Here is a 536,575-nt window from a genome sequence, read left to right on the forward strand (position 1 = left end):
ATATAAAGTAGAAATACTTCTCTACAACAGTTGCCTGCACAGATCTCCGTAGCGAAAATCTCACACAAGCGCTGTTGGCATAAACGCGCTCTCCAGTAAATTTTAAACTATGAAGCTGCCAAATCTACCAAATAACACATAAAAATACACAGTCTATAGAAAGTAGAAATAATGTATGTACAGTGTAGTATCACTTACCGGAATTGGGACAGCGCCGAGCACATTGATGGCGGTGTGTTAGACTGAGTTGTCGCAGGCTGGGTGGTGCAGTGGCCCCCACCTTCCAGGCCGCTGACCTGATACATTGCCGCGAAGAATGCAGCGGTAGCCGGGAGGCACACAGCACATCATTAAGAAAAAAGCCGAAATAACCATGCTAATTAATTAGGTGCTGCCCGGCACGTAAATGTCGGCGCAGATCAGAGGCGATTGCCAATTGCATCGCCTCTGATCTGGGCTGACAATTACGTGCTAGGCGGCACCTAATTAATTAACATGTTTATTTCGGCTTTTTTCTTAAAGATATGCTGTGTGCCTCCCGGCTACTGCTGCATTCTTCATGAATCGGTACAGTATCTGTCTGGGGCCCGGGGGTTGGGGTGGTGGGACACGGGGGTGTCATCTCATCGTCAACCAGGGCAGGCAGCTCATCTTCTCCTATGACTGCCCGCCTCAATGTCAAAGGTCGAGGTTCGTCGTCTGCTGTGGCTGATGTGGAAGGCTTGCTTGACTGCTGAGCCTCATGCATTTTTCTATCATACAGTTGTTTGTAAGCACTCAAACCATCCTGCAAATATCCCCTAAGCCTACGTACCCTTTCAAAATTAAAGTCACACTTTATCATTGCAGCGAAAATCTCACGCAGTTGCATCACTTTCTGCATTCGGTTGCATTCAGTTTGGATTGTTATCCTTTCCTCTTCCAATTGCATCAGCTCTTCATCTATCAGTTCTTGATCATGGGATGCCAAAACCTCTTCAACATCATCTTCGTCAACTTCCACAAGCCATACTCACTTTGTCCTTGCTTCGTTCACCACGATCGAAATGCTTAATTATGTCTAGTTTTACGCTAAGTGTAACACCCTTACTCTTGCAGGCTTTTCTGACACTTTAGAACTCATCTTGCTAACGGCTGCTCAATGCAACGTGTTAAAGCAATGCCATTCCGAATCCGGAGCAGAGCGGCTGCTCGGGGCGCGCGCTGCCTTTCTTCGTAACAGTGAAAACACCTTCTGAAAGCAAAAACAGGGTACTAATGTAGGTCTTTTGTAACAGTGAGGCTTCGTAAAGCGAACGTTCGAAAAGCGGGGGACACCTGTATCTCCTTATAATTCTTTTCTAATCGTCATGACATGGAGAATCTATGGATTTTTTAAATGTTGAACTTTCAAAAATAAATAATTATCCTCTTATCGCTCATGTTTTTGTTAAATGAAATATCTTTTATCTGTTTGAAACATCCTTTGTAACAGTGACAGTACTTCCCCCTCCACTCCCTCGTATCAGCACAAGATCATCTGTAGGAAGATTAAGTGTTCCATTTTCACTGGTATCGAAAACTCACATCAAATTTTGACAGTTACAGTAATTTCCTAATTTTGATTTAACTTCTTTTTGCCTGGTTGTTGTTACATTCCGAATTTATATTATTGTTCTGGGTTAACATACCATCCTTAGATTAGCCACTTTATTTCCAGACAAATTTCCCAAGGTCGCCATGTGTTGCAATGAAATACTTTGAAGTTCAGTGGCATAGAGTCAGTGAGGTTTAATTGCAAAAAATATCCACTATTCAGTGGGAAGGCTTAAAATCAATAGCCAAAGTAAGTTGCAATCAAGACTGTGTGGTGCACTGTGGTTAATGCCTTTCATATTTATTACCTGTTACTGAAATAAAAATGCTTTCATTGACCGTCATGAATGATTATGAATGTCTGAGTGGAATTCTTGGGGCTTTCTGTGACAATTTGCATTGTTGAAACTAACACCGACCACATTTAGCGCAGGTCCCTAAATGATTATGGACATGATGAATATTAATTTTCCCATAAAATTCAGCACTTTTAAAATTAGAAAATATATATTTTTTTACTGTGGAACAGAACAGAACTGAAATCCCATATTAATTACAAGAAACATGCAAATTCTGGGATTCTTGTAATATTTGACTGGGGTATTTGATCGTTCCTGCAGACTGAACCTGTGTTCTGTAAAGTGGTTTCCACCAGTAAGTACTTGGCTGCTCAGTACAGAAAAGAGCTCATTGTGGAAGGCCCACAGATCAGACTAGTATGGGATGGAGATGTAAAGAGATTGTACATCCATGAGAAAAATAAACCTGTTAGGACCAATGAATAAGAAATATGCAAAGAGAGAGGGAGGGCATCTGAGGTGTCACAGGTATTAGTAGGAAGAAAAAAGTTCAAGTTTAACCTTATTATCATTCAACTGTACACATGTATACTACCAAACGAAACAACGTTCCTCCTGACCAAGGTGCACGACACAATGCATATAACTTTGAAATTTCAAGTTTAAGTTTAAACATTAATTATCATTCAACTATACATGAATATAGCTGAACGACACAGTGTTCCTGCGGGTCCATGGTGCTAAACACACAGCACACTGCACATAGCACAGAGCACAAACGCACATATGGTTATTGTTTCAGAAAACATAGTCACAAAGAAAACAAAAAATACGTTATGTAGTGTACCCTAAGTCCCTGAGTTCTCCCGGTCAGGCTTGTTCTTCCACTGAGCGAACACCAGAGGTCAGCACTGAGAACTCACACACAATGTGGGGACAAACTGTATGAGTAATACAGGTTGAGTACCCCTTATCTGAAAAGCTTGGTGCTAAAAATGATTTGAATTTAATGAGATAGCTTGGGATTACCATAATTTCTGACACGAAATCAGGTTTAATATCACTGGCATATATTGTGAAATTTGTTATTTCGTGACAATAGCACAATGATACAGGGGAATCCAGTGCTTACTGAGTTTACAACTTTCTGCAGCTTATTCAATCCTGTGCAGTGGCCCCACCTCACTGCACAGGATGGTGATGCAGCCAAGTAGAATGACCTCCACCATATATCTGTAGAAAGATGTGAATGACTTTGGTGACATACCAAATCTCATCAAACTCCTAATGAAGTAAAGCCATTGTCATGCCTTCTAGGTAATTGCATCAATATGTCTATATGTTGGGCCTAGGATAGATCCTCAGAGATGTTGACACCCAGGATCTTGAAATTGCTCATCCATTTGACTTCTGATCCCTCGATGAGGACTGGCGTGTGTTCCCTTGTCTTAATTTTCCTGAAGTCTGCAATCAATTCCTTGATCTTATTGACGCTGGGTGCAATGTTGTGCCTGTGACGCCAGTCAACAAACTGATCTATCTCGCTCCTGTACGTCTCCTTATAACCATCTGGAAGTCTGCGAACAATAGCTGTCTCATCAGCATATATATATATATGGCGTTTGAACTGTGCCTAGGCACACAATCGTAGGTGTGGAGACACACATTCTCGAGGTGTTGATTGTCAGCAAGGAGGAGATGTTATTTCTGATCCACACAGACTGTGATCTCCCGGTGATGAAGTCGAGGATCCATCTACAGAAGGAGGTGTGGAGGCCCAGGTTTTGGAGATTTCTGATTAGAACTGAGGGTATGATTGTATTGAATGCTGGCCTGTAGTCAATAAACAGCACTCTGACGTAAGTATTACCATTGTCCAGATGACCAAGGCTGAGTGGAGAGCCACTGAGATTGCATTCGCTGTGGACCTATTGTGGCGATAGGTAAATTGCAGTGGGTTCAGGTCTTTGCTTAGGCAAAAGTTGATTCTAGTCAAGACCGACCTCTCGATGCACTTCATCACAGTAAATGTAAGTGCCACTGGGCAATAGTCATTGAAGCAGCTGACTGTGCTCTTTTTGGGCACTGGTATGATTGTTGTGCTTTTAAAATAGGTGGGAATCTCGAAATGCAGCAGTAAGAGATTGAAGTTGCCCTTTAACGCCCCAACCAGTCGGTTAGAACAGGTTTTCAGAGACCTACCGTGTACACCATCGGGGCCTGATGCTTTGCAGAGTTCAATCTCTTGAAAGGTGTTCTGAAGTCGGTTTCTGAGACTGAGGTCACAGGGTCACCAGTTGCAGCAGGGCTTTGCATAGATGTAGTTTTATTCTCCCTTTCAAAGCGTGCGTAAAAGGCATTGAGCTCATCTGGGGGGTGAAGCATCACAGCCACTCATGATGTTTGGCTTCATTTTGTAGATGCAGAGTAGGCATGCATCAGATTCCATCTCTAACCTCAATCAGAACTGTTTTCTCGCCCTTGATATAGTCTCGCGTAGGTTGTAACTGGACTTCTTGTACAGTTCTGGATCACTGGTCTTGAATGCAACAGATCTAACCTCAGCAGGCTATGAATCTCCTGGGTCATCTACAGCTTTTGACTTGGGTACGTCTGGCATGTTCTCAAAGACATACACTAACATACAGACGTTTTGCCAAAATCAGTGACAATTGTGGCGTATTCATTCCGACTAGAAGATGAATCTGTGAATATTGTCCAGTCCACTGACTCAAAGCAGTGCTCTAAGTGCTCCTCTGCCTCCCTTAACCATACTATCCTGATCCTCACCACTGGTGCTGCAGTCTTTCGTGTTTGCCTATACGTTGAGATCAGACTTTCAAAGTGTGTGCATGGGATGGCATAGTAAGTGGTCAAGTGTGTTGGCTCCTCTGGTTCCACAGGTGGTATGTTGGTGGCAGCTGTTCAGAGACTTCTTCAAGATGGCCTCGTTGAAATATCCTGTAATGATAGCGAAGACATCAGGGTGCACAATTTCTGCCAGATGATTATGTTGTTCATCCTCTCCAGAGCCTGCCTGATGTTAGCCTGAGGTGGAATGCACATCGCTACCAGGATGATGGCAGAAAACACGGATAAAATGGACAATATTTGACTGCTACATGTTCCATACTGGGTGGGCAAGACTGTGAGAGAACTGCCATGCTACTGCACCATGATGAGTTAATCATAAAGCATTCTCTACATTCTCTGCCTTTAAAAGACTTAACTGTCCTGTCTTTGCAGAGAATAGAGCTGCAGTGCTGCATCTGAAATGGCAGGTGTGAGCCATGATTCTGTGAAGCAAAGTATACAGCAGTCCCTGATGTCCCTCTGGTACAGCAATCTTGCTCTTCATGTTTATATTCCAGAGACTATTCACTCACCAGCAGGATAGGCTGGGTTGGAAATCTAAAGCCCCTGCGTTTGAATTGAACTTGTAGAATGGTGCACCATCCCTGCCTCTGCTTTCTAAAAGGTTAACTGCACCTGCGACCCACGTCTGCCAACCAAAGATTTTTGATTTTGGATATCAAAATATTTTTTAAACGCCTTAAATCGATACCACTTACCAAAGTACCCTTGGCTGTAACTGTGGATTTCATCTGTCGTAGTCTCAAACAGGAATATTTGATGATCCCCATGGGATCTGCAAACATACAGTCACCACTTAAATGTGCCATCTTGATGTGATGCAATTTGGAACAGGAAACCAGTGTAGGGCTTATACAGTGAATGGTGGGGCACCAGGGAGCCTCGTGTACAGAGCGACCAAGGAATAGAAACGCATAGTTTGTTGAAAGTAGTGTCACAGGTGCCAGGGCGGTGAAAAAGGCGTTTAGCACGTTGGCCTTCATCAGCCAGGGCATTGTGTATAGTAGTTGGGATATTATGCTGCAGTTGTTTAGGTCGTTGGTGGGGCTGCACTTGGGAACAATGTATATAGATTGACTCATCCTGTTATAGGAAAGATGTTGTTAAACTGGAGAGAGTGCAGAAACGATTTACAAGGCTGTTGCCACAACAAGAGGGCCTGAGTTATAGTGAGACTTCGGCCAGACTTTATTCCTTGAAACGTAGAGGAATGAGGGATGAACTTATAGAAATGGTTAATATAAATAGAGACATAAATAAGGTTGATAATAACTACCTTTTCCTCAGGATAAGGGGAGACCAAAACCGAGGGGCATGGATATAGCGTGAGAAGAGAAAGATTTAAAAGGGATTTGAGAGACAATATGTTCACAGAGGAAGAAGCTAAGGCAGGTGAAACACTGTCATTTAAGAGGCTTTTGGATGGGTACATGGAGGGATGGGGCTTTGAAGGATATGGCTTGAATGCAGGAAATTGGGACTAGGTGGGTGGGCAGGGTGTTAGGTGGAAAGGCCAGTATCTGTACTGTATTGCTCTATGACTGTAAAGACAAATTAAATTTAGATCTATCCACCAAGGTAAACCACTCCCTAACATGGGGTGTATCGATATTGCAATGCGAAGCACTTCCTCTGGACTATTCAATCAGATGGCCAGAAACTTCCTGCAGCCACATCCTGTCAGATTATTGGGCCCAATAAAGGTGAGCGCCCGGCTACAGGCTTCCCGGTTATTGCTGTCGATCACTCTCACAGTGAGTATGCCTGTGGCTCGCCTGAGGCTCAGCTGTTACTTTGTTTGCCTGCTTACTCACGCTAACTACAGGAATGTATTGTGAGTGCAGGGAGTCTGGGGGCTGTGGGGAGCAGAGGATGTGCAGCTATTTGGGTGGCTGTAAAACTAATGGATGCACTTGCATAGTGTGTTATTGCATGTTATTAAATTTAATACAATTAAAGTACTTTATCTGAGAGTTTATTGTTAGCCACTAGATATTGAGTTTCCCTATTTCAAAAAACTTAAAAAAGACCCTGTGTTTTGTTCTCCATCTCATTTTCAATATTACCCCATATATTTTTCTCTAGTATTTTTGGGAGTAAAAGCCTTGACCACTATCTTCTAAATTAAGTTTCTGGAAGAAAATGAATTCCCCCATTCGAAGAGTTCTATCCCTTGAGTGCTGACTGCTTTGATCCTGGAACTGGCTTAAGTGTTTAAAAGAACTGTGTCTTTTTTAAAAGAAGTTTCCTGTGATGTGATCACAGTTTTATTGCATTGATCCCTCCCCTTTACGATAAGTGCATAGTCTGTGAAGGATTCAGTGGTTTCTCATATTGTCCGTAAGTAACCATTAAGTTCATGTACTTGTTTTTGTCATGTCACTATTAGGCTCAGAAACAAAAAACTAATAGACTGGCTAGAAACCCAATGGATACAAAATTTTAAACCTGATTAATTTAGATCCCTATTGAGAAATGCAAGCACAGTGGGAAATGTAGGTGAGTGTTCAGATAAATTGTCGTGGGTGGGGTAGAAATTGTACACACGCTGCAAGAGTTATCTTATTATTTGCTATTTTTACTCAAAGAGGGAACTGGAAAGTTATTTGTCGCATTTTAGCATCAGATGGCATATTCCAACAATGTTGATGTTGGAGATGGAGTTTTGCAATTATGCTGCCACCAGAAAGTGGATTTGACTTTCCCACGGTGAGAATGGTGGCACGTTGGAGCATTCCTTCCTTTAATTGGGCTGTGTTCAATTTTCTGATACTTTAGAAATGTTAATTCTGAATCATAGCCGATGCACCTTTCTGACATGGATTGAGGTTAATTATCGAATCTAAAATATATGTAGGAGGAAGCATTGGAAAGGAAGAAAGTATAGTACTTAGAAAATTTCTAACTTGTAAATATCTAAAAAAATGTATTCTTGATAAATTATATTTATTAGATAATTGTTCAAAAGACATAAGGGAACCATCTAAAAATAAATCCAAAAACCGTAAAATACCCTTAGTCTTCCAGGTTTGAAAAGCGCGATCCGTAAAAGAGGGAGGAAAAAATATGTTACCTAAAATAGGAATCGCTAACCCGAATTGATTAAGATCAAAAAATTTTCTGAATTGAAACCAAATGCGCAAAGCATATTTAACTATCGGGTTAGAGACCTGCTTAAGGCGTTTTGAATCAAAAGGGAGAGAGGAGCCTAAAATAGAGCCAAGTGTATAGCCCTGAACAGATTGTAGTTCCAATGCTACCCATTTAGGAATAGATAGTATATCCTGATCAAGTAACCAAAATTTCATATGTCGAATATTAATAGCCCAATAATAGAATCTAAAGTTAGGTAATGCTAAACCTCCATCTCTCTTAGCTTTCTGTAAATGTATTTTACCCAGTCTCGGATTCTTATTCTGCCAAATAAATGAAGAAATTTTAGAGTCAACTTTATCAAAGAAAGATTTTGGAACAAAAAGTGGTAATGCCTGAAACACATATAAAAATTTTGGCAAAAAAAACATCTTAACTGCATTAATACGACCAATCAAAGTTAAATATAAGGGAAACCATTTAGATGAAAGTTGAGTAATATGGTCTATTAATGGTAAAAAGTTAATCTTAAATAAATCTTTATATTTACAAGTAATTTTAATCCCAAGATAAGAAAAATAATTATCAATCAATTTAAATGGACAGTTATAATATAAGGGAAGATGTTTATTAATCGGAAAGAGTTCACTCTTACTAAGATTTAATTTATAACCTGAAAAAAAACCAAATTGTGCTAATAACTCTAAAACAGCAGGAATGGATTTCTCAGGATTAGAAATATATAACAGTAAATCATCAGCATAGAGTGATAATTTATGGGACTTTAATCCCCGAGTTATCCCAGTAATATTTGAAGATTCTCGAATGGCAATTGCAAGAGGTTCTAATGCAATATCAAATAATAGGGGACTAAGAGGACAGCCTTGTCGAGTACCTCGAAAGAGAGGAAAAAAAGGTGAGTTTAAAGAGTTAGTACGGACCGAGGCTACAGGGGAATGATATAACAGTTTAATCCAGGATATAAATTTCAAGCTAAAATTAAACATTTCAAGCACCTTAAATAAATAGGGCCATTCTCCTCTATCAAAAGCTTTCTCGGCGTCTAAAGAAATAACACACTCAGGAACATTTTGTGAGGGAGTATAAACGATATTTAACAATGTACGAATATTATAAAAAGAGTAACGACCTTTAATAAAACCCGTTTGGTCTTCCGAAATAATAGAAGGAAGTACTTTTTCTAGTCTATTTGCTAATAATTTAGAAAAAACTTTAGAATCAACATTTAATAAAGATATTGGTCTATAAGATGCACATTGAGCAGGGTCTTTATCCTTCTTTAGTATTAAAGAAATTGACGCTCTATTAAAAGATTCAGGAAGTTTACCAAGTTTCAGAGAAGCCTCAAAGACCCTACAGAGCCAAGGGATCAATAAAGAAGCAAAACATTTATAAAATTCAACGGTAAACCCATCCGGGCCAGGAGCTTTCCCCAGATTCATAGAAAAAATAACATTCTTAATCTCATCCATAGTAATGGAAGTATCTAATATAGAAGACATATCCTGTGAAATCTTAGGGAAGTCTAACTTATCTAAAAAATCATTCATATATTTAGAATCTCGAGGAGACTCTGATTGATATAAAGAAGAATAAAAATCACAAAAGGTTTCATTAATCCCCACATGATCCAGTATCAATCGATCATTTTGGTCATAAATCTGATTGATTTGAGATTTAACATAATTAGATTTCAATTGATTAGCCAGCAGCTTGCCAATTTTGTCACTGTGAACATAAAATTCACTTCTTGTTTTCTTTAATTGGTTTACAATCGAGGACGATAGTAATAAACTGTGTTCCATTTGAAGTTCAGTTCTTTGTTTGTATAACTCCTCAGAAGGAGCCATAACATATTTCTTATCAATTTCTTTAATCTTGTCCACAATTGCCATCTCCTCCTGCTTCTGTTTCTTCCTCAAAGCAGCAGAGTACGAAATAATCTGACCACGAATATAGGCTTTAAAAGTGTCCCAAAGAGTGTTAACCGAGATATCCTCTGTATGATTTATAATATTATTATGAAACTTAGGAAAGCTCCATTTGATAAGATTAGGGTAGATTGGGAACAGGAATTGGGGCTTACCATTTCTGTGGATGATTGGGGGCAGATTTTACAATTAGTTAATACTTCCTCTATTTGTGCTAAACATTCCCTAATTCAATTTAAAGTGGTTCATAGAGCACATATGTCCAAAGATAAGTTAGCGCGTTTTTACTCGCATATTAATCCTTTTTGTGATAGATGTTCGGGGCAGATAGCCTCTTTAACTCATATGTTTTGGTCTTGTCCTACTTTGGAAACTTTTTGGAGAGATATTTTTAATATTATTTCTAAATATAGATATCTCTCCTCACCCTATTACTGCTATCTTTGGACTTCCCAAAATTTCTAGTAATCTTTCCCCTTCAGCCCGTAGAATGATCGCATTTCTTACTTTAATGGTGAAAAGATGTATTTTACAACATTGGAAAGAGCTTAATGCTCCAACTACCTTTTTTTGGTTCTCTCAGACGATTTTATGTTTGAATCTGGAGAAAATTAGAAGCAACCTTTATGATTCTTCATTTAAATTTGAACAGATTTGAGGACCTTTTATTTGATACTTTCATTTAATGTAATACATACCCTTCTTGTTTTTTTTCACTGTTTTTAATGGAGGTCGGGATTGAGGACGTGATTTTAAGTTTAACTCTGTTTGGTTTCAAGTTAGCCCATTGCTTTGCTTTGCTTTTAGTTAGTTGCACGGTGGGTTTTTTTTTGGGTTTCTTTTTTTCTTTTTTTTCCATTGATATATATATAAAATTTAGTATACTATTATGTTATCTTGGTTTTTTATGTTTAAATTACATTGTTTGTAGTATTTTTTTTGGTATTGATACCTTCTGGAATTTTATTATATTTTAACATTGTATTAATGTTTATATGGTTTACCTTTTTGTATACTTATTCAATAAAAAGATTAAAAAAAAAAGAAATGTTAATTCTGGTTAATCTGATACTTGATTGTTATATTTTCCTATGAAAGCTAGTTGTTTAAAAAGAGTAGACAAACATATTTTTGGATGAGTGATAATTGTAATTCTGCTGTGGACAAAGATTTTACTGGCAGCAGTGCAGAAGCCTCTGTCAGTTGAGGTTCACTGGTCAAGATCTTAGAGTCTGAAATATAAATACAGATTTGATTTTGAAAACGCAGGCACAAAAGTCTTGGTTGATGCTGTAAGTGGAGTTCTGTGGGACGATTTGGGTGAAGTCCTTAGTAGAGCTGCTGTATATCAGGCTTTAAATGAACAAGACCTACTGATGCAGAATACTCTGTAGTTGGATTTATCCAGGTATTATAACACAACAGAAACAAAAAGTACTGTTAAATACCAGTGTCTGAATGTAAATACTATAGTCAATCCTAGTATTCAAAAAAGGGAAACGATTAGCTGGCAACAAATGGGACTTTGAAACTGTTAAAGACAATAAAAATATTAAGTGTTCAGTTAAACATTTTCCCCACTTTCCTCTTTCAGAGACATTAACAATGGATTATCTGGCTGCCGCAAATGTCAAGTTTCTCGTTGATCTCTTCAAGCATTTGGATAAAAATGACAAAATTGTCAACATCTTTGTATCTCCATTTAGTATATCAAGTGCTCTGGCTATGGTGTATCTTGGTGCCAGTGGAAATACAGCAACACAGATGGCAAAGGTAGATATGGCTTGAAAATTACAACATGAGGTTTCTTTTTATATGTCAAGCAGTTTGGAATTGGTTCAATGTGACACAATGAAAAGCTTGTCTTGCATACTGTTCATTCAGATCAGATTATTACACAGTGTATTGAGGTAGAACAAGTTAAAACAATAATAATGCAAAATAAAGTGTAATAGCAACTGAAGGTGCAGTGCAGGTAAACAATAAGGGCAAGATCAAAATGAAATAGGTTGTGAGATCAGGAGTGAAATTTATTGTACTAGAGAACTATTTGCAGTACAGTAGCAGCAGGCATCCGTTAGTCTTGCGAGACCATGGATCTGCGCCTGGAAAGTCTTCACTCTCCAGGGCACAGTCCTGGGCAAGGTTGTATGGAAGACCAGCAGTTGCCCATGCTGCAAGTCTCCCCTCTCCATGACACCAATGTTGTCCAAGGGATGGGCATTAGGACCCATACAGCTTGGCACCAGTTCTGTCGCAGAGCAAAATGTGATTAAGTGCCTTGCTCAAGGACACAACACGTTGCCTCGGCTGGGGCTTGAACTCAGGACCTTCAGGTCGCTAGTCCAATGCTTTAACCACTTGGCCACGTGCCACTGCAGCACAGTAGAATGTGCCTTAACCTGCACAGCACTCTGAAGTGGGAGGTCGAGCAGTCAGAGATCATGGTCCATATCAATTCCAATGACATGGTTAGAATGGTTGGTGAGGTCCTTCAAAGTGAGTTCAGGGAGTTAGGTGCTAAGTTAAATTATCGGACATTCAGCATTCTGATCTCAGAATTGCTATCCATGCCACGTGCTAGCAAGGCCAGAAAGAGTTTAGCATGTAACTAAGGAGAAAGTGCAGGAGGGAGGGATTCACATTTTTCGATCATTGGGCTCTCTTTCAGGGAAGGTGGGACCTGTAATGTTGGGACAGATTGATATTTTAAGAAATATTGGGCCACACCTGGAGTATTGTTTGCCATTCCAGTCACACAATATTGGAAGTATGCGTAGAAAACTTACCTGGATTGGAACATTTCAGGTATAAGAAGAGAATGAAAAAGTTGAATTTACTTTCCCCAGAACAGAGAAGCTGAGATTCTGGACTGGTCCTGTTTCTGTGGTGTGGTCTATGTGACCTGAGTGATGTAGACATAATTACAAGGAACAGGTAGGATAGATAGTTTAAAGAACAACAATCTCATATTGGGTATGTCTAAGACAAGAGGGCATAGGTTTAAGATGGGAGTTATTTTGGAGGCTGGTTGGTATCTGGAATGTGTTACATGAAGAATGAAGGAGGCAGATACATTCATGACTTTTGAAAAGCGTGTAGATCTGCACCTGAATCAGCAAGGCAGAGAAGGCTACAGACCGAATGTGGGTCAATGGGATTCGTGTGGAGGTAGTAGAACAGCCAGCATCATGTATGAAGAGGTGCCTCTGCTCTTGTTCTGGACATTGCTGTGGATACCAAGCTGAGGATTTAAACATGAGTACACGTACCAACAAGCTTCTATCCTGCTGTTGTAAGACTCTGGAATGGATCCCTAGTGGATAAAAGATGAACTCTCGTTCTCTCAATCCACATTGCTAGGACTTTGCACTTTATTTGTCTTCCTGCACTTCACTTTCTCTGGAACTGTGACACTGTATTCTGCGTTCTCTCCTTTTTCCTTTCGTAGCAGCTCATTGTGCTTGTTTATGGAGTGGTCTGTCTGGATGGTATGCATCCCGGTCACAATCGAAATGCCACATTGTCAGCAGCGTTTGTGGTTTCTGACTCATTGATGTGCCAGTGAGTGATCTGATGTTCACCCACAGAACAACGGACCTCTGACATTCAGGCTGACGGCATTTGGAGAATTTCCACAAACTGCTGTTACTTTGCTGCGACTTAACAAAATGCCCAGGTTCAAATCATTTTGAGAAATGCTGCCCTGAAAAATACAAATAAGTTAAGAATAACCTTGTTCTGAACATGGAATTACACGAGTCAGACCACGTCAAAATGATATATTTCTGTAAGTACTTACGACATCAGAGCAGAATTACACTCATTGAATCTGCATCACCATTCCATCATGGCTGATTTATTATCCTTCTCAACCCTATTTCTCCTGCCTTCTCCATGTAACCTTAGATGGCCTTACTAATTAAGAACCTATCAATCTCTGCTTTAATATACCAATGAGTTGGTCTCCACAGCCATCTGTGGCAATAAATTCCACAGATTCACCACCCTCTGGCTAAAAAAAGTTAATTCTCATTTCTCTTCTGAGGCTGTGCCCTCTGGTTCTAGACTCCTCCACTACGAGAAGCGACCTCTCCACAACCACTCAGTCTAGGCCTTTCAATATTTGATAGGTTTCAATGAGATCCCTTCTCTTTCCTCTAAACTCTAGTGAGTACAAACCTGGAACCATCAAATGCTCCTTGCACGTTAACCCTTACATTCCCAGGATTTCGCTCATGAACCTGCTTTGGACCTTCTCTAATGCCAGCACATTTGTCCTTGGATAAGGGCCAAAAAACTGCTCTCAATAACTCCAAGTGCAGTTTGACCAATGCCTCCTTGCTTTTGTATTCTAATCCTCTCATAATGAATGCTAACATTGCATTTACCAGCCTGCAAATTAACTTTTAGTGAATCCTGCACGAGGACTCCCACGTCTGTTTGCACCTGTGATTTATGAATATTCTCCTCGCTTAGAAAATTGTCTATGCCTTTATCCCTTCTACCAATCTGCATGACCATACACTTGCCTTTGCTGTGTTCCAGCTGCTAATTCTGTGCCCATTCTCCGAATCTTAAGTATTTCTGAAGAGTCCTTGCTTCCTCAACATTACCTGCCCTTCCACCTATCTTTGTATCGTATGGCTTTGTGGCCAAGTTTGCATCAAATCTGCGATCAAAATCATTGATTTATAATGTGAAAAGAAGCTGTCCCAACTCTGACCCCAGTGTAACAGCACTAGTCATCAGCAGTCAACTGGAAACGTCCTATTTTTTTTCCCCATCTGCTCCGGCTGGTCGGCCAACCTTCTATCCATGCTAGTATCTTTCCTTTAATAACATGGTTTCTTACCTTGTTTAGCAGTCTTGTCAAAGGCCTTCTGAAAATCCAAATAAACAATGTCCACTGACTCTCCTTTTTCTATAGTGCCCATTATTTCCTCAATGATTTCCAACAGATTTATCAGGCAAGATTTCCACTTAAGGAAACCATGCTGACTTTGATGAAAAAAAAAACAACAGGAATTCTACAGATGCTGGAAATTCAAGCAACATACATCAAAGTTGCTGGTGAATGCAGCAGGCCAAGCAGCATCTATAGGAAGAGGTGCAGTCGACGTTTCAGGCCGAGATCCTTCGTCAGGACTAACTGAAGGAAGAGTGAGTAAGGGATTTGAAAGTTGGAGGGGGAGGGGGAGATCCAAAATGATAGGAGAAGACAGGAGGGGGAGGGATAGAGCGGAGAGCTGGACAGGTGATAGGCAAAAGGGGATACGAGAGGATCATGGGACAGGAGGTCCAGGAAGAAAGACAGGGGGGGGGGTTGACCCAGAGGATGGGCAAGAGGTATATTCAGAGGGACAGAGGGAGAAAAAGGAGAGTGAGAGAAAGAATGTGTGCATAAAAATGAGTAACAGATGGGGTACGAGCGGGAGGTGGGGCCTTAGCGGAAGTTAGAGAAGTCCCCTCTCTCTGCATTCCACAGGGATCGCTCCCTACACAACTCCCTTGTCCATTCGTCCCCCCCATCCCTCCCCACTGATACCAACCTTATAGTTCCCACACCCCGCACTTCCTGTTTCTACCTCCTACCCAAGATCCACAAACCTGCCTGTCCTGGCCGACCTATTGTCTCAGCTTGCTCCTGCCCCACCGAACTCATTTCTGCATACCTCGACACTGTTTTATCACCCCTTGTTCAATCCCTTCCGACCTATGTTCGTGACACTTCTCACGCTCTTAAACTTTTCGATGATTTTAAGTTCCCTGGCCCCCACCGCTTTATGTTCACCATGGATGTCCAGTCCTTATATACTTCCATCCCCCATCAGGAAGGTCTCAAAGCTCTACGCTTCTTTTTGGATTCCAGACCTAATCAGTTCCCCTCTACCACCACTCTGCTCCGTCTAGCGGAATTAGTCCTTACTCTTAATAATTTCTCCTTTGGCTCCTCCCATTTCCTCCAAACTAAAGGTGTAGCTATGGGCACCCGTATGGGTCCTAGCTATGCCTGCCTTTTTGTTGGGTTTGTGGAACAATCTATGTTCCGTGCCTATTCTGGTATCTGTCCCCCACTTTTCCTTCGCTACATCGACGACTGCATTGGCGCTGCTTCCTGCACGCATACAGAACTCGTTGACTTTATTATCTTTGCCTCCAACTTTCACCCTGCCCTCAAGTTTACCTAGTCCATTTCCGACACCTCCCTCCCCTTTCTAGATCTTTCTGTCTCTGTCTCTGGAGACAGCTTATCCACTGATGTCTACTATAAGCCTACTGACTCTCACAGCTATCTGGACTATTCCTCTTCTCACCCTGTCTCTTGCAAAAACGACATCCCCTTCTCACAATTCCTCCGTCTCCGCCACATCTGCTCTCAGGATGAGGCTTTTCATTCTAGGACAAGGGAGATGTCTTCCTTTTTTAAAGAAAGGGGCTTCCCTTTGTTACGAGAATACACATAAAATTAAGATGTTTGCTGGCCTGGGCTAGCATCAGTGGCATCAGCAGTTGGTCTGCCACCTGCCCTCAGGGGAAGGAGAGATAAGGAACAATGGAGCAGCGTCTGGAGATGTGTAATGAAGGGATGTGGGAGGAAGAGCTGTCTGGAGCGGCTCCCCCCTTTGAAGCCTGAACTGTTTGAAGTGATGGACAGGCGATACCCCAGCAGGGGGATAAAAAGGGACAGGTTCGCTAAGACAGACACACACGCCACCCGAGGTAACGAGACCCTGGAAGCGGTGCGCTTCTCACGAGTGGGTGAGAAGTCCCAGACAACGACAAGGGTGGAAAGGTACGATCAGCGGGAACCCGGTGTGTGTCCGCCCTTGCCTGGGTGCCGGGTTCACTGCAGAGGATCGACCGCATCTGGAGGAGGGGTCACAGTCGGTGACCTCAGGTGACATCACCAAGGACCTGCCCAAAAGCTGGTTGTGAGCCATCCCGCTGGTCTGTGAGTGAAGCTGTGCTGAATGATGAGTTGTTCTCTCTGTCTCTCTTCCCCCACCTTGTCCATCGCCATGGCAACGATTACTGCGAACTGAACTACAAACTGGACTGAACTTTGAGTCATTTTGAAATTGGTCATTTAACCCCTAGACAACGATAGAGCTTGATTGATGCTGTTATCTTAATTCTGTGCACATGTGTTTATCATCACTGAACTGTTGCATTTATTATCCTTTCGATTACTGTGTTGCTTGTTTCTTTAATAAAACTTTCTTAGTTCTAGTACTCCAGACTCCAACTGAGTGATCCATTTCTGCTGGTTTGGCAACCCAGTTACGGGGTACGTAACACCTTGCTCCACTCTCAACTCTGCTCTTAAACGTATCTCCCCCAGTTCACGTACATCTGCTCTCACTCCATCCTCCCACCACCCCACTAGGAATAGGGTTCCCCTGGTCCTCACCTACCACCCCACCAGCCTCCGGGTCCAACATATTATTCTCCGTAACTTCCGCCACCTCCAACGGGATCCCACCACTAAGCACATCTTTCCCTCCTCCCCCCTCTGCATTCCGCAGGGATCGCTCCCTACACAACTCCCTTGTCCATTCGTCCCCCCCGTCCCTCTCCACTGATCTCCCTCCTGGCACTTATCCGTGTAAGCGGAACAAGTGCTACACATGCCCTTACACTTCCTCCCTTACCACCATTCAGGGCCCCAAACAGTCCTTCCAGGTGAGGCATCACTTCACCTGTGAGTCGGCTGGGGTGATATACTGCGTCCGGTGCTCCCGATGTGGCCTTTTATATATTGGTGAGACCCGACGCAGACTGGGAGGCCGCTTTGCTGAACATCTACGCTCTGTCCGCCAGAGAAAGCAGGATCTCCCAGTGGCCACACATTTTAATTCCACATCCCATTCCCATTCTGACATGTCTGTCCACGGCCTCCTCTACTGTGGAGATGAAGCCACACTCAGGTTGGAGGAACAACACCTTATATTCCGTCTGGGTAGCCTCCAACCTGATGGCATGAACATCGACTTCTCTAACTTCCGCTAAGGCCCCACCTCCCCCTCGTACCCCATCTGTTACTCATTTTTATGCACACATTCTTTCTCTCACTCTCCTTTTTCTCCCTCTGTCCCTCTGAATATACCTCTTGCCCATCCTCTGGGTCAACCCTCCCCCCCCTTGTCTTTCTTCCCGGACCTCCTGTCCCATGATCCTCTCGTATCCCCTTTTGCCTATCACCTGTCCAGCTCTTGGCTCCATCCCTCCCCCTCCTGTCTTCTCCTATCATTTTGGATCTCCCCCTCCCCCTCCAACTTTCAAATCCCTTACTCACTCTTCCTTCAGTTAGTCCTGACGAAGGGTCTCGGTCTGAAACGTCGACTGCACCTCTTCCTATAGATGCTGCTTGGCCTGCTGCGTTCACCAGCAACTTTGATGTATGTGACTTTGATGAATTTTATCTTGTGCCTCAAAGTACCCTGAAAGCTCATCCTTAATAATGGACTCCAGCACCTTCCTAACTACTGAAGTCAAGGTACTGGCCTATAGTTTCCTGTCATTCCTTTTTCCCTTCTTAAAGAGTGGAGTGACATTTGCGATTTTCTTTTTCAATATTTTTATTGCTATTATATAAATTGCATGAATACAAATACAAAATTCATAAGGATACAAGTAAATAATACTAATTACATTACATTTAAATCATAGTAATATGATCAGAGTATCCCATATCCCAAATCAATCGTGTAGAAAAAAAGATTGAATTATGAAATGAAATAAAACAATATAATTGTATTTTATTTAAAAAAACCTACCCCGACTACCAAAATTAGCTGGTTGGTAAAAAAAAAGAAGAAAAAAGTAAAATACCTTACCATATGATATTATAATGACAAAGTCTCAGATTCATACTTTATAACAGTTCAAAGATTATGAAAATAATTCAGTAAGGGTCTCCATTACATTAGAAAATCATGTTCAGAATCAGAAATTGAACAACGAATCTTCTCTCGATCAAGGCACAACATAATGTCAGATAGCCATGAGTGGGTGGGGCAGCCTCCTTCCACTTGAGCAAGATCACCCTCCTGGCCATAAGAGTCATAAAGGCCAATACCCACAAATTAGATGACTTCAATTTTGTAGCACTATCCTCAACAATACCAAACATGGCAGTCAAAGGATTGGGCTTAAAGCTGACGTTGAAAAGTGCAGAAAAAGTTTGAAATACATCTTTCCAGAATCTTTCAAGGCTCGGACATGTCCAAAACATATGAATTAGTGTGGCCACTCCATTACTACATCTATCACAGTAAGGGGAAATATCTGCGTAGAAACAGGAGAGCTTGTATTTAGCCATATGAACTCTATGTACCATTTTGAATTGTAATAAAGAATGACGAGCACATAATGATGAAGAATTAATCAATTTTAAAATAATCTTCCAGCTTTCTTCAGATATGAAAATCTGTAAATTCTTTTCCCAATCTCCTTTAATTTTATCTAGAGAGGCCTTTTTCAATCCCAACAGTAGACCATAAATGGGTTTCAAAGGGTTTCAGATTAAAAATTGTATCTACAAACGTTTGTATATATTCTTATGTGGACTTGTAGGAAAAGTATCTGGACTTGTAGGAAAAGTATGTAATTGAGATCTTAAAAAATCTCTAATCTGTAAGTATTGAAAAAAGTGAGTATTGGAAAGGTTAAATTTCGTTGAAAGTTGCACAAAAGAAGAGAGATTCCCTCCATCAAACAAATCCTGAAATCGTTTAATACACAATCTATCCCATTCTTTAAAAGATAAGTCAATTAAAGTTGTTTAAAAAAACAATTAGAAAATATGGGACTTGAGAGGGAGAATCTCAATGAACCAAAATGTTTTCTAAACTGTAACCAAATCCTCAGTGTATGTTTAACCACCAAATTGTCAGTTAGTTTATTTAAAGATAAAGGAAGTGAGGATCCAAGTAAAGAAATAATGGAAAATTTTATAACAGAGTTGACTTCCAAAGAAACCCATCTAGGGCAATATCATGGTTAATTTAATATATCCAGAACGCAACATTTTGTATATTAATTGCCCAATAATATAACCTAAAATTGGGTAAGGCAAATCCTCCGTTCTGTTTGGTTTTCTGAAGGTGGGCTTTATTTATATGAGGTTTTTTATTCTTCCATATATAGGAAGAAAGAAATGAATCCAAAGAGTCAAAAAAAGATTTAGGAATAAAAACAGGCACAGCTTGAAAGAGGCATATAAATTTAGGTAAGATATTCATTTTAATAGAATTAATTTGGCTAATCAGTGTTAAAGAGAGAGGCAACCAATTAGAAAGTGTTTGTTTAACATAATTCAATAAACTTAAAAAATTTTCCTTAAATAAATCTTTATAATTCTTAGTAATTGTTACTCCTAAATACGTGAATTGTTTTCTTAGAAGTTTAAAAGGAAGGTTAATATCAGTTGGTATTAAACTGTTTAAAGGACACAGTTCACTCTTCTGTAAATTTAATTTATATCCTGAGAACTGACTAAAATTAGTCAGTAAACGGAACACAAATGGTAAGGAGGTTGTAACATTAGATATAAAAAGCAATAAGTCATCAGCATAGAGCAACATTTTATGAGTAGTACCTCTCCTTAAAATACCAGTAATCTCTTTAGACTCTCGAAAAGCAATTGCCAAGGGTTCTAATACCAAATCAAAAAGCAGAGGGCTCAAAGGGCAACCTTGTCTACTTCCATGTTGGAGCAGAGGGAGATAGATAAAGTAATTTAATCCAATGAATAAAATTAGGTCGAAAATTACATTTTTCTAAGGATGTAAATAGATAGTCCCATTCAACTCTGTCAAAAACCTTCTCTGCATCCAAAGATATCACACATTCCGATATTTCCATAGATGGAGAGTACATAACATTTAACAAACGCTTATATTAAAATGGGAATATTAATTTTTAACAAATCCTGTCTAATCATCCGAAACTATAGAAGATATAATATTTTCAAGTCTGTGAGCCAACACTTTAGATAAAATTTTAGTATCAAAATTGAGTAAACAGATAGGTCTATACAAAGAACATTCAGTAGGATTCTTATCTGCAGTAATCTTCCTACCTTAAAGGAATCTGTAAGGGTAGAACATATGTATGGTATAAGCAAGGAGGTGAAAGCCTTATAAAACTCTCCAGAGAATCCATCAGGGGATTTCCTAGAATGCAATTCTCAAATGGCCTGAGCAATTTCCTCCTGGGAAATGGGTTGATCCAATTGCCTACGATCATCCAACAAAAGATTAGGAATATGTAATTGATCTAAAAAATTATTCATTGCAATATTATCATTAACAGAGTCAGAACTATACAATTTAGAGTAAAATTCCCTAAAAGTGTCATTAATTTCAAGGTGGTCAGTTATCATGTCCCCATTAGTTTTACACATTTCTTTAATTTGCTGCTTGGCCATAAATGGCTTCAATTGATTAGCCAGTAGCTTACCAGCTTTATCTCTGTGAATGTAAAATTGACTTCAATCTTTTAAAAGTTGGCTTTCAATTGGATACGTTAAAAGAAACTCATATTTAGTTTTAGTTTCAGTACGTCTCTTATATGTTTTAGGATCGGGTACCAAAGCATATTTATGGTCCAGTTGTTTTAACTGATTGGCTAGTTCATTTCTCTCTTTGTTAGCTTTTTTAATGATGTTTGCAGTATAAGAAGTAATTTGACCGCAGATGTACGCTTTAAAAGTATCCCATATAATAAGACTAGATGTCTCTTTCAACATATTTTCTTCAAAAAAAAGAGTTATTTGATTCTCCATAAATTTTAAAAAGTCTTCTTTGGATAACAGAGTTAAATTAAATCGCCAAAATTTACTTATAGGGATAGGACCAGGAAGATTTAAAGATAGAAGTACAGGAGAGTGATCAGAGATAGCAATCTCTTTATATTCCATCGATCGAACTAATGGAATCATTTGACTATCAATAAAAAAAATAATCAATCCTAGTATATGAATGATGAACATGAGAAAAAAAAGAATACTCCCTGTCTGTCAGATAGAGAATACGCCAAGCATCAACTATACCACATTTAGTTAGAAAGGAATGGATAAACAAAGCTGATTTATTAAGTGTGGCTGGTTTGATAGATGAGCGATCTAATACTGGATCTAACCAGCAGTTAAAATCTCCTCCCATCACAAGAGAGTAAGTACACAAATCTGGCAAAAATGAAAATAGACGTTCAAAAAATCCTTGATCGTCTACGTTGGGGACATATACATTAGAAAAAACAATCAATTTACTGTCGAAGTTCCCTGATACAATAACAAATTGACTATTAGCATCCGAAATAACTTTATGCTGAACAAAGGAAACTGAATTATCTACAAAAATGGAAACTTCACGTGATTTAGCATTAAACAAAGAGTGGAATTGCATACCCTTCCACTGACTGAAAAAACATAAGCTATCACAGCTGCATATATGCGTTTCTTGTAAGAAAACAATGGGTCCTTTTAATTTTTTAATATAAGCAAGCACTTTGTTCCTTTTGATGGGGTGATTCAGCCCTTTCACATTCAAAATAAATAATTTAATATTTTGAACCATTTTAAACACCAATCAACACGTAATTAAAAGATTTAACCATAAGTTATTAAAACTAGAAAGCAAACCATAAGGTAAGGTATTCAAACAAGCAATCATGTAATCAACCCAACACAGCTCCCAGAGAAAAATAGGCCCTACCCACTCCCCCACCCAAAGCGAGAAAGCTGACCAACAGGCAGTCAGCGAGCTAAGAACTAAGTTCCCTCCCCAAAAAATCCTGTTGACAAAAACTCCGGTCCTACAAGGTCATTATGTCCCTACCAAGACAAAACATAAAAAGAAAAATAACTCAGTATTTGAAAATATAAAAGGATCAGTTTAAACAAATTCAAAGAAAGCTGTATTAAAATAAAGCCTCAAAACGTGATCTAATAAAAAAGTATCAAAAAAAAACAAAAGACAATATATGAACAGCCAAAATGTAAGTTTAATGAAACCTTATTTCAAATTCAAATTAACAGTAGAAAAAATTGATCATTTAAGAAATCTAACAGTTTTAGACCATCCTTCAGAAACTCTTTTGCTTCTTCAACGGACTTTATTCTTTTTCGCAATCCATTCTTCAAAACAATACTCAAACGGGCGGGAAACCGAAGGGATGGTTTATATCCTTTATTGTAAAATTCTGATATAACTTCTTTATACTTCATGTGATCAGCCATAACTTCAGGCGAACAGTCTTCCACACATCTAACCTTGTAACTTTGGAAATCGATCATTCCTTGTCGACGGGTATGGCGAATTAAAAGGTCCTTAATACGAAACTCATGAAAGCTTAGAATAATCGATCTGGGTCTCGCCGCTGATGACAATGGCTTCAAAGTCAGAGAAAGATGAGCTCGATTGAGCTTCAGCTTGGAAGTGAATCAAGCAGGGAATAGCTGTTTCAGAAAGTTTGCAAAAAACTTTGTAGGGTCAGTGCCTTCAATTGATCCTTCAAGAGCCAAAATTCGCAAGTTATTTCTCCTATTTCTATTTTCGAGACTGATTATCCTTTTCATCATTTTATCATTGGATAAAGATAACTCTTTGCAGAGTTTAATCGTATCGTTAACGTCCTCTTCAAGTGTCACCAGCTTCGCAGTATTTTCCTGAATTCGGTCCTCATGCTCAGATAAAGTTTGTTGAATTGCATCCAATTTGCTGTTAAGTCATTGAAACACCTCAGAAAATTCCGATTTTTGCCATTTAAGGAAGTCATTGATTGAATCCAAAGCGAATGGGGATTCATCTTCTGTTTCTCTTTTTTTTTTGCAAAAGCTTTGGTTCTTTTCCCAGCTATAGTAAAGCAGTATTAAAGTATTATAATAAGATTTCAAAAAAAAAAGACTGGTAAGAGACAATTAAGTAAACAGGGTAGGAGCAATCTGAAACGATGTTACTCCATCAGCTGCCAACAGGGCTCTCTGCAATTTTCCAGTACTCCGGTCCATTCCATAATTTTAGTGGTTCTTGAAAGATCGCTGCATCTCCTGTGCTCCTTGATGTAGGCTTCCATTGTGCGTGCCTTCTGGTTGATGTTTGCTGGGTACTTGCACCAAGGAGTACAGGCTGAGTATCCGTTTGGCTTACCTGGAGAAATTGGTGCATTCGCAATGGCCATAGGATTGTCTTCGATGGCACAAAACTACTGTGCCGTGCCAATAGCTTTTGGGATCATCTTGTGAGTGAAGCCATTCAAATGAAACTAGAGGGAAAAAATTTTAACAAAGATGAAGGTCTTGTTCTCTGTAAGAACTGAAATTTGTTTGTGAACAAGGTGGGACAGTAGAAACCTGATTGTTTCATCCTCATCCAATCAGGAGGGATAGAAAATCAGGGTATACATACCAACAGACTAGATGTGCCAAGCATCATCCCTGATGAAGATGGCAGAGTTTGTCATCGAAACATCGATTAAAAATTGATACTCCTAGTTGGAAGCCTGAGAAGAGTTTATTTGTCATGTATGCTGGGAAAGCACTAAATCCCTTTTTACCCTGTTCTCTTAAATTATTGGCTAGCTTACCTTTTTTTCTTCATTATTGCTTTTTTAAGTTGCCTTCTGTTGGTTTTGAAGAAACTTCTCAATCCTCTAGCTTCCCACTAATTTTTGACATATCTTATGCCCTCTCTTTTGCCTTTTTGCTGTCTTTGACTTCCCTTGTCAGCCACAGTTGCCTCATTCTCCCTTTGGGGTACTACTTCTTCTTTAGGGTTTATCTTTCCTGCGCCGTCTGAATCGCCCCCAGAAACTTCAGCAATTGCTGTTCTGTTGTCATCTCAACTAGTGTTCCCTTCCAATCAACTTTGGCTGGGTCCCCTCTCATGCCTCTGTAGTTCGCTTTACTTCACTATAATACTGATATTTTAGTTTCTCTTGCTCAAGTTGCAAGGTGAGTTCATCATATTATGATTACTCTTCCTCTGAAAGGTTCGTTTACTATTCCTTTATGGTCCCTTAACTCCACCCACAAGGATTCTACATCTTCCGGTCCTATGTCTCCTCTTTCTAAGGATTTTATTTCATTTTTTTTGGCAACAGAGCTACCCCAGCCCTCTGCCTACCTGCCTGTCCTTTCGATACAATGTGTATCCAATGTTAAGCTTCTAACTATGACCTTTCAGTCATGAGTGAATGATGCCAACAACATAACACTTGCCAATCTCTAACTGCGTTACAGATGATTTAGCTTATTCCATATACTGTCTGCATTCAATATGGCATCTTCAGTGCTGTATTCACCCTTTTCGGCATCATAATATCCGGCTGCTTCTTTCATATCCGTAGAGTGTCCTGTCTGCTACTTTCACTATGGAATGCCCTGCCAGTATGGCACAACCCTCTCCTCCCCACCCCCTTCCGTTCTGAGCCACAGAGCCAAATTCACTGCCAATGACCTGTCTGGGCTTTGCTCTGGTAGGTTGCCCCCTCCCCCACCAAAAAAAAACAGTATCCAAAGTGGTATTCTTATTATTGAGGGGAGTAGCCATACAGGGATTCTTAGTACTGTTGGCCTATCCCCTTTCCTTCTCCTGACCGTTATTCAGTTACCTGCCTCCTGCAACTTGGGAGTGACTACCTCCCTGTAGCCACTATCTATCACCTCTTCACTCTCCCATATGAGCCAGAGAATATCCAGCTGCAGCTCCAGTTCCCTAAGATATCTGAAAGGAGCTGCAGCTGGATGCACCCATGCAGATGTAGTTATCAGGGAGACTGGATCTTTCCCAGAGTCCCCGGACCCCACATGAAGAACGTACTACTGACACTAGACCCATTTTTTTTTTAAATTTTATTTTTATTTGGATAAGGAGTTCACAATTATCATGTACTTTTTTCACACATATAACCTTTTCCATTTTTTTATATGTATAAAACTACAATTATTTATACATTCTTAAGTACACATTGAGATGATATAAAAGCAAAATAAACATTTAAATAGATAATTATGTACTGTGGTAAATCTAACCTATTAGGCTAAGTAATGAAATTAGTTGTTAAGAAAAATGGTAATAATAGTTTCCATACAACCCTTCTGGACCATTTCCACTGGTCCAAAATGTTGCATACAAGCCTATATACCAACCATTGTAGGTGTTTATATCCCAATTTGTTCGTGCTTGTTCCTGCCCGCAGACATAATTATCCAATCCCTATGTACTTATTTACTTAATTTTTTCATTTTTTTTATCCCTTTCCCAAATCTTTCCCTTTACTTGTGTTAATTCTCTATTTTCCAAAAAAAAACAACAAACATTTAGACTAGAGGTGCTTACATTAGCAATATTACTGTGTTGATGAGAAGAGCAATATAAATCATTAGGAGAGTCATCTAAAGTCTGCTCGCATTGGGGTTATATATTCAATCCATTTATTCCAGATTTGATAAAATGTTTCTTTTTGAGTTCTCAGGGAGTAGGTCAACTTTTCCATTTTAAATATTTCCAAGATAATTTCGTACCAATCTTCTAATGTAGGTGGTATTGGATTTAGCCATTTTCTAGTGATTGATTTCTTACTTGCCGCTAAGAGGGCCTGCAGCAACTTTATATCTTCCTTCTGTTCAAGGAACAATACATGCCCCAAATAGAGCGTCTCAAAGTTCAGAGGTATCTGGGACCTAAGTACCTTAACTAATGTTCTATGAATACCTTCCCAAAATAGACTTAATTTAGGGCAATCCCAGAAAATATGAAAATGATTTGCCTCCTTAGAGCCGCACCTTCTCCAACACATCACATTTGTATCTTTATATTTTTCCTGATATGGGGTCTTGAAGTATCTTATAATGTTTTTCCAACAATGTTCTCTCCAAGTCAAAGAATTAGTCGAGGACCATTGAAAGCTACAGATTTTCCCCCAAGCCTCCTCTGAAAGTACCAACCCCGCTTCTTTCTCCCACTTCTCTTTTATATACAGTGTATTTACATTTTTAGCATGGGAGAGTGCATTATATAGGCGAGAAACTGATTTACTAGGTATTGAACTGCAAGCCGAATTCAGAATCTTGAAAAATTCTAATTCTACTGTTGATAGGTCTGTATATCTACAACTCTGGTTAACATAGTTTCGTATTTGAAGGTACCTAAAAAAGTCATTATGTTCTAGGCCATGTTTGTCCTGCAGGATTTGGAAACTTTGTAATACTCTTTTATCTATAAATGAGAGGTAGGTTGTAAGACCTTTCTTTATCCATAGCTCAAATCTTTTATCTCCTCTGTTGGGAAGGAATTCGGTATCATATGCACACCATCTAAAGAGTTTTAGCATGTTATTAATTCCACATGAATTAACCACCTTCTGCCATACTTTTAATGTAAGATTTATCCAAGCATTATTAAATTTTTCCAACTGGGCCATCAATCCTTTGTCAGCTATTGAGGCCTGAAGAGGAAAACTGTCAACTAATCCAAATTCTATTTCCTTCCATCTAGCCTTATATTCCCTATTACACCAATATAACAGAGGGGTTATCTGTGAGGCATAAAAATAATTACTCAGGCAAGGAAGAACCATACCTCCTCTTTCCTTCCCTAACTGTAAAGTGTTATATCGAATTCTAGGTTTCCTTCCTTGCCTGGAACCATTCTTAATGTACGAATAGACAGAGAGATGGAAACTGACCAGAATCTTATCTAAAACATTTGCTACTTTCCTTAGCCTCTTGAGCCAAAGGCTATCCACTCTAACATTGGCCCTCTCTCACAATGACTCCACTTCAATTCACGTCTTTTTCCGATATGGAATCTCAATATGCCCAGCAAAGAGTCTGAAAGTGAAGAGTTGTTGCTTCAACAGTAAGTACTGGGTGATAGTCTGATGAAGATTGTCTAAATATTGTGGCAATTCAACTGGAATAAGAAAGCAGATGCTCTGTGGAATTAGTGGCAAAATTCTCTAATTCCTGATTCCATCTTTCAGCCTATTATCTTTAACAGACTTAACTCTTTTATCTTTTGCCCTTGAGCTGAGTTTGACAATATTTTCCTGTAACAAAAATACTGTCATCATCTTTATGCTCCAATCTCCCTTAAGCCATCAGCTGATTAATAACATTCAGGAGTTTCTGGCCTTTTAACACAGCTGCTGATGTTCTGCAGTAGATTAAATAGGAAAGCAACAATGGGAATTTGGTTTATAGTTCCATTAAACACCGATACGGTTTACTTCAGGTTGAACTGGGTTACAAAATGCACTTGGATTCTAATAATGAATGTTAACCTCATCTCTTAGGTGCTTGCTTTTGACGAAGTCAAGGATGTCCACGCTGAGTTTCAGAAACTTCAACTTGAATTGAACAACCCTCAAGCAAAGTACGTGCTGAAAACAGCCAATCGCCTTTTTGGAGAGAAGAGCTACAACTTCCTTGCAGTAAGGTTTTCTCTGTTTTGAGTGTTAGAGACTAAACTGTCAAATTTGTTTGTTGATAAACTGATCAAACACAAATGAGATGAGCGAAAAAGGTATTTTTGTGTTTTGGATGGAAAAGTGGGTTATTTCCCTAACGAGAATGGGCTTGGATTTTAATTTGGACTTCATTTGTGTTCTTTTGAAACCAAATAAGAAATGTATTACAGACAGAAAGGAATCTCAATATCCTTGAAGGAAAAACTATCATCTGTTGAGGTGTAAACTAAGGGATAGTTGTAAGGAAAATCAATGCAGGAATATTTACTGAACTGGGCATAGGAAGTCAAAATTAAGCTTATTGTCAAATGCCCAGGTGTGATTTTTAAAAAAAAAGTTTGCTTCCAGCAGCATCACAGCCAGAGAGCATCATATACAGTAAACAGCAACTGGTGAGATAAAACAAAAATTTAAACAAATTCTACACATTTTACAAGAAAGAACTAAAAACAAAGTTGGTTTTAGTGCAGTTATCAAAGTGGTCTTAGTGTTGCTAAATTATAATGATCAGGGTTCTGTTGGTTGAAAGGAAGTAGCTGTTCTTGAATCTGGTTTTGTCAGACTTCAGACTTCAGCTGCTTATGCATGGCCTGGATGGTGGGAATCTTTAATGGATGGTGCCTCCTTGAGGCAGGGCCTCATGTAGATATTACTGAAGATGCAGAGGGATATGCCTGTGATGTATTTGATGTGTCTGCTGCCTCTTGCATTCCTGTGCATTCCAATTGCTGTACCAGATCATGTAGCAACTACTCACAATTACATCATTTAGCTTTTCGAGGTCAGAATTGTGTGCATTTAGTAATGTGATTTTTTTTTGTTAGTAGACTTGAACATGGACCATGTGTACTATTTGTACTTTGGATGAATATATCAGTTGCAGGCTTGAATCCATTTCAAAAACAAAATTACTATATTGTTTGATTGAATGCATGCCCTTCAGTAGTTTTAAATATTATGTATTTAAATACATATCTTTAAAAGGCTTTTTCGTTTGATAGAATGATTCCAACTATGTACATTCCAACTTATTTCATTAATCCGTTTAAATACCATACTATAATTTTATTCTACTTTACTCATGTGCAGAGCACATACCAATATGGAAAGATCAAAAATGGCGGCAATGAAGAATACAACCACATAGAAAACACGCATTCTCCGGAACCACCCAGTGGGAAAAAGCCCCTAACTCTAACTGATTCCAACCTGATATAATTTTTACCCAAGAGACGCATATCAGGGCGGGAGATCAAAATAGATTTTTTGGATGGTGGAGGGATTTTCAGATTCACTCCACTTCTCAGAGTAAAACTAAGGGCGTGTCCATCTTTATTAAATCCAATATATTTACTCAAGAGGATATTGAGTCAGATTTTAATAGTAGATTTTTAATTGTTAAAGGAGTAATTTGTAACAGAAAAGTTGTTTTGGTCAAATTGTATGGCCCTAACTTAGATGATCCTTTTTTTAAAAAAGATATTTGCTTTACTGCCTGATTTAAATGAATATATGTTGATAATGGGCGGGGATTTTAACTATTGTTTAAATCCTTTGATTGACAAGAGATCAACCAATCAGTGACTTCCAAATTGCTCCGCGTCACTTTTTAACTGATTTTGGATTGATTGGATTATGGAGGTATCTACACCCTGATAACAGAGAATATTCTTTCTTTTCACATGATTATAAAAAATATTCGAGATCAATATTATAATTCGTTATTCTTTTTCAAATGTTCAGAGATTATTTAACATTATTTATTTGTCCTCTCTTAAAACTCCACAATGCGTCGACTCTTTCAATTCTGAAAAAGAGTTCGAGTTGAATGGAAATATTCATTTAATGTTTTAGAGAAATTTGGCTTTGGTGTTAATTTTAATAATTGGATTAGAATGATATACAAAACTCCTATTGCTACTGTTATTACTAATAACTGTAGGTCTCCTTTCTTTCAGCTTTCAAGGGGAAAAAGACAAGGTTGTCCATTAAGTCCTAAGTTATTTAATTTAATATTAGAACCCCTTGCTGTTGCTCTTCGTGAAGCTAAAGATATTTATGGGATTTTCGTAAATGAGACCATGAGATTTCTCTTTACGCTGACTATTTATTGGTTTATATATCCAATCCCGAGGAATCTATTCCTGCCTTGTTAAAATTATTTAATGAATTTGGAGATTTTTCAGGATATAAAATAAATTTTAGTACAAGCGAACTGTTTCCTTTAAATTAATCTGTTTCTGTATATGATAATACTCCTTTCAAAGTCACAGATTCTTTTAGATATTTAGGAGTTATAATCACTAAAAAATATAAGGATCTTTATAAAGTTAATTTTGTTCCCTTGTAGATTCTATGAAGTATTTATTTAGCAGATGGAGTCCACTTACATTTTCACTTGTTGGTCGCATCCATATAGTCAAAATAATGATTTTACCAAAATTTTTATGTTTATTTCAGAACATCCCTTTTTTTGACTAAGAAGTTTTTTGATTGGATTGATTCTATTATTTTATCTTTTATTTGGAATAATAAAAGACCAAGAATTAGTAAATGTCACTTACAAAAGTTAAAAAAAGATGGAGGTCTCGCTTTGCCTAATTTAAGAATGTATTGCTGGGCTGTCAATGTGCGATACATGTCCTTTTGGTTAGTATTGAGTTGGTAAGAATGATTAGCCAATTTGGGTAGACTTGGAATTGAAAGCTGTGAAAGAGTTTTATTAACCTCGTTATTGGGATCTGCTTTAATCAGCTAAAGTAACTAATTTAAATTTATACCCCGTGATTCCTTACAAACTTGGCTCCAGTTCCGCAACTTTTTTGATCTTAAAAAATTTAAACTATGTAGTTTCATTTATCGAAATTACTTTTTTAAGCCTTCTTTGAGTGATCCATTTTTTTTTTACTTTGGAAAAATAAAGGTATTAATTCTTTTTTGCATTTATTTAAAGAAGATAGACTGATGTCTTTTGAACAATTAGTTGATAAATATACTCTTTCATACTCACACTTTTTACAATACCTTCAAGTTAGACATTTCTTCCAAAAATATTTAAGTAATTTTCCTTACATACTGGATGCTGACCTGTTAGATACTATTATGAGTATGAACCCTTCGATGAAGGGTTCCATTGGAAGAATTTATAATTTACTATTACAATGGGATAAGCGTCCTTTATTTAAGATTAAACAAGACTGGGAAAAGGAGCTTAACTTGCCTTTTATGACGCAGGATTGGATGCGGATTCTGAAGCTGGTTAACTCTTCTTCGATCTGTGCTGGTGATTCATTGATTCAATTTAAAATTGTACATCATTACCATTTGATGAAGGAGAGATTGTCTAAAATATTCCCTAACATTGATAGTTATTGTGATAGATGTAAAACTGAGACAGCTACACTGACACACATGTTTTGGTTTTGTTCTATACTGGAACAGGTCTGGATGTCAGTTCTTTCAAAAATTTCTAAAGCACTTAAAAGTAATTTACAATCTAACAAATTAACTGTGCTTTTTGGAATAATTCCTCAAAATATCCATGGTATCTCTTTGTCTGACCAACATGTTATTGCATTTGTTACATTGATAGCTAGGAGGGCCATTTTGTTGAAGTGGAAGGATACATCAGCTCCCACTTTGTCACAATGGTTCTCTCAAGTGATGCTATGTCTTAATTTGGAGAAAATTAGAAGTCGAACCTTTGAACCTATGTTTGATTCTTGAGAAAAGATGGGGTTGATTTGCTCGTTATTATCATTTGAGTTAATTGATAGATTTCCCCCACGATCTAACTGTAAATTTTTGGTACATTTATTTTCTTGCTGGTGGTTTGATGTTTATTTTTAGAAGCTTTTTGTATGATGCATGGCTCCGGGGTTGAACACCGAATGGGTTTTTTTCTCTCTTTTTGAGACATTGTAAGTGTTGCTTACTTCGATGAACTCTTGTAAATCTTGGTTAATAATAAGATTTGAAAAGATAAATAAATATCTTTGTGCTTTATAAGTATTCTGCAAATAGTTCATGAATTGATGTGCTCACTTCCTTTCTGCGGATGTTAATGGGCTGAATTCTGTATTTAAAATCCATCATTTTCTGGCCCATAAAACTTTGGAACCATAAGGTCTCAACGCCTTGGCTTTGGGTGGCATTCAGATATTAGTGTTGTAGACTATAACTGGTCTGTACAAGTATCATAATATCAACATTTGTAATACTTTGGTTTTGTACACCACTCCACTAAGATTTGGGAATCAAATTGTCACAATTTTATTCCTTGACCCTCAAGTTCAATATTGTTGTGCCATTTTGATAAGAAATAAATAATCAATTGGTACAAATCATAAAAGTGAGGTTTATTTTGATCTGTTGTGACCCTCCAGGCGTACCTTGCTGATACACTGAAATACTACCAGGCAGAACTGGCTCCAGTTGATTTTCTTACCGCAGCAGAAGCAGTCAGACAGGAGATCAACACCTGGGCAGAAAAACAAACTGAAGGTAAGTGAGACTGGACAATAGTTGTGGCCAGGCACAGACGTGGTCTTCTGCTGCCTTCGATCTTCATAGTGAGCAATATTTCCCAAGATTGTTCAACAGAACTATTTTCTCCTTCATGTAATACTAGAGCATAAATGGTAAGACCAGGATTTATCATCCCTGTAAAAGTGACGATGAGATGTTTTGAAACCGCTGTAGTTCTTGGTGAAGATACTTTTCCATAGAGCGGTCAGATCAGCTGTCCTGAATTTTGTGGTGCAGAGTCAATGAAACAACACAAATAGAGTTGGTGCCTTATTTGGAATCTGCAAGTGGGCGTGTCTCCATGTGCCATTTTTCTTTGACCTGTCTAGTATTAGAAGTCAGGGGCTTGGGAGAATCAACAATATGTGTAATGTTACGGACCAACATCAGTAGATGTAGAATGGAGTCGGGGAATTAATGCAAAACAACTAGAGTTACTAACGTTTATACACAAATATAGAAAATTAAACAAACGACTAACTTAAACAGAAGTTAACGGCATTATGCGTTTATAGCTCCCAAACAGTCAAACTTAGAAACGGTTCTTAACAAAGTCTTACTCAAGCACAGTCTTAGAGTGGAAGTTTAGGAAGTTCAGGTGATTCATAAAATAAGTGAGAGGAGAGACTTGTTTATTCACGATACAACGAAGAGACGATCTTGGTGATTCACAATACAGTGGAGAGGTGATCTTGAAGAAACAGTTATCAGAATTTGCAGCTGCGGAGTACATTTTTTGAAGAGCCCAAGAAGAGCGAGATTTCACAGAGTAACTGACAGGAATGTCCCTTTCCCTGAAATGGTCACCACACAACACTCGAGACCATGCAGGGGTTAACTAAAAGTGTGTGCCATAATCAACGTATGGATAATACGAAATGTCAGTCACATTCGAATTGCACAGAGTGCTGCCAACTAACTCAATCCTTTGGGTTTGTTCGAAGCCTGCAATCTTCACTCTCATTCTCTTCCCGTCGATTTCTTAACGACTCCTTATCGAGCGACTCACTAATGAGTGAATGCCCACTAAACGACTGTAACTCTTTTTATACTGTCGGGGAAGTGTCATCACGTGACTCTCACAGAAACAAAGTCATGGATTCCCAGTAAACCACGTGGCGCCCCTAGGAATCAAAACTACAAGCTTCCAGCAAAACAAGACTATAGATACATCACACTTAGTAAATGAAACTAATATCACGTGACATCCACAGGAATTGAAACTGTGGACCCATAACACCTACCCCCAAGAAGAGAAAATTTTGATTTATTAAGAGCAAAATCTTAAGTACAATTTACAAAATATACAAATGTCCACAATCTACAAAATGTACAATACATATACAGTTATCATATAGCACACTACAAACTAATATAACACATTACAGGAGTGTATACAAACATCAAATTCAAGTCCATTAATAAAAAAATTACACTGTAAGTTCAACATCTGGACAGACAGTCGGCAATTACATTGTCTTTGCCTTTAACATGAGTTATTAAGAGATCATATTCCTGTAAAATTAAACTCCAGTTCAGCAACCTTCTCTTTTTGTTTTTCAGTTTACTCAAAAATACCAATGGGTTATGATCGGTGTAAACTATGAGTGGTTTCTGAGTTGTGCCAACATACACATCAAAATGCTGTAAAGCCAAAATAAGGGATAATAATTCCTTTTCTATGGTTGAATAATTTCTCTGGTGTCCATTGAATTTCTTGGAAAAGTAAGCCACAGGATGGTCAACATCATCATAATTATCCCTTTCGAGTAACACTGCTCCTTCAGCCTCGTCACTGGCATCCACAGCTAGGGAAAATGGCTTTGCAAAGTCAGGTGACCTGAGCACAGGTTGGTGACATAGGATAGCTTTCAATTTATCAAAAGCCCCCTGATAAGGCTCTTTCCAAACAAATTTTTCACCTTTCCTCAGGAGGTTAGTTAATGGGAGGGCAATTTCAGCAAGGCTCTTACAGAACTTGCGATAGTACCCTATCATTCCCAAGGATCTTCTGAGAGTCTTTTTACCTGTTGGAGTGGGAACCTCTGAAATTGCCTGAACTTTTGCTTGAACAGGAGCCAACCTGCCTTGACCTACAACGTACCCAAGATAGGTCACAGTGGCATGGCCAAATTCACTTTTAGCTAAGTTAACGGTAAGGTTGGTGTCATGGTCCGGCTCGGGGTCTCTTTAAATTTACTTTGTTTATGTTACGATCCGGACTGTTAACTCCCTGTTTCCCTTTGGTTTCCTGTTTTTCCGTGTCCCTCGGCCTTGGTGATTAGAGGCAATTTACTCTCGGCTGAACCGGTAGTTTATAGTCTCCGGCTTTCAGCTGTTCGGCGCGAGAGCGTTTGCAAAGTCACCAAAGGTACGGCGTGCCAATGTCATCTGGCCGGAGCAAACTTAGTCTCCGCTCGAAGCAAGTGCCAGTAATTCGCCTTTCCTCACCGGAGCAACCCTGTCAAGTTACCTCACCAAAGCAAGCCTGCAAAGTTTCCTCACCGAGGTGGGTCCATCAGTTAACCCGCCAGAGGGAATCAAGAACTGCTGTCTACTGTTCCTAGGCCGAGTCGAGAGCTCGCCACTACCCGAAGGCTCCAAGTCAAGTCCTGGCTCTGAGGGCATCCAAGTACTCAGTCAAGTCCTGGCTCTGGTGGCATCCAAGTTCCGAGAAGTCCTGGCCCTGGCAGTCAGTGATTCCTGTCTTGTCTTGTCTTGTCCTCACCTCCATGGGGCAAGTCAGGCTGTCTTGCTGTTGCCCCGCGGGGGGTCATGAGTCCCAGCCCTATGTCCTGTACCCAAGGAGGAGTCCCGGCTCTCTGTTCTGTGTGTGAGTCCCGGCCTTATGTCCTGTACCCAAGGAGGGGTCCCGACTCTGTGTTCTGTGTATGTGTCCATGGTTCCATGTACCTGCTCTCCCGAGACCGAGGTTCTGTTTTCCATGTTCCTCCTCTCCCTAGCCCATGTCATGTCCATGCCTGGTTCTGGGGTCCGAGCCCGAGGCAAGACCCAGGTACTGGATCCTTGCCCAGTCTCTGGCTCAGAGTCCATACCGTAGCCTCTTCATGTCGCCTCTAGTTCTGGGATCCGATTCTAAGTCCAAGGCCAGACCCCTAGTCCCAGCCTAGTCGTAGTCCTGAGTCCTTGTCCAGTTCGCTATTCCTGATCCTGCCTTGCTCTCCTGGTATCAAACAATAAACTCAATTTAATTAACCTCACAAGATGTGTCTTGCATTTGGGTCCACCCTTGCTCCCTATGCCCCCCTCATTGTGTCAGTTGGCTTTTGAGAGCCTTTCAAACAGCTTTTCCACTGCAGAGATATGTGCTTCCCAAGTGTCATTCCCTGTGACTAAATCATCAATATAGGCATCTGTGTGTTTTAACCCTTGAATTACAGAATTAATCATTCTCTGGAAGGTTCCTGGAGCATTTTTTCATTCCAAATGGCAGAACATTATATTCATACAACCCAGATGGGGTTACAGTGGCAGAAATTTCTCTACCTTTATCCGTCAGTGGAACACATCAATACCCTTTTAACAGATCGATCTTTGTAAGAAACTTAGCTTTTCCAACCTTGTCCACACAATCATCCACTCTAGAGATTGGATACGCATCTGTTTTTGTTACAGCATTCACTCTTCTATAATCAGTACAAAACCAAATACTACCATCTGGTTTAGGTACCATGACACAAGATGAACTCCAATCCAAAGTAGAGGGTCTAATAATATCATTTTCTAACATATATTCTATTTCTTGTTCAGCGATTCTACATTTTTCCATTTCCATTCGATATGGATGTTGTTTTATGGATTTGGCGTTTCCAACATCTACATCATGTGAGACTACTGTGGTTCTTTGTGGAATGTTTGGAAATAAATCATTAAATTTCATAATTACTGCTTCATTTACTGCCACTGCTGTGGCTGCAAATGAGCCAATTTCTCATCAATATTTTCTAAATTTGTCAAATTTGTGAGTCTGGCAAAAATAATGTTCGGTTTAAAATAGGTCTCAGCTGGATCAGCTACTGAGTCCCCAGGGAGGTCAGACTCATTGTTACTGACAACAATAGTCACAATGGCGGATTGTTTTTCATAATATGGTTTTAGCATGTTTGTATGACAAAGCTGCATTGGCCTTTGTTGATCTGGTGTTTTTACCACATAGTCTACATTATTAACTTTAGATATAATCTCGTAAGGTCCATGAAATTTGGCTTGCAAAGGGTTCGTTCGCACAAGAAAAAGAACAAACACCTTATCTCCTGGCTTGAATGACCTCATTCTAGCTTCCTGATCATACCAAGTTTTCATTCTTTCCTGGGCAGATTTCATATTTTCCCTTGCTAAGCTACAAACTGTTTGCAATCTTTCCTTAAATTTTAAGACGTAATCCAACAAGTTAATATGTAGTTCTTTGTTAACCCACTGTACTTTTAACAATGCCAAAGGTCCCCGGACCCATTGCCCAAGCACGTTCAAAGGGCCTAAAGCTTAGGGACTCCTGCACTGACTCCCTTACTGCAAACAAAAGCCAATGAACTCCCTATTCCCAATTCTTCTCATTTTCAACACAGAATGTCCTAATTATGGTTTTGAGGGTATAATGGAACCTTTCTAAGGCCCCTTGTGATTCTGGACGGTATGCAGATGATGTAATCTGTTTGGCTCTCAGTCTGTAAACTACCTGCTGGAATAAACCTGACATAAAATTACTCCCTTGATCAGACTGAATTTCTTTAGGCAAACTAGATAAAGTAAAAACACTTTATGAGAGCCTTCAACACAGTTTTAGCTTTTATATTCCTGAGAGGTATTGCTTCTGGAAACCTAGATGCAGTACACATGATGGTCAGCAAATATTGATGGCAAGCTTTAGTCTTTGGCAGTCCACAATAACTTTAGAGAAGGGCTCACCAAATGCAGGAATAGGTTGCAGTGGGGCCCCTGGGGTGACTTGATTAGGTTTACCCACAACTTGACAAGTGTGACAAGTCTGGCAAAATGTCGCCACATCTTTCCTCAACTCAGACCAGAAGAAGTGTTTAGAAATGTTGTTCATAATTTTATTCACACCAAGATGGCCACCCAAGGGCACACTATGAGGCAATGTTAAAATCTCATTCCTATAGACTTTGGAAACTACTACCTGGTGAACAACTGCCCATTTCTCACTTGCCGGGATCTCAGGTGGGCTCCATTTCCTTATTAACATTCCACTCTTGAAATAAAACTCTACTGGTACTTTATCAATCTCCTCACAAGAGAGAGCTTTTTCTCTTAAAGCCTCAATCTCAGGGTCTCTGCTCTATTCTGCTATAAATTCCTTCCTAGATAGAGATAAATCTTTATTGTCGGATTTAATACCTGGATTCTGGTGAAACAACAAAGGCAGAAAGGTCCCTGACAAGTCATCAAAATCTGATTCCCTGTTTGGGCTATCATGTGTAGCCAGATCATGCTGCACTGAACCATCTGCATTGGCAGACTTTTTGGCCATAACGTGAGGGATAAATGTTAGAATCCATCTTTGGATCATCAGTGATTGTCTTACTTGTCAGCTGCACTGCAGGAACAACTTTTCCACCTGCTAGGTCATTCCCTAACAACAAGGAAGCACCATCCACTGGTAAACTGGACCTGAGACTAACCGTGACTTCAAGATTACCTTGTGCAGAGGTACAGAAACAACGTCACTCCCAATACCCTGAACAAGATTTACCTCACTAATGGCAGTCTCATCACTAAGCTTTAGAACACTGTCTAATATAAGTGACTGAGAAGCCCCAATATCCCGAAGAATCGTTACTGGTACCCGGGTAGACCCTTCATTTACTGAAACAACTCTTTCCGACATAAAAGGATTGAAGCCTTTCCTAACACAGTCAGACCTCTCAGACCCTGACAGAGTTTCATCAGACTGTTCAGAACCCTGTGGGTTTATGGGTGTTTCAAAGTGTTGGACACAGGCATCTGGGACTGCCTCCTTTTCCTTCTTCTTCAGACGGAAACAGTTAGCCATAACATGACCAGATTTCCTACAATAGTGACAAATAGGACCAAAATGTTTTTCCTTCACCTGCTTCCCTTCATCCTTATCCTTATCACTAGCTTCCGATTTAATTTCTGGTTTACCCGAACTATCCTTGCTACTCTTTTGAAAAGTTTTACTCAGGGTAAACTTAACTCTGTGGGTAGAGCAAACTCATCTGCTAATTTAGAAGATTCTTGCAACATGGCAGCGTCCTTCTCATCCAAATAAGCCTTTATTTCATTAGGGACACACCTTTTGCATTCCTCAATTAAAACCAACTCTTTCAAGTTGTCATGACCTCCATTCACGCTTTTAGATGTGCACCATCACTCAAAACACACAGATTTGTCACAGGCAAATTCCACATAAGTCTGGTTCAGATCTCTTCAGATTTCTAAATCTTTGTCTATAAGCTTCCAGAACCAACTCATAAACTTTAAGTATAACCTGCTTCACAGTATCATAATCAGCTGCCTGTTCAATGGATAAGGTCGTATAAACTTGTTGTGCTTTAACCTTAATTACACTTTGTAAAAGGATAGGCCAGCCTTTTTTCGGCCACTGTGAACTCTGAACAACTTTCTCAAAATGCTGGAAGTATTTATCAGCTTCAGCCTCATTAAATGGAGGGACCAATTTTACTTCCTGACTGGCAACAAACTTAACACCTCTTTACATACAGGAAACTTCTCTATCACACTCTCATCAAATTCCCCTTTAGTTATATAATACTTAGCTATTTTCCTCAGAATCTCAGGCTTTGTCACAGCCGGCTTTATCTCAGTAAGCTCCTGCTCTTTAATAATTTCCAGCACCTCACCATTTTTTGCTGTTGCTAATGCCTCAGGAGTTGGTGATGTCAGAAATTCTCCAATATCTATTGCTGCTGATTTCCACACACAAATCAATTAAAAAGGAATTGGGTATTTACCTTTTTCTAATTAGATTGATAATTAATCAATAAGCTCTAAGTTGTTCTGATCACGGACATGCCCCCAATTTTTATGTTAGAGACCAACAAAAAAAGATGTAGAATGGAGTCGGGGAATTAATGCAAAACAACTAAAGTTATTAACATTTATGCAGAAATATAGAAAATTAAACAAACGACTGACTTAAACAGAAGTTAACGGCATTATGCATCTATAGCTCCCAAACAGTCAAACTTAGAAACGGTTCTTAACAAAGTCTTACTCAAGCACAGTCTTAGAGTGGAAGTTTAGGAAATCCAGGTGATTCATGAAATAGGTGAGAGGAGAGACTTGTATATTCACGATACAGTGAAGAGACGATCTTGGTGATTCACAATACAGCAGAGAGGCGATCTTGAAGAAACAGTTACCAGAGTTTGCAGCCACAGAGTACCTTTTTCGAAGAGTCCAAGAAGAGGGAGATTTCACAATCCACAAATCGCATCAATTAAATATTGGAATCTGCAAGTGGGCGTGTCTCCTAGTGCCATGTTTCTTTGTCCTGTCTAGTGTTAGAAGTCAGGGGCTTGAGAAAATCAACAATATGTGCAGGCCATGAATCATTACATCCTGCAAACATGTGCTAAGTATTATCTTTCACACTTGCAGTGTACATCATGCTGTTTGTTTTCTTGACCTTAACGATAGAATTGTGTTTCTTCCTCCCTCCCTCTCACTGACCCCGCTCCTCAGGCAAGATCACAAACCTACTGGCTGAAGGATCTGTTGACAGCTTGACAAAGCTTGTTCTTGTAAATGCCATTTATTTTAAGGGAAACTGGCACAGAAAATTTAATACAGAATTGACACATGATGGAGAATTCAGAATAAAGCAGGTAATGTGTGAATGGGAGATATCAAGGTATTAACAAATATTGATCTCTATGTTACAGTTAATCAATAAAGGTGTGGTGTACCCGGCAAACAAAATCCTGTTTGTAATAATAACTCGGGAATCTGTTGTCCCTGGCAGAATATTTCTCTTGAAAGGGTGATGTCAGGGTGGCGTTGGAGGGGAGCTGACAGGTTGGTGGCCCAGTCGATCATGTGGGGTGAACCAGGATGTACAAATTAAGGGGGCGGGGGGACAAATCCAGGATTGTACAACTGTAATTGGACACGGTGTGAAGCAGAGAGAGTGGGGTGAAATGTGGATAGACAGTAGAGGAGCAGAGCCAGCAAGATGAAGCAGAGTGAAGGGAGAGACCAGAACAGCTGAGGAAACCCACGCAGTCACAGGGAGAATGTGCAAGCTCCTTAGGATGAGGGAGGATTTGAATGCTGATCGCTGGCTCCATAAGGCGTTATGCTAACCAGTAAACTAGCATGCTGCCCTAAACCTCACCCCAGGGTTTTCTATCCCTTACCCCACTGGTCTCCCTTTATACCACACCTCTAGATATTTGTTAGGTTAAAGGTGAAATGTCAATGGGGAACTACTTCACACGGGGTAGAGAGAGCGTGGAATGAGTTATTAGTGGAAGTGATGGATGCAGGTTCTATTTGTATATTTTAAGAGACGTTTGGATAAGCACATGGATTGGAAAGGTATGCAGGGGGTATGGTCCAGGGGCAGGTTGATTGGAATAGGCTCAGACTAGATGGACCAGTGGGCCTGTTTCTGTACTGTGGTGCTCTCACTCTCATATATTGGTCACCATATCTACTTATCATGTGCTTGTTTACTCGAATGAGATAGAAGGTTACAGATTTGACCTCTCCATTCCAATAGAATTTACACATGAGAGCATAACTTCAAAGATGACAGCAACAAAGCCATCAATTACCCCAGTCAAGTCATTGACATATAACCTAAAAGGAAATGGTCTCAATACAGACACCACTAGTCACTGGCAGCCAACCAGGAAAAGCTCCCCTTTAACCCAGTAAACAACAGGAATTCTGCAGATGCTGGAAATTCAAGCAACATACATCAAAGTTGCTGGTGAACGCAGCAGGCCAAGCAGCATCTATAGGAAGAGGCGCAGTCGACGTTTCAGGCCGAGACCCTTCGTCAGGACTAACTGAAGGAAGAGTGAGTAAGGGATTTGAAAGCTGGAGGGGGAGGGGGAGATGCAAAATGATAGGAGAAGACAGGAGGGGGAGGGATAGAGCCGAGAGCTGGACAGGTGATAGGCAAAAGGGGATACGAGAGGATCATGGGACAGGAGGTCCGGGAAGAAAGACGGGGGGGGGGGTGACCCAGAGGATGGGCAAGAGGTATATTCAGAGGGACAGAGGGAGAAAAAGGAGAGTGAGAGAAAGAACGCGTGCATAAAAATGAGTAACAGATGGGGTACGAGGGGGAGGTGGGGCCTTAGCGGAAGTTAGAGAAGTCGATGTTCATGCCATCAGGTTGGAGGCTACCCAGACGGAATATAAGGTGTTGTTCCTCCAACCTGAGTGTGGCTTCATCTTTACAGTAGAGGAGGCCGTGGATAGACATGTCAGAATGGGAATGGGATGTGGAATTAAAATGTGTGGCCACTGGGAGATCCTGCTTTCTCTGGCGGACAGAGCGTAGATGTTCAGCAAAGTGGTCTCCCAGTCTGCGTCGGGTCTCACCAATGTATAAAAGGCCACATCGGGAGCACCGGACGCAGTATATCACCCCAGTCGACTCACAGGTGAAGTGATGCCTCACCTGGAAGGACTGTTTGGGGCCCTGAATGGTGGTAAGGGAGGAAGTGTAAGGGCATGTGTAGCACTTGTTCCGCTTACATGGATAAGTGCCAGGAGGGAGATCAGTGGGGAGGGATGGGGGGGACGAATGGACAAGGGAGTTGTGTAGGGAGCGATCCCTGCGGAATGCAGAGAGAGGGGGGGAGGGGAAGATGTGCTTAGTGGTGGGATCCCGTTGGAGGTGGCTCGGCCTGAAACGTCGACTGCGCCTCTTCCTATAGATGCTGCTTGGCCTGCTGCGTTCACCAGCAACTTTGATGTATGTTCCTTTATCCCAGTGTTTACCTCCTGCCTCTCAGCCAATGCTCTAGCCATGCCAGTATCTTTCCTGTAGTAATAGTTAAGCTCACACAAAAAATGTCAGTCATTGTGGGATGAAGAAAACTTCATTTTGTAATTTTCATTAATTTCTGTTTTTTCAGGCTAAATATGTCATCTAATTTTGCTAATTGCCTTTTTCTTTTGCATGCAGCATGAAACAAAACCTGTGCAAATGATGAAGCTAAAAAGCAGGTTTGCCTTCACTTATATTCCAGAAGTTTCAACCAAGATACTTGAGCTGCCCTATGATGATAATGAGCTTAGTATGGTCATCCTATTGCCAGATATAAATGATGACTTCACTGGGATGGAAAAAGTAAGTCTGCAGCTTTAGTATAACCAATTAATTGGAATTGTTTTTCAGGGGGAAAACAGGAAATTGGATTCTACCTTCAGTCCAAGAAAATGATTTTTTCTTAAAAATTCCCTCTTAATTTCCTCATTTGTGACGTAAAATATCTATTGCAGCATATTGACTGCTGCTGAAAATGGAGAAACCAGTCAAGAGGATGGCCTAACAACAGGAATTCTGCAGATGCTGGAAATTCGAACAACACACATCAAAGTTGCTAGTGAACACAGCAGGCCAGGCAGCATCTCTAGGAAGAGGTACAGTCGACGTTTCAGGCCAAGACCCTAGTCCTGACGAAGGGTCTCGTCCTGAAACGTCGACTGTACCTCTTCCTAGAGATGCTGCCTGGCCTGCTGCGTTCACCAGCAACTTTGATGTGTGTTGCTTAAGAGGATGGCCTAATGAGGCAATCTATATGCTTTAGCACTCTATTGAACAGACTAGCTGCCAGATGGTCAAAGAGACCACAACAAATGGAGAAGACACAGACTGAATGATGAGGTGCGCTCTGCTACTCAAACCCAAGGGCGCTGCCTTCAATTCTGGTGACAGAACATCTCTCAGAGCAACCAAGGGAAAACTCATTTTGGGCATCAAGAAGGCTAAGCCCAGATGTACTCAAAAAATTCAGTATCCCCTGTCCGATACTGATCCCTGGGTATCAGGAGCAAACTGTCTACACAAGGAAAAGCAGCGTGGACTGTACCAGAGGCTCATCTCTCCCTGATGTTGTAAACGATTTTAATGCATGTTTTGGGGCATAAAACACAATGCTGGCCATGAAAGCAAATTCCTTCTCCTTAGTCTAAATACATCAACGTGGAGTTGGGTGTTGGACTTCCTCACCAACAGACCTCAGATAGTTCGGATGCACCAACCTCTCCTCCCTCTTCAGCATCCTCAACACAGGTTCTCCCCAGGGCTGTGCTCTCCGCTCACACGTGACTGCATGGTCAAACACCCGATTAATCCCATTGTCAAGTTCACCAGTGACACGACAGTGGTGGGCATCATCACCAACAACGATGAGATGGCCTACAGAGAGGAGGTGGAAGAGCTCAAGGCCAGGTGTTAGGCAAATAACCACTTCATCACTGTCAATAAGACAAAGGACCTGGTTGTCGATTTCCGGAGAATTCGCACCGTTTGTACCCCTCTTTACAGCAGTGGACACTGCGAGCAGCTTCAATCTACTGGAAGTGTACATCTCGCACAAACCCTCACTGTCCCAGAACAGATTCTACACAACCAGGAAAGCTCGTCAACACCTCTGCTTTAGCCATCTCAGAAAGAGAACTGGAGTAAGTACATCTATACTCCTGTCATTCTGCACATGCACAGCAGAGGGCACCCTACTGCTGCATGGAATGGAAACTACACTGCATTGAACAGGAAGGCTCTACAACGGGTAGTCAAAGCTGCCTGTGGCATCACCAGCACCTGCCTAACCACCATGAAGGACATGCATACAGAAAGGTATCAGAAAAGGACTGGTAACATCATGAAGGATACCACACAACCAGCCTAAGGTCTGTTTGTCCCACGCCCGTCAGGGAGGTGGCTACTTAGCATCAACACCAAGACCACCAGACTGAAAACAGTTACTTTACCCAAGTAGTAAGGCTGATCAACACCTTCATGTACTAACCCACCCCTCCACAACTCCAGCCATCTTTATTTTTTCATTTCCTGTCACTCACCTTAAATACAGACAGTCTGGCATGTTCTCTCACCTATAACTACCGATGAGACCTGAAGCCAGAAGATAGAATAAAGTTGGAATCGAAATAAAACTTTGTTCATTAAAACCACGCAATGACAATAATCTCAAAATTCATTGGTACAGTACTTCCCAAAGTCTGACTGTTTAAAGGGTTTGCCCAAGAACATTTGAGACTTTGTTAGGAATAACGCCCGATATACGAAAGTCAGCATTTGTTGTCAGGTGACCAACTTTTGCCCATGGTTCCTTTCTGCTGTGGTCAGTGATCTGGTTGCATGTATAACAGCTTTTTCAGAATCAGCAGAAAAGATTTGGGATATGACAGCTTCCATCCTGTAGTTGGGCATATCTGTTGCACCTTGGGTTGAAATGAGTCAAGAGAAGGTTGGATGACAGCATATTCTTTGCCTGATCGAAAACCTCTCTCTATTGTTTAGACTATTTCCACATGGTACCCTTGTTGAGCCTGGCATTGTGGCTCCTCGTGGTGCATTCCTGGGAGAAATGCTGAATTATGACTGGTTATGCTCCAAAATGACCCTAAATTGATGTTGGGGACATTTTGAAGATAGCAGCAATGTTTTCAGGATCTGAGTGACAGCCATACTCATCTATAATGAATTCCAGATACTTGAATGAAGACATCAGGAGACTGCATTTTTCTCCCTGAAGTCACAATCCAGTGTCTTATAGTTTGTTCAAAACATGGTCCGGGCATTGGTATAGTTCTCAAACAAAACAGCCTGCAGATTTTGGAAGTCCAAAGCAACACACACACACAATGCTGGAGGAACTTAGCAGGTCAGACATCATCCATGGAAAAGAGTAAACATTTGAACTGAGACCCTTCTCTCGGTATCATTCTGTCTGATCTTTGCCTGTCACAGTGATGCTGTCGAGGTGAACAGTAACACTGTCAATGCCACTCAGCATGGTGTCCACAAGCTGCCAGAAAATTGATAAAGCAGCCATTACCCTGAAAGGCAGACAGAGAAAGGAAAACAACTCATGTGTTGTAATAGCATCACTTTTTGGATGTACAATCAATGTATAGGGTATCTTGTGTATTTATATTTATTGTGTTTTATATTAATATTGTGTTTTTTTTTTGTTTTTTTCTGCTGCATCTGATCTGGAATAACAATTATTTTGTTTTCCTTTATTCTGGTGTACTGTAAATAACCAAATATCTTGAATATGAGACCGTCACACTGGATAAACAGAAATGACCTCTGATAAAGTTGAAATGTGTTGTTTTAAATGCTTCTGTTAATTTTTGACATTGTTATAATGTGGTGGGTAGATGTAAATATTAGAAATAGGAGGCGGCCACCAAATGCCTTAATTTAGCCTTGCCATGTAATACTGTTGTGGGTTTAAATGTAAAAACAGCTGTCCTTTCGGTACATTAGTTTTCTGGGAGCTGGTGTGAAGCTGATCTCATGAAACCCTCTATCCCTCTTGTTCCCCTTTATCTCTGCAAATAATTCTCTCTTGTAAGTCTATCAACACTCCTTTGACTTTATTGCAAAATTACCCCTTAGTCTAGTTAATGATCCATGAGTTCATGGGTAACTGGAAAAAAAGGGAAATATGAATAAAACATCTGATTTGGTTTTGGTTGGAAATAACATAGTGGTTTACATTTCTTGTATTCAAGTTCTTATCTGGATGGATTAAGAGTAAATTCTTTTTGTTTGTTTTAAGCTTCAGAATCATCTCACAGTTGGTCATCTGATGACTTGGACCAACCCAGATAAGATGAACGAGATAGAGATTAATGTGGCTCTGCCCAAATTCAAACTGGAAGAAAAATATGATCTTGAGTCTATCCTCATAGAAATGGGGATGGTTGATGCTTTCAGCACCACGCAAGCTAACTACTCTGCAATGACTAGTAGAAATGATCTTCTTTTGACCAAAGTAGTGCATAAATCCTTTGTGGAAGTTAATGAAGAAGGCACAGAAGCGGCTGCTTCAACAGCAGTGGTCATGGTACGATGTGCTCTGATAACAGACAACTTTGTGGCTGACCATCCGTTCCTGTTCTTCATTCGGCACAACAAAACACGCAACATTTTATTCTTTGGAAGATTCTCATCTCCTTAGACCTGGTGCCGTTAGGTTGCAGCAGTTTTCAATCCATCGCTTCCCCCCGCCCTAACATTTCTGTGTTGTGTAGATTTTCATGAAGTTAAGGGGTGGAATAAAGTATAATATTAATTTTCTTTACTCTAACCTATTGAGTTTTGGTATGCTATAAACGAGTAAACATTCCTTAGAAAAGTAACTGCTTATACTTTGCTTCTAATTATCATGAGATGAAGAGCCTGTGATTGGAATGGATAGTTCTAAAATGCTGAACTTTCAAAAATAAACACGTGCTTTCCTCTTGCTCATATTTTTGTTAAACGAGACGCCTTTCATAGAATTGATGAATTATTTGTTACAGTGGCAATACTTCCCACTCCATTCCCGCTTGTCAAAACAGGATTATTTCTAAGATGATTCCATGTTTGCTGTTCACTGGTATCTAAAACTCACACACACGAGGAAATCTGCAGATGCTGGAATTTCAAGCAACACACATAAAAGTTGCTGGTGAACGCAGCAGGCCAGGCAGTCGATGTTTCGGGCTGAGACCCTTCATCAAAACTCACATCAGTTTTTCACAGTTGCAGTAACTTTCTAACTTTTCCTTAAATTAATCAATCAACCTGTTTGCTCCCATCGCTAATTTGGTCTGTTTGCAGTTACATTCTGAATACTAGACCACAAGACATAGGAGCAGAATTAGGCCGTCTGTCCCATCGAGTCTGTGCCGTCATTCGATTATGTCTGATCTTTTTTTAAAATCTCCTACTCATTCCCAGTTCCCTGCCTTCTACCCGTAACCTTTAATGCCATTTCCAATCAAGAATGTATCAATCTCTGCCTTAAATACACCCAACGACCTGGCCTCCATAGATGTGTATGGCAACAAATTCACCACCCTTTGGCTAAAGAAGTTTCTCCGTGTCTGTTTTGAAAAGGTGCCCCTCTATCCTGAGGCTGTGTCCTCTTGTCTTAGACTCTCCCATCATGGGAAACATCCTTTCCACATCTACTCTGACTAGACCTTTCAACATTCGAAAGGTTTCAATGCCAACACATCTTTTCTAAGACGAGGGGCCCAAAACTGTTCACAAAACTCAAGGTGAGGCCTCACCAGTGCCTTATAAAGCCTTAGCATCACATCCTTGCTCTTGTATTCTTGACCTTTTGAAATGAATACTAGCATGACATTTGCCTTCCTCACCACCGACTCAACCTGCAAATTAACCTTCAGGGTGTTCTGCACAAGGAGTCCAAGTCGTTCTGCATCTTAGATTCCTGGATTTTCTCCCCGTTTTAGAAAACAGTCTGCACATTTATTTCTACTATCAAAGTGCATGACCACACATTTTAACATTGTATTTCATTTGCCACTTTCTTGCCCATTCTCCTAATCTGTCTAAGTCCTTCTGCATCCTACCTGTTTCCTCATCACTACCTGCCCCTCCGCCAATCTTCGTATCATCTGCAAACTTGGCAACAAAGGCATCTATTCCATCATCTAAATCATTTATATACAGCCGCAAAAGAACCGGTCCCAACATCGATCCCTGCAGAACACCACTAGTCACTGGCAGCCAACCAGAAAAGGATCCTTGTATTCCCACTCTCGCTGCCTCCTACCAATCAGCTAATGCTCTAACCACGTTAGTAACTTTTCTGTAACACCATGGGCTCTTAACTTGGTAAGCAGCCTCATGTGTGGCACCTTGTAAAAGGCCTTCTGAAAGTCCAAATGTACAAAATCCACTGCGTCCCCTTTATCTATCCTACTTGTAATCTCCTCAGAATTCCAACAGGTTCATCAGGCAGGATTTTCCCTGAAGGTAACTATGCTGACTTAGGCCTGTTTTGTCCCGTGTCACCAAGTACTCTATCACCTCATCCTTAACAATTGACTATTGTTACGAGAATACACATAAAATTAAGATGTTTGCTGGCCTGGGCTAGCATCAGTGGCATCAGCAGTTGGTCTGCCACCTGCCCTCAGGGGAAGGAGAGATAAGGAACAATGGAGCAGCGTCTGGAGATGTGTAATGAAGGGATGTGGGAGGAAGAGCTGTCTGGAGCGGCTCCCCCCTTTGAGCCCTGAACTGTTTGAAGTGATGGACAGGCGATACCCCAGCAGGGGGATAAAAAGGGACAGGTTCGCTAAGACAGACACACACGCCACCCGAGGTAACGAGACCCTGGAAGCGGTGCGCTTCTCACGAGTGGGTGAGAAGTCCCAGACAACGACAAGGGTGGAAAGGTACGATCAGCGGGAACCCGGTGTGTGTCCGCCCTTGCCTGGGTGCCGGGTTCACTGCAGAGGATCGACCGCATCTGGAGGAGGGGTCACAGTCGGTGACCTCAGGTGACATCACCAAGGACCCGCCCAAATGCTGTTTGTGAGCCATCTCGCTGGTCTGTGAGCCATCTTGCTGGTCTGTGAGTGAAGCCGTTCAGAATGATGAGTTGTTCCTATTCTATCTCTCTCTTCCCCCACGTTGTCCACCGCCATGGCAACGATTACTGCGAACTGAACTACTAAACTGGACTGAACTTTGAGTCATTTTGAAATTGGTCATTTACCCCTAGACAACGATAGAGCTTGATTGATGCTGTTATCTTAATTCTGTGCACATGTGTGTTTATCATCACTGAACTGTTGCATTTATTATCCTTTCGATTACTGTGTTGCTTGTTTCTTTAATAAAACTTTCTTAGTTCTAGTACTCCAGACTCCAACTGAGTGATCCATTTCTGCTGGTTTGGCAACCCAGTTACGGGGTACGTAACATAAGTGGGGTTCTCGTCCGCGATTTTGAACGCTAAATTTGGGACGGAGTAAATTGATTGGGTTAAAATTCCCGAAAGAAAGAAAAGACAAACAGCAGAAATGGAGGTTGAGGAATTTATAAAGGCGCCGACCTTGGAGGCATTAGAGGATGCCAGGAAATCGGAATTGATAGCTGTGGCAAAACGGGTGAATCTTGCTAAGGTGAAGTCGACAATGAGGAGAGAGGAGATACACAGAGCTATTGTAGAGCACTATGTATCTAAAGGTGTGTTTCCCCAAGGTGAGCTGGGGGAGGTGTCTATTGAAAAACCTGCTGGAGACGCGGTACAGGTACAGCTTGAAAAACTGAGACTCGAGCACGAGTTCCGGGTACGGCAGTTAGAAAGGCAGGAGAAAGAGAGAGAGTTAGAAAGGCAGGAGAAAGAGAGAGAGTTAGAAAGGCAGGAGAGGGACAGACAGTTGGAGAGAGAAGAGAGAGAGAGGGACAGACAGTTGGAGAGAGAAGAGAGAGAGAGGGACAGACAGTTGGAGAGAGAGGAGAAACAGAGGGAAAGGGAATTTGAGCTGGAGAAGTTAAAGATAAGGGCCGAGCAGGGGCTCGTGCCGAACCAAGGTGGAGGGTTCCGGGCGACCCAGGAGGTTAGGCTGGTTCCCCCATTTGACGATACCGATGTGGATCGGTACTTTCTCCACTTCGAAAAAGTAGCTATAAGTCAGGACTGGCCGAGGGATAAGTGGGTTGTTTTACTTCAGAGTGTACTGAAAGGGAAAGCCCAACAAGCTTACTCCGCCTTATCCGCGGAAGATGCCCAGAAGTATGAGGTGGTGAAGGAGGCCATCCTCAGGATTTATGAGTTGGTCCCGGAGGCATACCGGCAGAGGTTCCGGAATGCGAGGAAGCGGTGGGACCGCACGTATTTGGAGTTTGCTCGTGAGATGCAAACATATTGTGAGCGTTGGTGCGCCTCGAAAGGGGTAGAGGGGGATTATGACAGACTGCTGCAGCTGATTCTGATTGAGCAGTTTAAAGGTTGTGTCCCTGAGGGTATGAGACCCTACCTCGATGAGAAAGAGGCAGCCACGTTAGCCGCAACTGCTAAGTTAGCGGATGAGTATGCGTTGACGCATAAAATGAAGTTTGCCCCGAGTAAAGGCTACCAGAAGGGTAGTCAGGACGGCGGGGAGAGTCCGCCGGAAAAGTCAGAAAGTAAGCCGGGGACTAGTGAAAAGGATAAGGTAGACCGGGAGCAGCCTGGTAGGAAGTCTCCTGGGGTCGTCTGTTATAATTGTGGGAAAGTCGGACACTTTGCGTCCAGGTGCTTTGCCCCAAGGAAGGAGACGGGGAAAGGAAAAGCGGAAATTTTGAATGGCTGTATTGAGCTGTTAAGCGAACCGCTAGGGAAGGACAGGTCTGAAAAAGTCCAGGAAGGGCGCGAGAGGTTTATCTCGGCCGGACTGGTGTCAGTGAAGGAGAGGTTAAAACCAGTTCCAGTGCGGATCTGGAGAGACACGGGAGCGTGTCAGTCACTAATACTGAAGAGTGTATTAGAGTTTAGCTCAGAGACCCAGATTGGGGAGGTAGAGGTCAAAGGTGTTGGGGAAGGGACAGAGTCAGTCCCTTTGCACCAGATACATTTACAGAGCAACCTGGTCTCTGGACTAGTCACGATCGGGGTGAGGTCCGAATTACCGATGAAAGACGTGGAAGTCTTGCTCGGTAATGACATCGCCGGAGGAATCGTGTTCCCAGTCGTGAGATTGACGGGTCAGCCTGCCAGCATGGAGGCCCCGCCCGCGATGGTGAATTTGGCTGAAACATTTCTGCCAACCTTGTATGAGACAGGGTGTAGTGAGATAAGAGGTAGTGAGGGAGCTGGGACGGACGTAGCAGTAGCCAGGAAAGAATTTGTGCAGACGCAGGAGCGAGACGAGGGGCTGATGGTTTTGGCCGAGACAGCTCTCTCTGACACAGCCTTGACAAGGGAACTAGTAGGCTATTGTGCGGATGAGGAAGTGCTAAGGAAGAAAGGGAAATCAAGTACAGCATCCGCAGATGAGGAATGGGGGGTGGTGCAAAAGAGTTATGGGGATGAGGTTTTTAACATGGCCCACGAGGTACCCCCCGGTGGACATTTTGCGGTGCTGGAGGAAACAGTTGGTGGAATCATGAAAGAGAGTTACCGGCTGCCCAGGGGGAAAAATGTTATTGATCATGACCGACGCGAACTGAGACGGTCACCGGCTTTTGATATGCTAACAAACCTAGTCGGTGTTAGCGTGGAAATCAATGAAGCTAGGGGCCCCTTGATAAGAGGAAAAAACCATTTTGAAAAGATTAGGATGGGATCGGTCAGATGGGAGAAGGCTATTGTTTAGGCCAGGTCTACTGATAAGGTCTCTCCCTTAATCCCCGAAGGAGTAATTAAACGACTCGCACCCATGTGTTTGATTGTCCCGAGGAAATGCAAAGAACTGGGACGTTGGGTTATGTCGGTTACAATAGGGCGGCCAAGTAAACAACACCCATATTTTTTGAGTAATTCAGTGACTAAAGGGCTGATGAACACAGAGGTGTGTATTGGCAATTTAACACGGCTGTCTGAAGCCAGCTTGATAGTGAACCTTGGAAAAAATGAATTCGGCCACACGAATGTCACTTACCTGGGAATTGTGGTGACACAGGGGCAGCTGGCAGTGATGCAAGCTACAGTGCAGGCTATCGCTGACCTCCCAACCCCGACAGACAAGAGGGCCCTCAGAAGGCTTTTGGAGATGGTGGGGTACTGCAGGAAGTTTTGCAATAACTCTGCGGTCAATACCCGTCCCCCTCCTACTAAGCCCTTGCGAGGGAAAATTGAGTCGGAATGGGACGACCCTTGTTGTTGTGGTCCGGGACAAAACCAAATGAGAGGTTACATTGGTCGCAATTCATCAGTGTTTTTGGCCACTATGAAGTTTGCTGAGTTGGAGCCTGGTCTAAGGGATTATTAATAACACGTGTAAAAGGAACAGAAAATGTGATGACTGTCTGTCAAGGTGTTGACAATTTCAAATTCTCTGTATTAGCTAAATAACTGTTAAAGATGTATATTGTGTATGTATCAGATAATGTAGTCATGTTTGTAATTTTTACCTCCCGGTAAAAATCCTTAAAGGGGGGGAAGTGTTACGAGAATACACATAAAATTAAGATGTTTGCTGGCCTGGGCTAGCATCAGTGGCATCAGCAGTTGGTCTGCCACCTGCCCTCAGGGGAAGGAGAGATAAGGAACAATGGAGCAGCGTCTGGAGATGTGTAATGAAGGGATGTGGGAGGAAGAGCTGTCTGGAGCGGCTCCCCCCTTTGAGCCCTGAACTGTTTGAAGTGATGGACAGGCGATACCCCAGCAGGGGGATAAAAAGGGACAGGTTCGCTAAGACAGACACACACGCCACCCGAGGTAACGAGACCCTGGAAGCGGTGCGCTTCTCACGAGTGGGTGAGAAGTCCCAGACAACGACAAGGGTGGAAAGGTACGATCAGCGGGAACCCGGTGTGTGTCCGCCCTTGCCTGGGTGCCGGGTTCACTGCAGAGGATCGACCGCATCTGGAGGAGGGGTCACAGTTGGTGACCTCAGGTGACATCACCAAGGACCCGCCCAAATGCTGTTTGTGAGCCATCTCGCTGGTCTGTGAGCCATCTTGCTGGTCTGTGAGTGAAGCCGTTCAGAATGATGAGTTGTTCCTATTCTATCTCTCTCTTCCCCCACGTTGTCCACCGCCATGGCAACGATTACTGCGAACTGAACTACTAAACTGGACTGAACTTTGAGTCATTTTGAAATTGGTCATTTACCCCTAGACAACGATAGAGCTTGATTGATGCTGTTATCTTAATTCTGTGCACATGTGTGTTTATCATCACTGAACTGTTGCATTTATTATCCTTTCGATTACTGTGTTGCTTGTTTCTTTAATAAAACTTTCTTAGTTCTAGTACTCCAGACTCCAACTGAGTGATCCATTTCTGCTGGTTTGGCAACCCAGTTACGGGGTACGTAACACTATCATCTTCTCAACCATTGAGGTCAGGCTAACTAGTCTATAATTTCCTTTCTGCTGCCTTCTTCCTTTCTTAGTGTGGAGTAACATTTCCAATTTTCCAGTTCTCTACACCATTCCAGAGTCCAATGGTTTTTGAAAGATCATTTCTAATGCCACCACAGTCTAACACAAACTCTTTCAGAACCCTAGGATGCAGTTCTTCTGGTCTGGGTGACTTTCGGTCTTTCAGCTTTTTGAGCACCTTCTCTCTTGTAACGGTAACTGCACCCACTTCTCTTCCTTCACACACTACAACATCAGGCACACTGCTAGTGTCTTCCACAGTGAAGAATGATGCAAAATACTCATTTATGTAGCCTGGGGAAAAGTACACACTCAGGACAACAAAGACTTTTTCAGGTTTTAATTCCTTTATCAGTTTCGATGTTTAAGTGCCAGAAGAGGGTCACGAAACAAAACGAACTAATTTACAACCAGTTCTTGCCATTACAATCTTAGTTTAACTTCCGATTCACACACTTGTGTATGGATAGAATTGCGTATGCAGTATAAAAGTAACAGAACTAATACGGTACAAATACGGTAGTGGCAATTCTGAAGGAACACAATACAAACAACATTAGAATCCCACCCACCCTGCATTTTATACATAACAGTGAAAAATGTAAGCGAATACATCTCATCTAAGGCGTACACACGTGCTGAACTTCCGAACAGAAACTAAACATTCACGTTACGTGGTTACAGGCACAATCAGTCCCGATACAATAAAGTTAGACAAAAGGTACACTTTGGCACAAATTTTTCAAGGTATTGCCTGGTAGTTAAATTACAGGAAGCCTGACCTACTTGGATGGTGAGGAACTTTGCATAAGTCGCGCGATCCAGCCTTGAGTCATTCACTCGAGAAAATCTAAAGCATCCACATGTAAAACATGTCAAATTACTGATATTCTCGATCCGCCAACAAGCATAAACAAATTCACATGGATTTTGTCAATTAATGCTCACCTTTCCTCACCATGCCCAGCCTCGGGAGGAGTCCAAATTCCAACACCTTACCACGTCTTCAGCAGAAAGCAAAATGGTCTCCCCACTATCCCGCACGTGCGTAATGACATCACTGACTCCCTTAAAGGCACAAGCAAATATTCTAGCATTACCCGGATGGATGGCTAAGTACACTTTTAACGATACTGAATAAGATCTAATGGTCACCTGGTTCATCAGCCACCTTTGTCCCCTGTTATTATTTCTGCTGCCTCATTTTCTAGCGATCCTATATCCATTCTCATTTCTCTTTTATTTTTACAAACTTGAAAAAACTTTTACTATCCACTTTGATATTATTTGCTAGCTTGCTTTCATATTTCATCTTTTCCCTTCTAATGATTTTTTTAGTTGCTCTCTGTAGGTTTTTTAAAAACTTAACAATCCTATCTTCCCACTATCTTTTGCTTTGTTGTATGCCCTTTTGCTTTTACAATAGCTTTGACTTCCCTTGTCAGCCACAGTTGTACTATTTTACCATTTGAGTATTTCTTCTTTTTGGAATACACATGACCTACATCTTCCTCATTTTTCCCAGAAACGCACACCATTGCTGCTCTGCTGACATCCCTGCCTTCCAATTTACTCTGGCCAACTCCTCTCTCATACCACTGTAATTTCCCTTACTCCACTGAAATACTGCTACTCAGACTTTACTTTCTCCCTATCAAATTTCAAGTTGAACACAAACATATTGAGATCACTGGTTCCTAGGGTTTCTTTTACCTTAAGCTCCCTAATCACATCTGGTTTATTACATAACACCCAATCCAGTACAGTTGATCCCCCAGTAGGCTCAACAACAAACTGCTCTAAAAAGCTATCTCTGGGGCAATCAACAAACTCACTCTCTTGAGATCCATTACAAACCTGATTTTCCCAATCGACCTGCATGTTAAAATATCCGTGACTTCCGTAAAATTCAGGGAGTTGGGTAGGAAGCTGAAAAGCAGGACCTTTAGGGTAGTAATCTCAGAGTTGCTGCCTGTACCACACACTAGCGAGTGCAACAACAGCATAATCAGGTGTATTGATGTGTGGCTGAGAGACTGGTGTAGGGGGCAGGGCTTTGGATTCCTGGATCACTGGGGCCTCTTCTGGGGGAGGTATGACCTGTACAAAAAGGACGGGTTACACCTGAATCTAAAGGGGTCCAATATCCTAGTAGGCACATTTAATAGAGCTGTTGGGGAGGGTTAAACTAATTTGGCAAGGGGATCGGAACCAGAGTGATAGGGTTGAGGAAGGGGAAAACAGAAATAAGTCAAAGATAGCATGCAGCAGAGATTATAGAGAGAACAGTCACGAGATGAGGCTTAATCACAGCCAGTGGCATGAGTTACAGGGCAATAGAGGCGTGGTGCAGTTAAAACGGAAAGCGACAAATACTGGACTGAAAGTGTTACATTTGAATGTCTGCAGCATAAGGAATAAAATGGATGATCTTGAAATTCAGCTACAGATTGGCAAATATGGTGTTGTGGCCATCTCTGAAACTTGGCTAAAGGATGGCTGCCATTGGGAGCTGAACATCCAAGGACGTATGGTGTATTGGAAAGATAGGTTAGTAGGCAGAGAGGGTGGTGTGGCTCTGTGTATAAGATATAAAATTAAATTAGAAAGAGATGACATGGGATTGGAAGGTGTAGAGTCTCTATGGGTTGAGTTAAGAATTGGCAAGGGTAAAAGAAACCTAATGGCAATTTTATACAGGCCTGCAAACAGCAGCTGGCATGTGGATTACAAATTACAGCAGGAGATAGAAAAGGTGTGTCAAAAAGTCAAATTCATGATAATCCCTGGGGATTTTAACATGAAAATGGATTAGGAAAACCAGGCCAGTACCGGACATAAAGAGAGAGAATTTGTAGAATGTCTAAGGGATGGGTTTTTTTGAACAGCTTGTTGTTGAGCCCACTAGGAGATCGACTGTGCTGGATTGGGTGTTGTGCAATGATCCGGAGGTGAGAAGAGAGCTTGGTTAAGGAATCCTCAGGGAACAGTGATCATAATATGATCGAGTTCACATTAAAATTTGAGAGGGAAAAAATAAAATCCAATGTGTCGGTATTTCAGTGGGATAAAAGAAATTACAATGGCATGAGGGGGGAACTGGCCAAAGTTGATTGGAAAGGGACATTTGCAGGAAGGACAGCAGAGCAACAATGGCTGGAGTTTCTGTGAAAAATGATGGAAGTGCAAGACAAATATATTCCAAATAAGAAGAAATTTTCAAAGGGAAGAAGGACACTACCGTGGCTGACAAGTCAGAGCCAAAGTAAATGCAAAAGAGAGGGCATACAAGGAAGCCAGAGCTAGTGGGAAGATAGAGGATTGAGAAGCTTTTAAAAACTTGCAAAAGGAAACTAAGAAGGTCATTAGGAAGGTAAAGATGAATTATGAGAGGAAGCTGGTGACTAATAGCAAAGAAGATACTAAATGTTTTTTAAGTATATAGAAGGTAAAAGAGAGTCAGGGGTAGATATAGGACCAATACAAAATGATGCTGGAGATATTGTAATGAGAGATGCAGAGATGGCAGAGGAACTGAATGTGTATTTTGCATCAGTCTTCACAGTGGAAGACATCTGTAGTATACTGGCCTTTGAAGACCCTCAGGGAAGTGAAGTTTGTGCAGTGAAAATTATGGCTGAGAAGGTGCTCAGGAAGCTTAATGATGTGAGGGTGGATAAACCTCCTGGACCTGATGGAATGCATCCTCGGGTACTGAAGGAATTTGCTGGAGGGATTGTGGAGGCATTAACAATGATCTTTCAAGAATCTATAGACACTGGCATTGTACTGGAAGACTGGAAAATTGCAAATGTCACTCTGCTATTGAAGAAGGGTGGGAGGCAGCAGAAGGGAAACTATAGACCTGTTAGCCTGACATCAGTGGCTGGGAAGTTGTTGAAATTTATTGGTAGGGATGAGATTACGGAGTATCTGGAGGCACATGACAAAATAGGCCAAAGCCAGCATGGTTTCCTGAAAGGAAAATCCCCCCTGACAAACCTCTTGCAATTTCTTTGAGGAAATTACAAACAGGGTTGACAAACGAGATGCAGTAGACATCATATGCTTGGATTTTCAGAAGGCCTTTGACACATGAGGCTGCTTTGCAAGATAAGAGCCCATGGAATTACAGGGGAGTTACTAGCATGGGTGGAGCTTGGCTGATGGGCAGAAAACAGAGAGTGGGAATAAAGGGATCCTATTCTGGCTGGCTTCTGGTTACCAGTGGAGTTCCACAGGGATCGGTGTTGGGACCGTTGTTTTTTACGATGTATACCAATGATTTGGACTACGGTATTAATGGATTTGTGGCTAAATTTGCCAATGATACAAAGATAGGTGGAGGAGCGGGTAGTGTTGAGGAAGCAGAGAGCCTGCAGACAGATTAAATAGTTCAGGAGAATGGGCAAAAAAATGGCAAATGAAACTGTCCAAGACTGGAAAAAGCTGCGGAAGATCGTGAACACGGCGCAGCACATCACACAAACCAATCTTCCGTCCTTGGACTCACTTTACACCGCACGCTGTCGGATAATCAAGGACACAACCCACCCAGCCAACGCACTCCGGGAGAAAGCTCAGGAGCTTGAAGACTTGTATGGCCAGATTTGGGAACAGCTTCTTTCCAACTGTGATAAGACTTCTGAACGGATCTTGACCTGGATCTGGGCCGTACCCTCCAAATATCCGGACCGGCCTCTCGGTTTTTTTTGCACTACCTTACTTCCAATTTTTCTATTTTCTATTTATCATTTATAATTTAAATTTTTAATATTTACTACCAATTTGTAATCCAGGGAGTGGGAAGCACAGAATCAAATATTGCTGTGATGATTTTACGTTCTAGTATCAATTGTTTGGCAACAATAAAGTATAAAGTGTGTATGTTCTTCCTGTGAGCACGTGTTCCTACAGGTGCTCCAATTCCTCCCACTGTCCAAAGACGTAACAGTTCGTAGGTGAATTGGTCATTGTAGATTGTCCTGCAATTAGGCTAGGGTTAAATAGGTGGGCTTCTCGGCTGGAAGGGCCTATTCCACTCTGTATCTCTAAATAAGTGCAATGAAAACAATCACCTCCACAGCAGCAGCTAATTGAACTGATAAGCTAATAAATCTCCATGTCAGCAGATAAATTCCAGGCAGATGCTTTGCCACAGATTTTTGGCATTGTAGGTATTTTAAAGGCACAACTTTCAGCGAGGATTTATTTCGGGAATAGTTGGGCTACTGTAGGCTCTGTTCAAAGTACAGCTGTTATCAAAATATGTATGCAGTATACAACCCTGGGATTTGTCTTGCCCACAGTCGGCCACGAAACAAAATAGAACCATGGAACCCATTCAAAGAGAAAAAAAAACACACAACACCCCCCCACACACAAAAAATAATCACGCAAATGGCAATTAAAAAAAACACAGGGTGAAAAACACAAAATTGAAAGACATATTTCAGTTCAGCTCATATTTATTATCCAGAGGTGGCCCCAATTCGAAATCGCCCAAACTATCAGCAAAAACAAGAGCGACCAGAAAACACATCATAAACATGAATCAGAGTTCACAATCCACAAATCGCATCAATTAAACCTTGGAATCTGGAAGCGTGCGTGTCTCCTAGTGCCATGTTTCTTTGTCCTGTCTAGTGTTAGAAGTCAGGGAGAATCAACAATATGTGCAAGCCATGAATCTTTACATCCTGCAAACATGTGCTAAATATTGTCTTTCACACTTGCAGTGTACATCATGCTGTTTGTTTTCTTGACCTAATTGACAGAATTGTGTCTTTTCCTCCCTCCCTCTCACTGATCTCGCTCCTCAGGCAAGATCACAAACCTACTGGCTGAAGGATCTATTGACAGCTTGACAAAGCTTGTTCTTGTAAATGCCATTTATTTTAAGGGAAACTGGCACAGAAAATTTAATACAGAATTGACACATGATGGAGAATCCAGAATAAAGCAGGTAATATGTGAATGGGAGAAATCAAGGTATTAACAAATATTGATCTCTATGTTACAGTTAATCAATAAAGGTGTGGTGTACCCGGCAAACAAAATCCTGATGTTTGTAATAATATCTTGGGAATCTGTTGTCCTTGGCAGAATATTTCTCTTGAAAGGGTGATGTCAGGGTGGCGTTGGAGGGGAACTGACAGGTTAGTGGCCCAGTTGATCATGTGGGGTGAACCAGGATGTACAGAGTAAGTGTCAAGTCGGATTTCTTTTTCTTCTTTGAACATGTGCAACTTCCCCACTTGAAAGAGATTGAATGCGTCTACCTGAAGGATTTTTAACTGGGTTCCACTCAATGACAAACAACTTTTCCTTTTCCCTCCTTTTATTTTCCGCAAGTGCGGCAGATTGATAGTTCCATTAGTTCCATCAGCCACTAGCCAGTAGGTGAAAAAACTGGCTACCTCTCCGGACTTTGTAGACGGATTCGACCTGCACAATCTCCGCTCCCTAGTAGACCGTTAAGTTTTCAAACCGGGCGACCCTCCCCGAAGGTTCTCGAGCTCTTCTTAAACCTCGCGCCATTTCCGAGAAGCGCCTACGCGCAATGATCCACCCAAAACGCAGTGACAGCAGTGCTCTTTTCCATGAAACAGTCTCTCAAGTTATTTGAAGTTCAGCATCTTACCGCAGATTCCAATGCTGCTCCCAGACTGCCGCTGTGATGCTGTCGGGTCCTCTCGATGTTCCGGCAGAAGCAGCGCTCAGGGAGTGGGTTCCATCCGGTCTATCAGTGATTCTTGCTATTACTTTTAAATTTTATTTTCTTTTGCCTCTAGGTCCCAATACTTTCTAGAAACTCTAGTTTGACTTGACAGTAAGGGGGGATGGGGGGAGTCAAATCCAGGATTGTACAACTGTAGTTGTACACGGTGTGAAGCAGAGCGAGTGGGGTGAAACGTAAATAGACCGTGGAGGAGCCGAGCCAACAAGATGGAGCAGAGCCAACAAGATGAAGCAGAGTGAATCACCTGGGAACTGAAGGGAGCTCTAATACTTGTTAAAGTACTGTATGACTTTTTGACTCTGTGAGTCAAGGATTTCACCAGGACTTGAGGGCCTGAGTTATAGGGAAAGGTTGAATGGGTTTGGACTTTATTCCTTGGAACATAAAAGATTGAGAGGAGATTTGATAAAGGTATATAAAATTATGAGGTGTATAGATAGGGTAAAAGCAAGCAGGCTTTTCCACTGAGGTTGGGTGGGACTAGAACTGGACATCATGGGTTAATTTATTTATTTAGAGATATGGTGCGCAACAGGCCCTTGCGGCCCACCCAGTAGCCTACCTACTTAACCCTAGCCCAATCATAGGACAATTTACAGTGACCAATTAACCTACCGACCGGTACGTCTTTGGGGTGTGGGAAGTAGCTGCAGCACCAGGAGGAAACCCACGTGGTCATGGGAAGATCGTACAAGCTCCTTACATACAGCAGCAGGAATTGAATCCCCGTCGCTGGCCCTGTAAAGCGTTACGCTACTGTACCACCCTGTACCTCATCCCGGTGCTTTCTATCCCTTAACCCACTGTGCCACACCTCTTCATTTTTGATTTAGGGCTAGGTCTGGTGCAATTTGGGATCATCTGAAGTTCAATTACTGCAGTTGGAAATCATCTTTTTTCTCAGTATTTGCAAATGTTCAGCAACCTCTCAAGTTAGATATACATGTAATATCTTTGTCATTCAAAATTAACACTCCTGAGAACATAGCCAAGAGAAGTTTGGTGGGATTTAAGGTGCTCTCTACACTGTAGGCATAAGACTTCATGAAGACCCAGACCTTGGTAGCTCCTATTAAAGAACTGAAGTAAATCAAATCAGATTTGCCAGCCTCAATACCTCATCCCAGTGCTTCCTATCCCTTAAGGAACTGGAGATGCAGCTTGATGCACTTCAGCTGATAGGTAGGAAGGAACTACAGGGAATAAGTCACCCCTATGTTGCAGAAGGCAGGAAATAGCTTATCAGAACTTACCCCACTGAATCACATTAATGTGTGAAAGTCCTGTAGTATTGCTGTGAAACTAGCACAGTACCAGTTAGAAGGGCAGATCATAAATCTTTTGAATGGGATCATTTTAAAAAGGCAAAACAAAAACACAATTTGGTTCAGTGTCGATACCTTACTCAAAATACTCTAACTCAGTCTGGAGTATATGGTAGCTAACTGTATCCCATCCTGGGGCTGTAGAACTCACACTGTTGACAGCGACTTTCAGTTCAGCCCATGTAAAATCACCATCCATGACACTCTCAAACACCTTTTGTTTCTCACCAATGGCCATCAAAATACACTGTATTCTCTTTATACATTCATCCTCTAAATTGTCTAGTCTATGTATCTTTGCAAACACGTTTCCCAGACATTCTGCCTTTTCTTTGTCCATTGCAGCCAAACGTCCATTCTCCACCTACACTGGAATCTGGTTATAACCTCTGACCTCACTCATTTTCTTTAGCATTCTGCACATCACTGTCATGCCAGTTTTCCTTCCAAACAATCAGCAAAATCCCCTCCAAACCACCCTTTTATCACTCTTAACAACTCTCCTTGCTATCCCTCTTTTCTTCTGAAAGTTTAGCAAGGCTTCTTGGTGTTAATCTATGCTTCAAAACACAAAATGCCTATCTCTGGTCTCTGATAGCCTCTGTACATTCCTGTGTCCACCAAGGAACACATTTCTTACCAGCTTTCCAAGACACTAAAGGAATGGCTTGATGGGCTTCCCCACACAAACTAGAAATTATATTCTGATAGTCTTCTGCTATGGTACCACCTAGAGACTATTGATCAAATGATTTCTCACATTCAATGGAAAATTTTCCACAGTTTTCCCTCTTAAAATGCCATTTTGTACCAGAACCCAAATTCTGACAGTGAACTTTGATCCCTGTGATACCCATGACTGGGAAATGATCTCTCCCCATACAATCAGCCATTACATCCCAGCCACTAAGTCCAGCAAATGGAGCAGAAATAAGAGTCAAGTGCAGACAACAGCCCCCTCCTTCAGTAATATCCACCCTTGTCTTTCTTCCATCATTTAAACAAATTCAATTAAATTCTTCCTGAAACTCCTCTACTACTGCCCCCGTTAGCATCTGTAGCCTTACTGCCCCACAATCCATTATGTGCATTAAAGTCACCACAAAAGATAATTTTACCAGAATAATTTCCCACCATTCTTCCCAACCCTCCACAGATAGTTCCCAGCCTGGATTATAAAAGTTCACAATTTTTACCCACCCTGTGGGTATAACAATTCAATAATTATGCATTTGGTATTCTCTGGAAAAGGCAGAATTCTGTGCAATAAACCCTCATTCACAAAAGTGGCACACGCTCCCTTACCTCTGTGCATCTCTAATATCTCAGAAGCTCATAACCCGGAATCTTAAGGGATAAGTGTGATTGCAACCAAGTTTCTTGTACACAATTACCTTCAAAGGAACATCAAATCCTAAAACATACACTTTAATTTCCTGTCCATTGGCTAACAGACTTCTTGCACTCCAATGAAGAATTGTAAGTGGATCAGAGGAGGTCAATACAATCACCTTCCACCACCAGCCCATTCCCTCTATTATCATCCCACAAATCTGCTCTCTGAAGTTTTTCATGTACCTGCCCTACATTAATTCCAACTAGTCCCAAATACCACTATGCTCGGTCTATCAGATTCCTTCCGCACCTGTACTGTTCCATTAACCACAGCACATAGGAATACAAGAAAATCTATTTTTTTGAAAAATCAATACCTCACAGGATATTTCACCTCCCCCCACTCCTCACCTGTACAATCTCGCTCCATGATCTTCCTCTATCTGAATCCCTTTAAGTGTCTGTTTTAACCCGGCACCCAACAATGTAGAAGAACCAAAGCTTCTCACAGCTTCAGCGTAATAAATATTATGCGCTAGCTTCACCTTCTGAATTTTCCCTGAGCCTTTTGTAAAACAGTACAACCTAAATAAACAGCACAATGAGCACCTGTGCAGTTGCAGCATCCTGCCTCAGCACCTACTTCACAGTTCCCATAATCATGTTCACCTCCACATTTTGTACATTGCAAATTCCCCCTGCAAGAAGCAGCAACATGCCCCACTCATTGGCACTTAAGACGTCACATCGGTGGAGGGTCATACATTCTGACTGAATAACTAATACAGGCAAAGTAGACTTTTGATGGGAGCACTTCATCAGAAAAACACAACAGAACAGACAAATTATCACATTTTCCCCTTCTCTCCAGGTCTGTAATCTCTTAGCCAAAACAACTGTGCTCCCTCTCATGTTGTTCCTAATATCCTCCAAAGATACACAGAGAAGTAAACCTGAAACCACACCCTAAACCTTTGTTTCCCTCCCCCATCCCCCAATGGATGGACTAACAATGTTACTCCAGTCCAGAGTTTTCATTTTCAGTATTTTCTCCTGTTGTTTTTAATCACCAACACCCTACCTTTGCTGAGACATAATTGCTGATTTTACTTTACCAAAATCCTTCTGAATAGCCTTTGTCAATCTAACTGGATGTGTGAAGATTTTTGTCACAACCAGATACGTAAGTAATCAATTATCTTAAAATCAACAGCATCTCTACTCTAGTCCTAATGCCCTTCAGCAAGCGACCCTCCTCATCCAAACCTGTCCCCTCCCCACCCCCGACTAATTTTCATTTCATTTCTTGCCAAAATCCATTTCATAGAAACATAGAAAATAGGTGCAGGAGTAGGCCATTCGGCCCTTCGAGCCTGCACCGCCATTTATTATGATCATGGCTGATCATCCAACTCAGAACCCCTCCCCAGCCTTCCCTCCATACCCCCTGATCCCCGTAGCCACAAGGGCCATATCTAACTCCCTCTTAAATATAGCCAATGAACTGGCCTCAACTGTTTCCTGTGGCAGAGAATTCCACAGATTCACCACTCTCTGTGTGAAGAAGTTTTTCCTAATCTCGGTCCTAAAAGGCTTCCCCTCTATCCTCAAACTGTGACCCCTCGTTCTGGACTTCCCCAACATCGGGAACAATCTTTCTGCATCTAGCCTGTCCAATCCCTTATACTTTTCAATCAGATCTCCCCTCAATCTTCTAAATTCCAACGAGTACAAGCCCAGTTCATCCAGTCTTTCTTCATATGAAAGTCCTGCCGTCCCAGGAATCAATCTGGTGAACCTTCTTTGTACTCCCTCTATGGCAAAGATGTCTTTCCTCAGATTAGGGGACCAAAACTGCACACAATACTCCAGGTGTGGTCTCCCCCCAACCCCACCCTCCAACCATTCTAGTTTAAAGTCACCTCAGTAGCCCCCGCTAATCTCCCTGCCAGGATATTGGTCCCCCTAGGATTCAAGTGTAACCTGTCCTTTTTGTACAGGTCACACCTGCGCCAAAAGAGGTCCCAATGATCCAAAAACTTGAATCCCTGCCCCCTGCTCCAATCCCTCAGCCACGCATTTATCCTCCACCTCATCGCATTCCTACTCTCACTGTCGCGTGGCACAGGCAGTAATCCCGAGATTACTACCTTTGCGGTCCTTTTTCTCAACTCCCTTCCCAGCTCCCTATATTCTCCTTTCAGGACCTCATCCCTTTTCCTACCTATGTCATTGGTACCTATATGTACCATGACCTCTGGCTCCTCACCCTCCCACTTCAGGATATCTTGGACACGATCAGAAATATCCCGGACCCTGGCACCAGGGAGGCAAACTACCATCCGGGTCTCTGGACTGCGTCCACAGAATCGCCTATCTGACCCCCTTACTATCAAGTCCCCTATCACAACTGCCCTCCTCTTCCTTGCCCTACCCTTCTGAGCTACAGGACCAGACTCTGTGCCGGAGGCACGGCCACTGTCACTTCCCCCGGGTAAGCTGTCCCCCCCAACAGTACTCAAACAGACTCAAACAGTACTCAAACAGTACTCATACTATCACTTAACTCCCCATCTAAATTTCCTGCCATAGGCTCCCCTCAATCACATCACAGGTGCTTTAAACCCCCGCCCCTGTAATTCGTTAACAACAACTACAATGTCCAGGACTCCCCTCAGCACCCTGACTTGCTCCTTCTTCTTCTGACTTTTAATTGTGGTTGGCAGTACAACTTAAAGGTGCATTACCGCCACCAACTGGACTGGAGTGTGGTGTAGAGAGTTGGGAAATAAAACCCCTACTAGTTCTTTATCAAATGAAAACTAAATTATGCCAAAAGCCTCATAGACTGTGCATAATGAAAGACAATATTGTGAATTAAATTAGTCACTTCCATAACTTAATAAAGCTTTTAAATGAAAACCGCCAACCCCAAAGATAGTACTGAAGCCTGCATTTGCTTTCTTTCAACTTTATGTGCTTCACACTGTAATGGAATTTGTTCAACTGTTTCATAATGATGACAAATCTAACAAGATTTTAGGAATAATTAAGCATTGCATGCCCACTTCTGGGTGGTGTCAATATATGTAATTCCTTCCCTTCTTGTTTTACCCCCTGCTCCTGTCAATCCAACAGGTTATGTATTCTGTAAAGGTGTCTCCCCATATGCTCATTATCCCAAAAGACTTGCTAAAATCCCCTAATTCTTAACCCTACCAACTCCTTAGCTTCTGATTTGCTAAGTGGAAGGTCTTCATCCATAGTTGAACATTTAACAACATTTTTTGGCCAAACAATCCCTGCTCAACACCTCTATGTGCAGGGAGACATGTAAATCAATACCTTGAATGTGAAATAGAGTTTGAAGAGCTTCCAGCAGTAAATCTGACCTACTGATAGAACAACCTGTTTTAAGACTAATCAAAACTGGAAAAGAATCTGAACAAATTGCAACTTTGCAAGGACAAATTTCCTTCACCCACTGTAAGCCCAATTTGATGGCAACCAATTCTGCAGTATATACTGATAAATGGTTAGTAAGATGTTTCTTTATTGTTTCCTGTAATTCAGGCACAAAAGTAGCCACACCAACATTCCCTGTTAAATTATCTTTTGATTCATCAATACAGATGGTTAATGTATCATAATAATTTTCCTTAACATATTGACGGATCATTGACTCTCAGGCATATCAGGATATTTGGACTTCATTAAATCGTGCAACCTAAAATCAGCAAAAACTTTTGGGGTAAAAAAATCAAGGTGAGGCTACCGAGAAAGCTATAGTGGGACATATTGCATAATCCAGCAAACCCATATTCCAAATGTGATAAGAAACCAGCCACCCAAAACTAAAAGCACTCTTCTTGTGATGTTCCCAACAGTCTTCCAACAGTCTTTTAACAGAGTGATCCTTTCTCTGCCCCCTCTACTTAATCCAGTATGTTAACATCAACTTCAACCTCTGCAACTATAAAGGTAATTGTCCCATTTCGACCAGTAAAACCGAAACGGGGACAACCTTCCTGCACCATAGCACAGTCTTAAAGCATGTGCTTGTATCACATCCAAACATTTAAATCTGAAGATGAAGCTGATCCATAAACCACACAGCCATAATCAAATACATATCTAATTAAACATATATAATTCGTCAACCAAGATTTTTGTGTAGCGCCTCAAGAATGCCCACATAGAAACTTAAAGATATTTACGCAAGAACTCGGCTATAACCGGAGCACCAGTCGTGAGTTGGAGAGCAGGGAAGGTTCAGGCATTAAAAGGAGACACAGCCTAGTGGAGCGGTCATCAAAGGTGTGGTCATCAACCGAGTGGTTTGAAGCAGAGTGGTAGGGCTTTGGCTCATTCGGGGATTGGAGAGGTAAGTGGGTAAGTGGACTGTTTTTTTTTACCTTGCATTTTTTTATTGAGGAATAGAGAGCATGTTTTGCTCTGGGTGTCAGATGTGGGAAGCCTGGGAATCTACCAGTCTCCCAGATGGCCACATCTGCACCAGGTGCACCAAGATGCAGCTCCTGAGAGACCGTGTTAGGGATCTGGAGCTGTGGCTTGATGACCTACAGCTTATTAGGGAAAGTGAGCAGGAGATAGATAGGAGCCAGAAGGAGTTAGTCACCCCGAGGCTGCAGGAGTTAGAAAAGTGGGTGACTGTCAGGGAAGAGATGAGAAGAGCTCTGATGGTATAGAGCACCCCTGTGGCCATCACCCTCAGTAATCGTTACCTCGTTTTGGATGCTTTTGTGGGGGGGGGGGGGCTGACCTGACAGAGGATGACCACAGCGATCAGGTCTCTGGAACTGAGCCTGGTTCTGTGGTGCAGAAGACAGAGAAGATGATGAGGAATGTGGTAGTCATAGGGGATTTCATAGTGAGGAGAACAGACAGGAGGTCTGTCAGCCTAATAGAGATACCTGCATGGTGTGTTGCCTCCCAGGTGCCAGGGTACGGGATGTCTCCGATTGGGTGCGAAGTATTCTGAAGGGAGAGGGTGAACAGCCAGAAGTCTTGGTACACATTGATACCAATAACATAGGTAGAAAAAGAGGAGGTCCTGAAGAGAGAATTCAGGGAGTTGGGTAGGAAGCTGAAAAGCAGGACCTCCAGGGTAGTAATCCCAGGATTGCTGCCTGTGCCAGATGCTAACGAGTGCAAGAATAGCATGATCAGGCGTATTGAGGTGTGGCTGAGAAACTGGTGTAGGGGGCAGGGCTTCAGGTTCCTGGATCACTGGGGCCTCTTCTGGGGGAGGCACGACCTGTACAAAAAAAATGGGTTACACCTGAACCCAAAGGGGTCCAATATCCTAGCAGGCACATTTAATAGAGCTGTTAGGGAGGGTTTAAACTAATTTGGCAGGGGGATGGGAACCAGAGTGATAGGGTTGAGGAAGGGGAAAACAGAAATAAGTCAAAGCTAGAGTGCAACAGAGATAATAGAAAGGGCAGGCGGGAGATGAGACATAATCACAGCCAGTGGGATGAGTTACAGGGCAATAGAGGCGTGGTGCAGTTAAAAAAAAAGGAACAAATACTGGACCAAAAGTGTTATATTTGAATTCATGCAGCATAAGAAATAAAACAGACTGTCCTGAAAATCATCTACAGATTGGCAAGTATTGTATGATGTTGTGGCCATCTCTGAAACTTGGCTAAAGGATGGCTGCCATTGGAAGCTGAACGTCCAAGGATATACTGTACCATGTATCAAAAAGATAGGTTAGTAGGCAGAGGGGGTGAGGTGGCCCTGTGTATAAGAAATAATATTAAATCATTGGAAAGAGAGAACATAGGATCGGAAGGTGTAGAGTCTCTATGGGTTGAGTTAGGAAGTGGCAAGGGTAAAAGGACCCTAATGGCAATTGTATACAGGCCTCCAAATAGCAGCCGGCATGTGGATTACAAATTACAGCAGGAGATACGGAAAAGGCCTGTCAGAGGGCAATGTCATGATAATTGTTGGGAATTTTAACATGAAAGTGGATTGAGAAAACCAGGCCAGTACTGGACCTCAAGGGAGAGAATTTGTAGAATGTCTAAGGGATGGATTTTTAGAACAGCTTGTTGTTGAGCCCACTAGGGGATTGGCTGTGCTGGATTGGGTATTGTGTAATAGTCTGGAGGTGAGGAGAGAGAGTTTAAAGTTAAGGAACCCTAAGGGAATAGTGATCACAATATGATCAAGTTCACTTTGAAATTTGAGAAGGAGAAACTAAATTCCAATGTGTCGGTATTTCAGTGGAATAAAGGAAATTACAATTGCATGAGAGAGGAACTGGCCAAGGTTGACAGGAAAGGGTCACTAGCAGGAAGGACAGCAGAGCAGCAATGGCTGGAGTTTCTGCAAAAAATGAGGGAAGTGCAAAATAGTTATATTCTAAATAAGAAGAAAATTTTGAATGGAAGAAGGCTTTCAGCCCACACTACTGTGACTGACAAGTGAAGTCAGAGCCAAAGTAAAAGCAAAAGAAAGGGCATACAAGGAAACCAAAGCTAGTGGGAAGATAGGTGATTGGGGAACTTATAAAAACTTGCAGAAGGAAACTAAAAATGTCTTTAGGAAGGAAAAGATGTATTATGAAAGGAAGCTGGCGACTAATATCAAAGAAGATATTAAAAAATTTTTTAAGTATAAAAAAGGGTAAAAGATAGTTGAGGGTAGATATAGGACCAATAGGAAATGACACAGGAGATATTGTAATGAGAGATGCAGAGATGTCAGAGGAACTGAATGCATATTTTGCATCAGTCTTCACTGTGGAAGACATCTGCAGTATACCAGACATTCAAGAGTGTCAGGGAAGTGAAGTATGTGCAGTGAAAATTACGACTGAGAAGGTGCTCAGGAAGCTTAATGGTCTGAGAGTGGATAAGTCTCCTGGACCTGGTGGAATGCACCCTCGGGTTCTGAAGGAAGTAGCTGGAGAGATTGCAGAGGCATTAACAATGATCTTTCAAGAATCAATAGATTCTGGCATTGTACCGGATGACTGGAAAATTGCAAATGTTACTCCACTATTTGAGAACGGTAGGAGGCAGCAGAAAGGAAACTATAGAACTGTTAGCCTGACATCAATGGTTGGGAAGTTGTTGAAATCGATTACTAATGATGAGATTACGGAGTACCTGGAGGCACATGACAAGATAGGCCAAAACCAGCATGGTTTCCTGAAAGGAAAATCCTGCCTGACTAACCAACTGCAATTTCTTGAGGAAATTACAAGCAGGGTAGACAAAGGAGATGCAGTAGATGTGGTGTACTTGGATTTTCAGAAGGCCTTTGACAAGGTGCTGCACATGAGGCTGCTTAGCAAGATAAGAGCCCATGGAATCACAGGGGAGTTACTAACATGGGTGAAGCATTGGTTGATTGGCAGAAAACAGAGAGTGGGAATAAAGGGATCCTATTCTGGCTGGATGCCAGTTACCAGTGGAGTTCCACAGGGGTTGGTGTTGGGACTGCTGCTTTTTACGATGTACGTCAATGACTTGGACTATGGGATTAATGGATTTGTGGTCAAATTTGCCGATGATACAAAGATAGGTGGAGGAGCAGGTATGTTGAGGAAACAGACAGCCTGCAGAGAGACTTAGATAGTTTAGGGGAATGGGCAAAGCATTGGCAAATGAAAAGCAATGTTGGAAAGTATATGGTCATGCACTTTTGTGGAACAAATAAACGGGCAGACTATTATTTAGATGGGGAGAGAATTCAAAATGCAGAGATGCAAAGGAACTTGGGAGTCCTTGTGCAGGATACCCTAAAGGTTAACCTCCAGGTTGAGTCGGTGGTGAAGAAGGCGAATGCAATGTTGGCATTCCTTCCTAGAGGTAGAGAATATAAGAGCAGGGATGTGATGTTGAGGCTCTGTAAGGCACTCCCGAGACCACACTTGGAGTATTGTGTGCAGTTTTGGGCTCCTTATTTTAGAAAGGATACACTGACATTGGAGAGAGTTCAGAGAAGATTCACGAGAATGATTCCAGGAATGAAAGGGTTACCATATGAGGAACGTCTGGCAGCCCTTGGGCTGTATTCCCTGGAGTTCAGGAGAATGAAGGGGGATATCATAGAAACATTCTGAATGTTAAAAGGCCTGAACAGATTAGATATGGCAAAATTATTTCCCATGATAGGGGAGTCTAGGAAAAGAGGGCACGACTTCAGGATTGAAGGACGTCCATTTAGAACAGAGATGCAGAGAAACTACGAGTCAGAGGGTGTTAAATCTGTGGAATTTGTTGCAACGAGCAGCTGTGGAGGCCAGTCATTGGGTGCATTTAAGGCAGAGATAGATAGGTTCTTGATTAGCCAGGACATCAAAGGGTATGGGGAGAAGAAGGCAGGGGAGTAGGATGACTAGAAGAATTGGATCAGCCATGATTGAATGGCGGAGCAGACTCAATGTGCTGAATGACCTACTTCTGCTCCTATATCTTATGGTCTTATGGTCTTATATTTAATGCTGCTTTACATTTATCAATTACTTTACCAATATGGTGCTTCCATATCAGCTTATTATCCAGCCACGTGCCAAGAAATCTTTCCATTGACACTTCTTCAAGAGCTTAATCATATAATGTCATAAGGAGGTGGCTGGGAACGGACCCAAGTGCTAGACACAGACACTGAAGTACTAGGGACAGGACTAGGATACAGGGTGAGGGCTAGGACATGGACACAAAAACCGGGAACCCAGAACAGGACTGGACAAGAGAGCTAGGAGCCAGGGCTTGGACTCTGAGCCAGAGACTGGACAAGGGCCCAGAACCTGGGTCTTGCCTCTGGCTCGGACCCCAGAACTAGGCAAAGATGTGACTTGGCTGGCAGGCAGGACGAGGCAGGAGACCAGAGATTTGAGGCGAGGCTGGAGTCCAGAGACTAGAGACGAGGCTGGAGACCAGGGACTAGAGGCGATGCTGGAGACCAGGGACTAGAGGTGAGGCTGGAGACCAGAGGCTTGAGGCTCGGGGTCTTGAAGCTTGGCTTGGGGTAAGGCTTGAGGCTCGGGGTCTTGAAGTTCCTCCTGGGCAGGGCGCGGATCTCCACCCAACTGAGGCGAGGGACAGGAAGGGACAGAACCCACAGCAGGGTAACGGCAATCTGACCTGACTTACCCGACAGAGACAAAGGACAGGAAGGGACAGAACCCACCGCAAGGTAATGGCAATCTGGCCTGACTTACCCGATTGGGGCAAGGGACAGGAAGGGAGCTAGGTTCAGGGTGGCTCCAAGACAAGACTTCAGGGGAGATGAGGTGAGAGTTACCAGCAAAACAAGGCAAGGCTTCAGGCAATGAAAGGCAAGAGAAGAACTCCAGGTGAGGCGAGAGTTACCAGCAAGACAAGGCAAGGCTTCAGGCGAGGAAACAGAAGGCAGGGGAAGGGATGCAAGGAGTAAGGGCAAGAACAATCCAGCAGCCACGCCCTGGTTTCTGGAGGTATTTACGCAGCCAGCCCCAATAAGAATCAGCTGCCTCAATTAATGCTCAACAAGAACAGAAACAGGGTAGACAGGAAAACCTGGAGCAAGGGTCGATGGACCAGACCGTGAACTGGAATGCGGAGTTCACGGACCGGACCATGACATATAACATCAAATCAAGTACAGGTCTATTGATTGTCTTTGTAAAGTAGATAACTTGTGTTTTAGATCCTGAAAGCTTAAAACCCCATCTATTTACACACTGTTCAACCTTATTAATTGCATCCTATATACATTAATTGCATCCTATTCCTACCTCTAATCCATAAAGCTCCATCATCTGCAAAAAGTGATTTACCCACCCAGTAGCTATCTCAGAGAAAATATTAATCGTAATATTAACCAATAAAGAGCTACAAATACTGCCTTGTGGGGTCCCATTCTCTATCTCATAGAAGCCCAAATATACCTTACCCGCCCTTACCTGTGTAGACTATCTAAATAAAAAATCACAAAAAATTATATTGCCTTTCTCTCACTCCTAATGTCCATAATTTACTCAAAAGACCTTCCTTCCATAACATATCATGTGCTTTTTCAATATCAAAAAATACTGCCATTATGTCTTTATTTACCTGTGTTTTCCAAATGATCATCCTGCAAATATAAAATTGAATCCTATGTCATTCTACCCTTTCGAAATCCAGTCTGATAAAACACTCTATCACCTCTCTTTTCCAAAACATAATTCAACTGCTCTATTACCATACATTCCATAAGTTTACACAAATGATGTACTGTATAACTTGAAGCATCCAACCTGACTTGCTAAGTAATGCCATTGTTTTTATTGCAATTTCTTTGAGCAATAAACTACTCTACTTGAACATAACTTCTTTTCATTGCCTGCTGTTAAGTAGTTTATTAACAATTTGCAAATACGCCTCTTTTATGGTCCTGTTGAATGTAACTCACCAGCAAGTCCTGAGACCGAGCTCAGAGGCGGAGGGCATGAGTGAAATGTTGATTTAAGTGTACCTTGAACTTATCTAGTAGGAACTGTAAGAAAATACATTCCTTGCACTGTAGATTGGCATCAAAGAACAGTGTAGGGTAGGAGATGATGATGTTAATGAATCTGTAGAATGGCAAAAGGGATTGCAAAGAATTGCAAAGGGATTACAATATTGCCAAAAACAATTACAAAGTCAATGGATTAAAGTTGTTAAGGGGAATGTGGACAACGTTTGTGTGAGACTTCCTAGGCTGGTCCACTATCACTTCTGGGCAATATTATATGTTGCTTTAAAAGTATTGCGAATCTATCCGATACAATTTGAATATTACATTCACTTATAGTCGCATTTTATATTGAAGCAAATTGCCATATCCAAATTTTGGCTAATCATAAACAGAGTAATTTCTGCTTAAAATTTCACCGTAAACTTTGGTTTTAATATGACCTGTTTTATACACATATGACTCATTTGACCCACTTGTGACTGGTCATTTTTGTTTGGAACAGCACAGCTGTTCAGATGATACTATTCTAAATATATGTGTTTTACAGTTCTTTGATCCAACAAATATGGAAATGGGACAGTGGACAGGGTAGGAGTAAACATGGGGATGTCCACGAGGGGTACAAGGCTGCTGGTCTTGTAGAGCTCCTTAGCCAAGGCATTTCTGCTCCATCCCCAAAAAGCAGAACTTCCTGGTGGTCAATCATTTTAATTCCCATTCCCATTCCCGTTCTGATGCATTTGCCCATGGCCTCCTCTTGTGCCCTGATGAGGCCACCCTCGGAGTAAAGGAGCAACACCTGAGATTCTGTCTGGGGAGCCTCCAACCTGATTTAATGAGCATCAATTTCTCCTTCTAGTAAAACAAATTTTCCATCCCCCACTCCTTTCTTCTATTCTCCACTCTGGCCCTCTTACCTCTTCTCACCTGTGTATCATCTCCCACTGGCGCCTCTCCTCCCTCCTTTTCTCTGATGGTCCATTCTCCTCTCCTATCAAATTCCTTCCTCTCCAGCCCTTTCCCTTTCCCAACCACTTGGCTTCCTATCACCTTCTAGCTGTCCTCCTTCCCCTCCCCTCACCTTTTTATGCTGGCATTTTCCCCTTCCTTTCCAGTCCCGAAGAAGGGTCTTAGTCTGAAACAGATGCTGCCTGACCTGCTGAGTTCCTCCAGCATTTTGTGTGTGTTGGTTTGGATTTCCAGCATTTCTTGTGTTTTTGATAGCAATTTCTACCCCCATCACCATCAGCACCATAGACTATGCAGTGTACTTTAAATAGTCTATGCTGCTGATGGTGTACTTTAGAACCTGTCTGATTTTAATTCTGCCCATTGCAAAATACCATCTGATATAAGCCCGCATGTATTTTTTCTCCGATGTCTTTTCCTACAGAACTGACACTGAAAGTTTTAGTGAAACATTTTAGTGGTTATGCAGTGCAGGCACATGAAATAACGGATGAGGCAGTACAGCTACCTTCCCTCCTGTTTTGCCTTAACAAAAATCTGCATCCTTGCAGCTGGTGGACTGAACCCTGTTATTTTGGATCTTGGCACACCCTAGACTCTCTTTCAAAGACTTGCCACCTTGTGCTCTCGGTATTGTTTATTCATTAAAAAAAATTTTTTGTATTTGCACATTTTGTTTTTGCTTCTGCACGTTGGTTGTTTATCAGCGTCTGTAGTTTTTCATAGATTCTGTTGTTTTTTTAGTGCTTCGCTGACTGTCTGCAAGAAAATGAATCCCAGGGTAGTATATGGTAATGCATACATATATGCATTTTGACAAAATGTTTACTTTGAACTTTGGATAGTTGGGCGGAGCAATTCTCAATGTATTCAAGAAATGTTATTACAAGTTCTAGACCAATGTTTAACATCACTGGCCTTTTTACTTTATTTATCTACCTACATTGCACTTCCTTTTTTTTGTAATTTATTTTTTATTGAATTTCATCATCAAACAAACATTTCCATAAGATGTATTTCAGATACTGTACATATATGTCATATAATCATAGTTGTCACAAATCTCCACATAATATTTATCTGAGGTATACACTTATAGAAAGGAGAGGAAAGAAAGAACAATTGAAAGAAGAAAACTATGTACATAGTAGGGAGTGATTTTTTTTTTACAACATATTCATTGACTTGTGAGAATAAAATCAGGCCTATGAGGTGTTATGTAGTTAAACCATTTTTTTCCAGCATAAATTGTTCCAACTCATGATTAACAGATGCTGTTATCTTCTCCGTTTTGTAAATGTCCATTGTAATTTCCATCTATACATTTAGAGTTGGGGTCTCCTGTGATAACCATTTCCTGGTAAGAGTCTTTTTACCAGCCACCTGCAGTACACTCATTAAATATTTATCTCTTTTCAACCATTCTTGAGGTTTATACACAAAGTATATGGTCTTACTCTCTAAGGGTATTTCACATTTAAAGATGCCTTGTAGGGCATTATGTATCCCACTCCAATAGTCTTTGATAATGGGGCATTCCCAGAAAATATGATAATGGTTTGCATTCTGATTTCCACAATTTCTCCAGCAAACAAGGAGGGTTGTTATCATAATGGGATTTCTGAGAGGGTGTAATAAAATATCTTATCAAGTTTTTCCACCTGAACTCCCTCCATTTCCGTGAACTGGTACACTTCCATTGATACCTCCATATTATTGTCCAGTCTTCCTCAAATATTATTATCCCGCCTTCCTTCTCCCATTTTGTTTTAATGTATGAAGTTGAATGTGTTTTAAGATTTGACAAGCCCTTAAACACGCTTGAAATGATCTTACTACCGTTGTCTGAATTATATGCTTTTCTAAACAGCTCTATCGGACATGCACTTGCCTTGGTTACATTTTTAACCGTCTTATTAACATACTGTCGCATCTGTAAATACCGGTAAAAGTCTTGTTTTTCTAACAAGTGTTTCTCTTTGAGCATTTCAAAACTGAACAGTGTTCTTTCTTTCATTATATTGCAAATAGCTGTTATTCCTTTAGCTGTCCAGTCCTTAAATCTAGCATCAAGTTTAGTCAGTGTAAAATCCCAGTCATATGCGCACCATTTAAGAATTGCAATGTCTCTCTCCAGTCTATATTAGTTTTCCATATTTTAAGAGTCCATTTCACCCATGGGTTCTCAATATTATTTATGTAACTTTGTAGGTTGTTATCAGCCAAAATTGCCTGTATGGGGATGGAAAGTATCCTTTCCTCAATGTTTTTTCATTGAGTGTCATATGATGGGTTGCACCAGCATATCACAGCTCTCAACTGTGCTGCAAAATAATCATCTCTAAGAGAAGGTAGGCCCCATCCCCTCTTTTCCTTGGCTAATTGCAAAGTTTTGAGACGAACCCTAGGCCTTTTACCTTGCCATATATATCTTGATAGCATCTTGTTCCATTCATTGAATTAATTTTGGCTAATCTCTATTGGTAGGGTCTGAAAGAGATATAGTAGTCTGGGCAGTATATTCATTTTAATAGACTCAGTCCTTGAACTGAGACCAAGAAAAGGGATTAGGTTCCACCTTGATATATCTTCCATAATTTTTTTATATATTGGCTGATAATTACATTCTGATAATTTTGTCAAATCTTTTGGCATAAGGATGCCCAAATATTTGACGGACTCTGTTTGCCATGCCCAAGTATATCTACTTTCAATTTCTCTTGGTGGGCTATAGTTATATAAAAGTAGTTGGGTTTTATCTATGTTGATCTTGTATCCTGATAATTGGCCATATTGTTCAAAGGATTACATCAATTTAGGTAAAGAGTCTGTTGGTTGCTCTAGATAGATCAAAATGTCATCCGTGTAACAGGCCAATTTATGCTCTGTCCCTTTAATAGTAATTCCCCTGATATCTTCATTTTGTCTGATGTATTGAGCTAATGGTTCCAGATATAATGTGAAGAGTAGCGGTGACCATGCACAACCCTGATTCGCTCCCCTTTCTCAGGTAAAACTATTAGATAAATATCCATTGATTTTAATCCTGGCAGTAGGATTGTCGTATAGTGCCTGTATAGTTTTAATAATTGTGTCATGTAAACCAAATATATGTAAAACCCTATAGAGAAAATTCCAATTATCCGAATCAAATGCCTTTTCAGTGTCCACACATATCACTATTGCTTCAATTTCATTTTTTTAAATATGATCCAGAATGTGAAGTGTCCTTCGTATATTGTCTTGTGTTTGGCATTGTTGTATGAAACCTGTCTGATCATCATGTATCAGTGTGGGTAGAAACTCATCATTTGGCCATGATTGAGGTAAATATCGTATAATCCACATTAAGAACAGATATTGGTCTAAATGACCCACATTCCATTTTATCCTCGCCTTCTTTCGGTATAGCTGAGATTATCACCTCCTTCCAGCTGGGTGGCATTTGTGCCTTTCTCAGGGCCCAGTTCAGTGTGGGGAGTAAAACAGGGATTAACTCACTTCTAAACTCTTTATACCACTCTGCTGTATATCCATCTGATCCCGGTGACTTGCTTAATTTAAGCCTACTAATTGCAGTTTTTAGTTCAGCTTCAGTTATGTCAGCAGTCATCGTTTTATTTTGTTCTTTGCTTAAAGTGGGTAACTCTAAAGAATTCAGTAAGGTGTCAATTTGGGTTAAGTTCCCCCCTGTAACTTTGGAATATAGAGTTTTATAAAGGGCATGACTTAAGGATTGAAGGGTGCCCATTCAGAACAGAAATGCGAAGAAATTTTTTTAGTCAGAGGGTGGTGAATCTATGGAATTTGTTGCCACGGGCAGTAGTGGAGTGCAAGTCATTGGGTGTATTTAAGGCAGAGATTGATAGGTATCTGAGTAGCCAGGGCATCAAAGGTTATGGTGAAAAGACGGGGGAGTGGGACTAAATGGGAGAATGGATCAGCTCATGATAAAATGGCAGAGCAGACTCCATGGGCCGAATGGCCGACTTCTGCTCCTTTGTCTTATGGTCTTGTGGTAAAACATTTCAAAAGCTTCATGAATTTCACTTAGCTTATTTTTTTATCACTTTTGTTCTTGGATCCTGCATTTCTATGTAATTGTATATTGTATTCCATATTCTTTTTTATCACCCTGAAGTATTTACAGTCTGTGTGATATAATCTGTCAAGGTGCCATGCAAAGAAAAGTTTTCATCTGTAATGTGGTACAATAATAAACCCACACCAATATCACTTTTGGAATTTTTAAATATTTAAATTAAATCAAAATATTACTATTTTGGAATGATGATGGCATGACTTACCAACCACCTAACATCTGATCACATCATTTTTGCGAATGTGTGTTATTTTATATTGTTTTATTTCATTTCGAGGTACAATATGGTAACAGGCCCTTTTGGCACAACGAGCCCACACCACCCAATAACACCCATGTGACAAATTAAACTACTAATCCATATGTCTTTGGATTGTGGGAGGAAACCGCAGCACTTAGAGGAAACCCATGTGTTCATATACAAACTCCTTACGTATATAACCATAAAACAATTACAGCATGGAAAATGGCCATCTCGGCCCTTCTAGTCTGTGCTGAACTGTTACTCTCACCTAGTCCCACCAACCTGCACTCAGCCCATAACCCTCCATTCCTTTCCTGTCCATATAGCTATCCAATTTAACTTTAAATGACAACATCGAACCTACCTCAACCACTTCTGCTGGAAGCTCGTTCCACACAGCTACCACTCTCTGAGTAAAGAAGTTCCCCCTCATGTTACCCCTAAACTTTTGCCCTTTAACTCTCAATTCATGTCCTCTTGTTTGAATCTCCCCTACTCTCATTGGAAAAAGCCTATCCACGTCAACTCTATCTATCCCCCTCATAATTTGAAATACCTCTATCAAGTTCCCCCCTCAACCTTCTATGCTCCAAAGAATAAAGACCCAACTTGTTCAACCTTTCTCTGTAACTTAGGAGATGAAACCCAGGTAATATTCTGGTAAATCTTCTCTGTACTCTCCCAATTTTGTTGACATCTTTCCTATAATACGGTGACCAGAACTGTACACAATAACTGTAAACTGTACACAACTCTACAGACAGCTGTAGAATTGAAGCAAGGTCACTGATGCTGTAATAGTGTTACCCTAGCCCCTGTACTACTATACCACCCTAAGATTTCCTCAACAAGAGAAATTCCCTGTCTTGACGACTTCCCATTTCCATGAGCTTCCAGGTGAATTCTCCTGAGGAAAGGCAACTCTTAGAGAGTCAGTACAGCACTGTGAAGCACAGGGTTTTGCTTCTTAAATGGTTGAAGAGCTGGTGAACACCCTCCAGTATTCTTTGGCTTTCAAAGCTCTGGTCACCAGCCAGAAAAATAACATAATGCATCACACCACTCATGCTATCAGATACTATATTGCTTTGGAATGGGATTGGGAAGCATAATAAATCAGCCATGATGGAATGCACAGACTCAATGGGCCAAATGGCCTAATTCTGCTCTTATGCCTTATCAAAAGGAGAAGTTTCACTTTCTGCTTTAATCTATTTTTCAATTCCATGATTATCCCAGAGTTTATCAACAACTAAGAATGCAAAATGAGTAGAAAAGATTGTCCCTTCAGATCATGCTCAGATTTCACAACATCGATTATGTGGCATTTCCTGTCCTCTCATTCGTCCTGCTCCCTCAATTCACCAATGCAGGCTTGTTGGGTGACAGGAAAAAAGACACCAGGAAAGGAAATCAACCATGTCATTGACTTCCATTGACTCAGAGGTGTGCACATACTTGGAGTGCCAAAACTCCAAGACAACATGCTCTAACAGCTTCGGAAGATCTGAATTTACCTTCTAGAAGCCAAGCACACCCCTCACCCATTCCCGGAATTTGATTATTTTGTTCAGCCCAGAAGTTGCATGAGAAGTTACAGGAGGGAACTCATGAGTGGAGGTGGACAGGGGGAATCAAAGGAAAAAGAAGAACAAAATGATGATGATGATGATGATGACGACGTCGACTCAGACCCGAGAGGCCAGCGTCAGGCATTTTCATGCCTTACAAGGTGCAGTTTGAAAGGCTGTGTGGGGCGTCACTCCTCACACAGACATTTCACAGTGTTATTTTACGAGGCCGAGTTGTGAGCTCGACATCAACCTGACGCGAATGGAGAACACGCATGAGGGCAGTCTGTCACCCGATCGAACTCGGGAACTTCCGTTACCGAACCCAACGCTGATCTCACTGCGCCACCAGCCGAAGAACAAAAAGGAACTGGCAACAAATTGCAAATTTGAATCCATAAGTGGAAGAGCATTTTGATTGATCAACTGTGAATGTAATGAAACTGATGAATTGAGCTTGTGTGGTACATGGATGCATGGATTGTATAATACTACCACAGTTCTGAAATTTATTCTGAAGCCACGGATCCAGTTTCCTCCAAGATGTGGTCAAAATCTTCCCTCTTTGAACAACTGCCTGGAAGAAATTCATCATTTCTCAGTGCTAGACATTAGCATGAGCACTTTCTTGTTTACCTCTGAAAGTCATTCTCTTGACATCAAAGGAACTGGATTTTGGAGGCAGGTACTATGTGCCGATATAATGCACATTTAGCATCTCCATCTGTGCTGAATTTCTGTGCACCTAATATTTTGTTTCCTTGGACTCTGGTTTGAGCACCATTTCCATATGAACCTGCTGTGCTCTTAATGCCACTCCCCCTCCCCAGTCTCTTGTTTCTGCTAGAAAGAGGATGTGCTGGAGCTTTTGGAAAGCATCAAATTAGATAAATCACTGGGAGCGTACGGAATGTAGCCCAGGCTACTGTAGGAAGTGAGGGAGGAGATTGCTGAGTCTCTGGCAATGATCTTTGCATCATCAATGGGGACTGGAGAGGTTCTGGAGGACAGGAGGGTTGCAGATGTTGTTCCCTTATTCAAGAAAGGGAGTAGAGATACCCCAGGAAATTATAGACCAGTGAGCCTTACTTCAGTGGTTGTTAAGTTGATGGAAGAAATCCTGAGAGGCAGGATTTACGAACATTTGTAGAGGCATAATATGATTAGGAATAGTCAGCACAGCTTTGTCAAAGGCAGGTCGTGCCTTATGAGCCTGATTGAATTTCTTGAGGATGTAACTAAACACATTGATGAAGGTAAAGCAGTAGATGTAGTGCATATGGATTTCAGCAAGGCATTTGATAAGGTACCCCATGCAAGGCTTATTGAGAAAGTACGGAGGCATGGGATTCAAGGGGACCTTGCTTTGTGGATCCAGAACTGGCTTGCCCACAGAAGGCAAAGAGTGGTTGTAGATGGATCATATTCTAAATGGAGGTTGGTGACCAGTGGTGTGCCTCAGGGATCTGTTCTGGGACCCCTTCTCTTCATGATTTTTATAAATGACCTGGATGAGGAAGTGGAGGGATGGGTTAGTAAATTTGCTGATGACACAAAGGTTGGGAGTGTTGTGGATAGTGTGGAGGGCTGGCAGAATATAGTATTAATGGTAAGACTCTAGGCAGTGTGGAGGATCAGAGAGATCTTGGGGTCCGAGTCCATAGGACACTCAAAGCTGCTGCACAGATTGACTGTGTAGTTAAGAAGGCATATGGTGTATTGGGTTTCATCAACCATGGGATTGAGTTCAAGAGCTGAGAGGTAATTTTGCAGCTATATAGGACCCTGGTCAGGCCCCACTTGGAGTACTGTGCTCAGTTCTGGTCACCTCACTACAGAAAGGTTGTGGAAACTATAGAAAGGGTGCAGAGAGGATTTACAAGGATGTTGTGTGGATTGGGGAGCATGCCTTATAAGAATAGATTGAGTGAACTTGGCCTTTTCTCCTTGGAGCAACGGAAGATGAGCGGTGACCTGACAGAAGTTTATAAGATGATGAGAGGCGTTGATCCTGTGAATAGTCAGAGGCTTTTTCCCAGGGCTGAAATGGCTAACACGAGAGGGCACAGTTTTAAGGTGCTTGGAAGTAGGTACAGAGGAGATGTCAAAGGTACAGAGAGTGGTGAGTGTGTGGAATGGGCTGCTGGTGACGGTGGTGGAGGCGGATACAAAACGGTCTTTTAAGAATCTCCTGGATAGGTACATGGATCTTAGAAAAATAGATGGCTTTGGGTAACCCGAGGTAATTTCTAAAGTAAGTACATGTTCGGCTAGAATTTTGGGCCGAAGAGCCTGTATTGTGCTATATTTATGTGGGAAAGAAAAGTAATGGTGTAATGGAGAACAGTGAAATTGCTGTGTAGCACTGTAGTAGAAGATGGCTCTGTAGGAGAGAGACAAAGTGGGACTCTACACGGTTTGTACCTGACAGGGCTACTGTATCTGGAACTGGGTCAAGCCAACCCAAGCAACAAGTTTCAGTCTAAAGTGAATTATATAAATCCATTCTTCTTTATCAGCCCAGTAACTGTCCCATAAACTCCAGAACAGAAGTTTGCCATTGTATATACAAGATAAATTCGAAACTACACACAATTTATGTAGCACACAATACGTTCAAGCTTGATGACTTACGTAGCACACAGGCACAAAAGCTCGATGCTGCAACATGTTTTACAAGTTTTACTATATTTATACACGGAGCATGGAGGGGTAAATGGGAAAAATGTAGATATGAAATAGCACAAGAATGATGGAATCTTTGGATAGGGGACCCTGTCAAAGTCAACTTCTAATAAACAAGAAGTTGTTCTGAGGGTAAACACCAGACTCCATGTGAATTATTTCTATTTATGCATGAGTGTCCATTTCTACAGTCTTCCCCTTCCTCACTGATATGTATTGGTGTCTATACTCTCCTCTTCCACAATCATAATGCATATCATAAACACAAGAGATACTGCAGATGTTGGAAATCCACAACAACACACAACATACTGGAGGAGATCAGCAGATCAGGCAGCAACTATAGAAAGTAATAAGGAGTCAACACTGGGGGCCAAGATCCTTCATCAGGACTGGAAAGGATGGGGGAAGAAGCCAAAATAAGGTGGGGGAAGAGGAAAGAGTACAAACTGCAAGGTGATAAGTGAAGCCCAGGTAAGGGGAAAGGTAGGTGAGTCGGGTGGGAATGAAGTGGGAAGGTGATAGGTGAAAAAGATAAAGGACCAAAGAAGAAGGAATCTGACAGGAGAGGAGAGTGGATTAATGGAGAAAGGGGAAGGAGGAGGGTCACCAGAAGGAAATGACAGGCAGGTGAGGAAATGAGAAGGAGTAGGAGGGGAACCAGAATGGGGAAATGAAAAAGACAGAAGGAGAGGGGGAAGAAATTACTGGAAGCTAGAGAAATCAAGGTTCATGCCATCAGGCTGGAGGCCACCCAAACATATTGTCAGTCTGTGAGGTAGTTGTAACATAAACAACTTCCTCTTAAAACATTAATTTTCTTATACCTGTGGCATTATCTCCACTTTCTCCAATGAGTGAGGAATGTCTGACTGAAAAACCAACCAACACAGTAACTTGGTTTAGAAGAAGCTTAGAAAACCCAGCAGTGAATTGAGAAATCGCTTGAAACTATTTTTTTGCAGCACAGGGTGCTTAATGGCTTTTATTGACAACGGTTAGAAATTCAAATATAGCTCATGGACAATTATTTCTGTAGCAAACTAAAGTAGACAATTGTGGTTAATAAAAATTCCAGCTTATCCAAAAGCAATGCCCATAGCAGGAAGGTTTTGACATTAAAATCATCACCATAGCTGGATCCTCTACCATCCATCAACCCTCCCACAATGTATTTAGTTATATTAGTATGATTAACATGCACTGGATAATGATATTACTTTGCCTTACCAAATTTTAACCTAGAAACACAGTGTCAAAAAATTTCACCATTTAGATAACAGAATAGAAAATATTAATGTAAATTTTAAGCTTTAAGCAGAAAGGATGAGGGGAATGCATATAAACTGGTAGACAAAGATCAAATTTTAATCTGAAAGTTATTTGCAAACTGTTCAAAGTCTGAGATAAACCTTTGGATGCACAAGTGAAAATTTCAACAAGAAAGCAAAGGGCTTTATTGGACGAGGGGGAAGGTCTGTCTCCAAATGGCCAAATTAAAATTTGTCAAGAGTCCTGATGAACGAGATGCAAAGATCATTAGAAGTTTGAATTCCATTATCCAACATCTTATTACATTTGTCACCTTCTATCATTCTTTAGGAATATCAAAAAATAACTTTTATGGCCTAATGGTGATAAATTTTTTTATATCAGACAAGCTCCTCTCCCTTACATGTGCCTCTTGTTTTACTTAAGGACTTGAAGCACATAATTTCCATTCACTTCACTCAAGTTAAAAAGACAATGCAAAAATATAACGTAAAAATATAATGAATATTTATAATAATCAAGGCATAAATTATACTAAGTTCCACGCCATTTTTCAACTACCAATAAATTTCATTCTAGGAAATCCCCAGGAAATCCCTTAGGTTATTTTGAAAAAAGGTTTCATGATCACACTGTCAAACTTGCTGTTGTAGACATTAGCCAATTGATTTGAAGATATGTAGGTTACAAGGCACTTTATTTAAGGATTACTGAGCCTCCCATAAAACAAGATGGTCTGTGTCTTTTGGTGACGTATGAAGAACAGGAATGGATGATCAGCCTTAAATTCTTCTATGGTTACCATTCCATATCCCAAAAGGCCAATTACTGTGGCAGCAGCTGCTTCTGTGCCTTCCTCATTAACTTCTACAAAGGACTGATGAATGACTTTTGACAAAGAAAGATCATTACTGTTGCTCATTCCAGAGAGATTGGCTTTCCCTATACCAAAAGCATCTTCCATCCCCATTTGGGAGAGGATTGATGTCAGATCATAGTTTTCCTCCAGCTTGAATTTGGGCAGAGTGACATTAACCTTTGTATGGTACATGTTTTTTGGGTTGGTCCAAGTTTTCAGACAATCAAGAGTGAAACTACGTTGAAGCTAAGAATAAACAGAAAATGAAGTTAGCATTAAATTGTCAAAGTTATTAAATTAACTAAATTATCAAAGAATTTTAAATCAATTACAGTAATTCCAAGTGATGCAAAGTCAGCACCACAGTAGCGTAACGTTTAGCACAATGCTATTACAGCTTGGGGTTTCGGAGTTTCGAGTTCAGTCCTGATGTCCTCTATAAGGAGTCTCTGTATGTCAACCCCATGGAGTGCGTGGATTTTCTCCAGGTCCTCTAGATTTATTCCACAGCCCAAAGATGTAACGGGTAAGTTAACAGGTAATTGTAAATTGTCTCGTGATTAGATCAGGGTTAAATCGGTATTGCCGGGGGTTCCTGGGCCAAAAGCGCCTATTCTGTGCTGTACAGTATCTCAAAAATAAACAAATAATGTCAGGATATTATGTCTGTTATTCTGTGACTTTAAAAGATATAGTCAGCCCATGAAGTACATTCATGAAGCAATTAAAGCAGGAAAAATATGAAAATCGATGGACTCAGCAGGTTATATATTGGCAGCAGATTACGTATCCAGTTAGCTTACTGAAACTTTAGAGATAATTTGCTTAAGTTCACACATGACCACCAGAGAGTGTGGCAGTTGAATCAGCATTAGCAACAGCATAGTTAAGACTTTACCTTTCCCCACGGAGCAGATTTCAAACAAGTTTGTAGAAATATGCAAGCAGAAGGAAATTATTAATTAATTATATTATAAATCTCCTGTACCTAATAAAGTGACCATTGAGTTTATCCTCGTGGTTTTCTGCTGATGTAGTCCATCCACATCAAGGGTCGACGTGTTGTGTGTGCAGAGATGCTCTTCTGCAGGCCACTGTTGTAACATGTAGCCATCTGAATTAGTGTTGCCTTCCTGTCAGCTTGAACCAGTCTGGCCATTCTCCTCTGACTCTCTCACAACCAAGGTATTTTGGACCACAGAACGGTTACTTGCTGGATTTTTTGGGTTTTTTTTTTCTCTTTAACCTCTAGAGACTATTGTGCATTAAAATCCCAGGAGATCAGTGGCTTTTGAGATAATCAAACAACATAAACTGGGCGCCAACAATCAGTCTTTGGTCAAGCAACACACATCAAAGTTGCTGGTGAACGCAGCAGGCCAGGCAGCAACTCTAGGAAGAGGTACAGTCGACGTTTCAGGCCAAGACCCTTTGTCAGGACTAACTGAAGGAAGGGTTAGTAAGAGATTTGAAAGTGGGAGGGGGAGGGGGAGATCCAAAATGATAGGAGAAGACAGGAGAGGGAGGGATGGAGCCAAGAGCTGGACAGGTGATTGGCAAAGGGGATACGAGAGGATCATGGGACAGGAGGCCTAGGGAGAAAGACGGGGGGGGGGACCCAGAGGATGGGCAAGGGGTATAGTCAGAGGGACAAAGGGAGAAAAAGGAGAGTGAGAGAAAGAATGTGTGTATAAAAATAAGTAACAGATGGGGTACGAGGGGGAGATGGGGCATTAGCAGAAGTTAGAGAAGTCGATGTTCATGCCATCAGGTTGGAGGCTACCCAGACGGAATATAAGGTGTTGTTCCTCCAACCTGAGTGTGGCTTCATCTTGACAGTAGAGGAGGCTGTGGATAGAAATGTCAGAATGGGAATGGGATGTGGAATTAAAATGTGTGGCCACTGGGAGATCCTGCTTTCTCTGGCGGACAGAGCGTAGGTGTTCAGCAAAGCGGTCTCCCAGTCTGCGTCGGGTCTCGCCAATATATAGAAGGCCACATTGGGAGCACCGGACGCAGTATATCACCCCAGCCAACTCACAGGTGAAGTGTCGCCTCACCTGGAAGGACTGTTTGGGGCCCTGAATGGTGGTAAGGGAGGAAGTGTAAGGGCATGTGTAGCATTTGTTCCGCTTACAAGGATAACGATGTCTACTGATGTCCACTGATATCTACTATAAGCCTACTGACTCTCACAGCTGTCTAGACTATTCCTCTTCTCACCCTGTCTCTTGCAAAAATGCCATCCCCTTCTCACAATTCCTCCGTCTCCGCCGCATCTGCTCTCAGGATGAGGCTTTTCATTCTAGGACGAGGGAGATGTCCTCCTTTTTTAAAGAAAGGGGCTTCCCTTCCTCCACCATCAACTCTGCGCTCAAACGTATCTCCCCCATTTCACGCACATCTGCTCTCACTCCATCCTCCCACCACCCCACTAGGAATAGGGTTCCCCTGGTCCTCACCTACCACCCCACCAGCCTCCGGGTCCAACATATTATTCTCCGTAACTTCCGCCACCTCCAACGGGATCCCACCACTAAGCACATCTTTCCCTCCTCCCTCCTCTCTGCATTCCGCAGGGATCGCTCCCTATGCGATTCCCTTGTCCATTCGTCCCCCCCATCCCTCCCCACTGATCTCCCTCCTGGCACTTATCCTTGTAAGCAGAACAAGTGCTACACATGCCCTTACACTTCCTCCCTTACCACCATTCAGGGCCCCAGACAGTGCTTCCAGGTGAGGCGACACTTCACCTGTGAGTCGGCTGGGGTGATATACTGCGTCCGGTGCTCCCGATGTGGCCTTTTATATATTGGTGAGACCCGACGCAGACTGGGAGACCGCTTTGCTGAACACCTACGCTCTGTCCGCCAGAGAAAGCAGGATCTCCCAGTGGCCACACATTTTAATTCCACATCCCATTCCCATTCTGACATTTCTATTCACGGCCTCCTCTACTGTCAAGATGAAGCCACACTCAGGTTGGAGGAACAACACCTAATATTCCGTCTGGGTAGCCTCCAACCTGATGGCATGAACATTGACTTCTCTAACTTCTGCTAATGCCCCACCTCCCCCTCGTACCCCATCCGTTATTTATTTTTATACACACATTCTTTCTCTCACTCTCCTTTTTCTCCCTCTGTCCCTCTGACTATACCCATTGCCCATCTTCTGGTTCCCCCCCCCCCCGTCTTTCTCCCCAGACCTCCTGTCCCATGATCCTCTCATATCCCCTTTGCCAATCACCTGTCCAGCTTTTGGCTCCATCCCTCCCCCCTCCCCCCTCCTGTCTTCTCCTATCATTTTGGATCTCCCCCTCCCCCTCCCACTTTCAAATCTCTCACTAACTCTTCCTTCAGTTAGTCCTGACAAAGGGTCTCGGCCTGAAACGTCGACTGTACCTTTTCCTAGAGATGCTGCCTGGCCTGCTGCGTTCACCAGCAACTTTGATGTGTGTTGCTTGAATTTCCAGCATCTGCAGAATTCCTGTTGTTTGCAGTCTATGGTCAAAGTCACTTAGATCACATTTCTTTCCCATTCTGATATTTGGTCTAAACAACAACTGACCCTCTTGACCATGTCTGCATTCTTTGATACATTGAGTAGCGGGCAAAAGAACCCCACCTTTTCTCAAAGTCAAATCGAGGATCAAAAGTTTGACTTCTGATTTTCTCCAAACTAAGACATAACATCACCTGAGAGAACCATTGTATCAAAGTGGGAGCAGAGGCATCTTTCTATTTCAACAAAATCGCCCTTCTGGCCAATAATGTAACAAATGCAATTACATGTTGGTCTGATATAGAAATACTATGAATATATTGAGGGATTATACCAAACAAAACTGTCAATTTATTAGGTTGTAAATTAATTTTTAAAGCTTTAGAAATTGTAGAGAAAATAGATTTCCAAAAATGTTTCAATACAGAACACAACCAAAACATATGTGTCAATATACCTGTCTCGGTTTTACATCTATCACGTTGACTATCAACTTTAGGAAATATTTTAGACAGTCTCTCCTTTGTCAAATAGCAACCTATGTACAATTTTAAATTGAATTAAAGAGTGACTGGCACAAATCGAAGAAGAGTTAACCCAGTTCAAAATTCGCAACAAATCCTCTGTTATCAAGGTCATGTTAAGCTCCCTTTCCCAATCTTGCTTAATCTTAAGTGAAGGGTATTTGTACCATTGTAACAGTATAAATTTCCCCAATAAAACCTTTAACTAAAGGGTTCATTTTCAAAATAACGTCTAACAGGTCAGAATCCTGTATATATGGAAAACGGCTTAAATATTCTTGTAAGAAATGTCTGACCTGAAGATATTGCAAGAATTGTGAGTACGAGAGAGAGTATTTAGTTACTAATTTCTCAAAAGACATCAATCGGCCTTCTAGGAACAGATCCATGAAGGAATAGACTCCTTTATTCTTCCAAAGAAAGAAGGTAGGATCACTTAATGAAAGTTTAAATAAATAATTTTGATAAATTAAACTAAGAAGGTTAAATTTTTTGAGATTAAAAAAAATTACGAAACTGGTACCAAATTCGTAATGACTGCTTAATCATAGGATATAAATTTAGATTAGAAATTTTGGCCAGTTGTATAGGTAAAGAAACTCCTAATAACGAGGTTAAGTAAAATTGTTTCACAGCTTTCAATTCCAAATCAGCCCAAGATGGTCATTACATTTTTATCAGCCCAATACAACCAGGAACACATATAATGTATATTAACAGCGCAATAGTACATTCTTAAATCAGGTAGAGCAAGACCTCCATCCTTTTCAAATTTTTGTAAATGATATTTTCCAATTTTTGGTCTTTTATTATTCCAAACAAAAGATGAAATAATAGAATCAACCTAATCAAAAAATTTCTTAGTTTAAAAAAAAGGAATATTTTGAAATACATATAAAAATGTTGGTAAAGTCATCATTTTAACTGCATGAATTCGGCCAGCTAATGAAAGTGTAAGTGGATTCCATCTACAAAACAATTGCTTCATAACATCCACTAAAGGAATCAAATTAACTCTATAAAGGTCTCAGTGATTTTTAGTGATCATAATACATAAATATTCAAAAGAGTCCGTAACTTTAAAAGGAATGTCATCATATATAGAATCAGAATAATTTAGAGGAAATAATTCACTTTTTAGTTTATATCCCAAAAACTTCCCAAATTCATTTAATAATTTCAATAAACTAGGAATGGATTCTTCAGGATTCGAAACAAACTAAGAGATTGTCAGCATAAAGGGAGATCTTATGAATAGTCCCATTTATGGAAATTCCATAGATATCTTTAGCTTAAATATTGTCCATTTGACTTTTGCCAGAATATAACTGATTAAAGCTGCAAAGCAAACTTCTCCAACCCAAGTGCATGTTGTTGGCTAGTGTTGAGTGTACTCATTAAAACAGCTCAAACTAGCAACTTTGCTTCATTTTTCCATGTGGAGAACTTAGCCAAACCCAACTTTAGCTTGATCATAAAATACAAAATAAGAATTCTTATGTTAATTGTGTGAGTCTATTTTTGGAAGACTGCTGAATTCATTTTTGAACTGCTAACTTGAAATAACATTTCACATTATACCGTCCAACTTATATTTTCGAGTCCATTGACATCATCTGGCAATAGAATGACCATGCTGAGCTCATCCTGAAGATAGGGGAGTTCAATTATCTTGACTGCAGATTCATGGATGTGAATGTAACTAAAATACTCGGTTTGACACATCATTTCCACATTTTTCACTTGATTCTACATGTAAAATTAGACATTATTAGCAAAGTCAGGGAGCACACATGATCAGGTAAACAAGAAATACTGTCTGAATTTTCCACACACACATTTCAGGATGTTACCGTCTTTCACACAATTACGTGCACGTGAACAAGTTCCAAAATCTGACAGGTATTGGTACATAATTGTCATTTAAACTGATATATAGTGAAAAGCTTTTCTTGCATGTTTTATATAGATCAGATCATTACACAGTACATTGAGGTAGAATAAGATAAAGCAATGAAAACGTAGAATAAAGTGCAAAAGCTACCAAACAAGTGCAGTACAGATAACCATAGAAACATAGAAAACCTACAGCACAGCACAGGCCCTTTGGCCCCCAACACTGTGATGAACATGTCTTTACCTTAGAAATTACCCAGGGTTACCCATAGCCCTCTAGCTTTCTAAGCTCCATGTACCTATCCAGGAGTCTCCTAAAGGACCCTATCATATCCATCTCCACCACCATCGCCGGCAGCACATTCCATGCATTCACCACTGTCTGTGTAAAAAAACTTGACATCTCCTCTGTACCCACTTCCAAGCACCTTAAAACTGCGCCCTCTCATGCTAGCCATTTCAGCCCTGGGAAAAAGCCTCTAACTATCTACACAATCAATGCCTCTCATTATCTTATACACCTCTATCAGGTCACCTCTCATCCTCCGTCACTCCAAGGAGAAAAGGCTAAGTTCACTCAGCCTATTCTCATAACGCATGGTCCCTAAGCCAGGCAACATCCTTGTAAATCTCTTCTGCACCCTTTCTATGGTTTTCACATCCTTCCTGTAGTGAGGCGACCAGAACTGAGCACAGTACTCCAAGAGGGGTCTGACCAGGGTCCTATAGAGCTGCAACATTACCTCTCAGCTCCTAAACTCAATCCCACGATTGATCAAGGCCAATGCACCATATGCTTTCTTAACCTCAGAGTCAACCTGAGCAGCAGCTTTGAGTGTCCTATGGATTCAGACCCCAAGGTCTCTCTGATCCTCCACATTGCGAAGAGTCTTAACATTAATATGATATTCTGCCATCATATTTGACCTACCAAAATGAACCACTTCACACTTATCCTGGTTGAACGCCATCTGCCACTTCTCAGCCCAGTTTTGCATCCTATCAATTTCCCGCTGTAACCTGACAGCCCTCCACACTATCCACAACACCCCCAACCTTTGTGTCATCAGTAAATTTACTAACCCATCCCTCCACTTCCTCATCCAGGTCATTTATAAAAATCACAAAGAGTAGGTGTCCCAGAACAGACCCCTGAGGCACACCACTGGTCACCGGCCTCCATACAGAATATGACCCATCTACAACCGCTCTTTGCCTTCTGTGGGCAAGCAAGTTCTGGATCCACAAAGCAATTTTCCCTTGGGTCCCATGCCTCCTTAATTTCTCAATATACCTTATCAAATGCCCTGCTGAAATCCATATACACTTCATCTACTGCTCTACCTTCATCAAGGTGTTTAGTCACATCCTCAAAAAATTCAGTCATGCTCGTAAGGCATGACCTGCCTTTGACAAAGCCATGCTGACTATTCCTAATCATATTATGCCTCTCCAAATGTTCATAAATCAATAAAGTGTAAGTCAATAATGAGGTAGAATGTGAGGCCAGGAGTCCATCTTATTAAACAAGAGTCTGATAACAATGGGTTAGAAGGTGTCCTTGAGTCCGGAGATAACATGCTTTCATGCTTTTGTATATTCTGCACAACGGGAGAGGGGCGAAGAGAGAACATCTGGGGTCTTTCATTAAGCTGTCATGAGTGTATAGGGAGTAGAGTAGGAGGCTGAAGGTGTAGCCTTGTTGACCACCAGGGTTTAGAATAATCATGGTGGAGGCATTGCTGAAAAATTAAGAAGTTCAATCAGAAACCTCAATTTAAACAAGGGAAACTGTAATGGTATGAGGAGTGAGTTGCCTATGATAGATCGGGGGCCTCATTAAGAGGCATCTTAGTGGGTAAACAATGGCTAAAACATGAAGAGCACATGCAGGGCTTGAAAAAGATGTACCCATCTTTCTGGAGAAGTAAGCAAATGGAAAAGTAACCCAGTTATGGGTTATTACAGAAGTTAAGTTCAGCATTAGGTACAAAGTGAAGGAATGTAAAATGGTCAATATATGTATCTGGTCTGAGGAATGAGAACAGTTTAGAATGTAGAAATAAAAAAGGACCAAAAATTTGATTAAGGTAAGGAAAATTGAGTACGAGAGTAAACTTGCAAGGAATTTAAAAGTGGACTACAGAGCCTCAACAAGTACGTAAAAAGAAACCAATAGGTAAATGTACAAAAATAGTGATTCCTTACTGTCAGAAACAGGAGTAGCATTTTGTTTATTTTGTCATTTAAGTTATGTATAAGTTATGTTAATCTAAGTTCATGTTAACTTAAGTTTGTCATTCTCGTACTGTGCTGTTGCTGCATGGAGCTAAATTTCATTACATTCACATCCTACGTATGCTTGCCTATGACAATAAAATTGAATTGAACTTGAAATTTGAATTTAAGTAATAGTGGACGAATTAAACAAATATTTTGGTTTGATATTGATGGAGAACCAAGAGCCCAATAACAGAGCAAAACTGAAGTAATATTACTTGAGAAGTCAAAGGGACTGGAATCCAATACATTCCTAGCACAATTTTAATCTGACTCTTAGAATACTAAATGAGGGAACAATAGAAATAGTGGATGTGTTGATTGTCATCTTCCAAAATTCTATAAATTATGCAACTGTTCAAAGTTCTAAGTAAATTTATTATCAAAGTACATATATGTCACCATATGCATCTCTGAGATTCATTTTCTTGCAGGCATTCACAGTTGAACAAAGATTTACGATTGAATCAATGAAAACTACACACGAAGTCTGATAAACCACCGATGTGCAAAAGAAAAAAATAGCAAATATAAAAAAATGCAATAAACATGATATTAATTGTTATTAATAATATTAAACAATACTAAATTCCTACAAAATTGAAGGGTGACTCATGTAACTCCATTGTATTAAAATGGAGGGAGCATGAAAACAGGACTACAGACCTAAATGGCCAGACATCAGTTGCAGAGGAAATACTTGTGTGCATTCTGCAGGATATGATAACAGGGCACTTCAAAATATCATCAGGATTAAACAAAGACAATGTGGTGCTTATGAAAGGGAAATCGTTCTTCATAAGTTTTCCCTAGTTTACTTCAGGGAAATATTAAGAAAGAACCAGTGAATTGGTTACATTTCTATTTTCAGATAGCCTTTTTTGAAGATACGCACAAAGAAGCTAGTGTGTAAAATTAAGTATGTTGGATTGTGTGCAATTTACCAGGAGGGATAGAAAATAGTTAAAAGAGAAGAAACAGTACAGAAAGAAGGGCAGAGAAGTATACAGTAGTAGGCATAGTTGTAACCATTTTTCTTACTAAAGCAAGCAGACACTTTATAGCAGGTAGAGTGACAACTGTTTTTAAACAGAACAATGAGCTCTGTGAAAAATAATGCCCAAATTAATACAATGAAAGGCATGAAATGATTCTGTATATTTAGCTGGAGAGTGACACTCTGCTGAAATTTCAATTCTTTGTTAATGAAATAGTAGATGAAGCAATAGTTATCATTGTTTAACTTTTCCCTCATTACCTCATTTAATTTGAATTTTCCAGTGTATGTGCTTCCCTTATCAAATTGCTCCTTCCAGGTTCCCTTAAAATAAATGGCATTCACAAGGACAAGCTTTGTGGAAGAGTCCAGGCTTTTTGGCGGAAATATATTCTTGATTTTTCCTGAAGAGAAAACAAAATGCCCACTTACATGAATAGATCAAAGGTGAAATTACAAGGAAATAGCTGATGAATAGCAACAGTCACAAAAAGTTATGAATCAGAGGTTTAGCAGATACAAAAGAGATCTTCTAAGTTTCCAAAATATGACTTGACTTTAAAGGAAAAGAAAAACATCTTCCAGATGGTGGAAATCCAAATAGATAAATAGACAATAGCTGTGGAAAGAGAAATGGCTAATGTTTCAGGTCTGGAACCATTCATTAAGAGGGTAGGACTATGTGTCTGGTTGTGAATTTTGTTGGAGCTGATAACAATTGTTTAGCATGATTTGTGAATGTAGAAGCTGAGTGAGATGGAAGGCAAGAACCTGGGGGACTCTGTTCTTCCTCTGCCCATGTGAAAAAGGGGCAAGAGTGGAGGTGTGAGAAATACATGAGATGTGGACACAATTTAAAGGTTCACACTTCCCGACAATATAACCTTTTAAAATGGCGTCCCCACCAATGCATTTCACAATTGGGACAATTGGCTGATTAGTACCATATTTACTCTGATATGTTTGCCTTTTGGCATTGGGAAACATCTCTCAGTCTGAAGGCTGGATGGCTGCAGGAGAATGTTTTCTGTGTGAATTCCTGGAAAGAATTATTCAGCATTACTCACCTGCTGTCTGTTCTTCAATCCAAGAGTTGATCTCTTTTATAACTTCCTCTGCTGCATTGACAAAGTCAACAGCACTCAGTCCTGCCTGATAATATTTTCCAGAAGCCTCAAGAAACACCTTAAGGGTTATAGGGAGCAGATCAAAACAATCAGTGGGTAAGGCTTGAAATAATCTCTTTGAAATCTGGCTATATATTATCAACAATGCTATTCCAAGATGAAATGAGGTTAATTGGATAATTCCACACTCAACTGACTCAATGACCATGAGTGAGTGAAAAAATCAATTAAAGTAAACAATCAGGGTATAAATAATCACCAGTTGCTGAACTGCAGATTGAAATAGTTTGCTTAAATGTATGAATACTGTATGTCTTTAATTAGTCCACTCCTTCTGCCTTTTAAATAGATGTATGAAATCAACAGGTGCATTGCTTTCACCTCATTGACTTTATGAAAAATTTTCATATCTTACATGGTTAACTTCAAAATTCTTAACTGTAAGGTGTGACAAAAAAATCTTTTTTTTGGAGTGGCTAGACGAAAAAAACTAGATGTGAAAACTTTCTAAATAAATGGACCTTATTTAGGTTTGGCATGGTGCTATGCAGGCAGTGTTCTTGTAGTATCTAGCTCCTTGCCATAGAAATCCTAGTTGGAAGAAGAGTAAATATGGTTGCTTCTTAAAGTTTGCTATTCTTCTGCTCCTGCTTTCCCCTAGGCTTCCAAATGGAATCTTACTCTGTAGACCCTGCTCTATCTCTCCCCACCAAGGAAATATGATAAAACATGGAGGATTGGTCTGTTTACCAAATAATCTTAAGCATACAGTGATGTTTACTGTATCTGTGATTTATAAATATTGAATATGGTATAATATTTATATATTATACCATAATATATAAATTATATTTATATATATATAGGTGTGGGCACGTAGCCAAGTGGTTAAGGCATTCCACTAGCGATCTGAAGGTCGTGAGTTTGAGCCCCAGCCGAGGCAGTGTGTTGTGTCTTTGAGCAAGGCACTTAATCACACATTGCTCTGCGACAACACTGGTGCCAAGCTGTATGGGTCCTAATGCCCTTCCCTTGGACAACATCAGTGTCATGGAGAGGGGAGACTTGCAGCATGGGCAACTGCTGGTCTTCCATACAACCTTGCCCAGGCCTGCGCCCTGGAGAGTGAAGACTTTCCAGGCGCAGATGCATGATCTCGCAAGACTAACGGATGCCTCTATTATATGGTATAGAGTAAAAATTCTTGATTATTTGCTAACTTCATTAAAGTTCTAATATTTAGCATCCCATCTAGTTTATTTGCAGAAAATTCAAAAATAGTCCATGATGGGTTTCTCCTAGAAATTCTGGTTTCTTTCAGGATGCCAAAAATGTGCTGGCAAATTAACTGTAAGTTACCCACATGTGTAGGTAAATGGGAGGTTGGGGGGGGGTTTAGAACCAAGGGAAATGATGGGCCTAATGCAAGAGACTAAGCTGAAGTGTACCGGAGATTCGTAGAGTGAAATGGGACTGATCGGATTGCTATGCTGGGAGCTGGAATTAATCTGATGGTCTAAATAAGGTTGAAATAATATCCATTTGGATGTGTAGGTGTCTGTCAATATACTCGTTTATAAATAAGGACCAAACCTACAAAATCTTATTGCAAGGAAGATGTTCGTACATGTGATTGGTGAATCTCAACAATTAGCATATATGCTTCAAATAGTATCAAACACTTTTCTCAACATATAACCATGTAGCAAAATCACTTTCAAAGATTGAAAAGGTTAAGTTCTTTTTAACACCAATGTTTTTGAACATAACTGTAAGGAAGCTGTAGGTCTTCTCCCCATAGAGGCGATTTGCTGTCTTCAAGACATAATTTGCTTTAGGGTTGATGAAATCAACTTGCAGTTTCTGAAATTCAGAGTGGACATCTTTGACTTCATCAAAACCAAGCACCTAAAGGATGAGGTAAACATTCATTAATGGAATCAAAGTGCATTTTGTAATCCAGTTATCAATAAAGGAAACCATGCCAATGATTTTTGAGAACTGTACATATGAACTGATGTGAAAGAGAACATTATCTGCGCAATAATTTGTGTTAATATTATGTAAAAGTTTATTCCTGATTTTCAGTATAGTGTTTGATCAACCCTGGTAATTTAAGCAATGCTTAATGATATTAACCTTCTTGCATTTTTTAAAACTTCATTTACATGTATAATTTTTGGATATTTTACATGTAAGTCTGGCTTCATATATTCTTAATTTCTTATGAATATGTGACTTAATCATCTTAAGTTTGCTGTATTAAATATGTTTGGTAATTTTTGGGTTTTCTGTCATTCAATTGTAAATGTGAGTGCGGCCCAAACAATGCACCTGCAGCTTGGACACTATCTCCAGACCCTCGTTTTCAATGGAGTGGAGTTTGGCTTACTGCTGAATTGTGTACTTCCTACTTCACACACAAGGAGAACAGTACAAATTGATTATTATCAACAAGTGATTTTTCAACCAACCATCAAATTCTCATTATTCCACTTTTCCACTTCTCCTTCTTTTTATGAGAATATGATCAATCAAAACCTGTGTGGATGAGTGTGTGCCTACAAAGACTTATTGCACATTCCCAAACCAAAAGCCACGGATGAACCAGGAGGTACGTCGTCTGCTGAAGGCTAGATCTGTGGCATTCAAGTCTGGCAACCCAAGCCTGTACCAGAAAACCAGGTATGATTTGCGAAGGGATATTTCGAGGGCGAAGAGGACAATTTTGATGAGGTTGGAGGTGACATCGGATGCATGACAACTTTGGCAGGATTTGCAGGGCATTACTTCTTACAAAGTGAAACCCAATAGCATGAATGGCAGTGATGCTTCACTACCAGATGAACTCAATGCCTTCTATGCCCACTTTGAAAGAGAGAATACAACTACAACCGTGAAAATCTCTGCTGCACCTGATGACCCTGTGAACTCTGACTTAGAGGCCAATGTTCGGCCATCTTGAAAGAGAGTGAACCCTCACAAGACGGAGGATCCCAATGGAGTACCTGGTAAGGCTCTGGAAACCTGCGCCAACCAACTGCCGGGAGTATTCAAGGACATTTTCAGCCTCTCACTGCTGCAGGCGTAAGTTCCCACGTACTTCAAAAATACAATAATTATACCGGTGCCTAAGAAAAATAGTGAGCTGCCTTAATGACTATCACTCAGTAGCACTCACATCTGAGTGATGAAATGCTTTGAGAGGTTGGTCATGACTAGACTGAACTCCTGCCTCAGCAAGGACCTGGACCCATTGCAATTTGCTTATCGCCTCAATAGGTCAATGGCAGTTGCAATCTCAATGGCTCTCCACATGGCTTTAGACCACCTGGACAACACAAACACCTATGTCAGGATGCTGTTCAGCAACTATAGCTCAGCATTTAATACCATCATTCCAACATATTGATGCAGTTATCAAGAAGGCAAGACAGCTGCTATACTTCATTAGGAGTTCGAAGAGATTTGGTATGTCAACAAATACACTCAAAAACTTCTATAGATGTACCATGGAGAGCATTTTGACAAGCTGCATCACTGTCTGGTATGGGGGTGGGCTACTGAACAGGTCCGAAAGAAGCTTCAGTAAGTTGTAAATTTAGTCGGCTTCATCTTGAGTACTAGCCTACAAAGTACCCAGGACATCTTAAAGGAGTGGTGTCTCAGAAAGGCAGCGTCCATTATTAAGGACCTCCAGCACCCAGGGCATGCCCTTTTCTCACTGTTACCATCAGGTAGGAGATACAGAAGCCGGAAGGCACACACTCAGCAATTCAGGAACAGCTTCTTCCCCTCTGCCATCCAATTTCTAAATGGATATTGAACGCTTGGACACTACCTCACTTTTTTAATATATAGTATTTTGGTTTTTTGCATGATTTTTAATCTAGTCAATATACATATACAGTAAATTGTTTACTTATTTACTTATTTTGTTTTTTCTTCTATATTATGTATAGCACTGAACTTTATTGTCGCCAAACAATTGATACTAGAGCGTATAATTATCACAGCGATATTTGATTCTGTGCTTCGTGCATCCTGGAGTACAAAACGATAGTAAATATAAAAATTTAAATTATAAATCATAAATAGAAAATAGAAAAGGGAAAGTAAGGTAGTGCAAAAAAACCGAGAGGCAGGTCTGGATATTTGGAGGGTACGGCCCAGATCCAGGTCAGGATACGTTCAGCAGTCTTATCACAGTTGGAAAGAAGCTGTTCCCGAATCTGGCCGTAGGAGTCTTCAAGCTCCTGAGCCTTCTTCTGGAGGGAAGAGGGACGAAAAGTGTGTTGGCTGCGTGGGTCATGTCCTTGATTATCCAGGCAGCACTGCTCCGACAAGCTAACAAATTTCACGTCACATACTGGTGATAATAAACCTGATTCTGATTCTGATACTGATCCAACTTTATACTGATAGGCTTCAGCAGGGCTCCAGGCCATCACCAACGACAAGCAATTTTGAACCCTATGTTGGCTTAACTGTAAGAGACACAGGGCGATAGATTCTTTCCTCTCCAGCCCTTGACTTTTCCCACTAATCTGGCTTCATCTATCACCTTCCAGCTAGCTTCTTTCCCCTCACCCCCCATCTTTTAAATCAGGCATCTCCCCTTTCCCTCTCAGTCCTGAAGAAGGGTCTCAGCCCAAAACATCGTCTGTTTATTCTTTTCCACAGATACTCCCTGACCTCCAGAGTTCCTCCTGCATTTTGTGATGGCATGCCTGCGACTAGTGGTGTTTTATAGGGATCAGTCCAAGGACCATTGCTGTTTTTAATATGCTTAAGTGATTTGGATGTGGGAGTAGGGGGCAGTACCAGCAAGTTCAAAATGACACAAAACTCAAGGAGAGCTGCTGGTAGTGTGGAGATAGAGGATGATATCAATGATGTGGTGAAATTGATGTTGTCTTGAAATGTGCTAAGAAATGGCAGATGGAGATGAATCCAGATAAATGTGAGGTAATACATTTCAGTAGTACTAATGAAGATACTATATATACCATGAATGGTAGAGTCTTGGGAAGCACCAAGGAAACCTTGAAGGTGGGAGCACAGGTAAGTAATATACTGTAGTTAAGAGGCAAATGGGATACCGGCCTTTATTAGTTCAGGCACAGAATACAAGAGAGGTACTCCATCTTGGTAAAATGCTAGTTGAACATCATCTGGAGTATTCCATGTAGCTCTGGTGTCAGCAATGTAAGATCTGATAGCGCTGGAGGAGATTTACCAGGATGTTACTCGTGTTTCCATTATGAGGGGAGACCGGAGAGGATAGATCTGTTTTCCCTAGCGTAGAGGATGTTAATAAGGGACGTGATTGGTGTACAACACTGCACAAAAGTCTGAGGCATCTTAGATTTTTTTCTATGATTTCAGATGGTGTGGTCTCCACAGAGCCCTGATCTCAACATCATTGAGGTTGCCTGGAAATACCTGGAGAGAAAGAAGCAAGCAAGGCAGCCAAAGTCTGCAGAGGAACTGAGAGATTCTCCAAGGTGCTCAGAACAACCTACCAGCTGATTTTTCTGATAAAACTGCGTGACAGAGTACCTAAGAGAATTGATCAGCTTTAAAGGCAAAGGGTGATCACACCAAATATTGATTTGATTTAGTTTTTTTTTACTGTTTACTGATCTTTATAGTAATTTTCTGATATTTACAAACTTCATTTCATTATTTTGAAAGCATCGTCACTTTACAGAATTTTCTTACATGTGCCTAGGACTTTTGCACAGTACTGTATATAAAATTTTGAGGGGTAAAGATAGGAGAGACTGCAGTAAACTATTCCCCATTTCAAAGGCAGGTAAAACTAGAAAACACAGATTTAAGAAAAGAGGTGATAAATTTAGAGGGGATCCGGAGGCATTTTTCTTTTACTGAGAGTGGTGAGTATCTGGACACACTCCCTGATGGAAGGAGAGTTGATGACATTTAAAACTGCCTAGACAAACATTTCAATAGCCTCGGCTTCCAAGGCTATGGCCAAGTGCTGGAAACCAGGACTAACGCAGTGTCAGGTGGGAAGGCTCAAGGTGGATATAATGGACCAAGTGGCCTGATTCCACGCTCTAGGACTCTATGATCAATTAATATATACACTACTGGAATTACAGTGCTCCAGTGAAGAAGAGTTTTCCCAAATTGGAACAAATACCAAAATTAACTGAGGCATCTCTCCATTAGGGTGGTGGGGTGGAGATACATCTCTATCAAAGCAGGTCTAAGGTGCTCTTTTCCTCTGCTAGCCTGTAGGTTACCCTTGGGCAAGGTGTAGCACCTGCTCAGCTACCCCAGTCAGGGTCACACAAATTCATGGGAGCAGCTGGTGCACATCACAAGTCCTGGTTATGCCACCACTAACACTAGGCAGACAACCTCTGAAGAGTACTGATAATGGCTAGGGTCACCCGTCTTATAAGGCACTGCCCAAAAGGCGGCAATGGCAAACCACTTCTGCAGAAAAATTTGCTAAGAACAGTCATGGCCATGGAAAAACCATGATCGTCTATGTCATATGACATGGCACATAATTAATGAATAAACACATGCTGTAATAATTTCTGTAATATTGATTGGTGTGGAGGTATGTTTGAATAAAGGTAGTAAGACAGATCAGTATGATGACTGAAAAAGCAAACTTTATTTTCTAAGGTAGAGACTACAAAGGCAAGACGGTTATGCTAGAAAAGTTAGAACGGATTAGGTGCAGTGTGAATTTCTGTTCCCTATATTAGATTATGAGAACACTCAATCCTCTTTTATTGTCATTTAGAAATGCATACATCCATTAAGAAATGATACAATGTTTCTCCGGAGTGATATCACAGAAAACAGGACAAACCAAAGACTAACACTGACAGAACCACATAATTATAACATATAGTTACAGCAGTGCAAAGCAATACCATAATTTGATGAAGAACAAACCATGGGCACGGTAAATAAAGTCTCAAAGGTCCCCGAGTCGATCGACTCCCGAGTCACTGACAGCAGCAGCAAATGGGAGAAACTCCCTGCCATAAACCTCCAGGCACTGTCAACTTGCCGATGCCTTGGAAGCACTATTGCAATGAAATAGTGATCGCACTGGCAGGCATGTGGAGTAGATCTGTAGAAATGTTACCATGATGGGACACTTGCAGCAGTGAAGAAAGAATGGAAGAGCTGGGCTGTTTACTTCGGAACGGTGGAGGCTGAGGAAGATCAAAGCTAGACACAGTAAAGAGGATCGATTTATTCCTTTTAGCAAGGTGCTCAAAAGAAGGGAAACAAAGAAATTGGTAGAAGGGTTAGAGAGGAGGAATAATATATTTTTCTCAGAGGGTGAGTGGGGTCTGAAACTCTTTGTCTGATGGGGTAGAGACATAGCCATCAATATATTTTAGTGTAATTGAAGAACTGTCAACTACAATGGTGCAGAGCTAGGTGTTGCAAAGTGAGATGAAATTGGGTAGTTTTTTTAAGAGAGCTCTTTTCATTGCAGTGGAAGAGCTGAACAACAGTGTTTGGTTGATGGGTCTACATGTTAGGAAACTGACTCACACCGTGCTCATACAGCTCCACCGCAATAATTGGAGCCATTGATTGTAGCATCTAGTGCACATATTCTGATCCATCTATGAAAAGACAACATTCCAGTATCTAAGCAGGGCAGTGAAATCAAGATTCCAACTGGTATACTTTAATTCAAGCGTAATTTCCAAATCCATACTTCACATACTTCCTGTTCTAAATGTGACTGAATCTTCAGTTTCAGGTTGGTATGTCAGAAACCTGCTCTGGAGGCATTGATAATATCATCGCATGTATGAAATAGAACGGCATCACTCTTTGAGTTAATTACAAACAGGATGTGCCTGCTCTAATTTCAAAGTTCAAAGTAAATTTATTATCAAAGTACATATATTTCACAATATACAACCATGAGATTCATTTTCCTACTTAGTAAATCAAAGAAATATAATAGAATTTAGTCCATCTCTCTTCACAGGTTAACCCCTTCATCCCTGGAATCAACCTGGTGAACCTCCTCTGCACTGCCTCCAAAGCCAGTACATACCCTTCCTCAAGTATGGAGACCAGAACTCCACACAGTACTCCAGGTGCGGCCTCACCAGTACCCTGTATAGTTGCAGCATGACCACCCTACTCTTGAATTCAATTCCTCTAGCAATAAAGGCCAACATTCCATTTGCCTTCTTAATAACCTGTTGTACCTATAAGCCAACTTTTTGCAATTCATGAACAAGCACTCCCAAGTCCCTCTGCACAACAGCATGCTGCAATCTTTCACCATTTGCTCTTCTATTAATAATCTGCTTTTCTATTATTCCTTCCAAAGTGGATGATCTCGCATTTACCAACGTTGTATTCCATCTACCAGACCTTGGCCCACTCACTTAACCTTTCTATATCCCTCTGCAGACTCTCCACATCCTCTGTACAATTTGTTTTTCCACTCAGTTTAGTGTCATCAGCAAATTTGGCTATGCTACACTCAGTTCCCTCTTCCAAATCATCAATGTAAATGGTAAACAGCTGCGGGCACAGCACCGACCCCTGTGGCACTCCACTCACCACCGACTGCCAGCCAGAGAAACACCCATTTATACCAACTCTCTGCCTTCTATTAGTTAACCAATCCACTATCCATGCCAATACACTTCCTCCAACTCCATGCATCCGTATCTTATTTATAAGATTCTTGTGCGGCACCTTATCGAACACCTTCTGGAAATCCAAGTATATGACATCCACCTGTTCCCCTCTATCCACTGCACCCATTATGTCCTCAAAGGCTGAGTTTTATCTCTCTGGCAGTGTTTTTTTTTGCTTTCCAGCTTGCTGAAATGATGTATCACCAAGGCCCTTTCAGGCACTGGTCAGACTGCATTTGGAATATGCTGAGTGATTTTGGGTCATGGATCTAAGACAGGATTTTGCTGGCCCTAGAGAGCGTCCAGAGGAGGTTCACAAGAATGATCCCAGTAATTTAAGGCTTAACAAATGCTTGATGGCTCTGGGCTAAGGATGAAGTGGGATCTCATTGAAACTTACTGGATGAGAGGCTGGGATACAGTCGACATGGAGGGAATACTTCCATTAGTTAGAGAGAGTAGGATCTGATGGCACAATCACTGAATAAAGGGACATCCTTGTAAGTCTGAGATGAAGAGGAATTTCTTCAGCTAGAGGAAATGATTGCACAGAGGGTTTGGAGGCCAAGAGAGTGTGGTTAAGGCAGAGATTGGTGAGTTCTTGATTGGTAAAAGAGTCATATCCTCTAGTCATATGGCAAAGTGTTGAACTTCCAGGACACATCTGTCAATTGATTCCCTGCCAGCTGTTGCTTACGAGGTTCAATGGAAGTAAACTGTTAGCTAATATAATTTACTTTCAGGTATTTAAACACTTTAATGTGTTTCCTTATCTATGTTGATGTTTTAGGAACATTATAGGGAAATTTTATGTTTATTTCAGAGGTATCTTAGGTACAAAGGAGAGGATTTTAATGGTGTCCAACATTTTTGTTTTCTGTAGTAAGACCAACAGAGGGCAGCAAACCTTAGAAATTCTCTATCCCAGAGGGCAGTGGAGGTCAAATTGTCAGAAATAGTTAAGGTGGAAATAGATTAAATATTTTAAAGATGAATTAATTGATGTTGTGAGGAGCTAGCACAGAAAAAGGAGTTGATGTCAGCATAGAATAGTTATGAGCATGGTGAAAGGTAGGGCAGGATTGAGAGGCCTGGTGACCTACTCGTGCTGCTATATCTCATGCTTTTGGTTTGCCTCATAGATAATGAAGAGTTAGTATACCTCTGTTAAGGGATGTCACAATTACCATGGTGATAAGGTGGAGATGAAGTTACATATCTACAAGCTTATCCTATTGATAACCTACCCTGTCAGAGAGGAACGCACAAAATGCTGGAGGAACTCAGCAGGCCAAGAGGCATCTATGGAAAAAAGTACAGCTAGTATTTCGGGCTGAAATAAGAGATTCTCTTTGTGTTGCACCTCTTTCTCCAGAATTGCTGCAACTTAAAACTAACTTGTTTTCTCTGTTTTTAAGTTCTGACACAGGGTTTTTGACCGGAAATTTTAAACTGATTACTCTTTTCAAAGCCTGATGCAGCCTGGCCTACTGAATGTTTCCAGCATTGTCTGTATTTTCTTCTTTCACTGAAATAGTATCCATTTATGGATTTATTATAAATTTACATATCAAGTCCACCACCTACTGAATACACATGGTAAACAGGAATATTATTTGCAGCCATCAAGACAAATGCTGCTTATATTAAATACAAGAAGTTCTGCAGATGCTGGAAAATTTGAGAAACACACAATTGTGGGCAGAATTCAGCAAGTCAGGAATTTATAGAGGGAAATAAAAAGTTTGTTTTGGACTGAGTGCCTTTATCTCTACAACAGTGAATATTTTAGTTGTCCACCAAAATATTTTTTTCGAGATTTAGCCACACTGCTTCTCCCTACCTGAAATAATCCAACATGCTGCAGTTGGTCAAAATCAAGGGATGCTGTATCTTCTGATGCTAACGTCAGGCTATACCTACCTCAGCCATTTGAGTTGCTGTATTTCCTTTTGCACCAAGATGCACCATGGCCAGTGCAGATGATATACTAAATGGAGACATAAAGAGGTTGCCAACTTTGTTAGCTTCATCCAACTGCTTGAACAGATCAAGTGCAAACTGGATATTTGCAGAAACCAGAGGATCCATTTCTATTCGTTCTGGAACTAAAACAGAAGTTTCATTAGGCATGACCTTTGTTTGATGTCTCCTCAACCAAGACTTTTTCAAGAAGCTACTTTCTTTATATTTCATATATAATGGATTAGGAGCTGACTTCTGATGAAGGCAAGGGGAAAAAATGTTACTAACTATTTTTCAGGCAATTTGGCAAAAGACTATATTTCAGGATTGATGGAATTAGAGAGGGTGATCATCTGTCCCTATCCCTATTTATTCAGAGCAACCCACCTTACAAAGATCCAGTACTGGGCCTAAATGGAATAACTGTAGGACAATGTTTGTCCCTGATAGACACTTCTGGGTCGCTGGTGTTGTAACAGCATTACACTAACCTGTAAGCCACCAAGTCACCATTAGCAGCAATTCCTCAGGGATTAGAAATCATTTCTCCCGAATAGCTTACCAGGCAAGTCCATTTAGTGCTCTACTCTGAACACCAACTCCCAATAACCCTTGCATTTCACTGCACTTGATGGCTCCACTACACAGCTAACTTAGATCTGGCCAAAATGAAGCCAATTAGCCACATACGTTGTCCAGGAAGACTAGTTTCTAGGCATGCTCCTGACCACTTTGTCAGTCATAGAAAACAGAGAAAACCTGCAGCACAATACAGGCCCTTCGGCCCACAAAGTTGTGCTGAACATGTCCTTACCTTAGAAATTACTAGACTTCCCCGTAGCCCTCTATTTTACTAAGCTCCATGTACCTATCCAAAAGTCTCTTAAAAGACCCTATCGTATCCACTTCCACCACCGTTGCCGGCAGCCCATTCCATGCACTCACCACTCTCTGAGTAAGTAACTTACCCCTGACATCACCTCTGTACCTACTCCCCAGCACCTTAAACCTATGTCCTCTTGTGGCAACCATTTCAGCCCTGGGAAAAAGCTTCTGACTATCCACACGATCAATGCCTCTCATCATCTTGTACACCTCTATCAGGTCACCTCTCATCCTCTGTTGCTCCAAGGAGAAAAGGCTGAGTCCACTCAACCAGTTTTCATACGGCATGCTCCCCAATCCAGGCAACATCCTTGTAAATCTCCTCTGCACCTTTTCTATGGCTTCCATATCCTTCCTGTAGTGAGGCAACCAGAAATGAGCACAGTACTCCAAGTGGGGTCTGACCAGGGTCCTATATAGCTGCAACATTACCTCTCAGCTCCTAAATTCAATTTCACGATTGATGAAGGCCAATACACCATATGCTTTCTTAACCACAGTGTCAACCTGCACAGCTGCTTTGAGCATCCTATAGAATTGACCCCAAGATCCCTCCGATCCTCCACACTTCCATGAGACTTACCATTAATACTATATTCTGCCATCATATTTGACCTACCAAAATGAACCACTTCACACTTATCCTGGTTGAACGCCATCTGCCACTTCTCAGCCCAGTTTTGCATCCTATCAATATCCCACTGTAACCTTTGACAGCCCTCCACACTATCCACAACACCCCCAACCTTTGTGTCATCAGCAAACTTACTAACCCATCCTTCCACTTCCTCATCCAGGTCATTTATAAAAATCAAAAAGAGTAAGGGTCCCAGAACAGATTCCTGAGGCACACCACTGGTCACCAACCTCCATGCAGAATATGAACCGTCTACAACCACTCTTTGCCTTCTGTGGGCAAGCCAGTTCTGGATCCACAAAGCAATGTCCCCTTGGATCCCATGCCTCTGTACTTTCTCAATAAGCCTTGCAATGGGGTACCTTATCAAATGTCTTGCTGAAATCCATGTACACTACAACTACTGCTCTTCCTTCATCAATGTGTTTAGTCACATTCTCAAAAAATTCAATCAAGCTCGTAAGGCACAACCTGGCCTTGACAAAGCCATGCTGACTATTCCTAATCATATTATGCCTCTCCAAATGTTCATAAATCTTGCCTCTCAGGATCTTCTCCATCAACTTACCAACCACTGAAATAAGACTCACTGGTCTGTAATTTCCTGGGCTATCTTTACTCCCTTTCCTGAATAAAGGAACAACATCCGCAATCCTCCAATCCTCTGGAACCTCTCCCGTCCCCATTGATAATTCAAAGATCATCGCCAGAGGCTCAGCAATCTCCTCCCTCACCTCCCACCGTAGCCTGGGGTAGATCTCATCCGGTCCCAGCGACTTATCCAAGTTGATGCTTTCCAAAAACTCCAGCACATCCTCTTTCTTAATATCTACATGCTCAAGCTTTTCAGTCTGCTGCAAGTCTGCACTACAATCACAAAGATCCTTTTCCATAGTGAATATTGAAGTAAAGTATTCATTAAGTACCCCGGCTATTTCCTTCGGTTCCATACACACTTTCCCACTGTCACACTTGATAGGTCTTATTCTTTCATATCTTATCCTCTTGCTCTTCACATACCTGTAGAATGCCTTGGGGTTTTCCTTAATCCTGCCCACCAAGACCTTCTCATGGCCCGTTCTGGCTCTCCTAATTTCCTTTTTAAGCTCCTTCGTGTTTGCCTTATAATCTTCTAGATCCCTAAAGTTACCTAACTCTCTGAACCTTTTGTAAGCTTTTCTTTTCATCTTGACTAGATTTATTACAGCCTTTGTACACCACAGTTCCTGTACCCTACCGTAACTTCCCTATGCAGAACTTCACACAAATATCCCCTGAACATTTGCCACATTTCTTCCCTACCTTTCCCTGAGAAAATCTGTTCCAAATTTAAGCTTCCAATTTCCTGCCTGATAGCCTCATAATTCCCCTTACTCCAATTAAACGTTTTTCTAACTTGTCTGTTCCTATCTCCCTCCAACACTATTGTAAAGGAGATAGTAATTATGATCACTATCTCCAAAATGCTCTCCCACTGTGAGATCTGACACTTGACCAGGTTCATTTCCCAATACCAAATCAAGTACAGTCTCTCCTCTTGTAGGCTTATTCGCATATTGTGTCAAGAAACCTTCCTGAACACACCTAACAAACTCTACCCCATCTAAACCCTTTGCTCTAGGGAGATGCCAGTCGATATTTGGGAAATTGAAATCTCCCATCATGACAATTCTGTTATTATTACACCTTTCCAGGATCTGTTTCCCTATCTGCTCCTCGATATCCCTGTTACTATTGGGCGGCCTATAAAAACACCCAGTAAAATTATTGACCCCTTCCTGTTCTTAACCTCCACCCACAGAGACTCTGTAGACAATCCCTCCATGACTTCCTCCTTTTCTGCAGCTGTGACATTATCTCTGATCAACAGTGCCGTGCCCCACCTCATTTGCCTCCCTCCCTGTCCTTTCTGAAACATCTAAAACCCAGCACTTGAAGTAACCATTCCTGTCCCTGAGCCATCCAAGTCTCTGTAATGGCCACCACATCATAGCTCCAAGTACTGATCCACGCTCTAAAATCCACTTTGTTCACAATACTCCTTGCGTTAGAATAGACACATCTCAAACCGTCCATCTGAGCACATCCCTTCTCTATCACAAGTCTATCCTCCCTCACACACTGTCTCCAAGCTTTCTCTATTTGTGAGCCAACTGCCCCTACCCCAGTCTCTTCAGTTTAAACTCTCCCCGGTGGCTTTAGCAAACCTCCCCGCCAGAATATTGGTCCCCCTGGGATACAAGTGAAACCTGTCCTTTTTGTACAGGTTACACTTGCCCCAAAAGAGGTCCCAGAGATCCAGAAATATGAATCCCTGCCCCCTGCTCCAATCCCTCAGCCTCGCATTGATCCTCCACCTCATTCTATTCCTATACTCACTGTTGCATGGCACAGGCATTAACCCCGAGATTACTACCTTTGCGGTCCTGCTTCTCAACTTCCTTCCTAACATCCTGTAGTCTTTTTTTAGGACCTCTTCCCTTTTCCTACCTATGTCATTAGTACCAATATGTACCATGACCTCTGGCTGTTCTCCCTCCCACTGTAAGATATCTTGGACGCAATCTGAAACATCCCGGACCCTGGCACCTGGGAGGCAAGCTACCATCTGAGTTTCTATCCTGCATCCACAGAATCGCCTGTCTGACCTCCTAACTATAGAGTCCCTTATCACTACTGCCTTCCTCTTCCTTTCCCTACCCTTCTGAGCCACAGGGCCAGACTCTGTGCCAGAGGTACGACCACTGTTGCTTTCCCCAAGTAGGCTGTCCCCCCCAACAGTACTCAAACACGAGTACTTATTGTCAAGGGGTACAGCCACAGGGGTACCCTCTAGTAGCTGACTCTTCCCCTTCCCTCTCCTGATTGTTACCCACTTGTCTGTCTCCCGTGGCCCTGGTGTGACCACCTGCCTATAACTCCTTTCTATCAGCTCCTCGCTCACCCTGACCAGATGAAGGTCATCGAGCTGCATCTCCAGTTCCCTAACTCAGTCAATTAGGAGTTGCAGTTCAACACACCAGGTGCAGATATGGCTGTCCAGGAGGCTGGGAGACTCCAGGACCTCCCACATCTGACACCGAGCACAGGAAACTGTCCTCACACACATACTTCCTTTCCGCAATTAACACAGGTAAACCTACCTCGCCTCGTTACTGCCTAAGCCCGTTGAGCCAAAGCCCTACCACTCTGCTACCTCTCACTCCACTGCCTGCTGGATGTGGCAGTCTCCTTTCTAAACTTTTCCTGTTCTACTGGCTGATATCACGCGCCTGCGCAGTCTTGCCTCTCTTTTACCCTGAGTAGTAGAAATTAAGAACTTTGAAGGTCCAAGTATTTTAAAATCTGAAGTTCGTAATGCAATAAATAAGATGAAGAAAGAAAAGGCAGCGGGTCCTGATGAATTAGTAATAGAACAAATTATTGCCCTTGAAGATTATGGAATTGAAAAACATACTGATTTAATCAATGACACTCATGAGACTGGAATAATACCAGAAGAGATGAAAAAAATCAGTATTTATCACTCCTTCAAATAAAACTGGTGCAATAGAATGTGATTTACATAGGACCGTAAGTTTAATGAGTCATATCACTAAGATACTTCTAAGAATTTTGAACACAAGAGCTAAAAGTAAGATACAAGCTGAAACAGGTAAAGAACAATGTGGTTTTGTGAAAGACAAAGGTACAAGAAACACGATATTGGTGTTAAATATACTATCAGAACGAGCTATTCAAGTGCAAAAACATTTGTTTGTTTTATCAACCACACAAAAGCATTGTGTTTTATCCACACAAAAGCATTTGATAAAGTGAAGCACAATTACAGGAAACTCTAGATCTAAATTCAAAAGACCTCCGCCTAATTAGAAATCTGTACTGGGAACAAACTACCGCTGTAAGAATAGATGGAGAAGTGAGTCAGTTTACAAAAATCAAGAGAGGCGTTAGACAAGGGTGTGTTTTCTCCCCTGATTTATTTAATGTGTACAGTCAAACAATATTACAAAAAATAAGAGACATCTTGGGAATCAAAGTTGGCGGTGAAAACATAAATAATTTTAGATATGTGGATGACACTGTGTTAATTGCAAGCATGGAGGAAGAACTACAAAACTTAATTGATATAGTTGTTGAAGAAAGTGCAAAAATGGGTCTATCTATCAATTGCAAAAAGACAGAATGTATGGTGATATCCAAAAAGAAGGAGAATCTTATTTGCAGGCTGAGAATAAACAGGGAAAACATAAAACAAGTACAGAACTTTTGCTACTTAGGAAGCTGGGTGTCATCAGATGGTAGGTGCAACATGGACATCAAAAGAAGAATAGGGATGGCAAAAGACACCTTTACGAGAATGAAGAGTACTCTGACCAACACTAAACTAGGCATGGCAACCCGCCTCAGAGCACTGAAATGTTACGTTTATCCAGTTATGTTATATGGCTCACAATGTTGGACAATATCTAGTAACATGAGGAAACAAATTGAAGCAGCAGAGATGTGGTTTTTGAGGAGGATGTAAAGAATGTTGTGGACGAAACGAATATCTAATGAGGATGTCATGAACAGAGCAAGCACAAAAGGAGAAATAACATATGAGATCATGAAAAGGCAACATAACTTCATTGGACATGTGATTAGGAAAGAGTTAGAATGCACGGTAATTATGGGAAAGATTGAAGACACATTCTCCTAATCTGTCCAAGTCCTTCTGCAGACTCCCCGCTTCATTAACACTGCCTGCCCCTCCACCTATGTATGTCCCTCGCAAACCTGGCACAAAGCCATCAATTCCATCATCTAGATCATTATTATATAGCATCAAAGTAGCAGACCCAATACCAAGCCCTGCAGAACACCACAAACGAGAAGAGGCCCCTTTGTTCTCATTCTTTGCCTTCTGCCAATCAGCCACTCTTCTGTGCACACTAGTATTTCCCCTGTAATACCATAGGCTCTTTTCTTGTTTAGCAGCTTCCTGTGCAGCATCTTGTTAAAGGGCTTCTGAATATCTAAGCAAGCAACATCTACTGATTCTCCTTTGTTAATCCTGCCTCATAGAAATCGAACAGATTTTTCAGGCGAGATTTCTCCCTAAGGAAAGAATGCTGACTTCTGCCTACTTTATCGTGTGCCCTGAAACCTTAATAATGGACTCTAACATTTTGCCAACCAGAACCATTCCAGAATCCAGTGATTCTTGAAAGACCACTGGTAATGCCTCCACAATCTCCTCTGCTATCTTCTTCAGAACCCTGGGGTGTAGTCCATCTTGTCCACATATCTTATCTACTGTCAGATCTTTCAACTTCCTAAGCACCTTATCCTTAACAATAATGACTACAGTCTCTTCTGTCCCTGACACACTTGCATTTCTGGCATACTGCTGGTTTCTTCAGAGTGAAAAATGATACAAAGTATTTAATCAGTTCATCCATCATTTTTTTGTTCCATATTAATACCTCACCAGCATAATTTTTCGGGGGTTGAAAATCCACTCACCTCTCTTTTTCTCTTCATATATCTGAAAAAAATCATTATCCTCTTTTACATTATTGGCTAGCCCACCTTCATATTTCATTTTTTAGTTGCTTTTTATTTCTTTTTTAGTTCCTTCTGTTGGTTTTTAAAGGTTCTTGATCCTCTAACTTTTTTTGCTATATAGTATGCCTTCTCTTTGCTTTTATGCTGCCTATGATCTCTTTTGTCATCCTCCCTTTAGAAAGCGGTGTCTTTGGGATGATCTGATCCATATCTTCAAAATTACTCCCAGACACTCCAACTATTGCTGCTTTACCATTATCCCTCCTGAGTCTCTCTTTCTAATTAACTTTGGACAATTCTTCTCTAGTTATCTTTACTTAACTGTAATATTGATACATCCAATTTTAGCTTTTCCCTCTCAAACTGCAGGGTAAATTCTATCTTATTATGATCACAGCCTCCAAAGGGTTCCTTTACCTTAAACTCGCTAATCAAATCTGCTTCATTACGTAACACCCAAACCAGGTATGCCTTTTACCTGGTGGACTTGACCACAAGGTGTCCTAAAAAGCCACTTTGTAGTCATTATACAACTTCCTTCTCTTGAGAACTAGCAACAGCCTGATTTACCCAATCTACTTGCATATTAAAATGTCCCATGACCACTGTAGCACTGCCCTTTTTTACAGGCCTCCCCTGGTTTGTTCAGATGCCTGTATATATCTCCCATCACCATCTTTTTACCCTTGCACTTTCTTTATCTCTATCCACAAGGAGCCTACATCTTCTGATCCTATGTCACTTCCTCCTAAGCATTTGTTTTCATTTTTTTACTAACAGCTACACAATTCCTTCTGCCCACCTGCCCGCACTTTTGGTTTGAAATGTATCCTTACTTATTAAGCTTCCAGTTGTGATTTTCTTTCTTTTTTTTTTGGTGTGCGCGTGCATCTGCATCTGTATCTGTGCGGCTGCGTATGCGGGTGTGTGTATCTGTGCGTGTGCGCGATGATGTCCTTTTCATGCCTTTACAAGACACGGAGCGAGAGAGAGACTGTGAGGCACGCCACTCCTCACACAAACATTTTCGCAGTATTTTCCCCTTTATTTTATGAGGTTGAGTTGCGATCTTGGCACTCAACCCGGTATGGATTGAAAGCGTACTCGGGAGCGGCCCCGGCTGGTTTCGAACCTGGGAACCTCTGATCTGGGGTCCAACGCTGATGTCATTGCGCCACCAGCCAACCCGCAGTTGTGATTTTCTATCAACCATGCCTCAGTGATATCCATCATACCTGCCAATTTCTAACAATGCTACAACTCATCAATGTTATTTTGTACACTGCATGCGCTGAAATATAACACCTCCCGCAGTCCTGTATTTCCCATCCTCCTTTTCAATTTTGTCTCCATGTTGCATGAACTTAAATTCTTATCCCTTTCTGAGCTTCTTGTCTTATTCTACAGTGAGATCCAACAGCCAGAAAGGCAGTACTGCAAAGCTCCGTGGAGAGCGAAGGGCATGACAAGGCAGCGAAGACATCATGGTCATCCACTGTAACCAAAGAAAACCCCAGTTTGTGATGTCTGTTTGTACCACTGGACCTGGACTTTCGAGGTCGAGAGTGTGGAGCTGCCCCAGTGCGATGGCTTCTCCACTTTAAAACCTCTCCCTCACAGGTTTCTTGTCTTCATTGACGTGATGGACAACCACCAACTGTGTTATTCTGGAGACTTCAGTAACCTCTCTGCACTCTCTTTCCCTTTTACTTATATGTATTTCTCATGCTATTGAATCCACCCCCTTCCTATTTAATTTTAAACCATATTCACAACCCTCGTTATATGATTCGCTAGGACCCTGGTCCCGTTATGGTTCAGATGGAGCCTTTTCCATTAGAACAGCTCCATCCTTCCCAAATACTGGTGCCAATGTTCCACAAAGTTAAAGATGGTGCCAGAGGGTGACTTCTCTCAGTCCATCTATGAAACAGTTTAAAATTCTTCTAATGTCTTCTTCTCTTTCCTTTTCAAGGTTGCTGGGGTCCTGTCAGGGTCTGTGATCTACAATTGCACTCAAACTACAGTTCTCCATGGCAGTGGTTCCCGCTCTTGACGCTTGCCGAGCGGCCTAACATCTCAAAATCTCCAGGAGTGAACTGGAAGACAGGTGGCTTTGGGGTGCGGCCCTGCAGGCAAATCGATACCACGCCCACGTTGCCGACTGTAGCATCGCGGGAGATCAAAACATTGAGACAGCAGTGTACACTACTGCCGAAATAAATGATACTACAGACTGTAACATTGAAACAATGAGCTGTTTGTCTCCCTTTCATTGGGGCAGGAGTGATACCACTCTCTCCCTAGTTAGTGAGAGAGAGAGAGTGTGGCATGTCAAACTGTTGGGGTAAAAATGGTTTTTGATGCGCTTTAGATTTTGGTCTCTTTGGGGGCTTTGCTATTGCTTGCATGTTAGGTGCTGAGGATGTTAATGCATTTTGCTGAGGCAGGTGCGGGGGGAGGGAGGAGGTTAATGCTTTTGCTGCTGCTTGTGTGTGGGAGGAAAAGGGGGGGTGCTTAGGGATTGTAATGCTTTCCTGTCATTCATTCTTTGGGGCTTTTCTTCTGCTTTGCAGATGTCTGCGGAAAGTAAGAATTTCAGGTTGTACACTGTATACATTCTCTGATATTAAGGTGGAACGACTGAAGCATTGAATTCATACCCACTTCTTCCACACTAATCTATGAGCTATTTATTTAGCTTCTCTGATCTTATTAATCCTGTGCCAATTTGCATGTGACTCATGTAACAATTATTAGTACCTTTTTGATTCTGTGTTTTAATTGAGTCTCCGGCCACACAAATTCCCTCAGCAAGACAATCTTCCTTGTTTTCCTATGTTATTAGCACCCATATGGATCGTGAATACTAGATCTTTCCCTTCAGGGTTTTTGATCTTTGTGACAGAGAATTATTATAAAAATAAAAGAGAAGAAGTATAACATAGCAAAGACGAGTGGGAAGCTGGAGGATTGGGGAAGAGCAACAGAAGGTAACTAAAAAGGCAATACGTTGGAGAAAAAATGAGGTACGAAGGTAAACTAGCCAAGAATATAAAGGAGGATAGTAAAAGCTTCTTTAGGTATGTGAAAAGGAAAAAAATAGTAAGACCAAAACTGGGCCCTTGAAGACAGAAGTGGGTAAATTTATTATGGGGAACAAGGAAATGGCAGACGAGTTGAACAGGTACTTTGGATCTGTCTTCACTAGGGAAGACACAAAAAATCTCCCAGATGTAATAGTGGCCAAAGGACCTAGGGTAATGGATGAATTGAAGGAAATTTATATTAGGCAGGAAATAGTGTTGGATAGGCTGTTGGGTCTGAAGGCTGATAAGTCCCTGGGACCTGATGGTCTGCATCCCAGGGTACTTAAAGAGGTGGCTTTAGAAATCGTGGATGCATTGGTAATCATTTTCCAATGTTCTATAGATTCAGGATCAGTTCCTGTGGATTGGAGGGTGGCTAATGTTGTCCCTCTCTTCAAGAAGGGAGGAAGAGAGAAAACAGGGAAATATAGACCGGTTAGCCTGACGTCGGTGGTGGGAAAGATGCTGGAGTCAATTATAAAAGATGAAATTACGACACATCTGGATAGCAGTAACAGGATTGGTCCGAGTCAGCATGGATTTACGAAGGGGAAATCGTGCTTGACTAACCTTCTGGAATTTTTTGAGGACGTAACTATGAAAATGGACAAGGGAGAGCCAGTGTATGTAGTGTACCTGGACTTTCAGAAAGCCTTTGATAAAGTCTCACATAGGAGATTAGTGGGCAAAATTAGGGCACATGGAACTGGGGGCAGAGTACTGACATGGATTGAAAATTAGCTGGTTGACAGAAAACAAAGAGTAGCGATTAACGGGTCCCTTTCGGAATGGCAGGCGGTGACCAGTGGGGTACCGCAGGGTTCAGTGCTGGAACCGCAGCTATTTACAATATATAGTAATGATTTAGATGAGGGAATTGAAAGTAACATTAGCAAATTTGCCGATGACACAAAGCTGGGTGGCAGTGCGAAATGTGAGGAGGATGTTATGAGAATGCAGGGTGACTTGGACAAGTTAGGAAAAGGGGAAGCACAACGAGATCTAGGTGTTCTTGTACATCAGTCACTGAAAGCAAGCATGCAAGTACAGCAGGCAGTGAAGAAAGCTAATGGCATGCTGGCCTTCATAACAAAGGGAATTGAGTATAAGAGCAAAGAGGTCCTTCTGCAGCTGTACAGGGCCCTGGTGAGACCACACCTGGAGTACTGTGTGCAGTTTTGGTCTCCAAATTTGAGGAAGGACATTCTTGCTATTGAGGGAGTGCAGTGTAGGTTCACAAGGTTAATTCCCGGGATGGTGGGACTGTCATATGTCGAAAAATTGGAGCGACTGGGCTTGTATACTCTGGAATTCAGAAGGCTGAGAGGGGATCTTATTGAAACATATAAGATTATTAAGGGATTGGACACGCTGGAGGCAGGAAGCATGTTCCCGTTGATGGGTGAGTCCAGAACCAGAGGTCACAGTTTAAGAATAAGGGGTAGGCCATTTAGAACGGAGTTGAGGAAAATCTTTTTCACCCAGAGAGTGGTGGATATATGGAATTCTCTGCCCCAGAAGGCTGTGGAGGCCAAGTCTCTGGATGCTTTCAAGAAAGAGATGGATAGAGCTCTTAAAGATAGCGGAATCAAAGGTTATGGGGATAAGGCAGGAACTGGATACTGATTGTGCATGATCAGCCATGATCACAGTGAATGGCGGTGCTGGCTCAAAGGGTTGAATGGCTTACTCCTGCACCTATTGTCTATTGTCTATTTCTATTCTCCTGACTATACTATCTCCAGTTACAGCTACATTTCTCTTCAGATCACACCCTGAATGGCTGCCTGAACCACAGTGCAACAGTTTGTCTGCTCGTTCTTCTTAAACCCCTACGCCCCCTCCTCAAAAGTTCAGACCTATTAGGTAAGCTTTAAGGGCTGAGGCTCCTCCAGCACTACTTCCCGGAGCTCCCTACATACCTCATGCACAGTCACACCCTCTTGCTCTTAGCCGCAGCCCAAATTCGAAATAGTTAATCTAGTGGGCGTGAATGCCTCCCGAAACACAATGTCAGGAGGCTCCTCCCTGATGCATCATGGTGTTTGAAGCTCAAACTCCAGGCCACCACATTTGAGCCTGACTTCTTTAAGTAAACAACACTTGCTGCAGATGTGGCCACCGGGAACCACAACATGCAACTACAACACGTCACCTGATCCTGCTTCCCTTATTTATTTAATTAGTTTACTTTTGTATCCTTTTACGTAACAATCGTGTAAAAAAAACTTACCTGTTCTTAGCTAGAACTCATCCGTTCCTCCTTGCCAAAACCTCTTCAGACAAAGCCTTAAAACCTAGACACCTACACCAGCCCACTCACATAATAGCGGATCCTAAATGACTTCCAGGACCTTGGCCACCACCTCTTCTCGATGATGCCTCAGTTCCCCACACAAAAGCATCTCCGATAATGGCTGCTTTACTTAACCTCATTTCCTTTTATTGGGACAAGTAAAACTCACACATAAAGGGTATCACTCCCTACACGACTCCCTTGTCCATTCGTCCCCCCGAACCCTTCCCACCGATCTCCCTACTGGCACTTATCCTTGTAAGTGGAACAAGTGCTACACATGCCCTTACACTTCCTCCCTCACCACCATTCAGGGCCCCAGACAGTCCTTCCAGGTGAGGCGACATTTCACCTGTGAGTCGGCTGGGGTGATATACTGTGTCCGGTGCTCTCGATGTGGCCTTCTATATATTGGTGAGACCCGACGCAGGCTGGGAGATTGTTTCGCTGAACATCTACGCTCTGACCGCCAGAGAAAGCAGAATTTCCCAGTGGTCACACATTTTAATTCCACATCCCATTCCCATTCTGATATGTCTATCCACAACTTCCTCTGCTGTAAAGATGAAGCCACACTCAGGTTGGAGGAACAACACCTTATATTCCGTCTGGGTAGACTCCAACCTGATGGCATGAACATTGACTTCTCTAACTTTCGTTAATGCCCCACCTCCCCTTCGTACCCCATCCCTTAATTAATTAATTAATTAATTAATTAATTTTCTCTCTCTCTTTTTTCTCCCTCTGTCCCTCTCACTATAACTCCTTATCCATCCTCTGGCCTCCCCTCCCCCTTTCTTTCTCCCTAGGCCTCCCGTCCCATGATCCTCTCCCTTCTCCAGCCTCGTATCCCTTTTGTCAATCAACTTTCCAGCTCTTAGCGCCATCCCTCCCCCTCCTGCCTTCTCCTATCATTTTGGATCTCCCCCCCCCCTCAAATCTCTTACTATCTCTTCTTTCAGTTAGTCCTGACGAAGGGTCTCGGCCCAAAACATCGACTGTATCTCTTCCTATAGATGCTGCCTGGCCTGCTGCGTTCACCAGCTTTTGTGTGTGTTGCATGCATAAAGGGTCTTGTTTTTTTCATTAGTTCCTGCTCTCGTACAGATCTCGGTCTCGCTACTTCATGAGACATACAGCTGGGACTGCAGAAGCAAAAACAAAATCCTAAAGGTTCGCCCCAATTTGGCTCATGTACCTTGAGCGAGTGTCTTGTCTGCCTTGGTTGGGCGCTGAAGTGGCACTGTATAACCAATGGGAGTAGAAACATTCTCCCTGATTCTTACCAGCATCAGGCCGATGGATATTCTCCAATAAATGTGTCTGCTCTAGCATTCGCAATAGATGGTTTAAGGAAATAAACTTATCAAAATAAGTTTGTAAGGTCACTGCTGAAACTTACCGAGCTCCAAAGGTTCTACTACAAATAATTCTCTCTGAGTTAACATTTGAGCCTCCATTATGGAAAGTTGCTCACCCTAGAGAAAGGACAACAAACTTGTAAGTATAGGATCTGCATCATAAAAGTTTTGCAAGTGTATGCTGCAAAGGAGAAATGCAAAACCTCATGACCAAACATGGTACAGTATTGATTTTTTTCTGAACTGAGCTGTTGTGCTCAAGTTGTCATGCAGGACTCTCTTGCTGCCAAAAAAGAAACCACAGGAAGCGTTGGTGTCAGCAAGCAGCACAAAAGCAAGAATTTGCAGATGCTAGAATTTCAAAGCAAAAACATGAAATTCTGGAAATTATCAGCAGGCGATTTAGCATTTGTGGAGTGGGAAACTTTTAATACTTCAGGTCCGATGACCTTTCATAAGAACAAGTTAGCAAATCAAATCAAGAACGTCACAGTCCCACATTAATGTGGAATATACTCAACAATGACAACACCCTGAATGTTGACTATGGAAGCTCTCACACTGTAAATTTTGCAACAGCAAATCTCTTGGATTTCAGGTACAATTTCTTCTTATCCACAGCAACTGCTGTTGTATAGGAAGTTTAAATCCAGCAATCTTCCAGAAATAACAATGAAATAACGCCCAGTTAATCTAATTTTTATAAAATTGAGCAAATGATAAAGATGATATTGGAAATAATAAATAGCTTTGTTTTAATCTTTCATCCACTGCCATGGGAGAATTGTTTCTTTCAGACACAAGACAGAAGCTCTATGTTCCTTCCAAAAAGAGTGTACATCCACCAAAGTTTCTCACTATTACATCAGTCCTTAAATATTATAATCAAATACAAGCTTATGTGTCTCCACCTGTGGCTCCAAAAAGAGAATCTATAACTCAGTAATCGAGAAAGATACACAGTGAGCTGCACCACAGGGATCTGTCAACCGGAGAGTGCACTTGCCGGATACCTGCAGCAACAAATAATCTGTTGCAGGGACTCCAGGTCAAGATGACATATGAAAACTTTAGACATTAATGAAACCTGACTCAAGCAGACTGGAAACTGAACAGACTTACACAAAGCTGAAATCAAGGACTCAGTGGAAAAAATCCACCCCTCTGCCGAAGTATGAAATGCTGCTGCTAATATGTCATGGCCACATCCAGAAGGTCTGGATTCACTCTGTGCTCAAGATATGATGCTATACTTGTACAAATTAAAGAGGCAAAGATAACCTTGATGTCTTAAGCACTGGAAGGACCTTCGCAGTCAAACGGTTTAGAGCACTACTGACAGCTTGCAGCAATGTACCCTCTTTATGACAGAAAAGTCATCTGACAACTTTTAGTCATGATAATGTCTCATGGGCATGTGCTGTTAATATGAAGAATACTTCCTTTTTCTCAGGGTGTGTTAGATGGAATCAAAATTGTGAAATCTGCACTTCGGTTTAAAATAGATTGTGGGCGTGTAGTTCTGGATAAATCCAAGTAAATAGATAATGGAGTCAAAAGAGACTGCAGATACTGGAATACTGCACAATAAACAACCTGCTGGAAGGACTGAGTGGGTTGAGCAGCATCTGTGGAGATAAATTGCCATTTCAGGTCGAGACCCTTCATCTGAACTATGAGATAAGAAAATAGATTAATTTGCTTTGCCACTTCTTACAATACGTCAGCTGGGCTCCAGAGTCATTCCAAAGCATCCTATCATTTTTTTGATAGTGAACTGTAATTAGTGAAAACTTCATTTGGAAAAAATAATGTTAAATGTTTCTCAACAAGGCACACTCAGTTAAAGCCAGTTTCCCTGGGTCCAAGTAGCCGAGTCACCTCTAGGACCAGAGGGCACAGCTTCAGAATAAAGGGACGTCCATTTAGAATGGAGGTGAGGAGGAATTTCCTTAGCTGGAGCGCAGTGAATCTGTAGAATTCATTGTCACAGGTGGCTTTGGGGGCCAAGTCGTTGGGCATGTTTAAGGCAGAGGATGATAGGTTTTTGATTAGTCAGGGTGAGAAGGGTTACGAGGAGAAGGCAAGAGATTGCTGCTGAGAGGGGAATGGATCAGCCATGATGAAACGGCGGAGCAAATAAGAGAAGGCAAATGGCCTAAATCGGCTCCTGCTCATCTTTTGGTCTAAGTGCTGTTGAAGGAAGAATCACAACTGTATTATAGAATCCTGCTTCACTAATTACCCCATTCTAGACTGAACACTGCAAATCAAGTCAAGTTTATTGTCATATAACTATATACATGTATATAACGTATATATATATATATATATATATATATATATAAATGAGAAGATTCTTTGAACCAGGGTGTAAAGCACAGTTGTACAATGTCCAACAAAATCCTTGTTCAGATAGTTTTGTTCAATTATTTGACGAAGAAGTTCACATTACATATCAGATATTTCACATGGTAAAGAAGTAAACTTTGTGATTTCTTTTTTACTCTAAGAAAATAATACACCAAAATGGGGACCGGACTGTGATTTAAAAAAAAAATTTGTTGATGCACCTAAGCTTGCTGTTGGGGTAGCATTGCCTAGAACTGGGCTCCGTGCTTGGTATATCAGATATGATCTAGAAAAGGCCATAAAAAGATGCTGGGCAGGAAAGAGCAGAATCAAGTGTAGAGCTAATGCAAGCTGACAAAGAGAAGAAAATCAACATAACATAATTAACCTAAGAGACTCGGAAGATGCTGTAAATCCAGAGCATACACACAAAATGCTGGAGGAACAGAGGAGGTCAGGCAGCATTTATGGAGAGGAATAAAGAGCAGACATTTTGGGCCAAGACCCTTCATCAGGACTGGGAAGGAAGGGGAAGAAGCCAGAATAAGAAGGTGGAGAGATGGAATGGAATACAAGCTAGAAAGTGAAGCCTGGTGAGAGGGGAAGGTATCATTAGTTCTCTGTCTGGGTCACTAGATCTTTGGTTTACTTCTACCCCTTACTCCATCTCTGTGACCAGTGAAAGAAAGGAAAGCAAGACCCTACGCTCCTCCCTCAACACCATTCAGGGCCCCAAACAGGCATCACTTCACATGTGTATTCGATACTCCCGGTGTGCAGAAGAGAGATCCTGATGAGGGAGACAATACTTGGGCATCCAGATGCACTGGCCTACCCATTGAAGATTATTGCTCAAGATGAAGGCTTGTATTCTGGAAAGCATTCATATTGTTCTGGCAGTCCTTCCATTTGGCTCACAGCATCTGGCACAAATATCACCAGTGGAACCTCTCAAAGATCGAATGTAGCATTGGTGGACAGTCCTGGTTTTGGAGAGTGAATAGTACAGCAGCCCTTTAATCTAGAACAACAGTCAACTTCAAAAGACTTCTGTTTTAAAAGATCCATTGTCATAATTCAAAGCAAGCAGCAGTGGTACAGCTGAGTGCTGGATTTCCCCATCAATGGTAGGCTCGTTAGACGGGGCACTGTCTAAGTGTTCCTCATACCACAAACCACATGGATAGAACAGAGGAAAGTTGGTTGAGAACCTTTGTGCTGACAATGTTCAGGGACAGGCCAAGGCTCTTATGCGAAATATTAAGGCAAGGGTCCACAACGTTTTTTGCACTGTGGACCGGTTTATTATTGACAATATTCTTATGGACTGGCCGATCCCGGGGGGGTGGGGGGTTGCCAATGGACAAGAGTAGCAGTCAAATACGTTGTGTTTACCTTGAGAAAGACTATCATGACCATGAAGCCTTGCGTGGGCACCTGTGTGGGCATGCGTGTACCTGCCGATTTTTTTCTACAAATCGTCGTTGGCGATTCTGTTGAGGGTGGGGTGTTAATCACCACTGGAATGTAGGTGATAAGTGGCTAATACACTCAATTTCATTTCTAAAAGGGTTTATCTAATGAGTTTAATATTAAACACACTGCGCATATTTTCCTCGCATGAATATAGTGATAAGTCAATTATCAGGGGAGCTTGAAGTAAGTGTTGAATGAACTTCCAGTAGAAGTGGTAGAGGCAGGTTCGATATTATCATTTAAAGAAAAATTGGATAGGTATATGGACAGGAAAGGAATGGAGGGTTATGGGCAGAGTGCAGGTCGGTGGGACTAGGTGAGAGTAGCGTTCAGCACGGCCTAGAAGGGCAGAGATGGCCTGTTTCCGTGCTGTAATTGTTGTATGGTTATATAAGTCAATAGCATCATAACATTTTAAGTAACGTTTGGCTATTAAACACACAGCACATATTTTCCCCGTATGAACATATAAAATCATTGTAACACACCAATATCGCTGAATCAGTGGGAGCCCTGGGCTTGTTTTTTTCTGCAACAAGACGGTCCCATCAAGGGTGATGGGAGACAGCGATACTCGAAGGGGGTTCCTTATGTCCAGTCTATTCAGCAATTGAGTTTTCGTTGCATTCATTGCAGAAAACTCTGCTTTGCAGAAAAATGTTGGAAATAGAAGCAACGTTTTCAGTGCTTTCGTGGCTATCTCAGGATATTTAGCCTTGACTTTGATCTGGAATACTGGCACAGATGTTATGTCAAACATACTTTTCAGCCCGTCGTCACTTGCAAGCTCGAGGAGTTGATCTCCTTCCCGCGCTGACATGGATGACGCGCAGATAATGTCCTCGCCTGTGTTCAAGCTCAACAGTGCGTGACAGGGAATGAGGAAAGGTGCAGCTGACTCATATCGCCAAAGCATATCGTTTCCTCACGGCCTGGTAGCACATGCTTTACAGCCTAGTACCTGTCCGCGGCCCGGTGGTTGCGGATTGCTGTATTAAGGAGATAAGAGACTCAAGTCATCCTGTGCAGAAGGCTGACATCACCAAACTTTCGTCTGCAAATTAAAGATGATGGATGCCTTTGAAGATTGTTTTGTTTTAATCCTAAAGCAGCCAAAATTCAAGATTGTCTCTTAAGTCAGTGGCAGTAAAGTCAAAGGAAACATTGTACTCCAAGAATGATCCAAAATGTTCTTAATGGCAGAGAAAACTATGGAAAACTGAGGGCTGCACACACAGAGTAACTGTAAAGGGGAAATAGACCCACTGATTTTGGCTCCATGCCACTGGAACTCAACCAACAATTACTAAGATCCTGTGCAATGAATATGCACCAGATTTTATCTGTGAGACATGATCTGAGTAGGCTTTTCCAGATTCAAAGCTTAGTGGGAATGACAGAAAAGTAACAGGGACCAGATAAAAATATGCAGATCGGCAGCATATGCTTGATAGCCTTCAGATATACATGCTCAAACAGGATATTCTGAATCAAGTAGCTGGCTCATATCCACTTAATGTAAACCCAGAAGTTGTTTCATTAATAAGATTTTAAGATTTCTAAGCATATTAGAAGTAATCAGTTATCCTAATTCAAATACATTAATTAAGGGTCTTTACAAATTAGTGCAGTAATTGAAGTGTACACTGCTGTATCACATGGTCTTCAGGATTAGCATGTCCCCTGGAATGAGAATACTAATGGAATCAGTGGCGAATTGGATTATTATCAAATTATATGCAGGGAGTTGTGCCATTGATGGACTGTTGTTCTATGATTCTGGCTGCCCCCTTCTGTCATGGTCCGGTCCATTGACTCCTCATTTCAGTTAATTTCCTTTTCCCCGTGTTCCACTGGGCTCCTTGATTAGGGCACCTAATCCTCATTCGAACCGGCAGCATAAAAACTCCGGCTTACAACTCCTCGCTGCTGGTTCATCACCGTAGCCAGTGAGGCTATGCTCGTCCTGAAGCCGCCGAGAATCGTGAACTCTAAGTTGCTTCGGTGCCTGTGGCTGCTTTGGGAATTCTGTCGTTCTCGTGTCCGGCTGAGTATTGCAGGCCATTTGTCACTGCTCCAAGCTGCGATATGAATTGTCTGTCGTTGTTTGGTTTTGTCGCTCTGTGTTCCAGTCAAGTCCAAGTCCAGGCTCTGTGTTTCAGTCATGTCCAAGTCCAGGCTCTGTGTTCCAGTCATGTCCAAGTCCAGGCTCTGTGTTTCAGTCATGTCCAAGTCTGTCTCCGAGTCCAATTTATGTCCAAGTCCATCTCCGTATCAAGTTTCCATGCCTGTGTCCTGCACTTGGGTCTGCTCCAGCCGCTCCCAAATGCCCCACTGCAACACCCTCATCCTGTTGTACTGGGTACTTGGCTCAAACCATTACACTTCCTGTTGTAGTGCTAGGAACTGGCTCAATTTCTTGCCCTTACTGTTGGCAAAGAGTGTTGCACAAAGAAAGTAGGTGCTGGGAACTTGATATGAATCCTTTCCTTCCCACAGCATAGATTAGTCATGGTTCAATGTGCAGAGATTGCCGTGACAGCATGTGTCAAGCTGGGTGCAACACATGGAATCAGAATCAGGTTTATTATTACTAATATATTTTGTGAAGATTGTTGTTTTGAGGAACAGTAAAGTGTGAAATCTAAAAGTTACTTTAAATAGATAAATAGTGCAAAAGATGACTAATGAGGGTGTTTTCATGGATCATTCAGAAATTTTATAGTGGAAGAGAAAAAGATATTCCTAAAACATCAGGTGTGGGCGCTCGGGCACAGTGCCCAACTTAGCTAGTCCCATTTGCCTTTGTTTGGTCTATTTCTCTCTAAACTTTTCCTATCCAAATTCTTACCTAAATGTCTTTTGAATAGTCATCATTACCTGCCTCAACTATAGACCTTATGGAGCTATTTCCAAAAATGTACCACTCTCTCTGTGGTAAGTTCCCTTTCAGGCTGAAGGTTGAGTATTGGACCACTGTTTGCTGTGACCAGACATTCAAGGATATATCCGAGTGAGTGAAGTCCATTGCTCAGAACAGGAAGCACTTGTTCCAAGTGATGACAGACTGACGGGATTCTGCAGTCTCTGTAGCTAGAAAGAACTGTCTGGTGTAGGGAGAGCAGCTTCAAGCGCATCAAGCAGCAGTTGAGGAGAGAAACCATAGAATTCCAGCACAGGAATATTCTCAACGGAGACCAGTGTCAAACATTGCCCAAAGCATTTCTCAATCTTTTTCACCTCATGGAGATCTCATCTTCGATAAGCCTCTCATTGCTCTGAACTTAATCATCAGGACAACTGGGAAGCTGTTCAGCTCATAAAACCCCACCCCAGAAGCAAAATCACCAACTCCCAATAGTTCTGTTGCAGTCTGCAGTCAATATTTTCAATTGCACATGCTTGGAGGTCAAGCACCTAAATAGATTTGACGTATTCTTTAAAAAAAAATTGAGAGGTCCTTACACTCAACATTCACAGGGTGTAAGTTCTCCAGCAACCTACCCTTGCTACACCACACTGCCCTCAGTCATTTTCTGTATGAGCACAGGACAACATGTACCACTTCCCATTTCTCTGGAACCACCTCTCAGTGAAGGTAGATGATGATGATTAAATTAACTATCATCTTCTAAGGGAAAGGGGATTTGAAATTGAGACCCTACAAATTGATGGAAAATACACGGGCAGCCATAGTCCCTATATCCCTGAGAACTGCCCTACTGAAAGCAAGACCTCAAGGAAACTAACATCACAAAATCTTCTCAGTTCATTGGAAGGCAAAGCATCCTCTCACAAACCAAAAACCCTAGCACTGAAGTCTGAGTTACATTCAATTAATCACCAGGTTCCTGAAGCAGAAACTCTATTTTGAGCTCTGTCGTGGAATGAGATTAACAGAAGGCAAAGATTCCTTGAAAAAAGGGAAAATCCCCACTATCCACCCAGCTTGCATTAGTGTGCTACCTCCATGGTGTGTCTACAGTCAAAAGCATTCAACAAATAACAAAATAGATCTCTAAAGATGGCAACAGCAGCATGCAAATCATTCCAACTTGCTTTAACCTCTCCAGTTATCACATTTCTTTAAAGTTCAAATGTCAAAGTTCAAAGCAAATTTATTATCAAAGTGCATATATGTCACCATATACTGTCAAAAGCACAGACTCTGCTGCAGGGTCTATGCATCCCTGCAGGCAGACTGCACAGCAGGTTCGGCAATTGCGCTCGTGAATATGCACATTCTGACGATACCACACTGCAAGTTGAAAAGTGCAGCAAGAAACGGTTGAGTAAAAAAATAGCAGTGCAGCACATGCTTCCTCAGGGCAGTAGAGTTTTAAAAAAAAGCAGAAACTGGACAAATTCACGGGTTCATAGCAGTCAGTACTAGGTGATCATAAAGCTTAAACAGAAATGTCTGGTTATCTTATGTGCGATCTGTGCCTTGTGTTGGGTGTGACTGTTAGTACTGTGTTTTGCCTCTTGGCCCCAGAGTAATGCTGTTTTGTTTGGCTATATTCCTGAATGGTTGAATAACAATTAAATATCTACTTTGAACTTGAACTTGCAATTAGTTTTGCAACAACAGTAATAGTGCCAAGACATAAAATTGCCCAAGATACAAAACAACAAACAATGCAAGAATTGATTAATGTGGTAGCCTTCATGTTTCCATGGATCAATCAGCATTATGATGATGGAAGGAAGTAGTTGTGCCTGAATTGCTAAGTGTGGTTTGACTATAATAATATGCAGAGATGGCTGAGTATTGAAAAGTCGCAAATAATTTTCAAATGTTTTCACTTTTCTTGGAATTGTAACTCACATATGAAATCAAAATAACAACCGCTGTTCAATACTGATTTGTGTAACCTAACCTACACTGTGACAGGTGAGACAGTTTTATGTTGGTATTTAAGTCTAAGCATAAGGTAATTTCAAGAATCTGTATTAAGTTCTCAAGTCTGTATTCTGAATAACATTGAATCCTCCAATTTCAAGTAACCCGTTCTGCTTTGGTCCACTTTTCTTTCTTGCTAGTCCAACAAGTTCCATCTGCACACGTCCAACAACTTCCTGATCACTGTTTTTTCCTCATTTTCCATCCACTCCATCTACCCATCACACACTCTCCCCACACTGGCTTCCCTCCTTTAATTGTTCCTCTCTAACCACCCCCCCCGCCTTATTGGTCCCATGCCCTTCTGCTGACAAATTCCCTCATCTGCAGTCCTTTGCTGTCTCCACCACTCAGTTTCCCTTTCCACTTTCTCCTGTCAATCACCCTTCTCGACCTGGATCCTCCTACAGCTTGCCAGTCCTTGCCCTCTGCCTTCTCACCATCTCCCTTTATTCTTTTACCTCTGATGAAGGGATTTGATTTGAAACAGTGACTATTCATTTCCCTCTACCAATGCTGCCAGACCCACTGAATTCCTCCAGCAGTTTGATTTTGCTCGCGATTTACAGCATTTAGGACAAAATTTCAAGAGAGAAGAAATCTTTGATACTTAAATTCTTGCAAGTGACTGCTGAGTGACCTTAGTCCAATTGTACTACCGTCTTTAAGATTCCCCATCTGGACTTCGGTTCAAATCCAAGAAACCACTATTCAATGGCACACTAGGAATAACTTCACCAAATGGACAGTGGATGGCTCACTGGCATTGCTCAAGGGAATTTAGGGATTGATAATAAACACTGGCATTGCCAGTGACACTCAGCTCCCCCCCAAAAAATCTTAAAGCTGGTGCAAATTCATAGTTGTTACATTAGCACCAGCAACACAGGTTCAATTGGCTGTTCTCTGTAAGGTACATGTTCTCCCCAAAGCTCCGTGGGTTTCCACCGGATGCTCAGGTTTCCTCCCGTCTTCCTGTGCCGCCCTAACTCAGCCTGCCCACACGACTCTAACCCACCTCTAATGTTCAGTTCTTAATTGTTCCACATACTAATCAAAGGATTAATAGGAACAAAAGTGAATTTAACAGCCAGTTTTGTGATGCGTAAGCTGACATAGTCCAGAGTCAGCAGAACTGAGCTGCAAATCAAATCAAACATAAATCCTGTTTCATTAGTACTCAGGGAATCAACAACACGGGGTATGTTCTGTCTGTTGACAAGGTGAGCAGAAGTGCAGTGACACTGTGGGGTGACAGATTTAATGTAAATCCTCAGCATTAACTTCAGATCCCAAGAAGTCTCGTTCATCAGCTGATTACTGCCTATCACTCCTGTCAGCTTCTGCCGTCAACACTGAGAACGGCAAGAACACAGCAGAAACATTAGATGAGTTTTATAGTAAATTAAAACAAATTTACATGCTATATACAGGTCTGAATGTGTTTTTAGTCAATATTTCAAAGTACATGTGAAATACCTTACTATTATGTTTTGTAACTTCAAAACATTAAACTAATTCAAAGGAAGATTAGGAAGTCCGGGAATGTGGGTCTAACTTCAAGTTTACTTCAAGCGAGGCATGCATGCATCAGATGGTAGTGTAACAATATATTTATACATATAAATTTTATGTTCGATATCGAGGGAGAGTGCAGAGCACACAAAGGTGTCAGCAACATGCAGGTACTCAACTGAACCACTCCCATATGGGAGTCGCTAAATTAGTTGCATAGGAACAACCTATAAACTAGCACAACATCTACCCTTCTTGAAGAAGAAAATAGAACTATGTGCTTCCTGTCCATAGAACTGCATTGAAATTATAGTCATTGAATTTGAGCGATTTAGTTCACTTTATCCAAAGCATGTAACTCATGCTCCTTACATAACATAAAAAAGAATTGCCAACATTATAACTGTCTTTCTCTTTTTAATGGTCCCAAACTTTCTTCTTTTTCCTCCGCTTTTTCTACCAATTCCTTTTTTTTAAAAAGAACAGTCTCATTTTGTGAAACATCTTCAACATTAGAGCTTTTTTTCTAAAAAGCTGCTAAATCTAATGTCGTTCTGGGTAGACTACTCTGGCAAAGTGAGAAGGAGATGAGTTATTAACTTCAAGCTTTCTGCATAATCACTCAAAGAGTTGAACTGCATGTGCATGTAACAAGAGCTGTATAACTCATCTCCTTCTACCTTTGGCCACTAACTTATCAATCACCCCTGCTGTGGACCACTTTCTGGAGGTCCAAGACGCCATCCGTATGCTCCACGACTGCTGGACTAAGTGTGTAAATGTAGGAGGGGACTATGTTGAAATATAAATGTGCTAGGTTTTCTAAAATTGACTCCTTCTACCTTAGGCCACAAACTTATCAATCACCCCCTGTACACTCTGTTCCACCTGATTTCGCCTTGTGATGTTCTGATCAGAAATGATCATGGTGCATGCTGCCAGACTATTGTTCCTTTGGTGAATTAGTCTGAAATCTGAATTGGCGACAAACGTTTTCCTCTGTGTCTGAGATCATGCATGCTCTTCATCTTCTTATTGTGTGTTGTCTCAAAATTTCTGACTTTGTTCAGTAAGAGAAGTTGGAGAAGGGAAGGAAAAACAAGGAGGCTTGTTTCTGGTCTCTGGCATATTGACAGCTCTGAGGGGCTGTAGCCATTCGCAAGAGGTGTGGAGCGATAACAGTGCTTTGTAGGGGTCTTTTGCCTTTGGTAGGGGACTCTTAACAGTTTGCACTGCTCTTTCCCCTTTTCCGTTCGCAGGGGGGTACTGCGGACTGCCTGTCTGGTATTTGAACTCATAGTCTCTAGTAAAGGCTTTGAATTGTGGACCACTGTCTGACACAAGAGTCATTGGTATTCCACGGTGAGCGAACACAGCTTTTAGGGTGCTGAGGATGTAGAGGACTGTTTGGACACTTCAACATTCCGTGAATAGTTATCTACAGTGAGAAGGTATTTTTCTCTTTCCAGCTCGAAAATGTCTGTGCCTGCAATTTGACATGGAAAGTCTGTGGGACAGAGAAGTTCAGCATGATTTTTGTGCAGTTTTCTGCATGCTTCACATTGCTTTACCTAATCTCCCAGCTGTGTGCTCAGACCAGGTCACCACATGGATTGCCCTCCTCTTCGGTGACAGTTTTTGATGTTTTGATGTCCTTGGTAGATTTGACTGATGATTTTGGCATGCATAGAAGCAGAAATGGAGTCTGGAGCCCTTTAGCAGCAAGCCATCAAGAATGCTGACTGTGTCTCTTTCAATCCAGTAAGGTCTGAGTTCGTGAGCTCCTTTTGGAACAGCTAGCCATCCATGCTCACAATATTGTAGGAACTTGCTGCAGATTTGGTCCTTTTTCAACTCAGTGCGAATTTCATCCAGTTTACTCAGAGATACAGGAAGGCTTTCACATACCTGAGCTAAGTGGATGTTGCTATTACTGATGACAGTGGAGTCAGCTTCTGTCCATTCACTTTTGCATGGCATCCTTGACAGTGTCTGGTGTTGTGAAAAATTTGTCAGGAGGATTTTCAATGTCATAACAGTATCGAATAAGCCTCACTCTGAATCTTTGCAGATGTGGAGGTAAGTCATCCAAGTGTTTCGAGCTGAGGGAGCTGACAAATGGCTTGTGGTCTGTGTCAAGAAGGAACTTAGTGCCAAACAAGTAGCAGCTGAGGCATTCACAAACCCACACGAGAACCAGCATCTCCTTTTTGATTTGGGGATAATGCTGTTCAGTAGGAGTCAATGCCATATGTCACCACTTTCCAAGCACCACTGCAGTGTTACTACCCCTAGGCCAAAGAAACAGGTGTCTGCTGCAACATTGTTTGCTTTGTTCAGATTTAAGAACGCCAATATTGGCAGAGAGATAAACTGTGTTTCTAAGTGAGGAGAATAACTTCTCCTGTGGTGCATCCCAGGTCAAAGCGTTTCTGAGAGGAGGTCTTGTAGTGGCTTTGTTTACTACACCAAATCTGGAATGGACTTTCCCAGGTGATTTACCATGCCAAGGAAACTGTGGATATCTGATACATTTTGTACATTGTTCCATGTTCCAAACTCCTGCCAGTTTATCTGAATCTGGATGCACTTCCTCTGAGGACAGTTGGTGGCTTCACTTCCAAATTTGCATTTCTTTTTGGTCAGGGTAATCCCAGCCAGTTTCAATTTCTCCAAGGCAACTTCAATATTATCATGATTCTTCACTTGAGCCTCTAAGGATGAGTACATCATCCATGTGGTAGACTACTGTGTCCAGTCCTCCTGGTATGGCCTCCTGTATGTTGGTGAGACTCAACATAGATTGGGAAACTGCTTTGCAGACCTATTCTCTGTCCGCCAGAAAAAGTGGGATCTCCCAGTGGCCACCCATTTTAATTCCTCTTCTCATTCCTATTCCCATATGTCTATCCATGAACCCCTCTACTGTCATGATAAGGACACACTCAGGTTGGAGGAACACCACCTTATATTCTGTCTGGGTAGCTTCCAACCTGATGGCATGAACATCGATTTCTTGAACTTCCAGTAATACCCCCACCCCCCCTTCACCATTCCCCATCCCCTTTTTCCTCTCTCACCTTATTTCCTTGCCTGCCCATCAACTCCCTCTGGTGCTCCTCTACCCTTTTCTTTCTTCCATGGCCTTCTGTACTCTCCTGCTAGATTCCCCCTTCTCCAGCCCTGTATCTCTTTCACCAATCAACTTCCCAGCTTGTTACTTCACCCCTCCCCCTCCCAGTTTCATCTATCACTTTGTGTTTCTCCCTCCCCTCCCCCTACTCCTCACCTTTTTTTCTCCAGTCTTGCTGAAGAGCCTCAGCCTGAAACGTTGACTGTACTCTTTTCCATACACGCTGCCTGGTATTTTGTGCGTGTTGTTTGGATCTTCAACATCTGCAGATTTTCTCTTGTTTGACAGACTACTCCTCCCAGCCACTCCAAAATCAGCTTTATCCTCATCTAAAAGAGTTCTGGGGCTAATGAGACACCAATAGGGAGTTTCTTGAAGGCATAGCATCCATATGGTGCAATAAGAGTTGTGACATTCTGTGACTCAGGAGCTAAACAAATCTACAGAACCCCGAGTTTGCACCTAATTTGGAGAAGAACTTTGCTCCACCCAGCATACCCTATGTGTGCTCAATAGAGAGCAAATAAACTTCTCCTTCCTCACTACGTTATTCAATTTTGTTAGATCATCATAGATCCTGACTGTGCCATCTGGCTTGGGAACAGGAAGAATGCCCGCACACCAGTCAGTGAGTCCATTTGCTCTAGTTATGATGTCAAGTGCCTCCATTCTCTCAAGTTCAGCTTTGACTTTGTTCATCAATGGGACTGGTATATGCTCACTGTGGTCAGAGTAGGATATCACTTCTGGCCTCAGTTGGATAAAGTACTCTTCTTTCAGTACTCCCAGGCCTGTGAACAAGTCCAGGTACTTCTCCTGCCACTGAGCATCGTTTAGTGAATCCAACCTTTGCAGCGAGGTTCAGTTTCTTAATGGCATGTCACCCCAGTAGTGGTGAGAAGAGACTCTGAACAACACAGACATTCTCTTTTATCTGTTTCTCATTTTAAAGGATGAAAATAGTAAACATTCCTTTCAAAGTGAGCTTATGTTTCCCTGGCCCCATGAGCACTCCCTTTGTTAGGTTCAGCATAATGCCTGTTTTCTTCACCAGTTTTGTGAACAGGAATATGGGGACGACTGTGATATCTGCCTAGTGTCCATTTTGAAAGTCACTGCCTCATCTTGCAACTGAGCAGTAAAGCAGCCTTACCTCTTTGAATCTAGAGCACCAAGGAAAGCTCTTTTCATCTGAATCATGGTTTCATTTGACCTCCTGAGGAACTGTTTTAGAGTCACACTGGCTTTTATAATGGTCAGCACCATTGAATTGATGGCACTTCACTTCTTTGGCTGGGCAGAGCTCTTTGACGTGGAATAGAGACCTGCCGCACCTCCTGCAGTTGAGCATTTTACCTGCTCTATGTTTCTCTTGTCTGTTTTGTTCGAGCTGAGCCCTACTGCCACCTCTTTCTGTAGTCTTTCTGACTGCACCTTGTTTGTAACCTTGTTGTACAGATTCTCACTTTACTACTGCATCATTTTCATGCTGAGTTCTGCCTGTGGCTGATGAACATTCTCAGTCAGCCTGACCATAGTAATAGCTTTCTCTAGTGTGAGGTTTGTCTGCAACACAAGTCTCTCTGACAATTTGGCGTCTAGTAGCCTGATAACAATGCTGTCTCTAATGAGCTCATCTCTCAGATTTCCATATGCACAGTTGCCTGACAGGGCATACAATGCTATGATGAAGGAATTTACTTTCATCTGGCTCCTGCTTTCTGGAGTTGAACTTTGCCCTCACATATATTACATTTCACTTTTCTGTGAAATATTCTTTGAATTTGTCCTGCACTGTTTTGTACTCCTTTTTCTGAGCACCTGTCAGTCCTAATCCACCTATGATGTCATCTGCTTTGTCACCCATGCAGTATATCAGTGTGCTTACTTGATGCTCTTCTGAAGCCTGAGTGCAATTGCTTGGAACCCTAAATCTCTCAAAGCCTCTGAGCCCCTGCATTAGAAAAATCAATGTCTCAGGGGGCTTTATTAAGTAAGTATATGGTATTTTCTCCATTTTCCTATTTGTTTAGTTTTTCATTTACTTGGATTACGAAAGTAGTCTTTTCTCTCCTTGACAGTTTGACGAACTTCTCTGCTGTGTCTGCCCACAGATTGGTACAATGTACAGAATCCACTTGAGTGTAGCTTAAAGACTTTGCCTTGCAACTCTGGCCAGTTCTCAGCTCACACAGTGCATGCAATTAGCAAAGAAGCATAGGCATTTTAGGTTGACAAGTCTCTGGATATTTAGCATAGATATATGTGAACAAGAACAAACTTAGTGTAAATTTTTTCTTGATGGGGATCTCTGTAGCACCAATTCATCAATGATCACCACTTATGACACCATGTTGTGTTTGATATTGAGGGATAGTGTGGAGAAAGGCATCCAGACACCAGCCTTGCAGGATATTCAACTGAACTTTATTGATAACACTGCTTGTACAGTATGTGAACCCCTCCCCATAATGTATATATGTGTACATACATACATATACACACACAAAGATTATATATATAGGCATCTGTTAGTCTCATGACACCATGGACTTGCGCCTTGGAAGGTTTCCAGGGCGCAGGCCTGGGCAAGATTCTATGGAAGACCGGCAGTTGCCCATGCTGCAAGTCTCCCCTTTCCATGGCACTGATGTTGTCAAAGGGAAGGGCATTAGGACCCATACAGTTTGGCACCAGTGTCGTTGCAAAGCAATGTGTGGTTAAGTGCCTTACTCAAGGACACAACATGCTGCCTCAGCCAAGGCTCGAACACAATATATACACACAGAATATAGCTCAAATATAACTGAAACATTAAACACAACACTCAATCCCTGCATAGCTATAAACTCCAACTCAATAGAGAATGCATCTCAACTAAATACACAGTGTACTATATACAGATATCCACAGCACAGTAAATTTTAAATTGTCCTATTCAGGCCTTAAAAATTTAATGGTTGTGGATGATTTCTTACTCTTGTATAACTTCCCTGACAAGGGCAGTTAGTCTGCTTGGCAGGTGAGACTTGTGGCTGTGAACAATCTCAGGTTCTCCGGTCTCCTCCGTTGTGCTTGTATGAAATGACTCTGAGACTCTTAGAGACTGCAGAACGCGGTTCTTATAGTGGTAGCCACCTGTCTTCTTCCTTATTCTTCTTCTAGTTTGTGCATCTTGACCTTGATGCATTTAGTTCACCTGATTAATCCTCCTACTGTTCCCATTTACAATCTGATGTATCCTCTTGGTTTCGTTACCCACAACAACTCTTCACTTGGCCTATGGATCCATGGTCAGTGGTATGTTCTTCATGTGAGATGTGGGAACTCTGGGAGACCTCCAGTCACCCTGATTACAAAATAGACACAAGGTGCATCCAGCTGCAGCTCCTTTGGATGCTGTTGGGGAGGGAGCAACCTATCAAAGGTAACCCTCAGTCTCTGGCTCTGAGTCTCTGTCAGTGGCAGGAGGGGTGTGATGGCTTGGGAATGAGAGAAGTGGAATAGTTTCAGTGCATTGCATATTTAGAGGAGCTGACAGGAGATTCTGCGGACACGAAAGAATGAAAGAAGTACTGTACTTGGTTTGTATGCCTCCTCCCAGTTGCCATACATTCACCACTCTCTGACTAAAGGAGCTCCTCATCTCCATTCTAAATGGACATCCTTCTATTCTGAGGCAGTGCCCTCTGGTCCTAGACTCCCCTACTATAGGAAACATCCTCGCCATATCCATTCTATCAAGGCGTTTCAACATCCGATAAGTTTCAATGAGATCCCCCATCATCCTTCAGTATTCCAGGGTGTACAGGCCCAGAGCCATCAAGCAGTTCTAATATGGTAACTCTTCTATTCCTAAAATCATTCTCGTGAACCTCCTCTGAACTCTCTGCATTGTCAGTATATCCTTTCTTAGACAATGGGCCCAAACTGCTCACAATACTCTAAGTGAAGCCTTTATAAAGCCTCAATATTACATCCTTGCTTTTATATTCAAATCCTCTCAAAGTGAATGCTAACATCACATTTGCCTTTCTCACCACCAACTCAACCTGTAATTAGCCTTTAGGAAATCCTGCACAAGGACTCACAGTCCCTTTGTATTTCAGATTTTTGAATTTTCTCTACATTTAGAAAATATTCTACGCTGTTATTTCTTCTACCCAAGTGCATGACTATACACATCCAGGCACTATATCCCATAGGTCACTCCTTTGCTCATTCTCCTAATCTAAGTCCTTCTGTAGTAGCTCTACTTCCTCAAAACTATCTGCCCCTCCACCTGTCTTCAAATCGTCACGCAAACTTGGTCATGAAGCCATCAATTCCTCAATTATTCACATTCACCTCTGGTGAAAGCCATATTGCTTCCCTGTTGTTAGTTTTCAGATTGTAAATCTCAAGGTTACATAGTCTTCTGTCAACTCTCTTAGCAAATTTTTCATCAACAGTGTGCTCTTTTTGAAACAGCAACTTCATATTTTAGCTTTTTCTCTACTTTGTGCTATCCATTTATTTTTGTCTGCCCAACATACTCATATCTGTCCTATGTTGTTGCATTTCCAATAAGTTTCACCTTTACACCTGCATTGGTCTGGTGTAAATGAGTCACTGTCACAATGGCAACACAATTTGTTTGGCCAGGTTGGTTTCTACCTGGACATTGCAATTTTGTTCACACCCACTTTCATTCCTGACTGCAACTCAATTGTCTCTCTGTCTGTGGTTTGTATTGTTACAGCAATTTCAACCGTTCTTTTAAATGTGAGTTGTGCTTCAGTTAGGAGCCATTTTTGAATGCTTTCTTGTAAGGTCCCACAAACTAAATGATCTCTCAGTGTTAAACCAGTTACTGAACTGACCATGTTCAGATAATTTTTTCAATTCAGCCACATATGCTGAAATGGATTCCCCTCTTTTTTTGTTCCACTTATGAAACCTAAAGCGTTCTGCAATCAACAATGGCTTTGGTTCTGAATGTTCCTGTATTACTTTGACAACATCAGCAAAGCTCATTTCTGCTGGTATGGTTGGACCAGTTGAACTACAAAGCAAACTACAAACATTATGCCTTTAAACCCAATGCACTCAGCAAAACTGGTACTTGTTTCTCATTTGCTTCATTTGCTTCAAAGTATTTTTGAACTAGCTCAGCATACATTTTCCAGTTACTTTTTGTGTAATCAAACACATCAATGTTTCCAATGCTGCTGTTCCTTTCTGCTTTTTAAAAAAATGATTATCACCTGATACTCACTGTTTATGAACTCATGAATTCTTCTGTTTTTTAACTTGTCTGAAGAACAAGTGCTGCTCTATTTCACCATTCCTCATGTGACTTAATCTAAGTCACAATAATAGACAAACAAAATCTGCCTAAACTAACAACACACAAATAATTGTGTTTCTCTTGTCAATATTGAGTACGCCATTTAAACAATCACTGTCTAGGTTCAAAACCTCTGGGATAATGCCTTTTGCAAATGCTATATAGAGTCAAATATTCCAATTAACGAAATGAGAGTGAGGTGTGGGTTGCAGAGGTGCCCTGCCCTATAAAAAAACACACTAAGCCAGGTTACTGACAGTGCCTGATCTTCTCAAGAAATATCTGTTTATCATGTGTTCATCAGTCCACTATGTTACGTACCCTGTAACTGGGTTGCCAAACCAGCAGAAATGGACTACTTAGTTGGAGTCTGGATTACTGGAACTAAGAAAGTTTTATTAAAGAAATAAGCAACACAGTACTCTAATAGTAAGGATATAAATGCAACAGGTTGGCAATGAATAAACACACATGTACACAGAACTAGGATAATAGGATCAATCAAGCTCTATCGCAGTCTAGGGGTAAAATGATCAATCACAAGTGACAGAGTTCAGTTCAATTTAGTTCAGTTCGCAGTAATCGCTGTTGTGCCATTGGAGAGAGAGAGAATGAATATGCAAATCGAATTCCAAACAGACCTTCGATATTCCTCGCAGTTAGCTTTTGGGCGAGCCCTTTGTAATGTCTTCTGAGGTCACCGACTGTGACCCCTCCGTTCCAGATACGATCGTTCTTCTGCAGTGAACCCGGCACCCAGGCAAGGGCGGACACACACACCAGGTTCCCGCCCGACCGTATCTTTCTACCCTGTGCGTCTATGGCTGGTCCCGCGACCAGACCTCCACAACTCTCACCAACTTGTGGGGGCACACCGTTTCCAGGGTCTCATTACCTCGTGGTGTCGTGTGTCTGTTGCCTTAGCGAACCTGTCCCTTTTTATCCCCCTGCTGGGGTATCGCCTGTCCATCAAACTTCAAACAGTTCAAAGCAACCGGTCTCTGACAATACTCGGAACTGCGTCTCCTTTCGGTAATCTCTCTCGTGTCTCTCTTAATAGCATTTTGAATGTTCCCCCATTGTCCTCTTATCGGCATCAATCTTCTGATAACTGGTTTTGTCACAATTATAAGAGAAATTGTCTACAAATGGAGGAAACTCAGTACTATTACTACCATCCCTAGAAGTGGGCATCCTGCAAAGATCACACCAAAAGTACAATGTGCAATGCTGAAGGAGGTGAAAAAGAAACCCCCACCCCCCTGGGCAACAGCAAAAGACCTGCAGAAAGCTCTAACACTTGCTAAAGTCTCTGTTCATGTGTCCACTGTAAGAAAAACACTGAACAAGGACGGTGTTCATGAAAGGACACCACAGAGGAAACAACTGCTCTCCAAAAAAAAAAATGCTACACGTCTCAAGTTTTCAAAAGACCACCTGGATGTTGTTCAACATTTCTGGGACAATGATGAGACAAAAGTTGAACTTTTTAGCAGTAACGCACGCCACTATCCTTAGAGGGAAAAGTGCACTGCACACCAACAACAAAATCGCAAAGAAACTGCGAAGTATGCTGGAAGAAGCATCATGGTTTGGGGCTGCTATGCTGCCTCAGGGCCTGGACAGCTTGTAATTGTTGATGGAACAATGAATTCAATATTGTATCAAGCCATTTTACAGGAAAATGTTAGGGTAGCGGTCCATCATCTGAAGCTTAATAGAAGTTGGATGATGCAACAAGACAATGATCTGAAACACAAGAGTAAATCAACAAAAGAAAATTCGTGCTTTGGAATGGCCAAGTTAGAGTCCAGACCTTAACCCAATTGAGATGTTGTGGCATGACCTGAAGAGGACTGTTCATGCAAGGTATCCCACAAAAATTGAAGAACTGAAACAGTTTTATATGGAGGAATGGTCTAAAATTCCTCCTCGCTGTTGTGCAAGTTTGATCAGCAGCTGCAGGAAACATTTGGTGGAGGTTATTGCTGCTTAAGGAGGTTCTACCAATTATTAAATACAAGGCTTCACATACATCTTCCAGCCTGGACTGTAAATGATTAAACAACGATCAATTGATGGATACAGATGTGAGTGCATAGTGGAACATCTGGAAAACTTCTGAAATGCCCGCTTTGCTACCGCTGCTACTCTGTGGTAACCAGAATCTCTGGAGCTGAAGGCCTCAAAATTGTCGGCTTTGTGTGTTTCAGCGGCTGGGGAGAGGTCGAAGGCGCTCGGCAGAGGATGGTGCTTGAGAAGCTGTATCGGAGAGGTCGCTCGGAAGCTCGGAGTTTTCAGACGGATGGACTCAGGGTCGGCTGGGGTCGACTGCTTCCAAGGTATCGGCAAGTTGACGGTGCCTGGAGGTTTATGGCAGGGAGTTTCTCCCTTTTGCCGCCGCTATCGGGGACTCAGGAGTCGATTGATTTGGGACTTTGAGACTTTTTTTTACTGTGCCTATGGACTGTTCTTCATCAAATTATGGTATTGCTTTGCACTGCTGTAGCTATATGTTATAATTATGTGGTTTTGTCAGTGTTAGTCTTCCGTCTGTCTTGTTTTCTGTGATATCACACCGGAGAAACATTGTATCATTTCTTAATGCATGTATGCGTTTCTAAATGACAATAAAAGAGGACTGAGTGTTCTCATAATCTAAATTGTGGGATTGAGTTTAGGAGCCGAGAGGTAATGTTGCAGCTATATAGGACCCTGGTCAGACCCCACTTAAGAGTACCGTGCTCAGTTCTGGTCGCCTCTCTACAGGAAAGGATGTGGAAACCATAGAAAGGATGCAGAGATTTACATGGATTTTGCCTGGATTAGGGAGCATGCCTTATGAGAATAGGTTGAGTAAACTTGGCCTTTTCTCCTTAGAGTGGCGGAGGATGAGACATGACTTGATAGAGGTGTACAAGATGATAAGAGGTATTGATCGTGTGGATAGTTAGAGACTTTTTCCCAGGGCTGAAATGGCTAGCACAAGAGGGCACATTTTTAAGGTGCTTGGAAGTAGCTACAGAGGAGATGTCAAGGTAGGTTTTTTTTATGCAGAGAATGGTGAGAGCGTGGAATGTGCTGCCAGCGATGGTGGTGGAGGTGGATATGATAGGGGCTTTTAAGAGACTCCTGGATATGTACATGGAGCTTAGAAAAACAGAGGGCTATGGGTAACCCTAGGTAATTTCTAAAGTAGGTACGTGTTCAGCACAGCATTGTGGGCCGAAGGGCTTGTATTGTGCTGTAGGTTCTCTATGTTTCTAATGTGTTCAATAAAGACATGAAAAGTATAATTGTGTGTTATTAGTTTAGGCAGATTGTGTTTGTCTAGTATTGTGACTTAGATGAAAATCAGGCCCATTTTATGAGTAATTAATGCAGAAATCTATGTAACAGCAAAGGGTTTACAAACTTATTCTTGCAATTGTACCCACACACACGTACAGACACACGTACACACACACCTCTACTACATGCAGACATCCACAGTATAGTAAATTTTAAATTGTCCCATTCAAACCTAAAGATTTATTTGCTGTGGAGAATTTCTTATGCTTGTGAGATAACATCTTTCCTGACAAGAGGGGATCACTCTGCTTGGCAGGTGAAACTTGTGGCTGTGAATCTCAGATTCTGGGTGGTTGTAGGAGTTGACTGGGTCTGATAGTGGAAGCCAACTTTCTTCTCTAGCAATTGACTCTGCTCTCCCCAACTGATGGATGTTTTGTCTCCAGATTATATCAGACGCAATCTCCACGATGTAGAAGAGTGGTCCATTACTGTACATAACCTTTCCGAGTACCCACTATTGATCAACCTCTGTAGTCGCTCAGCAGGACTGCTTGATCAGGAGTGAAACGTCAAACCTCCTTGTTTGAAAAGCCTTCAATTAGTCGCAGGTATTTGTCCTGCATACTCCTTCTGAGACTGGTCCTGAGGAGGTCCAAGTGTCAGCACAAGGAACGACCCAGGATCAGCACGGCTGGTGAGATGTTCGTTGTGGAGTGTGTTTGCGTTACAATATGCAAGGAGGAAATTGGTGGGCTTCCAGTTCGGTGTGCGTGTAGTGTGTTCTGCTGACATTGCCCGCAGTGCGTTCTTTAAAATCTGGACAAACCTTTCCACCAACTTTTTGTGGCTGGGTGGTTCAGAGAAGATGTAACATGTCTTATTCCATTATTTTTAGGAATGATTGAAGCTGCTTCTCCACAAGCTATGGTCCATTGTCATTGAATAAGTGTTCTGGAATGCCAGTCCTTGTGAAGAGGCTTCTCAATACATTGACAGTGTGTGAGGCTGTCATGGAAGCGATTGGGAACACCTCTGGCCGCTTTGTAGCTATATCTACTACTACCAAGAAAGTTGTAGCCATGAACGGTCTGGCAAAATCCACATGAATTCTCTGCCAGTGCAATGCAGGTTATTCCCAGAGATGTAGAGGCACTGCCTCTGGGTGTCCTCTGGATGTGCTGGTATTGCGAACAATGCATGGCAAGTTGTTTAATCCGCTGATCTATCCCAGGCCACCAGACAAAACTTTGAGCCAACTCTTTCATTATGACCATGCCTAGAAGAGTAGCATGTAGCTCTTCCAACACTTTAGCTCTCAGCTCAGATGGCACAACAGCTCTCAATCCCCACATGAGCCTTCCTCCTTCAAGGGCAAGTTCATCTCAGCGCTGGTAAAAATAGGGAAACTGGAGTTTCTGTTGCAGATTCCAGCTATTTTGGGTGACTCTGTAGCGCTGAGACAGTGTGGGGTCTTTTCAGGGTTCCCTTTGTATCATCTCTGTTGTAATAGGGAGACTTTCGATTTGCGTTAGGGAGAATGTATCAAGAGCGGTGTCTTTTCTTCGTAAATTTTTCCAGTACTTCCTTTTCCAAGGGTATATGGGACAATTCATAAGCATTTCCATGATTATTTGTCCTCTTGAATTCACTTTCTTGTAATTGTGTTCACAGTGCCCACCTCTGTATTCATACAGCTGCTGTTGAAAATGGACACTAGTGGTTGATGATCAGTAATGAGGATGAACTCTCTCCCATGCACGTGCTGGTTGAAGTGTTTTAAACCCCAAACCAGACTCAAGTCCTCTCTGTGAATCTGTGCATAACTTTTCTCTGCAGTGCTAAGGAACGTGATACAAAGGATATGGGGCATTCACTTCTGTCGCACAGAGCATGTGACATGACTGTACATATCCCATCAGGCTAGGCATCACAGGCAAACTTCATAAGGTGTGAGCGCAATGCCTGATGTCATCACTTTCTTTACCTTTTTGAAAGCCACCTAACTCTGCTTTGTCCATTGCCATTTCTTCCTGACCTGCAGTACTGAGTTCAAGGGTGCAGCACAGAAGCCGGGTTTGGTAGGAACCTATTATAGCAAATGACAAATCCTAAAAAAAGATAACTGTGACACATCCTTTGGCCTAGTGGTTTCCACCACTGCTTGAATTTCCTCAGCATGTTAATGTAAACGTTGTCCGTCAATTATATGACAACATTCAGTTTAAAGGTTCGTTTTTGTTGTCAAAGTATGCATGTACAACTCTAACACATTTGCTTTCTGATGCTTGGTTTAAAGAATCCAAACTGGTGTCAGGCTCTGAGCTGATAATCTAAGCTTTTTAGCACAGTCTTGAGGTTAGAGACATTCCTTATCATCCTTACTGGTAATAATGATGTCATCCAGGTAACACTAGGTGTGCGAGCAGCCTTTCAGCACCTGCTTCACGGTAAGTCCACAGGCCTCAGCTAAATCCACTTTGCTGACGTGTTTCCCTCCAGAAAAGTTTGCAGATATATCCTTTATCCTGGGCAGAGTGTATTGATCTACTTTCAGAACTGGGTTGACCGTGACCTTAAAATCATGACAGATCCTAACAAAACAAGAGGAATTCTGCAGATGCTGGAAATTCAAACAACACACTTTATCAAAGTTGCTGGTGAAAGCAGCAGGCCAGGCAGCATCTCTAGGAAGAGGTACAGTCGACATTTCAGGCCGAGACCCTTCGTCAGGACGGTCTCCAAAGGGTCTCGGCCTGAAACGTCGACTGTACCTCTTCCTAGAGATGCTGCCTGGCCTGCTGCGTTCACCAGCAACTTTAATAAAGTGTGACAGATCCTAACAAATCCATTCTCCTTGGCAGCTGGGACCACTGGCATTTCCCATGAGGTCAGCCTTGCAAAGAATTCCTTCAGCTTCCATGCAATTTTGCTCATCAACTACTTTATCATGGATGGTATAATGATGTGGACGGACTTTGCAAAACTTGGTGTGGTATTTTCAATTAACTCTATTTTACCTTTGATATATTTGAGTTTTCTAATGCCATCCTTGGTTCAGTCCCTTCCCACCTATATCTCATGCCCTGGATCTTTCAATAACTTTCCCTGGCCCTGACTGCCTCACCTTCACCATGAATGTTCAGTTCCTATACACATCTATTCCTCCATCAAGAAGACCTCAAAGCCCTCCACTTCTTTTATGACAAGATAACCAACCAATACCCCTCCACCACCACCTTATCTGGTAGAACCATTTTTCCTACAGCTCCCCTGACTTTCTCCAAGCCCGAGAAGCAGCTATGGGTACTCACATGAACCCAAGCCATGCCTGTGTTGGGTATGTAGAACAGTCTATGTTCAAAGCCTTCCCTGGTTATACTCCCCATCTCTACCTCTGTTACACTAACAACTGCATTGGTGCTGATTTATGTATCCATACCGAGTTTGTCAATTTTGTCTCTAACTTCCACTCTGCCCTTAAATTCACTTGGTCCATCTCTGACATCCCTCTCCCCTTTCTTGATCTCTCTGTTTCCTTTTTACATACTTACTGACTCCCCTGGTTTCCTTGACAAAACCTCTGCTCACCCTATCTCTGTACAACTGCTATTCCCTTTTCTCTGTTTCTTTGCCTCCACCACACCTGCTTCCAGGATGAGGCTTTCCATTCCTCCTTCAAAGAACAGGGGTTCCCTCCACTATTGATGATGCCCTCACCCACATCTCCTCCATTTCCCGTACACTCACCCCATCTGCCCACCATCATAACAGTGATGAGTCCATCCTGTCCTTATCAACCACCCCATCTAACACATTATCCTCTGCAACTTTAGCCATCTTCAAAGGGATTCTACCATAAATACACCTTTACCTCCCCCTCCGCTTCCATCCCCACTAATCTCCCTCCAGGCACTTATCCTTGCAAGTGTCCTAGGTGCTATACCTGCCCAAACACCTCCTTCCTCATCTCCATTCAGGATCCCAATCAGTCCTTCCAGGTGAGGCAACACTTCACCTGCAAATCTGCTGGGGGTTACCTATTGCACTCAGAGCTCCCGATGTGGCCTCCTCTATATTGGTGAGACCTGTCATAAGTTAGGGGACCGTTTTGTTGAGCACCTCTGCACCACCTGTCACAAACATGACTGGGCACCCATTTTAATTCCGATTCCCATTCCTGCTCCGACATGTCGATCCGTGGGGCCTCGTCTTGTGCCAAAATGAGGCCACCCTCAAGGCTGATTTATACTTCTGCGTCAAATCTACGCCGTAGCCGCAAACCCTACGCGGATCCCTACGCTGTAGCCTGACGTGCACCTCTCCCAAAATGTAACTACGTGTCACGGCAATGCAGACTGCAACAACTGTGATTGGTCCGCTTGGTAGCATCGCATTTCCTCCTACGCTGCAATAGTCTCCCATTGGGCGACTGAAGGGTAGGGAAGGAACTCTGGCTGCAATGCTTTCCATAAAGCTTTACAGACCTCCGAAATTATGGAGGACGCATTTCGCTTTCACAAAAAAAGACGCTCGCTTTAAACTTGTTTACCCTGAGAAAGACTACCATGACCATGAAGCCTTGCACGGGCAGATGTGAGCACATGCATGACGTGCCCGAATTGCAGAGCGATGCAGACACACCAACGCACAAGTATAAATGCTCACAATGCGTGTAGGCCAATTGCATAGGTTACAGCATCCATTTAACACGGAAGTATAAATCAGCCCTCAGGGTGGAGGAGAAATACCTTATATTCCGACTGGGTAGCCTCCCACCTGATGGCATGAATATTGATTTCTTCTTCCAGTGACAGAACTCCTCCCCCCCCCGCCCCACTTTCCTTTATTCCCCACTATGACCTTTCACTTCTTCTCAAATGCCCATAACTTCCCCTGGGTCCCCTCCTCCATCCCTTTCTCCTATTATCCACTCTCCTCTCCTATCAGATTCTTTCTTCTCTTGCCCTTGATCTTTCCTATCCACCTGTCTTCACCTATCACCTTCCTGCCTGACTCTTTCCCATTCCTGCACCTTTCCAGTCCTGAAGAAGGGGTTGGCCCAAAATGTCCACCATTTACTCTTTTCCATTGATGCTGCCTGATCTACTGCATTCCTCAAGCCTTTTGTGTGTGTGTGTGTGTGTGTGTGTGTGTGTGTTTTGCCTTGAAAACTGCTGTTTTGTTTTATATATACTCACCTATGATATGATTTGTAACTTCAAAACCTTAAACTGATTCAAAGGAAGACACAGGAGTCCTGGAAAGCGCATCTAGCTTCAGATTTGCTTCAGCGAGATACACATATATCATGTGTAGCATGATGACGTAGGCAATTCATGTATTTATATACATAACCCGTAATATGTTGCTTAAAAGTTTGGACACCCCGGTCAAAATTTCTGTTACTGTGAATAGTTAAGTGAGTAGAAGATGAACTGATCTCCAAAAGTCATAAAGTTAAAGATGACACATTCTTTTCAACATTTTAAGCAAGATTAGTGTATTATTTTTGTTTTGTACAATTTTATTGTGAAAAAAAGGAAGGGAGCACCATGCAAGAGTTTGGGCACCCCAAGAGATTTGAGCTCTCAGATAACTTTTACCAAGGTCTCTGACCTTAATTAGCTTGTTAGGGCTATGGCTTGTTCATAGTCATCGTTTGGAAAGGCCAGGTGATACAAATTTCAAAGGTTTATAAATACCCTGACTCCTCAAACCTTGTCCCAACAATCAGCAGCCATGGGCTCCTTTAAGCAGCTGCCTAGCACTCTGAAAATTAAAATAAATGATGCCCACAAAGCAGTAGAAGGCTATAAGAAGATAGCAAAGCATTTTCAGGTAGCCATATCCTCAGGTCGTAATGTAATTACGGGTGAGATCTGGGCCTGCATCCCGCTCACCCAGGGAAAGTGTACACGCAATACATCACCTCTCCTTTCCCGGGTTAGTGATCGCTGCATGGTCACTGTCTGGCCCGCTAGGCAGGAGGCCACTGCAAGTGGCCTCTCCTACATTACTGCATCCTAGCAACACCTTCTCGTCGGTGCCCCCCATTTCCACTGAGCTCGCTACGTCATAGCACGACTGAGTACCCGGCGGTATAACTGGATGGGTAGGCTGGGGTCGTTAGCCTTGGTTGGCAGCCAGTCTAAGGGAAGGACAACTCTGAATCCAAACCCGGGAAGGAGGGGCTCGCTAACCTTGTAAGGCCATCCACCTAGGAGAAGGACACTCTGACATTAACTCCTACGACCCGAGGACCTCAGTGTCACCATCCCAGCTTGCTAGGCTATGGCAGACGAACCCCAGGTGTAAAGGGTGGGGCCAGTACCGCGCACACTGCACTCCACCTAAAATACCATTGCGCAGGCTGAAGGGCACGCCCACGTCTACGATCAGCCACTGTGGCCGGGCCTGCCTGCCCTGTATTGGCCCTGTCAGCCACCAGCGAGCCTGCAGCAGATGTGGGCAGACCCCTTCCTAAATCTTCGTTCACGAAGCCAAGCCATGAAATGTAATTAAGAAATGGCAGTTAACTGGAACGGTGGAGATCAAGCTGAGGTCTGAAAAACCAAGAAAACTTTCCGAGAGAACTGCGCGTAGGATTGCTAGAAAGGCAAATCAAAACCCCTGTTTGATTGCAAAAGACCTTCAGGAAGATTTAGCAGACTCTGGAGTGGTGGTGCACTGTTCTACTGTGCAGCGACACCTGCACAAATATGACCTTCATGGAAGAGTCATCAGAAGAAAACCTTTCCTGCATCCTCACCACAAAATTCAGCATCAGAAGTTTGCAGAGGAACATCTAAACAAGTCTGATGCATTTTGGGAACAAATCCTGTGGACTGATGAAGTTAAAATAGAACTTTTTGGCTGCAATGAGCAAAGGTATGTTTGGAGAAAAAAAAAGAGTGCATTATTTCATGAAAAGAACACCTCTCCAACTGTTAAGCATGGGGGTAGATTAATCATGCTTTGGCCTTGTGTTGCAGCCAGTGGCACGGGGTACATTTCACTGGTCGAGGGAAGAATGAATTCAATTAAATACCAGCAAATTCTGGAAGCAAACATCATATTGTCTGTAAAAAAAGCTGAACATGAAAACAGGATGGCTTCTACAACAGGATAATGATCCTAAATACACCTCAAAATCCACAATGGACTACCTCAAGAGGCGCAAGCTGAAGGTTTTGCCATGGGCTTCACAGACCCCCAACCTAAACATCATCGAAAAGCTGTGGATAGACCTCAAAAGAGCAGTGCATGCAAGACAGCCCAAGAATCTCACAGGACTAGAAGTCTTTTGCAAGGAAGAATGGGTGAAAATCCCCCAAGCAAGAATTGAAAGATTCTTAGCTGGCTACAGAAAGCATTTACAAGCTGTGATACTTGCCAAAGGGGGTGTTACTAAGTACTGACCATGCCGGGTGCCCAAACTTTTGCTTTGGGCCCTTTTCCTTTTTTGTTATTTTGAAACTCTAAAAGATGGAAATAAAAAAGTAATCTTGCTTAAAGTATTAAAGAAATGTGTCATCTTTAACTTTATGCCTTTTGGAAATCAGGTCATCTTTTACTCGCTTAGCTATTCACAGTAACAGAAATTTTGACCAGGGGTGCCCAAATGTTTGCATGCCACTGTATATATTGAAAGGAAGACAGACACTCAGTTTGGTCTATGTGAAACACTGATAGGCTTGTATCTATTTTGTGTGAATGTGTTGCAGGAAAGAGAAGTAAACTGTAGAAGGGACGGTCAGAAGTGTGTGCTTCGCCAGGCACAATTCATTGTTCATTACAGGTCTTCACTGACAAACATGTGAATAAGAAATCCACTTTTAGTGGAAGATATTATTCTATTTAGCAGCATGCTATTGGACTGCAGCCAGAGAGCCCAATATGAGCAGCTTACAGCTGTCATAGTTGTTTGTGGCTTACATTTCTTTTAGCCGCTTTACAAGACATTTTTCTAATTTACAGGGCGGAGTTTCCAACCTGGGAGCCATGGATCCCTCAGTGAATGGTCGGGATCCACGGCATGAAAAAGGTTGGGAACCCCTATTCTAGGGAATTGTAGGTGTTGTTTTATTTCCACTCTGCCACCTACACTTGGTGGGGTGTGGATTTGGTTGCAGGGATGAGTCTGGGCAGCCGTCCAAATTATTTATGTTTCTGGCCAATGGCTAATTTAGCAGTAGCTCAGCTCAGCAGTTTACGTTGATATATTTCAAAATGTATGTTGACTTAGTAGACAGATTTGGGAAGAGTGCCTTGACTCAGACGCCTTTGTTTACTGAAAATCATCAATCAGCAAAAGCTGTTTCACCACACATTCACATGAGTGTAATGACATATATATACTTCAGATCAAGTCAAGTCCAGTTTATTGTCTTTGAACTATGTACATTTATACAGTCAAATGAGACAACTTTGCTCTGGCTGAAGGTGTAAGCACAAGTAGTACACAAGATGGTAGAAAGTCAGAGAATGCTGGTTGGATGGGTGGGATCTTTGATAATACTAAGGGCCCAGTGTATGCAGCGTTCCTGATAAACATCCCTGATGTATGGTATGGTGACCCTTATGATCCTCTCAGCCACTCTCACAGTCCTTTATAGGGACCTATGTTTTGATGCTTGGCTGCTCCCATACCAGATGTAAATACAGCTTCTCAGGATACTCTTAACGGTGCTCCTATAAACTTCAGTTAAGATGCAGATGGGATGGGGTGGAAAGATCTTCACTTACCCCAATCTCCTTTGGAAGTGGAGGCTCAGCTGTGCCTTGTTCAGGGAGGTGATATTGAAAGACCAGGAGAGGTCATCCATGATGTGAACTCACAGGAATTTGGTGCACTTAACCCTCTACAGTTGTGTAACTCTCTCTCTTGGAATGTGTAATATGTTCGTCCGCTGGAGAGGGTTGTAAATATTTCAATTCAGCTAGCAACTAATTTACTAACCCTCATTTCTTTAGTTGATGAACCTTAGCATTCCAAAATCACTTTAATCATTTATGTTTTCTTTTTCACATAGTTTACATAGTGGAGGAACTTAGTAAAGCCAATTACCATTTCAACCTTGACCTATTCAGCGAGCTGATAGAAGGAAATCAAGCGGGCAATCTCCATTCAGCATTTCCACATTGGCCATGGTTTATCTTGGTGCAAAATACAATTCTGCCTCTCAGGTGGCAAAGGTACATATGATGATCTTCTGATGTACATGAATGAAGTGTTTTCTTAAAGTATCTCTTGAAAAGACTTTCTTCCGAACTGTAGATCAAATGTCGAGGAGTAAGTGTGAAGCTCTTTATGCACGAAGAATTTCTTTGTGCAGAGTGGTGAGTGCCTTGAATTCACGGCCGTGATGGTGATGAGGCAAATACAATAGAAGTGTTCAGGAGGCTATTAGGCTAAGCGTATGAGTATTCTGGAGATAGACAGATATGGACATTATGTAGACAGAAGGGATTAGTTCAGTTGGGGATTTGATTACTCATGTCATTAGTTCATCACAACATTGTGAGCCAAGGGGCTTGTTTCTTTGAAGTAATGTCTATATTTTATGTGATAGATGTCTGATGTGGGTATCTATGTGGATGTTCCTGATGAATATTTAGTCTATCAGCGGAGGAGAATTTTGGATGCATTTGGAGCAAAAACAATGTTTGTAACAAGCCATTATTCTTAATACTGAAAGGAAATTATTTATTTTAATTCACTTAATTCTAATGATCATTTCTGGCAACACCTGGGGAGGAGAATTGATTTAATTGTGCTCAGTCACTTGAGAATTTGAGTACAAATGAGATCTGCAGACTCTTGCAGTGTTGGGGTAGGTGTGGCTTGAAAGGGTGTGAGGTCTGATTGATGTTACGAATGACTGCAGACACCTAACTGATCCTCCTGGACAAATGCCTTACACACGAGGGTTTACTGGTCTCAGCTGAATTCATCATCGTGGCTATCCCTCGAGGTCGAGGATGATGGTCTTCGTTCTGAAGAAGTGGCCCACAGAGTGAAGACACCTGTGTGTGTATTTGTTTAATGTGTACTTGATGTTGCACTCCAAGAAGCACACGATACTTCACAAATCAACCAACTGATTCCAATGGCATGGAAACCACGACGATTGGAGCTGATGGATTTGTTGCAGCCTTCATCCGCCTTCACAGCCGTTGAGTTCAAAGTAACTTTGTCCGCCTGTTCCACCATTGAGGTCTTGGTTGGATTGTTCTTTTTCAGGGACCTCACCCTTGACCTTACCGCCATGGGTGACCCTCCAGACGGCATTGCTCGCGGGATCACAGGACCACAGAAGCTTCTCCATCACGACAAGGGAAAGGATTAGCAGGGTGCCAGCTCTTTCTCACATCCCAATGATTTCCATTGAATATGTGCATGTGTTGGCTGAGAGCAGAACTGGGCTCTACACAGATGCCCCCGCAATTGGGCAAAAAAAACTTTGGCATACGCTTTCTTGTTTAAAATCCGAAGAATGGGGGTTGTGTGTTTGATCATGCAAAGTGGTAACCTGCAGGATGGATGATGCCAGGCAGGGAGCAAACAAACTGGCTGAAAAAATTGATAGTTATAATTTGTTTCCCTCCTCTCCCACTTTCTTTGCCTCACACTTGCTCTTCTATTTCAATACCAGGCTCTCCAGTTTGATCAAGTTGGGGATCTGCATTCTGCTTTCCAGAGAATGCAATTGGAAGTTAACTGAGCTGATGTTCCATACTTGGTTAAAATGGCCAATCGACTGTATGGTGAAAAGACATATAAATTCCTAGAATGAATCTCCTCTTTGAATTTCTTTAGTGATAGGTTACCAGGCTATTTTTGTATGAAGGACAGAGAATGTCACATGCCATAGCTGTGATACAAGAATGCCATTGACTGGAAAGTCAGCCCACGTTGAGCTCAAACCTATTGAAATTTTTCAGAAAATGCAGTGCTATTTTTGTCAGGTGCACAAGTGTATGTAGGTAGGGGTGCAAAACTCAGTAGACTTCACAAAAACTCGCTGTGAAACGGAGATGCCTCTTTCTCCCTTACTAGGGAGAGAGCGAGCCTGTGTAGTAGACTTTGGAGTATGGCAAGTCTGCATCTTTATTGATACTTTGCTGCACGCTTGAGTGCTCGGTGGTGGGTGCCAATGATTTTTATCTGCTTATGGGGGGGAGGGGGTTGCTGCAGCTTACGCACGTGGGGGAGGGGAGCTGGGGGGTAATTTGGGGTTTTAACATTTAACTGTCATTCATTCTTTGGGGGCATTCCTCTGTTTTTGTGGATGGTTGCGAAGAAAAAGCATTTCTGGATGTATGTTGTATACCATTTCTCTGACATTAAATGTACCTTTGTAAATCATAAATTATACACAATATTTACAGGAGTGTATTCCCTGTCCACTCTCTGAAGTCACTCCTGAAGAGTCTCAACAGTATTATCCTCTCAGTTGTCCAGATTAGAGACATCCAATGCTTTTAAATAAAGGTTGAATCATCTACACTATGAATCCACATCAGGATTCTGTATGTCTCAATTATTTTAGTTTGATCAAATTCAGAATGCATGTTGCACAACTCTAATAACTCACAAATTGAACCTTCTGGTGTAAATGACTGTCATAAGAGCCTTTAAAGCAGATATTATGGTTAATATTCCCTATTTCTATTGTGCAGGAATTCTTTAAGTCAGGCAAAAACTTCTATGGAGCAGCCTTGTCTGCAGTTGATTTCAGATCTTCTGCAAATGAAACTAGACAAGATCAATAAATGGGTGGCGGAACAGACAGCAGGTAACTTGTCTTGCACATTCAATTTGGCGAACAATGGTGAAAAACAGACTCTGCCTTTACTGTTCTTCACAGGACACCTCAAGGTCCTTCATGGCTTTTGTCACAACCATCAATCTGCTCAGAACAACAGTGAAATACAAAGTTGTAACTCATGTTCCCTTCAGCTTTAAGTTTTGTGCTAAGGGAAGGTGTTATTTCCCTCTAGCTTCTCATGAATGAAGTGATGTGAACCTACTGCAGAATTCAATTCTAATGCAGAGTCATTGACCAGAACCCTTAAGTCTGTTTGTCTCTTTGCAGGTGCCGCCTGACCTGCCAATTATTTTCAGCCAGCCTTGTATTTCTACAGACTCACTTCCAGTCTTCTGTACATTATTGCAGCCTCTCCTCCTCTATCCTATTGGCCTTAACTTGGCTAACAGAATGCCATTCAAAAGTCCATTCATGCTTCATTTCAAAGTACAATAGAGGAGGAGGAAAAGGTTTTGGGTTATTTTGATCTCGCCCTCTCTGCTTCTTCAAAGAAGTTAATCAATCTGATTTTCCTTTTAACAAACACAGGCTGACTTGTCTCTTACCTTGCTGTGAAAGGGGGAAAACACCAGATGATTAGCAAAACATCCCTGAATGCTTTGGACATAATTGCGACCAAAGTGTAGTCACAATGTATGCCACACAGTATCTTGAGGTGTGCATGGCAAAAGCCCAATATGACCCACTTCTGACCATGGGAAAGGATTATCCCAGGCAATGGGGAGAAACAGCACATCTGCACATACCTGCTATCTGATACCTTATGTCCTGCTTACAGAGATGGAGAATGAAAAAAATATTATCCATGATGTGTAAAGCAGTTGTATAAAATACTCTTCATTGATCCATCCACTTGCAGGTGGTTCAAGTTTAACTGTATGGCTAACATGAGAGGGAACAGTTTTAAGGTGCTTGGAAGTAGGTACAGAGCAGATGTTGGGTAAGCTTTTTTTAAGCAGAGAGTGGCGAGTGCGTGGAATGGGCTGCTGGCAATGGTGGCAGATACAATATGGTATTTTAAGAGGCTCTTAGATAGGTACATGGAGTCTAGAAAAATAGATGGCTATGTGTAACACTAGGTAATTTCTAAAGTAAGTGCATGTTCAGCACAGCATTGTGGGCTGAAGGGCCTGAATTGTGCTGTAGGTTTTCTCCATTTCTATTACTGGAAACTTTGCTCAGTATATTAAAAAAAATTCTCGGGAATATAAATACATTTCATAAATCCCTCTTTAGTAATAGTGATGCTTTATTACATTTCAGAGAATGAAACTGGATTCAAGTGTTTAAATTAAAGAGCTTGGAATGAGATCTGCCATGTTTTAATATTGTGGTTCTGCTTTGCATCATTTGGTGCTGAGCATGGTTTAATATTCAGGCCCTGTCCAAAATTTGGAATACTTCTAGCAGGTATAACATCATACATGACATATCTCATACTGTCTGATTCTACTTTCTTGTGCATTGATTTTGTTAGAAGCAGTCAACATTGGATTGACCAGTAAAAGATACCTTGTGTGCACAAAGAACTTGAATTAGAACAGAATAGAATAGAATAGAATATCTTTATTGTCATTCTTGTGGAGCAATGAAACACAGTTTAGCAGCTCAACGTTTTGCAGCATGACAAAGAATATATACATAAAATAAACTCTAAAACCTCAGGAGTGCAGTCCAAAATTAATAATATATGGATGGGGGGGTAGGACTATTGCACACCTGCCATTCCTGGAAGTGTGATGCATTTAGCTGCCGCCGTCTTAGGAGGGGGGTAGGAGAAGGGAAGGGGGTGTTATACATTTCACTGCTTGTGGGTGATGTGTCATCATGCCACAATTTGACTTACAAGGAAATGTCTGACATTGTTGTACTGAATTCCAATTGCAGACACTGAAATTTAGTCAAAATGAGCTGTTGAATCAAATAATATAAAATTGACAATGATTCATTGTATCAAGGCACTCACAGATTCCAGTAATCAGTCTTGTGCAACTTGCAGTTCCTAGTTGGACCATCCTGACTGATCATGCAATGCACAAAATGCTGGAGGAACTCAGCAGGTCAAACAGGGAAATAAACAGCCGGTTGAGACCCTTCATCAGGATTGGAAAGGATAGGGGAAGAAGCCAGAATGGGAAGGAGACAGAGACGGAGGGGGGAGGGGGAGGGAGCAGGGAGTACAAAGTGATGGATGAAGCCAGGTGGATGGATAGGGGAGTGGTTATGGTGTGAAAAGCTGGGTCATCCTTTCTGGTTATCCTTGCACCCCTTCTCCTTCCTGACCCTCATCACCTCCCTCTCTTCCTCCTCCTCTTTGTTCCCTAGTCCACTGTCCTCTTCTATTAGATTGAGTCCTCTTCATCGTTTACCCCTTCCCCTTACCACCTCCCAGTTTCTTCTATCACCCTGCCTTCCCTCTCATCTATCCTTGTGAATGACCTGACAGATTGTACTCTGCAGGCCCCCTTCCCTTGTTCTCACTCTTTCTTCATCTTTCCTTTCTAATCCTGATGAAGGGTCTCAATCTGAAATGTCAACTGTTTATTTCCTTCCATAGATGCTGCTTGACTTGCTGAATGTTTCTTCCATTTTGTGCGTGTTGCTCAAAGTATCAAGAACCTGCAGTCTTCTATGTACTAAATGTAACATGCTGTGAGGTTTCACTGCCAATGTAATGGTTTCTCTGTAGCAGCCAGAGGTAACAGGGTTTGGAATGCTGGGGCTATCCAATCAGAAAAAATTTGTTCTTTCTTGTGAGTCTAGAAGAGATTTTCGCTGTCTTTTGCTGGAGAGAGATGAGGAGAGAAGACACGAATGGAGAGAGTTGGTAGATCAGCTGGACGGAGTGGACTTGGAGCGAGGGTCTGAAGGTCAGCGATGATCAGAAAAGTATAGATGGCGGACGACCGGCTTGTCAGTGAGCTCCAATCTTGCGCAGTAGAGTGTTTCATGAATGGGCCCTTTTTCCTTTTTTTTGTTTTCTTTACTAACCATATAGTCAAAGTAAGAATTATAAAGCTCAATCGTTTAATCACATATTGTGTACTGTTTGTTATTTCGGGGTACTGACTTATAATAGGAGACACATCGCCGGGGTCTATCACCCTCTATATTAAGCTGCCAGATGAAGCGAGAATTACATAAATATTTCAGTATATTTTGAGTAATATTGCTAATATGTTGTTGATTAGGCCTTTTTTGTTTAAAAAATTCTCTCTGGGATATATGTACAATAGAAGTATGTAAATGGCGTGCGTCATGAGCTACCATGTCAGATGTGCACGCTTAAAGTGAACACAAAGTTAAACCCGTATTTTGGACTCCTGTCTTTTTTTTAAATTAGTTTAATGTTTCACTTACAAAACATAACAGTGGCAATGAGGAAGTTTTAAAGAAACTCAAAGACTACTGTTGAAGCACAGTGAGATTTTAGAGTTTTTAAAAAAGTGCAGCGAGAAATGTACAAGTTTAAAATATGAGGAAAGAGAATTGTTTTTTTTAAAGGCAGTAAAAAGAATAATTCATGGTTCAAAAACAGTGAATGGCAGCTGATAAACCTTTTTTATAAAAAATAGAAATTGCTGGCTGCATTAGAAAGATTGACATATTTGATTATAATAAAGATAACTGGAATATGTATATCGAATGGATTGAGCATTATTTTAAAGCAAATAGAATAGCCAATGAGAAACAAGTGTCAGTTTTGCTGAGTGCATTGCATTTACAGGCATACAGTTTGCTTAGAAATTTAACTGCTCCAACCAATCCAGCCAAAATATTGTCAAAGTAATGTATGAACGTTTAGAACGAAGACCATTGTTGATTGCAGAATACTTGAGGTTTCGTATGTGGAATCAAAAGAAAGAGGAGTCCATTTCAGTGAATGGGGCTGAACTGAAGAGGTTGCGTGAACATTGTCAGTTCAGTAATGACCACAATAATGCACTGACATCATTTAGTTTGGGGGAAGTTGAACGAAAATGCCACTTCCACATTTTGCAAAGCCTGTCCAGTTCCTTATACTGTTTGTGATAAGTAGCCAGTGAGTTAGATCTCATAGAGGCTGAAGGAATTCTTTCCAAGGTTGAGTGGAGGCTGTGGGCAATGTCAGTGGTCCCAAATGTCAAGAAGTTTGAGTCTGTCAGGATCTAGTAATTTTAAGGTCACCATTAGCACACCACTTTGCAATTCTTTCTGGAAGGAATCACTTCAAAATGGACTTAGCTGAGACCTACCTACAGATGGAGATGGACGATGAGACCAAAGTGCATCTCAAACACTTCCAAAGGGCTTTATTGCTATAATACTTACTGACTGTTTTGCCGCTGTTGTTTAAGGCAACCATGAAGGTCCTCCATCTCTGTCAGCGTTTAGGGCTTTTTCCAATTGTGCCAGTAGCTTCGTCTTGGTTTGCATGACTGTCAGTCATGCAAGTCCTGGGTGGAGACTTGGGAATACCATCGCATTCAAATGTAGAAGGATCCTTCATTGGGGTTTCTGAAACAACTTTGCTTTACTGGTCAGGGATGTCACCCTGAGCTGAACTCCCGAACCTGGAGGACTGGTGGACCACACTTACACCACCTCTACTCTTTGACCTGTTTGGTATTGGTGACACTACCAAGAGTCAAAGCGTAAAGCCTCAACTCCAGCCAACATAGCTCTCCAGGTCATTAAGGCACAGATGCCTACAAACCACAAGAAGATTGGTGGTTCACTTGAAGGCTAAACCTGTAATAGGCTGATTTTTGGAGTAGCACTTGCACATGTAATCTGGCAGAAAGCTACAGACCGGGACACAGGCACTCAGTGTTACTGAATGACATAATTGTTACTGGTAAGAATGACTAGGAGCATCTCCAAAATCTCAAGAGAGTGTTAAAAAGATTAGAAAATTATGGGCTCAGAGCATGACACGAAAAATATGAACTCTTTTTAACAAAAAATGACTTTGTGTTCACATCATTGGCGGACAAGTATTACAAAGTGGCTGAGAAAATTCAAGTAATGGTGGATGCCCCAAGACCAAAGGACGTGTCACAGTTGAGTTCTTTTTTAGGATTTGACAAATAGTACAACAGATTCCTGGCCAAACCTGGCTACTGTGACCCATCCCTTGAATTCGTTACTTCAATCTGGGAAGAAATGTCAATGCACAAAGCAGAGTGAGGTGGTTTTTAAAAAGGTAAAGGAAATGGTGGTGTCAGACACTGTACTCACAAATTATAATACACATCATCCAGTGAAGCTTTGCATGCACTGATCAGGATGTTGCAACATCCAGAAGAAAGATGTCTAGAGCTGTTGAAACCACTCCCTGCAGTCGCAGAGTCAACTCCTACAACCATTATGGAGGAGGACCGAACCTGAGATTGCTTCACAGCCACAAGTCTCACCTGTCAAGTAGAGTGACCTCACTTGCCAAGAAAAAAGTTATCCCACAAGAATAAGAAATCATCCATAGCCAGTTAAATCTTTACACCTGAATGGGACAATTTAAAATTTACTAATAAATATATAATACAGTACTGTATATGTCAAGCAAAAGATGTTGGGAACGGCAAGGGTGAGGTACTGCGGGAGGGGTGTAGAGAAAGACTGTTAGGAGTGGGGGATGGCGTGGCTGCAGCCACACCAGACATGAACACCAGGCAATGTCATTTGATTCGATGGGATCGGGGCGGGGGGGGGGAAAGTTGTGTATATAATATTTCAGTAATGTTGGAAATACAGTCTGTTGATTAAGCATTCTTTAAGTAATTCATTACAGTCTATATTGAAAAGTATTTAAATGGGATTTGTCACTACCACATCATATGCGCGACCCTCATCTGAAGAAATCACAAGTTGAGCTCACATTTTGAACGCCCATCTTTTCCTTTAAATAGTTTAATGTTGTGATGTTACAAAACATAACACCTGTGTCTATGACTGACCACACATTGACATTTGGAACACTTGGGAATGCCTACCATTCCATGCTTAGACCACATTTCAGGAGATCTGTTCACATGGCTGTCCTTCTCCTACCTGCATATAGTCAAAGGTTAAAGAGGAAGGCTTCAGAGATGAGGACAACAAGGAGCTGCTCAGGGGAGGCAGGGGAGCGGTTGCTTCGAGTCAGTGAATTGGACCATGTTCAAGGACTCATTGTAGGATCTGAACGAATACACTACAGCTGTCACGGACTTTATAATAACAGTCGTAGGTGAGTGTGTATCCACAAAATCATTTAGCCTTTTCCCAACCAGAAGCTCTGAATGATCCAATAAATCCGCAAACTGCTGAGGGCCAAATCAGTGGCATTCAGGTCTGGTGACCAACTAAGATGTCCAGGTACAATCTCTGGAAAGCCAACTCATGCTTAGTGACTATTCTGGACCAAATTTGAATCTCTTAAGGATGCTTAATCGCTATGGCAGGGCTTCGATACTATCACCTCCTACAAAGTGAAACCAAGCAACAGAGGTGATAACAAGGCTTTGCACCAAATGAGCACAATGCTTTTTATATTCACTTTGACAATCAAAATGTGGAGGTTCCTCCACGAACTCCCACTGCCCCCCATGGCCCTGCAATTTCAGTCTCTGGAGATGATGTAAGAACACCATTCAAGAGGGTCTACCCATGGAAAGCAGCCCACCCAAACAGGATACCTGGCCGAGTACTAAAGATCTGCGGTGATTAATTGGCTGGAGTGTTCACCATATCTTAGTCTTTTGTTTCAGCGGTCTGCTTCAAGAGTGCTTCAATTGTACCAGTGCCTAAGAAGAACATGGTAACCTGCCTCAATAAATATCATATAGCCAGAGTGATGAAGTGTTTTGAGAGGTTAGTGATGAAACCTATCAACTCCTGACTGAGAAAGCAACTGGGATCTGCTCCAATTTGCCTCTTCACAACAGGGCAACAGATGATTAGCTATTCACTCAACCCTGGAACATCTAGACAATAAAGATGCATGCATCAGGATGGTCTTCATTGACAACATTTCTGCATTCAATGCTATCATGACCTTAAAATTAATCAATAGGCTTCAAGACCTAGGTGTCAATACCTCCTTGTGCAACTAGATCCTTGACTTCCTCACCAAGGAATCAGAGGTGCAGGTGGAAGGTAACTTTAAATTTTTTGTTGTCATTATTTCAGAGGATTAGCCCTGGGTCCAGCACGCAAGGAGTGACCCCGCATCGTCCAGGTGATGCTCTCTTATTCTTGCTGCCACCATCAGGAAGAGGTTTCAGAAGCCACATGACCCACACCTCCAGGTTCAGGAACAGTTAATATCCCATCAGCGATTAGGCTCCTGAACCAGAGAGGATAACTTCACCCCTCCCATCACTGAACTTTTCCCACAACCTATGGACTCACTTTCAAGGATTCCTCAGCTCATCTTCTTGATATTTATTGGCACTTCTTATTTTTGTATTTGCATTTTGTTGTCTTTTGCACATCAGTTGTTTGTATTGTTATGTGTAATTTTTCATTGCATCTATTTGTGTTTATTTACATTTATTGTGAATGCCTGCAAGAAAATGAATCTCGGGTTTCTATGTGGTGACATGTATGTACTTCATTAATAAACTTACTTACTTTGAACTTCGATATGTTCTGTTGGAGTCTGTTCTATTTATAAAATAGTTTTTCTGCATTATAATCAGAACAAACTCCAATGGCCCAATACAATGACTGCATTACCAAGCTGGTGATCTGAATATCATCAGTGTTGTTTTGTTCTTTCCTTGCATAGCACATTAGATTCTAGTTAGCCAAAATAAGCCTATAGGACCCAGACATACAAGTTGTGTTTAAATTGAATCAGCTCTGAAAAAGAAAATTCCTGTTCTTGGATTGGCTGTGGGCTTGTATCTGAGCTGACCTCTATGGAAAATGGGATCACATTCATCGGCTGTAAGTTGTTCCATTAGATCCAGAATGACTTTGTCAGGCATGGAGAAGTCTTTCCTCCAACTCACATATTTCAGTGGATTCTTCAATGTATTCTCCATAAGGTGCCATTCATGCCAGAGCACTGGTGGGACTAAGTGTGTTGTGGACGCAAATGATCAAGATAATATTTACAGTAATTATTCTCTTGTAATCTCCCTAAAGAAATTTCAATATAGTTGATGTACACCCAGAGGCTACTTTGTCAGGTACACTGGATTAATGCAAAAATCTAATCAATGAATCATAGCAAAAAGAATTCAGGCATAGTCAAGAGGTTCAGTTATAAGAATGGGGATGAATGGTGACTTTGACATCGGAATGACTGTTGGTTGCAGACAGCATGGTTTGAGTATCTGAGCAACTACAGATCTCTTGGGGTTTTCATGAACAACAGTCCCTGCAGTGTACAGAGAATAGGACAAATTTTGTTTTAAAATCCAGTGAGTAATAGTTCTGTGGCCAAAATCCCTGTCTTAATGAGAGAGATCAGAGGAAAATGACCAAACTGAAAAGTGACAGTAAGTCAAATAATCATATATTAAAACAGTGGTGTGCAGAATAACATTTCTGAATGCACAAGGCATTGAACCTTGAAGTGGATGGCCTGGAGCAGTAGAAGACTGTTAGCATACAATTATCAGCCACTTTATTAGGCAATGGAGGGACCTAATGAAGTGGTTAGTGAGTGTATAATTTTTCCCTAATTCAGCACGCTAGGGACGCTGGGCCAGTAGATTTCCTGGACTACTATACTGTACATTATTCCTATTAATACTTAAGGACACTTAAAGGTTTGATGTTGGTGAGTTGAAGAGAGTGTGACAAAGATCACCTGGTGAATGAGATGCTAGAATATTGGGCGTTCTGACAATGAAATATCAGAGTTTTACTCTATTGTGATTAAAAGTGTTGTTTCTGGTTAGGGTTTTTGTATGGTCTTGGGAAGAGCATGCAGACTTGCTCCATCTCTAACTGTGTCACCTCTTGTCCCGATTTTTGAACAGGAATATATGAAAAAGTGAGTGACTTATGTGTTACTTTGATTTCCAACATCTGCAGATTTTATCTCCTTTGAGATGAAAGAGTGATGAATTTTTCAAAATGTACGATCTTTGTATCAGGTGAAAGACTTTTTGCAATAACAGATCTTGGGAAAACAAAGCAGACTGCAGAAAGTAACAACAGGAATTCTGCAGATGCTGGAAATTCAAGCAACATACATCAAAGTTGCTGGTGAACGCAGCAGGCCAAGCAGCATCTATAGGAAGAGGCGCAGTCGACGTTTCAGGCTGAGACCCTTCGTCAGGACTAACTGAAGGAAGAGTGAGTAAGGGATTTGAAAGCTGGAGGGGGAGGGGGAGATGCAAAATGATAGGAGAAGACAGGAGGGGGAGGGATAGAGCCGAGAGCTGTATCCCCTTTTGCCTATCACCTGTCCAGCTCTCGGCTCTATCCCTCCCCCTCCTGTCTTCTCCTATCATTTTGCATCTCCCCCTCCCCCTCCAGCTTTCAAATCCCTTACTCACTCTTCCTTCAGTTAGTCCTGAAGAAGGGTCTCGGCCTGAAACGTCGACTGCGCCTCTTCCTATGGATGCTGCTTGGCCTGCTGCGTTCACCAGCAACTTTGATGTATGTTGCAGAAAGTAACATTCTATTTTTCTGTTTCTGTGTAGTTTACACATTTACTTGCCAATTTTCATTCAAGTAAGATCCAAGATGTGTTGGCTTCAGATTCTGTTAATAGTGACACCAAACTGGTGTTGGTGAATGCCATCTACCTCAAAGGAAGTTGGGCTGAAAAGTTCGATGAACAATGCACACAGGAAATGCCATTCAGACCGAATAAGGTAAATATGTTTACCTGTTATAAGTCAGAACATGCTGCATTTGGTTTATTCAATAGTACCATTTACTATCAGAAATGTATGCAATATACATTCTGAAATTATTGTTTTTGGTTGACAGCCACAAAAACAGAAGAGTGCCCCAAAGAATGGGTGACAGTTAAAACGTTAGAACCCGAAAGCCGCCCACTCCCCCTTCCACACATAAGCAGCTACAATGCAACGACCCACCCTATTCAAGTCTGCAAAAAGCATCAGCAGCCTCCACTCACCAAACAGGTAATAGCAAGACTCTCAATAAAGACCATGATATGCAGTTCAGCAAAAACTAACTGTTTTTACTTGTCACTCAGACCTGCTACGGGCGAAAAGGTGGTGCCCCTTTCGCAGTGAGAGGGGAGACATAACAAAACAGCTCGCTGATTTACAGTATTAAAAGCCTGTTGCGCAGCGTTTTTCTGTGAATTCTCCGACTGGAGAATTGGGAACGAACTCTTACCCACCAATGAGAGAGAGAGAGCGCGATTTGCCGAGTACAGAGACTCCGACAGCCGATCCGCTGTTTCCGATGTACCGATCTCTCTCCCGACTCTTCAGTCGGCGGCGCCAGCTGAGAATAGGGAAGCCAGACGTCCGGCTTTTAAACCCTGTCCTCCGTCCAGCGCCACCTCGAGCCGGTCCTCCTTTTTTGGGTCTGACTAAAAAACTTATATAAATTACCTCAGATATACTTAAAACAGTGGGAACTGAAAGCTATAACAACGTATTTTATTAACGTATTTTTATTATATGCAGTTGCCGTTGTCCACACCGCTGATGAACCAGTGTACGAGTCACGTCAGCACGGCCGAGAGGGTCAGTCCGCCCAAGGCCGCCGTCGCAGTGGAGAGTGGTTGAGCTTTTTGTTCTTGTTTCAAGCCCCTAAAGAAATGCCGAAAAATATATTCAACCATGAATCGGCCGAAGAATTTGGATCTATTGCTAAAAGCAGAAAAAACGTCTTTCATGTTTTTTGTACACTCTGCCGTTGTGATGTGGCGATTGGCAGTAAGGGAAAAAGTACAGTTGAACGACACGTTACCACAGATAAACATAAAGTTAACACTCGTACTGCTGGTACGTCATCATTGTTATCATTTTTTCTCCCCAGCTCGATCAACTCAAGACGACAAAATCTTGGCTGCAGAACTGTGTAAAGTGTATCATGCTGTGAGGCTCCATCAGTCATACAAAAGTGTTGATTGTGGAGTAAAAGTTGACAATACAGTGACTCATTGATAGTGAAAGGTGTAACATGTGGGAAAACTAAAGCAAAAGCTCTGTGTGAAAATATTCTAGCGCTGTATTCTGTACAAATGTCATAAGGTGGTGGCTGGGAACGGACCCAAGTGCTAGACACGGACACTGAAGTACTCGGGACAGGACTAGGATACAGGGTGAGGGCTAGGACATGGACACGAAAACCGGGAACCCGGAACAGGACAGGACAAGAGAGCTAGGAGCCCGGGCTTGGACTCTGAGCCAGAGACTGGACAAGGACCCAGAACCTGAGTCTTGCCTCGGGCTCGGACCCCAGAACTAGGCAAGGACGTGACTTGGCTGGCTGGCAGGCAGGGCAAGGCTGGACACCAGAGACCTGAGGCGAGGCTGGAGACCAGAGACTTGAGACTAGAGACCTGAGGCGAGGCCTGAGGCTTGGGGTCTTGAAGCTTGGCTTGGGGCGAGGCTGGAGGCTTGGGGTCTTGAAGCTCCTCCTGGGCAGGGCGCGGTACTCCTGGGCAGAGTGTGGATCTCCACCCGATGGAGGCAAGGGACAGAACCAACCATAGGTAACTGCAAGATAGCCTGGCTTACCTGACAGAGGCAAGGGACAGGAAGGGACAGAACCAACCGCAGGGTAACAGCAATATGGCCTGGTTTATCTGATGGAGGCAAGGGACAAAACCAACCACAGGGTAATGGCAAGATGGCCTGACTTACCTGGCGGAGGCAAGGGACAGGAAGGGAGCTAGGTACGGGGTGGCTCCAAGACAACACTTCAGGCGAGGCGAGAAATACCGGCAAGGCAAGGCTTCAGGCAATGCAAGGCGAGACAAGAACTTCAGGTGAGGAAGCAGAAGGCAAGGGAAGGGATACAAGGAGTAAGGACAAGAACAATCCAGCAGCCACGCCCTGTCTGTCTGTATCTTGTTTTATGGCGGTTGGCATCCAGCTTAATGGTGCATTACTGCCACCCTTCTAAATATATATATATACACATATACACACATACACAAACCTACACTTCACCCTCCCATCTTTGACCATCCTAGTATCCTGTTCCTGTTTATTCGTCATATTCTATAAAAAACCCCTGTACCCCTTAAAAACGCTAAAAATACCCGGACTTGTGCTGTCTCACCCATGCCCAGCAACCCTTTTAATGTGAATTCCTGCATCCCCAACTCCCTTAATTTATTTCTCATCATCTCTCTCTGTATCCCATACTTCCTGCAACTCAGAACTACATGTTCTACTGACTCCTCTTCCTGACATTCCTCACACAATCCTGTCTGGTGTTTCCCTATCATTATCAATGTTTTGTTTAATGCACAATGCCTTAACCTAGTCCACACAATTTCCTCTCTTCTGTTTCCATTACCTACCCTAGTAACTGCAAACAACAGGAATTCTGCAGATGCTGGAAATTCAAGCAACACACATCAAAGTTGCTGGTGAACGCAGCAGGCCAAGCAGCATCTATAGGAAGAGGCGCAGTCGACGTTTCAGGCCGAGACCCTTCGTCAGGACTAACTGAAGGAAGAGTGAGTAAGGGATTTGAAAGCTGGAGGGGGAGGGGGAGATGCAAAATGATAGGAGAAGACAGGAGGGGGAGGGATAGAGCCGAGAGCTGGACAGGTGATAGGCAAAAGGGGATACGAGAGGATCATGGGACAGGAGGTCCAGGAAGAAAGACGGGGGGGGGTGACCCAGAGGATGGGCAAGAGGTATATTCAGAGGGACAGAGGGAGAAAAAGGAGAGTGAGAGAAAGAATGTGTGCATAAAAATGAGTAACAGATGGGGTACGAGGGGGAGGTGGGGCCTTAGCGGAAGTTAGAGAAGTCGATGTTCATGCCATCACGTTGGAGGCTACCCAGACGGAATATAAGGTGTTGTTCCTCCAACTTGAGTGTGGCTTCATCTTTACAGTAGAGGAGGCCGTGGATAGACATGTCAGAATGGGAATGGGATGTGGAATTAAAATGTGTGGCCACTGGGAGATCCTGCTTTCTCTGGCGGACAGAGCGTAGATGTTCAGCAAAGCAGTCTCCCAGTCTGCGTCGGGTCTCACCAATATATAAAAGGCCACATCGGGAGCACCGGACGCAGTATATCACCCCAGTCGACTCACAGGTGAAGTGATGCCTCACCTGGAAGGACTGTTTGGGGCCCTGAATGGTGGTAAGGGAGGAAGTGTAAGGGCATGTGTAGCACTTGTTCCGCTTACATGGATAAGTGCCAGGAGGGAGATCAGTGGGGAGGGATGGGGGGGACGAATGGACAAGGGAGTTGTGTAGGGAGCGATCCCTGCGGAATGCAGAGAGAGGGGGGGAGGGAAAGATGTGCTTAGTGGTGGGATCCCGTTGGAGGTGGCAGAAGTTACGGAGAATAATATGTTGGACCCGGAGGCTGGTGGGGTGGTAGGTGAGGACCAGGGGAACCCTATTCCTAGTGGGGTGGTGGGAGGATGGAGTGAGAGCAGATGTACGTGAAATGGGGGAGATGCGTTTAAGAGCAGAGTTGATAGTGGAGGAAGGGAAGCCCCTTTCTTTAAAAAATGAAGACATCTCCCTCGTCCTAGAATGAAAAGCCTCATCCTGAGAGCAGATGCGGCGGAGACGGAGGAATTGCGAGAAGGGGATGGCGTTTTTGCAAGAGACAGGGTGAGAAGAGGAATAGTCCAGATAGCTGTGAGAGTCAGTAGGCTTATAGTAGACATCAGTGGATAAGCTGTCTCCAGAGACAGAGACAGAAAGATCTAGAAAGGGGAGGGAGGTGTCGGAAATGGACCAGGTAAACTTGAGGGCAGGGTGAAAGTTGGAGGCAAAGTTAATAAAGTCAACGAGTTCTGCATGCGTGCAGGAAGCAGCGCCAATGCAGTCGTCGATGTAGCGAAGGAAAAGTGGGGGACAGATACCAGAATAGGCACGGAACATAGATCGTTCCACAAACCCAACAAAAAGGCAGGCATAGCTAGGACCCATACGGGTGCCCATAGCTACACCTTTAGTTTGGAGGAAATGGGAGGAGCAAAAGGAGAAATTATTAAGAGTAAGGACTAATTCCACTAGACGGAGCAGAGTGGTGGTAGAGGGGAACTGATTAGGTCTGGAATCCAAAAAGAAGCGTAGAGCTTTGAGACCTTCCTGATGGGGGATGGAAGTATATAAAGACTGGACATCCGTGGTGAAAATAAAGCGGTGGGGGCCAGGGAACTTAAAATCATCGAAAAGTTTAAGAGCGTGAGAAGTGTCACGAACATAGGTCGGAAGGGATTGAACAAGGGGTGATAAAACAGAAGAGTAGAGGACTGTTTTTCTTTTGGCTTTGCAGTGAACACCAAGCTTAGCCAGCTTACCCCTGATGTGTCTGAGAAATGTGAAGTAGACTTCATTGTTTTCTATGAAAGAGTCATAAAGTTCTTAAGTGACAGGTATGACTTCTCTGAAAACAGCTTTCATAACAAAGTGTCAAAATTGAGCCTCGGGATTAATAAAGTATATCTATCTATCTATCTAACAAGTGCCATACCTTTTGGAGAATTCTGTGATGCAGTCAAGGCCTGTAACCTTCAAGATATTGATATGAATGAATTATATGAAGAGTATGGGATTGTGGAGGCAATGATCAATACTCCTGAGAAGGTCGATAGCCATAGTGAAGAACATTATAGAACATAGAACATAGAACATAAAATAGTACAGCACAGTACAGGCCCTTCGGCCCACAATGTTGTGCTGACCCTCAAACCCTGCCTCCCATATAAGCCCCCACCTTAGATTCCTCCATATACCTGTCTAGTAGTCTCTTAAACTTCACTAGTGTATCTGCCTCCACCACTGACTCAGGCAGTGCATTCCACGAACCAACCACTCTCTGAGTAAAAAACCTTCCTCTAATATCCCCCTTGAACTTCCCACCCCTTACCTTAAAGCCATGTCCTCTTGTATTGAGCAGTGGTGCCCTGGGGAAGAGGCGCTGGCTATCCACTCTATCTATTCCTCTTATTATCTTGTACACCTCTATCATGTCTCCTCTCATCCTCCTTCTCTCCAAAGAGTAAAGCCCCAGCTTCCTTAATCTCTGATCATAATGCATACTTTCTAAACCAGGCAGCATCCTGGTAAATCTCCTCTGTACCCTTTCCAATGCTTCCACATCCTTCCTATAGTGAGGTGACCAGAACTGGACACAATACTCCAAGTGTGGCCTAACCAGAGTTTTATAGAGCTGCATCATTACATCGCTACTCTTAAACTCTATCCCTCGACTTAAGAAAGCTAACACCCCATAAGCTTTCTTAACTACCCTATCCACCTGTGAGGCAACTTTCAGGGATCTGTGGACATGTACCCCGAGATCCCTCTGCTCCTCCACACTACCAAGTATCCTGCCATTTACTTTGTACTCTGCCTTGGAGTTTGTCCTTCCAAAGTGTACCACCTCACACTTCTCCGGGTTGAACTCCATCTGCCACTTCTCAGCCCACTTCTGCATCCTATCAATGTCTCTCTGCAATCTTTGATAATCCTCTACACTATCTACAACACCACCAACCTTTGTGTCGTCTGCAAACTTGCCAACCCACCCTTCTACCCCCACATCCAGGTCGTTAATAAAAGTCACGAAAAGTAGAGGTCCCAGAACAGATCCTTGTGGGACACCACTAGTCACAATCCTCCAATCTGAATGTACTCCCTCCACCACCACCTTCTGCCTTCTGCAGGCAAGCCAATTCTGAATCCACCTGGCCAAACTTCCCTGGATCCCATGCCTTCTAACTTTCTGAATAAGCCTTCCATGTGGAACCTTGTCAAATGCCTTACTAAAATCCATATAGATCACATCCACTGCAGTACCCTAATCTATATGCCTGGTCACCTCCTCAAAGAACTCTATCAGGCTTGTTAGACATGATCTGCCCTTCACAAAGCCATGCTGACTGTCCCTGATCAGACCATGATTCTCTAAATGCCTATAGATCCTATCTCTAAGAATCTTTTCCAACAGCTTTCCCACCACAGACGTAAGGCTCACTGGTCTATAATTACCCGGACTATCCCTACTACCTTTTTTGAACAAGGGAACAACATTCGCCTCCCTCCAATCCTCCGGCATCATTCCCGTGGACAACGAGGACATAAAGATCCTAGCCAGAGGCTCAGCAATCTCTTCTCTCGCCTCGTGGAGCAGCCTGGGGAATATTCCGTCAGGCCCCGGGGACTTATCTGTCCTAATGTATTTTAACAACTCCAATACCTCCTCTCCCTTAATATCAGCATGCTCCAGAACATCAACCTCACTCATATTGTCCTCACCATCATCAAGTTCCCTCTCATTGGTGAATACCGAAGAGAAGTATTCATTGAGGACCTCGCTCACTTCCACAGCCTCCAGGCATATCTTCCCACCTTTATCTCTAATCGGTCCTACCTTCACTCCTGTCATCCTTTTTTTCTTCACATAATTGAAGAATGCCTTGGGGTTTTCCTTTACCCTACTCGCCAGCCCCTTCTTAAGCTCCTTTGTTGCTTCCCTATATTCCTCAATAGACCCAGCTGATCCTTGCTTCCTAAACCTCATGTATGCTGCCTTCTTCCTCCTGACTAGATTTTCCACCTCTCTTGTCACCCATGGTTCCTTCACCCTACCATTCTTTATCTTCCTCACCGGGACAAATTTATCCCTTACATCCCGCAAGAGATCTCTAAACATCAACCACATGTCCATAGTACATTTCCCTGCAAAAACATCATCCCAATTCACACCCGCAAGTTCTAGCCTTATAGCCTCATAATTTGCCTTTCCCCAATTAAAAATTTTCCTGTCCTCTTTGATTCTATCCTTTTCCATGATAATTATAAAGGCCAGGGAGCGGTGGTCACTGTCCCCCAGATGCTGACCCACTGAGAGATCTGTGACCTGACCCGGTTCATTACCTAGTACTAGATCTAGTATGGCATTCTCCCTGGTCGGCCTGTCCACATACTGTGACAGGAATCCATCCTGGACACACTTAACAAATTCTGCCCCACCTAAACCCTTGGAACTAATCAGGTGCCAATCAATATTAGGGAAGTTAAAGTCACCCATGATAACAACCCTGTTATTTTTGCACCTTTCCAAAATCTGCCTCCCAATCTGCTCCTCTGTATCTCTGCTGCTACCAGGGGGCCTATAGAATACCCCCAGTAGAGTAACTGCTCCCTTCCTGTTCCTGACTTCCACCCATATTGACTCAAAAGAGGATCCTGCTACATTACCCACCCTTTCTGTAGCTTTAGTAGTATCCCTGACCAGTAATGCTACCCCTCCTCCCCTTTTTCCGCCCTCTCTATCCCTTTTAAAGCACTGAAATCCAAGAATATTGAGAATCCATTCCTGCCCTTGTGCCAGCCAAGTCTCTGTAATGGCCACTACATCATAATTCCATGTATGTATCCAAGTTCTCAGTTCATCACCTTTGTTCCTGATGCTTCTTGCATTGAGATACACACATTTCAGCCCTTCTACCTTACTGTCTTTACACCGTTTATTCTGCTTCTCTTTCCTCAAAGCCTCTCTGTATGTTAGATCTGGCTTTACTCCATGCACTTCTTTCACTGCTCTATCGCTCTGGGTCCCATCCCCCTTGCAAATTAGTTTAAAACCTCCCGAACCATGCTAGCAAACCTACCTGCAAGGATGTTGCTCCCCCTCGAGTTCAGGTGCAACCCATCCAATCTGTACAGGTCCCATCTTCCCCAGAAGAGATCCCAATGATCTAAAAATCTAAAACCCTGCTCCCTGCACCAACTCCTCAGCCACGCATTCAACTGCCATCTCCTCCAATTCTTACCATCTCTGTCACATAGCACTGGCAGCAATCCTGAGAACGTCACCCTTGAGGTCCTGTTCTTCAGCCTTCTGCCTAATTCCCAAAACTCACACTTCAGGACCTCATCCCTCTTCCTGTCTATGTCGTTGGTCCCAACATGTATCACGACTTCTGGTTGCTTTCTCTCTCGTACCAGGATGTCGTGCACCCGGTCAGAGACATCCTGGACCCTGGCTCCCGGGAGGCAACAAACCATGCGGGTGTCCTTCTCCCGTCCACAAAATCTCCTGTCTGCTCCCCTGACTATAGAGTCTCCAATGACAACAGCTCTCCTCTTTTCTGTCCCACCCTTTGGCACCACAGGGTCAGATTCAGTGCCGGAGGCCCTGCCACCATGGCTCACACCTGGTCGGTCGTTCCCGCCAACAGTATCCAGGATGGTAAACTTATTATTCAGGGGAATGGCTACAGGGGTGCTCTGCACTACCTGTCTGCTCACCTTCGCTTTCCCCCCTCTGACTGTCACCCAACGACCTGCTTCTGACAGCCTAGGTGTGACTACCTCCCTGTAGCTCTCATCTATGACTGCCTCATTCTCCCTTACAAAGGTTGAAGGTCATCCAGCTGCTGCTCCAGATTCCTTACATGGTCTTCCAGATCGCCCAGCCATATGCACTTCTGGCAGATGTGACTCTGCGGGAGAGAGGCGTTCCCCCAAGACTGCCACATCTCACATGAGAGGCACATCACCGTCTCAGGGGACATCGTAAAAACTAACTGCAAGCTAGCTTGTCCTCTCAAGCTGTTCAATAAATTTGAGGTTTCTTTTACAAACCTGAAGAAGGTGAGTGCTTATATCTTGTCTATTCCATGCAGCAATGCTCACACAGAATGAGTTTTTCAATGATGACCTCAGCTTGGAGAAGCGAGAGAAACAATCTCAATATATAAGTTTGCTGATGACACAACAACTGTAGGCCATATCTCAGGTAATGATGAGTTTGAGTACGGAGAGGAAGTTAAGAACCTGATGGCATGGTGCGAAGACAATAACCAACGTCAGCAAGACGAAGGAATTGGTTGTTGACTTCAGAAGGAGTAGCGGATGGCACGACACAATTTACATCGGTGGTGCGCAAGTCAAACAGGTCAAAGGCTTTAATTTCCTCGGGGTCAATATCACAAATGACCTGACTTGGTCCAACCAAGCAGAGTTCACTGCCAAGAAGGCCCACCAGTGCCTTTACTTCCTGAGAAAACTAAAGAAATTTGGCATGTCCACTAAAACCCTCACTAATTTTTATAGATGCACCGTAGAAAGCATTCTTCTAGGGTGCATCACAACCTGGTATGGAAGTTGTCCTGTCCAAAACTGAAAGAAGCTGCAGAAGATTGTGAACACGGTGCAGCACATCACACAAACCAATCTTCTGTCCGTGGACTCACTTTACACCGCACACTGTCGGAGCAGTGCTGCCGGGATAATCAAAGACACGACCCACCCAGCCAACACACTTTTCGTCCCTCTTCCCTCCGGGAGAAAGTTCAGGAGCTTGAAGACTCCTACAGCCAGATTTGGGAACAGCTTCTTTCCAACTGTGATAAGACTGCTGAACGGATCCTGACCCGGATCTGGGCCGTACCCTCCAAATATCTGGACCTGCCTCTCATTTTTTTTGCACTACCTTGCTTCCCATTTTTCTATTTATGATTTATAATTTAAAATTTTAATATTTACTAATTTTAACTATTTTTAATATTTTTGATATTTAATATTTGTAATCCCGGGAGTGTGAAGTGCAGAATCAAATATCACTGTGATGATTGTGCGTTCTAGTACCAATTGTTTGGCGACAATAAAGTATAAAGTCAGTCAAAGCAGAGCTCCAAATATGTAACAACTTCTCAGAACAGTGCCCAGCCATGTACAAAAAAACTCCTGGCCAACAGAAAACTCTTGGAGATAGCAAGTAAAGGGTAGAAATACGAAAAAACAGACATCCATACCTGGCAGTCCATGGTAGGCCTAAGAAAGCTACTTCCTTTTGTTTGTGAAATAAGTTAATTTGGTTAGCATTTCTGCTTCAGCAGGAGTAAAAATGAATATTCTCTCTCTCTTTTCTCAGTTCTTTATTTATACTGTATGAATGCATGTATGTAATACGCAGAATGATGAATCATTGAATAGGAAAAAGGGCTCTGGCAGAAAATCACTAATTAATGTTGAAATAGCTAGATTTTTGCTGGATTTATAGAGGCAAAAAAGTATCGTTAGAATTTTTATTTAATAAAATAACTAAAGTGATCATCCGTTTGCATTTGTAGTTTTTGCAATATGGTATAAATTTTATTAAAAAAATAAATTTTTTTGAAACGCACTGTATATTGGTAACCTATGACCATGTATGCAATGTTCTCCTTTTTGGAAATTTGGAGATGGCCACCCTAGCTGAGAATCAGTGCATCCACAGAACTCTGAAGGTGTGCTCGTCTTCCAGGTTGCGTCCTTGGGTTTTCGAAAAGTGGTCGTACATGAGCCCCTAGAAGCAGGTCCCACCACCACAAAGAACCAAAGACTGAGTGTAACTCCAGGTCAGAGTCTTCAACAAAACCCCATCCAACCTGAACAGGAAAAAAAGAGACGTCAAAAATAGATATTAAACTGTTTTCATAGATGAACTCAAAGGAGTCACTATTGAGCGCCACGAAGGAATTGCTGTTGTGCACTAGTTCACACAAATGGCAATGCGAGGATAACTAGATATTTCTTAATAGTTATGAATGAAGAAAAAACATTGGCCAAGAAGCAAGGAAATCTCCCTGCTACTCTTTATTATTGGTGCTGAGGGAACTTTTTCATCCACATGGGAACAGGCAGGGATTTGGTTCAATATCCCATCCAAACTGCAGCAGTTCTAACACAGGTGCACTGTCAGTTGTGCACTAGAGTTTGATCCTTTTAAGATCATGACGTCATCTGTCAGGAAATGTATAGACGGCTTGGCCCAAATGCAGAGCAGTGGAGATGATTTAGCAGTCAGTGATAAGTATAATAATGAATTGCAAGGAACACAAAACAGGAGAGAAAGGACATTAAACATGACAAGGTAACTGAAGGCTAGGAGGAATTGCATTGAGGTTGGCTGGTTCAATGGATGAATAAGGACTGTGGATGAGAACTAGGTTTAAATGGGCTGTATAGGATGAGTTAGAAATAGGTGACAGGTAGCTCCTATTAGCTGGATGGAGACTGTAAGAAACCTGCATGTGCAGACATGATGGTCATGCTATCCTTACATACCTTTTCCAAAACCAAATGAACTGAATTTTGATTTTGTTTTTTTAGAATGAAAGCAAACCAGTGCAAATGATGCACAAGAGGGATAAGTTTCTGTTCTGTCACATCCCTGAAGTCAATATCAAAGTTCTTGAACTTCCATATGTTGAGAAAGATGTGAGTATGATCATCTTGTTGCCTGATGATATCAGGATGATTGAAAAGTCTTAAAAAGGTAAAACTTTTTCATAATTGCACATGATTATGTTTTATGATTACAAACTACTGACTTTGAGTTGCATGATGTCAACTATGAATTTGCAACAAATTCCCAGATTCATTTTGGGATCTGAATATTCCTGACAATGCATTTATTGTCCATCTCTAACTGCCCTTGAAAATTTCTGTGATCTATCCAATTTGCTCCACATGATCACAATATCTTGTCTCTTGCAATGTACATTCTCTCCGTTACATCCAAGATCCATCTGATATCGGAGGTTAACATAGAAACTTCTTTCCAAGTTTCTGGTTTCACACACCACTAGTTGCCCAATGAAAATTTCTCTGCTCACCCATTCCATTCCTCATGAGATTGAAACTGGGCAAAATAATCACTGGTCCAGATCTCCCATCCACTGCCACCAACTTCTAGTTTCTATCTCCAACCCAAGATCCACAAACCTGATTGACTGGGTAGGACTATTGTTTCAGCCTGCTCCTGTCACATTGAACGTGTCCTCATACCTTAACTCTTGGTTCAGGCCCTTCCTATGATACTTCACATGCTCTCTATATCCTTCGATTCCTTGGCACCGATTGCCTCGTTTTTATCATGGATGTCCAGTCCTTATCTATTTCTACACCCCATAAAGAAGGCCTTAAAGCTCTCTGCCTCTTACTTGGCAACAGACCCAACCATTTCCCTCCAGCATCACACTCCTTCATCTGGCAGAACTGGTCCTCACCCCCAACAATTTATTTCTGTTCCTCCCACTTTCGCCAAGCTCAAGGTGTAGCCATGGGTACCCACATGGTCCCGAGCCATGCCGGCCTTTTCTTTGACTACGTGGAACTGTCCATTTTCTAAGTCTTGCCCAGTAATGCTCTCCAATGCTTACAACGGTGCATTGACAACTGCATTGGTACCGTTTCCTGCACCCATGCTGAGAACATCAATTTCATCGACTTGGTCTCCAACTTCCACTTTGCCCTTAAGTTAGTTGGCCCATTTCTAATAACCATATAACCATATAACAATTACAGCACGGAAACAGGCCATCTTGGCCTTCTAGTCCATGCAGAACTCTTACTCTCACCTAGTCCCACCAACCTGCACTCAGCCCATAACCTTCCATTCCTTTCCTGTCCATATACCACCCTCAGGAGCCTGCGCATCCAACACATCATCTCCTCAACTTCCGTCAGCTCCGTGATTCCATTGTCCATTCATCCCTCCCCACTAATCTCCCTCCTGGCACCTATCCCTGCAAGCAGGGGAGCTGCACGTGGCCATTCACTGCCTTCCTCACCTCTATTCAGGGTCCCAAACAGTCCTTCCAGATGAGGCAACACTTCATCTGTAAAACTGTCAACTACTGTATCTGTTGCTCCTGTCGTGGTCTCTTCAACATTGGTGAGACTCGCTGTGGATTGGGGGTCATGCACCTAGGCTCCATCTGCAATAAGTGTATTTACCCAATGGCCAACCATTTTAATTCCTATCCTCATTCCTGTTCCAATGTGTTGGTCCATGGCGGCCTCTTCTGCCATGATGAGGTCACTCTCAGGTTAGAGGAGCAACAATTCATATTCCGTCTAGGTAGCCTCCGATCTGATGACTTGAACATTAATATTTCCAACATCCAGTCAGTCTTTACCCTCCACAGACCATCTTCTTCAATTCCCCATGCTGGCCTCTTGCTTGCCTATCACCTCAAAATGGGTCTCCTCCTTCTCTTTCTCTTAGGCTCCATTCTCCTCTCTGATCATATTCCTTCTTCTCCAGCCCTTTGACTTTTCCATCTGTCACCTCCCATCTGCTTACCTCACACCCCGTAACAACCTTCCTGGCTTCACCTATCATCTTCTACCATATCCTCCATCCTCTTCCCCCCCCCCCGCCGCACCTTATTCTGGCATCTTACCCCCTATTTTCCAGTCCTGATGAAGGGTCTTGACCTGAAATGTCAACTGTTTACTAATTTCCTTAGATGCTGCCTAACCTGCTGAGTTCCTCCAGCATTTTGTGTGTTTTTGCTCTGGAGTTCCAGCATTGCAGAATCTCTTGAGCAGTGTATTCAATATTGCAGTAATATTTGAATAATATTGTAATTAAATTGTTTGATTTATCATTTTGTTTATATAATTAATTATGGGTTTTATATATATGAAGTATGTGATTGTGAAGTACGTTATTATGCCGACATATCATAAGAGAGTACCGTTGAGATTTACAAAGTAAAATCTAACAAGAGACAAGCAACATGGCTTACGCTAAAAGTGACGGCAAATTAATTTAAGTGGAATTATACACAGGCTTGGCTGTTTCAGTCATTACACCAAATGAGTTTCCATAGCATCTCAAAGTTATTGAAGCCTGCAGATATCCAACTAAGAACATACACAGTGAAATGTTAATTCCTGTGGCGATGATAATCGTAACAGTGCAAAATAACAGCCAACAAGCCACATTGGGCTTGTGTGTGGTAAAAACAGGAGGGCCTTTATTGTGGAGCTGTGATTGGCTGAGGCAGCTGCAACTTGATTGGAGATCCATCCACCATTTGCATATTTGCATGTTGTATCCCCTGCAATAGAGACAACTGAAAGCAAATTAAGAAAGGTACTTACTTGATGATGCCACCGCACTGTTCAATGATAGCATTGGAAAACTCAAAAATATCAAGGGTAAAATATCATTAAATGAAAATGCCACTCCAACATTTTACAAAGCCCCTCTGATTCCTTATGCCACCTGTGATAAAGTAGCCAGTGAGCTAGATCGCATGGAGGCTGAGGGAATTCTTTCCAAGGTTGAGTGCAGCCCATGGGCAGTTCCAATGGTCTCAGTAGCCAAAAGTAATAGATCTGTGGTTATCTTAATGTCACCTTCATCTCAATACTGAAAGCAGATCAATACCCTCTGCTCAGGATAGAGAATACCTTTGCAAATCTCTCTGGAGAAAAGCACTTCAGCAAAGTGGACAGCTGAGGCCTAACTGCAGATAGCTATGGGAGAGAAGTCCAGAGTGTTTCTCACCATGAACACACAAAGAACTTTATCACTTTATTTTTGGAGGAACATCTGCAACTTTATTTTTTTATATTTCCTCCAACTTTATTTTTGGAGGAACATCTGCACCTACACTCTGGCAAAAGCTATGGACTGGGTGCTACAGAGCTGCCCAGCAACTCCAAGTTACCTGGATGACATCATTGTTGCCAGTGAGGATGACAAGGAACATCTTCAAAATCTCAAGACTGTGTTAAAAAGATTGGAAGATTATGGGGTCAGAGCACAAGACGATGAGGCAAATTAATTAAACAAAATATCATTTTGATGATGCCGTTAACACAGAAGGATTACACAAGTGTGCTGAGAAAATTCAAGCAGTGTTGGATGCCCCAGTGCTAAAATATGTACCACAGTTTCGTTCCCTTCTAGGATATATACATTACTGTTGGTATAGGTGCAGTGATGCCACGTGTTGTGATTGATGGAAGTGAACACCCCATAGACTTTGCATCCTGTTCCCTTTTTGCTGCAGAGAAAAGTTGTGCAGAGGTTGACAGAGCGGCCTTGAGACTGGATTGTGGTCTGAAACATTTCAGCAAATACTTGTATGGAAGAGTTTACCCTTCAACCACTAGAGTCCATTTTCAATCCACAGAGGAGTGCTCCATTAATAGCAGCAACATGAATGCAGAGGTGGGCTCTGTTCCTTGGAGGACACAATTACAAGACCGAATTCAAGAGGACAACTAATCATAGTATTGTCCTGTTTACCCTGGAAAAGGAAATTCCTGAAAATTTTACCTAAGAGGACATTCCGCTGTCATGGTCCGGTCCGTGAAGTCCGTATTCCATCGACCCTTGCTCCAGGTTTTCCTATCTACCCTGTTTCTGTTCTTGTTGAGCTAATTGAGGCAGCTGATGCTCGTTGGGGCTGGCTGCATAAATACTTTCAGAGACCCAGGCGTGGCTGCTGGATTGTTCTTGTCCTTACTCCTGTATCCCTTGCTATGCCTTCTGTTTCCTCGCCTGAAGCCCTGCCTTGTCTTGCCAGTAACTCTCGCCTCTCCTGAAGTTCTTGTCTCGCCTTGCTTTGCCAGAAGCCTTGCCTTGTCTTGCTGGTAACTCTTGCCTCGTCTTGCCTGCAGTCTTGTCCTGGAGCCACCCTGTACCTAGCTCCCTTCCTGTCCCTTGCCTCCGCCCAGGTAAGCCAGGCCGTCTCGCCGTTACCTGTGGTTGGTTCTGTCCCTTCCTGTCCCTTGCCTCTGACGGGTGGTGATCCATGCCCTGTCCGGGAGGCGCCTCACCGCAAGTCTCCTGCCTCCAGCCTCGCCTCACCTCAAGTCTCCTGCCTGCAGCCTCCAGCCTTGCCTCAAGTCTCCTGCCTCCAGCCTCACCTCACCTCAAGTCTTAAGTCTCCAGCCTCCTGCCAAGCCTAGCCTCAAGCCTGACGACTCCAGGCTCCTGCCTAGCCTCAAGCCTGACGACTCCAGGCTCCTGCCTAGCCTCAAGCCTGACGACTCCAGGCTCCTGCCTAGCCTCAAGCCTGACGACTCCAGCCTCTAGCCTCTAGCCTCTTGCCAAGGCAAGCCTCAAGCCTCAAGCCTCAAGTCTCTAGCCTGAATACTCTAGCCTCTAGCCTCAAGCCTGAATACTCTAGCCTTCTGCCTCCTGCCAAGCCTCGTCCTTGCCTAGTTCTGGGGTCCGAGCCAGAGGCAAGACCCAGCTACTGGGTCCTTGTCCAGTCTCTGGCTCGGAGTCCAAGCCCGGACTCCTAGCTCTCTTGTCCAGTCCTGTTCCGGGTTTCCGGTTTTCGTATCCATGTCCTTGCCCTCAGCCTGTATCCTAGTCCTGTCCCTAGTACTTAAGTATCTGTGTATTGCAGTTGGGTCCGTTCCCAGCCACCCGCCTTATGACAGAACGACCCAGTCAACCATGGACCCAGCGACACAGACACTGTTGTTTTCCTCTAGCCACCTGGGGTTCCTTTTGGTTTAATTCCCTCCCACCCGCCCAAGTCGTCCATAGTCTGGATACCCTGTTTGGTCGCCAGGAGGCTCCCGTGGTGGTGGGGGAGGAGGGTGCTTACTGTCATGGTCCAGTCCGTGAAGTCTGTATTCTGGTTCACGGTCCGGTCCATTGACCCTTGCTCCAGGTTTTCCTATCTACCCTTTTTCTGTTCTTGAGCTAATTGAGGCAGCTGATGCTCGTTGGGGCTGGCTGCATAAATACCTTCAGAGACCCAGGTGTGGCTGCTGGATTGTTCTTGTCCTTACTCCTGTATCCCTTGCTCTGCCTTCTGTTTCCTTGCCTGAAGCCCTGCCTTGTCTTGTCAATAACTCTCACCTCACCTGAAGTTCCCGTCTCGCCTTGCTTTGCCAGAAGCCTTACCTTGTCTTGCTGGTAACTCTCGCCTTGTCTCGCCTGCAGTCTTGTCCTGGAGCCACCCTGTACCTAGCTCCCTTCCTGTCCCTTGCCTCCACCTAGGTAAGCCAGGCCATCTCGCCGTTACCTATGGTTGGTTCTGTCCCTTGCCTCTGTCGGGTGGTGATCCGCGCCCTGCCCAGGAGGCGCCTCACCTCAAGTCTCCTGCCTCCAGCCTCGTCTCGCCTCGAGACTCCAGCCACTATCCTCCAGCCTCCAGTCTCCAACCTCCAGCCTCCTGCCTATCCTCAAGCCTGAAGACTCCAGCCTCCTGCCGAGCCTCAAGCCTGAAGACTCCAGCCTGCTGCCGAGCCTCAAGCCTGACGACTCCAGGCTCCTGCCGAGCCTCAAGCCTGACGACTCCAGGCTCCTGCCGAGCCTCAAGCCTGACGACTCCAGGCTCCTGCCGAGCCTCAAGCCTGACGACTCCAGGCTCTAGCCTCAATCCTCAAGCCTCAAGCCTGAATACTCTAGCCTCCTGCCTCCTGCCAAGCCTCGTCCTTGCCTAGTTCTGGGGTCTGAGCCAGAGGCAAGACCCAGATACTGGGTCCTTGTCCAGTCTCTGGCTCAGAGTCCAAGCCCGGGCTCCTAGCTCTCTTGTCCAGTCCTGTTCCGGGTTTCCGGTTTTCGTATCCATGTCCTTGCCCTCAGCCTGTATCCTAGTCCTGTCCCTAGTACTTCAGTATCTGTGTCTTGCAGTTGGGTCCGTTCCCAGCCACCCGCCTTATGACAGAACGATCCAGCCAACCATGGACCCAGCGACACAGACACTGTTGTTTTCCTCTAGCCACCCGGGGTTCCTTTCGGTTTAATTCCCTCCCACCCGCCCAAGTCGTCCATAGTCTGGATACCCTGTTTGGTCGCCAGGAGGCTCCCGTGGTGGTGGGGGGGGGGGGGGGAGGGTGCGTACTGTCATGGTCCAGTCCGTGAAGTCTGTATTCTGGTTCACGGTCCGGTCCATTGACCCTTGCTCCAGGTTTTCCTATCTACCCTTTTTCTGTTCTTCTTGAGCTAATTGAGGCAGCTGATGCTCGTTGGGGCTGGCTGCATAAATACCTTCAGAGACCCAGGTGTGGCTGCTGGATTGTTCTTGTCCTTAATCCGTGTATCCCTTGCTCTGCCTTCTGTTTCCTCGCCTGAAGCCCTGCCTTGTCTTGTCAGTAACTCTCGCCTCACCTGAAGTTCCCGTCTCGCCTTGCTTTGCCAGAACCCTTGCCTTGTCTTGCTGGTAACTCTCGCCTTGTCTCGCCTGCAGTCTTGTCCTGGAGCCACCCTGTACCTAGCTCCCTTCCTGTCCCTTGCCTCCACCTAGGTAAGCCAGGCCGTCTCGCCGTTACCTATGGTTGGTTCTGTCCCTTGCCTCTGTCGGGTGGTGATCCGCGCCCTGCCCAGGAGGTCCAGGTCTCCTGCCTCCAGCCTCGCCTCGCCTCAAGTCTCCTGCCTCCAGCCTCGTCTCGCCTCGAGACTCCAGCCACCATCCTCCAGCCTCCAGTCTCCAACCTCCAGCCTCCTGCCTATCCTCAAGCCTGAAGACTCCAGCCTCCTGCCGAGCCTCAAGCCTGAAGACTCCAGCCTGCTGCCGAGCCTCAAGCCTGAAGACTCCAGCCTCCTGCCGAGCCTCAAGCCTCTTGCCAAGCCAAGCCAAGTCTCTAGCCTCTTGCCAAGCCAAGTCTCTAGCCTCCTACCTCCTGCCAAGTCTCTAGTCTCTAGCCTCAAGCCCGAAGACTCCAGCCTTGCCCTGCCTGCCTGCCAAGCCTCGTCCTTGTCTAGTTCTGGGGTCCAAGCCAGAGGGAAGACCCAGGTACTGGGTCCTTGTCCAGTCTCTGGCTCAGAGTCCAAGCCCAGGCTCCTAGCTCTCTTGTCCAGTCCTGTTCTGGGTTCCCGGTTTTCGTGTCCATGTCCTTTCCCTCACCCTGTATCCTAGTCCTTTCCCTAGTACTTCAGTATCTGTGTCTTGCACTTGGGTCCGTTCCCAGCCACCGCCCTATGATATCCGCTTGTCATATTCTCCCCAATGCAAAGCAAAAATGTCCCTATTACGGTAGAGATTATCCAAAGGGAAACCAGAAAAGGCACCACATTGTTTCATATCTACACGGCCGTCCAAAATGGCTGTAGTAGGAATTCCAGTTCTTCCATTTCTACCAGTGCTGGGATGAACTTGTCCTTGACGGACATTGCTTTATGTGGGGATTGAGAGTTGTTGTACCATTGAAGCAGAGAGCTATAGTGTTGGAGGAGCTACATGCTGTTCATCTAAATGTGGTCAAAATGAAAGCACTGGCTTGAAGCTTTGTCTGGTGGCCTTGGATAGATCAGCAGATTGAACAGTGCCAAACACTATTCAGGATACCAACACATCCAGAAAATGACAAGAGCAGTGCCTCTCCTTCCCTGCAAATGGACTGAATTGCTCTGGAAGAGGATTCACATGGATTTGGCCTGACCATTCATTGGCACAATTTCTTGGTAGTAGTGGATGCAGCTACAAAGTGGATAGAAGTGTTCCCAAAAGCCTCCAACTCAACCTTGCTTATTATTGATATGTTAAGAAACCTCTTCTCAAGGACTGGTGTTCTTAGTGAAAATGGACCACAGTTTGGTGTGGAATAGTGTCAGTCATCCCTGAAAATGAATGGAATAAGACATATTACAGGCGCAGTGACACTCCTGGGCCGCCCAGCTCAAAGCTGTTCTCAATCTCACTAAATCGGCTCAGTGCTTGAAACAATCCAACCTCGCACCCAGATTAGGTGGACATTGTGGCTGGTGTAGGCCCAAGCCTCTGTCTCCAGTTCATCACACCAGTGGGGCAGAAGTGTGTTGTGGCGTGGATGAAATCACCGGAGAGACAGAGTTACTGGTAAATACAAAGCAGCTTCTTTATTCAACAGCACAAGGTGCAGCAGGCATCATACGGACGGAGACGCTTTTGGTGGAAAGGTCTGCTAGCCCAATGTGGGCTCAATATTTATTTGCTAAACATAAAGGGCAATCCCTATTTACAAAGTATAAACAATGCATAGACAATGCTTTCTTTTGAAGCTATGTACAAAACATCACACCTTCTGACTTCATCCTTTCCTCCTGACGCCCGCATGTCTGGGTTGGTATTCACAGCCCTTAGGAATGCAAGTTAAATCCACAATACACTTATTTGGTATTTTACGTGCTAATCTAGAGGATAATTCATATTTATAAAGTATAGATAATACCGTCTTCAAAACTACAGCATCTGCGCCAACTACAGCGTCAGCAGCATCTGGTATTTACAACTTTTAGGAAATGCCTTGTTATGAACTCAATGCACAGTGCTTTGTCAAACAGAAGACTGGTGGCCAAGCCATTTAAGTGTAAATGAATCATCTACCCAAAATCGCTCTAACAAAACGCACAGAAACTCTTCTGCATTGATTCCTCTCCAAATCGCTTACTCCATTTCTGGTAGTGATACAAACTCCATCTGTTTCCTCACTATCTCTTGAAATAGTTCACTACAATCTGCTTCAGTAAAAATGTTAGTCGATTCTCTTGCTTTATGGTTTACCAGTTAGCTGTCATACATCTTCGGTAGTGCATCTTCAACCAAAAGCAGCGATTGTCTGATTTGATCTGGAGATGACACGACGATCAATTGAAATCAGTTTCAATTGCTAAAGAAGAAAAGTGTCCACTGTCATCAGAACCATTTCCTGCAATCCCAGAGTCAACTCCTACAACCACCACACCCCAGTATCCATATAAGTGTCTTTGTTTATTGTAACTCAGATTTTCCTGCTTTGATCATAAATTCCTTGTTTGTTTTTTCCTCTCGGCTGGAGCAGACACTTAGCCTAAAAAAGCTAGAAAGAATGGACACTTCATACAGAGCTGAAAAAAATTAAAATTTCAGTGCATTTGCCTAGATTTAAAATGGAGGATAACTTTGAGCTCAATTCTACACTTTCCTCTCTGGGGATAACAGATCTTTTTGATGGTTGGAAGGCAGATCTCTCTGGACTTTCTGGAGCACATGACTTGTGCGTGTCTAAGTTTGTTCACACATCTTTCATGGAAGTACACAAGGAAGGAACTGAAGCAGCAGCTGCTACATTAGTGAGAATTAAGTTTTGTTCACTGGAGCTTGAGGAGTTTACTGCAGATCACCATTTCCTCTTCTTCATTCAGCACAACAAAACAAATAGTATTCTCTTCTTTGGCTGGTGCTCTTGTCCCTAAACAACTGACTAAGTGCCAGTAATAGGGGGGTGGAGGTGGGAAATAAAGTCATAATGATAAATTTCCACTTGACCTGAAGAATAAACTGAAATGCTCATTTAAGGTCAATTTGAACATGTATTGCAAAGTAAATTTTAGATGCCAACTCTGGAAAAAAAAAATCCCAGATTATGACTCTGATTGTTTGGGTATTTGAAGGTGGATTTATCGCCTATTTAAAATTCATCTCTGAGCATCTTATGTCCTTAACAAATTAACAGTGCAACTGGATTTATATTAACTACATTCTTCATTAACGTGACGGCTAGGCATTAAAATGATAACCCATCTGATTCATTAACCTGGTCAATTAGCATGCTGAAGGGGAGGAATTCCTACCTTCCTACCTACAGTCAGCCTGGCAGTGTGGTTAACTGGCTACTCTGATTTCAGGGCTCATTAGACTGAGAAAACAAATGCCAGTATCAGCAGAGAAGTCCGTATCCTGTGAGTGAATAAATTAAAAGAAACATTTTTAAAGTGTCCTGCAGAATTTCACATTTTCCACATATCTGCTTGACTGATTTTGTCCATGAAGCTGTGAATAGTTTAAATGACAAAAGGGCCAGGAGTTTCCTCCACCTTTCGAGTCTGAGTCTGGGCTAGGTCATAGTATGTGCTATCACATTTCAATTTGCCAATAATATGGTAGATTATAATGAAACCCATAGCTTAATTTTACGAAATTCTGCTTCAGGATCGTTGTTACAGCAGAAGGAACAATTTTCTTTTCCATTTACATATCCAGTTACCTCAGTTGAATATTATTAGATGTTCTGCCAAGATCTCTTGGTGAAAAAGGTGTACTACTTAAAACTGGAAAGAGATGTAGTCCAGATACTGAAAAGATCACTTATTGTTGTATTAAGCCCTGCAACGAGAACTGGCACTGGGATTGGTCATTTTCAATTTGTAAATTTTATCTGTTGGAGAAATTTCATGCTTGGGTGACTCATGATGAAGATGACAGTGCCATTATACCCCAAGAGTAATCTTTGAAATATGATTTCTAAATGATTTCTAGCCAATGTTAGCATATAGGTTGTGTTAGTACTCTAACAACTAATATTCCAGCTTGCATGTGGATAGATAGATATATACACACACACATCTATCTATTATAACAAAACTCTTCTTTAAAATTCTAAGCCGTTGAAGGAGGGTTAAACTATTTGGTTCTCTGTACAAGCTTTGTCATGTATTAGGATCATGGCTGGACTTAGGCTAAGAGCCACTTATTGCTGTATAACCCAATACCCCTTGAAAGCCTTAATACTGTATATAAAACTCCTCTCTAGGTTATAGTGCAGCTAATTCTATTATTTCATTATTGTTTTGAACTATCTAGTTGCGTTTAGTGTTGCATTTACATTAAGGCAAGTTAACAAGCACCTTGTTAGGATTATTTAAAATTGAGTGTATCATTAATCCTTTTTAAAACCAGAATCTCATTTGCAAGTGATAACTGTTGCTTAATTGCCAGAGCGTTGAAAATTGCTGAATACTACTGTTGATTAAAGAGGGACAAAGGAAAGGTAAAGCCAGTCAATCTGACGGGCCATGGAGCAACTGCTGAAAACTTGCTGAATGATGGTATAAGTCAACAGTTAGACAGGCACAGGTTATCTAGGGCAGTCAGTGTGGACTGGTTAAGGGAAAGTCAAGTCTGACCAGATGTATTTTTGAGAGGCTGACAAGGAATGTTAATGATTGTAGAGTATATTTAGCAATCATTGTGGAAGAAGGAAGAAACCACTGTGAAAGTGTAAGAGATTAAACATCAACTCTATAACAAAACTTGGCATAGGGTGTTGCAGATGTGTGAAAACTTCTTTCTGACTTGATCCACTACAGTATTAGGTATCTCTATAGCATTAATTCCTGGAAGTAGGCCAATGCTACAAACTTTGGAACAATTATAATCTTTCATATGTTTTTGTTTGCTGAGGATAACAATGCAGGTAAATCCTCCACAAGGTCACACGGCAAAGAAACAGGGACTTGGGGCCACTGAGTACACATTGAGCACATCAAACCTGAAGTCCATTTCTATTCTCCCCTCATTCTCATTAACTCCCTTCCAGATTCTATGTGGCGGGTTCTGTCCAGTTTCGGTGGGACTCAAATACAGACTAATGAATACTTTTTCACCAGGATTTGTTAGGGAGCACAAAGGCAACAGTCTTTCAAAAACAGAAGGCAGGCACGAATCTGAAATGGCAGACAGAGGTCTTACGAGGAAAGGCAGTCAGGTGAGGGCAGACAATCCAGAGCGCACAGGCAAAAATCAGGTCCATGAATGGGCAAAATCCAAAACACAGAATCAGGCAAAATTGGTTGGCAGAAGTCGCAATGACGGGCTAGAACGACACAGGTCAGAACTGAGTCAAGGCGGGGTTTAAATGGACAGGGTAGTGACTGAAAAACAGAAACAGGTGGGTGTAAATGAGGTGATAAGCAGGTAATTGGAGGAAGTCCAAAAAGGAAAGGGGCTGGGCCAGAACCCACATGGCCAGGTGAAAGAAAACAGAAATTAAAGACTGTCGTGATCCAGAGCTACCAGCACAGGCCCTTCAACCCAGTGTTCGGGCCGCATCCTTAGCAGTACCCATCGCCCCCCAGACGCCATTCTTACTGGTACGGGATGGCTCCTATGAAAGTCCTTAATGAGAGAGGGATCCAGAGTATCTCAAGCGGGAACCCAACACCTCTCTTCGGGGCCATAGCCCTCCCAATCAACGAGGTATTGCAGTCCATGACCTCTGCATCGAACGTCCAGTAATCAGCGCACAGTGAAGGTCTCTGAGCCATCGATGAGATGGGGAGGGGGAGGGGGCTTGGGGGTGGGACAGAGGGGGCTGCAGACAAAGGGCTTAATCCTTGAAATATGGAACGTAGGTCGGATTCTGCGAAGGGTAGGGGGTAGTTTTAGACGTACCGCCGAAGGGCTGATCACCTTGGTGATGGGGAAAGGTCCAATGTCGTGTGGCGCCAGCTTACGGGAGTCCACCTTCAAAGGGAATGTCATGCGAAGATAACCACACCTTCTGACCCTGGCGGTAATGGGGGGGCCTCGATGCGGTGACGGTCTGCTTGCTGCTTCATTCTGGCTGTAGATTGAAGCAGCGCCTTTCGGGCTTGTCTCCAGGTCCGTGAACACCTCTGGACAAACGCTTTGGCTGAGGGAACACCCACTTCCTCCTCCTGAGACGCGAATAAGGGGGGTTGATAGCCAAGACAGCAATGGAATGGTGATAAACCTGATGAAGCAGAAGGCAAAGAATTAATGGCGTACTCGACCCAGGGAGGTTGCTGACTCCAAGAGGAAGATTCCTGAGACGTCACACAACGGAGCATCACCTCCATCTGCTGGTTAGTCCGCTCGGTCTGGCCATTACTCTGTGGATGAATCCCAGATGAGAGGTTAACCCTGTTCCCGAGTAGTTTGCAAAAGGCCCTCCAAAAGTGGGAGGTAAATTGCGAACCTCTATCAGATACCACTCCAACGGGGAGACCGTGAATACGGAAAACATGCTGAATCACCAGGTTGGCAGTCTCCTTGGCAGAGGGCAGCTTGGGAAGGGGAACTAAGTGGACCGATTTGGAAAAACTATCCACTATGGTAAGAACGGTAGTGTCACCGTCGGACGGAGGGAGTCCAGTGATAAAGTCCAGTGCAATGTGTGACCAGGGCCTTCTAGGAACAGGCAGGGGCTGCAGGAGACCAGTTGGTGGCTGGCTGGAGGTCTTGTTCTGTGCACAGACTGGGCAGGCAGAAATGAAGCTCTCAACATCCTTCCTCAGGGATGGCCACCAAAATCTTCGACTGATGAAAGCCATCGTGCGTCTGATGCCAGGGTGACATGCCAGTCTGGACGTGCGTCTCCACTGGAGAACCTGGGAGCGGACAGACTGGGGAACATACAATAGATTAGCAGGGCAGGCACTAGGAACAGGCTCACCCTGCTGGGCAGACTGGACCACAGATTCAATCTCCCACTGTGCTGCGGCGACCAGACATTGCTTGGGGAGAATGGTCGTAACCTCGGGCACCTCGTCGGTTGTTGGAAACTGCCTGGAGAGCGCGTCAGGCTTGCCGTTCTTAGAGCCAGGACGGCAGGCCAGGTTGAATCTGAAACGGGCAAAAAACAGGGACCACTGAGCCTGGCGGGAGTTGAGTCGTTTGGCTGAACGGATATATTCCAGGTTCTTGTGATCGTCCAGACTAGAAAAGGAGTAGTCGTTCCCTCAAGCCAATGCCGCCATTCCTCAAGAGCAAGTTTAACAGCCAATAACTCTCGATTGCCAATGTCATAGTTGCGTTCTGCGGGCGAAAATTTGTGGGGAAAAAAAGGCGCACGGGTGTAGCTTGTCGTCCTCTGCTGAACGCTGTGACAGTATAGCCCCTACTCCTACATCAGATGCGTCAGTCTCTACAATAAACTGCCTTGTAGGATCAGGCTGAAGGAGGATAGGTGCCGTGGTGAAACGAGTCTTTAGATCAAAAAAGGCTTTCTCAGCTGCTGGATTCCAGGCAAATTTTGACTTGGAGGAGGTTAGGGCAGTCAGCAGGGCAGCCAGGATGCTGAAATTTCGAATAAATCGGCGATAGAAGTTGGCAAACCCAAGAAGGTGTCGGACATCTCGTCGAGAGGCGGGTTGTGGCCACTCCTCTACCGCCTTGATCTTCTGAGGGTCCATCTGGATTCCTCCAGCGCTGACCATATATCCCAGAAACGAAGTTGAACTCCGGTGAAATTCACACTTTTCCGCCTTCACAAATAACTGATCCGCCAGGAGTCGTTGGAGCACCCGACGGACATGCTGGATGTGTTCAGAGAGGGACCTAGAAAATATCAGAATGTCATCTAAGTACACAAATACAAATTGATTCAGCATATCTCTGAGGACGTCATTCACCAGGGACTGGAACACAGCAAGACCATTAGAAATTCCGAAAGGCATTACCAAATATTCGTAGTGCCCAGATGGTGTACTGAACGCGGTCTTCCACTCATCCCCCTCTCTTATGCGGACCAGATGGTAAGCGTTGCGGAGGTTGAGCTTAGAGAAGACAGAAGTACCCTGGAGCAATTCAAATGCAGATGACATGAGGAAGAGGATAGCGGTTCTTAATGGTGACCTCATTTAGACCTCTATAGTCCACGCAAGGACGCAGGGACCCGTCCTTCTTGACTACAAAGAAGAACCCTGCGCCTGCTGGGGAGGAAGAGGGACGGATAATTCCTGCAGCCAAGGCCTCCTGGATATACTCGTCCATCGCTTCTCTTTCAGGTGGAGACAGGGAATACTGATGGCCCCTAGGTGGCGAGGTTCCTGGAAGGAGATCTATAGCGCCGTCATAGGGGCAATGTGGGGGTAAGGTGGTGGCCCGAGTTTTGCTGAATACCAGCTTTAGGTCCAGATATTCAGGGGGTACAGAGGACAGATCGGAAAACTCTTCTGCAGGCAGAGGAACCAGACTTTGAGTAGCATGAGCAACTCGCAGACAATGATTTAGGCAGAAAGGACTCCAGCTTAACACTCTGTTATTAGACCAATCAATGTGTGGACTGTGCTGAGCTAGCCATGGGTGGCCTAACACAACTTCAGCTTTGGGGGAATCTATTACATGGAAAGCAATGCTCTCCTGGTGGTTCTTCGTGACCCCCGGACATCACACTCCTGCTGATGCTGTTTTATGCAGCTGCCAATCTTAATGGTCAAATCGACCAGCTCTTGGAAGCCAGAAGGCAGGTCGCAGGTGGCTAGTTCATCCTTAACCTCTTCGCTAAGCCCATAGAGGAACACGTTAGATTGGGCTGCAGAATTCCAGTTGGTAGTGGCGGCTAGTGTGCGGAACTGAATGGGTAGTCAGACATCCCACCCTGCAAAAACTCTTTTCAGGGAGGTAGCACCATCAATTTGCGGGAGACCCGGAACTTCCGGGAGAGGTGGGATGTCTGCAATAGAGTAGCTCCTTAGCAGCTAGTCAGCTAGTTTAAATAACATTAACTATGCTAATGAATGAATGGCACCTGTTAAACTCACCTCAACATGTCTTTTACAGTCTTAACCCACCATGGGCAATAGAAAAGTCACTGTTGCAAACAGTGCAGTGAGCAACACTGTCATTATTGTTGACCCCTATTAGGCAGGGGTACACTTTAGTGTAGTCTGGGGTGACGTACTATACGTTTTATATATTGTTTTGGAACACTCTGCCACGGTGCTCTCTCTCTCTCGCATGCGCTCTTGCTTGCTTTCTCTCTCTCTCGCTTGTGCGCTCTCTCTCACTCTTACTTGCTTTCTCTCGTGCTCTCTCGCTCACTTGCTCTCAAAAAAATTGATTTCCGTGATATTGTATATAATTTGCGGGCATCAGGGAGCCACTATTCATATGCGGGAGACTCCCGGAACTTCCGGGAGAGGTGGGACGTCTGCATAGTCCAAAACAGAACGGTTACCCTGACGAACTCAACATCTCCCTTGCTGCCTCTCGCTCCTGCTGGGAACGGTCAAAGACTCTTCTCATCTCCTCACAAAAGTTCTTAAACTTGTGGCAAAAAGGGGCTCTGCTGTCCCACTCAGCCGTACCCCACTCTCTTGCTCTTCCTGACAGCAACGTGATAACATAAGAAATACAGGATCGATCAGTGGGAAAGGTAGTGGGCTGCAGCTCAAAAATCAGTGAGCATTGAGACAGGAAGGATCTGCAGGTGCCTGGTTCACCATTGTAATGTTCAGGTGGAGGTAAACAGGGCTCTCGGGCTGGTTGGGTTGGAGTCTGTGGGGCTGATGGCGCAGCAAGAGAAGGCGGGTTAGAGCTCAGCGCCAGCTGAATCTGCTGTAGCTGGGAAGCTATGCTGGTCAGAGTGGTGGAAAAGGCTTCCATCGACTGGTTGACAGAGGCGAACTGCGTTTCATGTCTCCCTAACAACATGCCCTGTCAGGCGAGGGCCTCACACACCTGTTTGGGGTCCGCTGAGTCCAGCTTGGCCAGTTCGTTCTGTCGGGTCCTGTCGGGTTTTGGTGGGACTCAAGTGCAGACCAATTAATACTTTTTCACCAGGATTTATTAGGGAGCACAAAGGCAACAGTCTTTCAAAAACAGAAGGCAGGCACAAATCCGAAATGGCAGGCAGAGGTCTTACCAGGAAAGGCAGTCAGGCGAGGGCAGACAATCCAGAGCGCACAGGCAAAAATCGGGTCTAAGAACGGGCAAAATCCAAAACACAGAATCAGGCAAAATCGGTTGGCAGAAGTCGCAATGACAGGCTAGAACGAGACAGGTCAGAACTGGGACGAACTGGCAGAGGATGCTAGTCAAGGCAGGGTTTAAATGGAAGGGTAATAAGTGAAAATTAGAAACAGGTGGGTGCAAATGAGGAGACAAGCAGGTTATTGGAGGAAATCCAAAAAGGAAAGGGGCTGGGCTAGAACCCACATGGCCAGATGAAAGAAAACAGAAATTAAAGACTATCGTGATCCAGGGCTACCAGCAGAGGCCCTTCGACCCAGTGTTCAGGCCGGATGCTTAACACTATGACACATTAAGTACTCAGCTCATTTTAGACTGATGAATTAACAACCCAGACAGATTTGGAACTCAGGAGGAAATCATGGTTTGGATGTCATATGTTTCCATGTCCAGCCATTGCAGTGAACAGGATTAGTGAACTAAATATAAAGTGTTAAGACTTAAATTTTTGTGGGCAGCAAAAAAGGTTTCACATTGATCTTCTGTTAAATCAGAAAAGGGTGTGTATAGATACCAACTGATTGGGTCTAAAAGTCCACCCCACCATTGAGCACACACACATGGAGCGCTAGAAAGCAGCATCCATCATAAAGGTTCCTCACCATCCAAGCCATACGCTCCTCTCATTGCTGCCATCAGGAAGGAGGTAAAGGAGCCACAGGACCTGCACCACTAGGTTCACAAACAGTTATTACCGCTCAACCATCAGGTGCTTGAACCAGAATGGTCCACTCAACTTCACTTGACCCATCACTGAACTGTTCCCATTTTCAAAGATTCTTCATCTCATATCCTCAATATTTATTGCTTATGTATCTATTATATATATTGCTCACTTATTTATTTATTTATGTATGTATGTATGTATTTTCACAGTTTGTTGTTTTTTTCTACATTGATTGATATTTGCCTTGTTGGGTGAAGTCTTTCATTGATTCTATTGTGTCTCTTAAATTTACTATGATTGCCCACAAAAAGAAAAGAATGTCAGGGTTGTATATTATATGTAGTTTAATATTACATTTACTTTGAACTTTAAACTAAAAAGATACAGCCTCGACGAGGTCAAAGCATGCCTGAATTGTTTCCACATTCGAGCATATCTCCGTTTCTTTTATAGATTGTAACTACTCCAGCATCTCTCGAGTACCTTAACATCTTCTCACTGTACCCGATGAGAAGAGAGACAAGTCTGTGGCCCTTCCGCGCTGTTTCAGTACCTGTTGCTGATATGCCATCGGGCTCCGGAGCCAAGGCTGTGAAGGTGGAACACGTTAATCCAGAATACTATGCTTAGCTATACAGCAGCCTCTGCTGGCAATAACAGGACAAAGGAAAGTACAGTGATGTGGAATAAGCACCATTACAGCAAAATAAAAGTACCAACAAGTAATCCTGGAACCCTATTTGTCTGGAAACAAAATCAGCACAAAGAGTATTAACACTTTCTGAGACGACATGAGATTTGTTGCACTGCAGCAGCAGTACATTTCAAAGACAGAAAATTATGCAAAAAACTGGAGTAATGAGGCAGCATTGATATCTTCATGGAGTAATCAGAAATCTGATGATGGAGGGAGGAAGTTGTACCTGAATTATTAGGTGTGGTTTGACCAAGGATCTGCAATCACATGCAGAAATTGCCAAATATTCAAAATTCACAATTTGCAAACTTTTTCATTTTTCCAGGAATTGTAAATCACCTAAAATAATAGCACCTGTTCAGTACTGATGTGTGTAACCTGACTTACACTGTGACAGTTCAGACAGGTCTATATTGGTACTTAAGTTTAAGCATCAGGTAATTTCAAGTCTGTATTCCGAATAACATTGCATTTTCCAATTTTAGGTAATGTCTGCCTTCTATTCACCGTTCTCTCTTCCTAGTTCAATCAGTTGCTCTTGCACATCTACAACAACGCTACTCTAATGAGCTTTCTGGAGAGTGTAGGGCTGCCAGGTTTTTACAGCACCTGAAATGGTTAATTGTGTAATGATATAAGTTAATTATTTATATTTCCTCATTAAATGTATTTTGATCGTCTCAGGGACCCTGTGTAACTTGTATTATTTAAGCGTATGCTCTATTTGCACCATCGCAGGGTCCTAGTTTTAAGAAAGTTACATCTCGTAGTGTCATTCAGCTAAGCCAGCAACGTTCTGTTGGAATTTCGATGTATAAACTCTGGTCACCATCTCCACATGAGAGACTGTCTTTCTCCTGGAATTGGGTTCTGTCAGTACCAGCATGTAATGTGACATACTCAGACCATGATCATCTTGTGACTTTCCCTTCTGCACCCACTCCATCACACCTACACTCTGCACACTGGCTTCTCACCCCCATTTCCCTTATTGGTTTGAGGCTCCCTCTGCTGTCAGATTCCATCATCTGCAACACTATTGTCTCCACCAATCACATGCTAGCTTCCATTGCTATTTCCTCTTTCTTTCAATCACCCCTTCTCCATCTGGATCCATCTACAGCCTACCCATTCTTGAACCACACCTTATCTTCACCTCTCTATACTGGTCATTTCCCTCTATACTTTTGTTCCGATGGAAGGTCTTGAATTGAATTGAATTGAATTTGATTGACTTCATTACTTACATCCTTCAGATACGTGAGGAGTAAATATCTTTACGTTACGTCTCCGTCTAAATGTATTTGATCTGAAATGGCGACTGTTCAGTTCCCTCTACAGATGCCACCTAACCCAGTGTGTACCTACGGAAGTTTGCTTTTGCTTCAATTTACAGAATTGTTTGGTAAAATTTCAAGAAAGAATAATACTTTGATTTTGAAATTCTTGCAAATGATTGCTGAGCAATCTGGATTCCATTCTGCCACTGTCTATAAGATTCCCCATCAAGCCCCCATCTGGACTTGGGTTCAAATCCCAGAACTCATCATCCGATGGCACATTAGGAATAACTCTACCAAATAGATGATGGTATTTTAACAACATCCTTTCTAGACCAAAGTGCAGACTTGTATGCTACCTAGGTTTGAAGCCAGGATATATTTTGGAATCATCTTGGATTATGCAGTATATATTTTTAGAAACCAAAAACCTACAGCACAATACAGGCCCTTCAGCCCACGATGCCGTGCCGAACATGTACTTATTTTAGAAATTACCTAGGGTTACCCATTGCCCTCTATTTTTCTGAGCTCCATGTACCTATCCAGGAGTCTCTTAAAAGACCCGTCCTATCTGCCTCCACCACCATCGCAGGCAGCCCATTCCACGCACTCACCACTCTCTGCATAAAAAAACGGACCCCTGACATTTCCTCTGTACCTACTTCCAAGCACCTTAAAACTGTGCCCTCTCATGTTAGCCATTTCAGCCCTGGGAAAAAGCCTCTAACTATCCACACGATCAATGCCTCTCATCATTTTATACATCTCTGTCAGGTCACCTGTCATTCTCCGTCGCTCCATGGAGAAAAGGCCAAGTTCACTCAACCTATTCTCATAGGGCATGCCCCCTAATCCAAGCAACATCCTTGTAGATCTCCTCTGCATCCTTTCTATAGTTTCCACATCCTTCCTGTAGTGAGGTGACCAGAACTGAGCACAGTACTCCAAGTGGGGCCTGACCAAGGTCCTATAAAGCTGTACATTACCTCTCAGCTCTTAAATTCAATCCCACGGTAGATGAAGACCAATACACCCTATGCCTTCTTAACCACACAGTCAACCGGTGTAACAGCTTTGAGTGTCCTATGGACTCGGACCCCAAGATCCCTCTGATCCTCCACATTGCCAAGAGTCTTACCATTAATACTATATTCTTCCGTCATATTTTACCATATTTTAAGCTAGCTTTTGTCCATTTTGAACATATTTCACCATTCCCATATTCCTTACCTAGTGCATATCTGTCATGGACTGGTCCGTGAAGTCCGCATTCCGGTTCACGGTCTGGTCCATCAACCCTTGCTCCAGGTTTTTCTGTCTACCCTGTTTCTGTTCCTGTTGAGCTCTAATTGAGGCAGCCGATTTTCGTTGGGGCTGGCTGCATAAATACCTCCAGAGACCAGGGCATGGCTGCTGGATTGTTCTTGTCCTTATTCCTTGTATTCCTTCCCCTGCCTTCTGTTTGCTCGCCTGAAGCCTTGCCTTGTCTTGCTGGTAACTCTCGCCTCGCTTCACCTGTAGTCTTGTCTTGGAGCCACCCTGTACCTAGCTCCCTTCCTGTCCCTTGCCTCCGTCGGGTAAGCCAGGCCATCTTACGTTTACATACTGTTGGTTCTGTCCCTTCCTGTCCCTTGCCTCCGTCGGGTGGAGTACCGCGCCCTGCCCAGGAGGGGATTCAAGACCCCAAGCCTCACGCCTCGCCTCAAGTCTCTGGTCTCCAGCCTCGCCCTGCCTGCCAGCCAAGTTCTGTCCTTGCCCAGTTCTGGGGTCTGAGACAGAGGCGAGACACAGGTTCTGGGTCCTTGTCCAGTCTCTGGCTCGGAGCCCAAGCCCGGGCTCCTAGCTCTCTTGTCCAGTCCTGTTCCAAGTTCCCGGGTTTCGTGTCCATGTCCTAGCCCTCATGCTGTATCCTAGTCCTGTCCCTAGTACTTCAGTGTCTGCGTCTTGCACTTGGGTCCGTTCCCAGCCACCTCCTTATGACAATATCATTGTTATTACAGTGTATTACACTGCCAGTTTGGTTTCATTTTGACTTACGGAATATTGGAATAAGTTTCAACAGAGAATAACTTTGAATTTGAAATTCTATCAAGGGGTTGCCGAGTGACCTGGGTTCAATTCTGTATGACTCCCTTTCAAGTCCCCAACAGGGCTTGTGTCCAAATCCAAGAATTCACTATCCAATGGCACATTAGAAGAAATATCACGAAATGGACAGTGGTATATCAGGTGGATGCCTCACTAGCACTGCTGAAGGGCACTTAAGGTTGGGATATAATTGCTGGCATTGCAACCCACAAAAATCTTCAAACTGTTGCAAATTCACAGTCAGCACAGCATTGCAGCAGCTATCATAACAATTACGGTGCCAGCAACACAGGTTCAATTAGCCATTGTCGGTCAGGTGGTGTGTTCTCTCCAGAAACAGGTGTGGGTTTCCTCCGGACATTCAGCCTTCCTCCCACATTCCGATACTGTCCTAAGTCAGCCTGCCCACACATGACTCTAACACAACTGCAATGCTCAGCTCCTAATTGTTCCACAAACTAATCGAAGGATTAATAGGAACAAAAGTGGACTTATCATCTAGTTTTAGTGCTGATGTAAATCGACACAGCCTAGTTAATTCTAACTTCTAATTCAGACAGGTCTATATTGGTATTTAAGTCTAAGTATCAGGTAATTTCAAGTCTGTATTCTGAATAACATTGCATTTTCCAAATTCAGGTAATGTCTGCCTCTCTTCCTAGTTCAATCAGTTGCTCTTGCACATCTACAACAACGCTACTCTAATGAGCTTTCCGGAGAGTGTTGGGCTGCCAGGTTTTTAGAGCACCTGAAATGGTTAATTGTTGTTTAATGATATTCATTAATCATTTATATTTCCTTGTTAAATGTATTTTGATCATCTCAGGGATCCTGTGTGACTTGTATTATTTAAGCGTATGCTCTATTTGCACCATTGCAGGATCCTAGTTTTAAGAAAATTACATCTCATAAAGTCACTTGGCCAAGGCAGCAGCATTCTGTTGGAATTTCGATGTGTAAACTCTGGTCACCATCTCTACATGAGAGACTGTCTTTCCCCTGGAATTGGGTTCTGTCAGTGCCAGCATGTAATGTGACATACTCAGACCATGATCATCTTGTGACTTTCCCTTCTGCACCCACTCCATCACACATACACTCTGCACACTGGCTTCTCATCTCCCTTATTGGTTTGAGGCTCCCTCTGCTGTCAGATTCCATCATCCGCAACACTATTGTCTCCACCAATCACATGCTAGCTTCCATTGCTATTTCCTCTTTCTTTCAATCACCACTTCTCCATCTGGATCCATCTACGGCCTACCCATTCTTGAACCACACCTTATCTTCACCTCTCTATACTGGTCACCTCCCTCTATACTTTTGTTCCGATGGAAGGTCTTGAATTGAATTGAATTGAATTTGATTGACTTCATTACTTACATCCTTCAGATACGTGAGGAGTAAATATCTTTACGTTACGTCTCCGTCTAAATGTATTTGATCTGAAATAGCGACTGTTCAGTTTCCTCTACAGATGCCACCTAACCTAGTGAGTACCTACGGAAGTTTGCTTTTGCTTCAATTTACAGAATTGTTTGGCAAAATTTCAAGGAAGAACAATTCTTTGATTTTGAAATTCTTGCAAATGATTGCTGAGCAATCTGGATTCCATTCTGCCACTGTCTATAAGATTCCCCATCAAGCCCCCATCTGGACTTGGGTTCAAATCCCAGAACTCACCATCCAATGGCACATTAGGAATAACCTTACCAAATAGATAATGGTATTTTAACAACATCCTTTCTAGACCAAAGTGCAGACTTGTATGCTACCTAGGTTTGAAGCCAGGATATATTCTGGAATCATCTTAAATCATGCAGTATATATTTTTAGAAACAAAAAAACCTACAGCACAATACAGGCCCTTCAGCCCACGATGTCGTGCCGAACATGTACTTATTTTAGAAATTACCTAGGGTTACCCATTGCCCTCTATTTTTCTGAGCTCCATGTACCTATCCAGGAGTCTCTTAAAAGACTCGTCCTATCTGCCTCCACCACCTTCGCAGGCAGCCCATTCCACGCACTCACCACTCTCTGCATAAAAAAACGGACCCCTGACATTTCCTCTGTACCTACTTCCAAGCACCTTAAAACTGTGCCCTCTCATGTTAGCCATTTCAGCCCTGGGAAAAAGCCTCTAACTATCCACACGATCAATGCCTCTCATCATTTTATACACCTCTATCAGGTCACCTGTCATTCTCCGTTGCTCCAAGAAGAAAAGGCCAAGTTCACTCAACCTAGTCTCATAAGGCATGCTCCCCAATCCAAGCAACATCCTTGTAAATCTCCTCTGCACCCTTTCTATAGTTTCCACATCCTTCCTGTAGTGAGGTGACCAGAACTGAGCACAGTACTCCAAGTGGGGCCGGACCAAGGTCCTATAAAGCTGTAACATTACCTCTCAGCTCTTAAATTCAATCCCACGGTAGATGAAGACCAATACACCCTATGCCTTCTTAACCACACAGTCAACCGGTGTAACAGCTTTGAGTGTCCTATGGACTCGGACTCTAAGATCCCTCTGATCCTCCACATTGCCAAGAGTCTTACCATTAATACTATATTCTTCCATCATATTTTAAGCTAGCTTTTGTCCATTTCGAACATATTTCACCATTCCCATATTTCTTACCTAGTGCATATCTGTCATGGACCGGTCCGTGAAGTCCGCATTCCGGTTCATGTTCTGGTCCATCGACCCTTGCTCCAGGTTTTCCTGTCTACCCTGTTTCTGTTCCTGTTGAGCTCTAATTGAGGCAGCTGATACTCATTGGGGCTGGCTGCGTAAATACCTCCAGAAACCAGGGCGTGGCTGCTGGATTGTTCTTGTCCTTACTCCTTGTATCCCTTACCCTGCCTTCTGTTTCCTTACCTGAAGCCCTGCCTTGTCTTGCCGGTAACTTTCGCCTCGCTTCGCCTGTAGTCTTATCTTGAAGCCAGCCTGTACCTAGCTCCCTTCCTGTCCCTTGACTCCGCCGGGTAAGTCAGGCCGTCTTGTTATTACCCTGCAGTTGATTCTGTCCCTTCCTGTCTCCTTGCCTCCGTCGGGTAAGCCAGGTGGTCTTGTCGTTACCTACGGTTGGTTCTGTCCCTTGCCTCCGTCAGGTAAGCCAGGCCATATGGCCGTTACCCTGCGGTTGGTTCTGTCCCTTCCAGTCCCATGCCTCCGTCGGGTGGTGTACTGCACCCTGCCCAGGAGTACCGTGCCCTGCCCAGGAGGAGCTTCAAGACCCCAAGCCTCCAGCCTCACCTCAAGTCTCTGGTCTCCAGCCTTGCCCTGCCTGCCTGCCAAGCCTCGTCCTTGTCTAGTTCTGGGGTCCAAGCCAGAGGCAAGACTCAGGTTCTGGGTCCTTGTCCAGTCTCTGGCTCGGAGTCCAAGCCCAGGCTCCTAGCTCTCTTGTCCAGTCCTGTTCCGGGTTCCCGGTTTTCATGTCCATGTCCTAGCCCTCACCCTGTATCCTAGTCCTGTCCCTCATACTTCAGTGTCTGTGTCTTGCACTTGGGTTAGTGCCGATCACCCCCTTATGCCAAAACAATCCAGCCAACCATGGGCCCAGCGACACAGACACTGTCATTTTCCTCTTGCCACCTGGGGTTCCCTTCTGTTAAATACCCTCCCACCCGCCCGGGTCGTCTATAGTCTGGATAGCCTGTTTGATCGCCAGGAGGCTCCCGTGGGGGGTGGGAGGTACTGTCATGTTCTGGTCCGTGAAGTCCGCGTTCCGGTTCACGGTCCGGTCCATCGACCCTTACTCCAGGTTTTCCTGTCTACCCTGTTTCTGTTCCTGTTGAGCTCTAATTGAGGCAGCTGATTCTCGTTCGGGCTGGCTGAATAAATACCTCCAGAGACCAGGGTGTGGCTGCTGGATTGTTCTTGTCCGTACTCCTTGTATCCCTTCCCCTGCCTTCTGTTTCCTTGCCTGAAGCCCTGCCTTGTCTTGCCAGTAAATCTCGCCTCGCTTCGCCTATAGTCTTGTTTTGGATCCACCCTGTACCTAGCTCCCTTTCTGTCCCTTGCCTCTGTCGGGTGAGCCAGGCCGTCTTGCCGTTACCCTGCGGTTGGTTCTGTCCCTTCCTGTCCCTTGCCTCCGTCGGGTGGAGTACCGCGCCCTGCCCAGGAGGAGCTTCAAGACCTCAAGCCTCCAGCCTCGCCTCAAGTCTCTGGTTTCCAGCCTCGCCCTGGCTGCCAGCCAAATCCCATCCTTGCCTATTTCTGAGGTCCGAGACAGAGGCAAGACCCAGGCTCTGGGTCCTTGTCCAGTCTCTGGCTCGTAGTCCAAGCCCGGGCTCCTAGCTCTCTTGTCCAGTCCTGCTCCGAGTTCACGGTTTTCATGTCCATGTCCCAGCCCTCACCCCGTATCCTAATCCTGTCCCTAATACTTCAGTGTCTGTGTCTTGCACTTGGGTCCGTTCCCAGCCACCTCCTTATGACAATATCGTTGTTATTACAGTGTATTACACTGCCACTTGGTTTCATTTCAATTTACAGAATATTGGAATAAGTTTCAAGAAAGAATAACTTTGAATTTGGAATTCTTCCAAGGGGTTGTCAAGTGACCTGGGTTCAATTCTGGATGATTCCCTTTCAAGTCCCCAACAGGGCTTGGGTCCAAATCCAAGAATTCACTATTCAATGGCACATTAGAAGAAGTATCACGAAATGGACAGTGGTATATCAGGTGGATGCCTCACTAGCACTGCTGAAGGGCACTTAAGGTTGGGAAATAATTGCTGGCATTGCCACCCACAAAAATCTTCAAACTGTTGCAAATTCATAGTCAGCACAGCATTGCAGCAGCTATCGTAACAATTACGGTTCCAGCAACACAGGTTCAATTAGCAGTTGTGTATCAGGCGGTGTGTTCTCTCCAGAAACAGGTGTGGGTTTCCTCCGGACATTCAGCCTTCCTCCCACATTCCGATACTGTCCTAAGCCAGCCTGCCCACACATGACTCTAACACAACTGCAATGCTCAGCTCTTAATTGTTCCACAAATTAATCGAAGGATTAATAGGAACAAAAGTGGACTTATCATCTAGTTTTAGTGCTGATGTAAGTCGACACAGCCTAGTTAATTCTTCCAGAGTTTGGAGTGTTGAATAACAAATCAAATCAAGCATAAATCATGTTTCATTAATACTCAGGGAATCAACAACACTTGGTATATTCTGTCCTGTTGGCAAGGCAGTTCAGAGACCATGACACTGTGAGGTGACAGCACTGAGCATTAACTTCAGACCCCCTGAAGTCTCGTTCATCAGCTGATCGATGGGGTAAACAATTCGCTTGATTACCACTTATTGCTTTGGTCAGCTGATGAATAGTCCTTGTGGTAACACACACAAAAAATGCTGGTGGACGCAGCAGGCCAGGCAGCATCTATAGGAAGAGGTACAGTCGACGTATCGGGCCGGGACCCTTCGGCTCGATACGTCGACTGTACCTCTTCCTATAGATGCTGCCTGGCCTACTGCGTTCACTAGCATTTTTTATGTGTGTTGCTTGAATTTCCAGCATCTGCAGATTTCCTCGTGTCTGAGTCCTTCTGGTAGAAGGGTTCGTGGGTTCCTGAGATGCCGTGAAAAATACCGACTAGAGCTTTGGTCCTGGTAGGTTCACCCATGGCGGTAAAGTCATGGGGAAGGTGCCAAACTCCAACCAAGAACTGAATCGTAGTGCTGTGGAAGAGGATGACGCATCATAACGACAGTGAAGATGGAGGAAGACTGACCGTGACTTATCGTCTTGCATTGTATGCTGCTGCACCCGGACCTTGATGTGTCAAAGGCTGTGCACCCGCCTCCGCATGTTAAACAAAGTCACGCATGGGCGTTCTCCATCAAGGGAATGACCCCTTAGGAGAACATCATACTGGACTCGAGTGATCGCTTTGCTCATTAGCACTGTGAATGGCAAGAACACAAAGAAACAGTGGGTGGGCTGTACAGCAAAGTTACCTGCTGTATATCGTTCTGATTTCTTTTTAATCACAGTTTCAAAGTACACGCGAAACGTCTAAACTTCCTACAATGAAATGACCTTTGCTGTGATGGACAGCAGATTGCTCCTATCAGTTTGAGGGTGGGTGGAGGACGGACGCTTCGGGTTAAAAAGCGCTGCACACCGGGCGAGGTTCAGTTGGGAAGGGAAGGTGTGGAAGCTGAACGTGGGAAGGTAAGTAGTTTCACATCACTTTTTGAATTTTTAAAATCTTTTTGATACATAATCTACTTTCACATCACGCCCAAGAATTTTAGTATCACAACCGTTCCATGTTCGTGTTGCAAACACTAAATGCAGCAAAGAATCATTTCTGTTTTTCCTCCATTTTTCAGCGGTGTTTTCTACTTAGAATTGTCAAGTCATCGGGTGTGAGGTGCTCTCAAGGCTGCTGTACTTGGCGTAGGTGTGGCCCGTCCCCCGCTCCTACAGCTCGGAAATCACCTGAGCTGTCTTTCAGATTTGTCTGGAGATCGAAGATGGAGCGGGTCAGACGCACAGTCATGCAGAACTCCCTGGACAATGGGGGCAAGAACGTCCCCAATGTCGCCCTCGCCCTGATGGCCAGCTTCGAGTGTGGCTGCATCAGGTTGTGTGTAGAACCCAGATATGTGGGCACCAAGTACCACTACGTGCCCAGGTTCTACCTGTCGCCCTGGCTGCGAAGGATGGGTCTGGCCCCACTCCCGCGCAACGCCCCAGTCAGCCGGTCGTTGCCGCCATACCTGTCCTTCGAAAAAAGTTCTTCCAGGAGAACGCCTTTGACCACAGGGCCATTAAGCAGTGGTCGGCACGTAATGTCCTGCAGGCACTGCAGGAGAAGGACGTGATTGACACAGTGGGGTGATTCTCTGAGCAGACCGTCCAGTTCATCTGGCAAATTGCCTCATCGCCAGACCTCACCAACAGGCACCAGGATCTCGCCTGCCTGGCGGTGAGAGGGTCCCTCCGGTACGCCCGCTGCCCACGGGAGGACTGCAGTGAGGAGGAGTCTGTGACCCACCTCTTTGCACACTGTCAGTTCGCAGAGAGGGTGTGGAGGAGGATGGACGGGCTAGTGACACGTTTCATTCCCAGCAGCTGCGTAACAGAGGACTCTCTGATCTACGGGCTGTTCCGGGGACGCACACGGAGACCAACGTCCGGTGCTTCAGCATTTTGACAAGATCCTTCCACAACTCCCTGGTTATGCTCTCCTTGACCTCCAGCCACTTCCCCTGTTGCTGCACTTCCCCATGCAACCACAAGGTATTTTCACCTGTCTTTTCACGTCCTCCATATTCAAAGAACTCAGTCTTTCCATGTGGAACAATAATTCACTTGTACTTCCTGTCTTGTGTACTGCACTGGGTGTTTATGGAAAAGTCACCCCTGCATTAGAGAAACCAAATGCTGACCAGACGACTAGTTTGCTGAGCATGTGTTTTCAATCTCCAGAGGATATGTAATTTTAATTCCCCAGCCCATTCCCACTCTGAAATATTGTTTAGTTTTGGATTCTTGCACTGATATAATGCAGCCTAAGTAAGCTTCAGGAACAACTCCTTTTCTTACATTTTAATTCCATGTCCCATTCCCATTCTGATATGTCTGTCCATGGTCTCCTCTACTGTAAAGATGAAGCTACACTCAGGTTGGAGGAACAACACCTTATATTCCGTCTGGGTGGCCTGCAACCTGAGTGTGAATGGCATGAACATTGACTTCACTAACTTCCATTAATGCCCCTCCCCTTCTTGCCCCAGCCCTTATTTATTTATTATTACCACCCTCTTTTTTTCTCTCTCTATCCCTCTCACAATAACTCCTTGCCTGCTCTCCATCTTCCTCTGGTGCTCCCCTCCTTTCTTTCTCCCTGAGCCTCCTGTCCCATGATCCTCTCATATCCCCTTTGCCAATCAACTTTCCAGCTCTTAGCTTCATCCCTCCCTCCCCCTCCTGTCTTCTCCTACCATTTTGGATCTCCCCCTCCCACTTTCAAATCTCTTTCCTCTTTCAGTTAGTCCTGACGAAGGGTCACGGCCCGAAATGTCGACTGTACTTCTTCCTATAGATGCTGCCTGGCCTACTGCGTTCCACCAACATTTTGTGTGTGTTGCTTGAATTTCCAGCATCTGCAGATTTCCTCGTGTTTGCGTCCTTTTCTTTTGTGTGGGAATGCTGCAATCTTTGTGATTCCATGTTGAATTCTGTCACTTCTGTTAATTTGCTTTCACTGTCTTTGTCAGAATTGGCTATTTCTGCAATTTTTCTCTTTCCTGAAGCACAGCCTGACTGGGCTCTGCATTTCAGAATATTTAAATTCCTTTGTGCTCTCCCACTCTGACTGCCCTCATTTCATGGCTTTTGTTGATTTGTTTTTCTCTAAGTGACCTATTAACCCATTGACAGGGTGATTTCTACAAGTTATCCCAATACTAATTCTGATTTCAACCTGCCAGAGATATCCTATATATCCTCTCCACCCCTCCATCTCACCACCCACACTCGGCTGTAACAACAAGCCCCTCCGTATCCCCCACTTCACCCACTACGACACACAACTAACTTCTTGTTTCTGCTTCACGGTTTGAGACGTCCTAGCCTGTTGAATTGGGAGGTCCCATGTGTGAATGTGTTGCTGGAAGGAGAAGTAAACTGCAGAAGGGACGATAAGTCAAGTGCATGCTTCACCATGCACAATTCATTGTCCTTGCAGATTTTCACTGACAACCATGTGAATAAGAAATTTATTTATTGTGGAGGATATTATGCTAATGAACTGCAGCCACTGAGCCTGATATGAGTAGTTTACAACTGTCTTAGTTGTCCATGGCTTACATGTCTTTTAACACCATTACCAGACATTTTCCTAATTTTCTAGGGCGGTGTTTCCAAGCTGGGATCCATGTACCCCTCAGTTAATGGTCAGGATCCACGGCATGAAAAAGGTCGGGAACCCTGTTCTAGGGAATTGCCAGTGTTTCTTTTACTGGTTGGAATTTGGTGGCAGGGAGGGTCTGGGCAGCAGTCTAAATTGTGTGTTATTCAGCCCCATACCTGCTTTAGCAATAGTTCAACAGTTTAGATAGTGGTTTATTTCAAATAGTATGTTGACTCAGCAAGCAATTTTGGGAGGAGTGCCTTGATTACTAGAAACCATCAATCACCAAAAGCTGTTTCACCATACTGGTGAATGCAATGACATGTATATACTTCAGATGTGTAATACATAATTTGGAGAAGGTTGTAAATGTTTCATTCAGCCAGCAACTAATTTATGAAGCCTTGTGTCCTTAGTTGGAGAATTTTGGCATTCCTAAATCACTAATCATTTGTTTTCTTTTTTTCCATAGTTTGAAGCAATGGAGAAACTAAGTAAAGCCAATTATCATTTCACCCTTGATCTATTCAGTGAGCTGATAAAAGGAAATCAAGTGGACAACATCTTCTTTTCTCCATTCAGCATTTCCACTGCATTGGCCATGGTCTACCTTGGTGCAAAAAATCACTCTGCCTCTCAAATGGCAAAGGTACATATGACAGTCTACTGATGTACATGAATGTGTGTTTTCTTACATTAAAAGTAACTTTTGAAAAGACTTTCATCCAAACTGTGGAGCAAAAGTCGAGGAGCAAGTATGAAGATTATTATGCAGAGTGGTGGGTGTCTGGAATTCACTGCCACGATGGTGATGAGGCACATACAGTAGAAGTGTTCAGGAGGCTATTAGGCTAAGCATATGAGTATTCAGGATATGGACATTATATATTCAGAAGGGATTAGTTCATTTGTGGATTTGATTTCTCTTGTATTAGTTCCGCACAACGTGGTGAGCCAAAATGCCTGTTCCTTTGAAATAATGTCTGTATTTTATGGGATGGATATCTGATGTGAGTATGTGAATGTTCCTGCTATATTTAGTCTATCAGCAGTGGAAAATTTTGGATGCATTTGGAACAAAACGGTGCTGTTTGTAACAAGCCATTATTCTTAATACTGAAAGGGAATGATTTATTTTAATTCACTTAATTCTAGTGATCATTTCTGGCAACCCTGGGGAGGAGAGTTTATTTAATTGTGCTCAGTCACTTGAGAATCTTAATACAAATGAGATCTGCAGACTCTTGCAGTGTTGCGGTAGGTGTGGCTTGAAAGGGTGTGAGGTCTGATTGATGTTAAGAATGACAGCAGACACCTAACTGATCCTCCTGGACAAATGCCTTGCACACGAGGGTTTACTGATCTCAGCTGAAATAGTAATGGTGGAAAGGATCAGCAGGGTGCCAGCTCTTTCTCACAACTGAATAATTTCCATTGAATATGTGCATATGTTAGTTGAGGGCAGAACTGGGCTCTACTCAAATGCCCCTGCAATCGGGCAAAAAACAATTGGCATACGCTTTCTTGGTTAAAACCCAAAGAATAGGGTTTGTGTGTTTGATCATGCAGAGTGGTAACCTACTGCAGGATGGATGATATCAGGCAGGCAGCAAACAAACTGGCTGAAAGCAGCTGAAAAATTGATAGTTATAACTTGTTTCCCTCCTCTCCCCACTTTCTTTGCCTCATAGTTGCCCTTCTATCTCAATACCAGGCTCTCCATTTTGATGAAGTTGGGGATCTGCATTCTGCTTTCCAGAAAATGCAATTGGAAGTTAACCGAGCTGGTGCGCCATACTTGCTAAAAATGGCCAATCAACTGTATGGTGAAAAGACGTATGAATTCCTAGAAGTAAGTAGCGAAAGGATCTCCTCTGACTTTCTTTAGTGATAGGGGACCAAGCTAATTTTGTATGAAGAATGCCTTGTACCATGGCTATGATACAAGAACACAATTGAGTGGAAACTCAGCCCACATTGACCAAACAACAGGAATTCTGCAGATGCTGGAAATTCAAGCAACACACATCAAAGTTGCTGGTGAACGCAGCAGGCCAGGCAGCATCTCTAGGAAGAGGTACAGTCGACGTTTCAGGCCAAGACCCTTCGTCAGGAGTAACTGAAGGAAGAGTGAGTAAGAGACTAACTGGAGGAAGAGTGAGTAAGAGATTACTCTTTACTCACTGTTCCTTCAGTTAGTCCTGGCGAAGGGTCTCGGCCTGAAACGTCGACTGCACCTCTTCCTAGAGATGCTGCCTGGCCTGCTGCGTTCACCAGCAACTTTGATGTGTGTTGCCACATTGACCAAACCTATTAAAATTTTCAGAAAATTCAGTGTTAATCTACTGACCATTTTGATCCATTCACCAGTTAATTCCCTCTCAAAATTAAGATTATTGTCAAATTCACAAGTTTTTTTTAATAAAAACTCAGCAGTATTCACGAAACAGAAACATAAATCATGCACAATATTTACAGGGAGTACCCATTCCCCACTCTCTGATGTCACCCTTGAAGATCCTCAACAGCGTTGCCTTTAAATGAAGATTTTTGCCTCTTATCAGTCATGGTTTTTTGAGCCAACATGTCGAGGAACCAACTAGAGAGCTGGCTATTCTGGACTGGGTTTTGAGCAATGAGGAAGGGTTAATTAGCAATCTTGTCGTGAGAGGCCCCTTGGGTAAGAGTGACCATAATATGGTGGAATTCTTCATTAAGATGGAGAGTGACATAGTTAATTCAGAAACAAAGGTGCTGAACTTAAAGAGGGGTAACTTTGAAGGTATGAGACGTGAATTAGCTAAGATAGACTGGCAAATGACACTTAAAGGATTGAAGGTGGATATGCAATGGCAAGCATTTAAAGGTTGCATGGATGAACTACAACAATTGTTCATCCCAGTTTGGCAAAAGAATAAATCAAGGAAGGTAGTGCACCCGTGGCTGACAAGGGAAATTAGGGATAGTATCAATTCCAAAGAAGAAGCATACAAATTAGCCAGAGAAAGTGGCTCACCTGAGGACTGGGGGAAATTCAGAGTTCAGCAGAGGAGGACAAAGGGGTTAATTAGGAAGGGGAAAAAAGCTTATGAGAGAAAACTGGCAGGGAACATAAAAACAGACTGTAAAAGCTTTTATAGATATGTAAAAAGGAAAAGACTGGTAAAGACAAATGTAGGTCCCCTGCAGACAGAAACAGGTGAATTGATTATGGGGAGCAAGGACATGGCAGACCAATTGAATAATTACTTTGGTTCTGTCTTCACTAAGGAGGACATAAATAATCTTCCAGAAATAGTAGGGGACAGAGGGTCCAGTGAGATGGAGGAACTGAGCGAAATACATGTTAGTAGGGAAGTGGTGTTAGGTAAATTGAAGGGATTGAAGGCAGATAAATCCCCGGGGCCAGATGGTCTGCATCCTAGAGTGCTTAAGGAAGTAGCCCAAGAAATAGTGGATGCATTAGTGATAATTTTTCAAAACTCGTTAGATTCTGGACTAGTTCCTGAAGATTGGAGGATGGCTAATGTAACTCCACTTTTTAAAAAAGGAGGGAGAGAGAAACCGGGGAATTATAGACCGGTTAGCCTAACGTCAGTGGTGGGGAAACTGTTGGAGTCAATTATCAAGGATGTGATAACAGCACATTTGGAAAGCGGTGAAATTATCGGACAAAGTCAGCATGGATTTGTGAAAGGAAAATCATGTCTGACGAATCTCATAGAATTTTTTGAGGATGTAACTAGTAGAGTGGATAGGGGAGAACCAGTGGATGTGGTATATTTGGATTTTCAAAAGGCTTTTGACAAGGTCCCACACAGGAGATTAGTGTGCAAACTTAAAGCACACGGTATTGGGGGTCAGGTATTGGTGTGGGTGGAGAATTGGTTAGCAGACAGGAAGCAAAGAGTGGGAATAAACGGGACCTTGTCAGAATGGCAGGCGGTGACTAGTGGGGTACCGCAAGGCTCAGTGCTGGGACCCCAGTTGTTTACAATATATATTAATGACTTGGATGAGGGTATTAAATGCAGCATCTCCAAGTTTGCGGATGACACGAAGCTGGGTGGCAGTGTTAGCTGTGAGGAGGATGCTAAGAGGATGCAGGGTAACTTGGATAGGTTGGGTGAGTGGGCAAATTCATGGCAGATGCAATTTAATGTGGATAAATGTGAAGTTATCCACTTTGGTGGCAAAAATAGGAAAACAGATTATTATCTGAATGGTGGCCGATTAGGAAAAGGGGAGGTGCAACGAGACCTGGGTGTCATTATACACCAGTCATTGAAAGTGGGCATGCAGGTACAGCAGGCGGTGAAAAAGGCGAATGGTATGCTGGCATTTATAGCGAGAGGATTCGAGTACAGGAGCAGGGAGGTACTACTGCAGTTGTACAAGGCCTTGGTGAGACCACACCTGGAGTATTGTGTGCAGTTTTGGTCTGCTAATCTGAGGAAAGACATCCTTGCCATAGAGGGAGTACAAAGAAGGTTCACCAGATTGATTCCTGGGATGGCAGGACTTTCATATGAAGAAAGACTGGATGAACTGGGCTTGTACTCGTTGGAATTTAGAAGATTGAGGGGGGATGTGATTGAAACGTATAAAATCCTAAAGGGATTGGACAGGCTAGATGCAGGAAGATTGTTCCCGATGTTGGGGAAGTCCAGAACGAGGGGCCACAGTTTGAGGATAGAGGGGAAGCCTTTTAGGACCGAGATTAGGAAAAACTTTTTCACACAGAGAGTGGTGAATCTGTGGAATTCTCTGCCACAGGAAACAGTTGAGGCCAGTTCATTGGCTATATTTAAGAGGGAGTTAGATATGGCCCTTGTGGCTATGGGGGTCAGGGGGTGTGGAGGGAAGGCTGGGGTGGGGTTCTGAGTTGGATGATCAGCCATGATCATAATAAATGGCGGTGCAGGCTCGAAGGGCCGAATGGCTTACTCCTGCACCTATTTTCTATGTTTCTATGTTTCTATAATTGACATCTTCATATCCTGTTACACGGCCCCAACTCCACCCCCTCCCAGTTCTCCAAACCTGAGGAAATCACATGTTGGCATCTGCACTATGAATCCTCATCAGGTTCTTGTAGGTCTCAACTATTTTGGTTTGATCGAATTCAGAGCGCATGTTAAAAAAATTCACTAATTGATTTTTCTAGTGTAAATGACTGTCATAAGAGCCTTTAAAACAATAGTATGACTGGAATTCCCTATTTCTATTGTGCAGGAATTCTGTAAATCCTGCAAAAACTTCTATGGAGCAGCCTTGTCTGCAGTTGATTTCAGAGCGTCTGCAAATGAAACTAGACAAGAGATCAATAAATGGGTGGAGGAACAGACGTCAGGTAAGTTGTCTTGCATGTTCAATATGATTAATAATGGTGAAAAATGGAGAGACTCGCTCTTCAATGTTCTTCACAGGATGCTCCAGCACCCCTCATGGCTTTTGTCACAACAGTCAATTTGCTCATCTGATAATGATGTGAGTGGCATAGGACTGGGTGGCACTGAGATTTGTTTACCATGTGAAAATGAACAATAAACAAGCAATATGCCTTACACCAGAGGTGAACAGGAAATTAATTAAAATGGAATTGGATACCGGCTCAGCTGTTTCAGTCATTACACAAAATGAGTTTGAACAGCATTCCAAGGATGCTGAAGCCTACAACTAAGAACATAAAGTAAGAATTTACACTGGAGAAAAGATAACTCCTGTGGGAATGACTTTCTTAATAGTGAAATACAACAGCCAACAAGCCAAATCTGGCTTGTATGTGGTAGGCCAACATTGTGCGGGCACAATCTCTAAGACAAATAAACTTGATTGGAGATCCATGCACCATTTTCATGCCACATCCTCTATAATAGTGACACTAGAAGTGAATAACAAAAGCTACTGGATGATGCCACAATAATGTTCAAGGATGGCAAGGATTCAAATGTGTCAAAGGGTAAAATGGTGGTAAATGAAAATGCCACACCCAAGATGTACAAAGCCAGTTCAACTCTTTGTACCATCTATGATGAAGTAGCCAGTTAGCTGGATCATATGGAGGATGAAGAAAATCTTTTCAAGCTTGAGTGGAGTCCATGGGCAATACCAGTGGTCATAGCAGCCAAGAATATTGAGCCTGTCAGGATGTCTGGTGATTTTAAGGTCATCAACCCAGTCCTGAAAGTAGCTGAAAACCCTCTGCCCAAGATGGAGGATATTTTTGTAAACCTTTGGAGGGAAGCACTTCAGCAAAGTGGAGTTGGCTGAGGCTTTACTACAGATGGAGATGGAAGCAGAATCTGAAGTATCTCTCACCACAAAAACTCAGGGTTTTATCGCTGTAATAGGCTTAATTTTTGGAGTAGCATGTACACCTGTGCTGTGGCAAAGTTATCAGCAGGTGCTGCCAGGCTGCCCTGCAACTCCGTGTTACCTAGATGACATAATTGTTACTGGTGAGGATGACAAGGAACATCTCCAAAATCTCAAGACAGTGTCTAAAAAGATTAGAAGATTATGGACTCTGAGCACAACACAATGAGATGAATTGATTAAGCAAAGTATCACTTCGGTCAAACCATTAACACGCAAGGATTACACAAGTGTGCTGAGAAAATTCAAGCAGTGGTGGGTGCCCCAATGCCAAAAGATATGTTGCAGTTGCGTTCCTTTTTAGGATTTGTCAATGACTGAGTTTCCTGCTAAACCTGGCTACTGTGCTCCACCCCTTGAAATTGTTAGCACAGATTGGTGGGGGAGGGGTGGTGAATGTCAATGGACAAAGCAGTGTGAGGTAGCTTTCCAAATTACAAAGGAAATGGGGACATCATACACTACTCGCATTATAATTCACTTCATCCAGTGAAGCTTGTGTGTGATACCTCACCTTGTGGTATAGGTACAGTCATGTCAGATGTTGTGAGTGATGGAAGTGAACACCCCATAGTCTTTGCATTCCGTTCCCTTGCCACTGCAGGAAAAAATTGGGCACAGATTGATGGAGGCCTTGAGACTGGTTTGGGGTGTAAAATATTTCAACCAGTACTTGTATGGGGGAGATCCGGTGTCAATTTTCAACCTATAGAAAGGTGTTCCATTAACAGTAGCAGCAGAATTGCAAAGATGGGCTCTGTTTCTTGGATGACACAATTACAAGATTGAATTCAAGAGGAAAACTAATCATAGAAATATAGATGGATTGCCCTGTTTACCCTTGGAAAAAGAAATTCCTGAAAATTTTACAAAGAGGATACTCCTATTGACATTTTCCGTAATGCAAGGAAAAGTCTCTATTATGGCAAATATCATCCAATGGGAAACCTGACAAGACCCCACACTTTTTTTTTTCAGATCTACATAGCCACCCGAAATGGCTGGAATGTGGAGTAGAAATTCCATTTCCCCCATTTCTTTACTAGTGCTGGGATGAATCTGCCTTGATGGAGGTTGCATTTTGTGTGAATTGAGAATTGTTGTACCAGCCATGCTGAGAGCTGAAATATTGGAAGAGCTAGGTGTGGTCAAAACAAAAGTGTTGGCTTAAAGCTTTGTCTGTTGGAGATCGGATTGAGCAGCTTGCTGTGCACTGTTCAGGATGCCAACACATTCAGAAAATGCTAAGAGCAATATCTCTCCATTCCTGGGAAGATTCACATGGATTTTTGCCTGACCATTCCTGGGCACAAATTTCTTGGTGGTACTAGATGCAGCTGCAAAATGGCTAGAAGTAGTCCCAGTAGCCTCCAGTACAGCCTCACACATTGTTAATGTGTTGAGAAGCCTCTTAAGGACTGGTGTTTGTAGTCAGTGACAATAAGCTTCTATAGCTGCACGGTGAAGTGTATAATGACTGTTGCATTTAGTCCCTTGAACACTAACGACTACAAAAAGTAGTGGAGACAGTGCTCTCTATCAAGGGTAAAGTCATTGAGCACATCTACATGGAGCAGTGCCACAGGAAAGCAGCATCCATTATCAGGGACCCCCTCCTCCCCACTATCCAGGTCATGCTCACTTCTTGCTACTGCCTTCAAGAAGGTGGTACAGAGGCCTTAGGACCCACACCTACAGGTTTAGGACCAGTTGCTATCTTTCAGCCATCATGCTCTTGAACCAGAGGGGATAACCTCACCTGCCCCATCACTGAACTGTTTCTACAACCTTTTGAAGGACTCTCTTCATCTCATGTTCTTAATGTTTTATTATTATTACCATCATTTTTGGTATTTACAGTTTGAGTTTTTTGCACATTAGTCATGTTTTGTTAGTGCAGCTATTCATTGATTTTACTGTCTGTCTTTATATTCACTATGAATGCCTGCAAGAAAATGTATCTCAGGTGGTGACAAATATATACTTTGATAATAAATTTACTTTGAGCTTTGAGGTTTGAAGTCCATTCCATTTATAATACAGTTTTATCTGCATTATGACCAGAAGAGACTCCAATGGCCCAACACAGTGATTGCATTATTCAGCTGATCTAAATACCACTGGTATTGTTCTGTTCTTTCCTTGCATGGCACATTGGAGTCTAGTTAGCCAAGGCGAGCCAATAGCACCAAGATCTGCAAGTTGTGTTTAAATTGAGCCAGCTATGAAAAAGTAAATTCCTGTTCTTGAATTGGCTGTGGCCTTGTATGGAAAATGGGATCACATTAATCAGCTGTAAGTTGTTCCATTGAATCCAGAATGACTTTGTCAGGCATGGAGAAGTCTTTCTTCCAACTGACAATATACAAGATATTTCAATAGATTCTTCAGTGTATTCACCGTAAGGTGCCGTACATTCCAGAACACTGCTGGGACTAAGTGTTTTGTGGAGGAAAATAATCAAGTTAATTTTTAGGCAACACACATCAAAGTTGCTGGTGAACGCAGCAGGCCAGGCAGCATCTCTAGGAAGAGTTACAGTCGACGTTTCAGGCCGAGACCCTCAGCCTGAAACGTCGACTGTACCTCTTCCTAGAGATGCTGCCTGGCCTGCTGCATTCACCAGCAACTTTGATGTGTGTTGCTTGAATTTCCAGCATCTGCAGAATTCCTGTTGTTTGCATTTTTAAAAGTTAATTTTTACAGTAATTGTAATCTCCCTAAAGAAATTTCAATATGGTTAATGTACACTCAGATACCCCTTTATCAGGTACACTGGGTTAATGCAAATGTCTAATGATTGAATCACGTGGCAGCAACTGAATGCACATAGTCCAGAGTTTTTAGTTATTGTTCAGACCAAATGTCAAACTGGAGATGAATTGTGACTTTGACATTTGAATGATTGTTGGTAGGAGACGGGATGGTTTGAGTATCTGAGAAGCAGCTGAACTCTTGGGGTTTTCATGCACTACTACAGTTTCAGGTCAGGAGTTTACAGAGGATGGAGTGGAAGATAGTAAAACAAAACATCCAGTGAGCAGTAGTTCTGTGGGCAAAAACACCTTAATAAGAGAGGTCAGAGGAGAGTGGCCAGATTAGTTCATCCTGACAGGAAGGTGACATTAACTCCTATCACCACACATTACAACAGCAGTATGGAGAAGAACATTTCTGAATGTACATCACATCAAACCTTGAAGTGGATGAGCTGCAGCAGTGGAAGACCACGAACCACACTTATTAGCTGCTTTATGAGGTACACTAGGAGCCAATATAGTGGTTATTTAGTGTATGTTTTTCACTATTCAGCGTGCTAGGGGCTTTGGACTACAGTATTGCTAAGGTGGGAGGACAGAGAGCAGCGCACAACGCGTGCGCAGCCCTGCAGTGAAAAATGATATCGTATCTGTTAAATAGGGGCCATGGACAATTCTGATTTGATGGAGAGGGACGTGAGAGCACAGAGGAACATATGGAGAAATTTCTGAAATGCTCATTCACTGCTGTCGTTACTGCGTGGTCAGGAATCTTTCGGAGGGTAGGCCTCAAAATCCCCGGCTTTGCCTGCTGTCGGTGACCGAGGTTGAGGTTGAGTCATTTGGACAGAGATGGCGCTCAGTACTCAGTGTCAGAGAGCTGATCAGAGCTCGAAGTTTTCGGATGACTCAGAGTCGGACTGTGGTCGGCATGGCAGGGAGAGTTTTTTTTCCTTCTCCTGTCTGTGTGAGATGTGGGAAATTTGAGAGACTTTGTACTTTTACTATGCTCATGGACTTCTTCATCAAGTTATGGTAATGTTGCACTGTTGTAACTATATGTTATAATTATGTGGTTTTGTCAGTTTTTTTCAGTCTTGGTCTGTCCTGTGTTCTGTGATATCACACCGGAGGAAATATTGTTTCATTTCTTAATGCATGCATTACTAAATGACAATAAAAGAGGACTATGTGTCTTCATAATCCAATCTAATTATTAATTCAAGGCTTTTAATGTTGGTGAGTTAAGAGTGTGACAAAGGTCAACTGGTGAATGAGATGCTAGAACATCGGGCTTTCTGAATTTTCAGTCAATGACATATTAGTTACTCAATTGTGATTAAAAATGTTGATTTCTGGTTGGTTGTTTTGTATGGTCTTTGGCGGAACATGTACACTTGCTCCATCTCTAACTGTGTCACATCTTGTCCTGATATTTGAACATGAATATATGGAAAAACTGAGTAACTTGTGTGTTACTTGGATTTCCAGCATCTGCAGATTTTTCTTTTTTTGAGATGAAAAAGTGATTAATATTTCAAAATGCATGATCTTTGTCAGGTGAAAGAGACTTTTTGCAATAACAGACATTGGGAAAACTTAAATATTAAAGCAAATTGCAGAAAATAACATTCTATTTTTATGTTTTTGTATAGTTTACACATTTACTTGCCAATTTTCATTCAGGTAAGATTCAAGATCTGCTGGTTGAAGGTTTAGTTAATGGTGACACCCGACTGGTGTTGGTGAATGCTATCTACTTCAAAGGAAGTTGGGCTGAAAAGTTCGATGAACAATGCACACAGGAAATGCCATTCAGACTGAATAAGGTATTTTGAATGAAGTATCAGCATTGATCCAAGTTGTGTACTTTGCCTTTTCTAAGTTCTTTCCCTCAAGAAAACTTTTATGATGTCCCATTCTAACAATTACCATTTGTATCATAGAAATATAGCTGTCATGTACAATTACTATAATTTCCGAAGAGCTATTGTATTAAAGTGTACACCATTATTCATGTATTCATTTCCATATGACCAAAAGATATAGGAGCAGAATTAGGCCATCTGGCCTGTCCAGATATTTACGCCATTTCATCATGGTAATCCATATTCCCTCTCAGCCAAATCTCCTGCCTTCTCTCCATACCCCTTCGTACCCTGACTAATCAAGAATCTATCAATTTCTACCTAAAATACCCTCAGCCACCTGTGGCGATGATTTCCACAGATTCACCACTCCCTGGCTAAAGAAATTCCTCTTCGTCTCCATTCTAAAAAGGATGCCTCTCAATACTGAGGCTGTCGTCTGGTCTTGGATTCTCACCATAGGAAACAGTCACTCTATAAAGGCCACTGAACATTTAATAGGTCTCAATGAGGTCACCCCTCATTCTTCTGCATTCCAGTGAGTACAGACTCAGAGCTATGAAAAACATTCTACATATGACAAGCCTTTCAATCCTGGAATCATTTTTGTGAACCTCCATTGAAGTTTCTTCAATGTCAGTGCATCTTTTCTTAGATAAGGGGGCCCAAAACTACTCTCAGTACTCTTGAATGAGGCCTCACCAGTGCTTTTTAAAGCCTCAGCATTACATTCTTATTTATATTCTAGTCCTCTTGGAAAGAATGTTAACATTGCATTTGCCTTCCTCATCACTGACTCAACTTGCAAATTAACCTTTAGGGAATCCTGCACAAGGACTCCCAAATCCCTTTGCATCTCAGATTTTTGAATTTTCCCTCCGTTCAGAAAATAATCTACCCTTTTTGTCTTCTGCCGAAGTGCATGACCATACACTTTCCTTTCTGCCCCTTTGTCCGTTCTCCTAATTTGTCTAAGCCCTTCTGTAGCTTCTCTGCTTCCTCAACACTCGCTGCCCCTCCAGCTATCTTTGTACCATCCAAACCCTTGGACAAAAAGCCAACAATTCTGTCATCAAAGTCATTGACTAATAATGTAAGAAGAAGAGTTTCCATCACAGAACCCTATGGAACACTACTAGTCACTGGCAGCCAACCACAGAAGGCTCCTTCTTTTCCCACTTCTTACCTCTGGCCAATCAGCCATTGCTTTATCCATGCTAGTATCTTTCCTGCAACACCTTGGGCACTTTAACTTGATAAGCAGCCTTATGTGCACCACCTTGTCAAAGGCTTTCTGAAAATTCAACTGCACAACATCCACTAACTCCCCTTTGTCTATCCTGCTTGTTCTTTCTGCAAAGAATTCCAACAGATTCTTTAGGCAAGTTTTTTTTTTCTCCCCCTGTGGAAACCATGCTGCCTATGACCTATTTTATCATGTGCCTGCAAGTATCCTGAAACCACGTGCTTAACAATTGATTCCAACATCTTCGTAGCTACTGAGGTCAGACTAACTGGCTTACAGTTTCCTTTCTTTTGCCTCTCACCCTTGAAGAATGGAGTGACATTTGCAATTTTCCATTGCTCTAGAAACATGACAATCAATTGATTGTTGAGAGATCATTACTGATGTCTCTAAATTCTGTTCAGCCATCTTTTTCAGAACCCTGGAGGTATGCCATCTGGTGCAGGTGACTTGTCTACCTTCAGAACCTTTGGTTTCCCAAGAACATTCTCCCTAAAAATGGTAACTTCACACACTTCTGCCCCCCCCCCCCGACACTCCTGAACTTCTGGCATATACTGTTAGTGTCTTCCACAGTGAAGACTTATGCAGTTCATCCACCATTTCCTTGTTCTCCATTACTACCTTTCCAGCAGTCCAATATACACTTTTGCCTTTCTTTTACACTTTATCTAAAGAAACTTTTGGTATCCTCTTTAATATTATTGACTACCTTACCTTCGTATTCTATCTCTTCCTACTTAAAGACATTTTTTAGTTGCCTTCTGTTATTTCTACTAAATGTTCCCAATCATCTAACTTCCCACTAATCTTTGCTATTAAATACCCTCTCTTTGGCTTATGTTCGCTTTGACTTGTCAGCCACAGTTGTCATCTATCTTTAGAATAATTCTTCCTATTTTTGCATGTATATATCCTGCACCTGACAAATTGCTTCCAAAAATTCTAGGCATTGCTGCTCTGCTGTCATCCATGCCAATGTTCTTTTCCAATCAATTTTGGCCATTTCTTCTGATGCCTCTTTAGTTTCCTTTACTCCACTGTAATACTGATACATTTGACTTTACCTTCTCCATCTCACATTTCAAGGTGAATTCTTCATACTATGATCACTTACCCCTAAGGTTCTTTTACTTTAAGTTCTTTAATCAATTCTGGTTTATTGCACAATCCAGAATAGCTGATCCCTTAGTGGGCTCAGTCATGAGTTGCTCTAAAAAGCCATCTCATAGGCATTCTAAAAATTTCCCCCTCCTGGGATCCAGCACTGATTTTTTTTTTCCAATCTACCTGCATATTGAAATCCCCCATGAATATTTTAGCATTGCCCTTTTGACATGCATTTTCTCTTTCACTGTAATTTGTGGACCACATCCTCACTACTGTTTGGGGGTCTATAGCTAAGTCCCATCAGGGTCTTTTTTTTTTTCACCCTTGCAGTTCCTTGCTCTACCCACAATGATTCAACTCCTTTCAACCTTATGTTATTCCTTTCTAATGATTTGATTTCATTTTTTAATCATCAGATCCACCCCACGCCTCTGCCCACCTGACTGTCCTTTCAATACAATATGTATTCTTGGGCTTTAAGACCTCAACTATGATCTTCTTCCAGCTACAATTCAGTGATGCCCGCAATGTCACACATGCCAATCTGTAATTGTGCTACTCGTTCACCAACCTTATTCTGTATATTGCAATAAAATATAGCACATTCTGTCTTCTATTTGTCCTTTTCAATTTTGTCTGCCTTTTACATTGCAACTCATCCTGTTCGACTGCAATTTTGCCCTTTCATCAGCCTCTCTTTGGTAGCTGTCTCACTACACTCTGCCTCTGTTTGTATACCAACTACTTCATCCTCACCACTATCACCTTGGTTCCCATCCCCCTGCTAAATTAGTTGAAACCCTCCTGAACAACTCCAGCAAGCCTGCCTGCAAGGATATTGGTCCCCCTTGGGTTCAGGTGAAACCTGTCCCTTTTGTATAGGTCTTATCCTACCCCACAGAGATCCCAATGATTCATCTGAACCCCTGCCCCCTGCACCAGTTTCTCAGCCACGCATTCACCTGCAAAATGATCCCGTTCTTGCCATCACTGGTGTGTGGCACAGGGAACAGTGGAGATACTACCCTGGAGGTCCTGTTTTTCAGTTTTCCTAGCTCCTGAAAATCCCTCTTCAGGACCTCTTTCATCTTTTCTACCTATATCATTGGTGTAAATATGTACCAAGACTTCTGGCTGCTCACCCTCCTTCAGAATACCGTGGACCTGCTCTGGCACATCTCTGACCCTGGCACCTGGGAGGCAACATACCATCCAGATACGCCTATCCACCTATAGAATCACATCCCTGTTCCTCTGACTATGGAATCTCCTGTCACTGCTGCACCTCTCCTCTTCTGAGGCACAGCACCAGACTCGGTGCGAGAGAACTATTCACTGCAGCCCCCCCCCCGGCCACCCCTGGTGGGTCAGTCAGACCCTTCAATAGTATCTAAAGGGGTATACATTGAGGGGAATAGCCACAGGGTACTGTGCATTTCCCTTCCTTCTCCGGTCATCCAGTTACCTATCTCCTGCAACCTATGGGTGACTACCTCCCTGTAACTCTTGCCTATCAGCTCATACGGGAAACTAAGGAGGTGAAAGTCATTGAGCTGCAGCTTCAGTTCCTTAGTGCATTCTCAGAGGAGCTGCAGCTCGCTGCACCTGGTGCAGATGTGTTTATCTGGGAGATTGGAAGTCTCCCAAAATTCCCACATCTTCCACATAGTACAAAACATTGCCCTGGAGCTATTCTCACTGCACTACTATGCCCGAACAGATGAGGAATGAAGAATGAAGAACTTAAAAAAAACTTTGCCTTGCCCTAGCCTGATGAGCCATAGCCACTCCAAACACTGACCCACCAAAATAATGGCCACTCCACGTGCACCTACCTTATTTTTATTTGCCCCCCTGATGAATCCTGCTCAGGGATTGGTCCAGGAAACTGCCGTGAAGTTCTGCCTTTTTCATCTTGAGTGCGGAACTGATTGAAAAGGTAGCTCTCTTCATGTACTCCTGCTGAGTGATTGGCCAGAGTCCTGGTCCAAGAAACTGCCACGAAGGCTATGCTTGTTGCATTATTTTTTTAGGACGTTCTAAGCCATTTCAGACAGTCAAATATTTTTACCTGTTGTAAGGCAGAGCCTGCTATATTTGGTTTCTGCACTGGTTCTCACAAAGGCAATGTGAGGATAACCAGATATTTCTTAATATTTCTGAGTAAAGAATAAACATTGGCCAGGAAACAAGGAAATCTTCCCATTGCTCACCATTATTGGTGCTGAGGGAAATTTTTCATCTACGTGAGAAAGCAGAGAGGGCTTTGGTTCAATATTCCATCCAAAATGCAGGAGCTCTGTCAGTCCCACACTAGTTTTCAGTTCAAACACTGCGTCATCTGTCAGGAAATGTAGAGGAGACTTGACCCAAATGCAGAGCAGTGGAGACTACTTAGCAGTTAGTGACAACTTTAACAATAAGCTGCAAAATAACAAGCCCTGAGGGGCCATAAAACAGGAGAGAAACTATACTTAGCAGAACAAGGTAACTGGAGGCTAGGAGCAACTGAATGATGCTGGCTGGTTTAATTGGTGATCAAGGATTGTGGATGAGAGCTAGGTTTAAATAGGCTGCATGTGATGAGTTAGAAACAAGTGGGAGATAGCTTCTATTACCTGGATGGAGACTGGCAGGAGCCTACATGTGCAAGCCTAGCAGTCATCTGCATTTTTTTTTTCATGAAGATTTGCTTTTAAATGATTCTCTTAATGCTACCCTTGTGTATTACTTCTAAAACCAAATGAACTGATTCTTGATTTTATTTTTTTAGAATGAAAGCAAACCAGTGCAAATGATGTACAAGAGTGATAAGTTTTTGTTCCGTCACATCCATAAAGTCAATATCAAAGTTCTTGAACTTCCGTATGTTGAGAAAGATGTGAGTATGATCATCTTGTTGCCTGATGACATCATGGATGATTCGACAGGTCTTAAAAAGGTAAAATATCTTTTTCATAAGTACACATGATTGTTTTATGGTTACAAACTGACTTTGAGTTGCATGATCTTGCAATAGATTCTTTTTGAGGATCTAAGTATTGCTGGGAATGCCTGCATTTATTATCCCTTGAGCAGTTGCCACTAAGCCATCTACTGGATATAACCACAGGCAATTTGAAGTGGATTCTTGGATTTGGAAGCAATAATAAAGAATGCCAGCAATATATTCCCAAGTCCAGATGGGGACTTGAAAAGGAATCTGAAGTGGTGGAGTTGCCATGGTTATCTTTTCCTTGACTGTCAAGGGAGCTGCTTTGGTGATGGGAAGTGTTGTTAGAACAGCCTTGGTGGCTAATTCCAATGTGTTTTCCAAATTGCACAGACATGGCTATGGGGGTGGGCGGAATAGCATATTTAAGGATGGTCAATGGTGCAACAATCATGCAGGCAACTTTGTCCTGAATGGTGTTTCTATTCTTAAACATGATTGGAGCAAAAGACAGTCATACACACTCAGTGGCCTCCTTTATTAGGTACACGAGGTCTTAATAAAATGGACAGTTTCGGCAAATTCATAGTCTTGTGCTGCTGCAGCCCATCCACTAAAGGTTGGATGTATTGTGCCTTCAATCAGAGTTGCTCTTCTGCACACCACTGTAGCACGTGATTATTTGTGATATTGTTGCTTTTGTGTCAACTTTAACCAGTCTGGCCATTCTCCTCCAACCTTCATCAATAACAAAACATTTTTGCCCACAGACCTGCTACTCAATGAGGTTTTTTTTTTGTTTGCTTTTCTGCACCATTCTATGTAAACTCTAGAAACCATTGTATGAAAACTCCAGGAAATCAGCAGTTACTAAGATACTCAACCGCCCCCCCCCCCCTTCTGGCACCAACAATAATTCCATGGTCAAAGTCACTTGGATCACATTTCTTCCCCATTCTGATGTTTGGTCTGAACAATAACAGACCACATTTGCATGCTTTTATGCAGTGAGTTGTGGTCACATGAGTGGCTGATTAGATAGTTGCATTAATGAGTACATGTGTACCTAATACAGTGGCCACTGAATGTAAGGAAGATATTCCCTAACCATGAGAAAGTCTGCAGCCGCTGGAAATCCACAGCAGCACACACAAAATGTTAGAGGAACTTAACAGGTCAGGCAGCATATATGTTTTGAGCTGAATATTCCCTAAATCTTAGGGACTTCAGAGGCAGCTTGGTCTTCAGGATATTGACCGTCTAACTTTCTAGTAGACAAGTGATTTGTGGTATTGTTCACTAAAATAGCAAGTACCTTTAGCTTGCGAAACAGAGCAGTCGAGGTTCCAATTTCAACCATTAGTATTCAAGCTTTTGTACACTATCTTTTCATGTGCACAAGTCTGGCAAGGTACAGGAAGAATGGGGGAAAACTTGCAGCAGCATCACACTCGTGTAGCTTCAGACAACAGAAATAAAGAAGCTGCAAAAGTCATACTGAGAAGTCTGTTGTATGTAGTGCTACAATGCTGATGTAGGGTTGAGGTTGCTTGAAGGTAAGCAGCTGTTGTGAACATGGGTGTGGTGTGAACCTCCTGGCCAACAGTATCAGTGAAAAAGGTTATGAATTGAATTGACTTTATTTCTTACATCCTTCACATACATGAGTAAAAATCTTTACATTATGTCTGTCTAAATGTGCAATCATAGTAATTTATAATAATTTGTAATAGAACAGTCAATGTAACATAGAAATGCTCTCAAGTCAGTATGAGTTAATCAGTCTGATGGCCTAGTTATGACCTGGATGTTGAAGGTTTTTTGGATAGCTGCTGCTTTCTGAGGCACCCCCTTGGGTAAATGCTGTCATTGGTGGGGAGGGCTGTGTCTTGATTCGTCCAGGTATCAAAAGTTACTAGGATTTGGCAGGAGAACGGCGTAGAGCAGTGGCCCCCAACCTTTGGACTGTGGCCCAGAGGCTGGGGATCACTGGTGCAGAGAACAAGAGAGATAATTAATCAGCCATGATGGAATGGTGGAGTGGACTCGATGGGCTGAGTGACTTTAATTCCACTCCCATGTCTTCTGGTCTTATGATCTTAAAAGTACACATTCTTGTTGTTACAAGAATCACCCCTTGTAATAATGATCAGCGTGGCACAGAGAATCTGTGGTTACTGACAAGTAACTTTTGCTTCAGCTAAAAGCACGAGGGTTCACAAACTGCCCCTGTGTGCACCCTACTAGAATTCCCTGACAGTCCCTGAGGAGGAAAGAATATTACCCGGGAAAGGAGTCTGCGCTGGACTGGCATTCCTCGTGGTCCCAATCTCCACGTCTCCGTGGGGTCCTCCTTATCCGCGATGGTTGGTCTCTGGCTGCTGGAGAGTTACTGCCCCTGCACATTTGGAGCTCCTGAGTCTTGCACGGTTCCTCGTCAATTGAACTATTGAATCTCCATCCCATTGGCTGAAGGTCACCTGACCTACCTGGGTCACCTTCTTACTGGTCATTGTACAGGGCTACAGCCAACATTGATTCATGGCTCTGCCCACCCCTGCCTTGTGTCTTTACACTCTGACTGGTCCACACCAGTTAAATGAGGCAACCCAGACAGAGTCTAACGAGATTACCGATTGCAGGTCTGGCATTTTACAAAACAAAGTAGCTACTCCTCTAGGAATGGTCTTGGGTATATTGCTGTGATTAGATTGTCCCAGAGCAAGAGTCAGTTCAGGGTCCATGCCTTTTACGTAACAAATGGCTATTTGTTTGAGAACGGTCTCAGGTTTAGCAGATCATGACCTGAAGCTTCCAGTGTCCACATTCAGTTGCTCTGATTTGATTATCCAAGAGCAAGAAACTGTTCACAGTCCACAAAATGGGGGAAACAAAGTAACTTGTCTGCTTCCCCGGCCTTGATCAGACTGCAGTTTCTTCTGGCCAACAGTGTGAAGATGAGATTTCTTATCTGAAAGTTGTGTCTTTAATAATTATAGACTTTTGTAGAAAATTTCTATGATCTGTCCAATTTTCTCCATATGATCACAAGATCTTTTCTCTTGCAATGTACACCCTCCATTCCATCTAAAATCCATCTGATATGACAAGTTAAAATAAACTTCTTTCCAAAATTCTGGTTTCTCACACTTTTCCGGATAAAATTCTTCCACTTTCTCAATCTATACCCCAGAAGACTGAAACAAGCCCAGATTATCAATGTCTTTGTTTATTGCAACGGAACTTTTCCAGCTATGGTCTCTAATTCCTTTGCTCTTCCCCCACCTCAGCTGGAGCAGACACTTACCCTAGAAAAGCTGCAAGAATGGACACTTCAAACCAAGATGGGAAGAGATAAAGTTTCAGTTCACTTACCTAGATTTAAAATGGAGGATAACTTTGAGCTCAAACCTACGCTTTCCTCTCTGGGGATAACAGATCTTTTTGATAGTTCGAAGGCAGATCTCTCTGGAATTTCTGGGACACGTGACTTGTTTGTGTCTGAGGTTGTTCATAAGTCTTTTGTGGAGGTGAATGAGGAAGGAACTGAAGCAGCAGCTGCTACAGCAGTAATGGCCCAGTTTTGTTCAGCTGTGTACGAAGAGCAGTTTACTGCAGATCACCCTTTCCTCTTCTTCATTCGGCACAACAAAACAAATAGTATTCTCTTCTTTGGTCGGTGCACTTGTCCTTAAACAACTGACTAAGTGCAAGTAATGGGGGGGGGGGAATAAAATCTTAATGATAATTTTCCATGTTACCAGAAGAATAAACTGGAATGCTAATTAAAGGTTAATTTGAAAACATTTCGCTCAGTACATTTTAGAAGCCAAGCATAAAAACCTTAGATTATGTCTGAGTATTTTGAAATCTGAAGATAATTTTGATGTTTTTAATCAAGAAATTAACATAACAACTGGATGTGTTAACTTCCCTGTTTACTAACTTGAAAGGTTGTCATTTACATTATAACTAATCTGATTCATTACCATGCTGTAAGGGAGAAAGTCCTGTCGTCTTTGTCATGGTTAGTCCAGTAATGTGATTAGCTACACAATTCATGGCCAGTTAGGGATAGGAAAACAACTGTCACTATTGCCAGACAAGTCCATATCCTGTGAATGAATAAGTTAAGAACCATGTGTAAAGGTGTCCTGCAGAATTTCTCACTTTCAACATATCATCTTGTATGACTTTGTCCACAAAGCTAGGAATAATGTAAATAACAAGACATTGAGAGTTTTCTCAAATTAACTGTCAAATTCCCTGTACGTGTACACATATTTGGCAATAATAAAGCATTCTGATTCTGATTCAGCTTTTCCACTTTGAGTCTAAGTCATAGTATATACTATCACATTTCAACTTGCCAATAAAATGGTAGATCATAAAGAAACCCGTAGCTTGATTTTAAGAAATTCTGCCTGAGGCATGTTGTTACAGCAGAGGAAAAAAAATTATTTTACATTTGTATATCCAATTAACAAATATGAATATTATTGGAAGATGTTGATGAAAAAAGGTGCACTTTGTATTAAATACATAAAGAGACAGATACACTGAACAGATCACTTATTGTATTAAGTCCTGCAAGAGGAACTGGCATTGGGAGTGGTCATTTTCAGTTGGTAAATTTTATCTGTTGGAGAAATCACATGCTTGGGTGAATCATGATTAAGATCCACTATACCCCACGAGTAATCTTTGAAATATGATTTCTACATGGTCCAAGAGCATGATGCTAGCATCTAGTTGTGTTAAAACTCTGATTGAATATGCATTGTATTATGTCATGTGTATAGTGCAAAATAAAAGCATTTACCTTATTTGATGTTGGAGTTTATTATTATCCTTCTGCCACTGAAGGTGGTTATTCAACCTATCAGGTCTTTGCCAGCAACAAACAATCTGCTGGAGGAACATGGCTCACGTCTATGCCAGCATCAGTCCTATTGCCTCACTTATTTCTCAAGCAATCTTTCCCTTCTAAGATGCACCCAACTACCCCAATTTCTCATACCAGCAGCAATACTCTTGGCAATTTACAACAGCTTAATGATCCATCAATGTTTCTCTGGAATGGAGGAGAACAAATCCAGAGTACCCAGGAGAAATCCACATTGTCAAGAAATATGGACAAATGAGGCCATATGGTTGAACTGTGAAACCAACAAGGTAGCAATCACAGAGGTCAACATGATCCTTAGAGGGGCATAGAAAACCAAATAAGCAGACATGTATCTGAGAAGTACAGCAATAGTTGGGATTTACAAACACACTAACAGAAACAGTGGCAGAAGAAATGATAGAGGAGTTGAGTTCTTCAAATGCATTTGAGAACACTAATTCTGAATGTAGAAAGGCAAACAAGAATTAAAGTTGTAATAAGGACCTGGGTAAGTTGGAAAGATGACTGGGGTCAGAAATGGTTCATTTATAGTTGAGGACAAAGAAGTATGGGTTCCGGACTGTGGCAATCTTACTAGGTTGATGTTAGATTTAGCAACAGCTAACTTGAAACAACTACTTAAATCAGTGCCAGAATTCTTAAGTGATGGTGGTGGAGAGTGTGAGAGTTTAGGGAAAAATTGTGCACATTCTAGAACCCTGTGGAGTTCAAGAAACACACAAAGAGTAGGAAAACGCATAAAACCAAAAGCTCAACAAGAATAAAAAGTATGCTAGGTTCTTTAAAGAAATGAAAGAGAAAATAGAGCAGGCACTAACTTTAGTTTCCTAATACTCTTTGGCTACTATTGTTCTGCCAGAACACTGGAAGATGCTGAATAATACCATTGTTTAAGACAGTTAAAAACTAATTTGGCAGGAAGATGGGGCTATTAGTATACAAGTAGATGCAGTGTGTAGTAAGACTGAAGAAGGATAGGCAGATGATAGGGAAAAATTGCAGACAGCGTTGAAGTGTGTCTTTAAATAGTTTCAACAATGTCGAAAATTAAGATAAAGTCGGAGGGAAGGAGAGTGCAGGAGAGATTATGAAAGTCTCCAGATTAAATTAACAGACAAAGGTTAGAAAAGTAAGAAATTAACTTATGATAACATGGTGGCAAAATTGAAAAGGATGATAAATACAGGACTGAAGGTATTTGAATGATTACACCATATGGAATAAGATAAATAATCTTGTGCATTTAGAGATTAGCAGGTACGACATAAGCATTACTGAGTCATGGCTGAAAGATCACAGTTGGAAACTTAACATCCAACGATACACATTATATTGAAAGTGCAGGTGAGTGGAGTGGGGGGAGCTCTGTTGGTAAAAAATGAAATCAAATCTTCAGAAAGAGATGATATAGGATTGGAAGATGTAGAATCATTGTAGGACAAGGTAAGGACTGCAAGGGTAGAAAGACCCCGATGGGAGTTGCAGTATATACAGGCCTCCGAATTGTAACCAGGATGTGGGGTACAACTAGGAGATAGAAAAGGCATGTCAAAAGGGCAATGCTACAATAGTCATGGGGTATTTTAATAGACTGGGAAAATCAGATTGATGTTGAATCCCAAGAGAAGGAATTTGTGGAGCAATAATTTTTAGAGCAACTTGTGGTTGAGCCCGCCAGGGAAAAGGCAGTTCTCGTTTGGATGTTGTGTAATGTACCAGATTTGATCAGGGAGCGGAAGGTAAAAGAAGCTCTGGGAGGCCGTTATCATAATAGGATAGAATTCATCATGCAGTTTGAGATAGAGAAATTAAAATCAGATGTATCACCAGTAATGTAGAGTAAAGGGAACTACAGAGGCATGAGAGTGGAGTTGGCCAAGGTTGATTGGAAGGGGCTACAAGCAGGGATGATGACAGAATGGCAACGGCTGGAGTTTCTGGGAGCAATTTTGAAGGTGCAGGATAGATACAATCCAAAGAAGAAGTATTCTAAAAGGGAAGATGAGGCTACCCTGGCTGACAGAGGTAGAAAAACCAACAGAAAGCAACTAAGAAAAAATAACAAGGAGAGAAAAGATGAAATAGGAAGGCAAGCTAGCCAATAATATCAAAGAGGATATCAAAAGTTTTCCCCCCCCAGATATATACAGTAAAGAATGAAAGAGGAGAGAGTAAATAACGGACAGCTGGAAGAGTATGTTGGAGAGGTACTATTGGGGCCCAAAAATGGCAGACAAAACTTATTTTGTGTTGGTCTTTACTGTGGAAAGCACCATCAGTATGCCAGACATTTTAAAGTGTCAGGCAGAAGTGAGTGTAGTTGCTATTTCTAAGGAGAAAGTGCTTGGAAAGCTGAAAAGTCTGAAGGTAAAGATGGACTACACCACAGGGTTCAGAAAGAGGTAGTTGAAGAGACTGTGGAAGTATTAGTAATGATCTTTCAAGAATCACTAGATTGTGGAATGGTATCGGAGGATTGTAAACATGCAAATCTCACTCCTCCTTTGAAGGGAGGGGAGCAAAACAAAAGAAATTATAAGCCAGTTAACCAGATTTAAGTGGCTGGGAAGATGATGGGAGTCCATTATTAAGCATGAGGTTTTGCGGTACTTAGAGGGACATGATAAAATAGGTCAAGGTTTTCATAGGTTCCTTAAAGGGCTTGATTGACAAAGGAGAGTCAGTGGTTGTTCTACATGGATTTTGAGAAGGCCTTTGACAAGGTGCTGCACGTGAGGCTGCTAAACAAAATGACAGCTCATGGTTTTACAAGAAAGACAATGGCATGGACAGAAGACTTTTACATTAAAAATACAAAGGACAGTGGCAATCTTAAAGCCCTCTCACTAAAAGTTATGGACTTTGGAACAACTATAATCTTTCATAACATTTTGTTTGCTTAGGGTAACAAGGTAGGTAAATCATTCACAAAGTCACATTGCAAGGAAACAGGGAACTTTGGGCCACTGAGCTCACACCAAGCATCAAACCTGAATTTCATTTCTGCATTATAGGAACATAGAAAACCTACAGCACAATACGGGACCTTCGCCCCACAAAGCTGTGCCAAACATGTCCTTACCTTAGAACTACCTAGGCTCACCCATAGCCCTCTATTTTTCTAAGCTCCATGTACCTATCCAGGAGTCTCTTAAGAGACCCTATCGTTTCCTCCTCCACCACCAGCACCATCAGCCCATTCCACGCACTCACCACTCTCCGCGTAAAAAAAAACTTACCCCGGCACCTCCCCTGTACTCACTTCCAAGCACCTTAAAACTGTGCCCTCTCATGCTAGCCATTTCAGCCCTGGGAAAAAGCCTCTGACTATCCACACGATCAATGCCTCTCATTATCTTGTACACCTCTATCAGGTCACCTCTCATCCTCAGTTGCTTCAAGGAGAAAAAGCCGAATTCACTCAACCTTTTCTCATAAGACATGCTCCCCAATCCGGCAACATCTTGTAAAAATCTCTTCTGCACCTTTTCTATGGTTTCCAGGTCCTTCCTGTAGTGAGGCGACCAGAATTGAGCACAGTACTCCAAGTGGGGTCTGACCCGTGTCCTATATAGCTGCAACATTACCTCTCAGCTCTTAAACTCAATCCCACGGTTGATGAAGGCCAATGCACTGTATACCTTCTTAACCTCAGAGTCAACCTGTGTAGCAGCTTTGAGTGCCCTATGGACTCAGACCCCAAGATTCCTCTGATACTCCATACTGCCAGGAGTCTTATCATTAATACCATATTCTGTCATCATATTAGACTTACCAAAATGAACCACCTCACACTTATCTGAGTTGAACTCCATCTGCCACTTCTCAGCCCAGTTTTGCATCCCATCAATGTTCTGCTGTAACCTCCGACAGCCCTCCACACCATCTACAACACCAACTTTGTGTCACCAGCAAATTTACTAACCCATCCCTCTACTTCCTCATCCAGGTCATTTATAAAAAGGGCAAAGAGTAGGGGTCCCAGAACAGATACCTGAGGCACACCACTGGTTACTGACCTCCATGCAGAATATGAAAGGATCTTTGCCTTCTGTGGGAAAGCCAGTTCTGGATCCACAAAGCAATGTCCCCTTGGATCCCATGTCTCCTTACTTTCTCAATAAGCCTTGCATGGGGTACCTTATCAAATACCTTGCTGAAATCCATATACACTATATCTACGGCTCTACCTTCATCAATGTGTTTAGTCACATCCTCAAAAAATTCTTCAGGGTCATAAGGCATGACCTGCCTTTGACAAAGCCATGCTGACTATTCCTAATCATATTATGCCTCTCCAAATGTTCATAAATCTTGCCTCTCAGGATCTTCTCCATCATCTTACCAACCACTGAAAGACTCACTGGTCTATAATTTCCTGGGCTATCTCTACTCCCTTTCTTGAATAAGGGAACAACATCTGCAATCCTCCAATCCTCCGGAACCTCTCCCATCCTCGCCAGAGGCTCAGCAATCTCCTCCCTTGCTTCCCACAGCACCCTGGGGTACATCCCGAACAGTCCCGGTGACTTTCTCAACTTGATGCTTTCCAAAAGCTCCAGCACATTCTCTTCCTTTACATCTATATGCTCAAGCTTTTCAGTCTGCTGCAAGTTATTCCTACAATCGCCAAGATCCTTTTCCGTAGTGAATACTGAAGCAATGTATTCACTAAGGACCTTTGCTATCTCCTCTGGTTCCGTACACATTTTTCCACTGTCACACTTGATTGGTCCTATTCTCTCAGATCTTATCCTCTTGCTTTTCACATACTTGTAGAATGCTTTGGGGTTTTCCATAATCCTGTCCACCAAGGCCTTCTCATGGCCCCTTCTGGCTCTTCTAATTTCATTCTTAAGCTCCATCCTGCTAGCCTTATAATCTTCTAGATCTCCTTCATTACCTAGTTTTTTCAGCCTTTCATAAGCTCTTCTTCTTGACTAGATTTACAACAGCCTTTGTACACCATGGTTCCTGTACCCTACTACTCTTTTCGTCTCATTGGAACGTACCTACGCAGAACCCCACACAAATATCCTGAACATTTGCCACACTTCTTCCGTACGTTTCCCTGAGAACATGTGTTTCCAATTTATGCTTCCAAGTTCCTGCCTGATAGCCTCATATTTCCCCTTACTCCAATTAAACGTTTCCATAACTTGTCTGTTCCTATCCCTCTCCAATGCTGTGGTAAAGAGAAAGAATTATGATCACTATCTACAAAATGCTCTCCCACTGAGAGACCTGACACCTGAGCAGGTTCATTTCCCCATACCAGATCAAGTACAGCCTCTCCTCTCGTAGGCTTATCTACATATTGTGTCAAGAAACCTTCCTGAACACACCTAACAAACTCTACCCCATCTAAACCCCTCACTCTAGGGAGCCGCCAATCAATATTTGGGAAATTAAAACCTTGTTATTATTACACCTTTCCAGAATCTGTCTCCCTATCTGCACCTCGATGTCCCTACTACTATTGGGTGGTCTATAAAAAAACACCCAGTAGAGTTATTGACCCCTTCCTTTTCCTAACTTGCACCCACAGAGACCCATAGACAACCCCTCCATGACTTCCTCCTTTTCTACAGCTGTGACGCTATCCCTGATCAACAGTGCCATGCCCCCACCTCTTTTGCCCCCCTCCCTGTCCTTTCTGAAACATTTAAAGCCTGGCACTTGAAGTAGCCATTCCTGCCCCTGCACCATCTAAGTCTCAGTAATGGCCACAACATCATAGCTCCAAGTGCTGATCCAGGCTCCACCCGCTTTGTTCATAATACTCCTCGCATTAAAATAGACACGTCTCAAACCATCGGTCTGAGCGCGTCCCTTCTCTATCACCTGCCTATCCTCCCTTTCGCACTGTCTCCAAACTTCTTCTATTTGTGAGCCAACTGCCTCTTTATCCATCTCTTCAGTTTGGTTCCTACTTCCCAGCAATACTAGTTCAAACTCTACCCAATAGCCTTAGCAAACCTCCCCACCAGGAAATTGGTCCCCCTGGGATTCAAGTGCAACCCGTCCTTTTTGTACAGGTCACACCTACCCCAAAAGAGGACCCAATGATCCAGAAATCTGAATCCCTGCCCCTTGCTCCAATCCCTCAGCCACGCATTTATCCTCCACCTCATTCTATTCCTATACTCACTGTCATGTGGCACAGGCAGTAATCCTGAGATCACTACCTTTGAGGTCCTGCTTCTCAACTTCCTGTAGTCTGTTTTCAGGACCTCCTCCCTTTTCCCACCTATGTCGTTTGTACCAATATGTACCACGACCTCTGGCTGTTCTCCTTCCCACTTCAAGATATCGTGGACACAATCAGAAACATCCTGGACCCTGGGAGGCAAACTACTATCCGCATTTCTTTTCTGTGTCCACAGAATCACCTGTCTGACCCCCTAACTATAGAGTCCCTGCTGCCATCTTCTTCCTTTCCCTACCCTTCTGAGCCACAGGGCCAGACTCTGTGCCAGAGGCGCAACCACTGTTGCTTCCCTCAGGTAGGCCGTCTCCCCCAACAGTACTCAAACAGGAGTACTTATTGTTAAGGGGGACAGCCACTGGGGTACTCTCTAGCATCTGCTTCTTGCCCTTCCCTCTCCTGACTGTCACTTATTTGTCTCCCCAGGCCTCGGAGTGACTACTTGCCTAAAGCTCCTCTCTATCACCTCCTCACTCTCTCTGACCAGACGAAGGTAATCGAGCTGCATCTTCAGTTCCCTAACTTGGTCCCTCAGGAGCTGCAGTTCGACGCACCTGGTGCAGATGCGGCCGCCTGGGAAGTTGGGAGTCTCCAGGACCTCCCACATCTGACACCGAGCACAGAACACTGGCCTCACACACATACTTCCTGTCTGTATTCTACACAGGCAACTTACCTCGCCTCAACCCTTCGTCGCCGAAGCCCTGTTGAGCTAAAGCTGTCTTACTCTGTCTGCCTCTACTCTAGCGCCTGCTTCTCCGATGCCCGCTGTATAAATCTGTCTTTTTTAAACTCTTCTTGCTGTTCTCACTGGCTGACCTCCATGTGCTTGTGCAGTCGTGCCCTGTTCAAACCACTGAAGAAATAACCCTCAAACTGCTGAAGAATTCTCATTAACTCCCCACCAGCTTCTATGATCCATTAAACACTAATTTTACTCAATTTACAGTGCGAGGTCGAATTAACGACACAGACAGCTTTGGGACTTGGGTGGGGTGTGAGGGGGGAGGGAGGAGACAGTGTCCCAGGAAGAAGATATCCATCATTTAGGACCCTCACCACCTAGAACGTGATCTCTTCTGATTACTGTCATCAGGGAGGAAGTGAAGTTCTACACCCAATGTTTTAGAAACAGGTTCTTCCTTTGTGTCATCAAATTTCTGAAAGTGTTCATGAACCACTCTAGCTATTCCTCACTTGCACAGCTTAAATACTTTATTTTTTTATAGTAACAGTAAATTTTTTGTCTTATATTGTACATAAAAAGAAACATCACTGTATGTCAGTAATAAAAAAACTGATTCTGATTCTCAATCACGGCACATCTTGCAAAACTGTCCACTAAATAAGCATACTTTTTGAAGTGATACAAGGTAAACTGTTGAACCACTGGTAAAGCAGATATGGAGTTAAGTCAGACAATTAAGACTGCTGCTCAGACTCATCCCTGCCATCATCACAGACAATTTGGACTTTTGCTCAGACTCACTCCCCACCTAACTGTAGCTGCAAGAAAAGGTTTGTGAACCCTTTGCAGTTCCCCGGTTTTCTGCATTAATTGCTCATAAAATACGGTCTGGTCTTCATCCAAGTCACAATAATAGACAAACACAATAGTAAAGGGCTTTTTAAAATATGAAGCTGAGTGACAATTTAGAAACGCCCTCAATAAAGGCCATGGACTTTGGAACAATTATAATCCTTCATAGATGTTTATTTGCTGAGATTATCAAGATAAGTAAATCATGCACTGTGTCACACAGTAAAGAAAGAAGCTCTTTGGGCCACTGAGTATTAAACCCTGATTCCATGCAATTTCCACACAACACCAGAGGTCAGGAGCGAGCCGTATTCATTGGAACCGTGAAGCAGAATGTCCACTAATTGTGCCATGATCGGAATGAATGGTGCTAAATCATCAAGGGAGGACGGTCTTCACCTGTCCTCAAGTTTCAGCCTCCAGTCAGTGCTCATTTGTTTCTTCAGTAAAAAAACTGGGATATTCTTCCCAATTCTGCTTCTCAGCATCCCTAGCTAAATACAAAAAACAAGTTTGTATTCATATTGCACTTTAGCTTTCATCATAAACAATACTTGTATCTCTCTAATATAAATTGACTCCAGTTTAGATGACAAATAGCTCCATCTGCAAGCTAATAGAGAACAGAGACAGTGAAGTAATCGTGAAGTGTTAAAACTTAAATATCAGCAGGCAACCAAAACCTCCTTTAAGGCTTCAGAATGGACAGAGTCAATCTTTTCTTGAATTAGAGAAGAGATTATACATGTCCTGGTTCTGCTCTATAACTTTTGATGGATTTTATGGGCAATGAAGATTATGTTGGTTGCCCCATGAGACAGTTTGAAATCACGCTAAGACTCTGGCAGATTTCTTGGCAAGGGAAACGAGCTGGTCTAAAACAGGGCTCCCCAACCTTTCGTATGCCATGGACCCCTACCTTTAATTGAGAGCCAGGTTGGGAACCCCCGGTCTAAAAGGTCACAGACACGTGCATCTCCTTTTCTTTAAATATTTTGAAAATGTTGGCATTTTAAAAAATCATATAAAATCTTCTCATTATATCTATTTAGAAGAGAAACAATACTGTGGGCCTTCTGTACCTGTTCTGAACCTTAATCTGAGTTGCCATCTGGGCCTGCAGCCCAAGGTTGTGAAGGCGAAACGTACTGATCCAGAGTTCTGTGCACAGCTACACAGCAGCCTCTGGTGGCAGTAACAGGATAAAGGAAATTACAGAGATGTGGAATAAACATGGCATAAGCCAAATGAAAGTGCAAAAAGTAATTGTTGGACTCCAGTTGTCTGGAATCATGGGCTTGGAACCAGACTCTGAGCTTACTGAATGTGTAAAACCCGAAAATAATTTTAGAACATTTTCAATTTGCTAGGAATAGTAATGTTGCCCTGTGAAACTCATAGTAATAGCTTGCTGCTGCTTAATACTGATTTGTCTAACCTTACTTACACCTTGACAAGTGAGAAAGTTTTATGTTGGTATTTTATGAAAATAATTTAAAGAAGCTATATTCTTAATTTTAGTGGTAGCATTTTCACTATTTATATAATCCCTATTCTCTCAATATCTTACAAGCAGCAAATTTAATTGTTAAATTGCAGTTGGTTTTTGTAAAAGCAACCGAGCACAACAGGCAACCTAAACTCCAACACACATCATACTGCAAAGATTTCAAGTGCGATTATAACACAAGATGTATGAGTATTAAAGTGCTGTATATCAAAGATTCAAAGTACATTCATTATCAAAGTATATATGAAGTATACAACCTTGAGATTCATCTTGTCATCATCTCATACCATTCAAAATTTGAATAGCACATTCAGGTATTAGGAAAGAAGCCCAATCGAGTCCAAATTATGCCTAGTTAAGGAAAATAAGGGATAAATAATACTGGGAGATAATTCTATAGTAGGGAGAAAATTCCTTAATTTCAGGAATGTTTATTCTATCCACACCCTGTAACTCATTCCATGATTTCCTCCCTCCAAATATCTAGTTCATCTCAAGTTCTCTCAAGAACTGCCTCAAAATCAGAAAGGAATCCGGTTTTCTTTCAATGAAAATTTAACCTGGGTAAATCAATGTTGGGGACATTAATTAGACCAACAAATGTAATATTTCACAGTGTATTGTGTACAAATCACTTCAGATTCATGACCACAAACAGAAGTTGATGTCAAAAGAAAATTAGGCATTATGATCCATTAAGAAAATCATTCCATGTAAGACAAACAACTCTGTCTGATAGACTCATGATCAAATGTGCTTTCCAGAAAAGAACTTCTCCATGAAGGACAGGTCATGTGTCAATGTCTAGCCGAATGGAACACTGCACGGCAACAATACCAGGCCCATCCTCTGCAGTACTGGGGACAGGTAGGACCTCAGTACTCAATGACACTCGGTGATGCATTCTTTGGTTCTATGCAATGGGCCTACTAGGAAAGTTAGGTTTGTAGATATTGGGTAGGAGGTAAAGGCAAGCAGTGTGGGGTATGGGAACTGAGGTTGTTGGCAGTAGCTGGGAGATCTCCAGACTCAATGAATCTGGTGATGGTGCAGGAGGCAATGGCCTGATTCTTCTTAGAGGGGCCCTGCTTCAGGAGAAAGTAAGAGAAGGTGTCGGAGAGCTGCTGTCTGGCCTCAGCAAGGTAGAGGTCAGTCTGCCACCTTTGTCTGTGATTCCAAACACAAATTGGGAGACTGCTTCATTAAGCATCATCACTCTATCCACCGCACCAGCCAGAATCTCCTAGTGGCCACCCATTTCAGTTCAATTTCCTACTCCTATACTGACATATCTGTACATGGCATACTCTACAGCCATGGTGAGGCAAAACTCAGGTTGGAGGAGCAACCCCACATATTCCACCTGGGTAGCGCCCAAATTGATGGTACGAACATCACTACCTATAATTTGCAGAGATCTCTCCCCTGTTTCTCTTCCCTCTTCTTTTTTCCATTTCCCCCATACAGGTTACCCTCTTACCCTTTTTCTTCTCCGCCCCTGCCCAGATGACCCTCCCTCTGGTTTCTCACTTTTTTCCCTTTATTCTGTGGTCTACTGTCCTCTCATATAGATGCCTCCTTTTTCAGCTCGTTACCTCTTCCACTTATCACCTCTCAGCTTCTCACATCGTCACACACCTTCCCTCTCATGTGCCTTCACGCATCACCTTCTATCCTGATGAAGGATCTTGGTCCAAAATGCCCATTCTTTATTTTCGCTTTCTATAGGTGCTGTCTAAACTGCTGAATTCCTCCAGCATTTTTTGTTGTTCCAGATTTCCAGCATCTGCAAAACCTTGTGACAAAAAATAAGCTACACACTGTTTTTGTATTTATTGTATAAATATTTTAAGAATAAGGTCTATTTTTGAAATTAAAATTACTGGTGTAGATACAGTATTGCTATCTCCAGCCTAAATTCTTCCAACCTTTATGTGTTCAGCAGATACAGAGTTCAGAAATGGAACAGCAGTAATAAATCAGCATTCAGCAATGAAAAGGAGATTGCACAAATACTGGTGTTCACTATACCAGGTGCTGATTACGATATCATAGGAGTACTTTCCCCAGGCTTTCAGTTTAAGGAAAGGCTATGTTAATGCCAACAAATAAGCCACATTATAACTCCCTGGGCTGTGCATTAAGTAATTTTCCATTTCCACTTACAGTAATACTACATCTGGATGCAACCAAAGATTTCTCATTGATCTTAGCATTTAATGTTTACCTACTTAGTTTTAGTAACTGGCAATCACAGTTACAATACTTCAATTTACAGAGAAACACGAGGCTGATGATGCTGGACTCCACAACAAAAAAAACCCAAAATGATCGAGCAACTCAGTGGATAAGGCACATCTGTGGAGGGAAATACACAGTGAGCAATCTGGACTGAAAGAGTAGAGGGGAAGTGGCTAGTATAAAGAGGTGAGATGAAGAGATTGGGTGAGGGGAAGAGCTGGCAAGTGATAGGTGGATCCAGGTGAGGAGTGATTGGCAGATGGACAACGGAACAGTGGAGATAGCAATATCGTCTGAAAGTTAGATGGATTAAAAGGCTGCAGATGTTAGAATCTGATAGGAAAGGATGGTGAAGCACGGAACCACCTGAAGGGGGTGAGGAGGGCAGGTGGGTAGAATTGCGGTCAGGGAACCAGTGGATACAACTTCAGCCATGGAAAGATTTCTTGCCCTAAACCTACTGCCTCCATTTTCACCAGCGCTACTTGCTGTCACATTCAGATCCTCTAACTTTTTTTTACTTTAGTACAGCATCCTTTTCTTTCAGAGCACTCAGAGTATTTTTCAAGTTCAAGGAACGAAACAAATGCATGATACCACTGAAATAAGAGAACTTAATAGGTCATTATTAACCATCTAAGAGGATTTCAACCAAGTCCAGCTGTGGCAGTAGCCAGGAGTAAGTTGTTCCAAAACACAGATTTTACAACCTCTATATCAATTGATGGGGAACGTCATATAACATTACACACCACTCGTCATTTCAATTTTTAAATGTAATGGTCCAGATTCAAAAGTCAGTGGCAGAGGAGCACTGTTTTCATACATACGTGCAAGTGCTCAGTGACTGTCAATGAAATGTTCTTTACATTGTGATGGAACTGGGCCTGCTGACAGTAAAGTTCAGAACTAAAATGAAGACTTTAAGCCCTTTCTGATATAGATATCTCCAAGTACCTTCACTCAAGGGAGGTTATACTGCAACTACTCAGTTTTCAAAGACTAATTTATTTCCTTGTTTATTCTCCATGATGAGTTTAGCTGCCAATACCCATTATTTGAGTGGTGGGTTCCCTACCCTCACCACCCTACTGAGGAGATACTTCCAGCTAATAAAGTAGTTTGAACACAGTTCATTTATTTAAAGTGATACATATTTAAATTCAAACAACATTCTTAAAACATATTCAAAACTCAGAGGATTTCTATCTTATAAAAGACTTCCAAATTACAAACCATTTCTAAAACACACAGGATTTCCAAAACATAGGCACAATTTCCCATAAGCTAAAAAAGCATACCCATGAGCCACAGCGAAACTAGTCATCCATTGCAAAACCTGAAGGCAGCAGAGTGGAGTCCATTTCACCCCGTATTTCTGTCATGCTTCTTGATGGACCATTCCTAAAAAGTCTGAGCTGCTCTCTTCATTTATAGTATCTTTTTGCCACTTAGGTGACTTCACACACGTGATATTTTTTCAGACACCTTTTAACACAAGTGGTCTCAAAGCTTCTGGAGACAGAGATCCCTGGCACCCATAATTAATGCTGTGAAGCTGACTCCCTGAGTACACAAGCCTTCCAACTATTAACACATCCACTATATATGAATTAACTAACTTAGCCAGAGTTCTGCGTCCGGTGCTCCCGATGTGGCCTTCTATATATTGGCAAGACCCGACGCAGACTGGGAGATCGTTTCGCTGAACACCTACGCTCTGTCCGTCAGAGAAAGTTGGATCTCCCAGTGGCCACACATTTTAATTCCACGTCCCATTCCTATTCTGATATGTCTATTCACGGCCTCCTCTACTGTAAAGATGAAGCCACACTCACTTTGGAGGAACAACACCTTATATTCCATCTGGGTAGCCTCCAACCTGATGGCATGAACATTGACTTCGCAAACTTCCGCTAATGCCCCACCTCCCCCTCGTACCCCATCCGTTACTTATTTATATACACACATTCTTTTTCTCTCTTTCCTTTTTCTCCCTCTCACTATACCCCTTGCCTATCCTCTGGTTCCCCCCTCCCCCCTTTTCTTTCTCCTTAGGCCTCCTGTCCCATGATCCTCTCATATCCCTTTTGCCAATCACCTGTCCAGCTCTTGGCTCCATCCCTTCCCCTCCTGTCTTCTATCATTGCGGATCTCCTCCTCCCCCTCCCACTTTCAAATCTATTACTAGCTCTTCTTTCAGTTAGTCCTGACGAAGGGTCTCGGCCTGAAACTTCGACTGTACCTCTTCCTAGAGATGCTGCCTGGCCTGCTGCGTTCACCAGCAACTTTTATGTGCGTTGCTTGAAATTCCAGCATCTGCAGATTTCCTCGTGTCAATGTTCTCTAGTTTGAAACAGGCCAAATTAAATAACTCATTGTCTTATACTACACCTCTAGAGCAATGGAGCCAGCAAGTCTGTGGCTCTACAGACAGTGCTTGTTTGAAAGGCTGTCCTATCAAACTGATTACCGCTTTCCATTTACATTGAGAACTGAAGACTGGCTCCTGTTTACAACAAGAGTTTAAACTAAGAATATTGGTTGAAAACTTAACTTATCAAAAACAAAACATTGATGTTTAGAAGCTCACAGCTGCTGTACTTAGTTGAGCTCAGCAAAAATGAAAAGGCCCTCTGGAGAGTGAATATCCATCACAACATCCAGCAGTGCGTTCAGCAGACCCATTGCATAGGTGAGCAGGTAAAACAAAAAGCTTTTTCTCCTAATCTGATTGAAGAAACATCATACAGATGCAGGAATTAACTCTGGGCTGCTTAATCTAAAGGTGTATTCGTGTTATCTGCTGTAATCTTCTTCCAAAATTAATTTCAATTGAAACCAAAGCAGTTGAAATGCAGAAGTATAACCCAACACGGAATTGATGCTATACTCATGTACAGTACTATGTAAAGTCTTAGGCATGTAATATATAGCTATGATGCCTAAAGCTTTTATACAGTACTGCGTTTATCATTGTGGAGCGGAAAGAAAGTTTGTACCATTTGGCGGGAGCAAAGGATATTGGCAATGGCAAGGTTTGAGCACTGCGGGAGGGGTGTGGGACAGATGGCAGAGAAGGAGTGCCAGGTCAGGGGTGGCATGGGTGCAGACTCGACCAGCCCTGAGACACCAGGCAAGGTCTATTGATTCCAAACAATTGGTTTATTGATCATTACAGAATGTTTCTCTGGTGCTTCCCACTCCCTCCCCTCTCCGTTTCCCTTTTCCCAAATGTGATTCCCCTCTCCCTGCCCCCTTCCCACTCTCAGTCCATCAAGGAGACCCATATCAGAATCAGGTTTATCATCACTCACATATCATGAAATGTGTTTTTTTTTTGCAGCAGCAGTACAGTGCAATACATAAAATTACTACAGTACTGTGCAAAAGTCATAGGCACCCTAGGTATATACATGTGCTTAAGACCTCTGCATGCACAGTACTGTATTTAGTGGAAAATATCTTCTTTATAGCCTCTGAACCAGGATACACAAATTGTAATAATATAATTTCATTATAAGTTCATGGACAGAAAACAATATGAGGGAGAAGGATGATGAAACTATGTCAGAGATAAAAGGGACAGAAAGAGAAAAAGGCCAAATATTGCAAAATCTTCAACAGTACATTCTGAATTCTGAAACTCCATACACAAAACTAAACATTTAAAGCCAGTGTTTTTTTTTGTTTTGTTTTGTCTATTACTTATTACATCATGAGACATTTTCCTCATGTTAAATTATTATTGTTTGCCCTCACAACAGCTATTCAATCATGAGTGATCTGGCTGAGTTTCCTATAAAGCTGAAAACAAGAGGGAGTGGTGCAGACAGAGGAAGATGGCATATGAGTATACATACAAACATTAGAGTTGGGCCCGGACTAGGTCAGTTAGTATCTCCAGCCCGCTTCACCATTCAATAAAGCTGAATGTAACATCATCTTCGCATTCCCATCTTCCAATGACCCTTCATCCCCTTGCTTATCAATCCTGATCTTAAAAATATTCAAGGACTTTCTTCCTCAAAGTGTGATGGAAGCCAGATTCCCAAGGCTCACAATTCTGACAGAAAATAATACTATTTTTAATTTAGTTGAAATGTACAACCACTTCTTTGGAACAATAGATCCTAGTTCTTGATTCTTCCACAAGAAACACATTCGCTTCATCCATCCTAAAAAGACTAGCCTGTATCTTTTATCTTTCTATCAAATACTCCTCTAAATTTCAGCAGATCTGACCCTGAAAGTGGAGTCACAGGTAGACAGGGTAGTAAAGGTGGCATTTGGCATGTAAGCCTTAGTCAGTCAGGGCAATGAGAATAGTAGTGGGGATGTTATATTGCAGTTGTACAAGACACTTTTGAGGCCACATTTGGCGTAATGTATTCAGTTTTGGTTACCCTTTTAATAGCAAAGCTAACATTAATCTGGTAAGAATGAGATTTATTGCTGGGACTCAAGGGACCGAGTTATGGAGAGAGGTTGAGCTGGCTGGGAATTCATTCGTAAGAGGATAGAATAGAGATGTACAATTTCATGAGGAACATAAATAGGGTGAATGCACAGTCCTTTTCTTCGGGCTGTGGAACAAAGAAATGGAGGGCATAGGCTTAGCTGGGGGTGGGGGGCGGTGCGGTAATAAGAACCAGAGAGGCAACTTTTTCACTCAGAGAAGGGAGAATGGAACAAATTGCTGCAGCAAGTAGTCAAAGGAGATACAATAACATTTAAATGATACTTGGACAGTTACCTGGTTAGCAAAGCTTTAGAGGGATATGAGCCAACCGAACATAAATGGGGCTAGCTTAGCAACTAGTTTTACTTCCTTCATCCAAAATTGATATAAATTGTTAAAAAAAAGTAAAAAAAAGAGGATCCAACACTAATCCGGTAGTACAGCAAAAAAAAATTTACTCAGTACATTTTCTTAAAAAACAAGAAAATATGTACTGCAATATCTTCTCCCAGCACAAACAAGGTAATTCTTGCAGAAAACTGCAATGCAGGTACATGAAATCAATTTGAGATACTTAAAGAAGTGAGGTCAGCAAGCTTAATTAACAATCGCCCTCATTGGCCAGTTTTAATGGTGTTAACCAAAAAAAATGAGAAAATGAAAAATTATCAAAAAAAAGCAGCAAAACAGCAGAACAGTTCAATCACAAAGACCAGACTTTTAATTCTTTATTACATTTCTTCCATTGAAATCAAACGCCCAGTTCAATCTTCTGAGCATTACTTGAACATATTTCCCATCATAATGCTGTGACCTCCAACCACGTAGAGTCCAGTGTTGGACACTAGTTGACTAACAGATAGCGTAAGTTGTTAGCATGTTTGAGATCTGCACATTTGTTTGCAACTACTGGCAGTTCAACACAAAATCTGTCAATTTTTGGAAAAAGAACTGCATTCCTGTTAGTAACCATTCACATAGTATACTTTAGATCTGAAACTCAGTAGTAGCAAATTAAGCAACTTCTGTTAAGAAAAAAAAACTGAAGAATGAGATCATACAAGAAGATAAAAATCATATAATTTCTTTTTAATGCTTAATGAATTATAACTAATACAACCACAATATTCATACTTTAATTCCTCAGGAAAGCAGCCTTAGTAACATAGGACCCCTCCCAGCCAGGTTATTCTCTCTCTCTTCCCTCTACTGACAAGAAGAAACATGACAGCATGCACTGCTAGGTTAAGGGTAGCTTCTATCCGACTATTATTAGACTCTTAAATGGACCTCTCATACCCCAGAAGATTCAGATTCACATACTTATAATCATGTACGGGGAAACATACATTGAAATATGTGAAATACAGTTGACAACCAGCACTACCCATGGATGTGGTGGGGCAGCCCGCAAATGTTGCCACGTGTTCTGCTGCCAACATAGCATGCCCACAATGTTCAGAACAACACAAGCAACAGCAGCAAAACAAGCCTCTTTTCTCCCTCCTACCCACCCACTCACACACACAGACAGACCTCCAGGCTTCAGCGGGTGCACAGATTATCAGGCCCCCGACTTTGGTCTATGGTATCAACCCAAGGATTTACCAATCACAGAATTTCAACTCCAGGCTTTGACCTCTCAACTTGCAACCTATTCACCACGGGGATCGCTGGTCTTCGTTCACAGCGCCTTCTGACCCTGCATCTGTCCATAGAGATTATTGGCCATTGACCTCTACCACGTCATGGCCTTCCCACTGTCTATCTGCACTGCACTCTCTGTAACCGTAACATTGTATTCTGTTTTCCTTCTTACTACACTGACTTACTTATATATGGAATGATCTGTCTGGATTGCTGACAAATAAAGGCTTTTCACTGCATCTCTATACACTTGACAATAATAAACTAATATCAATACTATTTTGAATCATGATGGATCAACTTTACTTCTGAGTGTCTTAAATATTGCATCAATGCACAAAATTTCTTAAAGTCCTTTACTTGAATTAAGGTTCAATTATGAATTAATTGATTTTTGTTAATGATGTACCTAAAAAAGAGCAGTAGTTCTCATGTGTAATCATTTTTAAAATGTTCCTTAACATTTTAATGAAGTTCTTTTCATTTTCCTGTGACTTTTGCTGCTACACAATGCCATTAAATATTTTATTAAAAATAATCTTAACAGAAATCTGCTTTTAATTACAGGCAATGTGAAGCAGCACAAATGAAAATAACCAGGAAAATAAACATTCTTTAGAACATAAGAACACTTTGATGTCCATCTTAACTACAAAGAAATTGTTATCAAAATTTATTTTGTTAAGTTAATGAGGGAAGCAAAATAAGATTACTGGCTATTATTATATAGGGTACAATAGGAGTTCAAAGTACAAGTCGGTAGAACAAAATGCTTATGCCGTTAAAAGTAAGTGATCTTTGGCAAAAAGTAGCAGTTTTTGCTGAACCCTCAGTGGCTGTGTCTCAGCTGAATTATTGTACCCAAATTTTGGCTGTCATATTTTGGGAAAGAAATCGAGGTCATGGAAAGGATACAGGGGAATTTTATTAGCATGATACATAGGACAAGGGTCTTGCAATAAGCAGAATATTAAAAAAAAAGCTGTAATTAGTGGCCGTAACAGAGGCACTCAAGATCATGAAGGGTTTTAATATAATAAAGAAAGTTCAATGCCCTGGGAGGTTAGAGTCAAGACAACATTATGAGGGGAAAATATTTTTTATTCCGGTTCATTGGGTCATCGGTTATTCGGGGCAACTGCCTATTGGGGACAATTTCTAAAGAATAAAAAAAAAATCAAGAAAACAGCCTAGTTCCCTTCATTTAGTTAGGATGCTCTGCCACTTAATTGGGACAGGAGACCAGTTATGTGCATTTGTGTGGCCTTTAGACACTACAGCGTGCTTAGAGCGAGCAGTTTTCAAATAGCACCAGTTACATGTGCTTGTTATTTTATATGACAGATGCTGATTCAAAAAGCAGTGCAGTTTATCATTCACAGATGGTGAGAAACATGCAGTCAAACAATTCAGAACTGTTTTGCTCACTGCTGTTTCAAGCATTCAGGCTTGGATGCCAGAAATGGCTGGGAATGAGCATGAAACAATACCACTACTTGAACAAGTTAGGAACTATGAATAATTTGAAAGTATCGCCAATCCTCTTGAATGTTACAATGAAACTGAAGATTATCCCCTAAATACCTGCACTGATTTTGTTGATTTACGGTCATTTGAAAGATCATGGCAATGTACAGGAGAAGAACTCCTCTATCAATATCTAATAGGAACTATTACACAGTTTTATAGTACAGTACTATTACAGTATGGTTGTTCCAATTTGTTCTGTATTTAATTTAAATACATAATGTTTTACTCAATTAAATGGTAGTTTCTCTCTTTTAACTATTTCAACCTCAACCTATTCCAACCTAGTTCAACTTTTTAACCTCAGCTAATTGAGGCAGCCGCTTAACTGGGCCAAAATGTATTGGTCTTGATGTGTCCCAATTAAGAGGAATCCAGCGCAATGAGATTTTATTTTATATATCAATGACCACTTGATATGAAATGCCTTAAAGGACACTGAGGTATGTTTAGCAGCAGCTTCAAAAAAGGAACCAGATATACACTCAGTGGCCATTTTATTAGGTACATCTATTCATTAAAGCAAATATCTAACCAACCAATCTTTTGGCAGTAACTCAGTGCCTAAGTGCATGCAGCGTGGTCAAGAGGTTCAGTTGTTGTTCAGATCAAACATTAGAATGGGGAAGAAATATAATCCATCTGACTTTGGCCTTGAATAATTGTTGGTGTCAGATAGTAGCTCAGAAACTGCTGATCTCCTGGGGTTTTCATGCACAACAGTCTCCAATGAGTGGCAGTTCTGTGAGTGAAAATGCCTTGTTAATGACACAGGTCAGAGAAGAGAAGGGCCAGACTGGTTCAAGCTGACAGGAAGGCGACATATCTCATTTAACCACGCCTTACAACAGCGCTGTGCAGAAGAGCATCTCTGAACACACAACACATTGAACCTTGGAGTACAGGGGCAACAACATTAGAAGACCACGAACATACACTCAGTAGTCACTTTACTGGCCACTGAGGGTATACTGGAAATTTACTGCAAGGCCACATGGAAAGGGATTGTGTGATTAATTGGTCAGTAACCCAATGGTGGACTGAGAAGAAAGCTCAGAAACAATGGTATGTTCAAGAAGATGTATATAATGCTGCAGAAAATAAGATTAACTCTGAGGACTCATGGGTTTTCAGCAAGGGATAAAAATTGGTAAAGAAAATAACTACAAAGAAACGCCAAGAGAGCTAAAAACAGACTGAAAAGCCTTCCTTGGATGTATGCCAGAAGAATCAAAATGGCCAAGTAATAGTGGATTCTTGTAGACAAAGGCAGGATGAATAAGGAATAACAGAAACATTAAATAAGCAGAAAAAAATCATTCCAGAAGCATTGAGAAACCAGTACTGTACAATGAAATGTGATAAATTACTTACAGATTATCTAAATATGACAAGCTTCATCCTAAAAGCTGTAGGCAACAATGAACAGGGATGCATTGGTTTTGACTCCCTAAATGCATTTAAAAATGGATATTGAGGAAGATTGCATACATAGTTTTGTAAGGCGGGGGAGGGGGAGAGAAAGCAGATACTAATTTTTTGGGGCAAAGACAACACATGAATTGGAAATAATAGTATCTGACAAGTATACGTTTTATATATAAAGAAGCAACTCCAAAAATGCTTTGTGTGACTAAACCTAGAATAATTTGCATAGTTTTCTTCTTCTTGCCCAAGACAAACTGGATTTCAAGGGAGTATAGCACAAGTTCACAGACTGATCTTAGGATTTGGGAATGTGTTCTCTGAGGCGAACTTAATTGGGGCCAGAACTTACATAACCTAGCTATCTCATAGAAACATACTTAAAGGTTTAACAAGATAGCTACTGGGAATCCAGATATCAATATAAATGTCCAGGTACAGAGAAAAATAAAATTTGCTCAGTGAACTGTGAATCTTCAGAAACCTGTAATTAGACAACTTCTGAAAGGTGGAGTTGAGGTTGAAAATTAGTCAGTTATCTTATTGAATGGATATGTAAGACACAATGACCTATAATTGACTAATTATTATACAGGTCCACAATCCCTCACCCAAAATCCTTGGGGCCAGTTGCATTTCGGAGTTCAGAATTTTTCGGATTTCAGACCCCCTCCCCCCCATACCAAAACAGGTATGCTCAAGTCCCTTATTTAACCTATCTCAGTATGGTGGACTTTAAGATCCAGCGGCGGACCAAACCTACACACATCCTTCCGTATACTTTAAATCATCTCTAGATTACTTATAATACCTAATACAATGTAAATGCTATGTAAATAATTGTTATACTGTATTGTTTAGGGAATAATGACAAGAAGAAATTTTATTTCCAACAAAAACATTCAATAAAACATAAAAATATACAGCTTCAAACGAACCAAATCAAACACATGGTAAATGACTTATTGGAATAAATGTAGAACGTCACTGTCACTATAAAACTTCAGTAACTTGTCTTTCTGTTTATTTAAATCATATACAGTGGTAGTTCCGACACTACTTTCTTCAATAAGACACCGCACAGACACACCACGATCAAGCTTCTGCAATAACTCCACTTTCTGCATTATTGACAGAGAAGATTCCTTCTCTTTTTCTCATTGTTACCCATTGGGGTATCTGCAGCTCTTTTTGACATTTTCACTGTGAAATTAAACACAAAGTCAACAGTGAACACAAAATATCAGCGAACAGCAAATGCAGGTGTAACCAGTATGAGCGCTGAGCCACCGCTGACGTCTGGTGGCCTCTGCTAGTGCTGCCACGTCACACCTGAGTGACGTCAGCTGTCGGCGAAAATAACTTCGTTTTCAGAGCTTTTCGGATTTCAGAATTTCGGATAAAGGAACGTGCACCTGTATTTTTACAAAGAGTCCAATGGCTTCTTTCCGTGCAGTAACTTTCTATGGTCTTTGAACGACATCCTTCTGGCATTACTCACATTTCTTGTCGAACACAGCTAAAGTTTAGAAAAGTTAGCTATCTCGTTATAAAGCTTCCTCTATATTCTTAATATTGCTTTGCTCACTGCTGCCCTAAATTAAAGTGGAAAGATGTTCTTTATTTACTCTTCCTCCTAGTGAGGAAGCACCAGTTAACTTTCCCACTTTGACCTGAAAATTGAATAGGTGGTGCCCCAGCAGATATCAAATTCAGTAGAGTGTAAGAACAGTAATTTAGTCTTTGACATTAGTACAACAGGGTGAGTAAGTAGGCTGTCATGCAGTTAATCTGGCATCAGCAGCTCATCTAAAAGTTCAACACCTCAAAATAATGCTCCTTCAAGAGCCTGCTTTTCACTAATCCATGATCTGGAAAAATACAGCAGAGTACTCAAACCAGAGTTTGTGGATTCTATTTCATTACAATTTCAGTATCAGCACCCACAGTAAATAACCAAGTCAAATGTTCTGTCAACTCCTCTGACGGTTCAGTAAATTTATCTGAAGCACGGCAGAGCCAGACAGAACATAAAGTTCCATGTCTGTGCTGAGTAAGCTCTCTGTCTTGGTAACAGTGGAGGAACTACGTTTGGGTTCACCTCTGGAGCAAGGAGAAGGAAATAAACTTAGCTAAAGTTTCCACTAATCACTATTCAATGACGCATGTTGTTATTTGCAGCTTTGGAAGTAATATGAGTACAGTACTGGAATCTTTAAGCACCCTCCCCAAAATCTAAGGTTGGACAACCTACCAATGTTGACTGTCAAAGGTCACACGTGAATAACAGCTGGCATTTTAAGAATTGAGGCTGCTAAATGTGTATAGAAGCACATTCCAACAAAATCATTGCTTTTTGATAGGTAAGCTTGCAACGATCATAATCACAAACTGTTTATAAAGGTGCGTTGGTCCACAACACAGCAGGAATAAATCATTCAAAATCAACAGTGCATTTTAACAATTCTTTGGAATTTATGTTAAAATATTACAAATCTGAAATGACAAAATATTTTAAATTATCATGAGCAATGAAATGCTGCTGTTGCAGTAATTTCTTCTACTACTGTGTTATGCTTCAAAATAGCAATTACTACCAACTCAGTAGTGTATTTGTCTCCAGTACCGTTGATTGGAGTTCAGTCAACTGTGAACTGCTCATGCTCACTGCTGACTTCCAAATAAGCAACAGATTTACCTGGTATAATCTAGTTAGCCAGGTTATGAGGTTTGGACCTGACTGAATCCTCCTGAAGAAGCCTAGAACAACAAATGGATCCTTGGTGCCACAATGGAATTACACAGCGCCACGCAGAACCTGCGCTGCACACAGTATAGAAATTTACAGCCAGTTTACCCACAATCTTGGTTTAGCTGGAACTGTCACATGGGCTACACATTCTGGACGTTTCCAAACGTCTCAGACTTTTAAACTCAGTTCATACTCACCAGACTTCCTCTCAGCAATATCGCTTCATTGAAACCATTGGCAAAGTCTTCCCTGTGGCTAATCTAACCTGAGGCAGGATGCTCCTTGTGAATTCTTTATCTTGGGCAAGTAGAAATTGCCATACCTTGCCATCTGAGTGGACGTGTTCAGAAATGCTGTAGTTGCAGGATAATGTTAGTCGCTTCACAGCTTACCTACAAAGCCTTTTCATGAGGGGTAGTGGGAAGGTTATAATGGACTTCAGCAACTCACGTCCTCTTATCAGTTTTACACAGAACATAAATAGTCTTCTTTTAAGTTAATACTGTTGATACGATGGTTGGCATATCACATTTAATTTGTATTAAATGAGCTAGTAATGAAGCACAAACAAAACTTGACAATAATATGTAACAATTTCAAGAAATATTCCATCAATAACTTTTGTATTTTACCAAAATATATATGACATTACCAAAAATACACTGGACAATACAGAAAATATACCATTCATAAAGTTTTAAATTTTACAAACAGAAAGATGGCAAATAAATTTTGTTCTTTTTTACGCTGAAGAATAGAATATTCAATTTTGAACAGAACAGTAATAATATTTTTTCTCACATTGTATTCTCAGCCAATTAACTGTAATAATATAGCCGAGAAGTTGGGAATAGTTTAACTCATCTCAACCAGCATGATCTAGTATTTTTTTAAAATCAAGTTCCTGGGAAAGTAAAGCGATTTTGGTTTTAAGAATGAAGCACCAAGGATGGCTAGATATGAACATTCAGCATACAGGTCAATGGCAACCCATGCTAAACTAAAAATAAATTCCACTTCAAACATTAACCAGTCTGGACTCTCTTAATCAGAAAGATCACAAAATTAGTGGTTAAATATCTTCTATGAGCACCTGTGCAACATTTCAGTAACACAGAAATGCAGTCTGAATTCAATTCATTGGCAAATGAATTATTAATACAGACTAATTTAGTGAGCTATTTTCCTCCCTGTATTTAACTTACTTTTTCTTATTATGGGGTCCTGTTCACTTCAGGAACATCGCTTGTAATAACTGTATGGTACAAAACCATTCCTATTCTGAAGGGCTTCTTTTTTCTTTTTAAATCGCTGCCAAAACTTTAGATAAAACTTGTGGTAGTGTAGTGCAATTTAATTAACTATAAATTTAGTTATATATCTGCCTTCATGAATCCATTAAAATGTTCATCATTCCCTGAGAGAACAACAAATTGGGAAGGAATTCTAATACCTAAAAGGACATTCAGAAAAGTGGCATATAACAGACTGGAGAATCCATGTTGACTTTCAGACCTACACAGACTGCCTTGTCTCTTAAGTATTACAATAAAGATCTTGCTGTATGCATGAAATTGACAGTAGGTATTGACAACTCATGAAACATGGTTCATTGGATATATTCCTTTTTTTCTTGTTGGTCAGTACCTTATTTCATTAACATTAGGTAGACAAAAACAAATGCAACTGTCTTTAATAGATCTGGTAAAATGAAAGTACGATGACAAAGCACCTACTCTTTGGTTGTACAGGGTCCATCCTCCATTTTATTGTCTGGAGGGTATTTATAACCCTTCCCATAGCCAAGATCCTTCATAAGTTTTGTAGGGGCATTCCGTAGATGCAGTGGAACAGAAGGCAAGGGCCCCTTGTGATTCCTCACAGATTCCTTAATAGCTTCATATGCCCTGTAAATCTCAACAGACTTTGGTGCTCTAGCTAGGTATGCTACACATTGTGCCAAAATAACCTGGAAGATTAAAAGAAATGCTCATTACTGAATCTTAAATGTAACCAATCATATCTTTACTAATTAAATTATGCCTCCCAAAACAATGTTATACTAAAATAGGAGAACCAGTCATGTGGTGCCCTGAGATTTACTGTGAAGAAATACTTGTCATATCCACATCCTTGGTGTTAGTTTAAGTACTTTAAGCAATAAGACCTATTGAACACAAAAGAGCTCAAGAAGATTACAACCAATGATTCTGCAATTCTATCATTTACTTCTTTTAATGTCCTGGGAAATCATCACATCCAAGTAATTTAATTATTCCAAGCCTTGTCATTTAATAGTTATGATTCAAATTCCTTTCCTTAATATACCTTTAGGCTTCCTTCACCGGTAATTCTTTCATTCATCCTGTTCCTCTGTAATGTTAATGATCAAGTTGGGCTCAAAGAGTCTGGAAATTATAAATCGGAGGAATCATCGTCACCTTACAGCCTGAAGACGCATTCAAATCTTCTGCCAGACACCCAAACACAAATGGTGCAACTTTCTATTTTATTAGTGGTGCCAATCAGGCAACTCTGGCTTGTTGATTGGTTTAGTTCTGTTGTTGAAGATAAAAGATTACACCACACACAAGACTGATACTTCAATGTATCACTCACATTGTTTAAAAACGAGAGATTCGTGGGTGTTTGGTGTCAGTCTGGCAGCCCAATCAGCGGTGGAAGCAGTGCTGAGAGGAGTAAATAAAAGTACGTATGGACAAGCGGTGTGAACATTGTTGGGAGTGGGCCACTGGTGAGAGTGGGATTGTCAGACGTTGGCTCTGGGTAAGCTATCCAGGAAAGTTTCTGTTCATTTTCCCTTTTTTCTTACGGTGTCAGGGATACTTAGTGTAGCTGAAATGGCCGTTGAGTGTTCTTCATGCCAGATGTTGGGAGTCCTGGGAGACCCAGAGATCCCCAAGGAACTATATCTGCCTGAAGTGCATCCAGCTGCAGCTCCTTGAAGACCGTGTTAGGAATCTGGAACAGCAGCTGGATGACCTTCCGCTTATACGGGAGAGTGAGGAGATCATCAATTGGAGTTACAGAGAAGCAGTCAGCCCAAAGTTGCAGGCGGCGGGTAGTTGGGTGACTACCAGGAAAAGGAACAGGAAGGTGACTAGGCAGTTGCGCAGAGCACCCCTGTGGCTACTCCCATCACTAATTAGTGTGGCACTTTGGATACTATTGTGGGGGATGACCTCCCAGGGGAATGCCACTGAGACTAGGTTACTGGCACTGATCATGTGTCCATGGTGCAGAAGGGAAAGAGGGAGAACAGGGGAGTGGTAGTGACAGAGAACTCAATAGTCAGTGTAACAGACAGATTTTGCGGACATGAACAGGATACCTGTACAGTACAGTGCCTTCCAGGTACCAGGGCCAGGGACGTCTCAGATTGCATCCACAGCATTTTGGAGGAGGAGGAAGAACAGCCAGATGTCTTGGTACATATTGGTACCAATGACATAGGAAGGAAAAGCAAAGAGGTCCTTAAGAGAGAGTAAGGGAGCTAGACAGAAAGCTGAGAAGCAGGACCTCCAAGGTAGTAATTTCTGGATTGCTACCTGTGCTACATGCCAGTGAGGATAGAAACAGGATGATTTAGCAGATAAATGCGTGGCTGAGAAACTGGTTCAGGGAGCAGGGCAGGATCATTGGGATCCCTTCTGGGGGAGGTATGACCTGTACAAAAGGGACAGGGATGGGCTGAACCAGAGTGGGGCCAATATTCTTGCAGGCAGGTTTATTAGAGCTGTTGGGGAAGGTTTAAACTAATTTGGCAGGGCAGTGGGAACTGGAATGAAGGGACTCAGGACAGGACGGATGGTTAAAGAAAAAGAGCAAAGATAGTGTGCAGTCAGACTGTCAGGAAGGGCAGACAGATGACAGGACAAAGTTGCAGCCAGCAGGGTGAGAGTAAGTGCATGAGGGATGCAGAATCAAAAAGGGTAGCAAATACAACATTCAAAGTGTTAGATCTCAATGCATGGTGTATAAGAAATAAGGTGGATGATGTTGTTGCACTTTCACAGATTGTCGGGTATGATGTCGCGACCATCACTGAATCATGGCTGAAGTTGTACTTGGGAGCTGAATGTCCAAGGTTACACATTGAATCAGCGATGTGGAAAGGTAGGCAGAAGGGGCGGTGTGGCTCTGCTGGTAAAGAATGGCATCAAATCACTAGAAACATGTGACATAGGATCGGAAGATGTTGAATCCCTGTGGGTTGAGTTAAGAAACTACAAGGGTAAAAGGACCCTGAATGCAGTTACATACAGGCCCACAAAACAGTAGCTGGGATGTGGACTGCAGATTACAAAGGGAAATAGAAAAGGCAATGTTATAATAGTCATGGGAGATTTTAACATGCAGATAGATTGGGAAAATCAGGTTGGTAATGGATCTTAAAAGAGTGAATTTGTTGAATGCCTTTGAGATGACTTTTTAAGAGCAATTTGCTGTTGAGCCTACAAGGAGATCAGCTATATTAGACTGGGTGTTATGTAATGAACCAGAGGCAGAGGCAATTACAGAGAGCTTAAGGTAAAGGAACCCTTAGGAGTGAGTGATCACAATATGATTGTGTTCAACTTGAAATTTGACAGGGAGAAAGTAAAGTCTGATGTAACAGTATTTCACTGGAGTAAATGAAATAAATTACAGTGGTATGAGAGAGGAGTTGGCCAAAGTAAAATGGAAGGAAATGCTGGCAGGGATGACAGCAGAGCCACAATGGCGTGAATTACTGGGAAAAGTGAGAAAGATGCAGGATAGATGTAATCCAAAAACAATGAAATACTCAAATGGCAAAATAGTACAATTATGGCAGACAAGGGAAGTCAAAGCTCCTGTAAAAGCAAAAGAGAGGCATACAACAAAGCAAAAATTAGCAGGAAAGTAGAGGGTTGGGAAGCTTTTAAAAACCTACAGAAAGCAACTAAAAGAATCAATAGAAGGGAAAAGATGATCTAGGAAAGCAAGCTGGCAAACCATATCAAGGGGACTAGAAAGAGCTTTTCCAAGTATATAAATAAAAGAGATGAGAATAGATATAGGACTGCTAGAAAATGAGGCCGGAGAAATAATAACAGGGGATAAGGAAATAGCTGATCAACTAAATGAGTATTTTGCATCAGTCTTCACTGTAGAAAACACTAGCAGTGTGCCAGGTGATGAAGGGTGTGAGGGAAGAGAAGTGAGTGCAGTTAGTATTACAAGGAAGAAAATGTTCAAAAAGTTGAAAGACTTAAAGGTTCATTAGGCACTTGGACCAGATGAATTGCACCGAAGGGTTCTGAAAGAGTTAGAGATAGAGATTGTGGAGGCATTTATAATGATCTTTGAAGAATCACTGGACTCTGGCATGGTTCTGGAGGACTGAAAAATTGCAAATGTCACTCCACTCTTTAAGAAAGGAGGGAGGTAGCAGAAAGGAAATTATAGACCAGTTAGCCTAGGAAGATGTTGGAGTCAACTGTTAAGGATGAGGTTATGGAGTACTTGGTCACACAGGACAAGATAGGACAAAGTCAGCATGGTTTCAAGGGAAAATCTTGCCCAATGAGCCTGTTGGAATTCTTTGAGGAGATTACAAGTAGGATAGTTAAAGGGGATGCAGTAGATGTTGCATATTTGGACTTTCAGAAGGCCCTTGACAAGGTGCCACACATAAGGCTGCTAACCAAGTTAAGAGCCCATAGTATTAAAGGAAAGTTATTGGCAGGGTCTTGTGGTGCATCTGCGCTGATGGAGATAGTGGATGAGATATTGTTGACAATCCAAAGGGATCGGTGTTGTACAAGTGAGGAAATCGAAGATCCAATTGCACAAGGTCTTGAAGCTTATGATTAGTTTTGAGGAGATAATAGTATTGAATGCTGAGCTGTAGTCGATAATGAGAATCCTGATGTACGCATAATTGCTATCCAGATGTTTCAGAGTTGAGAGAAGTGCCAATGAGCTAGCACCTGCTGTGGACCTGTTGTGTCGGTAGGCAAATTGGAGCAGATACAAGGCGCTTCTCAGATAGGAGTTGATATGTTTCATCACCAACCTCTCGAAACATTTCATCACTGAGATGCAAGTGTTACTGGAGGATAGACTTTAAGGCAGGTTACCACCTTCTTCTTAGGCATCAGTAAAAACCAAGCAGGTGGGTACCTTAGATTGTCGAAGCAAGAGGTTAAAGATCTCAGTGAACACTGCAGCCATTTGGTCAGCCCAGGTCTTTAGTACTTGGCCAGGCATCCCATCTGAGCTGGATGCTTTCCACTGGTCACCATCCCGAAGGATGCTCGCACGACAGCCTCAGAGACTGAAATCACAGGATTATAGGGGGTGTGCAAGTTCAAAATGGTTCCGCTATGTTTCGACAGTCGAAGTCAGCATAGAGGCTGTTGAGCTCTTCTGGAAGCAAAGCCTATGTCATTTGATTTTAATTTATAAGAGTATAGTTAGAAACTGAAGTCTTGATATATGAAATAATCTCATAATCTCATGGGTAACACCCTTAAAATGCAAACCTTTAAAATAAAGTTAAAATATAAATTAAGCTGTGCACAAACATCAACTTCTGATATTCTGTGAACTACTGTAATAGGATGTCCTAAAGTAAATAGAGATCATGCCTAAATAAATACAGTTCCACAAACTAAGTAACAGCATTCTTGAGGGTTTAAATACGTTAAACGTTTTGATGCCGATTTTGTATAGAATGGCTGAATCAAGCTGAGGGCCTTATAGAGTATATTGCCCAACAAAGTATTTAGAAAATACAAGATAATTGTGTTCCTGATACAAGTACAGAGACAGGATTAAAATATTAAAATACCTCACATTCAGGCATCCCTATAAAATGACACCCTTGGTAAGCAGATACTGCCTGGGTCAGAGCCAAAGGATCCGCAAGTCCTATAAAAGATCATAAAGTGACAGCTGAATTTAGTATAGCATTTCTCAGTCATTGTAAAAACATCAAATATTTTTTTGAAACAGATATAATTATACTGTTATAGTGCAGAATATGAAGTAAGTACAATTTCCGAGTCTGAAAGTGTTACTGAAATACTAATAGTCTGTTAAAATTTTGGAATATAAACAATGTTAGAGCTAGACAACAAAATCTTTACCTGAATAGAGGTCAATGGTGAAAATAAAATGATCAAAAAGTCAGAAGGAAGGAACAAGAAACTGCCAGTATAACAGGAGCCAAAAGCATCTTGATGCAAATACACAGATGAAGGTGCTCTATGAAAGTGCGCTCTCCCGCATAACTGTTTCTGGATCCTAACCTGGTAAGCTGCTCCATGTACAACTCATTCTTCAGTTCATTTTTTGTTAGGTATAGTTTGTCCTGGTTTTTTCCAAGATGGAAATAAAAAGCACTTGGGAGACAAATCCTGAACTGGAATACTGCACCATGAATTCATACAAAAATAATTGCAACAGAATCTCTTTGCACAAGAAAGGGTGAAATTAATTCATTATTGTTTTTAATATTACTTTCTGAGATGTCATAAAATGGATTTGGCAGAATTATTTTCAAATACTAGGTGCTTTGAGTCAACCACATAGTCGCACTAAATGCTTATACTTTTGTCAGAACTAGGATCCAAACCAAATGTTAGGCACAGCAGTTTGTTTGAATGTTCCACCACTACTCTCAGTTAGAAATTAACCCGACTGTTAAGTGGAAACTGTGTATATAAGGAACAAAGTATCTCAATAACCTATCAGAAGAGAAATGTTATATTATTTTAATTGAATTTTTAAAATTATAGATTCAACAGGAATACAATTCATCTAATTGTATTCCTATTAAAGCATAATGGGATAAATCTTCCTGGAAAAACAACCACATGCAATTTTGCACAAAACTGTTCACATGCAAGTAAGTCTGTTAGTTCAACTGTGAAGACATACACCACAGGGATTTAACTCCAGCATCTGCTTGTCATGTTTATACAACACCTCCAGGTATAAAGAGATCTCACTTTAAACTAGCATGCGTTTTAAAAGGACCTACAACAACTTTATGGCAAGTAATCAATTTGCTAAGAAATATAGCTATAATAATTAAGAAAATATTATTTTAACAAGAAATGTTAATACAATCGATGGAAGGGAACAATTTAATCTTCAGTCTCGTTCCTGTATGTCGTAAATTGTCCTTAAAGATCTTTGTAAGACACAGATCATTTTATATAATTAAAGAGGTATTATAGGATAGCTTAAAATTTACATGATATTCCTAAATTTTGAAATATTTCAATTTAACACAATAAAGCACTGAACTTCACAAAAAGAAGCACTAAAGCTTATGATTATTTTAGTCCTACAGCTGATCCACACGACTTCGGAGCATAATTAGGTCATTCAGCCCACCAACTTTGCTCTGTCAATTGATCATAGTGGGTTATTTTTCCTCTCAACCCATTCTCCTGCCTTCACCCCATAACCTTTAAATTTTTTTTTATTAGTTCCTACAATAGAGACTTTCCGGCAGAGGACTCATGGAGTGAGCTGCTTTTGGGCGTTGCTCCGTACCCTTTACATTTTTACATGTAACCACTCTTACTTACCTTACCTATACCTACACTAAACCATCTATATTATTGAACTACGACTTTTACTTATTGAAAATGAATACCAGAGCACGAGAAGCCAAAGAAGGGAAAGGTTCCGCCGGGAACGGACAAAAAAAATGGTGATCCTGGAACTTCGAAGGATGCTCCGGTAACTATGGAACAAATGAAGAAACTTTTAGAAGATACAGTTAATCGAAGACTCACCGCAATTGAAGAAGCGTTGAATTTGAGGAAAGAAGAATCAAGAACATTCAGACGTGAAATCGACCAACATCAAGTCAGAATTTCGGAATTAGATGAAGATGGCCGTAAAAGAGAAAAAAGAATTGAAGCGCTCGAGAAAAGTTTAACTTCAGTAACTCAGCAATTGGAACAATATCAAGCTAAGACTATCGATCTTGAAAATCGTTCCCGACGACAGAATTTGCGCTTAATTGGTTTCCCTGAGGATGTGGAGAAGGGAGATCCCAGTAACTATTTTTCTAAATTGCTAATGGATGTGTTCGGCTCTGATATATTGGAAGAACCACCGATATTAGATCGTGCTCATCGTTCACGGAGAAATCGGCTAAACCGAGACCGATCATTATTCGGTTTCATTATGTCCACGAGGAGGAACGAGCTATCCGAGCGGCTCGGAAGAAAGGTATGATCGAATTTCAAGATTTCAAGTTCAGAATTGTTGAAGACTACAGCCAAGTCGTACTGAAAAAGCGGATGGCTTTTAAACCTCAGATGGCAGAACTTTATCGTCAGGGCTATAAAATAGCGCTACCGTTTCCAGCCCGTCTGAGAGTGGTTATGCCGGATAACTCACACAGTCTGTTTAAAAATCCGATGGAGGTCCAGAGTTTTCTCGATGATCTGCCTCCTTTTACGGAGGATTAATCAATGTATCATTTGGTTTTTTTCTCTTGTCTCTGATTGTTTAGTTCGAGGTTTTGTTTTCTCGATCAGGCAGTGTAGGTTCGTTTTATACAGTTAAACGATATTAGGCTTTTCTGTTAGTGATCCTGTACATCTTACTCTTAATACCTTTGGGTAGTCATTTAGTTATAAGTTTAATGATTATTTTCTTTTCGAAATGTTACTAAAGTATTATATTTTAAAATGGGGGATTGTTTTTTTCTTTTCCCCAGAATCCTTGCTGTTTCTTACTTCATTTCCGATCACTTATATTTGAAAAATTAATATAGTAATATGATTTAATGTTTGATGTTCTTTGAAATATGAGTAGCAAGGAACCTTTTAATGCTTTTAATCACTTTAGGTTTTTTTTTCTTGTTATAGTTAGTTTTTACTTTTTTCCATAAGGGTGGTGTTTTTCTTGATAAACATATTTCTGTTGGGTCGCCCTCCGGAAAGATGGGGGTAGGTTTAGTCTTAATTTAGCATTGGCCACTGTCTGGCTTTTTTCTGGGGTTTTGTGGCAGGTGGGTGGTATTTTTCTTTTTATTCCTTTTTCATTTTTTTCTTTTTAAAAGGGCTGACCAGAAACTACTAAAATGTCTGAAATGTCGTAACTTCCGGTTCCTCTTTGGACCTTTTTTCCTCTTCCGGGGTCATGAGTCTCTACTCTGGTTAACCCTTTACATTCTTTATACTCGAGCTCATTATGATGGATAAGACCATTAATTTAGTTTCTTGAAATACAAATGGTTTAACCCACCCGGTTAAACAAAAGAAAATTTTTAAAATATTCCACAGGATGAATGCTCATATTATTTTTGTACAAGAAACTCATGTCCGGAAAGAGGATAATCAACATTTCTTTAGATTCTGGAAGGACTAGCAGTATCATGCGAATTCACAAGCTAAAGTAAAAGGTGTTTCTATATTTATAGATTCGTCAATTTCATTTACGCACTATGAGACGATTTCAGATTCTAATGGCAGATTTTTATTGATTACTGGCTTGCTATTTAACAAAAAAGTTGCTATGCTCAATGTTTATGCCCCAAATGTTGACTGTCCTGATTTTCTCAAGAATCTCCTCACATCTCTTCCCAATTTAAATGACTATATGCTGATTATGGGTGGTGATTTTAATTGTTGTTTAAACCCTTTGATAGGTAGATCCAAGTTTAATCAAGCACTTCCGAATAAATCGGCTACCCTTATTAACTCTTTTATGATTGACTCTGGAATCTCAGAAATTTGGAGATTCTTGCATCCGAATGACAAAGAGTTCTCTTTTTTTCACATGTACATCAGCATTATTCAAGAAATGACTACTTTCTTATTGACTCTCGATTAATTCCTTTTGTTACGAGTTGTGAATATGATTCTATTGCTGTTTCTGACCATGCACCGTTGAAATTATTTATCAACTTAAGGGATATATCTAATAATTCTAGACAATGGAGATTTAATATCTCTTTGCTTCAAGATTCAGATTTTGTTAGGTTTATTGATGAACAGATTAAGTTTTTCTTTACAACGAATTCCATGGATGATATTTCCATTGGGATCCTCTGGGATACTTTTAAAGCATATATTCGTGGACAAATTATTTCATACACCGCTGGACTAAAAAAGTGAACTAATAAGGAAATACTTAAACTGGTTGACAAGATGAAAGAAGTTGATAAGAAACATTCTATAGCTCCTAATCAAGAACTTTATAAACAGAGAGTTGAACTTCAAATGGAACATAACCTTTTATTATCATCTTCAATTGAAAGTCAATTAATCAAAACTAAGAGTCAATTTTATATACATGGTGATAAAACTGGGAAACTTTTAGCAAATCAATTGAAATCGGCCTCGGTTAAACGACAGATTCTTAAAATTCGTAAACAAGATGGCACTTTGACAGTTGACCATGACGAGATTAATAAATCCTTTCAAGAATTTTATACCTCTCTTTATCAATCAGAATTTCCTGATGACTCCACTATAATGTATGAATTTTTTAAGAAAATGAATATTCCAAAATTATCATCTAATGAACATTCAGAACTAGATGTACCTATTACTGTAGAGGAAATAAAGAATGCTATTTTTTCAATGAATTCAGGTAAAGCACCTGGTGCAGATGGATTTACAGTAGAATTTTTAAAATTTTTCTCAACTACACTAACTGCTTGGCTATGTAGCGTTTTTTAGGGATGCAGTTTCAATAGGTAAATTACCACAATCTTTCTATCGCGCTTCTATTTCCCCAATTCTTTAAAAAGCTAAGGATCCTACTGAATGTGCATCTTATAGGCCTATATCTCTGCTGAATGTCGATTCTAAAATATTGGCAACGAGATTGGAGAATGTATTACCCCAAATTATTTCTGCTGATCAAACTGGATTTATTAAAATCGTTACTTTTTTTAATATTAGGAGATTAATGAAAATCATTTATATGCCTTCACCCAAAATTCCAGAATGTGTCGTCTCATTGGATGCTGAAAAAGCTTTTGATAGAGTTGAATGGGTATATTTATTTAATACCCTTGAGAAATTTAATTTTAGTCCGATATTCATTTCCTGGATTAAACTGATATATTTTACCCCTTTGGCCTCGGTATTTACTAACAACCAAAGATCCCCTTTCTTTCATTTATTCCGTGGTACTAGGCAGGGTTGCCCTCTTAGTCCATTACTATTTGATATTGCCCTGGATCCACTAGCTATTGCCATTCGTGACTCCCCTAATATATTTGGTATTACTGGTGGAAATGAGACTCATAAATTATCACTATATGCAGATCATCTACTATTATATATTTCTAACCCAGGAAAATCTATTCCGGCAGTATTAACTTTGCTTGCTCAGTTTAGTAGCTTTTCTGGTTATAAACTGAACCTAAGTAAGAGTGAACTCTTTGCACTAAATATGCAGGTTCCTATTTATAGAAATTCTCCATTTAGATTGATTACTGATTATTTTACTTATTTGAGTTAAAATTACTAAGAGACATAAGGATCTATTCAATTTCAACCTTTTACCATTAATTAATCAGGTTAAACAGCTGATTACTAAATGGTCCTCTTAGTCTCCATCATTGATTGGCCGTATTAATGCTTTTAAAATGATTATTTTACCCAAATTTTTATATTAATTTCAAGCGATACCGATTTTTATTCCTAAATCTTTTTTTGATATTATTGACTCTAAAATTTCTTCTTGTATATGGCAAAATAGAAATCCCAGATTAAGTAAAAAATACTTACAGAAATCTAAGAAAGAACGTGGTTTGGCATTGCCTGTCCTAAGATTTTATTACTGGGCAATTAATATCCGATACTTAATATTTTGGACACAAGATTGGAATATAACTCCAAGCCCACATTGGGTAAACCTTGAAGGCCATTCTGTACAAGGGTTTTCTTTAGCCTCCATTTTAGAAACTTCATTGCCTTTTGCACTATCTAAATTGAATAAACAAATTTTCAACCCTATAGTTAAACATACATTGCGAATATGATTTCAATTTTGTAAATTTTTTGGCCTGAATGAATTTATGTTATCAAGTCCTATTATATCTAATTTTGCTTTCCAACCTTCGGTAATGGACCAAGCCTTTTTGATATGGAAAATGAAAGGCATAATATGTTTTCGCGATTTATTTTTGGATAACTGCTTTATGTCTTTTGAGCAGTTATCTGAGAAATTTGATTTGCCTAGATCCCATTTTTTTTTAGATACTTACAAATAAGAAATTTTTTAAATATTACGTTGCCTACCTTTCCGACTTCCAATCCTTCTGGCACTCTTGATAAAATTTTAGGCTTTAATCCTTTGCAGAAGGGATTAATAGCAATAATTTATGATATGATTATGAAATTACAGCCAGATATATCTGACAAAATTAAAAATGAATGGAAAAGGGAACTTCAACTTTCCCTACCTACAGAGAAATGGGATAAATTTTTTCAATTAGTTAGTACTTCTTCTATATGTGCTAAACATACTTTAATACTATTTGAAGTAGTACACAGAGCTCATATGTCCAAAGATAAACTAGCTCGTTTTTATTCTCATATAAACCCTACGTGTGATAGATGTCACTCTGAAGTGCCTTCTTTAACTCATATGTTTTGGTCCTGTCCTCTTTTGGAAAAATATTGGAAAGACATTTTTGATATTATTTCAACAGTTCTATGCTTTGATTTAAAACCCCATCCTATTACGGCAATCTTTGGATTGCCAATGGTAGAACATAGATCTTTGTCTTCTTCAGCCCGTCGAATGATAGCTTTTGTTACTTTAATGGCAAGAAGATCTATTTTGTTGAACTGGAAGGAAACTAATCCTCCAACTACATTCCAATGGTTTTCTCAAACCGTATTAAGTTTAAATTTAGAAAAAATTAGAAGTGATATTTTTGACCCTTCGGTTAAATTTGAAAAAACTTGGAAACCTTTTATGCAACATTTTCATATGATGTAATCTGACCTTTCCGAAACTTTTTTCTAAATTTAAATTATATGATGAGAGGAGCGGAGTTAAGGACATTATTGAACATGTCTGATATAAGCTGTTGGTCTAGCCCTGTTTTGCTTTTTTTCTCTTGGGGTTTTTTTTTTCTTTTTTTTCCTTCGGGGTTTTTTTTGTTTATATATTTTTTTTCTTTTTATTTCTTTTTAAATGTTTAATCTCATTATGAGTTTGGAAGACTCCTATATCTATGTTACTTAAAATTCATTTTATACATGTTGATTAACATTTTTCCAATCTCTTTGTACCAACTTTGTTATTGAGTTTGTAATTTTGAAAAATAAAAAGATTTAAAAAGAAAAAGTTTCTACAATAAAGAAAAAAAACCAGTAAAGAAGAAGTTTGTACAGTGCAAAAATGCCATAATCTTTGATGTTCTTACTATTCATGAACCAATAAATCTCCAGTTTAGATAATATACCCAATGACTTGAATTCCACTGCCATTCTTGGCAATGAATTTCACAGATTCACCATCCTCTAAAGAAATTCCACCTCATCTCTGTTCTAAAGGCACATCCTTCTATTCTGAGGTTGTCCCTTCTCGTCCCAGGCTCTCCCACTTTTGGAAATGTCCTCTCCACTTCCACTCTATCTAGGCCTTCAAATAGTTTGTGGGTTTCAATGAAATCCCTTCATTCTTCCGAACTTCAGCGAGTACAGACCCATTCGCTTCACTCGACGGACCATTACTAAATTCAAAGATTTGGCATTGCCATAAAATAGATTGCCATTCTGAAATCTTACCTATATCTTCACTGGCAAATCGTATTAGTCGCCTCGCAACATAGAGGGGATCCTCACCACCTTCCAGCATCCTGGCCAGCCAGTAGAGGGCAGACTTCTCATCTGAGGCCCGCATGGTTTTGTGTAACGCTGATATACAATTATAATGTTCCTCACCTTTGAAGTAAACAGGTATTACATGTTAATTGGCTTAGTGACTTTATCACTATTTACCTTGTTTGCTATTTAAACTACAAGTGTCATATTTTATCCTTTAGGTAAAGTAACTTCCTACCACTTCCCCCTCTATTCTAAAGAATCTAAGCTTTTTAACCAAACTATTTTAGTCATCCTTTCCAATTTTTGGCTCTGCATCGTTAATGTCTATACAAGGTAACATTTTTTCTACTTGAACATGCACTATATAAATGCATTTGTTATTGCTGCTGGTATCAAGATGGCTTCATATACTCAAACAATAAACTAACCTTTACAACATTCTTATACTGTGCATTGTTCAAAGCTTACTTTGGCTTACAGTTCCAGGCACTACTTTTCATTTCCAGTAGCTTACCTTTACATTGGTAAAATGTACCCTCGCTTCAAATGGCATCCTATATCACAGAAAATTATTTGGTGGAACTTAGGGAGGACATACGAAGGTAAAGTGAGGATTAAAAAGATTTATTGCTGGTATTTACAGTAAAACTCCATAATCCAACATTCAATTGCTTGGAAATCCTGATGGTCAGCTACCTGGTTCACTCATTAGTCTGGAAAATGACAGAGCGTGAACTAGTTGTGCAACCAGAGCTGGGTTTAGGGTCCAGAACACCAGCATTCGGGAACATAACTGGTTTGGAGTGAAGCACTTGTATATTTCCTGTTGCCTTTAAACTCACTGGAGAATTTAATTGTGCTATTGTATAATATGTAAAGCAAAAATGAAATCTAAGAGTTTGGCTATTAATGGAAGTAACATACAATACTCCAGAAAATCAACCAGCCTGGCAAATTCTAAAGGGTGCTAGATTATCAGGGTTTTACTTTACCTAGAATTACTACTTCAAGAATACACCTTTAGTATATAGTAAGGGTTTTCAGTTCAATGCATAAAGTTTTTACCTGCTCGATCGTACAGTAAATGTGACCTCTGAAGTCCTTCCTTTATTTGTGTTTCTTTAATAATAATCTTTTTTGGAGCATTTTGTTGCCTATTATTGTTCAGTTGTTTTTTTGCTTCTGCAATCTTTGCCTGAATTGCAAGGTGAAGTCCATTTAAAGCTGCCCTCGCATCACCATCAGAAAAATACGCAACACTCTGTACTGCTTCTGGCTCAATAAAGATCTGAACTCTGAAAGACAATAGTTAAAGTTCAAGGATCGTGACCTCATTCTTAGCCAGCTTTTGAAAGAAACTCCTACAATGGCATCCTATCAGGAAATGTCAAAGCAGACTACAAAAAAAAATTAGTATACCCAAGATATTGTCACATTCTATTTTTGGACATATACCAACCAGCTTGTGTAGAAATCACAAGCACTGCAAAGTGAAAAATTAGGTCAGATAATCAGGTTAATTATCAATAGGTGACTCAGTTGAATGAAAGTCTAGACGTTTGAGGTAACTTTCATGCCACATATGAATGAGAAACCAACAGCGTAGGCTGCTGTTGTAAAGTTTGCCTCAGTGAGATACACAGAGCAGGAACATCAGCATCACAGATAAATAAACTGTCAAACACAAAGATGCACATAAAAACTGTCTGGAATCTTATCAGTGTAAGTTGGCACCTTTCAGAAACAGGAGAATAATTTGGGACAAATAAGTAAGACTAAAGAAACAACATACATCAAAGTTGCTGGTGAACGCAGCAGGCCAAGCAGCATCTATAGGAAGAGGCGCAGTCGACGTTTCAGGCCGAGACCCTTCGTCAGGACTAACTGAAGGAAGAGTGAGTAAGGGATTTGAAAGCTGGAGGGGGAGGGGGAGATGCAAAATGATAGGAGAAGACAGGAGGGGGAGGGATGGAGCCAAGAGCTGGACAGGTGATAGGCAAAAGGGGATACGAGAGGATCATGGGACAGGAGGTCCGGGAAGAAAGACAAGGGGGGGGGTGACCCAGAGGATGGGCAAGAGGTATATTCAGAGGGACAGAGGGAGAAAAAGGAGAGTGAGAGAAAGAATGTGTGCATAAAAATGAGTAACAGATGGGGTACGAGGAGGAGGTGGGGACTAAAGAAATGGGTTCTTGATCTTTATTTTTTTTACCCCGTCCTTCCTTTATCATAGTTTGATGCCAGAAATGAGCTTGGAGTTTAGAGTAAGGAAGATTACAATAATGATTATCAGGTGTCAATGTACAGTATTAAATCGATATTATAATACAGAAATGTTATGGTTTTGCATTTAATAATTAATAGATCATTTTCAAATAACTGTTGCAAAATGATGCAAGCTGTCAACAAAATATCCTTCAGGTATCTACTGCAACCCCCTTCTCCAGAATATAAAAACAATGGTAAGTTAATTGAATGGGAATTAAAAAGAGGAATTGGGTCATATTCTACAATTGATTCTCATCTGTTTCACATGGCACAAAAGTCACTCTCACCATTCAACAACCAACATTTTGACCAATCAGGATTCAACCGTGCATGGCACCGATATAACTTTACCTCCCTGTAGGACCAAATGGCGCATAACGGGGATCAGTAATAGTAACTCAGGCCGAGTTATACACAGTTTTCAACCCTTCGCCCACCATTTTACCCCCAAAGGAGAGAGTGCTGCCAATTACTGCAATGCATCAGTGATGAAACCTTGGTGCATTGGTTTTGGTCTTGATCTTTCTTTTTTTCCCTCGTCCCCTTTTAGCATCACAGCTGGAGATAAGGACTAAGCTTGCATTATTAGCAGCAACACACACAAAATGCTTGAGGAACTCAGCAGATCAGGCAACATCTATGAAAATAAATAAGCAGTTGTTGTTTCGGGCCGAGACGCTTCATCAGGACTGGAAAGGACGGGGAAAGATGCCAAAATAAAGTGGCAGAGGAAGGGAAAGAAGGACAAAGCTAAGAAGCTATTAGGTTAAACCAGGAAGGTTGGCGGGGTGGGGGGGGGGCGGCGGGATGAAGTAAGAAGCTGGGATGTGATAAGTGGAAATGGTAATGGTTTGGGGAAGAAGGAATCTGATAGGACAGGAGAGTGCACTATGGGAGAAGGAGGGGCACCAGGGAGAGGTGATAGGCAAATGAGGAAAATAGGTACATTGGTGAGACTGAGACCCAATGTAGACTGGGGGCTGCTGTGTCGAGCATTTCAGCTCCAACTACAAAAAGTGGAATTTCCCAGTGTCCAATCACTTTCATTCCTATGCCCTTTCCCATTCTGATATCTTGGTCACCTCTTCTGTCGTGATGAAACCATTCATATTGGAGGAGCAACACCTCATATTCTGTCTAGGTAGCCTCCAATCTGATGGCATGAACATTGATTTCTCCAACTTCCAGTTATTTACCCGCTCCCTCTTACAACTTCTTCATTTCCCCACTCTGGCCTCTTGCCTCTTAGTTTACTTTTATATTCCAATGTTTCCTTCTTTATGACTTTTTAGTTGCCTTCTGTTGGTTTTTTAAAAGCTTCCCAATCCTCTAAGTTCTCACTAATTTTTTGCTCTGTTTTATGCCCTTTCTTTGGCTTTTACGTTGACTATGACTTCTCTTGTCTGCCACGGTTAGGTCATTCTGACTTTGGAATACCACTTCTTTGGGGTGTATCTATTCTGCACCTTCTGAATTGCTCCCAGAAATTCCAGCCATTGCTGCTCTGCCATCAACCCCGCTCGTGTTCTTTTCCAATCAATTTTGGCTAGCTCCTCTCTTATACCTCTGTAATTCCCTTTACTTCACTGTTACACTGATACATCTGACTTTAGCTTCGCTTTCTGAACCTGTAGGGTGAATTCTATCATATTATAAACACTGGCTCCTAAGAGTTCCTTTACCTCAAGCTCTCAAATCTATTCTGGTTCTTCGCACAACATTCAATCCAAAATAGCTAATCTCCTAGTGGGTTGTAACTTGAGCTGCTTTAAAAGGCTATCTCGTAAACATTCTACAAATTCCCCCTCTTGGGATCCAGCAGCAACCTGATGTTCCCAATCTACTTGCATATTGAAGTCCTCCATGACTATCGTAACATTGCGTTTTTGACATTTCTTCCTCCTGTACTCAGAAAAATATTCTTTGTACAGGGAGGTTGGGTTTACATCTGTTTTCTCAGTATTTACTCAGTGGAAGAATACCTCGTTTCCATTTACATGGAAATTCAATTCAATTCAAAGTACGTGCCCCCCAAAAACTTGAAAGTTGTTAGATGTGTTACTTGTACAGAATGCACAATGACGAATGGAGCACCTATAGTCTAGACTCAATGGAACTGATTGCACCCATTTTAGGTACAGCATTAAAATGACAACAGATGAAAAGTATAAAAATTCCCAGAGCTTTAGCTATGGAGACACCAACATACCAGCTGATCTCAGGATATGGGCTTTTACTATGAAGGTTAAAGACCAACAAAGATAATATTTCCCCATATTTTTGTTAGTTATTTTTTCTTCACGTCTGATTACATGGAGCCAATCTGTGTAGCTGGACTTCTATCTTTAAAAGTCATTAAATAATCTTCAGACTGTTCTTGTTTTAGATCCTATCACAATCCTTCAAAGCCAGAAGGAATTTTTAAAATTATGACTGTGAACTATTAAACTAGAAGGTTATCATAAAAACCAGTTAAGGTGGATTACAATTGCTTAATATGTAGTATATGTGAAGCACATTGCACAATATTTTTGTTGTTAATCCATTTGTTTAATTGGTTAACCAGGTTGCTTTTTTAATAGGACAGAGAACTGTCATATGAGCACTCTAAATGCCTGTCACTGTTTCTGGCAACATTAATTTCTAGATTCCTGTTAACGAATGTATCCCATCCCATTTAAATGCCTTCAGTTCATCAACCATAATTCGTATCTGGTTACAACACTTGCTTATCTTGCAGTTGATAAATTCCAAAGGAAAGGAAAGAGCCTGGAGTGCAATAAAGCTGAACCTTTTTAGCAGTGCAGCTGAACTTGTCATACCTTTTTTGAACAGGAAACCATTCAAATTCCCGTTGTGGTAAAAGCACATGAACAGCTGTGCTTCTCCAAAACCCCTTGCTGATTCACAACTGATACCACACTTGATGCAGTCCAAGGACAAGGCTGCAACTTCAGTTAGCTCCAAGGCAAAACCAAATTGTTTGGCAGGAAGAAAATTATGTTTTGCAATCTTTGATGTGTATTGGAGTACTGACAATGCTTTTTTATGCTGCTGAAAGCACAGAAGTTTTTATGTTGGTATCAAATTTAAATACGGTTCAAAATAAATTAAAAATACATGGAGTCAGAATGAAATTATTTTTAGAAAGCACTTGAGACTGCATAGCAGGGAAATTGCCTAACACTTGAAAACAGGAGCAAGGATCACAATATGCAGCTAATCCACACTTGTTCATTAAGATGAGGACAGTGCCCTTCTTTTCACTGTAGTTACAGGTACGCTCATTTTTTGTAGGTGTGCAGAATCAATGACTCAATGGCCAAAAAAATATGCATAAAGCTTTTCCAGAGGAGACTTTTGTGGAAGAAGCGATGCGCACAAGAAACTGCTAAATAACCATAGTTAAGTTGGTGGGGAATGTGGAAAGGGATGCAGCTCTGGGTCAGGAGGCCAAGCAAAGAGATATTCAATGGACAATAAGCAGCAGCACAAGTCAATCCTAGGGAATGTTACTTCGCTGATCAAGTTATAAATCAAAGTTAAGCTACACTACATACACAATGGAACAAATAGTCTGTCTCTTTCAGCTTCTATGCAAAGGTGTACATAGGTAATAAATGGGATATGCAGCCTTATCATCAGAGAAAACCTGCTTTAGTTAAGGCTAGTACTCACACAACTTTGAAAATCAGAAACACATCAATAAAAATATGTGGTGTAATCCATACATGATATTAGACTTCCAGTTTCTAGTTACTCAACACGAGCCTTTTCTTTTATTACAAATTCAATTATGTGCGAATCATGCAAAATAAACTTCAGCAATTCAGAAATGTACTAAACTCCTTGCTGGTTTGTGGATTAACAGCAGCATAATAACTTCTTATAGGGCAATTACACCCAGTGTCCTTGCACATTCTTAAGTCATAACTAGATAGATTCATAATAAGGGATAGTGATGAAAAGATACAGGGGTAGACAGGAATGCAAGTTGAAGTTGCATTCAGATATATCATGAACTTACTGAAAGGTAGAGAAGACTCAAAGAGCTGACAAAATGTGTATGCTTGCACATACAGATTACAAGTGCAATAATCAAAGTAACAAAGTTGAAGATTTTAACATTTAACAAACAGAAATTAATTAAGGGAAAATGTAGTGGCTAATTTAATGCACCCTCAACTCTTGTTCCCCATAGAGAGTTCATCATTTTTCTGCAAATATGCAGCAATAATATTAACTATGGGTGACTTTTTTTAAATGAAGAATTATTTGGAATTCTTGTTCTCAGCTACTTCTATTTATTTACTGCAAACACCTGTAATAGCATTTTAAAAAGTAGCATTCAATAACAAGACAGAAACACGGCCAGAATTTAGTTTTGTTTCTCTAATTGTTGTGTTGGGAGGTATGTTTTTTTAAATCTACACTAAGAATCACCATACTAGCTTTTAGAGAAAAATACGTTACCAACACATAAAACACCTTCTGGAACACATCGGCTGTCAAGAAAATAGCAAGTCTAATGTACTTAATGACAAAATGATAAACAACAGAGACAAGCACTATAAATAGTTGAGACATTTGAGTTTGCAATCTAATCCCAACTGCTCAGAGAACAGTTGTAAAAACTACATTTATTCTTGCTGTTTGCATTGTAACCTGACTCCTAGATTAGATACTTCATCTGAACACGCCACAGCGACTATCTATATTTATCCTCCAGATTTCATTTAAAAATAAATCACATCAATAAAATCCATTTCTGAATTTAATACTGCATATTTTCTTTAAAATGATGCAGTGATTTGAAAATTTGAAAAGCTGATGGCTTAAATGATGATAAACAGCATTTTTTAAAGTGTTCATGCCATATTGTTAAAATTGGCTGCAACCACACACCGTCTCAGATAACACTTGAGGTAAGAAACTGTATCACTGTCAGCTTGCCTAGACACTGTCTGAATGCCAATGCTTTATTCTACACCCCATGTTATCCTGCAGTCCAAAATAAGGCTTACACGATTATTTGACTAAATGATCAGTTACAAACCAAAGTATAAGCTCCCTTCATGACATTGTTACATATGGTTAAACCTATTTCAATTTTAATTGCCACAAAAAAGTGAGCTATATTTTCTCAGAGTGAAATGTCAAAAACCATTGACTTCCTGTATTTTATCAGTGATCTACCATTACTGTTTTTTCACAAACGTGATTTTGCAATGATATCCCTTTGGAAGGTAAGTTTTAGTTAAGTTTATGTGGGAATATTGAATTGCAATATTTTTACACTCACAGTTTGAAATATGATAAAGCAAACACTCATAATCCCACAGGTAAGCAAAGCTCCAAAAAACAAATTTTAAAGGATTAAATTATAACATAGTAAGGGAAAAACAAGGAAATCCTACAAATGAAATATAGAGGAAAAACTACACAATAATATATTGATGCAAACAGAGAGATGCTGCTGAATGAATTCAGTCAGAGAAGGGCTGTCTGTGTAACATTATACTGTGTAACTAAGAACTCATGTTCTCAGTATTATTTACTTGTTTTATTTGCACAATTCACTTTTGCATATTGGTTGTTTGTCAATTTATAGTCTTATAGTTTTGTTATTCATAGTTTTTTCATAAATGCTATTGTATTCCTTCATTATCTTGTAAATGCTTGCAAGAAAATGAATCTCAAGGTAGTAAATGATGACATATACGTACTTCGAAATAAATTTACTTCAACCTTTGATATTTGAGCATTCACCTAGATAACAGCAATTCAGAATGCATAGCAATAGGCTAACCATCCTGTCAACTTTATCGCTTATACCAATATAACTTGGAAAGAAATTAAGAAGGTGATGCCAAAGCTTGGCGAAGATAAAATTATAATCATAATCAATGAACCACAAAACATCTTGTAGAACTGCCGTCACAAACACAAGAAAATCTGCAAATCCTGTAAATTCAAAGCAGTGCACACAAAATGCTGGAGGAACTTGACAGGTCAGGCAGCATCCATGGAAAGGAGTAAACAATCAACGTTTCAGGCTGAGACCCTTCATCAGAACTGGAAAGGAAGTCAAGGTAACAAGGTGGGGGGAGGGGAGGAAGAAGTACAAGGCAGTAGATGATAGGTGAAACCGTGACGGGGGGATAGGGGTAAACCCAGTAACTGCCCACTCTCCCTGTCATAATTCGTCATTCCTGTTTCCCTCTCTCACCTTATCTTCTTACCTGTCCATCCCCTCCCTCTGGTGCTCCTCCCCCTCCCTTTCCTCCATGGTCTCAGTCCTCTCCCATCAGATTCCCCCCTCTCCAACCCTTTATCTCTTTCACCAATCGACTTTCCAGCTCTTTACTTCACTCCCTCCCCTTCTGCAGGTTTCACCTATCTCGTACTTCTTCCTCTCCTTCCCTCCCCCCACCTTATTCTAACTTCTCTTCTTCCTCATCAGTCCTGATGAAGGATCTCGGGCCAAAACACTGAACTTCTACTCTTTTCCATAGGTGCCACCTGACCTGCTGAGTTCCTCCAGCATTTTGTGTGTGTTGTCCTAGAACCTGTGTTTGAGAAGAATCAAAAGGCAGTAGGAAAGGAAGAACAGGCAACAGCTAACTGTACAGTGCAAAATTTGGCTGCAAAACTTTCATATTAAAATTTCCTTGACCTACTCTTAAATGGAGATTAGCATCCCAATAAGATTCTATAATGTGTCTGATTGGCCTGAGCAGGAAAAGCCTCTGGTCTGAAATCTTCGGCAGAGTAGCTACAGGTGCATCATTTGATGAGCTTCTCACGACACTGTTTCCAAAAACAGTTCAAGAAAGCCCTGGGAGTTCTACACAGATTTGGAATGCACTAAACAATATGACGTCTCTCCCCCTGCCATTAGAAGATTCTGGGAAGAAAGAGACTGAAGAAGAAATTCACAAACTTCAGGAGCCAGCTCACGTCAACTGGTATGTTTATATCAAGGCAGTCCAGATGGAGGATCTCACCCCAAAACGTGGTTTGTCCATTTCCCTCTGCAGATTCTGCCCAAAACAGAAGGTTCTTCCATAAACTCATTTTTCACTCCAGGTCGCAGTCTCTTGTGTCTCCAATGACTTAGACCATTGGGAGTGAAGGTCACTGTCTATCATTTGTCATCGTACACAGTAATTTCTTATCACTTGGAACACTGACACTTTGATTTGAATACAAGATAGGCCAATGGATCAGTTTGAGCCACCAATCTAGGCACTTAGGCATGAAATAGCAATAACAGCAGTTAATCTTTCAATATTAATAACTAAACCATCTCTTCAACTTTACGGAAGTGACGTTCTGACCAAATGAATCTCTAGTGAAAGAGAGTATTTTGCAACCAAGATATTCACTACAACAACTCACTACACCATAAGTTAACTTGGTCATCATCATTATAAGCTGTGCTGTATGACAAAGGCGATCATAGTTGACCATGATTGATCTTGGCAACTTCTTTCTACAGAAGTGGTTTGCCAATGCCTTCTTCTGGGCAGTATCTTTACCTGAGGAGTGACCCCAGCCATATCAACTCTCTTGAGAGATTGTCTGCCTGGTGTCAGTGATATGTCCCAGCTGCTCATACCTGCTCCCATAGCTTCATGTGACCCTGATCGGGGGGGGGGGGGGAGCTAAGCAGGTGCTACACCTTATCCAAGGGTGACCTGCAGGATAGTGGAGAGAAGGAGCATCTCACACCTCTTTTGGTAGAGAAATATCTCCACCCCGTCACCCTAAATTAACTTAGATCTTGAAAATATAAAAGGATAATCCTATTTATTAAAGTGCCTTGCTTAATGAAATACAGCTGGAAACGTGCTTTAAAAATAACATTAAAATACTTCTCAGCAATGAAATACAGAACAAAGATTTCTCAACCACAGTATAAGGAGAGAACCCTGTGGAAATAAAGGAAGCCCTCTGACTGGTCACCTCCTAACATCAGATTTAAAATGCATTGTGAATATTCTGTTTTAAATTGTGAGTTTTACTTTAACCTCAACATAGAAAGTCAATGCTGTCTATAATACTAACTGCCACAAGCTCCCAACCTGCAAGTATTCTCATATAGAGATCTAGAAGTCACTGTTATTAAATAAAAATTTAGTTCAACATAAATTTCACGATCAAGAACTTGGGAATTCAAGCACAGAACAAAATCAATTCACTGTAATACAAGCCAATTTCTGACAAGCTGGAAATGTTTATTGGGAGATATTCCAGTATTAGAAGCCAATGTGGTATTTACTTTGCTATGGTGAGTGGGTATGAATACAGTGTCTGCACAAACCAGACAATTAGGATATCGAGAAGCCACAGGCAGAAGAAGCTGGAGATATGCTGCAACTTTTTGAGTTCTTGGGCGATTCTCAGTTGAGGGTTCAGAGCTTCACAACAGGCTTTTATAACTACCTCATCGGCTATTGGAAAAAGCCGGTCTGTTTGAAATTATAGTGTTGTACTTACTTGGATGATACAATAGAACATAGAACTCCACAGCACAGTACAGGTCCTTTAGCCGCACCTTTAATTTATCAATCTAATCCTTCCATTGCTCTTTCATGCATGTGCCTACCTAAGAATCCCTTAAAACTCCCTAATGGATCAGCCTCTACCACCACCCATCAGTGCATTCCATGCTCTTACCATTTTCTGTGTAAGAAAATAAATCTACCTCCGACATCGCCCTATCCCCCACACTTACCTCCAATCACCTTAGAAGTATGTCTTCTCCTGTTAGCCATTGTTATCCTGGGAAAAAAAAGACACTGGCTGTCCACTCCAACAATGCCTCTCATCTTATTAACCTTTATCGTGAAATCTCTCATCCTCCTTCACTGCACAGAGAAAAGCCCTCACTCACTCACTCAGCCTTTCCTCATAAGACATGTTCTCTAATCCAGGCAGCATCCTGGCAAATCTCCTCTGCACTCTCTAAAGGTTCCAAATGCTTCCTGTAACGAATCGACCGGAACGGAACACAATAACCCAACTGTGGTCTAACCATAGGTTTAATCAATCTGCAGCATCACCTTGGTGCTCATGAACTCAGTCTGCCAACTAACGAAGGGTAGCACACCATATGCATCCTTAACCACCTTATTAACTTGCACAAGAAATTCAAAGAATTTATAGACATGGAGCCTAAGGTTCCTCTGTTTTTTACAATAGTGAAACCCTGGTTGCCTGTGATGCTGTGTTAATTAAATCTCACCACCAACTCCTATTCAGATGAGTACAGAACCCTCTACACAGAAATGTATGGGGTGGTAACACATCCTCAGTACAGTATGCAAAACACATAATATATTGTGGCACATGCAAATAGTATTTCATTCCAAAATTCTGTATGATTAAGATGAATGGAACTAAATCTCAGGTAAAATTTAATACATTTATAATGCTACCCTGTGTATTCAGTGCCTGTGGATTTTGTTTTCATAAATAAGAATTGCCTTTGATGATCTGACAACCAATTACATCTGGAAGATTAATAGGACTATTTGTAATCTTGGCAAAAGTCTTCCAGTTCATCAGGGAAATTTACAATATGAACCTAATACAGATGATGTGCCTGCAGCACTGGCAGGGGTTGAGGACCAGTGCAGAAAAGAATCTCATCTCCAATTCCAGGCAAATTTGAACAATCCAAGTATACAAACTCTCTAATACATAAGCTTCACTCCAGAGTAAATGGTTAATTTGTAAATGTGAAGCAGAAAATTACTTCATACCTATCAGGCTGATATTTCCCCTTTAACTCTGGAGTTATTATTTTACTTTTTAATTAATCTTTGAGCATGATTCACTGAAATTTGCATTCTCTGCATTGAAATCTCTCAGAATAAGTATTAAGAACATTGAACAGTACAGGCCTTTTAGATTACGATGCTGTGCCATCCTTTTAACCTATTCCAACATCAATCAGACATTCCCCTCCCACAAAGTCCACTTTTCTTTCATTCATGTGTCTATCTAAGGATCTGTTAAATCGCCCCCCCATACATCCATCTCTTCCACCACCCTTGCCAGCGTGCCCCATGCATTCATCACTGTGTGTAAAAAAGCTGCTTCTGACATCCTGCCTAAACTTGCTTGCAATTACCTTAAAATTACGCCCTCTCATATTAGCCATTTCTGCCCAGGATCTAGGTGCTAGCTGTCCACTCTATCCAGCCTCATATCGTTTTATATACCTCTATGAAATCATCTCTCATCCTCCTTTGGTCCAAGGAGAAAAGCTCTAATTTAGAATCAGAATCGAGCTTATTATCACTGGCATGTGTTGTGAAATCTGTTAACTTAGCAGCAGCAGTTTAATGCAATACGTAACATTACTCAACCTCTCCTCATAAAATAGGCTCTCTAATCCAGGCAGCATCCTGGTAAATTCAGCTCTGCACCCTCTCTAAAGCTTCGACATATTTCCCCTAATGAGGCAACCAGAACTGAACGCAACATTCCCAGTGTGATCTAAACAGTTTTATAAAGAAACTATTGCATAAATCTTTTTTAGTTAGATACTTAACTATTTGCTCACAAAATTGTTGAAAGTATCACAAACCTTGTACAACAGGAACCTTGCTGCTCAACAACATAATCATGTATTAAGATTGAATTGACTGGATGAACTAAGGGTCAAGCAGACAAGAAAAATATAAAATCTGACAGAAAGGATGAAGAAAATTTAAAAAAAATATCAAAATACTTTACTATCAGAAGAAATTGAGATTTTTTTTTGAATTATTTGCTTTTAGAACAGGAACGGTTGATTGGCAGTTATTGTGTTGTTTAATAGCGTTGTTAATTAATAGATCCCTTCTAATGATTACTTCAAAAGGCAAATAATGTTCCAGTGAAGTGACTTTATATATACAAAAATAAGATGATTCTGTTTGCATGAAGCATACGAGGCCTATGAAGGGTTGACCATGGATGCTGTGTGGGAGCTGTCTTTGTAATATGCAAGCCAAGGCAGTACGATATGGAGAGCAAGCTGTTTCCCACGCAGCAGGTTCCACCTGTCCGTGCAGCTGACGAATCCAATCGGACACCACAGATCGATACAGTTTGGCACCGACGGCATTGCTGGAGTTACCAGTCAGTGTTGAACTCAATGTCGGACTGCCCTGGGGGCTCCAGCTCTGGACTTCTCCTTGGGGGTTTTACTCCCAAAGCTCTCTCTGAGAGTGGAACAGTGGCAGGGCAACGGAGCTTTGAGATCAGTTTTACTTCTAGATAAGCTTCCAGCCACAGCTGACAAGCCTCATTCTGCACGAAGCAATTAGTTTTAAGGTCTTTTGGCAACATGTCTTTTCCCCCCTTCTCCTGTCAGCAGAAACTGTTCCGCCGGACTTAGTAGTTAAGCCACACCTGAAGGCCAGGAGCTGGACTTGGTTGTTAGAGCCTATTTTGGATGCATGCCATTGGGAGCGTTTAATAGGTAGTCAGAGTTTATCCCCACTACCGCATCCCTACCCCCACCCCCAGCTCTGACAACTTTATGGAACCATGAAGCCTATAGTGGAGTAAACAGTCAGCCAGCAACTTGCAGCATGCTTGCAATTCACATCGAACCTTCCCCTCATCAATTTCCGATTAATAAGCGTCCATTATTTATTTATTTTTATTTATTTTCACCAATATCAGAATCATTTCCTAATACAGGTTGACCTTCACTAATCTGGCACCATTGGGACCTGAGGAGTGCCGGATTAGTGAAAATGCCGAATTACAGAAGGATCACTTTAAGCATAATCAGTGCCGGATTATCAAAGGAACCAGATTACAGGTAGTTGGATTAGTGAAGGTCGACCTGTAATAAACTGAAGCATTCTGCTTGTAATTATAACGAGACACTAATGGAAAGAACCCTCTCTCAGATGATAAATGGGAGAATGCCAAAGCTCTCATGAAGAGGCTTGCTAATTGTAGGTCAGTGTAGCTCTGTAATGGGTGTTAACTCGGCTTGTAATCAATAATAAACAAAACAAACTCTGCCACTTAACATGAACGAGGGCATTTATCTGCAAAGTACTTCTTACAGTCAGTTCTATTATGAAGAGAGATCACTTCAACTAGCTTTTATGGAACCTGTCATTAAAGGAATTTAATGAATTCTGTGTAATCAACAGGGTCTGGTTAATCAAATAAAACTGGGGTCATCCTGATGACCAATGTGCTTTGAAAGAGAAAATAAAAATCAGCTTTAAGACAGTCATAATATTTTACAGGGTCATGCTCAATTTGGCATTTGTTTTTCTCCCCCTATGGGATCCCAGTTTTCCCTCATAGAGATAAAATATAAACACAGGACTGTCCCCTGCTGGCATTATGCCACTAGATTCTGGACATGCTGCTTTTTTTAAAACAAGCTGTGTTCTAAAGGGACTTACTCAGACTCCTTGCTGCCATCCATCGAGCCAGCTTCTTTATCCTGTCCTAGTATACTGATCCCAAGGGAGTTTAAAGCACGTAACAGAATAGTTTCCATAGCCTCTACTGACAGCTTCTCAAGAACGATGACACGGCAACGACTCAGCAAGGCTGCATTGATCTGAAAGGAAGGGTTTTCTGTTGTTGCACCAATCAGTGTGATTGTCCCACACTCGACATGAGGCAGAAAAGTATCCTGAGGTTGTGAGGAAGAAAGTAGTTACCACACAAGAGTCAACAAAATGTAAGTTTTCTTTTCAATTATTTACAGCTCTCCCTGTCAAATAAATAAGAAAGTTTAAATAAAATGCAGAAATTGCAAATAAAGTAATCCAGAAAGTCTGTCAAATCTTGGCATGCTAGTCTTGCTAAATTATTATACTGTGCATGAAATCCTATTTCTAATTTAAGTATTCAGTTTATCTCAAGAAATATTTTCAATATTATCAAAATGTCTCAAGACATTCAAATTCCCAAAGTTTCAGTAACCAAGTGAGTTCTTTACCTGTTGTGTTTTATTGAAGCGATGAATTTCATCAAAGAATATAATTGTTTTTCTTTTGAGTAGCTTTTGATCATTCTGAGCTTGCTTTATCACCTCCCGAACATTATTTACGGTTGCACTTGCAGCGGAAAGACTGACAAATCTTGTATTGCTCTGTTTTCTGCTGTTGTTCGCTAAAACATGGGCTAATGAAGTCTGGAAGAAAAAGGGAATTTGTTTTACGAATTTAGGTAATTGAGCACAACTATCGAGAGTGCAGTCTTTGATCAACAATTAAAACTAATGCAATTCTACAATAAATCAACAGGATATTAATGGGGAAGTAGTAGATAACGTAGAATATGGTAGGGTACTGAAAACCAAGCATGCCAAGGAGATACCTGACCTATCAAATTTAATAGGACTCAATTTAAGGGAAATATTACAATTTACTGCAGTAGGGAATGGTCTGGGTGGTGGTTGTAAAATGTGGCAGGATCAGAAGATCACCTAACGAGGAAGACGTGTGGTTTCCTTGTGAAACCCACAGGATCCCTCTCGACCATACAACAAAATACACAGACTCATAAGAACTCTTTTTGAACCAGGATCAAGTTCCTGGCATGGGCAGGCAGACACTGCTTAACCTTACTTAGGATTCAGCCTATGAGCATATCTGCTTCCAATACTGTGGGTGCCCCATGCATCTGTGCAAGAAATCATTGGCATGCACTAAGCAAACACAAACTAAACTTGTTATATTGACACCATCCTCTCCACCCTTCACCACAGACTCACATCCAGCAGGAGGGAAAGGCATGGCGTGCTCATGAATCCATCCACAAAATAAAAACAAACAAAATGCATTTGACTTGCATCAGCTGTTAGTGATCTGAAACTACAGCTGCCTGTCCTGAGCATTTCTGTGGAAATCATTAATCTGTGTGTGGGTAGAGGGGATTCTTTTTGGTCTCATCTTGGTGCAATTGCTCAAAATAAAATCTTGAATTTTGCAATAAATAGATTTGTTTGAAATGACAATCTACCAACATCTGTACAAATCAAAGTCTTTTGAGGTAAGGGCTCTGTATTCAGAGACACAAGACAGGTTACTTAACTAACAGACCAGACATGACTAACCAAATGCCATGCAGCTAAGACAAGAAGAACTATGCACAACTCTGACTGTTGAGTTTTCCAGAGCTTTGTGACCATGATCAATAGGAGAATTCCATCTTGCTCATTACATAACTTTAAAAAAGAACCACTTTCTCCAGTGACTCATGACAGCACATTGGCTGTGGACCACCTCTACTGCACATTTTCAGTGGGATCACAAGGGTTCAGTGGTGTGACTAGAACAGGGGTGCTGTGCTAGCCGCAGCGCATCTGGCACATCTTTAAGAAAAAAGCCAAAATAAACAAGCTAATTAATTAGGTGCGGCCCAGGGTGATTTGAGTATCTCAGAAACCGCTGATCTCCTGGGATTTTTACTCACAACAGACTCTGGAGTTTACAAAGAATGGTGCCAAAAACAAAAAAAAAGCATCCAGCAACTGGATTTAACAAGATGTTTTCGCTCACAGAACAGCCATTCGCTGGATTTTTGTGCCCGAGACGTTTGCACAGTACTGTACATGCTTGGAGAATCAGGCTGGAGTAGGTGTCAGATGAGATAGAACAGCTTGCACGGAAATGAGTGATGGTACTATATGGGATGCAGCAGAGACTGGATGGGCTGATTGACTGCCTTCTTGTTGTATGCAAATATGAGAAATGAGTAAGACCCAGAGACTGCTTTGGTGAAATATTGGAAGCAATGGCCCATAATAATCATATCCCAAGTCAACATCAGCCAAGTTTGCTCATAAAATCAGAAGAACAGATCTTCAGTGGAATAGAAGAGAGGCTCTTGATATGCCCATCAGAAGAATGACAAGGGCACATCCCACTGCTGGTGCAGTGTGGTATTTCCTTCACCAAGACTGTCTGAACTGGAACTACTAAAAAAAAACACAAATCGGGCAAAGATACATCAAGAAGAATCTTAGCCATTGTATGCATGATTGTAGACATTATCATATCAGGTGAAGAAAGCAACTACTGGCTGAACGCACAAGTTCAGATGAGAACTTTTCATGTTAGAAGTAGGCACCCAAATCATGCCTCCCTCCAGGCAACCAAGAAATATTTTGACAATATTTGAACGCATTTCACTCTGTACAAACAGCACAGAGAAGGTGAAAGTCAGAAATTTACTACTACACTTCCATTAGTACATTAAATGATCTATAGTGGAGGTTCCAAGACTTCGAATTAAGAAAGTAAATTAAATAGGAAGTATGAATCATTAGTCTTAGTTGTAACACACTATAGATAGGGCAAGGAGAAGCTGGCAATGCAGGAAAGGAAAAATGGAGCAGAGCAACTGACAAAGTAAAGGCTCCAAGTTGACCCAATACACATCTGAATTCTGACAAGATGAGCAAGAAGTGGTGAGCATCTTCTAAGATAAAGGAAAAACAATTAAAATTTGAATGGACTAATAGCTTGTAGTTATTTTTTGTTGAGGTGAAAAGTATTATTTGACAAAAACCTTTTCCTTTAAATGCAGATTAACAGTTTTTAAGATTTTTAAACAGATACCATCCTTTTCTGTTGAAAGTTATTTTCTTAATTCCATATTATATCACAACCCCAAATCATATCTTTCTGGTGCATACAGAAACCATGATAAGCTATTTTTCTTATCTTATCATCAATCATAGTAGATACATGGGAGCAAATGAGTTGCAGCTCTGGCCTTTAACACTCTGCACCCTGTCTACACAGCATGGTTGGTTGTGTGCCCCAAGTAGTAAGGTTGATCAACTACTCTACCCACCAACCAACCTCTCCACACCCCAACCATCACCACTTTATCATTTCCTAGCAATCACTTTACATACACACTCTCATGCCTAGCATCACAGTATAGACGTACAACCTATGTGTATAAGCTATCTTAACATATTTAATTTATTGTGTTCTTTATCTATGTTTTTTTCTGTGCTGCATGAGATCGGGAGTAACAAGTTTTTTGTTCTCTTTTACTCTTGTATACTAGAAATTACATTAAACAATCTTGGTAACAAGAAATATTGTGGAAGTTTACTGAAAATCTCATTGGCTCTTGGTGTAATCACATCGCTCATAAATATCTTTCAACTGGATTGACAGAACAACTAATTTAGAGAGCTTAGACACTTTCCATTTGGTCTATCTGGAATGTAAACCATTCAATGGACACTTAGATATAAAGTTAGATCAAACAGAGCCCAGGGGAAAGTATTTTACATAGATGGTTGTGCTTCTCTTTCTTTTAAATGGTTCCTCTACGGTGCCGACATAATCCTTTACGAGTTAGAAAGGCAACCAGCAGCACAAAATAGAAACAAACTGTAAACAAAGATTGCTTTAACCCAACGAGCTATGTTCACGGTTAATCACCATAAAATATATAAAAAAAGAGCACCGAGTAAGAGAAGAAGCAAACAGTAATTATAATTCTTTGGTGAATACCTGAAAATATATTGCTAAATACCCAAGCAGAATGTGACATTTTCCTGCTCTTCCTACGACTAATATTTTCCATGGAAGTAAACATTTATCTAGCTTGCATACGCTATTCATTAAAAATAAAAGAGCTCTCTTTCTTGATAACTTAGTGGCAGTTTTGAAATAGTGAAGAAGTGCTAGGGCTCAGTATATTTAGGTCAGTTGAAATGGATCAGACATGCCGTCCAACATTAATAAATCCATCACAGGCAAGTAATAAAAGATAAAAATAAACCTAATGATTCACAACATCTGTAATATCCTTTATATCCATATCATTCTACAATATCAGCAATATTTAAAATACTGTTAAGTGCATCGGTAGTGAAGTGATCACTAGGTAATAACAATGTGAAGGGATTCAAGAGCAAAATTTTGATCCAATTGCTATTTAAATCCATGATTAGAAGGTTTCCTCAATAACTATAACTATTACAACCACACCGCTTATTTTTGAGCGTCTGAGAGTTGTAAGATAGTCAGGAAGGAGCTTAAGAAGGAATTTGGGAGAGCTAGGAGACATGAGAAGGCCTTAGTAAGTCGGATTAAGAAAAACTCCAAGGCATTCTATGTGTCTGCGAAGAACAGGAAGATAACTAGAGTGAGGGTATTCTTCAGTGTTCACCACCAGGGAGAGCGACCGACAAATGTAAGGTCAACATAGAACAGACTAATGTGCTGGACCATGTTGAGATCAAGAAAGAGGAAATATTGAAGGTTTTGAAAAATTTTAGGATAGCTAAATCCCTGGGGATGGAGAGGATATGTCCCAGGTCACTACAGGAAGAAAGGGAAGAGATTGCTGGGGCATTGACAACGATCCTTGTCAACAGGAGTAGGCCTAGAGGATTGGAGGATGGCAGAGTAGAGGAAAGTTTAGGGGAGATATCAGAGGTAGGCTTTTTTTATTTTATTCTTTTTTAAAAACAGAGATGGTAGGTGTCTGGAACGCACTAGTGGGGTGGTAGTTAAGGCAGATACAATAGGGACATTTAAGAGACTCTTAAGATAGGTACATGGACGTAAGGAAAATGAATGGATATAAACTGTGTAGGAAGGAAGTGCTAGATTGATTGTGGAGTAGGCACAAAATGTAGACTGAAGTACCTGTACTCTGCTTTACTGTTTTATGTTCTATCAATGGGAGACATTACCTCCCAAGAGAAAGGCAAGCAGGAATGTTTTCGTTATTTCTTTCAGTTAGTTTTAAGGTTTTGAATTGAAGTGTAACATATAGGTGTATTCCTTAGCTTTTAAATGTACAAAAAAAATTAACATGTTTAATATAATTGAAAATATATTTCTACATATCCCAAGTATTACTGAATGTTTGTAAAGAACAAGGACATTGATAATTCACAAATACTCTTCTCTGTATCTTTAAAGTGGTGAGTCAGGTTTAGGTTGGTGAGCCAGGGTAGATAGAGCCTTATTGGGTATCAAAGTCTCCCTGTGAGCCCAGCTGAGTGCTCATGCTCAGACAGCCTCAGAGCGATGCTGGCCTGTGCCACGAGCTGCAAACTCACTTCCCAGCAGAACACTCAGCCAAGGAGCCATGCTGAGACAAACAGCACAGCTTTGGTGCAGAGCCTGTGAGATCCACAGACAGTTGGCTGCACAACTGAAATTGTCAGCAGGGGCAAACAGCCAGTGATCCTGGGACCAATACAAGCTATGTTCTTTTGACTTTAGGTTTGGGATTTTCTCTCCCCCCGCCACAGAAACACTGTTTAAATCTACTCCAACATATCCCATCACAATGTATATGTTTGTCTTTTCTCAAATAAAGGGAAAAGAGCATATTCAATCTGTCTGAATAGATATACTATCATTACTTTCTTAAAAATAGGGAAGAGGAGTATTTTGTTTTAAATGCTGAGGGTCTGAAAGGCATTGGTGTCCAGAGAGATTCAGTGTCTTTGTAAACGAATTACAGAAAGTTAAACTGTAAATTCAACAAGCATTCAGAAATCAAAAGATAGTCTGGCTTTTATTGTGGGGGAATCAGAGTACCTGAACAAACATCTCTTACTGAAACTATTTACTGATAAGACCAAATATGGAATACTGGTCTCTTGCTTAATGATGGAAATACTTCAGATTTAAACAGATTAATTCCTGGGACAGGATAATAATCTTATAAAAGACAGCTTAAGACAACTAGGTCTAAACTGCTGAGTTTTGTAGAATGACAGCTATTCTCATTGAAGCATGTACAATTCTTACAGCGGTTGATAGCACAGATGAAGGAATAAAATCTCACTTTGCTCTATTGTCAAAAGCTAGGATCACAGTCCCAAAATAAGATGACAATAATTCTGGACTGAGAAAAGATAGAATTTCTTCACCTAGAGAATAGGAAATCTTTGAAATTCTTTACTCGAGACTGCTGTAGAGGCTCAGTCGCAGATTATATTCAAATCACAGCATGGAAATAGACTCCTCAGCCCAATTTGTTGATGCCGAAAAAGATTCCCATTTGAGCCAATCCATTTGCCCTTGTTTAGCCTATATCCTTCGAAAATTTAACTATCCATGCACTTATCCAAAAGCACTTTTAAATGTTGTTTATGCATCTGCCTCAACCACTTCTGGCAGTTCATTCCATATACTTACAATCCCTGGTGAAAAAACTGCCCCTCAGTTTTCTATATCTCTCCCCCCTCACCTTAAACCTATGCGCTCTAATACAAGATTCCCCGAACCTGTGGAAAATACTATGCCCCTCATGATTTTATAAGCCTCTATAAGACGTCCCTTCTTTCTCCTTTGTCCCAACCTGCTCAGCCTCTCTCCATAACTCAGTCCCTCAATTCCCAGCAGCATCCCCATCAATCTCCTTTTCACTCTTTCCAGTTAATAACATCTTTCCTTTAGCTGGTGATCAAAATTTGGATTATTTAGAGGTACAGCGCAGTAACTGGCCTTTCCACATAGTTACACCCATGAGACCAATTAACCTATTAACCCGTACGTCTTTGGAACATGGGAGGAATCCGGGGCACCTGGAAGTTGTACAAACTCCTTACAGACAATGGCGGGAATTGAACCCAGGTCACTGGCACAGTAAAGTGTTACGCTAACTACTATGCTACCATGCCGGCCCAACTGACACAATATTCTAAATGGGGCCTCACCAATGTCTTATACAATTTTAGGGCACACTGAAATGAAGTGAATAACCAATTCATTGTTTCCTCCAGCTGCAGTCTCGGAGTGAATGCCTATGCTTACAACAACCAACCTCTATTCTGAAGTTCAAACACGGAGATCATTCACAATTAATCCTTTTCCATCCCTCCGCCTTCATATTGTGAGCCTGTTGTAATTTCTATCACACCAACACAACGCAGATGGACTTCTGATCTAAAAGTTCAGCTATTAGTTTTATTAAGGCATTTAGTCTGATGCCTTAATAAACCCGGGCTCACTGGCTTCATTCTCCTGGGCTCTGAATTTGCATTTCAACCTAATATGGCGTTTCATTTGAGATATAAATGCAGTATATATGAATGATATAGTGGGATGGGTAGCACTAAAACTGCTGACTCATGATTGGGAAAAGACTCACTGGCTACCTGCTGAGTGTACGTGGCAGTGTCATCCAGACTTCTGTCTCTGTGCATGAGCATGTTGGCTTAGCCCCGGATATTAGATGTCAGCATTGAGTCCTGCATGTTCAGTTTGCACCTGGCCCCTTCTCTTTACACTTCCCATGGCTGGTGCGTCTACCACAGAACTTGAATGGCCATCATCACATGGCAGGTTCAAAGTAATTTTTTTTTTGCATCCAGTCATAAGAGTTGTGCAAGCCAGAAGCAAGCTCCTTGGCCCCCGATGTCCATATTGAACCTGTTGCTCCTATACGCTAATCCCATTTGCTTGCTATGGTACCATATGCTTTGCTTATTTCAGTGTCTGTCTGAATACCTCAAACATAGCAATTGTATCTGATTTCACCACTTCCCCTGGCAGCACATTCCAGATATCAACAATTCTCTGTATTTAAAAAAAAAATTACCCCTCTAAAAACCCTACCTCCAGCCTTAAACCATCATGTTCTTGATACCACCGCCAAGAGAATAAAGAGTGAAACTATCTATCCTGTCATTGCCTTTCATTGTCGTAAATACTTCTCAGCCTCTTTAGCTCCCTGAAAAACAAGTTCAGCCTGTTCAGTTTCGCCCTCAGATGAATACATTTTTTGGATATCAAGGGACTAATAAGAAATGGGGAATGGTCACTGAGGGACAAGGTCAGCTGTGAGCTTTCTGAATGGTGGAGCAGATGCAATGAGACAAATGGTCTACAGCTGCACTTAATCCATATATTATCAAATTCTGGTGTTACCACTGTAAATCTTGTTTGAATCTTTACGGGCGTCTCTTCCTTCCCCCAGTTTATTCCAACCAATTACTTCTATAGCATTGTAACAACTTCTGGGTTTTTGCTGACAATTTATGCATTATGGTGCTTGCCTCAGATAAAGGATTTGCTAAATCCTTTCATCATTTTATCCAATCTTCTTGTAATTCTAACCAGATTAGACCATTACAATGATTACATGACCTTCTTGTTCTTCCGAGCAAAATGGACCAACTTGGACCTACCTACAAGTAAAATTAAACAATGAATTGGCCACATTCCATTTTTCTTTAATCGTAGCACAGGATCACAGCTTACCTGGCTTGGCTGACGTCTACGGCTCACTTCTAAAAGCCTTTTATTTCCCCAGCCAATTTCTTAAGGTCATTACGAGTCAACACATTGGTGTGGAGTCATATGTAAACCTTTCTTAAGGCTATTAGTCAACTAGACAGGTTTTAAAAAAAATTCTGGGAATTTCATGGTTTTCACTATTTGTTAAATTAATTGAATTTAATTTACACAGCTGTCATAAACTCATGCATTCAAAATTACTATTCTAATTCTGTGGATTACTAAGCCATTAATGTTATCATTATGATACCACACCCTTGTAGAGTTCCTTTGCCATCACCACCATGTTTTTTTCCCTCTGGGGAACTGCAAACTGACCTTTGCAATTTAAGTGGTGATAGCTGTCAAAGCCAGACTGATAGAGACATGAAATGAATGCAACATTTTAAATGTGTAATCTGCTGGGCGCAACAATTCAGAACACGTAGGATGTAATGGTTTTACTGCTGATCAATTTTAGACCAAAATACTTTGCTTTATTCAAGTGATATACAGTACAGCCAATGCTTGAAGACATTGGAAATGAAAGTAATGTGGCTTCTATAATGGGCAATGTTAACTTTAGACCTGGGTGACAAAGTGACAATTGTGGTGCTGAGGTTTAATTATAGGAGTTAAATGAACGAACTAGTAATCAAGGGGCCAAAACTGAAAATCCCAGAGATTCAGGTCCACATTCTACAATGGCAGCTGTAGAATTTAAGTTCAATTAATGACCTGAAAATTTTTACTTAAAAACACATAAATGATGATGGCACTAAAGCTACCAGATTGTTGTAAGACATATTTGGTTCACAGATGTCCTTCAGGGCAATTTATTCTGACAGGAAATAAATGAATGAATGAAAAGAACTCAACCAGTTTCACAAATGAAAGGTCACCTGCATTCAAGGAGAACTAGCCTGTGAACACAAACTGATAGGCCTTCAATAAAACAGCTATTTTAACAGTTTGTGCATCCTTTCATTTTCTGATACATATGCAGGGACCATAGGAAGCTCATGCAAGAGTGAGGACAGTTATGTATACCAAATCCAGCTGCCACAAAACTTCTAATCTATTCTTATTGCCCACCCAATGATTAGACTGTCAATAAGCTATGCAACTTAATAGTATAAGCAAAACTACAATATTATGAAGTGGTATTGAGATGTATTAACCTATTTCAATTTTAGTATAAAGCAGTCAGATGGTTTTTTTGGCATCTTGCATGTCAGTTATAACTGTTTTAATATCAATATACCATGGGTCAATTGTCAACGTTATAAACTATCTATATTGTCAGATGCAATTCCCCAGATGGGTCCACCAGAGACACAAGAGACTGCAGATAGAAACATAGAAAACCTACAGCACATCACAGGCCTTTCGGCCCACAAAGCTGTGCCGAACATGTCCTTACCTTAGAAAATACCTAGGGTTACTCAAAGCCCTCTATTTTTCTGAGCTCCATGTACCTGTCCCGGAGCCTCTTAAAAGATCCTATCGTATCCGCCTTCACCACCAGCGCAGGGAGCCCATTCCAGGCACTCACCACTCTGCGTAAAAAACTTACCCCTGATATCTCCTCTGTATCTACTTCCAAGCACCTTAAAACTGTGCCCTCTCATGCTAGCCATTTCAGCCCTGGGAAAAAGCCTCTGACTATCCACACGACCAATGCCTCTCATCATCTTATACACCTCTATCAGGTTATCTCTCATCCTCTGTCACTCCAAGTAAAAAAGGCCGAGTTCACTCAACCTGTTTTCATAAGACATGCTCCCCAATCTAGGCAACATCCTTGTAAATCTTCTCTGCCCCCTTTCTAGGGTTTCCACATCCTTCCTTGTAGTGAAGCGACTAGAACTGAGCACAGTACTCCAAGTGGGATCGGACCAGGGTCCTATATAGCTGCAACATTACCTCTAGGCTCTTAAACTCAATCCCATGATTGATGAAGGCCAATGCACCGTATGCCTTCTTAACCACAGAGTCAACCCGCGCAGCAGCTTTGAGTGTCCTATAGACTTGGACACCAAGATCCCTCTGGTCCTCCACACTACCAAGAGTCTTGCCATTAATACTATATTCTGTCATCATATTTGACCTACCAAAATGAACCACCTCACACTCCATCTGCCACTTCTCAGCCCAGTTTTGCATCCTATCAATGTCCCGCTGTAACCTCCACATTATCCACAACACCCCCAACCTTTGTGTCATCAGCAAATTTACTAACCCATCCCTCCACTTCCTCATCCAGGTCATTTATAAAAATCACGAAGAGTAGGGGGTCCCAGAACAGATCCCTGAGGCACACCACTGGTGACCGACCTCCATGCAGAATATGACCCGTCTACAACCACTCTTTGCCTTCTGTGGGCAAGCCAGTTCTGTTGGAATCTTGAGCAACAAACAACTTAACACATTGAGCAGCGTTGAAAGGGGGCAAAGGAATTGTCAATGTTTTGGGCCAAAACTTTTAAGTCCTGATGCAGCGTTTAGACCCAAAATATCAACATTTTCTTTCCTCCCACAGATGCTACTTGACCCACTGGTTTCCTCCAGCAGAATGCTTTTTCTTCAAACACCCTCTGGCAACACTGCCAAGTTCATGCTGCAAACCTATAAATACAGAACCTAAATTAGGAATGCAAGACAAATAAATCTTGCCGGCTATTTTCTGTAATCAATTTTATGGTAGCCCTCTCCCTTACCACATTGCACTTTATTATATTCACTGGTGTATATACAATGTAAGACAACTCTTAGGAGTTGACAATAGCAAGGCATGTAAATAAGATGAAAAATAGAATCAGATTTGTTATCACTGACATATATTGTTAATTCGGTGTTTTGTGGCACCAGTTCAGTGCAAGACATGAAAATCACTAAAGTTGCAATAAATAAATAGTGCAAAAGGTAGTGATGTCGTGTTCATGGGTTCACGTGCCATTGAGAAATCTGATGGCTGAGGGAAAATGGCTCCAGTGTCTCCTCTTCAATGGCTGTAATGAAAAGAGGCCATGACCTGGACGGTGAGGCTCCTTAATGATGAATGCTGCATTCTTGAAACACTGCTTCTTAAGGATGTCCTCAATGGTGAGGATGGTTGTGTCTGTGAGGGTCTATAACCCTTTGCAGCCTCTTTTGATCCTCTATATTGAAGCATTCATACCAGGCAGTGAGACAAACAGTTAGAGTGTTCTCTATTCTGCATCTGTAGATATTTGCAAGTCTTTGTGACATACCTAATCTCCTCCAACTCTTAAAGTGGACCTGCTGGTGTGATATCTTCAGTGTTTGCACATTTTTAATTTTTCAGTTCTACCCATTTAATCAGTGGATAAGCACTCCAATATGTCCATGTGATATTGTCTTCAATTAATAGTGCAACAACCCCACCCCCAACCAACATTTACCTTCTCCTTTATCCTTTCTAAAACATCAAGATCACAGAACAAGCAGCAGCCATATCTGTCCCTCATTCAACCACATCTTTGTTATACTGTAATTACATCATAATTCCATGCACTGAGCTATGCTCTAGATTCATCACCTTTAACCATAATACCTCAGGCATTAAAATACATGCACTTCTACCCATCTCCCCATTGCCAAACTAGTACAAAACCCTCCTGAGTAGCTCCAGCAAACTTCCCGGCCAGAATATTGGTTCCCATCCTGTTAAGGTGCAACCCATCTCTCTTGTACAGTTCACTTCTGCCCCTGAAGAGATTTCAACAATCCAAGAACCTGAAATTCTGCTCTCTGCACCAGTTCTTCAGCCACATATTAATTTGTTCTACTTTTTTTATTCCTACCTTGATTAGCATATGGTGCCAGGGGTAATCCAGAAATGACTACTTGCTTTACAGCCTCTTCCCATATCCCCTATATTCATTGCACAGGACATTTTCTCCCTTTCTACAGCCATCGGTACTTAGTAAGCAACATCATTTTAAGATGTTTAAGAAAATTCATTGATATTCAAAATCAGTGGATCCCAGACCAAAGACTTGGGTCGTTAAGTACAGTTCCCCTTTAAGGAAAGGGAAGTGTGGAAGACAAGCTGGTCTGCAGGTATGACTGAAATTCAGAGGCTTTAGACCCCAACGTCTGACTATCTTCTGGAAAATGTACAGTCTCTGGAAAAGATAATTGTAGACCTCAGAGCAAGATTGCACATGCGTGGCAGTTTTGTCTCAATCCTGCTCACCTGACCCTGAAAATCCAGCAGTTAAGAGTTGTACATTTTACCTGCCGAGGGAGCTTTTGGCAAACATTCTGGTAGCAGTGTACATTCCACCTCTGGTCAACGTCAGGCAAGCAGTGAAGGAGCTGAGCACTGAGATCAGCAGTCATGAAACAGCGGACAAGGATGCCTTCCCTATCATTGCAGTGGATATCCACCAGGCCAGTTTGAAGAAGTTTCTGAACAACTACCACGAACGTATCACCCGCATGTGGAACCAGAGGAGACAACATATTTGACCACGGTTACACAACCAACAAGAATGTTTACCAAGCCATCCCACATCCACACTTTGGAAAGTCTGACAAAACTGGTTGTACTTCTACTTCTGGCAAATAGGCAGAGACTAAAGACCAGAGCACTAGTGGGGAGGACCAAAAAAATATGGTCAAGGGAGGTGGTGCTTAAAGGACTGCTTTGAGTGGCTGGACTGGACAATATACAGGGATTCATCTGTGAATCTGAACGAACAGGCAACAGTTGTCAACAACTTGAACACCTGCATGGGTGAGTGTGTGCCTTTGATAACATGCTGTACCCAACATACCGAAACTAAAAGCCATGGATGGACCAGGAGACTCTTAGTCTACCGAAAGGCTAGATCTGTGGCATTCAAGACCAGTGATCCAGAACTGTACAAGAAATCCAGGTACTTTATACTTTATATACTTTATACTTTATTGTCGCCAAACAATTGGTACTAGGACGTACAATTATCACAGTGATATTTGATTCTGCGCTTCACACTCCCTGGATTACAAATATTAAATATTAATAATAGTTAAAATTAGTAAATATTAAAAATTTAAATTATAAATCATAAATAGAAAATAGAAAAATGGGAAGTAAGGTAGTGCAAAAAAAACCAAGAGGCAGATCCGGATATTTGGAGGGTACGGCCCAGATCTGGGTCAGGATCCATTCAGCAGTCTTATCACAGTTGGAAAGAAGCTGTTCCCAAATCTGGCTGTACGAGTCTTCAAGCTCCTGAACCTTCTCCCGGAGGGAAGAGGGACGAAAAGTGTGTTGGCTGGGTGGGTCGTGTCCTTGATTATCCTGGCAGCACTGCTCCGACAGCGTGCGGTGTAAAGTGAGTCCACAGACGGAAGATTGGATTGTGTGATGTGCTGCGCCATGTTCACGATCTTCTGCAGCTTCTTTTGGTCTTGGACAGGACAACTTCCATACCAGGTTGTGATGCACCCTAGAAGAATGCTTTCTGCGGTGCATCTATAAAAATTAGGGAGGGTTTTAGGGGACAGGCCAAATTTCTTTAGTTTTCTCAGGAAGTAAAGGTGCTGGTGGGCCTTCTTGGCAGTGAACTCTGCTTGGTTGGACCAAGTCAGGTCATTTGTGATATTGACCCCAGGGAACTTAAAGCTTTTGATCTGTTCCACTTGCGCACCACCAGTGTAAATTGGGTTGTGCGGTCCGCTACTCCTTCTGAAGTCAACAAGCAATTCCTTTATCTTGCTGACGTTGAGGGATAGGTTATTGTCTTCGCACCATGCCACCAGGTTCTTAATTTCCTCTCTGTACTCAAACTCATCATTACCCGAGATACGGCCTACAATTGTTGTGCCTTCAGCAAATTTATATATTGAATTTGATGGAAACTTGGCTACACAATCATGGGTGTACAGTGAGTACAGCAGTGGGCTGAGTACACAGCCTTGTGGGGCACCGGTGCTAAGAGTTATTGTAGAGGAGAGCTTGTTCCCTATTTTTACAGCCTGGGTCCTGTCTGTGAGGAAGTTGAAGATCCAGCTGCAGATCTGAGTGCTAAGGCCCAGGTTCCGGAGCTTAGGAATCAGTTTATCTGGAATGATGGTATTAAAGGCAGAGCTGTAGTCAATGAAAAGGATGCATGCGTCTTTATTCTCCAGGTGTTCTAAGGAGGAATGTAGGGCCAGAGAGATGACATCTGCCATTGACCTGTTGCTCCGGTAGGCGAACTGCAAAGTGTCGAGGTTGACCGGTAGGCTGTGGTTGATGTGTGCCATAACCAATCTCTCGAAGCACTTCATAGCAATTGATGTCAGAGCCACATGTCGATAGTCATTCAGGCATGCCACCTTGCTCTTCTTCGGCACTAGGATTATCATTGCCTTCTTAAAACATGAGGGGATCTTAGACTGAAGCAAGGAGCAGTTGAAGATGTCAGCAAACACTCCAGCTAGCTCGCCTGCACAGGTCCGGAGAACCTGTCCTGGGACACCATCTGGGCCCGTCGCCTTCCTTGGATTTATCTTCAGGAAGGCTCTTCTAACGTCCTCCTCGGTGACGATGAATCTCGATGCCACCAAGTCCGGTTCATCCGGAGGGAGCAGGACGCTCCTGTTCTGTTTGCATCTTGCGTAGAATATGTTAAGTTCATCAGGAAGAGAAGCGCCACAGTTATTGATATTCCCAGTCTTTTCTTTGTGCCCAGTGATCTCATTTAGACCCTGCCATAGTCTACTGGCATCCCTTTGGCTAGCCTGGGCTTCCAACTTGGCTCGATATTGCCTCTTGGCACCCTTAATGGCTTTCTGGAGTTCACGCCTGGATTCCGTGTAGCGACTAGTATCCCCAGACCTAAAAGCCGCAGCTCTAGCCTTTAAAAGGGACTTGACCTCATAATTCATCCAAGGTTTTCAGTTAGGGAATACCCAGATCGTCTTGCGAGACACACAGTCCTCCATGCATTTCCAAATAAAGTCTGTGACAGCTGAGGCATACTCATCAAGGTTAGCTGCCGAGTCCTTGAATACTAACCAGGTACGACCTATGGAGGGTATTTTAAGAGCAAAAAAAAAATTCTGACTTAAGTTAGAGACGGAATCGGATGCACATCAGCTCCGGCACGGTTTGTAGGCCATTACTTCCTACAAAGTGAAACCTAATATCAGGAATGGCTGTGATGCTTCTCCCAGATGAGCTCCATGCCTCTTACGCACGCTTTGAAAGAGAGACTAAAATTATTCCTGTGCGAATCCCTGCAGCATCTGGTGACCCTGTGATCTCTGTCTCAGAACATCCTTCAATAGGGTGAACCCTCAGAAGGCGTCAGGCCCTAATGGTGTACCTGGCAGAGAACTGAAAAACAGTGCCAACCAACTGGCGGGAGTGTTCAATGACATCTTCAATCTCTCACTGCTGCAGTCAGAGGTTCCTACCTGCTTCAAAAGGGCACCAATCATACCAGTGCCCAAGAAGAGCAAGGTGAGCCAACTATCGCCCAGCTGTACTCATATCCACTGTGATGAAGAGCTTTGAGAGGTTGGGCATGGCCAGAATCAACTCTTGCCTAGTACTTGGACCTGCCGCAATTTGCCTATCAAGTGCGAATAGAATCTTACCGACTCTCCACTTGGCCTTCGATCACCTGCACAATAGCAATTCAGGCTGCTGTTTATTAAGTAAAGCTCAATATTCAACACAATCATGCCCTCAGTTTTAATCAACAAGCTCCAAAACCTGGACCCCTGTACCAACCTCTGCAACAGGATCCTCTACTTCCTCACCAGGAGACCACAGTCTGTGACTCGGAAATAACACCTCCTCATCGCTGAAAGTCTACAGTGGTGCACCTCAGGGATGCATGCTTAGTCCAATGTTCTACTCTCTCTACTCCGACGTCTACGTAGCTAGGCACAGCTCAAACAGCATCTAAATTTGCCAATCATACAACTATTGCTGGCAGAATTTCAGATGGTGATGAGAGGATGCATAGTGTGAGACAGACTAGCTGGTTGAGTGACGTCACAACACAACCTTGCACTCAACGTCAGTAAGACCAAGGAATTGATTGTGGACTTCAGAAAGAGGAAGTCAGGGTAATACACACCAGTCCTCAGCGAGTGACAGTTTTCAAGTTGCAGGGTGTCAAAATGTTTGAAGATCTATCCTGGGCCCAACATATCGATGCAATGATAAAGAAGGCACAACAGTGGCTATAGTTTGTCAGGAGTTTGAGGGGACTTGGTATGTCATCAAAGACTCTCACAAATCTCCACAGATGTACCATGGAGAGCATTCTAACAGGTTGTATCATCACCTGTTATGGGGGGAGGTGGGGGCAGGTGGCAGACTGCACAGCATTAAAAATACTGTAGAAAGTTGTAAACTTAGCCAGGTCCATCATGAGTACTAGCCTCTGCAACATCAAGGACACTTTCAAAAAGAAATTAAGGACCCCCATCCAAATAATACCTACCCTCTTCTCACTCACTGCTACCATCAAGTAGGAGGTAAAGGAGCCCAAGCCACAGACATAACACTTCAGGAACAGCTTCTTCCCCTCCGCCATCATATATACTGCTGCTGCAAAACAACACATTTCACTACATATGCCAGTGATATTACACTGGATTCTGATTCTTTCCCAGCCACAGAGTCTCCTATCTGTCTGTCTCTTCAACTATTGATTATCTTATCAATATCAATATTGCTGTTTGATTTTACCCTTCCCTGCTGAGCGTCAGAGTGAAATGGGGACACCTCTTTTCCCCTTAAGGGGGAGATGGGGGAGAGGGGAGAGAGGGGGATATATTGAATTACTGGGTGAACGAGTAGTCTTTGGGGTACTGCAAGTCTGTGTCTTTACTGATGCTTTGTTGCACGCTTGAGTGCTTGCTGGGGGATGCCAATGCTTTTTTGCTTGTGGGGGGGCATTGTTTTGCTGCTGCTTATGCATGGGAGGGGGGAGCTCGGGGGGGGGGACTTTTGGGTTCTAACATTTAACTGTCATTCATTCTTTGGGGCACTCCTCTGTTTTCGTGGATGTTTTTTCTGACATTAAATGTACCTATTGACCCATTGAGTCAGCCACATTGCCACTGACCTAGCAGCTGCTGTTGCACCTGATACACATTTCCAATCAAGCTTCCTATATAACAAGAACACTGTAGGTCAAATAGATTATAGAGTTTGCCTTGAAACCTTTGGTTTACTTAAGAAATAAACAAAGCTAAGCTACATTAGAATGAAGGATACATAGATATGCATATAAATTGTAGCATTATAGATGAGGTGCTGAATTATGCAAACACGATAAATTATGCAGCACATCTAATGACTGATTGTAACCAAATAGATCAGTTGTCAGACTGTAGAACAGTGCAACCATAATATAACCTGGGTATAGGGAGAAACAACATTAACACTCAGGAACTAAACAAAAATAACATTTTCATAACTTCTGTCTTGGGCGAAGTGATACTGTCCACACTGGATCTGAAATTGCAGTACACGGTGTGTTATATTGCACTACATTTAGAAAAAAATCAAAAGTAAGATTTCTCTGGGAAATGCAGTGCCACTCTGTTCATATTGCACGAAGCAACAGATAGAGTAGCATAGTGGTTAACTGCATCAGTATCTGGACATCTGGATTTTAGAGACGCAAATTTAAATTTGAATTCTTTCTTTTCATATCTTTTTATTGTTATATTATACAAAAGAAATAACACGAGTACATTGAAGTAACAACACTTACAATGTCTCAAAATACATCTTAAAGATTGAAAAAAAAATTGTGATAACGAGAAAAACCTACTAAGCAGAAAAGTGAGAGAAAAAAAGAACCCATTAGGTGTACAACCCCGGAGCCATGCGTCATACAAAAAGCTTCTAAAAATAAACATCAAACTGCCAGCAAGAAAAGAAAATATACCAAAAACTTTACAATTAGATCATGGAAAAAAAATCTATCAATTAGCTCAAATGATAATAACGAGCAAATGAGCCCCATCTTTTCTCAAAATCAAATAAAGGTTCAAAGGTTCGACTTCTAATTTTCTCCAAACTAAGACATAGCATCACTTGAGAGAACCATTGTGACAAAGTGGGAGCTGATGTATCCTTCCACTTCAACAAAATGGCCCTCCTAGCTGTCAGTGTAACAAATGCAATATTAAATTCAAATTCAATAATTGGTTAAATCTGAGATCAAAAGAACGTCTTGGTAATGGCAACAATGAAACCATCAGATTGCCCTAAAAAGAAGAAATCTGCCATTCTTACACAGCTATTTAGATCTGAATACAGGCCCACAATGGAGTAATCCAGTCCAGATCTGGAATAGTGTAGATCTAATGGGTAAGTGCCTGCAGTCAAAACATTTCAAAACTACTGGGACTTCTGCACTTGTGCAGAAGTTTAGAGCTTCCTTACAATTATAGGAGGATATCCAGGCTGTGACTAAATTATTCCTTTTAAATAAAGAAGGATATTCAATAAATGCCTATAAAAATTCTGCAGTTTGAAATATTTACATAATGAATATTTGCAGATTTTTCTGTTGTTAAGTCACATATATGGTTCTAGACACTGATTATGCTTTTCTCTCTGCAGGTCAGACATCCTTTCTCTTGTTACTTCACTGACACTAGAGGCTATTATTCACACATTAATTATGTTTAACATTAAGTTGCAGTATCACAAGATTTCAGAAAACAGAATACTTTAGGTGTAACTAAAGACAGTTTTTGAATTCTTTCCCATCACTTATTTTTTGATGAGCATGTTAACAGAAAGAATAGTGTTAAATATGCCACCTTGATCTTGCAGACATTGTATTCCATCAGATTATAATTTAAAAGATGGCTTTGATAGATTTTTGCTGCTTAAATGCTTAATCTATTTTATTGAGTCAAAAAACACAGTAACAACAGAATCTCTCTACTCATTTCAAACTTGTTGATTAGTAAATAGCAGACTTGATATTTACCTAAAATAGAAACATAAAAATCAAGGAAATAGAAGTACAGTACAAGGAAACAACACTAGTGTGCAGAGATGCCGAATGGAACTGAAAATAACAACATGTCAAAGGGGAAGAAAAGGGTAGTGGTAGATTATACTGTCTACTTGAACAATTCTTTTCTCAAATATTCTCAGCTCAGCAAATATTAAAACCCAAATTGTACATCACTTATTAGAAGATCATTTTCATATCTCTGAAACACTTCATCTCATACTTGGTTAGAAAACAAGACACCCGGTGTGTCAGGACTTTTTTTTAAACTTTTCGAGAAACAATGAATTGCTATGGTGTAGGAGGTGGCCATTAACCACCAAGAGGGTATGCCAGCTCTTGGCAGAGTAACCCTGTCAATCCCTATCCCGACCTTTCTTCCCCAAACTCTGTAAATGCTATTTCCTAAGGGGTCTCACATACCAAGTCTGATGGATGTAACTAAGAAATAAAAGAGTTTGACTATAGAACTGATCACCTCTTTAATACTACTTTACATATGTCAGCCTGGCTCCAAAACAATGACAGCAACAACATTGAAAATAAAAGATTCTGCAGGTGCTGGAAATCCAGAGAGACAAACGCAAAATGCTGGAGCAGCTCAGCAGGTCAAGAAGCATCAGAGTCCTGCTGAAGGCTCTCTTCCCAAAAAGCTGACTGTTCATCCCCTCTCCGGAGACACAACCTGACTGGCAAAATTGAAATTAGAGATGAAGACCTGAATAAAAGAGAGCTCTTCTCAGGAAGCTCCTCAAAAAGAACTTAATAACTCTAAGCCAAAAGGATCCACAGTTACCTGGGTTATCCACCAGAAAGAGCATCCTGTGAAAGATTGTTGACTTCTCTACCTGAAAACACAAAGGCTGGTCTGAAGAGATGAACGGGACATGCAGGAACCAATGGTGCTCTCAGACCAGAACCATCACCACAACTCAAGGGAAACGAAGTGATTCTAAGGGTTTATGAAAGTGACTTGGAGATCCAGTAATTTCCAATTGTGATATCTGCAGTCAAAACCATCTACAACCCAGATACCCTGCCTCCCACCACACTGTCTGATGGAAGGATGACTGAAGAACTCCTCAGCACAATCTCTTCTTGGCTCCAGTCCACAGCAAACTGTCTGGTCCTGCCTCACATCCTCCCTTAATCAAAGATTGTAGAGAAAACTAATGGATGACACGAAAACTAGAGGAGGGATGGACAGTGAAGAAAGCTTTCAAATGATATAGTAAAGTATGAATCAGTTGGAAATTTGAGCAGAAAAATGGCATACGGAGTTCATTGCTACCATAGTTAATGATTCAGGATCAGCTTCTTCCCCCTCTACCATCAGAAAATATATACAGACACACGTTTACTGTAAATCAGTTTTTATTAAGTATTGCAATGTACTGCTCCCGCGTAACAAATTTCACGACATATGCCATTGATATTAAATCTGATTCTAATTCTGAGGGGTTTGTCATGGCGAGAATCAACGCCTGCCTAAGCAAGGACCTGGACCCACTGCAATTTGCATATTGCCACAACAGGTCTACAGCACTTGGATCACCTGGACAATAGCAATACTTACATAAGGCTGCTGTTTATTTATTACAGCTCAGCATTCTACATCATCATACCCTTAGTTCTAATCAACAAGCTCCAAAACTGGGCATCTGTACCTCCCTCGGCACCTGGATCCTTGACTTCCTCATTGAGAGACCACATCTCCTCCTCATTGACAATCAACACTGGTACACCTCAAAGATGTCTGCTTTTCCCACTCTTCTACTCTCTCTACACCTACGACCGTGTGGCTAGACACAGCTAAAACAACATCTATATAAATTTGCTGATGACCAGTGTGAAAGAGTGAGACACATCAACTGGTTGAGTGGTGACATTATCAGTAAGACCAAGGAATTGATTGTGGGCTTCAGGAAGGGGAAGTCGAGGGAACATGCACCAGTCCTCATTGAGAGATCAGCAGGACAAAGGATGAGCAGTTTCTTTCTTTATTGATCTTTTTATTGATTAAGGAACATAAATACAAACAAGAGGAGAATTATCTCAAATATATATCAATAACAATACAGAGATTGAAATAGACATTATCAAAAATCATACGTAGTGTTAAGCTAGTATACAATATATAATAAAAAAAGAAAGCAGCAATTCTCCTCTTATCAGTTCATGAAGAGGAAAGAAAAAAAACTTTGAATTTTAAATGAAGAAAAAAAGACCCCCACTACACTATACAAAAAAAAGGGGGGAAAAAAAAGGACTGAGCAGTCCATTCTGAGGATACAACCAAAAAAAAGAAAGACTTTCTGATCAAATCTAAAACTTCAAAAAAAATAAATTGAAAGAATAATAAATCAAATTAAATGAAAATATTGAATAAAAGGTCGCCAGATTTGCTCAAATTTAAAGGATGTATCAAATGTCTGACTTATTTTCTCTAAACTTAAACAGGACATAATGGAGGAAAGCCAATAAAAGACAGTAGGTGGATTCAAATCCTTCCACTGCAGTAAAATGGCTCTCCTAGTCAATAAAGTCGAAAAGGCTATCATACGTTGAGCAGAAATAAGAATATTTCCTGGTATCAGTGGGGTAATCCCAAATATTGCTGTAAGTAAATTAGGTTGTAGGTCCAGATCCAAGACTTTTGATAATGTTTTAAAAACATCTCTCCAAAAATTGTCTAGCTTTATACAAGACCAAAACACATGAGTTAAAGTGGCCACATCACTATTACACCTGTCACAAATAGAAATGATGTTGGAAAAAATACGTGCTAGTTTATCCTTTGACATATGGCCCAATGCACTACCTTGAACTGTATCAAGGAACTACTACTACTACTATGTCGACTCATGCCTAGGGGGCCAGCGTCGAGCAAAGTATCAAGGAAAGATGGGCACAAATAGATGAGTTATTAACCAAATGAAGAATTATACTCCATTGATTATCTGAAAATGACTCTTGAACTTCCAATTCCCAAGCACGTTTAATTTTATTGTTAGATATCATTCGTAAATTCAATATCAATGTATAAATTATAGCTATCAACCCTTTTTGAAGTGGTTTAAGATGAAAAAGAGCATCTGCCATATTAGGTGGATAAGCAGAAAGGTAATTTGGCAGCAAACCACGTAAAAAATTCCTAATTTGTAGATATCTAAAGGAATGTACATTAGGTAAACCATATTTATCCACTAACTGAGAAAAAGACATTAAACAGCCCCGTAAAAACAAATCTGAAAAAGTTGTTATTCCCTTGGTTTTCCAAATTAAAAAGGTCTTATTCAAAATTGATGGTTTAAAAAATAATTAAAATGGATATTACTAGAAAGAACAAAATTATTTAACTCAAAAAATCTATGAAACTGAAATCAAATTCTTAAATTATGTTTAATAATAGGATTAAAGTCTTGTCTACTAATCTTAGAAAACAAAAAAGGAAGAGGAGCTCCCAGTAAAGAGGCCAGAGAGAACCCCTTCACCGAGTTTTCCTCCGAATCCAACCATTAAGGACATTCATGTACGTCTGAGTAATGAATCCAAAAAGTAATATATCGAATATTAATTGCCCAATAATACATTCTAAAATTTGGCAAAGCCATACCACCATCCTTTTTTAATTTCTGTAATAAAGGTTCACTCAATCTAGGATTTTTATTATTCCAAATATAAGATAAGATTATAGAATCTATTCTATCAAAAAACGTTTTAGAAACAAAGGTAGGAACGGCCTGAAATGTATATAAGAATTTTGGTAGAACCATTATTTTAATAGTATTAATTCGACCTATTGATGATAACGTCATAGGTGACCATTTAGAAAGCATTTGTTGGGTGTAATCAATTAATGGGAGAAAATTATATTTATATAGGTCCTTAAAATTTTTAGTAATTTTAATACCAAGATAAGTAAAGTAATTTTTAGCAATACTAAAAGGTACTTGATGATATTGATAGGATGAGCACTTTCAAGTTCCCGGGTGTCAACATCTCTGAGGATCTATCCTGGGCCAAACATATTGACATACTGATGCAATTACTGCGACACGACAACGGCTATATCTCATTAGGAGTTTGAGAAGACATGGTACGTCACCAAAGACTCGTGCAAATTTCCTCAGATGTACCGTGAAGAGTGTTCTAACTGGTTGCATCACCGTATGGAACGGAGGGGCCCTTCGTAGGATCAGAAAACACTGCAGAAAGTTGCAAACTCAGCCAGCTCTATCATGGGCACTAGACTCCCCTCCATCAAGGACATCTTCAAAAGGCGATGCCTTAAAAAATCATGAATGATCAACATCACCCAGTACATTCCCTCTTCTCATTACTACCATCAAAGAGGGGGTACAGAAGCCTAAAGACACAAAATCAATGTTTTATGAACAGCTTCTTCTCCTCAGTCATCAGATTTCAGAATGGACAATGAATCCATGTACACTACCTCACTATTTTTTTGTTCTCTTTTTGAACTACTTAAATTTTTATATAGTTTCTTACAGTAATTTATGTATTTCTTATTAATATGTATTGCACTTTACTGCTGCGCAAAACAACAAATTTCATGACACATCAGTGATATTAAGCCTAATTCCGATTCTCTTCAGGAAGGAATTTCTATATGCCTCGATTTAATTGATCAGCCTTTATCCTGAAACTACATCTTCCATACGCTCTCTTTCAAGACCCTTGCACTTGTGATATAACCCCTTGGAATCCCATGCAAGATCACCCCTCATTCTTCTAAACTCCAAAGAATACAGCCCCAAGCTGTTTAGCCAGCCTTGATTTCACATTTCCTCATCAGCCACTTCAGAACCTGTAAACTAGCAGTGGAAGCAAGTTATCCTCAGCCTGAGAGAAATTCCTAAGAAAGAGGAGTGTGAAACCAGTTCAGCATAACTTCTCTAACATGGTGTTATGGACTACTGTGAATGAGTTCCAGGGTTCCATATGTTTTACAGTCTCAAAGGCACTGCCACTTTCAAGGACATGTTTTATGAGGTCCTCTATTCCTGTAAACATTTGGAAACTCTGCCAGTTAGCCTATAAGGTTTCCTTCTGCTTTTTTCTGCCACCACGCATCGATTTACATCTCTCTTTATTGTATTTCATTTGCCAAGGCCAGCCTATTAAATCATTCCACAACTTTCTATATAGTCTATTACTAACCTCCACACGGTTAACATAAAACAGTACAGCACAGTACAGGCCCTTCGGCCCACAATTTTGTGCCGTCCCTTACACCCTGCCTCCCATATAGCCCCCACCTTAAATTCCTCCACATACCTGTCTAGTAGTCTCTTAAATTTCACTAGTGTATCTGTCTCCACCACTGACTCAGGCAGGGCATTCCACGCACCAACCACTCTCTGAGTAAAAAACCTTCCTCTAATATCCCCCTTGAACTTTCCACCCCTTACCTTAAAGCCATGTCCTCTTGTATTGAGCAGTGGTGCCCTGGGGAAGAGGCGCTGGCTATCCACTCTATCTATTCCTCTTAATATCTTGTATGCCTCTATCATGTCTCCTCTCATCCTCCTCTCCACAGAGTAAAGCTCTAGCTCCCTTAATCTCTGATCATAATCCATACTCTCTAAACCAGGCAGCGTCCTGGTAAATCTCCTCTGTACCCCTTCCAATGCTTCCACATCCTTCCTATAGTGAGGCGACCAGAACTGGACACAGTACTCCTAGTGAGGCCTAACCAGAGTTTTATACAGCTGCATCATTACATCGCAACTCTTAAACTCTATCCCTCGACTTATGAAAGCTAACACTACATAAGCTTTCTTAACTACCCTATCTACCTGTGAGACAACTTTCAGGGATCTGTGGACATGTACCCCCAGATCCCACTGCTCCTCCACACTACCAAGTATCCTGCCATTTACTTTGTACTCTGCCTTGGAGTTTGTCCTTCCAAAGTGTACCACCTCACACTTCTCCGGGTTGAACTCCATCTGCCACTTCTCAGCCCACTTCTGCATCCTATCAATGTCTCTCTGCAATCTTTGACAATCCTCTACACTATCTACAACACCGCCAACCTTTGTGTCATCTACAAACTTGCCAACCCAGCCTTCTACCCCCACATCCAGGTCGTTAATAAAAATCACGAAAAGAAGAAGTCCTAGAACCGATCCTTATGGGACACCACTAGTCACAATTCTCCAATCTGAATGTACTCCCTCCACCACGACCCTCTGCTTTCTGCAGGTAAGCCAATTCTGAATCCACCTGGCCAAACTTCCCTGGATCCCATGCCTTCTGATTTTCTGAATAAGCCAATCGTGTAGAACCTTGTCAAATGCCTTACTAAAATCCATATAGATCACATCCACTGCACTACCCTCATCTATATGCCTGGTCACCTCCTCAAAGAACTCTATCAGGCTTGTTAGACACGATCTGCCCTCCACAAAGCCATGCTGACTGTCCCTGATCAGACCATGATTCTCTAAATGCCCACAGATCCTCTCTCTAAGAATCTTTTCCAACAGCTTTCCCACCACAGACGCAGGGCTCACTGGTCTATAATTACCTGGACTATCCCTACTACCTTTGTTGAACAAGGGGACAACATTTGCCTCCCTGCCATCTGCTGGTACCATTCCCGTGGACAATGAGGACATAAAGATCCTAACCAGAGGCTCAGCAATCTCTTCCCTCACCTCGTGGAGCAGCCTGGGGAATATTCCATCAGGCCCTGGGGACTTATCCGTCCTAATGCATTTTAACAACTCCAGCACCTCCTCTCCCTTAATATCAGCATGCTCCAGAACACAAACCTCACTCATATTGTCCTCACAGTCAGCAAGTTCCCCCTCACTGGTGAATATTGAAGAGATGTATTCATTGAGGACCTTGCACACTTCCACAGCCTCCAGGCACATCTTCCCACCTTTTTCTTTAATCGGTCCTATCTTCACTCCTGTCATCCTTTTGTTCTTCACATAATTGAAGAATGCCTTGGGGTTTTCCTTTGCCCTACTCGCCAAGGCCTTCTCATGCCCCTTCCTGCTCTCCTCAGCCCCTTTCTTGCTACCCTAGTAACCACAGCTTGTTACTATATACAACCCCGAGATTCATTTTCTAGCAGGCAATCACTACTAGCCAGTGGCATAAGGACCAGACTTCAAGGCGAGTGGTGCCAGTTCCGAATCCGGCTGGCTCCTTGCATGCTTTCCATCCGTGCTGGGTTGAGCGTCGAGTGAGCAACTCAGCCTCGCAAAAAACTAAATACAATGCTAAAGAAATGGGATGTTTACCACTCAATGCACCACAAGGCATGGAGAGGAACAACAAATGACAATCACAGTAAATACAAGCAGCATAATAGAATCAAAGAAAGACCACACCCAACGGGTGGACAATCACTGTGCAAATATATATTAAACCAGGCTGTATCTATTAGTTATTGTAAACTTTTCCATGCAAGAGCATTGGTGCTTCCATACAAGGCCGTGATGCAACCAGTCAATATAATCTACACCACACATCTAGAGAAGTTTGTCAAAATTTTAGGTGCCATGCGGTATATTCGCAAACTTCTAATAAAGTAGAGGTGCTACCGTGCTTTCTTCAAAACTTTCTTGGACTTTATTAAATCTATCCAAATGACTATCACCCAGTGGCACTTACATTCACAGTGATGAAGTGTTTTGAGAGGCTGTTGTTGAAGCATATCAGCTACTGTCTGAGTGGCGACTTGGATCCACTCCAATTTGCCTGCTAAAGCAACAGATGCTACCTCATTGGCTCTTCCCTCAACCCTGAAACATCTGGACAGCAAAGATGCATATATCAGGATGCTCTTTATCAATTACAGCTCGGCATTTAATACCATCATCCCCACAAAACTAATCAGTAAAATCCAAGGCCTGGGCCTCAATACCCCCTTGTGGAATTGAATCCTGGATTTCTTCACTTGTAGACCCCAGACAGTTTGGATAGTCAAAAATATCTCCTCCAAAATCTCCATCAGCACAGAAGCACCACAGGGCTGTGTGCTTAGACCCCTGCTCTACTCGCCTTACACCTATGACTGTTTGGCCAAGTACAGCTCAAAAACCACATACAAGTTTGCTGATGACACCACTGTTGTGGGCCGTATCAAAGGTGGTAATGAATCAGCATACACGAGGGAGACTGAAAATTTGGCTGACTGATGAAATAACAACCTCTCACTCAATGTCAATAAGACCAAGGAACTGACTGTAGACTTCAGGAGAGAGAAAACAGAGGTCGATGAGCCAGTAATCATCGGAGGATCAGAAGTGGAGAGGGCCAGTAACTAAATTTTTGGGTGTCATTATCACAGAGAATCTGTCCTGCACCAACCATATAAACATAACAGTGAAGAAAGTACAACAGCACCTCTTCTTCCTCAGGAGTTTGGAGGTTCAGCATGTCATCAAAAACCCTGGCGAACTTCTATCGATGTGTGGTGGAAAGTGTGCTGACTGGCTTCATTACAGCCTGGTATGGGAACACCGATGCCTTTGAGTGGAAATTCCTTCAAAAGGTAGTGGATTCAGCCCCCTATGTCATGTGTAAAGCCCTTCCAACCATTGAACACATTGCTGTAGAAAAGCAGCATCTATCAAAGATCTTCACTACCCAGGCCATCTGCTGCCATCAGGTAGAAGGTACAGGCGTCTCAGGGCTCGCACCACCAGGTTTAAGAAGTTACTACCCCTCACCCATCAGGCTCTTGAACAAAAGGGGTAACTACACTCATTTAAGGACTCCTTTATCTTGTTACTTCATGCTCGTTACCTTTTGCTATTTATTTAGTATCTGCATTTGCAGTTTGTTTCAGTTTACAGTTTCTGATGTTTACGGGTTACAGATCCTGTTTACAGTCACTGTTCTATAGATTTGCTAAGTGTGCTGTTACGTACCCCATAACTGGGTTGCCAAACCAGCAGAAATGGACCACTCGTTGGAGTCTGGATTACTAGGAACTAATAAAGTTTTATTAAAGAAATAAGTAACACAGTACTCTAATCGTAAGGATATAAATGCAACAGGTTAGCAATGAGAATACACACATGTACACAGATCAAAGTTGCTGGTGAACGCAGCAGGCCAGGCAGCATCTATAGGAAGAGGCGCAGTCGACGTTTCAGGCCGAGACCCTTCGTCCTGACGAAGGGTCTCGGCCTGAAACGTCGACTGCGCCTCTTCCTATAGATGCTGCCTGGCCTGCTGCGTTCACCAGCAACTTTGATGTGTGTTGCTTGAATTTCCAGCATCTGCAGATTTCCTGTTGTTCACATGTACACAGAACTAGGGTAATAGGAATCAACCAAGCTCTATCGCAGTCCAGGGGTAAAATGATCAGTCTTAAGTGACGCAGATTTCAGTTCAGCTTAGTACAGTTCGCAGTAATCGCTGTTGTGCCGTTGGAGAGATAGAGAGAGAGAGAGAGAGAGAGATGCAATATGGTTTCAGGCAGCCCTTTTGGATGTCTTCGCAGTTGGTTTCAGGCAGACCCTTTGATGTCTTCTATCCCGCTGTCGTCACCGACTGAGACGCCTCTGTTCCAGATACGACCGTTGTTCCACGGTGAACCCGACACCCAGGCAAGGGCAGACACACACACCAGGTTCCCACCGGTCGTATCTTTTACACCCTGTGAGTCTATGGTCAGTTCCCGCTAACCCGACCTCCAAACTCTCACCAATTTGTGGGGGCACACCGCTCTTCCAGGGTCTCGTTATCTTGTGATCTCGTGGTGTGTCGTGTGCCTTAGTGAACCTGTTCTTTTTATCCCCCTGCTGGGGTATCGCCTGTCCATCAAACTTCAAACAGTTCAGGTTCAAGGCAACCGGTCTGTCAATATTCTGAATTGTGTTTCTTTTCCGTTATCTCTCTTTCCTCTCTCATTAACATTTTGAACGTTTCTCCATTGTCTCCCTTATCTCTCTCATTAGCATTAATCATCTGATAACTTGGTTCGGCGTCAAAGTGCCCACAGAAAAAGAATCTCAAGGTTGTATTTGGTGACATCTATCGACTCTGATAATAAATTTACATTTGAGTTTTTGAACTTTGAAATGGCACTTACATGCTGGACCCAGGACAAATTCTCTCAAATGATAACACTGAGGAATTTAACATTTCTGACCCTCTCCAACTCTGGTCCCCTAATAAGGACTGGCTCATGGACCTTTGATTTCCTCCTCCTGAAGTCAATAATTAGCTCCTTGGTCTTGCTAACATTGAGTGAGAGGTTGCTGTGGCACCACTCAGCCAGATTTTCAATATCACTCCTTTATGCTGATTCATCACCACCCTGGATTCAGTCAACGATAGTAGTGTCATTGGCAAACTTAAATATGGCATCGGAGCAATGCTTAGCCTCACAGTCATAAGTATTAAGTGAGTAGAGCAGGGGTCTAAGCACACAGCCTCGTGGGACACCTATGCTGAGGGAGTTTGTGGAGGAGATGTTGTTGCCAATCCGAACTTACTAAAATCAACACACATAGAATGATGGAGGAATTCAATAAGTCAAGAAGCATCCATGAATGTAAAAACCAAAGTAATGGCCATGGCACAAGTCCAATGGAAAACTGCTGTCTCTCGCTCCTCTGTCAGAAAATAAACTTCTACTTCTTTCTCCATGTTATCCTGGTCAATTCTTTCTGATCCCATTCAAGTTACCCTTCCCCTCTAACTTATAACTGCTACTTCATTTTAACTCGCCCCTCCACCGTTCTCACATTACACTTTTCTCTGACTCTATGCTGATGCCTAATCTCTTGTGAGTTCAATTTAAGTCCTCCCTGATCGCATTAATGAATCTCACAATGAGGACAATTGTTTAGATCCTGTTGAAGGTGCTAACTCTCCATTTTGAACAGGTCGGAGTTAAAGAGTACAACAGCACAGAACAACTTAGTCCATAAGACCATAAGACATAGGAGCAGAATTAGGCCATTTGGCCCACTGAGTCTGCTCCATCATTCAATCATGGCTGATCCTTTTTTCCCCTGCTCAGTCCCACTCGCCGGCCTTCTCCCTGTAACCTCTGATGCCATGTCCAATCAAGATCCTATCAAGCTCTGCCTTAAATACACCCAATGACCTGGCTTCCACAGTGGCCTATGTTAACAAATTCCACAAAATCACCACCATCTGGCTAAAGAAATTTCTTCAAATCTGTTCTAAATGGATGCCCCTCTATCCTGAGGCTGTGCCCTCTTATCCTAGACTCCTCCACCACGGGAAACATCCTATCCACATCTACTCTGTCAAGGCCTTTCAACATTCGAAAGGTTTCAATGAGATAACCCCCCACCCCCCCCACATTCTTCTAAATCCGAGAGTACAGTACAGACCCAGAGCCATCAAATGCTCCTCATATGATAAACCTTTCATTCCCAGAATCATCCTTCTGAACCTCCTCTGAACCCTCTCCAATGCCAGCATATCTTTTCTTTGATGAGGAGCCCCAAACTATTCACAATACTCACCAGTACCTTATAAAACCTCGGCATCAGATCCCTGCTCTTGTATTCTAGACCACTTGAAATGAGTACTAATATTGCACTTGTCTTGTTCACCACCAATTCAACCTGCAAGTTAACTTTTAAAGTGTTCTGCACAAGAACTCCCAAGTCCCTCTGCATCTCAGATTCCTGGATTTTCTCCTTGTTTAGAAAAGAGTCCGCAAATTTATTTCTACTACCAAAGTGCATGATGATGCATTTTCCATCAGTGTATTTTATTTGCCACTTTCTTGCCATTCTTCTTATCTAAGCCCTTCTGCAGCCTCCCTGTTTTCAAAACTACCTGCCCCTCCACCCATCTTTGTATCATCTGCAGACTTGGCAACAAAGCCCGCTATTCTATCATTTAAATCACTGATATACAGCTTAAAAAGAAATGGTCCCAACACCGACCTCTGCAGAACACCACTGGTTACTGGCAGCCAACAGAAAAGGATCATTTTATTCCCACTCACTGTCGCCTACCAATCAGTCAATACTCCAACCATGCCAGTAACTTTCCTGTAATAGCCGACCTGATCATCCGGCTAATTCCATCTTCCTGCACCTGGATCACATCCCTCCAAAAATCTCCCATCTATGCACCTATCCTAATTTCCTTTAAATGTTACAACTGAACCCACTTCCACTGCCAGCTCCTTCCATACTCAGATCACCTTCTGAGTGAAGAAGCTTCCCCAGAATGGAAATTAACAGCACATTGATGATGTATCCTTATTTGGTGATAAAACATTTGCAAATGAATTGCCAAGATCAGAGAACAATTCAACCCAGTCTTCCCCTGAGTCTCCTTAGATATTTCACCTTTCACCCTAAACCTATGATATCTAGTTCGAGTCTCACCCTACTTGAGGGGAAAAAGCTTACAGGCATTCTCCTTATCTGTATGGGTCATAATTTTGTATACTTCTATAAGATTTCCTTGCATTCTCCTGCATTCCAGGGAATAAAATCCTAATTTACTCAATCTTTCCTTATGACTCAGATCCTCAAGTCCTGGCAGCATCCATGTAAGCTTTCTCTGCACTCATTCCAGCTTACTGATATCTTTCTTCTAAGTCGGTGACCAGAGGTGCACACATAACTCGAAACATGATCTCACTAATGTCAGATACAACTGTAACATAACATCCCAACTCTTGTAATCAATGCCCAGATTTACGAAGGCCAATGTGCCAAAAGCTCTCATTATGACCCTGTCTACCTGTGTGATGCCACTGCAAAGGAATTACGGATCTGTATTCCCAGAGATTTTGTTCTGTGGTAGACCTCACAGCCCTACTGTTCACTACGCACTGTAAGTCTTAACCTGTTTAGACATGACCTACCATGCACAAAGCCATGTTGACTATTCCTAATCAGGCCTCATCTATCCAAATACTTACATATATGGTCTCTAAGAACACCTGCCAATAATTTACCCACAACTGCCACCAGGCTCACTGGTTTATAATTTCCCAGCTCATTCTTAGAGCCTTTCTCGAACAACATTAGCTATATTCCAGTACCTCAAGCATGACTAAGGACGTTTTAAGAGCCGCCTGTACCAGAACTAGTTCCACTGCACAGCAACTTGAAGCCTTGATCCTTGCTCCGTGTCTTCAGCTTCACATTAATCGGCCTGATTTTGTAATCTTGCTACTGCATGTAGCTACTACTAATTCGAAGATAACTTTCTTTGACGTCTTATGTTTTTTAAAAATTTCATTTCTTGCTCTTGCAAGCACAAGGCAGGTATATTCAGATATTTTCTCAAAGGTTCCAATTAAAAAGTGTTATGTACCCACCAAGTGATGGGAATTCTTGGTGCATAATTGCTCAAAATGCAGAACGAGCATTTAGGATGGCATCGAGAACCTGGAGTGCATTGATCGGCAGCATTTAAAAGCCCACTGTTTCATAGCATGTCAGTGCAGACTGGTGTCGTGAGGATCTCAGTCATCTTCCCAACAGTTTTCTCAACTTTTCTTGCTTTAGTGCTGTAAGTTTGATCCTTGTTCAATTTTATTCTGGAATCCCCTTCCTAAATGACTTCCAGTATGATCATTCAAAGAATGTAACTGAGCCACATGAGGAGACATTAGAGAAGATGAGGGCAAGATTGGTTATTTTTGTAACTAATAAGGGTCTTACTTTAAGCAGGGAGATGATGATACAGAGGCATTTAGGAAGGGGGGGCTCCAGAAAGAAATACAGCTTGGATCAAATTTACAGCAGTACTGCAAGAAAGGTTGAGAAAAATGTTGGGGAAATGATTGAGAGCCTCACGACAGCAGTCTGCACTGAGATTGTGTCTATTCTGAATCTGTTGGTTCAGGTCACATATCCATAATGTGTCAGAGTAAGATGGAGCCAAAATCCTAGGGGCAACCAAATTTGAATCAGATGCTCTACTCTCAGGCCACTACAATGGTCCAGTAGTTAGTGTTCCTGCCTCATGACACCAGGGACCAGAGTTTGATCCTGGCCACAGGTGTTGCCACCATATTCTCTCTGTGTCCATTTTGTTTCCTTCTATATCCTGCAGTTAACTGTTTACTACAAATCAACTCATACAAAACAAAACCCAGGGGAGTTTATGGGCAAGTGTGAGCAAAACTGAGTAAGAGAGAAATGTGAAAATAGAATGCTGGGCACATATAGTCAAAAATACAGTTGGGGCAACAGGGAATTTGCTGTGGCGGATTTCTCCAACGTACTTACTTTCCCACATCCTGGAGGACCCCACAAAATTATGGATGGGATTTCATGGGATTCCAGCAGAGTCCTCAGAAGCGTGTTTTCTCCCAAAACTTTACTTTGGCCAGTAATCTCTGCTAAAACACAGGGTCTCATGATTTCCGCCAGTGGCATTGATTCAAGTTCCTTTAACGACACCAATTTCCTCTGATCTTCCTGACTCGCGTCCGAGACAGGCTGTGAAGGTGCGGCAGAAAGGACAGCAATGCTCTCTGGTCCTGGGTTCTCCGGCACATCCGTCCTGGCTGTTGAAATTGGTGGCCTTTGCACTTTTTGAAAGAGCGCAAAGACCGGCGGCTGGTCCCCGGCCAGCTTCCAGTTGCCCAGCGCCGGGGACTTAGTAGCGGCCTCTCGCCTGCCACCGGGCGACATTCCGTTGCCTTGCGCCGGCCACAAACATGCTTTCTTGCAGCCGGGTTCCCCTTGGCCGCCGCATCCCACATTCTCCTCACTAGAGCTACCTGTCGCCGTCTTCGTCCCGAGACCGAGACAGTGGTCCAAGTGGGAATTGATCTCAAAACTCTCCATTTTTTGCGAACATACAGGACACTGCACAGCCGACTCCCTGCCCTGATACCGCGCCATTTGAGTGCCTTCAGCACAGAGCACTACTGAAAACTCACTTGCCACTTTCCATATTTTTCATGCTCTACCTGCCCCTGTATTGAATTTTATTTCGTACGAATTGTCTGCGTAATTAGTTGAAATAAAATGATTAGGGAAATATTTTATGTTAGTCGATTAGCGAGATGCTCACTTCTACTACTAATAACATACGCTACAATTCAAGTAACCTTTTGCAAACGCAGGGAAACCCGGAAATATTGTCAGCAAGCCTATGAGCAACTTCCTGAACAGAAACAAAACACTGGAATCGACCGAACTAGCTGACTTACAGAGAATTGTTTGGTTTGCTTCTTTACTTCAGGAGAATGCACTGATTATATAGTTGGTGCATTCTACTAACGTAAGCAGTTTGAACAGTTATACAGAGACAAGTAGTGTTTGTTGCAATAATTAGTTACATTCGGAAGAGAAAAGCAAAACACACAAACTAAGCTTTTTCAATGAGCACTGCTTTTGTTGGAGTTGATGCAGTAAACTAATAAGTAAAACTTAATTAACGAGAGATATAGTCAGCACCATTGGTTTTATTTTATATTTCAGATTGACAATATTAATTGTTTATTTAAGTAGAAAATGGTAATTTTCTACCTGCACTTTTAAAATTGTTAATGATAAAAAAAAATCAATACAAAAAAACCCTTCAAACGTTTAATATTTTCATTTGTACAAGAATGTAACTGGTTGTGTCAGGCCAATATTAATGTCTCAATAAAGAAATAAGGATTATGTAAAATTATGGTGACATAAGTGAATCAATTTACATTACTGCACAACTAGGTTGAAGTTTTGTTTTCCCCAAGGTGACAATAGACAATATTGGTGGTGTTCCTCACTGATGATGTGGAAATCAGATCTGAAATTTATCATCTTATTGAAACGAGATACATTTCCTAAAATCATCTTCACATCAAAATCCTTTTCTTAATAATTCACTAGTGATATAAAATATATATCCCCATTGTTGAACTTTCAATGCGCACTAATATAGAACTCGTGTTGTTAATGGCTTGAATCACCATGGTGTTACAACTACAGATAATGTCTCTTTAAAATCATTATGAAGTACTACCCCTTGTACTTATACGTTCTGAAATTCCTAGTAATTGTGATTTGTTTTTGGTAAGCTTCTGAGAGTCTTGTAATTGCTGTTCAATCAAAAATCACAAATGGGATGGAGTTCAGGGATGTGTAAGTCATTAATTGTTGGGACTCTGGTGTTATTTTCTTTTGAGAAGTAAGGAAAGCAACTCAATAAAAAGGAAAGAAATCTAGTTACTAACACAAGTTCAGGTCACCACGGTGTATTGTGTCAACTGAGACACTTTTGAAGTATGACATTTTATGATGTCGGCAGCCAACTTAGGTGCAACAAATTAGCACAAATAGCAATGAGATATTCTAACATAGCATGAGGGATAAATAGTGGATAGGGCACTGGGAATAAATCAAAATAATTCCATGGGAGAGTTTGTGTCCAATTATGTGGTTTGATAAAGCATCTGTATTAATGCCTCAACCAGAGTTGGTGGGAGGGGAGCTTCAAATATATAGATAGTAGGTGAATGGAGTCAACCCTAATACTGCAGCCTGGTACTTTGGTCTCAAGTCTATGGACTGGATGACTTCAAGAATTTGGTTTATAATCACTGACACATGTTGTGAAATTTGCAAAAGCAGTACACTGCAATACATAAAAAATACTACAGGTTGAGTACCCCTTATCCAAAACCTGAAATTTTTTGAGCACTGATATTACGTTCCAAATAGAAAATTCCAAGGCGCTGTGAAATTCCCAGGTGACGCGCAGGTCTTCGCGCACCACAGACAATTCTGAGAAGTAACCTCGCATATGTAATGAACAGAAGTTAATGAAAAGTAGATAAACTCTGCATAAAGTGAAAAATGAAGAGCTTGCTCATGTATTGAAAGAGTGGATTTGTCAGTGTCAGAGTGAACATATGCTGCCTAATGGTATGTGGTCATGAAACAAGCAAAGGTCTATCACAACAAATTGAAAATTGAAGGTAATTGCGAACATTCAGCGGGCCGGTTTCAGAAATTTATGCAAAGGCACAGCACTAAATTTTTAAAGATTTGTAATGATCAGGCATCTGCTGATCACGAATCAGCAGAGGAATTCATTGCTGAATTTACTAAGATCATCACTGATAAAAATCTAACAAGCTGAATGGCTGCATCAGTATATATGTGTGATGGACACGTGTAAGACATTGTCTCCTTAACAGTAGCACATAAATTCAGAGTCGGAAATGATGGTGAGCCCAAGCTATCTCATTAAATATTCCAAAATACAAAAAATTCTGAAATCTCAAACACCTCTGGCCCCAAGCATTTCAGATAAGGAGTGCTCTACCCGCCTAAGTTACAATAAGTAGTATATAAAAATATTTTAAAATACTGGAATCTGATCAACTTTTGGAGAGTGCAATATACATTCCAAATGATCTGTATATTTTCAAAGGTCACGGAAAGAAATATTGTGGGATAAGTTTGTGTTTGGTTAAGTGTGACAGAAAATTGTGAGACAGGAAGCCAGGCATAGCAGACAGGAAATCCAAGTGTTAAATTGTATTAGCAGCAGTATTTTATTCCCCTCCCGACTCCTTCCATCAGCTATCCTATCCTATCCTATTTAACTCACCTCCCCTATTCTGCTTCCATCTGCCTACCTCGCCCCCTAATCATTTCTTCCTTACTTATCAGATTCCAGCACTGCTATTTCTTTGTGTTCCTGTTTATCACCTCAGACACTGAGGGGTGATTGATAAGTTCATGGCCTAAGGGAGAAAGAGTCAATTTTAGAAAACCTAGCACATTTATTTTTACTACATTTATACACTTAGCCCAGCGGTTGTGGAGCATACAGATCTCTTCTTTGTAGAAGTCGGTGTCTTGGACCTCCAGAAAGTGGTCTACAGCAGGAGTGATTGATAAGTTTGTGGCCTAAAGTAGAAGGAGATGAGGAGAAACTTCAAACTTTCTGCATTTTCACTCAAAGAGTTGAACTGCATGTTCATGTAACGAGAGCTGTATAACTCATCTCCTTTTATCTTAGGCCACGAACTTATCAATCACCCCTGCTGTGGACCACCTGGAGGTCTAAGACGCTCTTGTTACATGCATGTGCAGTTCAACTCTTTGAGTGATAATGCAGAAAGTTTGAAGTTAATAACTCATCTCCTTCTACCTTAGGCCACGAACGTATCAATCACCCCTGCTGTGGACCACTTCCACAAAGAAGGGATCCGTATGCTCCACGACCGCTGGACTAAGTGTGTACAGCAGGAGGGGACTATGTTGAAATATAAATGTGCTAGGTTTTCTAAAATTGACTCCTTCTACCTTAGGCCATGAACTTATCAATCACCCCTCTTATTTCTACCTTCATCCTAACCCCCACCCCCTCACCACCACAGCAGGTTCCATCTATATCTCTTTTACTCACCACATCCTACTGTACACCCACCTCAGTCTCTGAACTCCACCCCTTCCCCTCCCCTACTTGGGTTAAACTTCCCATCATCCTTCACCCATCCTTGGTCCATCAATCACTCACAGTACCCCGTCTCCCATTTCCCCCACTCCCCTTAAGTCGCATGAACAAAGTCACTAGAGAGAAGTACTGGGAGATATGAAGCAGTGTCTTTACTCCACAAAATGAGACACAGCAGGCATCATACAGAGACCTTTTTGAAGGAAGAAGGCTTGCTCGACCAGATGCTACACAACACTTTTTATGTGCTAAAGATTGTAGGACAATTACGTATTTACAATGCATCCACATTGCTTCCTTGGAACTACACACAAACCTCATGCCTCCCACTTCGTACCCACATCACAGACACCTCAATGAATTTTAATCAGCATTGTCTGATCTTTCCATTAACTGTGGTTCATGGCTTTTATGAACCCATTGTTCAGAGCTGCATTCTATACAATCTATATTCATATTTGAAGATTGGTGGCTGAAGTCAGTTGCTGAAATTATTTGCTATATGTGCTAACCCCCAAAACACCCTAACAGTCCCTCCTCTTGGCCTTCCTGGACAAAAATAAATGTGTCCCAGGAAAGGGCATCCTAAAGGAGGATCTACTCGAATAGGGCCAGCAGTAATGCCCTGCTTCAGAATCCCTCCCAATTACTCTATGTGCATCTACATCTACCCTATCATCCCCAATGGCTACCTACAAGTTCTAAGCAGAGAGGTTGTTCCAGTATTTTGAACAACAGTCTTTAAAAATGCAGCTTCGTCAGTCATATGCCTGTTGCCTCCTTCCCTGCTGGCTGATTGCAGTTTAATCACATTCTTTATCTTCACCCCTTCATTCTCTGATAGCTAAAACTCTCTCTTTCCAGGGGTACTAGCAAAGTTAATGTATCAGGCTCACAGGCCCTCTCATCAATGCACAGGAGAGGTTGGGTGGTCTCTATTTGAATGACTGCAAAGACCTCTTCCTGGTGGCACCCCTTCCAAATTGTCCAGTCAATCACTGCCCCAACCACCGAAAGGGCCCAGCTCATTTGTATTCACTCCCCATTCAGCCTGGAGGTGACTGTATTCAGACGCCATTACCATTACACTTTAACATGCTATTCGTGACTTTCTGACATGCTCCTGGTGCCTTCTGCCCTCACATTTGCTGTGGATCTGCTTCCACCAGCTGTGGTCAGGTCTGGTGCAGCCGTCTGGTGTTCATCACTTGGGTTATTTGCAATGACACTGTTACTGGGTATATTTGATCTCCCGCTCTGTCTGGGGGGTGGGGTGACAAGAAGGTGAGTTGTACGCTTTAACCTGAATCCGCTGGCAACCTTGCCAACTCTGCACACAGAGATAAGTGTCAAAAGTACCGTCTGTGGCCCTACCCATCTGGGACCAAGCCCTGGTTTTCAGGCAACACTGTCACCATGACTTGACACGCAGCTGTGGGAGGACTTTCCTTTCCCTCAGGCTGTCTGTGATTAGCAATGTGCTGCAATTGTTGTGCTTGGTCCTTCACATCTCCATGTAATCTTACTAAATTGGCAGTTGTAGTTACTTCCTGTACATTTGTAACTTCTGTTGCTTCTTCTTCTTCCGCTGCCCACCTCACACTGACGTCCGCCCACTCGTTCCCTTTTCTGGTGAGCCTTTACTGTGATCACCTCAGGCAGCTGCACTAATTCTAACAGCTCCTGACTGTGTGGACCTTCCCCTTGGGGCCTCCTGACATGATTCCAGCACATCGCCCTGTCTTTCTCCTCTGCTTGGAGCTGCTGTGGGCTGTTTAGCTGAATGTAAGCCATGTTAGCTGCTTTGTAGGTCTCACATGTTCGCTGTCCATGTCTTGCCCATATTATTTCTCCTTTTTCTGAGCCTATGATTGTGCTGGCCTTACTCAGTGTGTCTGTTCCCAGGATAGTACCTTCATTGTTTGGGCACAACCAGAAATCTACAAAAAGATGCAGTCCCTCAATCTCACGTACCTGGGGCTGACTTCTTTCTGTCCTCATTGTTTTGCCTCCAGCACTGGTAATGTAAATCACTTCTCCAATCATAGCCAAAGGTAGGTCAGTTATCAATACTGATGACCCCCATGTCCACTAACATTTCACATTGCTGCCCCCCTAATAAACCTCTTCTGTACATCCATGAATGACCACCACTGGCAATAGAGGCTGCCATCAGCCATTTGTCTGACCTCACCAGCTCTGTAATCTAGTCAACAGTCAAATTGGAAAGAGAGGGCACTGCTGTGGATTCTGCCTGCTTTGGTGAGTGATTTTCACACCTTCCTCGTTTCTCAGAGCACTGCCTCTAACCATGGCCTGAGAAGTCCCCAGCTGTAACAGATTAGCTCCTCTACCCTCCCACATCTATTCCAGCAGTTCCTTGCTATATGACACAGCTGCTGGCACACAAAGCAAGTTCTCCATGATGTCATGGCAGCTACATTCACTACACCATTTTACAACTTCTCTTTCCCTCTGGTCTATCTCAATGGCCCATGGTACTATTGCGGAGTAGGTCGATTCCTCCGCTGTCTCCAAATCTAAAACTTTCTGGTGGGCTGGGCTCAGTCCTTCCTTCAGCATTTTCAGGAAGACTGGGTTGTCTTTCCCTGCATTATCCAACCCTGAGTACTCCTCATACACTCGATATTTACGTTCTGCATAATCCATGGCTGGCTCTTCAGCTCTCTGAATGACTGACATTATCACTCCCCGGTTTCTCTCACCTCCCCCACAGTCGCTGCCACACTTCCCCTTTAAAAAAGTCATATCTGTCTTCATTACTGGCATTCCTAGTAGATGTCCACGTACCACCCTGTACTCCCCTGGCCATAATATCCCACATATTCCTCGGGCACTTCAATTTTACCAACACATGGATACCTTTAGCGTGCATCTTTAGGGTGAATTTCAACAATTGCCTCGAACTTGCGCAAGAATTTTGAGCTCCCACGTGCAACTTAAAATAAGGGCAACTCTGACAAAATGCTCTGTTTCTCCCAGGAGTAAAGTGCTTCTGAATGGTCGTAAGTAATGTCAAGGGTGACTTGGATCATCAAGGTTCTCAGCCTGACATTGCCTGACCTCAACAGGTACTATCCTAACAGATAGCATCTGGGTAAAGCCTCTCCCTGAATTAACTCCATACTAATTCCAAAACCACACAAAACATAAATGATGGATACAAGTTAAACAATACATACTTAAAACCATAGAGTATGTGATTCTGCAATCTGCCACTTATGCGAGTCTGAGCTCATGATTCCTGCTGTATTCCTTTGCATCTGTGGTGCTTTGCACCAAAGCACACACATTCGCAAACCCGTATGCTAAATTACAGATCCCAGAATGAGTATACACGCCCCCACTAGCATCCCCAACCTTTAATAACCACCTTTCGCAACTGATGGCCCTGTCTCACCAAATTAACCCACAAAGTTTAGCCTCTTACATAAACACACATGGATGCACACACATACACGACTTTTATATCTACCAGTTTAGCGCTCCACCATGGTCAAGATACCAAGTGATCCAATACTTACCAACCCGAACAAGTGCAAGTGCTAATTTAAAAAGTGCTCACCCACTTTGACTGCTGAGATCTCTGGCCACACAATGGGTTGCAACGGCATCCCAGACAAGCCCCCTGATGTTGTCAGATGAGCAAAATTAAACTCAACAAGCATCATATGGAGACCCTTTCAGAGGAAGAAGTTCTGCTCAACCCATCGCTACACAATATTTTACGTGCTAAAGATCAAAGGACAATTCCATATTTACAATGCATCCACAATGCTTCCTTTGAACTGCACAAAAACTTCACGCCTCCCAATTCGCACACACACCACAGACACCTAAATGCATTTTAATCAGCATTGTTTGACCTTCCCAATAACTGTGGTTCATGGCTTTTATGAACCCATTGTTCAGAGCTACATTTTAAATTTAACCTACAGTATATATTCATATTTGAAGATTGGTGGCTGAAGTCAGTTGCTGAAGTTATTTGCTTTATGTATTAACCCCCTCAAAATGCCCTAGCACTCTCTGTGATGGTTTTCTTCCATCTTCACATTCAATCCTGATGCATTGTTGCGACCTTTAATATTGACAATTCTTTATCCCTTCCAAATGATGCTTGACCCTCTGAGTTCTTCCAGCAGATTGTTCATTGTGTGGCAATTTTTGGTGTTGGGTTTGAGGCTGTGCTATTCCAAGGGGTCTTTTTCATCTATTTTTCGGGATATGTGGGCATCGTCAACAAAGCCAGCAGACGTTATCAGTCCCTGACTCTCTTTGTGATGCTTGTGATAGTTCATGGACTATTTCAGTCCTTACGATGATGGTGTTTATAGGTTCCAAAGGTCAGCAACTTTAAACTTCTGGGTGTTATCATTTCAAAGGAGCTGTTCTGGGCATAGCAAGTAAGTGCAATTACGAAGAAAGAACAGCAGCACCTCTGCTTTCTTTTTGAGTTTGCAGAGATTCAGCATGTCATCTATAACCTCGACTAACTTCAACAGATGTGTGGTGGAGAGTATATTGACTGGCTGCATCACAGCCTGGTGTGGAATCACCAAGGTCTTTGAATGGAAAATCCTACAAAAAGTAGTGGATACTGCCCAGTCCATCACGGTTAAATCCCCTCCCACCATTGAGCACATCTATACATAGCATTGTTGTAGGGAAGCAGCACCCATCATCAGCGGTCCCTACCATCTAGGTCAGACTTTCTTCTCACTGCTGCCCCATCACTGAACTGGTCCCATAACCAATGGAGTCACTTTCAAGGACTCTTCATGTCATATTCTCGATATTTATTGCTTGATTATTTATTATTTTTATTATTTTTTCTTTCTTTTTGTATTTGTTGACTTCTGCACACTGATTGGTGCAGTCTTTCATTGATTCTATTATGGTTATTTAATTTATTGAGTACGCCCGCAAAAAAAAAGAATCTCAGGGTAGTATCCAGTGATGTATATGTACTTTGATAATATATTCACTTAAAACATTGAACTGAATCCCTCAGTAACAATGACAAAGTGACTAAATGTTTTCAAATCAGAATGATAAAGTTATTCTGAATGATGAAGTTCACAGTTTTGTGCACTGTATTGGAGTAATCAGGTTGAGTTAGAACAGTACATTTTGTGAAAAGCATAAATTGCAGCAAAGGTGTGGAAGATCAAGTGAGTGTTTAGGCTAATTGATGGCAGGCCAATGAACTGAATTGTAAGCGTGGAATTGATATCTCCACTAAAGTAATTTAGAAAGAAGCTTGAAAACAATCTTTGCAAAAGTAGTAAAACGAATTGATATTTCCTATTGTCTGTGAATTCTCCATGCAAGTGAAAGCATAAATATTATAACTGTAAAATACAGTATTATAATATAGTTTGTTTTCAAGCTCATCATGTATTCAATTGCTATGGAATTTCTTAACATTACTTATGCCATTTTGGGATTTCACTTTGAAGATTGAATCTGATTGGAAAATAAATAACCCTCAGAAGAACTTTTCTGGCCAATTTAAAGTTAGCGTATGAAGTCTCATAATGCCATTGCTTTTCTCTTTAGGCAGACAAAATCCTCAATATACCCAAATAATTTCTTAACATAATCTTTATAATTTTTTGCAACTTTAAAAGATTGCTCAAAGAAAATCTTGGCATATACTGAAAGTGCCAGATTTTATTACCAAACAAAATAATTGTTAAATTTATTTCAGTGGACATAAATTTTTTTTTGAGATGAATCTGTGGACAGCAAGCAAGTAGAAAGTATCAGGTATTCAGCAATAATAATTCAAGTATCAGGAATATACTCCAAATTTTTTTTGGTCACCTGTTCATTTTCTGTTTGTTGTGGGAGTTGATTGTGTTCTGTTAGTTTTTTGTGCAGGGGAGAGGTTGTTTTTTTTGGGGGTTGATGTACCTGTTCATTTTTAGGGGGGGTTGATGATCAGGATTCTATTTATTTTTGTAAGGGGGGGGTGGGTCTGATGTTTCTCTCTGAACGACTTTCACGTTCTTTCTTTGTTTCATGGCCATCAGGAGAAATACAAATTTCAGTGTTGTATATGGATATATGTTTTGATAATAAATTAACCTTTGAACCTTTGAATTTCAGATTTGTAACTAAGGTGGGCGGAAACACTTTCACAACATTTACAACTGTTCAATATGCGACAACCCATTTTATCCTCTACATTTATATTACTTGTAAATTGTCTTGTGAAAAAAATTCAAGATGATACACTTTGAAATGTAAACTCTATGTGCACTCTCAACTCCATTGCTGGGTCAAATGTTTAATCTGACTGTCATCAATAGTTGTAAAACTGGCACTCTCAATTCCAAACAAGAGGTTTTCAGGAAAGACAGAAAACAAATCTTTAACTTTGGATTTACTCGGAGGAACAGGTTAATTCACTACAATGATTTTTTGTCACTTCTACTGTAAGTTGTTCAATTTCTTAGTTGTTATTGCCCATAATTATTTTGAACCAGAATAGTGTATACAATTTGCAACTTAATTGGGACTTTGCGTGCATCCATTTATTTTATCTTCATTCTGTTCTTCATTTATTTTCAAGCCCTTCTGTCACAATGGAACAGCAGTGGCTGAAAATTTACTGACCATCACAGAACAGTTTAAAGGTTTCAAGAATGGATTTGCTGTATGTTTCTTTGGTACACCAACAGACAGAATCTAATATGGTGCCCTCTGCATTTGTGAGTGGGAAGTGTGTCAGACACATGTGCAGTGAATGGGGACATCTAGTGGAACAACCAGAGAACTTCTCATTAAGCCCTTCAGCTCATTTGACCAAGTAAACATGCAGCATTATATTTTTACTTAAATGTTCTTGTTTTCTTTTAATTAAATATAAATTAAAATAGTAACACTTGGCATATCAATGGTATGGTGAATCATGGCTTCACCACCAGGTTCAGGAACAGTTATTACCCCACAATGTTTGGGGATAATTTCACTTGCCCTATCATTGAAATTTTCCCATAACCTATGAACTCATTTTCAAGGACTCTTCATCTCATGTTCTTGATTTATTTATTATGACTATTTCTTTCTTTTTTATATTTGCATAGTTTATTGTCTTTTACACATTGGTTCAAAACCTAAGTTGGTGAGGTGTTTCATTGATTCTGTTATGGTTCTTACTCTATTATGGATCTATTGAGTATACCTGTAAGAAAATGAATTCTTACAGGAAAATGAAAGAGTTGTATAAAGTGATGTAGATGTACCTTGTAATAAATTTACTCTGAACTTTGAAATTTGAGGAAGTATCAGTGAAAACTGTACTTCCTATTCCCCATTCTGAAGGGTCTTAACTTCGCAGTGTTTTTTTTATTTTTCAAGACTGACTGCCTGCCCAAGACAGAATATTTCCTAGATAGGTAGGAATCCTTCCAGAGCAGAGTGGAAAACCTACCAGACCTCATTTACAGGAACCTGCAGCTGCTCAAGGGAAAACGTGGGGATGAAGGGGTAGGATTAGAAGGGGTCAGACCCAGCCCAAGCAGTCTTTAGATTGTGATGGTAATAAGTTTTTAAAATAGTTTTATTAAAATGAAATTGCTGTCTATCTGAAACTTTTCTAGATTTGTTAGTGTTAGCATATGCATACTCAGTACACTGATATAATGCAATTGAAACAGGTTTGTGCAACGTTGAGGATGAAAATGTTGCTGATGGTAATACAGTATAATTTTATTGGATAAAGTGCTGCAGTGCTTTCAATATTGGATACGTTTAGACAAATGATCTTGAGAATTTATAGCAGCTGTAAAATTTAAACTTAGTTGATTAATTAACCGTATCTAGAATAAACAACTAGTTCTTGCTAATAATGACATGAATTTGTCACAATTTGTCACGCTAACTTATCAGGTTCACTCATGTCCTTTAGGGAGACTATAAACAACATAGTAGCAGGCAGCCGTCGATCCCAGGGGATCATGGGTTTGTGCCTCTGGTGGACTGTGTCCTCTCCAGCGTGCAAGCCTGGCCGGGAAGATTTGAAGAACCGGCTGTTGCTCGTGCAGCAAGTTCCCGTTCTCCACGTCACTGGTATAGCCCAAGGGAAGGGCAAGCACCGAGACAGCTTGGCACCAGTGTTGTCGCAGAGGCTGCCAGAGTGAAGTTGTAAACAGCATCAAACTGCCTGAGGGACCCCGGCTCCGGATTTCTTCCTTGGGGCTTACTCCAGAAGCCTTTCCCTTGGGTGGGTATGGCTGCAAGGCAGCGGAGGTTTAAAATCAGAGTTTTCCTTCTCCAAGGCTGACAAGCCCGACTTGTTTGAAGCAACCGGTTTTGAGGCGCCAGTGGTCCGCCTTTGCCCCTTCTCTTGTCAGTGGAAACAGTTCCGCTGGGCTTTGTAGTTAAGCCACACATGAAGGCCGAGAGTTGGACTTGGTTGTCAGAGGCATGCCATTTGGGGCACAAAATAATCTCCCATTTATTGAATAGTATTTACAAGCTGAAAAAAGTACTCAAGTATACATGTATATTTAACATTCTCTGTTTTGGCTAAAAAGAATTTACTTCTTTAACCATGTATGGAAAAAAAAATCCAAAACTAAATATGACAATAAAAAGAGAATACTAAATTATGTCAAATGGTAAAAACAACATTTGGAGTATTGAATTTTAATTATTTATTTATCTTCTGTATTAGTATTAATAAAATATATTTATTTTCTCAACCTCCTTGAAATCTTTTTTAGAAGTGAGATTTTATAGGCTCTGGTTCCTCATCAAGTTGCTTCTGTATGAATTGTGAAGCTTAGCATTAAATTGACAAACGTTTCCACCACTAGTACTTGAGACCTTGAAATTGTCTTGGTCCCATTATACCCACAGGTGTCTGCTAAATTATTTTGTGTACTCAGAAATGTGTAGTTTTCCACTAAATCTTTCAGTAGAACATAATTGTTTCTTCCATTCTCCACCGATTAAAAGCTACTTTAAAAATATACATGCTCGGAATTGAGGAGAGTAAATAGGCAATGCTAGAAAACTCAGGCAAAGTAGCAAGAGTGTAGAGAGATAAACACTTTTCTTAATGTATATGGGAGTTGTAACTTGCAGCAGCACTACGAATTCAACAGACTTATGAATTTATTACCACATATTGTTGATAAAACTTTCTTTTTGGTATCAATGTGTGAACAGATACAATGTGACTGAAAAATGCTTACGTAAGAATGTATATTGAACCTATGCAGTGATCAATTTCTTGGCAAATTGAGTATTTCTTGATCAGATAAAAATAAGTCTGCAGGTTTTATGATGATTACCTTACAAAATGAGGACCAGAAGACAGTCGCCGACTCTCCTTCCCTGCTGCACATCTTATAAAAGGGATGCAATTCTGGCATCTGTAACGTTGGTTAACACTAACAAGTAACGCGGTTATTTGGCGTTGTTACATTATTGTCTATCCTCTACAGCTGCTGCTATTGCATCCATCACTGCCAAGGTGCAATCTACAAGGAAGTGTTTATTTTGAGTCATAAATTGAAGGCATCACAGCAACCTAAAATACCTTATTTTACCTTACTTATCCTATGGAAAACTCACAGGCAATTTCTTTGTTTGCTAAGTATGCTGTTGCGCAGAAGATTCAACATTAGATAAAGAACCCAAGATGAAGCCTGCTAGTGAGTTATTTTAGGTCTCGCAAAAATATGATACATGTGATGAATAATTGCTGATTGTAAGCAAAACCAGCATGAAATCGATGCCAGATTCTTCTTTTAACACCTAATTGACAAATGACCTTTCAATTGAATGCTTGAAAACCAGCTCTGAACCATCTGTAAAACATGTCTTTGGTATGCACGTCATGGTGGATGTATTTCAGAGCAACTGTTTAAAGTTTGATGATTGATTAGATGACCAGATGGAGGTTATTAAGTAGGCCTTTACTCTGTAATCATTTAATTACACATCCAATTTTTAAAAAATGAGACAGAATATTTTTGGCCAATGTCTATTTGTAATAGCCACAAAGCTAAAGCTGTGATTATGATTCCAGGATTTTCCATGTCAGTAAATTTACTACAGAATTGACTTTTTACACATAAAATGTGATGAAGTGATATTGAACATGGTGGCTGTCTCACAATGGTACTATTTGTAATTTCTGGAATTCGCAGACCTCCACAGAAATCAAACATTTTTCCTGCAGAACAGTTGATTCCACATGTATACATAGCTAGTCCAAGTGTAGAATTCCAATGCACCAAATCATTTCCCAGTCTCTCCCCATTACTGGTGTGAGAATAACAGTTGAATGTGTTTTCCAGATCCAGGCACTGAGTGTTCCCCAATTATTTGTATTTTCATTGCCCGGTGTATGGAATGGTATCAGTCCTCACACTTCACTCATCTTTCAAACGCCAACCAGTCTCTCTAACAATCACGTTTTATAACAGAAAATAAAATAGTCATTATTTATGTGAAAAATTGATCTCACAAACAAATACCAGTGAAACTGATTTACTTTAACACAGAGTTTCATGACCATTAAAGCATTAAGTGAGAGAATAACAACGTTAAATGACCATTAAATGAGAGAATAACAACAGTTTGGGCTTCAAAATTTTATCATTATTTTTCAAAGATCTTGTACTTTGATTTGTTGAATTTTTATGCACCTATATTGATTATCTGCATCTGTGTATTGCTTTCTCAAGTTAAAAAAATTCTTCATCAAATATACAAATCTTAATGATCTGGTTGGTACTTACATATTCTTTTGGTCTTTTGAAAACCTATAGATTAAAATAAAACATGAAATGTTAAGCCACCTCTTACATTTATTCAGTTAAATTTATCTCTACTTTTATCTGATAACACAAACCTATTTAACTGTGAAGTTACAATATAGCTATGTTTTTGTAAACATTACTGAAAGTTAGAGGCGGAGGGGTCTGTTTCTTAATGAACTCCTCGTGGTGCCCAGACATGTTGGTTCTGGAAAGCTCCTTCTCACCCAGCTTGGAGTATCTGATGATGAAGTGCTGCCCATACTACCTACCACTGGAGTTCATTTCAGCCATCCTGAAGGCAGTTTACATCTCACCTCAAACAGATTCAAAGCTGGCACTCAACGAGCTATACTCTGTGGTCAACAGCCTTGAATCAGGATACCCATAGGCCCTTTTCATCATTGCCGGTGACTTCAATGAGGCAACTTCAAGAGTATGGTACCATGAAATTATCAGCACGTCTCCTGTCCCATTGAGGACCGAAACATCTTCAACCATTTTTATACAACTATCAAAGATGCCTATTGAGCCATCCCTCAACCACACTATGGTAAATCAGACCACCAGGCTTTTGCTCCTATTCCCGACAAACAAACTGAATAGGAACAGGAGAGTCCAGAAAAGCAATTGGTGCTGTGTGGGTCTGAGGAAACGTAACATTCTATGTGACCACTTTGAGTCGGTAGACTGGTTCATGTTCGAAGACTCAGCTGCCAGCCTCGATGACTATGTCACTGCCAACAAGGACTTTATCAGCAAGTGTGTTGAGGACTGTGTACCAAAGTGGACAATTTGGTAAGACGGTGGCGTGCTTGGACACAGCATCCCCCCTCTGGTTCAAAACAGAGGTGCGGTTGTTCATCCTTTATGTCTTTTTTATGATCGCAAGACTCTGCTGGATAGTAAGAACATCAAGTACAGCAGCTCTACCTCACTAGTGAGCTGCAGACTAGCGATCGAACTGGACGTGCAGACTACCATCTTACCTAATTGTCCACTTTGGTGCACAGTCCTCAACACACCTGCTGATGTGTTGCAGCCAGCTTCAGCCACCTCGAACAGACTTAAGGCTGGCACTTGAGGATTCAAGTCTGTTGACCACAGAGTTCACTGCGTGCCAACTTTGAGTCTGCTTGAGGATGTGCAGCCAGCTTCAGCCACCCAGGCAGTATGTGATCCAACACAGAGTGGAAATGATTGGCTTAGATGTTTTTTCTTTTGATTGCTGGACCCTGTTGGATATTGGTAAGGTAGAATACTACGAGTCTGATTCACAGGTTCACTGGAGAGTGGGGTAACTGTGTTGACTCGGTTGTTGCTTGGACAAGGCCCTCGTGCCTCAGGGTTGCCGGCAAAGGAGATGGTGGAGCTGGCTGTGCACTGCTGGATTCTGTACTGAGTTGGGGGCTGGCACTTTTTCAGTAACTTTTACACTTCGTCCTGCACTGTTATTGTTTTACCTTGTTCTCGCTCAATGTACCGTGTAATGATTTCATCCTATAAACAGTGTGCAGGACAAGCTTTTCACTGTATCTTGGCACAAGTGACAGTAATAAAGCAATACCAGTACAAACTTCACTCAGGTGAAATTAAAGATATAAAAGACAGTTCTGAAATACAACATATTAGTACATCATTCATCTGGCAGGGTATAATTGGCACTATAGTCATAACACATTACCAGTCAGAGTAGGAACTTTGATTAAAGCTCTTTCAAAAAGGAATACACTTAAAGAATGAATCCATACCTACTTTTCAAGTCCATTGGTTCCACATGAAACACCAAAGAAAAGGTCATTTGTAGCACGTTTTACTGGTTCCTGAATATAGAATTGGTCAACCACATTGGACTCTTAATTCATTTACTGAAAATTGAGTTGGCAGGATTTGGTGTACAGTGACCAGCAGAGTATCAATAATATTTAGTTTGTCTTCTGTTCCATCTGCCACTTTTAGTAGAGTGATAGTTCAATGTCCCCACCAAATTGTGAAGGTTTTTCTGCATAGATAATTACTGATTTATTAGCTTCTTTTGGAGAATGTTTTGTCTTATTTTCTTTGCTTTTATCCACTTTACCTTTACTTTTGGCCAAGGACCATATCTTTGCCCAACCACAAGAGAGCATGGATTCAGAAGAAACAACTGAAATTTCATAGTGATTGATTTCAGATGAATGATACAAAACTGCAGAAAAATTGCTTCTTTAATTTAGTAAAATGTAAACTACTGTTTGTAAGATGGAAACGTATTGATTGGTGGTGTTAAAACAAAATAAAGATGAACATAATATAAGCAGGAGAGAAGTAGGCATCAGTGAAAGTCATGGCACAAGCAAAAATGTGGCATGCAAGGGAATTCCTAGAAGTGTGGTTTTCCACAAAAAATTCTGTAACAAGACATGTAGACCTTAATTCTACTTATGATCCAATGCGGACAAAATTCCAGACCAAAACACACTAAGTTCGCCACGCAACTGATCAGCAATGAGATTTCCTCCCGACATCACGAATGAGTTTCCAAAATGGTGACCAATCAGCTGATAATAAGTACTGTATTTAAAGAGTAAGCATTTAGAGGATACATCAAAATTAACAGCACACTAATGATGTCTTCTTGTATGGTGATGAAAGTTCTGCAAGTAAATTGCATAGCTCGGAAAATGACTCATCCCCACCAGATGTAAATAAGGTTGAAAGAGCACAGAGAAAATTCACTAAGATGTTGCTCGGATTAGGGGACCTGAATTATAAAGAAAGATAGAATAGGTTAGGACTTTAATCCTTCGAATTATGAATATTGAGGGGAGATTTGATAAAAGTATACAAAATTTTGAGGGGTATAGACAGGGTAAATGAAAGCAGACTTTTTCCTCTAGTTGTACTGTGTCTGCACAGTACAACTAGAGATCATGGGTTAAAGAAGAAAGATGAAAAGTTTAAGGGGAATGTGAAACTAATTTATTCAGAGGGTCATGAGAGCGTGGAATGAGCTGCCAGTGCAAGTGGTGCACACAAGCTCAATTTCAACATTTAAGAGAAGTTTCGATAGGTACATGGATGGTAGGGGTATGGAGGACTATGGTCAGGGTGCAAATCAATGGTAGTAAGCAATTTAAATGGTTTGGCATGAACTAGATAGGCCAAAAGGCCTGTTTCTGTACTGTATTTTTCTGTGACTGTGATCAATTCCTCTAATTAGGTATGTAACATGTCAACACACAAAGAACATGCACGGTTGACAAAATAAATCACTAACAGCACCTGAAAATAGATTAAAAGCCTGAAGTAGGGACACGCCTTGAGCCATCACTAAGTAAAGGCTCAGGCTGTCCCTGTCTACTGCACATCAAGAGGAGAAAGAGGGTGATCAAGTGAGGTTGTCTCCAGACATATTGTTAGGATGCACAGCTGCTGCTTAAAATTAACCCATCATCAAAGACATGGGGCCAAAGGAGGAGACTAGTTAAAGGGAGATTTCGGACTAACATCAGGAACCATTTCTTTACACAGTGACTTGTGGACACATGGAACAAACTATCTAGTTGTGTAGTTGAGAGTAGCACCTTAGAGACTTTCAAACCTAAGCTCGATAGTTATTTCAATACACTATGTGAATATAAATTTGGCATGCTTTGTTGGGCCAAATGGCCTGTACTTGTCAAAAACTTTCTGAAGTTCCAATAGTCCGTGAGCCAGTAGGGTCGGTCGGTACCATCTGAGGGGAATAATGCTCATAGTGATTTTTGGCAAGGTATACATCTCTAGAGTTAGAAAATATGTGATAGTATTGCACCAGTGGTAGCTTTATTACTTCAAATAAGGAATCACTTTTTGTATATATTCTATATTAACATCAGTACAGCAGAAACTGTTACCGCCCCCCCTCAAAGGTAAAAAAAAACCTCATTTGCAGAGATTTCTGGAGTTTTATCAATGTCGTGGTATTTTCCATATTGTTGTACCAAATCAAAACAATCTTAAGCTTTTGTCATAGCATATAGAATTACAGTACAATAATTCAAATGTGGGGTTCCGCACGGCCATAACCTAGGTCCCATTTGGTTGTAAAATGAATATATTTAATCAAAGACTGCTTTCCATACTTTCATAACCTATTAATAATCATAATAATTTTTTAAGTCTTCCACATCTTCCTTATCTTCATCTGAACTTTCCACACTCTCTGAGGTGGATGCCTGGTTCTCACAGTCTGCCAATCTACACATGTCAGTACACCTGAGACCATTTGCAAAACACATACATCTTGGGAGTGAACATTTTTTTGGACAATTACAGGCCAGTAGATCTAGGATGGCATCGGGTGCTGGCTGGCCTTCCATCCAGTGCACCACCAACTGTTCAGCTTCCTCTTCTCTCTCCATCTTCCATCCTCTGCCAACAGGGCTTGGCACTTGTGGTTTCTTCTCCAAACATCTTCTCTATATACCAGCCTGGTAGCTGGCTTGCTGTGCCTGTTTTGTTAAGCAGTCTTTGCATGGTGGGAGTTGATGACTTTCGATTTCACCTTTTTTGGCACAGAAGAGGTGATACCTGAGTTCATTGACCTTGGTGGTCGATGCTTTTGGGGCATACAGGAGACGTGTAAATGCCTCCAGTTTGTCCATCCTTTCTGGGGAGAGGTCCCATTCCTGACCCAACTCCAAGAACGTGTCCTGAGTTTCCCTCTTGCTGGTCAGAAGTTTTAGGGCACTTGTCTTCCCTTTTCCTGCAAAAATGCTTATGGTGTCACATCCTGTATATGCGTGCAACCCGATGAGAGCCCTACAAACCTCTATGCCAACAGTGGCAGCCACCTTCCTGATGTCTACAAGCCTTGTACGGGTTCTAGAGCCACACTTCTGGCACAATGGGGGCTCAATCTGGTCACAAAATGCTAAAGACATGATAAAGACATCTGTGTCTTCTGAGCAGATCACTACAGATTGGTATCCCTCTCTTGTGGCATGGGCAGCATGGAGAAGTAGGCAGCCATCAGCTTCTTCTTGTTGACACTGAAGAGCTGGCACCTCCTCGCTGTCTTGAAATGTGATCCTGTAACATTTGTCATTCACAGTTGCATGCAGAATCTTCTCCTGTAGCTTTGCTCTGTATTCCGCCTTCCTCCATTCATGGACTATGAAGCTAATGAGACTATTTTTGTTACTGACTTTGGTCAGGAAGCTCCTGCACTGCCTCACCATCTGTGTGCCTGTGATACCTTGCAACTCATGACCAGTCTCTTCAACCCGTAGAGATCTTCCACTATTCTTGATAGAGTTCTCCTTGTATGTGTCGAACATAACATCTATTCTGCTACTCTGACTGCCTTCCCTCAGAGCCATACCCAGAATTGTTGTGGCAACATCTCTGAAATTAACTTGATCACCTTTCACTCTTTGGAACAAGTTCATTCCATCAACCACTGTCCAGAGTTGCCTGGGAGTTGCTCTTCTACTGCTTGAAATTGGTTGCGTCGGCCCTCTAAACTTTGAGTTCTTTCTGTAGAGTTTGATTTTCCAAGACAACGTTCCTTAATGATACACTTTCAGGAACCATTAACAACTTTCCTTTGTCATCTGGAAATATATCTACTGAATTGTCCAGCTCAGATTCCAGTTTCCTTCAAATGTGCTTCCTCGTAGAATCTAGCAGGAGTGGAACTCCACCAGATAGCACGAAAGATTCAAGTTTTGTGACCAAAGAAGTACTTGTACAATCATCTTGTTGGGTATGATATCAGTTCTGATATACTTGAAAAGGTCTTTATAGGCTTCCCTTTCAATCCTTTTATACAGTTCATCACCATCTGTTTCATCGTCATTCTCTTTGTACTTGGGTTCCTTTTCCTTGATTCTGGTATAATCCTTATAGCATGAAACATGATCGTGGGCCTCTGCAGCAGCTATGTCTCTGCTTGTTGCTGCTAGAATCTTTTCATCTTCCTTTGAGTTGCACATTCTCGTAGTGTTTGGTCAGCTCTGAGTTGTACAGCTTGTGTAAGCTTTTCACGTGACTTGGAGCCCTTCAGAAATTTCACCATATTACAAAAAATGCAGATTTGATCATACACCCTTGCTTCTGATGAAGATCTCCTACTTGGCCTTTTTGATGTACAGGTATTCACACCAGCTTCATCAGTAATGCTTCCCTTGGCTTTCCTTTTCAGAGTCACTAAGTCTCTCATCATGGTGAAGAGACTTTGGCATTTTCGGTGATAGTAGATTCTTGGGACTTCTTTCTCTCCAAGTTCTTTAGTAATGTCTAAAATAGGGGCATAGTTTCTCACTTTGGTTGCTTTAAGTAATGATTTCCAGGATTTATAGTGTTGAGGATTAACTAAATGGTCATCATCTTCTTTTGATGTTTTCCCGTGTATGATACACTGCCTCTTAATAGATTCTTTGTACTTACGGCTCTCCATTCTGAAGCAAAGTGATTCAGCTACTCCAGATCTAAATCTACTCTACTCTTCTCTCTCCTCTATTGCACAGGACTATCCCACTACCACAGTACCTGAAACAGAAAAAAAATCACATTAACATTGCTGGTGAAAAAAACACCTGCTGCAAAGGTGATATAAATGGTTATATACAAGATATCAATGTGAAACAGAACATGAAAACAGAAGTACATCTTATGTAATGTACAGTCACTGTGTCGTCACTGCCAGTAATAGATGACATTTGTAGAGATGCTAATTTTAACAACTTTTCTGAAAAACATATAGTCTGAGCTATATTCCCACCAATATCCCATATTTTCTAGCACTAGGGGTGTATGCCTTGCCAAAGATCCTCATAAGAATTATTCCCTTCAGATGGTACTGGTGGCCCAAATTTGGGGTCCTGGCTCACGGACTACAGTGGATGCTAAACTCTGGAGATTCACTTGAAGACATCTCACCACTTGCTCAGATCACAGAAGGGGTGCAGGGATGCACTCCATTGCCAAACCCAAGATTTTTCCTTATTTTAATTCAAATGATAATTTTCACATCACCATCACGCCATTACAATTGACAAAGTATATCTTCATGAAACGGAAGTTTCACTACTTTCTCTTGACATTCAAGGATATCTTCGTTGTCCATTACCCCAGCAGTAACACTCTCGATCAGATTATTATCTTAACAAGACACCTGAATAAAATGACAGCAACTGCTTGTTGGAGGGTTAGTCAGAGAAGGTTACTAAATGGCTTAGTGCCTGTCTGCCCGCAATTAACTGTAGCAATCTGGTTTATTTGGCTGATAGGCATTCAGATAAATGGCTGTAATGGGAGAAAGTGTACTTAAGTGTTTTTATTTTGGTTTTATGTTTAACCATTTTTATCGATAGATTCATTTATTTCACATTTAAAGCATTTCATATGTTTCTGATTGCTGCTGAAATATTTTGACAGCATTGGCAGACAGCCAAGGTAGAGGTCTGGGCTTGCAAAGGTTTCTGAAGGAGGGCCTGGTTCTGGGCTTATTCTTGTGCCTCAGTTGCATTGCCTGTGGTCTGGGTCCATCTTGGCTTTTCGGGTTTTGGAAGATAAATTCAGGGGAACTGGAAATGTGTGGGCAACAGGTTCCCTCTGGAAAATCCAGACCATTGAAATGTATAGGCCCACTCTCCGTTTTGATCGTAATTGTTTCACCAAACATCGATCTGAATCAATGTATTGCCTATATATATTATGTCTCAGTCCAACATAATCCTTATAAATCCAATTTATGTTTTTATATTTCCTTGAATAAAAGATTCATGTAATCATATAGCACAGTACATGCTGTGCCGAACATGTACTTACTTTAGAAATTACCTCGGGTTACCCATAGCCCTCTATTTTTCTAAGCTCCATGCACCTATCCAGGAGTCTCTTAAAAGACCCTATCATATCCGCCTCCACCACCGTTGCCGGCAGCCCATTCCACAAACTCACCACTGTTTGCATAAAAAAACTTACCCCTGACATCTCCTCTGTACCTACTTCCAAGCACCAAACGTATCAAACAAAACTCCCAACGTTTCCTTTTAAACTCATTCCTCATATCATAAGCCGATGTCCTCTTGTTTCATTAATGAAAGTTTTGGTTAATGCTTCTTAATTCTAATTAAATAAATGACCTCTCATACATTTTTTTCTTAGCATGATAGAAGTTTATTTGAAGCATTTGAAGTCTATTTTATTTGAATGCTTAGGTATCAACAATTATGTATATGTTCATATTATTTTCAAAATTCTTTATTTTTCACAAAGCACCTCTCGTGTCTTTAATGTGGACATTCCAGATTATTTGCCAAGAAACATATTAAGTATTAGAAAACAGAGCCATTGGCTTTCTCTGTTGGAATTGTTAACGAACAGACACCTTAATCTTGGAGTGAAAACATTCTGGATCCCATTTACTGTGACCAGAACAAAATGTTGTATTTTTATTTGATGTGGTAATGTGTTTTTCTCACTGACTTCATGTATTCTACACAGGTATTTAATGTTGCGATGACTTTTGCAGAAGAAAAAGGAGGCACAAATCTAGGTGAAAGTGAACAAGAATCTGAGTTAAATTACTTATGTGTGCTAAATGAGTTAATTGCTATCATTCAAGTTTTACCAAAATAGAATGAAACATTTATAAAGAAGTCAAACATTCTTCACTTGAATTTCCATCATCTGCAGTTCATTTCATTTTCCTTACAATATGGTTATTGCCATATTGCTGATTGGACAACAATGTAGCCATTATAAACAGATGCTATTTTTCTAATCAATTCCACAAAGATATTTTAATCATGAGTTTCGTTTCGTTTCTGTCTTACTTCTTACTTTTTTACCTGACTTCCATAATTTGTAAATTCAGAGCAGTTCTTCCCTTTACTTGACTACTTTTAGATTCAAAATCAGGTTTAATATTACTGGCATGTGTCGTGAAATTTTCTTATTTTGCAGCTGCAATACATCGTGGTACAGAATAATGAAATGTTGTAAGTTACAATAAATATATATCAAAAGGTTAAATTAAATGTGCAGTGCAAAAATGGGGGCAAAAAGATAGTGAGGTAGTGTTCATGAGATTATCATCCATTCAGAAATCTGATGATGCAGGGGGAAAAAAGCTGTTCCTGACAACCGAGCGTGTATTTTCAGGTTTCTGTATTTCCTCCTTGACGGAGGAAATTTCAACCATGTTTGATGAATTCTAATTGCTAATTCAGTTCAGAAAGAGTATAGCTCAAATAATTGTGTAATAACTGGGTTTAGTTCTCCTTAAGTTCCAAAATATTTATGAACATAATTCACTACTCAAGAATTTCTTTACCTCTCTCTCATTGATAACTGAACAGCAGTACAGTTATGTAGGCACATGGCCGAGTGGTTAAGGCATTGGACTAGCGACCTGAAGGTTGTGAGTTTGAGACCCAGCTGAGGCAACGTGTTGTGTCCTTGAGCAAGACACTTAATCACACATTGCTCTGCGACGACACTGGTGCCAAGCTGTATGGGTCCTAATGCCCTTCCCTTGGACAACATTGGTGTCGTGGAGAGGGGAGACTTGCAGCATGGGCAACTGCCGGTCTTCCATACAACCTTGCCCAGGCCTGCGCCCTGGAGAGTGAAGACTTTCCAGGCGCAGGTCCATGGTCTCGCAAGACTAACGGATGCCTTTACTTTACAGAGATATGCAGGCAGGTATGAGTTTCAGTTTTCAGAGTCATAAAGCCATACAGCATAGGAGTAGTCCCATTGGCCCACAATGTCCATACTGACCAGTAAGTGCCTATCTATACTAATTTTAGTTATTAGTACATAGTTTGTAACCTCTATCTCAGCTCATCCTAATAAGTGTTATGAGATAGTTCGCTTCCATTGCCCATTGAGACCAGCATCCCATTTCCAGCTACTTTATGGATTCGCTTCTGAGGATTCTACAACTCATGTTCTCAGTATTTCTTTATTTATTTATCCATCCACCCATCTATTTGTACAGTTTGCACGATGTGTCTTTTTTGCACATTGGTTGTTTGTTAGTCTTTGTGTGCAGTTTTTCGTTGATTCGATTGTATTTCTCTGTTCTACTGTGAATGGTTGCAAGAAAATCAATCTCAGGGTAGCAATTGGTGATATATGTGTACTTTGATAATAACTTTAATTTGAACTTTGAGATACTTGGCTACGTGGTATCACTTTGCAGGCGCCATACAGTTGACAGTATGGACAGCTGAAATCACATAGTCAATAAACGCATATCAGTCTCGTTCTGTTTGGAAAAAATATGGCTGTAGTGCTGCATTGAGCTATTCTATTTTGGACTTCCCAATACTTGAGTTATCGTGGTTCATCCCATTCAGCATGTGGTAGTAAACAGCATGAAAGCCCTACTTCCAGCATCAGTTCAAAGGATCATCAGTATTTCCAAGGTAATTCTTTATTTCTTTAACTTGGCTAAATGTTTGCCTTCTTGGTGTTGTTTTGTTGCATCGACTGAGAATGGCACCAAATGTGTTAACTTCTGGGAGGTAGATGCACAGATTGGACAGACTTTGTTCAAAGGCTGATGGAACTGAGGCATTTAAGATGTTTAATAGATTTGTTAGGACAGAGAGAGAAACCAATTTCCATTCTGGGGTCTAGAAAAAAGGAAATAACATTAAAATCACAGGTTGACAAAGTGATGACAGGAAGCACCAATGGGGGAAGTGAAGTTCTGGAACTTTCCCCAGAAATGCTGCTGGGACTAGGTTAATGGAAAATTTCAAATCCAAGATTGATGAAATGTTAAAGATATTGGAATCAAGCTGTCTGCAGGGAGTTAAAATACCGACCAGCCATGATCTAATAGGGTGGTGCTCAACCTATTTACTACTGCGAGTGATGCTTTTAGCTCTCATTGTGTTTTTGAAATCTCATCCAAACAACTCCCTATGTATACAAGGCTGTCACATGGGACACAGATTCAGCCCCAGGGAACCCTGGGCCACAGATCAGGTGCAGGGCAGAACAAGCTCATTCATTTCAAAGTTCAAAGTACATTTACTATCAAAGTGCATTTCTGTCATCATATACAACCCTGAAATTAGTTTTCTTGCAGGCATACTCAATACATCCATAACAGCCTAACAACCATCATAGAATAAATGAAAGACCACACCAACTGTGCACCCAGCCAGTGTGCAAGAAACAACTAACCGTGCAAATACAAAAAGAAAGAAGGAATAATAATAAATAAATAAGCAATAGATATGGAAACGTGAGATGAAGAATCCTTGAAAGTGAATCCATAGGTGCTGGGAACTTTTCGGTGATGGAGCAAGTGAAGTTGAGTGAAGTTATGGAGGTTGAGGGGTAATAACTGTTCCTGAACCTGGTGGTGTGAGTCCTGAGGCTCCTGTACCTCCATCCTGATGGCAGCAGTGAGATGAAAGCTTGACCTGCGTGGTGGGGGTCCCTGCCTTCCTACGACAACGTTCTGTGTAGATGTACTCAATGGTGGGGAGGGCTTTACCCATGATGGACTGGGCCATATCCGATGCTTCTTGTAGGATTTTCCATTCAAGAGTATTGGTGTTTCAGTACCACCACACATCTATAGAAGTTTGTTGAACTTTTTGATGTCATGCCAAATCTTCACAAACTCTGAAGGAAATAGAGGCACTGCTGTACTTTCATTGTAATTGCACTTACGTGCTGGGCCCAGACAGGTCCGTCCTCCGAAATGAAAGCACTGAGAAATTTAAAACTGCTGATCCTCTCCACCACTGACTCTCTGATGAGGACACCACCTTTGATTTAGTCTTTAACAGTGGTGTCATCAGCAGACTGAAAATGGCATTGGAGCTACGCTTAGCCACCCAGTCATAAACGTACAGTGAGTAGAGCAGGGGGCTAAGCACACAGCCTTGTGGTGCACCCGTGCTGTTGGAGATTGCGGAGGAGATGTTGCTGCCAATCCGAACTGACTGGGGTCGGCAAGTGAGGAAATTGAGTACCCAATTGCACAAGGAGCTACTGAGGCCCAGGTCTTGAAGCTTATTGAGTAGGCATTTGAACACACTCCTTGGATTCCTTTCTTCCTAAATCTTCAGTGCCTGAGATAAATTGAATGAATTCAGAGCAGAGAATGTCACACAGACCCTTGAGTTTGTGACATCATTTAGCAAGATCTGACTAACCACAGCTCCGCATTCCTGCCTACCCCTGATAACCTTTCACCTATCTACCTATCAAGTATGCGTCCAGCTCTGCCCTGAAAATATTCAAACCAAGGTTCAATGGGCAGGTTTGTACAACGTTTGTAGATCTTTGAACAATCAAGATGATACTTAATCTATAATAATACAACAATCTGCAATAATAGATGCAAATAATGAAGAAAAAAATCTTTGTGAGAAATTTTCACATGCCCACACAAGCACAACATAAAGCTCAAAAGAAGGAAAAGTGCATTTGTATTGAAAGTAGTAACATATTAAGTTTATTTTGCAACCAGACAATTTATGGTTATGATGGTAATGCAATGGCTAAGTTATCAAATGAATAACAGCAATTGCAATATGACAATCTGAGTTCAAATCCCACCATGTAGTTGTGTAATTTAAATTCAATTGATAATCTCAAATTTTAATGTGATTTGTCATTATTTGATAATAACCACAAAACTTCAGTGAGGATATCTGCATGCTTACCCTAACATTCGAATGTGGTATCAGATCCACCATGTAGTTGACTTTTAGATAATCATGCAAGCTGCTCAATGCCTTGGGCGATAGGAGATGGGCAATAAATGCTTTCCTTGCCAGTAATGAACAGGCCCTGAAAAATGAATTAATAAAAGTCATATAAAGGAGAAAACGATTGTGAAATTAAGGAAACTGGATAGAATTCATCTTACCACAATGCAGCGGCCACTCCAGGTCCAATCAAAGATGTAATTATTCAATCTTTGCATCTTTTTTGTGGTTGTAAGTCACTACTGGACATTAAGAACATCACGTACTGCGGGAGTTGTTCAGCGAATTGTTCGATAGTGATGGAGCTGGACTCACTGTGTATTGTTGTGTTGTTACTGGGACTTGTTGTGTACCATTATTGTGCCGAGGTGGCGTACGTTGCCAGTGATGGTCTTGGACAGTATTATTAGGGTCGCACGGCCCTGTGGGACATTGGTAGTATGGAATGCTGCAAGTCTGGTTTGCTGGTTCATTGGTGAGACCGACAGCAGGGGGCGCTGCATTGCATCGGTTGTGGTGAGGACTAGTCCCTCTTTCCATGGTGCTGCCAGCTGCAGCCGCCCAGGGAAGAGATGCTGGTGACTAAGGTTGCCAACTCTCCCGTATTTGCTGGGACATCCCGTATATTGGGCTAAATTGGTTTGTCCCATACGGGACCGCCCTTGTCCCGTATTTCCCCCGCTAACGTAGAGCGTTCCTATGAAACCATTCGTAAGCCGAAATGGCGCAAAGTGAAGAAGCAATTATCATATTAATTATATGGGAAAAATTTTTGAGCGTTCTCAGACCCAAAAAATAACCTACCAAATCATACCAAATAACACATAAAACCTAAAATAACACTAACATATAGTAAAAGCAGGAATGATATGATAAATACACAGCCTATATAAAGTAGAAATAATGTATATACAGTGTAGTTGGGAAGATTAAGCCAAAACCGATTTGTGGAAAAAAAATCGGCACGTACGCCCATGCGCATGTCACATATGCGCACATCATGCATGCCCACACAGGTGCCCGCACAAGGCTTTATGTTCATGGTAGTCTTTCTCGGGGTAAACACAAGTGTCCCATATTTGACTGCTACTTTTGTCCCTTATTTGGGAGTGAGAAAGTTGGCAACCCTACTGGTGACAGTATGTGAGAGAGCAGAGGCCTCTGCAGGTGTGTTGGAATCTGTAGTGTTTGGTGGTGGCTGCCTCCTCCCGCTAGTGCTGCCCTCCGGGGGTGGGGGTGGTATCACTCAATGCTGCCCTCTGCTGTTCACTCAGTGCTTGTTCGGTTGAAGAACAAGCCACTCAGGGACTTGGGCTATATTACTTTTTTCCTTTGTGATTGTATGTTTTTTTAGTATTGTAACCATACATTCTATGTCTGGTATGCACTGTGTGCTGTTGGTAATGTGTTTTGCACCTTGACATTGGAGGAACACTGTTTCATTTGGCTATATTCCTCAATGGCTGAATGATAATTAAACATGAACTTGAACTTATGGTATAGAACAATGCTAGAATTCTTCCAGACCCTGCAATAGTACTGATGCTACGTATCTGTTCCAAAAGAAAAACAATAAGTGAAATTGCCAAACAGAATAGCATGAATCTATGGTTTATGTAAGAAGAGTGGAGAAGTGAATCTTCATTGATTCCTGAATTATGGATTGGGAGCTGTAATGAGTCAAGTAAGCAACAGCATTCAAGAAAAATATGTTTGTTTACACAATCTGCATGGATGATATATACTCAAAGTGAGACAGAGACAGGAATTATTTGTGAAAAAAGTTTCATCAATCTGTATTAGGCAGTCCTTTTCCTGTGGTCACATTCCTTCATCCCATTGGAAGTATCAATAATAGTTACCAAAAGAATACAAAAGTGCGCCATTCTCTTATCTCAGTATAATTATATGATAAATAATGAATAATGAACTGAACTACTGCTGTAGATTCAATATCACTGAGACCTCGGATGTGGGGATCAAACATTGCAGCTGACAACTCGGTTTAGAGTCATAGAAAAGTACAACACAGAAGCAGGCTCTTTGGCCCATCTAATCCTTTACTACATCCAAACGATACCATTGTACCAATATCGTATTTCTGAATTGAGACACAAGAGACTGCAGATGGTGGAATCTGGAACCCAGCAAGTCAGGCAGCACCTGTGGACAGACAGATTTTTGCTCCCATTTTTGAATGTCAGATTTGCTCAGGGAGTGTTAACTATGAGTTTTATCATGTTGCTTGCATTGCTTCTCTCACGATTTGAGTAATCATTGTGTTCCTGTTTCAACCTTGACTCCATTCTTCCCTCCAGATTTGGTTAAACTGAGCTCAATCATGTTCTGCATAGCAGGGATAAAACATATCGTGGATTGCATAATTGTATAGTAGTTTATGAAAAGTTTGCTAATGGATGGAAAATTCGCTCAGTGACATCATTGGATACAGGATGATATGGGTAAAATAAAATATTCTCTAAAGCCGAGTCAAAACAAAAGAAACCTGTACTGAGACTAGTTCCTCTGTTGGTAGTGACATAACATAATCCAGTTCCTCAATAATGTGCTCTATTTTAGTACAGGAGAAGTACGTTCCATTTCAATCCAATTCTGATTATTTTTATGAGTACTAACAAGTTACAAGTTCTCACAGGATTCAATAAATACTCTTTAAATGGTTTTGTTGACCATTACTAACCCTATAAGCTTGCCATCACTAACTTGCCTTTCCAATATTTATACTTTAACAGTTATCTATCCAAGATCTTTATAATCACTGCCACGAATCAAAAATTCTAGTTGTTGCATCTGTAAAATATAAGAATGTTCAATATGAAGCTTTTATAAACTTTATCTTCTCTTACACTTGATATGAAAACTGTGTTTTAATTTTTATCCAACTAAATAAGGTTGAAAGAGTACAGAGAAAATTTACAAGGATCTGGAGGACCTGAGCTTATTAGGAAAGTTTGAATAGGTTAGGACTTTATTCCTATAAGATGTAGAAAATTGCGAGGAGATTTGATAGAGGTATACAAAATTATGAGGGGTATAGACAGGGTAAGTGCAATTAGGCTTACTCCACTCAGTTTGGGTGGGACTACAACTAGAAGTCATGGGTTAAGGGTGAAAGGTGAAAATTTCAAGGGGACATGAGGGGAAACTTCTTCACTCAGAGGGTCATGAGAGTGTTGAACAAGCTGCCAGTGCAAGTGGTGCATCTGAGCTTGATTTCAAAACATTTAAGAGAAGTTTGGATAGGTACGTGGATGGTATGGGTATGGAGAACCCAAAATCCTAGGTCAATGTTTAGATTACACTCATGATCATACAGCTCTTTGATTTCTCGTGCATATCACAGTCACTGAGTCATTCTATTCCAATATCACTTACTAGAATTAAGTAGTCATGGGCTGACATGTCGGAATGGGAAATAGAATCAAAATGGGTGGCCACTGGGAGATCCCACTTTTTCTGGCAGACTGAGCATAGGTGCTTGGCTAAGTGGTCTACCAATCTCCACCGGGTCTCACTGATATACTGGACGCAACACCAGGATCGCTGATACAGTAAATGACCCCCAACAGACTCACAGGTGAAGACTCACCTGGAATGACTGTTTGGGTCCCTGAGTGGTCATGGGGGAGGAGCTGTAGGGGCAGGTGTAGGACTTGTCCAGTTGCAAGGATCAGTCCTAGTAGGGAGCTCAGTGGGGAGGGATGAATGGACAAGGGAGTCGCGTTGGAAGCGATCCCCGCGGAACATGAAAATTGGAGGCGGAGGGAAAGCTGTGCTTGGTGGTGGGATCCTGTTGGAAATGGTGAAACTTATGGAGAGTTATGTGCTGGAAGCAGAAGCTGCTGGGGTGGTAGGTGAGGACAAGAAGGACCCTGTTCATAATGGGGTAGCAGGAGAATGGGAGAATGGGGTGAGGCAAGTCGTGCGCAAAATTACCAAGGTCTCAGACCTTATTTAGCTTGTTAGGGCTATGACTTGTTCACAGTCATCATTAGGAAAGGCCAGGTGATACAAATTTCAAAATCTTTATAAATACCCTGACTCCTCAAATCTTGTCCCAACAATCAGCAGCCATGGGCTCCTCTAAGCAGCTGCCTAGCACTCTGAAAATTAAAATAAATGATGCTCACAAAGCAGGAGAAGGTTATAAAAGATAGCAAAGTGTTTTCAGGTAGCTGCTTCCTCAGTTCGTAATGTAATTAAGAAATGGCAGTTAACAGGAATGGTGGAGGTCAAGTTGAGGTCTGCAAGGCCAAGAAAACTTTCCGAGAGAACTGCTCGTAGGATTGCTAGAAAGGCAAATCAAAACCCCCGTTTGACTGCAAAAGACCTTCAGGAAGATTTAGCAGACCCTGGAGTGGTGGTGCACTGTTCTACTGTGCAGCGACACCTGCACAAATATGACCTTCATGGAAGAGTCATCAGAAGAAAACCTTTCCTGCGTCCTCACCACAAAATTCAGCATCAGAATTTTGCAAAGGAACATCTAAACAAGCCTGATGCATTTTGGAAACAAGTCCTGTGGACTGATGAAGTTAAAATGGAACTTCAACATAAAATACTCTGCAGATGCTGGGGTCAAAGCAACACACACAACACACAGGAGGAATTCAGCAGGTCAGGCAGCACCCTTACTGGTTTTTCATCTGGCACACACCAGCTTTCTCCTTCTCACCTTCCCCCGACCTTCTTTATAGGGACCCTGCCTGTTCCCTCTTCAGTCCTGATGATGGGTCTCGGCCCGAAATGTTGACTGTTCGTTTCCACGGATGCTGCCCAACCTACTGAGTTCCTCCAGCGTGTTGTGCGTGTTGCTTAAAAGAGAACTTTTGGCTGCAATGAGCAAAGGTATGTTTGGAGAAAAAAGAGTGCAGAATTTCATGGAAAGAGCACCTCTCCAACTGTTAAGCACGGGGGTGGTTCGATCATGCTTTGGGCTTGTGTTGCAGTCTGTGGCATGGGGAATATTTCACTGGTCGAGGGAAGAATGAATTCAATTAAACACCAGCAAATTCTGGAAGCAAACATCACACCATCTGTAAAAAAGCTGAAGATGAAAGGAGGATGGCTTCTATAACAGGATAATGATCCTAAACACACCTCAAAATCCACAATGGACTACCTCAAGAGGCGCAAGCTGAAGGTTTTGCCATGGCCCTCACAGTCCCCTGACCTAAACACCATCGAAAATCTGTGGATAGACCTCAAAATAGCAGTGCATGCAAGACGGCCCAAGAATCCCACAGAACTAGAAGACTTTTGCAAGGAAGAATGGGCAAAAATCCCCCAAACAAGAATTGAAAGACTCTTAGCTGGCTACAGAAAGCATTTACAAGCTGTGATACTTGCCAAAGGGGGTGTTAGTAAGCGCCGACCATGCCGGGTGCCCAAACTTTTGCTTCGGGCCCTTTTCCTTTTTTGTTATTTTGAAACTGTAAAAGATGGAAATAAAAAGGTAATCTTGCTTAAAATATTAATTAAATGTGTCATCTTTAACTTTATGCCTTTTGGAAATCAGGTCATCTTTTATTTGCTTAGCTATTCACAGTAACAGAAATTTTGACCAGGGGTGCCCAAACTTTTGCATGCCACTGTATATATGTGTGTATGTGTAAATTCCAATTGCAATTGAAAATTGGTGATGTTTTACTTCTTTGTATTTGAATGTAGGAGAACTTTTTACATGCATCAAAATGTGTTAAATAAGTTTAGCCAGAAACAAGAGAAATATGTTTATTTTTTCATTCACAGAGTAAAAGAGGAAACATCTGTGAGCCAGTAAAGTGAGATATTTATGGAAGAAGCATGAAAGGTGGTCACGAACAGGGAAGGTACGAAGATATAAAGCTGACCGAGTCTAATAAATCATGGAAGGTGTCTAGATTGAAGGAAATCAACAAGAGATCCAACAGTGGAAGGTTAGGAAAAATGGCTTTCTTTCATTACTTGGAAAGAGTGGAAACTATGAGGAATTTCTGGGAAGAAAAAACCAGTGAACCAGATGGCAACACGGAGGACGATGATGTAAGCTTTATTCCTGAATATACACCTCAGCCCTAGCATTTATAGTTTGAATCCAAAGTAATATAAGTTTAATTGAAGAAGCCTGCATGTTGCCTCTAAGATCTGATTGCATTCAGCTCAAGCTGAAATACCTGTAATACACTCTGCAAACAGGCAAGTTGGTTTTAAATGTCTGCCTTGTCCTTTGTTTACGAATTGTAATTACAGTATGCAGTAACTTGTCAAGCCTCTGAATTAATTAATACAGAGTGCCTTGGAAAATAAGTCCCTGAGGGACTGATTTGGTAATGAAATGTGAATTATGGAAAGCAAATCATGTCCCATGGGGCTTCATCATATATTTCCTCCATACTATAAATAAATCTCTTTTTGCAAAGCACTGTTCATAAGTTTTGGTATCCTGAAGTGAATGAAGCATTATTTGGAGGGTAGTCAACAGTTGTAGCACATCGTGCACAGCAAGGTACTGCAAACATCAGTGAAATAAATGGCCTTTGAAGAATAAATTTGGAGATGGAAGATAAATCAGAGAATGCCTTAGATCTTTCTTTTAAATTTTGCAATAGATGTTTTACATTCATCTAAGAAAGAAAACAGGATTACTGTTATGAACTCATATGTTGCTGCCCTGATTATGAGGTCAAATCCTGTAATGGGGCTTATGTCTATGAACAATTAATTTCAAGGAAACTTATATTCAAAAATAAATGCACTGAATAGAGTAATCCTCTTCTTTGCTTTCTGTATCTTCATGAATGTGTCTAGCCTATGCCTGACTCTTCAATGCAGTAAGAGACTTTCAGCAGTTCCACTAAGTCCCAAAACCACAAACCCTGCAGGACCTGATTCAGCCAAACCCAGAGAGATACCTTCCATGAACCCAACCTAAGAAAACATGTGGCTTATGATATTAATATGCAAACTAATTCTTCTGGAACGTCTTGGAATAGAACTTCACAAATGCATTAGTAATGCATTGGAATAAGATGGTGAAATAGCTGTGGAGATAAATGATCTTAAAGTTATCAAATAAATTATTCTTTATGACAGATTTTGAAGAAAATCTTAGAAAATGGCTTTCTGAGATAAAACAAATTAAGAAGTAATTCTAATTGCCAAAGTTAGTTTTTCGGCAATTGGAAGTAAAAGGGATTGAAGGGACACTGATTGCATCAAAGGGAGTTAAAAAAAAACCTTTTAGTATTTGTAAAAGGAGAAAAACCATTTGTGTGTCAGGTATTTTTATTGTAAACATGAGAAAGTCTGCAAAGGTTGGAAATCCTTGCATCATACACCGGGGTGCTCTCTTACCTGATGAGGTAACCGTAGCCTTTGGCCAGGGGCAGATGTTGTCAGGTAGTGCCCAACCTTCATAGAGTGTATCGACCCTTAACCACTGCACTCTCCAACTGGCGGGTCAGCAGTGCTGGCCAAGTCACTGCTCCTGACTTCCAGCTCAACTCCTCTTGCCTGCTCCACATCCAGAAAAAGGCTTTTCCTGCTTCCTTCCTCCACTATCCTGCGAACTGCCTGGTTCTTGCTCTTTTCATCCAGGACCAGAGCAGACAGCAACCTCCATGCTGACCTTGCCAGAACCGAGCTCCATGCGGAATAGTCACGACTGTCATCCTTTGTCCCTTCACTCCTGGACTAAGGACTGGTACTTCAGGGCCTTCCCCTCATGAGCCTCCTCGTATCCTTCCTCCCATGGTACAGTGAACTTCACTGGGATGATTTTCTTGTCTTCGGTGGACCACAGTACCATGGGAGGAAGGATGTGACACATCAACCCTCATCTCTAATGATCTGGCAGTTTGCAGCAGATTGCATTCAGGCCTCTTTGATAAGACTGGCGTGGCCCCCTCCTTGACGAAAATGACTGCCCTGTTTGCCTCTCTGCCAGCTGGTCTCTTTTTCCACCTCTGCCACTCCAGTGTGTTGACAAGGGACAGTAGGACCTTGTCATGGTGCCACCTATACTGTCCTTGTGTTAAAGCTGTTTTGCATTCAGACAGTATGTGTGCCAGTGAACCCCACTGACCACAAAGCTTGCAGTTCGGGTCCTCTCTCAGTCCCCATGTGTGCAGCTGTGATGGTGTAGGCAGTGGAAACGCGGACCGCAGGAGGAAAGAAATGTGGAACACACACCAAATGCAGGTAAGACAGCATCCATGGAAATGAATAGACAGTCAACATTTCAGGCTGAGACCTTCTTCAGGTTTTTTCAGTATTATGAGCCTTCGAAACACCAAAATAATTTTTATTATGTCGGTTGGAAGGCACATAATACTGAAATCCAGGCGACAAGAACCTACACCAGGAAAGTTTAATGGTGCTAGTAGATGAATCTCAGTCGGAGTTTGTGAGGTGAACGGGAAAACAACACACTGATATATGACAAGTTAGTGCAGAAATGGGGTAGGCAGGCAAAGGATAGCTTTGAATATTGCTGAGATCCTGGGGGCAGGTAAAGTTTAGCTTTTCTTTAAAGATAGGGAAATCGATTTGCATTTATTTAATGCAATTAGATTATGAGAACACACAGTCCTCTTTTATTGTCATTTAGTAATGCATGCATTAAGAAATGATACAATATTCCTCCGGTGTGATATCACAAAACACAGGACAGACCAAGACCGAAAAACTAACAAAAACCACATAATTATAACATATAGTTACAACAGTGTAACAATACCATAACTTGATGAAGAACAGGCCATGGCACAGTAAAAAAGTTCAAAGTCTCTCAAAATCCCACATCTCACGCAGACAGGAGAAGGAAGAAAATTCTCCGTGCCATGATCGACCACAGTCCGACTCTGAGTCAGCCGAAAACTTCCAGCTCTGATCAGCCCTCCGACACTGAGTCCCGAGCACTATCTCTACAGAATGCTTCGACCTCAGCCTCGGTCGCCAGCAGCAGGCAAAGCTGGGGATTTTGGGGCCTTCCCTCTGGAGATTCTCGATCGCACGGTAGCAGCGGCAGCAACCCGGGCATTTCAGAAATTTCTCCAGAGGTTCCTCTGCTCCTCACGTCTGTCTTCATCAAATCAGAATTGTGCATGGCGTCCTACTTACAAATACGATATCATTTCACCGGAGAGCTGCGCGCGCTGCGTCGCGCCACCATCTTCTCCTCCCACCTCCTTTTAAAGTATTTCTGTGCAGTAAAGTGCATTTCACACACTTTAACGATACTGAGGAACTATGGAGGAATAATTGCTTTGTAAGAAAGTTTCAGGCAATTTGAATAGAGCAAGATTCCATAAAGAACAAACGATTAACTATTTTAGTATTATAGGCTGGCAACCGAGAGGACTCCTTTGTTCTCCGAGACACTTTTATTGTGTCATTTACCAAATAGACAGAGGAGGCCTCATTCAGCAAAAAGGTGGCAGAAATACTTTAAATAATGTCTTCCTGCCTGTCCCTTAATCTGCTACCTGGTTGCCAGGAATATACTGAACTGGAAGAGATCAAAATTAGTATTTAATGGGCTTCCCTCCAGAAAACTGACTGGACCTTCAAGGGGTTGCATAGCCTATTCCTTAATACTATTCTCCTCAACTCTTCAACTTTGCTTGCTCAGGCAACGTTGGGAAATTGTGCAAGGAAATTCAGGCTTCACTTTTATTATGTCACACCAGTATCTCTGAATCCTTAAGTGGCACAAAGGTTGTCTATAGATGTGTGAACAATTTGATGAAATTTTGCACACTGACTTTCTCATAAAATTGTTCCTCAGTTCTGCCGGAATATTTGCGGCAAGCTAAAGGTGAGTGCGGAGACCAAGGCCCCTCGGCCAGACATTTACAGAGCGAAGCTGCGAAACAAATTTGTATTGCACACAGGAAGCCAGCCTTTAAAATGTAAACTCCTTTGTCATCAAAAAACCTAGCTTTCCAGGTTGTCAGGAAGGCTATAGCTAACATATAAATGTCACTATAGCTAACATGCATTGTATGACATGCTTTATTCACTTATATTTAGACACAATACATCTTCCCATATTTGAGTGTTAATGTTATGCACCTCCTCCAACTGCTAGTCCAATTTTAGATAGATTAAAGTAGGAAAGGGTTTGTAAGATTAGCCTGTATAATAGGTACCTGTGTAACTCCTGAGCAAATTTAATGGATACAATTCTAGCATTGTAAATTTTTAGTTAGGAATTTTGCTAAACAGAACCATTTTTTTCAGCGCAGCCCGAGCACCGACACCCTGGGTCTGAAGCATGCATATATAACACTCCTAAGCAACGCCGTAGTCTCCAGTATGTTTCCTGTGCATGGTGTTGTAGTACATCCACATGCTTCGGAGTAGCATATCAAAATGACACGCTGAGAATTGCTTAACACATCTTTCTCGGCACCTGTTTTAGACTTGCTATAGGCCCAATGCATTTTTTTCCTTTTACGTACAGCTCTTGGCAACTTCTGCTTGCTTTCAGCTGCATAACTTTTCAGAGAGACTACTTCATACACGTGCTTCATTGAAGCTACATAATGTTCTTTTAATTAGGAGCAAATACAAATATTTATACCTGAAGTACTCATGATGCAAAATTACCTTACATGAGCAATGGATTTATTTTGCAAAGCAAAATCATTTTGGATAGGAGGCAGCCTTTGCCTTTTAGCGTACCTTTGGCGCAAATTCTGGACATTAATTAGTTACAATCAACACAGAGAGAAGTCTTCATTCCAAGACCTACAGGTAGTAATTGACTATTTAATTTATGTTTGAGAATTCTCCTATTTTTAGTCATCGTTCTGTCCATAGTATGTTGTGATTATTTTAGCTGTTGGCTGCTACACAATGTCATTTAATATATAAATGGATTAGAAAGACATTGCGGAAACTGCCTGGAGTTAGGATTCAAATAATTTGCAGTGAGAGTAATTAATATTCTATACTTAGCGAGCTGCGGATCATGTGCTAGGTGTAGTTCAAAATAAGCTCTGTATTTTCAAGGTGTGCAATTATTTTCACTAAAATGAAGTCTTTAGATGAGCACACAACATATAGAAACCATACGCTTCTGAAAGACATAAAGATTCAGATTTCATCATTGTCATCAAACATCCTATATATTTTTTCAGATACCAAAGGGATAAAGATTACCTGTTCTATTATTATCTTCTGTAACAATGGATGATGGCCTGGCTGTAGTCTACATGAGTTGTCGAACACTGAATTGCCTGGCAAAATAGCAGTTAAAAGTGTCAAAAAGCAAAGCTGATTGGTAAACAAAAAAAAACAGATTTACATTTTCCTTTCTTTAAACTGCTACATTATACAATTATACATGGTAAATAAAAATACTTTATGCTCAGAGAAGTTCGCATTTTAATAAGGCATTTCTATCTGGTGAACTGTTTTGTTGACTTGCCATGATGATTTCAAGTGATCAGTGTTAGAATGTTGCCATGCTAGAAAAAGAACTGCAGCATTTTATGGTGAAGAAGACTAAGAAATGAATGCACTCTTTAAACTGTGGAGGCAATGGGGGAATGGATGGCTGCTTGGGATTTCAAGGAAGGGAATGAGAAGCAAGAAACAGAAACGTATTTTTGTTGAAAGCAATGTAAGACAAGTGGAAAAACATATGTATGAGAATTGTTATTCTGCAATGCCTTTAAGAGACCTTATAAAATTCAGGCTGGGACTTTTTGCGCTGCTGCTGGATTCCCCATCACCCCTCCCATCACCACCACTCTGCAATCCCGTGTCCCTCAGGTCCCAGTGCCAGATCTTGGGTCCTCATAGACTCCATCTTCCTCTCACCCCTCCTTCCCTGACCTCCCCAACTTTCCCCTCTCTTCTGAAACTACCAAGCCCCCTTCCCCTCTCTGATCCCAGCTCTCGTCCGTGTTGAGTCTTCACCATACCTTCTGACCTTCCCCTCTCTGAGGCAGAATGTTCCGTCCTCAGTATGGACCTCACCTTTGTCTCCCTGCGCCTACGCCTCAGTGACTTCTACACCCACAACGATGTTGAGCTCTTCTTTCGCCATCTCCACCTCTGTGCCTACTTCTTTGGCAAGGACTTTCCAGCCCTCACTGGTGACCCCTTCTCCCGTCTTCAACCCTTCTCTTCTTCCTGGACACCCCGCTCTGATTTTCTGCCTGTTGTGAATCTTTTCATCGCTAACTGCTGACTAGATATCAACCATCTCAACTTCACCACCTGTCTCTCCAATTCCAACCTCACTCATTCCGAACGCTCTGCTCTCCACTCTCTCTGTACTAATCCTAACCTCACCATCGAACCTGCAGATCAGGGAGGTGCTGTAGTAGTCTGACGAGCTGACATCTTCCATGCTGAGGCCACTCGACAATGGTCAGACACTTCCTCTTCCTTACCCCTCAAACAGAACCCCACTAAGGAGCACCAGGCCATTGTTACGCGCACCATCACCGACCTTATTAACTCTATGGGATCTCCCATGTACTGCCAGCAACTTCGTAGTTCCCTCACCCTGCACCTCATGTTTCTACATCCTACCCAAGATCCACAAACCTGCCTGTCCAGGTAGACCCATTGTTTCTGCTTGTTCCTGTCTCGTCAAATCTGTATTCCTCAGCTCAGTTTTATCCTCCTCTGGTTCAGTCCCTTCCTACCTACATCTGTGGCACTCCACACGCTCTTGATCTTTTCAATGATTTCAAGTTCCCTAGCCCTGATCATCTTATTTTCACAATGGATCTCCAGTCCTTAATACTGCTCCATTCCCCATCAGGAAGATCTCAAAGCTCTCTGTTTCATTCTAGTCACCAGATCCAACCAGTTCCCCTCCACCACCACTCTCCTCTATCTGGCAGAACTGGTCCTCACTCTCAATAATTTCTCCTTCAGCTCCTCCTAAATCCTTCAAGCAAAGGGTATAGCCATGGGCACTTGCATGGGTCCCAGCTATGCCTGCCTTTTTATTGGCTACATGGAACAGTCTATGTTCCAAGTCTACAGTGATATCACTCCCCAACTTTTCCTACGCTGCAACGACAACTGCATTGGTGCTGCTTCCTGCAACCATGTGGAACTCGTCAAATTCATCAACTTTGCCTCCAACTTCCACCCTGCGCTCAAATATATCTGATCCATTTCCGACCTTTCTCCCCCCCTTTCTCAATCTCTCTGTCCCTATCTCTGCAGACAGCTTATCTACTGATATCTATCATAAACCCACTCTCCCTCACAGCTACCAGAACTATCCCTCTTCTCGTCCTATTACCTGTAAAAATACAGTACCATCTACTCTCAATTCGTCCATCTCCAACACATCTGCTGTCAGGATGAGGCTTTTCATTCCAGAACTAAGGAGATGGCCTCCTTCTTCAAAGAAAGGGACTTCCTTTCCTCCACCATCAATGCTGCCTTAAATCACATCTCTTCTGTTTCAAGCACGTCTGCCCTCACACCATCATTCCGCCACCCCACCAGCCTCCGCGTCCAGCACGTGATTCTCCATAACTTATGCCATCTCCAATGGGATCCCACCAGCAAGCACATCTTTCCCTCCCCCCCCCACCCCCGCCGCTTTCTGCATTCTGCAGGGATCGCTCCCTACATGAGCTCTTGTCCATTTGTCCCTCTCCACTGATTTTCTTCCTGCCACTTATCCTTGTAAGCAGAACAAGTGCTACACCTACCCCTACACCACCACCTTTACTACCATTCAGAGCCACAAATGGTCCTTCCAGGTGAGGTGACACTTCACTTGTGAGCCTGTTGGGTTATCTATTGTAGCCAGTACTCCCGGTGTGGACAACTGTATATTGGTGAGACCTGGCGTAGGTTGGGTGACTGCTTCATAGAGCATCTACACTACGTCTGTCAGAAAAAGTGGGATCTCCCAGCAGCCACCCTTTTAATTCCACTTCCCGTTCCCATTCCGACATGTCAGTCCATGGCCTCCTCTACTGCCGTGATGAGGCCACACTCAGGTTAGGGGAGTAAACACTTTGTATTCCATCTGGGTAGCCTCTACCCTCCATCCTGATGGCATGAACATTGATTTCTCGAACTTCTGGTAGTGTCCCCCCTTCACCATTTCCCACTTTCACCTTACCCGTCCATCAGCTCCCTCCGGTTCTCCTCCCTCTTTCTTTTCCCCTATGGCCTTCTGTCTTCTCCTATCAGATTCCCCCTTTTCCAGCCCTTTATCTCTTTCACCAATCAACTTCCCAGCTCTTTACTTCCCCCTCCCCGTCTCCCAGTTTCACCTATCACCTACCACGTTGTATTTCTTCCTCCCCTCCCCTCACCTTTTTACTCTGACTTCTCATCACTTTTTCTCCAGAACTGATGACGGGTCTCAGCCCAAAACATCGACTGTTTACTCTTTTCCATAGATACTGCCTGGCATGCTGAGTTCCTCCAGTATTTTGTGTGTGCTGCTTATAAAATTCATCCCTCTGCAATTTCAATGGAGGTGCTAACTTATATAATATGTGCACATTGGGCATCTCAAGTTTTATTTTAATGATACAGTTGTTCAAAACTTAATTTCATTTATAGGAAGATAAGCTGAAAACAAGCACTATGAATATTAACTGGGATGATGAGAAGAAAATAGAAAGCTGAAAAAATGGAGATTATGTGTTCAATTAGTTACAATAGGGAGAGTATTTAAAAACCAGACAGCCCTTTAAGGACCACTGGAAAATAATAACATGAAATTGCCAAGAAGTGGCAGACGTGAATGAGTGAAGATCATGGATTAATCCCAGACTGCATCAAGCTGGCTTGGGGATCTGCTGGACAAGCCAATAATATTGCTGTTAGAATGAAGTCCAAATGAACCCAGAATCTTCAAAGAGATTAAAGAAAGCAAATAGAACAAAGTAGAATGTACCTGGTAATTAGATGATAATGGATGTACCAATCAAGCTAAAAAAAAAAGGTGATGTCATTCAGTTCTGTAACATTCTCAGGGAAGGAAATTTGCAATCTTTAATTTGTATATGATTTGTTCCAAATCTTCCTCCAAAATGCTTTGGCAAGCCATCATATTTATGGAAAATTAGGGATAGCCAATAAATACTGGTTTTGCCAGTGATGTCCAGGTCCCTTAATTGAATAATAAAAGCAGACATATTCAGTGAATTAACCGTATAGAAGAAAAATGTGGTCAGATGTCTGCTGGTGCTAAAAATACAACAAAGCAGGAGGATGATATTAATTTCTGTTGACATCTGGGGAGTTTACAGTACGGAACTATTCCACAAATGAATCCTTAACTGCATTATTGAGTTTGAAGAAAGGGACACTGTTTAAGAAAATGGGAAGTTTTATTTGCTCACTAGTCTCTTTTTCATAGCACGTATGTGACTTAGAAATACAAACTTATTCAAATACATGAATAATTTTTCAATCATTGCGGTGTAATGGTGGTGAAGGTTTGGCTCTAGCGCAATATTTCTTATGGGGCATGATGGGCTGAACACATATCCCCAGTTAGAATTAACACCCTGGACTGGGCTTTGTGCAGAGGACTGAACTAACAGACCCAGTACACCCTGCAGGTGGTGGACTGCTTGCTTGGGTGGCAACCTTAGAGACAAAACTGAGGATAGAAATTTTCTTCCTGTCAAAGGTGGGGTTTTAAAAACTTTTTAAGTATTTCTAAAATTCAGCCATTTTGATTAAAATTTCTGCAAATGACTTTTAAATTAAGAAATTAAATGGAAGAATAAAATTAAAATATTTTAATATAAGCGGATACAAACAGTAAGTCAAAGTAAAACAACTTAGCTGTGCCATTCTACATGTTGAGAATCGCCATTCATTTGAATGGGATCTCCAAATTTGCACCATGTCTGTCTAGTGTGCAATGGGAAAAATATTCTTCAACATTAACCTGGGTTTTCCCAGCAAGACTGGGCTCCACTACTAACTCCACCTGGAGTCCAACTGAAACAGAATCAATCATTCATTCCTTGGACATGCAGCAAGGTGGCATATATTGGGGACTTACATACTAACAACTGAATAATAATGGTTCGCTTTAGAAATGCTCATCACAGCCAGCAAGCTATACAAATTTCTCACTGAAAAATTAATATTTGTGTTTATAATTGGAAGACCAGATTATCATCAACTAGCTGTATGCAGCAATCATTTTTTTTGCAGTACATCATCATCGAGGAAAATTTGTTTCCATTACTGTTGAGAGGATTATGAGGGGGGAAGGAGGGAACGTCGACTCAGACCATGAGAGGCCTGCGTCGGGTATTTTCATGCCTTACAAGGCGCAGATTGGAAGTCTGTGTGGGGCGCCACTCCTAGCACAGACTAGAGCAATGTGTGATTAAGTGCCTTGCTCAAGGGCACAAACCTGCTGCCACAGCTGAGGCTCGAACTAGCGACCTTGAGATGCCTAGACGAATGTCTTAACCACTTGGCCACGTGCCCAACACAATTATGGATTATGAGGTGACTGATTACTCGACCATAACTGAGTTCAGAATTACTTTATGGGTATTTGGAATGAAAGTGCACCCTCTGCCATTTACACTGGACTGCTATGTTCTTCAGATGAATGACACCAGCTTCTCAACACCATTTTGTTTGCTCCTTCTCCAATCTGAATGGTCACTGGGCAGGGATTCTCAAAGTTTACTTGGGTTGCTACAATTTTCTAAGGATGTTTTGATGAGTGGGACATGAAATGAACACAACCAATGATCAGAGCAGACTGAATATAATTAGGATCTCAGTGTTGGAATGTTGGCCTGGGAGATGGCACTAGAATTTGCTTTGTTTACTCTTTAAGGTGGATTCGGAGGAGTTTGCTAAGATAGCATCAGTGATATATGTCCCGTACATTGAGAAGTCTGCTGTAGATAGGGCAGGGGTCACGGCTGCCTGCTAGATTATGACCTTTCTGCTGGGATGCCCCATGTGCAGAGGAAGAGACACTGTAACAGAATGAACGGCTCACTGAGCTTTAATAAGAACAAAAGGAAAATAATAAATGTGAGGCCAACAGAGCCAATAACTAAACATTTTCAAACTAAAAACTAATGCCATCAATTCAGCTTGAAAGCAGTACCCTAGTACTAAATTAATACTGCTCTTTTAACAATGTCTCTCTAAATCAATAACCTTTTTTCCTGGAATGTGGACTATGGTAAGCAGGGAGTGTTGCTGTCATTGTGCTTCAGTCAACAATTAACAAGACTGAAACAAAAGGAAAGAAGTTAAATACAATGACAAAGAAACCCAAACTAGCTGGAATGTGCATTCTCATATGCACAATTGCTGCCTTTTCTCAGCTGCCCACTTATGAAAGTGCCAAAATTCTGTTGCAGTGTTCATGGTTACAAGAAGATATGTCAACAGTCAATGTGCCCTGTGCAAGTGTCATCTCTGTGCTGCTGAGATTGGAGTGAACCATTGGCTAAGATCAGGGTTTTTATTGCCTCATTAAGCAATTTTTCAATGGACATTAATTTCTAGGGGCATCAAAATTTGAGAAGGATGGTCCACAGTCTATCTCGATTGATGATATCAAGGTTAGTAATGGGGTCACAAAAGAGCATAGACAATGGCTGTTTCTGCTCCTTGCCATTTCCTCGTAGTTGCTATAGGTTAAGTTCATGTTCATTATTTCTCTGTACTTCTCATTTCCCAAGCAAGGCATTTGACATGAAATATTATCCTAACCTTGTTTCCCTTTCCACAGCTACTGCCTAACCTGCTGAGTGTTTCTACTGTTTCCTGGTTTTACAGTATTTCATATTACCAGTATCAGCGGTTACTTTTCGGTTTCCATTGTTCCCCTGGACCAAGAGTTCCCAAACTTTTTAATGCCATGGACCGATACCATTAAACAAAGGGTCCACAGACCCCAGGTTGGGAACCCCTGCTCTAGACAGACACTGAAATTCAAAGAGTAATGATGAGATGCTGCACATTGTTCCAGAACATATTCATCCATTCAGTTCCAGACTTCTACTTGAGTTCTTGTAAGTTGTTATTTATTCATATGAACATTAGAGATTGGTGCAGGTATAGATCATTTAGTTCTTGAGACTCCATGGACATTCATCAAGCTCATTGAAAATCTTTGACCCCACCACTATTTTCCTGCACTATCCCCATGTCCTTTAAGTCCCTTAGTAATCAGCATTCTCTGTTCCGAATGAACTCAGTAACAGAGCCTCCAAAATTCTCCAGGGCACTGAGCTCCAACGATTCACCATGTAATGAAATTTGTCCTAAATTCCTAAGTAGTTCACCTCTTATTCTGAGACTAGTTCCCTAGTTTCAAACCTTTTAGCTATTGGAAGCATTCCCTCTGTGAATTCAGCCAGTCAAACTGTGTAAGAAAATTGTTGCCTTTGATAACATTTCCTCTCATTTTTCTAAACTCTTTCAATTGAAGTCACAGTCTGTTCAATCACTCTTCATATGGAAAACTCACTATCCCTGGAAAGAGTCCTTTAGTCTTTGCTGTTCTCCCTCCATGGGAAAACTAGGTGTAATATTTCAAGTGCAGTTGGTCTACATTTTCTTGAAACCTCTTTTAATTCTCCTTCTAAAACAGAATCCCATCCAGTTTTGTGTCACCAGTTGCTTTGGAAATATTACCTTCTGCTTCACCTCTTTGATTTAGATCCTGAAAAGCTTGAGCCTAAACATTACTGCACTGGTCAGAGCTTGACAACCTGAGAAAGATGCACCTATTCCCACTCTTTGCTTTCTGTACAAATACCAGTTATCAATCCTTTATCTCAACTCTACATTCCCTAAACTTGTTGATCAGCCTCTATTATTGGACCTTACCAAAAGCCTTCTGAAAATCCAAATTCACCACGTCCACTGATTCCTCCCCCCTTACCTATTCCACGAATCACATAATCAAAGAATTTCAATAGATGAACCTAACTCAATCTCCCTGTCTTTCATCCATGCTGACTTTCATATTATTCTTTTCAAGATGTCCTTTTATTACACCCCTCATTATAGATTTCAGCATTTTGCTTGCTGCTGATATTAGGTAAAGAGTTGGCATTCCCTGTTTTCTTTCTTCCTCCTTTTCAAAAAGGTGGTCTTACTTTCTATGTTTCATTTTCATTTCATTTTAAAATCTTTTTTATTAATTATTATTGAAAATCAACAACAAAAAATACATTAAAATAATCAAGTCAACATATCAATATTATAATAAAAGTTAAACTATCAACCAAGCTAAGCAGTATATCAATAATAATAAGAAAAAGAAACAAAATGTTAAAGCTATTTTTTTTGGAAAAGAAAGAAGGAAAAAAGATCCCCTACTAACTAAAACAAAAAAAAAACAAGGAAAAAAACCCACTTGGAGCACAAACCCAGAGCTATACGCCATACAAGCTTCCATAAAGAAAGACATCAATCCGCCAACCAAATCCATTTACCCAAGAATCAGAAGGGGACCATCTTAATTAATTCAAATCAAATGATAGTAGCGGGCAAAAGAGCCCCACCTTTTCTCAAAGTCAGATCGAGAATCAAAAGTTTGACTTCTGATTTTTTCCAAACTAAGACATAACATCACCTGAGAGAACCATTGTATCAAAGTGGGAGCAGAAGCATCTTTCCATTTTAATAAAATAGCCCTTCTAGCCAATAATGTGACAAATGCAATTATGTGTTGGTCTGATATAGAAATACCATGAATATATTGAGGAATTATACCAAACAAAACTGTCATTTATTAGGTTGTAAATTAATTTTTAAAGCTTTAGAAATTGTAGTAAAAATAGATTTCCAAAACTGTTTCAATACAGAACACGGCCAAAACATATGTGTCAATGTAGCTGTCTCAGTTTTACATCTATCACACTGACTATTAACATTAGGAAATATTTTAGACAGTCTCTTCTTTGTCAAATAGTAACAATGTACAATTTTAAATTGAATTAGAGAGTGACTGGCGCAAATTTCTATGTTTCAATCTACAGGAGAATTCCACTCTCTACAGAATTTTGAAAGATATTAAGAGAACTTGACCTTTCCCACCCACCTGGCTTCACCTATTACCTTCCAGCTAGCCTCTTCTCCCTCCCCCCATCTTTTATTCTGGTGTCTTCCCTCTTCCTTCCTAGTTTGAAGAAAGTTCTTGGCCCGAAACGACAGCTGTTTATTCATTTCCATTAATGCTGCCTGACCTGCTGAGTTCCTCTAGCATTTTGTATGTGTTGCTCTGGATTTCCAGCATCTGCATATTTTCTTGTGTTTATGATTTACTATCTTAATTGTCACCTCCTCCATGCCCTATCCTGGTGCTGATGCAGGAATGCACATATTAAAATACAACATTCCCTGAAAGGAAATACAAGAAATATACATTATCCTTCTTAATAGCTCACTTTGCAAACACAGCCATAAAGCTTGATCTTGAATTACATTTATTTAATCCCCTAAACAAAGTTGAAAACAGGATTGAGTAATAGGTTTGGTATTTGATTAGTTCTCTTCCATGACTGTGTACACATAGCAGCGGCATTAGTTAGTCTAAAGTTTTGTATTGTGCTGTAGTACATGGACTGTACATTTGATGCTTCTCATGTTGAAAAGCCAAATTCTTTCAGTTAAACAACATTGCACTTAATTCCTTCACTGGTAACTCATAAGTGAGACCTCACAAAAGACAGTGACATTTAACTACTGCAGCCATAATAAGAATGAAGGCCATGATATCTGAGCATCTTTCTAAATTCAGACTGACTTTTGACCTGATATAATTCTAACCTTCCCATCTATTGAGCTAAATTACATATCTTTGAAGTTTTTATCTGAAATATTTGGACATCTCCAAACTTTTGACAACATCTGGACCATGCAGCTTGAAAATATTTAAATAATTTTAATCTATTTCTTACTCACTCACTTTATTTTTGGTGACTCTGTGGCATAGATTTTTATGAATTTCCCTCTGGGTTGGGAACTTCACATGATAGGGATTTGGATACATAGTAGATCTACTGTATGCATCTTGTATTCTGTATATTTTGTCCAATTCCTTTTCTGATATTTAGTGTTTTCTAAGTGCAGGCTTTTATGTATGTAGTCACTTGTTTTTTACTTGTATCAGTTTTCTTGTGCAACCCTGATGGTTATAGCAGATGCCAATCACACTCAGGATACTTGGGTTTACTGTATATATTCATCCATAAGTGGCTTCACCAAACATTTGCCTGTTAATCCAGGTTTTTGCCTAGCTGGCCTAAATACATCAGATAATGACCTGCATTACACAACTTAAACTCAACTATTTAAAGATTGTGCAGATGGCATTTGCAAAGGCAAGAGAAAGGAATATTGGCATGGAATATAGACAGACAAAGAACACGCTTTGTATCTGCATTGCTGCCTAAGCACTTGCTATTGTTGGCTGCAAGGTCACACAGGAAGGTACCGATGGATGTACCTCCAGCTGGCAGAGGCTGCAGATTACCAGTGAAATAGAGAATGGAAATATGGTTTCAAGCTGCTGGATACAATGCAGAATATGGCTCAGTGGCCCAGATTGTGCATGAGAGCTGAATGCAATGCTAAATTTATTCTGACCTCATTCTTTGATCTACTCCTCCCTGGCCTTCTGCAAATTAGAACACATATGTTTACTCTTTTTTTCAGCTCTGATGAAGGACCTTTGACCACACACATTAATGATTTCGCTTTCCACAGATGCTGTCTGACCAGCTGTGTTTTCAGTAGTTTCTATTTTTATTTCAGGTTTCCAACATCTGCGGTTTTGTGATTTTCATTGTCATCTTGATATGTGTATCAGTCCATCACGATCACTGTGCTCTCACCAATTTTATTCCACTTGTCACTTCCCACAGCAACTATATCTTGCAGGAACACCTTTCCCTTCCCCTTTGTCCTGACACTTCCAAAAGTCTCCTTCTATCCTTACATCCCTGATATATCCCTCACAGCCATTATTCTCAAATACTTTCCACCCAGCAGGTGAACCCATGGTTTTCTTTCAAGATCTTTCAAGAAGTAGCTATGAAGAAGGACTCACAGAGTCTCACCAAACCTGGAAAGAAGATCATGAAAAAGACTTGGATGGATTATACACCAATGTATGCTTGCTCAGTGGTGGGAGGATTTGGAGAAATGTTTAGTGACTCAATCTTCACCAGTGATCAAGAGCAAGAGACATAGTCAGGGAGGGCAATTTGAGCACCATTGGAATTCACAGAACCTTTAAGCTCTACTTAAGTGGATAATGTACCTCAGGGGCTGCAGATCAACAGGGTATTTCTGGAGCAGTACCAAAGAATGTGCAATTTACTGCCAGGCATCCCAGCTGGATTCTGCATATTGCAGAGACACTGGAGGAGTTCATCTTGAGCATGACTGACGCTATGTCACACACTTTTAGAATGATGTCTTCATCCATGAAAAGAGAGACCATCTGGGTGGAGCATCACACATGACAATCAGACGAGTTCAATCCAGACCCCCAACAATAGTCTGCACACTTCAAGTTTCATCTTGAATAAGGTGAGTGATTGCTCAAACTTAGCTGTTCATTGCAGCTCAGATCTGCATCCAAGTGTTCTCCAGTGCAGTGCTGTAGCAAGAAGCTACAAAATAGTCCAGAATCACAGTTAGAGTATCTTCAGAATGCCCCAAGGCATAGAAAATAACTGAAAACACAAAATACTCTGCAGATGCTGGGGTCAAAGCAACACCCACAACACGCTGGAGGAACTCAGCAGGTCGGGCAGCATCCATGGAAATGATGAGTCGACGTTTCGGGCCGGAACCCTTCGTCAGGACTGAAGAGGGAAGGGGCAGAGGCCCTATAAAGAAGGTGGGGGGAGGGTGGGAAGGAGAAGGCTGGTAGGTTCCAGGTGAAAAACCAGTAAGGGGTAAGATAATGGGGTGGGGGAGGGGAAACAGGGAGGTGATAGGCAGGAAAGGTGAAGAAAGAATAAGGGAAAACACAATGGGTAGTAGAAGGAGGCGGAACCATGAGGGAGGTGATAGGCAGCTGGGGGAGGGGGCAGAGTGAAATAGGGATAGGGGAAGGGAGGGAGAAAATAATTGAGTTTTATTTGCAAGACAGCATTTCTAATATCCTCATGATAAGTCTGAGCTATTGAGCAAAATGAATATTCCAGGTTGTGAAACTTTATTTTCTTTGACACAACATGATTCTGCTGTCTAATGGGGTAACTGTGTTAACACACACAAATGTAGAAGAAACAGCACGTTCTGTGCTTGAAGATATGCCACATTGATGAAAGCAATTCCACTTCCATCTCCTTGTTGTTCATTTTCTTTGAGAACGGTACTATTTCACCCATTCCTGTATATGAAAACGGAGAAGGCCTTCTCACATGCAAAATTAATTGATATCCCCCAGGAGAACCTCAGGAATCAGATCAGGGATCTAAGGAGCCTACCTCTATCTCTGCCAAAGCAAAGCAGCTTCCAATATAGGGCAGTGATAGGAAAAGGAAAGCTATAGATTAGTATACAAATCCAAGGAGCTGCAGATGTTAGAAACTGAAACAAAAAGCTGCTAGACTTTCTCAGCTGGTTAGCCAGCAAGTAAGTAGCAGTGGAAATGTCTCAAGACACCGAACAACCAGCAAACCAAGTCTGCTTTCAGATGCAAAGAGATCAGACATGGTGCTTTGGTGCAGGACAGAGCATCAAAGATTTAGCATAGGGTCCCACACCCTTGTCTATTCATAAATTCTCTCTTGGATTGCTCAGCTTGCTAGGCTATTTCAGAGGAAATACTTTACCGTGAATAGGTCTGAGTTGGTAAGGATGATAGATTTACTTCCTGAATGACATTAGTGATCGAGATGAGTTTTTGTGACAATCTTGTAGTTTCATGGTTACCATCACTGGTAACAATTTTCAATAAAATTTCAGAAATAATCAATCACATTTAATTTACAACCCCACCCTCTGCCACTATCAGTCCCATTTGCCACCCTGGAATTTTAACTCAGGTCTCTCAAGAAACCAGGTCCTTGGATTCTAAGTCTATGCAATAAATAACAATGTTCTTTACTATTTGGCACATTTGCTCACACCCTCCCTCTTGGAAAGCCAGTCAGAAATGTAAGTGTCACCTCATTCTGACTGGTTTCATTGACAAAATTAACCAGAGTAATGTAAGTGTGGGTACTCATTCAACCTGCATGTAGTTCCAGGATTATTAATAGTTATTCAGAGAGAAAGAAAGTACTGCAAAATGCATTGCACATGTGTGTGTGTTCATAATGTCTGTCACTCATCTGTGAACAGCTCAGCGACATCTTGTTACCTGTCTCAAGCCTTTGTGCACTATTATCTGTGAGATCCTGTAAATACCTTTAGCAGTGACCGGGATGGAGTCAATAACAAAAAAGGTCAGTCTGATAGTCACCATTAAGGCACTCAGGCACTGATACTCTGCAATGTTGAGGAAACTGATCCATGGATCTAATCCAGGCTGGCCTCTAGCAAGCTACACTTATCTGCTGATTCCTTACTGGTGAAGTTGCAACTCTATATTTATCAGCAATTGCTGCCCATGCTGTTCTTGTTATATAAGTGGGTATCTTAAACTTTACCTGAGTCCACATGAACCACAGCAAATGGTACACGTGGGCAGCTGGTGGATCAGACTGCCAAAGTGCAGATAAAACCAACAAATTTCTGACCTGTATAAACTTATCTCTCAGCACAAATATTGCAAACAAATCCTTATACATAGCAGCTGTGAGGAATGAGTGCTCCTTAGCCTAATTCCCTGTAAAATCTTCATCTGCTTCAATTGGCACTGTTGTCAGATTGCTTTCACTGGCAAGCACAATGAAACCTGAGAAATACACGGACCCCAAGTTCAGGTCCAAAATCCATGTCAGTATCTTGTCAACTGGGAAAATAACATAATGAAATTGACAGTTAGCTTATCCCAAAAGGGTTGCATGCGTGAAGCCTAGACTTATTGGAATGAAATACAAAAATCCATATACTAGAGCCAGCATCCAGACATGCTAAAGATTAACCAGGATTTCACCTTCCACCTGCATCCTATCCTACAATCTCCCCATGTTAGAATTCCACATTAAGAATTGGAAAGAGAATTTAAGTTAAAAGAATGAAGGAGAAATAGAGTATGTAACAATTACAACGGGAAACTGGACCAAAGTAAGCATAGACTAACTTCCTGTGGCAAACTTAGCCCATTGCTATAACATAAATAAAGGAACAATATCGCAGACATTTATGTATAGTATCTGGAGAAGGGATGCATCTAGGGAACCAAATGCTAACTATCCGGTTGCCTAAAGTTACCTTTCGATTTGAATGTAATTAATGGTCACAGTTGAATCCAGTAGCATATTCAGTGCCCAAATTTGGGAAGACTCAATACATTGCAGTCTGACTTGAAATGAGTGACAGCGGCAAAGCATCTAGCCTGTCTGCCTCGTTCAAAAAAATCCTCCAGACACCATGATACCATATGGACCCTTTCTGAAGCAGACAAAAAAAAAGCTCTTTCTGAGAGCTTGATGCTATGTAGGACCTATCTGAAAGCAGCAGGACTGTCCTTCCACTGAAGAGTGAATAGTAAGATCCAACATGCAGCCCAGGTAGAATAGTTAAAGTCAACTTTCTTAATGGCGTCCTTTCTCCTGGTGACCATTAGATTCCTCAACTCTAGTGCTGATTTAGTGTGCAAGATCAGCATCCTGATTGGAGCAGACTGAGGATACTAAAATATCTCCGTCATTTATGGCATGGCACCTCTTCATCATGGACTCCTGGATGTAGAGATCAGTGACATTGACCCTTCAGGCTCAGCAAAAATTAGTACAGCATGGTGGACCATAGGTGGTGAGGTCTGGGAAACAATTTTGTTGGGGAGGGGAGAACTGGACCCAATGTGCAGCGTGATCGTTTTTGGGAAAATTAAGCATAATTCTGTAGTTTTACCCTCCTTTGCTTTCTATGTTTAAATGGATGTTTAGGGGTGCAGATTTGCCCTATACATTAGATCACATGCAAATCGGATAATGGTGAAGATGCAGATGATGGCAAGGTCATGTGATCCCAGCCAGCCAGGCCCTTGTCTATGCTGGAGAACTGCAGACCTTGGCATTCAACCCAGGAGTAGTTCAATCTTACTGTCCACTTATCCAGCTGGGATGTTGACCAATAATATAGTCATAAAGTCATAGAGTAATACAGCACAGAAACATGCCCTTTGGCCCAAATGGTCCATGCCGACTACGGCACCTTCCCTCTGATCCAAGTTGACTGCTTTGCCCATAATCCTCCAAGCCCTTCCCCTCCATGTATCTATCCAAATGCCTCTTATATGTTGTAATTATACCCTCTGTAAAGATGTTACCTTTCAGGACCCTTTTAAATCTTTCCCCTCTTATCTTGTATCTATACCATCTAGTTTTGGACTCCTTAACCCTGGAGAAAAGGCTAAGTCCATGCTCTTTTTCCGTGCCCCTTGTGATTTTATAAACTTCTATGAGATCACCGCCCCTCAGGATTTTATAAACTTCTATGAGATCACCTCTCATTGTCCTGCACTTCAAGGAATAAAGATCCAGTGTGGCCAACATCTCCCTCTAACTCAGGCCATTCAGTCCAGGCAGCATCCTTGTAAACCTCTTCAGCACCCTGTCCATCTTGACAACGTCTTTCTTAAAACATGGTGGCCAAAATAGCACACAATACTCCAAGTGTGCTCTCACCAAGGACTTATATAACTGCAACATAATATCCCTACTCCTAAATTAGGTGCCATAACTGATGAAGGTTAACATATGTTCTTCGTCATCCTGTCTATTTACGTGGCAGCTTTCAGTGAACTGTGCACTTGTACTCCAAGTTCCCTCTGTTCCACAACACTCACCAGTGCCCTACTATTCACTATATAGGTCTTGCCCTGATTTGAACGTCCAAAATGCATCACCTCTCACCCATTGAAATCCATGTGCCGTTCTTTAGCCTATCTCCATAACTGATCAAAATCTCATTGTAATTCACTGTAACCTGCTTCACTATCAACAAAAGCACCTAATTTAGTATCATCAGCAAACCTGGTAACTGTGCCCTATACATACACATTCAAATCATTTACTGGTCCCAACACTACCCCTGGAGCACCCCATAGATCACAGGCTTCCTGCTGGAGAATCAGCATTCAACAATTACCCTCTGCTTCCTATTGTTGAGTCAATTCTGATTCCACTTTGTTAGCTCCCCTTGAATCCCATACAGCCTAACTTTCTAGACATGCAAGATCTTGTCAAAGGCCATTAAGACAATCTGACAAACTTGGGGTTGATATTGTCTTATTTGGCAGCTGGCCATGACCTGAGAGGAGGACTTCCTTCAAGGACCATGGGTTTGACAGTCCAGTCTTTGAAGGAACTATGAAAACAACTAACAGGTGTTTTACTTGACTATAAAAAGGCATGTATCTCTTTCAGGCAAACACAGCTTATTCTGGTGGAGGGAGGGAATTAGTTTGCCATTTCAAAGTTTATTAATTTATTGACCCAGGTGTACCCTGCTCAAGTTCAGGTGGCTATCAGGTGGATAGAGTTCAAAGTTCAAAGTAAATTTATTATCAAAGTACATATATGTTATGATACACAGTACTGTGCAAAAGTCTTAGGCATCCTAGATATTTTATTTGGCTTCAGATGGAATGGCCTCCACGGAGACCTGATCTCGACATCATCAAAGGTGTCTGGGATTACTTGGAGAGACAAGTGAGGCAGCCAAAGTGTGCATAACTGTGGCAAGTTCTCCAAGATACTTGGAACAACCTACCAGCCAATTTTATTATAAAAATGCACAACATGAATCTAAAAGAATTGATGCAGTTTCAAAGGCAAAAAGTGGGCACACCAAATATTGATTTGATGTAGTTCATTTACTGTTCTTTGTAGTAAATTTTTGACATTTAGAAACTTCATTTCATTATTTTTGAAAGCATCTTCACCTTACAGAATTTTTTTAACATGTGCCTAAGATGTTTCCACAGTACTATACATCCCTGATTGTCTTGCGGGCAATCACAGTAAGGACAAGAAACACAATAGAATTAATGAATGACCACACCCAACGGCACAACAACTGATGTGCAAAAGGAAAACAACAAACTGTACAAACACGTGTAATCCCCAGGTTACAGCTCTGCTGTAGGTATTTCATTGTTAGCAGTTTTCTGTAAAAGTAATGTGCCATGCTTGAAAGCATGTTTTGATAAGGACACATGTTGTCAAATTTAGGAATGTGAGTCAGCCAATCGGGATTGGCGGAAAGAGTTTTCTGAAGGACAGTAGTCGGGTCCAGGGGTCTTTTTTGGTAGGAGCTGCGGAGAGGACAGGGGGAAATGGCCGAGGATGCCGTCCCTGTTTCACAAAGTGCTTCATGCAGATGAATGGCGCCAAGGAGGACAGACCAAAAGTCCCAAGAGAGCACCCATTTGTTCAAGATAGATTTCAAGTGATGTTCGGTTCGTGATGTGTGCTTTCATGCAGACTGTGGGTCCAGCATGTGAGTTAGACTCCAGTGTGAGCTCCAACGTGTATGTGCACATTTGGGCTGGGTTAACTGAAATGGGCCCTTTTATTTATTCTTTTTCTTTTCCTACTAACTGTTTGATAAAGCTGAAATTGGTCAATATACTTCTTTTATAACTTTATGTGTTATACGATGTTATTTCTTGCTGACCAACAGTTGTGTAAAGGCAGTATTTAGGCAGTGTTTGCTAAATCGAGGTTTCTTTAATCGGAACATTACGATATTCCTGTTTGGTTGAATCCAAAATCATACCAATCCTAGACTCCTATTGTTTTTGAAGTGTGGCTTTCTCACTGTTGAGTCCTATAACTGTTAGCAGGGCCAGCAACGAACCAAGTTTCTATAAGAGCTCAGTGAGGGGGCTTCACACATGAAGAAAGAGAAACATTAAATAATAATAATAATAATGAATAAGTAAGCAATAAATATCAAGGACATGAGATAAAGAGTGCTTGAAAGTGATTCCAGTTCAGTGGGACAGTTCAGTGATGGGGTGAGTGAAGCTGAGTGAAGTTATCCCCTCTGGTTCAAGAGCCTGGTGGTTGAGGGGTAATAGCTGTTCCTGAACCTGGTGGCATGGGTCCTGAGGCTCCTGTATCTTCTTCCTGATGGCAGCACTAAGAAAAGAGCATGGCCTGGATGGTAGGGGTCCTTGATGAAGGATGCTCCTTTCCTGCAACAGCACTCCATGTAGATGCACTCAATGGTGGAGAGGTCTTTACCCGTGATGGACGTGGCCATATCCACTACTTTTTGTAGGATTTTCTATACAAGGGCATTGATGTTTCCATACCAGGCTCTGATGCAACCAGTCAATATACCCTCCACCACACATCTATAGAAGTTTGTCTAAGTTTTAGATGACGTGCCAAATATTTGTAAACTCCCAAGGAAGTAGAGGTGCTGCTGTGACTTTCTTCATAATGGCACTTACGTGTTGGACACAGATCAGATCCACTGAAATGATAATACCGAGCAAGTTAAAAGTTGCTGACCCTTTCCACCTCTGGTCCCCAGATGAGAACTGGCCCATGGACCATTGGTTTCCTCCTTCTGAAGTCAATAATCATCTCGGTTGTGCTGACATTATATGAGAGAATGGGCATTCAGCTGCAAGTGAAAACAGAAAGAAATGAGAAATTATAATTTATAGTAGATTGAGAAACCGAGTTTTCATTAGAATAAATGAAACATATTGAGGGATTGCTTGCTTTGGGCAGCAGCTGCTGGTAGTGATTATGACATTAAGAATTACATCTTGTCTGAGCCCATCTTTTCTTTTCTTTTCACTGTTCCCCACACAAATTATTTTTACAGTATTTGCGAGCTTCTTCATCACTACCTTTAGATTTATCCCAATTGTTGACTTACATCATGAAAATCGAGAGACTTGGTAGTAAACTCAGCGATACCCCTCTCTAAACAGCCTTTCAAACACCATAGCACAATTGAACACTACCTCTTTCCTCTGGTCACTTTTTTACTTTTGGACCCTGTTTACCATTTTTACATGGGCTTACTTTTCTAATTAACATGCAGCACTTTATTAATGCCTACAACACCAATAATTTCATCATACAGGATTTTGTTAAAATTCGTACCGTTAATTTCAAGTGTATTACTCTCATCCACCCCGCCACCCTTGTTGTCTCCTCTAAAAGTAAACTGATTAAGGAATTTCCATTAATAAATTCATTATCTGTTTTTGATTAACCTTTGACTTTCTAAATTAAGGTAAATGTCTCTCAAATTTATACCTTTTTAATTTGACAATTGATACAAAGCCAGCAACTCTGCAATTAATTTGTCTGTCTCCTTTTTAAAACAATGTATTATGTTAATTAGGTAGACCCATTTTTGCACTTTCTTCAATTACTATATCAATTAAGTTTTGTGGCTTTTCCTCCGTACTTGCAATTAACACAGTGTCATCCGCATATCTGAAATTATTGAAAGGATTTAATAAAGGATGAAAAAATACAAAACTTAATTGATATAGTTGTTGAAGAAAGTGCAAAAATGGGTCTATCTATCAATTGCAAAAAGACAGAATGTATGGTGATATCCAAAAAGAAGGAGAATCCTATCTACAGGCTGAGAATAAATGGGGAAGACATAAAACAAGTACAGAACTTTTGCTACTTAGGAAGCTGGGTGACATCAGATGGCAGGTGTGACATGGACATCAAAAGAAGAATAGGGATGGCAAAAGACACCTTTACGAGAATGAAGAGTATATTGACCAATACTAAACTAGACATGACAACCCGCCTCAGAGCACTGAAATGTTACGTTTCTCCAGTTATGTTGTATGGCTCAGAATGTTGGACAATATCTAGTAACATGAGGAAATGAATTGAAGCAGCAGAGATGTGGTTTTTGAGGAGGATGCAAAGAATATCATGGACGAAACGAATATCTAACGAGGATGTCATGAACAGAGCAAACACAAAAAGAGAAATAATGTATGAGATCATGAAAAGGCAATGTAACTTCATTGGACATATGATCAGGAAAGAGGACTGAGAATGCACGGTAATTATGGGAAAGATTGAAGGGAAGAAAGCAAGAGGAAGACAAAGACAAATGAAGATGGAGACAGCAGCGAGAGAACTGGAAATGAATACCAATGAATTGATCCCCTTGACCCGAAACAGGAGTGTGTGGGCCATGGCAGTCAAAGCTCAAACTGGGCATGGCACTGGATGATGATGATGATTATTATGTTAATAGACAATATAATAAGGAATGCTATTACCATTCTCACCTTTCTTTAATTGTGATTCAGTAACAGCTTTAATTTCATACATCCTCTAACCAGCCTGTGCCTTCATTTCATCATCCTTAAATGGATCTGGGGTTGAGAGGATGAACAGCTTTAAATTCCTCAGCATAAACATCACTGAGGATCTCGTGTGGTCTGTGCATAGCGGCTGTGTGGTGAAAAAGGCGCAACAGTGCCTCCTTCACAGATGGTTGAAGAAATTTGGTATGGCCCTCCAAACTCTAAGAATTTTCTACAGTGGCACAATTGAGAGCATCCTGACTGGCTGCATCATTGCCTGGTATGGGAACTGAACTTCCCTCAATCTCAAGTCTCTGCAGAGAGAGGTACGAACAGCCCAGCGCACTGTAGATGTGAACTTTCCACTATTCAAGACATCTACAAAGACAGGTGTGTAAAAAGGGCCCAAAAGATCATTGGAGACCCAGGTCACCCCAACCACAAGCTGTTCCAGCTGCTACCATCTGGAAAATGGTACCGCAGCATAAAAGCCAGGACCAACAGGCTCCGGGACAGCTTCTTCCGCCAGACATCAGACTGCTTAATTCATGCTGACGCAACTGTATTTCTATGTTATACTGAATATCCTGTTGTACATAATATTTATTATAAATTACTATAATTGCATATTGCACATTTGAACAGAGATGTAACAAAGATTTTTACTCCTCATGTATTTGAAGGATATAAGTAATAAAGTCAATTCAATTCAATTCAATTAAGCATTGAACGCTTTACAATGGAGTATATACTCAGTATGTCTGCAAGAAAACAAATCTCAAGGTTGTACTTTCATAATGAATTTACTTTGAACTTTGATATACAAACTAGGTCTGCCAGACTCCTCTGTTAAATAATTTCTATTCTTTGATTCTTTGGCCATCCAAAATATTATATTAATTTCCTACCTTACATTGACAACCTTTCTTTTTAATCTTGGAAGGTTCCCTTTTACCTTTCAAGCTACTTTAAATTCTTCTCAAATGCACCATCAGAATGACCCACAAGGGTATTTTTCACAACGATGTTAATGACTGAATAGATATAGTAAATGCTCCACTTCCATTATTGGACTGCCGTTTCAACAAGGCAAAGGAACATTGAGATTATTGATCTCCCTAATGACAGAACTTAGCTGGTGAATTGAACAGTGAAGGCCAGAAATGCTTCAGGTGAGAGATATAGCTATGGTGAGTACACTTTAGTCAGATAGTTCTCAGGAGTCCTGAAGAAGATGAGTAGAAGTATCAGACTCTGTGTTCCAACTGGACAATGTTCTTCTCTTGATATCAATACCAATGGTTCCATGTAATATGTTGATATGAATGAGAATGGCTGTGGTAGTGTTGGTCCATATGACCATAAGACAGAATCAGAATTGGGCCATTTGGCCCATTGAGTCTGCTCTGCCATTCGATCGTGGCTGATTTCTTATCCTACTCAACCCCATTCTCCTGCCTTCTCTCCGTAACATTTAATAACCTTACTAATCAAGAACCTATCAATCTCTGCTTTAAATATACACAACAACTTGGCATCTACAGTTGTCTGTGGCAAATAATTCCACAGATCCACCACCCTCCAGCTAAAAAAATTCCTCCTCGTCTCTGTTCTAAAGGGACATCCTTGTATACTGAGGCTGTGCCCTATGGTCCCAGACTCCCTGACTATAGGAAACACCCTTTCCCCTTTCCATGTCCACTTTATCTAGCCTTTTCAATGTTCGATAGGTTTCAATGAGATCACCACTCATTCTTCTAAACTCCAAAAAATACAGGCCGAGAGCCATCAAACGGTCTTCATTCAAGAGATCATTCTCCTGAACCGCCACTAAACCTCGCCAATGTCAGCAAATCCTTTCTTAGTTAAAGGGCCCACAAGTGCTCACACTACTCCAACTGCGGTCAAACAGATGCGTTATAAAGCCTTGGCATTATAGACATTTTAGCATTTCAGCAGCAGTCTAAAGAAAATCATTCTAAAGACCAGCATTTTCAGAATTAATGATGAAAAGGTGAGAGAGAAAGCCAGGGAAATCAATCTATGTGATATAAAGGAAGGGCAAGGAATAAAAACTAAATGAGATACCATGGATATCTGTGGTGTGAAAGGTCAGAAATAGCAACGGCCTTCTAGTTTGATTATCTAAGCCCTCTAATAAATCATTTGGTCTGCTGTAAAGTAATGTAATGTTGAACTGCAAAATTAAAATGCAAACTTTCTTTACAAAAACCAGTGCAAGATATGACTGAGAATATATTACAGTGAATGAAAAGAGTCTTTGCATATATGTGAAGGCAATCATGTTTATATCACTGCGGAGATATGTGAAGATCTGCTAGGCAAGAAGAGATGAAAAAGTAAGTTATAAAAATCCTTTAGATTTTTGGACTTGCATGAAGAACTCAGAAAATTTGGTAGCAGTTCAAAAATGCTCAGATTGCCAATAAAATTGTTTGTACAAGGTTTTGAATTGTATTTGTTGTTCAAGATAATAAATTCTGGGAGAAACAAATTTTAAAACTATAAATACAGCAATATTTGTAATAATAACCACTGTATCTGTTTATGTTGTGGATTAAAATTCATGGCTCAAAAGGGCAACCAATTATATGTAACTCGTGATGTCTTAACTTTTCCATACCTAGCGTTACCTCAAGAATTGCTAGTTCAGAACAACTAAGCTCCAATAAATCTCAAGCTCGTTATTCTCAAATGGATCTTCATTTAGGAAGTGCTCACATATAATTTTGCCATGTAAGCATTGTTATCCCTAGGAGCAGAGTTCATGCTTTTAGTTCAGGTGCTAGAAACACCAAACAGTGCTCTAAGCTACATCCAGTAGATCAATGTGATAAAAGAAATTACAGGATTCCTTTTTATCACCGTATTACAAAGGAAAACAATACTTCACATTGGAAACTGAGACAGATTTAAGTTTACAGCAGAAATACAGAAGAATATTTTATATTTGTAAAGTCATATTTAGTTTTCTCATACTATCTGTGATTTTTAAAATTTATTTCTCAAATATGACATCACTGACAAGGCCGGTATTTATATCCCTTCTTTAATTGGCTTAGGATGATGGTGATGGTGAGACATCTCTTAAACTGCTGTAGTCCTGCTGAAAGTCGTCCTATCGTAATGTCGGGCAATGAGATCTTGGACTTAGGGTGGAAGACACTCATTGGCCTCCCCAAAACTTGGTGATCTTTCAACACAGTCCATGCTGCTGAGTATGTGCTGACTGATACACTAAAGGACCACAGTCTATGCTCCTTCCACTACTGCACATAGAGCTGAGTCATGTGGGGAAGCCCCTCAAACATTGAAAATAGTTTATTACCTTAGGGGAACATATGAGTGGCAATGGTGCTATGGTTTTAGAAAAGTAAGATTACATTACTGAATGCATTGACCAGGAATGTAAAAAGCTTTGTATTTTTTATTCTTTTATACCGTATGTATTTTAAATAATGAATTAATTTTATTTTTGTAATTTGAAAAAAGTCATGGGAAGTCCCCATGCATCTACTACCTTTTCCCTTTTTGCTGGGCTGACTTTGTAGGTTGTGAAGTTGATGTTGGAGCAGCCTAGATGAACACCATACATTATACAGATTGTAGCCATTAGGTTCAAGAGGTGGAGAGAAGGACACTTACTGAAACAGATGGGGTGCAAAATAAGGGAGCTGTTTAGTCCTGGATGACATTGAGTTAATTGAATATTGATTGCACTGTTATTATCTAAGGCAAGTAAAGAGTATTCTGCATGCTCCTAATATGTCTTGTAGATGGTGGAAAGGCCTTGAGATGTTTGGAAGTGTGACTTTGTCCACAGGATACCCAATCATACTGGTAACTATCGTATTTATATGGCAAATCCAGTTGAATTTCTCACATTGGTGACCTACAGTATCCACTTCAGGGCTGTTGTCTAGTTAAATGGTCTTTGGTGTATCATCCATTTCTTGATATCATGTGGAATTAAAGGAATTGGTTAGAGGCATCATTTTGTGATAGTGGGAGTATCATGAGGAAGCCAAAATGGATTATCCTCTCACCTCTTTTGTTTTAACATGATTGCAAATGTTTCAGCCTTGTCCGTAGCACCTACATGCTAGGCTTGCCACTGAAGATGGGATATTTTTGGAGTCTCCTTCTCCCATCTGCTGTTTCATTGTTCACTGGCTTTCATAAGTAAGCACGACAGGGTTCCACAGCTTTGATCTGACTGTTGAGTACTATTTAACTCACATATTGCCCTGTAGAGCAGCTTTGCTAGCTTATGACCTCATCGTTAGGTATTCTTGGAGTAGCTTCCAAGCAGGCCCTTTGAAATATGACTCACGGCTGTGCGGGTAGGCACAACTCAAGCATCATCTCTAAATTCACTAATGACACCCTGTTGGCGGAATCTCAGATAGTGACGGGGAGCTCCACAGGAGTGAGATAGATCAGCTGGTCGAGTGGCGTTGTAGCAACAATCTTGCACTCAGTAACACCGAGGAGCTGATTGTGGACTTCAGGAAGGGGAGGTTGGGAGGCCACACACCAATTCTCACTGGGGGGGGGCGCTGCGGTGGGCAGAGTGAGCCGCTTCAGGCTCCTGGGCATCAACATCTCAGAGGGTCTATCTTGGGCCCAACACATTAACACAAACACGCCAGCAGCTATACTTCATTCGAAGTTTGAGGAATTTAGTATGTCAGCAAAAAGTCTTGCAAGTTTCTACAGATGAACTTGAGAGAGTATTCTTACTTGTTGCATCACCACCTGGTAAGGACGCTCCACAAGAGGCTACAGATGGTTGTAGCCTCAACCAGCTACATCATGTACACAACCCTACCCACCATTCAGCACATATCAAGGGGCAGTGCCCCAAGAAGCTGTCATCCATCACTAAAGACACTCAGTTTCAGAGACATGCCCTCTTCACGTTACGGCCATAAAGGAGGAAGTACAGGAGCCTGAAGACCTACACTCAATGCTTTAGGAACAGCTGCTTCCCTTCCGCTATCTGTCAGCTGGTGTGGAGAGCGAGTTTGTAAATCTGGCGGGAGTAAAGGTCATTGGGAACGACGAGGGTGGAGTGTTGTCGGAAGGGTGTGGCACAGGTGGCAGAGAAGGAGTGCCAGGGCAGGAGGTGATGCAGATGCAGACACACCCAACCCCGAGACGCCAGGCAAGGTCATTTGTTTCCAAACAATTGGTTTGTTGATCATTACGTAATGTCTCTGTGGTGCTTCCTGCTTCCTCCCCTCTTCCTTTCCCCTTTCACAACCATGATTCCCCTCTCCCCACCCCCAGCCCACAACAGAGACCCATATCAGAATCAGTTTTAGCGTCACTCACATATGTCCTGAAATTTGTTTTTAATTTATATATGTGTGCGCCTTAGAATTTTGCACAGCACTATAGATAGTTTTGTAACTTGTAGTGATTTTTATGTCTTGCACTGTACTGCTGTTGAAAAAATATTTCAGGACATACGCCAATGATAATAAATCATATTCTGGTTCTGACTTTTGTGAAGTGGTAATTATAAACTGAGTGTTGAGCTGGGCCATGAGTTTACACATTGTAGAGATGTACGCTCTTGCTGTCACTGATGTTTCACAGGGCCTCTTGAATTCTCAGTGTTCAGTTACCAGTTTTGTTCTGAGTCTCTCCCATTTAGCATATTTCTAGAGCCAGGCAACATAACAAAGGCTGTTTTCTGTATGAATATAGGATTTTGCCTACGTGGACAGCCGGTTACAGTTGCTCCGTAATTTCTTACTTTTAAACTTTTTAACTTAGTTATTTATTGTACTTTTTTTCTCACGGTAACACGTGGAAGCTGCACCCTCTCTAACATGCTGGCGGAGAGAGTTCTAATTGTTTTATTTAGCGCTGGAAATAGTTACATTCGGACATGTCTCGTTAGCGTGACAGCAGGATGGCCGCATTGTGTATTCCAGGGACCAGCTGATTGCGTTCATGCCCGCCGGCTTAGCGAACAGAGCAGTGGACATCCTGGCTGAAATCTGGAGGAAAACACACAGAGGATGCAGAGGGGGATCAAAAAGGCGAGGGAAGAGGACCGGGTTGAGATAACAGAGGCTTATGGAGAAGAGAAGTTATAAGCCGTATCTTCCCTCTCTCATCATGGGAAATGTGAGATTGCTGGGGAATAAAATCGATGAACTGACTGCGCTTGTCAGGAGTCAGAGAACATTTCGGGAGAGCAGTGTCATGTGCTTCACTGAGACGTGGCTGCACGAGGACATACCCAATCAAAGCATTTCCATAGCGGGCTTCCAGACCGTTCGAGCTGACCGGAATTGCACTGAGACCGGTAAGCGCAAAGGAGGGGGGCTGGCAGTTCTGGTAAATAACAGATGGTGCAATCCTGGGCATATTACAATCAAGGAACGTGTCTGTAGCCCGGATATTGAACTTTTTGCTGTTGGACTCCGGCCATATTATTTGCCAAGGGAAATCTCGCATGCAATTGTGGTTGTTGTGTACTTCCCTCCCTCTGCCAACCCGACGTCAGCGTGTAACATCATTTACACCGTCATAGCCAGATTACAAACCCAGCACCCGAGTGCCCTCATTACCATCTTGGGTGACTTCAACCAGGTTACCATGGCTAGAACACTGCCCAACTTCACGCAGTATGTGAGCTGTACAACCAGAGGGGAGAGGACTCTGGATTTGATGTACGCATACAGCTCCTCTCCCCTCCCCCCACTGGGAAAGTCAGATCACAACCTGGTGCATCTAAAACCCTGCTACATGCCTCTGGTGAAGAGTAAACCTGCAACCTCGAGGTCAGTGAGGAAATGGTCGGAGGAGGCTTATGAGGCGCTCCAGGGTTGTTTTGAGGTGACAGACTGGCAGGCACTGTCCTTCGTTATTCAAATAACAAGCCATGGGTGACAAAGGACATTAAGGACATCTTGAACGCAAAAAAGAGGGTGTTTAGAGATGGAAATAAGGAGGAACTGAGGGCAATACAGAGGGACCTGAAAGCCAGGATCAGGGAGGCTAAAGACAGGTACAGGAGGAAGCTTGAGTGGAAACTCCAGCAGAACAACATGAGAGAGGTCTGGAGGGGGATGAGGACCATCACTGGGTTCTGGCAAACTAGCAACAGAGGAGCAGAAGGCAGTGTGGACAGGGCCAACGAACTTAACCTGTTCTTTAACAGATTTGACATTGTGACCCCTGCCCATCCCCCACATTAGCCACCTGTTGTCGGCCCCCAACCAACACACATTCCACTCTCCCCTCCTACCCCTCCTCACAGTCCCCCACCCTGCTCTCATGACTATACCGCACCCCCACACGAAACCACCATGGTGGGCTTCTCGGCTGAACAGGTGAGAAGACAGCTGAAACGTCTCAACCCAAGCAAGGCTGCAGGACCGGATGGTGTCAGTACCAAGGTGCTCAAAGCCTGTGCCCCTCAGCTATGTGGAGTACTTTGCCATGTATTCAACATGAGCCTGAGGCTCCAGAGGGTTCCTGTACTGTGGAAGACGTCCTGCCTCGTCCCTGTGCTGAAGACGCCGCGCCCCAGCGGCCTCAATGACTACAGACCGGTGGCATTGACCTCCCACAACATGAAGACCCTGGAGAGACTTGTTCTGGAGCTGCTCCGGCCTATGGTCAGGCCACACTTAGACCCCCTCCAGTCTGTCTACCAGCCCCGACTAGGAGTTGAGGATGTCATCGTCTACCTGCTGAACCATGCCTACGCCCACCTGGACAAGCCAGCGAGCACTGTGAGGGTCATGTTTTTTGCCTTCTCCAGTGCGTTCAACACCATCCGCCCTGCTCTGCTGGGGGAAAAGCTGACAGCGATGCAGGTGGATGCTTCCCTGGTATCATGGATTCTTGATTACCTGACTGGCAGACCACAGTACGTGTGCTTGCAACACTGTGTGTCCGACAGAGTGATCAGCAGCACTGGGGCTCCACAGGGGACTGTCTTGTCTCCCTTTCTCTTCACCATTTACACCTCGGACTTCAACTACTGCGCAGAGTCTTGTCATCTTCAGAAGTTTTCGGATGACTCTGCCATAGTTGGATGCATCAGCAAGGGAGATGAGGTTGAGTACAGGGCTACGGTAGGAAACTTTGTCACATGGTGTGAGCAGAATTATCTGCAGCTTAATGTGAAAAAGACTAAGGAGCTGGTGGTAGACCTGAGGAGAGCTAAGGTACCGGTCACCACTGTTTCCATCCAGGGGGTCAGTGTGGACATGGTGGAGGATTACAAATACCTGGGGATACGAATTGACAATAAACTGGACTGGTCTAAGAACACTGATGCTGTCTACAAGAAGGGTCAAAGCCGTCTCTGTTTCCTGAGGAGACTGAGGTCCTTTAACATCTGCCGGATGGTGCTGAGGATGTTCTACGAGTCTGTGGTGGCCAGTGCTATCATGTTTGCTGTTGTGTGCTGGGGCAGCAGGCTGAGGGTAGCAGACACCAACAGAATCAACAAATTCATTCGTAAGGCCAGTGATGTTGTAGGGATGGAACTGGACTCTCTGACGGTGGTGTCTGAAAAGAGGATGCTTTCCAAGTTGCATGCCATCTTGGACAATGTCTCCCATCTACTACATAATGTACTGGGTGGGCACAGGAGTACATTCAGCCAGAGACTCATTCCTCCAAGATGCAGCACAGAGCGTCATAGGAAGTTATTCCTGTCTGTGCCCATCAAACTTTACAACTCCTCTCTTGGAGGGTCAGACACCCTGAGCCGATAGGCTGGTCCTGGACTTATTTCATAATTTACTGGCAAAATTTACATATTACTATTTAACTATTTATGGTTCTATTACTATTTATTATTTATGGTGCAACTGTAACAAAAACCAATTTCCCCCGGGATCAATAAAGTATGACTATGACTATGAGTATGACTTACTGGTCCCACTATGGATGAAAGCACCTGCTCCAGATAGATTGGTGAGACTGAATATTGTATGTTATTTCTCATATTGGTCTTTATTTTTCAAAAGAATATACATTTTTGTTATGAATAATTAAATATTTTCATAAATATCTATCATTCTTTACCTTTAAACTAATTTCCTCATGTTACTTTAGCAGGTTTTGCCTTCATACCTTTGTACTTGGTTTATAGTTGGAAGGTGTTCATCCTTTCAAAACAAAAGCTTATTGGCTTTGCAACAGCTTGCAGATTATATCTATTTTTTAATGGTTAGTGATTCCCCAAGCGTAATGGGTGAAGGAATGTGAAACTTTTTGTCTGCTAGTAACCACAACAGTAGCAGTTTCTATGCTGTCATGTTCTATTCTACACTGTAGCCCAGCCCATGAGATTAATTCCTGCTTAATAGATTATATTTATTTGCGCAGGAATGCTGATAGTGATGGCTTATGCCAGTGGCTCCGACATGACTATGTGATTCATTTAACCTCTTTACAGAGAAAATCGTTTGTCCCTGTGATGGATAGTACTGCACCTATTAGTGCTGTCTCACAGTTCCAATGATCCATCGATCCTGACCGTATGTGCTATTGGCGTGGAGCTTCCACATTCCTCCTGTGTAGGTTTCTCCCAGGCATTCTCCTGGGATATGGAACAAGCTGCCCGAGGAAGCTGTAGATTACAATGTTTAAAAGACATTTGGACAAGTACGTGGATAGAAAGGGCCAAGATGGAGCTGGTCAATCTCAGGCAAGTGGACATCTTGGACAGCATGGATCTGATGAAGGGCCTGTTTCCGGGCTGTATAACTCTATGATTCTATTCTGATTTCCTGCCACATCCCACAGCAGGCTGGTAGATTAATGGGTTACTGTAATTGCTCTCCACTGTGGATCCGTGGTAGAAGAATCAAGGAGAAGTAGGTGGGGATGTGTGAGAGACAAAGAAGGCAGAGAGCTAAGAAAAAGACTAAAGTACTGGGATTGCTGGGATTGCATTGTGAGCTGGCACAGACTCAAAACAGGCCAAAAGGTTTCCTATGTAGTAAGGAAATGTGGAAAAGGGACTGTATGCTATCCCAGATTCAATGCAGTATTGTTGGTTCTTCTGCTCTCTGTAATGGATTGTCACACACGTGAATTTAGGGACGGTTGAAGCCTGCTGGCCCTGTCATCAATGCCCATGTTCCATGTCTGAATAAAATCATTCCGTTGCTAATTCCAGACATCGCTTTGAAGAGCAGCGCAGCAGGAATGGCAGGTAATTTCACTTATTATTGCTGAAAATAACTAATTATTATTGAAAATACATAGCAGATGCTGTGAGTTTGAATTAAAAACAGAAAATGCTAGAAACTTTCCGCAGGACAGACAGCAAATGTGAAAGGAAAAGCAGAATTAATGTTTGATCTTCCATCAGAACTGAGAGAGAGAGAGAGAGAGAGAGAGAGAGAGAGAGAATGAATAAATAAAGGGAAATGTCAAAGTGTGAAAATCAGATCAGAACTATTGGTTTTACTTATGACCCATGTCCAGATTCCCTCCGAATTAGTTTCACCAGCCACTCTAACCTGTTTTTCACAGCTCTAACATCACTCTTTTCTCTTTAACTGCCCTCATTAATCAATTAACCAGAGGGCTTCATAAAGACTGGCATGATTAGGCTCATCCTTTTAGAGATGCATGCTTTGTCCTGTTCACCCCTCCTGAATTACCTCTACACCTTAAAATTAATTTAATTTATCATTTTCCTCTGAACTGTCTGGAATGTGAAATTTTACTTCAATTTTGCTACCTATAGATTCTGCACCACCTGCCGAGTGTCTCCAGCATTTTCTGTATTTAATATTTAATTTGTTAGCTGACCTTGAAGAGGAAAGAGATGTGCATTTAACTCGTGCCTTGTATAACTTCAGAATGTCTTCTATCTCCATCTGGTATGGGAGCAGCAGAACATTAGACCAGAAGTTCCCACAAAGGACTAGAATGTCCGAGAAGATCATAAGGGTCTCTGTCCCATCTATCAGGGCCTTTGGTATTACCAAGGATCCCACCCATCCATCTGGCTTCCTCTTTGACTTTCCACCATCAGGCAGGAGACTCCAATTCATAAAGACAAGAATGGTCAGGATGGGTAAACAACTTCTTCCCTCAGGCCATTAGGTTTTTGAACTCCCTGCCGCATCACAATCAAAGTGTCACTGGTTAATTTGTTCTGTACTTTACAATATTTGTCTTGTTTGAAGGTATACATGTATATAGTTAAATGTCAATAAACTTGACTTGACTTGCATGTCATCATCAGCAGTAAATTCACTTGCAATGCAGCAGAGCACTTGCATATAACTTTTCCCCCAGTTTTGGTCAGCTGGCATAAATTAAAGACTTAAGAAAATAGATTTTTAAATTAGCAGTTTCTCTTCAGTTTACCAGTAGTGTCTTTCTCACCTGACTTGCGTTCCATCCATATTCCATGGACAATATGAGTGAAAAGTACTTCTGCAAGTACTGTGCTCTACTGGAGCCAAATTCAGCAGGAACTGAAAATACAGTAACAATTAAATTTCTCATTGACAATTAGAATCGGATGTTTTTCTTGCATTCTACTTTTGTCATCATATTAATTAACTTTTAATCACCCTAAAGGGAATCATCCTCACTGCTCTGCAAAGCAGAGGTGAACCTAAAGGCTGCTGTTTTTAGTGAGTTAGAATATACCCACAGCTGACAAAACACATTAATTCCAGCATTAAACTATTCAAACACTAATGCCAGGAGAAAACCTTGGCCTTGTCTGCAGACAAAAAATAGCTACGTTAATGTTTATTTAAAGTGAAACATGAACTCCTGAGCACAATTCAGATGAGAGTGTCTGCCCATGAACAATTATTTTGGAAACTAGTAATGAACATATTAATTGGTAGGTGTTCATACTTTGAGGTAGTAATATGTGGCAGAAACTTGCCACATCTGTGAAACAGGCATAAGGGTTTTTGATGTCCTGGGAGCTAGTTGAAAAATCAGTTTTTGTAGGACATTTATAACTGCTGAAATTTGTTTTCATTGTTATAAGTAATATGTTATTAAGCTGGAAAGAGTGTAAACAGGATTTACAAGAACATGGCCAGGACCCAAAGACCTGAATTACAAGAAGAGGCTGGGCAGGCCAGGACTTTATTCCTTGGAGCATAAGAAACAGATGGATAATCATATGCAGATGTATAAAATCATGAGGAGCATAGATAAGCTTTTTTTCCAGGGTAGGGAAATCTGAAATGAGAGGGCAGAGTTTAAGGTGAGGGGAAAGATATGAAGGAGATGTTAGGAGCAACTTCTTGATGCGGAGGGTGAAGGGTATATGGAATGAGCTGTCAGAGAAAATGGTTGAGGAATGCACAACAACAGTATTTAAAAAACATGGGGAAGTGCATGGAGACGAAAGATTTAAATGGATATGAGTCAAACCCGGGCAAAGGGAATTAATTTAGATGTGCATGGACCAGTCAGGTTGAAGGGATAGTTTCTGTGCTGTATTACACGACGGCTCCATCAACTTTAAAATTCTTTTTTAAAAGGATTAGTTTAAAAATTACATAGATATTTTGTTTATATTCAAATCAAATAAACTGTTTTCATTTATATATTGCTTTTCATGTCCTTAAAATGGTTCATCGGTTTTACAGTTTCTAGACTAATGTTGTAGTGCAGGTGAGAGAGTTGCCAGCTGAGCAAAATTTAGGTAAGCCCTGATCTTCCAAAGAAAGTTTATGGGAAATAATGAACCAGATTTTAAAAAAAGTATTTAAAAGGATCAGTACATTAATGAACATATACGAAGGAACAATTGAAGTGTTAGCATATTTTAAAAATATTTGAAATTACTTTTACAGTTGAGTGGAAATAATATCATAAAAACATTCATTTCCAAATACTAAGAATGAATAAATAGCTTGTGTTTCAGGAATTTTATCTTATTGCAAATAAAGAACCTATAGATAAATAACTTCCAATTGTGAAAAGCTGTGGACATTTTGAAATTATTTGTTGCTTTCGTAATGCAATCAACAGGTCTCCAATGTTTGGGTAGCAACATACCCTGGGGAAAAGTGCTTAAAATTGTTGGAAAATGCAAACTAGTGGAACATGATTTGAGAGTGTTGCATTTAATTGTCATTGGCTTATTTTGCATTTATGTCAGTTCATGCCTGCTAATAAAAAATAGTTGTGTTTAAATAATGGTAAACGACTTTTGTTTCAGACTAATGAAAGATCATCAGTCTAAAAAGTTAACCCTGTTTGTCTTTCATCAGCATGAGCTATTATTTCCATCATTTTCTGGTTGCATTCCAGCTTTTCAAAATCTGTAGTATTTTACTTTGTCTAAATTGACTTTGGGATTCAGATTATGAGTTTCATTTATGTAAAACATGTAGAGCATAGAAAGAATGCACAAGAACAGGTCATTCAGCCCTCCATGCCTGTACTGACCATGATGACTATTTAACAATCTCATCTACCTGAACATAGTTCCTATCCCTCTATCCCTTGTCTATTCATGTGTTTGTCTAAATACCTCACAAACGTTGCTTTCATGTCTGCTTCTACCGCCTCCCCAACCTCACATACTGCACATTCCAGGCATTTTAGCTCTCTCTTTGTACAAAGAAACTTACCGTGCACACCCCCTTTAGACTTTACCCCATCTCAATTTAAACCGATGTCCTCTAATATTTGACATTTCCACACAGGGGGAAAGGCTCTGACTATCTGGCCTCTATTCCTTGCCTAGCTTTATATATTTCTGTCAGTTTGCTGCTCACCCCAAGTGCACAGTCGAAGTTTATCAAGTTCAAGTTCAAATTTATTGTCATCTGACTGTACATATGTATAAGCAGACAAAAGAACTTTCATCCGGATCACAGTGTGCCACAATACATATATCACATACAGCACAAAAACTAAAAGTTACCCGAAATATGTTAATTATATATAATTCAAAATACACGTTGCTCGCTGCCTTAGTGATGAGACCTCAATTGTGGCAGGGAATTCATTAGTCTCACAGCCTGGGAGAAGAACTGTTACCCAGTTTGCCAGTTCTTGTCTGGATGCTCCTGCACCTTCTTCCTAATGGTAGTGGGTCAAAGAGATTGTGGGATGGATGTTAGGGATCCTCAACAATGTTGTGAGCCTTTCATATTCAACACTCCCAGTAAACGTCACAAATAAAGGGGAGGGAGACCCTAGTGATCCTCTCGGCAATTTTTACTATCCACTGTAGGATCTTTTGGTCAAACGACTTGGAGCTTCCATATTACGCAATGATGTAGCCAGACAGGACACTCGGTGTTGCTCCTGTAGAAAGTTCCTAGAATAGCGGGAGAGAGCCTTGCTCTCCTCAGTCTTCTCAGAAAGTGAAGATGCTGTTGTGTCTTTTAACTAACAAGGAGGTGTTGTGGGTTCAGGTTAGATTATCTGTTATGTGCACACCAAGAAACTTTGTGCTCTTTAAACTCTCGACGGCAGAGACATTGATGTGCAATGGAGAGTGGCCGACCAGCACCTTCCTGAAGTCCGCAATCATCTCTTTGGTCTTGTCCACTTTGAGACTCAGGTTGTTCTTCTCACATCACTTGATAAGCCTCTCTACCTCCTCTCTGTATGCAAACTCATCATTGTTGCCAATGAGGCCAACCACTGTTGTATCATCAGCGAACTTGACAGCACGGTTTGAGCTATCTGCCAGTACAATCGCGATTCAGCAACGTGAACAGCAGTGGGTTGAGCACACAGTCCTCTGCAGTCCAACCTCTCCTTGTAGCTATACACTCTGATCCAAGCCTGGTGAACCTCTTCTGCATCCTCTCCAAAGTTCCCACATCCATCCAACAGAGTAGCAACCAAAACTGTACAGAATACTACAAACGTGGTCTAACCAAAAACTTATACAGCTGCAACATAACCTGCAAACTTTTATACACCCAATTTCCTGACCAAGCATGCCTATGCCTTTATTTAGCATTCTGTCCATTTGTGTTGCCATTTTCAGGGAGGTATTGATTTGCACCCAAGATCTCTCTGTATATCAGTGTTCATAATGGTCCCGCCATTTACTTCATACTTTCCTCTTGCATGTAACCTTTCAAAAGGTATTACCTCACACGTTTCTGGATTAATCTCTATCATTTCCCTGCCTAAATTTCCAACTGGTCTGTATCCTGCTGTATCTTTTGACAACCTTCCTCAATATTCATAACCACCAATTCTTGTGTCATTTGCAAATTTACTAATCCTAACATCTACACTTTCAGCCTAATCATTTATATTGTTGTTGTTGTTTGTCCTTCATAGTCGAAGATGACCATGGCTTTAAAGTCAAATGGGAGATTGGTGGCTGTGGGTCCGGAGGTGACTGATGAGGCCAGTCCGGGCCCTGAAGGCTCGCCCACATGTGGGACACAAGTGGGTGGGTGCTGTCGTGGCAGTGAATGCTGCTCGGGCCTTGTGCACAACACGCTTTCGTTGCGCCTCAATGATGCGCCTGACTTCAGCCGCACGGGCTCCTGTGGTGATCTTGCTGCGCCAAGCTGGACGGTCGAGGGCAAGCGTCTCCCATGTGTTGATGTCGACACCCAGGCCTTTGAGGGACGCTTTGAGGCAGTCTTTATAACATTTCTTCTGCCCCCCCGACTGAGCACTTGCCCTGACACAGCTCTCCATAATCATTTATATATCCACACATCAAAAGACAACAGAGGTCCAGTACTAATCCTCATAGAACCTCACTTGGTCACAGGCTTACAGTCTGAGAAATAGGCTTTGCTCTGCATTCAGTTAACAGCTTTTGCAGTCAGACTGCAGTGAAAAGAAATCATATTATGGTTTGCTGTCGGGTTTTGTTTGAGTTTTAAATCTGGATTCATTTTGCATTAATGTTGTGGTTGCAGCACTAGAATGAAGTCAAACTGCTTCACACCATCACATTTACAGCTCTGTAAATCCACACTAAGCTACTGGTTTAATGAATCAGTGCGCAATATTCATTAGAGTATGGCAAACTATCCAGCAGAATACTTGTACTGCGCATTTTAGAATGATTGATGTTCTTTATGGTTCTGCAGGCAACTGATAAATTCTCCACTGGCTCAGGAATCTATTTTGGAACAAGTTACATACCTTGCTTTGTTAAATATATTACTTCAAAACAGAAATTCACATGAAAGGAAGGTATAACTCTACAGCTGTCTTTAATGTCAGAGCTGTATGTACAATGGCTGTTTGTAGATGGGTTATTTACGAATAGAACCCTGTTCATTAAATCATCTGAACAGAATTTGCTTAGTGCATTTACCACAATGTGCTTCAAAAAAAAGTTTAAGCAATCCATTGTCTTATGCATGCCTTTGATATCATGTAACCATTGCAGACATGACTGTAGATTGCATAATTTGAAAAATGAGAGACAATGTTTGTGCATCATGGAAATAGAAGTCTATAATTGTCTGTGAATAACAGGTGTTAAAGTAAAGAGTGAGGCCAAAACTCACTGAGAGACCATATTTCGTTAGTTTGTGACCTGAACTTGTTGCCGTCAGAATGGACGTAGACATTGTTGGTGTCATTGTCACTTTCAGCACCCTAAGAATATAGATTAGATCAAAATACAGCTGAATCTCATTGGTACACTTCCAAAAAAGGCATCAGTGTTGTGCAGTTCATTCTGTGCTATTAATATGTCGGGTTCATGAGTAAATTGGTGGACATTCAAACCTATGGTAACACAAACATCTGTGACACATAGGTCTATAATGACAATTTCAAATCAAAGTCCATGGTCAAAAGATTTAGTTCTTTTCCTCAAATGTATTTATGTATTTGCTCCTTTTCTTCCTTCTGATTATTTATTATTTATTTTGCTATTTGCCCTCAATTTTAATTTTTCTGCAAACGCATTTCTAATGTTTCTTTACAATGATTTAGGTGTTCCTTGAAGAAAAAATAACTTTCTTTTATTTAGCAGCTTCCAGAGTCTTCTCCGATACCCCAAGATGTTTCAACAAAGTTATGACACAATTAAATAAAATAAAAGCTGATCGGTTGCAGAGGATTAGATAAAACATATAAACATTATTTTAACATTCTTGGTAAAACGGTGTAAACCCAGGAGTGAAAGGGACTTTCCTATGCAGTCGTATGATAGACAGCACTCTGCGGATTTCCTGGAGGACAAACCTTATGCTGATGTCAAAAATCTTGCTTCTTTGGGTTTACTAAAGCTACTAAATAGGTTATATCCATCTGGGTATCTCAGGCACAAGATATGGTGGAGGTTGATGTATTTCTCTCAGATTCTACACTCACCTTCCAACTTGGGCAATTTAGAGTTGGCAATTCACTATCTTGCAGGCATATGAATTCACAAACTACATGAACATGACAACACAGTGGAAATTGCACAATGTGCATAATGGGACACGAGTCCTAGATATTACCCTTTGCCCTGCACCACTTGCTGTTTAATGTGGCTAAGCCGCTGCGTATCTCTTTTTTTTGCCGAGGCTTCCTATAGTTCAATGACAGAGGATTTTATTGAGTTGGCAAGCAAAGGAGCAATGATTGGAATTTGCTTTGCCTGCCACATAAAAACTCCTGAATCATCAGCAGGGCATATTCCTAATATAAATAATCTTCAACTAATTAGGAAAGCCGATGATAATACTTGTGGTGGCACAAAAGCAGCTGCTGATATGCTGGTTGGCTCTTTCAAAGAGCAATTCTGTGGCCCAGAAACATTCCTAGAGCTGGACTATAGTTCTGTAGCAAGTATCACGGACTGGATTTCTCCTTTCTTCTTCAGACCAAATTGTTTTCGCAGCTCATGTAGTTAACAGGGCAAGTTGGCAATGAGCATGACAAAATTAGTGTGGTGTCTAGAACCTGTCGATATGGGGCACAATGCTCTCTCTTTAACTAGTGAAATTAATGACTAATGATTTCCAGTCAAATCCTACACAGGATGAGAAATGCAGGAAGAGGATGAAAGGTTTGAGAAAGAAAAAAGGAAAAATAAACATTAAGATGTCTATAAGACCTCCATTTGCAAATAATTACTTCTGGGAGTGAGAATACATGTTACAGTTGATCCTTTCAGAGAACAAAAGAGTATCAGCTTCATGACAAAACAAGATTCATGTAATTTTATTCCTATGACAGGAATAAACAGCCCAAAATTCTATGATGAGACTCATTTAAATTAGGCTATTTATCAAATTCTTGAGGAGACAGGAGTAGAGATGGAGGTTTTGCAAAACTTTTAAAAGACTGGCACAGATTGTCAGCAATTTGCCAATAAGATGCCTTGGGATTTTACTTATCTCAGGATTATTATTCCAACATCTTCTCAACCTGAAACTACCTGGTTAGGAAAAAGTGTGCTTTACATGAACTTCAGTAAAGCCTTCAACAAGTTCCACATGGAAAACTGATGCAAATGTTAGCATCCGTTGGATCAAGGGCATGTGGTAAGTTGAATCCAAAATTGGCTTGGCAATGGCACAAAAAGGCTGATAGTGAAGTGTTACTTTTAGGACTGGTGTTCCATGAGGTTCAGTGCTGGTACCCTTGCTATTTGTAGTATGTGTTAATGACTTGGCTGTGGATGTAGAAGGCATAATTAGTAAGTCTGTAGGCGACTCGAAGAATGGGGAAGTTGTTGACAGTGTGCAGAGTACTTATAGGCTAAAGGGTGATAGTGATGTGTTGGTTAAATAGGCTGAGAAATGGCAGATAGAATTTAATCCAGATCAATAAGATGTGATGCAATTTTGGAGTAGTAATGAGACATGGATATACAGCATGAATGGTAGTCCTTGGCAGTACTTACAATACTTTTGATTATAAGCGCATAGATCCTTGAAGTGGGTAGATAATGTGGTTAAAATTGGGATATTGGACTTCATTGGTTAAGTTACTGAATACAAGAGCAGGAAGGTTATGCTCTAATTTTATAAAACATTTGTCCAATTTCATCTCGAGGACTGCATGCAGTTCTGGTCACCACACCATAAGAAAGATGAGATTGTGCTCAAGTGGGTGCAGAGGAGATGTTGCTTGGATGGAGGTTTCAGTTATGAGGATAACTATAACAAGTAAGTCTATTTACCCTGGAGAAGTAACGGTTAAGAAGAGTCGTGATTGAAGAAACTAAAACACTACAGGGGTAAAGATCAAGTAGGCTGCAGGAAAGATTTTCCCATATCAGAAATAGTTAAAGCCAAAGGATATAAAATTGGGATAAAGGGAAAGAGAAGACCTAATGGTGGCCTTTTTCACCCAGCAAGTGGTGAATACCTGGAATTGGGAATACTTGGAATACACCACCTGAGAGAGAGGTGGAAGTCAAGTTGCTGACAGCATTTAAGAAGTGTTTGGCTGAGCACTTGTGTTATCTAGGCAGAGGTGGCAAGGTGCTGGAAGATGGTATTAATACAGATTGGTGCCCACTGGTTGGTGTTGGCATTGGCATGGTGTGGTGAGCCCATTGCTAGATGACCCTGTGACGCTACAAGGATTCTAGTCAAGAGGTATAGCTGTAAATTCAGTTAAAATTCTTGAGAGGATTTATTCCTTATGGATGACCAAAAAGTGGAATTGCATATTAGGATAAATTCTCAAGACATTCACAACAGATAGAAGATAAAAGTCAAGGCTACATCTGACCCAACTTTGTCCCCAATTAATTAACTTGCTTGCTAGCTTCAATAATTTCTGTACATGTACCCACAAGCTCAGTTTCTGTTAAGTTTAATCTGCCATGTTTTTGCTTATTCCACCTGCTTGTGTTTTGTTGAAGTCCATTACTAGTGACTCAATAGTTAACTATACTTGGAAATTTAGTTTAGTTCACAAGTTTGGAAATTATGCACTGTATACCCAAGTCCAAATTTTTAGCATAGTGGCTGGTGTCAAACCTTTTCATGACATCTTGGCAGGGATCTGAATTTTTTAAAGTCAACATAAAAAACAAAGTCAAAATTAAAAAAGCAAAATCACTGCTTTTTGAATCAGCATTTGTTGGCCCAAATAGATAACATAACACAAGCACATGCAACTGACACTATCTGTTCATTCTAAACACAATATAGTGCCTAACAGCCACACACGTGCACATGACTGATGCTAGTTTGAAACTGTTCGACAGTCTTCTGTCCCAATTAAGCAACACAGTATCCCAAATTAATGAAGAAAATCCTAGCTACTTTCTTAATTAGTTGGTTTTTTTTAGGAGTTGTTCCAAATAAGTGGGTGCCCTGATTAAACAATGGCTCAATTAACTGGAAATCACTGTATTTAAAAAGGCAGTGGCTATGGCAGCATCCCCTTGGAAACATTATATATAGTTCAATCCACTCAAATGAATGGCCTTCCATTTTACTTTGCAAGGAAGTGATGGATGCAGGTTCAATTTCAAAATGTAAGAGAAACTTGGATAGGTACAGCACATGGAAGGGGTGGATATGGCGGGCTATGGTCAAGGTGTAGGTCCATGGGAGAAGATTAGGCAGATTAATAGTTTGGCACAGACCAGATTGACTGAAACATGTTTGTGCTGAGGTATTCTGGACTCCAAATACAGCTGGCCTTTCTGGTATCCAGTCTTTACCAATTTCTGCTATGTTCCCATTATCTTAGCCACATCTTCCATTGCTGATGCACCAGCAGTTTCTTTATTCTTTAGTAAAATTAGAGGTAAATACTCACTTAGTGTCTCTGCTATGCCCTCTGCCAGCATGTGGCCCACCTTTCCTCTCACAACCTTTTTGCTGCTGACATGCTAACAGAATTAATTTTTTTCAATCCAAGTAACACACACAAAATGCTGCAGGAACTCAGCATCCATAGAAAGAGTACAGTCATCATTTCCAGCCGACACCCTTCATCAGGACTCATTATTCCTTCTTTTGCACAATTTATTTAGTTCTGTAGTTTACAGTGATTTTTCATTTTTGCACTACATTATAGCCTCAAAACAACAAATTTCACGTCATGTGATAATAAATCTAATTCTGATTATTACCTCTCTCTCCAATCTCTTCTTTCCGCAGAGATCACTCCCTCCATGATTTGCTTGTCCATTTATCCCTCCCCACTGATCTCTGTCCTGGCACTTACCCCTGCAAGTGGCCAAAGTGAGGCAACACTTCACCTGCATATCTACTGAGGATCGTCTATTGTGTATGGTGCTCCAGATGTGGCTTCCTTGACGTTGGTGAGACCCATCATAGACAGAGGGACTGCTTTGATGAGCACCTCCACTCCATCAGCCAAAAGCAGAGCTTCCCAGTGGCCAAACATCTTAACTCTGATTCCAATTCCAACATGTCAGTCCACAGCCTCCTCTTGTGCCAAAATGAGGCCACCATCAGGAGCAATACCTTATATTCCATCTGGGTAGCCTCCAATTTGATGGCATAATTATGAATTTCTCCTTCCAATATATAAAAAAATTCATTTTCCCTTCTTTCTTCTTCTATTCCCCTCTCTGCCCCTTACCTCTTCTCACCTGCCTATCACCTCCCCTGGTACCCCTCTTCCTTCCCTTTCTCCTATGATCCACTCTCCTCTCCTATCAGATTCCTTCCTCTCCAGTCCTTTACCTTTCCCACCCACCTGTCTTCCTCTATCCCCTTCCAGCTACCCTCCTTCCCCTTTCCCCACCTTTTTATTCTGGCATCTTTCCCCTTCCTTTCCAGTCCTGAGGATGGGTCTCAGCCCGAACTGATGGCTCTTTGTTCATTATCATGGGTGCTGCCTGCTTGCTGAGTTCCTCCAGCATTTCATCTGTGCTGCTCCAGATTTCCAGCACCCACGGAATTTCCTGTTTATGATTCCGAATTTTCGCCTGTCTTGTTTTCTATTGTACTTACCCTCCAAACTTTCTGTAATCAGTCTGGTTCTTAGTTGTGTTATTAGATTAGATTAGATTAGATTATGAGAACACTCAGTCCTCTTTTATTGTCATTTAGAAATGCATACATGCATTAAGAAATGATACAACGTTTCTCCGGAGCGATATCATAGAAAAACAGGACAAACCAAAGACTAACACTGACAGAACCACATAATTACTGTTTGTATAACATATAATTACAGCAGTGCAAAGCAATACCATAATTTGATGAAGAACAAACCATGGGCACAGTAAAAAAAGTCTCAAAAGTCCCCGAGTCGATCGACTCCCAAGTCCCCGATAGCAGGCGGCAAAAGGGAGAAACTCCCTGCCATAAACCTCCAGGCACTGTCAACTTGCTGATGCCTTGGAAGCAGCCGACCACAGCCGACACTGAGTCCATCCATCTGAAAACTTCGCGCCTCCGACCAGCCCCTCCGATACAGCCTCCCAAGCGCCATCCTCTGCCGAGCACCTTCGACCTCGCCCCGGCCACCGAAACAAGCAAAGCCGAGGATTTCGAGGCCTTCAGCTCCAGAGATTCCGGTTACCACACAGTAGCAGTGGCAGCAAAGCGGGCATTTCAGAAATTTTCCAGATGTTCCTCCGTACTCTTACGTCTGTCTCCATCAAATCAGAATTGTGCACGGTCCCCTACTTGACAGATAACAGACATCACCACCAAAGTGGCTGTGCGCGCTGCCGTCGCACTGCCATCTTCTCCTCCTCATTCATCAGATGCTCTATTTACTACTTTATTTCTTGTCTTCCAGAGAGCTTTGACTTTAATTGCACCCCTGCTCTACCTTATATACCTAAAGAGTGCCAGAAACACTTCTCCTCGAATGTTGCCTTTTAGTCAGTTCCATGCTTTTCCTGCCCAATATAGCTTACAGGTCTGTCATTATCCCGCTGAAACTAATCCTTCTCCAGCTGAAGTTTCGACCATAGAGTGGTCCATATTTTGTTTTCTGCAATGATTCTACAAGGGGTGATTGATAAGTCCGTGGCCTAAGGTAGAAGGAGTCAATTTTAGAAAACTTAGCACATTTATTTTTCCTACATTTACACACTTAGTCCAGCAGTCGTGGAACATATGGATCCCTTCTTTGTAGAAGCTGGCATCTTGGACCTCCAGAAAGTGGTCCACAGTAGGGGTGATTGATAAGTTTGTAGCCTAAGGCAGAAGGAGATGAGGAGAAACTTCAAACTTTCTGCATTTTCACTCAAAGAGTTGAACTGCACGTGCATCTAACAAGAGCTGTATAAGTCATCTCCTTCTACCTTAGGCCACAAACTTATCAATCACCCCTGCTGTGGACCACTGCTACAAAGAAGGGACCTGTTTGCTCCACGACCGCTGGACTAAGTGCGTACATGTAGGAGGGGACTATGTTGAAAAATAAATGTGCTAGGTTTTCTAAAATTGACTCCTTCTACCTTAGGCCACAACCTTATCAATCACCCCAGGTAGATCTTAAAATCTTCTCACTGAAGTTCTTTGAACATCCCCAATGATACTTGTTTCACTTGGCCCATTTCATTCCCCAGAAAGAAGTCTAGCAACACCTCCTTTCTTACAGAGCCAGAAATACACTTCACAAGCAAGTTTACCTGAATGTACTTAAAATATTCTCTCATGTTTATCCCTTATCTTATTACTATCTCCATCTATGTTTGGGTAGTTGAAGTTCTCCTGTGCCATAATCAATGTTTTTTTATGACTCAATAACTTCCCTGCAGATTTATTCTTCAATATCATGTAGAAAGAGTGTAATAGCACCATTGCGGCTTCTGCCCCTGATTGTTCCCTGATGTTCTCTCTCTGTATTGTCCTGTTGTCACCTTTCATTTTGTCATTTCTCTCTCTTTTCTGAACACCAAGTAACAAGAAATATTTAGTATCCAATCCAGCCCCTTTTCTTTTAGTAATGTCCTCACCTCTACCACCTCATAATCTCACTTGATGAAGAATAGTGCCTGGGGATTTTCAGTCTGATTTATATAATTTTTGTATGTTAGCATGTGAAATGTAAATTATCAAAGATCTTCTTGTACTTTCTCTTTACATAGTCCCATCTCAAACTATACTATGTCTTGCTCTCGTTCTGTCTGCCTCATCCATTTTCTTTGTGTATACTTATTCAGTGCTACATCCCACTTGCCATTCCTCTGTCAAATTAATTCAAACTGGAACCTGCAATCCTCTCCAGCAAAATATTAGTGAACTGTTCTGCAAAGGCTTTGATCTGCCTTTTTGAGATGTAACTCGCCCAAGCTGCAAAGCTCACCCCTACCCCAGCAATGGTCCCCAAGCTCACGGAATCTGAAACATTCTGACTGGCACCTTCTCTCCGACTGTGCATTCATCTGCATTCTAAAAAAAAACAAGATTATTTTACTGCATAAGCAAATGCAATATTAGCATTCATTTTGAGAGGATTAGAAAATAAAAGCAAGAATGTAATACCGAGGCTTAATGAAGCATTGGTCAGATCACATTTTGGAGGACTGTGTGTATTTTGAGCCCCATACCTAATGACGGATGTGCTAGCTTTGGAGAGGCTCCAGAGGAGGTTTATAAGAATGCCAAAAATGAAAGGGGTAATGCATACAGAGTGTTTGATGGCTTTGGGCCTGTATCGCTGGAGTTTTGAAGAATGAGCGGGGGATCTTATTAAGACCAACCAAATATTGAGAGGCCTAAACTGAGTGGGTGTGGAGATGATATTTCCAATAGTGGGACAGTCTAGAACCAGAGGGTACAGCCTCAGAATAGAAAGACATCCATTTAGCAGAGAGATGTGGAGGAATTTCTGTGGCCAGAGGGTGGTGAATTTATGGAATTTATTGCCTAAGATGACTATGGAGGTCATTGTGTATGTATAAAGTAGAGTGTGATAGGTGCTCAAATCGCAAACAAGAGAAAGTCTGCAGATGCTGGAAATCGAGCAACACCCACAAAATGCTGGAGGAACTCAGCAGATCAGGCAACCTCCATGGAAGAAAAGTACAGTTGACATTTGGGGACGAAACCCTTGATTAGTAATGGTGTCAAAGATTATGGGGAGAAGACAGAGGAATGGAATTGTGAGGGAAAGTTGAACAGATTCAATGGGCCAGATGGACCAATTCTGGTCCTACTGGATGTCTTACTATAACTGTAGAATCAAAGACACTGGTTTGAAAGTGGCAATAAAGGAAATCAGTCCATCCTCATATTTCTGACAGAGAAGCTGGAACTAAAATTTGACATTTTATTGGAACATGTTGCAGTTCCTAATTGACCATTGTTTGAAGTTGAATTAATAAAAGGAAATGTATTAATGACATAAAGGTCTTTACTTGCTTTGTGCTTTTTTATGATTTTATATTTGCCTACAAATACCTGCTGTGACCAAGCACTGGCATAGTTTGAAATCAGGACGATGGACAGCTTCGAGGAAAACTTTAGCTGCTGGTGTTCCAGGCGCTGCTGCTCACCTCTACCACCAAGTAAGACCACACAGTTTTGGCAGATGCTGTCAGGGTAGCTGAAAGAAGTAATTGCTCTGAGTATCAGATGTGGAAAGGTAGTCGATGCAGTGAAAATCAAGCCAGCTGCAGCCTCCTGGATGTTCTGAGCTTGTGAATTACTGGGATTGTGCTTACTGTCTCGTGTCTGAATTGTGTCTGCAGGTAGTGGAAAAGCTTTGGGGTGACAGGATGTGAGTCATTCACTACAGGATATGCATTTCTGGGATGTTTATGAAGCCTAGTTGAGGTTCTGGTCAATGTTAACCTCCCAGGATATAACTGGTAGGTGACTTGATAACAATAATGCAGGAACTACATATCAAGGGCAAGTGGTTGGATTAGCCCTTGCAGAAGATGGTCATTGACATGGCACAAATCATATTTGTTCCTAACCCACCCTGTCTGAATGTTGTGTAGGATTAGTTACTGAGGAGTTGCAAATGGCAAAACACTTCTAGAAGTAATGCAAGAATGCTTCAAACGACATCACTGCTCAAAATCTCTCTAAATCATTGCTGCATAAATTGCTACCTTCTGTGACAAATTTCACTGAGTGTAGCAGCATGAAAATCTTTTATCCACTTAAAAGTGATTCACTTAGTCAACTTCTCATAACAATTTACTGATGTCACTTCATTCTCAGGTTGCTAAACACACGAGGAGCTAAGCTAGTCCCAAGATCTGATCGCTATTCGCCGTCCCACCTCCCCTCAAACTCTCATCTCTGCAAAACATTCCTAAATCGTGCTCTTTCATTGATAATCCATTATCAGGGTTTGGGGTTGAACAAGGTCTCATGCAGGACATCAGTGAGAGAAAATTTCAGGAAGAAGGTCGAAATCCCTTTCTTTCAACTGTGAAGAAACACATGACAAGAGCGAGGAAAATCCATACCTGTTCTTCTCATGCTTCTATAATATAGCCCCATTCTTCCATGCTTATCTGACTCATTTGATTCTGAACTCTAACATTTTGGGAATTTCCTCCCAAAAATTTATTTGCCTCTCTTTCTGCCTTTAAAACATTTTGTAAAACCTATTGGCTTAACTTTGCTTCTGGCTATCTGCCCTAAACAATTCCATGCAGTTTCTTAATGCTTAGCCTGATCTGTCTAATTAACCCTTTGGGATCCTATCATGTTTTCACTTGAGGAATGCCTTCCCAGCCTCTGCTAGATACAGAAGTGCCATGATCCACAATAACAGAGTTGAACATTCTTAGACAGAAGATAGAAGCTCATGGATGATAGTAAAATGAAGGGCTATGTAGGAAAGAAGGGATAGATGTCTTAGGGTAGGTTAAAAGGTCAGTACAACATTATGGGTCGAAGAGTCTGTACTGTACTATAGTGTGATAATTTTTAAGATAACTGCTGTCTCAAGACCACCACCAGAAGCCAGACAGGACAGGAATTAAAAATAAATTACTGCCCTTGTCTTCTGCTCACGTTATGTCCAAGTTGTTATTTTTTTTAATTTGTAGGGATGGTTTTGGGGATGGGGGGGCAAGTTAAGGGTCAGGTTAGATTTTATGGACAGTGATGTGGGGGACTTAGAGGCCAGATTAGGGTTTAGGGACTGGGATGTGAAGAGTTAGAGGTCAGGGTGGAGTCTAGGCCTCTGCCCCGTGTTTGAAGGCCACCGGCGTGGACTGGTGATGAAGCACATCCACAATCTAGGCCTTGGCTCTGTGCTCAAAGGCCGAGGATGTGGACAGGTAATGAAGGACATCTGTGGATGTTGGGCTGTCCCAGGTCAGTATGTCTTGGGAGGTACAAGGGCCAGTGACTCGGTGTGCCCAGAGTTTTGGGTCCAGTAATCAGCTGGTCTGGGGGTTGATACCAAAGATGGAAGCCCGAAGGTTGATTGGAAGTCCAGAAATTGAAGCCTGATAGCCAAAACCTGAGGTCTGGAGACTGGAAACTGGAGGCGTGTCCCGGGTTTGGAGGTCTGTCCATCCATGTGGGAGAGAAGAAAGGGGCTTCTCTTGCTGTTGTTGTTTGGCTGCTTGTTGTTGTTCTGCTGAGCGTTATGAACATGTTATATTGGCACTCGAATGTGTGGTGACATTTGCAGGCTGCTCCAGCACATCGTTATGCATGATGGTTATTAACGCAAATGACACACTTTACAGTATATTCCATGTACATGTGATAAATAAATCTGAATCGGAATCTGAGGTATCTGCTAACTCAATATGGAACAAATGAGTACATGCAAATTGGGTTTTCATTACAGTACTGTGCAAAGATCTTTGGTAAATATATATATACCAAAGACCTTTGCACAGTACTGTAGTAATTTTATGTATTGCACAGTACTGCTGCAGCAAAAAAAAACAACTTTCATGGCATATGTGAGTGATGATAAACTTGATTTTGATCTGGGTCTCTGTTGTGGACTGAGAGTGGGAAGGGGAAGGGAGAGAGGGGAATCATGGTTGGGAAATGTGAAAGGAGAGGGGCAGGAGTGGGAAGCACCAGAGAGACATTCTGTAATAATGAATAAAACCAATTGTTTTGGAATCAAATGACCTTGCCTGGTGTCTCAGGGCTGGGCATGTCTGCACCCACACCAACCCCACCCATCCCTGCATACCTTCTCTGCCACCTATCCCACACCCCTCCCGCAGAGCTCTACCCTCACCATTCTCACCATCCTTTGCTCATGCCAGGTTTACAAACTCACTCTCCACTCTATGTTGACAAATACAGTACTGTGCAAAAGTCTTAGGCATCCTAGCTCTCGCGGTCTCTCTCTCTCTCTCTCTATATATATATATATATGTGTGTGTGTGTGTATGGTGTGTGTGTGTGTGTGTGTATGGTGTGTGTGTGTGTATGTATGTATCTATCTATCTATCTATATATATATATATATATATATATATATATACTGTATGTCATTGAGACCCACGCAAAATCAGTGGCAAAGCATTTGCTATGAACTCTCCGCTCAGCAAAGCTGACAGATGCTTAATAAGAGTAGAACCGATCTTTGAGTTCTGAGAAGCTGTTCTCTAGATCCATAAAGATCATTTAGAAGACTGCTGGACTGGATCCAATGCTTCTCCATCCCGCAAAGTTACAGCAACAAATTCTATTCATTTAACACCTCTAATGCAGTCAAAGCATTCAAGCCACAACTCAGACAAGATTTTAGGAATAACGTTGCCATTGATCTAGGATATGAGTGCAGATCGTGAACAGCCTGATGAAAGTGTCGGGTTTCAAGGAGGAGGGAGAGGCAGAGCAGAATTGTGGAATGGCGGTGGCAAGTGCTATAATGTCGGTAACAGGATAGGAGAGGATCAGGCAGCTGGGTCCTGAGGTGATAGGCTTTGACAGAAATGTAAAGCAGTCACTTTACAGAGGAGCCAATGGTCTACAAAATGAATATAGGATCAGAAATTCAAGCCCCGCCTTCCCATTAACAATCCAGGTCGCTTCTTGAGAATTACTTGTAATCCTTTTTGGGAGAGACAAATGGTCTAATACTCATTTCAATAATGTGCCCAAGTTTCTTGGGAAAAGTTGCAGCTACCGGCAGCTTGTGTAACACAAATTAATGAAGCATCTGGGCCTGGTGCTTAAGCTTTTGACACTTAAGAAAACACCATCACCTGCAGATTCCCCTCCAACTCATGCACCACTCTGACTTGGAAGTATATTGGCATTTCTTCATTGGCATAGGACTGTGTCCTGAATCTTCCTCCACACAGCACTGTGGGGATATCTTTACCAGAGAAATGCAATAATTCAGAAAGGGAGCTGACCACCCACTTGTTAAGGGCAATTATATTCTTTCTATATGAATTGTATGCTGGTCTTGCCAGCAATGCCCACATCCCAGTGAATGAATAATACAAATAAAAATTTCAGGCCAGGTAGGGAGCTGCTGTTGATGACAACTTTTCAAAATTGCCTATAATTACTTTCTGCATCAATATTTATTTTATTGCTGTGTTAGCTTAACTCATGAAAAAGGTCTTTTTAGACACCATAGCAAGCCAATGCAATTAAATCTATTTTGTTGCCTTAGAAGGATTTTGAGAAATCTGAGAACATGCTGTATAAATATAATTCTGTCTTTTATTCCCCAACACTTATTGTTTCTTCATGATTTACTAATTGTTTCCATCAAACACTTTCAATAATCTTTTGAATAGAACAATAAAATTGACAAGCAATGATAAAAGATACAAGTATGCAACGTTTAAAAACATTACTGGTATTTTTCCAATCTACTTGGCTGTTTTTCCAATTTACATGGTCGCTCTTGCCACACATCAAGTTGATACCTGTTGGTACATTTGGTCCTAATTATTTCTAGATAATATCATGGTGGTTTTCTTCTCCTTTTGGCAGTCACATAATTTTCAAATGAGCTCCATACTTGTTCAAATTGAATTAATTGACCCCTCTGGTTAAATGTTAATCTCTGTAGGTTAATAATATCCAGAATGAATGAACCCACTGTTCCCGGGATTGTGATTTCCAAGCAATAACTAAATGAGCAGCAACGAGGAATTTGATGCTGAACTGCCCATTGAATTTGAACACCAACCAATACTCAGTATATTTACTTCAGAATTAGTATGTAAAATCCCAACAATCAGCACCTCCAGACAAAATGATGGATAGTTAGCCAATTCCAAAGCAGAAGTGCTGCTATTTGACCCTGATATGAGAACTGTATGACTGGGAACCTCAATTCTGTATTGAACATCTGGAAAACAAAATGACCTTTAGCTGTATAAACCATTTATTCTTTGGGTGGCTTATATGGTTGTTGAAGCAAATTGACCTTTAAATTACCTTTAGTTTCACTGGCAATCTCTTTTCCTAGTGCTCCCAAAGCATATGCAACAACATTTTTAATTTAGTTTAAAAAAATGGCTTAAAGTATAATTATCATGGCTGAATCAGTACAAATCCTTCTCTTTTTTGTGATTTTGTCCTAGTCCCGACTCTAGGAATAGGGTTTTTTAGATGGCCAATATTTGCTGCCCCTTTCTAACTTCCCTCAAAAGGTTATGGTGATCTACTCCAGTCCTTGTGGTGAAGGTATTTCCACAATACTTATGGTAGGAAGTTCCCCGTGATAACAACGCGCTGGTGATGTATTTCCAAGCCAGTTTGCAGTGGAACTTGGAGACAAACCAGCAGGTGATGTTCCCCCAGGCTTACTGTCCTACCCCTTCTTGGTGGCAGAGACTGAGCGTTTGGGAGATGTGTGAGCGGCCTAGAATAAACTCACCAACAGCACCACTGTTGTTGACGGAATCTCAGAGAAGGTGTACAGGAGCAAGATAGATTGGTGGCTGAGTGGTGTCACAATTACCATGAACTCAACATCAGCAAGACTAAGGAATTGATTATGTACTTCAGGAAAGGGAATTTGGGAGAACACACACCTGTCTCACTGAGGGGCCAACAATGGAAAGGTGAGCAGCTTCAAGTTCCCGGATATCAACACCTCAGAGAATCTATCCAGGGTACAACAATCTCAGAAAAGGGACACCAGTGGCTATATTTCATTGGGAGTTTGAGGAGGTTTGGTATGACACCAAAAGGAGCTAGCGAGTTGCTACAGGTGTACCTGGAGAGCATTCCGACTGGTGTATCACTGTCTGGCATGGAGGCTCCAATGCGGAGGATCAAAAGAGCCTTCAGAGGGTTATAGGTTCAGCCAGCTCCATTACAGGCACCAGCTCCCACACCATCGAGGACATCTTTAAAAGGAGGTGCTGCAAGAAGGTGGCATTCAGAACAAGAGACCCTCACCATCTGAGACATGCTCTCTTCACATAACTGCCACTGGAGATGAGACACAGGAGTCTAAAGTGGCATTTAGGAGTGGAGAGGTAATGTTGCAGCTACATAGGACCCTGGTCAGACCACACTTGGAGTACTGTGCTCAGTTCTGGTCGCCTCACTACAGGAAGGATGTGGAAGCCGTAGAAAGGGTGCAGAGAAGATTTACCAGAATGTTACCTAGATTGGGGAGCATGCCTTATGAGAATAGGTTGAGTGAACTCGGCCTTTTCTCCTTGGAGTGACGGAGGATGAGAGGTGACCTTATCGAGGTGTACAAGATAATGAGAGCCTTTTCTCCCAGGGCTGAAATGGCTAGCATGAGAGGGCATAGTTTTAAGGTGCTTGGAAGTAGGTACAGAGGAGATGTCAGGGGTAAGTTTTTTTATGCAGAGAGGGATGAGTGTGTGGAATGGGCTGCCGGCGCTGGCGGTGGAGGCAGAAGTGATAGGGTCTTTTAAGAGACTCCTGGCTTGGTACATGGAGCTTAGGAAAATAGAGGGCTATGGGTAAACCTAGGTAGCTCTAAGGTAAGGACATGTTTGGCACAGCTTTGTGGGCCGAAGGGCCTGTATTGTGCTGTAGGTTTTCTATGTTTCTATGGTGAGGAAACTGAAGATGGTTGGGCTGTACTGCTCTGAATAATCACTAGAGTGATACCCTGCATTTGACGTTGATTGAGCTCCGGCTACCACAACCAACTTGTGCAAAGTTTGATCTTAAACGCTCAGGTGTTTTCCTTTTGATAGCATTAACTTCAGTTTTGCCAGATTTCCATGATGTCTCACCAAGTCAAATCCTGCCTTGATTCCAAAAGAGGTCATTCTACCAGGAGTGCAGTTTCCTATGTGGTGGGGCCATATCAATGTCTCCGAGAACATTCAAGGCCTTGTTGTCTTTCTTCAAGTATCTTTCAAGTTTAAGCTCATTGCTCATGTCTGGCATAGGAGCAGACTTTGTATTTATCTGATGGGTGGAAAAGTTTGCAAGTGTGAGCTCGGTGAATCGGTGTCAGAAAGTGATCCAGCTCAGAAAGAGGAACATTGGCCATAGGAACTTGTGCTATCAAACATTGATTATTGCACCAAACCTACACTCATCCCATTTTATTCTCCTCATATTCCCATCATCTATTCTTCAGGTTCTACCACTCTCCGATACACCGGAGAAATTTACCGTGGCTATTTAACCAATGAAGAGAGAGGGATGTGCACAATCCAGGGGAAATCCATGCAATCACAGGGAGAATGTGCAAACTCCATACAGATAATGCCAAATGTTAACATTGAGCCAGAGTTACTGGTCTCTAAAGTAGCAGCTCTGCCCAATACACCCCTGTGCTGCAGACCTGCTCACCCACCTTCTGCCTAAGTGCATCTTTATTACTTAATTGGAACCAAGGAGGGTGCACCACAATGAGAACCTCAGCTGTTCACATTTTATAACAGAGGTTGTTGTATTGATGTTGAGAAATTCAAAAGAGCCAAAATCCAGAAAGCTTTTCTACATTTTCCGGAAGTGAATTATTAAAAAGGGCCACTTTTCAACATAATTGTATAAGGGCTAAGAGAGTTGTAAAAGAGCGCCTGAAGGCTTTGTGTGTCAATGCAAGGAGCATTCGTAATAAGGTGGATGAATTGAAAGTGCAGCTTGTATTAATGATTATGATATAGTTGGGATCACAGAGACATGGCTCCAGGGTGACCAAGGATGGGAGCTCAACGTTCAGGGATATTCAATATTCAGGAGGGATAGACATGAAGGAAGGGGAGGTGGGGTGGCGTTGCTGATTAAAGAAGAGATTAACGCAATAGAAAGGAAGGACATAAGCCGGGAAGATGTGGAATCGATATGGGTAGAGCTGCGTAACACTAAGGGGCAGAAGATGCTGGTGGGAGTTGTGTACAGGCCACCTAACAGTAGTAGTGAGGTCGGAGATGGTATTAAACAGGAAATTAGAAATGTGTGCAATAAAGGAACAGCAGTTATAATGGGTGACTTCAATCTACATGTAGATTGGGTGAACCAAATTGGTAAAGGTGCTGAGGAAGAGGATTTCTTGGAATGTATGCGGGATGGTTTTTTGAACCAACATGTCGAGGAACCAACTAGAGAGCAGGCTATTCTGGACTGGGTTTTGAGCAATGAGGAAGGGTTAATTAGCAATCTTGGCGTGAGAGGCCCCTTGGGTAAGAGTGACCATAATATGGTGGAATTCTTCATTAAGATGGAGAGTGACATAGTTAATTCAGAAACAAAGGTTCTGAACTTAAAGAGGGGTAACTTTGAAGGTATGAGACGTGAATTAGCTAAGATAGACTGGCAAATGACACTTAAAGGATTGACGGTGGATATGCAATGGCAAGCATTTAAAGGTTGCATGGATGAACTACAACAATTGTTCATTCCAGTTTGGCAAAAGAATAAATCAAGGAAGGTAGTGCACCCGTGGCTGACAAGAGAAATTAGGGATAGTATCAATTCCAAAGAAGAAGCCTACAAATTAGCCAGAGGAAGTGGCTCACCTGAGGACTGGGAGAAATTCAGAGTTCAGCAGAGGAGGACAAAGGGGTTAATTAGGAAGGGGAAAAAAGATTATGAGAGAAAACTGGCAGGGAACATAAAAACGGACTGTAAAAGCTTTTATAGATATGTAAAAAGGAAAACACTGGTAAAGACAAATGTAGGTCCCCTACAGACAGAAACAGGTGAATTGATTATGGGGAGCAAGGACATGGCAGGCCAATTGAATAATTACTTTGGTTCTGTCTTCACTAAGGAGGACATAAATAATCTTCCAGAAATAGTAGGGGACAGAGGGTCCAGTGAGATGGAGGAACTGAGTGAAATACATGTTAGTAGGGAAGTGGTGTTAGGTAAATTGAAGGGATTGAAGGCAGATAAATCCCCGGGGCCAGATGGTCTGCATCCTAGAGTGCTTAAGGAAGTAGCCCAAGAAATAGTGGATGCATTAGTGATAATTTTTCAAAACTCGTTAGATTCTGGACTAGTTCCTGAGGATTGGAGGGTGGCTAATGTAACCCCACTTTTTAAAAAAGGAGGGAGAGAGAAACCGGGGAATTATAGACCGGTTAGCCTAACGTCGGTGGTGGGGAAACTGCTGGAGTCAGTTATCAAAGATGTGATAACAGCACATTTGGAAAGCGGTGAAATCATCGGACAAAGTCAGCATGGATTTGTGAAAGGAAAATCATGTCTGACGAATCTCATAGAATTTTTTGAGGATGTAACTAGTAGAGTGGATCGGGGAGAACCAGTGGATGTGGTATATTTGGATTTTCAAAAGGCTTTTGACAAGGTCCCACACAGGAGATTAGTGTGCAACTTAAAGCACACGGTATTGGGGGTAAGGTATTGGTGTGGGTGGAGAATTGGTTAGCAGACAGGAAGCAAAGAGTGGGAATAAACGGGACCTTTTCAGAATGGCAGGCGGTGACTAGTGGGGTACCGCAAGGCTCAGTGGTGGGACCCCAGTTGTTTACAATATATATTAATGACTTGGATGAGGGAATTAAATGCAGCATCTCCAAGTTTGTGGATGACATGAAGCTGGGTGGCAGTGTTAGCTGTGAGGAGGATGCTAAGAGGATGCAGAGTGACTTGGATAGGTTGGGTGAGTGGGCAAATTCATGGCAGATGCAATTTAATGTGGATAAATGTGAAGTTATCCACTTTGGTGGCAAAAACAGGAAAACAGATTATTATCTGAATGGTGGCCGATTAGGAAAAGGGGAGGTGCAACGAGACCTGGGTGTCATTATACACCAGTCATTGAAAGTGGGCATGCAGGTACAGCAGGCGGTGAAAAAGGCGAATGGTATGCTTGCATTTATAGCGAGAGGATTCGAGTACAGGAGCAGGGAGGTACTACTGCAGTTGTACAAGGCCTTGGTGAGACCACACCTGGAGTATTGTGTGCAGTTTTGGTGCCCCTAATCTGAGGAAAGACATCCTTGCCACAGAGGGAGTACAAAGAAGGTTCACCAGATTGATTGCTGGGATGGCAGGACTTTCATATGAAGAAAGACTGGATGAACTGGGCTTGTACTCATTGGAATTTAGAAGATTGAGGGGGGATCTGATTGAAACGTATAAAATCCTAAAGGGATTGGACAGGCTAGATGCAGGAAGATTGTTCCCGATGTTGGGGAAGTCCAGAACAAGGGGTCACAGTTTGAGGATAGAGGGGAAGCCTTTTAGGACCGAGATTAGGAAAAACTTCTTCACACAGAGAGTGGTGAATCTGTGGAATTCTCTGCCACAGGAAACAGTTGAGGCCAGTTCATTGGCTATATTTAAGAGGGAGTTAGATATGGTCCTTGTGGCTACGGGGATCAGGGGGTATGGAGGGAAGGCTGGGGCAGGGTTCTGAGTTGGATGATCAGCCATGATCATAATAAATGGCGGTGCAGGCTCGAAGGGCCGAATGGCCTACTCCTGCACCTATTTTCTATGTTTCTATCTTGGCTAGGAATCTTTGAATAATACTCAACATATCTCAGTTCCATCACAGCTGATTTTAAAATCTCTTATGGCTTCCCCTATAATTTAGCCTGCAAATAGATGCCTTTAGCTTAAGATTTTATAATATACCGTTTGTAGATAGAACAATATATTTATGATATCTTCTACATACGGAATTAATAATGTTACTAATTAGCTGAGAAATATAAAAAACTATGATATTCGCGATCCAAACATCAAAGTATCTTTAACAGAGACATTGAACTGGAATTATGGCTGAGGATTTGTAATACAAAGTCTCTGCTCTGTCATCTTCGGCCTCAGAAAGCCTGGCCTAATCATTCTACTGAACAATGATAATGCAGAATGGAGACTACTCAGTCTAACGTGCCTATGCTGGCCTAGTATGCATGTAATATGGTGCTTATTATACATTTCCTTGTAAATTGAGTTTCTGTGGTCACCATAAAATGGTACCTGAATGTTTCAGGTCATGAGCACTATGTCTGTCTGTCTGTATCTTGTTTAACGGCGGTTGGCATCCAGCTTAATGGTGCATTACTGCCACCCTCTGCTCCAGAATGTGCACTAGACATACATTCTAAATCCCTTCACCCAATCACACACACACACACACACACACACACACACACACACACACAAACCTACACTTCACCCTCCCATCTTTGACCATCCTAGTATCCTATTCCTGTTTATTCGTCATATTCTATAAAAAACCCCTGTACCCCTTAAAAATGCTAAAAATACCCGGACTTGTGCTGTCTCACCCATGCCCAGCAACCCTTTTAATATGAATTCCTGCATCCCCAACTCCCTTAATTTATTTCTCATCATCTCTCTCTGTATCCCATACTTCCTGCAACACATAACTACATGTTCTACTGACTCCTCTTCCTGACATTCCTCACAAAATCCTGTCTGGTGTTTCCCTATCATTTTCAATGTTTTGTTTAATGCACAATGCCTTAACCTAGTCCACACAATTTCCTCTCTTCTGTTTCCATTACCTACCCTAGTAACTGCAACACTCTTTTGTATTTGATATAAATGCCTCCCTTTCCCCTCCCTGTCCCATCTTTCTTGCCACATTCGGTTGACTTTTTCCCAGATTACACACTTAACCTCTGCTTTACTGATACTAATGTGCATTTCCACATTTTCTTTCTTTAACGCCCTCTTTGTCAACTCATCCACTCCCTCATTCCCCTTCACCCCTACATGTGCTGGAACCCATAGAAATTTTACCTGACCTCCCTGATTTGCAATCCTTGTAACTAACTGAAGTACATCTTGCCGACTGTTTGTGTGAAAAGACCTTAAACTTGTTAGAACTGAGGATGAATCTGAACATATCAATGCTTTGACTTGTCTGGCTTTCTGCACCCATTGCAACGCAACCAACACTGCCAGCATCTCCACTGTAAACACCCCTAACTTATTAGATGTTCTTCTGCTGATTCCAATTTCTTTTGCTGGTATGACCACCCCAAACCCTATCACTCCTGTTTCAGGTTCCTTCGCACCATCCGTATAAATGTGAGTATAATCACTATACTTTTCCATCACATGACAGTTAAATGCATTTACCAAATCTGTTTTATATCTTTCTTTCCTTTTTACCTCTAACAAATGCCAGTCTATGTCAGGCCATACAAGCTTCCATGGAGCTACAACCGGATAAACTACTGAAGGACTTATCCTCAGATCAAATACTTCACATTCTTTTGCGATATCATTCCCTACCTGACTAAAGGTATCCCTCTGAAACCTCCCATTTTCCCAGCACTCCTGCAACACTCCTTTAGTAGGGTGAGAATCATTGTGCCCCTGCAAGTTAGCCCAGTAGTTTGCCATCAGTTGCATCCTTCTTAGTTCCAAAGGCATTATTCCCATTTCTACCTGTAGGGCTGACACTGGTGACGTTTTAAAAGTCCCACTGCACACTCTCAAGGCCTGAGCCTGAATCACATCCAGTTTCCTTATAAGAGACCTAGCTGCTGATCCATATACTATATTTCCATAATCCAATACAGATCTCACTAAAGCCACATACATTCTCTTCAAAGCTGAACAACTTGCTCCCCATTCCCTACCAGTCAAACATCTCATCACATTTATTACTTTTTTACATTTCTCCTCAACTTTCCTGATATGGTCTGCCCATGTTAATCGTGAATCAAATATAACTTCCAGAAATTTAAATGATGCAACCCTTTCTAATTCAACCCCATACATCCTTAACTTCTTCCCTACCTCAACCCTTTTCCTGGTAAAAATTACAGATTGAGTTTTGTCTACTGAAAATCTACATCCCCAATCATAACCCCACTCCACCACTTCATCAATTGCTTCTTGTAGTTTCCTGATTATATGGTCCATGTTCCTGCCTCTTTTCCACAAGGCCCCATTATCCACAAACAGTGACCTACCTATATCCACTGGTACCTTTGTGAAGACATCATTGATCATAATCATGAAAAGTAATGGGCTAATCACACTACCTTGAGGTGTGCCATTTTCCACTATGTACTGTTTTGATAATTCTGATCCAATCCGAACTTGAATTTTTCTACCAAACAAAAAATCTTTAATCCAATTAAAAACTCTCCCACAAACCCCCATCTTGTGCAGTTTAATTAATAATCCTTCCTTCCACATCATATCATAGGCTTTTTCAATGTCAAAGAACACTGCCATTACTGACTCTCTATTTGCCTGGGCCTTCCTTATTTCAGTCTCTAACATAATCACTGAGTCCATGGAATTCCTTCCCTTTCTAAAACCACTCTGATAACTTGCCAGCATTCCCTTTTTCTCAAGCTCATATGATAACCTTTCTGTTATCATCCTTTCCATTATCTTACATATACTTGATGTTAATGCAATTGGTCTGTAGCTAGTGGGTTTTGACAGATCCTTGCCAGGCTTCCTTATTGGAATTACTACTGCTTCTTTCCATGCACTTGGTAATCTTCCCTCCTCCCACACTCTGTTATAAAAATACAGCAACTTCAAGAGCACTCCTTCTCCTAGATTTTTTAGCATCACAGAGCATATCAGATCTTTCCCTGGGGAGGTTGGTCTCGATCTCTTTATTGCTCTCACCATTTCTGCTAATGTAAATGGATCATCAATTATATCATCTGTTCCTTCCCTCCTGCTTAACACACCTGGGTGTTGGCTCATTATTCTTTCCCTTCTTCTTCTCCCTTCTTCAGACTTTCTGAACTGTGTATCAGTACAAATGACTTAGCCATGACCTCAGCCTTATCCCTACAGGAGACTGCAGTTTCCTCCTCAGATATCATTACTGGATATTCCCATTCCCTTCTATCTCCTCCCATCCTCTTAATCATTCCCCATATCTCTCCCACAGGTGTTGTTCTTCCTACCTTGTCGCAAAAACTCCTCCAACTTGCCCTTTTAGCTCGACGTATAGTTCTTCTCACCACTGCCTGTGCTTTCTTATATTGAACCAAATGCTGCATATTATGGGTTCTTTTAACTAGCCTGAATGCTCTATTTCTGTTTTTTACAGCCTGACAACATTCCTCTGTCCACTATGGTACCAGTTTTCTATTCATCCTATTTTTACTCCTAGGTATAGATCCTTCTGCTGCCATGATAATTGCTGAAGTCACCTGACTGTTTAATTCATCTACATTTCCAGAAATATCAATCTTTGTCAACCCTTCTTCACTCAACTTCTGGAACTTACCCCAATCAGCTTTTTCAAACACCCACTTTGGGGTTCCGTCACCTGGTCTTACTTCAACTCTTTCACCCACTGAACACAAAACTGGGTAGTGATCACTGCCTACTGTTGAAGCAGTCCAAACTCCCCAGTTACTAATGCCAGCCAAGGTATTAGACACTAACGTAATATCTAACACTGACTCAGTTCCTGTTGTTATATCTATCCTTGTGCCGCTACCATCATTCATACACACCAAATCCCTTTCTTCCATCAAATCTTCAATTACCTTACTGATAAGTGTCAAGGAATGCTTGTGCCAGCAAGAAGGAAGGGGAGCAATATAAAGTTGAGGAGAGAAATGGGAAGGGCTGAATGCTTGGGATCCCAAGCACAGGGCACATTCATTGTATGGTGAAGGTTAAATGAAGGGGTTCTAAGGAAGGAGGGTATGGCAGAAACAGTAGGAATTGGTGCCAATGCAACCCGATGGTCACCGACATGGAGCTAATTGAATGGCAATAGATGGACGGACAAATTAATGCAAGTTAAGGGGAGAATATGAGGCACTGACTGGGAAATGTGCTTAAAAGGAAGAAAGGGAAAACCAAGAAAACTCCTTTAAATGGAGGACTAATTGAGGAAGTGAAGAGAGAGTGCCAAAGTCAGCAGTGAGGAAGAAACTTGTAACTAAACAGGGAAGAGGAGCAAAGATGACTGAATTAATGTGGAGGGAGAGGGAGGGCCAACTGCCTGAAGCAAAGGTGAAGAGGGACAAGTGCGATTAAATAAATGGGCAGCACATCACAATTAAGTGATGCTACTTCACAGCTCCAGAGGCCTGGGTTTGATCCTGACCTCAGGTCCTCTCTCTGTGGCAGGGGTTCCCAAGCTCTTTTAATGCCATGGACCAATATCATTAAGGAGGGGTTCTGTGAACCCCAGGTTGGGAAGTCCTGCCCTATGGAGTTTGCACATCCTGCTTGTGACTGTATGGGTTTCTCTGCAGGCTGCAGTTGTCTCCAACCTCCCAGGGAAATGTTATTTACCAACGGTGAATTACCCTTTGATGTAGGTTGATGACAAAGAAGAATCAAAGTGAAGTTAATGGGCATGTAAGCGAAAATAAGTTGCGGGACCATGTGGAAGTAAGGGACAATCTGCTGATGGTATTACTCCTCTTGGAGCTGGCATGGATTTTTTGGCTGAATAAAAGGAGAGGGGTGTTGGGGAGGGGTTGCTGAATAAATGGAGAAGGCAGTGTGCCTTCAGAATGGGGAGAGGAAGAAGAGCCATTGGATGGGGGCATGGAAAGAGCATCTGGATAAAAAGGGGTGAAATGCATGAGTGTGTGAATAAACAGGGGGAAGAAAAATTGTCTTTAAATAGCCAGTAAGGAAGGGATAGGGTGTCTGAGTAAGCATGGAGGAAGTGTTAAGTGATTCTGATTAAATAAAATTAAATAAATCTGGAAGAGTGGGGAAAATTGATATTGCCATTTTTTCTGTCTCCTTCTGGCCTACCAGATCAGGATGAATTTGGTCATCTCTAGAGAGCAACTTGCATTTACTGCCCAAATCTTTCCCAAGTGTTTATGTCAAATGCCTGGAAGGAAAGTTTACATTACATTTTCCTACTAGGAATAAACTCCGGAGTATTTAGAGTTTTAAAACTGGGCATGTTTATTAGGATTACATTCAATTCTATTAGTTAACATGATTTATCAACAATGCTTGAACTTAGAGAAAATTACTTACTGACTTACTTTTTACATAAAAGAACCAGTAACTACCTTGCACATAACACAGCCACATTCTTGCTTAGGAAAACTGAAATGAAAATGCCCTTGCACTTTAAAGCATATCAAATGTCACGCAAGAAATGTGTTGCTGAATGCCATGGGTGCCCAAATAGCCTTCTACATTTCAGTGCGAGCGTCACAAGGTAACAGACATTTGGAGTGGGTAGGAAAATTTCAATGTCAGTTTGCTTCAGCTAAATGTAGTCATTGTTTGTCTTTAGAATACATAAAAGGAACAAAGGAAGTTAAGTGAACTGATAGAATCACCCGTCACTACGCTTGTAGATGAAGCTATATTTGTTGGACATCCTGCTGGACTCATTTGCAGGATCTGAGTTATTTGAAACTTTTTTGAAAGCCTCCAATGCAGTTATTAAAACCTTACTTCCAAGAACAGACTAACTTTGCAGATGCTGCTGAACATCTCAGATTATTCATTTGAAACCGAAACAAAATCTCTGTGGTGTTTCGTACTTTAATGGTAAAAACTGATTTGGACAATTGAATTCTAAGGTAAGCTATTTTGATTGTGCTTGTCAATTTATTGCTTGCTGCAAAGACCTCAATCTTCTAACTGTATCAAATTCCAAAATGAATACACCACCTAGGAAGAACTCCAAAACTTTGGTACATTCTCTGGCCAAGGTGTTTGACTCTAACCCCATTCAGAGCCAAGGACCACCAGTGATAATGGGATCCTTCAGAAAATGTTCAGAGAGCAGTCGAACCATATCTGTGGATAGTTTCAGCGCAATGGATATTAAACTGGAGTCTTTAAGTCAAACTGTTGATAAAATACTAGGTGTGCAAGAAAATGTTGTTCAGAAGCTGAATGGCATATCTCAAGATGTAGTAAGGATTGGAAAAGACATTGAAATGTTGAAGGCTGACAAAGAAAGAAAGAAACAAAGCACCATCTGTCAAGGAGAAGAAAATAAAACTGCAAGCACTTCTGGGGAAATTTCTGACTTGCTGTCAACACTGAATCAGAATTCAAAGGAACAAAATACAAAAATTGATGGAATTGAAAATGTTCTTTTTGGAATGCAGCAAGTTATTAACTATTTAGGAGAGACATTTAAAAATTCAAGAATAGCAGAATTTATTCTCAAAGGCCAAGTAACTTCAAAGCAACGAAGTACTGTGGGCAGTGATGGGCAGAAGATTTCTAAGAAGAGAATTACCTCAGAAAAAGTAGTGCTAAGAAGGAAAAAAGTAAAGGTAAATATTTTGAAGTGCTCAGTAATATTAACTGAATGATATAATGTAAGGAAGCAATTCAAATTATCTTCTTTGCACTTTAAGTTTACTGTATTTCGGGGAGCAGGAGGACATAGCCAGGAACCAATGGAAAATGTTTGTAATGGTGCCTTGTATTTCTTTTTATTTTAATGTATTTTTCTGATGAGATTCCTAATGATGTGAACAATTTTTATCCAATATTTCATTAGTAAAGAGAGAATGTAACTGAAACATACTGCTTTGAAGATCTCATGGGATTTGTATAGGCTTAGATAATCAGTTGGGTGAAGACTGGAGGGTTTATACTTGGATCTCAGCATTTTGGGTTGGGTGAGTAAGTCAGGCTGGACTACTGATCATCAACAAGTCACTGCTGCAAGACGTTAAGTGTGTGTAGATGTTGGATAAGATTGAGTTTGGACTATAATTTGATATTTCCCACGGACTAAAAACCAGTTACTTCCTCTCATCTAGGTTTCCAACATTGTGTGTTATAAGGTTAGATAGCACTTCAGCCCAGCTTCTCCATGCCAACCAAGGTACTTTCCTGATCTACTCCCATTTACCTGTACTTGCTCCATATCCTTATAAAGCTTTCCTATCCACGAACGCTCCAAATTTGTCTTAAACATTGAATTATACCTGCTTCTACCACTTCCTTTGGCAGCTTGTTCCATATACCCACTCTCCTCCATAAGAAAAACTTGCTCCTCCTGTCCCATTTAAATCATTTCTCTCTCACCTTACAGTTGTACCCTCTGGTCATAGGTGCCCATATACTGGGAAAATATTGTGGCCTTCCAACTTGTCTGTATCCTCATGATTTTATAAACCTCTGTATGGTCACTCCTCCTTTGCAAAAAACCCAGGCTTATCCATTTTGTCCTCATAACTCACACCCTCCAGTCCCAGCAACATCCTCCTGAATCTTTTCTGCACCCTCTCTAGCCTAGTCACATCCTTCCTGTAGTATGGTGAACAGACCTGCACACAATTTTCAGGAGCAGTCTCATTTATGTCTTGTAAAGGTGTGACATGGTCCCAATGTCAGTGTCCCATCACAAGACGGCAAACATACTTCTTCTTCACTACCTTATCTTCCTCTGTTGCCACTTTCAGGGAACTAGGTATTTATGCACCTTAGTTTCTCTGGTCTACAACACTCCCCAGGGTCCTGTCATGATAGCTGGTCACTTAAGAGGCAGCACCAGGCAGTGGGTAGCTATGGATCTGTTCTAGAATTAGAATTTTATTTCTTGCATCCATCTTTATTTCTTACATACATGAGGGAGTAAAAATACTTATGTTGTGTCTCCATTGCTATGTACAAGCATTAAGGAGGGTAAATATTGCCCAAACACTAAAGTTGTATACATAATTGTTTGTATACATGTACGCACAGTCAGATACAATGTACAATCCGATATGCAATCAGATCAATGCGTATTGATAAATCTTATGGGCTGCTGAATGAAGCTGTCCCATAGCCTGTTGATCTTGGCCTGAATGCTGCGGTACCGTTTGCCAGGTGGAAACAGCTGAAACAGTTTGTGGTTGGGGTGGCTGGAGTCCCTGATGATCCTCCCGGGCCTTTTTATGCACCTGCTGCTGTAACTGTCCTGAACAGAGGAAAGTTCACATCCATAGATGCGCTGGGCTATCCCCACCACTCTCTGCAGTGCCCTGTGATCGAGGGTAGTACAGTTCCTGTATCAGGTAGTGACACAGCGAGTCAGGATGCTCTCGAGGTTCCTTGTAAAATGTCGGCATCTATAGCATGGAAAGGAAAAGGGGAAGAAACAGGTAAGACAAAAGATAAAAGAAAGAGTACATTTGACTTCAGAATTGACTTGAAGATATCTTAGATGAGGTGTCTCCTCGCTCAGGTAGATGTAAAAGATGTCATGCCACTAATTTAAAAGTGAAAAGGATTTATCTCAGAGTACTGGCAGATATTTATTCTCTATCACCATTTCTGATAATATATACTTGATGCGATCACATTACTAATGTGACGCTTGGCGCTTGCTGTGCAGAAGTGGTTAGTTGTATTCCCTAAATTACATTATTGACTACATTTCTAAAGTACTCCATTTCCTATAAGATGGTGTAGAGTAGGGATGAGCAAGGTGCAACTGGTGCAACACTTATTTTCTCCTTATTAACTTTTAATTCTCTTCAGGTGGGCCAGGTGACTCTTTTTTCAAACTGCTTTCTTGACTAAGCCCAATAAGATGCCAGAAGACGTATCTTCAGAAGTATCAGTGAATATACCCAAAAAAAGAGGTGAAGACAGATGACAGCATTGAATGAAATGTCAGATAGTTGGTTGGTTAACTCACTGAATTAGACTAAATTATTAGACTGCACAGAAAGTGGAAATCTCTTGAAACGGGTTACTGCCACACTCTTGTCAGTAATGTGCAGTTGATGGTACAATGGAGTATAAATGAAAATTGGTAAGGAAAAAATATAAGAAGAATTGTGCTTCATTATATTGTAACTATTTTACTCCAACTCAAACTGAGCAGTGGGTTAATAGATGCTCCTGGAAATAATGATAGATTTAGAGCTTTCTTTCCCAAGCACACGTGAGGACATTTGTTTTTAATTTCAGTAACAGTGGTTGTTGTTTAAAATTAAATCCATTTAAAATAAAGGATAGTCCTGAACCAGATAATAGCTTCAATCTGTTTCAGCTCTCGGTGTATTGACGAACAATTAAAGGGAATCTGTGAATTGAATACAAGTGCCTCCCATGTCCATGTCCCAGTCAGGGTCACATGAAGCCATGGGAGGAGGTAATGGATGGTCATATGATCAACTGATCTATATCACGTCTTGGTTATGCAACCATTGACCCCAGGCAGGCAATCTCTGAACAGTATTGATAATGGCTGGAGTCACCCATCTTGTAAAGACACTGACCCAGAAGAAGGCAATGGCAAACCACTTCTGTAGAAAAATTTGCCAAGAACAATCATGGTCATGGAAAGACCATGATTGCCCATGTCATATGACACAGCAGATAATGAACAAACTGAGAAGAAACTAGCCTCATATTCAGAAATCAAGTCATGCTGAGTCTATATTTCAATATGTCTGTAGAATTAGAGTAAGAGTGTAAATATGCTACATATTTAAGTTGTACAGTTAAAACACTAACACTAGAGATATTAACTGGTGTAGTTTTAAAATCTGACCTTGATATCATGTCTTGTAGGAAAATAGTATGATCAAATATTTTAGAGGTGTCTGATTCTTGATTCACAGATAGGCTACATCTGTGCAAATTTTACAAAGTGACACCTGTTTCTAAACAACAGTTGTTAGCCAGGATTAGAATCGGTATCCTGCACTATTGCATACTTACAATACAGAAGCAGCCTTTTCAGTCCATCATTCCCATTGTGTCTCTTTTAAATATAGAGCAGAGCTACACAATATATATTTGGAAATCTAATTGACTTAGAAAACATAAAACCCCAAATATTTCAGAACTGTACAGAGCAAACATTTAAATGTGTGAGAGAAAACTTTGCGTGAAGTTCCACCTGAAGTTATGGTCTGTATCCATGGCAGCTCCTCTTCTTCAGCTTCCATTTAATTGGAAATTCAATTTCCATTTTAAATCATCAGTGGAATTAGCTTTTACAACACATTCATCAGGATGTTCCAGATTGTGACAACCTTAGAAATGGAAACAAAATTTCTTCAGGTTATGTCTAAATGCTTTGCCAATGATTTTTACTTTATGAATTCCTGCGTACTTTAGTCATCAAGATCTGTCTAGACCTGATTAGATCTTGCCCTTAGACATGAGCATGTTGGAGATTTTATATACAATATACACTCAGTAGCCACTATTAAGTACACCAATACACCTGCACTTTAATGGAAGTATCTAATCAGCCAAACACGTGACAGCAACTCAATATACAGTACTGTGCAATAGTCTTAGGCACATACTGTATATATAGCTAGAGTACCTAAGACTTTTGCACAGTGCTGTATTTGTGAATGTGGAGCAGAGAGCGAGTTTGTAAATCTGCTGGGAGTAAAGGATGTTGGGAATGGCAAGGGAGGAACGCTGCAGGAGAGGTGTGGGACTGGTGGCAGAGAAGAAATGCCAGGTGTGGGGAGGAAGGGTGCACGTACAGACACACCCAGCTCTGAGACATTGAGCAAGGTCGCTTGATTCCAAACAATTCTTTACAGAATGTCTGTCTGGTGCTTCCCACTGTCTCCCCTCTCCCTTCCACTATTTCCAACCATGATTCTCCTCACCGTGCCCCCTTCCCACTCTCAGTCCACAGTAGAGACCCATATCATGTATGTCATGACATTTGTTTTTTTTGCAGCAGCAGTACAGTGCAATACATAAAATTTCTACAGTACTGTGTAAAAGTCTTAGCACCCTATCTTTATATATGTGTGTCAAAAACGTTCTTGTAACTTACAATAATATTAATGCATACATCAAAGCATTAAAGGTCCATTTGTTGTTCTGATCAAACATTGGAATGTGGAAGAAATGTGATCTAAGTGACTTTGACTTATAATTTTTGGTGCCAGATGGGGTGGTTTGAGTATCTCAGAAACTACTGATCTCTTGGGATCTTCATGCACAACAGTCTCTAGCCTTTACAGAGAATGGTGTGAAAAATATTAAACATCTAATTAGTGACAGTTCTGTGGATGAAAATGTATTGTTAATGAGAGAGGTCAGAGGAGAATTGTCAAACCGGTTCAAGCTGACAGGAAGGTGACAGAAACTCAAATAAGCACATGTTACAACAGTGGTGTGCAGAAGAGCATCTCTGAATGCACAACATGTTGAAGTATATGGGTTCCTGCAGCAGAAGACCTTGAATATACACTCCGTGGCCTCTTTAGGGAGTCCCTAAATAGTGGTCACTGATTGTATATATAGAAAGCAAAAAAAAATCTCAGAAATACTTCCAAAATTAAAAAGATAATAATTCAAACATTGTAAGTCCTCAATAAAATAATGCAAAGCAAATTGTTGTCTGCAGTGCACCTTTCAACCTTTGGCCCCTTGATATGGAAAACGTGAGGACACAACTCAGTCTTGTCCAAAGCAGCTTGAAAAAATGTGTGATTGTGTTCATTTAACCAATTTTTTTGGCTTGTATTTTCTAAGTCTAAATCTAAAATGTCTTTTCTAAATCGGATCTCATTGCTACATCAACAAGATTTCATCAATAGGTCTAGGACATTAAAGGCGCTCTCCAGATCTGGAACTGTTTCTGTACAGTACTTGGGAAAAAAAACAGTGTCAAGGAATAGTCAGAAGCAGTATTGTCAGTTTGGACTTTGTTTTGGGCATTCCCAGTAAATAATTGGCACGTCCCATAAGGGATTAACAATAACTAAGACCCAAATGTTAAAGCTATCAGACAGCCTGAATGTTTAGAAATGGTTCTGGAATCAATAAATAGCCAAGAAAACTATTAAAATCTTAAACATATCCTCAAATATTTTCTCAACATTTACCATTTTAAAACAAAATTGAAATACTTCAACCAAGGGTCATTTTGGAGTTGAATGTATTGTTCAGGGAAGGGGTAGGGTCTATCGAAGCTTGCACAACAAAAATGCTAGAACTGAAAAAAGAACATGCTAGAAACATTCAGACAGTTGGGCAGCACCTTTCAGAAGAAAAATAGAGTCAATATTTCAGGTTGAAGATTATCAGAACTGGAAAGCTGAGAAAACAACCTCATTTTAATTTTCAGTCAGGATGAGGATTAGGTCGATAAGACTATGGAAATGCTTCTGAAGTGAGGCCTGGGTTGATTAGGTAATTTCAGTGTTCATGGAGTCATTTGATTAGTAGATTAATGAGGGAAATTAAAGGGATAGAACATAGTACACAATCAAATGGACATGCAAAAGCTATGAAATGCAGGTCAGGGAGAGAGCGAAAGAAAACTTAATGTTATGATGGATAACCTGACAACAGAATGGACCAATTATAATGCTGTATTACCTGAATTTGATATTGAGACCCACAGGCTGCCAAATGCACAGAAAGAAGATGAGGTGTTTTTGCTCAAACTTCCACTGGATCAAACTGGAATAATGTCAAGTGGCCAGAATGGGAGTGGGACAGAGAATTAAAGTTGTGGAGACCATTGCCTGAGCCAGGAGTACAACAGTATGCGATCTGAAGGATGGGCTCATTTGAAATGGAGATAATTTTCTATTCTACCTACCTAGGTTTATCTTTACTAACTAAATGGATTAGTACAGTGCTTTGAAAAAGTATTCAGTCTGCACAACCATTTTCATATTTTACTGTCTCATTTATCTATACTTAAAATATATTGAAGTAGGATTTTGAGAAAATCTACAAAACATTGTGCATCATGTCAAATCAAAAGAAAAATTCAAAACCTGTCAACAATTTACTAAAAATTAAAAACCTAATTTATGAGGCTAAAACAGTATTCATCCCCTTTGAAATTAGTTATTTAACTTTCTTCGGAGTAATACTGTACATTGCCTTACCAACTCACCCAATTTTTTGATGTCGAAAATTGGATAATCACCAGTTTTTAATGAATTCATAAGGTTAAATATCCCCTCTCTCTGTACGGTCCAGCAGTATGGCAGATTTTCAACAAACAAAACCAAAATGAAGACAGAAGAGCATCAGGACAAGTCAGGGAAAAATAATAGATAAGCACAAATCTGGGGAAGGGTAGAAGACCATTTCAAAGGGACTGAACGTACCTTGGACCTCAGTACAGTCCATCATGAAAAAGTGGGAAAAGAAATATGAAACCACAGCCTAGGTCAGGCTGCCCCGCTATATGTAGTTACTGTAGAAGAATGACACTTGTAAGAGAGACTACTATGAAGTCAACAGTTACTCTGAGTGAGCTGCAGAGGTCAGTGGTTGCAAATGGAGTTCATGGCTCTACAATCTCTAAGACCTTGCACAAAAAGGGTAGATATAGAAGAGTAGCAAGCAAGAAGCCCTGTCTAAAAAAAGCATATCCTTGTCCGTAAAAACTTTACAAAGCGTCACTTAGAATATACTGTAAAGATGTGGAAGAAGGTCTTGTGGTCGGATGAGACTAAAGTAGAATATATTGGCCTCAACTCTAAGCAGTAAGTGTAGCGTAAATCTAATACTGCACATCAGCCAGGTAACACTATCCCTACTGTAAAGTATGGTGAAGGTAGCATTATGGTATGGGGATGATCTTCAACAGCAGAGCCTAGAAATCTGGTCAGGATTGATGGGAAGATAAATGCTGCTAAATACAGAGAGATCCTGGATAAGATCCTGCTAGCCTCTGTCAGTAAGGTGAAACTGGGGAGGAAGTTTTGTCTTTCAGCAAGACAATGACCCAAAGCACACTGCCAGAGCAACAATGGAATAGCTTCAAATGAAGAAAATTGTTGTCCTCAGTGGCCCAGTCAGAGCCCTGACCTTAACCCAATTGAACATCCCTGGCATGACCTCAAGATTGCTGCCCACTGCCACTCGCCAACTAACCTGGCATAGCTTGAGCAATTTTGCAAGGAGGAATGTCTGCTCCATTACATTGTGCAAAGCTAATAGAGACTTATTCAAAGAGACTACTGTCTGTAATAGCTGCGAGAGATGGTTCATCTAAAGACTGAGCAAAGGGAGATGAATACTTTTGAACTGCTGACTTCTCAATTTTTTAAATTTTTAGTTTTTCATGCTTAACAATTTTCCTTGTTTTTGGACTCTATTTTGAAAAAGGAGCATGTGATTCACAAATAAAAATCCTCAGTTAAATTAATCAAAATTCCTGGTTGTAATACTCACTTATGCGAACAAAGGGCTGGGGGCTGAATACTTTTCCAAGGCGCTGTATTCCCAAGCAAAGAGAAAATTTGCGAATCCTGCAAGTCATGCACAGAAGGACAAGGTTTCCTCTGCATGTTCAGCTGGAGGGAAACTTAATTCTCTTTTATTGTTATTCAGGTGAAGGATCACAGAGCCAATGAGGTGAAAGGAAAGCAAGCTATAAATGCTAAAGAAGTAAAGTCATCTCCGAAAAACAAATGCCCAGAATTCACAGGTATTCGAAAATGACAACAGATTATGCACATTGCATACAAAAATTCATACAAGGAATAATGCCTTATTATTTTTTCTTCTTTGTTTTCACAGTAGAGAAACTTCAGAAGAGTCTCCATACTTTTGGTGATTCAAAAGTCCAGAACTTAAATAAAGAAAATGCTCACAGCTCCTTTGAAGCTCAGCATGAGGTGAAAGATCTGGCAGAACAGAACAATGTAACTAAATTAAAAGGAAACACATCGAAGGAAGATGCTGGAGACTTTGAACTCCAGTCTAGTAGGCTGGCAGAGGGCATTCCCACAGCCGTTACTCCAGAGTTTCCTGATGCCACTTTGGACATTTACGCCAGTGATGAAACCAAATGTGAAGATCCTGTTGCAGAAGAACAATTTGAATTAAAGGTTGTAGAAACCTCTGACACTATATTGAACCAGTCGAGTAGCGACAGGCAAAATGATGGCAGGACAGAAAGGAACAATGAAATGCATGAGAAAATAAAAAATGTTGAAATACAGGGAAAAATACAAGCAGAGAAGGATAGTAATGAATATCATGTAAAAGAGTTAATGAAAGAAGCAGTGCCCACAGGAGGAGAGGACTATCTAATAGAGAAGGAGAATGAGGAAACAGGAAAAACACATTTAAAAGCTGAAGAAACAAATGATGCAGAAAAGGACACAGGATTTGAAAGCACTGACTCAGCTATGACAATCACTAAGGAATCCAAAGAAAAAAGTTGCGCAGAAGAATCGGGCATTGATCAGCAACCAGTTCTACTTCACAGGTAAAAGTGTGTCTTTTTGTTGGTTTGTGTATTCTACAAGGCAAATTTCCTAGCGAATACTTTACAACACCTATGACATCTCACTTCCAGTTATTACTTTTCAAATTATCTATGGTGAAGACATTCGCAATATCTTCCTCCTCTGTAAAGAGAAATCATGTTGTTTACAAATCAGAACCTAGACAACTTATTCCTCAATTTAGAGCCATCAATATTTCTAACATGAGAAATAAGATTTCAGAGGGATTTAAAATGACATAAGCCAAACACAGGCGAATGGAACAATTTTATTGACCACCATGGTCGGTGTGGATGAGTTGGGTCTTTGGTCCTCTTTCATAGTGAATTACTCTGTGACTGCAACATCAGAGTTTCATATCAAGTTGGTGAGTGCCAATGCCAGTGACTATTGTATGCCCATTGACAACACTGGCTGCATTATGGCCTGGTTTGGGAACGCCAATGCCGTTGAGCAGGAAAGCCTACAATAGCTAGTAGATTTGGCCCCTCCCCACAGTTGAGCACATCTACATGAAAAGTTGCCTTAGAAAAGCAGCATCCATCATGAAAGATCCGCACCTCCCAGGCCACGCTCTCTAGTTGCTGCTGCCATCAGGTAGAAGGTACAAGTGTCTCAGGACTCACACCACCAGGTTCAAGAACAGTTACTATCCCTGAGCCATCAGGCTTTTGAACAAAAGGGGATAACTACACTCATTTTACTTCTGGTGTTCCCACAACCAATGGTCACACTTTAAGACCTCTTTATTTTGTTATTTCATATTTGTTACTTATTGCGATTTACTTATATTTGCTTGGCGCAGTTTGTTGTCCATTGATCTTGTTTAGAGTTACTTTTATATAGATCTGCTACGTATGCCCATAGAAAAAGAATCACAGGGTTGTATGTGGTGCCATGTACGTACTCATATAATACATTGAACTTTGAACACCCAGCAAGTGCCTCAGTTACAATTGCACAGAAATTCATACCCAGGCTATTAAGATTCAGTTTATGGACTACTACTGATAGAGTCAGCTTACTGCGCCTACTAGGGATAAATTTCAATGCAATGAACCTTCACCATGCAGAGGGCTGCAGTTCAAGGAAATTCACTGCTGCCTTCACAAGTACAACTAAGATTCAGATAATCAGTGCTGAACTTGCAGACAGCAAACACATCCAATGTGAAAAGTTTAAAAAATTCTTCTGAGGTCAGGAATTTTATTTCATTGCGCACTCTGGAACACAGTGAAAACAAAGATACCTAATTGTGTTAAAAGAATAGATTCATGAAAGGAAATTAAAATGGCAGCTCTCCAACAGAGATGATAATCACTCTGTTGCAAAAGGGATGAGTTGGAATATGAGAACACCAAAGTAGTGTTTAATGCCATTTAAACAAAATAGGAGCAATATTTTATGAATATTACTCAGCAGCAAGTACTGTAGCTTGTGACTTTTTTTTCCTGAAAATTGATATTTTCTGAATCCACAGCAGATGGAGACAAATACATTTGTGTCTCTAACTTACTGCAGCTAAGTAAATAAATGGTTTGATGTTTCAGCAAAAGAGTCAGAAGTCGTAAATGGATCCAAGGGCACCTACTTCTATCATCACAGGGAAGATCTGGGTGTCTGCGTGCAGGTCCTAAATCTCCACAGAGCCAGAAACGAGAGAATATTTTCTGAATGCACAGCAGACAGAAACAAATATATTTTGTTCCCTTACAATACTTAATAGCTAAATCTCAGATGGACAGAAAGGACTATGAGCAGATATTGCTAAGCATACATTCTCAAGGAGGGAGAGGGCAACAAATATTAAACTCAGGAAAAAAATCAAAAATATTATTTTTTAAAGCAAGCACTCTCCTAATCGCTAGACTGTTGATACCTCAATATAGTGTGTCTTTAGTTTAAGGAATTATGTTCAACTTTGATGACCTTTTGGAATTTGCCACCATAGTAACCATTTTCTCAAATTAAAATGGAAAGTACTGGAAACACTCAGGAGGTCAGACAGCATCTGTGGAAAGAAATAAAGTTAATATTTCAGATTAGGGATCTTTAATCAGAACAGGGAAAGAGAGAATAAAACAGATTTCAGTAGCTCAGAAGGATTGGAGGAATGGACAGAAGAAAGGAAATCTCTCTGACAGCATGAGGATAATGAGTAAAAGTAGCTGAAAAATAGCAGTTAAGATCAGATAGTGTTTCTTTGCTTGTGTAATGCATTGTATTTTAATTTTAACAATTTTCCTATTTTACACAAAAGGAAATGCAGTTAGGGGACGTATTGTAGAACATAACAAAACAAACAAGTTTAAAAGTGCAAAATTTCAACGTATCACTACATGAACGTGAACAATGTGGGCGAAATCGCAGACCGCAATGCACAAAGTTCACAACACAACCAATCAGCAATGAGGTTTCCTCTTCACATCACGATTGAGTTTCCAAAATGACGACCAATCAGCTCTGACTGATAAGGTTACAAAGCCCAAGTATTTGGAGGACACACCACAACTAACAGCGCACTGATGGTGTCTCCTCGTATGGTGACAAAACATTTGCATGTACGTTGCCAAGATTGGAGAACAACTCAACCTAACAATTAACTACCCTAGCTACATGTTTTCTGAAATATTTAACACTTCAGGCCAGATCATGATAAACCACACACCACTACCTGGAATTGTCACCCACTGTGCCCACAACCCTGCCCATACCTTGGTTTGGTGTGGTGGTGTGGTGAGCCAATATCCCTGACTGCCTGCACGCTGGAGTTGAGTGACAAGGCCTGAGATGTGCGGGAGGATGGGGTGTCTCAGGTAGAAGATACTGTGCATCATGCTTAGGAAGCCTTGAAATAGTTTGACAGCCAGCAAGGCTATGAGTGAGGGACCTCTGTATAACGGTTAAAGTGAATATAACACATAAATGCCTTTGATTTGGAAACATTTGGAAATACCATGGATTCTGGTTAATTGGACCATCGGTTAATAGGGGCAGCCACTGATTTGGAACAACTCTTAAAGAACAAAAGCTAATAGAGAAAAGTAGACAGGATTTCCTTGATTTATTTGAGTACTATTCCACTTAATTGGGACAGCAGACTGTTGCCTAAAAGTTTCTAATTAGCGTCAGTTGTGTGCACTTGTGTGGTCATTAGACACTACACTGTGCTTAGAGGGAACAATTTTTAAATAGCTTCAGTTGCATGTGTTTGTGTTCAAAGAGCAGTGATCCTTGTCACTGATAGTTGGCAAGAAATAAGCAATAAGACAATAAAAAATAAGCAATAAGAACTGTTTGACTCACTGGGGTTTCAAGCATTCAGGAGGTGCGAGAAACAGCTGGGAGTGAAAATAAAATTATTTCACTACTTCAATTTCATGACTACAAAGAATTTGAAGGTATCAACAAACATCTTGAATGTTACAATGAAAATGATGATTTGGAGGATGCAACAGTCTCTAATTAGCATAGTGTAACTAGTGTGCACTTGTGTGGCTGTTAGACACTGCACCATACTTAGAGCAGATAGTTTTAAAATAATGTCAGTTGCGTATGCTTGTGTTACGTTGTTCATTTGGGCCAACCGACGCTGAATTAAAAGCAGTGATTTTTGACAGTACTTCATGCAGGAAGGCAGTGAAAGCTGTCCATTATATGCACTAGGTGTTGGCATTGATTTTGTTCATTTACAGTCAATCAAAAGAACACAACAGCATACTCCGGATGAATTTCTCTGTCAATAACTATTAGGAACTAATGCACAGTTTTCTAGTTTTACACTGTAGTAGTATTGGTAGTGTTCTAATTTGTTCTGCATTTCATTTAAAAACATATTGAGTTACTCAGTTAAATGGTAGCTTGTCTTTTTTAAACTAGTTCCGTGAAATTTTGGCTCATTGGCCCAAAATAAACTGGTCACAATGTATTCTAATTAATCGGAATCCACTGAAATCACAAACATTAAAATGAAATGAAATATTAAAAAGACTCGCCTTTCTTTTTAATTCTGAATCTGCAGATGCAGACACAGAACCCCTCCAACATCAAGTGGTAGGTGTAGCACCATCTCTCACACAGCAGTGCTCAAACTTTCTCATTCAGTAAAACACATGCAGAAGTCCAAGGATTACTGAAGTTTAAACGATAGAGCACTGGTAGTTCCTATAAGAGCTGTTGACTCTAGTCAGCAAGTTTTATCAATTATTCTTAATAAACATCCTCTTAAATCTTGTCATTTCTTTTTTCAGCACTTAAGCTCAAGAAAAAATAAAACTGCTTCCCTGTTTTAATTTTTTTTTAAATTCAAATGTAGCGAAGTATAGCTTGTGTTCATTACTCTCAGATGTGTTTCACTAGTAGTCTTCAGTAATTTTCCATTGATGCACAATTGTAGAAGCGGAAGAGGCCTTGTAAATAGTGGTTCCTGTATGCTCCATTAATTGTTAGCCTGGATATCAATCATAATGAAAGCCTTGGTAGTTGTATATAGTTAGCTATACCTCACTTCAAACTCAAGCCATTGTCTTCTTAAAGACGCACACATCAGCAATAGAAGTGATTGTTCAGGATTTTCCAATAAAACAAATTATAAAAGGTACTAATAATTCTCAACTTTGACCACTTTTTAAAAACTTAATCTTTAAAAAAGTTCAGCTAAGCCCATAACAAAAGCTGTGGTAGCATTTTAGATCATGTTTAGAGTAACTTCTGTTATTTCTGTATGTTCATTGGAAATTTTTAAAAGGCTGCTCATTTTATTTAAACGTATTTTCTCATGAATTCCTAGCAGTGCTTACAAAACTGCCTTCGACTTTTTTGGTAAATTATGTCTGTTTTCAGGATGGGGCATTGTGCATTTATTCCCCATTGCTATTTGTTCTTGAGAAAGAAGTGGTCAGGAAAATTCTTAAACTACTGCAATTTGTTTTCTGAAGAGAGCTGTTCGATAAGCTGTCAGAATTTTGACTCAATGATGATGAAAGAACATCCGAGGTATATGGTTTAGAGATGAAATTTCAGGTGCTAGAATTTCTGTTCCCTTTAAAATTGCAACTTATAGTCTATATGACTTCTCTGTTCTGTCATCTGCCATACTTTTACACTTTTGTTCAGACTGTCTATATCCTCTGAACCTGTAATGATCTTGCCCATGGTTTACTACTTTGAATCATGTAACTTCCTCAGTTGTCTTTTAAAAACTGCAATAAACATATCACAAGTTCAGGTCATTAATACATCATAAAGCAAAATGCTCCTACTCCTTTCCATGCTGATTAAAAAAAACTCCCCCTCATAACTAGTCTTATATTGATGCTCCTGCTGACTCTTTAATCATATTCTTTCTATTTAGCTAATGCTGGTTATGTGGTACTTTATCAAGTTTCCTTTGAAAGTGCACTTATACAGCATTTGCGGCATGAATCTAATCGACCTTCTTGTAATCTCAAGTCACACAATGAACAAGATACTTATTCCTGTTAACCACTGTTGCCCCTCAGTTAAGCAATGCCTTAATTTCAAAATCCTCCATAATCCTTCCTTTTGACTTATGAGATCTCCTCAAAATTTATCCTTCTACACTTCTAGTCTTCTATTTTTTTTTCCACGTTTAATTGCTTCACTCTTGGTAGCTGTGTCTTCAGCTGCCAAAGACCTAACTTTTGAATTTTCCTCCTGGCTGTCTACCTCTAATACATTCATTAAACTTGTCTTTGACTAAGCTTCTACCAAATCTACCCTTACTTCCCCACTTCCCTCAGCAGCAAAAAATCAGCCTATGCACACCAGGCATCTTTTCTATTTTCAGCTTGGCTGTTCTTTTAACCACTTTCTCAATCTATTTTTATCATATCCACTATCAGCATTCGCCTAGTTTAGGAAGGCATGTAAAATGTTTATTGCATATCTCAGCCATTCCTTTTTGCTTCTTGATCTATCCCATCTATCTTTGACTACTTATTCACCATGAATTGGTGTCTCTCTAATGCCATTTGCTAAAGTATTTTCACATATTCTCAATTCATTCCCCATCAGTTCTTCTTTATTCAGTTTGGTTCTACACTGCATTCCAAATTTGTCATTTTTTTGTATTTTTTTGCAATAACATTCAGGCAATTTAAATGGTTTGCATGGACTAGATGGACCAAAGGGCCTGTTTCTGTGTGGTGTTTTTCCATGACTCTATTCTAACACTTTTATCCTCAAACTGGGGAATTATAGCTTTGGATGTTCCTGCTTTCCCTCTTGTGGAATCTGCCTTGATTTTACTCAATATTGTACCTAACGTTACTCTTTTACCAGCCAATCTTTAGTTATAATTCACCAACTTCTTCACAGATCACTGGGGTTAGTTCTCCTTAAGTTGAATATTTCACCATTTGATTGTCTGATTTATTCTACGCCACTCTAAATCAATTGACATTGTGATCATTATTTCCTAAACATTCTTCCATTGAAACATTCTCTGCCTGTGACATTTATTCTCTAATAACAAATGGATTACTCTTTTCTTTTCCTGTTTGTCTTGGAATCAAACTATTTAAGAATGATTTCTTGCCTAACGACATGAATAATTCCTCCTTTTTGCCATTCCACTAGTCTGTATTAGGATGCCACTTATTTCAGAGTGCATCTCCAAATTTTCTCCACTATTGCTTGAGATCTCCTTGTCTAAACCAAACACTGTCATCTTTTTCTTGACTTTGCTCATATAATTGAATCCTCAACACAGCATCCCTTTCCATAAATGAACCAGTATCTTTTATCACTGTTGCCAATCTTTCTACTTTTAATTTTCTAGAATATATTGTAGCCAGTGATTTAGAGAGGAACTTTAACCCAAATAAATTGGTATGTTTAAAGTCAGACATGATGGGCTGAATGGCCTTTTTCTTCTCTTATGTCTTCTGGTCTGAAAAGGGCAGCTTTTATTTCTGGGTTTCCTAATCAGACCGTCCAACCAGGAAATTCACTCAATATTATAGTAAGTTCTCACTCATCAGGTCTCCAGCATAGCCATTATCAGGGGCCCACACTCCTCACCTTATCTACTATTCTTTATGCACCTGCACTCATTCTCTTCGATTCCAGTTTAAGGTGAAGCACTTTGGGTGTTTGACAGTCTTTTGTTTAATGGGGACTGTTGGGTTTCCTTCTTTTGTGGCAGCCTGTAAGAAGATGAATCTCAAGGTTTTCCATAGTATAAATACTTTGATAATAGATGGTCTTTGAACTTTAACCTTTGAAGTCCTCCTTGATCACCTTCACTTCCTAATCTCTCTGTTTTGTAATAGCTATATTCTATGCTCTCAGTTATATAACCCACTCCCAGTGATACTCTCTCTCGCTGCTCCCCTTCTGTGATCTCTGTAACCCTCCGTCTCTTCAACCATGAGCTCACCCAGAACTGCTACCATAGCCACAAATCCTAATATTGATTGTACCTCCCAGTACACTGAGTATTTTCAGATTAATCAAGAATAGTTATCCTAATTCCCTTACCTGTAAAGCAATAGATAACCATTACATGGTGACAAACCTCATCCCCATTGGGATAAAGTACAGTATGTTCTACTCTAGAATTGGTAATAGGAATCCTGCTACAACGTCTCCAGTCAAATACACATATTTATTTTTCAGTGGGCCACTCTCCCATTTCCCAAAAATATTTTAATGGAAATAGAAGATTAGAAATACATAGATAATATTTAGATATGGAAATAATTTATATGGTAGTGAAGAAACCATCTGTAAATAAAACACAAGCTTAAGTTGATGTAAGCTTAAAATTAATTATGCTATTAGCAAATATCTTTCCCAATTTATAAAAATATTTTGTCCCAAGTAAGATTTTTAAGCAGCATTATAAATATTACACATTACACAATAACATAATTGAAGTTGTCTTATGAGCATTTCAATTACTGACACTTATGAGGAAAGATGGGAGAAAAGCAAAGGAAAGAAATGAAAGTGAAGTTCCTTTCTACATTCTCCTATGAATTCTTTTTTTTAAATAGCATAATTTAATCAAATTTTGAAAGCAAACAAAATCCCCAGTAATCATCAACAGTTTGTTTATTGGCAGAAATATGTTTTAATGCATTCAACATTAAGGTAAATTTGAGAGGATTTGGAAAGGGAGAGATGGAGAAGTGGGATAAATTATTTTTTGTGTATGAAAAGGGCAAACAGTAAGTGCAAGTCAGGTGTGTATTTAGTATTTTATATTATTTGAGTAATATTGCAAATATATTGTTTCCTTAAGCATTCCTCATTGTTATGGGTTATATGTAAAAGTATGTGAATGGCATATGCATTATGCCACCACGTCATATGTGAGCGCCTTACTGAAAGAAAGACTAAGTAGGCATGTTTTCCTGGGCTCCTGTGTTTTTCTTTTCATTTATTTTTTGAGCTACAGTTCATAACGGTAGCAACGAGGTAGGTTTAACCTGCGACAAATGCCTACCTGTAGAAGTGCAGCATATTTTTTTCTTTGAAAGGAAAGACTTCCAAGTTAAATTAAGGGCTTTGTATATGTTTCTTTGGAAGGGGACAGAGATGGTCAAGTTTAAAAAAAGGCAGAAAACAGAAGAAATTCACAGGCTCATAAACAGTGAATACTAGGTGATAATAATCATAAGTAAAAAACAGAAATGATTGGCTGCATAGGAAAGACAGATGCATTCGTTTGCATAGCACATACCTGACTGATGTATACTGAACAAAGTGAACAGTATTTTGAAGCAAATGGAATAGCTGATGTGAAATGAGTGCCAGTTTTGCTGAGTGCAATTGGTGAAAGAGCATACAGGTTTACTTAGAAGTTTGACTGCTCTAACCAAACCAGCCAAAATGAGCTTTGCTGATATTGTGAATGTAATGCAGGGACACTTAAACCAAAATGATTGCTGATTGCAGAATGCTTTAGGTTTCATAAGCAGAATCAAAATCCACTTACATGGCTGAACTGTAGAAGTTGTCCAAGCATTATCAGTTCAGTGATGGGACACTGATAATCTATGGAATCTTACAACAAAGCACTCAAAAATAGCTCCTTATTGAAACACAACTCACATTTAAAAGAGCAGTTGAAATCACCGTATCAATGGAAACAGCAGCTAGAGGGGGAATTGAGTTGCAGTCCTTGAGCGTGAACAAAATTTCAGCATCTAAACAGAAACCAGATTGGCCAAGTAAATTGTGTTACCATTGTGGCAGGGGCTCACATAATCCTGACCAATGCAGGTTTAAAGAAGAAAAATGCACAAAATGCAACAAGGTAGGATCACATACAGGGGTCATGTTGGGCATACAAAAATAATTGGATTGGACAGGGAAGAGAAAAAGATAAAAAATCAAGTTGCAGCTTCAGAAAGAGCACCAACCTGCCTACTGTTGATGAAAAACCTGATGATGATGAGAGTGACAGAGGACTGGCTAGCTTTGAGATTAACAATGTGAAGTCAAGCAATATGGCTTACACCAGAAGTGAATGGTAAATTAATTAAGATGGAATTGGACACTGGCTCATCTGTTTTAGTCATTCCACAAAATGAGTTTGAACAGCATTTCGAAGATACTGAACAGAAGCCTGCAGATATCTAACTAAGAATGTACACTGGAGAAATGATAATTCCTATGGGAATGACACTCGTAAATGTGACATACAATAAGCAACAAGCTATGTTGTTCATTTGAGGAAGCCGAGCAAATTGTTAGAGAAGAAAGTTATCCAGAGCTGTCAGAACCATTTCCTGCAATCCCAAGAGACAACTCCTCCAACCACCACAGAGGAGGCCCCAGAAGCTGAGTTGTTTCACAGCCACGTCTCTGTTGCCAAGCAAAGTGACACCCCCCCCCCCCGCACCTTATCAGGAAAGACATTATCCCACAAGAGTAAGAAATCCTCCACAGCGATTAAATCTTTAGGCCTGAATGAGACAACTTAAAATTTACTATGCTGTGGATATTTCAGTAATATTTGAGTAATATTGTATATATATCTTGTTTGATTAAGTATTCTTTGTTGTTTACATAGTTCATTTTTGTGTTATATGTAAAAGTATGTGAATGGCATACGTCGTTATGCCACCACGTCATATGTGAGCACCTCACTGAAGTAAAATTAAGTAGACACATTTATTCCTAGGTTCCTGCACTTTTCTTTCAATTAGTTTATGGATTTACAAAACATAACATCAGGTAGGTAGGATGTATGAATGATAGCTCATTTTATAATCTGCTGAGGGTGAAATCGCAGGTTATTCTGGTACATCCAGGGAATACCAATGCCCAGGAACGGAAAAGGCTACCGACAGTGATGGACACAGCCTAGTCCATCATAGGCAAAGCTCTCTCCACCATCTACATGGAACCCTGGTGGGATAACGTCAGTAGTAGGTAAGTTATTGGGGGGAGTACTAAGAGACAGAATCTACAAGTATTTGGATTGGCAGGGGTTTATTAGGGAGAGTCAACATGGCTTTGTGCGTGGTAGGTCATGTTTGACCAATCTGTTGGAGTTTTTCGAGGAGGTTACCAGGAAAGTGGATGAAGGGAAGGCAGTGGATATTGTCTACATGGACTTCAGTAAGGCCTTTGACAAGGTCCCGCATGGGAGGTTAGTTAGGAAAATTCAGTCGCTAGGTATACATGGAGAGGTGGTAAATAGGATTAGACATTGGCTCGATGGAAGAAGCCAGAGAGTGGTGGTAGAGAATTGCTTCTCTGAGTGGAGGCCTGTGACTAGTGGTGTGCCACAGGGATCAGTGCTGGGTCCATTGTTATTTGTCATCTATATCAATGATCTGGATGATAATGTGGTAAATTGGATCAGCAAGTTTGCTGATGATACAAAGATTGGAGGTGTAGTAGACAGTGAGGAAGGTTTTTAGAGCCTGCAGAGGGACTTGGACCAGCTGGAAAAATGGGCTGAAAAATGGCAGATGGAGTTTAATACTGACAAGTGTGAGGTATTGCACGTTGGAAGGACAAACCAATGTAGAACATATAGGGTTAATGGTAAGGCACTGAGGAGTGCAGTGGAACAGAGGGATCTGGGAATACAGATACAAAATTCCCTAAAAGTGTCGTCACAGGTAGATAGGGTCGTAAAGAGAGCTTTTGGTACATTGGCCTTTATTAATCGAAGTATTGAGTATAAGAGCTGGAATGTTATGATGAGGTTGTATAAGGCATTGGTGAGGCCGAATCTGGAGTATTGTGTTCAGTTTTGGTCACCAAATTACAGGAAGGATATAAATAAGGTTGAAAGAGTGCAGAGAAGGTTTACAAGGATGTTGCTGGGACTTGAGAAACTCAGTTACAGAGAAAGGTTGAATAGGTTAGGACTTTATTCCCTGGAGCGTAGAAGAATGAGGGGAGATTTGATAGAGGTATATAAAATTATGACGGGTATTGATAGAGTGAATGCAAGCAGGCTTTTTCCACTGAGGCAAGGGGAGAAAAAAACCAGAGGACATGGGTTAAGGGTGAGGGGGGAAAAGTTTAAAGGGAACATTAGGGGGGGCTTCTTCACACAGAGAGTGGTGGGAGTATGGATTGAGCTGCCAAACGAGGTGGTAAATGCGGGTTCTTTTTTAACATTTAAGAATAAATTGGACAGATACATGGATGGGAGGTGTATGGAGGGATATGGTCCGTGTGCAGGTCAGTGGGACTAGGCAGAAAATAGTTCGGCACAGCCAAGAAGGGCCAAAGGGCCTGTTTCTGTGCTGTAGTTTCTATGGTTCTATGGTTCTATGTATGTGAGTGATAGAATCTGGGAATGGGGGAGGCAAAGTGCAGGGCAAGGGTTGGTTGATGTGATAATGGGGAGAAAACAATGTAGGATTAATGTAAAGAGCAGGAATGCTATCAAATCATGGAATATATATTTTAATTGACTTATTTCTGAATACTAAAATGTACTCTTTACCTTTCAATAGATGTGGAGAGAACGAAAGAGAAGCCAGTTCTTTGCTACCAGCAGCAGCAGAACCTGAAGGAGAAATATCTGATAATATTGAACAACAGAAAGACAAGGATCTGAGCACTTCCAGTAAAAAGGGAACCAGGGAAGACCTGGTGAAAGATGACAGCAAAAAGAGCAGAGTAGAGAAAAAAGTCTGCAGCCAGGAGAGCACATCAGAGCCTACCCTAAGTCAAGATACAACAACGTCCGCTGCCAAACAGCAAGGAAATAATCTGGTGGTACAAAAAACTGAAGAGAGGGGCCACATCGTGATTGGCAAGTACAGCCCTAATATATATCCTGTTGTTTGAGGATCAAAGCTCATGACAATGTATGTCAATGCAAGGCAGTGTCAATGCTGAGCCAATGAAAAGTAAATTAGGCAGCAAAACCATTCTGACTTTGAAGATAAGGAGATTGAGACTAGTTCACCTGGGCAACTCTCTGCACCACAATCTAGTATTGGATCAGATCCAAAGTATGTTTATATTATAATTGGAGTTATCTTCTAAAGTCCTTACCTGTACAGAAGCAACTTCTAAGTTCAAAAGAGATGAAAAGGCTTGAGTACACACAATATTGGTTTACATAACTAATATTTCAAGTGCAGACAGACTAAACTAAATCAATATTATACAGACAGAAAGAGTAAAAAGCCCAGCAGCTGAGACAGAAGGAAGATGAAAAGGATTGAAATGGGGGTTTTCCTTGATTTACTGTGGATAGTTTGGGTGGATGCCCAAATACACATACTCAAGTACACGGTGAAAGAGGCATCAGCCATTAACTCTTCTCAACAACAGTGGACAGAGATGGGCAATTAGCAGCACTAGGGAGGCCTGACAAGGTAACCAGCCTAGCAACCTGCAGTTGTTGCATTTTAGATGACTGATAATTAAATTCACTCACTACTACTTTTGGATAACTACAGATTCAGTCAGAATATGCAGTGAGTATGATTAATTACCATCAGTTCGTCTGAAGCCAAACAAGTGTAGGGGATGGCAGGTAAGTCACCATCAGGGTAGAAATGCGCCAATGAGGGTGGAAGCAGGATGATTTGGCAGATAAATGTGTGGTTGAGAAGCAGGTGAAGGGTCAGGGCTTCAGGTTCTTGGATCATTGGGATCTCTTCTGGGGGAGGTATGACCTGTTCAAAAGTGACGGGTTGCACCTGAACCCGAGAGGGACAAATATTCTTGCGGCAGGTTTGTAAGAGCTGTCGGGGAGAATTTGAACTAATTTGGCAGAGGGGTGGGAACTGGAGTGAAGGAACTCAGGATAGGACAGATGATAAAAAAGTAAAGATAGCATGCAGTCAGACTGTCAGGAAGGGCTGGGAGGTGATGGGACTTAGTTGCAGTCAACAGGCTGAGTATCAAATCATTCTGGATGCAGAATCAGTAAGGATAGCAAACACGGTACTCAAGGTGTTGTATCGAAGTGCATGTAGTATAAGAAATAAGGTGGATGATCTTGTTGCACTATTATAGATTGCCAGGTATGATGTTGTAGACATCACTGAATTGTGCCTGAAGGATGGTTGTAGTTGGGAGCTGAATATCCAAGGTTACACATTATATCGGAGGGACAGGAAGATAGGCAGAGGGGGTGGTGTGGCTCTACTGGTAAAGAAAGGCATTAAATCAGTAGAAAGATGTGACATAGGATTGGAATATGTTGAATCTTTGTGGGTTGACTTAAGAAACTGCAAGGGTAAAAGGAACACTCACAATGCACTGGAGGAACTCAGCAGGTCAGTCAGCATCAGTTGAAAAGATTAGTCGAGACATTTCCGGTCAAAACCCTTCGTCAGGACTGAAGGAAGAACTTTGGGGAGGATTTGAAGAATGCTGGTAGTTGAAAAAAACAGTAATTTTTAAGACAATGGGGTGGGGGAGGGGAAGCAGGGAGGTGATTGGCAGGAGAACAATAGTAGAAGGAGGCAGAACTATGAGGGAGGTGATGCGAAATGGGGATAAAAGGACATTGATGGCAGTTATATACAGGCCTCCCAACAGTGGCTGGGAGGTGAACCACAGATTACAACAGGAAATAGAAAAGGCATGTCAAAAGGGCATTGTTATGGTAGTCATGGGAGATTTTAACATGCAGGTCGATTGGGAAAATCAGGTTGGTAATGGATCTCAAGAGAATGAGTTTGCTGAATGCCTAAGAGATGGCTTTTTAGAGCAGTTTGTCAGTGAGCCTACTAGGGGATCAGCTACACTGATTGGTTATTATGTAAAGAACCTGAGGTGATTAGGGAGCTTAGGGTAAAAGAACTTTCAGGAGCCAGTGATCACAATATGATTGAGTTCAACTTGAAATTTGATAGAAACATAGAAAACCTACAGCACAATACAGGCCCTTCAGCCCACAATGTTGTATCAAATATGTATTTACTTTAGAAATTACCTTGGGTTACCCATAGCCCACTATTTTTCTAAGCTCCATGTACCTATCCAGGAGCCTCTTAGAAGACCCTATTGTATCCGCCTCCACCATCGTCACCGGCAACCCATTCCATGCACTCACCACTCTCTGCATAAAAAAAACTTACCCCTGACATCTCCTCGGTACCTACAGATAGGGAGATAGGGGGAAAGTAAAGTCTGATGTAGCAGTATTTCAGTGGAGTAAGGGAAATTACAGTGGTATGAGAGAGGAGATGGCCAAAGTAAACTGGAAGGAGCTGCTGGCAGGCATGTCAGCAGAGCAGCAATGACATGCGTTTCTGGGAAAAAATGAGAAAGGTGCAGGACATATGTATTCCAAAAATTGAAGAAATACTCAAATGGTAAAATAGTACAATCATGACTGACAAGGGAAGTCAAAACAATTGTAAAAATAAAAGAAAGGGGAAAAAACAAAGCAAAGGTTTGTGGGAAGATAGAGGATTAGGAAGTTTTTAAAAACCTACAGAAAACACCAAAAAAATCCTTAGAAGGGAAAAGATGAAATATCACAAGACCACAAGAAATATGAAAGCAAGCTAGCAAATAATATCAAAGTGGATAGTAAAAGTTTTTTCAAGTATGTTAAAAATAAAAGAGAAATGAGAGAGGATATAGGACCGCTAGAAAATGAGACAGAAGAAATAATAATGGGGGACAAGGAGAACTAAATGTGTATTTTGCATCAGTTTTCACTGTGGAAGATACTAGCAGTCTGCCTGATGTTGTAGTGTGTGAAGGAAGAGAAGTGGGTGCAGTTACTATTACAAGAGAGAAGGTGCTCAAAAAGCTGAAAGACCGAAAGGTACACAAGTCACCTGGACTAGATGAACTGCACCCTAGGGTTCTGAAAGAGGTAGTGTTAGAGATTGTGGTGACATTAGAAATGATCTTTCAAAAATCAATGGACTCTGGCATGGTGTAGAGGACTGGAAAATTGCAAACGTCACTCGACTCTTTAAGAAACTAGGAAGACAGCAGAAAGGATATTATAGACCAGTTAGCCTGATCTCAGTGATTGGGAAGATGTTCGAGTCAACTGTTCAGGATGAGGTGATGGAGCACTTGGTGACATAGGAGAAGATAGTACAGAGTCAGCATGGTTTCCTTCAGGGAAAATCCTGCCTGACAAACCTGTTGGAATTCTTTGAGGAGATTACAAGTAGGATAGATAAAGGGGATGCAGTGGATGTTGTATATCTGGACTTTCAGAAGGCCTTTAACAAGTGCCACACATGAGGCTGCTTACCAAGTTAAGAGCCCATGATACTACAGGAGAGTTACTGACATGGTTAGAGCATTGGCTGATTGGTAGGAGGCAGCGAGTGGGAATAAACGGATCCTTTTCTGGTTGGCTACCAGTGATTAGTGGTGTTCTGCAGGGGTCAGTGTTGGAACTACTTCTTTTTATGCTGTATATAAATGATTTAGGTGATGGAATAGTTGGCTTTGTTGCCAAGTTTATAGATGATATAAAGATTGGTGGAAGGGCAGGTAGTGTTGCGGAAACAGGTAGGATGCAGAGAATTTAGACATATTAGGAGAATGGGCAAGAAGTGGCAAACGAAATATAATGTTGGCAAATGCATGGTCATGCACTTTGGTAGTAGAAATAAATGTGCGGACTATTTTCTAAACGGAGAAAGTCCAAAAATCTGAGATGCAAAGGGACTTGGGAGTCCTTGTGCAGAACACCCTAAAGGTTAACTTTCAGGTTGAGTTGGTGATGAGGATGGCAAACGCAGTGTTAATATTTATTTCAAGAGGACTAGGAATACAAGAGCAGGGATGTGATGCTGAGGCTTTATAAGGCACTGGTATGGCCTCACTTTGAGTATTGTGAACAGTTTTGGGCTCCTCATCTAAGAAAAGATGTGCTGGCATTGGAGAGGGTTCAGAAGAGGTTCACAAGGATGATTCCAGGAATGAATGGATTATCATACGAGGAATGTTTGATGGCTCTATGTCTGTACTTGCTGGAATTTAGAAGGATGGGGGGGAGGGGGGCTTTCAATGAAACCTTTTGAATGTTGAAAGGCCCAGACAGAGTAGATGTTGAAAGAATGTTTCCCATGGTGGGAGAGTCTAGGACAAGAGGGCACAGCCTCAGGATAGAGAGATGTGGAGAAATTTTTTAGCCAAAGGGTGGTGAGTTTATGGAATTTGTTGCCAAATGCAGCTGTGAAAGCCAGGTTGTTGGGTGTATTTAAGGCAGAGATTGATAGGTTCTTGATTGGACATGGCATCAAAGATTACAGGGAGAAGATTGGGAACTGGGGTTGAGGAGGAGAGAAAAAAAGGATCAGCTATGATTGAATGGCGGAGCAGACCTGATGGGCCAGATGGCCTAATTCTGCTTATATGTCTTATGGTCTTAAGTTAGGCCCCAATAATGAATGCACTCAGTTTTCAAGTCAATTATTTTCTGGCCAACTAATTGTCACATCTCCAATTCAGGGTTAGTACTTAAACAGGGTACTAATATTAATGTTTTTGAGTATAAATTGAGTGCCAAACCCAAATTAATTTCAAAATCAAGTAAACACTGTGAGTACACTCTCCAGGAACATTCACTCTTCCCTCTAAAATCATGAAGAAAAAGTGTGCAGTGAAGAATATTTGTGTGCATCTAAACCTGCGATCACCAAAATTCCTTGCCCATGTGTTTTAAGTATCAACAACTGACTGACATTTCTTGATGCTCACTTTACTGAGGTTTGGGTGTTTGTAGTGTGCTTATTGTTTAATGTCCAGCACTTCACACTGTGGGTTAAAATCAGAGCCTTTGATGAAGCAGTGGAAAGAAGGGTAATGTCAACTGTGTTAATGCGGAACATACTTTACAGTAGTATTGTGTTGCAAGCAGTGCCATAATCACTTCACATTGACACATTCTGTCTCATTTAAAAGATCATGATAAAACTAAATCCAAGCCAGTTGGATAACTTGTTCGTTCGTTATGAGCAGCGTCGTATGACGTGGGCGATCATGGTCCTTCCTTGACCAGGATTGTTCATGGGAAATTTTTCTATAGAAGTGGTTTGCCGTTGCCTTCTTCTGGGCAGTGTCTTTACAGGACCCCAGCCATTATCAATACTCTTCAGGGGCCGTCTGCCTGGGGTCAGTGGTCGCATAACTGGAAGTTGCGATATGCACCAGCTGTTCATATGATCATCCACCACCTGCTTCCATGGATTGATGTGACTCTAGTTGGTGGGGAGGGATGGGGATGATAAACAACTTCTACACCTTGCCCAAGGGTGACCTGCAGGCTAGTGGAGGGAAGTAGTGCCTTACACCTCCACACCTCCTTTGGTAGAGATGTATCTCTGTCCCACTGCCCAGAGTTGTTTAATTATCCACTGCAAATTATCCCTTAGTGTAGGCAATAGAAGCAAAGGTGAGCAGATGGGTGGGTGAGAAGGAATAAGGAACCAAGGTAGAGCATAGTACTTTGTTTTGCATGCCATCCATACAGTTCATTTCAAAACTTAAGTACATCAAGATAGCGAGATAGTACACAAGGAAAAGCAAGAACAGATATTGTGTTACAGTTGCAGAGCAAGTACAGTGAAGCAGAACAATAAGGTGGAAGAGCCACGACAAAGTAGATTAAAGATTCAAATGTTCATCTTTGACTTACAGAGATCAATTCAGCGGTCTTATACCAGTGGAATAGAAGCTGTCCTTGAGCCCGATAGTGCATATGTTCAAGAGTTTATATCTTCTGCCTGATGGAAATGAGGAGAATTGAGAATGTCCAGAATATTGCCTTTGATTATGTCGACTATTATGTTAGTTGAGAATGTCCAGAGTATTGTCTTTGATTACGTTGGCTGCTTTTCCGAGGCAGCAAGAAGCACAGACAGACTCCGCGGAGGAGAGGCTGTTTTTTTGTGACGGACAAAGCTGTGTCCACAGCTCTCTGTAATACTTTGCTGTCTTGGGCAAAGAAAGTAGTTGCCATACCATCCTATGAAGCATCCAGGTAGGATGTTTTCAAAGGTCCATCCATAAAAGTTATTGAGGGTCAGTGGGGGCGTGCAAAATTTCCTTAGCCTTATGAGGAAGCAAAGGTGCTGTTGTGCTTGCTTGGCCATGGTGTCCATGTGGTTGGACCAGAACAAGTTATGGTGATGTTAACACTTAGAAACATGGAGGTCTTAACCATCTCCATGTCAGCATCAATGATAGATACAGAGTTACAAGTAAATAAAGAGGAGTGAATGGGCCTGATAGGATTCATTTCTTGAGAGCCAATGTTTCCCTTCTGTGCCATTGTAATAGGTATAATAATGTAAAATACAAGTCACTCATTCATTGTTTCCTTCTTAATCCATTATAGTACAATACATTAAGTGTTAATGTCAACTTCTTAATGTTATGTAATGGTTGCAACAGATCCGCGTGCCAACATTTTTGCTTGTTTTATCTTTTCTGGTTCAGATGATGGCCCTGCTCCACCAGCTCCATTTGAACATCGGATTGTCTCAACCAATGCAGCGCAGATCAGCAATTACTATACAATACAGAAATCTGAAGTCCTTGGAGGGTCAGTTCTGCTTAAAGTTTATCTAAAAGTTTAAATTGCTAAAGAGGTATTGGACACAGTTCTAACTCTGTCACACGTCATCTTTCCCCAAAATGATTTGGGAGGTTAATGATATATCATTTACTCCAGTGGGCATCGGTGGACAGTCCAACGTCTATTGTTCCTAAATACTCAGAATTAGGATTTCAGAGTTTACCGTCATTGCTGTGAGTCTGCAATCATTTGTGGGCCAGGCCTCAGAACATCAGTAAACCATTTTGTTAACTGCAACAAATCATCATAGTAACATTGCATCTACTAAATGAACATAGCAAATGTAGTTTAATTAGTTGAATTTAATTATTTTATTTGCCATATTTGGATTAGAAGTCTTCAGCTCAATGGACCAAGCCTTTGATGACTAGTTAAGTAACTGAGCCACAAGGCTATTATATATGTAGCTAATGCAGTCATACTTCCAAAATTTCTTGGCAATATATACACCCCTTTCGTGCAAACTTCATTTAAGCGAATAAGTTGCAATGGCTTGAAATATCTTATTAATTTTGTGTCTATTCATTACAGGGGACGATTTGGACAAGTACACAAATGCATTGAAAAGGCTACAGGCCTCACCTTGGCAGCCAAGATTATTAAAACTAGAGCAGCTAAGCAGAAGGTATATCCCTTCCAGAATAATGTCAGCTGTTTCCAACGTGATTTATTTGATTTGTTTTTGACATTACATGTATTATCATTGTTTAACAGGAGGAAGTTAAGAATGAGATCCAAGTCATGAATCAACTGAATCATACAAATCTCATCCAGCTGTATGATGCTTTTGAAACAAAGAATGATATCATTCTGATCATGGAATAGTAAGTTGCATCAAACACCAGTCAAGTTTCTAGTTCTTAGACATTCATACTTAAGGATACAAAGATGTGTTCCACTTGGTGCTCAAAGCATAGCCAAGAGCAAACATATCCTAAGTTGTCATGAACACTACTGAGACCAATCCAAGTGAAAGTTCAAACAACTTTGGAAGGATTACATGCATTTTAAATTGAGCTTGGTCAATTTTATTCCTCATTGTACATGAAAGCTTTGGACTTGGATAAAAGAACTCTTTAATTGTAGTTTTTAGATTAGATTATGAAGACATGCTTTTATGAAGACTCTTTTATTGTCATTTAGTAATGCATGCATTAAGAAATGATAGAATATTTCCTCCGGTGTGATATCACAAAACACAGGACAGACCAAGACTGAAAAAAACTAACAAAACCACATAATTATAACATATAGTTACAACAGTGCAACAGTACCATAACTTGATGAAGAAGTCCATGAGCACAGTAAAGGTTCAAAGTCCCTCAAATGTCCCACATCTCACGCAAACGGGAGAAGGAAGAAAAACTCTCCCTGCCATACCCGACCACGGTTCGACTCTGAGTCATCCGAAAACTTCGAGCTCTGATCAGCTCTCCGACACCGAGTACCGAGTGCCATCTCTATCTGAACGATTCGACCTCCGTCTCGGTCGCCAACAGCAGGGAAAGCCGGGGATTTTGAGGCCTACCCTCCGAAAGATTCCTGACCACGCCGTAACGACAGCAGCGAACAAGCGTTTCAGAAATTTTTCCAGAGTTCCCCTGTGCTTTCACGTCCATCTCCATCAAATCAGAATTGTTTACGGCTCCTACTTAACGGATATGATATCATTTTTCACTGGAGGGCTGCGCATGCGCGACACGCTGCTTCTCTCTCCTCCCGCACACACAGTTAAGAAGTATTCAGTAGGGTAGCAGAAACTGTTAACTACTGACTTGGCTTGAACGGGGTTAGGGCGTAGGAGATGGATGTAAGAAGACGAGAGGTAGAAGCATGGAAAGGGAATAGGCAACCAAAGTGGGCAACTGCATCTGCTTTCTGCTTCATCCTCTGTTTTTTTTTTAATTTAATGCAATGCAATTCAAAATTAATCACCAAATTCCTCACTGGATAATGCAATGGAGTTCCAGCCAAATTTCCAATAGAAGAATCTGAAAATATACATTTGAATTAATGATGAACCATTAGATTATCTAAGTTTATCAAAAACAAATTAAGATGTCATGAGATATGTTTTCATATCGTAAATCTGAGCTAAGTGTCCAGTCGCTGCTCTAATGTTGGCAAGGTTGTAAGTCTTCTTCCCTGCAGGACATTAATGCATTGCTTGGAGTTTTACAACAATATGACAGTGTAATAGCTATTGTATTGATACCAGGTTCAGCAGAGGCTGGGAGGTTGTCACTATAAACAATGAAGGGCTGCAAATTCTGACATCTGATAAGGAAGGAAGGTAATAAGTGGAACCAGATGAGGGAAGGAATGGGGGCAGATGGGAACAGCTGCACAAGGAGATAGAGCACTCACTGAGTTGAGTGCCTGGGTGATAGGCAGGTGGAGCCATGTGGGGGTAGGGAAAGAGACCAGAGAACAGGATGATGGACAGAGGTTGGAATGAAGATTGTGTGTGAAAGGCCTGGGTGAATCAGAAGGGTGGAGCAATGAACAGAAAGGGTTCTCATTACCTGAAATTGGAGAATTCAATATTCATGCTGTGTGGTTGTAGATTACCCAGGTGTATATGGGGTGCTGTTCTTAAAGTTCATATTTGGCCCTACTCTGGCAGTGGAGAAGGCCAAGGACAGACAGGTTAGTGTGAGAATAGATAGGGACATTAAGATATCTTGCAACCTGGCACTCAGGATGGCCCCTGTGACAGAGCACAGGAGCTCAGCAAAAGAGTTACCAGTCCATGTTTGGTCTCACCAATGTAGAGAAGACTACATCGAGAGCATCAAGTGCAGTAAACCACATTGAAGGAGTTGCATGTGAATCTTGCACTAGTCCTTTTGCCTCCACAGATGTATGGGAGTTGGGATGTAATGTTGAAATTGTACAAGGCATTGGTAAGGCCAAATTTGGAGTATTTTGTACAGTTCTGGTCAGCGAATTATAGGAAAGAGGTCAACAAAATTGAGAGAGTACAGAGAAGATTTATTGGAATGTTACCTGGGTTTCATCTCCTAAGTTACAGAAAAAGGTTGAACAAGTTGGGTCTTTATTCTTTGGAGCGTAAAAGGTTGAGGGGGGACTTGATAAAGGTATTTAAAGTTATGAGGGGGATAAATAGAGTTGACGTGGATAGGCTTTTTCCATTGAGAGTGGGGGAGATTCAAACAAGAGGACATGAGTTGAGAGTTAAAGGGCGAAAGTTTAGCGGTAACATGAGGGGGAACTTCTTTACTCAGAGAGTGGTAGCTGTGTAGAACGAGCTTCCAGCAGAAGTGGTTGAGGCAGGTCCGATGCTGTCATTTAAAGTTAAATAGGATAGCTATATGGACAGGCAAGGAGTGGAGGGTTATGGGCTGAGTGCTGGTCGGTGGGACTAGGTGAGAGTAAGAGTTTGGCAAGGACAAGAAGGGCCGAGATGGCCTGTTTCTGTGCTGTAATTGTTATACGGTTATATGTTTCATACTGTATTGAGTTCCTCAAACAACTTGTTGTTTGCTCCATATTCCATCATCTGTAGTCTCTAGTGTCTTCAGTATTATATCTTTACCTGATGACTCTTCCACATTAGCTAAAGTATTTGAGCTCTTCCATTTCCTCAGGGTTCAGTGTTGGGACCACTTCTTTTCCCATTATATGTCAATGATTTGGATCACTGAATTGATGGTTTTGTGGCCAGGTTTCCAGACAATACAAAGATAGTTGCAAGGGCAGGTAGTGTTGAGGAAGCAGGCTGTCTGCAGAAGAATTCAGACAGATTAGGAGAATGGGCAAAGAAATGGAAGAAGGAATACTGTGTAGGGAAGTCTATAATCATGCAATTATGCACTTTGGTAGAAGGAATAAAAGCAAAAACTACTTTCTAAATGGGGAGAAAATTCAAAATTCAGAGGTGCAAAGGGACTTGGAATCCTCGGGCAGCATTTCCTAAAGGTTAATTTTCAGGTTAAGTCAGTGGTAAGGAAGACAAATGCAATGTTAGCATTCATTTTCAGAGGATTAGAATATAAAAACAAAGATGTAATGCTGAGGTTTTATAAGGCATTGGTCAGACCACTCTTGGAGTATTATGAGTAGTTTTGGGCCCCTTATCTAAGAAAGGATGTACTGCCGTCGGAGAGGGTCCTTAGGAGGTTCATGAGAATAACCCTGGGAATCAAAGGGTAAATGTATGAGGACTGTTTGATGCTCTTGGGCCTTTACTAACTGGATTTTAGAAGAATGAGGGGGGATATCATTAAAACCTATCAAATATTGAAAAGCCTAGATAGAGTGAATGTCGAGAGGATGTTTCCCATAGTGGGGGAGTTCAAGACCAGAGAGCACAGCCTCAGAATAGGGGGATAGCCATTTAAAATAAAGATGAGGAGGAAGTTCTTTAGCAAGAGGGTGGTGAATCTGTGGAATTCACTGCCACAGGTTACAGTGGAGGCAACGTCATCAGGCATCTTTAAACTCGGAGGCCGATAGGTCATTGATTAATCAAGGTGTCAAAGGTTACAGAGAGAAGGCAGGAGAATGGTGTTGAGAGGGATAATAAATCAGGCATGATGGAATGGCAGAGCAGACTCGATGGCCAAGTTATCTACTTCTGCTCCCATGTCTTCTGGTCTTGTTTGAATGGAGAAGGGGCACAACAGCTCCATTTTTGCCAATTCTCAGTTTTACTTTCAGTGGTGTCAATAGCAGGTGAAGGTGTCTGGAGTTTCACACGCATTTGTTGTGTACTCCAACGTCCGAAGTGGAAGCTTAGGCAACCAGTTCATAGACTGGGTTTAAGCAATTTAAAACAAAATGCATCATTAGTGGTATGAATGTGAACAAAGACCATGTTCAGTATCTTTTACCAAACTTAATTATGGAGTGACATTAAAATAGGGGTACAGTCAATATATTAAAAACAAAAAGTACTGGAAACCTCTGCATCTGTGGAAAGAAAAACAGCTCATGTTTCAGAGCAGAAATCCTTCAGCAGAACTAGGCAGAGAGGAAACAAGTGAAATTCAGAAGCAGAGTCCTACAGAGGCTGCCTGATTAACTGAGGGTCATTAGAGATTTATAGCATACTGTATGTAGTTTTTGATTTTGTTACTACTGACATTATAATTGAACACATAGAGCAAACCTGGTCCTAATCAGCAGCCAGCTCAATTAACCTAATGAGAACAAAAAACAAAGGAAATCTGCACGCTGAAGAACTAAATCTCAGAAGTCAAAACTTATCTTTGGGCACATAAGCTAATATGCAAATGGCGCCTTGTACTCCAGATCTGAAGTTTCATGGAGTTCAGTGAGAATACGTTTGGGAACAGGATCATAGTTCACAACAGCCATAGTATTGTACATTCAGGGTGTGTGACCAACAATGAATATTACTCTTCTATCTTGCAGCAGGAATTGTCACAGGATGTTGTTCAATGAATCATGAATTCACCTTTTTCCATACAGTATTGAAGGTGGCGAACTATTTGACAGGATCATAGATGAAAACTACAATTTAACCGAAATGGACACAATCTTATTTGTAAAGCAGATTTGTGAAGGACTTCAATATATGCATCAGATGTACATCCTTCACCTGGACCTGAAGGTAAATGGTGGTGAAAGATACTTGTGAACCCCTTTGCAAGCCAGTTAAAATTTACCCACAGCAAAGAAATTATAACAAAGTTAAATTATAAATACTTGAAATTGTTATTTCAGAGAACTGAATATTCTTTTCCCTTGTGACTAACATATTAACATTTTCTCATGCGGGAGAGCAAATTACACACAACTATGTGTGTGATTCCTGTCTCCGTACACAGGCCCAGTGTTTCCTAAGATTTCCCTGGTGTTCCATATTTAACTCATGCAATGTTGAGATATTATTGGTCTCTAGCCTCTGTCATTTTTAATGTATGCCACGAGAAGGTTATTTAAAACACCTAGGTACAAGTGGTTGCTCCCTAGAGCTAAGGTTTAACATCCAAGACAGATTGTTATTTTGTAAGTCACATTCCAGTCAGTTAGAGAGAGGCAGTTGTTCACCCAAGGGTTTGATGGCATAGCTTGATACCTGGAGTATTTCTGGATCAGTATGGAGAACGTGCGTACCCACAGTACTCGGGTGCATAATGACACAGGTTGGAGTATTACTGCCGATGTGAAGAGGCCGTTTGTAGCTAGTGTTTCATATAGCAAACTTAAGAGTTGCTGGGAGGGATAGAAAGATAAAGAAACAAAGCTCAGGATGTGATAGTATCTGCTGCGACTGATAGAGGAGCCCAGCACTGAGCCCCCGACTGATGGCACTGAAGTTGCGACGGTATTATGTAAGCTGATTATGAGAGCCATGGGCCTCTGTGCCACTTCATACAGCATCCTAATATGCTTGGCTAGATGAACAACCAGCTGTAGGTCACCAGTTACATCATTCAGCCGCATAAACTGTGAGATATTTGCATGCGATATTGTACTCAGGTGGCATAATACTACATTCTCATCTCTGCTGACAAGCATTGCAATATCTCAGAGTAGATTTGGGAAAGTATATTTCCCTCCCCCCCCCCCCCCAACATTCTGTTAAGACTTTGCTCTTTCTCATGAGAGTCAGGCTAGCTACAGCAATTCATTTTGATTCCATGAAAATATTATTTGTGGAAAACCTAGGTATTATTATAATGCTTTAATTTTTAAAGTCATATTTTTAATTGTTAACATAATTTAAATGTATTAAACTGTTTTGAAATGTTTGGGATCCTTAGAGTTATTTTGAAGCTGTGAGAAAGGCCTTCTGAGTGTATTAAGCTGTGCACAGGCCATCAGCAGCACAGCAGCCTCAGTTTCCCCACCTGTGGGCCTCTTTACTGGCAGCGTCCTGTGGAACAGCTGCAGCAGGATGATGGGAGCCACGCAGCTGTTAAAGTTATCTGTGACTGCAGGCATCCCGTGAGAGGGAAGCCCGACCCAGATCAACATATCGGAGGAAATGGAGTAAAGAGAGGTAAATAGAGGAGAGATGCAGGTCAGGCAGGCCAGAATGGGTTCAAAGGGTTACACAGATACCAATAAAAGATCCTGATTGTGAATGGGAGTAGAGTGAAAAGTAAATTTTAAGAATACACATATGCAAATAACAGATTTTCATCAAAGCCATGCGATGATTTTTTAACAATAATTCATCAAGGAGTTGAAATCAAAGATTACAGAGCTTAGAGCTGTATTAAAAAGCATGTAGGAAGAATTTCCGCAGTGGAAGGACGGGCTTCAATGCATCAAATCTCTTTTCTCTTTCTTAATATTGATATTTTCTTTAAAATTTCAGCCTGAGAACATTTTGTGTGTTAACCGGGAAGCTAATCAAGTAAAGATAATCGACTTTGGCTTGGCAAGAAGGTAATGCTCATTTATTTATGGATTATGAACAAATATTAGTAACTACAGTCTTTAAAATACATACATTTTCAGCAATTGTGAAGGACATAATAAATAAATGTAACGTAAGAAATTATTTTAATTAACAAATATATAAACGTGAAGTAACTGTAGTCTGCTAATAGGATGAAAAAGCATTTGAGTTCTCTAACGTAATGTATCAGAATTTCTTCAAAAGAGTTTAATTTAAAGAAAACAAATGTTCTTAAGTCATATTGCCTTTACGATATTATTTTTATATTTTAGCTGGTTCAGCAGTATGCCAGGAAGAATCATTATGAAACTTAGCTTCTTTCAATCAAACCTAGAAATTTTGCTTGAGAAAGTTATTCAGGGATGTCTGATCCCTTCAGGGTTACAGGATATGGTTCGTCCTGATTTAATAGCTAATTGCGTTTGTAAATCTGATTAGCTGAAAAGCAATTGTATTTCACAAATATTGTCACTGTTATTTTTAATAAAATACCAGCAGCAGCCATAGAAAAAAAAATTTCCAATTATTTATGTTGTGGTCTGATACATGTTCTGACATTCTTTTAACCTCTGAAACAATGATCATCCCACTGAAGTTCAGGTGGACTTCACTGAGTCCTGTGGGTGCTCAAACCATTGGAAATGGTGGAAGATATTTCAGAAAGGTAGCTTGATAAATATACTGAAGGTGGTATTTTGGGAATGTTGTGCCAGAATTTGCTGGAGCGGGGCATGACTACTTAATCTGTCTTGTATCAAATCAGCCACTTTGATGTGGATGCTTCTGGAAATCTGCTGTTCAGGACTTTAGTGAATGAAATAGAAACAGAGCTAAAGAAAGATACTTGTCACACGCACATCGACAGATTAAAACATACCGTGAAATAGGTCATTTGCATTATTGTTTTGTACGTGCTGGGGGTAGCCCACAAATATACCACTTTTCTGGTGGCAACATAGCATGCCAACGACTCATTAACCCTAACCATACATCTTTGAAATGTGATAGCCTGGAGGAAGCACATGTGGTCACGATGCAAATGTACAAACTCCTTACTGACAGCAGCAGAAATCGAACTCCAAACACTGGTCACTGACGTTGTAAAGCATTTCTGCTAACCACTACACTATTGTGCTGCTCAGGCTAGCTCCTTAACCAATGAGACAGAAATAAAGGGGATAAAGTACAGTCACATCAGATTCTGAAAGAGAATGAGAAAAAGGACAAACTAAGAAAAAAAAGTATAAGTACAAAGGGAAGAAAGGAATAATAATTTTAGATGTGAAAGCATCTCCAACATCCATTTACAATTTAGATGAATGAGACTCCATATTTAATAATTCTTCACTTCAGGACTGGAAAGTTAATTGGCATTTTAAGAACATTAACCTCATGATTAATTATATATTTACATTGATCAGTATCACCTCTAATGTAGCTGCAATTAGTCTGCAACTTCACCAACTTCGTAGATCTTGTGCAAGTTGAGGTAAGTTGCAGATAAACTGTACAAATCATTAGGTCTCACTTCTTCACAACAAGTTGCTCAACATTTTGTATGTTAATACTGAAAGCCATTAATTTCATCATTATTTTAACATAAATCCTAGACCACCAATTATGTATCAGTCTCATATCAGTGCCATTGATGTGAAATAGGCTCATCTCATCATTTTTCCCATATGTTTGAATCATTTACCATCTTTGCTCAGATATTTTAATGATGTTCTCTTCTATTCTCTTACTGATGATTGAACTAATGTAGTAGAAGGTGGAGAATAAATAATTAAGTATAGTAAACCTATCCTAGCTTTAAGTGGTGTTTTACTGTAATGTTTTTTTATAATGAATAAGTAGAGTGATAAAAGAGGTCTAACTTTTAATAATTTGTTGATTTATTTTATCAGATACAAACCAAGAGAAAAACTAAAAATAAACTTTGGAACTCCAGAATTTCTTGCACCTGAAGTTGTGAATTATGACTTTGTATCATTTCCTACCGATATGTGGAGTCTTGGAGTAATTGCCTATATGTTGTAAGTATAAGAACAATGAATTTTTTTGTGGGAGAGATAAGGAAATGGAATATTTGTGAATTACAGCTACTTACAAGGATCTTAACTTCCAACAGGATTTTTTTCCCCAAACTTCCTTTGAACTGTGGATCCCAAGTACATAGGAAATCTAGAAGCATTGTGAGACCATTGAATCTTACACATTCTGCTACATTAAAATGTCATGGAAAGTACAGAAAATGATCAAAATAGTACATGGATATTGGATTTCATTATGTTTTATACAGTAACTCCAAAACACAAAACTAATTTAAAGGAAAAGACAAATCCAAAATGTAAGAATAACTTTGTTTTTTTTAACTTTTAGTGAGACATGCACATAGCATAGCATAGCATCATAATATATGCAATTCATGTATTTTATGTATAACCATAATGAATTATATAAATTTTAAACATTGCTTAATCAAACAATATATTTGCCAGATTAGTCAAATATTACTGAAATATTGAATATACAACATTCCCTGCTTAGCTATGAACTCCAACTTAATATAGAATGCACCTCAACTATATACGCAGTAAATGATACAATAGTCATAGTCATAGTCGTACTTTATTGATCCCAGGGGAAATTGGTCAGGTTTGTTCTCAGGTCTCCTGAAATCAACTCAGATTGTACGACCACTATACAGACATCCACAACATAGTAAATTTTCAGTTGTCCTATTCAAGCTTAAAGATATAATCGCTATGGAGGACTTCTTACTCTTGTGGGATAAAGTCTTTACTGACAAGGGAAGTTACTCAGCTTGGTAGGTGAACTTGTGGCTTTGAAAACTATCTCAGGTTCTAAGTGGTGGTTATTGGAATTGACTCTGAGACTGTAGGAAGTGGTTCTGACAGCTCTGGACAACTTTCTTCTCCTTTCTTTTTATTTTTCTAGTTTTTGTGCATTCTGATTTGGGAAGGTGTATTTAGTTCACTGGAGTACTCTCTTATTAATGCTCCTATTGTTCCCTGTATAGTCTGATCTTTCCTCAAGGTTTCCTCATCCACAACATCATGAGATGAATCCTCTGTTTTCATATCTCCATTGATTCCTTTCTTTTTGGCCTTCCTTTCATCCAACTGGATCTACTTTTGCATCTACTTTTATAAGTAGCTTTTTGTCTCCCACTTGAAGTTCATGCAAAAACCTTAAAACACAAAGAGTAGATTCACAAAAAAACAAATGATATCAACTTTTCTGAAGCTCCTTGAACTCTCTTCCAGCTTAAAACAAAGCTACATTTTGCAAGGAACTGTCTCTTTAACATATCAGAAGCTTTCTCAGATATGTTGCCTATAAAAATTGTTGTAGTCAGACCACTAATTTCATTACCTTCATGATTTCTCTGAGCAACATGGTCTTTCCTTCGTCCAATGTGCTTTCCAACCAGAGGCACAGAGGTTAGTAGCAACACGTGCTTCTCCTCTGTTGGGCAATGGTTCATGTTGTACAGCATGGAGACAGTTGTGGCATCGTCCAGTACCTTACTTCTTCACTTTCAATTGACTCTATTGCAGGGGATGTGGCATGCAGATGGTGGATGGATCTCCAATCTAGTACCTGTTGTCTCTACCACTCATGACCCCACAATGCTGGCCCGTTTGAATTTTCTACATACAAGCCCAGTGTTGCTTGTTTGCTTGTTGCATTTCACTGTTACCCATGTCATCCCCACAGGAGTTATCTTTTCTCCAGTAAAAGTTCTTAGTGGGGTATCTGTAGGTTTCAGTTCAGTTTCTTTGAAATGCCATTCAAACGCATTCTGTGGAATGACTGAAACAGATGAACCAGAGTCCAATTCCATTTTAATTAATTTGCCATTCACCTTTGGTGAAAGCCATATTGCTTCTCTATTTCTAGTTTGCACATAGTAAATCTTAAGGCTACTCAGTCTTGTGTCACTCTCATTATTATCAGACTTTTCATCAACAGCATGCAGATTAGTGCTATTTCTGAAACTACAACGTCTTTTTTATCTGTATCTCTTCCTTATGCCATCCAGTTATTTTTGTCTGTCCAACATGCTCTTTGTATGCGTTGAAATTTGTGGCATTTTCTGCAAGTTTTGCTTTTAAATCTGCATTGGTCTGGTCTATATGAGCCTCTGCCACAATGGAAACGTGATTTGTTCAGCCAGGCCTGTTTCTGTTCAGATGCTGCAATTTTGTTCATGCTCGCTTTTGTTCCTAAATGCAACTCAGTTTTATCTTTGTCTATTGTTTCCATTGATACAGCTATTTCAACTGCTCTTTTAGATGTAAGTTGTGTTTCAGTTTTGAACTATTTTTGAAGGCTTTTCTTCGGTAAGATCCCCCAAACTAAACAATCCCTCAGTGCGTCATTAGCCTATTACTGAACCGACAATGCTCAGACAATTTCTCCACTTCAGCCATGTAAGCTGAAATGGACTCCCCTTCCTTTTGATTCCTCTTATGAAACCTAAAGTGTTTTGCAATCAACAATGGTTTTGGTTCTAAATTTTCCTGCAATACTTTCATGTTTGTTGAACGGTGGTGCAGCTTCAACAGCACTAGACTTTGAGGCAAATGGTCCCAGGTTTGAATCTGGTCGGCCCCTTCCATTCTTTCCATCCATACTGGGTTGAGCGTCGAGTTAGCGACTTGGCCTCAAAATAAAGAACAGACAAATACTAAGGAAGTGGCAAAAATGCTACCCCATGCATCACAAGGTACGAAAAGAAACAACAGCATTAGCATCAAACGATATCAGAAAGCACCTTAAACCTGTGTCCTCTTGTGGCAACCATTTCAGCCCTGGGAAAAAGCTTCTGTCTATCCACACGATCAATGACTCTCATCATCTTATACACCTCTATCAGGTCACATCTCATCCTCTGTCGCACCAAGGAGAAAAGGCCGAGTTCACTCAACCTATTCTCATAAGGCATGCTCCCAAATCCAGGTAACATCCTTCTAAATCTCCTCTGCACCCTTTCTATGGCTTCCACATCCTTCCTGTAGTGAGGCAACCAGAACTGAGCACAGTACTCCAAGTGTGGTCTGACCAGGGTCCAACATTACCTCACGATTCAATTCCACGACTGGTGAAGGCCAATACGCCATACACCTTCTTAACCACAGTGTCAACCTGCACAGCTGCTTTGAGCATCACTGGATCACTGGGATCTCTTCTGGGGAAGGTATGACCTGTACAAAAGGGATGGGTTACATCTGAACCTGAGGGTGTCTAATATCCTTGAGAGCTGGTTGGCTAGAGTTGTTCGGGTGGGTTTATACTAATTTGGCAAGGGGAAGGGAACTAGAGTATTAGTACTGAAGATAAGGTAGTTGTTTTACAAACAAAGGCAATATGTAGTGAGACTCCTAGCAAGGAGAGACTGATGACAGGGCAAAAAAGCAGTCAACAGGATGAGATGCAATGTAAAAGGCAGACAAAATTGAAAAGGCTGAATACAGGAGTGAAGGTGTTATATTTGAATGTGCAGTATACGGAATAAGGTTGATGAACTTGTAGCACAGTTACAGATTGGCAAGTATGATGTTTTAGGCATCACTGAATCATGGCTGAAAGAAAATTATAGAAGGGAGCTTAATGTCCAAGGATACACATTGTATTGAAAGGACAGGTAGGAAGAGAGATGGGGTGACATGGCTCTGTGGGTAAAACATGAAATTAAGTCAGTGGAGAAAAGTGACATTGGGTCAGATGTGCTGAATCATTGGTGAATTTGTTGCCACACACAGATGTGGAGGCCAAATTTTTATGTATATTTAGGGCAGAGGTTGATAGATTCTTGATTGGTTGGGCATGAAGAGATATGGGGAGAAGGCAGGAGATTGGGGCTGACAGGAAAACTGGATCAGCCATGATGATATGGTGGAGCAGACTCAATGGGCCAAATGGCCTAATTCTGCTCCTATATCTTATGGTCTTATGGGGAGGCAAAGGCTCCACCTCTTGCAGGGCCAAGCGGCAAAAGCTGCTTCTGATCTTTTCCTATCAGTGGAGTTCAGCTGGAGTCCAGCACAAGATCCAGATAACCAAAGCCCCTGCAGTTTTACAGGAACATTTTGTTTAGCGTTTGAATCAGAATCAGGTTTATGATCACCAGCATGTGTCATGAAATTTGTTAACTTAGCAGCAGCAGTACAATGCATTACATGATTATATAGAAAGAGAAAAAAAATCAATCAATTACAGTAAGTATATAAATGCACGTTGAATAGAATAAAAATAGTGCAAAACAGAAATAATATATATTTTAAAAATGAGGTACTGATCATAGTTTCAATGTCTATTTAGGAATCTTATGGCAGAGGGGAAGAAACTGTTACTGAATCACTGAGTGTGTGGCTTTAGGCTTCTGTACCTCTTTCCTGTTGGCAACAATGAGAAGAGGGGAGGTCTTGGATGATGGGGTTCCTTGATAAAGGATGTCGTCTTTTGAGGTACTGCTCCTTGAAGGTATCTTGGACACGACGGAGGCTAGTACCCAAGATGGAGCAGAATAGTTTCACAACTTTCCGGAGCTTCCTGTCCTCCCCCATCTCCCCCCACCCACCCACATACCAGACAGTGAGACAGCCTGTCAGAATGCTCTCCACGGTAATCCATAGAAGTTTTTGAACGGTTTAGTTGACAAACCAAATCTCTTCAACCTCCTAATGAAGTATAGTCGCTGTCTTGCCTTCTTTATAGTTGCATTGATATGTTGGGACGAGTTAGATCCTTAGAGATCTTGACACCTAGGAGTGTGGAATTGCTCACTCTCTCCACTTCTGATGCCGCTATGAGGATTGGCTTGTGTTCCCTCGTCTTACTCTTTCTGAAGTCCGTAATCAGTTCTTTCATCTTACTGATATTGAGTGCAAGGTTGTCGCTGTGACACCACTCCACTAGCTGGCAGATCTCACTCTTGTACACCCTGTCACCTCCATCTGAGATTCTACCAACAATGGTTACATCATCAGCAAATTTATAGCTGATATATGGGCTATACCTAGCCACATAGTCATGCTTATAGAGGGAATAGAACAGTGGCTAAGTACTCACCCATGAGGTGTGTCACTGTCGATTGTCAGTCAGGAGGAGATGTTATCACTAATCCGCACAGATTGTGGTCTTCCTGTTTGCAAGTTGAAGATCCAATTGCAGAAGGAGGTACAGAATCCCAGGTTCTTTCTCTTACTGATCAGGACTTGTGGGTATGGCAGTATTAAATGCTGATCTGTGGTCAACAGACAGCATCCTGACATAGGTGTTTATATTGTTCAGGTGTAGCACACTCTTTTTACAGGAATAATGTATTTTTTATACATTGCTCCTGTACTATATTTATACCAACATGGTTTCAGTTCAACTACTACTGAACTAGCAGTCATCAGTAACATTTTTATCCTCTATTACCTTGGTTTATTTGTTTATCCTTTTGCCCTTTAGTTATGAATCCATCTTGAAGCAACAGGTACTCCAAGCACTTGCAGAGATTTTACGTTGCATGTAGTCAGGTACCTTCTTCACAATGGCACAGATGGAACAAAGTGGGAGAACAATTCCTTCCCCCACTCTCATTATTTGTGTAATGATTGATCCTTTGCAATTATCCTACCAATTTACAATAAATCAATCAGCCATGTCCTCTCCTTTATTTAGTCTTCATGCATCCCAGTTCTCATTTCCATTTTGATATTTCTTATGTAAGGGGGTTTCATCCTTTATGTTACTGTGTAGGCTAATTAAAATGGCTTCTTTGTTATGTTAAATGCTGAGAAAGTTTTGCGTTAGCAGCTTTTTGTGGGTTAGGGGGTGATAAGAGGATGTTACGAACCAGTTGGGATAGTTGTTATGACTTTGGTGTATGTGGAAGATTTGTATGCGCAGGGATTTGAGGTAGAAGGCGGGAGAGAGAGACAGACCATGGAGCAGGTGCCGCGAATCTGCTAACGGAGTCGAACCCCGAGCGGGGTGTTCGGCGAGGAGGGGAGACGGAGACGGATTCGTGTGGAGCCTCTGGTTGACCACCGTTGTTGGACCCAGGCGGCCAGTCGAGGTGGTCCGAGGGGTCGCGGGGTGAAGAAGAAGGGTTCTGAGCTCCAACAGTTTGTGCATGAAGAGATTGAACTTTGATAAGTGTGGCGCCTTTTATTTTCCTTTTATATTTTATTCCCTATTAATTATATAGTTCCAGTAATATCTATACAGGTTTTCCCCGCCATCCGAAGGTAGAGCGTTCCTATGAAATGGTTCGTAAGCCGAAATGTCGTAAAGCGAAGAAGCAATTACCATTTATTTATATGGGAAAATTTTGTGAGCGTTCGCAGACCCAAAAATAACCTACCAAATCATACCAAATAACACATAAAACCTAAAATAACAGTAACATATAGTAAAAGCAGGAATGATATGATAAATACACAGCCTATATAAAGTAGAAATACTTTTCCACAATCATTACTGAACTGTTCTCCATAGCGAAAATCTCACACAAGCGCCGTCGGCAAAAAATCTCACGCAAGCGCTGTTGGCAAGAACACGGCGCAAGCGCTCTCCAGTAACCTTTAAGCTATGAAGCTGCCAAATTATACCAAATAACACGTAAAAATACACAGCCTATATAAAGTAGAAATAATGTATGTACAGTGTAGTATCACTTACGGGAATCGGGAAGACAGCTTGCCGAGCACACTGATGATGGTGTGTTAGACTGAGTCATCGCAGGCTGGATGATGCAGTGGCCCCCACCCTCCAGGCCGCCGACCGATACCGAACCGCGAAGAACGCGGGGGTCCAGAGGTAGCCAGGAGGTACACAGCACATCTTTAAGAAAAAAGCCGAAACAAACATGCTAATTAAAACCGAACTCGTTTCTGCATACCTCGACACTGTTTTATCACCCCTTGTTCAATCCCTTCCGACCTATGTTCGTGACTCTTCTCACGCTCTTAAACTTTTCGATGATTTTAAGTTCCCTGGCCCCCACCGCTTTATTTTCACCATGGATGTCCAGTCCTTATATACTTCCATCCCCCATCAGGAAGGTCTCAAAGCTCTACGCTTCTTTTTGGATTCCAGACCTAATCAGTTCCCCTCTACCACCACTCTGCTCCGTCTAGCGGAATTAGTCCTTACTCTTAATAATTTCTCCTTTTGCTCCTCCCATTTCCTCCAAACTAAAGGTGTAGCTATGGGCACCCGTATGGGTCCTAGCTATGCCTGCCTTTTTGTTGGGTTTGTGGAACAATCTATGTTCCGTGCCTATTCTGGTATCTGTCCCCCACTTTTCCTTCGCTACATCGACGACTGCATTGGCGCTGCTCCCTGCACGCATGCAGAACTCGTTGACTTTATTAACTTTGCCTCCAACTTTCACCCTGCCCTCAAGTTTACCTGGTCCATTTCCAATACCACCCTCCCCTTTCTAGATCTTTCTGTCTCTGCCTCTGGAGACAGCTTATCCACTGATGTCTACTATAAGCCTACTGACTCTCACAGCTATCTGGACTATTCCTCTTCTCACCCTGTCTCTTGCAAAAACGCCACCCCCTTCTCGCAATTCCTCCGTCTCCGCCGCATCTGCTCTCAGGATGAGGCTTTTCATTCTAGGACGAGGGAGATGTCTTCATTTTTTAAAGAAAGGGGCTTCCCTTCCTCCACTATCAACTCTGCTCTTAAACGCATCTCCCCCATTTCACGTACATCTGCTCTCACTCCATCCTCCCACCACACCACTAGGAATAGGGTTCCCCTGGTCCTCACCTACCACCCCACCAGCCTCCGGGTCCAACATATTATTCTCCGTAACTTCCGCCACCTCCAACGGGATCCCACCATTAAGCACATCTTTCCTCCCCCCCCCTCTGCATTCCGCAGGGATCGCTCCCTACACAGCTCCCTTGTCCATTCGTCCCCCCCATCCCTCCTCACTGATCTCCCTCCTGGCACTTAACCGTGTAAGCGGAACAAGTGCTACACATGCCCTTACACTTCCTCCCTTACCACCATTCAGGGCCCCAAACAGTCCTTCCAGGTGAGGCATCACTTCACCTGTGAGTCGACTGGGGTGATATACTGCGTCCGGTGCTCCCGATGTGGCTTTTTATATATTGGTGAGACCCGACGCAGACTGGGAGACCGCTTTGCTGAACATCTACGCTCTGTCCGCCAGAGAAAGCAGGATCTCCCAGTGGCCACACATTTTAATTCCACATCCCATTCCCATTCTGACATGTCTATCCACGGCCTCCTCTACTGTCAAGATGAAGCCACACTCAGGTTGGAGGAACAACACCTTATATTCCGTCTGGGTAGCCTCCAACCTGATGGCATGACATCGACTTCTCTAACTTCCGCTAAGGCCCCACCTCCCCCTTGTACCCCATCTGTTACTCATTTTTATGCACACATTCTTTCTCTCACTCTCCTTTTTCTCCCTCTGTCCCTCTGAATATACCTCTTGCCCATCCTCTGGGTCACCCCCCCCTTGTCTTTCTTCCCAGACCTCCTGTCCCATGATCCTCTCGTATCCCCTTTTGCCTATCACCTGTCCAGCTCTCGGCTCTATCCCTCCCCCCTCCTGTCTTCTCCTATCATTTTGCATCTCCCCCTCCCCCTCCAGCTTTCAAATCCCTTACTCACTCTTCCTTCAGTTAGTCCTGACGAAGGGTCTCGGCCTGAAACGTCGACTGCACCTCTTCCTAGAGATGCTGCTTGGCCTGCTGCGTTCACCAGCAACTTTGATGTATGTTGCTTGAATTTCCAGCATCTGCAGAATTCCTGTTGTTTATGCTAATTAATTAGGTGCCGCCCATAATTGTTGGCCCAGATCAGTGCCGATTTCCGATTGCGTCGTCTCTGATCTGGGCTGACAATTACATGTCGGCAGCACCTAATTAATTAGCATGTTTATTTCGGCTTTTTTCTTAAAGATGTGCTGTGTGCCTCCCGGCTACCTTTGTATTCTCCGCGATTCGGTATCTGTCCGTGGCCCGGGGGTTGGGGTGGTGGGATACTGGGGTGTCACCTCGTCGCCTGTTTCCATTAGAGCAGGCAGCTCATTTTCTCCTATGACTGCTCGCCTTGATGTCGAAGGTCGAGGTTCATCGTCTGCTGTGGCTGATGTGGAAGGCTTGCTTGACTACTGAGCCTCGCACATTTTTCTATCACACAGTTCTTTAATACGGACTCAAACCATCCTGTAGATATCCCCTAAACTGAGGTACCCTTTCAAAATTAAAGTCGTACTTTATCATTACTTATTCGGTTTCGATTGTTATCCTTTTTTTCTTCCATTTGCATCAGCTCTTCATCTGTCAGTTCTTGGTGATGGGATGCCAAAACCTCTTCAACATCATGTTCGTCAGCTTCCACAAGCCAAACTCATGTTGTCCCTACTTCGTTCACCACGATCAAAACGCTTAATTATGTCTAGTTTTACTGTAAGTGTAACACCCTTACGAGCTCTTTCAGGCTTTTCCGATACCGTAGAACTCATCTTGCAAACAGCTGCTCACAGGCACGTGTTAAAGCAAAGCAGTTCCGAATCCGGGGGAGAGCGGCTGCTCGGGTCGCGTGGCCTTTTATCGCTCGCTGATTTTTTCGCGCGCTGATTTTTTATCGCGCACTGAATTTTTTTTCGTAACAGTGAAAACACCTTCTGAAAGTGAAACCAGGGTACTAATGTAGGTCTTTCGTAACAGTGAGGTTTCGTAAAGCGAACGTTCAAAAGGCGGGGGACAGCTGTAAACTGTAAATCATTTAATCTTATCTGGTGTGTTGTCTGTTATTTGGGCGGGGTGGGGTACATCACACAGCATCCACACAAACTAATTACCCAGTTTGGCAGGGCCGAGGGCTGTTTCCCTAGACGACAGCAAGCCCAGCAACCCTGAGGTTGGCCAGGGGGGATACATTGTGTGGGCATTCGTCCGGAGTTGGATCTACTGGTATGCTGTGTGGTAGACCCGTTTAAATTGGTAATGTGTGTCTCTGTGGGTTATTTGCTGGTTATTGCTTTATGCGTGGTGGGTGAGGTCTTTGTTCGAGTTCAGGCTGGCATTGACGGGTTGGAGGTGGAACTCGGGGCTGTCCATACTGTTGGGAGAGAGAGGAAAGAGTGGTCTAATTTGGAGGTAGTGTCTGCGAATAAATGTTCTAGCTCTGGCAGGCTCCGCCTGGTGTTTGGGATAGCGTCCACCCCAGAAGGGGCGGAGGCATGCGAGACGTGGGCGGAGCGGATCTCTCAGTTGTTAATGAGTGGCAGTGCTCGGTTAAGGGAGAGCGACAGGGATTGGTTGAAAGTTTGAGTAGGCAGGCTGGTGACGGTGTTAGAGCTGTCAGGTTCACTTACACCGTAGTGACAGATGTCAGTTATTTGAAAGAGGAGGAAAGTTTTCAGTGTATCTTCTCTGGCTAGGAGGGCGGCTAAATTGCTTGTAGTGCCAGGGGGATCATTTCAAGGGATCAACCCCTCCTTCAGTTGTTCAGCTGATCAGAGAGGTGTCCAGAAACTTAGTGGAGGCCCAGTGGGAGAACGGTTTGGAGTCTCTGGGGAAGCACGTTCCCAGCAATGTACCAATGAACTTCCGAAAGGAAAAGACCCTATTCCTGAAGGCTTAGAGGGACTACGCCCCAGGGTGCCGTTACGGATAGAGGGAAGCGATGCTAAAGCCATCCTCGACCCTGGGGCACAGGTCAAGTTGTTGTACAGTTCGTTTTACAACCGGTGTCTGAAGCATTCACCCTTGACAACCGTAAGGGCACCAGAGATTTTGGGTACCAGTGCCAGTAGTTATCCAGAAGACGATGATTGGTTAATGACCCTGGAATTCATGGGGGCATTGTCTGGTTAATGACCCTGGAATTCATGGGGGCATTACCAGCGTGTCGTGTTGCTTCTGAGGACGTGTGTAGCAGCCTTGAGCCGGTACTGAATTTAAATGAGACCCAGCAGTGGTACGGCCTGGGGAAAGTAGCTGAGGGTGAGACCCTCTTAGTAGATGCTCCGAACTACCACGAGGTAGAGGAGTTGACCGCTGAAGACACCTCAGTGAGAGAGAGGTCGCGGCAACTGGACCCTGGCGGCGTGGAAGATGAAGGCAGCGTGTGTGTGGATGATGCAATGTGGTTTAATGTGCTGCATCTGAGGAGTGGATGTTGCCAGATCCCGAGGAGTGCGGCTGTTGAGCCAAAGACGGCCGTTATTAGTTCCCTAGGATTCTTCCAATCCGAAAAGATGCCCAAGGGCATATCCAGAGCCCCTGCATCCTTCCCGCGGGGCATGAGGAAGACCATGGGGGAAGTGAAGGTGTGTGGAGTTTTGACGTATGTGGATGACCGTCTAGAGCTTGGATTCGCCTGGGGGGACTATGAGGCGAGGCGAGTGGCTGAGCCCGGGCGACAGAAGCGAAGTGTCAAATGTGGAGGAGTTTTTGGCCGGAGGAGTTTGGTGCAATGTGAGGAAAATGACCCGACATACCAGTTGAACTTCCTGGTGTTGGGACAGACGGTGGTGGACCAGGGGATGGAAACCCAGGTCGTCAATCTGAATGAGACAGAGGGAAGAGAGGGGATTTTCACCGCTGAACTGAGTACTCAGAAATGCCGGCTGGGGACTGAGTGCCGCACTTGTGGGACGACCATTGCAGACTTGGAATTCACGCTCATCAACGTGGAGAAGGAGCAACGGAATTCCGAGCCAACACTGTGGTCATGTATTGAGAATTAATCCAGCGAGCAGAAACAATGACCCACCTTCGAAGGGATCAGCAGAATCTCAAGATGTCGATTCAGAAAAGATTGGAAGACTTACAAGTTGGGGAAGATCAAGGAAGTGTTCTGACTAAGGCCAAAAGAAAACTGAGAGCCCAGGGAGGAGAGTTTGACTACACTCCCGAGGAGGTGAAGAAATGGAGGACAGATCTCGGAAAAGGGAGGCGGACGCTTGAAAGGAACCTGAAGATGACTATCGACAGTTCAAATGAAGTGGAAAAACTGAAAGTTGACCTGGAAGACGTCCTCAGGAAGAAACAACCGGAGGTTGAACATCCTTTAACTGCTGCTTTTCAGGTCAGGGAGGAAGAAGCTGGTGGGGTAACTGCGTCCCAGATTGAGATGGCCAAGAACCCTGAGTCAGAGCTGCTGAGGCTGTGGCGAGAGTTGAAGGAGTCCCCGAAGAAGCTGACGTCTTGACTGCAGGAGGCTGAAGGGGTAGCCCCGGCTAAATGTTCCAGTTTGGAGAAACTCAAACAGCAGCTACCGATCGAGGAAATAGGGAAGAATACGGATTCGAAGGATGATGTGCTGCACATGTGGTACATGCTGCCTTTTGCTAACTTCCCCGTGATTGAGGAAGAGACTTTTGGCCTTTCTCCCACTGAGTCAGGTGTAGTGGGGAGGGCTAACTGTGGGCAGTCGGAGTTACAGCAGGACCAGGAAGGAAAAGAAGCGGGGCCCCGGACATGGGACAGGGGGCTCCGAGTTGTAGTGGTGGCCTGAGTGAGAGAGGAGTTGGCAAGCACGCCCGAGGTATCCCTAGTAGTGTCTGAGCCTTTTGGGTTTAGGTGAGGGGGTACGGAGGTCTCGGAGGGTTAAGAAGCTCCCAGATAGGTTGGCCTATGTAGCGCCCATGGGACGGGCGTAAGGTCCACTGTTTGGGGAGCACTGTCACTGTGTGCATCTGTGTATGTGAGTGTTGGGTGTCTGCAGGACTGCTTGGCGAGTTATTTAGAAGTCATGAGAACATGACTTTATTTGGTGGGAGGAGAGTGTAAGGGGGTTTCGTTTTTTATGTTACTGTGTAGGCTAATTAAAATGCAAACAACAGGAATTCTGCAGATGCTGGAAATTCAAGCAACATACATCAAAGTTGCTGGTGAACGCAGCAGGCCAGGCAGCCTCTTCCTATAGATGCTGCCTGGCCTGCTGCGTTCACCAGCAACTTTGATGTATGAGGCTAATTAAAATGGCTTCTTTGTTATGTTATACGGGAATGCTTCTTTGTTATGTTAAATGCTGAGAAAGTTTTGCGTTAGCAGCTTGTTGTGGGTTAGGCGGTGATAAGAGGATGTTATGAACCAATTGGGATAGTTGTTATGACTTTGGTGTATCTGGAAGGTTTGTATGTGAGGGGTTTTGAAGTAGAAGGCGGGAGAGAGAGACAGAGGATGGAGAAGGTGCTGTGAGTCTGCTAACGGGGTTGGACCCTGAGTGGGGCGTTCAGCGAGGAGGGGAGACAGAGACGGACTTGTGTGGAGCGTCTGGTTGACCACCGTTGTTGGTCCCAGGCAGCCGGTCGAGGTGGTCCAAGGGGTCGCAGCGTGAAGAAGAAGGGTCCTAAGCTCCAACTGTTTGTGCATGAAGAGATTGAACTTTGATAAGTGTGGTGCCTTTTATTTTCCTTTTATATTCTATTCTCTATTAATTATATAGTTCCAGTAATATCAATAAACTGTAAATCATTTAATCGTATCTGGTGTATTGTCTGTTATTTGGGCAGGGTGGGGTACATCACACAGCATCCACACAAACTAATTACCCAGTTTGCCAGGGCCGAGGGCTGTTTCCCTGGACGACAGCGAGCCGAGCGACCCTCAGGTTGGCTGGGGGGATACACTTATGAGTTGGGAATAGATAGTTCAGCCAATGCCTGGTCTCAGAGTTGTCCTGTCTATTATCCATTTTCCTATTTATTTCCCCAAAACAGTTTCTCTTACACATACACATTAACAGCCTCTTCACTCTCTCACCAGCCATCTTCACAAGGGGTCATTTACAGTCACCAATTACCCTACCAATACCCTGTGGAGCAGGTTAATAGATAAGCATGGTAGAGATAGATTTCTAATCTGTAATAGAACCAGGGGTTCTGGAGATAAGGCAGGAAAATGGATTTGAGGGAAGCTGCATTGGCCAGGATTTTACTGAATGGTGGAGCAAGCTTGTGGGGACAAACAGCCTTCTCCTGTTTCTTAGTAACACACACAAAATGCTGGAAGAACTCAGCAGGTCAGGCAGCATCTATGGAAATGAATAAGCAGTCAACGTTTCAGGCTGAGACCCTCCTTCAGGACTGAGAATGAAGAGGGAAGATCCCAGAACAGAACAGAGGGGGGCAGGAGGGGAAAGAGGCTAGCTGGAGGGTGATAGGTAAAGCCAGGTGGATGGGGGAGCCAGGAGGAAGTGATAGGCAAGTGAGAAAAGGTAAAAGGTCAGATTGGGGAATAGACAAAGGGGGTGGAATTTATTTTTTATTCCTTTTATGCTCTTCTGTTCTAAAACTTTCATGGCCATGAGTGTCCTTGATGATGGTTTCTAACATTGCCATTTCTTTCATTACTGCCTCTGTTCTGATCCATTTCTAGTTGCAAACATTTGGCAATGTTATAGTTTAGACTAATGATTTTTTAAAATTTTCTCTTTTTATATCATTGTCTTCCTTGTTTGATGCAAATTGTTCTAGCTGAACATGTACAGGATATATACGTTTTTTAAAAAATCCAAAACACTTTATTCTGTTTGCGCCACCACTTGTCAGTCAATATTAATTCCCTGTTTATCTGTTTTCATTAAAAGACTCAGTGGACTCTCTCCATTCCTCGGGGAAGATGACAATGAAACCCTAAATAACATTATTGTCTGTAAGTGGGACTTGGATGATGAAGAATTTGAAAATGTTTCTGAAGATGCCAAAGAATTCATATCAAAACTCCTCATCAAAGAAAAGGGGTAGGTTATCAGTTAATTTTCCTAATGCATCTTACAATCAATCAGCTGTTGGTTTTTGCAGTGTTGACCTCTGGTGGTCATATGAAATGGTACTCTGCAATGACTTTTTTCACTGGGACACCAAAGAAATGGAAAATGCTCTTGAAGTGGATGAAAAATTAAGAAATTTAAGTCAAGTATTAGAGCAGATTTTAATGTGAGGACTAAATAAAAATGACTCGAAAGATTAAAGCTCAGAAAGCTAAGATCAGAATCAGGTTTACTATCACTATCCTATATGAAAAAAAACATTGTTAATAATTAATTAATTTAGAGATACCCTGAGGAACAGGCTCTTCTAGCCCACCAAGCAGTGCCACCCAGTAACCCACCAATATCACCCTAGCCTACTGACAGGGTAACTTACAATGACTAAACGACTTACTAACCAGGATGTCTTTGGTCTCTGGGGGGAAACTGGAGTCCTCAGGGGCAACTCATGCACACGTGGAGAGAATGTACAAACTTTCAAACAGAGGACGTTGGGGACTGAATTCTAAATTCCGATCTCCCGAGCTGTAATAGCATTGTGCTAACCGCTTCCCTGCTGTGCCATCCTTTACAGCAGCAGTACAGTGCTAGGACATAAAATTACAATAAATTTCAAAATAAATAGTGCAAGTTAAGGAATAATGAGCTGGTGTCCTTGGGTTTGTGGACCATTCACAAATCTGATGATGGAGTGATGGATTGCTGAATCATTGCATATGTTATTTTTTTAAAAAAGGGAAATCTCTGGTTACCGCCATATCGTTAAATAGAGCTGAGCCAGGAATTTGTGGAAAGGTATGAGCAGCAATAAGTTGGTTGAGATGACTACCAAATGTACCAAAGTGTAAAGATTCAAGAACAAAGTTATAAGGGAAAGATTTCAAAATAGATGCTAAAGGACAAGTAAGAAAGGCAATTGCAGTGTAGGAATGGAAACAGCTCAAAAATCTTTCAAGTCCTCTATATGAAAGTACATGAACAAGCATATGAAGAAGAACAAAAGCTCTGGATACACAATGCCAAGAATGACTTATCATTCTAAGGAATAGTTACAGCTGCCAAGCTGGCTCAGAATCTACAGTGGACTGAGTTTCTTTTCCCACCTCATTGCTGCTGAGCAGTCAGTAGGAGATAAATTATACCACTTTCATTTTTGTTAGTTTTAAATATTCTTAAGCTGAAAACTTATGTTATTAAAAACTGTTACTGTTCTAATGTAAATTTGGTTTCAGGATTAATTTATGTTTAAAGAATTGAAGCATGGTGTTTCATTTTGTTTGAAAATCCAATGGATTGTCTAATGTTCTGGCAGAATTTTAAGTATTTTGCACCTATAACAACTCCAGTGATATCAAATTTGTACAAATGCTGTGGCTCTGTTATACATTGTACCATCAAATCTACTGTGTATCAACTGCTGTCATTTTACTTTTTATTTTCCTTCAGCTGGAGAATAAGTGCAAATGAGGCTCTTAAGCACCCCTGGTTGTCAGACCAAAATCTTCACCACAAGCTTGGTTACAAGGTCCCTGTCTTGTTTATAAGTGTTATGAAAGCAGTACTGTATACGTATACCTGTACATTGGCTTTGTCATGCTGCTCATGCCCTTGTACTTTAAAGGTCAAACTGGTGTACATGAGCAATAAACATTTATGCAAATACAGAAATACTTTTAATTAGTTTCTGTATTTCATAAACCTGGGCCTTGGTGCATAAGAAAATATACTCAGTATTGTTTTATTAATACAAACAAAGTCATGTCACTTTTGACATTTTGCCTCTTTTCAGCTTGTACGGAATGCATGGCGATCTGCATGAGTGATAGATGAGGATGTCATTCAGGGCACTCATAAATAAAATAGCAAAAGCAGTCTAATATTACCGTCAAGGGCAATTAGCTGCTTGATACCCGCATGAAGCTTGACATGATATAAATGATACATTATCGCTGCTGTTTCCATCTTTCAACAGAGCAGATTTTACTTTGCTTCATACTACAGGTCATCCATGTTTACAAAATTACAATTATCATCCTTGACCTTTAACATGGAAGCGTCCTCTGCTGTTGAAAATTGCATGTTGCACTAGTTTGAACATTTTATGTATAGGTGCAGAATTTTATTTTTAAATTCTAGTTTATAACCTTCAAATAAAGTTACTTCAATGTGAACATTTTTAAATCACATGAAGATTTTCTACTTCTTGCAAGTAAAATCTCAATGATTTAAATAGGATATAGAGCTTCATTTATACTGCGGCTTGCTATGGTTTTTCCACAATTGCTACTTGCATGATATTGACAAAGCTTATGCATGGGGCACACTATACAATTTGAGTTGCTGATTGCTTAGTCCATATTCCTAAATAGCTTAAAAATATTTTATAGTGTGCATATTTTGCATGTTAATTTCAGAAAGGTCTTAATCCTAAATTAACATATTTTTTGTTTGTGAATCTGAATTGCTATTTGCAAACAAAGTCATTTCTACTCCATAAACTATACATATTCCATTTGCAATCTGACTTCTCTCCCACTCGTTCATCCCTGTGGTGATCATTGCAATTTACTGCAACATTTGGTTAACAGTTTGTCTATCAATAGCTACATCATGAGCTTGCTTATCTCCTACAAGAGAACAAATAGGAATCTTATCAATCTTCTCAGTTTCAATGCTAACTGCAGAACTTGTGACATCAGTGGGTTGACCTGGCATCGTTAAAGGAGACGTGATAACTGATGGTCAGAATGCAGTATTTGTTTCAACGACAGCTTCTAGAAACACAGGCAAAGGCAGCAACAGGTGCACCCGAAGCACAGCTTGAATCAGGGAAGAGAGCATTTTCATCTGAAAGAGGATGGGCATCCCATTTCAGGCCCAGTCCTGGAAACTGGTCTGCCCTGAATGGGTCTCGGCCTGAAACGTCGACTGTACCTCTTCCTAGAGATGCTGCCTGGCCTGCTGCGTTCACCAGCAACTTTGATGTGTGTTGACCTGAATAATACATGTTTTGTACTGACTCCAATGTCAATTCGGCACCTGATGTTGTTGAAGAGATTTCTGCATGGATCTACCAAAAAAGCATGCTTTAAATAACTTCCTGGTGAGTGTGGATTCAGAGGATCAAGGGAAAATCAAAGATCACTGCCAATCCATGTTGAACCCCATTCTAATTGCCTTCACCCATGTTGCACATCTAAGATTCACCGCCAGCAACGCTGAGGCCCCAGGTTCACAGCAATTTTCTGTCAGCTGCCTATGTATTGTTTGAAACTCACCAGTTCTGTGTCAGTGAAGCCAAAATCCGAAATAGGTTGCACTTTGGGCCTGACTATCCCAATGCCGGGATGATCTTTGGTGCCAACTACCCATCAAGAACCTATCAATTTTCAAAACTGCACTCTCTTTATCAGCAAACAATTCACTCAACTTCACTTAGCCCATCATTGAAATGTTCCCATAACCTATGGACTCAGTTTCAAAGACTCTTCATCTCATGCTCTTGATATTTATTGCTTAATTATTCATTATTTCTTTCTTTTTGTATTTTCAGTTTTTATTGTCTTTTGCACAGTGGTTGGTCATCCAGTTTGTGGGGTCTTTCGTTAATTTTATTACGTTTATTACTCTATTATGGATTTATTGAGTATGTCCACAAGAAAGTGAATCTCAGAGTTATATATGCAGACATATATGTAGTACTTCGATAATAAATTTTACTTTTCAACTTTTTTGAACATTTGAAAATTCAGCTCATATTGACATGATTACATTCGAGTGTGCTACTACTCGGACTAGAATGGAATGGCAGTGTTAATTAAGAAAGAGTATTGGTGAATCAGAACTTTCGAATTCACCTGTGCACCAAGAAATGGAAGTTCTAGAAAAATGTTCTGTGTGCATTTATTTAAAAAAAAATCAATATTAAGAAGATCAACTTTTAGTTGAATTATCTATTGGGTGCAATAGGTAATTTGCAAGCTGAAAGAAAAACTGAAATCACATTACGAATGAACTTGTGTCCATAATTCAGAAATTATGGTGCTGTTTTCCTTGTTTATCATCTGCAGTATATTACTGTGGTAAACTGGGCCCGAAAATTTGTCGATGATACCAAGATTGTGGGTATAGTGGACAGTGAGGAATACTATCAACGTTATCTGGACTAGCTGGGAAAATGGGCTGGAAAATGGCTGATGGAATTTCACATAGACAAGTGTGAAGGAGGAGTTTAATGCAGACGAGTGTGAGGCATATCGGGTCATAAAGGGAGTATTTAGCACATCGGACTTTATAAATCAGAATGCTGAGTACAGGAGTTGAGATGTTGCACTGAAGTTTTATAAGATGTTGGTGCAGTCAAAGTTGGAGTATTGTCTGTAGTTCGTGTCACCAACCGATAGGACAAATATGAATATGCTTGAAACAGTGCAGAGAAAATTTACGAGGATGTTGCTGGGACTCGAGAGCCTGAGTTATAAGGAAAGGTCAAATAGGTTAGGACGTTATTCACAGGAGCAAAGGAGAATGAGGAGAGATCTTATAGAGGTATTCCAAATTGTGGGGGGTATAGAAAGGGTTCATACATGCAGGCCTTTTCCCCTGAGGTTGGGCGAGACTAGAACGAGAGGTCATTGGTTAATGGTGAAAGGTGAAACATCTAAGTGGAGCCTGAGGGGGAACTTCTTCACTCAGAGGGTGGATCAAGTGCTAACAGAGGTGATGGATGTGGGTTCAATTGCAACATTTAATAAAATTTGAATAGGTGCAGGATGAGAAGGATACGAAAGTCTATGGTAAGGGTGCAGGTAGATAGGATTAGGCAGAAAAACAGCTTAGAATGGACTGGTTAGGGCAAAGGGCCTGCTTCTGTACCATAGTGCTCTATGACTCTAAATATTGGGATTGATGGAGCATGCTTTAAATATTACTTTATCAGTACCTACTATATTGTACCAGGTATGACTTGCATTATGAAATGAATGACAAATATTTCAATCTTTTGCTTACTAAATGGAGCATGTATATTACTGTGATATTGGAGAATAATACATTACTCCTCTCATTGAATTGCCCCTGATTTTCCATTCAGTGAGATCAATGATGATCTTTTACCTCTCTGTCACTCTCCCCGCTTATCTCTTGATTCCCACAATAACCAAAAATCTATTAATTTGATTATTATGCATTCCCCACCCTCTTCCACTTATTCCATTCTCTACTGTCCTCTCCTATCAGATTCTACCTTCTTCAGCCCTACACACCTTCTACCTTTCACTCCCAGCTTCTCACATCATCCCCGCCTTCCCCTCTCCCCACCACCTTATTCTGCTTTCTGCCCCCTTCCCTTCCAGTCCTGATAGAGGTTCTAAGCCCAAAATACTGACCATCTATTTCCCTACGTAGATACTGCATTATCTGCTGAATTCCTCCAGCATTTTGTCTGTTGAACTATTGATTTGAGATGTACTGTATGTGGCCCAGAATTTTCTTTGAAGTGAAATCATTCCAATGGAAGCTGTTTCCACATGTCAAAACTCTCCCCTCATATTACTACAGGCTTGCTGATCTTTCCTGTAACCGTCAGCTCTTTCCTAGCTCATTTGTGAATGTTGAATGACAGCCAATGGAATGGCAGCAGCATGCTCCCTCAGTCTGGGCGCTCTGTAAGTTAGTGTTGGCGCGCAGCCAAGTGGTTAAGGCGTCGGTCTAGTGATTTGAAGGTCGCTAGTTTGAGCCTCAGCTGAGGCAACGTGTTGTGTCCTTGAGCAAGGCACTTAACCACACATTGCTCTGCAATGACACCGGTGCCAAGCTGTATCGGCCCTAGTGCCCTTCACTTGGACAACATTGGTGGCGTGGAGAGGGGAGACTTGCAGCACAGGCAACTGCCGGTCTTCCATACAACCTTGCCCAGACCTGCGACCTGGAAACCTTCCAAGGCGCAAATCCATGGTCTCACGAGACTAACGGATGCCTGTAAGTTAGACCAAGATTTATGAGATTGAATCCTGATATGGAGGCCTAGATATTTGCTCAAGGCAGGAATAGAGTGGGAAGAAGGGTTTTCAATTATGAACTCTGGAAGTATAGATTTTCTGGAATTCTCAGAGACTACTGATTATATCTCAACCTTTTTTAACAGGTTCCCTGGTAGCCAACCGTATTAGCAGGGTAACAGGAAAGTAGCTATGGAGATCTAAGTGTATTAGTCTAACATCTGTTGTGGTGAAGTTGGTGAATTCTATAAATAGGGACAAAGTGATTGAGCACTCAGGGAAATTTGAGCTGATGAGGAGAGTGAACATAAATTCTTAAAGCTTAGTCATGTCTGAATAACATAATTGAATTTTTGAGAAAGTAACTAAAGCATTAGGGAAATAACAATGTCAATATATGTTTAAATGGACCAATAAGGTTTCACATTTAAAATAATCAGTTTAAAATTAAAGTTTATGGAATTAAAATTAGTTGATCCGTTAAGGAGAACAGTTTAGTGGTAGTAGAGAATTAAGGTAATAGACATGTATTCAGTTTACAATGAGGTGATTAATGATGTCATAAAAGGAGCAGAACATCTGTTTATAGATAATAATGCAATAAAAAAAACAGATACCCAAATTTGTTATGACACAGTGTTGGTTAGTTTGCATATGTGGTGTAAATAGGAGTACAAGTTACAAATAGACACTGATAGAATAAGAGGTGAGAATAAACTGTGGCAAATGGATTTAAAAACAGTGAAGTTTGGAGTATAATTTTGAATGCAATAAAAGATTGCTCTGAATATTTTTAAACAGTGGTACAGCTTGTAATAATGGATGCTCCATGGAAATTTAAAGCTTTTCCATAAAATATTGTGGCCAAAATAAAGTAACATTTAAAAATGTGGAACTGGTTAGCCTTTACAACTAGAAGACTACAATGGAAAGGTGGAGTGATTAGGGAATAGGAGGCAACATGAGCAAAGTTCTACCCAATTATGCAATACCTTCACTATACTACACCTGCACCCTAGGGAGAATATATTGGCCTTGAAGGAATGCAGTGCCGAGTTTTCAGAATGTACCTTAGATGCCATGGGTTAGATTATGATCAGAAATTTTAAAATCTAGGCTCGGGACATTAAGGGTTTAGGAATGATTTGATTGGTGTTTTCAGAATTCTGAAAAAGATTGATCCTGGAGAAAGAGCAAAATGTTTTCCAACAGGTATGGTTCATACTGAGAAACAGGACAAATGGGTCAGAAGAATATATAATGGGTAAGAACAGCCTAAAACTCTCCCTCAAAAACAGTAAGCATTAGCTCAATTAATCATCTTAAACCTGTGATTAATAGGTTAGTGCTGGAAGGTACAGTATATGAAGAAATAGTAGGTCCAGGGATTTGGATCACGATCTGGCCTACTTTCACTGAGTAGGGGAATAAACTCAGCAAGTTTCCGTACTCCAAAATTCCCATGTCAGAGAACAAGATTGCTTCTGAAAGTTGGTTTATTTTAACAGAAAATTAAAGTATCAACAAGCTACACATGAAACATTCAATCCCCTGTTGCAATGTAATTATATCATAGCAACCAGTTCAAGTTGAGTGGGTGGTGGAGATGAGGATTGAAAATAATCTCAAAATGTTAGCTGTTTGCGTCTGAATTAAAATGTCCATAAACTCCCCAGTTTCATGATAGACCCAATGTAAACTGATAACTGCAGTTCTGGTTCACCTCACGTTGTTGAAACCTTAGTCAAATTACAGACTGAAAATTATGCTACAAAAATGGCTTTGATTTACGGTTGTGGAACAAGTTTGCAAAGCAGATTTTGCATTTCAGCATCTTGATTGTAGTCTTCCACAAAGCATTGGCCGAGGGTCTTTAAACATTGTTTAGAATTCTTAAAAATGACAGCAGTTAATCGTGTGAAATGTCCTTGCGTGCTTACATTGTTTAACTTGGTTTTGATTTTTTTTTCTTCATCTACTATATCTATTTTTTTTTAAACTCTCAGCCATTGCATTTTCAAGTACTTTCATTTGTTATTTCTGAACAGAAATGTAAAATACAGTAACTGCCCCATACAGGTAACCTTAGTGCTTCCAGCCTGCAAATGGATGCTTGGAGCTGAGCATGGGTTTGTACTATGGATTGTAATGAAATTTTTAAATGATATACTATATTCTGATATTCACGTAGTTTGGATACTCTGCCTTTTTGACAGCTAGTATTTGTTGCCTCACTCTTTCTCTCCCCCACTCTTATTTGTCATCTTCCTCATAAAACGATGTGTGAATCATTGTCATCTCTCTGTCTCTTGCATTTTATTCTCTGTTACCATTCTCAGGCTGCTTAATCAGGCACATTAGCACTGGGCACAGTTTCTAAGCTGTGTGGGAAAACTTGGAAAATCTCAGCAGAACTTCAAAAAGGAAATGCAAAGAGCAGCAAAAATCCTCATGTTATAAGTGCTTTCCAATTTCAGCCATACATCAGCCTGTGTCAGTTTTTCCACTAAATGTGGCAATTCCAGTAAAGATAGGAACACTTTCTTCAAGAAGAGAATGCATAAATACTCTTAAAAAGAACAGTAATGAATGGAAAGTGGCAGCAGAATGAAACCAACGGGTTGCTTTTCCAAAGACCTCACTGAATAGTTAGGTTGTGCTGCATATTTACACAATTCTCTTCAAAACTCTACCCATATTTCAATGGAATAGAATACTAAATATGCATGGGTCAGAAATGTATTGCAACATTTAAATAACTTCATTCATAGAATAAGAACTTCCTTAGAATTATATTCCGCCCCCAACTGCTGCAATTTCACTGAAAATGCAACGGAAACCAAAATTCTTAAAACTTGTTTTAGCTACCGCTGTAGCTTTGGTAGAAAAGTGAGGAAAAACTGCAGGGGAAACTGCAAACATGCAGTGTCTTCTTAGTTTACCCATACAATACTTTACTCTACCCATACAATTCTTATGCCTTGTGGATCACAAGGATATTCCAAGCCATAATCTTTGCCGAGCTTTTTGTTGAAGTGTGAATACAAAAATGAATTTGCTTCTGTGGCTAGTGCACACTAGTTGACATCCTAGCCATGGCTGGAGATGTCAGTTATGCATGTACTTAATGCACATAATGTTCTTGTGCTTAAATTTCATGCTCTGATTCAAGTGCTATAAATCGCCAAAGAGGCCTCGCAGTGACTTGATGCATGAGACTATAGTTTGTTTCTGTGAATGTTACTCTTGTTTTTTCTTGCTGCAAGTGTAAGTGTGTAAATGCCATTAATGAACTTTAGAAGATCCGTAACACCAACAAACTGAAAGATGATATTCCTCTTCTCTTTTTTTGTGTAGCGCAAGAATAAGTGCTGCTCAGTGTCTAAAACAACCCTGGCTAAATAACATTGCAGAGAAAGCTAAACAATGTAAGGTTCGTCTCAAGTCCCAGATCCTTCTTCAGAAATACATGGTGCGACGGCTGTGGAAGGTACAACGACAGCTTGCAATAGAACTGAATGAATCATTTCCTAGTTTTAATGTTGCCCTTCGTTAAGGTGAAACCACGGACCTGAAGTATGGCCCGTGTATGTAAGGATAAGCTGCTAAAAGCCAAAGTGAAAATTTTATGGGGAAAAATCTGATCTCTCATCACTGGTGGTTAACCTAATGTACAATATTGACTGCCATTTGGACTCGCTCCTTAAATGTGTTTCCACTGGAATATGAATAGTGGATGATGATAAAGCACATGTTAGCAATAGATTTTATTCCTCCTCAGTGGGTTCAGTGACTATTTGGGCAGATTCTTTTAGAATTCGGGTTGCCATTTCAAGAAGACTGATTTCCAGAAGTTCTTACTGGAGATATTGGTGATATTTTTTCCCGTTTCCCTCCATTCTGAATTTATAAACTCTCCAGTACTTACCTGCTATGTTCCATTGGGAAGATCCACCAACACTAACAGCAGGAGGAGATTCTAATGCTTCAGGATTACAACAACTAGAGGGGCCTGAGTCTTGTACTCTAAGGCAGGAGGGGAGCTTTACCCACCACCGGGAGTCACTGAGCTAAGGATCACTGGCTTTAGTCATTAGATGAGGGCACAAAGTTTCTATTTTCATAATTCCTCTTGTGCCATGATGAGGCCACCCTCAGGGTGGAGGAGCAACACCTTATATTCCATCTGGGTAACCTCTAACCTGATGGCATGAATATCAATGTCTCCTTCCAGTAAAAAAAATTCTCTCTCTTCCCCTCTTCTTCTATTCCCACCCTGGCCTCTTACCTCTTCTCACCTGACTATCAGCTCCCTCTGGTGCCCCTCCTCCATCCCTTTCTCCTATGGCCCACTTTCCTCTCCTATCAGATTCCTTCTTCTCCAGCCCTTTAATTTTCCCACCCACCTGGCTTCACCTATCTTTCCCCTATCCCCGCTTATTTATTCTGGCATCTTCCCTCACCTTTCCAGTCCTGAAGTAGGGCCGAAACATCAACTGTTCATTTCCATAGATGCTGCCTGACCTGCTGAATTCCCCTAGGATTTTGTGTATGTTGCTTTATAATTCCATTGCTCAAATTTTTTTCCTTTGGGTTTTTGGATTTAGCCAAATGCAAAATCTGTTTTGAACTGGTAGCCTTTTAAAATGCAATCTTTTTTTAAAGCAATTTTAAGAATTTCATTCATATAACTAAAAGGGCTACTTTCATGTAATTTGGTTAAAGCTGCTGAACATTATGTTAAAAAGTTCATATAACTTTAAAACATTATAAAAACACCAGGATGTTAAACCATCACCTATGAGTACCTTGATTCTAAATTAATCAACATTTAAAAAAAAACTTCTTTTGTTAGAATTAGGCATGATAACTTTTTTGGTAAATAAAATTAGAAATGTCATTCAAAAACTTCTAAGTTATGTGAATTAGCATCTTTGGGGTTGAAAGAAACCTGGTAATTTTGGAGACATGTTCAAAGGCCTGCAAGTACAATTAGCAGAAACTTCAAAAATTGATTGGTTCATTCTAAAGTTACGGCCAATTTTGTTGAAAGTCCCTGCTTCGAGTACAACACGTAAAATGTTAGCAAAACCGGTTGGAACCTCAAGTTGCCCTGAAGGTAAATTGCAACGAATAAGTATTTATTTGCAGCTGTTACGATAATTTTTAAAAATTGTACTAGCAAACAACATTAAAATTGAGCAGAAGGTAGTTCCTCTGGGTGCCTCGCTAAGGAGGTAGTCAATAAGAAGGAAGCTGAGATAGAAGGCCTAGTTTAACTTCTTGTCTTACTTACATGCCTGCCATGGCTACTCTCAACTTGAAAGCCCAGGAAAATCCCAGCGATCTTGAGACAAAGTGAATAGGACAGACTCAGTAATATGTTCTTTTGCTCTGTTTTCCTGAAATTCATGCTAGGGCTCTAGGACTTCCATCGGGATAAAGTCATGGAAATGATCCCTAAATCCCTAGTACATTAACTCCCATTGCTATTTTAACGAGGACAACACTGCCAATGAAATGGTGGAAAGGTCTCAAACCTCCATATTTACTAGATATTCCTACCTTTATGAGTGTGTTTTTTTCACTTTAACCCTTCATAAGGTAATTATTATTATCATTTGTACCTGAACCCTCCCAAAAACCTGCCGGATCATCTCACAAAATCCTTTCACTAATGTCAACGCCACTTGCAACCCCTCACATACCCACCACACACCATCTCGCTGCCCTGTTCTCATTAATAAACCTATAAATTTGTTATCACCCAGTTTCTCATATTGCTCCCAGGAGTCTGCACACTATGATCTGTGATCCCATGAAATAATAGATGTAGCAATTTCATGCCGGAACACCACATGTCTGGTAATATTTCCAGATGCAATTTTGAGTCTGGAAGCAGCAGATTTTGCAAATGACTGTGCTTTTATTTTGCCAAATCAACATTTTCCAAAACAAAAATGTTTAGTACGAGGGGTGATTGATAAGTTCGTGGCCTAAGGTAGAAGGAGTCAATTTCAGAAAACCTAGCACATTTATTTTTCAATAAAGTCCCCTTCTACATTTACACACTTAATCCAGCGGCTGTGGAGCATGCGGATCTTGGACCTCCAGAAAGTGTCCACAGCATGGGTGATTGATAGGTTCGTGGCCTAAGGTAGAAGGAGATGAGTTATACAGCTCTCGTTGCGTGAACATGTAGTTCAACTTTTTGAGTGATTATGCAGAAAGTTTGAAGTTAATAACTCATCTCCTTCTACCTCAGGCCACAAAATATCAATCACCCCTGATGAGTGTGTAAATGACTAAGTGTATAAACGTAGGAGGGGACTATGTTGAAAAATAAATGTGCTACGTTTTCTAAAATTGACTCCTTCTACCTTAGGCCATGAACTTATCAATCACCCCTTGTAATCCAATTTCTTTTAGCTCAACCATATTGAACCCTCTACCTACAGAGACAAAAAGGCATATTGATCACATCTGTGGGTCATATTTCAGTCTGAGTTACTATCTGGCTTTTGCATTGTTCACACAAGTAAGTTATGTATTAACTTCATTCCAAGCCTTGCACCAATAGTAATGAAATTTGCATGTGTGATGGATAAAGCTAATAAATTTAAAATTTTCTCAGAAATATCTCAGATACATTTGAAAAACTCTCTAATATATGTTGTTCTTCATTTTTTTCTCTGCATACTATGTAATTAGATGTGTATTAAATGTAATTGGATGTTGTGAGCTCACATTTGGTGTATAATGAAGAATTTGTTAATATTTATTTCTCTTTTGTTCTGTTCTCTTGTTACTGCATTCCACCTGTAGCTCAGGACATGGTGACAGTATAAATGGTTTTGCCACTTTAATGCCACTTGAACAACTTTAGGTAAATTGCTTCTGGATAAGCCAGGTTCTGCAAATCTCTCCATCCAAGATGTGTTTTTCTTTCCAATAATAGCTTTTTAATCATAAATTCATTAATTAACTGAATTAGGTATTGCTGCTTAATTCTAAACTAGTCCTGAACTTGAAGTAGTGAAATAATTCCATTTTCACTCCCAGCTGTTTCTCGCATCTCCAAACCTGAATGCTTGGAACCCCAGTGAGCAAAGCAGTTCTGAATTGCCTTACTGTTCATTTTTGCCAACTATCAGTGAAAAAAAACATTGCTTTTTGAACACAAACATACACAACTGATGTTACTTAAAAATTGTTTGCTCTAAGCAGGGCATAGTGTCTAATGGCCAAACAAGTGTGCGTGACTGATGCTGATTAGAACCTGTTTGGCAACAGTCTGCTGACCCAATTAAGAAGTGCAGTGTCCCAAGTGAGTGAAGGGAATCCCATCAATATTCTCAATTAGTTTTGTTCTTTACGAGTCGTCCCAATCAACCAATGGCCTATTTAGCTGGAATCCACTGTATATTTTATTAGTTTAATTATGGGTAGAGTAGGAATGAATATTCAGTATCATGGAAAGAATTTAAGCAAGTGTATGTAGAGAAATATGATAGAGGTTAATATAGAAAATGAATATTTCTGACATGTCAAAATAGGTGAATAAACTTTCCTTAGTAATGGAGCCTTTACACAAACTGAAGATTGGCTATATCGAAAATGGTCAGTAAATGAGGTGGTATTAATGGAGCGAGAATTAAAGATGACATTTCAGTTCAACGACTTTTCACTAGTTCTAATACTGAGCAGCTAAAGACTTTCAACATCTTCTAGTATGATTTCAGATTTTTAATGTCCAAACTATTTTACTTTCTTTGTACCTAGGTTGAGTAACTTCACAGAGATTGAGGAAAAGGAAAGAATGTTGGTAATTCTTCTTTCCCAGCACAACCCATCTCCAAAACTATCCAGAAACAATCACAAATTATAGCACCTTATAGCAGATTGAAATTGTCAATTTTTCTTCTTAATCTTCAAGCTGATCCCCAATGTGCTTTAACAACAGATTTTGAAAATAATTGCAATGATTATGGAGGAACTGAAAAAAGTGCTATCAGATTTATAGTGCTTTAATACATTGTGAAGTAACTAGTTCCTGTCAGACATTTTCAGCAATGTGACATCTTTGTGTCAGAAATGATGCATGTCTCTTTTTTACTGATACTTCTGACAAATTCTGATGTGACAAAGATTAGATGGTGTTCTCATTTCATTTTTTTATCCCTATGTAGAAGAATTACTATGCAGTAACTGCTGCAAATCGATTGAAGAAACTCAGTGATTCTGGGGCTTTGGGCCCTGCTGAAGTATGAGCTGCCACTGACTGGACCTACTGCACCTTCCCTTTTCAGTCAGGACATCACCCACTGGATTTGCCTCAACCTTGTTGAACCACATTTAGTTATCCTTTCAGTAGAGCAGTTTAGATTTAGAAGTATGTGTTTGGGTAAAAGTAATATGATTCATGAAAACTTATGGGCATCATTTTGATTTATTCATTCTTATACCACAAGAGTGGCAGTATGGTTTGATTGTAGTTATTTTAGTAAAACTCATTATATTAATTTTGCTGCAATTTTTATGCAATTAAGCTTTGATTTGTTAATGATGTGTAATTATCATTTTAATGCATCCCAAAACTAAGTGCTAGGGACAGCAAATACCCCCAACACTGCTAGTTTTCATATCCTTTGCAATGAAATGCCAGGTTGGAGAAACTGAATTAAATAAGGTAATTCAGATCTTTTAATGTTTTTGTCTTAAATCGCTGCAGATCTAAAACAAAACTTCAGTCAAAAGAATGTAAGGGAAGTTTTTTTTAAGTATATTTTCAAAGGTCTAATTGGTTCTGATCTGGCACAGAACGTCTGCCTCTACTTGAACCTAATAACACTGGTGTACTGCCACCCTCTTGTGGCATCTCTTTAGTTTCACCTTTTACAGATTTACAGTTCCTTGAACTGGACATTTTACAAATGCCTGGGTGCTCAAGCTCTTTACCAGAGAGTTGAATGGAACATTGTGATTTTTAAATTTGTTATTTTACGATTATTTTGCCTCAGTTTTACTGTGACATTGGCATTGCAACAAGTTGCCAAACATCTAGTGTAATTTGTCATCTTGTTTCATTGAGTTTTTGCATTGCTTAGGCCTGTTATGACCCATATTTAAACCTCAGATTCTTGACTTAAGTACCAACTTAAGATAGGCAAATGCAATGATTGAAAAGACAATTGATTCAAACTTTTAAGTGTATACTTTTGTCATAGGTAGTCAAAGTTCAGTCTCTGTGTCAGAATCCAGAAGTGTGAGAAACTGCTTTTGCTCTCTGCCATAAGCCCACTCCCCAACACCTCCCCTCCTCTAGCCCCCATACCTCTCTGACAATAGCAAGGGAGTGTAACAAAGCTCCATTAACATGATTCTTAAAAGTGCACTATGATATTGGAATTCCAAACAAACCAAATTGTCTACACTCTAACCATTGTGGATTTTAAATTTAGCTGAAGTTCTCTGCCTAGATGCAATCTATGGGTGAATAATCATGTTAATTTATCTTGACAGAAAGAGGGGCTGTTCATCAGATACTACTTTCAGTTATGCCTGAACATAATTAGAATTTTAAGGGGGAAGAGGAATGCAGGGTAATGCTGTGATTTCCCTTTCTAAGAAATTGTAATTCTGTATTATTATAATTCCACTGCTGCTGACATTTGGCCAGATTTATCCACTATTTAACATTGGTTTTCTTTGTAGTGTGTCATTGTTTTTCTGTTGGACAGTGGTAGTGTTAAAACGCCGTACCCTTGAAATTATTGCTCACATTAAGTCTACTGAACAGAGGCAGAGGTGACCCCATGGAAAATGATCAGACGATAGACAGTGAGATAATGAGACCAGACTCAGAGGGAAAAGGCAGAGATCCTAAGGAAACCCCTGAAGAGAAAAGTTCGAAGGCACAAGAAATTACAATTAATTTTGAACGAAATGGGACGATAAAACATTTTTTAAAATTACTTTCTTTGCGATTGGATAGCCAACAAAACCAACATTTACAACCAAGAGAAAATCTGCAGATGCTGGAAATCCGAGCAACACACACAAAATGCTGAGTTCCAGCATCTTGTGTGTGTTGCAAGGCCAATATTTATTGATTATCATTAATTGCTCTTAATTTGCATAACTTGCTAGGTTATTTCAGTGGACATTTAAGAGTCAACCACACTAGAACTGGAGTCAAATATAGGACAGACCAGATAATGTCCTCCCCTGAAAAATATTAATGAATGAGATGAGTTTAATTTAAGAAAACAAACAAACATAAATAATAATGTGCAGTATAACTTAATAAAGCTTATGGCCTTTTAAAAAATAGATCTTGCAATTCAATTGTATTTCTTACAGGAGAAGTTTTGGACAATGTGGCATTCAAAAAGTATGGCAAAGTCTTATTTCTGACGGGCTAATTTAAGTGAATTGTATACCTAACTTAATCACATCACAGGTAACAACTAAGTTTAAAGACTTGCTTTCACAAAACATTCTGTTACCCTCAATTTGCAAAAGAATTTATGGTTCCTGTATCATATTTTCTTTCTAATTTAAACTGAAACAAGCAAATTAAATTGTAACAATGTTTTCAAAGCTACTGAAACATGATACATTGTTAGTGAAGAGCAATTGGCTTGAAGTATAATATTTCAACGTTCCACTTAATCTCACTGTGTTTTCACTGAGGATTATCTGATTATTTTTTGACTCTTGTAAGCCCTATTGAGTGTGGACATTAATACAGTTGTTCAAATATTATCAGTTTACATTTTCCAATTTACAGCGTTTTTGAAATCATGAAAATCAAATTAATATTTGGCTGTTTAAGTCCTGAGCAATTTAGCAAAGTTCATATAAATTGTGATCACTAGGAGCTATTAAATATATTTATTTTATAAGGTAAAGCATGATGTATGCATTATGTAAACTGTGCTAAAGTGACTGCTGTGGTTTAAGATGAATATCTGCATACATTAGTAGTATATTAGCAAAGTTAGAATCATAATGTCTGTTCAATATGAGAATCTCAGAGTGAACACTGCATGCTTGTTCTACAATTTCTGAACATATTAATTAGATATGACAGTGAAAAGACTGAGAATGGAGCTAGAGGTATCTTATTACACCATTCTTATTATCCTATTGGTGTGGAAGCCAAGTCACTATATTTAAAGCAGAGGTTCATAGGTTCTTGATTAGTCAGGGTGTCAAAGGTTGTGGGGAGAAAGCAGGAGAATGAGGGTCAAGAAGGATAATAAATTAGCCATGATGGAATGGTAGAGCAGGCTCGATGGGCCGAATGGTTGAATTCTGCTCTGATGTCTATGGTCTTATGGTCTTATTACAAAGTCTGCTGAAGTTGTTTAATTGAGGTAATGTAGATTTTCGATAATAGTTTTAACATACTCTAATTTTAATGAGTTTTAGGAAAATCAATCAGAACCAGTGAAAATGTTTGATTCTGTGGAACAGATAAATGTAGGTTGGCTTAGTGTCAAAGCAGTTGAAAAACTATGGATAAGTATTTTTACATCATCTACCTTTTTGCAATTCTGCATGAGGAAATATGCTGAAGCCAATTCCTGGTACCATATTACATAATTTCCTCTATCACTATTCAAAATATCTTCTAAACATGAATTATGCTGCTTGCCCAAGTTGAGAAACCAGAGAGTGTTGTCTTTACCTTCCCTGAAGGCCTGACTGTCAACAGATAACTATCTAGTGTGGCATGTCACGTTGGAAGTGAAGTCCATCCATGATGTTTTTTGCCATAGTTGAAATGCTGATGGTGTTTAATAATTGGCAGTACTGACTGTGCAATCCCTTTAGGATGTACTGGTGTTGGGTTTCAAGACCTTTAAATGTCACTTCAACATTGACCCTCATAGTAATGTGCCCTTTATATCTTCATGCAAGACGGAATTTGCAAATGTACGCATTTTCAGAGCCATGTGAGCCTTTGCTTTTCTGTGAATGAGCCAAGCTTTTTACAGTTGTATGATTGTTCTAAATAAAATTTCTGATATTTGTATGTGAAATGGTGATGTTTGCAACCAAATAGTCCTCCCCCCCGCCATGATTAACTAAGACAACATTCTACAATGATTAAAGGATTTCATTCCAAAACATGATTTTGAATTCAGTGGGAAAGAGAAAGACCACCGTTTTGCAGATTTCAGAGAAAGAGTAAAAGGACACACTGTAGTTGTGGAATTAGATTTTTGAAGATTCTCAGATTCTTGTAATGAAGAGTCTGACCAACCCTTCCTGACGAAGGGTCTCGGCCCAAAACGTCGACTGTACTTCTTCCTATAGATGCTGCCTGGCCTGCTGCGTTCCACCAGCATTTTGTGTGTGTTGCTTCAGTAAGTGTTTTGTTGTCATTCTGCCACTAGAGGCCAGTAGTGAAACTCCTAATAGGGTAAATAAGATTTCTTTGCCTAATTCTCAGCAGTTTTATCAGACTGGAAAAAATGGGAACAATTTGGAAAGCTGTAGTTACTTCTCCCATTTCTGACTCTGTTCTCCTGCTAGAATTCTTTTCTCTGGGGCTCTTCCACAATGAATTTCCTGTGGGAACCCGCCTGGAATGTGGGCATTGGGACACCAGTGTAGAGACTAAGCAAGGTCTGTCCATTAAAATTTGGCATGCAATAACCTCACCAGCAATTCTTACAGGGATCACTGCTAGCTGACCTAAAATCAGGAAATCACTTGTTTCTTCCAAAACTTTTGCCCACTGCAGGCTGCCCATGAACCTTCCTTGGTGATTGCCTTCCTCCCTTTAACATGGAGCCTTTGGCTCTGTTGTGCTTTAAGATGGGTAAAACATTTCTTCCACTACCAATCTTCACCATCAGTGTCCCTCACAACCTGCCTCCCCCACTTCTATTCATCCCTACTATCTCCCATGGTCCGTGAGCTTTCTCTCACTGGTAGACGGGAACTCACCAGTATTGTGCTGGCACCTGGTGGAGAAATTGGCTCAGCCTTTTACCCAGGACTCTGGACATGTACATCAATTTTAATGCTCACTCCTACCCTAACTAAAGATGATGGTGAGTAAGAAAGCCACGTGTTTCCTGTCCTCTGGCTTTCTTAGACCATATATATAGAATAAGGTCTGAAAAATGAAGAATATAGGGAAATAAAGGGAAAGTGAAGTTGAGGTAGAAGATTAGCCAAGATGGTGAAAAAGATTTTAGAAGTCCCATGGACCGTTCCAACCCTTACTTCCCATGTTCAAACAAATACAGACACCAGTAATCTTTATCTCCACACTGAAACAGCAGCTGGGAGTGTGCCAGTAACTCTAGGAGCACATCATCATCACTTGACATCCCATTAGAGGGAGAAGCCAAGATTAAGAAGCATTTATCGTCATGAGGCTCCAAGTATGGGTCATTCTGCGAATTTCTATGTTTTGAGACATGCTCTTCCCAAGCTGTCTCACTTGCAAGCACGTTGATTAATAATGAAATATTGCAAATGATATAAAACTTGCTAATTTGCTTAAAATAAAGTCTTTACCTCTTTGCTTTGTGGTTTCCAGCTCTGATTTAACAGCTATTACACATAACATTGGGAATCTTTGTTGCGAGTTCACTAATATCGTAGTCTTTGGAGAGTTCTGAGGAATGTGTTTCATCGTGTTATGTGAAAAATGTTTAGAGACTCAAGCTATGGATTTGCTCTTCAGCCCCATCCACCTGGCTAACACGGCCCCAGCTTGCTACAACACTTCTAAAAGTCAGGTTATTATATCCGCAACTTGGAAAAAAAAGGCAGCCTGGCCCTCAGCCACATGGACTCTGCAGAGCTGGAGAGCACAGTGCACTTCTGTTAAGGACTGAAGAGATTTTCCATGAATTTGTTACTGCTTCTCTGAAGTTTAACACATGCAGGAATAGACAGGAAGCAGGTTGTGAAGTGTAAACTAGTCCATTTTGTGAAAACGCTTCTTTTTTCAGAGTATTACTTAAAGAACCTAATAAGATGATAAATATATCAGATGCTGCCGTACAAGTGGGGAAGATTACTGTTCTGAGAGAGAGAATGGCAAAAAATGGTGCTCGGCTTTATTGTCTGTCATGAAATTGATATGGCTATAGATATACAAATATAGGTTAGAGCATGAGATCATCTCATCGTTTGGATGCTACACCTCTGTTTTAGACACATTTCCACTCTGCTGTTGTAATGTCTTTGAGATCAATTTTAATTTGCCAGAATTGGTGTTAAACAGGCCAGTAATGGCTTAAAACTGGTAGTGTACTTCACACGCTGCCAGCAGAGTGGTGTGCTACAGCCATTTCCATATGGGTTCTTGCATGGTGTTTGATGCTGCTGGTTTGGATCAAATATAGAGCCTGCTAATATGTAAATCAGGGTTCTCCATCACAGCTTGCTTCACTAATGCCTATTATGGATCTAATTCCAGCTGTATCAAGAAAAAAATAATCTGGACGCTTACATTCCAGCCTCCCAAGTTCTATAATCACAGAACCATATCCTGAACTTAACTTGAAGTGAGATGGGCCCTCTCAAGGCTACCTAATCTCGTATCAGTTTGGGCAGTGTACTGTTTGGGTACTTGCAAAGGATGCAGTTTGCCTTTTCGAATTAGCCAAAATCCAGGTCACAAAATGGATCCTATTTCCCCATTTAAGAAAAAACATGTACTCCCATTGTTCTTCTCATGACATCAAACCTCTCAAGGTACTCTGCACTTGTTTTAACCTCAGTAGCCTCAAAGCCAGTTTGGACTGGGCAAATTACTTCAACAACAGAGTAAAAATGCACTTCTTAATCATATTAACTGAGCATTAAATAAATGGCTGCTCTTCAAGACAGTGCTATTGAACCCGTTATGCCTATTTGAGAGAATAAAAGACTCTCGCCACTGCACTTCAGTACCAATCTCAGTTTTCTACTTGAGTGAGACTTGAAGCCAGATTTTCTTTACTCCAATGTCAATATGCTACGTACTGTGTTACTGCAAGCAAGGGCATTTAGTGAAGCAAGATAATCATTTCAGAGTTAAAATTTACCATCCTGTGGCTATATGTGATGTTAAAGGTTGAAGTTCAAATTTATTAATATAACTTCACCTTATACTTTTAATACAAAAAAATTTGGTGATCTCATAAGATAGGGGTTTACATAAATGATAATAATGCCTTAGCTGTAACTCTGAAATTCAGAAGAATGAGGGGAGATCTCATCGAAACCTATCGACTATTGAAAGGCCTAAATAGAATGATCATGGAGAGGATGTTTTGAAGAAAGGGAGAGGCTAGGAACAGAGGGCACAGCCTCAGAATAGAAGGACGTCCTTTTAGAACAGAGATGAGGAGGAATTTCTTTTTCCAGATGTTGGTGAATCTGTACACGGCTGTGGAGGCAAGTCAGTGAGTATATGTAAAGTGGAAATTGATAGGTTCTTCATTAGGAGGGTGTCAAAGGTTACAAAGATGAGGCAGGAGAATAGGGTGACAGAAAAAAATAAATCAGCCATGATTGAATGGCGGAGAAGACTTGATGGGTTGAATGGCCTATTTCTGTTCCAATGTCTAATGGTTTTATGGTCTTAACAACCTCAAAACTGAAGGTTTGGTGGTGAGTCTTCTATTTGCCATTTCTTGTTTGTATAAGGTATAAGGACAATCCTTCAAATACAGGAATGCAAAATGCTGCAACACCCCTCATCCCTATCCCAGTGCCAATCTACAGCATCATAATCCTCATCCCAACTGATGATCACTGACCCTACCCTAGCACCCAACTCCTCTACCCATTCACCACACGATATCTGCATTTCCAGGTCTTGTTCTTGTGGATTATAAGCCCCTGAACCATCATTTATCTCAGCCCAGGATTTACCTGTTTACCTACGTGTGTTCCCAACTAAGACATTTAGCAAAACAATGCGTGATGGAAAGGCACTACCTCATTTAAGCCCATGAAATATTGGACAAGGCCATAGGCTTCTGGCGTTTGAATTTCCCTGTAGCTGCTAATACATGTTTATAAGCATCAACAAAACCCTAGCAACAGTGCCACTTGTGAAATAGAAGGAAGTATTTTAATAAGAAGTTATTCAATATGACAATTTGTGCAATAAGACATGAGCGATTTACTAGATATTATAGTTTACAATGGAAATGTTTCCCATGTGGACATTTTGGTCAAAAATATGTGATGACTTAACACCAGTATAAAGAAAAGCTAAATCACAGCAATTAGCCTTTTATCTTTTGTTCTGCATTCCTTCAATTAGTTGAGTATAAATACACCACTTTAAAACCAAAAGTGGACTGGGCGGACTGACGCAGAAATGGTTCGAGATGAAAGGGAGATTTCAGAAGCCTAATTAAAAGCAACTGAGAAACTGGTATATGATACAAAGTTTGCTCACCTGAAAAAATAAACGGAAACTGTAGCACGGGTTTAGTGAGGCAATCTGGGAACAGAAAGTGAAGGGTTTTCAGGAGGTCAGCACAAGGCACTGCTGTGTTGGAGTGCAAAATCGTTCCGTCTTTGTGGCTGAAGTCAAAAGAAGGTCAGATTTGGTCGATTCTGTATAAGTTGAGAGGCTCACATAGTTAACCTAATTAACCAAGAAAGCACATTGCCAAAAGCTAAGAATATATTGCAGGTTAAACAAGGTTTGTAAACATACTGTCCGTATATGTTTTTATGAAATCTAATATCTTTGAGGTGCCTGATGTACCTTCACACTGGGGCACTGAGGCAATAAAGTGGTGAATCCTCCTTTAAATATTCGTGTCAGAAGCAGTGAAACTGAGTGTGTGCACCAGATTCTGCTGTTCCATAAATTTGAGATTTGCAGCTGAGACATGTAGCTCAAAAGGCAAGACAACAGTATGAGCTTTTCTCTTCCCTATACTTTGTGAACAGTTACTCCTGCCTTGAGATCAATTTTTCTGAAGCAGTTAAAAGACCAAGGGCACCTAGAGAAGTTTTTTTCTCTCCATCAGCTGCTCAGTGTTGTACCTGGTACCTTCCTCAGTTTTCCTTCAGTAGAGCCTATTGTGCATCTGGTGGAGCACTGACAAGAGAACACTCCAGGGTCGGAAATCTCAAAGATTGCAGGATCTGTAGATTGCAGATTTTCTTCAGGACAGTCTGATGATTAATGTAGCTAAATTACTGACTAGTGTTCCAGAGCCCTGGACTAAGAATACAGACAGCTGACTTCATTTCCCATCATAGCACCAATAGAATTTAAATTCAGTTGATAATCTGTCATTAGAACAACAGCAACTCATTTAAAAATGAGACCCACAGAAAATACCAGGTTGTTGTAAGAACCCATTTACTTTGTAATATCCTTCAGGGAATTAAATTAGCCATCCTCACCTGGTCTGGTTTGTACTCCAGAACTTCTCCGAATGATTGATGTCTTTAAAATATGCCTTTCAAAATAACATTTTCAATGAGCAAACAAGGCTTAGCATTAAACACTGGTTTTGTCATTGATGCTCAGATCCTGAAAACATGAATGAGTTAATCAATGAATCAGAATCAGAATCAGGTTTATTATCTCCAACATACGTCGTGAACTGCGTTAACTTAGCGGCAACAGTACAATGTAATACATGAGAAATATAGAAAAAATAAATAAGTAAATCAATACAGTAAGTATACATATGTACATTAAAAAGTTAAATTTACATAGTGCAAAAACAGAAATAATTTTTAAAAATGTGAGGTAGTGTTCACGGGTTCAATGTCCATTTCGAAATCGGATGGTAGAGGGGAAGAAGCTGTTTCTGAATCGCTGAGTGTGTGTCTTCAGGCTCCTGTACCTCCTACCTGATGGTAACAATGAGAAGAGGGCATGTCCTGGGTGACGGGGGTCCTTAATAATGGACACTGTATTTCTGGGGCACCACTCCTTGAAGTTGTCAAGGACCCTGGTTAAAAACAAAAATGGTTTTTTTAAAAATCTCTTTTACTGTTGTTGAATTTATGGTAAGTTAAAGAGTGTGAAACCAAAAAGCCCACGATGCACAGTAAGTAACCACACAAAGACAGTCACACAGATGTACAATTACAGACCCAAAATGAAGCTGACTAATTTTACAATTTTCTGTACCTTCTTTCAATCCTGTGCAGTGGACCCCCCCCCCCCGCCCCACCATCCAATACCAGACAGTGTTGCAGCCTGTCAGAATGTTCTCCACAGTATATCTGTAGAAGTTTTCAAGTGTTTTAGGTGACAAACCAAATCTCTCAAACTCTTAATGAAACATAGCCATTGTCTTGCCTTCTTTTTTGCTGCATTGATGTGTTGGGACCCTCAGAGAACTTGAGACCCAGGAACTTGAAAATTCTCACTCTCTCGGCTTCTGATTCCTCTATGAAGACTGGTTCATATTCCCTCATCCTCCACCTTCTGAACGTCCACAATCAGTTCTTTAGTCTTACTGACATTGAGTGCAAGGTTATTGATGTGATACCACTCAACTAGATGGTATATCTCACTCCTGTACCCCCCTTGTCTCATCTGAGCTTCTGCTGCAATGGTTGCCTTCATATAGATGGCTTTTGAGCTACACAGTCATGGCTATAGAGAGAGTAGAGCAATGAGCTATGTACACATCTCTGAGGTGCGCCAGTGTTGATCATTAGCGAGGAGAAGATATTATTATCAATCTGCACAGATTGTGGTCTGTCAGTTAGGTCTTCCAATTGCAGAGGGAGTTACAGAAGCCCAGGTTCTGTAGCTTATCGATCAGGACTGTGGGAATGATGGTGTTAAATGCTGAGCTACAGTCAATGAACAATATCCCGACATAGGTGTTTATATTGTCCAGGTGATCCAAAGCCGCATGAAGAGCCATTGAATTTGCATCTGCCATAGACCAGTTGTAGTGGGCCCAGGTCCTTGCTGAGGCAGGAGTTGATTCTAGCCATGACCAACCTCTCAAAGCATTTTATCACCATAAATGTGAGTGCTGCTGGAGGATATTCATTAAGGCAGCTCACACTACTCTTCTTGGCCACTGGTATAATTGTTGCCCTTTTGAAGCAGGTGGGACCTTCCAACCATAGCAGTGAGAGGCTGAAAATGTTCTTGCAAACACCCGCCAGTTGATTGGCACAAGTTTTCAGGGCCTTACCAGGTACTCCATCAGGGCCTGTTGGGTTCACCCTCCTGAAAGATAGCCTAACAATAGCCTCCGAGACAAAGATCACAGCGTCACCAGGTACAGTATGGATCTTCACAGATGCAGTTATATTCTCCTATCAAACCAGGCAAAAATGGTATTGAGCTCATCCTGGTAGTGAAGCAACCCTGCCATTCATGGAACTGGGTTTGGTTATGTTGGAAGTAATGAATAACTGAACAAATACATACATACATACTGGCAGCCAAGGGGAAGAAATTGTCATGTTTATAGCTTTTAGATCCAAAGACTGCATACATCAAATTTTGCAAAATTCTGCAAATAGTAAAAGTCTGATATATAAACAGAACATGGTGGAAATACTCAGCAGGTCATGCAGCATCAGCAGAGAGAGAAATAAAGATAGGAAATCATAGGAAGTCATTCTTGCCTGTGGCCATCAAACTTTACAACTCCTCCCTTGGAGGTTCAGACACCCTGAGCCAATAGGCCGGTCCTGGACTTATTTCCTGGCATAATTTACATACTGCTATTTAATTATTTATGGTTTTATTACTATTTAATTATTTATGGTGCAACTGTAAGGAAAACCAATTTCCCTCGGGATCAATAAAGTATGACTATGACTACGACTGAAGATAAAAGTTCAAGTAAATGATCTTTCCTCAGAAGTTACATTTGATCTGCTGCATATTCCCAGGAGTTTCTGGTCTTTCATTAATCCAGACTAGATGAAATATGAGTTCAAGTCACTCCAAAGTAGCAAGAAATTTAAATTCAGTTAGTTAAACAACAATATTTTCTAAAACCCTGAATTGCAGTACTGATGACATTGAAGCCATTGTGTTGATGTAAAAGTACATTTGTTTTACCAGTTTCTTATAGGAATTAATTTTTATCTGATCTGGCCTCTAAAGGACTCTAGACCTCCAGCAATACAGTTCACTCCCAATTGCCCCTTAAACGATCTAGCTAGAGGTTATGTTCAGCAGCAATTAGAAATGAATGATGAATTGCTGTGTGTTTCTATGATGCACAAACTTTCTGTGAGAATAAAAGGAAAATGGACTTAAATCATGTGGGTGTGAAGGTAAATTTCACATCAGCGTTTTCCTTCAAAAAGAGCTCCAAAACAACAGATTGCAATTGAAAAGTTCAAATAAATTTTATTATCAAAGTACATATATGTCACCATATACAACCATGAGATTAATTTTCCTGTGGGAATATTGAACCAATCAGTAGAATAGTAACTATAACAGAATCAATCAAAGACCACCCATCTGGAGTGTTCAACCAGAGTGCAGAAGACACCAAACTATGCTAACGTAAATATAAATAAATAGCAATAAATATTGAGAACATAAGTTGAAGATTTCTTTACAATGAGTCTATTGGTTTTGGGAACATTTCAATGATGGGAAGTGTGGTTAAGTGAAGTTATCCCCTTATGTTCAAGTGTCTGATTGTTGAGGGGTAGTAACTGTTCCTGAACCTGTTGGTACAAGCCCTGAGGCCTTTGTACCTTCTTCCTGATGGCAGCAGTGAGAAGATAGTATGACCTGGGTGGTGGGGATCTCTGATGATGGATGCTGCTTTCCTACAACAGCATTTCATGTAGATGTGCTCAATGGTTGGGTGGGTTTTATCTGTGATGTACAGGGCCAAGTCCACTTTTTGTAGGATTTTCTGTTCATACCAGGTTGTGATCAGCCAGTCAATATACTCTCCACTAATCTCCACAAATTCCTGAGGAAGTAGAGGCTTTATTTGTAATTGAACTTACGTGCTGGGCCCAGACAGGTCCTCTGAAATAGTAACATCTAGGAATTTAAAGTTTATAACACTTTCCACCTCGGATCCTCCAATGAGAACTGGCTCATGGACCTTTGGTTTCCCTCTCCTGAGGTCTACAATCAGTTCCTTGGTCTTACTGACATTGAGTGAGAGGTTGTTGTTATGACATCACTCAGCCAAATTTTCAATCTCCCTCCTGTATGCTGATTCGTCTCCACCTTTGATTCAGCCCGCAACAGTGGTGTCATCAGCACCTTGAATATAGCATTGGAGCTGTGCTTACCCTCATAGTCATAAATTGTAGCGTAGGGGGACGAGCATGTGGTCTTGTTGTGCACCTGTGCTGTTGGAGATCGTAGAGGAGATGTTGTTGTCAATCTGAACTGACTGAGGTCTATCAGTGTGGAGCTCCAGGATCCAATTGCACAAGGAAGTATTGAGGCCAAGGTTGTGAAGCTTATTAAGTTTGAGGGGATGATGGTATTAAATGCTGAGCTGTAGTCTATAAACAGTATCCTGATGTATGCGCCTTTGCTGTTCAGATGTTCCAGGGTTGAGTGAAGAGCCCATGAGACGGCATCTGCTGTGAACCTGTTGCTCTGGCAGGCAAACTGGAGTGGATCCAAGTCACTCTCAGGCACAAGCCGATATGTTTCATTGTCAAACTCTCAAAACACTTTGTCCCTGTGGATGTAAGTGCAACCAGGCAATAGTCATTGACGCAGGTCACCACGCTTTTCTTGGGCATCGGTATAACTAAAGTCTGCTTGAAGCAGGTGGGCACTACTCACTGCCAAAACAAGAGGTTAAAGGTCTCAGTGAACACATCAACCAGTTGATCAGCACAGGTCTTTAGCATTTGATAAGGTATCCCGTCCCATCCAAATTATTTTTGTGGGTTCGCTCTCCTGAAGGCAGCCCGCCATCAGCTTCAGAAACTGAAATCATAGAATCAATGGGGGTTGTGAGAGTTTGTGATGTTCTGATCATCAAAGCCAGCACTGAAGACACTGAATTCATCTGGAAGCAAAGCCCTGCTGCCCCCATGTCACTTGATGTGTCTTTATAACGGGTAATAGCATTCAAGCCCTACCACAACTGTCAAGCATCCCTTATTGATTCAAGTTGGTCTGAAATTTCCACTTCGCCCATGAGATGGCTCTTTGGAGATCATACCTCCCCTCTTGTAACTTCCTTGGTCTCCAGACTTGAATGCCTTTGATCTGGCCCTCAGCAGATTTCAGATTTCATGGTTCATTCAGGGTTTCTGATGGGGAAAACACTGAATGATTTAGAGGGGATACACTCATCTACAGCTCTTTCAATAAATTCCAAAGTTCAAAGTAAAATTTATTATCAGGGTTTATACACACCATCACAAACAACCCTGACATTCTTTTTCCTGCGGACATACTTAACCAATCTAGAGAACAGTAACTGCAAACAGGATCAATGAACGACAAGCTGTGCAAATGCAAATATAAATAAATAGCAATAAGTAACAAGAGTATGAAATAAGATAGAGAGTCCTTAAATTGAGACCATCAGTTGTGGAACACCAAAAATAGAATGAGTGTAGTTGTCCTCTTTGTTCAAGACCCTGATGGCTGAGGGGTAGTAACTGTTCTTGAACCTGTTAGTATGACTTCTGAAGCATCTGTACCTCCTGTCTGGTGGCAGAAGGGAGAAAAGAACCTGGCCGGAATGGTGAGGATCTTTGATGATGGATGCTGCTTTTCTATGGCAGCATTTCATGTAGATGTGCTCAATGGTTAGGAGGGCTTTACCCATGATGTATTGGGCTGAATCCATTACCTTATGTAGGATTTTCCTCTCAAAGGCATCGGTGTTCCCATACCAGGTCATAATGCAGCCAGTCAGCACACTTTCCACCACGCATCTATAGAAGTTTGCCAAGCTTTTTGATGACATGCTGAATCTCCACAAGTTCCTGAGGAAATAGAGCTGCTATCGTGCTTTCTTTACAACTACATTTATCTGATGGGTCACAGGACAGGTCCTCTGAGATAGTGACACCCAGCAATATAGATACTGACCCTCTCCACCTCTGATCCTCGGATGAGTACTGGCTCATCGACTTCTGGTTTTCCTCTCCTAAAGTCTACAATCAGTTCCTTGGTCTTATTGACATTGAGTGAAAGGTTGTTGTTATTACACCACTCAACAAAATTTTCAGTCTCCCTCGTGTGTGCTGATTCATCACTACCTTTGATACGGCCCACAACAGTGGTGTCATCAGCAAACTTGTATATGGTGCAGGAGTTGTACTTAGCCACACAGTCATTGGTGTAAAGTGAGTAGAGCTGGGAGCTCAGAGCACATCCCTGTGGTGCTCTCCTGCTGATGGAGGTAGTGGAGGGGATGATTTTGCCAATCCGAACTGACTGCAGTCTGCAAGTGAGGAAATCCCGGATCCTATTGCACAAGGGGGTATTGAGTCCTCTGTCTTGGAGTTTACAGATTAGTTTTGAAGGGGATGATGGTATTAAATGCTGAGCTTTAATCAATAAAGAGCACCTTTGCAGTCCAGATGTTCCAGGGTTTTGTGAAGAGCTAATGAGAAAGCATCTGCTGTAGACCTGTTGCTTCAGTAGATGAGTTGGACTGGATCCAAGTTGTCACTCAGACAGGAGCTGATATGCTCCAACACCAACGTCTCAGAACATTCCATCACTGTGGATGTAAATGCCACTGGGTGATAGTCATCGAGGCGGGTTACCACACTCTTCTTGGGCACCGGTATGATTGAAGCCTGCTTGAACCAGGTGGGTACCACGCACTGCCGGAGTGAGAGGCTGAAAATATCAGTGAACTCTCCAGCCCGTTGGTCAGCACAGGTCTTCAGTACTCGGCCAGGAACTCTGTCTGGACCGGATGTGTTCCTTCGATTCACTCTCTTGAAGGCAGCCTGCACATCATCGCCAGATACTGAGACCACAGGATTACCTGGAGACATGGGGGTGTGTGATGGTTCCTCCCTGTTCTGGTGGTCAAAGTGAGCATAGAAGGCATTGAGCTCATCTGGAACTGTAGCTCTGCTGTCCCCTATGTCGCAAGATTTAACTTTATAGGAGGTTATGGCATTCAAACCCTGCCACAGCAGTCGAGCAACCCTCATTGATTCTAGTATGGAATCTCCACTTCACCCTTAAGATGGCCTTCCGGAGATCATACTTCCATCTCTTGTAGCATTCTTGATCTCCAGACTTGAATGCCTCTGATCTGGCTCTAGCAAATTCCTGATTTCATGGTTCATCCAGGGTTTCTGGTTGGGGTAAACTCTGAACAATTTCATGGGGACACACTCATTTACAGCTGTTTTAATAAAGTCTGTTTAGACCCTGGTGTAGTTATTCAGGTCATCAGATGGGTTCTTGAACATGGCCCAGTCCACTGACCCAATGCAAACCTGCAACCATTCTTCAGCGTCCCGTAACCACCTCTTGATTGTCTTGATCTCTGGAGCCTTACTCTTTGGGCTCTGAGGGTATGCAGGTAGTAGGAGTACAGCCAAATGATCCGATTTGCCAAAATGCGGTCTCGGGAAGGAACGATAGGCATTCCTTATCACGGTGTAGCAGCGATCAGTTACAATCATGATGTATTCATTCAGATCCCTAGATGAGTTCTTGAACATGCCCCAGTTCACTGACATAAAGCAATCCCATTACTGCTCCTCTACATCCTACAACCGCCACTTTTTTCCATAGATGCTGCCTGGCCTGCAGAGTTCCTCCAGCATTGTGTGTGTGTGTGTTGCTCAGACTTCCAGCATCTGCAGATTTTCTCTTGTTTGTGAACAGTCTCTCAGTTACCTCCAATACAGCAGTCTTGCCCTCAGGTCCTAGTTTTACTCTCCAGAGACTGCACACTTGCCAAAAAGATGCTGGGTAGAGGAGGCCTCATTCATCTGTGTTTCGGCCTAGCTTGAGTACCCCCCACCCCTCGCCTCGCTTTCGGCCATGTTGATAAACCTTCTTAAAGATGCCGAGTCTGTCTAGTCTATTGGGTCCTTCAGTCGATCATGAGATATGAAGATTATTGAGCTGATTTACAAGTTTGTTGCTCAGAGAGAAGTTACATGCTGCAGGTTGCAGTGAAAGTAATTCAAGGGAGATATATTTAAAAGAAATTTTGGAACAATTTTCTGCAGCCCACAGAACATCGCCAATGATTGCCAGCACTAACTTGGGAACTTGAAGCATCTTCACATAGACACTTTATGTGCTGATGACGTTCTCAGTTTGGAATCAGATCTGTCAGGAATCCAGGTGATTATTTTGTTCCATAAATCATTAAATTGCCTTGTAAAAAGAAGCAAATACATCTGACTGGGAACATTTTTTGTTGAAGCTGAACTGTGTAACTGTGTAAATGGAAGTTGACAGAAAGGTTGTGTGCATTTAAGTACCTCTTTGTTACTTGTGAAAGTGAAAGGTTTAATAAAAGAACAGGTGTTTTTACTTATTGATAATGTTTCAGATAATTAAATCAAACCCAAGTGCCTTAAATAATTAAATCAGATCCAACATATTTGCATTAATAAGGATAAAAACTTTTTTGCTGGTGAAACAGGGAATATTTATATTTTTCTAATAAACTCCCACCATATTCAGAACACACTATGTTACAATGAGTTATTTGTGCCCTGCTTGATAATTACCAAAATGCCTAAATTTATTGTTGCTGCTTTGTGAATTTAATCATTCTGATTGTTCTGAATTAATGCACGGGATTCCTGCATTGGCAAAGATGGAGTTGAGCCTCTTACCACAAACAATACCAAATGAGAAATGTCAGCCTCCCCCGTACTGCCTTTGAGTTTCTGCCATTTCGGTTTCCATGACGACTCCTGGGCATGCTAATACTCTGCTGTCTGACCAACAAATTATGCTTTATAATAGGAAATATAAAGCACACGAAAAGAAGCTCTGAAATAGTTATCCAAGCCACTAATGAAGCCTTTTTTTTTGTGTGAGTTACCTAAAGATCTGACTATTGCAAGCATTTTGTGGTTATTACACCATCTGTTACACTTCATAAACTTGAACTCACTCAAAACGTATGACCTGTGACATTTTCCACACCAAATACACCCTCCCATTACCCTCATCCTCATTGGCTCCAAAGGTTAAAATATTCACCCTTGTTTTCAAATATCCCTTTCATAATCTCTATGCATGTTCCAACCTACAAGATCTTTGTGCTTCACCAACTCAGCTACATCCTCTATTTTATTTGGTTCACCTAACTTCCTTCAACTTCAAGACTCCAAACTCAGGAATTCCCTGTCCAAGCCTTATCAATCCTTTACAATGCTCCTTGAAACCTTATGCCTTGATCAGTCTTTCCTCATATACCTTTGTGTGTTTCAGTATCAAATTTTGTTGAACAGTGGGACATTTAATTAAAGAGCTATATCAATGCAAGCTATTGTGCAATAGATATGGAAGATGTTCTCTATGTGGAAATGTTCAATTCAATAAAAGCTAAACACTAGAAGTTTTGGTTACAGGATCTATTCACATTCAAGAATGCAAATTCCTTCTTTAGTATTCTGCAAAAGTTTCTATTGGTATTCCATTTTATTTCAAGTTATGTGAAATCTCATTCACAATTTAGTCTACAAAGATAATATTCACTCTCTCCTTCCTCACCATCATCCAAGGCTCCAACTCCTCCGACTGGTTCCCTTCCCTCACTATTCTCTTCTCCCTCTCCTTATTCCATGCTCCATCTTTCTCTCCTATTATATTGCATTATCCTCAGGTTTTGTCACTTACACTGATCTTCTCCCAGCTTTTGGCACTGTCCCCCCTCCCATCTGCCTATCAACCACCTCCTGTCCCATCTGAATCCACCTATCACCTGTCAGTTCTTGCTACACCCATTTCATTCACTTTTTTTATCCTTCAGTCCAAAGGAAGGGCCTTGTCCTGAAACAATGACTGTCTATTTCCCTCCATAAACGCTGCCTAACCTGCTGAGTTCCTCCTGCATTTTGTGTGCTGATTTAAATAGCTCCAGAGAAGGCAATGATTCACACGCAGTTCCTCCAACTTCATGTACTGCATTCAGTGCTCACAATATGGCCTCCTCTACATCACTGAGGTCAAGTATAGACTAGGCAACTGCTTTGCAGTTGACCTGTATTCTGCCTGCATAGGCCATTTTGAGTTTCCATCGCATCTCATTTCAACTTCCATTTGCAATCCGACACTAGCATGTCTGTTCCTGACCTCCAATGCCATCGGCAGGCCAAACATAAACTAAAAGAACAGTGCCTCATATTCTGATTGCAATGGAGATGAATGGTATGTACTATACATTGAATTTTCCATATTCAGGTAACTAGCATTCACTGGTCCACCCTGATTTCCTCTCCCTTTGTTCGCTTTTTCCATTCTTCCTCCCCTCACCCACCTGGCTGTCTTCTGCCCTTCACCTATCAGTTCCTGTCCCACGCCTCCCCTACTGGACCCCTATTTACTGGTCACCTTTGCCCTTTCGCCTCAGCCCTGATGCAGAGGCCCAATGGAAAAAAAACAGCTATCCCTTTGCCTCCACGGGTGCTGCTTGATCTGCTGAGTTCCTTCCAGCAGCTTCTTTTCAGCTCTAGACTCCAGCGTCGTATGTCACTCATCAGTGAGTTTTGTCTTCCAAAGGCTAATTCTGCTTTTTTTTTTAACTACACTGGGGAGCAAATGTGAGATAGTTATTATACAGGTCCTCCACAGGCTACCAACACCCAACTTCTGGAAACCCCATGCATATGAATGAGTACTTGGAAGGCCAACAGGGTAAATGGAGATGGATTTTCCATCTGATGAGGGGCTGCTGCCAACTTCTGCTAAAAGTTAACAGGGTATTTCCAAGTCCCTTCTCTACCTAACCTTACCCAGCCCCCACCTTCAGTCAACTCGTCGTCGTCAAGCACCACCACCCACCACCCTCCCCCACTGAGCTATAAATAACAGGAGCCAGGATCAAGCCATGCTGAGCTGGGAAACGCAGAGCAGACTCGTTCATCCGCTCAGTGAGTCAGTGTGGCGGGTGGATGACTGTCTGCTTGCCCACCTGTCAAAGCTATTTCAGTGCTCCATCCCCACACACTCCTTCAGTTCATACCCAGTTCATGGGAACTAATCTGGAGACTGTCTCTACTGGATACATTGATCTTAAAACTTCAGTTGAGGCAACAAATGACTTTAATGTACAGACCGCTTATGGTCAGTACTGAGGTGGACAGAATGTATAATTCAGCATAAATAATATTGTATATTCATAGTCTATATAAAAGACAAAAGCAAGGTAATTTCCCAAGGAAGATGTTGTGGCTGGAGATGATTACGTATCAATCATGTGCAATAATATCATTGTCCATCAGGCGGGTTAACAGTCTTGATCGATTAGCTTTATTTGTCACATATACATCGAAACATACAGAGAAATGCATCAGTTGCTTCCACAGCTGATACAGTCTGAGGATGTGCTGGGGGCAGCCCACAAGTGTTGCCATTCTTCCAGTGCCAACATAGTATGCCAATGCCTACTAACCCATAAAGAATGTGGGTGGAAGCTGGAGCACCTGGAGGAAACCCTGACGTGGAAAACGTACAAACATCTTACAGACAGTGGCAGGAATTGAACTAGGATCGCCAGTGTTTTCAGCTGTTTCACTAAATGCTACTCTACTGTGATGCCTAACAAAGGGAATTATCTCACTATTTGGTGTTCTGATATTTCTGTCATTCATTCTTTGTGGGTTTTTTGCTTTGTGGATGTCTGTGAAGAGTAGGAATTTCAAGTTGCATATTGTATACATTCTCTGATATTAAGTTGAACCATCTGAACCATTTTACTTCTGTCCATAGCTCTGTCACTAAATGCAACATTTCCCATTAGCCTCCAAAAGAAGAAAAATCTACAAGGTGACATAGAGCGTGCAGGAGGGTGGAGCTGGAGAATTGCCCAGGTAGGGAGCTGATGTGGACACAAAAAGCCAGAAGACCTTTTTAGAATGGTGTAGCCATTCACTGATATCCTATTAACAGGGTACCCAGGTCGTGTAGCAGTTCGCGCGACACTGTTACAGTTTGGGACATCAGAGTTTGAAGTTTAATGCCATAAGTCTGTAAGGAGTTTCTACATTCTCCCCATGGCTGTGTGCAATTCCTCTGGGTGCTCTGGTTTCCTCCCACAGTCAAAAGGTGTACTGGTTAGGGGATCAACTGGTCATTATAAATTGCCCTGTGATTGGTAGGGTTAAATAGGTGGGCAGTATAGCTCATTGGACTGGAAGGACCTGTATGATATAATCAGATAGAAATATAAAATAAAGGTTTACACTTAAACACAAGTGGTTCTGCAGATGCGGGAAATTCAGAGCAACTCACAAACTGTTGGAGGAACTCAGCAAGTCAGGCAGCATCTATGGAAATGAATAAACGGTAGACGACGTTTTGGGCCGAGGCCCTTCGTCAGTTATACACCTGTTTATAATTGGAAAATAATAAACAGTCAGAACTAACTGGTCAATATTTTAGAGCAACATGAAAAAGATTCCCTGACCTGAACTGTAAACCCTTCTCCCCTTCCTCATTGGTGTCACTTTATCACAAAGTGCTTCCAGCATTTCTCTTTTTCACTTCAGGAATGGTTAAGGCACTCGATAGGAATGTGCTTGTCTTATTTAGCACAGAATATTGGCAGGAAATGGTATTATATTCCTCCCCTGTTTGATTTCGGCAATACATGAGAGTGAGGGAAAATGATTAGGGTCATTGGGAATGACAAGGTCTCAGTACAGCAGAGAACATACATTAAGGAAACAGTATTTATCTTCCTTCCTTTCAGATCAACTGATTAAAAATATTTAATGCTAATCGCCTAAAAAATTAGATATGTTATACTTATTTCCTGCCTAACATAAGTAAACATCATTCTTTTCCAGACTGAAATACAATATGAACCATTTCCAGTGTATTTTCTTTCAGTATGGAAATTTAAGTAGGTGTTTTCTGGTATAAATCATCCTCGTGCACCTTATGGGGTTTCCACTTGGTTGTGCACAAGACCACATCTTTCCCTGTGCAATGATGTTTTTGGAGCTTTGCTGGTCAAAATCGACTGATTATTGTAGGAAGCAGCCATTATTGGGCACTCCCAGGGTAGCTGGATATTCTCTTTGTAGTGGTAGATGTTGTAGCGTAGATGAAATCACCAGAGAGACAGAGTCACTGGTAGATACAAAACAGCTTCTTTATTCGACACAACAAGGTACGGCAGGCATCATACGGACGGAGACGCTTTCGGTAGAAAGGTCTGCTAGCCCAATGTGGGCTCGATATTTATATGCTAAACGCAAAGGCAATCGCTATTTAAAAAGTTATTGACAATGCATAGACAATGCTTCCTTTTGAAGCTACATACAAAACATCACACCTCCTAACTTCATCCTTTCCTTCCAACGCCAACATGTCTGAGTTGGTATCCACAGCCTTTAGGAATGCAAGTTAAATCCACAACACATTTATTTTGCATTTTACGTGCTAATATAGAAGACAATTCATATTTATAAAGTATAGATAATATTGTCTTCGAAACTACAGCATCAAGTCAAACTACAGCATCGGGTCAAACTACGGCGCCAGAAGCATATGATATTCACACCTTTTTAAGAAGTGCATTGTTGTGGACACAATCCATAGTAGTTTGTCAAATAGAAGTCTGGTGGCCAAAGTCACTTAAGTGTAAATGAATCATCTACCCAAAAACTCACTCTAACAGTAGATTGGGATCAGTGAAAGGTAAACATTTTATTTACCTTTCCTTCTTCTGCCCATCACACGCCCTACAATGCAATGATTCCATTGGAGCCCACACCCCACACTCTGATGTTGCACAGAGCCACCAGAATCCTTGTCTCACCTGCAACCTCCAAACACACTTAGCCCATTCCCAAACCCCTTCAAGTCTGCATGTACCTTATCCCACAATTTCCTGGGGAAAAAACAACCTGCCTCCCACTTAGCAAATCACCATCACTTATGCAAAAGACATCTTGATCCTAGATGATGATTACTCATCCACAGCTCTGCCCAGTTCCTTCACAACCACCCCTCTAAATCGGGCACCGCAGCAGCACAGCGATTAGCATGAGGCTATTACAGCTTGTGGCATTCCAAGTTCGGAGTTCAATTCCGGTGCCATCTGTACACCCTCCCCATGGAATATGATGGTATTCCACAGGTGATCCGGTTTCCTTGCACAGTCCAGAGTGAATTGGTCATTGTAAATTAGGTTAGGGCTAATCGGCTTTGTCAGGGATTCTGGTGGGGCGTGACTCGAAGGGCAGGAAGGGCCTACTCCACACAGTATTGTTAAATAAATAAATTCCATAGCCCTCCTCTAACTACCCTGATCCCACATTAACCACAAAATCAGGCCCAGATCACTCATTCGCACACCTCAAAGCGGCTGACCTTCACTCCCCACCAAGCCCCTCACAGCATGGCCTTGGTGTCAGTCAGCACATATTTATTTCTGAAGGAAAGCAACAGCCATTCTATTTCAGTGGAGAGGCCAACTACTGAAAACTTCAATATCACCCTCTGTCTACTGCACCCGTGAAAGTGAATTGGAATTTCTAGACCAACACTGGCAGCTTCTTTGGATGCCAATGATTACTTCTCGATGCTTTTCTTAAAACAAATGTAAGGGGTTTCCGTCTTTTACTGCGGAGGCTAATTAAAATGGCTTCTTTGTTATGTTAAATGCTGAAAAAGTCTCCAGCTAGACATTTACTTGGGTTAATACAGACAGCAGGGTGCTATTAACCAATTGGGATAGTTGTTATGATTTTGGTGTATCTGGGAGATTTGTATGTTCTGGGTTTTGGAGCAGAAGGTGGCAGAGCGAGACAGAGGATGGACCAGGTGCTGTGATGTCCGCTAATGGGGCCGAACCCCGAGGAGGGCATTCGGCGAGGAGACGGAGACGGACTCGTGTGGAGCCTCTGGTTGACCACCGTTGTTGGTCCCAGGCGGCCGGTCGAGGTGGTCCGAGGGGTCGCAGGGTGAAGAAGAAGGTTCTTGAGCTCCAACTGTTCTGCGCACGAAGAGATTGAACTTTGATAAGTGTGGCGCCTTTTATTTTCCTTTTATATTTTATTCTCTATTAATTATATAGTTCCAGTAATATCTATAAACTGTAAATCATTTAATTGTATCTGGTGTATTGTCTGTTATTTGGGCGGGGTGGGGTACATCACACAGCATCCACACAAACTAATTACCCAGTTTGGCGGGGCCGAGGGCTGTTTCCCTGGACGACAGCGAGCCGAGTGACCCTGAGTGTGGCCAGGGGGCCTACACAAAGATATAGAAAGAAATCATAACATTTTGTAATTGCAGTAGACGTATCCATGTTTTAGAGGTTTCTATTGGAACACTATGGTAAATTCATTGAACTAGAGTTCATGTTATACACACAACCCTGATGAGAGAAATGCCCTCACAACCTAGACAAGACTCAAGATTCAAATTTACTTATCACATGCACATTGAAACATACAGTGAATACATCGTTAGTGTTCACAACCAATTCCTTGTCAAGGCTGAAAGTAATTGTGTGCTCATTGCTGCCTGAAACAGTGCTGTGTGATTTAATACCTCATGCCTGAACATTATGACAAGTTACATACATTGAGAGGATTGTTCACTTATGTTTATTAAACAGAACTATTACATTACAGTTCTTAAGTTTTATGGACGTCAAGAGATTTCAGGTGAAGGTGCCAAGACAAATTCAGGGAAAAGGACTTCCATCATTTTGTATAGTTGTTTTGCACTGACTGATAGACAACTACAATCAAGTTTTATTTTGCCAGCTGAGATTACCAGTTTACAAACCTACTTTCAATGAAATTCATCTTCCATTGTATTTTTCACCCTATTATCACTTTTTAATAGTTCACATTCTGACATTAGTAGCTTTCAATACATTACTATGTGATTACTTTTCACTGGAAAGTGGTAGAGGGCCATTTGATCAAACAGAACATCAAACCGCAGTCAGTTGAGAGCCATTGCACAGGTATATTCTTGCACAGATACCAAAGAATGACTACCTTCCTGTTAATTCTAGTGTTTCTCACCCACTGGTAGCATTCCCCAGCCCCCACAACCTTGTCTGAGATCTACGAGTTCTCCACATGTTTGGATATAATATATGCCTCTAATGAAAGAGGTAGAAAATTACCCCATTATTTTCTATTTCAATTTGAACTGGTTTGTTTATCTCTCAAGATCAGACAAGTCTAAAGCAATTAAAATCACTGACAGCTAGAAAGAAAATAAAGTGCTAACTACAGTCTTACAGTTATCAAAATCTGTCAGAGGTATTTTGATTTAGGCCACTGCAAAACCACTTGTGAACCGATTAGGCCCTCTGCATCCTGAGGATTCTTGGAAAGGAACTCGTTGATGGTTGGAAGCACATGGTAATGATGGTGGGTTTAGGAGGTATTGATGGAATAGCTGGGTGAGTATTTGCAGTACATTTTGCAGAAGGTTCATGCATCAGCCACTGTGCTTTGTTGGTGGAGGAAATGGAGGGTTCGGGAGTTGGATAGGGTAACAATAGGATCAAGTGGGCTGCTCTGTCCTAGATGTTGTCAAAATTCTGACTGTGATTAGATTAGTACTTGTCCATTCAAATGGGGAGTATTCCATCAAAATTCTGATTCTTGCATTGAGGCTGCTTAACAAGATAGAATCCTATGGCCTTACAGGAAATATACTAGTGTGGATAGAGAACGGGCTGACAGGCAGAAGGCAGCGAGTGGGAATAAAAGGAGCCTTTTTTGGTTTGCTGCCAGTGACTAATGGTGTTCCTTAGGGTTCAGTATTGGGATCGCTATTTTTCACATTGTTTGTCAATGATTTGGATAATGGAATTGATGGCTTTGTGGCAAAGTTTGTGGATGAAACAAAGATAGGTGGAGGGGTAGGTAGTGCTGAGGAAGCAATGATATTGCAGCAAGACTTAGACAAGTTGGAAGAATGGGTGAAAAAGTAGCAGATGGAATACAGTGTTGGGAAATGTATGATAATGCATTTTGGTAAAAGGAACAATAGTGCAGACTATTATCTAAGTGGGGAGAAGGTTCCAACATCAGAAGTGCAGAGAAACTTAGGAGTCCTCGTGCAAGACTCCCAGAATGTTAATTTACAGGTTGAATCTATGGTAAAGAAGACAAATGCAATATTGATAAGGAGAATAGAATATAAAACCAAAGAGATAATATTGAGCCTTTGCAAGACACTAGTCAGGCCACATTTGGAGCATCATCAACAATTTTGGGCCCCATATCTCAGAAAGGATGTGTTGTCATTGGACAGAGTCCAGAGGAGGTTCGCGAGGATGATTCTGGGAATGAAGGGTTAATCTATGCGGAGTGTTTGGCAACTTTGGCCCTGTACTCACTGGAATTTAGAAGAATGGGGGAGAATCTCATTGAAACCTACGAAATGCCAAAAGGACTCGATAGGGTGGCTGTGGAGAGGATGTTTCCTATGGTGGGGATGTCCAGAACTAGAGGGCACAGCCTCAAAATTGAGGAGTGACCTTTTATAACAGAGGTAAAGAGGAATTTTTTTAGCTAGAGAGTAGTGAATCTGTGGAATGCTCTGCCACAGACTGCAGTGGAGGCCAAATCTGTGGGTATATTTAAGGCAGACATTGATCGTTTCCTGACTGGTCAGGGTATTAAAGGGGCTGGAATAGGTGATTAATGTACCAGGTTTTCGGAGTTTTAGGAAAGATATAGGAGGAGGTAAAAAGCAGGGGTTAGTTGCACTACTAATGAGGGACAATATCACAACTGCACGTGGCCAAGTGGTTAAGGCATTGGACTAGCATTGGCATTGGTCGTGAGTTTGAGCCCCAGCCGAGGGAACGTGTTGTGTCCTTGAGCAAGGCACTTAATCACACATTGCTCTGCGACGACACTGGTGCCAAGCTGTATGGGTCCTAATGCCCTTCCCTTGGACAACATTAGTGGCGTGGAGAGGGGAGACTTGCAGCATGGGCAACTGCTGGTCTTCCATACAACCTTGCCCAGGCCTGCGCCCTGGAGAGTGAAGACTTTCCAGGCACAGATCCATGGTCTCGCAAGACTAACGGATGCCTTCGACTCAGGGGAGACATAATGGAAGGGTCAGACGGAGTTTAACCCAGATAAGTGTGAGGTGTTGCATCTTGGTAGGGCAAATGCAAGGAGACAGTATACTGTTAAGGGCAAGATCCTTAACAGTGTTGGAGAGAGATCTTGGGATCCAAGTTCATAGCTCCTTGAAAGTGGCTGCATGAGACGAGAAGGTGGTTAAGAAGGCTTATGGAATGCTTGCTTTTATTCATCGAGACACTGAGTTCAAAAGGTAAGAGCTTATGTTGCAACTTCACAAAACTCTGGTTAGGCCACATCTGGAGAATTGCATACAGTTCTGGTTACCCCACTATAGGCAGGATGTGGCTTTGGAGAAGGTGCAGAAGAGGTTTACCAGGATGCTGCCTGGTTTAGAAGGTATGTGCTATCACAAAATGCTGGATAAACTTGAATTTTTTTCTCTGGAGTACCAGAAGCTGAGAGGAGATCTGATAGATGTTTACAAGATTATGAGAGCTATAGATAGACTGGACAGAGAGCATCTGTTTCCAGGGTTGAAATGTCTAATATCAGAGAGCATACATTGAAGGTGAGAGGGAGTAGGTTCAAGGGGAATGTGAGTGGTAAATTTTTTACTCAGAGAGTGGTGGATGTGCTGCCTGGTATGGTGGTAGAGGCAAATACATTAGGTAGATACTTTATTGATCCCAAAGGAAATTATAGTGTCACAGTCGCATTACAAAGTGCACAGCTATGCAGATATTAGAAGAGAAGAAAGAAAGAATAAAAATAAGTTACCTTTAAAATAAGAAGTACAAGCTGTACAAGATGACTTTCCTGGCTATAGGTTGACTCATTATAGAGCCTGAAGGTCGAGGGTATAGTGCTCTTTGGAGCAGCGCAGTTTTCTCAGTCTATTACTGAAAGTGCTCCTCTGTTCGGCCAAGGTAGCATGCAGGGGATGGGAAAAATTGTCCAGTCCTTTGTTCTGCCACAGCCTCCAATGTGTCCAGTTTGACTCCTAACAGAACCAGCCTTTTTAATCAGTTTATTGAGCCTGTTGGCATCACCAGTGTTGATGCCATTGCCCCAGCACACCACCACATAGTAGATTCAACTGGGGACAACAGACTGGTAGAACACATGAAGGAGAAATGTTTAAAGGCTTTTAGGGGACGTTTGGATAGGCACATGAATGTAAGGAAGATAGAGGGATATGTACATGGTGTAGGCAGGAGGGATCAGTGTTTTGGTGTTTTTGATTTGCTTTTTAGCTGGTTCAACATAAAACTGTGCACCAAATAGCCTGTTCTTATGCTATACTGTTCTATGTTCAATGTATGTTTTGATGTTTCGATGTATACAGTATGTGACAAGTAAAGTTAATCTAATCTAATCTAATCACTTCTGGTTAAGCATGTTCATGAGGATTGCACCTTGGCGCTTTCTCCACTTGTTAACCCTTTAATTGTCCACCACCTTCTATGACTAAATGTGACAGGATTACCGAGCTTCTGTGGTTGTGATTTTACTTGATTCTGCCCAGTGCATAATGACTTCTGCTGTTTGCTATGGCTATTGGTTTGTACTGCAACATCACTGGTTTATCCTCATTTCCAGGTACCTCCTGCACTCAAACAAACCACGGCTGGTTACTTGGACTGTTAGAAAGGGTAGAGTGAAAGATGTGATGAGGCAATGGGGTTACAGATATTGATGATAAAGATTTCAATGCTGCAGATCTTTCTCAATACTTCATGGAGTTTTGAGCTCCCAGATCTATTCTTGGTCGATCCCACTGAAGATGATGGCGGATGCCCTGATAAAATTTTATGATACTTCTGTTTTTCTATTTGCATGTTGTACAACTTTGGACCTTAGATAAATAATAAAGAAACAGCATGGTCCACTAGAGAGCAGCCTCTAGACGAAGGAGACTTAATTTGAATGTTCTTTAAATGGACGGACCTTACATACATTTCTGTAATAGAGTTATTTACGGGAAATTGGTGTGAGAGTGAGAATAGAGCAGGTTTTTCCTGTGTTCTGTAGCTGAAACCTTCTCCTTTTCTGGAAGAGATAGAGTCTGTCTGATCAGATCATCTCCCTAGAGGACTGGATTTTCCAACCTAATGTGCACATCAGCGTTGGAAAAGCAGGAAGACCTGTTTTCATTAGGTCTCAGCAAACCGACCCACCAATTCCAGTAATGCTTTCAACAAAAAAAAACCCGCAGCTTTAAGAGTTCTGGCCATATGTGCAAGTTAACTAGCATATTGTGCATTAACTTGAAATTGGCCAATGTGTGCGATTGTGCCAAAGCTCTGTGAAACACACCACCTAGACGTATGATTATGCAGACACCAAAATCCTGCTCCAGCACCTTTGAATGTAATAGGCGCAGCGGTTATTTTCTACATTGCTGAATGAGTGTCAGAGCTGTGAACTCACTGGAGGAGCTTAGCTTGAGGTGCAGTGTGCTTACCCAAACTGAATCATTTCAGCATCCTTTATTTAATGAATGCATTGCTACAATCATATTTAAGAAGTTGTTTGGTCTTGTAAAATAGTGCTTTGCACCCAGTTTGATGACTGACTATAATGTGCAGTTTAATCATTTACTATGTCATTGAAGGTGACCTTGTTCATTGTCCCCTGAAAGAATAATAATGAAGGAATGAATGGAAACATTCTGAATTTATGGATCTCCTGAAGTACTTGAGTTTTGTAAGCTTACCTAATAATCACTAAGCTTGGTTACACAACTTCATACACCTCGCCAGTCATTTCTTATTGCAAAATTCATTCATGGCAGCTGTTGAAGATTAAGGAATTCATAACAGCTGCTTTTAATTGTAATGATCTTGACAAGTGAAATCTCTATATTCCAGAGATTTCAGATAAACCTTTGGTGCAGCATCCAAAATAAAAGAATCTTTCTTTGTGCTAAAGCCTAACACAAAGAGATGTTGCATTCTGGCAAGGATCACAGGACAATCAGATTTTAATATCATTATACGTGTGAAGTAGAGGCCAATTCTTCCTGGCAGAATTCAACAATATTACACAATGGCACAGCATGATTCAATTTTCATTACCAGTGACTGCGCATACACTCAGTGGCTATTTTATTAGGTACCTCCCATACGTGTGAAGTGGCCACTGAATTATCATCTGCTGCTGTGGCCTGTCTACTTCAAGGTTCAACATGTTGTGGTTTAGAGGTGCTCTTCTGCACACCACTTTTAATGCATGGTTATGTGAGTTACTGCTGCCTTCTCGTCTGCTTGAACAAGTCTGAACATTCTTCTCTGACCTCTCTCATTAACAAGGCACTTTCACCCACTGAACTGCCACTCACTGGATTTTTATCGTTTTTTTTGCACCATTCTCTGCTAACTCTTGTCTGTGAAAATCCCAGGGGAGCAGCCATTTCTGTGATACTCCAAGCACCCTATGTGGCACCAACAATCATTCCATGGTCAAGGTCATTTAGATCACATTTCTTCCCCACTCTGATGTTTGTTCTGAGCAACAACTGAACCTCTTGACCATGACTGCATGCTTTTTGCATTGTGTGGCGGCTACATAATTGGCTGATTAGATATTTGCATTAGCAAGCAGGTGTACATGTCTACCTAATAAAGTGGCTACTGAGTGTATATGGAAAATCAAACTAGTTAAGTATCAGGCTCGTTTTTACAAGAATGCTAGGGCAGAAAGATGATGTGCATGGGAGTGTTATTATCTTTTCATGGACCAATCTGAACTATGATAAGTTGCAGTACATGACAAGGTGATTACTAGTATCCCTTTTTGCCTAATTCATCGTGACGTATTTCAATTTCAAGTTTAATTGTCATTCAACCATACGTGAATACAGCCAAACAGAACAGCCTTACTCTGGGATCAAGCTGCAAATCACAATACCAACAGTCACACACAGCACAGGGCACATGTAGCATATATAAGATTGCAAACACATATAAGATATCAGTAAAATACAGTCACACAAAAAAATAAGTAGTCCAAGACTCAGGGTCCATGAATGTTGCAGCAGTCTGCAGTCGAACACAATACAGCTTTTCTTATGCTGAGCGAACACTGGGGGCAGCACTGACTCCAGCTTGGACGACATACCATACTACCCCCAGAGGGGCAGGCAAACTTCACTATCTCTCTCCTGGGCAGCTGTAAACAGGTGACACCGTGGCTTTGGGCCTACTCCTCATTACAACCAAAGACCACGCAGCTCCCCTGCTGTCTGCTAATAAATCAGTCATACACTAACTCAAAATACCCATGAAGCAGTTTCTACAAGTTAGTTCTAACCATCATTAGCAAATACAATTATAAAGACTCCCATTGCTCTCCTGACTGCGCTTCCTTCCACACTAGCTCTATAAGGAATCCATACTATTCTTCCATTTCCTCAGTCACCACTGCATTTGTTCCAATGATGAAACCTTACACACAAAAGCCTATGAGTTGTCCACTTTCTTTCTGAACCATGGGTTTCTTCCTCCCACAGTGGTCAAAGCCTTGACCATATCTCAATTACTTCCCATTTTTACTCTTGGTTAGTGAATTGCGAGCATGCTATTTTGGCATTGGAAGCGTGGCGTCACTTAAAGGCTATCCCCAGCATAATCCTCAGAATGTGTTTATCATTAATGCAAAATAACGCACATCACTGTGTGGTTTGATGTTTCGATATACCTTCACACATAAAGCCAACCTTTCTTCCAATCCACCAAGTACTTTCCTTCCTATTGTACTTTCCCATGCAACCAGAGGAGTGAACAACATTTGTCCTTTTACCTCTTCCCTTCCCACTGGCAAAGACCGAATTGTTTTTCCAAGTGAGGCAGTGATTTCACAATCTAGTGTACCGTGCATTGTTTACAATGTAATCTCCCCCACAGTGGAGATATCAATTGCATAAAGGGTAATAGCTTGATGGAAACCCGGAGATTCCTCTTGCCTCTAACACAATTCACCATCCCACTCCAAGATGAAACACATTAACTCCTGCCTGAGAAGTGACTTGAATCTGTTCCAATTTGCCTACCTTCACAACAGGCCATTTCATTGCCTCTTCACTCAACCCTGGAATATCTGAACAGCAAAGATGCATACATCAGGGTGCTCTTCATTGACTACTGCTTGGCATTCAATACTATCACCCCCTTAAAATGGTCAATAGGATTCAAGACCTTGGCCTCAATATCTCCTTGTGCACCTAGATCCTCAATGCCCTCGCTTACAAACCCCAGTCAGTTTGGATTGGCAACAACATCTCTCCACAATCTCCATCAGTACCAGTGTACCACAAGGCTGACTGTTTAGCCCCTTGTCTGCTTGCATTATACTTATGACCGAGAGGCTAAGCACAGCTCCAAAGCCATATTTAAGTTTGCTGATGACACCACTGTCATAGGCTGAATCAAAGGTGGTGACAAATCAGCATATAAGAAGAAGATTGAAAATCTGGCTGAGTGGTATCACAACAACCTCTCACTCAATATTAACAAGACCAAGGTGTTGATTACTGACTTCAGGAGGAGGAAACTTGAGGCCCAGAAGTCTGTCCTCATGGCTCAACCATCGAGCTCTTGAGCCAGAGGGGATAATTTCACGCAACTTCACTCACCTCATCACGGAACTGTTCCCACAACCCATGGGCTCACTTTCAAGGAATCTACAAAGCGATTTCTTAATATTTATTTATTTATTTGTTAATTATTTTGTTTTTGCTCTCTCATTTTGTGTTTCACAGTTTGTGTCTTTTGCACATTGGTTGTTGTCCATCCTATTAGGGGCAGTCTTTCATGTATCCTATTGTGCTTCCTGTATTTACTGTGAATGCCTGCAAGGAAATGAATCTCAGGGTTCTATATATACTATGTACTTTGATAATAAATTTACTTTGAGCTTTCTGCATATTTCACCTAAAAGGAATGAATGTGTGATTGCAAACAACAGGAATTCTGCAGATGCTGGAAATTCAAGCAACACACATAAAAGTTGCTGGTGAACGCAGCAGGCCAGGCAGCATCTCTAGGAAGAGGTGCTGCCTGGCCTACTGCATTCACCAGCAACTTTTATGTGTGTTGCTTGAATGTGTGATTGATCATCTTCCGGGATGATGGAGGTGCATATGGTTGAGTGATAATTAGATTTGATTTGATTTTATTTGATTACTCAAAGTTGTTGGAGAAAGGAGTGTTTGGACAATAGAACCATTGTTTCAGTTTTATGAACAACATAACATTGTTAATATAACATTGTTTTCCCATTCTTTTTCTTCAATCCTTTTAAAATGTTTTATTTGCTTGACCACAATTTTTGGGATATAAAAGTGCTTGTGCTAAAATGTACATTGTTCTAGTATATGGCTATGGGGTGTCAGGGAGGGGTAGCACCTCTGGTGGGGTAACATGTCGCGTCCTTTTCAAGGCGGTTAGTCCACCTTTGGTCCCCACCTGGCACTCAACTCTCACCTGTGGCTCCCCGTAGCTGTTTGCATGCGACAGCGGCCACACCCTGGGCAACGGCTTCGACAAGCCGGCTAAACCAGGTGAGGGCAGCCGACGGGTCTCAAACCCTCGGTGAGATAGGGAGTTGTCTATCCCAGCATGTGAAGACAGACTCCGGCAGATTGAGCGGACGAGACCAATGGAAGGTCCAACGGTCAAGAAGGCGGTCTCTGCAAGCGTCGTGGAACGTGTAGAGCAGGACAAGACACAGAAGACGTCCTGGTCATCCACTGCGCCTAGTCCCATCTCCAGCCGTCCAGACTCTGTCTTGCCACTGAATCCAGATGGGAATTGGGAAGAGAGAGTGAGGCTGACGCTGCGCAACTCTCCCTCATTTAAATCCAAGTCACGCGCTAGTCTCAACACCATCAATAATGGTGTTGAGGTCTTCATCGACGTCGACAATGGACAAACAAGAAGAATATGGCTAAACTTAAAAGTCAGATCAAAGGTCCACAAAACATATATAATAATGTCACTGGATGCCAATTGGTAAAAACCTCTTTCCATGATTAAATTCTACTGCAAGATGACCATTATCTATAATTACATGAGTGAGTTGTATCCATTTTTCTATTTATCTACCATTAGAGGACAATAATTTTTAGTTCTAGATTGCATCTCAAGAAAGCCACTATAAAAATACTGCTGTCTGTGATAGACATCAATAAAATAAAATGCTTCAAAACTTGTTCTTCCTCAAGAATATTATCATCAATGATAATGCTATGGAATACGAAGTCTTTAAATATATTATAACCATCTACCATATTAGTTAATTACAGAAGTTTAAAGTCTTATCAATGGGCAGAACCAGCTGGTGTTTCAGCGTTCTACAGTCTCCATAGAACAAGTACTTAAGTGTACTTTCATTCATCAATACCCTCTGCAAATAAGGCTACGTTATATATAATCCCTTTGATTCCAAATAAAGGTACATGTGCCCTGATCCCAACCTCTGCTGTTACTAACAAATCTGGTTGTGCAGTATTCAGTTTGTAGAGTAGTCCTGTAAGTAGCCATTATGGACGGCAGAAGGCATGGAAATATGTCTCAGTGTTGGATTGTACTCTGCCTTCATATGCTCACCTGAAGCCACCTATTGTTTTTTTTGGGGGGAATTTTCATTGAAGGGTCTTAATGTTTGTCTGAAGCTCCAACGATATGACTGGCTTGAAGTTGTGTGACTTTCACGTCTTCCCTCCTCTCTGTTTCCAGTCCATGGTCTTTGACCCTCTGTTTTCCTGTCCCTAACCCACAAGCCTTCATACAGTTGAAGTATCTTATGGCTTGATCTTCATTGACTCTTTTCCTGCTGCCTATCAAAGCTACAAGAGCTTACCTCAAATTAATTCCAAGGCCTATTTTTTGTCCAAACTACTTCAGACCACTACTTAATTCTATGATACTAGCCAAGACCCACCTATGATATTTACACCTTGAATCTCCTTAAAAATAATCTAGAGAGGTTTGGAAGAAATAATTCTCCTTCTCTTAATAGAGAAATGGATTTAGTTTTTACAGTTTTGTGATTGACTAATAGGAAATGGATAAGTATGAAGCTCTGAGTGGGGCTGATAGTATATGAGTCTTTGAGCACCCTGCCATTGTGTAGCAAAGCTCATGTCCATAAATTTAACTGCTGATTAAGAGGAGACACACTGTACCAATGGAACCCTATTTTTTGACTGCAACATTAATTCTAATTGGCTGTTGGAGATGAACAATCAAATAGACCTCTATTAGACCTCTCAGTTAAAAATCAAGTACTTCAATCAAGACGTTCTTCAGAATGGAATCAAAGCTGTTCCATAGACATGCTAGTCTTTCTGATACATCGCCTTTGTTTGAGAGTGAAGCCACAGGGAGAGGAACACGTGGCTGATGTTGAAGTTATTTGCAACACCTAATGCGAAGACAGAAATTAAATTCTCATAGAGACAGTTGTATTAAATTACTTTTCATGACTGATGACTGGCCAATTCCTGGTCCAGCTAAGCAACCTCAGGAATCTGTAGCATTATGTTGAGATCAGTTAGGAATGCACAAACAAATATATAGATAGATAAATTAACTGCATCATAATTAATCATTTGAAAAGCACAGATGTTGATAAATAAACAAGGGGTTCTAGAGAGGTAAGAATGGTAGGCGTTTTGTGTCTCTAATCTTATGCAAGAAATATAGGAAAGCATTGAAGTGACCTTGATGGCATTCAAACAATTTCTTGAGTAATGCAAACATTGATAACTAGAAGTATTTGGCAACAATGAAGTCTTTACTTAAAGCATGTATGATTATTGACAAAAATGCAGAAGGGAAAGAAAAAGTATCAAACACTTATTAAAAGTTTCCGGTTAATATGTGCTGGTATTTAATATGGTTAGCATAGACCAGCAATGGGTTGGTAGATTAAATAATTGCTTTTATCATTTACCCACACGATATGATGCAATGCCAGCATTTAATGCCAAACCTTAATTTACTTCCTGGCCTTCTCATCCATGTACTTATCCAAACTATAGGTGCTACAGCAAATTTGAAAATAGGGTATAGGATTTGAAGAATAACTCAGGGCTTGAAAGTGGAATCAGATTTCCATCACACCTGTTCTCTGCGTCTGATGTTGACCCTAATGAATCCATCCTTCTTCCACTTTTCCTTCCAATTGTGAATATGTCTTCTGCTTTTCCAATGTTTACTTTCTCTGTAATTCTCACACTATATCTACAATCATAGCAGATAATTCAGGTGTTCCACTCTAGGCTCTGGAGTATACTCTCTCCTTTTTCTGCCACAAATCTCCTCTTGGGATTTTTCTCCTTCTTTGCATGTCCTTACAGGGAAAGCCTTTGATTTTTGAAGCTTTCTCTTGTGGGACTTAAACACTGTGTAATATTGTTGTTGTTGTTTATTTATTTATTTAGAGGCTGTGACCAATTAACCCACTAACTCATATGTCTTTGGAATGTGGGAGGAAACTAGAGCACCTGCAGGAATCCCATGCAGTCACAGGGAGAATGTGCAAACTCATTACAGGAAATATGAAGTCTTTAACAATCTAACTACACCGTGCAAATGAAAGAGAAAAAACTGTGGATGCAAAGCTGTGCTTTATTTGAAGAGGGAATTAGGGCATCAGGTATTTTGGGTAGGAGAGCAAACCCTAGGAAGGGGAAATACTTACAAATTGTACAGATTAGAGTTCCATGCAGTATACAAGAAGTGGGTCTCATCTAGGAAGCGCTTGCTTAGTGAAATTTAGTTAAGAAATCAGCAAAATATGGGAGGAAAATATGAATTTGGATATGGAATAATGGGACAATCAGTTCCATTTGTGGATTACAGCGGCAGCTAATCAGATGCTCTCAGGGTTAGAGATAAAGGTTCATACCTTTCCATTAACAGTGATGATAAAGAAACCAAAGTAGAGAGTTCTGGCAGCCAGTTAGTTGCTGGTATAATAATAGAATAAATAATATCTTTTAACAGGGTAGGGGGAGAAAGCAGTTCCTGGTGAAGTGAGGAAGAATCAATTGTTGATGGAGAAAGGAGGTGATTGGTATTGGCTTATTATTAATTCATGTACAAAGTTACAGTAAAAATCATGTCTTGGATACAGTTCATACTGATCATTACACAGGAGATTGAGTTAGAACAAGGTAAAACAATAGTTATTCAGAATAAAGTGTAAAATAAGGTAAAATCCAGTAAACAATAAAGTATAAGAAAGAGATAGATTGCGAGGTCAGAAATCCACTTGATCATACAAGAGGTCCATTCAAGAATGTGATGGCAGTGTGGTAGAAGCTGTCCTTGAGGCTGGTGGTACATGTTTTAGGCTTTCGTATCTCCTCCCTGCTGGGAGAGGGAGAAGAGAAAATGTCCGGGGTGGGTGTGGTCTTTTATAATGCTGCCTGCTTTAATGAAGCAGTGAAAAGTATAGACAGAGAGGAGGCCAGTATCAGTGATGTGCTGAGCTGCATTCACAACTCTCAGAGCAGTTGTCAAACCAGTCCATTATGTTTGCAGATCGAATGCTTTCCATGGTGCATCGACAAAAATTGGTAAGGATTACTGGGGACATGCCAGATTTCTTTAGTCTCCCTGAGGAAGTAGAAGCATTGGTGAGCTTTCTTAGCCATGACATCAAAATGATTGGGCCAGGACAGGCAACTGCTAATGTTCATACCGAGGAACTTGGATTTCTCAGCCGCTGATGTAGACAAGTATATGTCCACCGACCCCTTTCTGAAGTCAATGACCAGCTCTTTTGTCTTAATGACATTGAGGTAAAAATTGTTGTCATGACGTCAAGTCACTAAACTCGCTACCTCCTTCCTGTACTCTGACTCATCATTATTGAAGACACGGCCCACCACAGTGAGATCACCTGCAAATTTTCAGATGGAGTTCAAGCAGAATCTGCCCACACGGTCATGAGTGCAGAGGGAGTTGGATAGGTTGCAGCTCTGTGGAGCACCAGTGTTTAGAATAATTACGCTGAAGGCGCTGCTGCCTATCTTTACTGATTGTAGTCTGTTGATCAGGAAGTCAATCAGAATCAGAAGCAGGTTTAATATCACTGGGATATATTGTGAAATTTGTTGATCTGTGGCAGCAGTACATTGGAGTATTTAATATTAAAAACTATGAATTACAGGAAGAAGTGTATATATTTTTAAAAAGTTAAATTAAGTAGTGCAAAAAGAAAAAAAAATGTAGAGGAAGGAGTCCTGACGAAGGGTCTCGGCCTGAAACGTCGACTGCACCTCTTCCTAGAGATACTGCCTGGCCTGCTGCGTTCACCAGCAACTTTTATGTATGTTGCTTGAATTTCCAGCATCTGCAGAATTCCTGTTGTAGAGGAAGTGTACATGGGATTCAATGTCCATTCAGAAGTCTGATGGCAGAGGAGAGGAAGTTATTCCTGAATCGTTGAGTGAGTGCCTTCAGGCTGCAGTACCTCCTCCCTGATGGTAGCAATGGGAAGAGGCCATGACTTGGGTGATGGGCGTCTCTAACAATGAATGCCGCCTTTTTGAAGCATCGCTCCTTGAAGGTGTCCTGGATGCTGAGAAGGCTGGTGCCCATCATGGAGCTGATTGAGTTTAAAACTTCTGCAGCTTATCTCAATCCTGTACATTGACCCACCCATTACCCCCTGCCCCCATACCAGACAGTGATGCAGCCAGTTAGAATGTGCTCTCCAAGGTACATCTGTAGAAATTTGCAAGTGTCTTTGGTGCCATATCAAGTCCCCTCAAGCTCCAAATGAAATTTAACTACTGTTGTGCTTTCTTTGTAACTGCATCAATATGTTGGGTCCTGGTTTTGATCCTCAGAGATGTTGACACTCAGCAACTTAAAATTGCTCACTCTTTGCACTTCTGATCCCTCGATGAGGACTGGTGTGTGTTCCCTCGTCCTACCCTTTCTGATGTCCACAATCAGTTCTTTGGTCTTACCGACGTTGAGTGCAAAGGTCGTTGCTGCGACACCACTCCACCAGCTGATCTATCTCGCCCCTGCACATCAGGGATCCAGTTTCAGAAAGGTCATTGACTCCCAGTGTCTGGAGTTTTGTGATGTGTCTGCTTGGAATAATAGTAGTGAAGGCAGAACTGTAAACAATAGTCTGACGTAGATATCTACTGCCCATATGCTCCAGGCATGAGCATAAGGCCAGTGAGATGGCGTCTGTTGTAGAACTGTTCAAATTACAGTAGGTCAAAGTTGTCTGGAACCATGACCAGCTTCTCGAAGCACTTCTTGATGGTATATGTCAGAGCCATTGAGTGGTAGTCGTTAAGCCATGTTTGCTCATTTTCTTTGGTACTGGGATATTTGTGGTTTTCTTAAAGTAGGAGAGAGCCACAACCTAAAACAGGGGGAGGTTAAAAACGTCTGCAAATACCCCTGCCAGCTGATTCACATAGGATCTAAGGACACGGCCAGGGACACCATCTGGGCCTGATGCTTTATACGGGGTCACCACATGAAAGGCTGATATTATGTCTGTGATAGTGACTGTGGATTGATGTACAATTGGAGACTGCCCAGATGGGTGGTGACCTATCTACACCCTTTCTGTTCAAAACGTACATAGAATACAATAAGTTCATCAGGAGGGGATATGTTGTTGTTGGAATTGCTACAAACTTCATTTTGTAACGAGTCTTAATATGAAAGCCCTGTCATGGCTGATCGCTGGACTAGCATACAATTTTGGACTGGTACTCACCCTTAGCCTCTCTAATAGCTTTATTGAGATCATTCTTGAAAACTTGTACAGTAATTGAATAAAAATGGAGCTTTAGTGCAAATGGCCCCCAATGTTTTGGTTGTTGACCAAATTGTTCATGGTCTATATGATTTTCTAAGCTCAACAATTTCTTTTGCCACATTCCCTATGTTATTTGCTCAGCCATGCACCATGAACAGCAGTGAAGTGAATTATCAGTCAAAGTGTTTATTTCTGTGTTTTGGAGAATTGTAAGACATTGGAAGGGCTAAATTGTGCTATTGGATCAATGATCGATTTCCAGAACATGATTTTTTTTTTCTGAAAAACGGTATTTTATGTATGCCATTCTTAAATGAAAGGGAAGTTTAGAGAAGTGGAGTAACTAAAATTGTCAGGGAACCAGATCTAATTGTTTGTACTCTCCAGCTGTTGTGTTACTAAGAATTGCGAGGTATAGCCAGTTCAATATTTTGCGGCTGTTTTCCCCAGTGTGGAAGGAAAGGGACTGTATCATGATTGATTCTCATTTCCCTGAATAAAATGATTTTACTCAAAATTGCACACATTGAGAATTCAAATGCTAGCCCTTTAGTTAAAAAGAATCTCAGAAATGGCCTCAATTTTCACTTTTATTCATCTTTATATTGAAACAGAGAGTAATTTAATCTAAGGGCAGAATAAAGAATGTGAATTAAGAACAGCAAACAGGTGTCTCCAATCTGAATCAAGACTTCTGTGCAAATAATATTTGTAATATTTATATTTAGATCTGCATAGCTGTGAGAACTAATGAGTGGGAACACAATCTGCAATGCACAGAAAATGCAAAAAATATCCAGCAAGTCAAGCAAATAGGGCAGCATCTGGAGAGCAAGAAGCATTTGCATATATGGATATAGAGTCTATGACTATATATGAGGCTTCACTATATAAAAAAGAAAATCATATAAGGAGACATATTTCAAAGTTAAACTCAAGTTGATTGTCCAATGCACAAAAACATGTATGCACAGGTGCAGTGAAAAACATAATTGCAGGCACACAGCATCATATAAGCAGCATTCACAAAAAAACATAAAATTAAACAAAAACTATCCAGAAATTTAACAAGGAACACAGTTACAACAAGGCAAATCCCATGTTAGTTCAAAATAATCTTTCTGTGCATCTAGAACAGCTTTGAGATGATTTAATGATAGTAAAACGTTGCACTTTACAGATTACATGAACAGTTACATAGAGATCAGGGATGAATGTTCACTTTACCAATGCTAAGGTACGTTTCAGTCTCCTATGTTCTCTTCTCAATATTCACTCATAATCTATATGATTGCCTAATGTAGCACCTAAATTTAGCCAACTTGTTTCATTTTTTAAAATAATTTGTTACTTGCTGGTTTATTTTTTTAATAAAGTAAAGCTTCTAGATATTGACATTGATCAGTCAATTTAAAACCTTCTGTAGGTCTGCCTTGCACCATATTATTTGTTTTATGAAGTTGTGGTGCTATAAAGAAGTCTATATATTTTCAGGAATTTGGGTGCATAAATCAGGAAGATACCACAATGATAAATCCTGTAAGGTTTACTGACCAGTCCCTCCGCAGAGCTCTACAACTCTGTTTCCTGTAACTTCAGAAATTTAAACCAGAATCGTAACTGACTGCTGGCTCTCCCATTGCTGCTTTCTGTTCACCCTGATTTTTGGTTTTTAACATCCAAAGTAGAATGATTTCCTTGTACACTGAATTTATAGACCTATTAACATTCTTCGTTTCAGATGACTGAAAAAAAAACTCAGACGGCCTTTCTTTAAAGGCACTCCTTTATTTGAATTTAAAAAGGTATAGTTTGATGTCAAGAAACATCCTTGCATCTGATATTGGAGAGTGCAATTCCTTGCGCTATCCAACTGGCCATGGGAGAAGTTTAAATAAATGGACTGTGCATGCAGACAATGCACCATGGTGTGCTGGCCAATACGGTGTCACATAAACTTCACCATGGTCTGATCAGGTTCAGTCTGTCACAGGACAATATGAGAAAATGGAACATTCAAAACTTATATTGGTTTTGGACTTGATTCAGATGTTTTACGGCTCACAGCATAGCATTAACGAATCTTGGGGTCAGACTGGGCACAGAAGATTAGACACAAAAGCTTTAAAAAATTTAAATAAAATATGAACGCTGCTGTTTAGAAATAAAGATTATTTGTTTATGAAACCTGTATCAACAGAAACTTCAGTGAGAGCACAAAAGCTTGCTTGCAATCGATTCTTGCACAATGCCAACAATTGGAATCTGCCACAGAATGAGAAACAAAGTAGGCTCGTTCCAGGGTGACTCTTCCAGCACAATAAGCAACTCTACAGCTAAGTACCTGACTGCACATAGCCAGGCAAGGACAGTGAAATTTGGTGTCAAGATGATTTTCGTGTTGCTTGGTCATTGCAAAGTTCACAATAGGTGGGACCATCTATACTCAGTACCTCCCATATCTTATAAAGTGGCCAGTGAGTGCATGTTCATGGTCTTCTGCTGCTGTAGCCCATCCACTTCAAGGTTCAACGTGTTGTGCATTCAGAGATGCTCTTCAGCACACGACCGTTGTAACACATTTTTTTTGAGTTATTGTCACCTTCCTGTCAGCTTGAACCTGTATTAATACGACCAATCAAAGTTAAATATAAGGGAAACCATTTAGATGAAAGTTGAGTAATATGGTCTATTAATGGTAAAAAGTTAGTCTTAAATAAATCTTTATGTTTACAAGTAATTTTAATCCCAAGATATGAAAAGTAATTATTAATCAATTTAAATGGAAATTTATAATATAAGGGAAGATGTAAGAATAATGGTTTCCCTTATATTTAACTTTGATTGGTCGTATTAATGCAGTTAAGATGTTTTTTTTGCCAAAATTTTTATATGTGTTTCAGGCATTACCAATTTTCGTTCCTAAATCTTTTTTTGATAAAGTTGACTCTAAAATTTCTTCATTTATTTGGCAGAACAAGAATCCGAGACTGGGTAAAATACATTTACAGAAAGCTAAGAGAGATGGAGGTTTAGCATTACCTAACTTTAGATTTTATTATTGGGCTATTAATATTCGACATATGAAATTTTGGTTACTTGACCGGGACATACTATTTATTCCTAAATGGGTAGCATTGGAATTACAATCTGTTCAGGGTTATACACTTGGTTCTATTTTAGGTTCCTCTCTTCCTTTTGATTCGAAACGTCTTAAGCAGGTCTCTAACCCGATAGTTAAATATGCTTTGCGCATTTGGTTTCAATTCAGAAAATTTTTTGATCTTAATCAATTCGGGTTAGCGATTCCTATTTTAGGTAACATATTTTTTCCTCCCTCTTTTACGGATCGCGCTTTTCAAACTTGGAAGACTAAGGGTATTTTACGGTTTTTGGATTTATTTTTAGATGGTTCCCTTATGTCTTTTGAACAATTATCTAATAAATATAACTTATCAAGAATACATTTTTTTAGATATTTACAAGTTAGAAATTTCCTAAGTACTATACTTACTTCCTTTCCAATGCTTCCTCCTATATATATTTTAGATTCGATAATTAACCTTAATCCATGTCAGAAAGGTGCATCGGCTATGATTTATAATATTATTATGAAACTTAGGAAAGCTCCATTTGATAAGATTAGGGTAGATTGGGAACAGGAATTGGGGCTTACCATTTCTGTGGATGATTGGGGGCAGATTTTACAATTAGTTAATACTTCCTCTATTTGTGCTAAACATTCCCTAATTCAATTTAAAGTGGTTCATAGAGCACATATGTCCAAAGATAAGTTAGCGCGTTTTTACTCGCATATTAATCCTTTCTGTGATAGATGTTCGGGGCAGATAGCCTCTTTAACTCATATGTTTTGGTCTTGCCCTACTTTGGAAACTTTTTGGAGAGATATTTTCAATATTATTTCCAAGGTATTAAATATAGATATCTCTCCTCACCCTATTACTGCTATCTTTGGACTACCTAAAATTTCTAGTAATCTTTCCCCTTCAGCCCGTAGAATGATTGCATTTCTTACTTTAATGGCGAAAAGATGTATTTTACAACATTGGAAAGAGCTTAATGCTCCAACTACCTTTTTTTGGTTTTCTCAGACGATTTTATGTTTGAATCTGGAGAAAATTAGAAGTAACCTTTATGATTCTTCATTTAAATTTGAACAGATTTGGGGACCTTTTATTCGATATTTTCATTTAATGTAATATTTACCCTTCTTGTTTTCTCTTCACTGTTTTAATGGAGGTCGGGATTGAGGACGTGATTTTAAGTTTAACTCTGTTTGGTTTCAAGTTAGCCCATTGCTTTGCTTTGCTTTTAGTTAGTTGCACGGTGGGTTTTTTTTTGGGGGTTTTTTTTTCTTTTTTTCCATTGATATATATAAAATCTAGTATACTATTATGTTATCTTGGTTTCTTATGCTTAAATTACATTGTTTGTAGTATTTTCTTTTTGGTATTGTTATCTTTTGGAATTTTATTATACTTTAACATTGTATTAATGTTTATATGGCTTACCTTTTTTGTATACTTACTCAATAAAAAGATTTAAAAAGAAAGAAAGAACCTGTCTGGCCATTCTCCTTTGACCTCCTTCATTAACAAGGTAATTTTGCTCACAGAATTGCTGCTCACTGGGTGTTTTTTGTTGTTTTTTTTACACTATTCTCTGCAAACTCTAGAGACTGCTGTGCATGAAAGTCCCAGGATATCAGCAGTTTCTGAGATACTCAAACCACCCCATGTATCACCAACAATCATTCCATGGTCAAAGTCATTTAGATCATATTTCTCCCCCATTCTGATATCTGGTCTAAACAACAGCTGAACCTTTTGACCATGTCTGCTTGATTTTATGCAATGAGCTGCTGCCACATGATTGGTTAATTTGATATTTGCATTAATGAGCAAGCATACAGGTGTACCTAATAAAGTGGCCACTGAGTGTAAGTTCACCAAATGTTGAGTTCCCAGTCTAGTCAAATAGTAGTATTTATCAAATGCAAAACTTGTCTTGGTCAGCTCCTTGTAGACATATTTGATTAAGGTTTTATATGGAGCTCAGTCACAAATCAGTTTATGATTGTACTGATTACCAGAACAGGCTTGAGGAGTTAATGTGTCCACGCCTCTGTCCAGGTTCCTTATTTTCATATAATTGCAAGACCATGTTTAGTCTTATTTGATATAATGACTCCATTTGTAAATCTCCCCACTGGGTGGATGTTAAAGCCCAGTTACAAGCATTTTAGGGAATAATGGCTAAAGTCAGCAGCTTATATTTACAGTACAGGATTATTTGGAACTACCAAGTAGCAAGAAAATACCTGGAGCTGGAGGTAAAGCTTCTTGTCCCAAAATGAGCCTGATCCTTGCTTTTATCCTCAAATTGTGAGGAAGTTTTCACTTCCAGTGCTTACTTTTCAAAAGCAGAAGCCCCAAACCTCAGCACAGCAGACTGCAAGCCCACTGTACTCCAACACTAGACCCCTCACTGACATCTCCAATAGGGCATGAACTTTCACTCTTTTCAGAAAAGACCTTGCGCTGGTCCAGTGATTTGTTTCAATGCAAAATGTAAGTCTTAACTAACTTTTGTTTGGGACTGGTTCAGCTAATATAGACATATTGGACTTGTCTAGAATTTTGTCTCTGTTTCTAAGTGTTGTATTATTTCTTTGTTTGTTATCAATATTTCAATAATTTTAAGAAATTTCAACAGCATGTTTGATCTTTGATAGGTTTTGAATGGGTTCTTTGATGTTTGATAGCTTTGACAGCCTTTGATAACTTGTTGGCAGATTGGATTTTAGCACTTAACACAGCTAAATAAATTTGTCCACATTCATAGTCCATTGGTGTCTATTTTTTTAACAGAATGAATGCCCACCTGGAACAAAAATATTGGCAAGGCCATTTTCAGGTGAGGCCAATCTAGATGATCACAGTTTTTTTGACTCATTCATAGGCTGTGGATATTGCCTTCAAGCCAATAGTCAAATTATCGTTGATTACAAACTCTGCCTCTCCAGGGGAATGTCAACATAGTTAAATATTATTCACATTGAAGGGGACGGTGTCACTGATAGATTAAACCAGATAAGATTATATTTTTATATGAAAAAGTCTGTGAATGTTAGTAATCCAAATGTGATTTTTGCAATTTAATAGGTTCCTGTCACAATTGCTGAAGATAGTATTATTTAATTTTTTTTAAATTCTAGATTGATTTAATCACTTCAAATTAAATTCTCCAGCCGCCAAGGTGGAACTTAAACTCAAAATCAGAGTCAGGTTTAACATCACTGGCATATGTTGTGAAATTTTGTGTTCCATGTACATTGCCATACATAACAATAAAAATATAAATTACAGTAAGAAATATTTTTTAAATTAAATAAGTGTGCAAAAAGAGAGTAAGAAAAAAGAAAGCAAGACAGTGAGGTAGTGTACATGATTTCATTGTCCATTCAGAAATCTGATGACGGAGGGGAGAAGCTGTTCCTGAGACATGCCCTGGGTGAACGGGGCGGGGGGGGGGGGTTCCTTAATGATGGATGCTGTCTTTTTGAGGCATCAATTTTTGAAAGTGTCCTCGATGCTGGGGAGACTGGTGTCCATGATGGAGCTGACTGAATTTACAACCTTCTGCAGCTTTTTCTGATCCTGCACAGTGGTTCTTCCATATGAGGCAGTGACACAACCAGTTAGAATACTCCCATAGTGCATCTGTAGAAATTTGCGAGAGTCTTTGGTGACATACCAAGTCCCCTCAAACTCCTAATGAAACATAGTCACTGTTAAGCCTTCCTTGTAATTGCATCAATTGGGCCTAGAATAGATCATCAGAGATGGTGACACCCAGGAACTTGAAACTGAATCAAAATCAGGATCAGAATTAGGCTTAATATCACTAGTATATTTTGTGGAAGTTGTTGTTTTGCAGTAGCAGTAATTTGCAATGCATGATAGATTTTTAAACTATAATTTACAATGAGAAATAGAGTATATATAAAAAGTAAGTTGTGTGGAAAGAGAACAAAAAAAGTAGTGAGATAGTGTACATGGATTCATTGTCCTTTCAGAAATCTGATGGCAGAGAGGAGGAACCAGAATAACTTTATTGCCAGTAAGTGAAACATGCCAGGGTTGATTGTGCTTTGGTGCCAAGCAGAAATTACAGAACAATACCCTTCCGTGGCTCAAAAGGGTAGGAAACATAAAAGGAGGGCAGCGGTAATAGGGGACTCTATAGTTAGGGGGACAGATAGGTGATTCTGTGGACATGAAAAAAAAGCAAGGATGGTAGTTTGCCTCCCAGGTGTCAGGGTTTGTGATGTTTCTGAGCACGTCCACAATATCCTGAAATAGGAGAGTGAGCAGCCAGAGGTCATGGTACATATTGGTACCGATGACATGGGTAGAATAGATTGGGGTGGAGGACAAATGCGTGGCTAAAAGATTGGAGCAGGAGGCAGGGATTCAGATATTTGGATCATTGGGACCTCTTCTGGGGCAGGTGTGACCTGTACAAAAATGATGGGTTGCACTTGAATCCGAGGGGGACCAATATCCTGGCGGAGAGGTTTGCTATTGCTATTGGGGAAGGTTTAAACTAGATTTGCAGGGGGGTGGGAACCGAAGTGAAGAAGCAGAGGATGGGGAGGTTTGAGCACAAGTAGAGACAACTTGTAGGGAGTTTGTGAGAAAGGATAGGCAAATATTAGAGCAAAGGTGCACTCAGCCAGATGGTTTGAGATGTGTCTATTTTAATGCAAGGAGTATCATTAACAAGGTGGATGAACTTAGAGCGTGGATAAATACATGGAACTGTGACGTTGTGGCCATTACAGAGACTTAGATGTCTCAGGAACAGGAATGGCTGCTAAGTGTGCCAGGCTTTAGATGTTTCAAAAAGAACAGAGAGGGAGGCAAAAGACATGGGGGTGTGCATTGCTAATTAGGGAGAGTGTCACAGCTGCAGAAAAGGAGGAAGTCATGGAGGAATTGTCTACTGAGTTAGTGTGGGTGGAAGTCAGAAACAGGAAAGGGGAAAGGCAGAGGTAGGGAGGCAGATTCTGGAATGGTGCAATAATAATAGGTTTGTTGTGATAGGAGATTTTAATTTTCCTAATATTGATTGGCATCTCCTTAGCCCAAGGGGTTTAGATGGGGTGGAGTTTATTAGGTGTGTTCAGGAAGGTTTCCTGACACAACATGTGGATAAGCCAACTAGAGGAGAGGCTGTACTTGATCTGGTATTGGGAAATGAACCTGGTCAAGTGTAAGGTCTCTCGGTGGGAGGGCATTTTGGAGGTAGTGACCACAACTCTATCTCCTTCACCATAGTGCTGGGGAGGGATAGCAGCAGAAAATTTGGGAAAACATTTATTTGGAGTCGGGAGAAATATAATGCTATTAGGCAGGAACTTGGGAGCATAAATTGGGAGCAGATGTTCTCAGGAAAATGCATAGCAGAAATGCGGCAAATGTTCAGGGAACATTTGCATGGAGTTCTGCATAGGTATGTTCCATTGAGGCAGGGAAAGGATGGTAGAGTTAAAGAACCATGGTGTACAAAGTATGTAGAAAATCTAGTTAAGAAGAAAAGAAAAGCTTACGAAAGGTTTAAGAAACTAGGTGCAGTTAGAGCTCTAGAAAATTACAAGGTTGCTAGGAAGGAGCTTGAGAATGGAATTAGGAGAGCCAGAAGGGGCCATGAGAAGGCCCTGGTGAGCAGGACTGAGGAAAACCCCAAGGCATTCTACAAGCATGTGAAGAGCAAGAGGATGAGCCGTGTAAGAATAGCACCAATCAGGTGTGATAGTGGAAATATGTGCATGGAGTCGGAAGAGGTAGCGGAGGTACTTAATGAATACCTTGCTTCAGTATTCACCAGGGAAAAAGACCTTGGCAATTGTGGGGATGAATTGAACTGAATTGAATTAACTGAATTGACTTTATTTCTTACATCCTTCACAAGGCTAGCAGGAAGGAGTTTAAGGATGAAATTAGGATAGCGAAAAAGGGCTGTGAGAAGGCCTCGGCGAACAGGATTAAGGAAAACCCCAAGGCATTCTACAAGTATGTGAAGAGCAAGAGGATAAGACGTGAGGGAATAGGACCAATGACGTGTGACAGTGGAAACGTGTGCATGGAGTTGGAGGAGGTAGCAGAGGTACTTAATGAATACTTTGCTTCAGTATTCATCAGGGGAGAAAGACATTGGCAGTTGTGGGGATGACTTGCAGTGGATTGAAATGCTTGAGCATATAGACATTAAAAAAGAGGAAGCGCTGGAGCTTTTGAAAAGCAGTAAGTTAGATAAGTCACCAGGACCGGATGAGATGTACCCCAGACTACTGTGGGAAGTGAAGGAGAAGATTGTTGAGTCTCTTGTGATAATCAATAGGGATGGGAGAAGTACCGGAGGATTGGAGGGTTGCAAATGTTGTTCCCTTGTTCAAGGAAGGGAGTAGAGATAACCAGGAAATTATAGACCAGCAAGTCTGACTTCAGTGGTAGGCAAGTTATTGAAGAAGATCCTGAGAGGCAGGATTTATTAGCATTTGGAGAAACATAATCTGATTAGGGATGGTCAGCATGGCTTTGTCAAGGGCAGGTCATTCCTTACGAGCCTAATTGATTTCTTTGAGGATGTAATAAAATACATTGATGAAAGTAGAGCAGTGGATGTAGTGTATATGGATTTCAGTAAGGCATTTGATAAGGTTCCCCATGGAAGGCTCCTTCACAAAGTAAGGAGGCATGTGATCCAGGGAGACCTTGTCTTGTAGATCCAGAATTGGCTTGCCCACAGAAGGCAAAGTGTAGTTGTAGATGGTTCATAATCTGCATGGAGGTCGGTGACCAATGGTATTCTGCAGGGATCTATTCTAGGACCCCTTGTCTTTGTGATTTTTATAATTGACCTGGATGAAGAAGTAGAAGGGTGGGTTAGTAAGTTTGTAGATGACACAAAGATTGGGGGTGTTATGGAAGGTATTGACGGTAGTCAGAGGTTACAGTGGGACATCGATAGGATGCAGAACTGGGCTGAGAAGTGGCAGATGGACTTCAATCCAAATAAATGTGAGTTGTTTAATTTTGGTAGGTCCAATTTGAAGACAGAATATAATATAAATGGTAAGACTCTTGGCAGTGTGGAGGATCTGAGAGATCTTGGGGTTTGTGTCGATTGGACACTCAAAGCTGCTGGGCAAGTTGACAGTGTTGTTAAGAAGGTGTATGGTGTGCTGGCATTCATCAATCATGGGATTGAGTTCAAGAGCTGAGAGGTAATGTTACAGCTATATAAGACCTTGGTCAGACCCAACTTAGAGTACTGCGCTCAGTTCTGGTCACCTCACTACAGGTAGGATGTGGATACTATAGAGAGAGTGCAGAGGAGATTTACAAGGATGTTGCCTGGATTGGAGGGAGTACCTTATGAGAATAGTTTGAGTGTACTTGGCCTTTTCTCCTTGGAGCAATGGAGGATGAGAGGTGACCTGATAGAGGTGTATAAGATAATGAGGGGCATTGATTGTGTGGATAGCCAGAGGCTTTTTCCCAGGGCTAAAATGGCTAACATGAGGGAGCATAGTTTTAAGATGCTTGGAAATAGGTGCCAAGGTGATGTCAAGGGTAAGTTTTTCACACAGAGATCGGTGGGTGCATAGAATGCACTGCCAGTGACAGTGGAAGAAGCAGATACAACAGTATCTTTTACGAGACGTTTAGATAGGTACATGGAGCTTAGATAAATAGAGGGCTATGCACTAGGGAAATTCTAGGCAGTCTCTAGAGTAGGTTACGTGGTCAGCATAACATTGTGTGCCGAAGGGCCTGTGATGTGCTGTAAATTTCTAGGTTCATGTTCTAATGCCATAACAGACAGTACAAGAGCAACCATGAAATTACAAGACATAATGCAAACAGTCATGAGCAATCAACATTTAGTTGAACATATGTCCATCCAACATGCCCCATCCAAGCTGCCAGCATTTGGCCCATAATATTCTGAATCTTTCCAATACATGCAGCTTTCCAACAATTTTTTAAAAGCTGCTATTACACTTATCTCAATAACTTCCTCTGCAGCTGATTCCACATAGATTTGTCTTAACAAAGGTTGTCCCTCAAATTCCAATGAATTTTTTCTCACTCATCTTAAACCTGTGCTTTCTAGTTCTTCATTCTCCAACCCTGGGGGGCGGGGGAACTGACTGTATTCACCCTATCTATGTCCCCCATTAGTTTATATACCTCTATAAGATCACCTCTCGGTTTCCTACACTCCAAGGAATAAAGTCCTAGCCTATACATAATCTCTCTGTAACTCAGTGTCTCGAGTTCTGGCAACATCTTTGTAAATCTTTTCTGCGCTCTTTCCAGTTTAAGAACATCTTCCCTATAGCAGGGCGACCAAAACTAAACACAGTTTTCCAAGTGCAGCATCACCAACATCTTGCACGATTGCAGCATCACATTCCACTTCCTCAGTGTTGTGGAGCTACTCCGGTTTTCCAGGGCTCCATTGAGATGAAAGTCACTCCTTGGCTCTAGTCAGGGCTAGTCGCTTTTTTACTATATCTGTTATCTTCTCATTTTTTAAGTTTGAGCTTTAAAAGTAGACTAGACTGACTGCAACAGAATAAAATACCTGCACTTCAATGTGCAAGTCGAAAAGGGAAAAATGGCATTTTGTTTGCTATTCCAATGTAATTGCTATTGATATGTAAAGCATCATGTCAGCCTACCTCAGTACAAGGCAGAAAAACATCACTGAATCAATGACCAATTTGTTCAAGTTCTGATTAAACAAACAAATTTAGTCAGACTCCTGACAAATTCTACCTGTTCTTTAACTGCTGCCATGGAACAGCCAAGCACCATTTATCATACTGCTCAAACACCATCTGTAAGTTCTTCGATAATGCCACTGTTGTTGGCAGAATCTCAAGCGGTGACGAGGAGATGTACCAGAGTCAGGTAGATCAGCTGGTTGAGTGGCGTTGCAACAACAAACTTGCACTCAATGTCATCAAGACCAAAGAACTAACTGTAGGCTTCAGGAAGGGGAAGTTGGGAGAACACACACCAATCATCACTGGGGGTATTAGCGGTGGAAAGGGTGAATGCTTTCATGTTCCGGTGTGTCAGCACCTCAGAGGATGCAATCATGATGACTGTACTTCATTTGGAGTCTGAGGAAATTTGGTACGTCAGCAAAGTTTCTGCAGATGTACCGTGAACAGCATTCTGACTGCTCAGATCACCGTCTGGTATGGAGGCTCCAGAGGGTTGTAGACTCAGCTCGTTCCATCACAGACACATGCATCCCCACCATCGAAGACAGGTGGCTGCAGAGAGTTATAGACTCAGCTGGCTCCGTTATGGGCGCAAGCCTCCCCACTATTGAGGGCTTCTTCAAAATATGGTGCCTCAAGAAAGAGACATCTATCGTTAAGGACCCTCACCACTGCCATCAGGGAGGAGATACAGGAGTCTGAAGACACACACTCAATGTTTTAGGAACAGTTTCTTGCCCTCTGCCATTAGATTCATGAACAGCCCTTGACTACTACCTTGCAATTCCTCTTTTGCACTATATATTTACTTGTTCATTTGTTTTTTTATCTATTTATCCATCTGACTATTAATTTATCTATTTACTTATTTATTACTGCAACTTATAGTAATTTGTTATGCTGAACTATACTGATGCCACAAAACAACAAATTTTATCAGTAAGAATGATTCTGATTCCGCATCTATTTTGGAATCAATATGTCATCTGGCAAACAGCATCTCCAAGTGCGTGATTCCTTTGTGCCTTCCTAGATGATGTACTCAGCACTTGGAAGGAATTTTGAGTTTCTCACCTTTGCACAGATGAGGCAACAGTTCTCCCAACTTTAATTGGCATTTCTTGACACATTGCGAATAGCATAGTTATGTACGGCGATTGCAAAACATTAAATCTGTTGCATAAAGATCAAGCCAACATAATAACCTGTGAAAATATATGAAGCATCCCTACCACTACTCACTTTCTCTTAAACTCCTTCATTAATAAACTTGTTTGCCAGTTAAAGCCTAATTAGAACATCAACAACTTGAATTTATGTATGGCCTTTAACACAGTAAAAAAAACCCAAGGCGTTCAACTAGAATGAAAACTAAATTTGACACTTCAGCACATAAGGAATTAATAAGACAGGTGCCCAAAAGCTTGCTCCAAGAGGTAAGCTTCAGCAAACATCTTAAAGGATCAGAGAAAAATAGAAAGGAAGAATCTTTTTAGTAGGGAATTCCAAGGTTTAACATCCTTGGCAGGTGAAGATATAATACTAAAATGTTTCCAATATGCATTTTGCTGCCTTTCAAAGATAGAAAGCATCTCAAATGATCACATAGTAGCTGAAGTAAAGAGATTTGTGGTATATTTCCTGAATCTATGCTTTCTCTGGATTTCTTGGAAATAGAACCAGTCTTCTTGGCCAATTAGGAACTATAGTTACCATTAACACATCCTGCAGATGCTGGAAATCCAGAGCAACACACACAAAATGCTGGAGGAACTCAGCAGATCAGTTAGTACCTATGGAAATGAATACATTGTCAATATTTCGGGCCAAGACCTTCCATCAGGACTGGAAAGGAAGAGGGAGGATGCCAGAATAAGAAGGAAGGGGGAGGGAAAGGACAAGGTAGCAGGTGATATGTTGAGCCAAGTGGGTGAGGGAGTGGATATGAGGCAAGAAGCTGGGAGATGATAAGAGGAAAATGAAAAGGGCTAGAGAAGAAGGAATCTGAGAGTAGAGGAGAGTGGATCAAGTTCAAGTTTTATTGACATTCAACTGTATATGAATATTCATGAATACAGCCAAACAAAACAGCATTACTCTGCGACCAAGGTGCAAAACACAGTACCAACAGTCATACATAGCACAAAGCCATACAGTATAAGATATCAGTAAAATACAGTCACGCAAAAATATATAATCAAAGACCCTGAGTCCATGAATGTTGCAGGAGTCTGCAGTCAAACATAATACAGCTCGTCGGCTGCCGAGCGAACACTGTGGGGGCAGCTCCAAGTTCAACCTGTACACAACGGCAAACTGCCTCCGGTGGAGCACGCCGACTGATCCCTCTCTCCTGGGTGGCCGTAAACAGGCAACACCGCAGCTTGAGGCCTAATCCTCACTACGACTAAGGTCATGCAGCTCCCCCACTGTCCACCAACAAATCGGACTTGCAGCATTCCACATTAGCAATATCCAACAGGGCCTTACAATCATTAGAAAAGCAACTAAAATGGTCACTCACTGTTAGAATGCATACCTCCTTCACGAATCGACTTCTCTGACGCTGGCAGCAGCACGATCTGCACCAGGTCCAGCTCCTTCAGCTTCTCCACCAACAAGCAACTCGCTGCTGAGGTAGACTTCCAAAACTTCAAGTTCTTAACGTCCAGCAGGATCTTGCGATCATAAAAATTATGATTAAAAAGGATAACTACACCTTTGTTGATCCCACAGAAGCAACTGCAATTGAAAGCGTCGCCATCTTACCGGAAGGGAAGGCAGAGGCACATTAGGGGGAGGTGATAGGCAGGTGAGGTGAAGAGTTAAGAGGCCAGTGTAGCGAAATGAAGAAGAGGGAAGGGAGAGTGGAAAATAACCAAAAGTTGGAGAAATCGATGTTCATGCTCTCAGGTTGGAGGCTGCTTGATGGAATATGAGCGATTGATCTTCCTACCTGAGAGTAGCCTCATCATAGCAGAAGATAGTTACCATTCAAGGATGGTT

General features: G+C 41.3%; 5 protein-coding genes, 1 long non-coding RNA gene and 1 pseudogene across 12 annotated transcripts; 5 read left to right on the plus strand and 2 right to left on the minus strand.

Moving 5' to 3' along the window:
- Positions 1-11,398: 11,398 nt before the first annotated feature.
- Positions 11,399-47,029, plus strand: LOC134357918 (leukocyte elastase inhibitor-like). Its single transcript, XM_063069691.1, has 6 exons — positions 11,399-11,566; positions 28,097-28,234; positions 32,656-32,773; positions 40,505-40,647; positions 42,966-43,130; positions 46,597-47,029. The coding sequence occupies exons 1-6, from the start codon at positions 11,399-11,401 to the stop codon at positions 46,996-46,998; spliced, it is 1,134 nt and encodes a 377-aa protein (XP_062925761.1). The 3' UTR covers positions 46,999-47,029.
- Positions 47,030-84,280: 37,251 nt separating this feature from the next.
- Positions 84,281-164,465, minus strand: LOC134357919 (leukocyte elastase inhibitor-like). 2 transcript variants are annotated; one of them, XM_063069692.1, is made up of 8 exons: positions 164,354-164,465; positions 120,269-120,344; positions 106,368-106,552; positions 97,543-97,680; positions 95,713-95,830; positions 94,907-95,049; positions 91,066-91,221; positions 84,281-85,690 (listed from the first exon to the last, which is right to left on the minus strand). In XM_063069692.1, exons 2-8 carry the CDS (start codon positions 120,324-120,326, stop codon positions 85,286-85,288), a joined length of 1,203 nt encoding a protein of 400 aa, XP_062925762.1. In that variant the 5' UTR covers positions 120,327-120,344; positions 164,354-164,465; the 3' UTR covers positions 84,281-85,285. The 2 variants fall into 2 exon arrangements, with proteins under 2 accessions (XP_062925762.1, XP_062925763.1); XM_063069693.1 differs by lacking the exons at positions 91,066-91,221; positions 164,354-164,465 and adding an exon at positions 121,350-121,610.
- Positions 147,550-185,616, plus strand: LOC134357981 (leukocyte elastase inhibitor-like; annotated as a pseudogene).
- On the plus strand, positions 167,835-174,524 carry LOC134357920 (uncharacterized). The gene is made up of 3 exons (XR_010020757.1): positions 167,835-168,548; positions 172,541-172,776; positions 174,431-174,524. It is a non-coding gene; the product is annotated as an uncharacterized LOC134357920 (long non-coding RNA).
- Positions 185,617-203,044: 17,428 nt separating the features above from the next.
- Positions 203,045-227,107, plus strand: LOC134357921 (leukocyte elastase inhibitor-like). 3 transcript variants are annotated; one of them, XM_063069696.1, is made up of 7 exons: positions 203,045-203,305; positions 206,467-206,643; positions 207,709-207,846; positions 211,230-211,347; positions 216,818-216,960; positions 222,129-222,296; positions 225,578-227,107. In XM_063069696.1, the coding sequence occupies exons 2-7, from the start codon at positions 206,476-206,478 to the stop codon at positions 225,980-225,982; spliced, it is 1,140 nt and encodes a 379-aa protein (XP_062925766.1). In that variant the 5' UTR covers positions 203,045-203,305; positions 206,467-206,475; the 3' UTR covers positions 225,983-227,107. The 3 variants fall into 3 exon arrangements, with proteins under 3 accessions (XP_062925766.1, XP_062925764.1, XP_062925765.1); XM_063069694.1 differs by lacking the exon at positions 203,045-203,305 and adding an exon at positions 204,305-204,379; XM_063069695.1 differs by lacking the exon at positions 203,045-203,305 and adding an exon at positions 206,038-206,061.
- Positions 227,108-248,619: 21,512 nt separating this feature from the next.
- Positions 248,620-314,910, minus strand: wrnip1 (WRN helicase interacting protein 1). Its single transcript, XM_063069701.1, has 7 exons — positions 314,075-314,910; positions 280,566-280,760; positions 280,021-280,256; positions 266,387-266,616; positions 265,283-265,438; positions 257,347-257,426; positions 248,620-252,477 (listed from the first exon to the last, which is right to left on the minus strand). Exons 1-7 carry the CDS (start codon positions 314,693-314,695, stop codon positions 252,241-252,243), a joined length of 1,755 nt encoding a protein of 584 aa, XP_062925771.1. The 5' UTR covers positions 314,696-314,910; the 3' UTR covers positions 248,620-252,240.
- On the plus strand, positions 280,116-487,225 carry LOC134357922 (myosin light chain kinase 3-like). Of its 4 annotated transcripts, XM_063069700.1 has the most exons (14): positions 280,116-280,304; positions 347,542-347,814; positions 423,640-423,736; positions 423,829-424,522; positions 436,496-436,797; positions 443,424-443,529; positions 444,094-444,187; positions 444,277-444,386; positions 449,020-449,161; positions 450,878-450,948; positions 452,869-452,997; positions 467,579-467,731; positions 477,118-477,250; positions 481,950-487,225. In XM_063069700.1, exons 2-14 carry the CDS (start codon positions 347,596-347,598, stop codon positions 482,028-482,030), a joined length of 2,331 nt encoding a protein of 776 aa, XP_062925770.1. In that variant the 5' UTR covers positions 280,116-280,304; positions 347,542-347,595; the 3' UTR covers positions 482,031-487,225. The 4 variants fall into 4 exon arrangements, with proteins under 4 accessions (XP_062925770.1, XP_062925767.1, XP_062925768.1 ...); XM_063069697.1 differs by lacking the exons at positions 280,116-280,304; positions 347,542-347,814 and adding an exon at positions 414,609-415,628; XM_063069698.1 differs by lacking the exons at positions 280,116-280,304; positions 347,542-347,814 and adding an exon at positions 414,609-415,628 and having other exon boundaries at positions 477,118-477,193.
- The last annotated feature ends 49,350 nt before the right edge of the window (positions 487,226-536,575 follow it).

This window comes from Mobula hypostoma, chromosome 17 (assembly GCF_963921235.1).
Source record: "Mobula hypostoma chromosome 17, sMobHyp1.1, whole genome shotgun sequence".
NCBI classification, from domain to species: Eukaryota; Metazoa; Chordata; class Chondrichthyes; order Myliobatiformes; family Myliobatidae; genus Mobula; species Mobula hypostoma.

Bases quoted from the DNA above. Each gene is read 5' to 3' on its own strand.
- LOC134357918 (XM_063069691.1), top strand. From the start codon at position 11,399: ATGGATTATCTGGCTGCCGCAAATGTCAAGTTTCTCGTTGATCTCTTC. The intron at 40,648-42,965 runs GTAATGTGTGAA...TTTTGCATGCAG, and splicing joins GAGAATTCAGAATAAAGCAG to CATGAAACAAAACCTGTGCA. The intron at 43,131-46,596 runs GTAAGTCTGCAG...GTTTGTTTTAAG, and splicing joins ACTTCACTGGGATGGAAAAA to CTTCAGAATCATCTCACAGT.
- LOC134357919 (XM_063069692.1), bottom strand. From the start codon at position 120,326: ATGGAGGCTCAAATGTTAACTCAGAGAGAATTATTTGTAGTAGAACCT. The intron at 91,222-94,906 runs GTAATGAGGGAA...TTTTACATGTAG, and splicing joins GAAAATTCAAATTAAATGAG to AATCAAGTGAAAAATGTGGA. The intron at 85,691-91,065 runs ATAAGTTGGACG...GTTTATTCTTAG, and splicing joins ATGTCAATGGACTCGAAAAT to CTTCAACGTAGTTTCACTCT.
- LOC134357921 (XM_063069694.1), top strand. From the start codon at position 204,320: ATGCTCTCCTTGACCTCCAGCCACTTCCCCTGTTGCTGCACTTCCCCA. The intron at 211,348-216,817 runs GTAAGTTGTCTT...ATTTTCATTCAG, and splicing joins GGTGGAGGAACAGACGTCAG to GTAAGATTCAAGATCTGCTG. The intron at 222,297-225,577 runs GTAAAATATCTT...CCCCCACCTCAG, and splicing joins ATTCGACAGGTCTTAAAAAG to CTGGAGCAGACACTTACCCT.
- wrnip1 (XM_063069701.1), bottom strand. From the start codon at position 314,695: ATGGCGCGGTATCAGGGCAGGGAGTCGGCTGTGCAGTGTCCTGTATGT. The intron at 266,617-280,020 runs GTAAGTCCCTTT...ATTGTCTTTCAG, and splicing joins GATGGCAGCAAGGAGTCTGA to AGTTCAGATCTTTATTGAGC. The intron at 265,439-266,386 runs GTAAAAACTTTA...TTTACTTCAAAG, and splicing joins TTTACTGTACGATCGAGCAG to GTGAGGAACATTATAATTGT.
- LOC134357922 (XM_063069697.1), top strand. From the start codon at position 414,999: ATGAATACACCACCTAGGAAGAACTCCAAAACTTTGGTACATTCTCTG. The intron at 452,998-467,578 runs GTAAGTATAAGA...TTTCATTAAAAG, and splicing joins GGAGTAATTGCCTATATGTT to ACTCAGTGGACTCTCTCCAT. The intron at 477,251-481,949 runs GTACAACGACAG...ATCCCTATGTAG, and splicing joins TGGTGCGACGGCTGTGGAAG to AAGAATTACTATGCAGTAAC.